This window comes from Caretta caretta, chromosome 11, assembly GCF_965140235.1.
Source record: "Caretta caretta isolate rCarCar2 chromosome 11, rCarCar1.hap1, whole genome shotgun sequence".
NCBI classification, from domain to species: domain Eukaryota; kingdom Metazoa; phylum Chordata; order Testudines; family Cheloniidae; genus Caretta; species Caretta caretta.
In genome coordinates, this window is record NC_134216.1 from 77,843,153 (window position 1) to 78,417,998 (window position 574,846).

The window sequence follows — 574,846 nt, forward strand, 5'->3', positions numbered from 1 at the left end:
CATAGAACCATCACCCCAAAAGCCTTAATGCCAATCAGTGCAAATCTCAGAATTGATGATGGGGAGCACATGAGATCTTTCTCAGCCCACGCAGTGCAGCGCATCACCCCTTTTAAAGCACTCGACGTAACAAAGCTGAGACACGCTCACTGGACGATCACAGTATCCTGCTTATTTAAGAAGAGCACAATACAATAGACCACTCTAGTGCTGACAGAAAAGTCGCCTTCCTCAGCTGTTGCTCCAAGATGGCAATCTGCTGCTGTTCCTGCATGTGAGGAAGTTGGTGGGGCTCAAAAGGAGGGCAGCTCACAGCAAGAGAAATGGCTGAGAAGAGCTAGGCAAGTTAGAGGCACTTGAGATGCATTGCCGGCCTGTGTGTTGCTCCCTTGGCAGCACACCCATAAGGGTGCGGGGAGAACCATGGAAACTCAGCCAGCTCTCACTTGCCAGGCAGCTGGGAATTGGTTACATTTTTAATGGAGAAGTAAAATCTGAGCAAATGTATACATGGAACCAAAGAAAAATAAGATCTTTTGGGTGATACCTGAAGTCCTGCCTGAAAAGGTTCAGGCAGACGTGGCTGGTTTGGATTTTGCCTATTAGTACATTTAAACCAGGGGTTCTCCGAACACATTTTTTGGTGGCCTCGGACTGTGACCCACCAATTCTTGCTGGTGGCCGCACTGACACTTTTCCCTAAAATACGTAACTGTAGGAAAAACAAATAAATATGCACAGACCCGTGTCCAAATCCTTGTAATTTATTTATGTAGGGTTTTTTCAGACTCACAAATAATATGAAAAATTATATTTGTGTGTTGAATATTGCTTTTCGCAGCACACTCAGTAGCTAGCTGGGAGTTTGTGAAAAGTGATATTAACAAACATCCAAGTATCACTTTTCACAGCCTCCCAGGTAGCTAGTCAGTGTGCTGTGAAAAGTGATACTTGCATGTTTCTTTGTTTCGCTTTTCTCAGCAAGCCCCGGGTTTGGAGAGGGAGGCAGCAGGGGTCTGGGGCAATGGGGGGGATAGAGGTGGAACCAGGGAAGGCAGTGGGGGCTGGGGGCGATAAATGGGGGTTCGGGGAGGCGTCGGGGAGAATGGTGAGCCCTGCTGCCATATGGCTGGAGCTGGGAGGCAGCACCCCCAGGGTCCAGAGCGAGCGGATGGAGCCCAGGGTTGGTGGCGGCTGCTGCTGAGCAGCTGGAGGTGTGGATCAATACCCACCACCCTGGGGCTGGGGCTGGGGTTAGGGAGCGGGGTGAGGGCTGGGGGTCGGTGCCAGAGCCCGGAGCCAGCACTTGCTGCTGCACAGCCAGGGGTTAGCGCCCAGGGCCAAGGTCACGTGGCCGGAGCCTGGGTCAGAGCCCGGGGCTCGAGCCGTGCAGCTGAAGCCCTGCGGCCAGGTTCTCACCCAGGGCTGAAGCCCAAGCCCCAACGTGCCCTGCCCACCCCACAGGTGAGTCAAGAACTCACCTGGCTCCTGCAGCATGGTGCCCCACCTGTCTCCAGAGGCGGTGCATGGTGGCTCATGCAGGAGCACCAGGGAGGGAAGGGGAGAGGCTGATGCTTTGGCCTCTCCACCACTGCCCAGGAGGCTGTTAGGCCTGCACAGAAAGCCCCTGGTGGCCGCATGCGAGAAATGCTGAGTTAAACTCACTTCCATGCTCTCAAAACCTTTGCCTTTGTACCTCCTAACTGCTGGTTTCTCAGGTCAGAGTGTACTTAAGGGTTAAGTGAAGTGCTGCTGTAAGAATAAGCTTCGTGTCCTTTAAAGGAAACCAAGACAGAAAAAAATACTGATGATTTTTAATATTTTTTCTTTATCTAAAAAAATTAATGAAACGATATAGAAAATTCTATTAAACACACCTTTTGCATTTTACAGATTTGTAGTATGCAAAATTTGATTTTATGTAATGCCCATCCCCATATATATTCCAGATTAGTATAAACAAGACATAATTTCCCTGGTAACTGGGACCAGTTTTTATTCTGTCTCCTCAAATTTAAAAGTTCATTTGTATGTAGGCTTCGGAAAGAGTTCCTTTCTCATTTCTAAACACACAACGCGGTTTTCTTTTCTGGATTTCTCGCCCTCAAATACAAGGAGGTGGGTCTGCAGGGTTGCTTCTGGACCAGTCTGAATGAGGGATGGTTTATTCTCCTGTTTAAAAAAACAAAATTATTTCTAGTGTTACAGGAATAAAAGACAGAGAAGTCTGGTTTATAAAGCTGGATCTCTGCATCCCTCTCCCAAAAGGACTGCATGATCAGGCTCAAGGGACTATTCAGAAATAAATTGTTTATCATCCCTTTAATCGAGTTATACCAAAGCAAGAGTTAGACAGTGGTTGGGCAATCACCATACAGTTAAATGGAGTAAATATTAATTAGAATGTTACTGCCAATAAAGACAGGTGACTCAGTAGTAAAGCTTTGATAATTAGGGGAGGCAACATTGTCTAGTAATAACTGGCTGAACGAAGAGAGGTCCTACACTCAACAGTCACTCCCATGTTGGAGGAATCTCAACTACAAAGCTGAACAATCATCTTCCCAAAATAATTTTAAAATGGTGACACCCCCAATGACTTGTCTCTCAGACAGAAAGAAAAGAAATAATGGTGGGGAGAAAAGGGGACCCTGGTCTGGGGAGAGGAGGCATACAGAAGTTCTGTGTGGTAGGGGAAGGTCGGAGGGCACACAGAGCCCCAGCCTGGGGGAGATGAAGAAACATGGGACAGAGCCTGTGACATGAAAGAGGGGTGAGCAGCTGCAGGGAATCTGTGAAACAGAGAGGATGGGAGGGTGGCACATGGGGGGGAGGGGAATGGAGGGCAGCCGGGAGCCCTCAGTGTGTGCAATGAGTACAGCCTACAGAAGCATCGAAGTGTGAGAGTGCCAAGTTCATAATACTTTGCATGTCTAAAATGACTTTTATCACTGTCCCAAAGAACTTTAAAAATGCAGATTATTTCTTCCCATTACAAATAAACTCTCTTGCCATGGTTTTCTGGAGAGAGCTGCAGAGTCAGAATATTAGCTATGTTTCTGGCTCATGACCAAAACAGATAATCTGTCAACATTTGCTTTACGTGCATGTAGCATTCAGGGGTGGGGTTCTGGGAAGGGATCAGGAGTGATGCTTATATGCCTAAATCGTCCAGTAGAAGATTTTGGAAGTAAAAGATGTCTGACAGAGGCAGGGTTCGGTATGAACCTAGCTCTCAGGTAAAGCCTGGCCCCTTCTTGGTGGCTGTAGAGCATTCTTTCTGAAAAGACCTAGTCTTGGACTGCAAAGGTGTGGGGTAGCATTTAAGGAGCACTGACAGGGGATGCATACTTCCTACTGTCAAGGAGCTCAGCTGCACAGGGGCTCACTGCACACCACTATACAGCGGAGATCTGGAACTTGATCAGTGGATCCTTTGTGTTCTCTTAAATAGTAGGGATGAATATTCCCTCCACTGCGGGAATTACTGGATAAAATCATATTGTTGGTGTAATGCAGGAAGTCAGATTAAAAAACTCACATTAGTCCTGTCCATGGAATCACAGCACTGGAAGGACCGTCCTAGTCCCGTCCCCTGCACTCAAGGCAGGACTAAGTACAGTAGAACCTCAAAAATACGAACACCAGAGTTACAGACGGACCCGTCAGCCAGACACCATGTGGCCCCAGAAGTACGCAGTCAGGCAGCAGCGGAGACGAAAAACAAAAAACCCAACAAATACTGAGCTGTGCCGGCATGGCATCGTCCAGTTAGGCTCATCGGGGCTGCCTGTCCCCACCCCCACCCACTACTTGCCACGCGGAAGGCCAGCCACGTACAGGTGAAGACGCTGAGGTTCACAGGCACAGCTGTGAGCTCCCGAGAAGGAGTGCTGGGGTCGGCACTAGCCACAGGGGCTGTTTCCCGCCTCTGGCTGGGAGGGGGACAAGCCTGCAACCTTAGTCTCAGTCCAGGAAAGAAGCTCCCTGAGCTGCTGCTGGAACCTGGCCGAGAGCGTCAGCTGCTGGAGCCCGAACTCCTGCCCGCCTGCCGCGCTCTGGAGGAGCGGCTGCGTTTGAAAGGGCCCCGGCCTGCACTGCGCACCCACTGGTGCCAAAGCGCCCCCGGGTGCCTCACGCATCACCCTTGCAGTCAGGGGGCAAGAATCAGAAACTTGCCGGGCAGCCGCTGCAGAGCGTGAGCCCCCGTTCCGAGCACTCCGCCCTGAGGAGCAGCCCATAACGGCTTGGGCAAAGTTACGAACAACCTCCATTCCCGAGGTCTCCGTAATTCTCCTGTATTATCTAGACCAGGGGCTGTCAACAGGCGAACCACGGGCCAAATCCGGGTTGCCAGACGCTTTTGAACGGACCCAACAAACTTTTTATTTACATATTATCGTTATTATTATTTTTTAAAAGGATTTTCTCTGCAGTCTGGCCCCGACTGTACATTGATGAAGAATTTGGACCTTGACAAAAAATAATTGACTACCCCTCATCTAGACCATCCCTGAGCGGTGACTGTCGATCCTGCTAAGAACCTACAATGACAGAGATTCCACAACCTCCCTAGGTAATTTGTTCCAGTGCTTAACTATGCTGGCAGGAAGTTTTTCCTAACGTCCGACCTAAACCTCCCTCGCTGCAATTTCAGCCCATTGCTTCTTGTCCTGTCCTCAGAGATTCACAAGAACAATTTTTCTCCCTCCTCCTTCTAACAACCTTTTATGTACTTGAAAACTGTTCTCATGTCCCCTCTCAGTCTTCTCTTCTCCAGACTAAACAAACCCAGTTCTTTCAACCTTTTCTCGTAGATCATGTTTTCTAGACCAGCGGTTCTCAACAGGGGGTTCGTGGCCCACTGGGGGTCCATGAACCCTTTCAGGGGGGCCGCAGGGCCCCGTGGCTAAAATCCAAAGCCCGAACCCCAGCACCTCCCGCAGGGCTGAAGCCGGGAGCAGCAGGGCTGAATTCTGGAGCCCCGAGCCCCGGTGCTCCCCAAGGGACAGAAGCCCTGAGCCCATGGGCAGAGTTGGGGGAACACAGGGGTGTTACACCCCTCCCAAACTACAGTGCAAGAGCAGGGCAGTCCTGGGGTAGCTCCACACCCCCCCTCCACCACCTCCTCTCTCCACCCCCTGGCTAGGTCGGAGGTGGGAAGCCAGAGTCCGGCAGCCTGGGACAGCTGCTGCTCTGACTGGTGCCATGGAGCAGGCAGCCGCAGCGTTGCCTGGTCTCCTGCTGCTGCAGGGGGTTGAAGCTGCTCCCCTTTGCTCATGCAGCTGGTAAGAGCTGCCTGGGCGGGGGGATCTGGCTGCTTTGTGGCTGGCAGAGCCCTCAGGGTACAGGGAGCGCAGGGGAGCCCTGAGAGCACACAGCCCCTAGCTACCTCCTCCCTGCACCCTGAGCTACCCTCTGCCCACACACAGCCCCTAGCTACCTCCCTCCCTGCACCCTGAGCTACCCCCCTGCACACAGCCCCTAGCTATCCCTCTCCCTGCACCTCAAACTTTTTGAGCTCAGCCCCCCCACCTTTGAGTTATAATTTTTGGTTGTAGGCCCCCCCCAAGTCCAGACAGGCGGGTGGCCTGCTGAGGTGAGTCAGGGGTGGATGTAGCATACCCTCCCCAGACCCCGACGTCGGAGCTGGCTTGAGCCTCACGGGCCCCTGCCCACCCAAAACAGAAGTCAAACTATACCTATGCAAACTTGTTTTCCCCCCTTTCCCCGGCCCAGAGCCTCCCCCTCCCACACTGAGCCCTGGAGATTTTAATGGCATGTTGTGGGTGGCCTCAGAAAGAAAAAGGTTGAGAACCCCTGTTCTAGACCTTTAATCATTTTTGTTACTCTCCTCTAGACCTTCTCCAATTTGTCCACATCCTTCCCGAAATGTGGCGCCCCGACTTAGACACAATACTTTAGCTGAGGCCACATCAGCATGGAGTAGAGCAGAAGAATTACGTCTTGTATCTTGCTTACAACACTCCTGCTAAATCCTGCCCAGGATGAGGTTCGCTTTTTTTGCAAGGTTACACTGTTGACTCATATTTAGCTTGTGGTCCACTATGACCCCCAGATCCCCTTCCGCAGTACTCCTTCCTAGGCTGTCACGTCCTGCTCTGTATGTGTGCAGCTGACTGTTCTGTCCTAAGGAGAGTACTTTGCATTTGTCCTTATTGAATTTCAGCCTGTTAACTTCAGACCATTTCTCCAGTTTGTGCAGATCATTTTGAATTTTAATCCTATCCTCCAGAGCACTTGCAACCCCTCCCATCTTGGTATCATCCGCAAACTTTATCAGTAAAAAGAAAAGGAGGACTTGTGGCACTTTAGAGACTAACCAATTTATTTGAGCATAAGCTTTCGTGAGCTACAGCTCATTTCATCGGATGCATACTGTGGAAAGTACACAAGATCTTTTCATACACACAAACCATGAAAAAATGGGTGTTTACCACTACAAAAGGTTTTCTCTCTCCCCACCCCACTCTCCTGCAGGTAATAGCTTATCTAAAGTGATCACTCTCCTTACAATGTGTATGATAATCAAGGTGGGCCATTTCCAGCACAAATCCAGGGTTTAACAAGAAAGTCTGAGGCGGGGGGGGGGGGGGGGGTAGGAAAAAACAAGGGGAAATAGGTTACCTTGCAGAATGACTTAGCCACTCCCAGTCTCTATTCAAGCCTAAGTTAATTGTATCCAATTTGCAAATGAATTCCAGTTCAACAGTCTCTCGCTGGAGTCTGGATTTGAAGTTTTTTTGTTTTAATATCGCAACTTTCATGTCTGTAATCGCGTGACCAGAGAGATTGAAGTGTTCTCTGACTGGTTTATGAATGTTATAATTCTTGACATCTGATTTGTGTCCATTTATTCTTTTACGTAGAGGCTGTCCAGTTTGGCCAATGTACATGGCAGAGGGGCCTTGCTGGCACATGATGGCATATATCACATTGGTGGATGTGCAGGTGAACGAGCCTCTGATAGTGTGGCTGATGTGATTAGGCCCTGTGATGGTGTCCCCTGAATAGATATGTGGGCACAGTTGGCAACGGGCTTTGTTGCAAGGATAGGTTTCTGGGTTAGTGGTTCTGTTGTGTGGTGTGTGGTTGTTGGTGAGTATTTGCTTCAGGTTGGGGGGCTGTCTGTAGGCAAGGACTGGCCTGTCTCCCAAGATTTGTGAGAGTGTTGGGTCATCCTTCAGGATAGGTTGTAGATCCTGAATAATGTTGGAGGGGTTTTAGTTGGGGGCTGAAGGTGATGGCTAGTGGCGTTCTGTTATTTTCTTTGTTAGGCCTGTCCTGTAGTAGGTGACTTTTTGGTACTCTTCTGGCTCTGTCAATCTGTTTCTTCACTTCTGCAGGTGGGTATTGTAGTTGTAAGAATGCTTGATAGAGATCTTGTAGGTGTTTGTCTCTGTCTGAGGGGTTGGAGCAAATGCGGTTGTATCGCAGAGCTTGGCTATAGACTATGGATCGTGTGGTGTGGTCAGGGTGAAAGCTGGAGGCATGTAGGTAGGAACAGCGGTCAGTAGGTTTCCGGTATAGGGTGGTGTTTATGTGACCATCGTTTATTAGCACAGTAGTGTCCAGGAAGTGGATCTTAATCGCGTCTCTGCTAAGGCTGCGTCTACACTCCCCCTTGTGTCGGTAGAACGTATGTGGCTCGGGGAGTGAATAAGCCACCCCCCGAGTGACACAAGTTACACGGACCTAAGCGCTGGTGTGGACAGTGCTATGGTGCTGGGAGAGCTTCTCCTGCCAACATGGCTACGGCTGCTCGTTGAGGGTGGAGAGCTCCCTCCCTTCGGCTTCCAGACACTCCAGTAGAGACTGCCACTGGGGGCCACGTCACTCACAGCTGTGAGGGCCGAGCGGTTAAGGGGTTGGACTCGAAATCCAATCGGGTTTCCCTGCGCAGGTTCAAATCCTGCTCACAGCGAGGCCTGTGTTTTAGCCACACTTGCTCACCAGGGCAATACATCTCCACCGACCCTGAGACGCTCTCCATACACTCCCCACCCCAGGTAAACCCTGTTCTGCTCCTTTCATGGGGATGCCTGGGATGGTGCCTCACGCTGTGTCCCTGCGGTCTCAGCTTCCGAGCCCTCTGCCCCTCACCCAGCGCCCCCCGGCTCAGCCCCACCCCTGGGTGCTGCTCCTCTCCAGCGTGTGGAAGGAGCTGAGCACGGGCAGCCCGTATAAAAGGCCATGGGAGGCTGAGCCTCCCCGAAAAGGCCGTCCATGCGGGGGGGAAACGCCGGGGATGTGGGGCGGGTCTCCCCGCCGGAGGCCCATGGGCTCGTGGTCAACTTTCGAGCGCTGGAAGCGAAGCTCCAGAGAAGTGGGGGCCCCACCTGCACCCCGCTCCCCTCTGCCTCTTAGCCCGATGCCCTGCTCTTGCTCTGCCTCTTCCCATCCCCCCTCCGCCTCTTCCCCCAAAACCTGCACCCCACCCCCCCTTGGCCTTTTCCCCCACGGCCCCTTCTTCTCGTGCCTCTTCCTGTCCTGCTCCACCTCCTTCCCCAAGGACCCCCCTGCCCCCCGCTCACTGAAGACAGAGAAAAGGGACGGGTGCCTGGCCCCATGGCCCCCCGGTAGCCCCCCTTCGGGGAAAGGGGCGGAGAGGAGCAAGCAGGGGGTGAGTGGAGTCCTGGGGGAAGAGGCGGAGAGGAGCGAGGGGCAGGTAGGGGGACCTCGGGGGCCAGAGGAGTGAACAGTGGGTGGGCGGGGCCTCGGGGGAAGAGGATGACCGGGGGCGGGGCCTCTGTGGCAGGGCCATGCTCTAGGCGCCGGTGGCCCCCCAACTTCTCGGGGTCATCTGAAACCCAGGATGAAGGTGACACAGGGCCTGGTTCCTCTTTGGGCTAAGATTCCATAACACCTCTCCCTTCCTGGCAGTGTGAAGGGGCTGGACAGGGGCATAAAGCCCTCCAGACACGGCCGGAGACAGGGAAAGGGCCGTCAATGCGGAAGAGAATCAGGCCCAGAGTTAGACAAGGGGTGCAGAGAATATTCTGGATTCTGGTCATTGCACTTCGCCCTTGCTCGAAATGCTTCCTGTATTTTCTCCATTTCACTCCCTGACTCTCGGTCTCTGCCCCTTTCCCCGTTTCTTCCTCAGAATTAGCACGTTCAGCCAGTTAATCGCAGCAATCCCGCCATAAGACGGCAGCCTGAAATCTCAGCTCTCCCCCGCCCCTCGCACGAGACCTGCTGCCAGCTGAACTGGAGAAAGAATGGGGAACGTCTCTGGCAGAGGGTGTGAAACAGACACCCGGAAAAGGTGAGTTTTCACAGGGATTTCCTCAAAGTAGGAGAAACTTGGGGTCCCAGTTAGTGCCCAGAAAACCCTTCAGGGATCAAACAAACCAGAGGCCCAGCCCACCCCGATCTGGGCTCCACGTGGGAATGAGCAGGGGGCTGCTGAGACACACACAGACTGCTGGGCACGCATGGACTGTGGCTGGGGGGGGGGCTGCCAGACCTCCCTTGGGTGACCAGACGGAAAGTGTGAAAAATCAGGACGGGGGTGGGAGGTAATCGGAGCCTATATAAGAGAAAGACCCCCTGAGCCTGCTGAGCCCTGTGGCCCTTCCCAGCCACGCCCGTGGGAGCAGAAAACACCGAGAGACCAGGCCGGGGAGGTCATATGGTTTATTGGACCCGCTTCTGTTGGGGAGAGAGACCAGGGCCTGAGGACGAGCCCTGCGGAGCTCGAAGGCTTGTCTCTCCCCAGCAGAAGTTGGAGAATGAAAGAGTGTCACGGAGTCCCTGGGCGATGCTCTGGAACTGCTCCCCATGAAGCCAGTCAGGACTCTGGGGCAGTCGCCTTTCTGTGAGCAGCCTGTCTTCAGGACACGCAGCTCACTCAGCTTCCACCTTCCTGGGTCTGACCTCGGAGCATTCAGCATCCTCTGCCCCTCCGTGCGCTTCCCACAGCGAGTCCGCTCAGGCGGGGCTCCTGGGGAAGCCAGAGGGTCCTGCCCCCCAACTTCGCAGTCAGACGTGACTCTCAGCCAGCCAGTAAAACAGAAGGTTTATTAGACGACAGGAACATGGTCTAAACCAGAGCTTGCAGGTGCAGAGAACGGGACCCCTCAGCTGGGTCCATTTTGGGGGGCAGTGAGCCAGACAACCACGTCTGCACTTCACTCCATGTCCCAGCCAGCCCCAAACTGAAAACTCCCTCCAGCCCCTCCTCCTCTGGGCTTTGTTCCTTTCCGGGGCCAGGTGGTCACCTGATTCCTTTGTTCTCCAACCCTTCAGCTCTCACCTTGCAGGGGGGGAAGGGCCCAGGCCATCAGTTGCCAGGAAACAGGGTGTTGGCCATTCTCTGTGTCCAGACTCCTGCACACACATGCCCTCTAGGGCTCTGCAATGATCATACACCCTTACTCCACCCCCTAGATACTTAAGAACTGCCTAGGGGAAACTGAGGCACCCCCACACTATTCAGAGGAAACATTAAGAACAGTCCCACTTTGTCACACTTGGTAAACGGGGCACAACCAATCAATATGTGTTTTAATATGGCCAAATGTAAATGTCCAGGGAGGAAAAAAAATGCAGGTCACGCTCACTGGATGGGGGCCTCTATCCTGGGAAGCAGTGACTCTGAAAAAGACTTGGAGATCATCTTGGACAATCAGCTGAGCATGAGCTGCCAATGTGACACTGTGCCAAAAGGCCTAATGTGATCTTTTGATGTATAAACAGGGGAACCTTGAGGAGGAGCAGAGAGGGTATTTCACCTCTGTGTTTGGCACTGGTGTGACTGCGGCTGGAATCCTGTGTCCAGTTCTGGTGCCCACAGTTCAAGAGGACATAGAAACATTGGAGAGATTCAGAGAAGAGCTGCCAGAATGATGAAAGGATTGGAAAATCTGCCTTACAGTGAGACTTAAGGAGCTGTGTCTATTAAGCTTATCAAAAAGAAGGTTAAAGGGTGACTTGATCATAGTTTCTAAGTACCTGCTTCGAAGCAGAAATTTTATAATGGGCTCTTCTATCTAGCAGGCAAACGTCTAACAAGATCCAATCTTTGGAATTTGGAGCCAGACAAATTCAGACTGGAAATAAGGCACACATTTTTAACAGCCAATCATTGTGGCAGACTCCCCATAACTGGCTATTTTTAAACCAAGCCACACTCTGAACTGTTTTGTAATGTATTGTGGGAGAACTTGTCTGTCCTCAGCCCGTGTGTGGAAGTGTTTTTAGCCCACTGTGAGGTTCTGTACCTCAGGGGAACACCTTACACCCATATGAGTTGCATCCGAGAGTGCTGAAGGAACTGGCAGCTGTGATTGCAGAGCCATTGGCCATTATCTTTGAAAACTCGTGGCGAACCGGGGAAGTCCCGGATGACTGGAAAAAGGCTAATGTAGTGCCAATCTTTAAAAAAGGGAAGAAGGAGGATCCTGGGAACTACAGGCCAGTCAGCCTCACTTCAGTCCCTGGAAAAATCATGGAGCAGATCCTCAAAGAATCAATCCTGAAGCACTTGCATGAGAGGAAAGTGATCAGGAACAGCCAGCATGGATTCACCAAGGGAAGGTCATGCCTGACTAATCTAATCGCCTTCTATGATGAGATTACTGGTTCTGTGGATGAAGGGAAAGCAGTGGATGTATTGTTTCTTGACTTTAGCAAAGCTTTTGACACGGTCTCCCACAGTATTCTTGTCAGCAAGTTAAGGAAGTATGGGCTGGATGAATGCACTACAAGGTGGGTAGAAAGCTGGCTAGATTGTAGGGCTCAATGGGTAGTTATCAATGGCTCCATGTCTAGTTGGCAGCCGGTATCAAGTGGAGTGCCCCAAGGGTCGGTCCTGGGGCCGGTTTTGTTCAATATCTTCATAAATGATCTGGAGGATGGTGTGGATTGCACTCTCAGCAAATTTGCGGATGATACTAAACTGGGAGGAGTGGTAGATACGCTGGAGGGGAGGGATAGGATACAGAAGGACCTAGACAAATTGGAGGATTGGGCCAAAAGAAATCTGATGAGGTTCAATAAGGATAAGTGCAGGGTCCTGCACTTAGGACGGAAGAACCCAATGCACAGCTACAGACTAGGGACCGAATGGCTAGGCAGCAGTTCTGCGGAAAAGGACCTAGGGGTGACAGTGGACGAGAAGCTGGATATGAGTCAGCAGTGTGCCCTTGTTGCCAAGAAGGCCAATGGCATTTTGGGATGTATAAGTAGGGGCATAGCGAGCAGATCGAGGGACGTGATCGTCCCCCTGTATTCGAGATTGGTGAGGCCTCATCTGGAGTACTGTGTCCAGTTTTGGGCCCCACACTTCAAGAAGGATGTGGATAAATTGGAGAGAGTCCAGCGAAGGGCAACAAAAATGATTCGGGGTCTGGAACACATGGGTTATGAGGAGAGGCTGAGGGAGCTGGGATTGTTTAGCCTGCAGAAGAGAAGAATGAGGGGGGATTTGATAGCTGCTTTCAACTACCTGAAAGGGGGTTCCAAAGAGGATGGCTCTAGACTGTTCTCAATGGTAGCAGATGACAGAACGAGGAGTAATGGTCTCAAGCTGCAGTGGGGGAGGTTTAGATTGGATATTAGGAAAAACTTTTTCACTAAGAGGGTGGTGAAACACTGGAATGCGTTACCTAGGGAGGTGGTAGAATCTCCTTCCTTAGAGGTTTTTAAGGTCAGGCTTGACAAAGCCCTGGCTGGGATGATTTAACTGGGAATTGGTCCTGCTTCGAGCAGGGGGTTGGACTAGATGACCTTCTGGGGTCCCTTCCAACCCTTATATTCTATGATTCTATGATTCTATGATATGTTCATCCTTATAAAAGGATTGTGTCGTATCCAATGCAAAGGTTGTCATGTTGGGTGTCTTTGGAAGGCTCATGATGCACTGAGCATTGTTGTTATAGTAATGTAATGTGTAAGGTTGTAATTTCATGTATATAGTTATGAGGCTGAAAATGTGGCCTCATGGTTTAAAACATGCCCAGGCAAAACTGTCCAAGAGCAGAGGGGCAGTTCACACCCCATCAGGGCATGTATGGGACAAACCCAGCTCAGCCTCATAGGAACAAAGGACACTGGCCTACGCAGCAACAAAGGATCTGTTGGACTCTCGAGTGAGTCACCCCCCTTACTTTAGTCAATTTGGGAGGGCAATGAAATAATGCTCACCTGACTCTGAAGGGGGATGGCAAAGCCAAGAGGGAAGAAAGAACATGATAAAAGGGAGAGGCGTTTGCCATGCTCTTCCTCTCTCTTCCACCTCCATCTACAGACATCACCACACCAAGCAACTGAAGTGCTGATCAAAGGGGAGAGCCTGGCTGAAGGGCAACCGGCCAGCCTGTGGTGAAAGCATCTAAGTTTGTAAGGACACTGAAAGTGTTAAGATCAGGGTGGATTTGATTTAAATCACTAGTAAGGAAGACTTGATTCATCATGGATTTCTACATAAAAGTGCATTTTTGTTGGTTGTTATAACCTTAATAAATATTCTTCACAACTCAGAGATAGATGTAAGTTTCATTTTTAGAAGGTAAACATGATATATTTTTAAAGTGATTTATTTTGAAAACTTTTCAGATTAGTTTTACAGCAAAATCAGAAAATGAATGATTGGTTATTTCATTTACCAAACGTAATTGAAGCAGATATTTATGAAGTTGTTGGGAGGTGAACTATCATTAATATTTGGAGGATTTTCTCGCCATGCTGTATCACAGGGATCAGCAACCTTTGCCACGCGGCCTCCCAGGGAAAGCTGCTGGTGGGCCAGGCCGGTTTGTTTACCTGCGGTGTCTGCAGGTTCAGCTGCTCCAGGCTAATGGGAGCTGCAGGAAGTGGCATGGGCCGAGGGACCTGCTGGCTTCCCTTCCCGCAGCCCCCATAGGCCTGGGATGGCAAACTGTTGCCCGTGGGAGCTGCGATCGGCCGAACCTGCAGACATGGCAGGTAAACAAACCAGCCCGGACCTCCAGGGGCTTTCCCTGACGTGCCACGTGCCAAAGGTTGCTGATCCCTGCTGTATTAGAAGGAGAACAGACATTTAAATTGTTTTATTTAACTAAAACAACAACATTATATATTCTGGATTTTTTTTATTCAACAGCAAACATACAATATTTTAACAAAACAAGCATATGAATTTTTGAATTTAGTTAAACATTCAAGTTTTTTAAAATCAGGTTTTTTGGTTACAATTGTTTTTAACTAAAATAGTTAAATGAAATATTTTTTAAGAAATTTAATTGACTATGTCAGCCAGGTCAACATAAGAAACTTAAAATACTGGCTTCTGCAGCTACCTCAGTCGTCTTCACCTTCATTTTCCTGTTTGTTCATAATCTGGAAAAGAAAAACAAGCTTCCCTGCTTGTTCAGGTCCCAAACGATTTCTCAATTTGGAATGAACTAGTCCAAAGGAAGAGAATATTCTTTCTACATTGGCAGAAGAAGCGACTGTTGTTAAAAGTGAGATTATCACTTCAACAGTCTCTGAATCCAAGTGCTTAAGTGAATTCCACCAGTTCACTGGTGTGACTTTCTTTAAAACATCATCAGCAATCCTATATTTCTTGAATGGTTCACCCTTAGCTCTGCAGTTTATTCTAGTTGGCATTCTGGAGGGATGATTGCTGGATGTCCATGTCGTAGCCAATCCCTCTTCTTCAGCAGTTAAGATTTGACCCTGGTACCAAGTATTGAGAATATTTGCAAGAAAATGAGCTGGAGATAGTGCTTGTCCCATTTGTTTTTTTTTTAATGCTTGTAATTTAGCTCTGTCATTGCATATTTCTCTTTTTAAGATCTCACTCGGTTCCTTCCAATTTCAACAGCATCAGCAGTAAAACAGCTATTTCCCTGCGTTCAAGGCTACAGAAATAGGCTTCAGGGTACTCAGCATGCGTTCAACATTTCTCTTAAGCCCAGTGTTGAGAACTTTGGCTGTGACAGCGCCATCTATTTTTTCAGGATTTTGTTCACAAACTGTCATCAGATTAGGCAAATTCTCGATCTAGTGTTCAAAACAGTCCACTATTGAGTTCCATCGCACGTCTTGTGGAAGAGTTAGCTTGGTTCCTCCCACTTTTTTCAGAGCAGCTACTGCAAAGTGTTTTTTTGCAATTTCAACAACATTAGCCTTTATTTCTGAAACACTGAAGTCTTTGGCTAGGAGGTGCATCAAATGAGCATTGCAACCATATGTTATTAGCTTGGGACTCTCTTCACTCTCTTCAAAATAATTTCTTCTCATCTTGGATACATTTGCAGCATTGTCTGTGACCAAGCTGCATACTAGACACCTGAATTTTTTTTCACAGTTTGGTATAGCTTTTACTGCTACTTCTTGTAAGTATTCTGCTGTGTGAGCATTTCCTGATGTATCGATTGTTTCTGTAAAGAAGACATTCCCTTCTTCTGTTGTCACACAAGCACATACAACAGGATCATTGTGGACATTGCTCCATCCATCAAGACTCAGGTTAACAATTTTGGCCCCTAGACCGTTTGCACACTGCTCAGTTTCTCTTTCATACATGTATTATCCAGCAATTTGCCTGCGACATCTGCTCTGTTGGGTGGACTGTATCCTGGTCTTAATGACTGAACCATGTTAATGAAGTGTGGGTTCTTGATCATATGGAAAGGAGAGTTTGTTCCATAAACAAACAGGGCAATTTTTTCATCAATTACCTCTTTTTGTAATCTGCTGGTTCTTAACACAAACCTATCTATGATTTGTGGCATGAAGTGAGCTGTAGCTCACGAAAGCTCATGCTCAAATAAATTGGTTAGTCTCTAAGGTGCCACAAGTCCTCCTTTTCTTTTTGCGAATACAGACTAACACGGCTGTTACTCTGAAACCTATCTATGATTGTTTCTGGATGATGGAGATTTTTTTTCTTTTTGCTACAGGTGATATACTGTGGCTGTGTGACACACTTGATGTGACTGAAACACTATCATTGGCAGATGGCTCTAAAACTACAGAAAATGATGGTGATCTTGAAGGTAGATAGTCTTCAGAATCCTGTATGTTGAGGATGGATTCTCCTAAATAAAATAAGTCAATGCAGTTATTTAATTATTATTACCATACTGCTCATTTTGTATGATTCATTGCATTCACTGACACTCAGTACTACTTTAAAGGTGAAATTGTAAAAGGAAGATCCGCCCATTTCAGCTGTTTATTTTTTTATTACAACTGCATCTAAAGTGACAGTACCATAGAGTAACAACTATATTTTTTGCTGAAACATGAGAATTCAAGAATAGTCCAGAAGGAAGACAGGCAGCCCTTAAGAGAGAAATATGAAATAAAAAAGTTTACCACCCTGAAGATCCTGCGTGTTCAAACATGTTCCTCTCATCATCTTCAATACAGCTTCCTCCTGAGAAGGAACACTTCTCATGACGTTGTTTCATATGGGAAACCAGGCCTTGCATTTCTTTGTTGCACTGTTTGCGTTTTACACGCATGCCTGTCTTACCCACAAGTAGAGGAACTTCATTAAAATATTCCCAAACTGGGTCTCTTTTACAGCCTGCTGCCATTATAGGTTTTCCCTTCTAGCGAGAGAATGGTATGGTACATGTCAAATCAATGAAGGCTACACTCAGAAAGACCTCAAGACTTCTGGAATATGCTGCTCAAACAGTTTGACTTTTGTTTCTACTGCCTGTCCCTCCCTTCTCACATTTATCTCCAGACTTCTTCTCCTTGTCCAGATCTATTCCACCCCCAACAATCTTCTATGCATTGAACTTTTTGAAACTTTGCACTTTTAGCGAGAGGTAAGGGATTGACTCTGTGTACACAAATTTGCAGAGGGACAATAGGGTTGAGGTCTCTTATTTCTCACCTCTCTATATTATCTATTTTTTTATTTATTTAAAACATTTTTGCTGTTAAGAAGCATGTTATCTCTGGAGACACAAGTCCACAGTTTGAGAACTACAAAACTAAGCATCTCTGATGGTATCTTCTAGTCTGATCACTGAGTCCCATTGGGTAGGTAGAAAGATTACCCTAAATAATCTATACAGAAGCCTCTGGAACCCCATAAGATTGGGTCCCTAATCCATGAACTGTTGGAACTCATTTACAAAACTTTTCTTAAACATTACATGAATATATTGTCTCATACTAGAGAATTTATAATCCCTATTCCATGATGAGATATCTTTGAGCTATAGTGATTCTTAATTAAAACTATCTTTAGAGAGGTTTTTTCCCTCAAAAATCCGATTTAAATAAAAAATTCTGATTTTTGTTATTTATTTTTTTTTAAATCATTGATTGTTTTTATCCACCCTGAAGAGCAGCCCACTTTTCAAGAATGAAGTAGGATGGATCTGTAAATTCTTGTAAAATGGAGACAGGTATCTCTTATACATTTCCATCCCTTGCTTAGTAACAAGTGATTAAATTATCCTCCATCCACAAGGATGGATGAATTAAGATCATTTATAATCTTCTTCCCCAATGCTTACTCTGTATGGGTGATAGTGCAGCTAAGCTATAGGCCTGATCTCAGGAGATGTAGGGTCAATTCCTAGTGCAGCTAAGCTATAGGCCTGATCTTAGGAGATGTAGGGTCAATTCCTAGTGCAGCTTAGCTATAGGCCTGATCCCAGGAAATGTAGGGTCAATTCCTAGTGCAGCTAAGCTATAGGCCTGATCTCAGGAGATGTAGGGTCAATTCCTGGCTTTGCCACTTCGTTTGGGATGCTGGGCAAGTCGCTTGGACCCCAGTTCAGCAAATATTTAAACGTAGGGCTAACTTTAAGCATGTCAGTAATCCCATTAAAACTGATAAGACAATACGTGCGCTTAAAGTTACTCACACGCTTAAGTACCTTGTTGGACTGAGGCCTTAAATGCTGTCCCACAGTTTCCCATCTTTAAAATGGAGATAATACTTCCTTTCTCCCATTCTTTGTCTGTCTCATCTAATTAGTCCCTGCCCTGAAGCTCTCTCAATCACTTTCTCACTCGGTGTGTACTAACTCTATGGGGTTTGTACTAACTCAGTGGTGCTTTGATCTCCACTGGTGTCTCTAGGGGCTACTGTAATTCAAATAATCGTTTCTATGCTACTTTCTTTACGAAAATGATCCACAAATATTCTCCTGTTTTCAACTTCATATTGCAGAAAGATGGCTGTCCCGTCTTCTTTCCAAAGGCAAAGCTATTTCAGTTCAGGGTACACCTTCTTTCCCTGAACCCATTGCAACTACAAAATAAAAAATCACTAGCCACACATTTGGTTTGTAAATCTTTTTATTAAAAGAGTTGTCTTTCCACGGTAGTAAAGCTTTGGCACTTACGGTATAAAAAATAATCACCGATCATAATTACACCAAATTCCTCTTTGTCAACTGCATACTAAGTTTCTTCAATACATTTTTTCCCATATAAAAACACTTGAGGGATGGGGAACAAAACGGATAAATAACAGTATGAGATACAAAGATACAGCTAGAAAAACAATAGGATCATTTAGAAAGAATTAGGACAGTGCATATTTTAAATGTCACAGTGATGTGGTATGCAGTCACTTAGGTTATTGCTGGCTGCATGCTTAGATGAAAGTAGACGTGTTCAGTGGACTTTCCTTTCTCTAAACATTAGTAGTGTCATTTTTGTTTGCATGGCAAGGGAGCCTTCCATCCCATTTACTCCCCCCACCCCAGTATTATTTTGATCCCCAACCAATTCACAATTAGTTTAAAAAAAAAAAAAAAGGATCCAGTATCTCTCTCCATTTTCCCAGTTGTGGCTGCCTCTGCCATGGCCACATTCTTTGGTCCTCATTTAAAAAGATATTAAACTTCATAAACACATAGAAGTACCCAAAGGGTTAAATGCTAAATACCAAAGCCACCTCATACTAGCTGACAAAAGGGTCTGTCAATGTTGCAACTTTGGATGTGAGATTCAAATGGACTTTTAGTGGCATTATTTTTTTATTTAAAAACAAAACAAACCCAATTATTCTTAAACCTACAAACAGGATTATACAAACCATGAGTGTTGGTTTAGGGCCTTAAAACCTTGCATCATCACACAGAAATATTTACACACACAAATTATTTTTTGCCTAATATCCCTTGCACTGCTCTGATTATTTTTTTTATAATACTGTACCCTGATTACATTCCCATTTTGTATAAACAAGGCAGTCAAGTTAAGTTCCAAAAATAACCCCATTTACACACACACACACACACACACCCCTAGTGATTTTGATGACAAACTATTCCCATTTCCCCTCTGTTAGGGGCAAATTCCTAAAGCTGTGTTTGTAAGGCTGTTAGTATTATGATTTATTGTTTGTATGGAACCCATTTTGTTATCTAAAATGGAGGGCTTGGTCATGTGATCAGGAGGGCAGTTGGAGTGTTTTCCTGCCCTTTCCAATGGTCAGGGGCCCAAGTCGTAAACAAGTTCCAGTTTTAACTGGATTTTCCCGGGGATTCTATGGGGTTTCCCTAAGGGGTTTTGCGCTACAGAATCTATATAACAGCAGCCATTACCTCAGTTGGGGGCTGTCCATCCGAGTGGCAGGTGCACGTGGGTTTGCTTCCACAGGTGATGGAAACTCCGGGCAAGTGCCACCTGCAGCTGTGACTTACCATCTGTGGCAGTTAACATCCATCGCTGTCATTCGCCTGTGAACACCCAGCTGTCATCTCGTGAGCCTGCCGCCGTGTCACTGAAGCCAGTGAGAAGGACGAGTCATTGCACATCTATTTATATTTACATAACTGGGTATTATTATTAAACCAAGAATTCCCTTTTTATAACACCACAACTGTTACTTTTTAACATTTTCACAACTCCTAAGTGTTTACTTCCCTACAAAGTCTGCGGTATTAATTTTTGCAAAAGCTACTTGTAACTCTTCACTTATTTTAAATCATTTACTTCTGCATTCAATTCTTTAAGGTTCAATTCAGCTGCCTTACCCTGGGCCTTTTTTTTTTTTTTTTTTTTGCGCTTTTGTTTGCACCTCAGTTGAATTGCAGAAGTGCCATTCTCTGTTACAGTTAATTGTTTCTGAGCAACTTCCCGGGTTAACCCACTCACTCTCCCTTTTTCACTTCAAAACCATTTTTTTTCCTCTTTTCTTCACTCCGACCAAATCCTCCAAACCCTGTTGTGCCAAGTTATCTTTAACCACCCGAAACTTTAATTTACAGTCCTCCAGTTGCCTTTACTGGAGTAGCACCAAACTTTAAAAAAAAAAATTACTGTCCATCTCTCATAATGCTGCCTTTATTCTAAACCTCTTACAAGTGGACTTAAGTGCCTCCTTTCCTTCACCCTCTCCCCTGGCTCTTGTCACACAGACAGAGAGCAGAAGACCAGAAATCCGAAGTGCAGGTGTAAGCAGAGTCAGGATGAGCTCTACCCTGACATCAGTGGCAAGTCATGGTGGGTTGTGGAAAAGAACTTCAGAGGCTGTCAAGGTTCCTTCCCCACTCTGAACTCTAGGGTACAGATGTGGGGACCTGCATGAAAACCCCCTAAGTTTATTTTTACCAGCTTAGGTTAGAACTTCCCCAAGGTACAAACTATTTTACCTTTTGCTCTTGTACTTTATCGCTGCCACCACCAAGCATCTAACAGATATATAATAGGGAAAGAGCCGCCTTCTAAACGTCTTTCCCCCCAAAATCCTCCCCAAACCCTACACCCCCTTTCCTGGGGAAGGCTTGATAAAAATCCTCACCGATTTGCATAGGTGAACACAGACCCAAACCCTTGGATCTTAAGAACAAGGAAAAAAGCAATCGGGTTCTTAAAAGAAGAATTTTAATAGGAGAAAAAGTAAAAAGAATCACCTCTGTAAAATCAGGCTGGTAAATACCTTAGAGGGTAATCAGATTCAAAACATAGAGAATCCCTCTAGGCAAAACCTTAAGTTACAAAAAGACAAAAAAACAGGAATCTACATTCCATTCAGCACAACTTATTTTCTCAGCCATTTAAACAAACAGAATCAAACGCATATCCGGCTAGATTACTTACTAAGTTCTAAGACTCCATTCCTTTCTGTTCCCAGAAAATGCATCACACAGACAGAGAGAGCCTTTGTTTCTCCCCCGCTCCAGCTTTGAAAGTATCTTCTCTCCTCATTGGTCATTTTGGTCAGGTGCCAGCGAGGTTATCCTAGCTTCTTAACCCTTTACAGGTGAAAGGGTTTTTCCTCTGGCCAGGAGGGATTTTAAAGGTGTTTACCCTTCCCTTTATATTTATGAGACACCCCCCAAATCACAGATAGGGTGAAATGCTGGCTGTGATTTCTTCCTGGAGCTCTAGGAGAAAACAGAGTTAATAAGGCACATGCACCTCTAAATATACTACCAAAGTATATAAAGACTAAACAATATTTTCCACATCTGAAGGACGATTTTAACCAGTTGATTCTGAGAAACTTTCATGGGAGAGTGCATCAGCCACTTTGTTAGAAGCTCCTGAGATGTGTTGGATGTCGAAATCAAAATCTTGGAGAGCTAAACTCCACCGAATAAGTTTTTTGTTATTTCCCGTGGTGGTACGAAGCCACTGTAGCGCAGCATGGTCGGTTTGCAGGTGGAAACGCCGTCCTCAAACATATGGGCGTAGCTTTTCCAGAGCGTAGACAATGGCGTAACATTCTTTTTCACTGACTGACCAGTTGCTTTCCCTCTCAGACAGTTTCTTGCTGAGAAACACTACAGGGTGGAATTCTTGATCCGGTCCTTCCTGCATTAAAACTGCTCCCACACCATGCTCGGACGCATCTGTAGTTACTAGGAACGGTTTGTCAAAGTCTGGGGCCCTTAGTACAGGGTCAGACATGAGTGTTGCTTTAAGCTGGTTAAAGGCCTTCTGACACTCTTCGGTCCACTGAACGGCATTTGGCTATTTCTTTTTGGTTAGGTCTGTCAGTGGGGTGGCGATTTGGCTGTATTGTGGTACAAATCGCCTGTAATAACCGGCCAAGCCTAAGAAGGATTGGACCTGTTTCTTTGACTTTGAGACAGGCCACTTTGGGATAGCATCGACTTTGGCCTGTAGAGGGTTGATAGTTCCTTGACCCACCTGGTGTCCAAGGTAAGTCACTCTGTTTAGGGCTATTTGACACTTCTTAGCCTTAACAGTTAGTCCTGCCTCCCTTATGCGCTCGAAGACTGTTTGTAGATGTTGCAGGTGTTCTGCCCAGGAATCCTAAAATATGGCCACATTGTCAAGGTAGGGGACTGCATATTTTCCGAATCCTGCTAGGAGACCATCTACAAGTCTTTGGAAGGTGGCGGGTGCATTTCGCAGCCCGAAAGGGAGTACATTAAATTCATACAGCCCAACATGGGTGGTGAAGGCTGACCTTTCCTTGGCAGATTCATCTAGCGGTACCTGCCAGTACCCCTTGTTAAGTCCAAGGTAGAGATGAACTGGGCCTGTCCAAGTTTCTCTAATAGTTCATCTGTGCATGGCATTGGATGGTTGTCTGGGCGAGTTGCAGCATTTAGCTTATGGTAGTCCACGCAAAAACGTATTTCCCCATCTGGTTTGGGAACTAGAACCACTGGAGATGCCCATGCACTGCCAGAGGGGCAGATTACACCCATCTGTAACATATCCTGGATCTCCTGGTCTATAGCAGTTTTAGCTTGAGGAGACACCCGGTAAGGTTGGACTTTAATTGGGTGAGCATTACCTGTGTCAATGGAGTGGTATGCCCGTTCAGTCAGTCCTGGGGTGGCTGAGAACGTTGGCGCGTAGCTAGTGCTCAGCTCCTGGATCTGCTGTTGCTGTATACGCCCAAGGGTCATGGAGAGTTTCACCTCTTCCACACCCCCAGCACTCTTCCCTTCATAGTAGACACCTTCAGGCCACTCAGCGTCATCTCCTCCCTGGGCTGTAAACTGACAAACCTTTAATTCTCTGGAATAAAAGGGCTTTAGAGAATTAATATGGTACACCTTAGGCTTTCGGTTGCAGGTGGGGAATGCTATGGGATAATTAACAGCTCCCAGGCGCTCCTGGACCGTGAATGGCTCTTCCTACGATGCTTCCATTTTATGGGCCTGGAGCGCCTTTAAGTCCATGACCTGGTCCCCTACTTTGAAGGAACGCTCTCTGGCATGTTTATCATACCAGGCTTTTTGCTTTTTTGAGTATCCTGTAGGTTTTCTTTAGCAAGGGCTAGAGAGGTTCGTAGGGTGTTTTGTAGGTTGGTTACAAAGTCCAGAATGTTAGTTCCTGGAGAAGGTGTAAATCCCTCCCATTGCTGCTTCACCAACTGTAATGGCCCCTTAACCTCGTGACCATATACAAGTTCAAATGGTGAAAACCCTAAACTGGGACGTGGTACAGCTCTGTAGGCAAAGAGCAACTGCTGCAACCCTACGTCCCAATCATTGGAATGCTCATTTACGAATTTACGTATCATGGCCCCCAAAGTTCCATTAAACTTCTCCACCATGCCATTTGTTTGATGGTGGTAAGGAGTGGCAACCAAGTGATTTACCCCATGAGCTTCCCAAAGGCTTTCCATAGTTCCTGCCAGAAAATTAGTTCCTGCATCTGTGAGGATGTTGGAGGGCCAACCTACCCTGGCAAAAATGTCTGCTAGTGCCTGGCACACACTTTTAGCCCTGGTGTTGCTTAGAGCTACTGCTTCTGGCCATCGGGTGGCAAAATCCATGAAAGTCAGTATGTACTGCTTTCCTCTGGGTGTCTTTTTTGGAAAAGGACCCAGCATATACACAGCTACTTGCTGAAATGGAACTTCAATGATGGGGAGTGGCTGGAGAGGGGCTTTGACCTGGTCTTGGAGTTTTCCCACTTTTTGGCATACCTGACAAGACTGGACATAGGTAGAAACATCCTTGCCCATTCCCTCCCAGTGCAATGACCTCCCCAAACGGTCTTTGGTCCTGTTCACCCCAGCATGGCCACTAGGATGATCGTGGGCTAAGCTCAAGAGCTTGACCTGGTACTTAGTTGGAACTACCAACTGTTTCTGAGGATGCCAGTCTTCCTGGTGTCCACCAGAAAGAGTTTCCTTGTATAAAAGTCCTCTTTCTACAACAAACCTAGATCGATTAGAAGAGCTGAGAGGCGGTGGGTTGCTCCGGGCCGGCGTCCAAGCTCTCTGGAGGCTTTCATCTGCTTCCTGTTTGGTCTGGAACTATTCCCTTGATGCTGGAGACATCAGTTCCTCATTGGATTGTGGACGTAGGCTTGGTCCCTCTGGAAGCGATGTAGGGGATGGGGCTGTTTCCGTTGACTGTGACTGGTGCACTGTGTTGGGGTTCAAGCTCCGGCTGAGCCTCTTGTGTAGGGTTATTGGCTGCTGCCGGTTCAGGTTCGGTGGGGCCCTCTGGTGTTGGGGTTGCAAGTACTGGATTCAGTGCTGGCAATGGGTCTGGTGCTGGTTGTTCCGCCGGTTCCGGTTCTGGGACTGGATCCACTACTGCTGTTGCAGACATTGGCCTGGGGTCTGGGTCCATCACCTCTGACCGGATCCCGGTAGAAGTTTCCAGAACAGAGCTAGGCGTGACGGCTTGTTTAGCCTGGCTGTGGGTGACCATTCCCATCCTCTTGGCTAGCTTCACATGATTGGCCAAGTCTTCTCCCAACAGCATGGGGATGGGATAATCATCATAGACTGCAAAAGTCCACGTTCCTGACCAGCCTTTGTACTGGACAGGCAACTTGGCTGTGGGCAAATTGCAAGGGTTGGACTTGAAGGGTTGAATCATCACTTGGATCTCTGGGTTGATTAAATTGGGGTCCACTAAGGAAGCATGGATAGCTGACATTTGTGCTCTGGTGTCCCTCCACGCGGTGACCTTCTTCCCGCCCACACTCACAGTTTCCCTCCACTCCGAGGGTATCTGGGAGGTATCTGGGCCTGAGGACCTCTGGTGTGATTCCGGTGCAATGAACTGTAATCTGTTGGGCTTCTTGGGGCAGTTGGCCTTTACATGCCCCGGCTCGTTACATTTAAAACATCGTCCAGCTGACGGGTGACTGGGGCGAGGTGGGTTGCTGGATAACGGTGTGGCAGGACAATAAGGTGTCTGGAGGGTTCCTTGGGGGGTAGTTGGGGCCTTGGGCTGCCCCAGGTAGTAGGGTGTGGTCTGAGGATGTCTCTTCTGGTATCCGCTCCAGCTGCGACCAGTTTTTTTCTTTTCTGCCACCTCCACCCATTTGGCTCCAATCTCCCCCGCCTCAATTACAGTTTTGGGCTTCCCATCTAGGATGTATCTTTCTATTTCCTCAGGAACACCCTCTAAGAACTGCTCCATTTGCATTAGGAAGGGCAAATCTTCTGGAGATTTAACACTTGCTCCCGATATCCAGGCATCCCAATGTTTCACAATGTGGTAGGTATGTCGGGTAAATGACACGTCTAGTTTCCACCTTAGGGCTCTGAACCACCGACAGGAATGCTTGGGTGTTAGCCCCATTCTGACTCTCGCCTTGGTTTTAAACAGTTCATACTTGTTCATGTGTTCCTTAGGCATTTCAGCCGCCACCTCAGGTAAGGGTCCACTGAGCTGCGGCTTCAGCTCTACCATGTATTGGTCTGTAGAGATGCCGTACCCAAGGCAGGCCCTTTCAAAGTTTTCTAAGAAGGCCTCGGTATCATCGCCTGCCTTGTAGGTGGGGAACTTTCTGGGATGGGAAGTGGTACCTGGAGAAGGATTGCTAGGGTTTGTTGGTATATCCTGCTGAGCCTTTGCCTTCTCCATCTCCAATGCATGCTTCCTCTCTTTTTCCTTCTCCTCCAGTTCTTTGTCCATTGCCTCCATTTCTTTTTCCCTTGCCTCCATTTCTCTCCTGTGGGCAGCCTCCATTTCTTTTTCTTTGGCCGCTTGTACATCCATCTCCCTCTGTCGGAGTTCTACCCATCTTTCAAGTTCCTTTTGTCTTTCCTCAGCCTCCAATCTGGTCAATTCCAGCTTCTGTTGAACAGTGCAGTCTATCATCCTAACCTCTCTGGTTTTTAACTAACTTTACACCCGAGAGTTAGAAAGAAAACAAAAAAAAACGTGGCTTGTAAAATTTTGCTGTGCTGTCCGGGTACCTATGTTCTCTGATAGTGATTGTCAGCCTTCAGAAAAATCCTTAAAAAAAAAAAACCTAACACCTTTGTCTCCAGGTAAATAGGCAGAAAACCCCTCTAGTTGCTCTTAGGGGAAAAAAAACTTCTTCGGGTCTGTGAAGACTTATGAATTTCCCTGCAGGAGGTTAACTACCCTGCCTTTAGGTAGAGAAAACTCCAGCTCACAAAAGACAATCCCCTTTTGTCTCTGCTGTGGCCCCCCAGCAGAAAAAAAGACTCTAACTGCTTTCAGCTTAAAACCTGCTTTCCAGCAGCCCAAAGGAAAAAAATATTTCCTTTTAAAATTTCTGCTTCAGGTTCAAAAAATCTCAAATTGATCTCAAAATGATTTCAAGTTAATCCCACCGCTCTGCCACCCTGTCAAGGTTCCTTCCCCACTCTGAACTCCAGGATACAGATGTGGGGACCTGCATGAAAACCCCCTAAGCTTATTTTTACCAGCTTAGGTTAGAACTTCCCTAAGGTACAAACTATTTTACCTTTTGCCCTTGTACTTTATCGCTGCCACCACCAAGCATCTAACAGATATATAACCGGGAAAGACCCCGCTTGGAAACATCTTTCCCCCCAAAATCCTCCCCAAACCCTACACCCCCTTTCCTGGGGAAGGATTGATAAAAATCGTCACCAATTTGCATAGGGGAACACAGACCCAAACCCTTGGATCTCAAGAACAATGAAAAAAGCGATCAGGTTCTTACAAGAAGAATTTTAATAGAAGAAAAAGCCAGTAAGCAATCTAGTTAGGTATGCGTTAGATTCTGTTTTGTTTAAATGGCTGATAAAATAAGTTGTGCTGAATGGAATATAGATTCCTGTTTTTGTGTCTTTTTGTAACTTAAGGTTTTGCCTAGAGGGATTCTCTATGTTTTGAATCTGATTACCCTGTAAAGTATTTACCATCCTGATTTTACAGAGGTGATTCTTTTACTTTTTCTTTAATTAAAATTCTTCTTTTAAGAACCTGATTGCTTTTTCCTTGTTCTTAAGATCCAAGGGTTTGGGTCTGTGTTCACCTATGCAAATTGGTGAGGATTTTTATCAAGCCTTCCCCAGGAAAGGGGGTGTAGTGCTTGGGGGGATATGTTGGGGGGAAGACGTTTCCAAGTGGGCACTTTCCCTGTTCTTTGTGTAACACTTTGGTGGTGGCAGCTTTTAACCTAAACTGGTAAGAATAAGCTTAAGGGGTCTTTCATGCATGTCCCCACATCTGTACCCTAAAGTTCAGAGTGGGGAAGAAACCTTGACACATATTCATAGCTCTACCCGCTGGCACAGTCTGTTCCCCAATATTCCGTTCCCAGCTCTGATGCTGCAGAGCCTTGCCTGTGTCCCCATTCCATCATCTCTTTTCCAGTTGTAACTGTGCCTTAGTGGGTCACAACTGAGGATGCCAAATTCAGGACAAACTGCTGAGAAATAGGGCAAACACAACCCAAAACTGGTGGTTATTCTTTTAAAAGATATACAAAACCAGCCACAAAAGTAAACTTCTGTTTCACCACACTGGCTAACAAGAAAACATAAAGGCAGTTTCCTCAGGCATTCCAGTTCTTATATCACCACCAGAAACAATGGATTCAGAGATGAGTGGTTCTTTACAAGCAGTCTAATCAAATAATAGGTTCTTCAGATCCCAAAGGACCAGTCACACACCCAGGTCAATATATAACTCAGATCTTACCCCAAAATCACGCTGGTGCCAATTCTTTAATATCTAAAATTCATTTAAAAAAGGGGCGGGGGAAGGTGAGAGTTAAAATTGGTTAAAGGAATCAATTGCATGCAGTATGGCAAAGTTCTTGGTTCAGGCTTGTAGCAGTGATGGAATAAACTGCTGGCTCAAGTCAAGTCCCTGGAGTACGTCCACAGCTTGGATGGGTCATTCAGTTCTTTGTTCAGAGCTTCAGTTTCTAGCAAAGTTCTTCCAGGGGTAAGAGCAGGATTGAAGACAAAAGGGAGGTCTTTCCAGGGTCTTTTACAGCTTTTGCCATGTTGAGGGCATCCCATTGTTCTTACTGTGGAAAATTATAGCAACAAGATGGAGTTTGGAGTCACATGGGCAAGTCATATGTTCATGCCCAATTTCCCTCACTCTTTGTAGGAAGCCATTACCTACACTCCAGACAGCACCTTTACATGACGGCCCATTCAGTGTAGATCGGTGTCTCCCATGGTTCATTGTCAATCAAGTGTTCCTTGATGAACCACTTAATTTGAACAAAAAGAAAAGGAGTACAAGTGAGCTGTAGCTCATGAAAGCTTATGCTCAAATAAATTTGTTAGTCTCTAAGGTGCCACAAGTCCTCCTTTTCTTTTTGCGAATACAGACTAACATGGCTGCTACTCTGAAACCAGTTAATTTGAACAGTCCCTTCAAGATGTGCTGGCTAGCTACCTTGTGGGCTGTACCCTAGGAGCCAACATTTGAAATCCAGGTATAGAGCCAATACTCATAACTTCAAATACAAAAACGATGCATGCGTACAGATAGCATAATCCTAACCAGCAAATCCTAACCTTTCCATAGACACCTCACTGAACAGTTGCAGCTCATTGGCAGGCTCCCCTTGTGTTAGGATTTATAAGGGCTGATGTTCTGCTGTATTACTCTGATGATATCACTAAATTGATGACACTTTATTCCAGTGCAATATCCTTGTTAATTCGTTGATTCACTGATTTGAGCATAACTGTATCGTTTAACCCTTAGTTAGTTCTATAGTGTTTACAGTAATTTAGCCTTAGTGATGTGTGGTCTCGATTTGTTCACTTTAATAAACTGTATAAGAGGGACATCGGATCTTTGTTCTTTCAATTAGCAACATGGACCAGGACCATGGAGAGCCTAGGTGGAGATCATCCGGTCCAGCCTGGAGCCTAATCAGCTCTCTCAAAATTAACCCTTTGGTTTCCCCAAGGGAACAGCTGAGGGGGCACCATTCTTAGATCCAGATGCTCAGAGCATCACAAGAGAAAATAAGCTTCCCCACCCAGGCTTTCAGAGTTGAGGGGGGCAATGTGGGTGAGTGAGCAGGGGTCAGTGAGGTGGGGGTATTCCTCTGAGTGGGGGGTGGCTGGCTCTGCAGTCACTCTCATGGCCAGGCCCAGCCTGTGTCACCATCTGGCTTGCCCAGGGGTTGTGCCGTGTCAGGCCCAACTGAGGGTGTGGGTCTGTTTAGAGTTGCTGTAACTGGAGGTGAAAAGCTCAGACACTTCAGCCACCGTGGTGTTGGCAGAGCAAAACGTATGTGTGTTACCAGGGCATACTGGGACATTACTGAGAGAGAGCAGAGTTAAGGGTGTGGGAGCATTTCCTGATGTTCAGAGGTTTGAGTTTTGGTGATGTTGATATTCTGTAAGGGGACGACATCTCACCAGGCAACCGTAACTCTGCACTGAAGAAGTTTTTTCCCCTGACTGCCCACTAGATATTAGCCATTTAGGCAGGGCTAGGGTGACCATATTTTCCCAAAGGGAAAATGAGACACCCCACGGGCCAGCCTGAAGCCAACCAAATGGGGTCAGCCCAAGCACTCCCTGCTTCCTCCCGTGTGGGGCCAGCCTGACGTTCCCCCTGTATCCCCCAACCAGTGCCGCCCCAGTGCCTGAGCCCCACCCCACCCCCGCTGCCCACCTGCACACTAGGCCACCCAAGGCTCCACTCTCCTCTCTGCATACAGGGCCAGCCCCAGCCCTCCCTGCCTCCCACCTACACGGGGCCAGCCTGAGGTCCCCCTACCTCCCGGTGTGCAGGGGCAGCCTGTGCTGTCCTGCAGCCCACTCGCATGTGGGGCCAGCCCGAGCCACTCTCCTGAGCTCTCCCTCCAGCGCTGGGCTGGCGTTGCAGTTCGCCCCCGCTTCACGCATTTGGGTATATTTTTGCCAAAAAAGTGAGGAAGGGCCTAAAAAAGGGACTGTTCCAGCCAAAACGGGACGTATGGTCACCCTGAGCAAGGCCGATTCCAGGGCTAAACACTAAGAAAGAAAAGAATGAAAATAGCCGTCGGTCAGGATCCTCTCCCTGCTAGCTGCCCTGGTAAAGGTGGGAAGAAGCAAAGGAAAGTGACTCAGAGCCATTCCTTCAGGGGAGAAGTGTCACCACTTCCATGTTGAGTATCTTTAGGATAAGGGAGAAGAAGAAGTAAAGCAAATGAAAAGGAAGAAATTAGCAGATGTCCTTCCCCTCCCAAGCCCCTGAGGACAAACTGTTCTACACACACCCCTTTGCCTTATATTTAACTTCTCCCATTGCTCTGAATGACTTCTAGTAACACTCCCTAGCTGTGACCCCTCCAGAGTTTCAATGGGCTTAGGATCCGATGAGTAATGTCCATTCCTTTCCCCTTCCCCCTGCTCCAGTGCCCTAGCTTCCTATCTCCTGCTAGACAAGGTAACTTCCCAGTGCAGGCTCAACCTGCTTTCTGCTTGGCCACATTGACTCCCCAGCATCCTGTGTCTCATGCCCCTCTGGTGTCGGGGTTGGGGGGAAGGAGAAATACAGTGAGAGGAGAAGCAGGAAGCCATGTCAGTCAGTGACACTGCCTGTTCGGCCTCAGTGGTTTGTCTGCACTGCTGGGAGGTGATATTGTACCATTCTGGCGCTGGGTGTGTGTTTGTGTTTCAATCAGTTCCGGTCATTTCCTCCATCGCCCAGCACTGAAGTCAGTTACTCAGGGGCAGGTCCTGCGTGGATCTATTTCTCTTCCTGCTGCCGTTTTCCCACCGCATCTGTATGGTTTGGGGCTATGGCAGGACACGTGATGGACTGTGGTTCTTTTTGTGGAGTTGTGCTATGAAAATCTCCTGTGTCAGGAGAGCTTGTATGTAGGTGGAGCCCCCAGTGCTGACAAGCCCTGTAGCACCATGCACCAGACAGCGACAAGGAGACAGTGCTTAGGATGGAATGACCCTATTGAGGTGCAAACATCTGGGACAATGGGTGAGGTGCACCCTTCGCAAACACGTGCAGATGGCTCCTGAAGGGAGCAGGGAAAGCAGGAGCCGTGGAACCTTATAAGGAGAAAAAAGGGACCAGATGAGAACGCAGGGGTTTAAAATAAAGAAACACACAGGAACAGGGGCCAGACAGGAAGAGGAAGTGAGGGGTAGGGATGGGAAAGAGAGCAAGGTCACAGAAGCTGGATGAAGGGTCCAGGAGAGAGGCCACCTAACATGTAGAAGCCTCATGAGGAGCGTGGGGGGAGGAGCTGGCTACTTTGGCCCAGGACACTGCCTAATCCGGGGTCTTGGACCCAGCACAGAGAATCCCCTGCAGTGATGAGGAAACTGAGGCAGGGACCCAGATTTAGTTTTTATTGTTTTGTATGATTGTACTCTCGTTTGCCATACAGGATGAAGTCTAAAAGTCTCAGCACAGGAGCTAGCAAGCAGCTGAACACAGGGGAGTTTCTGTGGGACTTGGTAAGGGGAGCTGGGGGGAGGGACTGACTGGTGTTTGGTTGATTGCTATTTTTTTGGGAAGAGACAATGAAGATGACCGGATATGGGAGCTGCGGCATGTACGTTATCCTGGAGCAGGAACCTGAAAAGAGCTTCCTTTGTATGAAGAACCTACCCACACCCTTCTAAGCTTCCCAGGGATCACCTCACTGCTCAAAAGGCTCTGGCCAGTGACCAGGCCTTCACACCCCTCCCAGGTGGTTGTCTGTGGTTTCTAGTTCATAAGAAGCACTGTGGTCCAGAACAAGCATACCCAGGAATCTCTGAGTCACTCTTGTACCCGCTAGAGCCCTCTCATCTTGTCTTCATGCTACGGGTGATGAGCAGTCAAGGGTCTTTCACAAGGGTGGAGCTTCAAAGGCTTGGTCTGAGGGTGAGACATTGTCTTCCCTTCTCCCATGGATTTCCTAGGAATGACACTTACCTTTGTTTCTCTAGCACATTGTTTCAGAGTCCCTTGAAGCTCATAGCGCTTCTCAAGGTTTCCATTTCCCATGTCTCCTCCTTAAAGGACTGCCATACAATCCCACCATAATACAGAAACATTTGCCTTTTCAATACAATGATCTCCTAAAACACTGAACCTTTGTTCCATCAAGTTTAACCTCATTCTGTAGAGATCTCTCAGATTGCGATTTCCCACAGTATCTATCTCACTGCCACAGAGCTGCATGGTAGCCTCACGTCACTCGGACAAGAATTGCTACAGGCTCAGGGGTAGAGACTGTGTTCGTGCCCCTTTCACCCCCTGCCAGCTCAGCCTCTGGTAGCAACCAAGCGTTCCACCCTCGAGTTATTCACTTTCAAGACTGAGCAGCAATTCACAACACAGATGATAAGGTTTGCCACCTTCTCTCCAGTAATGTCTGGGAGGCGTTTGATTGTTAGTTCTTCCAAATTACTTGCTGCATATTTTCAAGGTACAATTGGTGTAGCTCATTTGAGAGCACTTTATTGTGAGCATTTAGTGTCTGAAATTTGAGCAGTCAGTAAGTTTGGAAGTCAGGACTCGTGGGTTCCATTCCTCCTAGACCCTGGGGAAAGTCTCCCAAGGGAAGGCAGGACTCTTGGGTTCTAATCCGAACTCTGCCACTGCCTGCTCATTTGATATTAGAGAAGTCACTTCACCTTCCTCTGCCGTAGTTTCTCCATCAAGAAATGGGGGAAAATAATCTTCTCCTCCCTCTCTCACTGTGCAGGAGCAGCTGTGAGGATCCATTCAAGCGTCTCTGCAGCCTTTGCAACACCCCCTGCTCCTAGGAAGTGCAAAGAAGGGCAGTAAACGACACCTTTCCAGCTTAGGGAGGATAATCTGGTAGGAAGACACAGGATTCTGTGCAGCTTGGGAAGCAGGGTTTGCAGTGATTACAGCAGGGTGCGGGCACCCCTGGGTGCTAGCCCTGTCTTTGGGGGTATTTAGCCTCTATTGGCTAGAACATGAGTCTGGCCTGGAACCCTCTCTGTAGCTGGTGATTCCTGACATATTGCACTAAGCCTGGAGGCAGAGGGGGGTTAAGATGTATTGGGGCCCTGGGAACAGAGAACATTTAGGCTCCCCACACTCCATTAAAAACATGAATGATCAAAATGCATGAATACAAAGAAAAGGAGTACTTGTGGCACCTTAGACACTAACCAATTTATTTGAGCATAAGCTTTCGTGAGCTACAGCTCACTTCATTAGAGGAGGGGGGTTTAAGGGGCATCTTATGTGATCCAAAGCCAATTGCCCCACCTCTCCATGGGGCTCTGCTCCACTCCAGTCCACCAGCCACCCCACAAACCGCTCCACTCTATCAGCTGCTCTGCTCTGCCCTGCCAGCCGTCCCATGAGCAGCTCCAGCCATTCTGCAAACTGCTCTGTAATAGATCTTCAGGCCCCCCCACTACTTAACACAACACTCAGTGATTTCAGCTCTTAGTAAGTTTAGCTCTTTCATGATACCAGCTTGTAGTAGAGAAGCTTCAATGCTAGTGCACCATTGGCCCAAAATGACTTCAGCTCAGCAATCTGTAACTAGACTCCAAACAGAATCAAAATGAGCTCTGATATTTTACAGTGGAGAGAAGAAACAGCACAATTAACATGTAAGAACCTCCTACAGGACCCACACTACCACAAATTAATACTTACCAACAACCCCTCTCAACTCACTGACTGTTGGAACCCATGTCCCTTGCCTAGCAAATGCTACTCAATTAATGGTGAGTTCCTCCATCATAACAAAAGGCCAAGTACAGTTCCACTGGCCTTGATTCACACAATCAGGATAATAACAATTTATTCTTTCTGCCCCAAATAACAGAGAAACTGGGGATCCTACAGCAGCCAAAGTGACCATTTGGTCAGCTATGGGCTCATGTGAGGCGGGGTGGGTGTGCCTATGCAAATGAGATCAGCCCCTGAAGTTCTTTTCCACAACTTGCCACAACTCACCACCAGATGTCAGGGTGGAGCTCATCCTGACTCTGCTTACATCTACAACTATCTGGGTTTGTCCTTTAGGTTTTATCCCCCAACCCGGCTTGGCGTTGGCATTCACACAGCAAGAGACGCCCATTAGCCCATGTCAACAGTCGCTTGCACTGACCATCTTTGTGAAGTAAACTTGGGCAGGCCACAATTCATTTGTGAAATTGGTAGCTGAGTGAGTTGGGGCTGGAAGCTGTGGCCCAGTGTAAAGAGAACCACATCAGTCCCTGCTGGGTGAGGGGGAAACACACATAAAGATCTTAAAGATAAGGTCTGGGATAAATAGCACCACGGTGTTTCATCCACTGATAAGGTGGGAGAACTGTACTGCAGAAGGCCTCCTATCAGATGAGCACGGGCTGAATAATGCCCTGTCACAATGGACGAGGCAAGAACCCACACTAAGATGCCAAGGCTGTGAACCACGGGCATGGGGAGGTGGGCTCCACCATGGTCTCAGAGGTGCAGGGGAGGTACATGGGGTTACATCATGACACACTAGGATGGGGTAAATAATGCCACATTGTGAGACTCAGGGACAGGGGTATGCAAAGGCCTCAAAACTGAGACTGGAGGCAGAAAAACCCCTCGGCCCCCCGCACGCCTCCCCAGGCCCTGGAGCAGAACGTCCCTGCCTCTGCCTCTGCCCTGCAGCTCCATGCTGCCTCCCTGCAGCAACCGCTGCCCCAGGGTCCTGGTGCCCCTCCCTCGATACCCAGAGCAAACTGACTGAGCCTGCCCTTCCACCTCACACCTTCCCTTTTCCGGCGGGACCTCCTCCAGCATGGGGGCCCCCTCGCCTTCAGTCACCGTTCCTGCCCCATGCTGGGCAAGGGGCAGCCCCATCCCTCGCCCCCCAGTGCAGCTACAGGCAGGGGAACAGCAAGGGAGGAGGCGCACGCAGCTCCCCCCGGCACCCACCACGGGGGAGGCGAGGGAGATTCCTGGACCTGTGAGGGGCCCTAGGAGCACACGCAGTGACAGTGGTGGGGGTGAGTGTGTTGCTGGGGGGCAAGAAAAGGGGGGCTCCTCCCCCAGAGCTCGCTGCTGCCAGCATCGAAAGGACTGGGGGCAGTCCTCCTCTCTGGCCCCTGGCCCGGAGCAGCCTGCCTGCACCCCAAACTTATCCCCAGCCCTGTCCCACCCCAGAGCCCACACCCCCAGCCAGAGCTTCCACCCCCCACACCACACCCTCAACCCTCTGCCCCAGCCCTGAGCCCCTCTAACACCCCAAATCCCTCATTCCCAGCCCCACCCAGAGCCCTCACCCTCCGGCACTCCAACCCTCTGCCCCAGCCCTGAGCCTCTCTAAAGCCCAAGCCCCACAGCCCCTCACCCCCACACTCCTACTCTCACCCTGAGCCTCTCCCATACCCCAAACCCCTCATCTGCAGCCACACCACACAGCCCTCCCCCTGCACCCCCTCCCATCCCTAAACTCCCTCCCAGAACCTGCACCCCCTCCCTCTGCACCCCTTCCCATCCCCCAATTCCCTCCCAGAGCCTGCACCCCAAACCTCAGGATCCCGCGTCCCAGGGGGCCTGGAATGCCGGGCGCAGACGGAACACGTGGGGAGCCAATCAGGAGCCAGCGCTCGGAGACAATGGGCTTCGTTTACATTGGATCGTTGGCTGTTGGTGGAGTGGAGCGGAGGGAGACGCAACAGCCGGGGACGCGCTGGGACCAGATTTGCTGGGACCAGATTTGCCCGTTACTGTGGGGTAGGCTCCTTTATTAGGGTTACTCTTCTGGGGAGCGGGGGGTTCTGTAATTCTGTCCATGTACTGCTTATGTCACTTGTGTGTTCATATGGAGCGCTGCTCCTCCCTTCTGCAAGTCCCCTTTGTGGCAAGGCGACGACTCACCGGTGCGGCACCTCCTACTGGTCATCTGGGAATTAGCTCTTTTTCCAGCTTACGGAGCCCCTTCTCCAGGCCGGTGTCTCGCCTGCCGCTGGCCCCGTGTCCCTCCCCGACCCTGGTGCCCTTTACACTGGGATTCTGCCCCAGCAGTACCCCCAAAATCTCCGTCTCCCCTCCCAGGGGAACTCCCAACCCTCTCAACCCACCTTGCCTCAGTGGCTCCTGACAGTCATCATCTAGGCCCCACTCACTGTGGCAGACTGCAGTCACTAATGGCCACTCATCACTGATAAGGGATTAGGATGAGGTGCCTCTGTCTATCCCTGGACTACCCCTCTGCAGCCCCTGTACCTTTCATAGACCTTCAACAAGGCCTGCAGCCTGGGGGTTTGCCAGGCTGGAGCTCCCCAGTTCCCTTTTGCCCTTCCCCAGCACTGCTCTGCTTCAGGTACTTTGCTCCCAGGCAGCTAGCCCTTCCCATCCAGGGCTAGAGTGAGACTCCCCTGTCTTCTGGCCCTGCAGCTCTTTTATCAGGGCCAGCTGGGCCCTAACTGAGTTTCTCCCAGCTCTTCTTAATCCCCTTCCCTTCTGCAGCCCTCTCCAGGGCTGCTTTTAACCCTCATTTTCCAGGAGTGGGGCAGCTGCCCCACTACACCCTCCCAATGGAGCTATCCTGCAGGACCTAGGTTCCCCAGGGCAGCATCCTCCAGCCATAAAACCAGAGGAACACGCACACACCCACGCACACTAACAGAGTAAGTCTGAGCAGATCGGGTCAATCTGCACTTTTAAGCTGTCCCCTTTCTATGCCCCTGGGTTCGATAGGAGGGGCCAGCAAACACTTTCAAGCTGCAACCTAAAAGGCCACAGGTTTAGCACGTCCCTATCCCTGCTTTCACATCACAATTGTACTGGTAGTAACCCACTTGATGAGCAAACCCCACAGGATTTGGGGCGCTACAGGGATCTTTAGGTTAGGTAAAAGATTTGTTTATGGCTAAACTGATGACTCAAGGGTTTTCTCCAGGCTAGACAAGATGAGATGATCACTCTTGGCTATGGGTGATGTTTTCTTCCCAGGAGAACACAATGCTAATAGGCTGCTTCAGTATTTTGAATATCAAGGATTCATGACTAGAATTGGTCTGATAGTTGCTGAGGTGGGTGTGTGCAAGCTGTAAGGATGTTGGTTCTGGGGGGACTCAACTGGTGGGACCTGCCAAAGCAGGACAAGTTGCTTAAATCAGGGGAGTTACAGCCCAAGCCTGGGGTTCCAATGCACACCAAGCGAAACCAAACCAGCCAAAGAGAGATGACTTGAGTTTTACCCCACTGCCGAACCACAAGTCACACAAGCAATTCCCTTAGGCACTCCCATTTCCCAGTGCCACCTGTTATGGGGACAAATGGTTATGAAAACCAATACCCGAGTAAAAGAAAAATGGTTCTCTCCATCCCAAAGGACCAAGCCCCAGACCCAGCTCAATATACAAATCAGATCTTACCCATGAATCACACTCTTGCCAATCCTTTAGAATGTAAAGGTTTATTCATTAAAGGAAAAAGATATAGATGAGAGCTAGAATTGGTTACATGGAATCAATTACATACAGTAAGGGCAAAGGTCTTGGTTCAGGCTTGTAGCAGTGATGGAATAAACTGCAGGTTCAAATCAAGGCTCTGGAGTCCATCCACAGCTGGGATGGGTCATCAGTCCTTTGTGTAAAGCTTCCGTTTGTATCAAAGTCCCTCCAGAGGTAAGAAGCAGGATTGAAGACAAGATGGAGGAGCTGCAGCAGTTTTCTATAGTCTCTTGCCATGTGGTCTCTGCTTTCTTTGTCCCAAGGACAAGCTGTCCATCCCATGGCCTGGAAAAACCTCAGAGTTCTGTCCATAGGCATGTTCCTGCACACCTTGCTGAGTCACAAAGTGTGTCTGCCGTTTCTCACTGGGTCAGTTGTATAGAGGATGGTCCTTAATGGGCCATCCAGCAGGCTAGGCAGAGCTGACACCAACTTGTCTGGGGTGTCACCCAGAAGCATAGCATAAGTTTGAAATACAGACAGTACAGAACCAATATTCGTAACTTCAACGACAAAAATGATACACACATACAGATAGCATAATCATAGCCAGCAAACCATAGCCTTGTCTTAGACACCTTCTTTGACCCCCTTTATAGAAGAGTTGGTGCCACTACAAGACCTTGGTTGCAACAATGAGCTACACGCTCCCAGTTCATATCAATAACGTCACACCCTCAACGCAAAATTGATGCAGGAAGGGATGACACAAACATCACTGATTGCATCCCAAGAGCTCCCTATCCTTGGTTCTGTCTTACTACAGCAAGAATTGGGTTAGAAGCCATACCAGTGTATAACAAATATGGTTGATCAGAATCATGTTCAATACAGGGTTGAATCTCTTTACAAACTCAAGGTAAAATTTGGTTAGAACAATAATGGATTGGATCTGTTCTTGCAGCATAGTTCCTGTATGACTCATGTGATCTTGCCGAGAGCTAAAGAACATAGCTAGTTTATCATACAAGCTCTGGCAAATGTTTGGAACCCAATTAACATCAAGTCAATGGAAATATTAATGTTCTTCATAGTACTGGAATCTTGGCATTGAGCTGTGAAAGCAATTTGGAAGTGTGTCTCAGTTTCCCTTTTCAGACAGCACGTTAGGCTTGGAATGTCTTGTCTTCTGTCAAAAGTTCTAATACTGCTTATAGGCATGAACTGTGAAACATTAGTATAAAAGGGGCTGTTAACATGTGTTCTCATGTATTCCTTTTAACATGTTCAATGTCCTTTTCAAAAGATTTGGCACATTGTACATTTTTAGAGGTCTTGGTAACAGCAACACATTCGTTATAAAAATTACCATGAGCAATAACAACAAATCCTTTGCAAGTGTCCATCTACAATCACGTTACTTTTGCCACACCTCTGGCTCAATACCACTGGGGTTGTGCCTTTTAGGGTCACCCTGTGGTTTCCCTTTGCAAATTGAAGGTATCTCTTTTCTTTTTGTCCTCTAGGATCAAACCCTGATCTCTCTTGCTTCACACAATTCTCTGGTTTATTGGGTGGGCTCTCTTTGCTTACAACTATTAGCAAAATGACAGGTTTCAGAGTAGCAGCTGTGTTAGTCTGTATTCGAAAAAAGAAAAGGAGTATTTGTGGCACCTTAGAGACGAACAAATTTTTTGAGCATAAGCTTTCGTGAGCTACAGCTCACTAGTTGTAGCTCACGAAAGCTTACGCTCAAATAATTTGTTAGTCTCTAAGATGCCGCAAGTCCTCCTTTTCTTTTTAACTATTAGCAAGTCTTTCTTTTCTCAGTCAGTCAGGTAAGTTGCAGCCACACAGAGAGAGATACCTGTTCAACAGTTTTCAGATTCTTAACTTCTACCAATTCCAAGGCTGGAGTCTGTCTTAAAGAGATACCACACATATCCAAAGAGTCTGAGGGTGAGAGTTTGCTTACTCTCCCCTGCATCCTTAAGCATTCTCGTCCATCCTCCCCATGGAAGGAAAAGGCCCGCATAGAGACTGTCGAATCGTGGAAGTCAACAAATGGCTACGCAGGTGGTGTCGGAGAGAAAGCTTTGGATTCTTTGACCATGGGATGGTGTTCCAAGAAGGAGGAGTGCTAGGCAGAGACGGGCTCCACCTAACGAAGAGAGGGAAAAGCATCTTCGCAAACAGGCTGGCTAACCTAGTGAGGAGGGCTTTAAATTAGGTTCACTGGGGGAAGGAGACCAAAGCCCTGAGGTAAGTGGGGAAGTGGGATACCGGGAGGAAGCAAGAGGAGCAGCGCGCAAGAGGGCAAGGCTCCTGCCTCATACTGAGAAAGAGGGATGATCAGCGAGTTATCTCAAGTGCCTATACACAAATGCAAGAAGCCTGGGAAACAAGCAGGGAGAACTGGAAGTCCTGGCACAGTCAAGGAATTATGATGTGATTGGAATAACAGAGACTTGTTGGGATAACTCACATGACTGGAGTACTGTCATGGGTGGATATAAACTGTTCAGGAAGGACAGGCAGGGCAGAAAAGGTGGGGGAGTTGCACTTTATGTAAGGGAGCAGTATGACTGCTCAGAGCTCAAGTATGAAACTACAGAAAAACCTGAGTGTCTCTGGATTAAGTTTAGAAGTGTAAGCAACAAGGGTGATGTCGTGGTGGGAGTCTGCTATAGACCACCGGACCAGGGGGATGAGGTGGATGAGGCTTTCATCCAGCAACTCACGGAATTTACTACATCGCAGGCCCTGGTTCTCATGGGAGACTTCAATCACCCTGATATCTGCTGGGAGAGCAATACAGCGGTACACAGACAATCCAGGAAGTTTTTGGTAAGTGTAGGGGACAATTTCCTGGTGCAAGTGCTGGAGGAACCAACTAGGGGCAGAGCTCTTCTTGACCTGCTGCTCACAAACCGGGAAGAATTAGTAGGGGAAGCAAAAGTGGATGGGAACCTGGGAGGCAGTGACCATGAGATGGTCGCGTTCAAGATCCTGACACAGGGAAGAAAGGAGAGCAGCAGAATACGGACCCTGGACTTCAGAAAAGCAGACTTTGACTCCCTCAGGGAACTGATGGGCAGGATTCCCTGGGAGAATAACAGGAGGGGGAAAGGAGTCCAGGACAGCTGGCTGTATTTTCAAGAATCCTTTTTGAGGTTACAGGGACAAAGTATCCCGATGTGTAGAAAGAATAGTAAATATGGCAGGCGACCAGCTTGGCTTAACAGTGAAATCCTTGCTGATCTTAAACACAAAAAAGAAGCTCACAAGAAGTGGAAGATTGGACAAATGACCAGGGAAGAGTATAAAAATATTGCTTGGGCATGCAGGAGTGAAATCAGGAAGGCCAAATCACACCTGGAGTTGCAGCTAGCAAGAGATGTTAAGAGTAACAAGAAGGGTTTCTTCAGGTATGTTAGCAACAAGAAGAAAGTCAAGGAAAGTGTGGGCCCCTTACTGAATGAGGGAGGCAACCCTGTGACAGAGGATGTGGAAAAAGCTAATGTACTCAGTGCTTTTTTTGCCTCTGTCTTCACGAACAAGGTCAGCTCCCAGACTACTGCACTGGGCAGCACAGCATGGGGAAGAGGTGACCAGCCCTCTGCGGAGGAAGAAGTGGTTCGGGACTATTTAGAAAAGCTGGACAAGCACAAGTCCATGGGGCCAGATGCGCTGCATCTGAGAGTGCTAAAGGAGTTGGCGGATGTGATTGGAGAGCCATTGGCCATTATCTTTGAAAACTCATGGCGACTGGGGGAAGTCCCGGACGACTGGAAAAAAGCTAATGTAGTGCCCATCTTTAAAAAAGGGAAGAAGGAGGATCCTGGGAACTCCAGGTCAGTCAGCCTCATCTCAGTCCCTGGAAAAATCATGGAGCAGGTCTTCAAGGAATCAATTCTGAAGCACTTGGAGGAGAGGAAAGTGACCAGGAACAGAAAGCGTGGATTCATCAAGGGCAAGTCATGCCTGACTAATCTAATTGCCTTCTATGACAAGTTAACTGGCTCTGTGGATGAGGGGAAAGCAGTGGACGTGTTGTTCCTTGACTTTAGCAAAGCTTTTGACAGTCTCCCACAGTATTCTTGCCAGCAAGTTAAAAAGTATGGGCTGGATGAATGGACTATAAGGTGGATAGAAAGTTGGCTAGGTTGTCGGGCTCAACGGGTAGTGATCAATGGCTCCATGTCTAATTGGCAGCCGGTATCAAGTGGAGTGCCCCAAGGGTCGGTCCTGGGGCCGGTTTTGTTCAATATCTTCATAAATGATCTGGAGGATGGTGTGGATTGCACCCTCAGCAAGTTTGCAGATGACACTAAACAGGGAGGAGAGGTAGATACGCTGGAGGGTAGGGATAGGATACAGAGGGCCCTAGACAAATTAGAGGATTGGGCCAAAAGAAATCTGATGAGGTTCAACAAGGACAAGTGCAGAGTCCTGCACTTAGGACGGAAGAATCCCATGCACCGCTACAGACTAGGGACCGAATGACTCGGCAGCAGTTCTGCAGAAAAGGACCTAGGGTTTACAGTGGAGAAGAAGCTGGATATGAGTCAACAGTGTGCCCTTGTTGCCAAGAAGGCCAATGGTATTTTGCGATATATATGTAGGGGCATTGCCAGCAGATTGAGGGACGTGATCGTTCCCCTCTATTCGACATTGGTGAATCATAGAATATCAGGGTTGGAAGGGACCTCAGGAGGTCATCTAGTCCAACCCCCTGCTCAAAGCAGGACCAATCCCCAATTAAATCATCCCAGCCAGGGCTTTGTCAAGCCTGACCTTAAAAACTTCTAAGGAAGGAGATTCCACCACCTTCCTAGGTAACGCATTCCAGTGTTTCACCACCCTCCTAGTGAAAAAGTTTTTCCTAATATCCAACCTAAATCTCCCCCACTGCAACTTGAGACCATTACTCCTTGTCCTGTCATCTGCTATCACTGAGAATAATCTAGATCCATCCTCTTTGGAACCACCTTTCAGATAGTTGAAAGCAGCTATCAAATCTCCCCTCATTCTTCTCTTCTGTAGACTAAACAATGCCAGTTCCCTCAGCCTCTCCTCGTAAGTCCTGTGCCCAGTCCCCTAATCATTTTTGTTGCCCTCCGCTGGACTCTCTCCAATTTATCCACATCCTTCTTATAGTGTGGGGCCCAAAACTGGACACAGTACTCCAGATGAGGCCTCACCAATGTCGAATAGAGGGGAACGATCACGTCCCTCGATCTGCTGGCAATGCCCCTACTTATACATCCCAAAATGCCATTGGCCTTCTTGGCAACAAGGGCACACTGTTGACTCATATCCAGCTTCTCGTCCACTGTCACCCCTAGGTCCTTTTCTGCAGAACTGCTGCCTAGCCATTCGGTCCCTAGTCTGTAGCTGTGCATGGGATTCTTCCGTCCTCAGTGCAGGACTCTGCACTTGTCCTTGTTGAACCTCATCAGATTTCTTTTGGCCCAATCCTCCAATTTGTCTAGGTCCCTCTGTATCCTATCCCTACCCTCCAGTGTATCTACCACTCTTCCCAGTTTAGTGTCGTCTGCAAACTTTCAGAGGGTGCAATCCACACCATCCTCCAGATCATTAATGAAGATATTGAAAAGAACCAGCCCCAGAACCGACCCTTGGGGCACTCCGCTTGATACTGGCTGCCAATTAGACATGGAGCCATTGATCATTACCTGTTTAGCGCGACAATCTAGCCAATTTTCTACCCACCTTATAGTGCATTCATCCAGCCCATACTTATTTAACTTTCTGACAAGAATACTAAGGCCTCACTTGGAGTACTGTGTCCAGTTTTGGGACCCACACTATAAGAAGGATGTGGAAAAATTGGAAAGAGTCCAGCAGAGGGCAACAAAAATGATTAGGGGAGTAGACACGGGACTTACGAGGAAAGGCTGAGGGAACTGGGATTGTTTAGTCTCCGGAAGAGAAGAATGAAGGGGGATTTGATAGCTGCTTTCAACTACCTGAAAGGGGGTTCCAAAGAGGATGGATCTAGACTGTTCTCAGTGGGAGCTGATGACAGAACAAGGAGTAATGGTCTCAAGTTGCAGTGGGGGAGGTTTAGGTTAGATATTAGGATATATTTTTCACTCGGAGCATGGTGAAACACTGGAATGCGTTACCTAAGGAGGTGGTGGAATCTCCTTCATTAGATATTTTTAAGGTCAGGCTTGACAAAGCCCTGGCTGGGATGATTTCATTGGTGATTGGTCCTGCTCTGAGCAGGGGGTTGGACTAGATGACCTCCTGAGGTCCCTTCCAACCCTGATATTCTATGATTCTATTATTCATACAACTGTTCTGCTCTGCAAGACCCGGAATCAAATCTGTCCTCAGACCCTGAAGCGAAGACTGCTTACTTACAGAATTAGCATGGAGACATTCCTCTCCCAACAATCTTTTCTCCCCAACAAGCTGGCCAAACACAGCCAAGCGGTTATAGGACTCTTCAACTTTTTTAGCAGCTTTCACTCCATCTGAGACCTTCTCAAAGCTTTCCACACTGGATCTTTCAAAAGGAAAGTCAGTGGATCCATTCACAACAGAAAATTTCTGGTTCTTAGGAACTCAAACTTTCTTGAGAAAATCACTTTTACCCCCTTCAGTTGCAGTCAACTGTTTGCAGAGACCACCCTGAAGATTCCTTTCCCCAGGAGCTTTTTGAAGCAGCAATTCAGCCCTCACAGAAATGCTGCCTTTACCTTCTTCACCTAGGGCTTGCTCCAAAGGAACAGTTTCCTGAGGAACAACAGACTCTTTCTGGCTCTCACTTACATCCAGGATCACCTCGAGCTCATCAGACGGATTTCTCTACAATCCCCTTTCAGGCAAACTGCTAGATTTCATCGTCAAAAGATCAGAAGCATTCTCCTTCCCTTTGCCACGCACATCCTCAGGAATCTTTTCCGGCTTGCGACAAGTTTCCAACCTGTCAGTAGCTAACACAGTTAAATCACCTTTAAGCTCTCCTTGCGCCCTGGCTAGGCTATCACCCTGATTAGACAGGTTGCTACATCCTTTTCCAACCACACTTTAGCAAGAGGCAAAATACAAGCACCAGAATTGTTTGGTCTCTGGGATTTTGCTAAGACACTGACTGGATGCAACCTAGTTACAGTGCCATTCTCCCTAGCAGACACAAACTTAGGACCATTTCCTTCCTGGGCCTTAGTTGAATCCAGAACCAACTCTGAGACAACTCCACTGTTCTCAACCAGCACAGGCTGAAAGGCCCCTTCTGTCTGCTCCACAGACAAAGAAGAGACGGAGACACATTCTCCTTCACCAGACACCCAGCTTGGGATCTCATTTCCCTTGTCCCAGCACACAGGGCTGTTCACAGACAACTGCTTGGAGACCGCAGTAGCTCCCTCCATAGGCAAGTCAATACCCCTGACAGACAAAGGCACATTTCCTTCACTGTCACAATTCTCCACACAGGTAAGGTGTAGGGACACTCATCTTCCACTATCCTTGCCTTCCCAAACTGCTGACTAGACAAAGCCATCAGCTCACAAGGCTGCCTAGGCTCATCCCAAATCTCCTTACCAGGCATAGTGCCACTCCCCACAGGCAAACTGCTGCTCTTTTCACTACTCTGAGCTACTTCCAGCAAATCACAGTTACCCTTTTCAGGTTCACTTTCACAGGCTGTACTAGCCAACAATATTTCACCCTTTCTTTCCTCAGTTAGGGCTTTAACCTGACCATCCACTTTCATCAGCTCCCGAGAAACATTTTCCTGACCAATGAGTTCTTTCTGTGCTTCATCTAATTCCAGATTCACTTCTGAGATATTAGAGAGACATTCAGAAACTTCATTTCAGGACCAATTGCTCTTTTCCTTAGACAAATATTGGGAGAAGCCCTCCCCAGGCAAATCATGGCCCACAATAGACACAGGTTGAAGATCATTCCTTTCCTGTGAGTGGTTTCCTGGACTGAACAAAGCTTTAATATTTTCCCCGGTCATAAGATCCTTAGGGAATAACTTCCTTACACCAGCTATAATTTCATGCTTAGGAACCATTCCATTCAAGGTGGATTCTGGCTAAAGGCACGCTTACAGTAAACTCATGGAGGACTACAGCATTCAAACTCTGATTTGGTAAGTAATCTTCCTCTTTGACAAGATCTGCTTAACTAGAGCCATGTTAAAAGCCATAATTTGCCCTCAACAGCTTTTACCATTGACTTTTACACTCTCTATGAATTTTTCACTGTCACTTCCATACAGAGCATTGGCACAATTTATGGAGTCACCCTCTACTGAACTCACAGAAAGAGCATTTACATAAAAGGTGGCAGTGTTGGGGTACATTTGGTTACACTCAGACAACTGCTCAGAGTTATACAACATACCAACATCGTTATAAACTGGACTGTCAAGAGGATACACTTTCTGCTCTTCTTCCATTGCTTTTTTGACTTGGAGCTGAAGTCTGGCCATCTCCTGTTGCATCTGCTGAGCTTTCTTCTTCCTTTCACCAGCTTGCCTCTCTGTCTCAGCTATCTTTTGTTTTCCAGCCATGGAATTTCTGCTCCTTTCTGTTCATGCTCAAGTTGCAGTTTATTTGCTGCCTTCTGCATTCTAATTGCTTCTGCAGCTTCTGTAGCCTCAGGTAAGGGCTGTGCTCCTGCCTTCTGATCACTGGCCATTAACAGAACTCACAGTTCTTGATTTGTAGCTTTCTTTCGAAAACTTATCCCCTTTTCTGAACACAAATCTTTCAGGGCTTTTTGGTCAAGGCCCTCATATGCTCTTTGCTCATCCATTGCAACTGCTCTTTAACCAACCAAACTCTCAAGACCAAAATTCCAATTTGGATATTGTGGGGCTCTGACCCAAAACTTAATTGACCTGGTTCTGTGGACCCAAGCACGACTACTCCATTGTAAGGATGCTGGCTCTGGCGGGACCCAACTGAGGGGGCCAGTTCAATAACTTTTTTCTTTTACTGAGGTATTGGTTTTCATCACCATTTCTCCCCATCACTTGTGGCACTGGGAAACTGGAGTGTTGAAGGGAATTGTATGTGTGACTGTGGTTAGCTAGTGGGATAAAAGCAAAGTCTTCTCTCTTTGGCTGGTTTGGTTTGCCCTTAGTGTGTAACAGGAGTAGGGGGCTCCAGCCCCGGATGCCTCACGCCCAGCAAGGTCTCACCCATGGCCAAGCTGGAAGGTGGAGCGGGGCTGGGGAGCCTGCCCCCCCAAACAGGGTGGAGGTTTGGGGAAAGCAGGCCCCTGCCCATATCCCGGCCCCCGGGAGCCCACACAGCTCTGACTGTGGCCGGGCTGCGGCTCTGAGTCCCCAGGCCAAAGCCCGGTCAGGGAGAGCTATGCGGACAGCTGTGAGAAGACGCAGAGGGGCAGACCCGCCACCTGCCCCAGGCGGGCGGGGAGTGCCAGAGATGGGGACACAGGCCATGGGGTGCTCTCAGCCCCCCCACACACACCCTGGGCAGGTGGAGGGTCCACCGCTGCTCCTTACAGCAGCCCGAGATCCCTGGCCAGGCTCTACACTGGCCTGGCTGCGGGGTGGGGCCTCGGGGGGAAGGGAACAGAGTCTGCCCCAGTGAAAAAGTTGGAGGGCCCTGGCCCCCTGGACTCCCAGTTCCGGCACCACTGATTCCCACGCAGTTTGGGGCTGGAGGAGACGCCCCATGAGGTGATACTCCCCATCTTCCTTTGCCGCCGAACCCTGGCTGCCTGGACAGGCCTGGGAGGATGCAGAGGGGGCCCGTCACCAGTGCTGGTGAGAAGTCATGGGCAGCAGCAAAGAAAAGAAGAAGCAGGAGAGGGAGGCAGCGTCTGTTGCTGCTCCCCCAGCCGCACTCACCAGATGATCCCCGCACCGGCTCACCCAAGAAGCCGTACCCCATGCACGGCCAGCAGAAGAGAGGGCGCAGGAGCTAAATCATCCTGTCCGAGCATCATGAGATTTTCCCAGGGCCCCCCAACCCTGGGCCCGGGAATTAATCTGGCACAGCCTGGAGGGGACTCGCCCCTGGCCTACAGCAGCGATGGCTGCAGAGCTCAGGATCCCGCGTCCCAGGGGGCCTGGAATGCCGGGCGCAGACGGAACACGCGGGGAGCCAATCAGGAGCCAGCGCTCGGAGACAATGGGCTTGGTTTACATTGGATCGTTGGCTGTTGGTGGAGTGGAGCGGAGGGAGACGCAACAGCCGGGGACGTGCTGGGACCAGATTTGCTGTGATCAGATTTGCCCGTTACTGTGGGGTAGGCTCCTTTATTAGGGTTACTCTTCTGGGGAGCGGGGGGTTCTGTAATTCTGTCCATGTACTGCTTATGTCACTTGTGTGTTCATATGGAGCGCTGCTCCTCCCTTCTGCAAGTCCCCTCTGTGGCAAGGCGATGACTCACCGGTGCGGCACCTCCTACTGGTCATCTGGGAATTAGCTCTTTTCCAGCTTACGGAGCCCCTTCTCCAGGCCGGTGTCTCGGCTGTTGCTGGCCCCGTGTCCCTCCCCGACTCTGGTGCCCTTTACTCTGGGGTTCTTCCCCAGCAGTACCCCCAAAATCTCCGTCTCCCCTCCCAGGGGAACTCCCAACCCTCTCAACCTGCCTTGCCTCAGTGGCTACTGCCAGTCATCATCTAGACCCCGCTCACTGGAGCAGACTACAGTCAGTAGTGGCCACTCATCACTGGCAAGGGGTTAGGACCAGCTACCTCTGCCTATCCCTAGGCTCCCCCTCTGCAGCCCCACTACCTTTCATAGGCCTTCAAAAAGGCCTCCAGCCTCGGGGTTTACCAGGCTGGAGTGCCCCAGTTCCCTTTTGCCCTTCCCCATTACTGCTCTGCTCTGCTCTGCTTCAGGTACCTTGCTCCCAGGCAGCAAGCGCTTCCCACAAAAGGCTAGAGTGAGACTCCCCTGCCTGCTGGCCCTGCAGCTCTTTTATCAGGGCCAGCTGGGCCCTAACTGAGCTGGCCACAGCTCTGCTCAGCTCCACACTCAGCTTCCCCCAGCTCTTCTTAATCCCTTTCCCTGCTGCAGCCCTCCCCAGGGCTGCTTTTAACCCTTATTTTCTAGGAGTGGGGCAGCTGCCCCACTACAGCCTCCCAAAGGAGCTATCCTGCAGGACCTAAGTTTCCCAGGGCTGGGTTTCTCCAGCCCTACAACCAGATGAACACGCACACACACACACATTAACAGAGTAAGTCTGAGCAGACCGGGTCAATCAGCACTTTTAAGCTGTCATCTTTACATGTTCCTGGGCTCCATAGGCTGGGTCAAGCAGCACTTTCAAGCTGCAACCCTTATCTGCCACAGGTTTCGCACGTCCCTGTCCCCACTTTCATGTCACAAGGGTACTGGTAGTAACCCACTTGAGGAGCTAACCCACAGGATTTGGGGCGCTACAGGGATCTTTAGCTTTGGTAAAAGATTTGTTCATGGCTAAACTGATGACTCAAGGGTTTTCTTTAGGCTAGACAATAGGAGATGATCACTCTTGGCTGTGGATGGTGTTTTTCTCTAGGGAGCTCACAATACAGTTAGGCTGCTTCAGTATTTTGGATTTCAATCAAGGATTCATGACTAGAATTGGTCTGATAACTGCTGAGCTGGGTGTGTGCAGGCGGTAAGGAAGCTGGTTCTGGGGGGACCCAACTGGTGGGACCTGCCAACTCAGGACAAGTTGCTTAAAGCAGGGCAGTTATAGCCCGATGCTGGGGTTCCATTGCACACCAGGGCAAAGCAAACCAGCCAAACAGAGAAGACTTTGGTTTTATCCCACTAGCTAACCACAAAATCTGCTTAACTAGAGCAATGTTAGATGCCATAATTTCCCCTAAACAGTTTTTACCGTTGACTTTTACACCCTTTATGAATTTTTCACTACCACTTCCCATACATAGCATTGGCACTGTCTATGGAGTCACCCTCTACAGTAACGGCATTTACATAAAAGGTGGCAGTGTTGGGGTACATTTGGTTACACTCAGACAACTGCTCAGAGTTATACAACATACCAACATCGTTATAAACTGGACTTTCAAGAGGATACACTTTCTGCTCTTCTTCCATTGCTTTTCTGACATGGAGCTGAAGTCTGGCCGTCTCCTGTAGTATCTGGTGAGCTTTCTTCTTCCTTTCACCAGCTTGCCTCTCTGTCTCAGCTATCTTTTGTTTTCCAGCCATTGAATTTCTGCTCGTTTCTGTTCATGCTCAAGTTGCAGTTTATTTGCTGCCTTTTGCATTCTAATTGCTTCTGCAGCTTCTGTAGCCTCAGGTAAGGGCTGTGCTCCTGCCTTCTGATCACAGGCCATTAACAGATCTCCCGGTTCTTGATTTGTAGCTTTCTTTCGAAAACTTATCCCCTTTTCTGAACACAAATCTTTCAGGGCTTTTTGGTCAAGGCCCTCATATGCTCTTTGCTCACCCATTGCAACTGCTCTTTAATCAACCAAACTCTCAAGACCAAAATTCCAATTTGGATATTGTGGGGCTCTGACCCAAAGCTTAACTGACCTGATTCTGTGGATCCAAGCACGACTACGCCACCGTAACGATGCTGGTTCTGGCGGGACCCAACTGAGGGGGCCAATTCAGGACAAATTGCTTAAAGCAGCACAGTTCCTGCCAAAGGCTGGGGTTCCATTGCACACCAAGGCAAACCAAACTGGCCAAAGAGAGATGACTTTGAGAAGGCGGTTGGACGAGATGACCTCCTGAGGTCCCTTACAACCCTGATAGTCTATGACTTTGATTTATCCCACTGGCTAACCACAAGTCACACAAGCAATTCCCTTCGACACTCCACTTTTCCAGTATCACCACCAGTGCCCCTCGTTATGGGGACAAATGGTTATGAAAACCAATACCCCACTAAACGAAAAAAGGTTCTCTCGATCCCAAAGGAACAAGCCCCAGACCCAGCTCAATATACAAATCAGATCTTACCCACAAATCACGCTCTTGCCCATCCTTTAGAATCTAAAAGCTAAAGATTTATTCATAAAAGGAAAAAGATATAGACGAGAGCTAGAATTGGTTATGACATACAGTAAGGGCAACGGTCTTGGTTCAGGCTTGTAGCAGTGATGGAATAAACTGCAGGTTCAAATCCAGTCTCTGGAGTATATCCACAGCTGGGGATGGGTCATCAGTCCTTTGTGTAGAGCTTCCCTTTGTAGCAAAGTCCCTCCAGAGGTAAGAAGCAGGACTGAAGACAAGATGGAGGAGCTGCAGCAGCTTTCTATAGTGACTTGCCAAGTGGTCTCTGCTTTCTTTGTCCCAAGGACAAGCTGTCCATCACATGGCATGGAAAAAACTCAGAGTACTGTCCATAGGCATGTTCCTGCACACCTTGCTGAGTCACAAAGTGTGTCTGCCGTGTCTCACTGGGTCAGTTGTATAGAGGATGGTCCTTAATGGGCCATCAAGGAGGCTAGGCAGAGCTGACACCAACTTGTCTGCGGTGTCACCCAGAAGCATAGCATAAGTTTGAAATACAGACAGTACAGAGCCAATATTCGTAACTTCAACGACAAAAATGATACACACATACAGATAGCATAATCATAGCCAGCAAACCATAACCTTGTCTTAGACACCTTCTTTGACCCCCTTTATACAAGACTTGGTGCCACTACAGGACCTTGGTTGCAACAATGATCTACACGGTCCCAGTTTATATCAATAACGTCACATCCCCAATGCAAAATTGATGCAGGAAGGGATGACACAAACATCACTGACTGCATCCCAAGAGCTCCCCATGCTTGGTTCTGTCTTACTACAGCAAGCATTGGGTTAGAAGCCATACCAGCATATAACAAATATGGTTGATCAGAATCATGTTCAATAACAGGACTGAATCTCTTTACAAACTCAAGTTAAAATTTGATTAGAACAATAATGGATTGGATCTGTTCTTGCAGCATAGTTCCTGTATGTCTCATGTGATCTTGCCGAGAGCTAAAGAACATAGCTACTTTATCAGACAAGCTCTGGCAAATGTTTGGAACCCAATTAACATCAACTCAATGGAGATGTTCACGTTGTTCAAAGTACAGGAATCTTGGCATTGAGCAGTGAAAGCAATATGGTAGTGTGCCTCAGTTTCCCTTTTCAGACAGCACGTTAGGCTTGGAATGTCTTGTCTTCTGTCAAAAATTCCAATACTGCTTATAGGCATGAACTGTGAAACATGAGTATAGCAAGGCCTTTTAACACAAAGTGTGTTCTCATGTATTCCTTTTAACCTGTTGTGACGTTATTGACTTGAACCGTATAGATCACTGCTGCAACCAAGGTCCTGTAGTGGCACCAAATCTTATATAAAGGGGGTCACATGAGGTGTGTAAGACACGGTTCTGGTTTGCTGGTTATGATGATGCTGTCTATACGTGTGTATCATTTTTGTTGCAAAAGTCATGAATATTGACTCTATACCGTTTGTATTTCAAACTTATGCTGTGCTTCTGGGTGACACCCCAGACAAGTTGGTGTCAGCTCTGCCTAGCCTGCTTGATGGCCCATTAAGGACCATCCTCTATACAAGTGACCCAGCGAGAGAAGGCAATGTTGGTATGTTGTAGAACTCTGAGCAGTTGTCTGGGTGTAACCAAATCTACCCCAACACTGCCACCTTATACGGAAATGCTCTTACTGGGAGTTCAGTAGGGGGTGCCCCATAAATTGTGCCAATGCTCTGTATGGGAGTGGTAGTGAAAAATTCATAGAGAATGTAAAAGTCAAGAGTAAAAGCTGTTGAGGGCAAATTATGGCTTCTACCATGGCTCTAGTTAATCAGATCTTGTCAAAGAGGAAGATTACTTCCCAAATCAGAGTGTGAATGTTGTTGTCCTCTGTGAGTTTACTGGAAGCGTGCCTTTAGCCAGAATCCACCTTGAAAGGAATGGTTCCTAAGCATGAAGTTGTAGCTGGTGTCAGGAAGTTATTGCCTAAGGATCTTTTGATTGGGGAAAATATTAAAGCTTTGTTCAGTCCAGTTAGCCACTCCCGTAAAGAAATGATCTTAAACCGGTGTCTCTAATGGGCAATGATTTGCCTGGGGAGGGTTTCTCCAAAGGTTTGTCTGAGGAAAAGAGCTGTTTGGCTGTGAAGGAAGTTTCTGAATGTCTGTCTTATGTCTCAGAAGTGAACCTGGAATTAGAGCAGAAAGAACTCACTGTTCAGGAAAATGTTTCTCAGGAGACTATGCTCAGGTTAAAGCCCTAACTGAGGAAGGAAAGGGTAGATTTTTGATGGGTGATGGCTTGTTGGCTAGTACAGCTTGTAAAAGTGAAGCTGAAAAGGGTAACTGTGATTTGCTGGAAGTAGCTCAGAGTAGTGAGAACAGCAGCAGTTTCTCTGTGGGGAGTGGCAATGTACCTGGTCAGGAGATTTGGGATGAGCCTAGGCAGCCTTGTGAGCTGATGGCTTTGTCTAGTCAGCAGTTTGGGAAGGCGAGGATAGTGGCAGATGAGTGTCCCTATACCTTACCTGTTACCCGTGTGGAGAATTGTGACAGTGAAGTAAATGTGCCTATGTCTGTCAGGGGTATTGACTTGCCTATGGAGGGAGCTAACCCGGTCTCCAAGCAGTTGTCTGAGAACAGCCCTGTGTGTTGGGACAAGGGAAATGAGAATGTGTCTCCGTCTCTTCTTTGTCTGTGGAGCAGACAGAAGGTGCCTTTCAGCCTGTGCTGGTTGAGAATAGTGCAGTTGTCTCAGAGTTGGTTCTGGATTCAATGAAAGTCCAGGAAGGGACTGCTCCTAAGTTTGTGTCTGCTAGGGAGAATGGCACTGTAACTAGGGTGCATCCAGTTAATGTCCTAGCAAAATCCCAGAGACCAGACAATTCTGGTGCTTGTATTTTGCTTCTTGCTAATGTGTGGCTGGGAAAGGGTGTAGCAACTCTGTCTAATCAGGGTGATAGCCTAGCCAGGGCTCAAGGAGAGGAGAAAGGTGATTTAATTGTGTTACCTACTGATGGTGTGGAAACTGGTAGCTAGAAGGATAAGATTCCTGAGCTTGTTTCCGATGAAGTGAGCTGTAGCTCACGAAAGCTCATGCTCAAATAAATTGGTCAGTCTCTAAGGTGCCACAAGTACTCCTTTTCTTTCTGAGCTTGTGTGTGGCAAAGGGAAGGAGAATGCTTCTAACCTTTTATCTAGGAAGTCTAGCAGTTTGCCTGAAAGGGGATTGTGTAGGAATCCGCCTGATGGGCCAGAGGTGATTCTGGATGTAAGTGCGAGCCAGAAAGAGCCTGTGGTTGCTCAGGGAAGTGTTCCTTTAGAGCAAGCCCTAGGTGAAGAGGGTAAAGGCAGCATTTCTGTGAGGGGTGAATTGCTGCTTCGAAAAGCTCTTGGGGAAAGGAATCCTCAGGGTAGTCTTTGCAAGCCTTTTGCATTCTAATTGCTTCTGCAGCTTCTGTAGCCTCAGGTAAGGGCTGTGCTCCTGCCTTCTGATCACTGGCTATTAACAGATCTCACAGTTCTTGATTTCTAGCCTCACAGGTGTAGTAGGTTCAGTAACATCTGGAGCAGAGATCCCCCATGTTGCAGTGCTTCCCTGCTTTTCTGGTCCCATAGTTCAGTGCGGTTTTCTGTTCACCATTCTGTATGCTAAGGGAGAAGTCTCCCTGTCCCATCTTTCATGCAGATGTGGCTAGCGGAGTTGCCTCTCTTCTGCATTTTGTATGCTAATGGAGAAATCTTAATCTTGTCACCCTGGTCAGGAGGGGTCTAGGTGTGTCTCCCAACACCCTTCACTGCTCTCTGCAAGTCTTTTCTCCGATTGGTTTTGATTCAAGCAGAGACTGGTTGGGCGGGGGTTTCATGAGTCAGACAGACCCGACATTGGACTCTGGCTCCCCAAGAACACAGATTTGACTGGTATCTTTGCCCATTGACCTTCCCATTCTTCTACAAAAGGAGACTTTGAACCCTATTGGTGGCCACTGGGCCACGTCTGTCCGCTGGGAGGGAGCTGGTTGTGTGGGGGTTGGGCCCCTTGTAAATGCTGTTATTGTTGGTGGGTTATTAGTCTAGTTGCTCCTGTTCTTTCCTTAGCCCCAGGCCTTTCTTCCCTCTCCCCAATAAGCTCCCTCACCTGTTGTGTTGTTACTGGGGGGATTGTGATCAATTTGTACCCTTGTGCATGGAGGACAATCCCAGTCTGTTATCGGGCCCTACACCGTTCCCCAGGTCCCACAACACCGTTCCCCAGGGCACAGCAGCCCTTGAGACTCAGGTGCTAAGAGGGCCCCCGGGGGCGAAGTCAGCAGGTGCTAAGAGAAGGACCCCGGTTGGTTCCATCCCCCACAGGGAAGAAGCTCCACTGAGCCGCAGGCAACAGGGAGAAGGCTTGAGCCAGGCCTCAGAGCAGGGCTTGCAGGGCTACTGACTTCTCTTTCTGGCCCTCCCACTGCCCTGATGTGGGGCCCTGGGCAGGTCACTTCTGTTAGGGGGCTTATTCCTTCACCCACTTACTTCCCTGGTCCTTCTCGCATGAACAGAGAGCAACAATACCCGAAGTCCAAAGGTGCAAACAATTCAATGTTTGTTGGGGTGAACTTCCAGCAAGCATGATTCCAGTTTCCTTCCTTCGTATCCCCCTTCCCAGCTCTGACACCACAGAACCTTACACCTGTGTCCCTGTTCCTGCCCTTAGCCAAACATGATTCCAATTTCCCCATCCCCATTCCCTGTTTCCGTCCCCCACCCAGCCACCCACTCACTGATTGACTGCATACTATGTAGTAAAACTTGAGTTCTGCTTAGCTATACCTTCACCAATCATTTTCCTGAAATTTAACTAACCAATCCTTATATATTGTAACATGATTATGTAACCAGTTATATCCCACCACCTGAATTAGTTTACACCCAGCAAAATTAATTACACAGCAGACAGGAACAATCACAGAACCAGACAGAGATTATACAGACAAACAATAGAAAAGTGGGAACTATAATGACAAAACAATATAGAAATGAGGATTTCACATCCCAGCTATTGATAAGTGAGTTCTTGCCAGACAGGATGCTATCAAACTAAGTTTCCTTGTACATTTTCTAGGCACTTCCCTTTCTCGGGAGGTGATAGGCACTATCAGGACAGAATTGTATTCCTAACAGCCCAATAGCACCTTCTTTCAATGTGATTAGTTTGGAATGTGAGGAAGTGACCGGTAGCTTCCCAGCTTATGGCTGCCTCTGTTGCTTATCCAAAGGCCTTAGCCTAAGAACAGGGCCTCAGACTGTCACAGTAAGAGAAGGACCTTACACCGGCAGACAGTGATTTTGATTCTTTCTTTCTTTTATACCTCTGGAACTAGCCAAGTGATAAGAATACACCTAAATTCTTAGAGTCTAGGCCTTTACAGACAGGCCTGAATATCTATATCCTAACACTCCACCCCTTTTTTTTCTTTTCTTTTCTTTTGGGATCCTCCTGCCCAGGTATCCCTGGAAAAGCATAGGACATATGGCGACACATTTCCTGAGAGGGCCAGGCATCAAGGTGGAAGGTGTCGATATTCCATTTGTCCCACTGCCCCTTGTGTAGTCTAGTGCCCTGCACCTTCTCTCGTACGGGCATACCACACCTATTCCAATTAGTGTTCCAGACTTCCCATTAGAGTGGGCCCGAGAAGGTTGGGTCTGGGTTGTCTAGTACACTGCAGGGTTTGGAGGGCTTATTACTTATAGGTTATCTCCATATGCAACGTAACACAAGTACAAGTATGGCGGCTGTGATTGCAGAGCCATTGGCCATTATCTTTGAAAACTTGTGGCGAACCGGGGAAGTCCCGGATGACTGGAAAAAGGCTAATGTAGTGCCAATCTTTAAAAAAGGGAAGAAGGAGGATCCTGGGAACTACAGGCCAGTCAGCCTCACCTCAGTCCCCGGAAAAATCATGGAGCAGGTCCTCAAAGAATCAATCCTGAAGCACTTGCATGAGAGGAAAGTGATCAGGAACAGTCAGCATGGATTCACCAAGGGAAGGTCATGCCTGACTAATCTCATCGCCTTCTATGATGAGATTACTGGTTCTGTGGATGAAGGGAAAGCAGTGGATGTATTGTTTCTTGACTTTAGCAAAGCTTTTGACACGGTCTCCCACAGTATTCTTGTCAGCAAGTTAAGGAAGTATGGGCTGGAAGAATGCACCATAAGGTGGGTAGAAAGTTGGCTAGATTGTCGGGCTCAACGGGTAGTGATCAATGGCTCCATGTCTAGTTGGCAGCCGGTGTCAAGTGGAGTGCCCCAGGGGTCGGTCCTGGGGCCGGTTTTGTTCAATATCTTCATAAATGATCTGGAGGATGGTGTGGATTGCACTCTCAGCAAATTTGCGGATGATACTAAACTGGGAGGAGTGGTAGATACGCTGGAGGGCAGGGATAGGATACAGAGGGACCTCGACAAATTGGAGGATTGGGCCAAAAGAAATCTGATGAGGTTCAATAAGGATAAGTGCAGGGTCCTGCACTTAGGACGGAGGAACCCAATGCACAGCTACAGACTAGGGACCGAATGGCTAGGCAGCAGTTCTGCGGAAAAGGACCTAGGGGTGACAGTGGACGAGAAGCTGGATATGAGCCAGCAGTGTGCCCTTGTTGCCAAGAAGGCCAATGGCATTTTGGGATGTATAAGTAGGGGCATAGCGAGCAGATCGAGGGATGTGATCGTCCCCCTCTATTCGACATTGGTGAGGCCTCATCTGGAGTACTGTGTCCAGTTTTGGGCCCCACACTACAAGAAGGATGTGGATAAATTGGAGAGAGTCCAGCAAAGGGCAACAAAAATGATTAGGGGTCTGGAACACATGACTTATGAGGAGAGGCTGAGGGAACTGGGATTGTTTAGTCTGCAGAAGAGAAGAATGAGGGGGGATTTGATAGCTGCTTTCAACTACCTGAGAGGTAGTTCCAGAGAGGATGGTTCTAGACTATTCTCAGTGGTGGAAGAGGACAGGACAAGGAGTAATGGTCTCAAGTTGCAGTGGGGGAGGTTTAGGTTGGATATTAGGAAAAACTTTTTCACTAGGAGGGTGGTGAAACACTGGAATGCGTTGCCTAGGGAGGTGGTGGAATCTCCAAAGCCCTGGCTGGGATGATTTAATTGGGTATGGGTCCTGCTTTTGAGCAGGGGGTTGGACTAGATGACCTCCTGAGGTCCCTTCCAACCCTGATATTCTATGATTCTACAGTTAACAATACAAAATCCACAGCAACACCGAGTCCTGACCACTGCAGTATGGTCCAACATCTGAGACACCCCCAAAACACTGCCTCTCCTCCTTCGACAGGGTCACTATCTGATGTGTCCAGTTGCTGGCAGTTGCAACAAGCTGCCCCTGCAGGTTTTGCTTGCTTTTGTCCAGATCATAAGTCCACTAAATGTTCACAGAGAAATGGGATATTGTCCAAACCAGCTTGACCACTTGGTATGGAATCAGGCAGTATGCCCTGGTTTGATTATTCACAGCAATAAGATTCACAGATCCATTTGTGCACCAAAGTCCAGATAGCAGCATGTAGATGTGTATAGTTTGGTTATGGGCTGGTGTAATTGTGCCCCCAGTAATATGTACATTCCCAGCAAAACCCCTTATACACAGTACACCCAATTGTCCACCCCTTGCATAGGCCGTTGATTCTGCTCCTCCATAGTCATAGGAGAAGGGCACATCCAAACATCTTCTGTTCATTAACACTATTTTACACACCCCTCCATTGATTCCCAGTGAGCTCCTCCCCTTCTCATTATTTCCATAGGGCTTGTGGGGACCACCTTAGTTGCCATTCCATTTCCAGGTACCACGGTAGCTATTACACAGGTGCTGGCCTCCTAGTTGAGCATTTTGCATTCCCATACACATCTCCCCCCCAAGGTCAGCCTTTTGAAGCCATCCCCCTCCCACATCATGAGATTTTCTGTTCATTAAAACACAGCAATGCTAGCAACAAGACAAACACCACAGACAAACAACACAAAACATAGATCCATGGTATTCTGAGTTATTCTTCCGCTGGCGCCAGCTTGCTTGTAGAGTGTCTGAAAAAACAAAAGAAACAATTTCCACCCCCCTGGTGGGGACAGATTATTGCTTATTAATAATAATACCACTTTCTTTTACAAATGTCCTTGCTAATTGCAGGAAAAACAGAAGAATTACCTCCAGCCTGTCCTTACTTTGTTCTATAGTCAGGCTAGTGAATTACCCCACTCACTGGTCATTTATGAAATTCATGAGGTGGTGTACCTCAGTTTCCCCTCTTGTACAACAGACCATGTTTGCAATAGTTTCTCTGCTGTACCAAGCTTTAAGTTTATTCTTGGGTAATAGCTGAGACACAGTTTCAGATTTTAGCACTGTACACATCCTGGGAAAATGCACATTCCTTCCAGATAGTTTAACCTCCATAATATTATATTAGCCATATTAATTTTACACATGCCCACAGAGTTTTCATGCACACCCATCAGAGCAACAATCTGATCCCCCAGAGCCACCCCAAGGCTCAGTGTTCCCATCATTCCTCCCCTTTTTCTTTTCTTTTCCCTGTGTGCACACATAAAATTCACTTTGGCCTAACATTTCCTAAACACTCGGATTACTCTTTTTTACACAACTGTAACCCAATTACACTTCTATCTTGTACAACTAGTGTCAAGGTTCCTCCCCCACTCTGAACTCTAGGGTACAGATGTGGGGACCTGCATGAAAAACCTCTTAAGCTTATCTTTACCAGCTTAGGTCAAAACTTCCCCAAGGTACAAAATATTACACCCGTTGTCCTTGGACTGGCCGCTACCACCACCAAACTAATACTGGTTACTGGGGAAGAGCTGTTTGGACGTGTCCTTCCCCCCAAAATACTTCCCAAAACCTTGCACCCCACTTCCTGGACAAGGTTTGGTAAAAAGCCTCGCCAATTTGCCTAGGTGACTACAGACCCAGACCCTTGGATCTTAAGAACAATGAACAATCCTCCCAACACTTGCACCCCCCCTTTCCTGGGAAATGTTGGATAAAAAGCCTCACCAATTTGCATAGGTGACCACAGACCCAAACCCTTGGATCTGAGAACAATGAAAAAGCATTCAGTTTTTTACAAGAAGACTTAATAAAAAATAGAAGTAAATAGAAATAAAGAAATCCCCCCTGTAAAATCAGGATGGTAGATATCTTACAGGGTAATTAGATTCCAAAACATAGAGAACCCCTCTAGGCAAAACCTTAAGTTACAAAAAAGATACATAGACAGAAATAGTTATTCTATTCAGCACAATTCTTTTCTCAGCCATTTAAAGAAATCATAATCTAACACATACCTAGCTAGATTACTTACTAAAAGTTCTAAGACTCCATTCCTGTTCTGTCCCTGGCAAAAGCAGCACACAGACAGACACAGACCCTTTGTTTCTCTCCCTCCTCCCAGCTTTTGAAAGTATCTTGTCTCCTCATTGGTCATTTTGGTCAGGTGCCAGCGAGGTTACCTTTAGCTTCTTAACCCTTTACAGGTGAGAGGAGCTTTCCCCTGGCCAGGAGGGATTTCAAAGGGGTTTACCCTTCCCTTTATATTAATGACAACTAGACACAACCAGAGGCAGCCAAGTTAAGTTCCAATAGAAACCCCTTACATCCTTTGGATGGGCTAGCACCAGCAGGAGAGTGAATTTGTGTGGGGGGGTGGAGGGTGAGAAAACCTGGCTTTGTGCTGGAAATGGCCCACCTGTTGATCACTTTAGATAAGCTATTACCAGCAGGACAGTGGGGTGGGAGGAGGTATTGTTTCATATTCTCTGTGTGTATATAAAGTCTGCTGCAGTTTCCACGGTATACATCTGATGAAGTGAGCTGTAGCTCACGAAAGCTCATGCTCAAATAAATTGGTTAGTCTCTAAGGTGCCACAAGTACTCCTTTCTTTTTACATCCTTTAGTGATTTTGATTGCATTACCCAATAGTCAAATAATTTTGCTCAGATTCTCTCTCCTCCTGCTGCCTGCAGGAGTCCCTTATAGACCATTTCTGTGGGAAAAGGGCCCATTTTCCCTCAGAATAGCTGTAAAGGCTTCTGGGGACAGAAGCGTAGTGGTGGTAGCCACTCGACCTGACCCCCTTGGATAATTTAATGACCAAGCTTCCATCCAATGTGACTGCACAGAGTTGCACATACAGTTACATTTATATAACTGGGTTTTATCATTAAACAAAAACTTCCTTCTTGACATCTCACATACGTATCCCAAGTACCCTCCATTAAAACTTCAGAAAAACAAGAGTGTGTAAAGGCAGGTTGCACTTTGAAACTTTTTTTTTCCTTCTCCTTCTTTCTCTCCACTCCCCCAGGACCAAGTCCCAGCTCCAGTCTCTAAAGGTAGTCTGTTAACTCTGCTTTGGACTTTAAACCCTGTTGTGCCAAATCATCTTTCACTCCCCTAACTAATTTACAACCCTTCAGCAGCCCTTGCTGAAGCAGCACCAAACCTGAAAGATTCTTGGCAGCTTCCCGTAATGCTGCCCTTACGTCAAACCTCTCATAAGCGGACTGAAGTGCCTCCTTTCCCTGGAAGGCATTCAGTCCCCATGGGCAGGGACCTTCCACTACCCATATACCAAGGAGGGTGGGCTCCTCAGCCACCCCCCATCCCTCTGGGTTCCCTAACATTGCCTCCATTTCCTTTTTAATCTCATCCCAGGTTGACCCCTGCACCTGGTATGGGCCCTGGTTCTTCCTTATCCATTTATGCAAAAAATCCTTTACCCTGGCTTGCCAGAACCCGCAACTACCATCACGAGAGTTCGCGATACCCCCTCCAAGCAGCTGTGCGGACTGTTGGGGAGGGGGACTTACAGGCTGCCACTCACCTATCCAATTTCTCCAATGAAGGGATAGACACTTCTCAAACTCCTGGCAGTAGTGAGTCCTGATCAGACAAGGAACATTAAACCCTCTGAGCTCAGAAGGCCACTGGGTGAGTGTTTGGGAAAGAATTCCTACTGATTTCCTGCTGGGCTCCATCCAAAGCCAATAACTAGGGCTGTCAATTAACCGCAGTTCTGATTGCACTCTTAAACAATAATAGAATACCAAGTGCAACGTATTATCAATCTTTTGGGATTTTTTAATATTTTCAAATATATTGATTTGAAATTACAACACAGAATACAAAAACAATGAGGAGTTTTTGTGGCACCTTAGAGACTAACACATTTTTGGGGCATAAGCTTTCGTGGGCTATGCCCAAATAAATTGGTTAGTCTCTAAGGTGCCACAAGGACTCCTTGTTGTATTTGCTGATACAGACTAACACGGCCACCCGTCTGGAACAGAATACAAAGTGTACAGTGCTCACTGTATATGATTATTTTTGATGACAAATATTTATACCATAAAAAAGAAATAGTGCTTTTCAATTCACCTCGTACAAGTACAGTAGTGCACTCTCTTTCTCGTGAAAGTGCAACTTACAAATGTAGTGGTTTTTTTACGTAACTGCACTCCTAAACAAACCAATGTAAACCTTTAGAGCCTACAAGTGCAGTCAGTCTTGCTTCTTGTTCAGCCAATCGCAAAGACAAACAAGTTGGTTGACATTTTCAGGAGATAATGCTGCCCACTTCTTATTTCCAAGATCACCTGAACGTGAGAACAGGCATTTGCATGGCACTATTTTATCTTTTTTACAGTGCAAATATTTGTAATCAAAACTAATTATTGGGGCTGTCAATTAATTGCAGTTAATGCATGTGATGAACTCAAACCAAATTACTGCATTTTTTTTGTCATGAGAATTAATAGCACACCAGGCCACTGTGCTTGGGGGTGCCGTTGTGTGCCTTCGAGGCAAGGGTGCCCCTCCTCCCAGCACACTGCTCCACTGCAGCTCCCACCTCCTTGCCCCCCGCCCCCATGGAGCCATCCCTGACCCAGCTGCTCCGTACTGGGGGCCTGCCCACTGTCTGCTGCGCAGAGTGGAGATACGAGTGGGGGGCTGAAGTTGGGGTGTCCCGTAGCTGGTAGCTGCTGAGGTGGGGTTGGGGAACAGGGGCACCTGTCTGCTGTTGCCACTGGCTCAGGAGTGAAGCCTGGACACCCAGGTTCTCTGCCTTCTCAGGCCAGGGAGGGAGTGTGGCCTGGGGATGCAGACAGACTGACTACAGGTCTCTGTCACTGACCCCACTGCTCTAAAGGGATGAGATTCCCTGGGGGTCCCAACACTGGGGGAGCTTCGGGAGCAGCCTGCAGGGTGAGCCCTGCCAGTGTGTGCAGATCCCAGTCCAGATGCCCCCTGGGAGGCATGGGATGACAGGGAGTCACCCCAGCTGAGGGGCAGACAGGCCCATTGGCGAGAGGCTGTGTTGCCCCAGACTCACGGCTGCTCTCTGCTCAGTTCCAGGATGGAGGTGCTCAGGAGGCTTCTTGGGAGGAAGACTCCACGGGTGGCCCCAGAGCCAGAGGGGGGCAGCTGCCAGCGTCCCCAGACAGAGAGCTGCCCCTCCATCCCCATGGAATGGGAAGCAGCTCCCGGACAGCCCAGGAGATGGACCTGCTCGGCCCTGCTCACCAGGAGGAAACCAGCTCCCAGGGCTGGTGCTGAGCAGAGAGACACAACAGCCAGGCCAAGATGGAGGTGGCCCAAGTTCAGTCTGGGCAGGCAGGACCCAGCCCACGAGAGGAGCCAGGCAATGCAGCTCTGGGTTTGCTTCTGCTGGAAGGCCAGCCCTCAGGAGCCCAGCCCCGTGGGCCAGCAGGAGGCATCCCCAGGGCAGGAGCTGGGGGATCGCTGCCCCAGCAGCTCAACTGGTGCTGGAGGGGAGAGTGGCCACTCCCTGGAGGCTCCCTGGAGCACAGAAGTTGAATGCTCCTCCACTGAAGGTGAGGAGATGCCCTGGGGATGGGGAGGAGCACGGGGCCATTAACACCCAATCACTCTCTCAGAGCCATTGGGGGGACCCCAACCCAGGGCTCTGGCCTGAGCCACTTGAGCCCAATGATGTCAGCGGGAGTCGCAGAGCCACCCCCTGCAGCGGGAAATGGGGGGATCTACTGGGAAGTGGGATCCTGATGCTTTGGGGCAAGTCCCAGGGAGGATGGGACAGTGAAGGGCCCCATCTGCCATGGGGCCATGGTGCTGAGGGGTCTGTGGGAGGGGTAGTGTGGGGATCTCTCTGCCATGGGGCCCTGGGGCTGAGGGGTCTGTGGGAGGGGTACTGTGGGGAACTCTCTGCCACGTGGTGCTTACATTGGAGGGGGAAACATTAAATCTTCTCTCCCCACCACACCCCTGTCCTTCCTCTTCTTCCCTCCAGCTGCAGCAAGAGTCCCCCTCTGCCCTTGTCTCTCTGACGCAGAGACCCCCATGGACCGGTTGGAGAAGAAGGACCTTGCCACTGAGGAAAAGGCAGAGGAGGATGAAGACCCAGCCACAGAAGGCGAGGAAGAGGAGGAAGAGGTAGAGACAGAGGAGGAGGAGAAGCAGGAAGAGGAAGTCCTGACCACAGAAAAAGAGGACCTAGCCATAGAAGAGGACAAGGACATGACTAAAGAGGAAGTCCTGGACACAGAGGAGAAGTTGGAGGAGGAGGACGTATCTGTAGAAGAGGAAAAGGAGGAGGATGAGAAGCTGTCTGCAGAAGAGGAAGAAGAGGAGAAGGAGGAGAAGAACCTGTCTGCAGAAGAGATAGAAGAGGAGAAGGAGGATGAGAACCTGTCTGCAGAAGAGGAAAAAGAGGAGGAGGAGGAGGAGAAGCTGTCTGGAGAAGAGGAGGAGGAGAACTTGCCTCCAGAGGAGGAGGAGGACCTCTCCGTAGAAGAGGAAGCTGATTTGACTGCAGAGAAGGAGGAGGAAGAAGAAGGTAAAGGAAGAGGAGGATGTGGCCCTGGTGGAGGAACACCTGATCATGGAGCAAAAGGACGAAGAGAGGGATCTGGCCATGGAGCAGGAAGAGGAGCACCTGCCTATGGAGGAAGAGTAGGAGGACCCGGCCACGGGAGTGGAGCACCTGGCCATGGAGCAGGTGTAAGAGGAGGACCACGTGGCTGCAGAGGAGGAAGAGGAGGACCTGGCCAAGGAGAAGGACCAGGCCACAGAGGAGGACAAGGAGGACCTGGACCAGGAGGAAGAGAAGGAAGAGGACCTGGCAATGGAGGAGGACGAGGATGTGTCCATGCAAGAAAAAGAAGAGGAAGAAGAGGAGGTAGAAGACATGGCTATAGACTAGGAGGACCCAGGAATGGAGGAGGACAAGGATGTGTGGATGCAGGGGGAAGAAGAAGAGAAGGAGGTAGACCTGGCCATGGAGGAGGAGGAGCAAGAGGAGCTGGCCAGAGAGGAGGACAAGAAGGAGGAAAAGAAGGAGGAGAACATGGCCACGGAGAAGGAGCAGGAGGAAGAGGACCTGGCCAGAGAGGAGAAGGAGGAGGATGTGGCCATGCAGGGGGAAGAAGAGGCAGAAGAGGAGATAGAGGATCTGGCTATAGACGAGGAGGACCCAAGAATGGAGGAAGACGAGGATGTGTGGATGCAGGGGAAAGAAGAAGAGAAGAAGGTGGAGCTGGCCATGGAGGAGGAGGATCAAGAGGAGCTGGCCAGAGAGGAGGACGAGAAGGAGGAAAAGGAGGAGGAGAACCTGGCCATGGAGAAGGAGCAGGAGAAAGACGACCTGGCCAGAGAGGAGAAGGAGGAGGATGTAGCCATGCAGGGGAAAGAAGAGGCAGAAGAGGAAATAGAGGATCTGGCTATAGACTAGGAGGACCCAGGAATGGAGGAGGACGAGAATGTGCGCATGTAGGGGGAAGAAGAAGAAAAGGAGGTGGATCTGGCCATGGAGGAGGAGGAGCAAGAGGACCTGGCCAGAGAGGAGGACGAGAAGGAGGAAAAGGAGGAGGAGAAGCTGGCCACGGAGAAGGAGAGGGAGGACCTTGCCATAGAGGAGGAATTGGAGGAGGGGAAGGAGCTGGCCAGAGAGGAGGACGAGAAGGAGGAAAATCTGGCCATGGAGAAGGAGAAGGAGGAAGAGGACCTGGCCACAGAGGAGAAGGAGGAGGATGTGGCCATGCAGGGGGGAGAAGAAGAGGCAGAAGAGGAGATAGAGGATCTGGCAATAGACTAGGAGGACTCAGGAATGGAATAGGATGAGGATGTGCCGATGCAGGGGGAAGAAGAAGAGAAGGAGGTGGATTTGGCCATGGAGGAGGAGGAGCAAGAGGACCTGGCCAGAGAGGAGGACGAGAAGGAGGAAAAGGAGGAGGAGAAGCTGGCCTCGGAGAAGGAGAGGGAGGACCTGGCCATAGAGGAGGAAGTGGAAGAGGGGGAGAATCTGGCCATGGGAATGGAGCACGTGGTCATGGAGAAGAAAGCGGAAGAGGATGATTTGGATGAAGAGGAGGAGGGCAAGGCCAAGTCCTCCTCCACCTCCATGGCCAGGTCCCCCTTGCTCAGGTTGTTGTCTTCCTCCTCTATGACCTCGTCCTCCATGGCCATTTCCTCCTCCTCTTTGGCCAGGTGGCAAGAGGAGGACATGGGCATGGAAGAGGAGAAAGAAGAGGAAGACCTGGCTGCAAAAGAGGATGATGATGAAGACTTGTCTATCAATTAGGTGGAGAACTTGACAAGAGAGGAAGAGGAGGAACTGGAGGAATAGGAACTGGAGGAGTAGGATGATCTGGCCACAGAAGAGGAGCAGGAGGATCTGGCCATGGAGGAGGAGGATATGGCCATGCAGCAAGAGAAAGAGGAAGAGGACCAGGCCACAGAGGAGGAGATTGTGGATGAGGCCATAGAGGAAGGTGAAGAGGAGGAGCAGGAGAACCTGGCCACAGAGGAAAACGAGAAGGAGGAAGGGAACCTTGCCCCGGAGGAGGAGGAGGACCTGGACATGGAGGAGGAGAAGGACTTGGCCACGGAGAAGGAAGTGTGGGAGGGGGAGGGGGAGGGCCTGGACATGGAGGAGGGGGAAACCTGGACATGGAAGAGGAAGTGGAGGAGGGGAAAGATCTGGACATGGAAGAAGCTGCCCAGAGGTTATCATGGAACATCTCCAGGGTGGTGACAAGGTACACACGTTGCCTATCTTAGCAGGAAATAAGTCCGTCCTGCCCCTTGCCCATCCCAGCTCCCTGCAGAGGGGGTTGTCCAGGATGATTCACAGCACCTCATGGGGACACTTACCCTCTAGGACAGGGGTGGGCAACCTTTTTGGCCTGAGGGCCAGGTAGGGAAGGCGGTGCTTCCCAAAACAGCCTGGCCCCTGCCCCCTATCTGCCCCCTCCCATTTCCCACCCCCTGACTGCCCCACCCAGAACCCCCAACCCATCAATCCCCCCCCCGATCCTTGTCCCCTGACTGCCCCCTCCCGGGATCCCACCCCCTCTCCAACCCCTCTTGCTCCCGGTCTTCTGACCGCCCCCCACAGAACATCTGCCCCATCCAAGAGCTCCCTGTCCCCTGACTGCCCCCAGGACCTCCTGACCCTATCCAACAGCAGAGAGCAGGGATTCCTGGGGCTGAGGACTGGGCAGCAGCCAAGAGGAAATTCTGGGTGTAAGCGCTAGGAGGCAGGTGGGGAATCATGGGAGTGGAGGGTAAGCTGAGGCTGGGGATAGAAAGGTAGGGGGCAGCTGAGAGAGGCTGGGGGTGGGCCAAGGGAAGGAGAGCAGGGCCCAGCTGTGTTGCCAGAGGATCCTGCTGGCTGTGTAAGGCCAGCCTCTCTGGGAAATGCCCAGGGCTCTGTGGGGCCTGAATCTAACATTCTCCTTTGTGTCTCACAGAAACTGACTGAGGAGCTGCCCCAGGACTCTGGGCTCAGCTCTGTCCTCTCCAGCTCCATGGACCCCACGTGAAATCTCCCGTACCAGAAGCTCCTATCTGGATCCGGTGCTGCTTAGACCCAGATAGGCTGCCTCCTCCATGGCCAAGTTCTCCTCCTCCTCCTGAAAAGCCTGCACTGATGGGTAAGGGAAGCCATGGCCACTCAGAGACACCATGGGCACGGGTGGGGATTCAATCTTGGCCCGTCTCCACCAAGGGCACAAGCCCTGTCAGGCTCTCATTCTGGAAGCCATGGAAAGCTCTGCCTGCAGGCACCCCCTCTCCACTCCCACTGCCAGACTGTTGCCCGTGGTGACAATGAAGAAGCAGGAGAACTCCTGCGAGAGATCCCCAGGGCTGCACAGTCGGGTGTCACTGGGACGTTTCTGGGAGCCATTTACAGAGTGTTCTGTTGGGGACATTTTCCTTTTCTAACCCAGGGTTTCACTGCTCCCAGTTTCTCAGCCAGGGAGGCCACCCTGCGGAATATGGCCCAGCAGCTTGGCAATGGGCTGCAGGAGTCACCGCATAGGTCTACAGCAGCCATCGCATGTGCATTGACCATGGGCCAAAACCTGCAGCCCTCACAGCCCAGGATACCCCCACGGATGGCAATGCGAGTGTAGCCTGGGTAACTAGCTGCTGGAGCCAGGGCGTACAGAGGGAGGGTTCAGAGATACAGCAAACCAGTGGCCAGAGAAGTGAAGGATGTGAGGGAAAGAGGAGAGCTAGGACATATGGGGAGTTATTGCAGTCAAGGGATCCCAGCTGGACGAGAGAAGATGGGTGGTTTAGACATACAAAGTGAGGAGTATGCCTCATCTGGAGTACTGTGTCCAGTTTTGGGCCCCACACTACAAGAAGGATGTGGATAAATTGGAGAGAGTCCAGCGAAGGGCAACAAAAATGATTAGGGGTCTGGAACACATGACTTATGAGGAGAGGCTGAGGGAGCTGGGATTGTTTAGCCTGCAGAAGAGAAGAATGAGGGGGGATTTGATAGCTGCTTTCAACTACCTGAAAGGGGGTTCCAAAGAGGATGGCTCTAGACTGTTCTCAATGGTAGCAGATCACAGAACGAGGAGTAATGGTCTCAAGTTGCAGTGGGGGAGGTTTCGATTGGATATTAGGAAAAACTTTTTCACTAAGAGGGTGGTGAAACACTGGAATGCGTTACCTAGGGAGGTGGTAGAATCTCCTTCCTTAGAGGTTTTTAAGGTCAGGCTTGACAAAGCCCTGGCTGGGATGATTTAACTGGGAATTGGTCCTGCTTCGAGCAGGGGGTTGGACTAGATGACCTTCAGGGGTCCCTTCCAACCCTGATATTCTATGATTCTATGATTCTATGAAAGTCCTGCCTCTTGGTAGGGGTTAGACCAGATGAACCTTGCCAGGGGCAGTGAGTTACATGAGCCAGCAAATTCAGGGCCCGGGGGGCCCGGCTCCACCAATGTTCAGGGCCAGGTTTCTCCCCCAGCCCTGCCTGCTGCCCCCGTGCCTCCCCCGAGCGTACCTGCCTTCCCGCTGCAGCTCCGCGCTGCGCTCCCTTGACGGCTGATGCCACTGCGGGCTACAAGGGAGCGGCGCCGGGGGCAGCTGCTGCGTCTGCAGAGGGAGGAGGTGCATGGCAGCCTCCCCCCGGCCCCCGGCAGGTGACTCCGAGTCGAATCTGGGGGCGGGGCTTATCCTGGCAGGACCTCCGATCAGCAGCCTGGCGGGGCTTGGGTGAGTCTCTTGTCCCTGGTGGGAATGCTCCCCTCTGGCCCCTCACCGCAGCCCCAGGGCAGCCAACCTGCAGAACCCCAAACTCCTCATCCTTGGCCCAGCCCCACACCCTACACTCCCTCCTGCACCCCAACCTCCTGGCCCAGCCCAGAGCCCACACTCAGCACCCAAACCCCCTCTCGCACCCAGCACCCAAAGCCCCCTTCCACACCCCTTCCTGCACCCCAACCCCATGCTCCGGCCCAGAGCCTGCACTCAGCACCCAAACTTCCTCCCAGAGCCTGCAGCCAAACTCTCTCCCAGAGCCTACACCCCAAACCCCCTTCTACACCCAAACTCGCTCCCTGAACCTTGCAGTCCCTTCTAACCCCACGGTTCTATTGTTCTTTTATTCTAGCATCTGTCACCGAAAAGAAGGGCTGGCGTGTATAGATTTCCTCCACATCCTCTGCAGTGAAGACAGAAGCAAGGAATTTATTTCCCTTCTCCGCATCGGCCTTCTCTTCCTGGAGCGCACCTTTCGCACCTCGATCGCCTAGTGACTTTGCTGACTGTTTGGCGACTCCCTGCCCCTGGATGTAAAAAATAATTTGCTGGTAGTTGTTGTGCCTTAGCTAGTTGCTCTTCGCACTCTTTTTTGGCCGGCCTTTTTCTACTTTTCACTGGGCTTGCCAGTGTTTTTGCTTCTTTGTATTTTTCTCATTAGGATTTGACTGCCAGTTTTGAAAGGAGAACTTTTTGCCACTGAGGGCCTCTTTTACTCGGCTATTTAGCCATGGTGGCATTTTTTTGATCCTCATGCTGGTTTTGGTATTTTTATTTCTGGTATAGGTTTAGTGTGAGCCTCTAGTATGGTGTTTTTAAATAGTCTCTTTGCCGTTTGCTGGCATTTCACCCTGGCATGTTCCTTTCAATTTCCATTTCACTAGCCTCCCATTTCTGTGCAGTTCCCCTTTTTGAGGTTCGATGCTCCCGCGGTGGGTTTCTTCGGCATTTCCCGCTCCAGGGCTGTGACATGTAATTCCATTCGGGCTGCGAGGACGGAGAGTAACGACTCCAGCGTGGAGGCTGCACAGTGCGCACACAGTGAACTGTCCTGAGCAGGGCGGGTGCAAGGAGGTTTCACACCCTAGGGGACACTTCCACCTTGCGCCACCTCCTCCCCGCGGCGGCTCCCCGCCCCCCCCACCCTGAGGCACCCCCCCACGGCAGCTCCCCACCGCCACCCCCAGCGCCCTGAGGCGCCCCCCGCGACAGCTCCCCACCACCCCCTCCCTCCCTCCCCTCAGCCCGGGCAGTCCCCCTTGCAGCACCTCCCCGCCGCCCCCTCCCTCCCTCCCCTCAGCCCGGGCAGCCCCCCCCGCGACAGCTCCCCACCGCCCCCTCCCTCCCTCCCCTCAGCCCGGGCAGCCCCCCCTGCGACAGCTCCCCACCGCCCCCTCCCTCCCTCCCCTCAGTCCGGACAGCCCACCCTGCGACAGCTCCCCACCACCCCCTCCCTCCCTCCCCTCAGCCCGGACAGCCCCCCCCCCGCGACAGCTCCCCACCACCCCCTCCCTTCCTTCCCTCAGCCCGGGCAGCCCCCCCCCCGCGACAGCTCCCCACTGCCCCCTCCCTTCCTCCCCTCAGCCCGGGCAGCCCCCCTTGCGGCAGCTCCCCGCCGCCCCCTCCCTCCCTCCCCTCAGCCCGGGCAGCCCCCCCCCGTGACAGCTCCCCACCGCCCCCTCCCTCCCTCCCCTCAGCCCGGGCAGCCCCCCCCGCGACAGCTCCCCACCGCCCCCTCCCTCCCTCCCCTCAGCCCGGGCAGCCCCCCTTGCGGCAGCTCCCCACCACCCCCTCCCTCCCTCCCCTCAGCCCGGGCAGCCCCCCCCCGCGACAGCTCCCCGCCGCCCCCTCCCTCCCTCCCCTCAGCCCGGGCAGCCCCCCCCCGCGACAGCTCCCCACCGCCCCCTCCCTCCCTCCCCTCAGCCCGGGCAGCCCCCCCCCGCGACAGCTCCCCACCGCCCCCTCCCTCCCTCCCCTCAGCCCGGGCAGCCCCCCTTGCGGCAGCTCCCCACCGCCCCCTCCCTTCCTCCCCTCAGCCCGGGCAGCCCCCCCCCGCGACAGCTGCCCACCGCCCCCTCCCTCCCTCCCCTCAGCCCGGGCAGCCCCCCTTGCGGCAGCTCCCTGCCGCCCCCTCCTTCCCCTCGGCCTGGGGAGCCACGTGCAGCAGCTCCCCGCCCCAGCTCACCTCTGCTCCGCCTCCTCCCCGATCACGCCACCGCCACCACTTCTCCCGCCTCCCAGGCTCGCGGCGCCAATCAGCTCTTTGTAACCCCTCCCCCCCGTTACTTGCTGCAGGCGGCCCTCCCCCACCCCCCTGCCCCAGCTCACCTCCGCTCCACGGCTGCCCCCAACCACTTGGCGCCCTAGGTGACCACCTCGTTCGCCTAGTGGTTGCACCGGCCCTGGTCCTAAGCAGAGAACGTCTCCAGGAGCCGGCGCTGCGGTCCCCCTCCTCCCCAACGCCGCCCGGCTCGGCTGCATGTGCCCCGTCAGCCAGCGGGGGTTGGGTTCTCCATTGCCACGAAGGGTGAGAGAAGGACTCTCCTTATCTGTGTGCGGGGACCGTTCCCAGCATTCAGCCAGGATTCACGGAGGCGCTGGGCTTCATCTGGCCCCTTGGCAGCTGGGGGACAGTGCAGAAAGTGAACTCTCAGCCTGCGCTGATTCAAGGTCCTGCCCACCCGGTGCTGCCCTCCCCCACACTGCCCATTCCCCTTCCCCTCCCTCGCCTGCCCCCAGCCCACCGGGCCTCTTTGCAACAGCTGCAGGGGCAGGGACAGAGGGGCAGGAACAACAGTGACCCACTTATGTCACGGAGTTTGCATAACCTGCGATGAAAGGCCCCTGGAAGCACATGACCCCATTCCTCTCTGGGAGGGGCCGGCAGGGGTAGGTCAGTGGCAGCAGGGGGTGGGCACAGGGTCTCCTTCGCGCTAGCTCAGGGGCTGTGCGGGTCACATGACACTTGTTTTGCTTGGCGTTGTCTAGCCGTTCGCCTGCGACACTCCTCGGTGCAGCAGGGATCTGTCCCTGCACCAGTGAACTAAGCCAGGCCGCGCTGCAGGGACGGCGCGTGGAGGGGTGGGCCGGGCAGCTTCCTCTCAGCAATCAGAAGAGATTTACCCCTCGCCATCGAGATGCTCTTTTAAAGTCACTTTCCCAGTCAGGAAGCTGCAGAGGGGCCTGAGTGAGAGACAGAGCAGCCCACCTGCCCCCACAGGCCAGCCCCTGCCATGCTGGCAGCTCAGTGCAGGGCACATTCCTGGTCACCGAGCTCAAGGCCCATCACCTCACCTGGATGGCCGTGTCCCCCCTGCCTAGGACAGGAGATCAGCCCCTTAGCATGGGGCTCTGGAGACCCCGCCCGTGAGAGGGGTCCCACAGGACAGAGAATGGAACACGCTAGCTCAGGGGCATCAGCTGGCAACCGGAGGGGAGCACTGAGATGAAATCTCCAGCCGCCTTAGAGAGGACTGAGGAATTTGTCCCATGGAATTGTGGGATACTTCCAGCTGACTCCTGGGACCCAGTCAAGCGGGACTGCATCTACACTGCAAAGCAATGGGGCTCAGCCTTGGAGCTCAGCTTAACTTGAGCTTGGGCCCTCCAGCCCTGCAGGGTCCTGGGACCCTGGGTCCAAGCTCTGGATTTGCACAATTGCAGTGTAAATGCAAAGGGCTTTAGGCTTGAGCCTGGACTCAATCACGGTCTCCTGTTGCAGTGTAGACATCCCCCTGGAGACAAATGAACTCACAGAAATGGAAGGCACCTATGGTAGTGGAGAACAGAGCATTAAATAGAGCTCATTGGGTGGAAATGAGGATTGAGAGAAAACTAACCCATATGTTAAGTTTTTGTAATGTTTGAATATGTTGTTGTTACCAGTGATAATGGAATTAAACACGAAGTTCATCATTCCAGAATAAGAGACTCATTCTGTGATAACCTGATTGTATTGTAATACTGTGAATTATCTATTATTTCACATCAGTATTATAGGAAATGGTGGCTGATTCTGAAAAGTTATTTGACGTAATTCAGCCTCTTTGGATTAAGCAGTGGTGAAGTAAAACCTCACTCCAAAGGGGTTGAGAGAAGTAGCGTATCGGAGAATAGACACCCAAGATAGACTCTAATTATTTCTATTTCAAATGGAATTCATGTTGCTCCGCTTTAAAATAAACTTTCTGTGAAGAGGAAGGTTCCTGAGGGAGACAAGTTGTGTAACCGTCTCCCCGTCAGACTGTAACAGTCACTGCAATGTGAGCCGGGGTGTGCGGGACTCGAGTTGCAGGCTCAGTGTGTCTAAGCCTGTGCTGGAGAGTCCACACTGAACGGTGACCCTGGGTTGAGCATGTCAAGACCCGAGTCTCACCCCAGCGCTCCTCCTGCAATCCCCCCTGCACAGACTCTGCCCACCACCCTGCAGGTTTGCCCCCTGGGGCCCCAGGCCAACAGGGTTATGATATTTTCCGTTTTATTTTCTATTCCTTTCCTAATGTTACCCTTCTGCCAGGTGGAGTCAGCAGCAAGAAGGTCTGGGTTCAATATCTAGGGGTTCCTCTTAACAACACAAAACAAGTGTTTTGAGCCCCAACAAGTAATCTAGACGATCATCTGGTTATACCTTACTAACTGTTTGCTGCCCTGCTCTGACCAAGGGCCTGGGGCTCAGAGACTGCTTAACTGCTCTACCCGGCCAGTGGGCCTGAATACTAGCTGCAGCTAATTCCCTGCTTTTGAGCTCACCTGTACAGCTCTGAGGTTGACAGGGAGGGACGGCCATACAGACTACAAGCCCCCAACCAGTAATCTGGGAAAATTTACCACCCCCATGGGCAAATCAAAGAGGCAATACTCCCCCTCTTGCCAGCACTGAGTGTGTAGCAAAAGACACTTTTACTAATAGGGAAATGGCGACCCGGCACACATTTGGGAAGACACCACAACCACAGTTCAAAAGCATGTGACTATAAGCAAACACCCGCCCTACAATACGTCAGGCAGTGTCCTTTGCCTCAGTTTCCCACCTTGCAGTGTGAAAGACTGACAAATAAATGCTTCTTTAACACACCACTCCCTTCTCCTGCACTGCAACCCATTCACAGTTTGCCAGCCAAGGACAGCCAAGACCCAGAGTGCAGAGGTGCTGTCAAGGTTCCTCCCCCACTCTGAACTCTAGGGTACAGATGTGGGGACCTGCATGAAAAACCTCCTAAGCTTATCTTTACCAGCTTAGGTCAAAACTTCCCCAAGGTACAAAATATTACACCCGTTATCCTTGGAATGGCCGCTACCATCACCAAACTAATACTGGTTACTGGGGAAGAGCTGTTTGGACGCATCTTTCCCCCCAAAATACTTCCCAAAACCTTGCACCCCACTTCCTGGACAAGGTTTGGTAAAAAGCCTCACCAATTTGCATAGGTGACCACAGACCCAAACCCTTGGATCTGAGAACAATGAAAAAGCATTCAGTTTTTACAAGAAGACTTTTAATAAAAAAATAGAAGTAAATAGAAATAAAGAAATCCCCCCTGTAAAATCAGGATGGTAGATATCTTACAGGGTAATTAGATTCAAAACATAGAGAACCCCTCTAGGCAAAACCTTAAGTTACAAAAAAGATATACAGACAGAAATAGTTATTCTATTCAGCACAATTCTTTTCTCAGCCATTTAAAGAAATCATAATCTAACACATACCTAGCTAGATTACTTACTAAAAGTTCTAAGACTCCATTCCTGTTCTGTCTCTGGCAAGAGCAGCACACAGACCCTTTGTTCCTCTCCCTCCTCCCAGCTTTTGAAAGTATCTTGTCTCCTCATTGGTCATTTTGGTCAGGTGCCAGCGAGGTTACCTTTAGCTTCTTAACCCTTTACAGGTGAGAGGAGCTTTCCCCTGGCCAGGAGGGATTTCAAAGGGGTTTACCCTTCCCTTTATTTTTATGACACGCCCCCCAAATCTCAGCTAGGGTGAAACACTGGCTGGGATTTCTTCCTGGAGCTCTAGGAAAAACAGAGTTAATAAGACACATGCATCTCTAAATATACTACCAAGTACATAAAGACTAACAATATTTTCCACATCTCAAGGACGATTTTAACCAGTTGATTCTGGGAAACTTTCACGGGAGAGTGCATCAGCCACTTTGTTAGAAGCTCCTGAGATGTGTTGGACGTCGAAATCAAAATCTTGGAGAGCTAAACTCCACCGAAGAAGTTTTTTGTTAGTTTCCTTGACGGTGTGAAGCCACTTCAGTGCAGCATGGTCGGTTTGCAGGTGGAAACGCCGTCCCCAAACATATGGGCGTAGCTTTTCCAGAGCGTAGACAATGGCGTAACATTCTTTTTCAGTGACTGACCAGTTGCTTTCCTTCTCAGACAGTTTTTTGCTGAGAAACACTACAGGGTGGAATTCTTGATCAGGTCCTTTCTGCATTAAAACTGCTCCCACACCACGCTCGGACGCATCTGTGGTTACTAGGAACGGTTTGTCAAAGTCTGGGGCCCTTAGTACAGGGTCAGACATGAGTGTCGCTTTAAGCTTGTTAAAGGCCTTCTGACACTTTCCGGTCCACTGAACAGCATTTGGCTGTTTCTTTTTGGTTAGGTCTGTCAGTGGGGCAGCGATTTGGCTGTAGTGCGGTACAAATCGTCTGTAATAACCAGCCAAGCCTAAGAAGGATTGAACCGGTTTCTTTGACTTTGGGACAGGCCACTTTTGGATAGCATCCACTTTGGCCTGTAGGGGGCTGATAGTTCCTTGACCCACCTGGTGTCCAAGGTAAGTCACTCTGTTTAGGCCTATTTGACACTTCTTAGCCTTAACAGTTAGTCCTGCCTCCCTTATGCGCTCAAGGACTTTTTGTAGATGTTCCAGGTGGTCTGCCCAGGAATCCGAAAATATGGCCACGTCGTCAAGGTAGGCGACTGCATATTCTCCTAATCCCGCTAGGAGACCATCTACAAGTCTTTGGAAAGTGGCGGGTGCATTTCGCAGCCCGAAAGGGAGTACATTAAATTCATACAGCCCGAGATGTGTGATGAAGGCTGACCTTTCCTTGGCAGATTCATCTAGCGGTACCTGCCAGTACCCCTTGGTTAAGTCCAAGGTAGAGATGAACTGGGCCCGTCCCAGTTTCTCTAATAGTTCATCTGTGCGTGGCATTGGATAGTTGTCTGGGCGAGTTACAGCATTTAGCTTACGGTAGTCCACGCAAAAACGTATTTCCCCATCTGGTTGGGGAACTAGAACCACTGGAGATGCCCATGCACTTTCAGAGGGGCGGATTACACCCATCTGTAACATATCCTGGATCTCCCGTTCTATAGCAGTTTTAGCTTGAGGAGACACCCGGTAAGGTTGGACCCTAATTGGGTGAGCATTAGCTGTGTCAATGGAGTGGTATGCCCGTTCAGTCAGTCCTGGGGTGGCTGAGAACGTTGGCGCGTAGCTAGTGCACAGCTCCTGGATCTGCTGTCGCTGCATACGCCCAAGGGTCATGGAGAGGTTCACCTCTTCCACACCACCAGCACATTTCCCTTCGTAGTAAACACCTTCAGGCCACTCAGCGTCGTCTCCTCCCTGGGCTGTAAACTGACAAACCTTTAATTCTCTGGAATAAAAGGGCTTTAGAGAATTAATATGGTACACCTTAGGCTTTCGGTTGGAGGTGGGGAACGCTATGAGATAATTAACAGCTCCCAGGCGCTCCTGGACCATGAATGGCCCTTCCCACGATGCTTCCATTTTATGGGCCTGGAGCGCCTTTAAGACCATGACCTGGTCTCCTACTTTGAAGGAACGCTCTCTGGCATGTTTATCATACCAGGCTTTTTGCTCTTTTTGAGCATCCTGTAAGTTTTCTCTAGCAAGGGCTAAAGAGGTTCGGAGGGTGTTCTGTAGGTTGGTTACAAAGTCCAGAATGTTAGTTCCTGGAGAAGGTGTAAATCCCTCCCATTGCTGCTTCACCAACTGTAATGGCCCCTTAACCTCACGGCCATATACAAGTTCAAATGGGGAAAACCCTAAACTGGGATGTGGTACAGCTCTGTAGGCAAAGAGCAACTGCTGCAACACTAGGTCCCAGTCATTGGAGTGCTCATTTACGAATTTACGTATCATGGCCCCCAAAGTTCCATTAAACTTCTCCACCATGCCATTTGTTTGATGGTGGTAAGGAGTGGCAACCAAGTGATTTACCCCATGAGCTTCCCAAAGGTTTTTCATAGTTCCTGCCAGGAAATTAGTCCCTGCATCGGTGAGGATGTCGGAGGGCCAACCTACCCTGGCAAAAATGTCTGCTAGTGCCTGGCACACACTTTTAGCCCTGGTGTTGCTTAGAGCTACTGCTTCCGGCCATCGGGTGGCAAAATCCATGAAAGTCAGTATGTACTGCTTTCCTCTGGGTGTCTTTTTCGGAAAAGGACCCAGAATATCCACAGCTACTCGCTGAAATGGAACTTCAATGATGGGGAGTGGCTGGAGAGGGCTTTGACCTGGTCTTGGGGTTTTCCCACTCTTTGGCACACCTCACAAGACTGGACATAGGTAGAAACATCCTTGCCCATTCCCTCCCAGTGGAATGACCCCCCCAAACGGTCCTTGGTCCTGTTCACCCCAGCATGGCCACTAGGGTGATCATGGGCTAAGCTCAAGAGCTTGGCCCGGTATTTAGTTGGAACTACCAACTGTCTCTGAGGATGCCAGTCTTCCTGGTGTCCACCAGAAAGAGTTTCCTTGTATAAAAGTCCTCTTTCTACAACAAACCTGGATCGATTAGAAGAGCTGAGAGGCGGTGGGTTGCTCCGTGCCGCCGTCCAAGCTCTCTGGAGGCTTTCATCTGCTTCCTGTTCGGTCTGGAACTGTTCCCTTGATGCTGGAGACATCAGTTCCTCATGGGATTGTGGACCTAGGCTTGGTCCCTCTGGAAGCGATATAGGGGATGGAGCTGTTTCTGTTGACTGTGAACCGCTCTCCGCTGGTGCACTATGTTGGGATTCAGGCTCCGGCTGAGCCTCTTGGGTCGGGTTATCGGCTGCTGCCAGTTCAGGTTCGGTGGGGCCCTCCGTTGTTGAGGTTGCAAGTACTGGATTCAGTGCTGACACGGGGTCTGGTGTTGGTTGTTCGGCTGGTTCCGGTTCTGGGACTGGTTCCGTCTGGGTCTCTGGGACTGGATCCACTACTGCTGTTGCAGACATTGGCCTGGGGTCCAGGTCCATCACCTCTGACTGGGTCCTGATAGAAGTTTCCGGAACAGAGCTAGGCCTCACGGCTTGTTTAGCCTGGCTGCGGGTGACCATTCCCACCCTCTTGGCCTGCTTCACATGATTGGCCAAGTCTTCCCCCAACAGCATGGGGATGGGATAATCATCATAGACTGCAAAAGTCCACATTCCTGACCAGCCCTTGTACTGGACAGGCAACTTGGCTGTAGGCAAATTGAAAGAGTTGGACTTGAAGGGTTGAATCGTCACTTGGATCTCTGGGTTGATTAAATTGGGGTCCACTAAGGAAGCATGGATAGCTGACACTTGTGCTCCAGTGTCCCTCCACGCGGTGACCTTCTTCCCGCCCACACTCACAGTTTCCCTCCGCTCCAAGGGTATCTGGGAGGTATCTGGGCCTGTGGACCTCTGGTGTGATTCCGGTGCAATGAACTGTAATCTGTTGGGGTTCTTGGGGCAGTTGGCCTTTACATGCCCCAGCTCGTTACATTTAAAACATCGTCCAGCTGACGGGTCACTGGGGCGAGGAGGGCTGCTGGAGAACGGGGTGGTGGGACGATAAGGGGTCTGGAGGGCTCTTTGGGAGGTAGGTGGGGCTTTGGGCGGCCCCCGGTAATAGGGTGTGGTCTGGGGTGGTCCCTTCTGGTCTCCGCTCCAACTGCGACCAGTTTTCTTCTTCTCTGCCATCTCCACCCATCTGGCTCCAATCTCTCCTGCCTCAATTACAGTTTTGGGTTTCCCATCTAGGATGTATCTTTCTATTTCCTCAGGAACACCCTCTAAGGATTGTTCCATTTGCATTAGGAAGGGCAAATTTACTGGAGATTCAACACTTGCTCCTGATATCCAGGCATCCCAATGTTTCACAATGTGGTAGGCATGTCGGGTAAATGACATGTCTGGTTTCCACCTTAGGGCTCTGAACCTCCGACGAGACTGCTCGGGTGTTATCCCATTCTGACTCTCGCCTTGGATTTAAACAGTTCATACTTGTTCATGTGTTCTTTAGGCATTTCAGCTGCCACCTCAGCTAAGGGTCCACTGAGCTGCGGCCTCAGCTCTACCATGTATTGGTCAGTAGAGATGTTGTACCCAAGGCAGGCCCTTTCAAAGTTTTCTAAGAAGGCCTCAGTATCATCACCTGCCTTGTAGGTGGGGAACTTTCTGGGATGGGAAGTGGTACCTGGAGAAGGATTGCTAGGGTTTGTTGGTATATTCTGCTGGGCCTTTATCCTCTCCACCTCCTCCACATGCTTCCTCTCTTTTTCCTTCTCCTCCTCCACATGCTTCCTCTCTTTTTCCTTCTCCTCCTCCACATGCTTCCTTGCCTCCATTTCCCTCTTGTGGGCAGCCTCCTGTACCTCCTTCTCCAGCCGCATGAGTTCTATCTGTCTTTCATGTTCCCTTTGTCTTTCCTCAGCCTGAAATTTGGCTAATTCCAGCTGTAGTTGAGCTGAGGATTTGGTCATTCTAACCTCTCTGTTTTTAACTAACTTTACACCTGAGGTTTAGAAATAAACAAACAAAACTTGGCTGTAAAATTTTGCTGTGCTGCAATAGAATACCTATTCTCTGATAGTGATTGTCAGCCTACAGAAAAAGACAATTCCCTTGTCTCTGCTCTGGGCCCAAATTAAAGCAAAAAACCTCCAACTGCTTGGAAACCTGCTTACCCAGCCCAAAGAAAAAGCAAATGGGTAGAACACACACCCCCTATTTACTTTTAGGAAGAAAAGAAAAAAAAACCTCTGGGATGGAAGACTTCCCTGCAGGAGTTAAGTACCCTGCCTCCAGGCAAAGAAAACCTGCAATTCACAAGATAATCCCCTTTTGTCTCTGCTTGGCCACAAAGCAGAGAGAAACCAAGCTGCTTTCAGTTTCAAAGCTGCTTTCTGGACTTTCTTTCCAAAGGAAAAAAAAAATTTCCTTTTTAAAATCTGTATTTCTAGTTCAAAAAATCTCAACTGGATCTCAAAATGATTTCAGGTTAATCCCACCACTATGCCACCAGGTCAAGGTTCCTCCCCCACTCTGAACTCTAGGGTACAGATGTGGGGACCTGCATGAAAAACCTCCTAAGCTTATCTTTACCAGCTTAGGTCAAAACTTCCCCAAGGTACAAAATATTACACCCGTTATCCTTGGAATGGCCGCTACCACCACCAAACAATTACTGGTTACTGGGGAAGAGCTGTTTGGACGCGTCTGTCGCCCCAAAATACTTCCCAAAACCTTGCACCCCACTTCCTGGACAAGGTTTGGTAAAAAGCCTCACCAATTTGCCTAGGTGACTACAGACCCAGACCCTTGGATCTTAAGAACAATGAACAATCCTCCCAACACTTGCACCCCCCCTTTCCTGGGAAATGTTGGATAAAAAGCCTCACCAATTTGCATAGGTGACCACAGACCCAAACCCTTGGATCTGAGAACAATGAAAAAGCATTCAGTTTTTACAAGAAGACTTTTAATAAAAATAGCAGTAAATAGAAATAAAGAAATCCCCCCTGTAAAATCAGGATGGTAGATATCTTACAGGGTAATTAGATTCAAAAACATAGAGAACCCCTCTAGGCAAAACCTTAAGTTACAAAAAAGATGCACAGACAGAAATAGTTATTCTATTCAGCACAATGCTTTTCTCAGCCATTTAAAGGAATCATAATCTAACACATACCTAGCTAGATTACTTACTAAAAGTTCTAAGACTCCATTCCTGTTCTGTCTCTGGCCAGAGCAGCACACAGACAGACACAGACCCTTTGTTTCTCTCCCTCCTCCCAGCTTTTGAAAGTATCTTGTCTCCTCATTGGTCATTTTGGTCAGGTGCCAGCAAGGTTACCTTTAGCTTCTTAACCCTTTACAGGTGAGAGGAGCTTTCCCCTGGCCAGGAGGGATTTCAAAGGGGTTTACCCTTCCCTTTATATTTATGACACAGGCGGTGGCCGGAACCAGCTTTATCGCTGAAGGAAGGCCACCCACTCCTGCCTTCCTGGGGACTGCGACATGGATTTTATGTGGTTCACTCAAACCTCCCTCCCCACAAATCCATCCTTGAGACAAGGAGGCAGCTCTCCCAGGCGTGCTCCAGGGGGGCAAGGCGTTAGCGCATGGCACTGATGGGCAGGGCTGAGGGGAGGGAGGCTGAGGCTGTGAGTTGAAGCGTTACCTGGAGCACTGTCTGTTTTCTTTAAGCAAATGGCTTCAGCCGTTCATCTTGCCCCGTGGAAAATCCAATTCCCGCTCAGAAGACACTGAGAAAGGGAGCCATCAAGATCAGGCCCCTTCACGTGTTACCTTGTCTACAGCAGTGGTCCTCACCCTATTTGCCAGGGTGGCTGCCTATGCAGCTCTCTGTGTGCTCCGCGGGCCGCAGCCACACAATGTATATACTATTTGTGTGTCTCTCAGGAAGTCACGTGGGCCGCACCGGTGCTGATCGGGCCGCAAGGGGCCCGTGGGCCCCAGGTTGAGAACCACAGAGTGCCGGGCAGAATCTACAGCTCTGTGATACTCTGCTGTCCACCAACCCTCTGTGTCACCGTGGCTCACGCAGAGCCTCGAGCACGGCCCATCCTGTGAGTCGTGACCCCCGGACCCCCCCATCTGCTCCTGGGGGATTCTGCCCCACTGCGCACAAGCAGAGTTCATGTCTGGCACCCAATTATTTCCCCACAGAAAATACATTCTGGCCAAGAACTGCTGCAGCTCCAGCATGCCCCAGGTCCCCGTAAACAGCGCGGCCACCTCCTGTTAGCGCCTCGCAGCCGCTCACATTGAAATCAGGAGATATTGGGCTGCTGGAAAGACGATTCTCTCCTGATAGTGCCCGTCACCCCCAGATAAAGAAACAAATCTTACGACGGTTAAAGAAAACTTAGTTTGATAGCATCGTGTCTGGCAGGAACTCCCCTATCAATAGTTGTGATTGTGAAACCCTCACTTCTTGTTCTTTTGTCTTTATGGTCTCCACTTCTCTATTGTTAATCTGTATGGTCTCTGTCTGGTTCTTGGATTGTTTCTGTCTGCTGTATCATTGATTTTGCTGGGTATAAACCACTTAAGGTGGTGGGATATAATCGGTTTGATAATCATCTTACAGTATGTTAGGATTAGTTAGTTAAATTTCAGTCAAATGATAGGTTAAGGTATAGCTGAGAATATTACTGTATAAATTGGGGGCAAACAGGAAGTAGGTTGAGGGGAAAAGGCAAAAGGAAACTGGAGTCATTGCTTGCTGGAATCTAACCCCCACAAACATCTAATTGTCTGCACCTTCGCTAGTTTTGCAGCTCTCTGTTTAAGCGAGAAGATCCAGGGCGTGAGAGGCTGAAGGGAGAAGCTCTCTAACATCTTGGTGCCATGACTCGCATACATTGAGTGGCAGCCTGTAAGTCCCCCTCTGCAACAGCCCAGGCAGCTGCTTGGAGGGGGTTATTATGGCGGACTGTGGTGATGGTAGTTGTGGGTTCTGGGAAGCCGGGGTAGTGAATTGTTTGGATAAAGGGTTACGGAAGAATCAGGGCCCATTCCAGTTACGGGGGTCAACCTGAGATGAGATTAAGAAGGAAATGGGGGCAGCGGTAGGGGACCCGGAGGGATGGAGGTGGCTGAGGAGCCCACCCTCCTTGGTACATGGGGAGCGGAAGAAGATGCCTAAGGGGGCAGGATGGCTTCCAGGGAAAGGAGGCATTTCAGTCCACTAGTAAGGAGTTTAACGTAAACTGAGCATTGTGGGAGAGTGTCAGTGGTCTTTTGGGTTTGGTGCTGCTTCAGCAGCTTGAGGGCTGGTGAAGGATTGTGGATTGGATTTGGGGGCAGTTAAAGAGAATTGGGTACAACAGGGTTTGGAGTCAGAAGCAGAGTTAACAGACCACCTTAAGAGACAGGTGCTGGCACTTGGTCCTAGGGGAGTGGAGAAACAAAAGTTTCAAAGTGAAAAACTGCCGGGTTTGCAGGAGCAGGTAACAACCCCCACTCTTCTCCCAGAGCCAGGATAAATAACCTGGGGGTAAGGACTCCAAACCCTCATGCTTCAGGGCAGAAGCTAAGCACTAACCGTCAGGTGCAGGAAGAGATATAGGAAGAGAGCCCACTTAGATGTTCATCTTGAGGCTTCTCTGAGTAGTTACTGCAACAGCTGGGGAAGCTCTTAGAAGGAAGCTAATATGGGTGGTGAGCAATCAGCTGTTGTGACCTGCACAGGTTGTGCCATGTTTGTCTTTCTTCCACAGGACAGAAGCGACTTTGTCTGTACAAAGTGCAAGTTGGTCTCCATATTGGAAGAGAAAGTTCAAGGTTTGGAGCAACAAGTATCGACCCCACGTTGCATAAGATTGGAATAAGAGAGACTTGGTGGGATAACTCACATGACTGGAGCACTGTCATGGATGGATGTAAACTGTTCAGGAAGGACAGGCAGGGCAGAAGAGGTGGGGGACTTGCACTGTATGTAAGGGAGCAGTATGACTGCTCAGAGCTCCGATATGAAAGTTCAGAAAAATCTGACAATCTCTGGATTAAGTTGAGAAGTGTGAGCAACAAGGGTGATCACCCCAGTATCTGCTGGGAGAGCAATACAGCGGTGCACAGAGAATCCAGGAAGTTTTTGTAAAATGTAGGGGACAATTTCCTGGTGGGAAATCCCCACACTACAAGAAGGATGTAGAAAAATTGGAGAGAGTCCAGTGGAGGGCAACAAACATAGAATCATAGAATCATAGAATATCAGGGTTGGAAGGGACCCCTGAAGGTCATCTAGTCCAACCCCCTGCTCGAAGCAGGACCAATTCCCAGTTAAATCATCCCAGCCAGGGCTTTGTCAAGCCTGACCTTAAAAACCTCTAAGGAAGGAGATTCTACCACCTCCCTAGGTAACGCATTCCAGTGTTTCGCCACCCTCTTAGTGAAAAAGTTTTTCCTAATATCCAATCTAAACCTCCCCCACTGCAACTTGAGACCATTACTCCTCGTTCTGTCATCTGCTACCATTGAGAACAGTCTAGAGCCATCCTCTTTGGAACCCCCTTTCAGGTAGTTGAAAGCAGCTATCAAATCCCCCCTCATTCTTCTCTTCTGCAGGCTAAACAATCCCAGCTCCCTCAGCCTCTCCTCATAACTCATGTGTTCCAGACCCCGAATCATTTTTGTTGCCCTTCGCTGGACTCTCTCCAATTTATCCACATCCTTCTTGAAGTGTGGGGCCCAAAACTGGACACAGTACTCCAGATGAGGCCTCACCAATGTCGAATAGAGGGGAACGATCACGTCCCTCGATCTGCTCGCTATGCCCCTACTTATACATCCCAAAATGCCATTGGCCTTCTTGGCAACAAGGGCACACTGCTGACTCATATCCAGCTTCTCGTCCACTGTCACCCCTGGGTCCTTTTCCGCAGAACTGCTGCCTAGCCATTCGGTCCCTAGTCTGTAGCTGTGCATTGGGTTCTTCCGTCCTAAGTGCAGGACCCTGCACTTATCCTTATTGAACCTCATCAGATTTCTTTTGGCCCAATCCTCCAATTTGTCTAGGTCCTTCTGTATCCTATCCCTCCCCTCCAGCGTATCTACCACTCCTCCCAGTTTAGTATCATCCGCAAATTTGCTGAGAGTGCAATCCACACCATCCTCCAGATCATTTATGAAGATATTGAACAAAACCGGCCCCAGGACCGACCCTTGGGGCACTCCACTTGACACCGGCTGCCAACTAGACATGGAGCCATTGATAACTACCCGTTGAGCCCGACAATCTAGCCAGCTTTCTACCCACCTTATAGTGCATTCTTCCAGCCCATACTTCCTTAACTTGCTGACAAGAATACTGTGGGAGACTGTGTCAAAAGCTTTGCTAAAGTCAAGAAACAATACATCCACTGCTTTCCCTTCATCCACAGAACCAGTAATCTCATCATAAAAGGCGATTAGATTAGTCAGGCATGACCTTCCCTTGGTGAATCCATGCTGACTGTTCCTGATCACTTTCCTCTCATGCAAGTGCTTCAGGATTGATTCTTTGAGGACCTGCTCCATGATTTTTCCAGGGACTGAGGTAAGGCTGACTGGCCTGTCGTTCCCAGGATCCTCCTTCTTCCCTTTTTTAAAGATTGGCACGACATTAGCCTTTTTCCAGTCATCCGGGACTTCCCCGGTTCGCCACGAGTTTTCAAAGATAATGGCCAATGGCTCTGCAATTACAGCCGCCAATTCCTTCAGCACTCTCGGATGCAACTCGTCCGGCCCCATGGACTTGTGCACGTCCAGCTTTTCTAAATAGTCCCTAACCACCTCTATCTCCACAGAGGGCTGGCCATCTCTTCCCCATTTTGCGATGCCCAGCGCAGCAGTCTGGGAGCTGACCTTGTTAGTGAAAACAGAGGCAAAAAAAGCATTGAGTACATTAGCTTTTTCCACATCCTCTGTCACTAGGTTGCCTCCCTCATTCAGTAAGGGGCCCACACTTTCTTTGGCTTTCTTCTTGTTGCCAACATACCAGAAGAAACCCTTCTTGTTACTCTTGACATCTCTGGCTAGCTGCAGCTCCAGGTGCGATTTGGCCCTCCTGATATCATTCCTACATGCCCGAGCAATATTTTTATACTCTTCCCTGGTCATATGTCCAACCTTCCACTTCTTGTAAGCCTCTTTTTTATGTTTAAGATCCGCTAGGATTTCACCATTAAGCCAAGCTGGTCGCCTGCCATATTTACTATTCTTTCGACTCATTGGGATGGTCGAACTGTACTCCGGGTGTTCCGGGGAACTGTACTCCGGGAAGCTGTGACTCTGTCAAGGATTTAGGTGTCATACCAGGCAAGCCGCTCAACATCCGCTCCTGGTGCGATGCTGTAGGGAACAGGGCCAAAGCCATCGGTGATGACGGGGGGATTTTCTTGGTTTTTCAATGGTTTGCATGCCTCAGTTTCCCTGGGTGCTGTTTGTTTAACGAGGTGGCACTGGTGGGAGAGGTAGTTTGTTGTTACAGAGGACCAGCGGTGATCTCTCCTGTCAGTTCGGCCCTCAGGCAAAGGCCTGGAGAACGGATACCCCAGCGACTGGTGAGTGGGTGGCCCAGCTTGGAAGTCACAGCCAGGTCGGGCCAGTCGTAGGACAATGGGCTGAGGAGAGAAGACCCGGTGACTGCTTCCAGCCAGGGGGAAAGAAAAGAGGGAGGAGAGGAGAGGCTGAGATAGAGGAGACCCAGGCAGCCTGTTCACCTGGGACAGAAGACAAAGGACACAGGCTTGTGGGAAGGTGATATCGGACGCTTAGCTGGAAGGAGAGGGCTTCTGGACTGGGGAGAGAAAACAGCCAGAGCCCACACGGGTGCAGGAGAGACCTAGATGGACTGTGCAGAGGGAGATTAGCCTTGAGGCCCTGAGAGTTTCCTGTGCTGTGTTCAGATGCTCAATAAACCCCTCTCTTTTACGCTGTCTGAGAGTCACGGCAGTCTCGACATCGGGGTTGCTTTCTTCTCTCTGGAAGTAGAGGCCCCAGGGGTTCAGAGTGAGGGGACTACTTGAGGGGGCCCACAGCAGACAGGCATTCTCAAGGCTCAGAGTAGAGGGGTTGCAGGAGGCGGAAGGGCCTACGGCTTAACCCTGGAGAGAGTGGATCTCCGAAAAGGGCTGTCACACTGAAGGGGGTTCCTCCCAAGGACTGTACGAGGCTGAGAGAGAGCACAAGTCCTGTGAGTCCGTGAAGCCATCTATGGATAGATAAAGAGAGGATGGAAAGGGAGGTGACTCAGCAGTGGGGAGACTGACACTGGAAGACTGCATCCCATTCTGGTGTCCACATTTCAAAAATACCGTTAAAAAAAACTGGAGAGGGTGCAGAAAAGAGCCATATTTGAGGGATGGAGAAGACTTATAAGGAGGAATTGAAAAACTCAGTCTGTTTAGTTTTTAAAAAGATGGAGAGGTGAGCTGATGGCAGCCTGCAGTGCCTTCGCTGAGAGAAAACACCAAGTATTTAAAGGGCTTGCAAAGAAAGGCAGAACAAGAACCAATGGCTGGAAGCAGAAATCAGAAAAATTCTCCTTAGAAGAAGGCAGAGATTTGTAAGAGGGAGGGTGACTCATCACTGGAACAAACTGGCAAGAGAAGTGATGGATTCTCCATCTCTTGATGTCTTCCAGTGAAGACTAGATGCCTTTCGGGAAGGTGCTTTAGTGCAAAAGCAGCTCTTGTGACACACGGGAGGGCTGGGAGATGCAGGGCATCATATTAGATGCTCCAATGGTCCCTTCTGGCCTTAAGTCGACTAATTTATGAAAAACTGGTGCTTTAGTGTATAGCCGGCTCCATCCCCCGACTCACCAGTCATTGAGTGCGGAGATCCGGGGGCAACAACTCCAAGCTCCAAGAGGCTGGGCAGGGGCAGGACATCAGCTGGGAGGGGAGGGGTGGGGGGGCAGTGAGATCACAAAGGCCTTTTGCAGGACCTCAGCCCATTGGGCAAAGGTGGTGGGGAGGGGGTGACCTCACAGAGAGACCCCGACATCAGCGGGGCAGGGCCGAGGTGCAGGGCCAGGGCAGTCGCTGAGACCCCCCCGGCTTTGCTGCCGCACGTCTCCTTCTCCCGGTCTCCCCTCGAGGACGGGGAGAGAATTAGGATTCACGTCGTAGCATGAGGAGGAGCCTCTGTGGAGCTTTCTCCTTTCCTACCCCTGGTTGTGCCAGAAAACGAACGTCCCTTGGACAAGGTCGGAGGCTGCGAGAGGTTTGGAACCTGTTGGGTCTGATGCACCTGCTGCAGGCAGAATTCTCGGCACAGAAAACACTGGCTTAAGGGGGCAGAATGTGATTTCCTACCGAGCGCTTTGACGCTTGGAATCACTGGGGACCTTGGGGTTTATCCTTTTTGGTTTCCCTTTTCCTCTTTCCTCCCTCCTTTCTCCTCTTCTCTTGCTTCTTTTTTCCCTCTTTCCCTCTCTCTCCCAAGGAGGAGGGTGGGCAAGGGGGGGTTGCTCTCATCGCGGGAGGTCCTCACAAAGAGGTGGGTCTGGATCTGAGAGCGATCCGCTCTGATGGTGACCTGGCCGTCCTGTGGGACCTCTGGTGAGACCTCTCAGCCGCCCGCCCCTCAGAGTCTCAGGGCTGCATCCCGTTCTGGTGTCCACATTTCAAAAATAAAGTTAAAAAAACTGGAGAGGGTGCAGAAAAGAGCCATATTTGAGGGATGGAGAAGACTTACAAGGAGGAATTGAAAAACTCAGTCTGTTTAGTTTTTAAAAAGATGGAGAGGTGAGCTGATGGCAGCCTGCAGTGCCTTCGCTGAGAGAAAACACCAAGTATTTAAAGGGCTCTTTAGTCTTGCAAAGAAAGGCAGAACAAGAACCAATGGCTGGAAGCAGAAATCAGAAAAATTCTCCTTAGAACAAGGCAGAGATTTGTAAGAGGGAGGGTGACTCATCACTGGAACAAACTGGCAAGAGAAGTGATGGATTCTCCATCTCTTGATGTCTTCCAGTGAAGACTAGATGCCTTTCGGGAAGGTGCTTTAGTGCAAAAGCAGCTCTTGTGACACACGGGAGGGCTGGGAGATGCAGGGCATCATATTAGATGCTCCAATGGTCCCTTCTGGCCTTAAGTCGACTAATTTATGAAAAACTGGTGCTTTAGTGTATAGCCGGCTCCATCCCCCGACTCACCAGTCATTGAGTGCGGAGATCCGGGGGCAACAACTCCAAGCTCCAAGAGGCTGGGCAGGGGCAGGACATCAGCTGGGAGGGGAGGGGTGGGGGGGCAGTGAGATCACAAAGGCCTTTTGCAGGACCTCAGCCCATTGGGCAAAGGTGGTGGGGAGGGGGTGACCTCACAGAGAGACCCCAACATCAGCGGGGCAGGGCCGAGGTGCAGGGCCAGGGCAGTCGCTGAGACCCCCCCGGCTTTGCTGCCGCACGTCTCCTTCTCCCGGTCTCCCCTCGAGGACGGGGAGAGAATTAGGATTCACGTCGTAGCATGAGGAGGAGCCTCTGTGGAGCTTTCTCCTTTCCTACCCCTGGTTGTGCCAGAAAACGAACGTCCCTTGGACAAGGTCGGAGGCTGCGAGAGGTTTGGAACCTGTTGGGTCTGATGCACCTGCTGCAGGCAGAATTCTCGGCACAGAAAACACTGGCTTAAGGGGGCAGAATGTGATTTCCTACCGAGCGCTTTGACGCTTGGAATCACTGGGGACCTTGGGGTTTATCCTTTTTGGTTTCCCTTTTCCTCTTTCCTCCCTCCTTTCTCCTCTTCTCTTGCTTCTTTTTTCCCTCTTTCCCTCTCTCTCCCAAGGAGGAGGGTGGGCAAGGGGGGGTTGCTCTCATCGCGGGAGGTCCTCACAAAGAGGTGGGTCTGGATCTGAGAGCGATCCGCTCTGATGGTGACCTGGCCGTCCTGTGGGACCTCTGGTGAGACCTCTCAGCCGCCCGCCCCTCAGAGTCTCAGGGCTGCATCCCGTTCTGGTGTCCACATTTCAAAAATAAAGTTAAAAAAACTGGAGAGGGTGCAGAAAAGAGCCATATTTGAGGGATGGAGAAGACTTACAAGGAGGAATTGAAAAACTCAGTCTGTTTAGTTTTTAAAAAGATGGAGAGGTGAGCTGATGGCAGCCTGCAGTGCCTTCGCTGAGAGAAAACACCAAGTATTTAAAGGGCTCTTTAGTCTTGCAAAGAAAGGCAGAACAAGAACCAATGGCTGGAAGCAGAAATCAGAAAAATTCTCCTTAGAACAAGGCAGAGATTTGTAAGAGGGAGGGCGACTCATCACTGGAACAAACTGGCAAGAGAAGTGATGGATTCTCCATCTCTTGATGTCTTCCAGTGAAGACTAGATGCCTTTCGGGAAGGTGCTTTAGTGCAAAAGCAGCTCTTGTGACACACGGGAGGGCTGGGAGATGCAGGGCATCATATTAGATGCTCCAATGGTCCCTTCTGGCCTTAAGTCGACTAATTTATGAAAAACTGGTGCTTTAGTGTATAGCCGGCTCCATCCCCCGACTCACCAGTCATTGAGTGCGGAGATCCGGGGGCAACAACTCCAAGCTCCAAGAGGCTGGGCAGGGGCAGGACATCAGCTGGGAGGGGTGAGGTGGGGAGGCAGTAACATGACAAAGGCCTTTTGCAGGACCTCAGCCCATTGGGCAAAGGTGGTGGGGAGGGGGTGACCTCACAGAGAGACCCCGACATCAGCGGGGCAGGGCCGAGGTGCAGGGCCAGGGCAGTCGCTGAGACCCCCCCGGCTTTGCTGCCGCACGTCTCCTTCTCCCGGTCTCCCCTCGAGGACGAGGAGAGGATTAGGATTCACGTCGTAGCATGAGGAGGAGCCTCTGTGGAGCTTTCTCCTTTCCTACCCCTGGTTGTGCCAGAAAACGAACGTCCCTTGGACAAGGTCGGAGGCTGCGAGAGGTTTGGAACCTGTTGGGTCTGATGCACCTGCTGCAGGCAGAATTCTCGGCACAGAAAACACTGGCTTAAGGGGGCAGAATGTGATTTCCTACCGAGCGCTTTGACGCTTGGAATCACTGGGGACCTTGGGGTTTATCCTTTTTGGTTTCCCTTGTCCTCTTTCCTCCCTCCTTTCTCCTCTTCTCTTGCTTCTTTTTTCCCTCTTTCCCTCTCTCTCCCAAGGAGGGGTGTGTGTGGAGGGTTGGCAAGGGGGGGTTGCTCTCATCGCAGGAGGTCCTCACAAAGAGGTGGGTCTGGATCTGAGAGCGATCCGCTCTGATGGTGACCTGGCCGTCCTGTGGGACCTCTGGTGAGACCTCTCAGCCGCCCGCCCCTCAGAGTCTCAGGGCTGCATCCCGTTCTGGTGTCCACATTTCAAAAATAAAGTTAAAAAAACTGGAGAGGGTGCAGAAAAGAGCCATATTTGAGGGATGGAGAAGACTTACAAGGAGGAATTGAAAAACTAGTCTGTTTAGTTTTTAAAAAGATGGAGAGGTGAGCTGATGGCAGCCTGCAGTGCCTTCGCTGAGAGAAAACACCAAGTATTTAAAGGGCTCTTTAGTCTTGCAAAGAAAGGCAGAACAAGAACCAATGGCTGGAAGCAGAAATCAGAAAAATTCTCCTTAGAACAAGGCAGAGATTTGTAAGAGGGAGGGCGGCTCATCACTGGAACAAACTGGCAAGAGAAGTGATGGATTCTCCATCTCTTGATGTCTTCCAGTGAAGACTAGATGCCTTTCGGGAAGGTGCTTTAGTGCAAAAGCAGCTCTTGTGACACACGGGAGGGGTGGGAGATGCAGGGCATCATATTAGATGCTCCAATGGTCCCTTCTGGCCTTAAGTCGACTAATTTATGAAAAAACTGGTGCTTTAGTGTATAGCCGGCCCCGGGCCCGCACCCCCCTCGGGACGGCCTTGTCAGCAGTATTGGTCCCACCCCGCGGCAGGGCCGGGCTGGAACCAGGTACGGCCGGGGCAGGGCAGGGCAGGGCAGGGGGTGGGGGAAAGCTGGGCTGGCGGGAGCCGGGGGAGGTACCTCTCTCCAAGCCAGACCTCGTAACCTGAGATCCAGAGAGGCGGGTGGGGGCTCAGGACACACCCCTCCCATCGGCCTTTCCCGTTGGTTAGCGTCGGTGTGGAGATGCCTCGCACACTGGGTTTTGTGGGTCCTACTTTCAGGCACCTCCTTCTTCCTGTAAGCGGGGGAATAGTCCCGCTCTTGTAGGGAACTGTCCTGGCTTCTGCACGACCCCGGTGAAGTGGGCTAGCGAAAGGATCTGAGTCCTCGCTCCCACTCCCTTTACCCAGTGGCCTCCCTGCCCTCGAGGACTCCCCTTCCACTCTCCTGTCTGGCAGAGCCCTCGTAACCCCGACAAGGCTGGGCCCAGGATTCTTGGGGCGCTCGACCCCCAACCCTGCGGTGGTCAGCTAGGACAAGGGCTAGGGTGTCCCCACTCCGGGGTACTCTCTCTGCACTGGGCACTTCTCTGACCCACTGACCATGACATACAATTTAAAGCAAATGCAAGTTATTTAATCAACAATTAATTTAAAAAAGAATAAGGGCAAATGGGAAAGGTGAAAGGAAACACATCACCCCACTCTGTGGCAGGGAACATCACAAACTGCGTCTCTGGAACGTCAGGGTGTGACGAAGTGGGACTGTTCTTAATGTTTCCTCTGAATAGTGTGGGGGTGCCTCAGTTTCCCCTAGGCAGTTCTTAAGTATCTAGGGGGTGGGGTAAGTGTGTATGATCATTGCAGAGCCCTAGAGGGCAGGTGTGTGCAGGGGTCTGGACACAGAGAATGGCCGACACCCTGTTTCCTGGCAACTGATGGCCTGGGCCCTTCCCCCCTGCAAGGTGAGAGCTGAAGGGTTGGAGAACAAAGGAATCAGGTGACCACCTGGCCCGGGAAAGGAACAAAGCCCAGAGGAGGAGGGGCTGGAGGGGGTTTTCAGTTTGGGGCTGGCTGGGACATGGAGTGAAGTGCAGACGTGGTTGTCTGGCTCACTGCCCCCCAGAATGGACCCAGCTGAGGGGTCCCGTTCTCTGCACCTGCAAGCTCTGTTTTAGACCATGTTCCTGTCGTCTAATAAACCTTCTGTTTTACTGGCTGGCTGAGAGTCACGTCTGACTGCGAAGTTGGGGTGCAGGACCCTCTGGCTTCCCCAGGAGCCCCGCCTGAGCGGACTCGCTGTGGGAAGCGCACGGAGGGGCAGAGGATGCTGAATGCTCCGAGGTCAGACCCAGGAAGGTGGAACCTGTGTGAGCTGCGTGTCCTGAAGACAGGCTGCTCACAGAAAGGCGACTGCCCCAGAGTCCTGACTGGCTTCATGGGGAGCAGTTCCAGAGCATCGCCCAGGGACTCCGTGACAACTGGTGGCAGCGGTGGGATGTACTGCACCCCGTGGATGGCGCTTCCTGCAGTAAGTGACTGGGGAGCAGTAACACGAAGGGGGATTGCCGAGGACCAGGCCTGCTGAAGGCTCAGAGAGGATCGGTTTCGGGGGGCGGTTAACCCCTAGGAGTGTGTGACCATAGAGAAGGACTTTTGCAGTAACAGGGTTCCCCTGGGGACTGCAGCGAGCAGTCTCAGGGGCGGAGGAGTCTGCAGCTCGACCCTGGCAAAGAGGTGGTGACCTCGAGAAGGGCTGGCACACTAGGGGTTCTCCCTGGAAACCGTGGGGAGCTGAGAACACACGGGCCTGTGAGCCCACAACAACTTGGGAGAGCGGAGTGATGGCCTGTCCCCGTCTCCTTAAGAAGGACAGTGTAACCCTGTGCAAAAAGAGAGGGTTGAGCGTTGGAAGGTTCACCAAAGCAGAGTTAATCGTGCAGCTGGAGGAGGATGACCGCTCTAAGGAACAGATTCCTGACCCCAAATGGGGCTATAGCAGGATCTGGGAGCAGCTGGAGCGGGAGCCAGGCATCGCCAAGACTCCTGTCCCCGACCAGACGGGGGTCTTCACGATCGGGTTCCCCATCGGGGGATCGAGACGGACGGGATTGGAGCTGAGTCTGAGAGAGCAAGAGGACTGTGGGAGACAGCGAGAGCCCGAGAAAGAGCTGCAGAAGCAGCAGCAGCATGAACTGGCGGTGGGGGAGCGGAGAGGCCCAGGGGACCTCCCCGGGGTGAGTGGGGACAGATCCCGGGGGGCCAGTTCTGCAGGGAACCTCGAGACTAAATTGCTGCCCCTGGTTAAGGAGGGGGGGTGTGTGGATGCCCACCTCACTGCCTTTGAGCAGGCTGACGATTTGAACCAGGGGGACCCTGCGGAAAAGCCCCGGTGTTTAGCTCCCTTGCTGGGTCCCAAGGCCATAGACTCCGTCAGCCAGATGGTTGGGGATGTGGACAGGCTCCCACTCCTGACCCCAACCTATATGTCTGTGTGGAGTTTCCTGGGGCCAGGCCCCTCGGACCTCCAGTGGGAGCAGAAGGTGATGGTCAATGGGGAGACATTCTTGGGGTGGCCAAAGGGCATGGGCTGCATAAACCTTCCCACATGCGGCCTGCGAGTGCTATCGACCACCCCTGACCTAAGGGAGGGTGTGAAACTGGAAGGGCCTGGTGTAACTCCTACCAAGGAATGGGAGAGATGCTGGGGCATCCATGGGAACGTTGCTGGCTTCGAACTTCCCCAGGTCACCGGCTAAAGTGACCCCGCTCAGTTCGATCTCGAAGGGGGGAGAGATGTGACGAAGTGGGACTGTTCTTAATGTTTCCTCTGAATAGTGTGGGGGTGCCTCAGTTTCCCCTAGGCAGTTCTTAAGTATCTAGGGGGTGGGGTAAGTGTGTATGATCATTGCAGAGCCCTAGAGGGCATGTGTGTGCAGGGGTCTGGACACAGAGAATGGCCGACACCCTGTTTCCTGGCAACTGATGGCCTGGGCCCTTCCCCCCTGCAAGGTGAGAGCTGAAGGGTTGGAGAACAAAGGAATCAGGTGACCACCTGGCCCGGGAAAGGAACAAAGCCCAGAGGAGGAGGGGCTGGAGGGGGTTTTCAGTTTGGGGCTGGCTGGGACATGGAGTGAAGTGCAGACGTGGTTGTCTGGCTCACTGCCCCCCAGAATGGACCCAGCTGAGGGGTCCCGTTCTCTGCACCTGCAAGCTCTGTTTTAGACCATGTTCCTGTCGTCTAATAAACCTTCTGTTTTACTGGCTGGCTGAGAGTCACGTCTGACTGCGAAGTTGGGGTGCAGGACCCTCTGGCTTCCCCAGGAGCCCCGCCTGAGCGGACTCGCTGTGGGAAGCGCACGGAGGGGCAGAGGATGCTGAATGCTCCGAGGTCAGACCCAGGAAGGTGGAAGCTGTGTGAGCTGCGTGTCCTGAAGACAGGCTGCTCACAGAAAGGCGACTGCCCCAGAGTCCTGACTGGCTTCATGGGGAGCAGTTCCAGAGCATCGCCCAGGGACTCCGTGACACAGGGCAGTTCACAGTCTGCTCCTTGTGAGTCCCAGGCCCCTTCTCTGGCCCTGGCTGTGCTGCGGGGATGCTGCGGGTCGGACACTCGCTCTGGTGGTGGCCACACGCTCTCAGGCGCGAAGTGGCAGGACCCTTCTTCCCAGTGTGGCCCCCGCCGTGTCGGGGTTACGATCCAAGCCTGGCCTGCAGAGCCCCTTGGCTGAGGCGTCTCCCTGTGCGGGGCCCTTCTTGATAAAGCCAGTCAGCAAATGTCGTCTAGGAGTAAGTGCTGTAATTATGGGGAAGAAAAATCTGCATTTTTCACACGTAACAGAAGTGGAATAACTGCATTCAAAAATAAAATGATGAAAAACTTGAAAGGCCACAAGCCCACTCAGTCCTACTACTTGTTCAGCCAATCGCTCAGACAAACAGGGGCTTGTTGACATTTGCAGGAGCTAATGTTGCCCACTTCTCGTTGACAGTGTCACCTAAAAGGGAGACCAGGCATTCACAGGGCACTGTTGTAGCTGGCATCGCAGGATATTGACAGGCCAGATGTGCTGAAGAATCATACGTCCCTTCGCGTTTCAGCCACCGTTCCAGAGCTCATGCGTCCATGCTGATGACAGATTGAGATGTCACCAGCGGAAGGTTCATTTTCTTGTTCGATGGTTTGGATCTTGTCGTTTCCACATTGGCGTGTTGCTCTTTTCAGACTTCAGAAAGCATGCGCCACACCTCATCCCGCTCAAATTTTGGAGTCCAATTTCAGACTCTTAACTCTTGGGTCAAGTCCTGTGGCTATCTTTAGAAATCTCACATTGGTCCTTCTTTGCCTTTTGTCAGATCTGCAGTGAAAGTGTTCTTAAAACGAACACCACGTGTTGGGTCATCATCCGAGATGGCTAGGAGATGAAATCTGTGGCAGAGTGCAGGTAAAACAGAGCAGGAGACAGACAATTCTCCCCCAAGGAGCTGAGTCACCGATTTAATTCACACATTACTTTTTTTTAACGAGTATCATCAGCATGGAAGCATGTCCTCTGGACTGGTGGCAAAAGCAGGCAGGGGCATACGAATGTTTAGCATGCCTGGCACATAACTACCATGCAATGCTGGCTACAAAAGTGCCATGCGAACGCCTCTTCTCAACGTCCGGTGGCCTTGTAGGCGCGAAACGTTTACACTGTTTTCCTTTTGGGTGCAGTTCTGGAACAAAACAAAAAATCTACATTTGTAAGTTGCATTTCACGGCCAAGAGCTTGCACTGCTGCACTTTTATGAGGGGAACTGAAAAATGCTCTTTCTTTTATTACTTTGACAGTGTAAATATTTGTAAACCATCATCCTAGAACGTGAGCCCTGTATTCTGTGTTGTCATGGACATCAGTATATTTGAAAAAAGGAGAAAAACACCCCAAAATCTTTAATACATTTCAGTTGGTATTCAATGTTTAACAGGGTGATCAATCATAACTAAAAAAAATCACAATTAAAAAATTAATCATGATTAATTGCAGTTTTAATTTTTTTAATTGCGATTAATTTTTTTGAGTTAATTGCATGAGTTAATTGCGGTTCTCCCTGCCCCAGCCTAGAGCCTGCACCCCCACCCTCTTCCCACACACCCTCTCCTGCACCCAAACTCCCTCCTACACCCCCACCCCTTCCCCCAGCCCAGAGCCTACAACCAAACTCCGTTCCAGAGCCTGCAGCCCCTCCCTCTGCAGCCCCTCCCATCCCCAAACTCCCTTCCAGAGCCTGCACCCCTCCACCCATCCTGCACCCCCACCCTGTGCCCCAGCCCGGAGCCTGCACCCAGCACCCAAACTCCATCCCAGAGCCTGCATCCCAGACTCCATCCTAGAGTGGTGAATAGGACAGATTACTAACTCATCACGGTGGGTTTCAGCCCCCTAGGATCACCTGTCAGGATTTTTCCTTCCTTTAAAGAGGGCAGAACCCAAACCCCATTCAGAAGATGCGAGGAATCTTACAGTAAAGTCTTCCCACATAGTCCCCTCTGTAATCCCATCTGTCAGAGCTTGCCTTAGCACACGAAAATAAGGCCACAGAGTGGTAACCACACAAACAAGACTTTATTTACGATGGGGGAAAGGATTAGGATAGGCTAGAGAAGGGGTGGAGTAACAAAACTTTAACTCTGGAAATGCTCCACTCTCACAAACAATTACACCCACGAGGAAATGTTGATGTGCTTTCTACCTTCTCTTGCAGGGAGAGCGATGGACAGCTTCTGCTCTCTTGACATTGGACGTCAGGGACAGACTTCGATGATGGACACAGGACCGGATGAGTAGACCTAACTAAAAACCCTCCCTATCCCTCTTTGCGTCGTCTCTGCCTGGATGTTAGACCCTATCTACGCGGATTCAATCTGTGCGTGGGAGTGTGCTTCCCAACCCAAATGAATATAGCCAATGGCAAAAGGTCACCAGATTCTTTTCCCAAGTCCAAGATGGCCACCTTATAGATAACATAAAACGTACATGCCTTTCTTCCCCTCTTTTACGAAAATTTGGCAGGGGCAAACACCATTTTACACACCCAGAGAATGCATATGACCAATCAGGGGACGTTGCGGGGCAGGGTGACCCATCCAGAAGGGGGTTGTATCTCCCCTCTGAGAACTCCTCCCTCTGTCCTCCACAACTGAAGTGGACGTCAGCTCTGCAGGACCACCCCGAGAGGGGATTTGACCAAATAGGGGAAGTGCCATAGTGGAGTGAGCTGCCCGCAACAGGATCCTGTGGTCCCTAAAAAGTCCTCACACCGCCCTCTACCAATTGGCGAGGGTTTCTCTCCCACCTTAGGCCATCTCAGAAGGTAAACGTGTACCAATCCAGAACAGGTTTAGCCCGAAGGCCTAGGCCATGATTTCTGCAAAAGACATCCTTGGAACGAGACGGGATCTTCCACGCAGTGTTGTGTTGCGACTTCCAGGAGGATGCTGCCAGCCACGCAAACATGGAGCTCCAGAGATCGGCGGCTTCTGGCCTAGACCTTCGGGCACTGCCTATTCTGATCGGTACGTTACCCTTCTGGGATGGCCTATGGGGTGTGTGAAACCCTGACCTATTAGTAGAGGACAGTGGGGGGATTTCATGGAGCAGTGATGGGCCCCTCTTGCGGGCAGGTCACCCCACCACAGCACTTACCCGATTTGGTGAAATCCCCTCTCTGGCTGGTCCTAAGGGGCTGAGGCTCACCCCAACTGGGAGGACTTCTCGGAGGGGTCACGTGACCCACTTCCGGATGGGTCACTCTGCCCCAGAACTTTCCCCCATTGGTCAAATCCATTCCTGAGGCAGATGGATGGAGATAAAACACCCCCAGATTGGTAGAGGAGTGGAAGGAGCTCTTAGAGAGGTCACATGCTACTCCTTGCTTCTACTCATATTTGCATCCTGATCCCGAAAGTCTTATATCATGGTGTGGGTCTTATGGTGACAGAAGGGCGATGCCTTAGGGGTAAAGGGGCGAGGTCCCATGGGTGAAACTAAATAACTGTCCTTAGCCTCAGGGTGGTTTGGCCTTATGGCCAGAGCCAAAATGGCAGCCCTCCCACTCAGGGCTGTGTTGCCCAACGCCCAGAGTCCGTGCGGCCGCCCGCTCCATCGGGGCTGTGTGGCCCAACGACCAGAGTCCGTGCGGCCGCCCGCTCCGTCGGGGCTGTGTGGCCCAACGACCAGAGTCCGTGCGGCCGCCCGCTCCGTCGGGGCTGTGTGGCCCAACGACCAGAGACCGTGCGGCCGCCCTCTCCGTCGGGCCTGTGTGGCCCAGCAACCAGAGTCCGTGCGGCCGCCCTCTCCGTTGGGGCTGTGTGGCCCAACGACCAGAGTCCGTGCGGCCGCCCGCTCCGTCGGGGATGTGTGGCCCAACGACCAGAGTCCGTGCGGCCGCCCGCTCCGTCGGGGCTGTGTGGCCCAATGACCAGAGTCCGTGCGGCCGTCCTCTCCGTCGCGGCTGTGTGGCCCAACGACCAGAGTCCGTGCGGCCATCCTCTCCGACCGGGGCTGTGTGGCCCAACGACCAGAGTCCGTGCGGCCACCCTCTCCGTCGTGGCTGTGTGGCCCAACGACCAGAGTCCGTGCGGCCATCCTCTCCGTCGGGGCTGTGTGGCCCAACGACCAGAGTCCGTGCGGCCATCCTCTCCGACCGGGGCTGTGTGGCCCAACGACCAGAGTCCGTGCGGCTGTCCTCTCCGTCAGGGCTGTGTGGCCCAACGACCAGAGTCAACGGCTGTGCAGTCTAGTGGCACAATGGGGACCTGGGCAGCCACCCGAGGATGAATGGCAGCCAGGGCAGGGGGACCCAAACTCTCCTTACTCCCCCTTGCCCTAGCCCAGGGCCTTGTCCGTGGCCAATGTGTTTGCCGTTGAGTCAGTGGGGATCCAACCAGAACATGCTGATGTCACTCAGCATGACAATGGCTCGTTCACCCAGGTTACTTCAGAGGAGAAGTCTCTCGGCCACGGGCTGGGGGTCTCTGGGCTCCCGGCATGGGAAACTCCCAGACACTCCGATCTCCCTTGGACGTCTGCAGGCACCCGGGGGTGCGGCTGGGTCTCGGCGCCTCGGGGCTCTGCAGTCAGGGGCTTCAGCTGCTTCTGGACTGGTGCATCCTCCATTTTCGGCGCTCTGCCTAGCGTGAGCTGAGCTGCTCCCTTTCACACTGGTGCTCCAGTTGTAGAGTGTCCGGCAGGGCTGGGGAGGGGCTTGGCTTCCTCCGCCTAGACTGTGAGGTTACGTGGGGCTGGTACACCCCGGCACACGCTGCTCGGCCTATTCTGTCTCCTCCTTCCCGTGCAACAGCTGCTTTGCCATCTCACAAGAGATGGGATCAGTGGTGGGCTCAGTTGGCTCCTGTTGGCCTCTAGATGTCTGGAAGAGGGAGAAAGGGCAGGAGCACAAATTAGAAAAACAAAACCTTCAAGCAGGGTGGTTTTCCACAGCACAAAACCACCCCACTTTGCTAATGTTCATTTGCAACTTCCCAGAGAGCTGGCATTTCTTAAAGAGAGCACCCAACCCCCCACAACCTCCGCTATCCTGGGGGCTGGCAATGGTGAAAGGGAGTCTGGGAGAATTTCTCCTCTCTCCGCCTGGCTCTGATGAGTAAGGGAACCACATGCGAGAAGCTGTGTGAATGTCGGGCTCTGTGCGGTGCGGTGAGATGTCCTACATGGTGCCCAAAGGTGGGGTTGTGCTGACTCTGCAGTGACTTCATTCCAGGGAGAGAGATGTCAGAGATCAGCTCCAGGGTGCTGCCCTGTAACAGTGGGTGGGAATGGGGCAGAAGTGGGGCAATGGTGCACTCAGGAAAGGAGCAGGGCTAAGGGGGGCCCGAGCTGCAGCCTCTAAAGCCCCCTGTGTGCTGCGTTCCAGCCGGGCCGGCTCTGCCTGGCTGGGGTGGGGGCGAGGCGGCTCCGCGCGCTGCTCTTCCTGCCCCCCCGCAGCCACGTCGCCGCGACCAGCACTGCACCGGGAACCTCTGTCCCGGGGGCTGCTCTTGCCTGTCGGCTCTGCCCTCCCCCCGCGCGTCCCCCCACAGCTCCCATGGGCCGGGAATCGTTAATCCGGCCCTGGCCCTACTCCCCAGCCTGTTCCAATCCTGCCCTTGGCTCCCCTCGGCTCGACCTCCACCACTCTGAGCACGCGGCCCCAGCGCCCCTGCTCCAACCACTGGGCCCAACCAGCCGTGCTTTGGCTTCTGACCCCAGCGATATGGAGGAGTCGTTCACCGCACTGCTTTCCATGTGTATGGCCCTGCCCTGGTCAGCGCTGGTTTTCATCTGCCATGGTGCTGCCCAGTCACATGGCTTGATTACATCCCTTTGAACTTCTTCAAAGTCTTCTCTAGGCTGATTAATCTGCACAATCTTGTGTCATCTGCCAATATCCACCTTGTTGTTCAGCCCCGGTTCCAAACATAAGAACATGAGAAAGGCCAGACTGGGTCAGAGCAAAGGTCCATCTAGCCCAGTATCCTGTCTTCCAACAGTGGCTACTGCCAGGTGCCCCAGAGGGAGTGAACAGACAGGAATCATCCAGTGCTCTATGCCCTGTCACCCATTCCTAGCTGCTGGCAAACAGAGGCTAGGGACACCAAAAAGTTGATCAGCGTCTGCTGTACGTACCATAGCTGGACAAAGAGCTCTTCTGTGTCGGTCCCGGTTCCCTAGTCAAATGCACAACCCGACACGAGATTTACAAGCTTCTGCAACCATTTATAATGTCTGTTGAGGATGTACCACGTGGTCCTGTCAGATTTCAAAGGCACTTCCTGAAAAGCTGAAACCAAGAGGAAACGGGTTGAAAAGCCTCTGGTGCTGATGTGCCTGGTGCCTAGGAAATCTCCACTCCCGATGGCCATGGCCCCCTGCTATTAGCTCCCCAAGAGTCTAAGGGCACAAGAACAACAACTCCGCTCCTCCCAAAATAGCCCTGCACAGAGAGGAGACCCCATTCTTGTCACTTCCCCCTCCGCTGGCCTACACCCGTACACACACCCCTACACACAGACGGTTGGGGGCACTTGTTCTTTCGATGGAACAGGAAAGTGACAGCCGCAGCGACATTAAACCATCCAACATTTAGGCCGAGATCCACAAAGGGATTTAGGCTCCTAATGTCTACTGAAATCTTTTGTGGCCCTGTGCCTTCATTCCTCAAGAGGTCACAGGGGGAAGTGTTTCCCATGTGCCCTCATGGGATTTCCTATGAGCTGATAACCAATCTTGGAGGGAATCTCCCTGGCCTGCAATCACTCCAGTACAGGGAGGGCAGGTGATGAGGATAATTGTCATCATCATCATCATCCTTAATAACAACGGCTCTTTTCAATTCTGTCAGGCCTTCCATTACAGACTTTCAGACCTTTATGAAGACATTTTCCCCACACAGCTTTAAGGTTACGTCTATACTAGGAGATAGAGATGCAATTCCCCTGCTCCCATACACATATTGTGGTACCTCGATGACGCTCGCATGACCATCCTTCTTCCTTAAACGCTGTCCTTAGACAGAGAGGGACCTGTGTCCACATTCAAACCTGTGTTCGGGCCCTGTGCTGCACCCCTGTACTTCCCACAGAGGCACAAACACACAGAGGTATTTCCTTACCTTCATACAGGCGGGAGATGCCATCTTCATTCACAGTTTCAGACAACAAATCACAGTAATGGTGGATAGTATTTCCTAGACATACAATGAATACAATGGATCTCATTACTTTTCAAATCCTTCGCTGAAAACTGCTGAAGATGCAGCCATTTCCCCAAGACAGCCCTTCGGAAAATTAAATACATTCCTTACATCTGTTCACAAAGCAGATTAGATAAAGCATCAGATGCCCAGCAGTTACTGAGAAGCTGATTTCTAAAGGAGACTGAATTCACATCAAACCAGCATGATGTGAATTCAATCTCCCCTAGGCGCAGCCAAAGAGCTGTTGTGGACAGGGGAAGTTGGTGCAGTCAATACAGCTAAGTTGCTCCTTTCATCTTGGAATACATGTTAATTCTCTCTCTCTCTCTTTCTCTCTTTCTCTCTCTTACACACACACACACACACACACCCCGTTTTAGGATTCTGGTGCTGTCGGAGGGAACAGAGCAGCTGTCTAGAAAAGGGCCTTGAAGGAAACATTTAAAAAAGCTGAAGTGAATTTGCTCTGCTTACCAATGAACAAGGCTGCAGAGTGTCGTATTGTTGTCTGTGAGCTTTCCAGGTAGTCTAGGGCCTGGAACAGGAATTTGGGGATGTGGCTCTTGTTGTTCTGCATCTGGAAAGAAAGAAGGAAGAAATGCACAATATACAAATGACATGTTCTCCCCACAGTGAATAGTCCAGGAAAGCCAAAGCATATAGCCAGGCCATGGCAACCGCCAATACGAACCCATACACCAGAGCAGCACCTCTCTGAAGTCACTGTTGTGTTCTCCAGAACCTCCGCTTTCATTTGAAAAGACAAAAGTTTGGAGGTCTGACAGTTGTGGAGGAAAATGTCAACAATGGGAACGGATTGTAACTCCTGCAGAAATTAACCAGCAGAGAGCCTGGAATAGCGTCTTGCAACCCGACCGAAGCGGATGGGTCCTCAGGCTGTGGGGTTAGAAAGGTCTCTCTCAAGTCCCCATTCACCCCTCTCAAGGCACAAGGAATTCACCTACCACGCACTTCCCGACACTCTTCAAGAGCTGTGAGGAGCCATCCCAGGCCATGCTGCGGAACAGCCTCTTCAAATGAGCCCAGCCGAGAAACACTGCACAGCGGAAGAGCGTCAGTTTACATCGCTGCAAGAGAAGGGGAGACCAAGAGGGTTCTCACTGAGAGAGGGATAGTGTGGGGGACACTGGACCTTCTCCACCCCTTGTGCTGTGTGCTGTGAGGATGGATGAGGCACGAGGCTCCAGCATGGAGTGAAGCAGGGAGGAGAAGATTCTGCTTGGGCAAGGGGCTCTGGCGATGACTGGAGTGGGGGCCCCAGGGGATTCTGGCTCTTTGCTCTGAAGGAAATTATGTCCGTGGCACTTACCAGTGTCACACTCTCCTCCTGGTCTGCAAGATGCAGCAGCAGCGGGAGCAAGCAGTGGATGATTTCCTGCTGCACGAGGGCTTTGTCCGGGTCCTGCACCCTGCTCACTACGTTGCCAAGCAGTGAAATGGCAGCTGAGCGCACACTGCCCCTCTCCTGGCAATGACACACAGGGGGTGGGGACGCCCGGTTAAAGCTAGGCAGTATCAGAGCAGAACGCGACAGAGTCATAATCCGCCCGCTGCTCCGGTTCCCCCATGTGAACTGACTTGGGTGGGGGGAGCAGGGCGGACACCAGGCCAGCGCCATAGACATCTTGTGCAGGGCCTGAGACCCTGTGCAGGACAGCGCAGCCCTAGGGTGTCCCAGAAGCAGTTTCTGTCTGGAGAGCCCAGAATCCCAGAACCCGAGAAGATTTGGGGAGAGGGAGAGAAGTCTGCTGGAGACTGGTCTGGGGAAGGGGAGAAGCCGCTGCTGGAGCCTTGCAGGGATTCGCTGCTACAAAACACAGCATTTCTTTTGCTCTTCGGTGCCCCCGAGAGCCGGGCCATTCCCGACCCACCTCTTTCCTGCTGAGAATCTCCACCTCTTTGGGGGCCTGTGTTCTCCAGACAGCTGGTCATCTGCCCAGGGCCATGCCCCCTCTCCCCCAGGCCAGGCTGCAGCAGGGGCTGGGAGCATGGCGCTGAGACTGAGCTTTGGCGAGAAGAGCTCTGACAGGGAGGTGGCTCAGCAGGAGATTCCCCACCCATGGCAGGGGCGCTCCTTGGAGGCTCCATGGCAGGCTTGAGGGGCGGGAGCCAAGGAGATGGGGAGAGAGAGACAAGGGCATCAGAGACAGGTGGAGGGGGGGAACGGGCTTCTCCTGGGGTTCCAAGCCTTACGTCATCAATGAAGGGGCGAAGGCTGACTGCAATGTCCTGGGAGATGGAGCCAAGCCCCTCCCTCTTGAGGAGGTAGATGATGTCTCCAGCTTTGTGCATGGCCTCCTTGACACACCCTCCATCCCGGTCACAAAAGCTGGCCACGGTTCCTGGCAGCTGGGCCTGTAACCATCTCACCTGCAGGAATGAAGAAGGCAACTCATTACTTTCCGGGCTGACAGCCTGGAGCACATGCTGGACCACTCCCGCCTAGGAGAAACCACGGATGGCAGAGCCCCCCAACGGGGCAGAAAGTCGTTCTCCTGTCACTCTGTGCCAGCTGCTCACTGTAACCTTTGTCGTTGCTCACCCCACCTCCCCCATTGCATCCCATCTGCAATCAGGGCTCCGCTCATGGGAGCAGGGAGCACGTCATGCCTTGATTTGCTCAGGAAAGCACCTCCACCATTTGATGGCTGTGTGTTAAACAACAAGGTTTATGTGGGGATCTGGCTCTCGTTTCCGAGCTATTTGAGAGACATCGGCTTCCTTGGTCCCCTGGGCAATCCACGCCTCTTACCTTTTCTGGCTGGAACACAATACTGCCAAGGCCTCGCAGACTGAGCTTACATATGACGGGATTTGTGTCCTTGGTCCATTCCATGAGCTGCGCCCGGAGCTCTGATTTTGTCAGTACTGTGTCAATGGAAGGACTCTGGAGAAACTGCAAAGAGCCAAATCAACATCAGGTTGAGGAACAGAGGTCTTCCTGGGGGGTCTCTTCCCTGGACAGTCGTCTTTACCAAAGGGCCGCTTACTCCCACCCAAAGTCTCTGGTGCGTAGGGAGCCAGTTGCTGCTGTTTCAGTTGGTTCATTCCCAAAAGTTGGACTCATGCACAGCTCACAAATCAACCCCCAGGGAAAGGGGCGTCTCCAGGCCTCATTGAGCGCCATGCAGAGACCCCTGGGACAGAAGAAAAGCACAACCTCAGGAAAAGGTGAGGAGAGAAGCATGGTCTTGGGGCACTGGAGAAACCTCTCCTCTTGTCCCATAATCCCATCGAGGCACATCCAGCCAGGAGCAATCTCACCCTGTCTCTCCCTCCCTCTCTTTGCCATGCCCCACAACCATCCTTGTGCAGAGAGGAGCTAGCTGGCGGTAAGGCTGCTGAGCTGCTGACAATGTGCCCCAGAGCTTACTGGCCTGAGCTGCTCTCCAGAAAGCCCCCTTGTGCCTATCAACTAATGTATCTCACCTCAATACAGAAAGCCATGGCAATTGTTCTCTGCTCCTCCTCCCTCTCACTCTGGACGATGGTGATTGCCTCTCTGAAAACTGCAGGGAGCTGAGGGTTCTCACACTCGATCATGGCTCTGGAACATGGAACAGAAAGTCCCTTGTGATTTTCAAGGGGGAGAGAGAGTTCCTCTCCAGTTGCTGGGCTGAGCTGGCAGCCTGGAACAGAGGAATATTTCACACGGAAATCCCATTCCCAAGAGAGACCCAGTGAGGAGGAAACTTTGGGCTCCTACCTTGCAATCAGGCCAACACCCTGTGAGTAGTAATATCGGGAGGCTATCGTGTCCCAACCCTGCTGAAACTGGATGATGGCAAATTCCTTCCAGTAGCCGGGCATGGAGAAAAGAGTCTTCACAGCCTCCACTGACGTGCTAAAGAGAAAAAAATACCAGTCTCAGGCAACGAGATCAGCCCCAGGCATGGCAAATCTGCACAAGCCCTGGGAAATACAGCATGGTCAGCAGTAGCTAGCCTCCCCGAGGATAGATCCAGTGTGATATCATGGTGCTTCCCTGCCCAATGGGCCCTGTCTACACTGCAGTTTTGATGAGTTTCTCACCAATTAGTGACACTGTAGCTTCTTAAGATGATTGGTGTCATCACTCCCTATAGCTGAATACTTGACTCTTTACTGTGACAGGTAACAGGACTCAAGCGGGCATGTGGGGTCGGGTCCTTAGTTGGTGTAAGCGAGCAAAGCGATGTCAGTTTACACCACCTGAGGTGTCTTCCGGCGCTCTGGTTTTCCCGTGTAGATGGAAGCCCCTCACTGTGCCCACAGAACCAGATGAACGGGTCCCTCTTCCTCCTGCCTGCCTGTGAGGCTGAGATCCTGCAGGGCCTGGCCCCATGTGCTGCCGGTGTGGTTCTGTCTGCGTTCGGGGACGGAGGCCCACAGATTTGCTCAGCAGGCACTGATGAAAGCACTGACCGTTTGGCGGGTGGCACAGGTGGATGGATGCACAAACATGACTGCTGCCTGAGTGTGTGGGGAAAGCAGCTGGCCTGTGGACGGCGTCAGATGAGCGAGTGTGACTCACAAGAACACACGGCTCTCAACCCTTTTCCCTCAAGAGGGACCTGCACCCAACTGAGCCTGGGCCAACGACAGCACCCGAACCACCGATGGCCATGAACGGACCCCAGGTGTTTAGCAGAACAAATCTGTTCTTCCTTTTCCTTTCAGTCATTACCTTAGGGGGCTGAGGCAGCTGGATCCCTCCTCGGGGCTGGATGTCTTGCTGGCCATGTAGGTCCCTGGCAAGTGCAGATCCATCACATACTGCACTTGCCTAACGCAGAGGATGAGCAGCTGGGGATACATTTCCAGGATGGCTTCTCGGTATCCCCATAGGAAAAGGACCTCATAAATGGTCTTCATTGCCTGAAGGGGGGAAAGCATTTCACTCAACTATCCCAATCTGCCCCCTGCCCCCATTGCCATTCGCGACTGTCCTTTTGTCATGTCTCATTTCCTCTCCAGCGTGTTACAAAAGAGGATTGGCTCCTGAGAGGGGAGGAGACATTTGGAAGCTCCTGAACCTTCCCCCATTGCTGGAACGGAAGCAGGATGGAACCCTATGGAAAGATCAGAAGAGTCTGGGTGACGTTATTCCCCGTTATTTCTCTTAATGGTGCAGACCCTGCGCTTTGGCTTTCCAGCTGTGACTGGACGGGCTGAACCATCCTGAGGAGATGCGTTCTCATAGGCCCAGTGTTTCTGGCCCAGTCAAACGTACTGGACATCTCAAGATCCCATGCTGGGAAGATTTCTAGTCACAGTTTACAAAGCCAGAAACCTGGATACTTCCAAGAGACACCCAAACTGCACCTGCTCACTAAAGGGCCATCTAAAGCAGAAGACGACGGAGCCAGGGTGCCAGCAGAGAAACCACTTAAGATCTGTAACTTTTACCTGGGGGAAACTTTATTTACACCTCTTTGGTTTGATTGGAGGTGGCCAGGACACACGAAGGTCTAGTCTACACGACAGAGTTAGGTCAACACAAGGCCACTCACCCAGCATCACCCTAACTATGGAATTTCCTTCCCATTGGCAGAACTGCCCCTGGGGGCCAAGTTCATAATCCACGTCCACAAGGGGCAGAGAGTCCAAGTCAATGCAGTTCGGTCGATGCAGTGTCAGCATGGACACCGCGTCGTTTACGTCAACTGACCCTCAGGAGCCTTCCCGCAATGCCCCACCCTGACCGAGGAATCGCGACAAGCGCTTCTGGTGAGGACGTGCGCTGCTGACACCAGGGCTGGCTCCAGCATTTTGACGGCCCCAAGCGGAGAAGGGAAAGAAAAGAAAAACCCGATTGAGCTGCCCCCGAAGTGGCGCTGAAGAGGAAGAGAGGGAATGAAGGACCCGCTGCCGAATTACCGCCGAAGACCCGGACGTGCCGCCCCAACTTTCTATTGGCTGCCCCAGGCCCCTGCTTCCTTTGCTGGCCCCCGGAGCCGGCCCTGGCTGACACAAGCAGCAAAGTGCAGCCCCACCCAAGGGATGGGCTTGCTGTGGCGGCTGTGAGCCGAGGGAGGTTAGGTCAGCTGAGCTGTGTAGTGGAGCTGTGGCCTGAAGCTCAGAAGGGGTGAAGCTCACACACAGACACACACAGACACACAAAGATGCACCATCCTCCCTGCCGTGGTGGGTTCACAAAGTGACATCTCAAATCTCACTTACAGCCAGGGACACATAGCCGCTCTTCTCCTCCCGGCGTCTCTGCTGGAGCTTGTCCAGCAGCTGCCGCAGCACCTCCCTGGTGAGCTGGGGTTCTTCACCCAAGGCCTTCCACAGCTCAAGGGCACATCTGCAGAGTCAGAAATAGAAGTCAGACCTTCCCTGCCTGGCCACCTCTCGCCCTCCCCAGGGAGAGGCTTGCAATGTGGGCAGAAAAGGCGTCTCTCAGTGGAGACACCGATCGGTGTGGGGAGGCTGAGGCTGGGCAAGTCCCTTCAGAGAACGTTGTATTTATTCCTTTCCCCTAATGGGTTATTGTTCCTGAAGCCAGCACCACTGCTTCCAAACAGTGCCCATGAACTGACCACAGAGTGACCAACACACTGCAGACTGCAAAATTCTGCTCTGTTCCGCTAGGGTCAGTGCGGAGGAACTTGCCTGACCTCATTGGAGTTACTCTGGCTATTTGGGGGTGTAACGGAGACCCAGCGTTTGGCCAAGTGTCTCAAAGCACCTCAATCCTACTGCAGTGTGGTGGATGGGGTCAGACACTGAATCAGAACATGCCCTGATAGGAGAGGATTCAGGAGCTTGGAAGGGGAGATTGTACTGCCCAGCGTGACAGAGATGGAAGGAAACTAGTATTGAAATCCCTCTCCTCTCTTCTCTCCATTCTTGCTGATCTAAGTCCTGCTGGTGCCCGCAGGCATCTGCAGAGGAAGACTGCAGACGGATCCAAAAGACTTCCAGTCATTTGACTTCCAAGTTTGGTGAGGAAGCTCGGACATGGTGGTCAAGCCCTGGGGACACTGAGAGCTAGGTTGGACAAATCAAGAGCAAATGGCCTGGAAGCAAGGTCTTCAGGAAGCTTGACTGAAATTCTGTGCCGTGGCTGCCGAGTTTCTACAGCTTGTGAGCACAGCCCCTGGAAAGCACTGTGGCTGTTCCAAGGAATTCAAACCTGAAAGGTTTACAAATCAAACACTCAAAGAAATATGAAAACCAACACTGTATTCCTCTGGTAACTGAACTGGGCAAGAAATTCAATTTCTTTCATGCTGCTCTTCAATTTGCTCTCCCATGTGACACAGATTTGTCTCTGGGCAGTGCAGAACTGCATTGCAGAAGATGCCGAGGAAAGCCAGAGTTTTGACCTCTGGCTAGGGTCCAAGTTGGGTTTCACGGCCCCTAGGGACATGGGGATTGTGTTCTAAACACCTCAGATGGATGACTCTGCAAAGTGACCAGCAATAACCAGCAGGATTCAGAGTTTACAACATATTGAGATGAAAAGAGGCACTCACCCCTCTCAGAGCTATTATTGCCGGCTGTCTGCAGACTCAGGCAGGATGCACTGCATTTATGCTCTGGTCATGTGTGGATGATTTTTTGTCTTTTTTGCAACAATAAGGGCTGGAAATTTCTGTCTTCAGAGATTTACCTCTGCTGCACAGCTCCAGAAGAATGAGTGTATTTTTTCACCAATTCCTCAGCCACGGAATAACTAGGGATCTGACGACAGGTAACAATCCTGCCCTGGTCTGCAGGGGATAGACAGATGGGCCTCATGGGCCTTTGCCATCTCTGCCTTCTCTCATGCACTAAGGAGCAGCCAGACCTCATGAGCCAGGGATGTTGAGTGAGCCCCAAAGTCATTTATTGGCCCTGTACTGGATCTGAGAGGAAGTGGGTGGCCCATAGAAATCAGGACAATGCTGGTATTCTCCAGAAATTTGGCACGTCTCCATCCCGGGGAGTGCAGGAGGAGGGGTTGGCTCCTCAGCGGCTGGGCCTGGCCATCTCCTCTTAGTAAGCATGGACAGCTCTCTGCACAGCAGGAAACTCCCTCCAACTGTGTGAGCCCCACGGACCCTTCCCGGCCTGTGGCCTGTCAGTGGGAGCAGGAAGAGAAATAACAGACTGAGGTGATAACAGAGCAGCTCCCTACCTGTGCGATGACAGCGTGTGAGCCACACAGGTCAGAACCACGTCCTGGGGGTGGGAGCGAGCCAGCAAGGCCGTGGCCCTCAGCGCTGCTTTTCTGGCTCTGGGATCACAGACATTGTCGAGCCAGATTAAGATCCCTCCCACGACGTCTCCAACCTGGAAGAATGCCAGGAAGTTGAGGGATGGATTTATCAAAGAGTGGCCTCCTCCCAGGGAAGCCATCCTGGCAGCCCCGCAAGCCGCCTCTGACCTCAGTTTCCCATCTTGGCTCCTCCATAATCTGAAGAAAGAGGCTTTGACAAGTCCAGGAACCCCAGTCTTCCGCAGGTCTGGTTTAGCACCTTAAAGCTCAGAAAAACACACAAAAGCCTTCCCCAAAACCTTACAGTGGGCACAGCCGAAACTCCCCTGATGTCCCAGGGCCTTCCCTGCCATGGCAAACTGCTCTCAGCCCTGCTCTCAAAGGCTTCCCTGCAGGAGCCTTTCCTCAGTCTCTGCAGCTTCCTGTTGCTCTTTCTAGCACAATCAGTTCCTCCAGACCAGGGGTCTCAACCTAGTTTCCATTGTGGGCCACATCCAATCCTACCTGTTTGGCCCTGAGGATGTCCCATGGGGTGCAGCTCTGTGCTGATTGGGCCGCAGGTTGAGAACCACTGCTCCAGACCCCAGAGCCCATCCTAGAGATGGCAGGCCGGGCTCGTTGGATGGGGCGAGCCAGCACAGACCCAGCCCTAAGGAGAACCTCTGTGCTGCGGGATTGTAAAACCTGCCGTAACAAATCTTAAAGCCGGCTCTCTACCCTCGGGCTCAGGCTCTGGCACCTAGAACAGCAGTGTAGACGTGGTGACTTGGGCTGGAGCCCAGGCTCTGAAGCTCCCCTCCTCCCTGGGCTTCAGAGATCAGGGTCCAGCCCAAGCCCAGAAGAGTCTGCATTCCTGTTTTGGTCCCACAGTGCCAGCCCTGGGAGCCCAAGTCCATAGGGCCAGGAGGCTTTCAGGCTCCTGCTGCAGAGTTTGCAGGACAGGGCAGACAGACCCTAAAGGGACAAGCCCCCCCTCCCGAGGGCTCTTCCATGAGGAATTGGTCATGGCTCTTGCCTCTCTCGAACAAGGAGCAGGAGCGACAACCCTGGGTGGAGGATTCGGGTGACCTGTTTTGCTAGCGGGGTGGGAAATAGGATCAGAGCTTGGGAGAGACAGAGAGAGACGTGCAAAGCCAAATTCTTCCTGATACTTCAGCTGGAAAACAAGGCCCTGCAGCATGTCTGAGGAAACCATGTCTGCTCCTGGAGCCTAATGTGGAGGCTCGTCAGCAGACTAGGTGAGTGCTGCCTTGCCCGGGCTGGGGCTGTCACACACCTTCAGTGTGGCTGGGCGTCCTCAGGGAAGTGTCAGAGCTCCTTCGGGCAGAGAACACTTCTATACCTGACGCCGCGGATCCCCGCGGCCAAGCGCTGAATGGCAAGGGGCTGAGCCAACCTTCAAAGCACCATGCTAGTGTGTCCCAGGAAGGGTTTCCTAGGAGAGGCGATTCTCCCGTCCCCCTCTCTGCCCAGAATCCCCCTGCCCCGCTGCGGGCGTCTCTTACTCTCTCCATCTTGTCTCCGTGGAGAGATACGATGGCCCTCAGCTCTTCCTCTGCGGCTCTAAATCTCTGCAGGGTGGGTGTTGTCAGACCCTGCACGGCTGTCATCAGCAGGGCGTGGAGCGGGTCTGAGGAAGGGTGCTCCCCGAGGGTCTGCAATGAACAGGGACAAAGCCTGTGGGGACTGAGTTTTTCCCTCGGGCAGCTGCCCTGGAACAGTCTGTCCCCGGGGGAGGCTGCCAGCGCCGAGGGAGCCTGGAGACTCCGGCTGAGCCCGTTTCTTAAAAAGCCTCCCCAGGTGCCAAGGTTTCCTCAGCCTTTCGTCCACGCTCTGTCCCCCTCTCCTGAGAAGAGACGGGAGGCTCTCGGGCAGTGCGGGGACCCCAAGGGCCACCCCATTTCCTCCCTCTCTAGCTCCTCCTCCCAGGATGCCCAGCTTTTGCTGAGAAAGCCTCAATGTCCTGCAAAGCCCATTCGAGTTGCTCCTTGAGTGTCGCCGAGGGGTCACTGGAGAACCTGCCCCATGTCCCATCCCACCCCGAGCGCCTGAGGAGATTGGCTCAGCAACTCTGGCAGCCCACAGTGTCTGCGAGGAAAGGAGTGAGAATAGGGCCCAAAGGGAAACGCCCTCTTCCTTCCCCACCCCGCAGCGTGAGGCTGTGACGAAGTGGGACTGTTCTTAATGTTTCCTCTGAATAGTGTGGGGGTGCCTCAGTTTCCCCTAGGCAGTTCTTAAGTATCTAGGGGGTGGAGTAAGGGTGTATGATCATTGCAGAGCCCTAGAGGGCATGTGTGTGCAGGAGTCTGGACACAGACAATGGCCGACACCCTGTTTCCTGGCAACTAATGGCCTGGGCCCTTCCCCCCCTGCAAGGTGAGAGCTGAAGGGTTGGAGAACAAAGGAATCAGGTGACCACCTGGCCCGGGAAAGGAACAAAGCCCAGAGGAGGAGGGGCTGGAGGGGGTTTTCAGTTTGGGGCTGGCTGGGACATGGAGTGAAGTGCAGACGTGGTTGTCTGGCTCACTGCCCCCCAAAATGGACCCAGCTGAGGGGTCCCGTTCTCTGCACCTGCAAGCTCTGTTTTAGACCATGTTCCTGTCGTCTAATAAACCTTCTGTTTTACTGGCTGGCTGAGAGTCACGTCTGACTGCGAAGTTGGGGTGCAGGACCCTCTGGCTTCCCCAGGAGCCCCGCCTGAGCGGACTCGCTGTGGGAAGCGCACGGAGGGGCAGAGGATGCTGAATGCTCCGAGGTCAGACCCAGGAAGGTGGAAGCTGTGTGAGCTGCGTGTCCTGAAGACAGGCTGCTCACAGAAAGGCGACTGCCCCAGAGTCCTGACTGGCTTCATGGGGAGCAGTTCCAGAGCATCGCCCAGGGACTCCGTGACAACTGGTGGCAGCGGTGGGATGTACTGCACCCCGTGGATGGTGCTTCCTGCAGTAAGTGACTGGGGAGCAGTAACACGAAGGGGGATTGCCGAGGACTAGGCCTGCTGAAGGCTCAGAGAGGAGCGGTTTCGGGGGGCGGTTAACCCCTGGGAGTGTGTGACCAGCGAGAAGGACTGTGCAGTAACAGGGTTCCCCTGGGGATTGCAGCGAGCAGTCCAAGGGGCGGAGGAGTCTGCAGCTCGACCCTGGCAAAGAGGTGGTGACCTCGAGAAGGGCTGACACACTAGGGGTTCTCCCTGGAAACCGTGGGGAGCTGAGAACACACGGGCCTGTGAGTCCACAACAACTTGGGAGGAGCGGAGTGACGGCCTGTCACCGTCTCCTTAAGAAGGACATTGTAACCCTGTGCAAAAAGAGAGGGTTGAGCATTGGAAAGTTCACCAAAGCAGAGTTAATCGTGCAGCTGGAGGAGGATGACCGCTCTAAGGAACAGATTCCTGACCCCAACTGGGGCTATAGCAGGATCTGGGAGCAGCTGAAGCGGGAGCCAGGCATCGCCAAGACTCCTGTCCCCGACCAGACGGGGGTCTTCACGATCGGGTTCCCCATTGGGGGATCAAGACGGACGGGATTGGAGCTGAGTCTGAGAGAGCAAGAGGACTGTGAGAGACAGCGAGAGCCCGAGAAAGAGCTGCAGAAGCAGCAGCAGCATGAACTGGCGGTGGTGGGGCGGAGAGGCCTAGGGGACCTCCCCGGGGTGAGTGGGGATAGATCCCGGGGGGCCAGTTCCGCAGGGAACCTCGAGACTAAATTGCTGCCCCTGGTTAAGGGGGGGGTGTGTGTGGATGCCACCTCACTGCCTTTGAGCAGGCTGGCGATTTGAACCAAGGGGACCCTGCGGAAAAGCCCCGGTGGCTAGCTCCCTTGCTGGGTCCCAAGGCCACAGACTCCGTCAGCCAGATGGTTGGGGATGTGGACAGGCTCCCACTCCTGACCCCAACCTATATGTCTGTGTGGAGTTTCCTGGGGCCAGGCCCCCCGGACCTCCAGTGGGAGCAGAAGGTGATGGTCAATGGGGAGACATTCTTGGGGTGGCCAAAGGGCATGGGCTGCATAAACCTTCCCACATGCGGCCTGCGAGTGCTATCGACCACCCCTGACCTAAGGGAGGGCGTGAAACTGGAAGGGCCTGGTGTAACTCCTACCAAGGAATGGGAGAGATGCTGGGGCATCCATGGGAACGTTGGTGGCTTCGAACTTCCCCAGGTCACCGGCTAAAGTGACCCCGCTCAGTTCGATCTCGAAGGGGGGAGAGATGTGACGAAGTGGGACTGTTCTTAATGTTTCCTCTGAATAGTGTGGGGGTGCCTCAGTTTCCCCTAGGCAGTTCTTAAGTATCTAGGGGGTGGAGTAAGGGTGTATGATCATTGCAGAGCCCTAGAGGGCATGTGTGTGCAGGAGTCTGGACACAGACAATGGCCGACACCCTGTTTCCTGGCAACTAATGGCCTGGGCCCTTCCCCCCCTGCAAGGTGAGAGCTGAAGGGTTGGAGAACAAAGGAATCAGGTGACCACCTGGCCCGGGAAAGGAACAAAGCCCAGAGGAGGAGGGGCTGGAGGGGGTTTTCAGTTTGGGGCTGGCTGGGACATGGAGTGAAGTGCAGACGTGGTTGTCTGGCTCACTGCCCCCCAAAATGGACCCAGCTGAGGGGTCCCGTTCTCTGCACCTGCAAGCTCTGTTTTAGACCATGTTCCTGTCGTCTAATAAACCTTCTGTTTTACTGGCTGGCTGAGAGTCACGTCTGACTGCGAAGTTGGGGTGCAGGACCCTCTGGCTTCCCCAGGAGCCCCGCCTGAGCGGACTCGCTGTGGGAAGCGCACGGAGGGGCAGAGGATGCTGAATGCTCCGAGGTCAGACCCAGGAAGGTGGAAGCTGTGTGAGCTGCGTGTCCTGAAGACAGGCTGCTCACAGAAAGGCGACTGCCCCAGAGTCCTGACTGGCTTCATGGGGAGCAGTTCCAGAGCATCGCCCAGGGACTCCGTGACAGAGGCGCTGCCAGAAAACAGGCAGGAATCGCCGGCAGGAGAGAAAGTAGCTGAGACTGAAGGAGTGAGTCTGCCTGGCTGAGGAGAACCCCAAACCGTGGGCCTCCGGGGCCAGAGCCCTGTGGGTCAGAACTCACTGGGCACAATGTTACTCCTGGGGGCCCGGTTCCAGGGCCACCTCAACCCAGGGCCTGGGGTGCTGGAGGCTTTGCCCGGGTGTCCCAGGGCAGCCCCTGGGGATTGCTGCGGCTGGCCTGCGTGGCGCTGGATTAGCACCGTCTGTCCTGGATGCCCGCAGCTGAGGACGCAGCACAGCACACCGGAGTGGCCGACTCGCCTCCACACTCCAGCCCCCCGGCACCTCAGGAGCTCCCAGAATTGCAGACTTTTGTATGCGCTGCAGGATGCTCTGTCCCTGACAGCAAGAGTCACAAGGGCGTCGAGGTGCCTTTGTACCTCGGACGGAGCCAGATGTCGGCAGGCGGGATCGAACCTGGGATCTCAATGCAGGAGCCCCTGCCACAGGAGCTAAAACCCATGCGGCTGTTAGCTCAGGCTGGAGAGCAGACTCATCGGTTCTGTCTCGAAGTGGTCCTGGTGCCACGAGATGGGCCAGAACCCCACAGCCAGGAGATATGCGGGTCACCCCGACAAGAGCAGGGATGGGCCTGGTCTGACTTTCAGCCATGCCTGTGGGCCATGGGAAGTGCCTCAGAATCAGGCACCTGAGCCAGGCACGTCTGCCAATCCCACGAAGCACCCCTGGACTTCTTGAGGTGCCTAAACCCCCTTGTCAAACTGGGCCTCCTTCGACAACCCAGAGAAACTCGTAAAGACTGGCTGGAGTTGATCCCACTTCAAGAGTGTTCCTTTTCAGCCCCCTGAGCAAGGGGCAGGTCGTTCTCCTGTCAGAGATCCCAGCTCCGGGAGATATGAACACACACAGCAAGGGGTGCTTTCCATGAGCACAGCCACACAGCGTCATTACCATCGTCCTAGGGAAGATGCTCGTTAATGAGGAGACGGGAGCACGCTCTTCTTCCTGCTCTTCTGGGCTCCCTTTTTCCCACTTCTCCTTCGTCTCCGACGGCTCCTTCTTCATCCCTGCAGCAGAAAGAAACATTCTTAACATTTTGCTTTTCCATGTCTTCTCCCTGGTTTCAGAGGGTGGAAGCTGGGCACAGAGCCCTGAAGCGAATTGCCCCGGGTCGGACTGAAGGTTGTTGGCAGAACTGAGCAGAGAACTCCGATCTCATGCCTCTTAGCCAGGGGCTTTTACCACATGAGGCTTCCTCTTACCTAGGGGCCAGTTTCTTTTCTTTTCTACTCTTCCTCTCCCCTTGCCCACATTTCCCGTCAGTGACAGGCAACAGGCCTCATTTTGCATTTAACCCCCCAAGAAGCAATGACTCAGCTCTGGTATGGTTCCCAGCTGTGACCTGCTGAGACCTCGGGAGCATTTTCCTGATGAAAGGGACCTGATCCAGGAGAAAAGAAATGATTTCCTACAACGTCCAGCCTCTCTGTTCCCCTTACAGCCTGGAGCAATGTTAGTACTCCCCATCCCACAGAGCCAGACCCCCAGAGGGGCGTGACCTGACATTGTCAGCTCTCCCCACCTCAGCGATGGACCTTTGCCACCCTCTCCAAGAGGATCAGGCACTGAATGGATTCCAGAGTCTGAGGTACCCATCACTGTCCCATGAGACGGCCCTGATGTGGAAGTATAAGGGGACTGTTGGCCCCTTACTCAAAGTCAGTGGGGTTTTTGGTTGGCTAGGTCCCAGTCCCAAAAGGAAGGGGAAGGGTGGATGGGAAACCAGGACTCTGATACTGACAGTCCTCAGGGGCCATGGGGAGAGGCCAACGCTCCAGGTCAGCCTGATTGACAGGGCGGGCAGGCTAATGACGGAGTCAGGGGGTCAGAAAGGTCCCCGTCCTCCGCGTGAGCTGGAATTGCCTGGCTCAGGCAGCGTGGGACCGAGCTAAGGAGAGAGCGGGGGCCCGAGCTGAGCTGGGGAGCAGAGGCGGGCCAGCCAGCGGGGCAGAGACACAGCCCAGGGAGAGCAGACCCTGGGCTGGGAGCAGGGCTGCAGCCACAGAGCCAGCGGGGCCGGAGAAGCAGCCCCAGGGGCTGGAGGCAGAGCAGCGAGGACTCAGATCCTTCCTCTAGCCCATTTCACCGGAGTAGTGCAGAAGCCAGGAAAGTTCCCCACAATAGCGGGACCGTTCCCCCGCTTCCATAAGGCTTGTAGAGTGACTGGTGTGAGTATTCCTCACATGCTCCTTGCTAACCATGTGGTTTGTATCCTCACCTGTAAGATCCAGTTCAACTTGGTCTTGCTTCTCCTGCAGCTTCTCCTCCTCTGACGCCACCTGGTTCTTGGCTGCTTTCTTCTTCTTCTTCTTCTTCTCCTTCTTCAGGGAAAAGCACGTCCACCTTCTTGGAGAGGAAACTGTTCTCTCCTCATCGCTATCTGCCATCGAGTTGTCAGACTGGCTACAGACACAGAGTCTTTTCATGCCTGATAGGATCTTCCACGAGCATTTGCTTCTCGTGGGCTTCTCTGGCAAGGCCTGTTCTTGCTGGCTGATGGCAGAGCATGCCTCCATGGCTGCAGGTTGGACGACCACCGTGTGCACATGGCTCTCTCTGTGCTCCCCAGAGGTGAGTCTTTGAAAAAAGGAACGAAGCCTGGAATAGAAAGACGGAGGAAATGGGTTTTTCTGTCCTACTCTAAAGGAAGGGAATTAGTCTGCCCAGGATTCCCAGATCCAAGAGAGTGGTCTTTTGAAGCCATCTGCTTCTCTAATAGTCAGGACTGGTTCATACAACAAAAGAATATAAACAACAAAAGACTGGCCACACTGGGTCAAACGAAAGGTTCATCTAGCCCTGTATCCTGTCTTCCGACAGTGGCCAGTGCCAGGTGCCCCAGAGGGATTGAACAGAGAATCATCAAGTGATCCATTCCTGTTGCTCACTCCTGGCTTCTGGCAAACAGAGGCCAGGGACACCATCCCTTCCCATCTTGGCTAACAGTGATTAATGGACCTATCCTCCATGAATTTATCTAGTTCATTTTTGAATCCTTTGTTTCTTTGAAATTTGCTGCTTATTAACAAAGGCTTCAATGGGGGCACTTCGATTTGAACCAAGGACCACTTAATGTGCAGTCAAACACTCTATCACTGAGCTCTACCCCCATGACTAGACCCAGCCCCAGGTGAAGACACTTGGGACCATGGTGAAAGAGGAATTCTTCTGGGAAAGTTCCAGGGCCCGTGTTATGCAGGAGGTCAGACTAGATGATCAGGGCTGGCCTTAGAGCCTTTGAAACTGTGAATTTATGAACCTAAAGTTGCCTTTAACGGCTAGGATGAAAATTGCTGCTCCTGTCCAAGAGGAGATGCTTTGAGGTTTCCTTGGGGAGAGGAACCAGGATCCCCGTTCCACCTTTGTCACAGCCTTTCTTGGACACAGCACATCACAGCTTCTCCCCTTTTGCTCTATAACAAGAAACCTCCATGCACCAGATCTGTAATCCCGTCCTAGCCCAGTCACTGGCTCCAGTTCCTAGTCTGACTCTCACCCCATGGAGCTCACGCCTCCTTTGCCAATGGACAGGCATGGAAACAGCCAAGGTCAATTTCTGTTTTCTTTGCTCATTGCCGGGGCCTAGTTGCAAAAATGCTTCATTATTAACCCCACTCCTTTGCGCACAGAATGTTGGGGCTCTGGGAACAGACAGGGCCAAGCCAAAAACCAAGACACCTCTGTTCCCAGAGAAGCCAGGAAAAGGAACAAAGATTCTCATCTAGAAGGCTTGAGGGTCTGGAAGGATGGATTAGCAGCTGCAAATATGTTGACTTATTCTCAACTATTCCAAAATCTGGACTGTATTAGCAGGGGGAAAATAACCAGTAAACTTTAACTGAAGAATTTACCATACTATTTATGACAGGTTTCAGAGGAACAGCCGTGTTAGTCTGTATTCGCAAAAAGAAAAGGAGTACTTGTGGCACCTTAGAGACTAACCAATTTATTTGAGCATGAGCTTTCGTGAGCTACAGCTCACTTCATCAGATGTATACCGTGGAAACGTCCAATGAGAACAATAGGCCACCCAAACAATGACAAAGAAATCACACCGAGACCCATGACAAATTTAGGCTGCAGTTTATTTAAACCCCTTTTCTGGAAAGGAATTGCAGGGGGGATTTAACACGTCTATTTTATGTAGCCCAATGGGGGAATAGTAGAATTTGTAGAGAGTTTTGAAGTCTCTCTCCATGAGATTATTTCTGAGAGAACTACCAAGATGGCAGCCAGGGGATGGGAGTGGAGCTGGGTCACTTTCAATAGCTTCAGATTTATTTCTTCTGCGTATCTGAGCTCATTTATGTGTCTTTCAATCATGTAAATTCTGAGACCGATCTTGTCTCAATTCACATACATTAGACAATCATGACATGAGACAGACGGTTTCTATTCACTACTGGAAGGCAAGGAGTGCATTAGGGGCAACTCCAAGGGAAATACTATCGATGGAGCTATCAGTCTAAATTCTACACCAGTTTTTTATCTTCCCTTTAGGTTATAGCCATGGAAATTCACCCATGCTAGTCTGCTGAAAGATAAAAGCATCGAAATCTGCCTCCAAAGACCGGGAAAGGCTGAAGCAGACGGAGAAGGGAGAGATGCCCACATTCAAATCAAAACGGAACGCTGAGACCTGACTGTTGCAACGCTGGCCCCCACCCGTCCCTGCACCGGGGGGGCCAAGCTGAACCTGAGAAGAGCCAGAATTGACCAATGAACATTGCCAAAGAGCCCCAGTAACACGCCACCAGCCCCCATCCACCACCCCCTCCAGCCCCCAGCACCTCCCGCCCAGTGGCAGCCTCGCCCGTCAGCGCCTCCCCCTCCCTCCCCACTCCTCCCGCCTGCCGCAATCGGCTGTTCTGCAGTGCGCAGGAGGCTCTGGTGGGGAAGGGGCAGGAGCGAGGGCATGGCAGGCTTGGGGGAAGGGGCAGGGGACTAGGGGGAAGGGGTGGAGAGGTGGCAGGACCTGGGGCAGAGCAGGGGGTTGAGCAGTGAGCACCCCACAGTGTATTGGAAAGTTGGCATCTGTAGCTCCAGCCTCGGAGTCCGGGCCTGTGCAAGGAGCCGCGTATTAACCTCTGACGAGCCGCATGCGGCCCCGGAGCCCCAGGTCGGCCACCCCTGCCCGTGGGGAAGGAGGCACCAACCTGTCATGTGCGATCGAAGGAGCAGGAAAAGAATGTGGGAATTACCTTCTGTAAAAACTCATCTTTTGTCGAAAACCTGTGGAAAAAGCTGATGCAAGAAGTTGTTGACAGAGGGATAGTCCGCGTCTCTCAGCAGCTCCTTGGGTCACCAGCCGTTGTCAACCAAGGCAGTTGGCAGACTGAAGGCAGGGCAAGAATGCTGAGGCCGAACAGTCTTTGCTGTTGGCATCCGTGACCTCACAATCAACTTAAGCATCAACACACACAGACCCCCCCACCCAGAGAGACACGCACACACAGAAGCTGGTAACATTTACAACATGGAGAGATGCACCCAAAATCTCAAGGACTTTTGATTTGGGGGAGGGCATCATCGGCGCTGACTGCATGGGTGTCCCGGGGCTGGAGCACCCATGGGGAAAAATTAGTGGGTGCTTAGCAGCCACCGGCAGCCAAGCTCTGCCCTCCCCACAGAGCATCTCCTGCTGACCAACTCCTCCCCCAGCCTGCCAGGGCCCAATATTCCCATTGCTATGACTGCTTGCTGTGTGCGCCACGATCTCTGTGAGAGTAAGAGGGAGACGTTTATGGCGGGCTGGGAAGTTGAGGCAAATCGCCTGGCCGCTGGTTACGCGCAGCCAGGCACCAGGGCGGTTCGAAGAGCACAGCGGGGCGCGCTGCGCATCAGACAAGCTTTGAAAACCCAGTTTCATGGCTGGCCAGGCTACGGGGTGACAGTTCTGTTTGTTTCTCCTTGATGAAAACCTGCCCCCTTGGTTCTCTCTACGTCCCTGTAAGCCAACCGCCCTCCCCTCCCCACTTCGATCACCGCTTGCAGAGGCCAGAAAGTCATTGTTTCAAATTCATGCATTCTTTATTCATTCGTCACACAAATAGAGGGAGAACTGCCAAGGTAGCCCGGGTGGGGTGGGGGAGGAGGGAAGGACAACGCCACACTGCACTTCAAAACTTCTTGAATGCCAGCCGTCTGTTGCTTGAGCAGTCCTCTGGGGTGGAGTGGCTGGGTGCCTGGAGCCCTGCCCCCCGCGCTCTTGGGCGTCTGGGTGAGGAGGCTATGGGGCTTGGGGGGAGAGCGGTTGGTTACACGGGGGCTGCAGTGGCGGTCTGTGCCTTTCCCGCACCTCAACCATACGCCGGAGCATCTCAGTTTGATCCGCCAGTCGCCTCAGCATTGCATCCTGCCTCCTCCCATCATGCTGCTGCCACCTCTCCTCTTGAGCCGGCCAGCTCTCCTGTTGCTCCCAGCACCTGTCCTCTCGCGCGTCCCTCCTGTCCTCGCGTTCATTCTGTGCTTTCTGGGCTCTGCCACTGTCTGCCTCCACGCATTGGGCTGGGCTCTTTCAGGCTGGGTGGACGGCACGAGCTCAGAGAACGGTTCATCGCGAGTGTGTTTTTTTCCCCTTCTTATCTGTGCCAGCCCCTGGGACGGAGATGCGAGTGGCAGCCTTGAAACATTTGCAGCTGCCGGAGGGAAAAAAGGAAGAGTAAAACTGAAAGAGACACACTGGCCATTTCAAAGGAGGGGCTGATGTTTTCAGGTTAATGCGCAGCACAAACCCAACTAACCGCCCCCCCAACACACGTCCCCCCTCCAATTCTCTGGGATGATCGCTTCTCCCCTCCCACCACCGCGTGGCTAACAGGCAGGATGATTTCTTTTCAGCCACAGGCAAACAGCCCAGTAGGAACGGCCACCTCTGAATGTCCCCTTAATAAAATTCCCCAATTTCAACCAGGTGACCGTGAATGATGTCACTCTCCTGCAGATAACACAGAGAGATAAAGAACGGATGTTGCTTGAATGCCAGCAAACACCGGGACCACACGCTGCCATGCTTTCTTATGCAATGATTCCAGACTACGTGCTACCGGCCTGCCGTGGGAAACTGTCCTACTATGGAGGACGCGATAAGGCTGCCCTCCCCAGAAACCTTTTGGAACGGCTTTGGGAGTACCTCCAGGACAGCTTCATTGAGATGTCCCTGGAGGATTTCCCCTCCATCCCCGGACACGTGAACAGACTTTTCCTATAGCTGTACTGGCCGCAAATGCATCCCAAGTCTTCAGGGCAAATTAATCATTAAACACGCTTGCTTTTAAACTGTGTATTATATTTACAAAGGTACACTCACCAGAGCTGCCTTCTCCGCCTTCAAGGTCCTGGAGCCCGGGTTGGGAGGGTACTGTCTCCAGGGCGATCAACAGTTCCTGGCTGTCAGGGAGAACGGTTTCTCCACTTGCCTGGTGTGTGCTATCTTCAACCTCCCCCTCTTCATAGAATCATAGAATATCAGGGTTGGAAGGGACCCCTGAAGGTCATCTTGTCCAACCCCCTGCTCGAAGCAGGACCAATTCCCAGTTAAATCATCCCAGCCAGGGCTTTGTCAAGCCTGACCTTAAAAACCTCTAAGGAAGGAGATTCTACCACCTCCCTAGGTAACGCATTCCAGTGTTTCACCACCCTCCTAGTGAAAAAGTTTTTCCTAATATCCAATCTAAACCTCCCCCACTGCAACTTGAGACCATTACTCCTCGTTCTGTCATCTGCTACCATTGAGAACAGTCTAGAGCCATCCTCTTTGGAACCCCCTTTCAGGTAGTTGAAAGCAGCTATCAAATCCCCCCTCATTCTTCTCTTCTGCAGGCTAAACAATCCCAGCTCCCTCAGCCTCTCCTCATAAGTCATGTGTTCTAGACCCCTAATCATTTCTGTTGCCCTTCGCTGGACTCTCTCCAATTTATCCACATCCTTCTTGTCCAATTTATCCACATCCTTCATCATCTTCCTCGTCCCCCAAATCCTCATCCCTGTGTCGTGAGATGCCCTTGCAGGAGTCCACGTACAGGGGTGGGTAGTTATAGGGGCACCCCGAGAACTGCATGCAGCTCAACATAGAAGCGGCATGTCTGGGGCTCTGACCCCGAGCGGGCATTTGCCTCTTGGGTTTTTTGGTAGGCTTGCCTGAGCTCCTTCAGTTTCACATGGCACTGCTGCGGGTCCCTGTGATAGCCTCTGTCCTTGGAGATTTTTTCAAATATTTTGGCATTCTGTCTTTTGGAACGAAGTTCTGATAGCACGGATTCGTCTCCCCATACAGCAATCAGATCCAGTGCCTCCCATTCGGGCCATGCTGGAGCTCTTTTGTGATTGTGGGACTCCATGGTCACTTCTGCTGATGGGATCTGCACGGTCACCTGTGCGGATCAGCCTGCCCCGCTGGCCAAACAGCAAATTAAATACAAAAGTTCGCGGGGCTTTTGCTGTCTACCTGGCCAGTGCATCCGAGCTGAGAGTGCTGTCCAGAGCAGTCACAATGGAGCACTGTGGGATAGCTCCCGGAGGCCAGTACGGTCGAATTGCCTCCACTCTAACCCAAATTCAACCCGGCGATGTCGATTTCAGCGCTAATCCCCTCGTCGGGGAGGAGTACAGAAATCGATTTTCAGAGCCCATTAAGTCGACAAAAATGGCTTCTTTGTGTGGACGGGTGCAGGGTTAAGTCGATCTAACGCTGCTAAATTCGACCTCAGCTCGTAGTGTAGACCAGGGCTAAGGGCTTGTCTCCACTTCAAACACCACTGTAGCACAGCTGTGTGCCTCCATGGAGACACCCCCGTCCCAACGGAACGCCATCGCCAGCTGCGGAGAGCTGGGGGACGGACGAATTCTCTCCTGGACCGAGCACTGTCTCCGGGTCGGGGCGCGGGGGGAGGAGGGACGTCTGTTGGCTCCGCTAGGCTGCGCAGGGGTCTGGATTTCACCCTTGAATGATGTCATTCTGTCAACCTCATTTTCTAGTGTAGCCAGGCCTAAGTAAGACACCTCCACCCCCAGCCTCTCTTTTCCCTTCCGTATCGCTTTTTCTTTCTCCTATCCCTCTCTTTCTGCTTCTGTTCAATCAACATTTGACTTAGCCGGCCAAGACTGCATGTTTTGCAACACTGCCGTAAGCCTGTGAGCAGAGCGACAGCTAAATGCCATGCCCCAAGCAGCCTGAGCTGAAACAAGTTTGCTCAGTCTCAGAGTGGCTGGAAGGCCTTGTGCAAGGCTTGTGTTTCTCTGGCAGTGAAGCTGCAAGAGAAGGTCAACACCAGAGCCAGAAGTGCATCTTCTATCTTTGCTGTGCCTTTCTTTCCCCATTTGGGTGTGTGTTTGCCTTATCTTGCCACCTAGGAAATGGGATTGGACTTTTACAAGAAAGACCACAACAATGACAGCTCCAGCCCATCTCAGCTAACCTCTTCTATTTCCCCAGAAGGACAGCTCTTACCATCTTAAATACCATCTAAGAGACTGTCACATAAGGAAAATATTGCTCGGGCATGTAGGAATAAAATCAGGAGGGCCAAATCGCACCTGGAGCTGCAGCTAGCGAGAGATGTTAAGAGTAACAAGAAGGGTTTCTTCAGGTATGTTGGCAACAAGAAGAAAGCCAAGGAAAGTGTGGGCCCCTTACTGAATGAGGGAGGCAACCTAGTGAGAGAGGATGTGGAAAAAGCTAATGTACTCAATGCTTTTTCTGCCTCTGTCTTCACGAACAAGGTCAGCTCCCAGACTGCTGCGCTGGGCATCACAGCATGGGGAGTAGATGGCCAGCCCTCTGTGGAGACAGAGGTGGTTAGGGACTATTTAGAAAAGCTGGATGTGCACAAGTCCATGGGGCCAGACGTGTTGGATCCAAGAGTGCTAAAGGAATTGGCGGCTGTGATTGCAGAGCCATTGGCCATTATCTTTGAAAACTCATGGCGAACGGGGGAAGTCCCGGATGACTGGAAAAAGGCTAATGTAGTGCCAATCTTTAAAAAAGGGAAGAAGGAGGATCCTGGGAACTATAGGCCAGTCAGCCTCACCTCAGTTCCCGGAAAAATCATGGAGCAGGTCCTCAAGGAATCAATCCTGAAGCACTTACATGAGAGGAAAGTGATCAGGAACAGTCAGCATGGATTCACCAAGGGAAGGTCATGCCTGACTAATCTCATCGCCTTCTATAATGAGATTACTGGTTCTGTGGATGAAGGGAAAGCAGTGGATGTATTGTTTCTTGACTTTAGCAAAGCTTTTGACACGGTCTCCCACAGTATTCTTGTCAGCAAGTTAAAGAAGTACGGGCTGGATGAATGCACTATAAGGTGGGTAGAAAGTTGGCTAGATTGTCGGGCTCAACGGGTAGTGATCAATGGCTCCATGTCTAGTTGGCAGCCGGTGTCAAGTGGAGTGCCCCAGAGGTCGGTCCTGGGGCCGGTTTTGTTCAATATCTTCATAAATGATCTGGAGGATGGTGTGGATTGCACTCTCAGCAAATTTGCGGATGATACTAAACTAGAAGGAGTGGTAGATACGCTGGAGGGTAGGGATAGGATACAGAGGGACCTAGACAAATTGGAGGATTGGGCCAAAAGAAATCTGATGAGGTTCAATAAGGATAAGTGAAGGCTCCTGCACTTAGGATGGAAGAACCTAATGCACCGCTACAGACTAGGGACCAAATGGCTAGGCAGCAGTTCTGCGGAAAAGGACCTAGGGGTGACAGTGGACGAGAAGCTGGATATGAGTCAGCAGTGTGCCCTTGTTGCCAAGAAGGCCAATGGCATTTTGGGATGTATAAGTAGGGGCATAGCGAGCAGATCGAGGGACGTGATCGTCCCCCTGTATTCGAGATTGGTGAGGCCTCATCTGGAGTAGTGTGTCCAGTTTTGGGCCCCACACTACAAGAAGGATGTGGATAAATTGGAGAGAGTCCAGCGAAGGGCAACAAAAATGATTAGGGGTCTGGAACACATGACTTATGAGGAGAGGCTGAGGGAACTGGGATTGTTTAGTCTGCAGAAGAGAAGAATGAGGGGGGATTTGATAGCTGTTTTCAACAACCTGAGAGGTGGTTCCAGAGAGGATGGTTCTAGACTATTCTCAGTGGTGGAAGAGGAAAGGACAAGGAATAGTGGTCTCAAGTTGCAGTGGGGGAGGTTTAGGTTGGATATTAGGAAAAACTTTTTCACTAGGAGGGTGGTGAAACACTGGAATGCGTTCCCTAGGAAGGTGGTAGAATCTCCTTCCTTAGAAGTTTTTAAGGTCAGGCTTGACAAAGCCCTGGCTGGGATGATTTAATTGGGGAATGGTCCTGCTTTGAGCAGGGGGTTGGACTAGATGACCTCCTGAGGTCCCTTCCAACCCTGATATTCTATGATTCTAACTTTCCTTCTAAAAACTCTCCCAGCTAAAGAGAAAGGGCACAAGGGATGCTGTAAAAAGAAAAGTCTTATTGAATATTTTACATTTCTATTGCTTTAGCTCTTTCTCTTTTTTTCTCTGTATTTTAAGAAAACACTAACAAGGATTTTAGAGGGGTGTTTGCCTTGGGACTAAGCAGGCTGAAGTTTCTAAATACCAAACTGCAAGCCTTGTTTCACCTGTTTAATGTTGGACAGTGACAGGGTCACGTTAACACCTTTGTCTCTCTTTGAGCCCCTTGATTCTCTTTAAATTACCACCAAAGTTCCCACCCCCTGTGTGAGTGGCATGGGGGACTGAGCGTCTTTTCTCCTTTCTCCCCTCTAGGATGTCAGAAGCACCATAGACAGGTGCCTGGCTCCTTCCCCTTCACACCTCATTATTCTGGCCACAGGCTGAGACAAAACAACTATCCCAGGGCACAGCTGCAAAGTGGGGAAGGTGACTTGTGGGGTCGGAATCTCCTTTGGTTTGTTACAAACCTGGGGTTCCTGCATTTCCTACAAAACTAAAGCGGTTTTCTTAATCGCGTCTCTGCTAAGGCTGCGTCTACACTCCCCCTTGTGTCGGTAGAACGTATGTGGCTCGGGGAGTGAATAAGCCACCCCCCGAGTGACACAAGTTGCACGGACCTAAGCGCCGGTGTGGACAGTGCTATGGTGCTGGGAGAGCTTCTCCTGCCAACATGGCTACGGCTGCTCGTTGAAGGTGGAGAGCTCCCTCCCGTCGGCTTCCAGCGGCTCCACTCGAGACTGCCACTGTAAACTCCCCAGTGCAGCCACAGACTTAGGGCAGGGACGATGCCCCGGGACTCCGGGGACACAGTCCGGGACTGTCACCTCCAGGGCACTGGGGTTCTCTTCTGCCCAGGGCAGGAGTGAGCAAACGTCTGTAGGACGTGATGACCGTTCAGAAACCGGTGAGGAATGAGCTGGTTTGAGGGAGTCCAGTTGCAGGTGGGCAGATGTCCACAGAACGAAGACCAGCAGGAACATTGGAATGTATTGGTCACTGAAGCATGGAGGCCGAGGAGTGAATTGCCCACGGGGACTGAACTCCCGTCCTGTCCCCAGAGCTGGTCTCAGTCAATCAGGGCTGAAGCACATTGATGGGACACCTCGGGGAAGCTTGCCCAGCCATTGCTGGGGCTGTAGCTATTCTGTGGCTGGCTACACAGAGATTCATTCTCCAGGCCCCTCAATTCAGCTTTTTGCAGTGGCAAGAAATTCATAGTAAAATACAAAAATAAAATAAATCATGATTATTTGGGGAAAAAACCTGTTTCTTTCTTGATGTGAAAAAGGAAAGTTCCAGCAGCTGGAGGACACGTCTCCTGACCTGGAAATCAGACCTGGTTATTGGTGCCAACAAACCAGTGATCTGAAGGAGACTCTGAGGAAAATCAAAGGTACCGAGAAGGGAGCTAGGTGGGGAAACTGAGGCACGCGTCTGGGACTTTCGAAAGTGACAGGTTCTGACCAATTAGTTGCAAGAGACGCAAACATAAAAATGAAACAAATCAGAGTGAACCAATAAACCATAATTTCTGACTTAGGGGAAGAGGCTGGGGTGGGGAGGCTGGTGGGGGGGAGAGCAGTTTTCCAAGGCAACAAAAATAGCAAACGGTTCATAATCTGTAGTCATTTGAATGTGATTCATTTTTCTACTGAGAAGTTTCTCTGAAGTAATGAGAAATCCAGGGTCCAGGTGAAGGGAGCCGTCTCCCATTCTCCCGGCTGACAGTCCAGTCATGGCTTAGTCCTGTTTATAAAGAGAGACAAGAGACAATAAAAACAGGGGAATTGAGCGAGACAGTCAGGACAGGGGAGGATAAAGCAGGGAGGGGCAGAGCTGGGCTCTAACTCCCTGCGTGGCCTTGGCCAGGTCAGTGAACCTCTCCCTGTCTCCCTTTACAGTGGGGATAGCAACAATTACAGGCCCCACAGGAGGGGGTTGGTTTGATGTTTAACCACATGGCTAAGCAATGAGAACGCCAAATCCCCTTGTGCTTTGGGAGCCAGGTTTCCTGTTTGAATTCTGTGTTTCTGATGACTTCAGGCCTGGGCACTGTGATTATTTACCAGTTTCTTGGGCCTTAGGGGGTCACGTCACTCACAGCTGTGAGGGCCGAGCGGTTAAGGCGTTGGACTCGAAATCCGACCGGGTTTCCCTGCGCAGGTTCAAATCCTGCTCACTGTGTTTTAGCCACACTTGCTCACCAGGGCAATACATCTCCACCGGCCCTGAGACGCTCTCCATACACTCCCCACCCCAGGTAAACCCTGTTCTGCTCCTTTCATGGGGATGCCTGGGATGGTGCCTCACGCTGTGTCCCTGCGGTCTCAGCTTCCGAGGCCTCTGCCCCTCACCCAGCGCCCCCCGGCTCAGCCCCACCCCTGGGTGCTGCTCCTCTCCAGCATGTGGAAGGAGCTGAGCACAGGCAGCCTGTATAAAAGGCCACGGGAGTCTGAGCCTCCCCCAAAAGGCCATCCATGCGGGGGGGAAACGCTGGGGATGTGGGGCGGGTCTCCCCGCTGGAGGCCCGTGGGCCCGTGGTCAACTTTCGAGCGCTGGAAGCGAAGCTCCAGAGAAGTGGGGGCCCCACCTGCACCCCGCTCCCCTCTGCCTCTTAGCCCGATGCCCTGCTCTTGCTCTGCCTCTTCCCATCCCCCCTCCGCCTCTTCCCCCAAAACCTGCACCCCACCCCCCCTCGGCCTTTTCCCCCGCGGCCCCGTCTTCTCCTGCCTCTTCCTGTCCTGCTCCACCTCCTTCCCCAAGGACCCCCCTGCCCCCCGCTCACTGAAGACAGAGAAAAGGGACGGGAGCCTGGTCCCGTGGCCCCCCGGTAGCCCCCCTTCGGGGAAAAGGGCGGAGAGGAGCAAGCAGGGAGTGGAGTCCTGGGGGAAGAGGCGGAGAGGAGCGAGGGGCAGATAGGGGGACCTCGGGGGCCAGAGGAGTGAACAGTGGGTGGGCGGGGACTCGGGGGAAGAGGATGACCGGGGGCGGGGCCTCTGTGGCAGGGCCATGCTCTAGGCGCCGGTGGCCCCCCAACTTCTCGGGGTCATCTGAAACCCAGGATGAAGGTGACACAGGGCCTGGTTCCTCTTTGGGCTAAGATTCCATAACACCTCTCCCTTCCTGGCAGTGTGAAGGGGCTGGACAGGGGCATAAAGCCCTCCAGACACGGCCGGAGACAGGGAAAGGGCCGTCAATGTGGAAGAGAATCAGGCCCAGAGTTAGACAAGGGGTGCAGAGAATATTCTGGATTCTGGTCATTGCACTTCGCCCTTGCTCGAAATGCTTCCTGTATTTTCTCCATTTCACTCCCTGACTCTCGATCTCTGCCCCTTTCCCCGTTTCTTCCTCAGAATTAGCACGTTCAGCCAGTTAATCGCAGCAATCCCGCCATAAGACAGCAGCCTGAAAACTCAGCTCTCCCCCGCCCCTCGCACGAGACCTGCTGCCAGCTGAACTGGAGAAAGAATGGGGAACGTCTCTGACAGAGGGTGTGAAACAGACACCCGGAAAAGGTGAGTTTTCACAGGGATTTCCTCAAAGTAGGAGAAACTTGGGGTGCCAGTTCGTGCCCAGAAAACCCTTCAGGGATCAAACAAACCAAAGGCCCAGCCCACCCCGATCTGGGCTCCACGTGGGAATGAGCAGGGGGCTGCTGAGACACACACAGACTGCTGGGCACGCACGGACTGTGGCTGGGGAGGGGGCTGCCAGACCTCCCTCGGGTGACCAGACAGCAAGTGTGAAAAATCGGGACGGGGGTGGGAGGTAATCGGAGCCTATATAAGAAAAAGACCCAAAAATTGGGACTGTCTCTCTAAAATTGGGACACCTGGCCACCCTAGACCTCCCCCACAGACTGCCACTGAGTGAGGAGGGGGCAGTTGCACAGACCTGCAGTGACCATGCAGAGTGTGAGGTTTGCTCCCCTCCTGTCTCCAGTGGGGCTGAGGTTTCTCCCTGAGCCTGCTGAGCCTTGTGGCCCTTCCCAGCCACGCCCGTGGGAGCAGAAAACACCGTTCAGCTGTTGTGACCTGCACAGTTTGTGTCATGTTTGTCTTTCTTCCACAGGACAGAAGCGACTTTGTCTGTACAAAGTGCAAGCTGGTCTCCATATTGGAAGAGAAAGTTCAAGGTCTGGAGCAACAAGTATCGACCCCACGTTGCATAAGAGAAACGGAAGATTTCCTGGACAGACGTCAGGATATGCTTCTACGGACACAACGTTCTGAAGATTCAGAGCAGGCTGCACAGCAGGGACAGGAGGACGGTGAAGAAGTTTGGCAGCACGTTACCTGCAGAAGAAGAAAGGGGAGCGTCCATGTACCAGCAACGCAGATACAGGTGAGCAACCGTTTTCATGTTCTCTCCAGAGGTACCAACGCGGAGAGTGGACCAGATGATACGTCTGAGGGAAGGGAACAGAAGGAGACTCCGCCGATTGGAAGGCATGAGATGCACTGTCCTAGGGATGGGGGTTCCACGACCACCGCTCCCAAGAGAAGGAGGCGGGTGGTGGTGGTCAGGGACTCTCTCCTCAGGGGGACTGAGTCATCTATCTGCCGCCCTGACTGGGAAAACCGAGAAGTCTGCTGCTTGCCAGGAGCTAGGATTTGCGATGTAACGGAGAGACTGCCGAGACTCATCAAGCCCTCAGATTGCTGCCCCTTCCTGCTTCTCCACGTGGGCACCAATGATACTGCCAAGAATGACCTTGAGCGGATCACTGCGGACTACGTGGCTCTGGGAAGGAGGATAAAGGAGTTTGAGGCGCAAGTGGTCTTCTCGTCCATCCTCCGGAACAGTGGGGGGTGGGAATAAACATGGGGAAATAGTTTTACTTTGTGTAATGACCCATCCACTCCCAGTCTCTATTCAAGCCTAAGTTAATTGTATCCAGTTTGCAAATTAATTCCAATTCAGCAGTCTCTCGTTGGAGTCTGTTTCTGAAGTTTTTTTGTTGAAGAATTGCCACTTTGAGGTCTATAATCAAGTGACCAGAGGGACTGAAGTGTTCTCCGACTGGTTTTTGAATGTTATAATTCTTGACATCTGATTTGTGTCCATTTATTCTTTTACGTAGAGACTGTCCGGTTTGGCCAATGTACATGGCAGAGGGGCATTGCTGGCACATGATGGCATATATCACATTGGTAGATGTGCAGGTGAATGAGCCTCTGATAGTGTGGCTGATGTGATTAGGCCCTATGATGGTGTCCCCTGAATAGATATGTGGGCACAGTTGGCAATGGGCTTTGTTGCAAGGATAGGTTCCTGGGTTAGTGTTTTTGTTGTTTCAGAGTAACAGCCGTGTTTGTCTGTATTTGCAAAAAGAAAAGGAGTACTTGTGGCACCTTTGAGACTAGACGCTCAAATAAATTGGTTAGTCTCTAAGGTGCCACAAGTACTCCTTTTCTTTTTGTTTTTGTTGTGTGGTTGCTGATGAGTATTTGCTTTAGGTTGGGGGGCTGTCTGTAAGCAAGGACTGGCCTGTCTCTCAAGATCTGTGAGAGCGATGGGTCGTCCTTCAGGATAGGTTGTAGATCCTTGATGATGCACTGGAGAGGTTTTAGTTGGGGGCTGAAGGGGATGGCTAGTGGTGTTCTGTTATTTTCTTTTTTGGGCCTGTCCTGTAGTAGGTAACTTCTGGGAACTCTTCTGGCTCTGTCATTCTGTTTCTTCACTTCAGTGGGTGGGTATTGTAGTTGTAAGAATGCTTGATAGAGATCTTGTAGGAGTTTGTCTCTGTCTGAGGGGTTGGAGCAAATGTGGTTGTATCGTAGAGCTTGGCTGTAGACAATGGATCGTGTGGTGTGGTCTGGATGAAAGCTGGAGGCATGCAGGTAGGAATAGCGGTCAGTAGGTTTCCGGTATAGGGTGGTGTTTATGTGACCATCGCTTATTAGCACTGTAGTGTCCAGGAAGTGGATCTCTTGCGTGGACTGAGATTGATGGTGGGATGGAAATTGTTGAAATCATGGTGGAATTCCTCAAGGGCTTCTTCTCCATGGGTCCAGATGATGAAGATGTCATCAATGTAGCGCAAGCAGAGTAGGGGCATTAGGGGACGAGAGCTGAGGACATGTTGTTCTAAGTCAGCCATAAAAATGTTGGCATACTGTGGGGCCATGCGGGTACCCATAGCAGTGCCGCTGATTTGAAGGTATACATTGTCCCCAAATGTAAAATAGTTATGGGTGAGGACAAAGTCACAAAGTTCAGCCACCAGGTTTGCCGTGACATTATCGGGGATAGTGTTCTTGACGGCTTGTAGTCCATCTTTGTGTGGAATGTTGGTGTAGAGGGCTTCTACATCCATAGTGGCCAGGATGGTGTTTTCAGGAAGATCACCGATGGATTGTAGTTTCCTCAGGAAGTCAGTGCTGTCTCTAAGCCCTGGTCTACACTAGGACTTTAGGTCGAATTTAGCAGCGTTAAATCGATGTAAACCTGCACCCGTCCACACAATGAAGCCCTTTATTTCGACTTAAAAGGCTCTTAAAATCGATTTCCTTACTCCACCCCTGACAAGTGGATTAGCGCTTAAATCGACCTTCCCGGCTCAAATTTGGGGTACTGTGGACACAATTCGATGGTATTGGCCTCCGGGAGCTATCCCAGAGTGCTCCATTGTGACCGCTCTGGACAGCACTCTCAACTCAGATGCACTGGCCAGGTAGACAGGAAAAGAACCACGAACTTTTGAATCTCATTTCCTGTTTGGCCAGCGTGGCAAGCTGCAGGTGACCCATGCAGAGCTCATCAGCACAGGTGACCATGATGGAGTCCCAGAATCGCAAAAGAGTTCCAGCATGGACCGAACGGGAGGTACGGGATCTGATCGCTGTTTGGGGAGAGGAATCCGTGCTATCAGAACTCCGTTCCAGTTTTCGAAATGCCAAAACCTTTGTCAAAATCTCCCAGGGCATGAAGGACAGAGGCCATAACAGGGACCCGAAGCAGTGCCGCGTGAAACTGAAGGAGCTGAGGCAAGCCTACCAGAAAACCAGAGAGGCGAACGGCCGCTCCGGGTCAGAGCCCCAAACATGCCGCTTCTATGATGAGCTGCATGCCATTTTAGGGGGTTCAGCCACCACTACCCCAGCCGTGTTGTTCGACTCCTTCAATGGAGATGGAGGCAATACAGAAGCAGGTTTTGGGGACGAAGAAGATGATGATGATGATGAGGTTGTAGATAGCTCACAGCGAGCAAGTGGAGAAACCGGTTTTCCCGACAGCCAGGAACTGTTTCTCACCCTGGACCTGGAGCCAGTACCCCCCGAACCCTCCCAAGGCTGCCTCCTGGACCCAGCAGGCGGAGAAGGGACCTCTGGTGAGTGTACCTTTTAAAATACTATACATGGTTTAAAAGCAAGCATGTGAAAGGATTACTTTGCCCTGGCATTCGCGGTTCTCCTAGATGTAGTCCTAAAGCCTTTGCAAAAGGTTTCTGGGGAGGGCAGCCTTATTGTGTCCTTCATGGTAGGACACTTTACCACTCCAGGCCAGTAACACGTACTCGGGAATCATTGTAGAACAAAGCATTGCAGTGTATGTTTGCTGGCATTCAAACAACATCCGTTCTTTATCTCTCTGTGTTATCCTCAGGAGAGTGAGATATAATTCACTGGTCACCTGGTTGAAATAGAGTGCTTTTCTTCAGGGGACACTCAGAGGAGCCCATTCCTGCTGGGCTGTTTGCCTGTGGCTAAACAGAAATGTTCCCCGCTGTTAGCCACAGGGAGGGGGGAAGGTTGAGGGGGTAGCCACGCGGTGGGGGGAGGCAAAATGCGACCTTGTAACGAAAGCACATGTGCTATGTATGTAATGTTAGCAGCAAGGATTACCCTGAAAGAGTGTAGCCACTGTTTTATAAAATGTGACTTTTTAAATACCGCTGTCCCTTTTTTTTTCTCCACCAGCTGCATGTGTTTCAATGATCACAGGATCTTCTCCTTCCCAGAGGCTAGTGAAGCTTAGAAAGAAAAAATAGCCTACACACCCAGACGCCCAAGAACGCGGTGGGGGGGGCCTCCGGCCAACCAGCCACTCCACCACAGAGGATTGCCCAAAAAAAAGAAGGCTGTCATTCATAAATTTTAAAGTTGTAAACTTTTAAAGTGCTGTGCTTAAAGTGCTGTGTGGCATTTTCCTTCCCTCCTCCACCACCCCTCCTGGGCTACCTTGGTAGTCATCCCCCTATTTGTGTGATGAATGAATAAAGAATGCATGAATGTGAAGCAACAATGACTTTATTGCCTCTGCAAGCGGTGATTGAAGGGAGGAGGGGCGGGTGGTTAGCTTACAGGGAAGTAGAGTGAACCAAGGGGCGGGGGGTTTCATCAAGGAGAAACAAACAGAACTTTTCACACCGTAGCCTGGCCAGTCATGAAACTGGTTTTCAAAGCTTCTCTGATGCGTACCGCGCCCTCCTGTGCTCTTCTAACTGCCCTGGTGTCTGGCTGCGCGTAACCAGCAGCCAGGGGATTTGCCTCAACCTCCCACCCCGCCATAAACGTCTCCCCCTTACTCTCACAGATATTGTGGAGCACACAGCAAGCAGTAATAACAGTGGGTATATTGGTTTCGCTGAGGTCTAAGCGAGTCAGTAAACTGCGCCAGCGCGCCTTTAAACGTCCAAATGCACATTCTACCACCATTCTGCACTTGCCCAGCCTGTAGTTGAACAGCTCCTGACCACTGTCCAGGCTGCCTGTGTACGGCTTCATGAGCCATGGCATTAAGGGGTAGGCTGGGTCCCCAAGGATACATATAGGCATTTCAACATCCCCAACAGTTATTTTCTGGTCTGGGAATAAAGTCCCTTTCTGCAGCTTTTGAAACAGACCAGAGTTCCTGAAGATGCGAGCGTCATGCACCTTTCCCGGCCATCCCACGTTGATGTTGGTGAAACGTCCCTTGTGATCCACCAGAGCTTGCAGCACTATCGAAAAGTACCCCTTGCGCTTTATGTACTCGCCGGCTTGGTGCTCCGGTGCCAAGATAGGGATATGGGTTCCGTCTATAGCCCCACCACAGTTAGGGAATCCCATTGCAGCAAAGCCATCCACTATGACCTGCACATTTCCCAGAGTCACTACCCTTGATATCAGCAGATCTTTGATTGCGTGGGCTACTTGCATCACAGCAGCCCCCACAGTAGACTTGCCCACTCCAAATTGATTCCCAACTGACCGGTAGCTGTCTGGCGTTGCAAGCTTCCACAGGGCTATCGCCACTCGCTTCTCAACTGTGAGGGCTGCTCTCATCTTGGTATTCATGCGCCTCAGGGCAGGGGAAAGCAAGTCACAAAGTTCCATGAAAGTGCCCTTACGCATGCGAAAGTTTCGCAGCCACTGGGAATCGTCCCAGACCTGCAACACTATGCGGTCCCACCAGTCTGTGCTTGTTTCCCGAGCCCAGAATCGGCGTTCCACAGCATGAACCTGCCCCATTAGCACCATGATGCATGCATTGGCAGGGCCCATGCTTTCAGAGAAATCTGTGTCCATGTCCTGATCACTCACGTGACCTCGCTGACGTCGCCTCCTCGCCCGGTATCGCTTTGCCAGGTTCCGGTGCTGCATATACTGCTGGATAATGCGTGTGGTGTTTAACGTGCTCCTAATTGCCAAAGTGAGCTGAGTGGCCTCCATGCTTGCCTTGGTATGGCGTCCGCACAGAAAAAAGGCGCGGAACGATTGTCTGCCATTGCTCTGACGGACGGAGGGGCGACTGACGACACGGCTTACAGGGTTGGCTTCAGGGAGCTAAAATCAACAAAGGGGGTGTCTTTACATGAAGGAGTATTTCAGGCAGGACTTCACGGAGGGTTCCAATAAGAAATGGTGCACCTAAGTTATCGTTCTTATTGGAACAAGGAGGTTAGCCTGGCCTCTGATTGATACATGGCTAGATTTACCTCTCTGCACCTTCTCTGTGAGTGACTGCAGTGTGACCTAGAGGAATGAGTCCCCTAGACAGGGGAGGAGGCAAATGAGTACAAAACAAATCTGGTCTATTTCTTGTTTTGATCCACTCCATCTATCTTTTACATCTTTGGCTGGCAGCAGACGGTGCAGAAGGACTGCATGCCATCCAGTTCTCATGGCTGCTCGGCAGAAGATGGTACAGTATGACTGCTAGCCATCCTCATCTCTTGCCTGCCTGGCAGAAGATGGTACAATACGACTGCTAGCAATCCTCATCTCTTGCCTGCCCGGCAGAAGATGGTACAGTACGACTGCTAGCAATCCGTATCGCCTGCCTGCTCACCATAAGACAGTTCAATAGGACTGACTGCAGGACTAAAGAGAATGACCTGGTCAAGTCACTCCAAATTTAGTCCCTGTGCCCATGTCTGCCCAGGTGCTCCCAGCCGACGTGGCCAGGAGCACCTCGGACATGACGATGACGGCTACCAGTCGTATTGCACCGTCTGCTGCCACAAGGCAAGGGGTTGCTGCTTCTGTGTAGCAAAGCCGTACCACGTCTGCCAGCACCCAGGAGACATACGGTGACGGTGAGCTGAGAGGCTCCAGGCTTGCCGTGGTATGGCGTCTGCACAGGTAACTCAGGAAAAAAGGCGCGAAACGATTGTCTGCCCTTGCTTTCACGGAGGGAGGGAGGGAGGGAACGGGGGCCTGACGATATGTACCCAGAACCACCCGCGACAATGTTTTAGCCCCATCAGGCATTGGGATCTCAACCCAGAATTCCAATGGGCAGCGGAGACTGCGGGAACTGTGGGATAGCTACCCACAGTGCAACGCTCCGCAGGTCGACTCTAGCCTCGGTCCTGTGGAAGCGCTCCACCGAGTTAATGCACTTAGAGCATTTTCTGTGGGGACGCACACACTCGAATATATAAAACCGATTTCTAAAAAAACGACTTCTATAAATTCGACCTTATTCTGTAGTGTAGACATACCCTAAGATAACTGGGGTGCTGGTAGCGTAGGGCCTGAGGAGAGAGTCCACATAGCCAAACAATCCTGCTGTCAGGGTGCCAATGCCTGAGATGATGGGGCGCCCAGGATTTCCAGGTTTATGGATCTTGGGTAGCAGACAGAATACCCCTGGTTGGCGTTCTAGGGGTGTGTCTGTGTGGATTTGTTCTCGTGGTTTTTCAGGCGCTTACCCCAGCATGTCAGAGAAGGTGTAGAGTCAAGCTCACTTCATGTGATCGCTATTCCCCCGACTTGCCTTAGTTATGCTAAGCCCTGCAAAGGGCTACTAAATGACTAAATGCAACAAGCAAATATACATAGATAGATAGATAGTCCATCCCAATACTTGGTAGTGGCCTGGACACCCGGCTGGTTGCTAAAAGGCCGCTCTACACTGGGACCTAACACTAAAAGAAACAATCCAGTGCAGGTGTCTCCCTGAGGGGAAAGCTCTCTTCTATCTGTACACATCAACTGAATCTAATCTGGGACCCACAAACTCAAATGCCTTAATCACAACTCAGGGGTGCCATTTAGGGAGGGCGGTTCAGGCACCCCCCGCTTCATATCACATTTGGGTGAAGTTTGCAGCAGGAGGGAAGATGCTGGTCCTCCCTGCTGCCCTGCTATGGAGTCCCCGCTAGCCAAGTTGCTTGGGATCAGAAGTCTCCCTCCTGATCTGCTGCACAAAGCCGGGCAGGGGCTGATGTTGGGGTGCCCATGTACCTGGTCTCTGCTGAGCTGGGGTGGGGGGATAGGGAGCCTATCTGTGCTGGTGCTCCTGGCTCAGGAGTGGGAGCTGCGGCTGCTGCTGAACTGAGCAAGCATTCAGGCTCCAGAGTGCTTGGCTTGAAGAGAGTGCGCTCACACACTCACAAAGGCACACGCAGTCTTCCACGCATACCTCCCCCTCATACTCACACACTGACAGAGTCTCTCTCATACACGCCCTCGCTCACACGTGGTGGTGGTGGTGTTACTTCTTGGTACTTCCCATCAAAACGTACACAGATTCTTGATAATTTTATTCTTTCAAAGCTCGGTTATTTTAGTTTTTTGACTGGTCTGTGCATTTCATAATTTTATTTCTCTCATGCTTAGTGAGTTTAAAATGTCTAACCTGTCCTGGCCGGAGTAATTATCAACAATATTTTTATTACCATATTGTGCTTTGTCATTCATCATTTAAAGTGGTACAATCAAATAACAGTATCCTTCTAGAATGGAAATTTAGCTTGTCCTCACCTTAGCAGTGCCAGTTTAAGAAAAAATAGCTAAACGCAGAACTTTAGACACTGGGCAGATGGAGGTCGCTTATTTTCAACTTGTAATTTTCATTATCTCTGTAAAATCACTTAAAATTTGTATGAAAATAAACGTGGTTCCAAGTCTGATACTAATAGTAATGATGGGGTCAAAGGTTAGTGAGTCACGTGCATGATGGTGATCGGTAAACGTAAACGCCAGAATAATTAGAAAAATAAATTCCCTTTCTTAATAAAAGAAATTAAATCACATATGTTAAAATTAAATAAATACATTTTTAGCGGAAGGAAAAACAATTGATTAAAAAAGAGTAAATAACGGCACAGAGTCGGACACATCACCTCCATATTGGTGCACAGAACAAATTTCATGTGGTGGGGGTGGGGCCGAGGGGTTTGGAGTGTGGGAGGGGGCTCAGGGCTAGGGCAGAGGGGTTGGGGTGCAGGGGTGTGAGGGCTCAAGCTGGGGGTGCAGGCTCTGGGGTGGGGCTGGGGATGAGGGGGTTGGGGTGCAGGAGGGTGCTCTGTGGCTATGGTGGGGAGAGAGGACCCACCCCCCCCGCCCCAGCTCACCTCTGCCTCCTCCCCTGAGCGCGCTGCCGCGTCCTGCTTCTCCCCCTCCCTCCCAGCGCTTGCAGCTGTTCACGTGGCAAGCGCTGGGAGGGAGGAGGAGGAACGTGGCGCACTCGGGGGAGAGGCGAGGCTGGGGATTTGGGGAGAGGTCCAATAGGGGCAGGGAGGGGGCAGAGTTGGGGGGGGGCCAGGGGCGCGAGCACCCATCAGCGCCAACGAAAGTTGGCACCTGTACCCCCAGCTCTCTCTCCCTGCAGCAGCACCTGGGCTGGGGGTGGGGAGAGGTGCCCCGGGGCCGGGCGGGCCCAGTTGCCAACTTTCACGTGGCAAATAAGCACCCTGACGTTCGCAATAAACCAGAATTCAACCTAATCCCATTTGAAAACAAGCCAATCCCTAAGAACCCCAACACCCTATGTGACTAGATGCCCCCGGCGTGCAGTCTGGGACTGTGGTGGGTTCACTGTGCACCCCAGACTCTCTCCCTACCAGGCCCCTGCTTGCCAGGAGCGGATCAAAAAAAAAGAAGCTACTAGCCAACAAGCAACTCACCAGCCAGCAAAGCCAAAACAAGGCCAATTTCTGCATACCCCCCCCCCCCCCCCAGTTTGGCATGGCACTAAACAGGCTGCTGTATGCCCGCACAGCTACAGGGCATCGAGGATACCGCCCTGCTCGCTGAGCCCTGGGTATGGGCAGTTCCCCCCCTGCACGGTGCATTGTGGGGGCTGTAGTCTCCCTGCATTCCCCCCCCCGCACAGTGCATTGTGGGGGCTGTAGTCTCCCTGCATTCCCCCCCCCCCCGCACGGTGCACTGTGGGGGCTGTAGTCTCCCTGCATCCCCCCCCGCACGGTGCATTGTGGGGGCTGTAGTCTTCTTGCGCACCCCTTTCGCGGTGCATTGTGGGGGCTGTAGTCTCCCTGCATTTCCCCCCTGCACGGTGCATTGTGGGGGCTGTAGTCTCCCTGCATTTCCCCCCCCCGCACGGTGCATTGTGGGGGCTGTAGTCTCCCTGCATTTCCCCCCCCCTGCACGGTGCATTGTGGGGGCTGTAGTCTCCCTGCATTCCCCTCCCGCACGGTGCATTGTGGGGGCTGTAGTCTCCCTGCATCCCCCCCCGCACGGTGCACTGTGGGGGCTGTAGTCTCCCTGCATCCCCCCCCGCACGGTGCATTGTGGGGGCTGTAGTCTCCCTGCATCCCCCCCCCGCACGGTGCATTGTGGGGGCTGTAGTCTCCCTGCATTTCCCCCCCCCCGCACGGTGCATTGTGGGGGCTGTAGTCTCCCTGCATTTCCCCCCCCCTGCACGGTGCATTGTGGGGGCTGTAGTCTCCCTGCATTTCCCCCCCCCTGCACGGTGCATTGTGGGGGCTGTAGTCTCCCTGCATTCCCCTCCCGCACGGTGCACTGTGGGGGCTGTAGTCTCCCTGCATTTCCCCCCCCCGCACGGTGCATTGTGCGGGCTGTAGTCTCCCTGCATTTCCCCCCCCCTGCACGGTGCATTGTGGGGGCTGTAGTCTCCCTGCATTTCCCCCCCCCGCACGGTGCATTGTGGGGGCTGTAGTCTCCCTGCATCCCCCCCCCCCCGCACGGTGCATTGTGGGGGCTGTAGTCTCCCTGCATTCCCCCTCCCGCACGGTGCATTGTGGGGGCTGTAGTCTCCCTGCTTCCCCCCCCCCGCACGGTGCATTGTGGGGGCTGTAGTCTCCCTGCATTTCCCCCCCCCGCACGGTGCATTGTGGGGGCTGTAGTCTCCCTGCTTCCCCCCCCCCCCGCACGGTGCATTGTGGGGGCTGTAGTCTCCCTGCATTCCCCCTCCCGCACGGTGCATTGTGGGGGCTGTAGTGTCCTTGCGCACCCCTTTCGCGGTGCATTGTGGGGGTGTTGTCGTTCCCCCCCCCCCCCCCCCCCCCGCGGGCAGGTCGTTCTCGTGCCGCAGCGCGTGGCGCGGTCCCGGCCGGGCTCCGCGTGACTCCGCAGCCCGCCGGGCCCTGTGGCTGCCGGGGGGGTCCGGCCTCGGGCGAGGAGCGCAGCGGAGCCCGGGGCAGCAGCCCAGGTAGGGCGCGGGGCGCGGGGCGCGGTCCGGGGCGCGGGCGCTGGTCTCCGCCGGGCGGTGGAGCGGCACTTGGGGGCATCGCCGCCGATAAAACACCGTCGCCGAAGTCCCCCGGGGCCCGGGTCAGGGAGGGCGAGCGAGGCGCTCGTAGGGGAATCTCCTTCGCGCCTTTTGGCAGCTGATGCAAGGGGAAGAAATAGTAACGGGGATGGAGCGGGGCCCCGCTGCACAAATCCATGCTCTGCTTCACTCCAGTATTTCCTTCCAGTGCTTGCTGTTGCTGCTGTTTAAAAAACCCCGAACAAAAGACCTCCCTTTTCTTTTCCAAGATCCTTACCCTTCCTCTCTTGGCTTTTGGGCGCATTTGAGCAAGTCCCCACGTGAGCCCTCTGTTCCCTAGAGCATGACTCTGCACTGCTTGTAAGATTGCGAGTTTCTGACCGTTGCCATTGTTTTATCCCCGTTTCCATTTCTACGTTTCCTTCTTGGCAGCCATTGGATTGTTTCCAGCGTTTGCTCTGGCGCAAATGTCACTTTGGTTAAAGGAGGACAGTTCCTTAGCTGTGCACGCACATTAGGGAGCTCAGCCGAGCTCTGGGAGTGGGGTTTTACTTGGCACAACCATTAATTTTGGGATTATTACAATTTAGGTGAAGTCAATTTGCCAGAGCTCTTTATGGGTTCAGTCCTGCCATTACTTATGCACAAGAACAACGAGGAGTCCTTGTGGCACTTTAAAGACTAGGGGCTTGTCTATACCGGCAATTAACAGCACTGCAACTGTCTCGCTCAGGGGTGTGAAAAAGCACACCCCTGAGCGCAGCAAGTTGCAGCATTGTAAAGCACCAGTGTAAACAGTGCCCCCCCGCGCTGGGAGCTGTGCCCCTCGTTGAGGTGGTTTTTCTAAGAGCGCTGGGAGAGCCGTCTCCCAGCACTGCGCTGTGACCACACAAGGCACGTTAAAGCACTGCCGGCGTGGACTAGCCCTAACAAATGTATTTGGGCATAAGCTTTCGTGGGCTAGAACCCACTTCATCAGATGCATGGAGTGGAAAATACAGTAAGCAGAATATATATACAGCACATGCAAAGATGGGAGTTGCCTTACCAAGGGGGCGTGGGGTCAGTGGCTCATGAGGCCAATTCAATTAAGGTGGAAGTGGCCTATTCTCAACAGTTGACAAGAGAGGGAAAATTACTTTTGTAGTGCTAACGAGGCCAGTGCAATCAAGGTCTACCTTGGCCATTTCCAGCAGTTGACCAGAAGGTGTGAGTATCAGCAGAGGGAAAATTACTTTTTATAGTGACCTAGTCACTCCCAGTCTTTATTCGGGCCTAATTTGATGGTGTCCAGTTTGCAAATTAATTCCAGTTCTGCAGTTTCATGTTGGAGTCTGTTTTTGAATTTTTTTTGTTGAAGAATTGCCACCTTTAAGTCTGTTATTGCGTGTCCAGGGAGATTGAAGTGTTCTCCTACTGGTTTTTGAATGTTACCATTCTTAATGTCTGACTTGTTTCCATTTATTCCTTTGTATAGAGACTGTCTTGTTTGGCCAGTGTACATGGCAGAGAGATATTGCTGGCACATGATGGCATATATCACATTGGTGCAAGTGAAGGAGCCCCTTCTTGTCAACTGTTGAGAATAGCCCACTTGCAGCTTTAATTGAATTGCTCTCGTTAGCACTGACCCCCCTCCCCCTTGGTAAGGCAACTCTTATCTTTTCATGTGCTGTGTATATATATATATCCTGCTTACTGTATTTTTCACTCCATGCATCTGATGAAGTGTGTTTTAGCCCATGAAAGCTTATGCCCAAATAAATATGTTAGTCTCTAAGGTGCCACAAGGACTCCTCATTTTTTGCTGATACAGACTAACACGGCTCCCCCTCTGAAACCTGTCATTATGCACAAGAGTAACTTTACTCATTTGAGCAGTCCCAGTGCAGCCAATGGGAGTATTTGCATGAGTGAAGTTATTCATGTGTGTGTATAGGATCGGGGCCTACATTCAGAGTACTCTGCTCTGCTTCATGGCTGCAGTTTACCAGAGTAAAACACTGAAGGAATTGAGTTGAATCATTTGAGTCATGTGGGCCTTGAGCTGCTGAGACATAGCGGATGTCTAGAGAGAATGGAAATAAGGGCCTCTCATCGTGATTAAATTTGATGGGCCAAAATTCCTGTACACCTGTTTGATCGACAGTGGGCGGCCTGCGTGCAGTAACTTGTTCTCATCTTATGCTGTGATAGCTACCCATTCAAATCCTGCCCAGCTGACCCAGAGCTCTTGGGGGAGAGGGACAGCAGACTGACCCATTGCTCATGGGGAGGGGGTGGAGGGGGATCGGGAGCACACTGACCCATTGCTCAACGGGGGGAGGGAGATCGGGGAGCACACTGACCCATTGCTCGCAGGGGGAAGTGGAGAGCAGACTGACTCATTGCTCACAGGTGGGAGGAGGAGTGGGGAGCAGACAGACCCATTGCTCACAGGCTGGAGGGGGAACAGGGAGCATAGAATCAGAATCTCAGGGTTGGAAGGGACCTCAGGAGGTCATCTAGTCCAACCCCCTGCTCAAAGCAGGGCCAATCCCCAACTAAATCCTCCAAATTTTTTTTCTATTTGCCCCAGATCTCTAAATGGTCCCGTCAAGGATTGAACTCACAACTCTGGGTTTAGCAAGCCAATGCTCAAACCACTGAGCTATCCCTCCCTGACTGACCCATTGCTCAAGGGGGAGTGGAGCTAACCTGAGCTGCTGGGTTCTTTCTGTTCCCTGTTTCACTCTCCTTCAGCAGCCCTGATTGGCTGCTGTTCCCCTTGAGGAGGTGGGGCAGTGGAGAAGGCAGCCGGGCGGGGGGGTTCCCTGGGCTGGGCTGGAGACCTCAGGGGGTTGAGGTGTGGCAGCCAGGATGGGAATCCCGTCGGGGTGACAGCCTCCTGGCTAGAGCGGGTGCCGCTGTCACCCTGGTGTAGCCATCCCGTGTGGGAAGGGCAATGAACTCTGCTGGCATGAGCCACCGTTACCCTGGGGCTGTCCCAGGGTAACCGTGTCAGCGAGAGTCCCCTGTAACGGAATTAGCTACGCTGGCAGCCAGTCTGCATGCAGAACTGCTGATGAGGAATCTGGGTGAGCTAAACAGCAATAAGCCACTCCAAACCTGAAATGAGCAGCCCCTGGGTATTGACGCTGGTTTTACTTAATCCAGCTGCTGCCACTTGCCGGTGTCGGCAAGGCCTGAGAAACTAAGGCCTGGTTGATGCTAAAAGGTTGGGTCCACATAGCCACGTCGGTCAGGGGTCTGAAACAGCCACCCCCCGAGCGCCGTAGCCACGCCGACCTAGCCCTCCGTGCGGGGGCAGTTCGTTCGATGGAAGAATGCTTCCATCGACCTGGTTGCTGTTGCTTGGGGAGGTGGAGTTCCTACTGTGATGGAGAAACCCCTTCCATTGCCATAGTCTGCATCTGTGCTGCAAAGTTACAGCCAGCAGCTGACGGAGGGCCGGCACCACAGTGATGCCACTGGACTGCCTGTTGTGTAGACACAGCCTGAGAAACTTTGTTTCCATGCGTGGTTGCTAGACTGTACAGCCAAGCATACCCCCCCCACCCCCCCGCATCTGCCCTACCCTCACCCACCCAAAGGCAAGTACCCCAAAGTCAGGCATTGCAAAGTTCCGAGTTTTGTAGCACCTAGCTCAGTGAGTCTGCGGGATCTATATTAAGGCCTAGATGAGGGATTAGCAGACATCTTGCCAGTGTGCCATGTGCACGAATCCTGTGCTGTGGGGACCTTCAGTCTGACTGGCTTTGTTTTTGTTCTCTTGGGCGCTAACTCTTGGGTGCTGACTAATTGTTTCCCGTGCACAGCCTGCACTGGGTTGCACCTTGGAAGTTCTTCAGGGACTGGGGATCAGGGGAAGGAATCCTTCCCTGCAGACTACTGGAGACTGGACCAGTATTTGCCAGAGGCGGAGAATAGGAGGAATGGAGGGGCACCAGTGGCCAAGGCCCACATGATAGCAGGGAAATGATTACATGAGAGGTACCCAGTTGGTCCCAGCAAGTGACCTGCACCCACACGCTGCAGAGGAAGGCACCTCCCCACCCCGCTGCCCCCAAGGCCACTGCCAAATCTGACCTGGGCAAAAATTCCTTCCCAGCCCCACCTATGGCAATCAGGTGGACCTTGAGCATGGGAGCAAGAACCAGCCAGCCACATGCTCGAGAGAGAGAGAATGCTCAGGGCCACCTCAGAGCCCTGGCCCATCCTGTCCAGTGTCCCATCTCCAGCCATGGCCATCCCTGGTGCTGCAGAGGAAGGAGAGGGGAAAAGACAAATGGGATACATGGGGGTGGGGAAGGAATCGTGACCTCTGCAGGTGACTGGCTGAAGCACTGAAGCATGTGATTTTAGGAACATCAGATGTTAACCGAACTGGACCCCCGGGCTGCTGAGCCCTGCATCCTACCACCACATGCATCCCTGTCACACAATCACACTCATATATTTGTTGGCCTCTCTCTCAAAACTAATTAAATTGCCCCCACAAATCCTGTTCGGAGGCTGTTCCAGAACCGCTGCGCTCCCATGGTTAGAAACCTCTTAATTTCCAGCCTGGATTTGTTCCTGGCCAGTTTATCCCGATCTGTTCTTGTGCCCCATTGTCCGTTAGCTTAAATGGCTCTTCATCCTCGCTGGCATCGCTCTTTGTTAACACATCAGGGGGTGACCCTGTTCGCTCTCAGCCCTTCTCAACCAAAGTGGGTTGCGACTCCGTTTTAATGGGGTCGTCAGGGTTGGCATTAGACTTACTGGGGCCAAAGCCAAAGCCCTCGGGCTTCAGCCCTGGGTGGCGGGGCTCAGGTTACAGGTCCCCTGCTGGGGCTGAATCCCTTGGGCTTCGGCTTTGGCTCCCCACCCAGGGCAGCGGCACTGGGGCAGGCTCGGACTCCGGTCCCCCCTCCTGGGGTTGTGTAGTAATTTTTGTTGTCAGAAGGGGATCGTGCTGCAGTGAAGTTTGAGAACCCCTGTGCAAGGCTAAAGGAGCCACGTTCGTCCCATCTCCTGTCAGAAAGAAGGGCCAGATGGTATTGGTTGGGTCAACAGCTGTATATCTAGGAGTGCTTTCTTAGAACACAAGATGCTGGACACACTTAGTGAAAGAATAAATGCTGAACAAAAGTGTCTCAAACCAAAGCCTCAGTGGGAGAGCCCTGAATGTGCCTGTAGGTTTCTGCTCGAACCTTGATTTGCTTTGTCAGCTCTTCACTCGAGGTTTTGGTCTCCAGCCGCTTACACAGCGTGCAGTTTTGCTTACACAAGTGGTGCCGTGGACTTTGGCCAGATTATCCACGTGTATAAGCATGTGCGGGACAGGGGCCTTTAGGCATAATCTGCAAATGTGATGACCTAAGAAATGCCAGCTGCCTCCCCTTGGCTTCCTTCTCTTTGTTCTTCAGGTTATGAACGTTCCTGGCTGAGCCTGTGGTACAGCCAGGAAGCTGGCCACACTCCTCATTTGCATCTCAGCGAGCCTCCTGAATCGGAGAATATCGGGGTTGGAAGGGACCTCAGGAGGTCATCTAGTCCCACCCCCGGCTCAAAGCAGGACCAATCCCCAATTTTTGCCCCAGATCCCTAAATGGTCCCCTCAAGGACTGAACTCACAACCCTGGGTTTCGCAGGCCAATGCTCAAACCACCAAGCTATCCCTCCCCCTGATGCACAGACTTCTGCATAACTGTGAGCTTCCCACATTCGCTCCGACTGCTCCAGTGATCGTCAGCCTGCTGTTGCTTGGGATGTTCGCCTTGTGGGCAGTGGCAGCAGAAAGGCCAGCGGTTGGCCTGGGGTCTGAGCATTACCCATCCCCCTTAGGGATGGTTCTCCGAGGACGTCACTGGTGCTGTTACTGCCTGCGCTGAAATGGCTGGTTTGCATCAGGTAACCCACCTATACAGGTCTGACCCATTAAAGAGCAGCGACTCGCCCTCCCTGTCTGGGGAGCTGGTTCCGCTGCGGGTCGGCTGGTAACAAAGGGTTTTCTACACCGCAAAGCTGCACCCTTGAACTGAAGATATAGCTTTAAACTGGTGCCAAAGGCTGTGGGGGTACCCTGAATTCAGTTTAAACCAGGCGTACTTCGGCTTAGCTTAGCTCACTTTGGAACAGGTTTAAGCTAAATTGAAATAAGCCACCCTTGGACTGAAGGCAGAGCGTCCGCTGAAAACCTGATTTACCTTGTATCGGTGCTACTTCTGCCTTTGGGACTGTTCTGAAAGAAGTAACCGTATGGCGGGAGACAGCCAAACGCCAGCCCAGTATCAGCACTGAGAGTCAATGAAAGATAGTCCTAAAAACAATGCATGAGATTTACAAAATACCACACAGCAGGAACAAAGCTATGTGGAGATATGGAGGGCAGCCCCCCGGCTGTTATCTGAGTCATGCACAAGCTTGATCCGCTTACATCTAATAAACAATAGCAGCAGGTCTAAACCCCAGGAAAAGGCCTTGAGATAACAGCAAAACATTCCTCCTCCCCTGTAGCAGGACAGGCCAGCTTCTCAGCTGTGCACTTCACAGGCTGCCGCTTAGGGGAAGGACGGTGGTTTTTCATTGTCATAGAATGTTTTTGCAGCTTTCTTGAGCTCACAGATGGCCAAGAATGGCCTTGCCCAAATGTCAGGATTTGACCCCGAGTGTTTGTGTGTGTGTTGGGGGCAGACAGAGGGAAGACATTCTCACCGCCCCATAAGAATGGCTATGCTGGGTCAGATCAATGGTCCATCTAGCCCAGTGTCCTGTCTTCCGACAGTGGCCAATGCCAGGTGCTTCAGAGGGAATGAACAGAACAGGTCATCATCAAGTGATCCATTCCCTATCATCCACTCCCAGCTTCTGGCAAATAGGCTAGGGACACCCAGAGCATGGGGTTGCATCCCTGACCATCTTGACTAATAGCCAGTGACCTTATCTAGTTGTTTTTTTGAACCCTCTTATAGTTTTCACCTTCACAACATCCCCCTGGTAACCAATTCCACAGGTTGACTGTGCGTTGTGTGAAGAAGTACTGCCTTTTGTTTGTGTTAAACCTGCTGCCTATTCGTTTCGTTGGTGACCTCTGGTGCTTGTGTTATGTCAAGGAGTAAATAACCCTCCTTATTCACTTCACAGTATCCTTGATTTCATAGGCCTCTTTCATATCCCCCCCTCGGTCATCTCTTTTCCTAGCTGAAAAGTCCCGATCTTTTTAATCTCTCCTCGTATGGCAGCCGTTCCATCCCCCTCATCGTTTTTGTTGCCCTTTTCTGAACCTTTTCCAATTCTACTGTATTTTTTTTTTGAGATGGGGTGACCAGAACTGCCCGCAGTATTCAAGGTGTGGGTGTACCACGGATTTATATATGGACATTATGATATTTTCTGTTTTCTTATCTATCTCTTTCCTAATGGTTCTTAACATTCTGTTAGGTTTTTTGACTGCTGCTGCACATTGAGCTAATGTTTTCAGAGAACAGCTAATTTAGACCCAATTATTTTATATGTATAGTTGGGATGATGTTTTCCAATGTGCATGACTTTGCATTTATCAACACTGAATTTCATCTGCCATTTTGTTGCCCAGTCACCCAGTTTTGAGAGATTCCTTTGTAACTTTTTGGAGTCTGCTTTGGACTTAACTGTCCTGGTAATTTTGTATTGTCTGTGAACTTTGCTACCTCACTGTTTACCCCTTTTTCCAGATTATTTATGAATATGTTGAACAGCACCGGTCCCAGTTGAGACCCCTGAGGGACACCACTATTTACCTCTCTCTGTTCTGAAATCTGACCATTTATTCCTACCCTTTGTTTCCTGTATTTTAACCAGTTACAGATCCATGACAGGACCTACCCTCTTATTCCATGACTGCTTACTTTGCTTAAGAGCCCTTGGTGAGGGACCTTGTAAAAGATTTTCTGAAAGTTCAGGTACGCTATATCCACTGGATCACCCTTGTCCACATGTTTGTTGACCCCTCAAAGAATTTTAGTAGATTGGTGAGGCATGATTTCCCTTTAAAAAACCATGTTGACTCTTTCCCAACAAATCATGTTCATCTCTGTGTGATAATTCTGTTCTCTACTATAGTTTCAACCAATTTTCCTGGTACTGAAGTCAGGCTTACCAGTTTTAATTGCCAGGATCACCTCTGGAGCCTTTTTTAAAAATTGGCATCACATTAGCTATCTTCCAGTCATCAGGTACAGAAGCCGATTTAAATGAGAGGTTACAGACTACAGTGAGTAGTCCTGCAATTTCACAGTTGAGTTCCTTCAGAACTTTTGGGTGAATCGCCTCTGGTCCTGGTTTCTAATTACCATTTAATTTATCAATTTGTTCCAATTTGCTCCTCTACTGACATCTAAATCTGGGACAGTTCCTCAGATTTGTCACCTAAAAAGAATGGGGCAGGTGTGGAAATCTCCCTGACATCCTCTGCAATGAAGACTGATACAAAGAATTCATTAGCTTCTCTGCAGTGGCGTTGTCTTCCCTGAGTTCTCTGCACCACCACTGTCTAGTGGCCTCCCCCCGATTATTTGGCAGGCTTCCTGCTTTTGACATAATTTAAAAAAAATTGCTGTTAGTTTTTCAGTCTTTTGCTAGTTGCTCTTCAGATTCTTTTTTTGCCTGCCTAATTGTCCTTTACCTTCAGTTTATGCTTCTGTTTTTCTCAGTAGGATTTAACTTCCAATTTTTAAAGGATGCCTTTTTGCCTCGGACTGTTTCTTTTACTTTGTTATTTAGCCACGGCGGCACTTATTTGGTCTTCTTACTGTGTTTTTTAATTTGGGGCATACATTTAATTTGAGCCCCTATTATGGCATTTTAAAAAGTTTCCATGCAGCTTGCAGGCATTTCACTTTTGTGACTGTACCTTTTAATGTTCATGTCCATTTAACTAACTTCCTCTTTCTGAAGTTTAATGCTACTGTGGTATTCCCCCCCCCCCCCCCCCCCCGGATATTTAATTTAATTATATTATGGTCACTATTACTGAGGGGTTCTCTTGGATCAGATCCTGTACTCCACATCGATCTAAATCAAGAATTGCCTCTCCTCTTGTGGGTTCCAGGACTGACTGCTCCAAGAAGCAGTCATTTAAGGTGTCTAGAAACTTCATCTCTGCCCCCGATCCTGAGGTGACATGTACCCAGTCAATATAGGGATAGTTGAAATCCACCATTATTATTGAGTTTTTTATTTTAATTGCCTCTCTGATCTCCCTGGGCATTTCACAGCCATCTCACCATCCTAGTCAGGTGGTTGGTAGTATATTCTTACTGTTATATTCATATTATTCAAGCATGGAATTACTATCCCTAGAGATTCTGTGTTACAGTTTCTGTGGTATAGGTAAAACGCTCTACAGAACCGTTGAATGTCAAGGTAGATACGGAGAGGAGTTGCTAAGACTGAATGTTGCATGCAGATGGATGCAGATTGAAGTGTGTCCATGCTCCTTTCCTAGTTACTCGTGGAGCCCTCAAATGCACCGTGCCTGGTAGAGACCTTTAACCCTGGTCTAGAATTGGCTGGAAGAGGGCACCATAGAGTGATGTGTGATGCTACGTTCTTTCAGGGACTGACGTCTCTAAAGTGTGCCCAGTCTGTGATGGTGCAGGGACCAAGCCCAGGACCGAGCCTCTATTTCTGCAGCTTGCCACTCTGTGACCAAGCAAGGATGGTCTGTCAGCTGGTATGTCAAAAGGATGAGTTTCTGAGCGTGGGGCAGAAGGACCAGCATCCTTTGCTGCCAACTGCGCCTCTGAGCTAGGAGTGAGGGCCTAACTGCCTTGAGAGGGCAGGAGTTGGACAGATAATTGGCCAACGTTCCTCCCTCAGAAGCCAAAGGAATCCCCTCACCAGGAATAAATTGGGCCCCAGAGGTCTGATTTGCCCAGGTTAGGCCCAGCTGCAGTGCTCCAGTTTGTCATTTGTTAGGGATCTGTAGACTTATTGATCAATGAGGAGATAAGTAAGAACTTGCCTCATCTGCTTACTGGTGGAGTTCAGTGTATTTGTGGGGAGCGGGCAGGGCTGTCCGAACCAGATACAGTCAAAGGTTGTCAGTTTTGCCTTAAACCGATGGGTAAAGTTACCTGCATATTGGAAGGGTTTCCTCCCCTGGCCACACTAGGAAATATCTCCAGCACTGCAAGTCCCAGGGAATGCTGGGTGTCTGCTGCAATTGGCAGGTGCATACGGGCTGTTGCGTAGCTAAAGTCTATATTGTAGGGGGATGGTGATGTCATTTCTCTTTCCCTCTTCCTGGTCCCAAGGGATTTAAGTTGACAAGGGCATGGGATAGGAAGTAAGTTCACAAGTCCTGTTCTGGGCATTATTCCAACTAAGAGCATACTGAGCAGAACACTTACTGAAGAGGTCTGTAGATGGTGAAAGATTTGGACTCCCTTCCTAAGGAATTTACCAATGCCCTTTACTCTGATTCTGAACTGGATGTCGGGATATCTAGTCATCCCGTATTTGTTGAGTGTGTGCGATGAGATTTTTAGCACTAACACTTTACTCACTGAACCCCATTAAGTCTTGCTTTTGCCAACCCACAACTTAGCTAATTCTCACGCACATCCCCAGCAATCTCACTCCATTTCCCCTTTGTCTTGTTTTTTTAAAATCTATCAATTCCAAAAAATTAGTACTAGAGCTGTTTTGATGAAATGATTTTTTCAGAAAATGCCAGTTCATCAAAACCAAAACATGTTGTGAGAAAGGGTCAGTTTGAATCAATTTTCCAACTTGAAAAAATATCTAAAAATTGTCAAAACATTGCAATTTAAACAAAAATTCAATTTTTCTAGTTTGAAATGACTTTTTGTTTTGAAGTCTAGCCAATTATGGTAAAAAAAAATTATTTATTTTTTGGTTAAATGGCCAAAATCAAAATGAATCATTCCAGTTGACCTGAACCAGTTGGTTTTTTCAGGTTTTTGATTTGCAAAAACTTTCAAGAGTTTGATTTTTCATCCTGAATTGGGATGGGAAATGTTTTTGAAATTTACAGGCACTTACTAAAGAGAACTGCAGATTATAATTCTCTCATGATCTGGGTTTCCTAGCACATCCCTTTGAGGATATCACAACCAAGTGTTCACATTAGCAGGTGATCATCTTTCCTAGCCTGATGTATGACTTGCTTTCTGTCATTATAAAGTGATTAGAGAGACAAGGTGGGAGAGGTAATATCTTTTGTTAGACCAACTTCTATTGGTGAAAGAGACCAGCTTTCAAGCTTACACAGACTTCTTTTTCATACCTAAACATCAAAGCTTCTCTTTCACCAACAGAAGTGGGGGCAATACAAGATATTACCCCACCCACCTTGTCTCTCTAATATCCTGGGACCCACATGGCTACAACAACACTGCAAACAATTATAAAGCTACGTCCATTACCTGTCGTTGGGGGATATGTTCTCAGAAAGTGCTCAGTCATGGATCTGGTTCTGAATGATTAGGGTGTTTGCCTGTAAGAAGAGATGTGAATTTTAAGCTGTAAAGCTTTGCAAACAGAAGAATTTTGAGATGATGTGAAAACCACAACAGAGTGCACAGGCCCCCATGCATGTGCAATTTTTAAAACTAGAGGTTTCAAAAAGAGTTTTTTTAAATCCACGTGCTGAATGGCTTGTAGAGCTGTAATAGGGGGACCAGGTGAAAAGCTCACAGATGAAACTTTGTGTGGGCTTTCACCTGTGACATGATGTGAAAATGGCTCTCCTGGAGGTCCTTTCCTGTTCTGTCCTGGGGGCCATTTGTACTCTGCACCTTTGTGTTCTGTGGTGCTGAGCATTTTGTTGTGGCCACTTACAGACCTGCTAGTAGCAGCTGGTAAGGAGATGTGTGTCTGCAGGGATGCTACAGGAGCACCAAGTGGATCATCCTCCAGACGTTGTGAGGTGCACGCTGGGTGCTGTAAATACCATTTGCTCATCATTAGAGCTGATCACAATTTTTTTTTCAACAAAAAGTTAACTTTATTTGAAACTAAAACTTCTGCAAGGGGCATTTAGGTCCCCTCCCCGCCCCCATTTTCTGGATTTTTGTTTTTGTGTTGTTCCTATCTCCCGTTTTATCATGAAATTCAATAGAATGAATTATGTCTGTGTGGTGTTTTTTTTTCACATTTTTTTTGGACATGCTAGCTCTTCAAAAAATCCTCACATTTGGAAAACGTTAGTGACGAAAGGAAAAATGGAAAAGTGAAAGGGGAAAATCCCTAACCATCATTCCTTTTCCCCCCACAGGCAACCTTAATACAGCATTTCATAACTTTTGCCACCTTAATAATGTTCTTTGAACACAGTTTTTGTGTGGTGTGTGTGTGTATATATGTATGGGGGTAGGGATGAGGGGGAGAGAAGATCATTAAAGGGGAAACTAGTTCTTTGCAAATTTGTCTATTGTCCCTTTGACCCTACAGCCAATATGTTACATGGGCAGCTACACTCTGCATGCACACATTAACTTTTAACTTGGATTCGCAGTCTGCGCCAAAGTCAGTCAGATCCAAATAGCATAGGTCCTGGTGCTGGGGGTGCTGCAGCACCCCCTGACTTGAAGTGACTTCCATCACATACAGGGTTTACAGTTTCAGAGGAGCAGCTCGTGTAAGTCTGTATCCGCAAAAAGAAAAGGAGGACTAGTGGCACCTTAGAGACTAACCAATTTATTTGAGCATAAGCTTTTGTGCCACAAGTCCTCCTTTTCTTTTTAGGGTTTACAGTGTGGTTCAACGGCTCTCAGCATCCCCACTATAAAAATTGTTCCAGCATCCCTGCCCAATAGTTACGGTAGGTGCACAAGTCTGTATCTGCTGTATTCACTGGAAACAAAGGGCCTGTTACATTTACTCTTGAGTCAGTTGAATCCTTTTACTCTCTGTGGAATTAGCTGTCTCATCGTGATGAGTCTGAGGCCAATAGTTTAATAATCTATATTTAGAACCGGCCGAAGGAAAAAACAAGTAAGTTTTTAAAGACCAGGCCTATAAAGTTTAACAGTGGTGTCACTAGTAGGAAGTTATGGAAACGGCGCTACTAACCGGCAGACCAGTGGTGAGCTGGAGCCGGTTCATGCGAACCGGTTGTTAAATTTAGAAGCAGTTTTAGAACCGGTTGTTAGGGCTCCCTGAGCTCCCAGCTGGGGAGGCTCCCCTGGCCCCTGCCCTGCCTCCCCCCCCTCTCGCAGAGCCTCAGGGTGCCTCGCTGCCGGTGCCAGCGCTCTGGACCACTCCTGGGCAGCTCTGCAGCTCCTGCCGCATTGAGCAGCATGGTAAGTGCGGGGGGGGGCTGCGAGCTCCAGCAGGCCGCGCGGCATCCAGACACGCTGCCCTGAGCAGCATAGTAAGGGGGCTGTGGGAGGAGGGGTTGGATAAGGAGCAGGGAGTGGTTGGAGGGGGCGAAGGTTCTGGGGGGGTGGTCAGGGGACAGGGAATGGAGCGGGGTTGGGTAGGCAGTCGCTGCCCCAGAAAGCCAGGCTGGGGCTCGGCTGGGGCAGCCCCTCAGGCCAAGGGGGCCCCGACTCACGGCGCTAGGGGCTGTTGGAGACAGGGCCGGCTCTAGGCACCAGCAAAACAAGCAGGTGCTTGGGGCGGCCCATTTCTAGGGGCGGTATTCCGGCGCCGGCCATGCTGCCCGCTAGAAATGTGCCCCCGCCGCTCCAGCTCGCCTCCGCCTGCTCCCCTGAGCCCGCTGCCGCCGCTCCGCTTCTCCCTGCTCCCTCCCAGGCTTGCTGCGCGAAACAGCTGTTTGGCGCGCGGCAAGCCTGGGAGGGAGGGAGGGAGGGAGAGAGAAGCCGAGCAGCGGCAATGGTGGAGCAGAGGTGAGCTGGGGCGGGGAGCGGTTCCTCTACCCCCTCCCCCCCACCCGTTACTTCCTGCACTCCCCCCCACCCTCGCTCACCTCCGCTTCGCCTGCTCCCCTGAACGCGCTGCCTCCCCCCTCGTTGCTCATGCGGGGGGAAGCCGTAGGAAGCAATGGGGGGGGAAATGCGGCACACGCAGGGGAGGAGGCAGGGCCGGGGATTTGGGGAAGGGGTGGGGAAGGGGCGGGGGGGGCACAAAAAACCGGGGGCTGCCAAAAATATTTTTGCTTGGGGCGGCAAAAATCCTAGAGCCAGCCCTGGTTGGAGAAGGGGCTCGGTGCTAGAGGGGGGTGCATGGAGCAGCACCGTTTGGGGTGCGCGGGGCTATGGAAGGGCTGAGGGGCCCTGTGTCCTGTCTTGGGGCAGGGGCTGCACTGCGGCTGGTACCTGCACTGCGCAACCATCCGGGCAGCTGCTCCGGGGCCCCGCGGGCAGAGGCTGATCCAATGCCGCCTTGCTCAGCAGCCGCGGCTGAGCTCCATGCTGCTTCCTGCCCGGCCCAGGAAGCGTGACCGGCTGCGCTGGGCAGGGAGATCAGGCATCATGTGACTGGGCACCGTGTAGGGCCGGGGAGCCAGGCCCCTGGCAGCAGCAGCCTCCTCTGCCCCAGGAGCCGGGCAGGGCTGGCTGGTGTCATGGCTAGGGGCTGCCTTGGGCGTGCTGGGGCGAGGCCCCCCCAGTCTCTCCCGCTCCTGCACTGTGGGGCTGTCCGGCCTCCGCCGCTCGGGGGTGCTCACCTCCCACAGTGGGGAGTCGGGCAGAAGGGAGCCGCCGCCCCCCATGCCGGGAGCGACCCTACTGATGCAAGGGCTGCAGGACTCCTGCGCCACCAGCAGGCACCTGGGATGGAGAATGGGCCTGGGGAGGGCAGGGGGGCAGGACAGAGCCTGGGGGGACAGGAAGGGGCAGGATAGAGCCTGGGGGGCAGGATGGAGCCTGGGGAAGGTGGGAGGGGGCAGGACAGAGGCACATCCCTTAAATCAGAACTTTTTATAGGGAACTGGTTGTTAAGATTTGGCAGCTCATCACTGCTACAGACTATTTAATAGAGAATGGTAACCATCCCACAGCATTCTACAGTGGGGCTTTGATTCCCTGTTAAATTCATTGGGACTGGGTCACTGCAACATTCCCATTCCTCTGGCAGAAGTCCCTTTGCCTCCCCTGGAATTCAGCACCTTGGGGAGTAAAACTTTCCAGCTGAGAGAAACAAACCAATCTGCCTGGCTTTTCGGTGGAACAAGTGGGGATTTTCAGGTATTAGCTAAAGAGTGAGGCAAAGGAACAAGCAAACCCCTGTAAACCAGACTTACTGAGGTTTGCGATTTATTTTACTTAGTTCTTAAACATCCTCTGAGAACACCCATCTATTTGTGCTGCCTGCGTCTTCGAAGGAAGTGTGTATCGGCTTTTTTGTTTTTGCGACTTTGCAGCTAGAAAAAACATATACCAGAGAGAAAGTTCAGGGTATTTGTTTGCAATTATTTTGCAGAGAAATTTGACTTGTTGCCAAACTCTTCTATTTCCACAGAAATTCCAGCAGCAGATCTATGGGTGGGAGATTCTCTCTGCAAGGAGACAGAGAGACTGGCCTGAAAGTGGCTCAGCCTGTCTGACGGCCACCTGGGAAAAGGTTGTTTCCCTCTGATGCACCAGAGAAGGGCGACGGCAGAGCCATGTCTGTCGAGGATGATGGCTCTGTAATGCACCCCCCTGAGTCTGCAGTGGACCAGCGCTGGAAGTTCCTCGTCTTCTACCTCTGCTTTTACGGCTTCATGACCCAGATCAGACCTGGGGAGAGCTTCATCACCCCCTACTTGCTGGGAGCTGACAAGAACTTCACCATGGAAGAGGTGAGTTTGCAGTGTGTGTCTCTCCGCCTCCCCCACCATGCAGCTGCCATGCACCTGGCTCTGGAGAGCAGCAGTCTGCAACATGCGCTCCTTTTCAGCATCTCCTTAAGGGCAAGTTAGGCTCCCGTAAACACTGCTCCTGGGGGGCTGCTACAGGGGCTCACGGAAGTGATTCTCTCTGGCGGATGGGAGAGCAGTACGTGCTGAGATGAAGCAATGAGGGGGAGGTGAGAACAGCTACGTGCTAGTGATGCAAATCTATCTGTGAGGTGGGACAGCACCGGACTGGAGCGAGAGGTACATCCGTCCGGGACAGGTGTGCTCTCTGTACCAGTAATTCAGAGCCCTCTCCCCACTGGTAGGCCAGTGTCTGCCCCTTATATCTGTTTGTGTAGTGTGCGCAATTCCTTGTGTTTTTCACACAACCAGGCAACGCTCTTCTCAAGCAGCAAGAGCGCCCCAGCGCATCTGCAGGGGTGGTGGGAGTTCTTCTCCGTCCCTGTGTGCTAGCCGCCCGGCTGGGTTACGGGGTTTGCTCTTAGCTGGATTGCAAGCTACTGCCCCTTTGCATGTGGTTCAAGAGCTCCGAAGGCTGATGGCACCTCGGGGTGAGGGGTCCATCTGGGAGGCTGTCAGTGAAAAGGGGGCTCCTCTCCAGTGTTGTCCAGCGGTGTGAGGGGACACAGCCTGTGCATACATATGCTACACTAGGGTTTGGAGACAGCACCGGTGCCACGTTCTTCACGTGAGGCATTCTCAGCCCCGTTGTAAGAGCCGCTACCTCTGGGAGCTCGGTGTGTCTCGCTGAGCCGTGGAAAGGCCACAGGAGGTGCACTCCGTACCTGTGCCCACAAACGGAGCTCGCCCCAAGGCCACCCACGTGTGGGGGCTGAGTTAAACTGAGCTGGTTTTTAAATGTGAGAGCTGGGCCAAGGGTAGCCCAAGCTAAGACCCTGCTCCATGTTTAGGGGAGATGCTTGAGACCCCCACGGCCTGATGGATCCTGTGTGAAGATCCTGCTTCCCCACGCTGTCCCGCTGCCCTCCCCATCCCTGAGTCCAGAGCCTTTAGTTCCTGCTGCGTCTGTGCTGTGGCTGCCCAGCCCAGGCAGTGGAAATGAGAAACCCTTCAGACGGGCATGGTCAGAGATGGCAAAGTGCAGCGAGGCACAGCCCTGAGTTACCCTGCCTCGCTGACATGCAGGAGAGAGGAGACAGCTGCGCCGGGTTTCTAGGGGAGGTGTCTGAGTCGCTGTGGTTCTGAGAGGCCAGCCCTGGGGCCAGCTGGGATACTGCCGTGATGGTGCACGTTTCATGTATGGTTTGTCAGGGGAGGGAGAGGCTGTAACATCCTCTCTGTGATCAGCCAAAGGGCTCCTCAGCACTGCCCAGTGCTACCATGAGGGATCAGCCCTGGGCCTTGTGCTCAGGGCTCCCGAGGCAGAGCCTGGCGGGAGTGAGAGGGGAGCCCGGCAGAGAGGGCACAGAGAGGAGTGGGTGGGGAGACAGGGATGGGCTGTGGTTTGGAAACACTGGCGACGGCCTGCCACGGCTCCCCCCTGCTGTGTTCTCGTCTGAGTCTGGCCAGACCAGAAAAGTCAGCTGGGAGCCGCGGGTACAGAGGAGGCTGCTGTCAGTAGCAGGGAAGAGTGGGTACTTTTCATCCCGCTTTATCCCATTGTTCTGCTGGGCCCACAGCTCCCCCACCTCCCACCCCGTGGGGGTGGTCTGTGTGCCAGACCCTGGCGCTGGATATGGGCACTCCCAGGCTGTGGGGGGAGCATACAGCAGGCTTGGGGACGACATGGTTTCCGGCTGCCTTTCAATCCAGCTGGCCCAGGTGTCATCCCCCAGCATGATCGCTCTGTGGGGTGTTGGGGGGGTTGGTTTCCTCACTCCTCAACCTAATTTCCTTTTTTGACAGGGTTACAGGGCTAGTGGGCGGAGGGAGCAGTAGATGTGACGTATTGTGATTTTAGTCAGGCTTTGGATACAGTCCCACGTGATAGTCTCATAGACAAACTAGGGAAATGGGGTCTAGATGAAATTACTGTAAGGCAAGTGCAGAACTGGCTGAAAGACTGTACTGAAAGATAGTTTTCAATGGTTCGCTGACAAACTGGAAGGGCATATTTAGTGGGGTCCCCTGCATACAGTAATAGTCCATATTTTCATTAATGACTTGTATAATGCAGTGGAGAGTATGCTTATGAAATGTGCTGATGACACAAAGCTGCGAAGGGTTGCAAGCTGTTTGGCATACGGGATTAGGATTCAAAATGACCTTGACAAAGTAGAGAATTGGTCTGAAATCAACAAGATGAAATTCAGCAAAGACAAGTGCAAAGTACTTCACTCAGGAAGCAAAAGTCAAATGTACAACTCCGAAGTGGGGAAGAACAGGCTAGGGGTAGTTCTCCGGAAAAGGATCGGGCAGGGCGTGTTAGTGGGTCACAAATTGAATGTGAGTCAATAACATGATGTGGTTGTGAAGAAGGCTAATATCATTCTAAGGTGTAGTAACAGGAATGTTGGATGTAAGACATCGGAAGTAATTGTCCTGTCCTGCTTAGCAGTGGTGAGGTCTTAGCTGGAGAACTGTGTTTAATTCTTAGATTCATGGAGTCTAAGGCCAGAAGAGACCACTGGGACCATCCAGTCTGATGCCCTGTACAGCACAGGCCAGAGACCTGCCCCCAAAATAATTTTTTAGAGCAGATCTTTGATAAAAACGTCCAACCTTGATTTAAAAATGGTCAGTGCTGGAGAATCCACCACGACCTCCGGTAAATTGTTCCAATGGTTAATTACGGTCACCATTAAAAATGTATTCCTTTATTTCCAGTTTGAATTTGTCTAGCTTCAGCTTCCAGCCATTGGAACGTGTTAGACCTCTCTCTGCTAGATTGAAGAGCCCATTATTAAATATTTGTTCCCCATGTAGGTGTTTATAGACTGTGATCAAATCATCCCTTAATTTTCTTTTTGTTAAGTGAATAGATCATATTCCTTGAGTGTGTAAGGCAGGTTTCGAATCCTTTCATCATTCTCGTAGCTCTTCTCTGACCCCTCTCCACTTTGTCAAATCCTTCTTGAATTGTGGGCACCAGCACTGGACACAGGATTCCAGCAGCAGTTGCACCAATGCCAAATGCAGAGGTAAAATAATCTTTCTACTCCTACTCGAGATTCCCCTGTTTATGCATCCCAGGATCACATTAACTCTTTTGGCCCACTGGGAAATAAAGTTCAGCTGATTATCCACCATGACCTCCAAATCTTTTTCAGAGTCCCTACTTCCCAGGATAGAGTCCCCATCCTGTAATTATGGCCAACATTCTTTTTTCCTAGTTTTGTACATTTACAGTTAGCCAAATTAAAATGCTTGTTGTTTGCTTGCGCCCAGTTTACCAAGCAATATAGATATCTGTCAATCAGTGTCCTCCTCTTTATTTACCACTCCTCCAATTTTTGTGTCATCTATAAACTTTATCAGTGATGATTTTATGTTTTTGTTCTAGTCATTGATAAAGATGTTACATAGCATAGGGCTAAGAACTGATTCCTGCATGATCTCATTGGAAACAGACCTGGTCAATGTCGATTCCCTGTTTACAGTTACATTTTTGAGACTTATCAGTTAGCCAGTTTTTCATCCATTCCATGTGTGCCATGTTCATTAAATATTGATCTATATTTTTAATCAGAATGTTACGTGGATCCAAGTAAAATGCCTTACAGAAGTCTTATTATCTCTACATTATTACCTTTATCGATGAAACTTATAATCTCATCTGAAAAAAGACATCAGTTTAGTTTGACAGGATCTATTTTCTATAAAGACATGTAGATTTGTATTCATTATATTATCGTCCTTTAGTTCGTTATTAATTGAGTCCCATATCAGCAGCTGGATGTCAGGCTGACAGGCCTATAATTACTCAGGTCATCCCAAAAAGAAAAGGAGTACTTGTGATACTAGAGATACTAACGGAATGGAAAGAGTGTTCTCACTATACTATGAGACTCTGTCATCTGTTTTTTCCCCAAATACAGAACAGAAATATTTATTGAACACCTCTGCCTTTTCTTCATTATTATTGACAATTCTACCATTTCCGTCTAGTAATGGACCAATACCATAGTCAGGATTCTTTTCGTTCCTAATATGTGTTAAAAACTTGTAGGCTCATAGACTTTTAAGGTGAGAAGGGACCGTTGTGATCATCTAGTCTGACCTCCTGCACGTCTCAGGCCACACAATCTCACGCACCCACTCCTGTAATAGTCCCATAATCTCTGTCTGAGTTACTGAAGTCCTCAAATCATGACTTAAAGACTTCAAGTTACGGCGAATTCACCATTTGAGAATCCACTCTTGTTCAAACCAGCTAGTGACCAGCTCCTCCTTATTGTCCTTAACTCTGTTAGTCATAGAGTTGTCCTGGAGTCCCTTGGCTTCCCGTATCAATTTTCTACAATTCATAATTTCTGCTTTATATTCATTATTATCATCTTCCCCTTTCTTCCATTTGTTTTATATATATAAAAAATATTTTTTACAGCTGTCTTCATTTCCCTTCTAAACCAGGCAGTTTTTCTAACCAGCACAATCTTCTTCCTCAGTTGTAGGATTAAGACTCATTGGGCATCATTCATTTGCAAATTGGATACAATTAACTTAGGCTTGAATAGAGACTGGGAGTGGCTAAGTCATTATGCAAGGTAACCTATTTCCCCTTGTTTTTTCCTACCCCCCCCCCCCAAGACGTTCTTGTTAAACCCTGGATTTGTGCTGGAAATGGCCCACCTTGATTATCATACACATTGTAAGGAGAGTGATCACTTTAGATAAGCTATTACCAGCAGGAGAGTGCAGTGGGGGGAGGTATTTTTTCATGCTTTGTGTGTATAAAAAGATCTTCTACACTTTCCACAGTATGCATCCGATGAAGTGAGCTGTAGCTCACAAAGGCTTATGCTCAAATAAATTGGTTAGTTTCTAAGGTGCCACAAGTACTCCTTTTCTTATTGGGTATCTATTAATGTGTTCTTAAATGATTCCCAATTATCCTTTACATTTTTCTGATTAAACTCCTCCTCCCAGCTGATTTGGGTTCATAATTATTTTCAGCTTTGTGAAATTGGCCCTATTAAATTCTGGGTGTCACATTTTAGGAAAGATGTGGATAAATTGAAAAGTCCAGAGGAGGAGAGCAACAAAAATGAGAAAAGGTTTAGAAAATCTTATCTTTGAGGAAAGGTTAAAAAAAACGGGGCATCTTTAGTCTTGAGAAAAGAAGTCTGAGAGGGGACCTGAGAACATAATGCAAATATACGAAGAGGTGTTATCCAGAGGAGGGTGATCAATTGGCCTCCATGTCCCTTGAAGGTAGGACAAAAAGTATTGGGGATAATCTGCAGTATTGGGGATAATTTAGGTTAGATATTAGGAAAAACTTTCCAATTATAAAGGTAGTTAAGCTCTGGAACAGGCTTCTGGGGTGTGTGTGTGTGTGTGTGGAATCCCCCTCAGAGGTTTTGAAGAACAGGTTGGACAAACATCTGTCAGGGATAGTCTAGGTTCACTTGGTCCTGCCTCAGTGCAGTGGGCCAGACTAGATGACCTGTTGAGGTCCCTTCCAGCCATACAGTTCTATGGTTCTTATTGGCTTCAGCTCCCAAGAGCAAAGCCTGACTCTGTGCTACCTGGCTGGTCTTCTGTGGGAACATCTCCTGGCTGGGCCTGAGCCCGCTTCTGAGGGGCGATGGGGTTCGGCGGGTCTGGGCTGTGTCCTCTCTGGAGGGTGAGGGAGGACGGTGAGTGACACCCTTGTGTGCAGATGATCTCCTTGCTTGGTGGCTGCCAGCGCTCTAGCCCAGCACTGAGTGTCCCAGAGAGGAGCAGGGAGAGGCCAGGCCGGGTTGGGATTTTGGAGGAGTGATGTGGTTGGTGCGGAGGGCAGTTTGGGTCTCAGGATTGCTGGGTGCTCTGCTCCTCTGACCTCGCAGGTGCCTTGTGCAGTGCAACTGTTGTCACCAGTGAGCCCCCCACAGATGGCACCCCTGTGCGCTAGGCCCTGTGGGAGCTGTGAGAGCAGGAGTCAGTGTGGGTCCGTGAGGGTTAGTAGCCTCCTGCCCCGAGTCTCAGAGACCCTTTCCACCACAGAGGTGGCTGGACATTTCATCTCAGTGCTCCCCTCCGGTTGCCAGCTGATGCCCCTGAGCTAGCGTGTTCCGCTCTCTGTCCTGTGGGACCCCTCTCGCGGGCGGGGTCTCCAGAGCCCCATGCTAAGGGGCTGATCTCCCGTGCTAGGCAGGGGGACACGGCCATCCAGGTGAGGTGGTGGGCCTTGAGCTCGGTGACCAGGAATGTGCCCTACACTGAGCTGCCAGCATGGCAGGGGCTGGCCTGTGGGGGCAGGTGGGCTGCTCTGTCTCTCACTCAGGCCCCTCTGCAGCTTCCTGACTGGGAAAGTGACTTTAAAAGAGCATCTCGATGGCCAGGGGTCGATCTCTTCTGATTGCTGAGAGGAAGCTGCCCGGCCCACCCCTCCTCGCGCCGTCCCTGCAGCGCGGCCTGGCTTAGTTCATTGGTGCAGGCATAGATCCCTGCTGCACCGAGGAGTGTCGCAGGCGAACGGCTAGACAACGCCAAGCAAAACAAGTGTCATGTTACCCGCACAGCCCCTGAGCTAGCGCGAAGGAGACCCTGTGCCCACCCCCTGCTGCCACTGACCTACCCCTGCCGGCCCCTCCCAGAGAGGAATGGGGTCATGTGCTTCCAGGGGCCTTTCATCGGAGGTTATGCAAACTCCGTGACATAAGTGGGTCACTGTTGTTCCTGCCCCTCTGACCCTGCCCCTGCGGCTGTTGCAAAGAGGCCCAGTGGGCTGGGGGCAGGCGAGGGAGGGGAAGGGGAATGGGCAGTGTGGGGGAGGGCAGCCACGGGTGGGCAGGACCTTGAATCAGCGCAGGCTGAGAGTTCACTTTCTGCACTGTCCCCCAGCTGCCAAGGGGCCAGATGAAGCCCAGCACCTCCGTGAATCCTGGCTGAATGCTGGGAACGGTCCCCCGCACACAGATAAGGAGAGTCCTTCTCTCACCTTTTTGTGGCAATGGAGAACCCAACCCCTGCTGGCTGACGGGGCACATGCAGCCGAGCCGGGCGGCGTTGGCGAGGAGGGGGACCGCAGCGCCGGCTCCTGGAGACGTTCTCTGCTTAGGACAGTGCACTGTGTGCCCGCACTGTGCAGCCTCCACGCTGGAGTCGTTACTCTCCGTCCTCGCAGCCCGAATGCAATTACATGTCACAGCCCTGGAGGGGGAAATGCCAAAGAAACCCACCGCAGGAGCATCGAACCTCAAAAAGGGGAACTGCACAGAAGTAAGGAGACTTGTGAAATGGAAATTGAAAGCAACATGCCAGGGTGAAATGCCAGCAAACGGCATGGAGACTATTAAAAACACCATACTAGAGGCTTACACTAAATCTATACCACACATGAAAAAAACAAACCAGTATGAGGATCAAAAAAATGCCACCATGGCTAAACAGCAGAGTAAAAGAGGCACTTAGAGGCCAAAAGGCCTCTCTACAGCCTGTTTCTTCCCTCTCAGGTGCCTGGCTTTGCACTGGGGGGGGATTTCAGGGTGAGGAGTTGCACAGAAGACCCTGGAAGAGATACTGCAGCCAGTTGAAAAACAGGGAAAAGGATTTGCCCAATTGCATTGTGCTGGGCTTGGGAATGTGTCAACGGACTCATTCCTGCGCTGGAAACATCATGCTTTGGAGGAAATGTTTGTGAAATCGGAATTTTGGAAAAGTGGAGATTTTCAAGATTGAACCTCCCCCATGTGACTAAACTGGAAAATCCAGATTGTCAACACAACCCCCTAGTCATTGAAATCTAAAAAACTCCCTCAACTCTTACAGTGTCCACGTGTCCATTGTGGGGTTGAAGCTGGACAATTTTTTTGAAAAATAATTAAAAAAATTTTTTTTGAAAAAGTATCTTCCGTTGTCCAAATGCCAGATTTGAACTGTTCTCTTTGGTTTGCAGCACCAACAGACCCATGTGATCCTCTGGATGGTATAATTATCACACCATAAACGAACCCTGCCCGGCTTTCCTGGTGGCTTAGGTTTTAACCCAATTAATCGCCTTAACAAGGAGCAGTTTCTGCTTCTCTGGAAAGCCTCGGCTGGAGTGCACCTGGCCAAGCGCACGTGGTCTGGCATGGGGGTTACAGTATGCCAAGGACTGGTGCAGAACACCGCATGGACTAGATCATGTCACCCTTGTGGTCCGTGCTCAGGGTCTCCCTTCTGCCTCGCTTCCCAAGAAGTCAAATTTCAGAGCCATCAGCTGTGGCTTCCTGTGTGAGCAGGAGGGGGAAAAACAAGGAGCTTATAAAGAAAGAAACGTGTTTACAAAGGGCTTTTAAAATGTGCCCGTTTTAGTTAACCTTTCTGTGCCCGATGCACGTGCAGAGCCTCGCCAGAGAGGGCAGCAGCAGAGCTCCATGGAAGCAGGCCTGTCTGATGGATGCCCTGGCGCTAGGGCTGGCGAACGCTGCCCTGCCAGTCAGTGCGTTTGCCCTAGCTCTCGGGGATTATACTAACAGTCTTGGGGGATAGGTGTAATACCTGTGACTACATCAGCCGAGATGATCTACTGGTCTCGGCTGCCTGAAAATCAATGGATGCACCTTTAGTTTGGGTAGTGTCTTCCGTATGAGCCACAGCCCGAAGTGCTTTGCAGAATCTGCTCATGGTAGCATGAGGGGCAGGACGAGGGATGGGAGGCAAGGGGCCTGTGCTGCTGGCCTCGTGGGCTGAGCATGGGATTGCTGCTCTCTCTGACTCGCTCCCCGTCCTGGGCAGGGCTGCTCAGAGGGCAGGGAGAGGCTCGTCTGGGGACTCTGCACAGTTATCAGGCCACGGCTGCTCAGCAATCCCGGCCAGCTGGGGAGATTCAGAAGTGTGGGGAAGCAGGGCAGGGGCATCCGGTCTTTCTGAGGACAGGGAGTCTCCCCTACCCTGCTGCCTGCACCTTCCTGCTGGTGGCAGTGGGGAGGGGAGATGATCTCTGGGCACTGTCACTGGTAACGCTGTCCAGCAACTCTCTCTCCACTCTGGTGACTAGAGGGCTGTGTCCTCTTGTGCCTGCTCTGACTTGCTGGGACGGTGGCTGCTGGCGCCCCTGTGAGGTGTCCAAAGTGGTTTTCTGAATGACTGTGGAGCTTTGTGGGGCTGCAGTCACAGAATCATAGGACTGGAAGGGGCCTTGAGAAGTCATCTAATCCAGTCCCCTGCACTCATGGCAGGGCTAAGTTTTATCAGACCATCCCTGACAGGTGTTTGTCTAACATGCTCTTAATCTCCAGTGACGGGGATTCCACAACCTCCCTAGGCAATTTATTCCGGTGCTTAACCACTCTGACAAGAAGTTTTTCCTAATGTCCAGCCTAAACCTCCCTTGCTGCAATTTAAGCCCATTGCTTCCTGCTCTGTCCTCAGAGGTAAAGAAGAACAATTCTTCTCCCTCCTCCTCGTAACAACCTTGTATGTACTTGAAAACTGTTATCATGTCCCTCCCCAGTCTTCTCTTCTCCAGACTAAACAAACCCAGTTTTTTCAATCTTCCCTCATAGGTCATGTTTTCTAGACCTTTAATCATTTTTGTTGCTCTTCTCTGGTCTTTCTCCAATTTGTCCACATCTTTCCTGAAATGTGGCGCCCAGAATTGGACACAATGCTCCAGTTGAGGCCTAATCAGCGCGGAGTACAGCGGAAGAATTACTTCTCGTGTCTTGCTTACAACAATCCTGCTAATACATCCAAGAATGATGGTCACTTTTTTGGCAACATTGTTACACAGTTGACTCATATTTAGGTTGTGATTCACTATGACTCCCAGATCACTTTCCGCAGTACTCCTTTCTAGGCAGTCATTTCCCATTTTGTATGTGTGCAACTGATTGTTCCTTCCTAAGTGGAATACTTTGCATTTGTCCTTATTGAATTTCATCCTGTTTTCTTCAGACCATTTCTCCAGTTTGTCCAGATCATTTTGAATTGTAATCCTATCCTCCAAAGCACTTGCAACCCCTCCCAGCTTGGTATCGTCCGCAAACTTTGTAAGTGTACTCTCTATGCCATTATCTAAATCATTGATGAAGATATTGAACAGAACTGGACCCAGAACCGATTCCTGCGGGACCCCATTTGTTATGCCCTTCCAGCATGATTGTGAGTCACTGATAATACTCGCTGGGAATGGTTTTCCAGCCAGTTATGCACCCACCTTATGGTAGCTCCATCCAGGTTGCATTTCCCTAGTTTGTTTATGAGAAGGTCATGTGAGACCGTCTCAAAAGCTTTACTAAAGTCAAGATATACCACGTCTACCGCTTCTCCCCCATCCACAAGGCTTTTCCCACTGGTAGCAAGGTTCTTCTCTGGGGAGTATCCCAGCACGCAGCCTCTGTGGGCTCTCACTGGATGGGTAACACCCAACCCTCTTCTGCAGTGAGAGGCAGTGTGGAGCTGGGCACGTGCAGCTGGGAATGCAGTGGCTGTGTAAGAACAAATAGCAGCAGCTTGGCTGGAGAGCGCCCATGGCTGGGATCTTCACTGTCTCCTGGTAAAGTTACACTCACTTCTGCTGTTCTCTGCCCCATGCCGACTGCTTAGTTACTGGCCTAGGCAGGCAGCTTGGGAATGGCTGGATGAGCACACTAGCCAGAGCCCCTTCTGTTCTTTATTGTGCGAGAGCAGCGCCTGGTGCCTGAGGGAGAACAGGCCGCATTGTGCCAGGAGCTGTACATGCATGCAGGGAGGGGTGGTTTTATAGAGGGGCACTGAGATACAGAGAGATTGAGGGCAGATTTTCCAGAGGTCACTCCCAGTGCACACATCTGTGTTACTGCGGGGTTTGGGCCATAAGCTGTGAGGGTCCTGTGCTAACATGGACACCGGGAGAGCTGGCGAGGGCCCTTTCCAGGCCCTTTGCTGAGCCCATGCTAGTTAGGGGAACCCTTTGCCTTTCTCTCTAAGCTCTGGAGTTGAAGCTTGCCTGCTGCTGCCCTGCGTCCTGGCTCTGCTGTGCTCCTCCTCTTTGCTGGTGATTACCCAGAAGCCAATGCACCCCTCGTGGCGTTGTGTGGGGAGATCAGGCAGAGAGAGGCCACGAACCAACGAGCCACGTGGCCTTCCCCTGGAATCCTCCGCCACCGCTACCACGATGAGGGGAGACAAAGGGGTGGCTGAAGTGTGTGCGTGCAGAGTGTGTTTGCAGCTACTAGAGATCTTCACATGAGCCAGGAAGCCTCAGCCCTGAGAGCAGAATGTGCACCTGGCCTGTGCTTCCCCTCTTTACGGGGGTGCTTCCGCCTCCCTGGACCGCCTCTGCAGGCCACCCAGCTCTCTCCTGGTCTCTAGGAGAGGAGGAGACTTTACACTGCTTAAAATACCAGTGGCAACTCTTCACGTTCCCCCAGGCAAGCCGCAGAGCTTAGCCCCGTGTTCTGGGCTGTCAGCCCAGGACTGAGCTCCCTGCGGGCGGAGGGCTCCCTGCACACACCAGTGCCAGCAGCAGAAGCGGGCTCTGGCACACGCAGGCCTGGCAGTCACTCCTTCAGTAGGGGGGCCTGGTGGAAACATTCTGCCTCAAGATTGCTCTCTTCTCCCGTGGCTGTGACTCCTTCCCCCTCTGTTGCACCAGTCCTGGCCTCCCCCATTGACAGTGCTGTGTGGTGGCTGTCTGCTGTGCCTGTACCCACCGGGCTGTGGCATGGCGGGCCTTGCCCTGAGGCAGTCTCTGACCCTGCAGAGGAGCTGGGAAGCAATGGGTGGGCGGGTGCCAGGCATTCCCGTGCTGTGGAGCTCTCTGCACCGCTGGCAGGAACACGGGCTTTGCATGGGAGAGGACTTTGGCTCCGTGCTGGCGTGCCTGGGGGGCGGGCCAGGCTGGGAGCCGCGCGCTGAAGATTTTCATGCGAAGGAATGCTGAGCTCCGGGCAAAGGCATCTGCTCAGCACTGGGCCCAGCACAAGGTAGGCTGTTGAATTCACTGAGATAAGGGACCCAGGATTTTATTAAGAGGCATGGCCTCAGTAATGAGGCTGCGGCGAGCGGGCTGCTGCTGTGCGTAGGTCCCAAACTGTAACCGTGATTCTAAGACCCCAAAACTCTTGGTAACTTACTCTTGGCGAGGCGGTGCAGGAAATAACTCCATGGAGACACGGCTGTCCGAGCGCTAGGTGGCTGGCACAAACCGCACAGTGCAAGAGCGCTTTCACTTTATTTAGTCTCAATCACTTCCACACATCCACAACCGGTTCGTAAAACACCCCAAAATCAATAATTACCGAAGTCTGGAGCTGGCTTCGAGTGGTACAAAGACAGCAGGCCAATTGGCCAGTCTTCCTGCCTGCCGTTGAGTACCCTACGGTGTGCCCACGAAGTGCTCCCGCTGCGTCCACCGGCCCCATACTTTCTCTCCTTGTTTGTTTGGCTTAGTGTAACTATAACATGTCAGTAAAAAAATCTGTTAAACAGTTTCAAAGTTTAAACAAGAGGTTTCCTCAAACCATTAGTTAGATGTGTTTTTGAAGAGTCCGCATGTCTTAAGGGCCCTGAGGAACGCATCCCAAAGGGCAGATACAGATAATCTTCCTGTTTTTCTAAATCACATGCATCAGCAATTTCACCAGAGCTCTTACCACGAAGGACAGTGGGTCACCCCCCTGCTTGGCTGCTTGCTCAGCTATGCTAAGGCTGTTGCAGAGGCCTGCTAAACGCTATTGATTTAGCTGTTTTTGGCAATAAGGATGCTAACCGATATTCCAGTCATTGGTAGTGGTCCCGGCATTTTGATAGTCTGCCAAGATCTCCCTGTACGAAAGGACACGGTTTTGATTGTGTTACCCGTTTTCCCACTGGCTCCAGCAGAAGCTCTGAGAGTCAGTGTTTGCCCCTGGCTTTCACAGACAGGCCGTGCTGGAATTAACCTGCTGCTCCCCCGCACATTGCGTGGTGCTGGCTGGTCGTCTCCATTTGAAAGGGATCCCACTGCACTCAGTGTGTAGCCTGATCAGTAGAGGGGTGTTACTGGGTGCAAGGTCATCCAGAAGTGCAGCCTAAGCCCTTCCCCAGCTCCCCACTTGTGCCCTGCATCATGTACTTCTATCAACTGAAAGAGGCTCGTGAACGTGCCTGCCTGGTGGGGGGCGGCTTCAGATTCAGGCTGACCACAGGCCCTCCCGCCTACTTCCACCTGAACTGGGGAATGTTTGATGGGGAGCAGGGCCTGAGTCATCCCCCCTTTGGATCAGGGCCTGAATCATCCCCCGTTTGGATGTGCCCTGGTGTAGGGAGTGGAGATGCTTCTGTGGCAAAGTGCAGTGTGAGCTGGCTATGGGACAACGGGTTCCTGTGACACACTCTACCTTGGGGGAGGGCCCTGTGACCCTCCATATTTCTCATTTATATATAATGGTGATCTTGCATATGAAGCATGCCATGTAAGACATCGGGGAAAGGTTATGAGTTGCTGAAAGTCACTGTTCTATCTAAATATGTACATCATTAGAGCATATGAAGTTATGAGATTGTGTAGTATGGTTGTCAGTAAAATGTGGAGTAAGTTGCGGAATCGGCCAGATATTATCTCCCTAGAGACAACAGCAAGGAAAGTAACCAATGTCTGGGCAGGTGACAAATAACCATCAACCATTGTTCAGCATGGGAGCTACAGTTCAATGACTCACCAGCATAAGGCCACACCAGGGGTATTGTTCAACCTTGCCTGGGGACTCAGCAATGCCCCCAGACATGCCTGGACTTGAATTCTCCAAGCACATGGACTAAGGGTATAAAACAGAACATAGGGGACCCATGCTTGGCCTTTTCTTCTCCCCGCACTTATGCTGCAAGCAACAAGGACACCGAGAAGACTGAAGACTCCAACAGAAGATACTGGCCCAGGTTTCAAGGGTGAAATCAGTGTACTTTGAACTGCACTATCCAGTGGGGTGAGAAAAGCTGCTTAATTTAGATGTTGCCCAGTCTAATAGGGTGGAGAGTTTAGACTGCGTGTTTATATTTTCTTTAGGTAAGCACTCTGACTTTTTGCCTATCACTTATACTCACTTAACATCTATCTTTTATCGTTAATAAACTTGTTTTACTGTTTATCTTTACCAGTGAGTTTGCCTGCAGTGGCTGGTAAATCTGCTAAGGTTTGGAAAGGCTGGTGTGTATCCACTCTCCATTGATGAAGTAGTGAACCAATTAATAAACTTGCAGTGCACGTTGGTATATTCCTGAGGTACAAGGCTGGGAGATAGGGCGATTTGGCTGGTGCCTTTCTCTGGGTGATTCATGAGTGGCTGTGGGAGCATTCATGCAATCTATACTCCTGGGGGAATTCTGCACCACTGTGCATGCCCAGAATTTATGTCCCCTGCAGACTTTCTAATGGGGAAGCAAAGGGAAGCCACAAGAGCAGTCATGCGACCCTCCCCAGCAGTATGTTTCGGGTGCCCAGAGCAGCCTGCAGAGAGGTAAATCACTGTGGGGCAGGAGGCGGGACAGGGGAAGGCCCGGCTGGTGGCTCCTAGCCTGAACCGGGCTCAGCTGTTTGGCCTGGCTGGAGCTGGGGAGGATGGGACTTCCTTTTCTCCTGCACAGCATCCAGGGCCAGGTCAGACCCACCCCCAGATTTCTCCCTGGCTGCAGGAGCAGGAAGCTCTGCAAACTCCGCCACCTACCCCCGCTTCCTGCAGCTATCGCTGCTCAGCTGCAGGGGGAGGGATCCCTGTACGGGGAGCTGCTCCACCATCCACCCAACCCTCGTGCATCCAGACCCTCCTGCTGAGCCCCCTCCCCCCCGATGAGCCCCACTCCCCCTGCACCTGGATCCCCACTCACCCAGCATCTGGACCCCCCCTTAAACCCCCAACACCCAGACCCCCTGCTAAGCTATATCCCCCCCACCCCCCCGCTGAGCCCCAACCACCTTCACCTGGGCCCTCCTGCAGAGTCCCATTACCGTTGCATGCAGAACCCGCCAAGAAGCCCCTGTGCATCTCGATTCCCCCTGCACCCAGATCCTCGCCTGGCAGAGTTCTTGGCTGCTGTGCTGGAAGCCCTGGCTGGGTGATGAGGAATTTGGGGTGTTTCTGACTCCCAACAGTTTGCTGAAGTGCCCAGCCCTCAGGGCTCCAGAGCAGACCGGCTTCCAAAGCTCAGCTCGTGCAGTCCTGTTGCTAGAGCAGTGGTGCCCAAACTTTTCCTCTCGCGCCCCCCGACCTGTAATAGAATGTGTCTGTGCCCCCACCCCGGGCCCGGCGCGGAGTCCTGGTGGCCGGGAGCTGAAAGCAGGGGCCCGTGGCCGGGGCTGAGGGCCAGGAGCAAAGCTGGGACTCCTGCTCTGGCTGGGGTTTGGGGCCAGGGGTGGGGTCGGGGCAGAGCTGGGCCTCCCTCCCTGCCCCTTTGGGGGGGGCTGGCCCGGGCCCTGCCATGCCCCCCTGGATGTTCTTCCGTGCCCCCACAGAGTTTGGGGACCACTGAGCTAGAGCACTGCAGTGCAGAGCTGTGATGTGTGGGGGGGCTAAAACGAGGTGCCAGGATCCGTATTCAGGCGTCCGGGGTCAGCCTGGTCCCAGCCCCCCAGTTAGAAGGTGGAGCCGCCACCAGCCTGCCCCACGTCCTAGCGTACCTGGCTCTGCAGCCTTCCCGTGGCGACGTGGATGTGAGCGTTGGGGCCCAGAGCGTGCCCGTGTCCTGCTCTCACTGGTTTGCGTTGCCTTGCAGGTGACCAACGAGATCACTCCCGTCCTGTCCTACTCCTACATGGCCGTCCTGGTGCCCATCTTCCTGCTGACGGATTACCTGCGCTACAAGCCGGTGCTGGTGCTTCAGAGCCTGAGCCACATCTCCATCTGGCTGCTGCTGCTCTTCGGCGCCGGTATCCTGGCCATGCAGTTCATGGAGTTCTTCTACGGCATCACCATGGCGGCCCGCGTGGCCTACTCCTCCTACATCTTCTCCCTGGTCTCCCCCTCGCAGTACCAGCGCATGGCCAGCTACTCCCGCGCCGCCGTGCTGATGGGGGTCTTCACCAGCTCCGTGCTGGGGCAGCTCTGCGTCACCGTGGGCGGGGTGCCCTTCATGACGCTCAACTATGTCTCGCTGGGGTTCATGCTCTTTGGGCTCATCCTGACGCTCTTCCTGGAGCAGCCTAAGCGAAGCCTCTTCTTCAACCGGAGTGACGGCCCCTCGCCCTCGGAGCTGGACAGGATGCAACCCGTCGGGGGCAAGCCAGTGCCCCCCGCGCCCTCCCGCTGGCGCAGCTCAGCCCTCTTCCGTATGCTGAGGGAGCTCGGCACCATCGCCAAGCTGCCCCAGCTGCGGCTCTGGTCCCTCTGGTGGATCTTCAACTCTGCCGGCTACTATCTCATGCTCTATTACGTGCAGCTCCTGTGGAATGAGATTTACCCTACCACGGACAACAGGAAGGTCTACAACGGCGGGGTGGACGCTGCCTCAACGCTGCTCGGTACACGGCCCTGTCTGCCTCTGGGGGTCCCCCTCTCTCCCCTGCAGTGCGTGGTGTCCAAAGGGGTCTCGGGGGCTCTTGTAGTGCTACCCGGCAGGGGGACAGAGGGAGGGGCTCTGGAGGCCAAGGGGATTACGAGGCACGAGCCCCACTCTCGGCATGTTCTGAGCCAGGCACTCATTCCCCAGGAACGCGCCGCATGTGACCTCGCTGAGCTTTCTGAAACAAAAGCTGCTCGGCCCAGGGGATTAGCTCCCAGCTGGATGCGAGTCGCTGCTCACAGCCTGCCTCCCTCACACTGCGTGTCCCAGCCCGGCATGTTTCTGTGCCAGGCAGGCCCCTGCTGGAATGGGAGCGGGCGGGGTCTAGGAGTCCCTGCCAGGCAAAGGTCTTCTCTGCAGCACAGAGCGTCCCATGACTTAGCGGATGAGATGCCAACCCCTGTGTGTATGCTCCGATTTAGGTTTAAGAGCCATTTAAACTTGTCTCTAATTGACGTAAACTAGACCCCAAATTGGTTTAACCCCAAATCAGCATCCACACAAGGGGTTTGCTCCCATTTAACTAAACCAGTTTGTTGTCTCTCCGGTTGTCATGGGTGCAGCTTGCCCATGTAGCCACGGGCTGAGTGCAGGAGCCCGGCAGACAATCTGCCCCCAGACTGGAGAGCTTCGCCTCCATTTTCATGAGCACTGAGCTCACGATTTAATCTGGCAGCACGGAGGCTGTCTGAGCTGTTGCACTCAGCCGAAGCATGCATGGCATAGCAGCCTGCGGAGGGCACGCCCCGAGTCAGTCCCACAGTTCCAGCTGTAGCCAGAGCTCTGGGGCTGTACCGCGTTGGTTCTGGAGGGTGCCGTGGTAAAGCTGGGCCTGTCCATGCAGCAGCAGGTTGGGAAAACACTTAGCCAGGGGGCATCCCTAGCCACTGAACCTCCTCCCAGGGACTCTCTGAGTCAAAACTCCTGGGTATGCAACAGCTCATGCCTGTTAACCTCATGGCACGTGGGCCATGCTCCTCATGGGACCCATCTGGACTCCGCAGGCAGCTGAGGTGGCTGTGTGCTGCTCCCGAGGGGCATCCCGGGTTGTGAGACACCTCGCCACCACCTGCCCTGAGCAGGAAGCCGTCTTGTCTGTGCCTGTGTAGCTCTGCTCCCTGACACCAGCAGCCTCTGGACCCACAAGCACTGACTTCCCGGTCTCCGCAGACTCGCCCCCCCGGTGCAGGCTAGTGACAGACACACAGCAAGCCCCGAGTCCTTGGCGCAGCCCCTGTCACTGCCATGCTCAGAAGTGACCAGGTAAGCTGTTCCCGGAGAGACAGCGTGCACCCAGCTTGACTGGCACCGCTCAGGGTCAGGCCTTCAGAACAACTCGGCACAGAGAGCTGGTCAGAGTGACAACAAACAGAAGTTTATTTACGAAGGTTAAAATTTAAGAGCACCGGTAATAAGAACACCAGGTGACGTGTAAAACAAAGGGGATAACGCTTCTTAGAGTCTCAACTGAACTCTGCCAGGCTAAAGTCCTTGTCTACAGCACCTTCTGCCCCCGAACAACCGCCCCACAGCACAAGCCCACATGGCCCACTAGTGTCCTCGGTGAACGATGAGCCAGGGGTCTGAGCCCCTTCTGAAGTGCAGCCCCTCGTAAGACTCTTCTCCCCCATTGCTTGTCCTCGGGTGAGCTCCCCCTTGCTTTCCCGTCAGCCTGCTTTTCCTGTTCACTTCACATGCCAGTGGGGCTTGCATCGTCGCTGTCCATCAGGGAGAGGGGACTAGCCAGGCATGTGTCGGGCACAAGCCCGGGTTGTCCACACGGCTTTGGGACAAACTTTAAAACATGATTTCAGCACATCCGCATACTTCCTTTGCTAGTGACAGTACATGCATTTCACAATGGCATTAGCCAGCAGTGTGTCAGCACTTGGGCCCTCACAGGACGCTCTGTGGATCAGTCCTTGGAGCGCAGTGTGTTGGGTGCAGTGAGTTTGTCGGTCCGGGAGGAGTTGTTGGCAGAGAAGTGAGTCCTTTGCCGTTTTGCATCGAGGGCTGGCTGAAGGGAGGTGACAGAGAGCGGTGATGGCTGCATGGCAGGCCGCAAGCGCTTAGCGCGGCCCCCCAGACTCCACGCTCACAGCCGCACTGGTGCCTGCCAAGTGAGTGTGTCCCACGGGAAAGGCAGAGCCAGGGCTGTGCTGGACGCGGCAGGGCTGGGAGGGCAGTGCCATGGCAGAGTGACCGTGAATGCCCTGGGCCTGCTGCTCATTCTCTGGGACAGACGGGCAGGTGAGCGCTGTGCTTACAGGGGCCCAGCTACATGCATCTGTTCTTTGCGTGCTGCCATCTCCGTGTGGCCCCGGGTTACTTCCTGTCACCGCGGGACCAAGTGCAGCCAGGCAGGCTCCTGCCCCGGGCACGGGCCTACCCTGCGGGCAGGCTGCAGTCACTGACGCCTTGTCTCCCCAGGTGCCATCACCGCCTTCTCTGCGGGCTACGTGAAGATCCGCTGGGCCCTGTGGTCGGAGCTGGTGATTGGCAGCGTGACGGCCTTCCAGGCGGGGCTGCTCTTGCTGATGAGCACCACCAGCAACATCTGGCTCTGCTACGGGGCCTACATCCTGTTCAGGGGCTCCTACCAGTTCCTGGTGCCTATAGCCATGTGAGTTGGGGGGGTCTCGCTCTGCTGGGTCCCCCACTAGTAACACGGACACAGGTGTATAGTCCTGGCTGCAGCTGGACGCCGGGTCTGCCACCCCCCCGGCAGGCGCGCTGGTATCAGAGTGCAAAGAACGCGGGCTGCGGCGAGGGGCTGGTGGCTGGCCCTGAGCTGCGCCTGGGGGCTGGGCTCCCAGCAGAGGGACAGGGCCAGTGCAGCCGGGGCTTTCCGGTGGGGCCCCTGAGCCCACATCCAGAGAGGCCTGCTGACCCTTGCTCTCCAGGTTGGCGGCACAGGGGGTTCGTGTGAGTTGTAGGTGGGACCGTTTCCAGTGATGTACCTCCCAAGCCCCTGGCCCTTGACTGGTCCAGGCCTGGGCTGGTGCAGGTCACGGCCGTGCTGGCAGTGCCATGGAGGCAGCTCGCATGGCACCGGCCTTCTCCAGCCCCTTACGGGCGTGGGCACAACGGCACCACTCCCTGCAGCCCAAAGCACACTGGAACCGGAGCCTGCAGGAGTCCCGGGCCCGCAGCACCCCCAAGCACAGCCTCTAGGGCTTAGATGGGCTTGAGCTGCCCTGGTGCGGAGGGGGCAGGTCTGCCTCCCTGAAGGCTGAAGCAGCGGAGAGAAGCCCACTGGGCCACGGGCACTGCGCAGTTAGAAGCAGTGCCAGGCTCTGCCAGCCTAGGGCAGGAGGTGGGCATGCCAGGAACTCAACGTGGCGTATTTCCTGTGGGATTTTGGGAGGTGCTGAGTGAGCACAACCTCTCAGACCCAGGGCGCCTTGAGTGCTCCCGTAACTAGGCGCTAGGTAACGCCTACCCTGTGCCTCTCATAGAGATCCCAGCTGGGTTGCACAGGCCCTAGCCAGGAGCTCCCACCCCTGCCCTATGAACAGACGGACGTGTCACATGCACATGGGGACGGATCCCCTCGGCCGGGCCAGGCAGGGCGCTCGTGGCACTGGGTGAGGAGCTGGCCGTACGTTCGCCGCCAGACACAGACGCCCTGTCGGTATTTGTACGGTCGTGGCTTTGCCTTGCCCCGCTGAGTGATTGCTTTCTCCTCACTTTGATGGCAGTTTCCAGATTGCCACCTCCCTCTCCAAAGAGCTCTGTGCCCTGGTGTTTGGCGTGAACACCTTCTTTGCCACCGTCCTGAAGACCATCATAACCATGATCATATCAGACAAGCGGGGCCTGGGCCTTTCGGTGCATCCGCAGGTAAGGGGGCTGCTCAGCTTCCCCTGGGGAGCCGCGCAGGAGGCCGAGCAGGTCGGGTTGCCCCAGGCAGAGAAGCCAATGGACGGGCTGCTTGGTAGCTGGGCAGGATAAGGGAACCCCGTGACCACTGCTCCCTCTAAGCTGTGCGCACGTGCGTACACACAGACCCCGAACCCCGTGCACACGGCACGCACAATTTGCACAGAAGACATTTTTTGCGCACACGGCCTGTGAAAAATTAGAGGGAACTTTGCCCCCAACAGCCATGAAAGTAGCCCCATGGCGGGCAGGGCAGGGGTGTGACTGGTGATGGGTATTGCTCGCCTGGTTTGCCATCTGGCTCTGCCCTGGCTGGTTACTGCGTCTGTCCGAGACCCGTGTCATGTTTAAACCCCTTTTGCACTTGAGCGGGCCCCTGCCGGATGGCGCTGCAGGCCAAGTTAGCTCATGACAACGTGTGGGCCCCCAGCCTGGCTTCCTCCCTGCCCCTTCCCCATTGTTAGGGAAGCACCTGCTACAACCTCAGCTGCAAACAACTCCCCCCCGTGTGCATTCCCGGCTGACGTACCTGTGCGGCATTGAGTCAGCCGAAGAGGGTTAACTTCACCACGTGCCCCATTTTTAAAGAGCCCTAGAGCCCCAGCAAAGCCTTGGAAAGTGCCCTCAGCCCACTGTGCGCGGGGACCAGTGCCCTGGCTGGCTTGGACAGGGAGTGGTTCATGCTTTGCCCGGGGAGCCAGGTCTGTGCTTCTCTGCTGCTCACTTTCCCAAATGGGAGCTGAGCCCGAGGGCTGCCGAGTTCCCCAAGCCCTGGGAAGTGAACACGTGCTTAGGAGCAACTCACTGGGGAAAAAGGCTGATGGAAAAATAGGGCACCCTTCCAAGGAGGTTGGTGGGTGGACAGGGGCAGAGTTAAGGTTGTCTGGGCCAATTTAATAGCGTTCCTGTCATAGAGCCACCACTCACCTGGAGCACCCTCTTGTGACAGGCCATGGCATGACTAGTGTGCCTGCCTCAGTTTCCTTCTCAGGTAACCCAAGGACTCTACACTAGGCTCTCTTGCCTTGGTAGTACCCCTCCTTGGGGCTGGTTTATTACAAATTTTCCAAAACATGACTCCCCAAACGATGTAGTTATCAGTCCAGTGTACGTAGTCTTTAAACTCCCATGACATGACCCCCCACATATCACACGCCAGCATCTTCTGCCTCACCTGGGCTCCTCTTGTGTCCTGCCAGGACACCCCCCAAGCCGTCAGCTGGAGTGCAACCCTGCTGTTCCCAGCGGGACCCAAAGCCTTTCTGGTCAAAGGGGGGGTTTCACTCCAGCCTCTCATCCTTGCCAGTAAAGCATCCCTCACTTCCCTCAGGCCACTCTCTCATCTCCTGGGTCCAGCCCTCCATTGTGGGGACAGGGCCAGCCTTAGAGAAAATGGCACCCTAGGCAAAAATGTATTTTGGTGCCCCAGCCCGCGCTGCCTCCCCCCCATCCCCCCATTGCCCCTGGCCCCCACTGCCTCCCCCCTATTGCCCCAAGCTCCCTTCCGCGGCCACGCGCCCCAGGCTTGCCCTGCTCCTTGCCTCTTGACCAGGGCGCCCTGGGCGGGGATGTCAGGGGGAAGCTCATCCACTGCTTCCGGGCCTCTGCCCGCAGCTTCAAGCCAGCAGGCACCTTCCTCTGCTGCTCTCCTGGCCTTCCCCGGGAAATGCCTGCATCTCCCTTCTGGGACCACCCGCGGCAGCTCTCACCGGTCCCACGCCTGCCCGCCAGGGTCTCTGACACTCAGCCCCCGCCAACCTTTTCGGTCACTCTGGCTGCCCTGCCCTCTTGGCTGGCTGACAGGGTGCCCCTGTGCTTTGCTGGCAGAGGGCTGCCCCCCAGGCTGGGCCCAGTGGCTGGGGGAGGCCCAGCTCCTGTTCTCAGCGCTGGTGAGCGAGAGCCGCAGCCCACGGGGAACAGCCCGCTTACGGCTGTTCCCTTAGGTTGTGCGCTCGCCATGATTTTCTGCCGCTTTTCCAGGCCCTGGTGCAGCCGGGGCCCCCCCCGTCACATCACACAGCAGTTATCAGGGAGCTACGCGGCTACCTGCCGCTGGGTACAGAAAGTGCAGGGAGGGGCACGGGGTCAGCCCTGCCCCCCCCCCCCCCCAGCTAGCGTTATCCTCTTGGTGCCAGCCAGCAAGGCAGGGAGGGCAGGGCTGGGTGACTGGCGGGGGGCAGGCGGTGGGTTTAACCTGGGCTCTCTCTCCCCCTCAGTTCTACGTGTACTTCGCCTACTTCACGCTGCTGGCGGTGGCGTACCTGGGGGCAGCGGTGTGCGAGGCCGTGAGGCGCCGCCGGGGCAAGGTGCCGCAGGAGCCGGCCTTCGCCAAGGAGCTCTGCAGCCCCGCTGAGGAGGCGCCGGGGAAGGAGAGGAGCTCGGAGCCGGGCAGCGTGCACATCTGAGAGAGGAGACGCGAGGGAGTGGCCTGTGTGCAGACCCCAGCCCCATCACCGTCCCAGCCAGCAGCCAGCCCTGCCGCGGTCCTCTCACCTTCCTCGCACTGTCAATGCGCAGCTGAGAAAGCCGGGAGCGCAGGCCAGGGTGGGGCTGCAGGCCTGTCCTAGCTCGTAGGGGCCGCCCATCCCCGGGCTGTGCTCACCCTCGGCCCCCAGGCTGCCACTCCTGCCCGCGCCGCCCCTCCCATCACAGCCTCAGCGCCGGCAGAAGCTGCACCGTGCAGACCTGTGTTACGAACGGCCTGTGAGGACAGAACGGCGCCAGCCCGGAGTCCCGTCCCAGCGCCAGGCCTGCTGCTTTGAGTGCCACGGCTCCGTTACTGATGTGGTTCCTGGGCCGGGTTTTCCAGACACTTGTGCGTGCGCACACACGCTCATTCGGGGTGACCTGTGCCAAGCTAACCAGGAAATCGGGGGGCAGGGCTACACCCAAGATGTTGCTAAGACAAGCCATTGGGGCCCTCTGGTGTCAGCCCTCATGGGTCCTGTGTTCCAGCTTTGCCCCACAAGGGCTAGAAGTGTGCTCTTTGTAGTGAAAGCTGAGGGTCCCGTGTAATCACCTGACTCCAGGCTCTGGGGCTTGGAGCACTGCACCCGATTGCCCCTCCCCCCATGCGCTGCTTCGGCAACGGTCTGAATGGCACCTGTGCAGCCGCTGCAGCTGCTCTTGCCCCAGCCAGCTGCTTCCACCCTAGTTCCCCCAGGCCCCTCTGGCGCTGAATCTGCCTCCGCCCTGGGGGGCCAGCCCTGCCCTCCCTGCACACAGGTCTGTAGCTTTACAGCATGGCCCACAGAGCAGCCTTGCTCTGTACTACGGGGCTGGAAAGTCCTGGCGTAACCTGGGGCCTTGTGGCATAACTATGGCGCATGCTGCATACGTCCAGGGAGCTTCGACCCAAGCGGGACCATGGTTGGCTCTCCTTGCCCCCCCCGGGCAGCCGTGGGGACTGGGTCGGGCTGAGCAGGTGAGCTGTGCCCTCCTGCCTGGCATACATCAGCTGACTGTAACAGATGGCCCGGGGGGGGGGGGGGGTCCTGTACGCACAGGGGAGCTGCTGGCAGCCCAGCACAGGGCTAGGGGCCCATTGCTGCCCTTAGACGCTGTGCTCCTCTGGGGCCTGCAGCCTGCACAGTGGTGCATCGGTGGCCACCGGGGCAGGGCAGCTCAAGACCACAACCCTTCTGTGCTGGGGTGTGGCACACAGCAGCCTGCGTGCCCGCGGCCTGGTGGGCAGTGCTGGCTGGCTGCGCACGCCCACGTGCCCTTGGTGTCTGGGGGAGGTGCCTGGCCAGTAGCAGACACCCCGCTGTGACAATCTGCTGAGCGCCCAGCCTTGTGCGCCATGCCGTTACCCTTCCCCTGCCCCCAGCCCCAGCCTGGGGGCGTTTTAATACTGCTAAGCTGCCTGCCAGCTCCCAGCCATGCCAGCAAACACTGCAGGGCTCTGCCAAGCCAAACCGTGCCTTAAACTGTGAACCTCCCAACAGCATCTCCCATCGGCGGCCAGCCCCTGGCTGCACACGCTCACGCAGTAGTAAGGTTTTTGCTGCTTTAAAGAGCCCATACACTGAGCCTGCTAGGTTCCTGGGGGCGGACACACCCGCCCTCCCGTTAGCGCACACCCCCTTGGCTGGTCACAGGGCTAAGTGCTACCACGGGTCAGGAATAAAGCTGGACGGTTACACGCAAGCAAAAGTAAAATGACCCCGTGTGGCCTAAAACCCAATGGACCAACTGAGCCTCTCATTCAGCGCCGTGTTTCTCGCCAAGAGGCTGGCCCAGCACAGCTGGCCGGGCTCCCAGGCAGGCCCTGCGCAGAGGGCAAAATGCTCGGGCCTGACATGGCACCCAAAGGTCCGTGACCCTGTGACAAGAGGGGGCCCGGTTCCTGGTGATGTCCCAGCCCCTGCTGCCTTGTATGTAACTAACACAGCCAAGCCCTAATGCTCCCTTGACGCTGGAGACAGGGAGGGGTCTGCCTCCCGCCCGCCTGGGCCCTTTCGCCCTGTTGGGTCAGACTGACGCGTACTAACAATGAGTAGCCAAGGCCTCAGCCCAGGTTACTACGGATGTTACGCTGACCTCGCTCACCAGCATGCCACAGGCCTTCAGAAGAGAGAGGCCGGATGCCCAGTAAACCAGGCTGTCACCGCGGTGGGTAGATGCCATGCTGTCTGCGCCCCTGCGTGCTCACCTGGAGTCCCTTCGCGGTAACTGCCCCTGCCCTGGCTCGGCAGATAAGCCCATGCCCAGCCTGTGTGCGCGACGTGCCCATGGCAGGCCTGACAAGCACAGCAAATCCCTAGGCCTCTCTCTCGTGCCCGCCCACGCTGTGTCACTGGGCCCCGGCACTGCTGAGCCCCAGGGCTTGTGTGGCCAGCAGCCCCCCCCAGGGCTGGCGCAGTGCCCTAGCAGGGGGCGTTGAGGGCCTCAGCTCTTCGCTCAGGGCTGCAGGACGGCTGAGCCGGTCCTGTGTAAAGTCCGGCCTGGCACGAGGGCTGTTGTGCTGGCTGCACGGCCTGGGTGCAGGGTGAGGCTCTGTGTGCCACCCTCCCCTGCACCTGGGATGGGATGCTGGCTGGAAAGGCCCTGCCTGCCTATCGCCCCTCTCCCCAGGGTGCATTGCTGGCCACCCTGGCAAGGGCAGCTGCCCTTGCCTCATCCACATGCCTGGTACCGGCTGAACTCTGAGCTGGCCTCCAGCAGGAAAGGGCCCTGGGGGCTGGGCATAGGTCAGGGTGTCCCAGGAGCCTGGACTCGACCCCTGCCCCCAACACCCTCACTCCCAGCCAGGGCCCGTGTGCCATTGCTCCAGCCCAGCCCCAGCGCAGGGGGACACCCTGATGAAAGAGGGATCTACCCCCCCAACGGAGGCCCCTTTCCCTGCACAGCTCCAACCCACCGCCTGCTGCCCCCTCCCAGCTGTACATGCACCCAGGCAGCTGGGCCCCGGCACTGGCCAACAGAGCCTACTGCATGGCCACAGCACCTGGGGCTGGGAGGCCCTGGGCGCTGCTGGGATCCAACACCCTCTTTGGGATTTCAGGGCCTGCCCTTAGCTCCCAGGTGTTCAGCTCCTCACTTTCCTAACCCCTGCTGGTCAGTTGGTGTGAGACTCTGGGTGGCACCACAGTGCCAGGGGCACCAGGGCCTGGGCTCCGTCTGGCACCATGGCACTGGGGGCCCAGGGCTCCATCTGGTGCTAGGGCTGCAGGGACCTGGGGCGTCATCTGGCACCATGGCACGAGGGACATGGGGGCTCTGTCCAGTACTGCAGCGCTAGGGGCTGTGGGGAGCCGGGGCTCTGTCCGGCACTAGGGGGCATGGGACCGTCTGGCAGCACAGCATGGGGCTCCATCCGGCACCATGCTGCTTGTGCCCGGCAGCAAAAGGGGAAGCAGCGAGCTGGTGCAGGGCTGGATTTAACATCAACACTGACTGCTAGGCCTGCACTCAGTGGTTATTGACATTTCACCTTTCCATGGGGAGCCGCAGCTCGGGCTGGGCTGGGGTCTTGCTGAGTAAGTTCAGAGTCCCTCGACCTGTGGCCATGGAGCCGGGGAATTGGCTCCTAGCACAGCACCCCAGGGGCAGCCCTTGGGCCTCTTCCCGTAGCCAGCCCGAGCCCAGGCAGTGTCCACCTGCACCGCACAGCCTCGGGGGGTCTCAGCTTCCTGGGCACTCACACGGCCCAAGGAACGCCGAGCCTGGGAGTTGAGGCTTGCCAGTCCCGAGCCAAGGGCCTTGTCACGCCAGCGGCAGGGCTGTGACTGAGGGGCCAATGCAACAGGAAAGCTGGGGCGGGCAGGGGGTGTGTGCGCAAGTTATTAGGCTACTGCCGCATCAGCATCCTGAGGGGTCTCATGGTACCAGCCTAAAGGTGTGGGGAACCCCCCAACCGCCTTCCCATCAACCACGAAACCTGGCTCCACTCCAACAGGAGCCGGACATTTCTCTGAACAAGAGCACCCAGAGTGACCCCAGTTAACCACGACTAGGCTTTGCCAAATTCATGGTCCACTCTGGTCAAGTTCAGCCATCTGATTTTAAAAGGTCAATTTCATGCTTTCAGATGTGTTGGTGTAACCGTGGGGGTCCCGACCCAAACCGGGGGTCTGTGGGATTGCCACGCTCACTTCTGTGCTCTGCCGGCCGCGGAGCTGCCTTTGCAGCTGGGCGGCCAGAGAGCAGCAGCTGCTGTCCGGGCACCCAGCTCCGAAGGCAGCAGCCTGGCCAGCAGAGCACAGAAGGGAGGATCACAGGGTATGGGGAGTCATCACTTTTCCGGGGGCAGGGCCGGCCTTAGAGGAGGGCGACTGTGATCATGACACCATGGTCCCCCACAGCCTGCTCAAGGCCCCTTTAACCTGAGTGCTGGGCCCAAAGCCAGAGAAGGGCAAGGCTGAGGGCGCCCCAGCCAAGGGCTCCTACCATGAACCAGGCTCCAGCTGCTAGTCCCGGCCGGGCTGGGGAGAGACGGGACTTCCTCTTCCCCGGCACAGACAGCATCAGACCCACCTCTGGGAACCTCCCCCGGCTGCAGGAAGCTCCACGGCTGCTCTGACTCCACAGCCCACCCTCACGTCTGTGCTGCCCTCAGAGCTGGGCTCCCAGCCAGCCAGGTCCCGGCCCTGGGAGTGGCTTCTGCAGGGGAAGAGGAAATCCCTCCCCAGCCCAGCCCAGGCACTGGAGTCTGGCACAGGACAGGAGCCCCCCTCCCCTAAAACAGCAAGATTTCACAGTCCCTGATGTGTTTTTCATGGCCGTGAACTTAGAATCATAGAATATCAGGGTTGGAAGGGACCCCTGAAGGTCATCTAGTCCAACCCCCTGCTCGAAGCAGGACCAATTCCCAGTTAAATCATCCCAGCCAGGGCTTTGTCAAGCCTGACCTTAAAAACCTCTAAGGAAGGAGGTTCTACCACCTTGGTTCTACCAACTTGGTAGGGCCCCAGTGATGACATTCTGGAAGGGACAGTAAATCTCATGTCTCAGGGTGTCAGCCAGACTCGAATAGAAACCAGAATGAGACCAAACGTGGATACTGCACAAGACGAACCTCAGATCTGCTCCTTGCAGGTGTTCCTCTGACCTTCCACTTGGAGGAAGCCAGAGTCCAGCTGCCTGCATTTCTTAAGGGCTAGCGACCATGCATTCACACCCTCTTCGCAGCCAAGTGACTGGGAGTACAAGAGGAGACGTTCCTTTATTCAGTGCCTTTAGAAAAGGTTTAAAGAACACAACTGACAAAAAAAAAACAAAAATCCACAGGCTTTAAATTGCATTAATTACACAAATACAGTAGACAAGAAGAAATGGAAATTGTGTGACTTGCACAGCCTTTATGGTAATAATTTCAGTACAATAAGAAGCTAGTTAAAAATTTAGCACCTCAGATTTCCAAAACTGATTAAAAAATCCTTTAGACATTAGTGCTTCACAAGTACGGTACATGAGGAGTATAAAAGTGTGTGGAAGGCTTCTGGCTTGGAGGTGGGACGTTCTCCTGGAGATGATGCTCAGCTGCAACATGGGACCTTAAATCCCACCCCCAGACTTGCCCGTCGCGGGCTGGGGCTCCCTCTGGCAGTCAGGGTGTATGGCAGCGAAGAAGCACCTCCACTCCGTAATGCTCATGGAGGTCACAAACCCTCGACGCTCAGTATTGCTAGAACAGGTACTTTTCAATCTGCCCTCTGGAAACTGTCAAACTTCCCCCACCCCCAAGCAAAGGAGAGTACATCCAGTCCCCTCGTCAGCGCACGCGCCCTGACCAGAGTAAGGCACATGGTGGCCAGGGTTTGGTGTGGATCGGCTGGGCTAGCCTGTGGAGGGGACGCCCGGCTAGCCAGTGCCCTGCGATGGAGAAGGCACTGCCCAGAACAGTTGGGGTGGGGAGTCGGGCTCCATTCGACTTTTCTCTTATAACAAACCCGTTCCGTTCTTCCGAAAAGGACCCGAGTCTGCTTTCAAAGGACAGCCCGCCCCTCTGAGCGGCTCCCAAAGTACTGCCCCACTGCCAGCTTACCCATGCCATGGGGGGAACCCACTTCTCACTACCCACTACGGGGAGCAGGGCTCTGCTGGCAGGAACCCCACTGCCAGCTCAGAGGCGCCTGTGGCTGGGGGCCTGGCCCCACTCCAGCTGCCCTGGAACAGGGGGAAGAGGGGAGGCGAAGCCAGGGGCTATCAGACCTAGCCGAGGGGGAAGCCGACCCGCAGACAGGGACACAGCTAGAGACTCGGGGCCTTTCGCCAGCTGAGTCCCTGCAGGGTGCGTGGTCCGCGACAGACAGCAAAGCCCTGGGATGCCCTCAGACCGTGCGGTGACAGCCCACCCTGCTCCGGCTGCTCCCGAGGCCAGAGTGCTGTCCAGCAGGGGCAGTCACCCACCCCACAGCGCGAGGACCGGCCGTGCAGCCAGCTCTCCAGCTGGGCCTCCCTGTCTCCACGAAGAGCATCTTGTGCTCCAGCACCCTGCGTGGGGACCGCGGGGCCTTCCCTGTGGCGACCGTCCTAGCACGGGGGCAAACGGAACCAAGGGGAGTTCACCCAAGAATACAACTAACCTGGTTAAATATGAGGGGGATTAAAAGAGAGCGCCCCGCTGCATCTGCAACGGAGATGAGGAGACGGTCAGCACAGCCAGCCGGCTCAGCCCTCCACATGCTGGCCGGCGCCGGGCTGGAGTTTCAAACTAGCTCAACACTCTTTGGCTTTTCATCTGCTTCTCTGGGAATGGCTGTGTGAAGGGGGAAGCGGCTGCCCCATGGGGGTCCCTCCTCTCTGTGCTCCGAGGCGCGGGCGGGGGCAGGTCACTTTTTGGAAGAGGTCATGAAGCTGTTCTCGATACACAAGACGATGAAGGCGTTCTGGCAGCTGCTCACCTTCTGCTCCAGGAGCTTGCCCGAGGCCAGCGAGGAGGCCTGGCCCGTCACCACGCTGTTGTCCGTCCTCCATGTCTCGCAGTAGCTCTCTGTGAGCCGGTGGCCCTTGGCGTCAGAGCCGTGCCACACGTTCTTCTGAGGCCTGCAACACAAGACAACAGCTCACTGCCAAGCCCGTGGGCAGGAGCAACGGCTGGAGTGACACGGTTTGCCGAGAGACCCTCCCAACCAACCCTGGCCTCCCTTCCAGGAGCAGCAGGCTAGGCTGGAGCCGCCAGTGCTCCCTCCCTGCAGCTTCCCGGGTGGCAATGAAACACAAAACCCCGACTGCAGGGAGGGGGGATGGGATCAAACCCACCCTGGGGAGGGAGGCTGGAAAACCGGAGTTTCCAGAGCAGCCCAGCATGGAGGCCCCCTGCTCAGCGAGTGTCACTCTGTTTGCACAAGACCCCCCACCACCACATCCAACCCCCCCAGATCCCTCCATTCCCACAAACAAAGCCAAGAGAGGCCCTGAGGAATACGGCCCAGTGAGCTCCCCCAGCCTGGCGGGGGTGGGGGTTCTCCCACACAGAGGGGAGCTTGGCTGGCTGGACACAGCCGTGCTATCCAGGCAGGAAGGCCGGCCCAGAGATCACGAACACCAGCCACACGTGGCCCTGTTTGAGCCAGCACTAGCCAGAGATCTTAAAACACCCGGACCAAGGAGATCCGCTCCCTCACCCTTCCTTGCCCGTTACCGCACACTGCTGGTTACACAAAGGTTCTGCCCCCCTGCCCAGCTTGGTGACTGTGGGCACCTCGCAGGAGTCAGCTCCCCACCACCAGCTATCACGGCTCTGCTTCCCCGCACGCAGGGCAGATCCGGGGAGCAACATGCAATCCAAGCCCGTGGGAATTAGCCTGGGGTGGGAACTCGGCCCAGAACTACCCAGCACACAGGCTAACTCCAGCCCCTAGCACTGCACTTAGCCAGGAGGCGGGCTTGTGCCCCGTGAGGAGCCCAGCACCTGCCCTGGGAGGCTCACATGCGCTGTTCCTACAGCAGACGGCTCGTTCCTGGCAGAGCCAGCAGCTTCTGCCCATGGCATTCGCTTGCCTTGCGTGATGCCGGTTGGGAATCATGAAACCCCATCCCCTTCGATGTCAGCCCGAAAGGGGACCCCCTGTGTCGTGGGGATCCCACAGCTGCACAGCAATGGGTCGCTCCCGGCAGCAGCAGGAGGCAGCCGTTCTGGGACACCCACCATGCAGAGTCTCTCAGGACATCTCTTCCGTCGAACGAGAGGATGCGAGCGCCAGCTTGGAACTGAGCCTCCGTGCCCGAGAACAGCGCCTCCCAGTTGTTAAACAGCACTTCATCCTTCGGGAGGAAAAACTCGTCACAGCACGTAGCATCCGGTCTGCTGGGACAGCGCACACGACAGACCAACCGGAGCCCCTCTCCTGCACTCAGCGGCCGGCCGTCGGGAAGCGGGGCTGCCGGCCCAGTTCTGCACGAGGCTCCCATGCTTCCCGCGAGGTGCTACGCGCCCCAATCCCCATCTACCGTCGTGGGAGCGAGGGCGCTTGGTGCCGCTTGCCGGATCAGGCCCTGCCGCCCCAGGTGATGGGTGCACCTCTCCAAGCGCTAGCAGGCTAAGCCCCGGGTGTGTACGTGCCCATGCCCCGCGCCCACCCCCCTGCGTACCCGGAGGTTGACGATGGGCACCCCGCTCCGGTCGGCCCTGCGCACGATGCTGTACAGGTCTTGCAGCCGGGAGGACAGGAAGGCTCGGAACGTGCCCGTCAGCCCGACTGCCCGGGCCTGCTGGAAGCACTGGAAGTCGGCTCCCCGGATGCCGCGCATGCTGCCGCTCAGTGGGGCGTTCAGCGCCACCAGGTGGAGCTGGAATGACAAGGCGAAGAGGACCCTAGGTGGTCAATGGCCATTGGCATCTTGCCACGAAGAGACTGCCGCGCTTGGGAGCAGGCAGGAGCGCCCCAGAGGTCACCTCCTCCAGTGCTAACAGCAGCATCTCTGCAGGATGCTCCCCCGGACGCCGGGAATGGTCACAGGAGCTAACCCTGCTATCTCTGGTGTGCCCAGCCAGGACCAGCAGCGCCCCCAGTCCCAGCCCAGCGCCGGGCGTCCCTGCCCCTCCCCATGCTCTCCTGCCAGCCAAGGGATCTAGTCTGGCTGGCAGGCTCCGAGCAGCGGGGCAGGGCGGGCAGGCCGGGCACAGTGCTGGAAGAAGGGGTGCGGGTGGGGACCAGGGGCATGGTAGAGCTGAGCACGACCCTCAGCTTTAGCACCTGCTCTCAGCATGAGCCCGGGGGGCCCTTTCCCTCTCACGCTTCCCAGGGACAGCCCCCGCCCCCAGTCTCGGACGGTTTGGGCCCCGCTGCCTGGGCTGGGCTGCCATAGGGTGGCTTAGTGCACTATCCCCTCCGGCCGCGCGCACAGCTCTGCTCTCGCTCGGCGGGGGCAGCTGCCGGGGGGGGCGGCTGTGGCTGGCCAGTACTCACGGCGGGCTGGAAGTCGTGGTGCGTGTGGCCAGCGGAGGGGGCGCTCTGGCCCCGGCGGCGTGGGGGGAAGCTGTCCAGCAGCTCTTGCTGGGGCCGGGCGCTGTGGGGCGAGTGGTCGGGAAGGCGGTGGTGGTTGGCGATGCTGTCGTCCGCTCGCCAGGGCCGGGCTGTGGAGGAGGGGTTGTGCTCTCGGCGCGGGTGCAGGGAGCCGGAGGAGTCAGCGCCGCCATGCGAGTAGTGGACACTCGGCGGCTTGTCGTACACTTCGTTGTCCTGTTGGGAGAGAGCGCGATGCTCACTGCCCAGCCCTGGGGCTTGCGAGCAGCCCCGGCCAGCTGGAGGAGAGATCCCTGGCTCTGCGGGGCAGAGTCGCACTCCGTGGGCCTGAGAGCACAGCCCTCGGGGGGGGACAGAAGGGCTCACTTACCAGCCCCGGGCTGGAGAGGGAAGTGTGTTCCTCCAGCTGAAACAAAGCAAGGAGGCTCACGTTACTGGGGAGTCAGTCACCCTCTGTCCAGGCAGAGCCAGGCTCCAGGCTCCCTGGGCAGCCACACCACACCAGTGAGAACAGTCAGTAAAGGGAAAGATTTCGGGGGCCGTTCCAACGCAGCTGGCGGGAGGCTGTGGCCCACGGGCTGCTCAGTGACCACCCCCGCGTCAGAGGGTGCCAGGATCTGCGGAGGAGCGAGAGGCAGCATGCTCCAGCTCCATGCAGACCACAGGCTTCACCACAGACCGGCCAGGGCCGAACCCCCCTCAAACCTGTGCCAGAAATCCCATGCCTGGGGCTACAGCTCAGCATGTGCTTACTATGTGGGGAGATTCCCAGTGCAGTGGTGGGGTCCCTGAGCGGGTGGGGCATGGTGGGCGATTCCCAGTGCAGCGAGTGTCCCTGAGCACATGGGGCGTATGTGGGTGGATTACCAGTGGGGGTCCCTGAGCGTGTGGGGCATGGGAGGGGATTCCCAGTGCAGTGGGTGTCCCTGAGTGGGTGGGGTGTGTGTGGGGGGGATTCCCAGTGGGGGTCCCTGAGCACGTCGGGGGAGATTCCCAGTGCGGTAGGTGTCCCTGAACGGGTGGGAGGCCAGTCTCCCCGAGCTGGAAGGCAGAAGAGGCTGCCAACGCTCACTTAGCAAGCAGCATCTGGGGCTGCGAGTGGCCCAGCAGTGCCAGGGGCTCCAGCAGGAGTGATCGGGAAGGGGAGCTGTGGGTGCTGGTACCCTGGGGGTCAGTGCAGTCCACACCAGGGGGACGGTGCAGAGCTTCTAAAGAGCATTCACTCCCGTCCCTGGAGAGAAGAATTCTCTGGATCTGGAGAGTACTCTGCAGCTGGAGAGTACCAGGGCCCCGCACCACCCCCGCTTCCCAGCCAAGGGAGCCACACGAGTTTGCTGAGAGGGCCTGGCGTGGGCACCCCGCCCACTAGCTGTGTGTCATTAATCCCCAACAGACAGGGCTGGGGTGCCCTTCCCGCCAACGGCTCTGGCAAGCCAAGCCTGGGAGTAGCGGCGGCACTAAATCCAACCTGCCCTCCCCATCAAACTGCCCCGGCCCCACGCGCTGGGTGTGCCAGGAACAGGCTGGGCCATAGGCTGCATGGGAAACGGCCCCTGCCCCTGTGCTGTTTGCTCCCCTTGGCACACAGAACAGGCACTGCCAGGCTCGGTTTCTGGGGCTCTTCCCTGGGAGCAGCAGTCCCAAGGACCTGCTATATGTCAGTCTCACACTCAGCCCTCATTCAGCCTGGCTGAGCCTGTCAGCAGAGAACGGCCGAGGCTCTTCTCAGCCCCATTCTGCCCAGCACGCAGGGTGACCCTGCATTGTTTATCCGGGAGCCGGATGGTCAGAGGTCTTCAGATTTCACCTCTGCCCATGGCTGGACTGGCAGCAGGCCCAGCTCCTGCTGCTGGAAATGCCCAGGAGGCTTCTGCAGGGCGAGGGGTCTGTGCGAGCAGAGCAGGCTCCACGGTTGGGCTTGAAGGCCCCGATCCTGACAAGAGAGACATGCTCAACCAGACCCACTGTGGGTCTTTCCCTGCCCTCTACAGGACTGCTCCAAGGGCATGTGCTGTGTAGGCCTGGGGCCTTTGCCTGGCAGCGCCTGGCGCACAGGTCTGGCCCTGGCTGGGCCCCGGCACACCTGCGGTGCTCTTCAGACAGCTCTGGACGCAGGTATGTGCATAGCAGCCTATCCTCCCATAACAACGTCGTTCATCAGCCCCAGGCCCTCTCTGGCCAGGCTCACAGGCACCTTCTCCTGTATGACACCCGCACAGTCACTCCCCAGTAGCCTTGCCAGGCTCGGCAGAGCCACCCCGTACTCACCCGGACTCTCCGGAAGCCGCTCCGCACCCGGACGTACAGCTCTTCTCTGTCCTGTGCGAAGACCAGCCAGCCCTCGGGCACCTCCTGGGCCGTGCTCAGCATGGACTGATACGATGGCAAGATCCGCAGCTGCTGGGACACACAAGCGTCAGCGCACAGGCAAGGGCTGGGCTCAACGGCAGGAGGAGCCTCTGCAGCCCAGCACGGAGGTACAAGGCACAGCTCCCGACGCCGGCATGGACTCGGAGGAGAGGGTGGAGAACGCCATGAAATGGGCTCAGCAGCACTGGCATGCTTAGTGCTCCGGCATCAAAGGGCTCAGAGGTCACCCCTCATGGAGGCTGTCCAGTGGATGCTGGGTTTATACCCCGTGTTCTGGAGCCGCCCTGGTGCATCAGAGCAGGGCCCTGGCCAGGACAGCGGCCAGAGGCTTTAGGGAACAGCGTGAAACTCCTCTGGACAATTCTGCCATCACCCACCCCTGGGGGAGTGTCCTCCCTAACGCCAGGGATGTAGGGGCTGCTGTATCTCTTGGCATGAGAGCTGATTCCCCTTGTACCCTTATTCTTGCCACGGAAAGCGTGCATGCTGCTATTCCTACAGCGGTCCAATCCTTTTCTGAACCTGGCCTCTCTGTCTCTATAATATCTTGTAGCCCTGAGGTCCACAGCGTAATTCTGCCTCAGGGGAATCAATTTTACTTTGTCAGTTTCAGATTAGCTGCCCCCCTATCTTATCGGATGTCTCCTTGTTTTGCTGAGGAGGGCTTCACGCCTGGCCTTCTCCATGCCACTGGGGTATATCTAGTTAGAACGACCCCTCGCCCCCATCTCCTCTCTGCACTGAACAGCCCTGTCTGTCTCTTCCCACCTATGAGTGTTTCTATGGCTTGACAGCTTCCACTGCTCTTCTCGGCCGAACGGCGGATACCTGCCCCTCACAGTGGGCAGCGTGGCCTGTTGCAGAGAAGTGGGCTCTAGCCGGGACACAGGGCCCTCCTGGCACAGAGTGGCACCGCAGAGGAACCAGTCTTGCAGCCACGCTGCAGACGCACAGGAAGGACCCGCTGCCTCCCTAGATAAGCTGTGCCAAGGGTTGATTCCCCTCACTGCTAAAAATCGACCCCTCATTTCTCGCTGCAGCTCCCAGGCGGGGGGCTTCTAGACTGGAGAGCCCCCTGTGCCACAAATCTCCTGGGGGTAGGTACTTACAGTCCCCGCCCCCCTTCTCTTGGATAAAGGCAGGGGTCTGCACAGATCCCCTCACGAGCACAGTGCCGTCAGCTCCATGAGCCCTACGGCATGGGGCTTTCGGTCTCCGGTCTCTGCCAGTCCTTCCCACGTGGCTCTCCTCACAGCCCAGCTCCCGCAGCGGGTATCACTTGCTTTGCGCTCAGTGTCCGTGCCACTGGCAGCCCCCCAGCCAGCCCAGCCAGCATGAAGCAGAGGTCAGTGATTTTCTGACTAGTGCCACCCCTGGCAACCCTAAGGCCTGGCCTCTCCTGCTCCTCTGGGGCCCCCATCTGGATCCCACTCTGCCCTTCACCCGGGATATTCCTCCTGAGAGCAGATTTCTGAGCTCTCCTACTAGGGCTTGTGTCTGGGTCTCCCCACTGCATTGCCCCCGCCCGCTCCCGGGCCTGCTGGGCAGCTCCGGGCACCCTGCTCACAGACAGGCCCTGGCCCAGACCGCACACGCCACCTGTCCCCTCCCCACAAGCCCTGCCTTACCCCGGAGGAGGTCAACAACCCGCTGGTCCCTGGAGGTCCCGGTGGCCCTGGCGGTCCAGGTGGGCCAGGGATGCTGACAGCTGGAAGGAAGAACAGGCTGGCACTCAGGGGGGTTTAGCACCTCGGTAACCAGGCAGGTCTCAGGCCTGGTGGGGGTGAGTGGGACGCGAGGGGCATGAACGCGTGGGGAGGCAGAGCGCGGGGAGGGGCACAGAGATGACTTCCTGGGCACATACTCACTTTGTCTGTGGGGTCCTGGAAAGGAGGGGGGCCCGGGAGGCCCAGGGGGACCAGGGGGGCCCTGCCGCCCCTCGTACCCAATACCAGGGGGTCCCTGAGGCCCTGGGGGGCCAGGCAGGCCTCTAACGCTGTCCCCCTTGGGACCCTGGGGATGCACAAGGGAGAGTCTTCTTCAGGTTAATACACACAATCACTCAACCCACCCCTCCCAGCACCACCCAGCCCCTGCAACCCCCCTGCCCCCAAGGATGCAGAGCGCTTGCTTCCCCCTTGCCGACCCTCCCACCCCAGGATGCCGGGCGCTTGCTGGCCCCACTGGCCTCGTGAGGCCTTTCTCCCTGGGCATTGGGCAGCCGCCTGACTCTGTGGTCAGTCCCATCTATACAGTGGAGTAACATTGTATATCAATGATGAGGTAGAATGTAAAGAAATAAGAAGCGATGGAATGGATAAGACAGAGTCCATCTGGGCAAAAATCACATTGGGGGAGAAAACTATTAGAGCGCCCCCTGGGATAGTGCTTGGGGTGTGCTATAGACCACCGGGATCTAATTTGGATATGGATAGAGCCCTCTTTAATGTTTTTAATGAAGTAAATACGAATGGAAACTGCGTGATCATGGGAGACTTTAACTTCCCAGATATAGACTGGAGGACGAGTGCTAGTAATAATAATAGGGCTCAGATTTTCCTAGATGCGATAGCTGATGAATTCCTTCATCAAGTAGTTGCTGAACCAACGAGGGGATGCCATTCTAGATTTGGTTTTGGTGAGTAGTGAGGACCTCATAGAAGAAATGGTTGTCGGGGACAATCTTGGTTCAAGTGATCATGAGCGAATTCAGTTCAAACTGAACAGAAGGATAAACAAAAATAAATCTGCAACTAGGGTTTCTGATTTCAAAAGGGCTGACTTTCAAAAATTAAGGAAATTAGTTAGGGAAGTGGATTGGACTGAAGAATTTATGGATCTAAAAGCAGAGGAGGCCTGGGATTACTTCAAGTCACAGCTGCAGAAGCTATCGGAAGCCTGCATCCTAAGAAAGGGGAAAAAATACATAGGTAGAAGTTGTAGACCAAACTGGATGAGCAAGCATCTCAGAGAGGTGATTAAGAAAAAGCAGAAAGCCTACAGGGAGTGGAAGATGGGAGGAATCAGCAAGGAAAGCTACCTTATTGAGGTCAGACCATGTAGGGATAAAGTGAGACAGGCTAAAAGTCAAGTAGAGTTGGACGCATCAACTAGAAGTAACGGAGGAGGAGAAGGACCTTGGAGTATTGGTTGACCACAGGATGACTATGAGCCACCAATGTGATACGGCCGTGAAGAAAGCTAATGCGGTCTTGGGATGCATCAGGCGAGGTATTTCCGGTAAAGATGAGGTATATAAGCCACTGGTGAGACCTCACCTGGAATACTGTGTGCAGTTCTGGTCTCCCATGTTTAAGACTAGAACAGCTACAGAGAAGGGCTACTAGGATGATCCGAGGAATGGAAAACCTGTCTTATGAAAGGAGACTTCAGGAGCTTGGCTTGTTTAGCCTAACTGAAAGAAGGCTGAGGGGAGATATGATTGCTCTCTATAAATATATCAGAGGGATAAATACCAGAGAGGGAGAGGAATTATTTAAGCTCGGTACTAATGCGGACACAAGAACAAATGGATATAAACTGGCCACCAGGAAGTTTAGAATTGAAATTAGATGAAGGTTTCTAACCATCAGAGGAGTGAAGTTCTGAACAGCCTTCCAAGGGAAGCAGTGGGGGCAAAAGACCTATCTGGCTTCAAGATTAAACTTGATAAGTTTATGGAGGAGAAGGTATGATGGGGATAACATGATTTTGGCAATGAACTGATCTTTAACTATTCATGGTAAATAGGCCCAATGGCCTGTGATGGAATGTTAGATGGGGTGGGATCTGAGTTACAGAGTTACAGAGAATTCTTTCCTGGGTGTCTGGCTGGTGAGTCTTGCCCACATGCTCAGGGTTCAGCTAATCGCCATATTTGGGGTCGGGAAGGAATTTTCCTCCAGGGCAGATTGGAAGAGGCCCTGGGGGTTTTTCGCCTTCCTCTGCAGCATGGGGCATGCGACACGTGCTGGAGGATTCTTTGCACCTTGAAGTCTTTAAACCATGATTTGAGGACTTCAATAGCACAGACATAGGTGAGAGGTTTATTGCAGGAGTGGGTGAGTAAGATTCGGTGGCCTGCGTTGTGCAGGAGGTCAGACTAGACGATCATAATGGTCCCTTCTGATCTTAATATCTATGAATCTAGCTCAGGGATCCCCCTGCCCCTCCCTGAGTCCCCTGAGACTGGTCCCATGAAGGACCCCCCCTGGGGAGGGCCACAGTGCTGGCTGCATGCTGCCTGCCCTGTCAAACTCTCCATCACTGTGCCCAGGTGTGCCCACCCTAGCCCCATCCCCTTGCCAACAGGGGCACCTCACCGGAAGGCCAGGATAGCCCTGAGGACCTGGAGGTCCAGTGACGCTTGGTCCGTACAGTCCTCCCCCGCCAGACTCCCCCTTTTCTCCTTTCAGTCCAGGGTCCCCCCGGTCTCCTTTTTCACCCTGCCGAAGGGGACTGACATTAGTCTGGGCTGCCCGATGTCCCCAACCCTTCCTCCCCACCCCAACAGGGACAGGGTGCTGTGAACTCCTCCACACACCCTGCTGCCTGCACAGGCCAGGACCGGATGAGCACCGCCCCCGAGGGCAGGGGTACGGTGACACGTGCCCTGGAAGGCTGGGCAAAGGCTGCGCTGCCCGTCCCTGCGGTGCCTGGGTGGCGCATGCTCTGTGGGGACAGACAAGCAGAGCGCGCCAGCTCCAGGGAGTGACTGGGACTGCCCTCTGCAGGGCGCCCCAGGGGTGCTCAGCCTGCGGCGGTGCCCGTAACACAGGGTGCCACCTGGATATTCAGGGACACTGAGCGCGGGCATCACTTCCTGGGGTCACAGCTCTGGAGCCGGGTGCTTGAGCCACGCCAGTCTTGACCTGAAGCCACAGCACAACGGGCTCTCCATGTGCAGCGACAGCTGGGGACGCCCCCTGTGACTCCTGCCAAGGAGGGGCACCGGCTCCGTGCACTCCTGCTCCTAATGCCCTCAGTGGCAGCAGTCCCACTGATTCCCAGGGGGCAGCCCCACATCTAGGCGAGGCACTTACCCGGAAGGTGGAACCAAATTCGTTGAGATCATAGGGGAACTGGCCTGCGAAGAGACAGGAACAGAGTCAAGAGTGGCTAGCGGGCGCTGTTAAATCCCACCGCTGAAGGTCCTGGTACATTCCCTGCCACTCTCCCCATTGCTTTGTCCCCAGACAGCTACCAATGGCTCACCACGCCGGGCTGGGGTGACTAGCGCCAACCGCAAGGGCCTTCTAACACGCTAACGGAACTTTATTAAGGTGCAAAGTCAAGCACCTGGAAGTAGGAAAGGCGGGAATTAAGGCTGCCCGCGGGAACAGCACTCTGCCCCTTTGTGTGCATTGGGATATCGTCTCATGACATGATGGCATGCTGTTGTTTCCTCAGAACCAGAGCACAGGAGGGCGGTGCTCCCTGATGAGCAGCTAGTCCATATTTGATTTTCTTTTCATCGTTCAGGCCTTATTTACTGCCCCCTGTTCAAACCCTGCTCTGAATCCAAATGATTCATTTCCTCATGAGCTTTTCTATGCAGCTCAGCACTACGGTATCCGAGTGCTCTACAAACAGTACTGCATTTATCCTCTCCCACTCACCTCACATTGTGCTGTATTATTCCCATTTTACAGATGGGGGACTGCGGCACAAAGAGATTATGGTCAAAAGTATCCACTAATTTGGGGTGTCCAGTTTGAGACACCTAGGCACTGTACAGCACAGCTCCTGTTGACTTCAGCCACAACTGTGAGCGCTCAGCACTTCTGCACCTCACACCCCAGGCTCTCAAGTTGGGCACCCAGAATATTAGGAACAAACCAACCAAACTTTCATGGGTGGTCACTATTAAGTGACTTGCCCAGCATCACACAGGAACTCTGTGGCAGAGGCAGGGATAGAATCCAGTTCTCCAGGGCAGCATTCAACTGCCTTCCCCACAAGACCATCATTTCTCTGCCAGCCCCGCCTCATTCCTGGCACACCTTCCAACTTCGGCAACAATCGAGGCAGGTCCTGCAGACAACACCCTCCTTCACTGCACAGCCCTGACGCTGCCTCAGAGCAGGTCCGCCCTGAACGAGGCCAGGGCCTCACCTCCGGGGAACATGGAGTTCACAGCTCCTGGGCTCAGCCACCCGTGTCTCTTTGCAGAGACTGCCAAATGGTGCGATTTGCACTGACCTGGTCAGCACGATCTTGCACACGTCACTGCAGAGCCATGAGGCAGGACCAAGTCCGGCGCAGCGCAGATGGAAGATCAGGGATGAGCTCGCTTACCTGGGGGCCCTGGGGCACCTGTGTCGCCTCGTTCACCCTTTTGTCCTGGGGCACCCTGGTAGCCTGACAAAAGAAAGCACCAGCATTGGCCTAAGACTGTTCGGGCCACGGAGGAGAGATGCAGGGAACTACTGCAGCTTTTAACTGCGCCCACCACGTGCCCAGGGCGAAGGGCGGCAGTCCTGGAGTAACTGCAGGCCAACGCTGACCTTCGAGTGGCAACCACAGGATGGTACGTGCGCTTGGGCACCGGAAGGCAGCACACACCCGCACAAACACCCTCCATCCGAGGAGTGGGGGACTGCACAGCCCCTGCCACGCGGCGGGGCACTACTGGGCCATATGCTAAAGCAACCATGCTGCAAATTTCTACTGGCCCGCAAGAGATATGAAAACGAAACAGTCCCCTCCTGAGCGCCGGAAGAGACAGAGTGGTTCACATGTAGAGTCAACTCCCCTGGCAGCGAGAGAAACAACCGAGCAATGGAGTCGAAGAACAGGGCTCTGGTGGGGTCCAAGTGCTAACGCAGAAGAGACACGCTGGAGGGGGGCTTCCTAGCGTCTTCCCACCCTAACCAGAAGCTAACGGCAGGATCTCTCACCACACAAGAGCCATAGCCCTCCACTGGCAGCCAGCAGCAACGATCTCCGTTTGCAGCTAGAATGACGGTGGCTATCTAGGACAGCCTACACCCAGCGCTATCCCTAACAGCGACCAAGGGTGCGCGAGGCAGCTCCCCAGCCAGACCGACCACAGGTGCTTACCAAGTAATGTTAGTCAGGCCCTGCCAGGGGGTAAGATGCCATAGCCAGGGGAGAGATACAGTCATCAGATCCGGGGTTACTCAGGAAGTAGGGCTTGTGGAAAACTTTCCACCAAAACTGGTTTTGATGGAAACCTGGCTTTCTGAGGTCACGAACGCTTTTGCGGAAAGTGTCTGCTTGCCATGGGAAATGTTAACTTCTCATCAAAAACCCCCAATGCATGAAAACTGGCACCTGAAATATTTCAACTTGGATATTTCAGTTTCCAGCCAAAACATTTCGGGTTTCATCTCCTCACTGAAAAGCTGAAATTGCGATTAAAAAGAAGGATTTGTTGCTCTTTGTAGGACCAGCCCCGTTCCCTGCCCAGCCCTATCAGTGAAGGTTACAGCATAGCATGGCACAACACAGTAACAAAGGGGTCCGTTATCTCGTAGCCAGCTTAGACATCCCATAGCACCCAGCACTGTAGAATCCAGGACAAGGGTAACCAGGCATTGCAAACAAGCCCCCGGTTTGTACATCTCCTGCTTGGGGCTTTCTAAAACCCCACCCTTCCTCACGGCCATGCTAAGATCTCCAAAGCCGTTCAGGGAGGCACCATTACAAAAGGTTCATGGGAAAAGCTCTGATTTCCTTCCCCCTTTGCTGCAGAAAGCCCCAGCGCTAGCAACATCCTTACCAGGCAATCCTGGAGGGCCGGGAAGGCCCGACTCACTAAATGCCTGAAAAGATAGAAACAGCATCACTTTAAAACAAAGCACACTTGCCAGGCATTCTGCCACGTGCTACAGCCAAGGTCTCCCCAATGATGCTACGTTAGACCATGTGCCAAGCATGTGCACAGAACCTCCCCTCTTGCTGGGACTCTCCCTGCCAGCAAGCAGAGCTCACTGGTTCCTCTGCGTTTCCCAGCCACCTCGTTAGTGAGCGCCATGATCGCTGGGAGTCCAAGATCCTGCCGCCTGCCCAGTCCCACATGCTGTGCGCAGGCCTGGTGAAGTCACTGGGCTGTGGGGCTGCCCAGTGTGCAGGGGGCAGAATCTGGGCCTAGATTTCACTCTCGGCTTTCAGAGCAGGGTGGGGTGTTTGCTTACTCTGGGTTTAGGACTGCACAGTGCCTGCGAGGCTAAACCAATGACAGGCTGCCACGAACGGCCACTGCCCAGCCCTGGGGAAGGCTTTGCTCGGCCGCTACAGAGGATGGCAGGCTCCATGCTCCCACCACCCCGTTACTGGGCAGGCCCAGGGGGTGCTTGGCTGGTCCCGGTTTCTAGGTGGATTTACCCTGAAGTTGCTGAGAAAGGCAGAGAAATAAACAGGGGGCCCTGGGCCCCTGGAGACGCGGCTCACTGCTCTGCGGAGCTGGACACGGCACCTTCTGCACAGTGCTCTGGGAAAGAGGCTCCTCCTCTGGCTGGACGATGTCGCGAGACAAGCTAGCTATCGGGCAGGCTAGCTAACCCAGCGGGTACAGCATGCAGCACGTGCTCAGGCTGTCGTCCTTCAACAGCTCCCGAGCACACGGCCTCAGTTGTGCTCATGGAATAAGTGCTCCTGGACATGGCCGCCTCGTGAAAGCACCCCTCTGTGCCCATCGGTGTGCCTGCCGCCAAGCACACAGGGGGCTGTAAAGAGCGGGAACACCTTCCATGGCCCTGGCCATCGTGTGACCCCGACCCCAGAGCATGGTGTGATGATGTGCCAGGACTGTTACTCACGTTATTGTCGTAGATGGACACTACACTGCCAGGGGCACCTGGGGGCCCGGGGAGACCCGGAGGACCCTGCAGAGAGAGGAAAGAGTTCATTGGGTTCCAAGAGGCTGGACTGATGCAGTCAGCCTGAGGGTCTTACTCCTCCGCAGACTAACCAAGACCCCCACTGTGGGTCTCTGCCCAATACAGCTGGACGCAGACACCCACGTCTCCAAAAGCACCTGGACACCTCCGCCCCTGAATGCCCAAACGGAGACGCGGAAGGCCTGGCCAGAGCGGGTGGTGGTGGCAGCGAAAGGGGGGCGAGGGTTTCAGTCAGCCATTGGCATCCATCACGGTCCCCTTCCCCCTGCCCTCTCTGCACAGGACTGGCTCCCTGCTGGCACATGCCACGCAGCACCCAGTAGCGTGTCGGCGAGGGGGGGACAGCAGCAGAGCCCCCGTGACTGATGGCTGTTTCCCTCAGGGCCCTCCGCTCCTGGAGCCCGCACAGCAGTAGCTAGGCTGGGACACGTGGGGACGGCTGCCCCTGGCCCACATGCCTGTTTCCTTTCACAAAGCAAACCAAGCTCCACGCCGACAACGTGGGCACCCCCAGCCCAGCCCTCCGGCCCTCTCCCCGGCGCCAGCTCTAAGGACAGGGCGGGTGCCCTGACCCCCGGCATCCAGGGGTCGTCACCACACCACAATCCATCACCTCCTCTCTGATTGGCTGGCTGTGGGGTTTTTGGGTGCTGTGGCGGTTGGGGGACCTGAAAACGTTTTCCACCCTGGGCTGCTCTTGCCAGCATCCCTGTCCTCCATCCACCCCCCAGCCCAGCCCTCCCCTCTCACTCATTAAACCTGTGTGGTGCCTCTTCCCCATGCTGGGGTGGTTGCCCTCTGCACAGCGCCAGGGCAATGCGGCAGGCCATTGCCAAAGCCAGCTGCAGCACCTCCGGCATGCCATCGTCCCCCAGGGCACTCACCTGCAAGCCGAGCCCTCCGGGGTCCCCCTTCTCGCCCTTCAGTCCGTTCATGCTGGGACGGCCCTGCAGACAAACATCGAGTCCAGGGTTCAGAATGGAGTAACTTATTGTAGACACTGCTCACTCCCACAGCTGGGCTGACTCCAGCTGAGGGCACCACACCACACACGGCGCCCAAGGAGGGCCTTCTTAGGCTGCACTCCTCTCGCTAAATCAGAAGGGAAAATGCCCCTGGGAGGGCGGGGAACATGCCCCCAACGAATCGGAGACGTTTGCGAGCCCCCAAACTCTACCAGTTCACGTACTTCTCCTGACCAGTGCTCTGACCATCCAGTCTGAGCTCCCGTACAGCACAGTCCAGAGACCTGCCCCACAGTAATTCCCAGCGCAGAGCTGGCAGAAAAGCAGCCGATGTTGGTTTAAAAATGGCCTGTGCTGGAGAATCCACCGCGACCCTTGGGAAATCGTTCCAGTGGTTAATTACTGTCACTGTTATAAACGTACACCTTATTTCCAGTCTGAATTTATCTGGCTTCAACTTCCAGCCATTGGAGCGTGTCAGAGCTTTTCTCTGCTAGACTAAAGAGCCAGCCATTAAACATTTGTTTCCCATGTAGGCTCTTACAGACTGTGATCAAGTCACCCGTTCACCTTCTCTTAGGTAAGCTACATAGATTGAGCTCCATGAGTCTATCACTATAAGGCAGGTTTTCGAATCCTTTAATCATTCTCGCGGCTCTTCTCTGAACCTCTCCAATTTATCAACATCCTTCTTGAATTGTGGGCACCAGAACCAGACACAGGATTCCAGCACTGTTCGCACCAGTGCCAAATACAGAGGCAAAATATCCTCTCTACTCCCACTCAAGAGTCCCCTGTTTATGCATCCCATGATAGCAATTGCTCAGCTTGCTTGTGAGCATCTGGAGAAAACACGACCACAGCAAGAGCTCTCCAAGTGAGCCAAGCTGTGCAGCATTGCCAGTATTCCTCATTAGCCTCAGCATGGGGGTATCTCCACTTCTTTCAGCCAGGGAGGCAAGGGGGCAGTGCTGGCTAGTGAAAGGAGCACCAGACCCAGCTCACCCAGGGAACAAACCAGAGACAAGTTAAGAGAAGTTCTTACCGGTCTGCCAGGAAAGCCGATTTCCCCCTTCTGTCCAGGTTGTCCATGCCGGCCCTAAAGGGGAGAGCAGGAAAGGAACACACCCTCAGACTGCACACCCATGCAGGAAAGACAGGGGCAGAAACAGGGGGATAAGAGGTGCAGCTGGCTCTGTGCTGAACTTCTAGCTACAAAGGACAAAGGACACTGGAGTGGAAAAGCCTGGTCATGCTTCATTCCTTTGTCCTCAGCATGCACCTCCTGGCTCTGTGCATTCCTGAGTCCATCAGAACAGCCACACTGGGTCACACCGACGGTACATTCAGCCCAATAATCTGTCTTCCAACCATGGCCAGAGCCAGGTGCTTCTGGCAGTCGGAGGTTTAGGGATACCGAGAGTGTGGGGTCGTGTCTCTGACCATCTTAACTAATAACCATTGACAGACCCATCCTCCATGAACCGATCTAGTTCTTTTGTGAACCCAGTTATACTTTAGCCGTTACAACATCCCCTTGCAGTGAGTTCCACTGGTTGACTGTGCGTTGTGTGAAGAATTACTGCCTTTTGTTTTAAACTTGCTGCCTATTAATTTCATTGGGTGACTCCTGGTTCTTGTGTTATGTGAAGGGGTAAACAGCACATCCCTAAGCACTTTGTCTGCATCATTCATGATTTTACAGACCTCTGTCACATCCTGCTCTTTAGTCATTGCTGAACAGTCCCTGCCTTTTTAACTTCTCCTCATATGGAAACTGTTCCATACCCTTAGTCATGTCTGTCACCTTTCTCTGCACCTCTTCTCATTTGGGTATCTTCTTTGAGATGGGGAACCAGAACTGCACACAATATTCCAGATGTGGGTGTACCATGGATTTATACAGTGGCATTACGACATTTTCTGTTTTATTATCCATCATTTTTCTTATGGTTCCTAACATTGTTATCTTTTGTTGACTGCTGCTGCACATTGAGTGGATGTTCTCAGAGAACTACCCAAAATGACTCCAATATCTCTTTCTTGAGTGGTAGCAGTTAATTTAGACCCCATCATTTTATATGTAGAGTTGGGATTATTTTTTCCTATGTGCATTACTTTGCACTTATCAACATTGAATTTCATCTGCCATTTTGTCACCCAGTTTTGTGAGATGCCTTTGTAACTCTTTGCAGTCTGCTTTGGACTTAACTATCTTGAGTAGTTGTGTATCGCTTGCCAATTTTGCCACCTCACTGTTTACCCCTTTTTCCAGATCATTTAGGAATATGTTGAATAGGACTGGTCCCAGAACAGACCCCTGGGGGACACAGCTACTTATCTCTCTCCATTCTGAAAACTGACCATTTATTCCTACCGTTTGGTTCCTATCTTTTAACCAGTTACCAATCCATGAGAGGACCTTCCCTCTTATCCCATGACTGCTTACTTTGCTTAAGAGCTTTTGGTGAGGGACCTTGTCAAAGGCTTTCTGAAAATCTAAGTACACTATATCCCCTGGATCACCCTTGTCTACATGCTTGTTGACCCCCTCAAAGAATTCTAGTAGATGGGTGAGGCATGATTTCCTTTTACAAACACCATGTTGACTCTTCCTCAACAAATTATGTTCATCCATGTGTCTGACAATCTTGTTCTCTACTATAGTTTCAACCAATTTGCCCGGTACTGAAGTCAGGCTTACCGACCTGTAATTGCTGCGATCAGCTCTGGAGCCCGTTTTAAAAATTGGATTCACATTAGCTATCCTCCAGTCATTTGGTACAGAAGCTGATTTAAATGATAGGTTACAGACTACAGGTAGTAGTCCTGCAATTTCACATTTGAGTTCCTTCAGGACTCTTGGGTGAATCCCATCTGGTCCTGGTGACTTATTACAGTTCAGTTTATCAATTTGTTCCAAAACTTCCTCTAATGACACCTCAATCTGGGACAGTTCCTCAGATGTGTCACCAAAAAGGAATGGCTCGGGTGTGGGAATCTCCCTCACATCCTTTAGGGGGAAAATGTATGCAAATAATTTAGTTTCTCCAAATAGCTTTGTCTTCCTTGAGTGCTCCTTTAGTCTCTCCATCACCTAGTGGCCTCACTGCCTATTTGGCAGGCCTCCGGTTTCTGATGTACTTAAAATTTTGTTGCTATTAGTTTTTGTGTTCTTAGCTAGTTGCTCTTCAAATTCTTTCTTGGTCTGCCATATTATACTTTTACACCGGACGTACAGAGTTTATGCTCTTTTCTATTTTCCTCACTAGGATCTGACTTCCACATTTTAAAAGGAGGCCTTTTTGCCTCTAGCCACCTCTAGCTCCCCTGTCCTTAACGGCTGGGCCTGTCCTGCAGCTCAGATAGTGCACGTGAGTTGTGGGCATTGCTCAGCACCGATTCACAGACACCCAGGTTGGAGGCCACACGCTTGCTCCTAGCAATTTGACCCTGGCTATAGAGTCAGAAGGGCTCCAGAGCAAGCTCTGGGGTTTGCCAAACCCTTGATTCCTCTGGCCGACGGCCCCATGTGGGGCTTGCTAATGAGCACTCACTCTGAGCACCACCCACTTGGGCTGGTGTTTCTGTCGCAGATCCAACTTCAGTACGTCTCAAACCAGTTCTGAGCAAGACAAAAGGAGGCTGCTCCCGAGTATGAAGACCATCCCCTGAACACACAATCTGTTTGCGTGACCCCCAGTTGTAGTGAGCACCTGGCACACGACGAGCGTGAAAAGCCATCCCTTACTGACAGAATGCTAGAAAGATGTAGGTGCTAACTTACCGCTGGGCCCATGGGTCCCACGAGCCCCTGCTCACCCTGTGTGCAAAGAACAGGAAAAGAATTAGCATTATGATGCACATGTGGCCACCCACAGCCTCTTCCTGGGGCTATTTCTCCATCACCCCCATGCTGATGTCACCTCCCCATCTAGGGGTGCTGCGGCCCCCCCTGAGCAGTGGGAAGGAGAATGCAGCAGGCTGTGCCTCCCCTGTAGCCCCCAGCACCGCCCACCCTGAGCACAGCTGCTGACAGTGCTCACGCACCGCCGACAGATACAGGGGCCCTGGGACATTTGGGGAATTGCGTCCGCGTTGTCGACAACACGCCCGACTGCCCTGCAACCTCTCTAACCATGAGCCAGCCTCAAACTCTCCTCGCTCCTGCAGTGAGCTGACCTCCCTCGGCAGGATCGGCCCTGGCAGCTGTTGGGGGGGCCAAAGGGCAGGGACGGCTCAGTGCCCTGGCTAAGCATCGGAAGGAGGTGGGGGGGGGTTGAGCTGAAGGAGATGGGTGCAGGGACAGAGCAATGTAGGCCAGTGGTTGTTGGCGGTCACAGTGCAGTGAGTCATGGCCAGCTGCAGCCCCAATTTCCCAGGCTGGCATGGGGACTGGGTGTGAGTCCTCACTGCATCCCCCGGCTGCTCAGTGTAGCCACTGCCCCCCCAGAGGCAGAGAAACCTTCATGTGAAACTAGCCCCTGCCCTGGGGCTGGCCACCCCTGACTTCCCAGGGCGTGGCGCTCCACCCTGCCCTGGAGCGCCCAACGCTGGGTGAGCACCCAAAGCAGGCCAGGGGAGAGCCCGAGTCCGTGCGTGACCTTGTCTCCTTTCATGCCGGCTGAGATGCCCGTCCCATCTGGGCTGATGATCGCTCCAGGCTCTCCTTTCTCACCCTTCCAGCAGGAGATAAAACAAGCAGGAGTCAGAAGAGAGACAACCCAGCCCCTGCCCAAACAGCTGCCTTCCCACGGCTCTCTGCGGCTGCCCAGGTGGCAAAGGAGAGCTGCTCTCAGAGTTTCTCTAACAGTTAAATACAAGCCCATGAGCGTCACAGAGGGCTACGCTCCAGCGGTGAACTCACCCTGGGTGGGGCGGTGCTCTGCTGCCCGGCCCAAGAGCAGACTGTGACCTAAGAGAGGTATGGCTGACAAACGGAGGGGGACTTTTGTCCCTTTCCTTTGCTTCTCTCTGGGCTCCCAGTGTGGGAGACCACAGTTTACCGTAGTAAAGTGTCATTGCTAAAGACTGGGGCTAACGAAAAATAATGGCACAAATTACTCATAGATTCTTAGGTCAGAAGAGACCACGGTCATCATCCAGTCTGAGCTCCTGCACAGCACAGGCCAGAGACCTGCGCCACAATAATCCCTAGAGCAGAGTTTATAGACAAACATCCAATCTGGATTTAAGAAGTGCCAGTGATGGAGAATCCATGACCGTTGGTAAGATGTTCCAATGGTTCATTGTCCTAATGGTTAAAAATGTACACCTCATTTCCCGTTTCAATTTGTCTAGCCTCAACTTCCAGCCATTGGATCCTGTTAGACCTTTCTTGGCTAGATTATCAAATATTTGTTCCCCATGTTTTGTCACCCAGGTAATCAAGTCACCCCTTAACCTTCTCTAAGTTAAAGAGGTTGAGCTCCGTGAGTCTATCACTAATTTTTTAATCATTCTCGTGGCTCTTCTCTGACCCCTCTCCAATTCATCAACATCCTTCCTGAATTGTGGGCACCAGACCTGGACACAGGATGGAAGCAGCGGTGGCAGGGGTAAATACAGGGGTAAAATAACCTCTCTCCTCCTACGCGAGATTCCCGTCTCTGCATCCCAGCACCGCACAGCTCAGTTTGCTCAGCTCCATTGTGAGCATCAGGGGACAGATGCAAGAGCTCTAGCACAGCAAGAGCTCCCTGAGCCAAGCTGGGGCTCCTCGCGGCATCATGGAAACCCCATGACTGGAGACATTCAGAACAAGACTCAACGAAAGGCAGCAGGGAGCAGTCCTGCAGCAGCAGTGGGGATGGAGGGATGGGATAAGCCAGTAGGTGATTTTACACCCGGCATTTCTGTCATTCCGCTGGGTTCACTGGGACCCTGCTGCTGGAAGGAGCACAGCTGTTCTCCTATTACTCTCCTGGGATCTGGTGACGCCTCACAGAGCAACGGCCGCCAGCATGGTAGCTCAGGTACCTGACCCAATATGAATTTCCATGCCCCAAGGAGTCCAAGGCCAGTGCTGTGACAGGATTGTGTCTGGTCCCTTCCACTACGAACTGGGAGCCGGTGAGTACCCATCGGTGGGGCTGGGAGTCAGAGAGCAGGAACTTGTAGACACAAGGAACATCACATCGCCACAAATCAAAATCACCCAGTGAGCACTAGGGACAGAGACAAGCAGACAGGCCAGCCTACCTTTGGTCCTGGAGTGCCTGGGAAACCTGGCTCTCCTGAGTCTCCTTTAGCTCCCACTGGGCCCTGCAAACGGAAGCAGGGAGGAACAGCCATGAAGACAGTGTAGTGATGCAGGACACTCCTTTACTTCCAGTACTGTGGGCTTCCCCCAGGGGGGCTGGAACAATCTGTACAGTGGGGGTGCTGAGAGCCATTGAACCAAACTGTAAACCCTGGATATGATGGAGTCCACTTCAAGCCATTACCCCTAGTTCCAGCACCTATGACTTCTTCCAAGGTGGGGCAGGCAGGGAGACACCTTCCCAGGGGTTAGAAAGCTCAGGCCCACAGAAGATGTTCGCAGCTTGCTTCACAAGCAGCCTGGTTGCTTTGGCAGGCAGGAGTTTGCACTTAATGTATTTGGCCAAAAACACCCAAACAAACGTCTGCAATGTATTACTGCAGGCAAATGTACCGTGTGGCCCCAGCGTGTCTCGCACAGCCTGTGTCGCGAGCGCGTCTCCACAGACAATGTTACTCAGCCGTGTAAACCCTTAAAGCTCTTGAAAGTGACGGGAATCGAAATGAACCTCAGCTCTGGCCCAGTCACAAGCAGGCCTCCACAAACGCCCCGACCCACCATCTGACAGAGTCGGTGTCTCGTGGGTGCCATGTTAGGAACAGGGAAGAGGCCAGCTAGTGTATGCCGGCTTTGACTCCAGTGGGGCTACACGGGGGATTTACATCAGCTGGGGATCTGGCTCAGAGAGAAACTCAACATTTAGCTCCAGGTCCAGGCTGTGAACACCCCGGATTGGTGGGTGTCTGGATCTGGGGGGATGGTTCGGGCTCCCACCGGGGACATGGGCTCCTCAGCACGGGGCCCAGGTAACTTTCCCATTCTCAGGGCTCTGTCAGTAAAACCATAAAGCTACTCACCGGGAAGCCAGCTTGGCCTTGTCTGCCCTGAGGAAAGAAACAGACACCTGTAAACTCTCTCTCCTCAGGCACTGGGAGAAGTGTAAAACCGTTGGTGCACAAAGGGGACTGCTGGGGCTGCTGGCGGGGCAAATGGCAGGGGGATGCTCAGGACTACGTACCTCAGGGCCTGGTAAACCAGCTAATGCTTTCTGAAAAGGAAAAGATACATATTAGACCACGGACCCCCGCTACCTTCCTCCTGCCTACCTCAGCGATGCCCAGAACTGACTTTCCGCCAAGGGAGGGGCTGACCCAAAGCCCCCTGGGGTCAATAGGAGACTTTGCACTAACTTCAGCCGGCTTTGGCTCAGGTCCACTGCTCTGCTTGCTAAGGGCGATGTGCCCTCTCCCAGCGTGAAATGCCCCCGCTGAATTCGGAAGGCCATGCCGATGGGTTTGGTCCTTTCCACTTAGTGCCAATTATTCCCTCTCCCACTGACATGCTTTTATCCTCTCTGCTGCACGCAGCCATTGTGTCAGGGCCTGGAGCCACAGGCCCTGTGCTGAAGATCTCACCATTTAAAACAGTTAGAGATAACCAAGCAAGCTGTCTGAGCCGTTAGGAACATAGCCTAAGACAGACCTCTGCCCATTTACTCAGTTTAGCTTCTGTTTAACCGTCCCATCAGTTTGTTCTAGCCCATGTCTTTAATCAGTCATTCACACGTCCAGGGGCACACGCGCGTCCTGTCGTCGTGTTCAGGGTGAACATGGGTGGCGCTGGGCTGGGCTGGATTTCCTGCGGTGTACTTTTAGTTATAGCACTGGCCTGGTCTAGCTCCCATTTGTCTGCGTTTCAGCTCCAGCCAGCTCTGACTTCCCTTTGCCTAAACCCTCCCCTCTCTTCTTTCCTCTGCCAGCCCCTGCTGGAGCTCCCTGCCCTCCCACCTGGCCCTCTGAACAGTGCTAACGTTCACACAGCTGAGTATGCAAAATGGCAACGGCCTCCACTCGCACGGGTCTCGATCCTGCAACTGGAGGAGGACAGGCAGCAACTGGCCCCTGCCCGGAGCCCTGCCCAGGCACGAGGTGCAGCAGGGCTGGCCCACGCGTTGCTTCTCTGAACTCACAGGGGTATCAGCGTGTGGGAGCGCTCTCAGTTTCGGGGCTTTTACTCCGAGTTAAACAGGTGCCTCTCCCCAGGGAGCAGCTCCACAGCCCGGAGCAGTCCCGCCAACAGTGACACACCTGCTGACGTGCACTCAAACGCAGCCCGGCTCCAAGCTGCATGAGCCGTGGGATGCTGGGGCCCCAGCTGGGGGTCAGCACCAGCCCATAGTAACTCACCAGTGCCCGGCGGGCACAAGGTGCTGCTCAGCCGGGTGCTAAGCCTGAGGGAACTGGCACACAGCAGCCGGTTGTGACTGCTGCCAGAGTGTGGGCAGAGAGGGAACAGCCTGGGCAGAGGGGGCCCAGAGACAGGAGTGCAGGCCGCAGGGGAGACGCGTCCTTACCTCTTCACCCGACGCATAGATGACCTGCCCCGGGGGTCCAGGGAGCCCAGGGGGGCCTGGGGAGCCCACTCCATCTTGGCCTCGTTCACCCTGAGAAAGACAATTCAGTGCAGGCTTCCTTCCTACTGCACCCAACCTCAGCCCACACGGCCCCCTCTCGCAACTGCAGGGCCTGCCCCCCCTTACAACCGTTGGCGCAGGCCCCCGAGCCCAGACTGTGCCTCCTCCACCTTGCCCCCATGGTGCTAGGCCCATGAACCCAGACGGCGCCCCCCACCTCGCCAGGCCCCCGATCCCAAACTGCACCCCTTCCAGCCCGATGAGGCTGGGTTCCCAATCCTAGCCTCCCCCCGCCGCCCTGAGCAGCTGGGGGTGGAGACAGAGCTTCGTGATCAGAGCAGCCCAGAGGCTGGTGGGCCAGAAGCTGGGCTGGGCCGGCATGGAGGGAAGGGAGCCAGCCAAGCAGGGATGAGACACTGTTCAGAATCAACAAGGGACCAAAATACGCACACAGATGCCACCCCTGAACCAGAGCAGAGCTCAAGGGGCTGGGGGAGATCGCGCCGTGTGCTCCACAGAGAACAGCAGCGTGCCCCAGCACCCAGCACAGTACTCACCTTAGCCCCCTGGATGCCCTTGTCACCTTTGGGTCCCTGCAACGAGAAGCGGAGGTGAGAGCTGCTCACCTCCGGGCCCAGGAGAGAGACACAACACAACACACAATCTTCACATTGCTAGGGTGGCCTCTGAATCCACACTCCAGGCATCAAGTGGCAAAGTGCCAGCCTGGCAGAAGGGGCAGGCTCTGGTACCTACGAGGGTCTAGCGCTCACTTTAGAGACAAACTGGTCCTGCCTCCGCCGTCACGGGAACAGCAGGGGAGCTGGTCCAGAGAGAGCAAAGAGACAGAACAGGCTCAAATGTCCCGGGACGTCTCCTGTGGCTACCAGGCTGTCCCCATTCGCGACCGTGCGGCGAGGGACAGCCCTGGCGGGAACGGCGCCATCACACAGGCGAGCCGCACGAATGAACCAGGAACGGAGGAGCTGAGCCTGACGAGGTAACCAAATGGGGTGAAACAGTCCTCCTTGGGGCTAGCGGGAGTTTCAGCTCTGCTGATGAGAACGCCCATGCCTCTTGGCATGGCCCATCCTGTCCCCAGGAGAACAGCAGATGCGCCCCAGGATCTATCTGCTAATGGAGTTTATACACCAGTGCAGTCTCTGCACCTGGGGCAGGGCAGGGCACCAAAAGGAATCGGAAACCTGGCCAAACACAGAGCAGAATGGGACCCTCTGGAGTGCTGGGGGTGTGGGCAGGGACAGCGCGTGGAAGAGATGGGAACCGGGCAGGGGTGGGAAGCGATGGCCAGTGACGGGCTGTGAACAGCCCAGGCAGGTCTGCTCAGCCGACGGAGAGCGACTCAGATGCATTTCATTGGTCTGCAGCGAGGACTTCAGTGACAGGGCAAGGGACACCTGACATTTGCCGCTGGGGAGCAGAACATCGGTATGTGTCACTTGAACGGTACATAGCAGTGAGAACAATCCAGGCCCTGCATCCGCAACCAGCGCGTGCTGAAATCGCCCCACTGCAAACACCTGGGCAGGGGCTCTGAGAATAACAGAGACTCCAGAGTCCACAAAGAGCAGTTAGGGTGGGTCAGGGAGCTGGAATCCCAACACTCACCTGAGGTCCTGGGAAACCTTCCAGCCCTGGGCGCCCATCCACACCTGGAGCCCCGTGGTCCCCCTGGAACACACAGACAACCATAGCACATTGAGACTTTGCTTTTGGCACTGAGAGCCTTGGTCTTTGGGGGTGTGACTCGCATTCCAACAGTCCAGAGTCTGGCTGCCACAGGGCCCCACCCAGCTCTAGGCAGACCCCCTAAGCGACCACACAAGGGTTTTGGGTGGATTCTGTGTCACAAAACCACACACTTTACAAATCTGCGTGATGACACTGTTGAGCATTTTGAAATATCAACCTGTCATTCCATCTCACCACCCCGTCCACCCAGAACCAGTAAGAGTGCGTGTGATCTGCTGCATACAAAATTAAGTTCTAATCTACGAAATGCATGTATTTAACACTTGCTACAGCCATCAGTACCTATGTATTTGAATCACAGGCGTACAGGAGGAGGGGAGTCGGGGCAGCCCTTGATTTTCATTAGATATACCGACCACTCTTTTAATGTGAAAAATATTCAGCGCATTATAAATATATTCAAAAAGAAGAATATTTTGAAACAAATTCTTAACATTGGAATCATTCTAAATGATTAGTGATCTCCCTCATTCAGACCACAGCTGAGTGCCCCACGATGTCATTGCTTGTCATCTCCCAAAGCTAAAGCTGATTTTGTCAGGTCATTGCTACACACCAGACCTCCCTGCCTTGCACAGAACTTGCTCCATGGCAGTTTGGCGCGGTTGCATACGCATCTCATAGATTTACAAAGTGCATCACTCTCACAAGAGCGCTTGTTTAACTTCAAAATATCTGGAGAGCAAGCACGGCACTGTCTGCTACGGTTTTTGGAAGGAGAGATTTGTCAGGGCGGATCCATCCCTAATGGATTCCAAACACTTTTACCCACACACGCATGGAGAGGTGCTCATTTTCCATTTTCTTTACATGCTTCGGTTACTGAGGGTAAGGAGCTGAGCTCTGGTGGTACCTTTGCCAATTCTTGCTGCCCGATTTCTGCCCTGTGTCCGACGTGGTGGCACAATTTGAGTGCCTGCAGCAGGCAGCCATGAATTTGGTTGCCTGTTCGATGACACCAGGCTCTGCTGCACTGATGTCACCCCGCAGAGAGAGGGAGCATCTAGCACACAGAATCTTCAACACAGTGCCTTTGCCAAGGCCATACTAGTTAGCTACTGTATCACAGCCTGAGTGCATGGGGAGCTAACAGCCCTGGTACAAGGTGAGCCTGTTCCTAATTAGCAGTAGCATGGATGTCTAGTCCAGCTCTCCCTTGGATTGAGGGGGTTCCATGCTCACTAAAGATATTGCACCCTGTTTGCAGTAATGGTGCAGGAGCGAGACAAATACGTCAGTGTCGTCTGATAACACGGATATTCCCACCAGTTCCTCTTTCGTGACCATCACCATTTGTTGTACAAGGATGCTGTCGGCCTCCTCATAAGAGATGGCCATATCTTCTCGGTTGATCACCACACCTCCCTGGTTTATTTCAATCGGGCTGCCATCTCTGCCTGTGACGATTAGCTTGTGCTTTAGTATGAGTCGTTAAACTTCTTGTCTTGAATGAGTTCTATACAAATCTTATCAATCAACTGCGTCTTATTTTCAGTAACCATCAAGACAATTTTCTGTGGAGGTGTGACAGAGTGTGCTGAAAGAAAAGGAGGACTTGTGGCACCTTAGACACTAACAAATTTATTTGAGCATAAGCCACAGGGTTCTATCACACCTGCCATAGAAAAAGAGCAGCAAAGAAGCCCTCCAAACGGCCTAGAGAGACTGTGCAGGGAGCAGCAAATCAGAGGGTTGCAGACCCATTTAGAAGGCGCTGTAGAGTGAGAGTCAGACAGTTGCTGCCTGGAGTTGGAGGAGTGAGGACTGTGTTCTGGGCTGGCTAAAGGAGCAGCACCACAGACAGATCAGATGCTGGCAGGGACCAGGGGAGTAAGAGAGAGGTCCTCACTGGCTGCTGGGACTGAGAAAAGGACTTTGGCCCTACAGTAAGGGTGAAGCATTTGTGAAGGTGCTGGAGCGGGGGAGTGGGCCAGGGAACCTAGCAGCACAGTGATTAATTAAAGGGGTTTTGTTTTGTTGAAAGGCCACAGACTGTGTGTGAGACTTGGCTGGAGGGCTGAGTCACTGAAACCGCCTGAGAAACCAGCAACAGAGGTCACCACAGACTGAGGGAGGTGCAGATGCACACCCAGGCAGGGGGTGCTCACAAGAGGTGCGTACCACCTTGTTGCAGGAGGTAGCTGTGTGCTTATATTCAACAGATGCACTTCCGTTTGTTTCTGTAGCTCTGCTAGATCTTACGACCCTCTCTGTGCTGAATTCTTGGAACCTGCCAAAGACAAGATACACATTACCTGCCGCTAGCTTGTGCTCAAGGCGGACTTTGAAACTGGTCATAAAGTCCTTGAATAGATAAAGGCTAGTGTCCAATAAAGTCCTTGAATAAAGTCCTTGAATAGATAAGGCTAGTGTCCAATACCAACCCGTACATGCTTTTTTTGGTCACTGCCAGTGTCTCCACTACCCTTGACATTGTGCCATACAACCACCTGGGCCAGCTACGTTCAAATTCTGGCATTTGGTGAACAGCACGTGTAAGCATGCGTTCACTCATTGTTTGTGGCGTCTCCTGCTGGCTGTCCTGGGAATTAGCTCCGCCAGTCTTGCGCTCTCCCTCCAGTGGTGTCTTCCCCCACCTTGTCTCACTCCGTGGCCCTGCTCACTCCAGGATCAGCAGTCTTCCCTTCGTGGCTTGGCCTCTGGCCAAGTCACTAAGGTCCTCCCCTGCCGGGGAATTCAAAGTCTTTTCAGACCCACTGTCTGGCTGGTGTCTCCCATATCCTGGCCACTCCCCAGTGACTGGTTGGGGAACCCAGGCCCACCCTCTACACTGGGTTCTAGTCCAGGAACCCTGTAACAAGCAGCCATAGTCCGGGTACAGTCCTATGCCTTGCTGCTGTTTCTCTGGGCTTCTTCCTACCTATCTGGCTTCCCCACTCTCTGGGTTTGCCAGCCTCCAACTCTCTCCCCTCAGAGAGACTGCAGCCTACCCGAGCACCAGCTCCCATCTGCAGTCAGTTACCTGGTGTTATACAGGAAGAAGAGGTGGGTGAGGCTTTTTTTAAACAACTAACACAATCAGCCAAAGCCCAAGACTTGGTGGTGATGAGGGACTTCAGGTACTTAGACATCTGTTGGGAAAATAACACAGCAAGATCCAGATTATCCAACAAGTTCTTGGAATGTATAGGAGACCATTTTTTATTTCAGAAGGTGGAGAAAGCTACAAGGGGAGAGGCTGTTCTAGATTTGATTTTGACAAATAGGAAGGAACTGGTTGAGAATTTGAAAGTGGAAGGCAGCTTGGGTGAAATGATAGAATTCATGATTCTAAGGAATGGTAGGAAGGAGAACAGCAAAATAAAGACAGTGGATTTCAAGAAGGCAGACTTTAGCAAACTCAGGGAGTTGGTAGGTAAGATCCCATGGGAAGTAAGTCTAAGGGGAAAAACAATTGAAGACAGTTGGCAGTTTCTCAAAGAGACTTTACTAGGGAACAAGAGCAAACTAGCCTACTGCGTAGGAAAGGTAGGCTGTATGGCAAGAGACCACCCTGGCTTTACCAGGAGATCTTCAATGATCTAAAAATCAAAAAAGAATCCTACAAAAAGTGGAAATTAGGTCAAATTATAAAGGATGAATATAAACGAACAACACAAGTATGTAGGAACAAAATTAGAAAGGCCAAGGCACAAAACGAGATCAAACTAGCTAGAGACACAAAGGGTAACAAGAAAACATTCTACAAATACATTAGAAGCAAGAGGAAGACCAAGGACAGGGTAGGCCCGTTACTCAATTGCCGGGGGGTAGGGGGGCTTGCGCAGGGGAAATAAGAACAGAAAATGTGGAAATGGCAAAGGTGCTTAATGACTTCTTTGTTTCGGTTTTCACAAGAAGGATGGTGGTGACTGGACATCTAACATAGTGAAAATGAGGTAGGCTAGAGGCTAAAATAGGAAAAGAACAAGTTAAAAATTACTTAGATAAATTAGTTGTCTTCAAGACAACAGGGCCTGATGAAATACATCCTAGAATACTCAAGGAGCTCACTGAGGAGATATCGGAGCCATTAGCGATTATCTTTGAAAAAAGTCATGGAAGATGGGAGAGATTCCAGAAGACTGGAAAAGCGCAAATCTAGTGCCCATCTATAAAAATGGAAATAAGGACAACCCAGGGAATTACAGACCGGTCAGCTTAATTTCTGTATCCAGAAAGATAATGGAACAAATAATTAATCAATCAATTTGCAAACATCTAGAAGATAATAAGGTGATAAGTAACAGTCAGCATGAATTTGTCAAGAACAAATTGTGTCAAACTAACCTGACAGCTTTCTTTGACGGGCTAACAAGCCTTGTGGATGGGGGAGGAAGCTGTAGACATGGTATATCTTGACTTTAGTAAAGCTTTTGATACTGTCTGGCATGACCTTCTCATAAACAAACTAGGGAAATGCAACCTGGATGGAGCTACTATAAGGTGGGTGCATAACTGGCTGGAAAACCGTTCCCAGAGAGTAGTTATCAGTGGGTCACAGTCATCCTGGAAGGGCATAATGAGTGGGCTCCCACATGGATCAATTTAATATCTTCATCAATGATTTAGATAATGGCATAGAGAGTACACGTATAAAGTTTGCGGATGATACTAAGCTGGGAGGGGTTGCAAGTGCTTTGGAGGATAAGATTACAATTCAAAATGATCTGGACAAACTGGAGAAATGGCCTGAAGTAAATAGGATGAAATTTAGTAAGGACAAATGCAAAGTACTCCATTTAAGAAGGAACAATCAGTTGCACACATACAAAAAGGAAGGAGTACCCGCGGAAAGGGATCTGGGGGTGATAGTGGACCACAACTTAAATATGAGTTAACAGTGTAACAACTGTTGCAAAAAAAGTGAACATCATTCTAGGATGTATTAGCAGGATTGTTGTAAGCAAGACATGAGAAGTAATTCTTCGGTTCTACTCCGTGCTGATTAGGCCTCAACTGGAGTATTGGACTGGAGTGTCCAGTTCTGGGCGCCACATTTCAGGAAAGATGTGGACAAACTGGAGAAAGTCCAGAGAAGAGCAACAAAAATGATTAAAGGTCTAGAAAACATGACCCATGAGGGAAGATTGAAAAAATGGGGTTTGTTTCGTCTGGAAAAAGAGAAGACTGAGTGGGGACATGATAACATTTTCAAGTACATACAAGGTTGTTACAAGGAGGAGGGAGAAGAATTGTTCTTCTTAACCTCTGAGGATAGGACAAGAAGCAATGGGCTTAAATTGCAGCAAGGGCGGTTTAGGCTGGCCAATAGGAAAACTTCCTAATTGTCATGGTGGTTAAACACTGGAATAAATTGCTTAGGGAGGTTGTGGAATCTCCATCATTGGAGATTGATAAGAGCAGGTTAGACAAACACCTGTCAGGGATGGTCTAGATAACACTTAGTCCTGCCACGAGTCCAGGGGACTGGACTAGACGACCTCTCACGGGCCCTTCCAGTCCAGTGATTCTGTGTCACCATGGCTGCAGCTATACCTTGTGAAGGTGGCTTCAATGTATGTATCCTATTCCTGGAACATGGTGCAAGACATCCTCATCCTTTGTGAACTGCTCTAAGACGCTATCTGGCACGGATTCCATGGGTCGCAGGTCCTATAACCCTTTCCGTGTTAGGCCTTGCTGAAGCCCTAGGCATGGTTAACAATATGAACCAAAGACAGTCTGGTCTAAGCAGAACAGTAACACACCAGGTATTAGCTCGCCAAGCATGCACCTTCCTGACCAGAGAGCACGGTACAAGAACATCCCACATTCTCAAGAGATAGTCTCGGGCAGACATGTGTTAGTGTCCCTGTGACCCATTGGACAGGGCGCTAGGACCATGCTTTGCTAACAATAAACCTGGCCGAGCACCTTCGCCACCAAACTGAGCCTGTGGCCTCGAGTAACACTGAGATCTATGGATCAGCAGGTGCCAACGCGGGTGCTCCCGAACAGCAGAATCGCAGCGCTCTGCAGCACGCCCAGCTCTGGGCAGAGCGGGCACGCCCAGCTGCCAGGAAGTAAGGCAGCATCAGTGTCACCGTTTCCAGATGCAGCAGCCTGTCTCCTCTCTCTACGCTTACGTACACCATCACGTCTCAGTTCGGGGCGGGGGAGGGGGAGAGGCGTACCAGCAAGGTATACTGCTAATGCAGACATCACATATGTACCTCAGCGCTAACCCTGCTCCATAGCAAGGTATTCCTCTGAAGTTTTCATTACAAATCACTGAAATCCAACAGAAGCGGTTTCATATGTCACCTGGCTTGTCAGTCAGGAGGGGCATGCTATCAAGGGCTCACTTTTCAAAATGCCCAACAGTGACAAGGGGTCAGCAGGCACGTTCTCTGAACTCAGGGTCTTGACATTCAGAATCCACAAAAAAAAACACCCCCACAGTCTGGACACTAAAACACGGTACTGCCCAACACTTGCATTGGCTCCTGGTCTCCTCATGGACTGGGCGGGGCAGGAGTAGAGCCACCATCACTCCAGCTAGAACTCATAAGACAGGGTGCAAGATTTTCTGCAGCTCTATGAAGTGATCCTACCTTTTGTCCTGGCAAGCCAGGCAGCCCAGGGCTGCCAGTGTCCCCCTGGAAGGTAAAGAACAGTCAATCAGTAAGGAGGAGGAGCTCTCCTGCATGTAGCATGGGAAATGTGTGCTGGAAATGCACGTTTCAGAGGTTGCACAGACCACCCCATGGATCAGGCATGTGAGGGGGCCAAGGGGCTGACAGCCAAGCTCCCTTTATCCATGCTATGGCTCACCAACACTGTCCTTCCTTCCGAGGCAATGATTTCTCAAGGCACAAAGGGCAGTCAGATGGCTAATTTCCAATGGCTCAGCAGGAGCCAGGCCCCTACCTGCCCTTTGTGCCTCTGGGAACCTCTGCCCAGGCTTTCAGAGCACTTTCAGATGGGGTGGAGTTTGTCCCTGCACAAAAACAGCTCCTCGCTGGAAGAGGTGCCGTCTCAGCATAAACAATTCTGCTTGGAGGCAAAGGAATAACGAATATCACGGAAAAGTCCTGGGGGGACATCCTGGCTCCAGGGAATTCAATGGCAAAACTCCCTTTGATTCAGCAGGGCCAGGATTCCTCCCCATGCGTCTCCCTTGCAGACTGGTTGTGGGGCAGCACAGCGATACCCTGTGTAATATGTACTATGAATCGGTCAGCGCTCAGAACGGACCGGACATGCGCTGGTCAGATCGACCATGCTGAAAGGCTACTGCTCAGATTTTTTGAGACAACGGCATAATATCCTAACTCCTGCTGGGCTCTCCGCTGACTTCCGCGTTCCCACGTGATCTGTTCAATGCCTATTAGAGAAGGGGGCAGGGTCGTCTGTAACACACGCCAGAGTGGAGAACGTAGGAGGGCTGGGGAAAGTTCCCCACTCTGCGCAGGAGGGGGACTCCCCCGAGAAGAGCGCTCCCCAGGGACGGGAGCTGGACCAGCCCCAGGGACTGGCCCTTCCATCAGAGGACACGTGTCACTGCACTGCTTGGCTGGGGCTGAACAGCCCAAGTCTGCTAGGGCAGACGGGTACAAACAGATTCCCAGTGGCTCCTGACCTTGAGTCCGGGGATTCCTGGTGGCCCCTGTATGAACAGTGAATAAATACAACACGGTATCAGGCGAATGAGCGCGTGTCCCCTCAGAAGCCCCTGAACCGCTGGGTACTTTGGTGTTTGTTAATAATTTCGCTACAGGAGGACACCAGCGGAGCCCCCAGGATCACACGCTGCCCCTGGGGGCGCTGTCGCTCACTCCCAGCCAGCACCAGCAGGAGATGGCTTTTCCCAGCATCCCCGTTCCCGCGCTCTGCAAACACCTGCCCCTGCTGGCTCAACACTCCCTGCCTCACAAGCTGGCCTGCCATGGGTCCGGGCAGGCGCTGCCAGGCGAGCGGGCCTGCCGGGGGTCCGGGCAGGCGCTGCCTGGCAAGCCGGCCTGCTGGGGGTCTGGGAGGGGGTTGGCAGCTACAGGCTCGAGCTGCAGACATGAAGTCCATGGACCTGGGGGGGTCATTTCCTTGCTTAGCGTCCTGTGCAATGCCCGTTTCCTAGGCAGGGTGGAAGAATCCTCTGGAAGGGAGAGCCAGGGTTAACTGACGGCCAGGGGGACTTACCTGCAGCCCTTCGGGTCCGCGTTCTCCAGGAAAGGTAGAAAAGAAAGGCATCCCCGAGCCTTCCATGTCGCCCTAGGGTAACAAACACCCGGTGAGATGCAAACACGGCTCACTCCGCCACCCAGGCTGAAGCGAGGGCAGAAGCACAGAAGCCAGGCTGTTTTTTGCCAGGCAGAACCACAACAAGCAAACAGCGAATGGGAGCAGTGTCAGCCGGGAGCCCAGGGCCTAGCCGTCAGCTTGGCCTTTTCTTCACATAGCGAAGCAGTGGGGGGATGTGGTACCCGGGGCACGGCACGCAGGCCTCCACGCTCAGACAGCAGAACAGCAGCCGCCCGGGAGGCACCATTACTGTGCACAGCCAGAACCCCCAGGGGCAGGCCCTTCCCCTCCCCGTATCCCGCCGGAGCAGTGGGGAGGGAAAGGCTCCTCACACACTGGGAGGGACACCGGAGTTCTGCCCCACCACACTGCTGCAGGGCCTGCCAGCTCAAAGCCACTTGGCTAGCGCATTGCAGGTCAGAGTGAGGGGGCTGGGCACAAACGTCAGCCCAGAAAGGGGGTCCTACAAGCAAGAACTGGGATTCCATTAGGGTCCCACTGGAGGATCCAATGCAGGCACCAGAATGGGCAGACAACACGCTCCCCACGGGACCCTGAGTCTGGCCCCCCCAGAGCACACAGACAATGTGCCCCCTACAGGATCTGCCAAGTGGGGCCCGCACAGAGCACACTGGCAACGTGCTCCCCACGGGATGCCCCGGGTGGGGCCCCCCAGAGCACACGGGCAACGTGCCCCCAAGGGATGCCCCAGGTGGGGCCTCTGCAGAGAGCACGGGCAATGCTCTTCCCACAGAACCCCCTCAAGTGGGCCCCCCCCAGGGCACATGGGCAACGTGCTCCCTGCAGGACGCCTCAAGTGGGGCCCCCAGAGCACAAGGCAACGTGCTCCCCGTGCAGGATGCCCACTAACTGATGGCAGGAATGGAGTGTTAGGATTTCAATCTGCTTAGCAGCCGTGGCTGGTACTTACAAATCCAACCTCGTAGCCTGGCCCAGGAGGTCCAGCAGGGCCTGGGGGACCTGGTGGTCCTCGTGGTCCCATAGGTCCAGGAAGGCCTGCCAGCCCGGTTTCTCCTGGGGCTCCCGCCAGCCCCATCTCGCCCTTACTGCCCTGCAAGTGGGAACAAAAGGAACCCTGTCACGCAGACAGGCTACGGCCTGAGCTCTGAGGCTGCAGCCAGAGCAATGGGATCTAACAGTCCAGAGCGGAGGGGAGCATTCCCTCCCCCTATGCCCCCCAGCCGAAAGCACAGCGCAAGCAAAGACTGAGCAGCAAATCAGACAAATAAAACAAGCGATCCAAGACCCATGTCAGTTACCAGCACTTCCCAGACAGTCCCAGAACCGCCTACACTGGCAGATTTGATGAGAGAGAGGCAGGCACATTCCGGGTGAACGCACCTTTCAGGGAGGTGAGAAACTCACCCCTGTAGTTAGTGCCAGGTACAGTGAGGGCAGGTTCTGCGTCCTCACTGCTCTGCTGGGGCACCCTTCCCCTGCCCTGCAGCACCCATTCTCCTCTCCTGAGCAGCAACTGCCGGTCCCACCCCCGTATCGCAAGACCAGTGCTCTCTGCAGTGTGGAAAACGTCCCCCAGGGTGCGTTCATGAAACTACCAACCTAATTCTTTCTTAGGAAATGCTGCTCAAAAGCCTGCCGGCTGGAAAGCCAATGAACTGAGTCAAGGTACCTCTCCACACGTACAAGGAAGCAAGGGAACGGCTAGCATCCCTCTACAAGTTACATGTGCAGAGACCCTGCACTGTCTCTCCCAGTACAATTCTGTACGTCCTGGGAACTCAGAGGCATGCCCCTGGCTTAGACAAGCCCACTTCATGCTTTCCTCGTTGGTCAGACAGAGCCACTCGTTGCACTCAGAAGTTTGACTTTGCATGATATTTCCCTCTCTCTATCAGAACATTAAGGGTCATGCAGACGCTGGGCAATACAGAATGAAAATACTGTACGGAAGGAGCAATATTCAACAGAAATTGTGAACTACGTTATCCACGTTATTAACTCCTCAGACAATAATAAAGAAAAGGTCAGCATTTCAAATGCTTTCCTGCTTGCACTGAATAAATGCCTTTACAAGTACCTATAAACCATACATGAAAGAGACCTGCAATTAACCCAGACATGCAATTAACCCAGGGGACGGATGCTTCTCAGGCTTGCTTTGCCTCAGTCTGTAACTACTTTGGGTTCCTACGCTGCCACCAGACTTTTAAATCCAGTAGCTCTTTATATTCAGTAACACACGACACTTCCACTGATCTCATGGAAAAAATTCCAATCAATTTTGTAGCATAAAAAGTGTAATTGGTAACACGTGATCACTCGCCCCCGGCATAAGAGAGGCAACCACACCCCACATGGCTGGGCAGAGTTTGCATGCACTGGACTCAACGTACAAACAAGCTCAAAGAGCACAGATTTGCCATGGATAACCTGACATGCAGAACCACACAGAGCAACTGGATTAAGTGACTTTCCTCCATAGGATTCTCTTATTTTTGACAGCGAGAGCTCTGAGACACATGCGCCTGTCTAAGCCATGCCGTCGGCACGCGTGCACGGAGCCTTTACCTCGAACCTGGTCTCTCCCACAGGTGGGGATGTAGAGTAGTAAGAAAGCAGTTCTAGCAGGTAGGAAGGGATAGGAGGCAGGTTGCTCTGATTAGATGGGAAAAGAGTGAGTGGAGACAGAGAGAAGAGTGATAAGAGAAAAGAAATCATTTCCTATGAGCACTGGTGGAAGAGCAGACGTTACAGCCCCATGGCCTTCCAAAACGACCCTTTGCTGGGAAATGGGCTCAGGAGTTCATATTCCTATCTTCTGTTACATCAGTCCCAGATTCCACCTGGGACCTAGCAACGAGCTCAAACCCAGGAGCCAGCTCCTGCCCTGGCTGGTGTAAATCAATGGAGCTCTGTCAACGTCACGTCTTGATGCCAATGTGCACCAGTTGGGCGTTGGCCCCCAGCAGCTGGCCCCACGTGCTCACGCTGGGCCCTCCCACTACCTCCCCAGAGCAGCGTCCACGTGAGTGGAGCCCAGGCCTCATACCCACCCTGTGCAGAGCGATGCATCTCACCTGCTCCGAACAGCTGGGGACACGGCCTGGAGAACTGAAGATCTAGGCCCTGATTCTTTCCAGCACTCAGGCCCACGTTTAATGGGAAGCCTCGGTGTCTCGCTGCTGTGACTGAGTCACAACGGACACAACGCATGCTCCAGGGCGTTGGGGAATTGCAGCCTCGGCCCAGAGCTTCCGCCCCCTGGTGCTCAGCCAGAAGGGCTTGAGTGGTTTTGTGCCCACAGACCCTCAGGAAGAGCATGTGTGCTTCCAGGCACGTGCTGCCCTCACCCAGCCCAGACATGACATCAGTTATACGTGTGCTCTGGAGAGCGGGACAGAGGAAAGAGGCAGGACAGAACAAAACACCAGCAGCGGGCAGAGGGGAACATGCAGGGAACGGGACCCACAGTGGGTAATCAGGAGACTGAAGGAGCCACTGAATTGGCCAAGGGTAAATGGCCTAAATGCAAAAAGAAAAGGAGGACTTGTGGCACCTTAGAGACTAACCAATTTATTTGAGCATCAGCTTTCGTGAGCTACAGCTCACTTCATCGGATGCATATTGTGGAAAGTGTAGAAGATCTTTTTATACACACAAAGCATGAAAAAATACCTCCCCCCACCACACTCTCCTGCAGGATCTTCTACACTTTCCACAGTATGCATCCGATGAAGTGAGCTGTAGCTCACAAAAGCTTATGCTCAAATAAATTGGTTAGTCTCTAAGGTGCCACAAGTCCTCCTTTTCTTTTTGCGAATACAGACTAACACGGCTGTTACTCTGAAACCGGCCTCAATGCAGGTACCGATCCACTGTATTCACTCCCAATTCAAGTATCGCTGTGCACCGCTCGTCGACGTGGGAATGGTTGTCTCAGGAATGGCAACTGCTGTAAGCTAGTTGGCCAGCACACCTCTTCTTATGTGGATCATCCCCTGGATTTGATTCTGGATTTCTATTTCTAACGGGGCCCCCTATCTACTATTAAAACTCCACGCGCTTGAGCGCCAGGGCCAATTTTGCAGCACTGAAAATTCCCAATTTTCTAAAATTGCATTGAGATCATTCTGCGTGGGACATCCATCAAAAAGTCAGCAGGAATAGCCTTTCCCAATTAGGAAAACTACACTTTGGCTTTCTTGGTGGCTCTAGGCTGTGGCAGTTCTCAGAATAAAATAAAAATCAAGAAGAAGAAGTTAGACAGAGACGAAGCAGCTTGACAGAGAAGCCATAAAGCAAATGGCTTTTGCCATATGGAATTTTGTTAAAGTTTAGATAAAGTTAAGGTCCCATTTCAGTTTAAAGCACAGACGTCCGAAGAGTGACTGTCAGAAGGACGCCCTGCGGGTACGGGGAAGGCCTGACCGTGCGAAGCCTCAGGGCTGCATGGAATTCTGCTCATAAGAGGAGAGTAAAGTTACACAAGCGAGTGTTTGCAGGATCGGGGCCTTATCCCACATCAGTGACTGCACTGAATGCGCTGAGCATATGAGTTAAAAAGTATTTCCACGGGTCACGTTGTAAGCTCAGTCAGGATTGTGACGAGCCCTGAGCCAAACTGCAGACATACATGGGACAGTGTCCTGCACCAAGACCTCCCCCATGCTGATCCGTGGCTGGGAAAGAGCGTTGCTCTCCGACAATCTTGCTGAGATCTGAGGTATCCTTGTATCCTCCTGGCCAGCATGTAACACCTGCTGCTATGCTGGAAGCTGTGCAGCCAGCCATTGATGGGAAAGCTCTTTACTGTAAGGGGGCAGGGTCCCCACTTCACAGGCGGGAAAGGTGAAGCACAGAGTGTTTCCTGGTCAGCGTCACAAACAGATTCAGTGACAGAGCTGGCAACAAGATGGCAGAGCCCCAGCACCATGCTGCCGGCCACCACTCAGGAGACGTGCAAGCGGCACATCGCGGGTCACGTTTCCTGTCTCTTCCTAAACTTAGCCACACGTCACAGGCCTGCCTGTGACACCTGCCATGAGCTCTCCCTTCCACCCACCCTGGCTGGGTACAGCCTGCAATTGAACGAGAGCAGATAGATCCCCAGTGGAATCTGGGTGCTGGTTTCCAAGTCACCTGCACTACAAGGGGCAGAGTAATCTCAGAGCCAGAGAACGGTTCCGGGGGAGGGGAGGTTACTGTACCTTGGGTCCAGGAGCTCCGGGGAGGCCTAGGTCACCTGGGTCCCCCTGGGAACAAGAAGGGAAGGAAGAGTGAATCGTCAGACAGTGCTGCAGGCCAGGACAGAGGGGAGAGCTGTCCAGCCCAGTGGCACACTAGGACAGCTGGGGGGACTGTGTAACCTGTTCACACGCTTCTTTGGAGTCTTTTTGACACAGGGCTGGGGATACAGTATTACCTCACACGGCCTTAGCTACAAGTCTGGGTAGGCTTCCCCCAGGAGAGCTACCACAGCCCTGCACAAGATCCGATCCTGGGCACGCAGGACAGCCGCAAGAGCGACCGGAACAGCTTCCCCCACCAAGAAAGCGACCACAGGTAACGCAGGTCTGATCCCTGATTTCTGGGGGCGCTCGCTCCCCGGTGAGCAGCGTGCGTGGAGCACAAAGTGCACAGACTCCAGCCGGGACAGCGAAGGTGTGGCACGCCGTGAAGGACTGCAGCAGGCTTGCACAGCAGCCTCGCACCGGCTCCGCGCCGCGGCCGCACATCCCACGCTCTGTCCACGAGGGGACGCTGGGAGCAGAGGCCCCGTCCATAGTCCCCAGTCAGCCGTGATCATGCGCTGGGGTACCCTGCTGCAGGTCTGCGCTCTGTGGGCAGGGACAAGGCAGCCTGCGGGGACCAATGTCAGCCCGAGTCAGCGGCTTCCACCAGGCTGCCATCCGCAGCGGGCGTGCTGGGCAGATGCCAGCTGAAGTGGGGGCATATGAGTGGGGTGTGGGCTGCTTTACTTTCCACTCCCTGGTAGCTGCGTTTCCTGCTATGCCTCCTGTCCGGCCCCCTCCGTCCGCCAGTTACATTCGCTCAGCGCACCAGGGGCACGCAAGTTCCCTCCAGCACTTTGCCACCGACCCCTGCTGCAGGCCAGGCTTGCTCCTGAGCTGGGATTTCTTATGACGCAGTATGGTGTGTACCATCGGAGCACCTAGAAGGCCAGGCATGGCCCTGGGTCCCTGTGCGTTAGGCGCTGCACAAACGCAGAGCAAGACCACACAGCTGCGGGCGGCTCACAGACTGCATGCCCTGGCCTGCCCCCAGCCACCGTGGGGATATATCCCATACTTTTCAGTACCCAAGGCAAAGGGTGCTTGTTCTGACTCGAGGCAGGGCTTGGGGCAGGACAGAGCTACCCCAGGCTCTTGCCTGCCCCTAGCCAGCGAGTTACTGCAAAGACTCTGTGGTTCCAGCCCAGGACCCATGAAGAGGGGACACGTACCCGTTCTCCTCGAAGCCCAGGCTGGCCGGCAGACCCATTTTCTCCTGGAGGACCCGCAGGACCCTGCAAAGTTAGAGAGAGGTAATCTCAGTTGGAGGAAACATTTCAGAACTGCCATTTTCATGCTGGTTTATTGCATTAACTCTTTACACGTCAGAGGAAAAGGCCCAGCTGCCCTCAGTGGTACACGGCCACCACGCTGCACACTGACTCTCCGCCCGGGAGTTCCTTTAGCTTTCGATGAGAGTCACTGCACACCGGGCTCCTCTCCAGCCACGCCCCAGCCCGGGACGGGCCATCGCCCCGCGCCGGGCTCCTCTCCAGCCACGCCCCAGCCCGGGACGGGCCATCGCCCCGCGCCGGGCTCCTCTCCAGCCACGCCCCAGCCCGGGACGGGCCATCGCCCCGCGCCGGGCTCCTCTCCAGCCACGCCCCAGCCCGGGACGGGCCATCGCCCCGCGCCGGGCTCCTCTCCAGCCACGCCCCAGCCCGGGACGGGCCATCGCCCCGCGCCGGGCTCCTCTCCAGCCACGCCCCAGCCCGGGACGGGCCATCGCCCCGCGCCGGGCTCCTCTCCAGCCACGCCCCAGCCCGGGACGGGCCATCGCCCCGCGCCGGGCTCCTCTCCAGCCACGCCCCAGCCCGGGACGGGCCATCGCCCCGCGCCGGGCTCCTCTCCAGCCACGCCCCAGCCCGGGACGGGCCATCGCCCCGCGCCGGGCTCCTCTCCAGCCACGCCCCAGCCCGGGACGGGCCATCGCCCCGCGCCGGGCTCCTCTCCAGCCACGCCCCAGCCCGGGACGGGCCATCGCCCCGCAACGGGCTCCTCTCCAGCCACGCCCCAGCCCGGGACGGGCCATCGCCCCGCAACGGGCTCCTCTCCAGCCACGCCCCAGCCCGGGACGGGCCATCGCCCCGCGCCGGGCTCCTCTCCAGCCACGCCCCAGCCCGGGACGGGCCATCGCCCCGCGCCGGGCTCCTCTCCAGCCACGCCCCAGCCCGGGACGGGCCATCGCCCCGCGCCGGGCTCCTCTCCAGCCACGCCCCAGCCCGGGACGGGCCATCGCCCCGCGCCGGGCTCCTCTCCAGCCACGCCCCAGCCCGGGCCATCGCCCCGCGCCGGGCTCCTCTCCAGCCACGTCCCAGCCCGGGCCATCGCCCCCCGCCGGGCTCCTCTCCAGCCACGCCCCAGCCCCGGGCCGTCACCCACTCCTAGAGCTGACATGTTTCCTCGGGTGTCTCCATCCACTCTATTGCCCCGCACCCCACATCCTCTGACCACCCAAGCTAAAGGCAGCGCCTGGGTACAGCTGCTGTTCGTGTGCACCAGGTGTCCATTCACCCCGAATTCCGACGAGAAGGCATGCCCCGTGCCCCCCCATGCTCCAGCACCTCCAGCCAGAGCAAGGCCGAAAGGCCCTGGCTCTGGCCCTGCCACGGGAAATGCTGGCGCACTGCCCTTAATGACAGCAAGCACCAGGAGCAGCCCTGGAACACATCGCCATTCCCAGCACATGCTCCCCTCCACACTTACTGGTAGGCCTTTGGCTCCGGGGACGCCAGCTCTGCCTGGCAGGCCGGGGGGTCCTGGCAGCTCAGTGCTGTTCATCCCAAATCTTCCTGGCTCTCCTGGCAGGCCGGGCACCCCAGGAGGTCCGGGGGGCCCTGGTGGGCCTCGGGGGCCCTGAAACAAAGTAAAGGATGTTTGGCTGCATGTGGCCACGTTCTCCCGTGCCTGCGGCACCATCTCCAGACGCCGACTGGTGTCCCTTGGCATGCCACGTCTGGTGCCACTCACCATGGCAGCCTGTAGAATACCACCCAACACCAGGGCTAAGCAAACGAAGCCTTCAAGAGGCAGCTGGAGCAGCCCCCTTCCCTGCGCTTCACCACTCACCCGGAAGCTTTCCAGATCGCCTCCAAACCCAGAGCCTTCCATGTCGATGAACGTCTGGAAGAGAAGCACACGGACACAGACGTGACTCCCATGGCTCCGGGGAGCTGGCACACATTGCCAGCAGGGACTCGGCCCGCTTCTGTGGTGCTGGGGAGTGAAGGGTTCCGTGGGCTGGACCTCGGCCCCCGCTGCTGAACTAGCAGGAAGCACCTCCGGAGCGGCCGAGGGAGTCAGACTGGACGTGGGGAAGAGCAGTTTCTTATCCGCACCAGCCACAGAAAGCAGGGCAGTCTGACTACAGAGGGCAGATACGCCACCCCACAGGCAGATGCCCAGCACGAGGCTCAGGTGCTGCATGAACCCACTCACAGCAAGGCCTGAGCGGGGCTGAGGAGGTGCCCAGACCTTGGGCTGGCCTCTGCGTAAGGGCCATATCCCCCATGGAAAAGGTGTTGAGCCCTGAGCCCTGCTGCAGCCTCCGTCTGCGGGGCCCGGCCTGCTTTCTCCGGCAGCGCCGAGCGCGTAGCAGAATCCAAGATTCCGATTCCAAAATTCCAGTTTTCTTTCGGTTCCAAATCCGAGTGAAGAACTGACATTGCAAAATCTCTCATGGAACACAATTCAAAAATTTCATTTAGGAAAAGCTGAAATGACATTTAATCAAAACGTTTCATTTCAACTTTATTGACTCAACTTTTCTGCTAGAGTACAGAATCATTTGTAATATATTATAAAAGTGAAACGTTTTGACTGTCATATAATGTATATGATATAATATGATGTGACAGGACAACAATAGTCAAAGCACTTTTATATAATATTATAAATGACAATATAATAGACTTTTATAAATTGGTGATTGGTTTTGGAATGGGTATTGGTAATAATTGGTTTGGTAAATGATCCTTTGTTTACTCCACTCTTATTGTAACTGGTAATTTCCTATTGCAATTAGTAAAACAAAATAGTATAAAAATAAAATTAAAAATAAAATAAATGACAGGACATATTAGACACTGACATGACAGAATAGGCAAAATGTCTCTATTACTTAAGATTGAAACAAAAGATTGTGACCTCACTGAAAGGAATAAACTCATAACTTTTCACTGAAAATTGATGAACCTGGTAAGTTCTGGTGGAAGGGCTGATTTCGTGGGATCGGCATTTCCCAACAAGGAAGCGTCGCGCAGGGAGAACCGTGAGCACCCTTCACACTGCAGAGTGGGGCTGCTCCATTTTACCGCCACACTAACATCACAGCAAGCATCAGCTCTGCCAGCTGCTCAGCGCCATGGCAGGAGCCAGGATCTCTGTGCCCCTCAGCAGGAGGGTCAGAGCCAGGTCCTTGGACCCAATGCCAAAGGGCCCCCCAGGAACGTACCAGCTTGTCCTGTTTGGAAGAGAGGCCCGGTGTCCCGGGCGGCCCGGGCAGTCCAGGGGGGCCTCTTGCGCCGACTCCGGGCTCACCCTAAGCACACAGAAGAGACAACAGAACTTGTAACACGGGCTCTCTGTTACTCCACTGCACATTAGGCACACAAAACAGGGTGGTTCCAAAGAGGTCACGCCTGGAGCCAGAGAGAGCCAGTTAGACCCTCCCTTCATGCCCGCGTGCCAGGAACTCACCTTCTGCCCCTTGAGGCCAGGCTCTCCGGGAGTTCCAGGGAATCCCTGGGGCCCAACGTCACCCTGCAAAGGGAAATAAAGAGACTGATGGGGAGCTAGAGCCAAGGGCCTACTGCATCCCAGAGGGTACACTGGGGGCAGTTCTCTGTCACACGACAGACACAGAGCAATGCGGGACTGGAAGGGGCCTCGAGAGGCCATCTAGTGCAGCCAAGAAAACCCCTGAGACCATCTCATGCAGCTGTTTGTCCAGCCTGTTCTTCAAAACCTCCAGGGATGGGGATTCCTCAGCCCCCCTTGGAAGCCTGTTCCAGAGCTTACCTACCCCAAGAGTCAGATATTAGGAAAAACTTTCTAGCTCTCTCTCCCCTGCTGCTGACGAAGCCCATTACTTCTTGTCCTGCCTTCAGTGGCCGTGGAGAACCACTGTCCACCACCCTTTTTGTAACAGCCCTTAAAGTATTTGACGTCTGTTCTCAGGTCCCCCGCTCCGTCTTCTCCTCTCAAGACGGAACATGCCCAGGTCTTTAAGCTTTCCTCACAGGTCAGGGTTTCCGAACCCTTTTCTCATTTTTGTTGCTGTGCTCCGGACTCTCTCCAACCCGCCCACAGCTTTCCTGACGCGTGGCACCCAGACCTGGACCCAGGACTCCAGCTGAGGCCTTCCCAGTGCCGAGCAGACCGGGACAGTGACCCCCCACGTCTTACACATGCCAGTCCTGTGACTACGCCCCAGAGCGCTGGCCCTTTGCACAGGTGCATTCTAAGCAGTGTTCCTGTAACACCCTGCTCGGCCTGTAGCGAAGCATGCCTGGAGCACTAGGAAGCATGCACTACTCGGCAGGGACTCAGCCAATCCCGGGTTAAGAGAACAGGAGTACTTGTGGCCAGTCCCGTGAGTGTCTGCAGGTGGCACACGCGTACACCAGCACACTGGCAGTGCGAGGGGGAAGCAAACGGTGACACTTACAGGTTTCCCGTCCTCACCAGGATCACCCTAGAGTCAACAGAGATGGAGAGGTGTTAACGAGACAGGTAGATATTCACCACCCGGCCACGCCCTGGGGGATGCGCTGCGCTGCCCTGCCCTGCCCCCTGGCTCCTCGGAGTACTCCCCGTTCTCTCTCACCCAGCACCCTGGGGGCTTTGGTAGGGTTTCAGCAGCACCAGCAAGGGCGCTGGCCTGCTCTGCCTGGCCTCTGTGGCTACTGCCACACTTTGCCCCAGCTCAGCAGCCCCACCCGCGCAGCCTGGTTCAGAATATGTCGAAGCCCCTCTTCTCTCCATGGCACATCGGGGAGGGAGGATGAGCACCCGAGATCACCCCCAGCTCCAAGGCCAAACAGGCAAGGGTGGCTGGGTCTGTGCTGGCCCCAGCAGCTCTGGCAGGTGGCACAACAGGAAACTGGGGTGGTGGGAAGTGCAGGCCTGGAGCAGGGAGGGAGGCAAGAAAGGGAAGCAAGGAGATAGGCAGAGGCAGGGGGCAGCTTGTGGGCACGGAGTGGTAAGGAGAAAGGGGAGCTTTCTAATCCCATTCGGGTGGGACCAGTGGAGAGGGAGAGGAGATGGGGACAGAACGAGGAACAGAGCAGGTGGAGACGGGGGGAAGGCAGGGTCCTGGGCAGCAGGGGACAGATGCAATGCAGCAGGACCCAGCAGATAGCCGGGATGCAAAGGGCCAGGCTGCATGGGGAGGGCCAGGGAGGAGAATGACGAGGCCGCACCACAGGGTCCCAATAGCACTCCGCTGGCATCTCCTGGGGCAGGAAGGCATTTGCTGGCCCCCATCCCAGAGAGCCCAGCAACCCTCAGCCTGCTCCCCCCGCTTGGCTGGGTTGAAGGTTTACTCACGGGCTCTCCATCCTTGCCAGGGAGGCCGTCTTCCCCGGGCAGCCCTGGGGGGCCTGTTGGTCCTGGAGGCCCGGCGACCTGCTCCACCACAGAGCCGTCCAGGCGCTGCACCATAGAGCCAGGGGGCCCAGGCGGGCCAGCGGGGCCGGGAGATCCCTGGGCACCTGGGTCCCCTTTCTGCCCCTTCAAGCCGGGATACCCAAATCCTGCACTTCCCTGGGGATGAAAGGGGAAATTATGAGCCACCAGCCGCATTCCCCAGCCTAGTCCAGGCACTGCCTATGGCCAGGATCCCCAGAGTTCCCTGCTCCCTCACTCTGCACTGATGCTGTGCCCTGGAAATGCCAGACTCTGGCCTTGTGGAGCTGGCTGGGCCCAGCATGGGCCCAAGGGGTGATACAAAATGCCCACCTAGTTCCCTCAGCCAGTCCCACATGGAGAAGTACGACTCACCTCTGGGATTCCCTGGCTTGGCTCTGTCTGCGCACACATGCTGACGCAGGCAGCCCCACAGCCTGGGACATGCAGCCGATCACACTGGACACCAGTGCTCCCAGCCCGCCCAGAGGCTGAACTGGCTGATTTCCCTGCCCCAGCCTCTGTTCTTGGCCTGAGGGCTCCTTGGAGCAGGACACGCCAGGAAGGGGCCTGGTACATAGCAGGCTCTGCTCCTGAGACAATGCCATCACCACCACTATGGTATCGGATACTGCCACAGGCCACGCCAAGCCAGCGATTCCAGTGCTGCAGACAGCGATCCCTGTGACCCAGTCTGCTCCTGAATGCCCAGGGAGGGTTATGAGCTGCGAGCTTGGGCAGCAGGTCCGTTGTGAGACAGCAGCATGCCAGGCACCTGCGGTGGAAAGACAGGTGCTCTGCCCAGCTCTGGCGTCACTCCCAGCTTTCCTCTCCCAGGTCCTGCTGCCCCGAGCGGCCATCAGTGTCTGCTCCCTCTCCTGCTGTGGCCCGGGCTGCCTGCCGGCCAGTCTCACAGGGACTCGCTCAACACGCACATTTGTGGGAGGCAAAGATGCGAGCCAGGACCAAGTCAGGGGAGTGAGGGATGTGTGAGAACTCAGCAAGGCCCCTGGGATTTGGTCCTGGGCGATTGCCTCCGAGGGTCCGACTCGGCAAACGAGGGCCCATGGATTCCTGTGCGAATCTGGGCCTGGCTTCCTGGCCCACTGAGCCTGGGAAGCCAGCAGGTGCTCTGGCCTCTCAGCACCACTCGCCCCCAGGCCTTACAGGGAACATGACTTGTCCAGTCAGTCTCCGCAGCAAGGGAACAGCGTGGACAGCACAGCCCAAGGCTATGCCACGGGCCTGGGCTGACACCCAGCAAGAACGCCAGCCAGCGAGAGTATCTGCCCCTGTCGGTACAGAGCATGGGCCCCCTGCCTGTAACCCCACTTCTGTACAACACCCCGTGGTCACCGTGCTCACCTTAACGCCCAGGTCTCCTTTTTCCCCCTGCAGAATAAAAGAGTGAAGCATCATTGCACCGACAGGTGTCCTTGTTTACCCTGCACCCCCGGCAAGTCACGGCACGCGCTCCCCTGACATCACCCTCAGGGCACACGCGGCTAGACCTGAGCCAGCTGCTTCCTGGAGCAGCACCGTACAAGGGAGTTCAGTGCAATGCAGTCCTCTGGAGCCTGGACATTACCACCCCTAGGAGAGGTAGGGATGTCGGCTTGGCCCCCATGCGCACAGCTGTTGTGAAGGGGCTCGATCCAGCCGTGGGGGTGCTCCTGCCACCCTGCTGACATCAGTGGGTCCTGGAGGCTGTTGGCACCAGGCATGGCTGTCCCCATCACGCTCATCTGACAATGCATGGGGACAGCCTCTGCACACACACTGCTCCCCTAAACACGGGGGATGCGTTCGCGGGAGCCGCTGGGATTTGCCCAGAGCGAGCGTTTGCAGGGCTGGGCTGCTTTGCTCGAGAAGAGAGCTTCTCTTGCCCTAGCCCTGCCAATGCTGTGGCTGCTTCCCACCAGCTGCGCGCCCTGCTATGCCTGAAGGACGTGGGGAGCTGGCCCGCAGTCAGAGCCCGGGAGCAGGGAGGGACTCGCTGCCTGCTCTGGCACAGACCAAGGCCGTGGAACGGGCAGATGGTGAGAAGCGCCTCCCAGCATCACCAGCTGCAGGAGGGGGAACTGTTCAGCTGTGCCTGACGAGCCCTGCCACGCGCCTTTGCCCTTTGTTCCAGGTCATAGCCCTGCCCTTGGCCTCTTCTTCGTTGGCTCTTCCTTACTGCCTGGTTTACTGTCATCGCCCCTTCCCCTCACTGCCAGATCCTCGCCAGCAGTGCCCAGTCTGCCGGGTCTGCTGCACAGCCAGGAGCTGGACACTGTCACGACCGGCTCTCTGCTCTGTTCCCCCTATCAAAGCCAGGCTGTCCCCGCTGAGCCCCACCGCTGCACTGCACACGAGGGGTGCTCGGCAGGCCAGGGGCTCCAGGGACTCTCCCACTGAGGCAGGAGGAAGGGGTGAGTGCGCTGGTGTGTCTGCAGGCGGGAGCCGTGGCGTGGGGAGGTTCGTAATGTGCTTCGGAGCCCGGGGATGAAGCTGCTAGAGAAGCACTAGGTACCACCACTGACCTTGTCACCTTTGGTGCTGCCGGCTGCTAGAACCCCGCCGGTTCCAGAGTCCCCTTTTGGGCCACGTTCACCTCTCTCTCCCGGGGCCCCCTTTTCACCTTTTGGACCAACCCTGGCTGGAGTGAAGAGCCACATACGGTTACAGGGAGGATGCAGGGTCCGGCTGGCCAGTGCTGACCGCTCTGCTCAGGCAGGGCTGGGGTGCGGGACAGCGTGTTGTGCTGAAGACACCCGGGCGTGAGGGCTGGGCAGTCTGGGGCTCTCCGACACTTCCCCACTAATGGGGCTTGCACCAGCTGCCACAGGCACTGACTTTGTCCTTTCCCAGAGGATGCTTGACCCCCACTCCACCCCTTCCCACAAGTCCCCGCCCTGTTCCACCCCTGCCCGCCCTCGCTCCTCTCCCTCCCAGCGCCTCCTGCATGCCCACGGCAGGCGCTGATAAGGGGGCTGCTGGTGGGTACTAAGCACCCACTGTTGTTTTCCTGTGGGTGCTCCAGCCCTGGAGCACCCACGGAGACAGGGCCTATGCTAGCTGCTGCCCCCAGCTCCCTGACGGCAGAACAGCTGGGGACCCCCGGTGGGGGATCCCTTTCCCCAGGCTGTTCACCTCTCCATCTTTCTAGACAAAGGACTTAGGCCTTGCAATGCTGCATGCAGCAACAACGGAATACCCTTCCAAATCTGGGCCTAACTGATTTAGGAGCCTAGGTCCCATTTTTCAAATGGAGTTGGGCACAATCTCACTAACTGTGAATGGCTCCAATGTGTTCAAAGAGGCAGGCCGCACTGCCTCAGAAAGCGAAATGGAGCACACGCCACGCGTGACGTCACGAGCGCAGCGTTGGGGCTTCCCCACGGAGAGGGAAGCTGAGCTCCCTGCATCAGCCCCAGCCCCACTGGTAGCAGAACAGACAGACAAGGCAGGTAGGCCATGGGAGAAGTCCCTCCCAGGAGGCTCAGCCTGGCGTATCTGAGAGGTGCTGGGTAGGACACCCCCCGACCTGCTCTCGTGGCCCCCCAACCAATCAGCACGGTAACATGGAGGGAGCTCACAGCTTCAGCCAACCACTTTGCAGGGATTTAGCTACTGGCACGTTGAACACCACCCCCAAGCAGCCTGCATGAGCTGCCAGACCCCCAGAGGGCCCCTGCTTCGGGGACGCCACAGAAAACAGTAGCTCCACTTGCCTGTCTCAAGCCAGCTAATCAAGTTTGCGGCATTTCTAGTTTCTACTTGCTCCAGGTCATTTGCAGTTGTTGCCCCTGCTTAACATCTCTGCAGGCTGGGTGGCAAAGGGGCAAATGCTAGTTTTACCTGCTGTAGAAACTTGCTGGGGTCCTTCCACTTGGATTTGCTTGGTTTGCAGCTGAGAGCCCACGCTCACTTTCTCCACTGTCTCCTCAGCGGTGGGGGGAGACGTGACGGGGGGAGGTTCCGGGAGCCGCGACACAGCCGGGGTCCCCTGCGCAAGACCAGAGAGGGGAAGAAGCTTGAATGCCTGAGAAAAGAACTCCCTAATCAGTCAATGCGGCCCAGCCCCCCATGAGGCCCGTCGACTTTCCAGGCTGGACAGTGGCACAATAGGCATTTGCTTCATGGCTTACTGGAGGTGGTTACAAAGAGTAATGGGGAGTTACAGAGTCAGAGATCCCAAGATCAGAAGGGACCGTTGTGATCGTCTAGTCTGACTGCCTGTATCGCCCAGGCCATAGGACTGCTCCGAATTAACTCCTGCTTGTACTAGAGCAGGTCTTGTGGGCAAACACCCAACCCCGATTTAAACATTGCCAGGGATGGAGACTCCACAGCCCAAGTCAGTATTTGTATACGTGCTGCAAAGCAACACTGCATTGTAAAGAGGGTTTAAAAACACAGCGTTCACCACCCAGAAACAAAAACCCCACAGCAGAGCCTTCCCCCGGGCAGGGCCAGGGCAGGCTTGGAAGGAAGAGATGGCCACATTTGTCACTAAAAGGGGACCCATGAGGACACTCATTCTGGCCCCAGAAATGCATATGCACAGTGCACTAAAGACAGGAGAAAGCTCTGAGTGTCCTGGTGAGCCAACAGCCCTGGTTTTCCCCTGAACTTTGTACCAAATGCTGCTGCTGGTGGCCCTGAAGCAGCTGTCCTTATTCCAGCAAAGTGCCAACTGATCACCCTGGGAGTTTTGCCTGAGGACGGACAGCAGGATCAGGTCGGTGTGTAAAGGGAATTCAGAACGGTGCTGTGTACCACACGGGATTGGAAGAGAGCCCAGGAGAAATACTTCTAGCCATTACCCCTGTCCAGTCACTGGATGGCGTCGGCGTTCCGTGTTCAAATGTAAGGCAACAGCACGTTTGCCGTGTCTCACGGGGAGCTTGCAGAAATGTTCCTGTTTTGTGGCTTACCCCTCAACTAAACTTCCAGTGGAGGGAAAGGATCCTGCCTTTTCTCCTGCGTTTGACTTCTCCAATGCAGACAGGACTGATTCCTGCAGGTGTTTCACAGACCCAGAGACAGCTTTCCAGCAGGCCCACTCCTAGTTCTCATCTCATACAGACCAAATTCAACACCCAAAGCATTCTGGGAGCAAACATCAGCGGCGAAGTGGGAAAACAAAGGCTGGGCTGTAGGATGTACCAGTCTTTCAACCCCAGCGGGACCCGCTCTCTGCCCGAGGCCATAGGCATAAGGCCACACCACCAGTTTCCCTGTCCTGTCCTTCTCCCTTCATTCCACTAAGTCATGCAAAGGGGGCAGAGTATATAGCTGGAGACCGCCCAGCACGGGGCACACCTGGCTTCTCCCTGCCCCTCTCTGCAGCCCTCCGCACAGGGTGCATGTCACAGAGGCAAGGCCAGAAGAGACCACGATGGTCATCTAGTCTGACCTGCAGAGCACAGGCTGGAGACCCTCGCCCAGCGACTCCTACACGGTAAGTGGTGGCTAAGCTAGACCAGGGCTCTTAGAACAACATCCAGCCTTGATTTAATGAGTCCAGAGATGGAGAACCCTGGGAAAGCTTCCCAGGTGAATCTCCCTCACTTCCAAAATGGGTACCCGATTTCTGCCCAGCTTCAGCTCCCAACCGCTGATCTGGTTCTCCTTGTGTCTGCTAAAGAGCTGCCGGCCATCACAGATCTCCTCCTAACGTGGGTACATACAAACCACCAGCAAGTCGCTGCTTCACTTCTCTTGGATAAACTAAACAGATGGAGCTCTGTCAGGATCTCACCCTTAGGCAGGTTTTCCAGACCTTGAATCATTCTTGTAGCTCTTTTCTGACCCCTCCCCAATGTTCAATGTCCTTTCTGAAGTGTGGAGACCGAACTGGGATTCCAGTGATGGCTTCACCAACGCAGTATGCAGAGGTAATACCAGCTCCTTACCCCGGTTTACTTGTCCAACCTCTCAGTTGGCTTACATGTACAATGGGGGAATAAACACCACCGGCTGCCTTCTAGGCAAGGCTCCATGCACAGCTGAGTGCTCAGGGCTCTCACAAACACCAGTCGAGAGAGGTCAGAGGAGAACTCAGTCTTCTGGCTCCCAGCTGAGGGCAGTCTCCCCTGGGCAGGGTGGGATCTCAGTGAGAGGGAAGTATCTCTCTCACGCCCCGCTCCTCAGAAACGTGGTACCCTCAAGACCTTTGTCGTTGGCAGGAACTGACCTCTAGCTGCACCACGGTGTGCTGCTGTTCGGACGTACTCTCAAGGGGAGGCCAGCTGTCAGCTGGGGGTGGGGGGAGTATTTAAAACGCCAGCACTCCCACTGCTCTACAGGGAAGCAGCAATGGCCTCCTTGGAACAACGGTGTCCACGGGGGAGGTTACCGTACGCCAGCATCCAGCTAACATTCCCCAGAGTGCCATCTCCTTAGTGAGGCATGCCTGGTGCGCCAGCCAACCTCTGAGGTAGCGAAGCCAGGCACCCTGTCACAGCCTAAGGCCTCACTGCCCTCAGCAGCAAGGAGCCACGCCAATGGAATACTTCACTCATTCCAGTCATCATATCTTCACTGCCTTTAGGCAGATCCTGCAGGAAGGACGCTTGGAAAGGGAGGTTCAGCCAAGCAAAGCCCCCTCTAAAAACGGCTTTGTGGAATTGCAAAATTACTGCCTCTTCACGATCTCCACCTCAGACGTGTTCTGCCTACATGGCCAGAGAGTGCTGTGATTTTCCTTGTGCCACCCCTGCACACCCCCTGGAGCTGGGACACATAAGCCAGGCATCACCACCGGTAGTAAAGCAACGGTGGGCCAGGTCAGGCCCTTAGTGAAAGCCATGCAACCCAGCTGACCTCAAATCAAGCTTTCACTGACATCCGGTGCTGTGGAACGGCAGTAGTTTGGCACAGCTTTCACTGATTGGAACTTAAACAATTCTTTGGCCGCACGAGACAACACCCAATCTGCTCTGTCTCCCGCAGCTGTGCTGTCTCTGCAGGGCGACGGGAATACAAACAGCAGGGTTTGGTAGGTCGGCACAGAGCCGCTCGCGGAGAGAGTCGGCAGAGAGCTGCGGCACTGGGGCCAGAGTTACGGACGTTCTGTCGGAGAGGCTCCGCAAGCCAGGTCTGACAAACGACGAACGCGAGCGCTGCCAACACTCAACCGCAGAGCACACCACGAGCAGGAAACGCCAAGTCCTTTGCAAATCCACCCTCCTCTGCTGCTCCAAAGCGTTAGCACACTGCATCGTCCCCCCTGCCCTCCAAACCCATCCTTCAGAACCCGGACACGCTGTTTGGATTGAAATCTGAACTCGTGACGATAAAAAGGCAAATTTCCAGGTGCTAATGCACATCCGGAGGAAAGAGAAGGCTTAACAATTCTCTGGACTCTTGGTCTGATTTTCTGAAGGGTTTAGTGCTAATCAAAATCTGGTCTTGAGAACTGAAATTTCAAGGCATAATGGGCTTTATGGTAATTCAGGGGTGAATCATGCTGCCACGGCAGCAAGACAAGGCAATTGTACACCCTACTTTCCTGGGCAGGTCGTACAGTAACTGTACCACATACGTTACAGATGCTTTCCCATTACAACCCCGTGGATCAGGCCGATGGCTGCTAAGAGAAGGTGTGTGTTTTTGCAATCCGTACAAACTCCTAAAACAGCCTGGAGGCTCGGGGCAACCGCAGAGAACAGCAGCAGGTGTGGGCTTTCTATTGCAGCCATACAGCAGCAGGTATCATGCAGGGGAGGGATTAGACATTAGCCTGAATAGACGGCCAATTCCTAGCCCAGGGAGTTAACACTGCAAGCCTTCGGGGAGTCTGGTTCAAAGGAAAGCTCTAATTCAGTTACCAGTCTCTTCCGATTCTCCGCCAGTTTTCAGATTCCCAGTTGGCTTTTGTTCCAGATGCACTAGTTAAAAAGTGTGATACAACCTGACTTACAGGCACGGAACTGCTCTGTGGCTCAGTGCATCAGGGGGACGTGATCAGGACAGCTGGCACGATCCAGGGTAAAGCACCGTGCTGTTCGCACCTTTCCCAATGGTTTCACTGATGGCACAAGATCGAGAGGGGGGACCAGCCACAGGATAAAGGCTGTGGCCCAGGAGCACAGCACAAGAAACATAAGTTTATGTCAACAAAGCTTTTACTTCCTGCACTCTGGGCTGGCTGGAAAGGGAGAAATCAGGACCCCAAGCCATTACTCGTCTTAACCTAGGAAGATCAACCATTCATTGGCAGAATGACTGTCAACTCCCCCCGGCTCTCTGCTGCCCACTGCAGCAGTAAGGATAACTGTGAAGGAGGCAGAGAAGGCCCCACAGAAAGAGCCCCCGTCCCTCTGCCTGCTCGTGTGGTGTTTAGCCATTTGATGGGGCCTGTACCTGGATGGGAAAAGCAAGGCCAAGCCGGAAAGGACTGCTCTTGGGCCCACGGCCTCAGACTCACCCGCTCCCTTCCTGATAGGTGGGGCCTTTCTTCAACTCCACTTCCAAAATCTCCAGACGCCTACATTGTTCCAAGGGAGGGGGGAGAGAGAGAGGGAGACATGGTCAGCAGACAACGTATCCAGCATACCTGAGCATTCTGATCAGGGTACTCGACAGCGCTGGCTGCTTCGCACCCAGGCCCCGCATTCTCCTGTGGTAAGTGTGCGTCTCAAACCGCCTTTGATCACCTAGCAATGAGATCCTTCTCCTGGGTGCTGAGTATTCACATTTCTGCCTGCCCTGAGATTCACTTTGGGCCCACGCTGATTCTAACAAGGACTTATAAGCCCAAAGAGTCAGCTGGTCCCACCAGTGGCAACAGGCCGTTCGCTAACATGACTCAATAAAAAAACCAAAAGGGGAAATCCTGACTCCATAGAAGTCAATGGGAGTTTTGCAAATAAATCACTGGGGCCAGGATTTCACCCTGGTTCAGTGCACAGAGGAGGCTTTGGCTAGGAACTAAAATTCACAATGATCACTTGACACTAGTAGCTAGTTAGCCTATTTCCTCCATCGTGGCAAGCCTCAGCGCCCAGGGGAGCAGTTGGAGAAGACACACCCCATTAGCAATGGCAGGAGGCAATACCACCACCTGGAGTCTAGTCTTCCATGAAATTCCTGGACAAACCCCCATCCATCAAGCACTGGGGCGGGGCAGATCTCCTGTGCTACCATCTGACCTGTTGAGGGATTGGGGGGACGACAAAGAGAGAAGGATGAGTGCCCATGGGAGATCCTTTCTGCACTGCACTGCCCGCTCTCCCCACCCACCTTGGGTGTTGCCATTTCACAACAGCAGTTGTGTCTGGTATGGCAGGAGCCTGGGCGGAAGAGAGATGTCACACAAAACCACACAACCAAAGACCAAAACCACACAACATAACCTATATGTTTTTAAAGCTCATGTTGGGGCCAATCTCATGATTTGTTGGGGTCAGGCTCATGCTTTTTGGACATTTCGGAAAGGTGATCCTGTGTGGTAAATTGCATATTAACTTCCAGCAAGCAATCTGCTGACAGCTGGAACCACGGTAAGTTCTACACCCCCCTGTGTAAGCAAACCACAGCTATAACACCGAGCCATGGCAGACAGCACTCACCACATCCGAATCCTCGTCCTGTTCCTCACACTGGAGATCAGCTGCTTGGCGATCACCTGTCACTTTCAGATCTGCAATCACCCCCTGTAAAACACATACCAGCAATCACCACCAGCAAACAATCATGGGTAGCTTGCGGGAGAGTGTGTTATCAGAATCCGTTGCCACTTGGCAGTGGCCATCCCCCTGTTAGCTGACTGGCTGGTGGGAAAGGTTCACAGTGTGAATTGCCGGTAAAGACAACCAAACGCAGCTCCCATTTCAATTGGGATCAAGTCCAGGGAATCGGATTGCCATTCTCCTGCACTGATGTATTCCCAGGGTAAGTGAATCAGAGCCTGTGCTTAATCACAGTGGCTTGCTAACTTCTTAAACCAGGGTCAACACAGCTACTGCACCCACCAACAACTTCTGGGTTTAATTGCGCCGTTTCTCAGGAGTTCTGTGGTGTGAATTCCAAACGCTTCTCACTAACGCTCAGTGCCAAAGCTTTGGGGGAAGGACGGAATGAGCCCACCCTCTCCAACCACTGAACAGTCACCGCCTCCTCTCTGCACTGCGTGGGCCGCAGCAGAACCAGCTCTTCACGTTCTCATGGGCACTGGAAGGGTCATGCTCTACGCACACAATATGCAATGAGGTGGCTGACTCTTGAATTGCATTCTCCCTAATTTAAGAAGTCAGCAAACTGCTGTGATGAAGCACAATTAGCCTGGGAATATATGAAGCCTGCTTGCACACAAATCCAATTTGCCACAAAGTCTTCTGTTATGTAACTGGCAAGCAGTTAAAGGATTTATTCACCTTGCTTGAAATAATTTTTCCTCACCGCTGTGACCCATCTCACCACAACAGATTCTGAATTTGCCAGCCCCATATTAACCTCCAAAAAAGGAACAGCCGAGTCCCGCCGATTTTCTGAAGGGTTTAGTGCTAATCAAATGCAACTTTAAGGGCTTGCCTCATATCCACAAAAACCGGATATGGGGTGCATACCGGTTTTAGGGCCACGGTTTACTCAGCTTCCAGACTTTAATGATTATCCAGGGCCATGTGGTTGGTTGGGGCTCTTCCTTGGGACTCCACACACCAGGCCAGGGCCAGATTAATGGCATGGCGGAGGGGTGGCCTGGCCAACCCTGAGTGGTGCTGTGATACCATGGGCCAGGTTGCAACAACCACAGTGGGGGGACCAGGCCCAGCCCCGCAGGAAAGGATCCGCCACCACAGGGTTAATGCAGAGTGGGATCGCTCTCCAACACCCGCCTCCCCACCCTCAGGACTCCGCTCTGCACCAGGCCGGGGGAAGGGCACGTTGGCCTTGGACCGGTCATGGGTTATTCCGGACCTGCCAGGACAAACCAATGCAAACTAGAGCTGAGCTGTCTTACCCAGCCAGAGCTGGGTGTGAGCACGCAAGGGCTCTGCATCCACACATCAGCTTGCCACGGGGAGCCTTAGGACTGACTCACTTCAATTTCTTCATCCTCAGAGCTGGAAAAAGGCTCCCTCAGTCCTGTCTCTCTAAACAAACAGCTACATCCTAGTGCTCGTTTGATACTGGCCTCCATTTGTGTTTCTTAACATAACCCACACTTCCTTCCCATTTATTTAGTTTTAACAACTACTGTATACAGGCAAAGCCCAGATTTATACAACTCAGGACAAACAACTCTGCTCCAAAAAGCCACTCCTGGATGATCACCCAGCACCAGACCCCACCCGGCAGAGAGTTCAGCGATCTGTCTTCCAGCCACAAGGCTGAATTACATCACTGCACAATAGCTCGGAACGCCTTGGTCTCCGCTAGGAGAAGATACTGACTGATGATCCACAAACAAGAAGTCACTGAACACCTCCTATACAGGATTTATTAGTATTTGCCAGATGATTGATCTCCATTACATAACATATGTTCTCCTTTGTTCACTCTGGAAGTTGTCTCTCCCCACTCAGGAAAGGCCATAAGTGTCTTCAAAACGCACTGCAGAGCTGGCTGAATTAACCAACAGTCACCCAGCACAGTAGTGTAAAATGTTGCCAACTCATTTATTAAATGACTATCCAAAGAGCTCCAGCTGCAGGGCACAACCCCAGTACAAGGTGACTATTTCTGACCCACAACTCTTCTGGATGGAAGTGCTCTGATCTGACAGATGAAGAGAATGAAAGATGCTCTGGCTTGCGGTGAAGAGCAGGTACAGAATGTCACTACATGGTGTGTAAGAGAGCTGCAAGGACAGCAGAGAGCTCTTTACACAGGCTGGTCTCATGCCCCGTGCTGTACGTGTGTGTTTAACACACACACACTTATGGAATACATGTTTCAATAATGCCATCTGAAGTCCTGATTCTGACACACCAAAGTCACTGGGACAACTCCAGCTGACCTAGTCTGGGTGCAGGAGTGAGCCCTTCGTTTGCACAAACGGGCCATTTGAAAAGAGACGACTAGAAACCACGCTGCCTGGTTGCTGCTAAGGCCCCAAATGGGCCCTCGTTTTCCCTTGCAGGGAAGCCTTGCAGCTGTGAGATCAATGGTGCTCCCCTGCAATGCAGGGACTGAGCTGCAGGATCGGGGTAAGGAGGGGAGGGGTTTTGGGATGGGGGTCTGCCGGGGATGGCGAGGGGTGGTAAGGGCCGGAGCAGGGAGGACTAAGAGATGTATTTGGTTACATGAGCCTTCTTGCTACCCCACCCCACCTGCAGTGGGGACCTGCCCTGCCACCATGGCACCCCACCATGCCCAACCCTGCCCGCGACCCCACCATGTCCCAACCACAGTGAAGCCCTGCCCTGCCTGCCATGCGACCCCACCATGCCCCGCCGTGCCCGCAGTGACACCCTGCCTGCCCTGACACCCCAAGAAGTCCCGCCAAGCCCTGCCCTGCCGCCAGGACACCCACCATGCCCCGCCCTGCCTGCAGCGATGCCCTGCCCACCATGGCACCCCACCATGTCCGGCCTTGCCCCCATGACACCCCAACATGCCGCACCCTGCCCTGCCACCATGGCACCCCAACATGCCCCGCCCGCAGTAACGCCCCACAATGCTCCGTCATGCCTGCTGCCATCGACATCCCACTCTGGCAGACACCCCACATCCTGCACCCGCAGTGACCCCACCCCACGCCTGGACATGCAGTGACCCCGTGCCCTGACCCGCCCCCGCAGTGACACCATGCTCGCTAGCTAGCTCATGAAACTGAAGTAATTTATTTGTAAGCCTTAAAACGGGTAATTGTGAAAACAAGCAACCTCAGACCATTCTGCAGCCTCCTCCTCAGCTTGGTGCCATCTCTCCTTGGGCCAGAGTCTGCTCTTAGTGACTGGGAAAAATCCATATAAATTTCACAGGGGGAAGTGAAAGCAGGCCCCGATCCTCAACCCCTTCCCCTCCTTCTGGCAGAGTCTGACGCCAGGGATTGTGGGAGTGCGATATGTAAATGGTAAACGAAACACTAGAACAATCACACCAATACAGAAATCAGAATGAAGTCAGCCCTTCAGCAGTGTGTGTCAGAGATCTCTGCGCAGAGCTCCTCTGGTGGAAATGCCCCCTTTTTTCTCCCCTAATCCTCACCATAATGCACTCGCACGCCAGGCGCACTTGTTCCCGCTGAGGTTTGACATCCACAAAAGGCAGGCAGGAAATTGGGACCTGTGGTTCCCCGGGAGAGCTGGGGGTCCATTTCTGTGTCTTGGGCCTGAGACCACAGGTAAAAATATGGCCCCTTAGCCTGCCTGGGCAGGAAGTGAGAATCAGCTCCCAGGCCCTAGAGATAGCCTGCAGTACCAATGCAAACGGACAGCGGAAGAGATGAATGCCCATGCCCCACTGCCCTGGGCAGAGACCAACTGGTCAGAGCACTTCTAGCCTGCCCTGGTGACACACAAACCAAGCAGAGCTCAAAGGAAAATGGAAACATTTGATGCAATATTGGGGCAGATCACCATGGCTCCACTGACGACAATTTACACCAGCTGAGGATCTGCCCCATTGGGCCCAGAGCTCCTCTGTCTTGCTAGATGCTGCCCAGGGCCTTCCTTGGCTCATCTAGCCTATAGGTACACAACTGGTGGAATTCGACTTCTGGATTAACACAGCGGGCCTCCGCTCAGCTTCGCCGCTCTCCCTCCAGTGCACAAATGCACATTCCGAGATTCCAAGGCCAGAAGGCGCCATTGTGATCATCTCGTCTGACCTCCTGCACAGCACAGGCCAGAGACCTGCCCCACAGTCACACAGCAGATTGTTTAGAAGAATATCCAGTCTGGATTTAGAAAGCACCACAACCCCTGGGAAATTATTTCCATGGTTAATTACGGTCACTGTTCTACATTGATACCTTATTTCCAGTCTGAACTTGTCTGGCTTCAACTTCCAGCCATTGAATTGTGCTGTACATTTCTGTGCTAGACGGAAGAGCCAATTATCAAATATTTGTTCCCCATGCAGGTGCTTATAGACTGGAATCGAGTCACCCCTTCACCTCCTCTTCGCTACGCTCAATAGACCGAGCTCCGCGAGTCTCACTATCAGGCCTGTTTTCAGTGCCCGCGAAGAAGGAACTCCAGCTGCAGGACGCAAACTTGAGGCCAGACTTTCGTTCATGTTCAAAGGCATTAAAATGAGCGCTGTGTCTGGCACTGAAATCCCCCAGCCCCTGGGAATGGGCTGCGACGCAGTTGCTGTGGGAAGCATGATGATGCACGGCCTCCTTGTAAAACTCACAGCCAGGCTGGCATTTCCTTAGCCAGGCTGCCAATCTTTTGTTCCTGAAAGGACACACAGGAGCATAAACCCCTCCCTCACCAGCTTCCAGACCATCTCTGAATCCACTCTGAAGCACGGGCACCTATCTAGGAGGCTCTTTCTGTGGTTGGTTTAAGAACCTCTCTCAGCTGGCTCTATCCTACCTGGCTGCCTCCGGGCAAGGAAGGGGGAACTCAGAACAATTCTTATACCCCTGTAGCACTCTGCTCTAGGCGTCCCTTTGCCCTGCCCCAGCCAGTCACTGAGGAGAGAATCGGAGCCCGCACAGCCGCACGCATGCAGCCCTCTGCGTTAGGGACATGTGTGCCATTGAACTCCATGGTTTCAGTTCTTCAGCCCGCTCGTTACTCTTGCACAATCCTCCAACAGTCCTAGGAACTAACACTGACCCCCAACTCCCATTACTTTTACTTACTGGAGTCATTTGAATTGGGAGTGCAACATACCTTCTTTGTGTGTCTATAAAAAGCACCGTCCAAGACTAACCCTGGGATCTCCAGCCAGACAAGCAGGAGACTCTGCAGCCTGACGGCTGTAGCTGACTGAGACATGCTTTGTGGGCCAGCCGCTAGAACGGGACGCCGCGCATACCCCCACATTCTCCTCGTACTCGGGGGCTAGATTCAAATTGCTCGCTCGCGACCGCACGCTAAGAGACAATGGTGTTTCCAATTCATTCTGCTGCTCTAAGTCTCATGGGTCAGTTTCTTGACATGGCTACGCAAACCACTGAGCCTCAAGAGAATTACTCAGAACCACGGCTCCTGGACAGGGCTCCCAGCCACAGAGAGCAAGAGGACCAAAGGTTTGCTACAAATGCATTTGGCTCAAGAGGATCCCAAACGGCTTTTGCTTGTGTGACTGCAGTTTGCTTTTCTACCCAATGTTGGGGAAAAGCAACCTCCAGTGACCGAGGGGAGCAATCCAGAGCCTCTGTAAGGCCCCACACCAACATCTTTTGTGTGAGAGACGGGCTGTGGACTGAGCCGCACACTCCTGCGCTGGGGGGAGGAGGGGAACATCTATAGGGCAGGAAACAGGGGAAGGAAGATGGCAGTGGAAGTAAAATCTGTTTGGTAGGAGATCTGTGGCTGCTTGAGGAGGGTGGAAATGTAGACTCCATGAAAACCAGCCAAGTCTATTTCAATTCAACAGTATTGGTCCAATGCGTCAGTGTGTTCTAGGACTTACACTGAGCATAGCTTTGGGGCTTTCATGGCAATTCTGAATTCAGAGAGGCCCCAGAGAGTTAAAAGATTCACTTGTCTAACTGTACTGCAAGCCTTAGCATGTCCATTAATTACACGCAGAGCAGAACCCAGGCCAGCCAATATCCAGGTGACGGAGAGAGGTGGAATTCAGTCATTTACGCTTTTGTGGAGGGATATTCCGGACGAATTCTCCTGGCACTCCACTTGTGTACACAATCCCTGAGCACGAGGCAGCATTGGCCGAGACTCTCACACAGGGAAGAGCACCTCATGTGGATGCGTTCACGGATAAACGCTCCTTGACCTAGCCCAATAGCACATGATTCATCAGCAGTATCTAAACCCTAACCAAGGATCCAGCACAAGGAGACGCTGATTGAACAGTGGGAAAGGCTTTCTGCTAGCAAGCGTTAGTCTAGCTTTCATGTGCTCCCCAAGTTCTCAGTTACAGCCCTCTGCCGGCTTTTTTGTCTCCTAATTATCATCTGAAGTCACAGTCAGTAACATGAATAAAATGTGGTTTTATGTAGAAACCTTCCCCCTGCTGGAACCAAATCTCACACGCGCAGACAGCATTCCTGAAACCTCACGAAGAGCCGTGCTACAGCCTGAATGATTTGGGGTGGGACCCGTCAAACCAGCTACCCGACACGCACCAGTCAAACCACACCAAAGCAAACACAGCTTTGAAGACACCAATGCTGGCTGGTGTTCACAGATTCATACAATCATAGATTCCAGGGCCAGAGGGACTACTGTGATCATCTAGTCAGACCTCCTGTACATCACAGGGCACAGAACTTCCCCAAAACAATTCCTACAGCAGATCCTTTAGAAAAACATCCAATCTTGATTTTAAAATGGTCAGTGATGGAGAATCCACCGTGACCCTTGGTAAGCTGTTCCAGTGGTTAATTACTCACACTGTTAAAAATGTACACCTTATTTCCAGTCTGAATTTAGCTAGCTTCAACTTCTAGCCATTATCTCTTACACTTTTCACTGCTAGATGGAAGAGCCCATTATGAAATATTTCTTCCCATGCAGGTACTTACAGACTGGAATCAAGTCACCTAAACGAAAGAGATTGCGCTCCATGAGCCTATCACTATCAGGCAGGTTTCCTAATCCTTTAATCATACTCTTGGCTCTTCTCTGAACCTCTCCAATTTATCAACATCTTTCTTGAACGGTGGGCACCAGCACTGGACACAGGATTCCAGCAGCAGCTGCACCAGTGCCAAATACAGAAATAAAATAAACTCTCTCCTCCTACTTGAGATTGCCCCGTTCATGCATCCACGGCTCACATCAGTTCTTTTGCCCACTCCATCCCACTGGGAACTCATGTTCAGCTGATTATCCACTATAACCTCCAAATCTTTCTCAAAGTCACTGCGTCCCAGGACAGAGTCCCCCACCCAGTAAATATGGCCTATGTTCTTTGTTCCTAGATGTACACATTTACATTTAGCCAGATTAAAATGCACATTGTTTACTTGAGCCCAGTTTACCAAGCACTTCAGATTGCTCGGAACCAGGAAACGTCTGACTGGTGCACCAGGACTGCAGGAGCGCTGATATGCCGGTCACCTCGATTTCGAGGACGTCGACAATTCTAGTTTGCACTCGTGGGTCGTTGCATGACTCCACACACCACTTCGGGGAGAACAACAGAGCCGTTTGTCCACTTGTCTTGATTGAGTTGCCCATTGTTTCTGGGCCTGGTGCTTCCAGCTGCTCCATGTAATTCTTCTCGAAGTCCCCACCACGCCCACTTAGGGCGCAGAACCCTGCAATGTGATCACTCGCCAGCTCCTCACAGGGTGAGTCAGAAACGTTCGCTTTGCTTGGGGGCATGATTCCCAAGTCATTTACTTGATCTAGTTTCTGCCTGAATTAAATTCAATTGAGTAAAACTATTTTCCTTTTTTTAAACTGAATTGTAATTAATGTGTTTCAGCTTCATGAATGCCCACCTAGCTGCCATACAGACAGGGACTACAAATCAACAGAACAGAAATCCGCATCCTTCCTCAGATTCACTGAGAAGCAAATCAACCTTCAACTTTCCCCCAGCTCCTCAGAAGCAATAAGCCCATTGGAGATACTATATATTCAGTGCCTAGTTCACTGGCACCAACCCCAGAGAGCCTGGCAGCCGAAGGAGGAATGTCACCCGGGTTTGATCTCAGTGGGAGGCACAAAGCATACCACAAATACAAGGGTTGCTAGACCCATAAATTAAACTGGCGTTTGGAAATTCGCTTGAAGATGAAAAGTGTTAGTTATTTCCACTTCATCTGTCACTCTGGATGAGACACCGGAATAATATTTGGATTCACTTAAACAGTCTCTGTAAAAACAAACTTCAACAGAGGCAATACTAATAAAAAGAGAAGTAATCCCCTAGTGCCCAGCCACTCTGAGAACCAGCGGGAAGGCACTGATCTAGAATGCTTTCCTCATGATGGTTTAGGTAATGATCACACTGCTTTGTGAGCTGCTTCAGGGGACGTATCTGCCTCATCCTTCCTGGTCAAAGACAGTCAGATTAATGTTCTTCACATTTTTGCACTTTTGACTCCAAATCAATCATCTATTACTAAACACCCTGCCTGAAGTTTCTGCTCAGGGTTTCTCCTCCAAACGGCTGCTCATTGGGAGCATTCTGCAAACGAAGGCAGGAGAATCGTATTCCAGGCAACATTTAAACAGAGGCTGCTTAGCCAGGGTGGTATCTTTCCCCAGTTTCACTAAATCAGAAAGTCTTCCCAGATTGGAGTCCTTGCTAACACAGAGTTATGAGGGAGAAGATATGGCCCCTTAATGTTCATAAACCATTAGAACTTACTAACAGTAAGCCCCCCACTATGCTAACTCAGGAATTCATCATTAAATTTCTGGCAGTGTCCATAACAATGGGACACGTCCCTGGCTCAATTCCATATGAAAAGATAGGCCATACTTACATGATGGGGGACTCTTTCAAAATCATGAGTTCCCAGGAAAAAGATTTGGGGGTCATGGTGGATAATCAGCTGAACAGGAGCTCCCAGTGTGATGCTGTGGCCAAAAGAGCTAATGCAAACCTGGGATACATAAACAGGGGAATCTTGGGTAGGAGCAGAGAGGTTGTTTTACCTCAATATTTGGCACTGCTGCGACCGCTGCTGGAATCCTGTGCCCAGTTCTGCTGCCCACCATTCAAGAAGGATGTTGAAAAATTGGAGAGGGGTCAGAGAAGAGCCATAAGAATGAAGGAAGGATTAGAAAACCTGCCTCATAGTGATTGTGCTCACTGAGTCTATCTATGGAGCTTAACGACGAGAAAGCTGAGGGGTGACTATAAGTATCTCCGTGGGGAACAAATGTTTAATAACTGGCTCTCCAGTCTAGCAGAGAAAGCTCTAACACAATTCAATGGCTGGGAGCTGAAGCTAGACAAATTCAAAATGGGGAAAAAAGCATAATTTTGTAACAGTGAATAATTAGCCATTGGAACAATTTACCAAGGGGTATGCAGGATTCTCCATCACTGAACACTTTTAAGTCAACTTCGGCTGCTTTTCTTCCAGCTCTGCTCTAGGAATTTCTTTGGGGCAGGTCTCTGGCCTGTGCTGTACAGGAGGACAGACTGGATGAGCACAATGGTCCCTTCCGGCCTTGGCGTCTACGAAAGGCATGCACACCAGTAGCCACACCAGGGTGTGCATCCTGCCACTGCTGTGTACAACTGCAGAGCATCCCTGCTGTAATCCATGTATGCAACAAGGCGGGTTATGTCTCCCACTGAGAAGCGCTACACAAATTCTTCCAGCTTAGGGTATGTCTACACTACAAAATTAAGTCAACTTAAGTTAAGTACCGCCACCGCAGGAATTACTGTCGTTTTCCATGTCCACACTACCCTCCTTCTCTCCGTGGTGTGCGTCCTCACCAGGAGCACTTCCACCCACTGAAGTGAGGCACTGACAGCTGGCGCCTCTACCCCACCCCCCGCCCAAGCTGTCAGCCCCATGGCGGGGGAGGGGCTACTCCAGCTCTGAACCCCACGCGGGGTTGACAGCCAACAGGTGATGTAAGTAACGCAGTGTCTACGTGGACACTGCATCACCATGACTGCACCACCCGAAACGCTAGGCCACTCGCGGAGGTGGAGTTATTAGCTCAGTGTGCTGGGCAACGTACATCTGCGGGAGCAACGCTGTAGCATAGAAAGGTACAGAGTCAGGCCAAGGTAAGCTGCCTTGCGTCGACCAAACGCTGTAGTGTAGACCAGGCCTTAGCCTGGGACCTGTGTCCCAAGCAGCCTACACTATGGAAATGCTCCCCCGACTGCATGGTGAGGCCACAAAAAGAGTTAAACAGGCATTTGCCCAGTGCATCTCCCCACTCCCACTGGTGACCCAGAAGGAATTCTTTTTGCTAGTTATTGAATAATAAAATAACTAACGCCCAATTGTCCGACTGCACCATTCCCGTCTAGTGGGATTTAGCCCTGGATTGTCAGCATCCCTATGGGAGTCAGGCACCTAAGTTACACAGACTGTCAGACCAGATGAGCAGAATGGCCCTTCTGACCCTAAATCTGTGACACACACCTTCTGCCGAGGGTGCACGGAGGAGCTGGGTATACCATGGGGATTTTCCCAGGCCTCTAGGAGGCTCGTCCAGAACTCAAATCCCGGGTGGGTGTGGGGATGGGTATTAAGGTGGCTTTGAGACACCTTTGTCCGTGCTTGATCCTGGGTTGCTCCAAGGGCTGGAGAAGCCCTGGGGTGACTTAGATAGCCCTTGGGCCCTGTCTGCTTTAGGGCAGTCTCTGTGGGCTGCCTCAGGTATCCAGGCCAGGGTGCTACAGCCCACCAGAGCACGCCCCCAACACCAGAACTCAGGAGAGTGCCTGGAGGGCAGCCTTCCAGCTGCTTCTGCAGTGCTTGCATTGGGAGAATCCTCCTACAGCCAGCTACAGGGGCTTTAGGGCCCCTTGGCACCTCTCCAGCCCATACGCCTGGTGTACAGGGGCCAGAATAGGGGTGAGCATCTCACCCGGTGAATCTCACTCCCTTAGGCTTCCTTTGAAAATCCCATCCCATAGCATTCTGCAGCTGGGACAGCGTCATGAATCTGAACCGGGGCAGGTTTCCTGTGAATGGCATCCCTCGGCATCTCCCGCCAGCACTGCCAACCCTCACTGACGCCAGTGGCTGGGAAATGTCAGTCAGCAACTCCAGTGACAGTTGCTGGGGAGACGCACCATGTGTTTGTATGAACACCCCTCTGAATCCTGCACTCTCCATCAGCATAAAGCTTTCTCCCCACAGCACTGCAGGCCAGCTCAGGGGAGGGACAGTTCCTGGTCATTTAGGAGAAATTCATGAACATCCGCTTTCTCTTGCACGCTGTTTTTCCGCTCTAGAACCTTTGTTTTCCGAATTGATCATGCTTTTGCACCAAACAAGCAAACACCTGCCACCTACCAGGAATGCTGGGTTCAAGGCTCTTACTAAAATGTGAAAGATTAACTTCCCCACTCCACCAGTAACCTGAGAACAAGCAGGCTGACCAATAATTATTAACCGTTCTGGTTCCCTAGGGAACTTTTAGTGACCTCCCTCCCCCAGTTAAGTCCCTTAGGTCTGAACTGGAGCAATTATAGTCACCAATTCAAATATTTTTTAAACTTAGAAACGAGGGAACTTTGTGATTCTATGATTTGTGAGACCAGTAAATTTAAAAACAAACAATCATAGTTTTTCTTAGCATATGTTGTTCCTGTACAATTGGGTTCTGGGTGAAAGGAGTTCAGTCTAAGACAAAATTCTAACTGCAAGCACGACTGGTTGTTAGAAACAACGGGGCTCTGTTCTCATGGTAATATTCCACGTAGGTTTAAAAGAGTTCCGTTTACAACATTGTATAACCCTGTTAAAATGCGATCAGTTTTAAAACCATGTCTCCACTAATCACCTGCTCTCCTTGCTTGTCTACGGATTTGCAACTATCTTGGCAAATAGTCAAATATCTGCTAACAAAGATAGACTTTGGTGCCATTAACATTTTCCAGCTAACACATAATATTTTATCAGCCAAGCCAACAGGCAGCGAAGGAGACAAGTATTTTTAGAAGAGCGCAGATTCAAACGGCTTTTCACAATTGAGCCTGCACTTATTCTGTCAGGGACTTGGAAAGGATAACAGAGCCGTGCTGGGTGCTGCGGAAAGAACGCACCCCCGCTGCATCCCACCCTCTAGCTTACACTCCATGCCACATGCTTTTGCTCCCATTCTTGGCAAGGATATGCAAACTTTCCCAGTGTAAACGATTTCTGAGAAATGCACATCCATGCTCTCCCATGAGTGTTCACTAGGACATTGCCACAGCCTCCGTTCAATCTAAAGCCCTTTTGACCCCCAAATCTAGGCAAAGCCCCACCAATGAGGACCACATCTGGGACAAGTTTCAGGCTTTTTGCTGTAGTCCTGTTAAAAAAAAGGAATTAAGCAACCAAACAATCAAGTTACACCCCGCCTCTCTCTCACACACACACACACACGCCCACTCTCTCCCTGTCCATTTTCTACTCCTGATTTAATTGGAACCGGTGATTTTGGGCTGTGGAGGACTTACCTGGTATTTATCTGGATCAGCCCCTCCAGCCTGACCCACAAAGAGCCCAGACCCATCCTCCAGTTCCATCTCATCGGGAGAACGCTCAAAGCGAACCCGGCGAAACTCCTCACAGTTCAGGTACAGAACCACCTCGTCATCCTCCACGCTGATGGCAAAGCGAGTCCACTCGTTCGCCAGGGAAGGCACAGAGAAAGTTGCAGCTGCATATGAGCTCTCGGAGCCCGGCTCCGTGTAGTAGAAGATGATCTGTTGCTTCCTGTCCTGCACGGTGGAGAGCTTCACTCCAACGTAGATGACCGTCTGCGAGGCATCTGTGATGGCAAAGAGTACGCCAGCCTTGTCGGTCGTGGGCTGAACGTGGAAAAGGAGCGAGAAGTCTCTATAAAAGGGGCTAGGAAGATGGTACCGGGCCACTTGACCGGTGTTGGCATCCGGCCCGAAGACATAGGCAAGAGTGTTGTCGGGGCCAATGACTTTGGTTATTTGCTCCGGTGGGGGATCTCCAATCAGCTGCAAAAGACTCACTTCTGTGCTGAAATGTTCTGTAAGAGAAGAAAACAGAGACGTCAAAAACAAGCACATCCTGGTTGAATGCAACAGCGGGACAGGCCCCCCTCAGAGCCTCGGCTGGGAAGATGTCAATGACGAGTGCACCAGAACTACAGGCCTCTACTGCCCACAAATGCCACCCGCAAGAGATCACCTTGTATGCTGAGGCCAACAGGGCTCCGTGCAGACACACAGATTGAGCATGCGTGTGCCGCTGCCAGGGTAGGGCAGACGTTTAGGACGATTGGAGCAGAGCACGACTGCTCCGGTGCTAACCGGTCACATCAGGAATAATGCTAGTTCCTAGGCTCTCCTTCCTCGCTGCAGTCTGCACTGCTCCAAGGCACCAGGGCTGGGAGTTACGGAGATGCCCGGCACCGTATTAGCTGATTGGCCAGAACGCTGGGCGAGTATTTTAAAACTGCTGCTGTTCTTCTGAAGGTGTAACATAGCGACTGTGGCTGTAGGCTGAAAGGTTCACACTCTCATCTCTGCTCATTCGGTTCCGACATAAACTGAATTAACCCTGGCGGGTCCTGTAGCTGGTTAGCCTGGACTTTTTAAACACTCTCTTTCTTGGGTAAGGTTTTACTCTGGTGCCCTGGTGTTCGTGGCTGGATAAATCTGATCTGAACTGGGGGCACTGGGTGTGTAAGTAAGGCCATCTGACAATGAGGCGGTACTTGGGGCTAGCTAGACTGGCAGAATCACTGAGTTCTCTCCCAAAGACGAAGACAGTCAGCGAGGCAAACTATGTTTATATGGCCCCCTTTCTGATCCCATTCCCTTATTTCCACCCCAGAGGAAACTCTCCTACATGCCTTCACTGGGGTGGGAAATACCACCTCTGGAACAGAAACAAGAAGCCAATCGCATCAGGAGTAAGTGGGTTATCGAAGCAAACAAGGGGGATGCATTTTGTGTTTCAGTGCCCAGGGTCCGAGACAAGCGAACCCTGCTGTAGCAGACCAGTAACAGCAGTTATACAGAGCCACAATTATTAGGAGCTTTGCAGGCAGACATGTGAGGTCCAAGGAGTGTGTTACATTTTGAGAGCCCCGTTCAAACGCTGCACACAAAATTTGCTCTGCTGAATCAGGGCTTAAATTAACTGGGTAAACTTTTTGTTCCCACAACAAAAGAAAGTACAGTATGTTACATAAAAACCAGAAGTGAGGGCTCACATCCCCTTTGGTACAGACAGGCAGCGCTGGTGTGGTTCAGCCAAGGTTTTTAATTAAAGGCTTTATCTGGGATCTCCTTCTTGTTCTGTCCCACATTACTGAAGGTGGCTGGTAGCTTCAGATAATGGGAGTTGGATATGAGCTGTTACACGTTCGGGTCACCAGCTGTCCAGTGTCTCTCCTGACCTCAGAGGAGATGGAGTGGGCGAGAGAAGCAACCAACACACTAGACACTGAGTCCAGGAGAGAGAGGCTGCAATTCTCGTCCAAGCAGGGCCGGGAGGAAGTGCCAGCTGTGAGCGAGGTAGCAGTCAGAGCATGACCGCCCGAGGGGCGCTGTGCTTGGATTCATACAGGAAGGCGCTCCTGCTTGTGACAGACAACAGAAGCTTATTCTCCAGCTACCCTTGCCAAACTTGTCCCAGCAAGTCCAGTAACACCTGTCTACCCCTGACTTTCCCATTTCCTTCCTCTGTTTGTAGTTTAGTTCCCACACAGGACAATGAGGACGGTTTCCAATGGAAATGCCACAGCACAGCCAAGGGAGAGATGGAAGCAGGCAGCATGTAGAGATGGAATTCATACGAATGACAAACGCGTCTCCTTTCTCTGTACAGTTCGAGGCTTGGAGTGTCAGCCAGCACATACATCAATATTACTAATTATTTTTCCTTATAGCAACCAATAGCTACAGTTCATACAAATTACACAAGAAAATAGAGCGGAGTCCAAGGAACACCTGCGGCCATCACTATCCCAGAAACACTGCCCTTCTCCAGCAGCCCAGGGTTTTAATCAGCAGAGGGGATTATCGTCAAGGGGAGAAGGGAATGTGTGCGCGTGGGACCCGGGGAGTGATAGGTTTCTCTGTTCCCTGTCAGATTCCCCCAAGGAGAGCAAACACACGCTACTTCCTTTGAGGGTTTATGGGAGAACTCCCTCTGTCTCTCAAGAGCACATCATGTTTGACAGGCATAAAACAAGTTACCTCATCAATCCAGACACACGAACTTGGCTCTGGAGTGGCTTCAGACAGTAGCCAAGGGCCCTCGCAGGGCAAGGCAAAGCACAGCTATGGGGTAAAGGCCACGGGCACTCAGCAGCCCTTCCGGGGTTCATTGGGAGGGATATCAAGGGCTTCAGTTCAGCCGGAGAGAGTTCGCACATGGGGGTGAAAAGCCCAGACAGGCTCGGTCAATAGAAAATAACCATACTGCCAGTGCCGGGACCGATCTGCGATGGGCATGTGTACAGCTCAACCGGTTTCACGTAACGCAGCCCCGCGGCGGCGAGGGTACGCTCAGCAGCTCCCGCACAGGGCACGTCTAGGAGGCGTGACGGCAGCATGCGCAGACATACCTGAGCTGGGCTCGCTCTAGCTAGACCGACGCTCGCGCAAGTAACAACTGGAGCCTGCGGCAGCAGGGGCAGGCTCTCAAATGCACACCCAGGTCCTGGGCAGCGTTGCGCTGGAGAGGCTACTGTTAGCAGGGCTCCCTTTGGTGGGGTCTAGCAAGGTCACGGGTAGCTCAGGTACGTGCCCCTGTGCTGCGATCACACCTGCTGACTGCTGCATGGATACACCCGGCCTGGGCTGGTTTTAATGGGAGCGTCGGTCTTCTCATTACCTGCTCTCCTTGTCTCACATAGAATCATAGAATTCATAGAATCATAGAATACCAGGGTTGGAAGGGACCTCAGGAGGTCATCTAGTCCTACCCCCTGCTCAAAGCAGGACCGATCCCCAATTTTTGCCCCAGATCCCTAAATGGCCCCCTCAAGGATTGAACTCACAACCCTGGGTTTAGCAGGCCAATGCTCAAACCACTGAGCTATCCCTCCCCCAACACAGCTCACACAGCTTCCACCTTCCTGGGTCTGACCTGGGAGCATTCAGCATCCTCTGCCCCTCCGTGCGCTTCCCACCGCGAGTCCGCTCAGGCGGGGTCCTGGGAAGCCAGAGGGTCCTGCCCCGCAACTTTGCGGTCAGACGCAACTCTAAGCCAGCGAGTAAAACAGAAGGTTTATTAGACGACAGGAACACGGTCTAAAGCAGAGCTTGTAGGTACAGAGAACAGGATCCCTCAGCTGGGTCCATTTTGGGGAGCAGTGAGCCAAACAACCACGTCTGCACTTCACTCCATGTCCCCAGCCAGCCCCAAACTGAAACTCTCTCCAGCCCCCCCTCCTCTGGGCTTTGTCTCTTTCCTGGGATAGGAGGGCACCTGATTCCTTTGTTCTCCAACGCTTTAGCTCTCACCTTGCAGGGGGGAAGGGCCAGGCCATCAGGTGCCAGGAAACAGGGTGTTGGCCATTCTGTGTCCAGACCCCTGCACACACCTGCCCTCTAGGGCTCTGCAACGATCATACACCCTTATCCCAGCACCTAGATACTTAAGAACTGCCTAGGGGAAACTGAGGCACCCCCACAATATTCAGAGGAAACATTACCCGCTTCGTCACAGCGTTCTCCTGGGATAACTCTGCCAGCCAATAAAACCAGTTAAGCCTGAACTAGTGCACAAAAGTATCTGTCTGAGCCTGGCCCCTCGTCTCTGGACTAAGGGCTTGCCATCAAATCCCCCGTGCAGTGCTGTGGTGGCGTATTTGGGGGGGGCTGGGGGCACTCCAGTATGAAAAGGGCTCAGGGTGTTTCCCCGTCGCATCTGAAAGCCCCGAGTCCTGCTATGGTGCCAACATTCACACTCACCAAGTTACAACTCAAATGCAGTTAAAAGGAAAACACAACATGCTACAGGTTAATTGCTTAACAAGGCCTCGAGTAACAGAGGATGGGGCAGACTTTGCTCTAGCTCTGCTCGGCCCTTTCCCTCCCCGCCCGCAGCTATGCCAGCTTGCATTAAGCCGCTCCTGCCCCCCGGGCACCGGAGAACATGGCTCTTGCCAGCATACTTTGTGCCAGTGTACAGCGCTGCTGGTGTCCTCAGCGTGCAAACGTCCCGCTGACAAATCACAGAGACAGACCAGCACTAGTCCAGGTCCTCAGTCGTGACTCCGTTCCCAAGGCCCCGCTCCCAGGTGCCCCAGCCCCTAACGGAGAACGCTGCAGATTCTGAATGCTCATGCGAAGCAGCATCTGTTGCTTTCTGGCAGCAGCTGCGCTCTGGGGGCCAGATGACACTAGCACCTGGTTCAGTGGCGTTTCAGTTATTTGTTCTTGGATGGAAAATCGAATTCCTCCTGCAAGCGCAGTGGGATTCCCTGTGGCAAGCCTCTCCGGCTCTGCTGAGGGGTCAGGCTGGAAACTTCTTCCTGCGAATGTGAACTTTGCAACACTTCCTTCCCTTTCCGTTCTCACAGCTCGGCCACCGGGAGCCTACACAGCTCTGACAACTCTTTGCCAGTCAGCCAAAAAGGCTACAGTCCTGGGGAATCTCACTGCACCGCAGAGAGCACCAGGAACAGACCAGCGTGCTTGGGAGAGTGGAGAGCGGCATCCCAGGGCAGCAGAACTCCCACAGGCCTGGCCTCCACAGCACGGCACCGGCTTAACTAAAATCGTTTGTCAAGTCAAGTCAGTGAAACCATTGCACACCCGGCCAGGATAACAACAGCCTGAGCCCAGTTCAGGGGGCCACCACATAACGCACAGGCTTCCCCATCTTGACTACGGTCCCCCAGCACACAGGGCAGCATGCCCAATGCCACAGGGGGAAGTGCAGGCTCACTCTTCTCAGGACACGCAGGAGGATTCTCCGGCTCTCACAGCCTTTCAGTCCCAAAGGAGGGATTTTAAAGAGCTGTCCAAGCCCACTCCCAGGTACTGGGCTTGGCACAGACTCACGCTGTGGAATTCTAGGCCCCATGCCACAGAAGGGGTCAGTCTTGACCATTATGGTCCCTGCTGGCTTCTGCATCTTGGAACCACTGGTGGGGCACAGGACTGGCTGGCAATGGAGTGGCTAGGTCAGATGCTTTGTGAAGGACCTTTCAGGTAGGCACAAGCTCCTCAGCACAGGGGAGGAGAGGAAGTCAGTGGAAGGCCTCAGGTGCAGATAGAGCAATGGGCAAGCAGTGGCAGTATTCTGAATGGACTCGCAGGGGATGAGGTTTCGGCAGTCAAGCCATGAGATACGGAGATTTGGTGGTGTGGACCGAGAGGAAAGTCTGAATCTGCTCCCTGATACACAGGCAGACATTTCCAATGATGGGGTCAACAGCAAGATGTAGGTGTTTGCAATATTTTGCAAAAGCAAAATATTTGTAAGTCAAATTTTGCACCTACAAGAGAATGTCACGTCAGGCTTAGGGGCTTGAAGGCATCTTAGCCATGGAGGTGGGGCAGCAAAGGAAGCAGCATGAATTGACAGAGCACCACACTGATCCATTGAAGGCAGACAACTCAGTACAAAGTCTTTGTTAGAAATGCAGGAGGTTGTGGGAAGAAGCAAAGATGTGGAAGGAAGGGACAGGACAGAAGACTGCTGAGAGAGTACAAGATCCTCAGAGACTTGAAGAAATATCCACATGTACAAACCTAACACTTTGCAGGCAATGGGGAAAACAGGTGACATCTGGTTAGAGCCATGTGCATTTTCTTTAAGCCCTGTGGGTATGCCACACCACAGATCCATGGTGATAGGAGTGTTGGAGGGGCCTTGGCCTATTTAACTAGTGGGCGTGTCTGCCCCCTGGGGGAGCAACAGCAAGTCCCGTCTATGGGGACCGCCGGTGAGAACGGAAATAAAAGTCCTCCTCCCGCCCCACCAGCACTGCATGGGAAAGTCTCCTGGATTGACACTCCATGTCTGGAGTCTGAAAGCTTCCAGATGAGCTAATTACAAGACGACAAGCCCTTTTATTCTTCTCAAGGCACGTTGGGGTTTTCTAGCCAGAAGGGTCTCTCCTACCAGCCTTGGCTGAACATCTGGCTCTGTGCAAGTCAACCGGCAGTAAATTCCTGTTGTTTTGGCAACACTGTGCATCCTCTCCCCAGCGCCCACACACTGGGCGCGAGATTTTTCCTAGCGTATGTCAACTGTTAGGGCTGGTGCCAACTTGGAGCCAGTGAGCTACACTGCACTGCCATTTAACTCCCAGTTTACCGAGAGCAAGAACTCAAACTCAGGACCCCCCATTACCCTGCAATTAGAGCTGCTCCTTGTTTTGTTCTGAACACACATCATCTTCCTTTGATCACTCCAGCGCCTGCCAAATTAACAAAAACCTCTTCAGCCAGATTAAACAAAAATCTGGACCCAGAAGTGGCAGAGGTGCAAATGTACACAGGTTACAGTTACAGCAGAGCAAGATACAGTCAGAAATGTGCCCTGACTCACTGGCCAGGAGCTGTAAAGACCCCGTGGCACAACGACTGAGCACTGGCTGATCCCCCACTTCAGATGGGATTCTGGATGCATTTCATGAGCTGGGCACACGGCAGAAAGTGTGCAGGCTTCAGTCCTTAGTTAGCACGATACATTCAACCTCTAGGAAGATTTTGAGACTATTCAATGAAAAATAACTTGGTCGCTCCACTGAAGTCAGGGAACGAGAATATTGGGGTCCCGGTAGCCCGGGCTCGCTCAGACGGCAGGTAGGCCACATCTCTCAGACAGCTCAGTATCCCTCACAGCCATATAGTGTGCACTGCAGGATCCACGAGAGCGAAGAGTTAATGTGCTGAGCACTCATCCTTCCAGGAGGAAGGCCTTAGGGGGTGTGTGGATTCAGGTGTTTTTCTTTGGCCCATTCCAAGCTATGACAACAGCTTGGCCCAGTTTTGAAACTGTGACTGTTTTTGTGGCAGGGGAGAGGAGGGAACCTAGGGTGAAACTGTGATCCTTAAGCGAAGCCCATTGGGCACCTATACAGCTGTCCCACAGCCACCCGCCCTCTACACAGAGCTTGGCCCCACATCCCTGCTATTCCCCTGGCTGACCCTCACTGCCCCTCCAAGTTCCTAAGGCGAGAGCAACCGTAATGCTGGCTCTGTGACACAAGGTGTCTCCAGCTGTCTGTCCCTTCCTGCAGGACACAGTCCCCACAATAGCAGTGTAAGTCTAGCCTGGCCTGAATGGCTGAGCTGGGCTGTTATGTGGAAGGTGAGACTGGGGTTACAAGGGACCTCTGATGAACAGCTGCGCTAAAGAATGCTGTGACCATCACTCCCCGAAGCCTTATATGTAGAGACTCTAGGCTCTCCAGGGCAGGGACTGTCTTGTCTTTTCATTGTATGTACAGCACCTAGCACGGGGGCATCTTGATCCTCGACTGGGGCCACTTGACGCTACCACAATACAAAAGCAAATAACTTTTAACCAGAGTTCTGGGAGATGGCTCTGCATATTCCCACTCAGGGGTACGGTGCCCCCTTACAGTAAAAGCCTCTTCTAGCAATGTCAGCTATAATGCCCCTGCGCCTCCACCCACCCCCACCCCTCAGCATCACGATGCACAGAGGGCGAGGCAACAAAGGGGCAGAGCGGTGCAGGAGGCTGGGGAAGGCAGTGGGGACACCACTGCAGTTCCTTCCCCCACAAAGCCAGAGATACCGGACAAGGACTCTGACAGAGAGGGGAAGGCAGGTGGGAAATGTGACTATGCAGAGCCATCTCCTATAACTCCAGTTAGAGGTAGTGTTCACTACTTCTTCCAGGGGCTCGGCATGTTCTCACTGATGGGACAGATGGATAAGCAGCGCTGAAAACTAACCCAGAGGCAGGCCCAGAGTCCTGGCTGAATAGACTGAAGCACCATCTTGCTGTACATGGTGGCCACCCTGCAAGCCAAGTCCAGAGCATAGTACTTGGTGCAAGTCCACCCAAGTCCAGTTTCAGCTTTCAGCAACTGGCACCAGCCTAAGGCGGGCAAAGGAAGCAGCCACAGATCTAGCAGAATGCGGTCAAATCACAGCAGGTACAGACACTTTTGCTAGTGTGTAACATTCAGCAATATATTGTTTAATCCACTGAGCAATAGTCTGGGAAGAACCCATATACCCCATGCGGTTCTTGGCACGATACGAACAATCTAGGTGATTTATGAAAACCTCTTACTTCTGTCCAGGTACTGGGCGAGAACTCTTCTATCATCCAAAATATGTAGAACCAATTCCCCCTTTTTAAAGTGCGGCATAGGGGGAAAATCCAGCTAATTAACTGTCTGATTGATGCGGAAATCAGACACCATCTCAGTTAAAACTCTGTGATCAGGACTGACAACTACCCTGTCCTTATGAAAAGCAGCACAAGGTGGGTCAGTCATACGGGCATTCAGTTCACTCATTCTACTGGCTGATGTGATGGCAATAATGAAAGCTGTCTTGACAGATAAATGGTAGAAAGAAAACACAGTCAAAGATTCAAAGGGTGAATTCACCAGCATGGCCAACAACAAACTGAGATCCCAAGGAGGAACAGGCTCTCTCACAGAGGGACACACATTTGATAACCCCGTCATAACTGAACAATGACCAAACAGCAATCTACCATCAACTAGAGCAGGGGTGGGCAAACTTTTTGGCCCGAGGGCCACATCTGGGTGGGGAAATTGCATGCAGGGCCATGAATGTAGGGTTGGGGTGCAGGAGGGAGTGCAGGAAGTGGGAGGGGGTGCGGTATGCAGGAAGGGGCTCAGGGCAAGGGGTTGGGGCAGAGTAGGGTGTAGGGTATACGAGGAGGCTCAGGGAAGGGGGTTGGGGTGCTGGAGGGAGTGCGGGGTGCGGGAGGAGGCTCAGGGAAGGGGGTTTGGTGCAGGGAGGGGGCTCAGGGCAGGGAGTTGGGGGGCAGGGAGGCATGCAGAGTGCGGGAGGGAGCTCAAGGCAGGAGGTTGGGGTGCAGAGAGGATGCAGGGTTCGGCAGGAGGTTGGGGTGCAGGCAGGGGGCTCAGGGCAGGGAGTTGGTGGGACTCCTACCCGGAGCCGCTTACCTGGAGTGGCTCCAGGGTGGTAGCGGCACGCACCGGGGCCAGGGCAGGCTTCCTCCCTGCCGGCCCTAGCCCCGCGGCACACAGGGAAGCGGCTGGCACCACATCCTTGTGGCCCCGGGCGGGAGGGGGACAGAGGGCTCCGCACGCTGACCTTGCCCATGGGTACCTCCCCCGAAGCTCCCATTGGCTGTGATTCCCCGTTCCACAGGCAATGGCAGTGCACAGAGCCCTCTGTCCCCCCTTCTCCCCCGGGGCCACAGGGACATGGTGCTGGCCGCTTCCGGGAGCAGTGCGGGGTCCGTGGGGCCACAGAGGGGCGGCAGTCCCGCGGGTCGGATCCAAAGCCCTGAGGGGCCAGCTCCAGGCCGTGGTTTGCCCACCCCTGAACTAGTGTGAGATATGTGAAGACGGCTGCCAAATGAACCTTTAACAATGAGCTGGAGAACCCCTGATGCTTCAAGTACATTGGTACTCCAGAACACAAGGAACGGGAGCAGAGATGGGAGAAATAGGTTATTCCTTTATGCAAGTCTGATGTCTGGACTACTTTAGATAGTAACAGTTTCTAGTCAATTGTTTTCATGAGTTAATTAGCATGTCTCACACAGATGAAGAACATGACTGTTCAAGAGCAGGCAGAGACAGAATCTGATTGCCCACACCCTCAGGTAAGCTCATGGGCTCAGATGAACGATCCTGCTGGGACAGGAAAGGACTCATTAAAACTCCACCAGAAATTGAAGGAGATCAGTAAATCACTGCTGACATGGCCAATCCAGGGCAATGAGTATCATCCGTGTGTTGTCCTGTCGTATCTCCCTTATCACCTCTGAATCAATAGGAAGGGGGGAAAATGTTTACATCAAGCCCTTCCCTCAGTGCAAGGAAGGGTTCTGCAGCAGGAGAGGTGACACTTTCTGTTGACCCTTGGTCTGAACAGGTCCAGTATTGGTCGACCCCAGCTGGAGAACACAGTTTGGACCAACTGATTCTTTAGGGATCATTCATGCAGCTGAGAGCTGTCTCTGTTGAGCTGTCTCCCCAGCCAGATGCAGGGCCACAGGACAAACGTCATGACAAATACACCAGTCCCAGACTTCTCCCCTCTGGACACAAGAGTTGATGTAATACATCGCTGATGTGTTGTCCATCACCACCTGCACAACCCAGACGCAGGGATCTCTCCTGAAAGGACCAGTGCCCTCAAACTGTCAAATGACTCAGATGCTCTCTCCAACTCTGTGACGTCGCGTTTGAAGTCACTGTGCAGGATGGACCCGGAGGATTGAACTGTACACCTCAAGACCACCAGTCTGGAGAGACTAGGAGATTCTGAGGCACAGTGATCAATAACTGAAGGCTGTCCTGCCTTGGCCTGTAGACCTGAGCTATTCAGTGTTGCAAAGGGCTCATGCTTAGATGGGCAAATGGGACCATGCCAGTAGTGGCTGTCATAAGACCCATGAGACACACAATGAAGTTTACATTGCTAGATCTGTCACAGGCACTGGCTCATCTTGAAAAATCTGTCCTCTAGCAGAAACACTCTGCCTTCCACAGAATCTAGCATGGTGCCTATACAGGGGATCCTTTGTGAAGGGGAGAGGATCGACTTTGGAGAATTGAGAAAGAGCCAGAGGTCTGAAAAGAGATTGGTTGCAAAGCTGATATGGTTTAATGGGTAGCCTTCAGGAGCCAGTCGTCTAAACAGAAGTAAACAAAAATACAAAAATACCCTGATTCCTCAGATGAGCCGTTACCACAGAGAAACCTTTTGTAAAAACTTTGGGTGTTCTGAAAAGACCAAATGGAGCACCCTGTACTGGAAGTGGTGACCAGTCACCCTAAATTGAAGGTATTTGCAATTATTTTGGCAAACTGAAATATGAAAACACTTGTCCTTTAGACTGAGTGATGTGAACCAACCCATGACTGATCACGAAGGAGATAGGACAGCTCTTGTATTGGAAAGAGGCAGTGGAGGGAACCCAGAGAGCGAGCTGTCAATCCCACACCCTTCAGTTATCCCAGCAATTCATCTACCTTTTCGCTGAAAAGACCCTCCTCCCCAAAAGGAAGGTCCTCAGCTTAGTTCTAGTGTCCACAGCTCAGGAGAAGGAACAGGCTTGCGGGCTCCTGACGGTCACAGCAGATGCTAGTGCACTGGAGGCAGAGCCCCGAGCACTAAAACAAGGCTCTAGGTGCATGTCTGGCTACCTTCTGGCCCTCCGTTGGGATGGCATTCGCCAGCCTTCTTCTCTTATCCAGCAAGACCTGTAAAAATAAAGTAATCTTTTCGCATAGATTAAATCAGCAAAGGGCCATGACCGCCTGATAATTTGCCACTTTAATGCCCAAGACCGAAGAGAACACCTTTCTCCCGAGCGAGACAATCCTTTCCCCCTCTTTATCAGTTGGAAAGGAATGTGATAGTCTGGACCTCGCCCTGTTACTGGCAGCAGCCACCACCACCAGTGAATTAGGGACAGCGTGGGTGTACAAGTAGGAAAACCCCTGAGGGTATCTGATACAACTTGTCTGCTTTCCTAAATACAGGTTGGCAAGAAGCAGGCACGGTCCACATGGATTTAGCTGGCTGTAGCAAGCCATTCAAAATGGATAGAGATAGTCTACTCCTCGAAGCAGTCACATTATATCAAACACTGGGTGAGAAGTCTCTTCCACAGGCACTGCAGGAAGATTTGAAGGTGGCCACCATAAGATCCACCAAGTTATAGCCGAGCATAGCATCCTCGGGAGGAGAGAAGGCCAAAGCCACCCTGATATATTCATCCAGTGGTGAACTGGGCTCATAATCCATTTCCAGATGCTCCTGATCAAGCAGAGAGGAGCTACCTCCTCGGACATTCAGGCTTCACAGTCAGTAATGCCGATGGATCAGGAGGAGTCAGATCCATGGATCTCTGGACCACTAGATCCTTAGCAGGCAAAACATTACCTCTCCATCCACTCGAAGGGTAATTAAAACACTCCTGAGGTGGCCCCCAGTAAGGCCACAGGCCCCCAGACTGCCAGTATCCCCAGCAACTAGGGGTTGGGGACATGCCTGCGGAAGGTGGACCATAGGCTGGTCTTCTCTGTTCTTTCTCTAGCTCCCTCCTTGTATCCAGTATAAACTAACAGTAATAACAGAGGATCTGAAGGGAAGAATGGAGATCCAGCTCTTTGTAGAAAAACTGTAAGCGGAGGAAACCTAGGCGGAGGAATCATAGGGTGGTCTGGGGGAACATACCAGCATCTTCTGGCCTCCTCCTCCTAACAGGGGATGAGGAAGATGACCTCGGATCCAGGGAAATACGTCTCCTTTGGGAAATCCTGTGTTTCCCACTGGAACACCAATGAAGCAACTGGAGCCAGCAAGCGAGCCCAGGCTGTCACGGTGACAGAGCACTCCGGAACGTAGGCAGAACTGACCCAGGAACTGACAGCGGATCCGTGGACGACATCATCAGATCCAATGTCAGCCATAAAGCCATATCCCTTGCTATGGAAGACGGACTGGATCTTCACTTCGGAACCATTGTCAGACTAGGACAGACCTGACAGCAGATGCACTGGAACCAGCACTGTCAATAGTGGCCATTTTGTCTCTACGCTTCTTTTCCTTCAGTGCTGTGACTGGCGGAACTGAAGGCACTGACCGCCCCGATTCTGACGCACTGAGCAACTCCATCTTCCTGGATCTGGAAGCGGGAATTGGAACAGGCCCTGGTCCTGCAGCTGCAGAGATTCTGTCGGGGTCAGATAGTTAGCAGGAATGAGATACGTATGCCTGAACTCTCTCTCTCGACCTCTCTTCCGGAACCGGGGCAGTTAGACCCAACCACGCTGCTCTCAGTTCGGACACTTGCAGCCTCAGGGATTTGACTCAGGGAGATGCAGGAAATGAGTCTGACCCAACAGGGGTAGCAGCTTCTTGGAACCCTTCAGTCACTTGGAGCTGCTGGTAGCCACAGGGGCAGAGACTGGCCTCTTAGACTAGGATTTGAGTCCTGACCAGGTCCAGAGGGTCTGACCTCAATGGCTTCCTTTAGGAGGAGGATCTACAAGAGAGTCTCTCTGTCCTTGCGTGCTCTGGGAGGAAAAGTTTGACAAATTGAATATCCAGGAGGGGGACTGCCCTTCCCCCAGACACTTGAGGCACTGCACTTGGTCATCAGATGTGGAGAAGACAGCCGGACAGGAAGCACACCACTTAAATCCCAGCTTCTTCTGTTTCTTTGGTTCCTCCATAACCCAGAACTGGAAGAAACCCTTATTCACTAACTACATGGAAATGAGCTAACACTATCTATTTCTAAGCAGAAAAAAACTCCAACTCCAAAGAGCCTGGAGCAGTTCCCATATGTCACAGCACACGGCTGGAAGGAAGTGAGATGGGGAGGGTGCTCCTGCCCCTTGATAGCCTCGCTCCCAGTGCGTCGTGATGCTGGTGGGGGATGGCGGTGGGGAAGGAGGAGTACTCCAGCATAGCCGTTCTCAAACTGTGGGTTGGGACCCCAAAGTGGGTCACGACCCCCTTTTAATGGGGTTGCCAGGGGATGCCTGAGACTTGTTGGGGCCCAGGGCCTAAGCCAAAGCTCGAGCCCCCTCGCCCAGGGCTAAAGCCAAAGCCTGAGGGCTTCCGCCTTGGGCAGTGGGGCTCAGGTTACAGGCCCCCTGACTGGGGCTGAAGCCCTTGGGCTTCAGCTCTGCCCCCAGTACGCCCCCCCTTGAGCGGTGGGGCTTTGGCCCCCCACCCAAGATGATGGGGCTCAGGTGGGCTTAGGCTTTGGTCCCCCCTCCTGGGATCGTGAAGTAATTTCTGTTGTCAGAAGGGGGTTGCAGTGCAATGAAGTTTGAGAACCCCTGCTCTAGCGGACACTGCTAGAAGAGGGGTTTTACCGTAAGGCACCACAAGGTGGTGCCGGTCCCATAAATGGGAACATGCAGAGCCACTCAAAGAAGAATTACGGGTTTGAGAGAGGAGAGATATTACTGTAACGCCTCTGGTCACTGTAGGGTTGTGACACAGAGACACCCCCCCCCCCCCGCAAAGGGTCTCAGCTCTTTGCAAATAACTCTCACTTCAGACCTGACAAACTCATTACACCAAATGTGTCTTGCAGGACGTTTATCTGTAACAAAAAGTTAACCAAACCAGGAATCTGGCCAGAGGGGGTGCATGCATTTGGTAATTCTCAGCATTACTGTAGTACAGAAAGCCCCAGGAAGGGATCAGGGCCCCCCACACCGCACACACACAGATGATCCATGCCCAAAGAGCCTAGCTTACCATCAGCCGAGGCAGAACACGGAAAGCCAGGCAACAGCAATCAGTTGAAGAACACAGACATTCAGGGAGAGCCGCACCCCCAGAGGACAGGAGCACACCAGTTCACACACGTGGCAGTGAAGGGGCACACGTGCAGAGAAAGTCATCCTGCTCCACATCCCCCTCCTCCTCAGTGGGCAGGGAGCTCGGTGAACCAACCTGTCCATAGCCAGGGTGATGTACACTGCTCCACCCGTACCAGAGGAAGAGCTGCATTTCTGCAGCTCTCACGTGATCACCACCATGATAGGCAGATTTCTAAGGTCCTCAATCCCAGACTCCACCGGAACCGCGCCTTTGACACTCTCCTCTCTCCACACCCCTTGAGGTAGGCTGCAGAGAATCATGCTCATCATGGAGGGCTCTACAATGCAGGAGGGGTGAATGTCCTTTACAGCCCAGAAATAATCTGCCTGACACCAAAAATAAAGTACCACTGAGAAACCCTGGGCTGCTTGAGAGAAACACTAACCACATCTGAACTCCCTGCCTCACAAACAAGCCAGTCATGCCGGATTTGTGTCTGTCATGCCACCACTGCCCATATAATCTCAAAGAGAAATGATCTTTTAACAAACTTAAAATAAGGGTCACCAGAAAAATGGGTCTGTGGATGGTATCTATCAACTTGTTTATTATAAAAGACACAGATAACTGAACTCCCTGGAGCCGTGCTACTCCAAGTGGTGGCCCGGGGACCGGTGCCGGTCCACGAGCCATCGGCTGCCGGTCTGCGCGCACATTGGAAAAAAATATTGCCAGTCCCCCGCATCAGATAGCTTGAGAAGCACTGGGCTAGAAAACACCTACTTCTACTGGCTGCTGAAGCACGGAACATTTATTGTAAGCAAGAGAGACAAAGCGCGTTCCAAGTATGTAAATTTAAGCCATCTGATCTCAGCAGCTGTTGTGTGCAGTTCTATACAGTGCCTGCGATCGGACCATGGAGTGGTTCTGGGAGAACAGGCGGAGCGAATCTTTCACTCTATGGTATAAACACACCGCACACAGGGAGGCAGGCAGACCTACAATCGGAGCACTTTGCTTTCCCAAGAAACAGCAAAGGGCCTCTCGTGCCCCTACACTGAACAGATTGCACCACCTGGTACCTCCCAACAGCAGGCAAAGATGCCCACAGCAATGCAGGCATTCTGGACAGGAAGCATCACATACTTGTGGGAACAGGCAAGGAGGGGGTCACGTTTCAAAAATCTATGGATCTCGCTAATATAGAGCTAGATGCGACTGTGGGCAATGTCCACAGCACCCTGTGAAGGTGTGGGATTGCCTCTCCTAACATCCGTCCACTCCTCCCTGTTTACAAAGGGGCTGTAGAGCAGGGTTTGGGGCAGCTTTTTAAGTGCACTTGAGGCAAATTTGACTATTGTACGTACACCATCCTGCTCTCAAAATAGCTTGTCAGTGAGTCCATTTGGGAGAATTACATGGGTTTGGTTCCAGGACGTACTGGAAGTATTTAAGTGAGAAACTATTATTTTAAATGGGATCACTCAAGATCGCTTTTTTCCACAACTGGACTCAGTCAAGTCCGACCTCCAACATAACACAGGCCACAGGTCCCTGAATTAACCACTGCTTCAAGTCCAATAGCTGTCCTGGAACGAGAGCATCTCTTTTAGGAAAACATCCAGTCTTGATTTAAAAATGTCCAGTGATGGAGAACCCACCACCAATCCCATGGTAAGTTGTTCCAAGGGTTAATCACTTTCCCCATTACAAATTTGTGCCTTGTTTCCAGTTTCTCAACATGCTTCTGGCCCACTGAGCACATGCGGCAAAGAGCTGTCAACATAAAAGTTAGACTTTCCTTACCTGAAACAGTCCATCAAGATTCATCTCAAAGAGTTTAGAAGTATTTCAGTAACCAGCATTCTCCTTGTTAACCCTGACACTTGAGTACCACCCAGGGGACCAGTCAAGGTCCTGTGGCGTTGGGTGCTGTACAAAAAGCCAGGGCCTTTCATGCGGCGATTACCATCGGTATTGCTCAAAACCATACGAACTCCTGATCTCCCATCGTTTGGTTCCAGCAACTTTCCCTCCCTAGCGTCTGCCCCACATCCCAGGCAAGAAATCCCCGGACTTTCGCAAGAGCACTCAGCACACAGAAGGGTATGTCTGCACTGGGACAGTCAGATTTGGGCTCGCTCTGCTTGAGCTAGTGTGGTAAAAATACCAGTGTGGACGCTGCAGCTTGGGCTCTCAGGACCACGCCCCGGTCCCACGGGTCCAAGCGCTAGGAGCTAGTTGGAAGTCTCTGCCTGAGCCGCAACGTCCCCCCCAGCTATTTGTAGCATGCCAGCTCGAGCCCCACTGGCACGTGTCCGTCCACCCACGCTGCCAGGCTCACTGCCAGCTGCCGTGCAGGTACATCCTGCCACCACAATGCAACCTGTGGCTGCTCCTCCCTCCCACACATTGGGTTCTGCTCCTGCAGACTTCTGAAGGGCAGCGCGTCGCGCCCCAGAGCCGGATTCCCTGGCCATGAATCCGGGCAGGTATTTCAAAGCAGAGACAGAGCCTACGAATTCCGTCCCACCAAACCAGGGCAGCAGAGCAGAGCTGAAAGTGAATGTGTGTTTAGGGTGGTACCAGTGGGGCTGATAAGAAGGGGGACGCAGACAGGGGGTTTGCCAGCAGGGTGGGTGTCTGAACTCAAAGAGAAAGACTGCAAGGAGAGCTGTGTTCACTTCTAGGGCTGACCAAGAGATTCCCCCGTGCTGCTGACTACAACAGCGTATTGTCCTATAGCCGTTTGCAGCTGAGGACATGACGAGAAAGGAATGTCAGAAAATTTGGGATGCGATGCAATTATTTTGCCCCTGAGCTGGTGCCATGAATGGAACAGTGGCTGTTCCAAATCCTCAAGGTGCTGAAACTCCCCGCAATATCATAGGAAGGCTGATAAAACCTATGCCGGAGGCTGTATGGTCTTTGAAACAACTAGAGTCTTATTGAGCCTATGGGATCCACGTCTGTCACATGCAGAGCACTCGGGAAGCCAAAGCGTAAATTATCAATCCTTTAAATCCCCTAAAGCAACAGTAGAAAAAACAAAACAACTTTTCACCCAATAAAAGAGCAACTGAAAGAGTTAAGCACGCGGTTAGAAGCTGCTGAGGGATGCAGCAGTTTCTCCTACACATGTAAGAGCTCAAGGTGAGAGCAGTTCTGCCTTTGGAAAATACTGGTTCTGATACTCCTCTCTTCTGCAACACTTTACACCAGTGTAAACCCTCGGGGGCCGGTTCCCAGTTACTCCATTTTGAGCATGGGGCAGAAACAGAGGACGGGGGGGTCTCCGCCATCTTTACACTCCCTATATTCTGAGACCATGCAGGGACCTGCCTGGTGTCCAGTGAAAGTTAAAGCAGTCTCAGAGTTGCTCCGAGTTATGTTCCACTTCCCACAGCTCCTTGTGGCCGCAACTCCCACACTGCCACCGACAGGCTCAGAAACCAGATTGCAAAAAGTCTGTAATTTAAAACACTCTCATGAGTTTGGGGGCTCGACTCCGGCTCCCTGAACGCCTCTGGCCGATGGTAGTGAAATGTCCCTGTTGGTTCTGGAACCCGGACCCTGGAGCATCACACTGGCATGTAACAGTAACCAGAGACTGAACCTTACACAAAGCGATGCTGACCTCAACATCAACTCCCTCAGCTCGGTGCACAGCCGCAGGAAACCATGTAAACGGTTCAAAGGAAATGCGCTCCCTGATAGCCGTCTAAGGCCCAGATCCTCAGCAGCCCCTGTGACACACTGATCTCACTGCAGGACTGGGGCAAGCTTCACACGAGCACGGCCAGCTCTTCCTCTCCCTCTTAAAGCACACCTTGTTTTAATCAGATCTCTTTAGATGTGCATTATACAGTACACACAAATATCCCTCCTGACCCGCGGAGCATCAGAAACAGGCAGCCTTGAGTTCTTAGGAATATTAAGTAAAGAAGTAATGTAGCAGTCTGAGTGTGAAGAAAAACGTGAAATTCCCATGTACTCGGAGCTAAGACAGATTTGCGTGTGGAGACCACACTTGGCCTTATATGGCACTTTTCATGTCCTAGCAAAGGAACGAATCCGACAGCAGTAGTGGAGTGACTGCCTACCTGAAAGCAGCAGCCTTCCCATGCTCTCACGCAGCCTCGGGTGTTACACCTGTTTTCCAAGCTCTCCATCGAGCATGAACAGGACCCAAAAGGAGGGACTCCACAAGACATAAGAAGGGCCATACTGTGTCAGACCAACAGTCCCTCTAGCCCAGGGACGGGCAAACTTTTTGGCCTGAGGGCCACATCGGATTTCCAAAATTGTACGGAGGGCCGGTTAGGGGAGGCTGTGCCTCCCCAAACAGCCAGGCGTGGCCCAGCCCCCGACCCCTATCCAACCCCCCCCTGCTTCTCACCGCCCTGACATCCCTCCCCGGGACTTCTACCCCATCCAACCCCCCCCATTCCCAGACGGCCCCCCAGGAACTCCTGCCCTATCCACCACCCGCTGCTCCCTGTCCTCTGACCGCCCCTGGACCTTCCGCCCCTGACTGCCCCCCACCACCCCATCCAACCCCTCCTCTCATTTCTGACTGCCCCCCTTGGATCCCTGCCCCATCCGACCACCCCTTCTCCCTGTCCCCTGACCACCCCCGGAACCCCAGCCCCTGACTGCCCCATCCAACCCCCCTTCTCCTTCCTAACTGCCCCCCCAGGACCCCTGCCCCCATTCAATCCCCCTGTCCCCAGCCCTCTGACCGCCCCAACCCCTATTCACACCCCTGGCTCCTGACCACCCCCCTGAACTCCCCAGCCCTCTATCCAAACCCCCCTGCTCCCTGCCCGCACTGCCCAGAGACCAGGTCCGGCCGGGCTCTGCAGCCACGTTGCCCCAGGAGCTCGCAGCCCCCCCGCCCAGAGCATTGTGCTGGTGGTGCAGTGAGCTGAGGTGCGGGGGAGAGGGGATAGCGAGGGGAGAGCCTCCCGGGCCAGGAGCTCAGGGGCCAGGCAGGAGGGTCCCATGGGCCGGATGTGGCCCACGGGCTGTAGTTTGCCCACCTCTGCTTTAGCCCTACTGTCTTCCAATGCCAATGCCAGGTGCCCCAGAGGGAATGAACAGAACAGGTCATCATCCAGTGATCCATCCCGTCACCCAATCCCAGCTTCTGGCAAACAGAGGCTAGGGACACCATCCCTGCCCATCCTGGCTAATAGCCAGTGATGGACCTAACCTCCAGGAACTTATCTAGCTCCTTTTTGAACCCAGTTATACTTCTGGCCTTCACAACATCCTCTGGCAAGGAGTTCCACAGGTTGACTGTGCGTTGTGTGAAGCAATACTGCCTTTTGTTAGTTTTTCAACTTGCTGCCTATTAATTTCATTGGTGATCCCTGGTTCTTGTGTTATGAGGAGTAAAGAGCATGTCCTTGGTCACTTTCTCCATACACCGGTCGTGAGTTTATAGACCTCAGTCATCTCCTCACCCCCCGAGTCTGTTTTCCAAGCCGAACCCCCCCAGTCTTTTTAATCTCTCCTCCTAAGGAAGCAGAGCCGACCCCCGGCTCATTTTAGTTGCCCTTCTCACGTCGCACAAGGGAAGGGGGAGCTTGAGCTGATGTGGGGGCCTTGTCATGAACACACACAACCTCTCCTGCAACCTCGGCTTCGTGGCTCCGCATCTCCAGCATCAATAATTTACAACAGCAAACAATGACACCAACAGAGCGCTCATAAAATTGGGTCTAAAATAAACGAAGTTCCTCCGTTGAGAAACACGGCAGCTGCTGCTTTATTGAGAGGTGTGAAGCCACAATAAGGAGGTCACTTCCTCACTCTTGGCAAACAACTAGATTTTAAGGGGCCACCCAACCATCCACAAGAGAGCAGTCCAGAAGACAAGCTGTTATAAGCCACAGGGAACGAGAACTGCTTTCTCTGCTCACTGCAGTTTTCGGCCAAGGCACAAAGTTTCTTTGAACAGAAGCCATCAGCTGGGCTGAAATGCCAGGTTCAGGTGTCAGGATGGGGAGACACCTCTTTCAGAGCTTCACTCAGTTTACAGTAAAACACGTTGACATTTCTTCTCCATTAAAGCACACACACATAAGGGGTTAAACACTCGCTGTGCGCTCTGCAAGGACTGGAATGACCGTTCGTCAATCCGGTACATTTTGATCCTAACCATCAACCTTTGGAAATTATTGATCATACAATCAAGATAAATATTTGTGCCTACAAAAAGCCCAGGAGAGTTGAGACATGCTACTTTGTGGAGCAATGTTTGAACCCACTTTAAATACACCTAAAACCTTTCCCAAATCTCCATTGAAAAGAACCAAAAATACTCCCAAAGCAGTGACGCCAGGTGGCAGGGCCTGAGCACTCAGCAAACGAAACAGCTTTGAAGAGAAGAAAATGACAAACCATTCCCGACATCAACAGCAACACGGTGACCTGGAGTCACAACCCACTGCATCGAAGGTGGCAAAGCAGCTCGGTGCTGCATGAGACAGGTCATCCAACACCGCGGGGCTCTTCATGGACACCAAAGCCCCACAGCAGCAGAGAACCAACATGGGATGGAAGGAAGTGTAAAATACAGCACTACTGGCAACCCCAGTCCTGCAAAAAACAGGAGTCAGGGCTCAAAAAACAGGAGGTTGGCTTAAAAATCATGACGTTTTTATAAAAACCACAAACACTCGGTTCTCTGCATTTGTCTCCCAGCTTCTGAGCCCTCAGGGCATGCTCTGGTCACCTTTACAGACCACTCTGCCAGTGCAAGGGCTAGAAGCTTATTTTATTTTTTTTAAATGAGAGCAGAGATCAGGTCTCACCTAGTCACTTGACTCCCGGAGCTGGGGCTTTAAGGAAGAGATTGAATACCATGAGTTGGCACTGCTCAAGCACGTTCTCTGGACTCTCTCACCCCCAGTTCATTGATTTTCCTAGACAACCAATTCCTAGGACCCTCTGGCAGGTAAGTTACACCCTGTGGGAGTCCCAGTGGGGCGCAAAGGTTCGCCAGGCCACAGGATTCCAAGCCCAGGGCACAGTACCTTTGTAGGTCTAAACTGGAGCGTCACTGAATGCTGGAACATCCTGGGGCTCCAGTCCACAAACCACAACAATTGCCTTGGTATATTCTGCAGCTGAATATTGTGTGCCAGTGGGGTCTCACGGCAGTCACACTGAACTCCTTGGTTAGTCTCTACGGTGCCACAAGTACTCCTTTTCTTTTTGCGGAAACTGAACTCCTTGACACTCAACTCAATAATGCTGTGAACACAGTGTCAGGGACGCCCAAATCAACTCCAGTCGACTGGCTCCTGGTACTATTGCACATCCAGCCTCCAGAGATGAGAAGAGCTGCTCAGACATCTCGCTGTCTTAACCATGTCAGTGCAAACCCAAGAATCCCGCTGCACTATGACCTGCAGAACCCGCCAAAGACAAGATTAAAATCCCGCAGCCCTCTATGGAACCGCATCAAGACCCTGACACCCAACTTCGATGCTGAGGATTAGTGGAGAGTCACATGGAGCATATCGACCCCTCCGAACAAACAGCTTGTTGTTGACCCTGCCAAGGAACCACCAGGTTTTGATTTATGTCAGAAAGACTCATGCAGATTGAATCGCATCGGGACAGCTCATGGGAGGTGTGGACAAACCCTCTTTCAATGGAAAAGGAGGCAAACACCTGCATGTGGACACCAGGCACAAACAAAGGAGCAGAGCATATCGGAGTGTCCCCTTCATTCTTTTGCCAGGGGCCTGAAGGACATTCACCAGCTCACCGCTGCGGCAATGTGCTGGCTCTCAAACTCAGATGTAAATTTGTAGTCATTGCTACTTTCCCAAGCCATAAGAAAGAAGAAAACCGAACGCCCCAGGAGGGCTGCCTCACCAACCACGCCCCTGGCTCTGTGCTATACCAGTGCCAGACACTTCCGTTTCCAGAGCTCAGCACCAGGGGCTGGCGAAAGAAAGGAAGAGGCAATTCCAGGGCAGAGTGCAGCTCCACAGCGCAGCAGGAACCCTGGCAGTGATGAGCTCTCACCCGCTCCTCCGCCGTCAGGCACGCCCTGGCTTAGCCGCACTCGGGAATTAGACCTCTCCAGGCCTCTTGGAGGACATGCCCCTCCCGTGGCACACAGCACTCCCTGCTTGCGCAGCTATAGGAGCCTTGGGGTGAGACTGCATGTGGTGGAGGAAGAAAAGGATTTGTGGCTCCCCGAGCCAGGGCCCACAGGACTGCTCAGGTTCAAGGCAGTGAACTGAGAGACCCCTCCCCAGGAGGGCCGTGCCTGGACACACGAACGGAGCCACTCTGGCACACAGAGGGATGGAAGGATCAAAGTGTGAAAGCTAAATCTTCTGGGCTACCTGGTCAGGCCTTATGGCCAGCACTGGTGTTTCCAGTTTCAAGAACTCCTGCCTTCCACAGGTTCAAAGAGCCCCGATCCCCAGCCTGGCAAACTAGAGAAAGAAAACAAACAATGAACCGAATTAAATATCACGCAATTTAGAAATTAACCCATACTAGTGGGTTGGGTCACCGGGTGATGTAAAATACAGCAAAACGGGGCAGACTTTATACAGCCTCCCACATCTGCATGGAACGGCCAGAGAAGGGGAGGAATGGGACAAGTTAGGTACCCTGCAGGGAGACAGAAGTCCAAACCCCTCTCTTTCTGCAGTATCCCCATACACTCCTGGGGAAATTCCCAGGCCATAGCAAATTCTAACTTCAGGTGGGAAACATGGAGCACGAGCAGCTGAACTGTTAACAAAAACCCAAACTACAGAAGTACCCCATTGCCCTTTAAACACCCTAAGAAAAGTGAAAATCCAGAGAATGTTCTTTAAGTAGCTTTTCCCTAAATACGAAAGGGTGAGTCAGCTGCTTGGCTTTGTCCCTGCTCACGGCCCCATTTCCACAAGCTAGCCAACAACAGCTTCCCCAGCTTGCTTTTCTTTTTTTGGACTATTAGCCTGGGAACTTTTAGCTGTGCAGGCCAATACGCCCTTGTACGTAAGAGTTGAATGACCGACAGCATTCCTGAGAACATTGAATGTGCACCCTTGAGGGACAGCCTAAAACAGTAACTCTTCAGTGTCAGGGGCAGTTATTAATGAAAGGTCAAATCCAGTAGGGAGCCATCCTTCCATCCATAAGAGTATCCAATTGTCGCTGCATGCTCCTCCTTCCCTCTGGTCAAACAGACCGTTTGCGTCAAGGCATTCTGGGCACACTTTATACTTGCTGATTGGAGTCCCCAACATAAAGAATTACATTGTTTAAAATGGGCCTTCAAAGTCATTGCAATTGAGCTATATTGAACTTAACTAACTCCACAGACATGACAAAAATAAGGGGAACAAGGAACCTACACACACTTGCAACTCCAAGAGAGCTGGCCAGACCTGTCTGGGATAGTCAGATGCTCTGTTCAGATTAACTGGTGTTGTGGTAAAAACACCCAACTGGACACATCAGCAGTTCCAAGCACAGCGAAAAGATGATCCACGTCTCCTAAAAATATCCACATCACAGTCATGCTCACACATTGATGAAAGCGCCCTGGTGTACTTTATTTCTAGCTAGGCTAGACCATGCACGTACACTTGGGAAAGCACGATGCAGTTCTTGGACTCCCGGGCAGGCATGCAGAGAGTGTAAGTGTGTTCACAATCAGTGACACAGCTCTGATTGGTGGTTCCAGCCCTTTAGAGACCAGCCCCTGTACATTCTGTGTGCACGCACAGAGACACGCTTTTTTGGGTTGACTTACACTAAACAAAACGCTGTCCCTATTTCCCCAATAATGGGAACCAAATATTTGCTGATGTGTAAATAATTAACCACAACAAAAGGAGCTCACTCAGCTGTCCTGAGAAACACCTAGGGTCTCCAAAAAGAAAGGTAAGCAAAGCTTAGTGCAGATGAGGTCATGGCCCCTGCACTACAGCGTACAACGTCTACAGGGGAAGGAGAAACACAGCAGAGTTTGGTCTATAGCTTCCAGGAACTTAGCACCCTGCTCTGGAAAGTAGAGCTACACAGCTCAGTACTCTCTGCCCCGGCTCGGTCGAGCCACCCAATGACGCGGGCCAGCGTCCTGCACTCCCTCCACAGAGCCCTGGGTTCTTCATCACCTGGAGTCTCTGTGATGTTCTCTGGTCTGTGCGAACCAGGAGGTCAGACAAGACAATCACGATGGCTCCTTCTGAACCTAGAGTCTGTGAACTCATGACAAGCTAAGTGCTCTCTAAGCAGCATGGCCGCGTGGCAGCCTATTAAGCACCGCGCAGGCGGGGCAGGGAGAGATGCCTCTCCCCCAGCCCCGGACCTGCTGCGGCCAGGGGAGAGGCATTGATCCCGCAGCCCCAGCCCCGGAGCTGCCGCGGGGAAAGGGAGCTGAGGAGAATCCTCTCTCCCTGCCGTGGCCCTGGGGCAGCCTGCACCCCAAACCCCTCATCCCCAGCCCCACCCCCGAGACTGCACCCCCAGCCAGAGCCCTCACCTCCCTGCACCCCAACCCCCTGCCCCAGCCCTGAGCCACCTCCCACACTCCGAACCCCTCGGCCCCACCCCCATCACCTGGATTTTGTTACGTGCACCAATATGGAGGTGATGTGTCACACCTCACCTCCATATTGGTGCACATAAAATTCATTCCACACATGGATGGGAAAAACTGGAGGAACACTGACGACGAGAGATCCCTTCTTCTGCAAGGGACCACTGGGAAGGAAGGCATCACGGGGGGAGAGGAGGGTGGAAGAATCTGCTCCTTACTAATGTAAGAACATTAGAAAAAAATCCGACACAGTCTCTGAGTGACTGCTGAACAGAACGTCTATCCGTGCCCCCCAGGGGCTGCTCCAGCATGGGAGAGCTGCCCAGGCTATGGCCGTCCAGCAGAATACAAAAGTCCTGCCACACACCCCGTGCCAGGCACAGCTCTGCTCAGCAGAAGCAGGACATGTCACGAGGATGCAGCACCACCTAGAGCAGCGTGGGAAGCCATCAGCCAAGGACTTATCTGCATAGCCCAAGGAATTGTTAACTAAATGCGCAGAACACTGGCAAGCCCAGGGAGAGCTCAACAAATACCACAGGTTGTGGGGAAGGAAGAGCTGAAAGAAGGGACATGGCATCCCTATTAAAACCTCTGCCTCCTGGCTTCTCTCTGGCCTCAGGGATGTCAACGCACAGAAAAGATGGCCCAGGCAATTCCAGAGCGAGTGAAAAGCCCGTGCTCTTGGGCTGTGGGAACAGTACCTTGGTGCAGCGTCTGAAGTAGGTGCAAGCCAGATACCGGAACAACAGGGTCTGAACCTGGTTAGCGATGCGAGACATTCATTTTTAATCTCCTGAAACAAAAATCCCTGTATTTCTAAAACCTCGTGCAATAGGAATGGGCCCTGGATTGCTCAGAAAGCAATGATGAATTGATGGCAATATTTATTTGAAAGAGCTGAACCCAGACAGAATTAGATTAAGAAATCTGCCCAAAGCCTTAGATGGAGCGAGTGGGACAGGACTCATTTGTTTTAAGTTTCACCCAGTGCCAGCTCCCAGGCTGTGCTCCCCCTGCCCCCAGTGCCGCTCCTGCAAGGTCTGAATTCTAGATGCGGCCCATGTTGCCCCCCCCCACCCTCCCCCGCACTGCATACACACAAGGGGGAAGGGCCAGTAGATCTGTGGGCAAATGCAACATTCTCGACTTTATACACTTTAGAAGTGTCCACTTTACACAGTGGATTGATGAAAGGACTCTCCATCGCCCCCAGAACACCTGCTATCAGACAAGTTCTAACCACCTGCAAATCCCACAGCCAGGGAACGTGGCGGGAGGGAGCCCAGCTCCAGAGCTGGGGCATTTTAATACGGTATTTTGAAGAGCTAGCAGGATTAGTATTGATTTCAGACCTTTTTAGGGCTGGGAACCTGACACAGAACTCTCCTCTTTCGCTAGTGCACTGCGAGAGATAGACAGAGAGAGCAACCTTTGGAAGGAACTTCATTCAGACCAGGTGGTGCAGTGCGCAGGGGACCCGCAGAGACAGGGAAGGTGGGAATGCCCCCAGCTCAGAGGTAGGGCATCGATACTGTGCATCGATCCTCAGGACCCAGAGACAAGCCTGCGCTAGTGAGGATAACAGCCCCAGAATGACAGAGGGATGGGTCCGTGCTCCTGGCTGAGCAAATCAGTAGAAGGCTTGGTGCACGTGCAATGCCTTGAAGGAAGCAGGGACCAGGGAGGGAAGGAAACTGGAAGACCGTGTTCACGGCTTTGCCCACAGCCTGTGAAGAGACCCTGAGCACCAGGGATGTACGGTGCCCCATCCCAGCATTGCACCATCTTCCCGAAGCCATGATAGGCAAGCTGGAATCACCAGAGAGAAAGCTGCCTCCAGCAGCAGATAGTTAATTTGAAACAGATTGACCCCCCAGCTCTTCGAGTCCCCCACCAAATGTGCAAGGACACTATGAAAACTGCCCCATCGCCCTGCTAGAATGCATGAGCCACAGGTAAGGCTCCAAGTACAACGTCATCAGCAGCAGTCGTTCAGTGATTTCAGACCCTTCGCTGGCGGCAGAGGAGAGAATAAGAAGGTAAGAGCGGCCACACTGGGTCAGACCAATGGTCCATCTAACCCAGGATCCTGCCTTCTGACAGTGGCCAATGCCAGGTACTGGATAGATTCCACTCATCCCCAGCCCTCTGACCCAAAACTAGAGGGGTTGTGGGGCTGGGCAGAGGGAGGGGGGAGGAGTCACTAGCCCCCTATCCCAACTGCCATTCACCTCCTTCAGCATCTGGCTCGGAGGACAGGCCTTGTCAGCAGTGCGGTCTGGGCACCTGGGCTAGCGGGACTGGCCACAAGCCAGACCCAAGCTGGCAGAACTCTAAAGAGAGCAGCCCCAGACTGTCCCATTCCTCCCACGGCACAGACACACCAATGGAAGGAGAGGGCAGGGGACAGCTTGATGCAAGTCACTGCTTTACCCCCGCACAACCGCAAAGTTGGCAAAGCAAGTACAGATTTAGCTTACCTGGGGGAAGAAACAGAAAAATCGGTAAGAAACATTATCCCTGTGATATTACCTGCAGACACATTTACAAACACACAAGAATACCCAGCATCCTCTGCAGGGAGAGAGTCACATGATATTGGGAGGCGCCCCTCTTTCAAATGAATCCAGCACAGATCTCTCACGGCCTCACAGAACCCCCAGCACGGTGGGGGTGTTATCGGAATAGAAGCATTGCACCCAGGGACCAGCAGCAAGCAGAAAAACCATTCCAGGTAGCGGTGGCACCGAGATGTAAGAAGCCCCTCCCACTCATGCAAAGCAGCCCGAATTTCCACGTCACTGCCATGATGGAAATAATTCGGTAATCTGAAATGCTTTATGCCCAGGTTGTTGCAATACGGCAGATCGGCTGGGAAGGGCAAGCAGCGACCCGCTGTAAGAGTCAATCCAGGAAAGAAGGAAGCAAGCCCTGCGCTACCATTGTTATAAAGTTGCATAGTGTAGGTTAGTAAATCAAACTCAAGAAATTCAGAATTATTGGCAGAAAAAAAATCCACAGAATTAGTTGCATTTGTATTAGAAACAGCATCATTATGGTTCCTATTTAAATCAGCCACTGCTATCCCAAAATGCATTGTGGAAGGGTCAGTGCTTTGCACTGATTGGCTGCCGTTATTTTTAAGGCTGCGACGGGTACTATTCCCGTAAGAGAGCGATTGGTTTGAATGTGCAACATAATGGGATAGCCAGTTGTCTAAAGAACCTGCCAGCTGGGCTGGAATCCCAGCATGCACGCTGATATCGGTCTGCGGCTCCCGCCAGTCCAGAACACTTGCTGTCGGTGAAACTCCTCCTCTCTTTTCTGAGGCCACTCCCCCGCCAGCCCTTGCTTGAGGGAGGGTAGCACTTTCCTGACCCTCTGCAGAGAGGTATTCCTGGGAAGCCCCCATCTCGCCACGGGTGCCTCTACCTGATGAAAACGGGAAAGAAGCACTACCTGGAGGAGCTGCCGCAGGCTTCTGTAAGAGCGCCCGTGTCCTGTTCCAGGCAGGCGGAGGGCCTGTTGGCATGGGAAGCGAAGCCTCCGGCTGCCCGGTCCCCAGCAGGCCGTGGCCATCCCCTGTCGAGTTGGCAGTCATGTTCCCATGGCCAGCCAGCCCCGTTGCAGAGCTGGGAGCAGCCAGACTGGTGCGAGTGGTTGTCCGAGGCGCAGCGGCTGTGGGCTCCCCTGCGTTTCCAGTCCTCCAGGTGGTCCCCTCATCCCATAGCTGGACCAGGCTCCTGATGCCCTCTGCTACGTCCAGGATCTCAGCCCCCACCCCTGCAATGTTCTCCCCCTGGTCCTGGGGCAGGGAAGGTGATGCCGGAGCGGGGACAGCGGTGTCCGCGGCTGGTGCCGGCCGCGTGACTGCGAGCTTGCTCCATACCTGGTCCCCTGGCTGCGCGGTCGCCGGCACAGCCGCCCGTGTCGTGGTGGCCACAGGAGAGGTAAGTGGTTCCGCCGTCTGTCCCTCCGAAGCAGGGCTCTCTGTGGGGGGCAGGGTCGTTACCTTGGGGGCTTTTCGGCTCCCCCAGAACCAGTCAAAAAATTGTGTCTCCACCAAGGAGCAGCAGCAGGTTAGCAAGAGCAGGAGACACAGACGCTGCTCAGCTGGAGCCATGAAAAATACAGCTCCGGGAAAAGCGTCCTGCAGCAGACCAGCATCCAGGGGAGCTCACATTGGTCTGTCCTCTGCAGCTCCGGGAAGCATGCACAAAAATGAAGGGAGGCGTGGCTAGCCAGAGCCCCTGCCAAGCCCTGCTCCCAACCAGCCAGCCAGACTCTCCTGCTCCACGCCCTCCTTCCCCGACAGGGCAATGCTCCCGCTGGGACTTTCCTTCTGCGCACACCTGGAGTTTTATCCTTTGCCCAAACCCTCCTGCAGCTCCTCCCTGGGAGTCAGCAGCCCTGCACCCTTGGTCCACGCTCTCGGAGAAGCATTCTGCCATTTATTTCTCAGCCACACCCACTCACTAGCCAGGGATCTTTAACTCCTCCTTGCCCACAGCTCAGCACATCCAGAGACGTCTGCCCCTTCCCTGCCACATGCTTGTATTTTAGTAGCTGTTCTCCTGTAATTAGACGTGAGCAGAACTCCAGAGCGTGCAGGCTGCTTGTCAGACACGCAGGGGGAGGAGGCGGTGAGAACAGTGCTGCCGTCAGAGAAAGCACAGCGATGATTTGCAGTCAGTCACTTCACCCCCGGGCTCCATCTCTCCTCACGCAGCCCAGCTGGCAGCCTCCCCACTCCTTACTCCCACTCCTCACAGGTATTTGCTCTTGCAACTGTGGGGATGAGGCATTTCCTGGGCTTCCTTCTCCCCTCAGCTCGGCGGGGCAGCTGCACCCGACGGGGCGGCCCAGTCTCACCACGGGTGGTGGATGAGCTGCTCAGCATCTCTGCGGTCCCTGCGGACACAGGCTGCCCAGGGAACAAGGTAAATGAACATATCCCAGGTGTCCTGGCCAGCCCCACTCTCTTCGGGGCTGTACTCGAGAAATGGGGTTCATGGGCAGTTTGTGCTGCTGTGACCCCCCACCCGCCATCCGTATGCGGACGTTCTGCTGTCCAGGCCTCGTGGCTGCAGCCAGGATTCCCAACAGTTATTCATCCTTGTTTAATGTCAGTGAGTTGAGATGTTCCCCAAAGACAGAACAGGAGGGATTTGGGATCCAGAGCCACAGAACCACCCTGGCATCGATGTTCAAGCATCAGATCACAAGCCTTTCTTGTGGAACGTTCTCAAAGGAGCTGCTGATAGCTCCCCATGCCACGGCATCCCTCCAGGCCTGCAAGGTGATGTGTGCATGAGTAGTGTGCCAGAGTAGTGTGTGAAAATATGTCACCATTTTCCACTGGAATGCCAAGCGCTTACTGTGGCTAGCATCATTCCCCGCTAATTTGTTATTCCATTTACTTTTCCCTTTCCAGCCTCACAGGGGTAATCTCGCCAGGTAATTCTGTATAAAAAAAATACATTTTACTTTTAAAATCCAGCAATCCAACTATCCCCGCATTTCCACGCACATTTAAAAAACCCCAGAAAATAATCCCGCAATTTCTACTGTGTTGCAGATACGGGAAGTTAGGAGAAAATGACTATTATTGTCAAGACATATTTCCAAACCGAACACCATTTACAGTATGCCAGATATACGAAATTAGACAGAGGAAAAGCAGGCACTGAAAGAACAGACCAGATCTAGTTGTTAATATTGAGCTTTGAATCCATCGTACCATTGCACAAAAGACCTAGAGGACTTCTGACTCTGACACACTAAAAAATGTGGAAACATTGAAGACAGTTTGAAAAACAAACCATTTGCACACCCGATGGTCTCCCACTGACAGGAAAGGCACCAACTCTGAGACTCGGGCCTGGTCTACACGAGGAAATTAGGTCGGTACAATGATGTGGCTCCAGGGTGTGAAAAATCCACACCCAAGCGATGGAGTTAAACCGACCGAACCTTTGGTGTAAACAGCTTTGAGTGACAGGAGAATTCTCCCAACCACCTAGCTACCGCCTCTCGCACAGAGGGGTAGGGGGGTGTCGTCTTCACTGACAGGAGAACCCCTCCCATTGCCGTAGGTAGCGTCTTCATTGAAGCCCGACAGCAGCTCACCGCTGCAGCGTTTTACGTGTAGCCCTGGCCTGATACTCGCCTGCTCACGGCGCATCCCAGACCTTTGGGCACCCATTCGGAGCTCAGCCTCTCGGGTGGTGCCGCCAGCCACGGGCAGAGATGGCTCTGCTAACAGCTTCCCCCATCAGCCCCCCTCCCTCCCGCCCGCCCCCCACTTGGCCGGCCCCAGGAGCTGCGAGGGGAGCCAATCAGGGTTGCAACGCCAACCTTACACCACACAGGGGATTCCCCAACCCCAGGCCACAAGATTTCCCAGCGCGGGGGCGTTGACTGCTTTCTGGCCCCTTTATGCCACAACAGTGGCATATAGGGAACACTGCCCGGCACTGCTCAGAGCGCGGGCCACAAGCTGGTGATGTAATTCAGGCTTGTGCTAGTGCAAAACGAAAAGTGGCATAAAACACCTTGGGCTGTGGCCATGCAAACGGTTCCAGTTACACTGAAAGTCAAATAACTTAATTGGTTAGTCTGTTCTTCAGCTCACACCAGGCAAAAAAAGAATTTGAACTTTTCTGACCTCAGACTTGTTCCTATAATTAGCCAGCCAATGGGACCTGGGCCAAGAACTAACCGGGGGCCAGACCATTTGCTAGTCACATCTGCAATACGCTTTCCCCTCCTGAACGCTTTCCCCTCCTGGCGTTCTGCTTGTTCCACACCCCGTGCAGCCATGATTTAAAGTGAGGAGCTTCTACAACTACGCGCCCCTTTGTTACTAGTTTCTTAATGCACGTCATGAACCAAAACAAGGCTGAAGAGGTGGCTCTGACTGCTTGTGTACAGCGATGTATGTGGAGAGATCTTTGGGAACGTCCCCATATTCATTTGTCAAGTGCCACAATGAAGTCAGTGGAAAGACTCCCATTGAGCTGCGCTGCACCCACACACTGGGTGAACCGGGCTGGACACAAGTGCCTTCACGCTGAGGAACGTCATGCTAAGGACACCACATTGGTGAGAAAGGGTAACAAACCATGCAGAGCAAGGCATGCATGAAACGGTCATTCCACATTTCCTCTGCGAGTTCTTCTATATCCTTGCAGCAGGCTAAGCAATCCCCCTTGCCCACGCAATTCCCTGGCTAAGCAACAGCCAAAGCCTTGCTGTGTAGGACTGACAGCCTAGGGCTGACAGTGCTTGCCCCGAAGGACCCTCCCACTCCGTGTAGCCTGAGGAACAAGAAGCCCAGAAGCAAGACGAGAGGCATTCTAATCCCCATGTCCGTTCTGCAGGACAGTGCGAAGGGCTCTGATGCAAAGTGCGTGGGAGTCAATGAGAGCCCTTCCAGGGACTGTGATGGGCTTTGCATCACTTCGCGAATGGATAGTCCTCAATAATTCACAGATGACTAAAGTACAGGGCCCAGACAAACCAGTACACCCCTCACATATGGCACAGCAGCCACGGGCTTTCATCCCGTAATTCCTGCATTTTGTGAGGATCCCCTACATATCTGGGAGGGTGATGTTCCCTCCCATCCTCCAGCCTGCCATGCTCAAGGGACTCTTCTCCCTAGGTTAACCAGACCCCCCTGGATCTCGAGCCGATTTGCTCTTGGGACTTCCCAGAGATTAACTTCTTAGACAGGACTCTGCAACAGAGGGGAAACCCTTCATTCCAGCCATGCTTTGCGTAATCTGTCAGATCAGAATCAGCATCCTCAGAAATAGTAAAGCAAATACTTGGAAATTGCATTTCTGAATAGCTCAATATGCCTAATGCCATGTAATCAACCTTGTGGAGGAGATTCCTCCACAGAGCACATTATGAGCCTGAGTGTACAATACAGTCTAGTAATCACACCATTTCCTGAGCTCCCTTCACTCCCCTCTTGGCTCACATCTTGCCAAACACCGGCAGGGCTTTGCAGTGCAGACTCGCATAGCAGTTACCAACTCTCAGACACAGCAAGGGTTTTCACACCCAAAAGAAGGAATGTAGGAGATGGTCTGGTTCACCATCTATCCCCACCCAGCACTGCAGAGACCCTCCAAAACCTGGACACCACAACAACAGTGGGGAGGGCTAGTAATCGCCAGCATCGAGTTCCCTGTCAAACCAGTAACCATGTAAACACAGGTCTTCATCTGCCTTAGAAAGGCAAAGGCTTCACAACCTTCATTTTGTCAGGTCATGTGGTTTATGTCAAGGAATGGGCCGTGGGCTACTGTACACAAGGGAAGACCAAGCGAGCACCTACCCAGACCAAGCACAAGCAGCCACAAGGGCAACGAACAGGACACACGTATCTTGGACTTTGCTGGTGCCTGCGGGCGAGGACCATACGCAGTTGGGAGTGGGGCAATGCAGAGGCGGGTCCCCACCCAATGTGAAGAGACGCTCGACAACCCTTTACACAATGCAGCCTGGCAGCCACCTCCCCCCCACGCTCATGGCCCCAGCTTCATCACTAACCCAGCGAGAGACTCGCTTCCTAACCGGAGCCCATCTGAGCTGCAGTGGATCACGCAGCTTCTCCTTCCCATTGCTCTCTTCTTCAAATATCAAACTCCAGACACACGGCAGTCTCCATTTTAAACTGCACCGCACACCTCCTTTGCAGCGGCCAGTTCTTCCCAACGTGGAATGGCTGTGCACGGGGCAAGGGCTCCTTTTCTCTGTTGTGTATCCCATTCTCCCAGGTCTTGAGATCCACGTACTCATTTAGATCCATACCGGGTCAGCCCAGGGTACAACACTGCCCGTTCCCAGGCACTCCTGAGGACATCCCCAAATTGTCCGCCATGTTCCAGAACTGTATTTGTATGGGACAGGATCTGGATTCTCACGCAGCTCTGCCCCCGATTTCCCTTTTCCAGGCCCTCCACGTACCAGCGCTTCAGTGCACGCAGTCCCCTCCTCCGCTGCTCTGGATACAGTCCCGCTCCCCCACGCCACTGCATTAGAAATTAACCAGGTTACAAGGGAACAGCCCCCATTATTAATAATAAACAGCTCTCTGTGAAGGACATACAGAGCAGATAACTACCCCGCTTAAGAAATTAAGGGGACTTCCTACCCAAATGGCAGTTTCCTTGTAAGCAGTGTAGCCACGCTCCACGGTGGGTCATGACAGTCTAGCAGGGTGTGGGAGGAAAGGTGGGGAAGTTGCACTGTATGTAAGAGAGTGGTATGATTGCTCAGAGCTCCAGTTTGAAACTGGAGAAAAGCCTGTTGAGAGTCTTTGGGTTAAGTTTAGAGGCGAGAGCAACAAGGATGATGTCGTGGTGGGCGTGTGCTATAGACCACCAGACCAGGAGGAGGAGGTAGACGAGGCTTTCTTTGGACAACTAACTGAAGACCCCAGATCACAGGCCCTGGTTCTCATGGGGGACTTCAATCACCCTGACATCTTCTGGGAGAGCAATAGAGCAGTGCAGAGACAATCCAGGAAGTTTTTGGAAAGTGCTGGAGGAACTAACTAGGGGCTGTGCTCCTCTTGACCTGCTGCTTACAAACATGGAAGAATTGGTAGGGGAAGTAGAAGTGGGTGGCTACCTAGGCAGCAGTGACCATGAGATGATTGAGTTCAGGATCCTGACAAAAGAAAGGAGAGTAGCAAAATACGGACCCTGGGCTTCAGAAAAGAAGACTTTGACTCACTCAGGGAACTGATGGGCAGGATCCCCTGGGAGAATAATATGAGGGGGAAAGGAGTCCAGGAGAGCTGGCTGTATTTTAAAGAAGCCTTATTGAGGGTGCAGGAACAAACCATCCCGAAGTGCAGAAAGAATAGCAATATGGCAGGCGACCAGCTTGGCTTAACAGTGAAATCTTCAGTGAGCTTAAACTCAAGAAGGAAGCTTACCAGAAGTGGAAATTTGGACAGATGACTAGGGAGGAGTATAAAAATATTGCTAGAGCATGCAGGGGTGTAATCAGGAAGGCCAAATCACACCTGGAGTTGCAGCTAGCAAGGGCTGTGAAGGGTAACAAGAAGGGTTTCTACAGGTATGTTAGCAACAAGAAGGCGGTCAGGGAAAGTGTGGGCCCCTTACTGAATGGGGGAGGCAACCTAGTGACAGATGATGGGGAAAAAGTTGAAGTACTCAATGCTTTTTTTTGCCTCGGTCTTCACAGACAAGGTCAGCTCCCAGACTGCTGCACAGGGCAGCACAGCATGGGGAGGACGTGAGCGGCCCCCAGTGGTGAATGAACAGGTTAAGGACTATTTAGAAAAGCTGGATGGGCACAAGTCCATAGGTCCGGATCTAATGCTTCTGAGGGTGCTGAGGGAGTTGGCTGACGTGATGGCACAGCAATTGGCCAGTGCGAGGGGGGATCTGACAGCAGCCTTCAGCTACCTGAAGGGGGGTTCCAAAGAGGATGGAGCTCAGCTGTTCTCAGTGGTGGCAGATGACAGAACAAGGAGCAATGGTCTCAAATTGCAGTGGGGGAGGTCTAGGTTGGATATAAGGAAACACAATGCAAACAAAGCTACCTCAGGCACGCCTGCACCTGCCACGATCACACCTCCCAACTGCAGTGGAGACGTACCCTAAGTCGTGTGGTTACAGCAGCTATGTACTATTCCGGGGTGGCTGACAGTATGTGAGATTGCCCAAGGATTCTGTGTTTCCTTTAGCTGGCAAAGGAATCGATTTTCTTTCCTTCAAGATTCAATTATTTTCACTATGTCTAAATTTATATATTTTATTTTTATACTGGTAAAAAATAAACAAACAATCCGAAGAAAGATACGAACCACTGCAGCGGCAGCGCTGTCCTCTATGGCTGTCCCCACCTAATCCCTCGTTCATGCCATAGCTACACCTGCAAAGACTTACCTATGTGCTTTTCTTTATACACTCCGAGGAGCAACTTTGCTCTGATTGGCTCTATTCACAGTGTGTAAAGCCAAGCATGTGTGTAAGTCCTTACAGGACTGAAAGAAACTGCAAGGTCAGTGGGTTAAGGGCTGTGTTCTCTATGAATCCAAACACACCCGAGTGCTATAAAATAATAAATCGTAATATCCTAGATACGAGCAGTTCATTCTAGATTTCACTAACCAGGAGGTCACGGAAAAGAAGCAGTGTATTATTTCTATGAGTATCAATTTTCGTCCATTCGGCTACAAAAAAAGTAAGAGATCAATTTAAAAATTAAATGTACAACTTTCTACAGCTTAATGCATGCTTTTGGCAACACTCCAAAAGTACTCTCCGGGACCATAAAATACTAGTTTTCTCCAATAAGACACATTTTCCACTGTATTTTTAAAATGTCGTTTGAATAAGTTTGCTAATTAAAATATTAGTTGACATAGTAACAATGCCATATTCATGCTTTGTTTGAAAAGGAACTGGTGTGATGTCACTTCTAGAGTATTTTTTGGTAACAGATACATCAAACCATGAAATAGGCTACAACTAATTGAATACTGAACGCATTTTTCTTTTTCTTTCGATAAAGTTTCCATATTCAACATTTACCCTTGACAGACTACACTAGAGAGGGAGGAAAAGTAGCTCATCTGAGATCTTGACAAACAAATATAAAGATCAAGGAAATGAATTCTTCAAACTTTTAAAGTAACTCGAGTGAAGTAATATTGTTTAAAAACAAATGCTTAGATATTTCGATCCACAAGTTTCTTCTTCTTATCAGATGACGACAGAGTTTTGTTGCAGTCACCTTCCGATGGTGCATCTGCATTCCCTCTCCACCCCAGCCAACGCACTGTGTTATCTGAAAGTGCACATTCTTAAACATGAAACCAGAAGGGAACAAACCCTTGACATGATCTGCTGGTAGTTATACTGGTAGCTATGTATGTCAGAGCTTCTGCAGGCATGCCAGTACTAAATCATTGTGCATTTTGGCCATCTCTCCGCTTTCTTTTAGGAGTCTTTTGGTTTGGTTTAAATCAGAACCTATACTCCATATCTCCACTCCGTGAGCCCCCTGCTACCATTTACCTCACTTCTGGGACTCCTCTGAACCCCTTGAGACATGTTCCAGTCCCGAGTACAAGCATAAGCTGCACGTTCCACTCCCAGACATTGGCTCTCCCATTAACACATGCCCTCCTGAGTCCTCAATGGATTCCAGGCCCCATATCTCTTGGTCCCCTTGGCTGCCTTCTTTATCTAACGGCAATAAAGAGGACTCCAGCTGTTGAATTAATTCACCAGAAAGAAAAAATCCTGGTGCAATACCAAATATTGGATAACTTCCACCCAAAACCAATTAGTGAATTCAGCTCCCCCCCCGTCCCCTTCAAAAAAGGATGAAATTAAAATTAACCTGAAACTAAATTCTGGAAGAATTCCCTTCTGCCCGTGCATCGCGCGCACACATCCCCAATGCAATTTCAAACACTTGCTTTGAAAAAGAGTAGCTTGAACTGCTTGCTAAAGTGTGGTTCTCCTCTGACAGGTGATTACGTCAAAAGGGCATCTTTCTCGGCAGGTCCAATTGCTGTGTGTATTCATAATCCTACCTGCGTACTTCAGGGACAAATAAGAGGTATGTGTTTCTTTAAAACTACTTTTTACTATCAGTCTTACACAGCCATCACAACTGAGAGAGAGAACTGGATAATGCCTCCCCAGCAGGATTGTTACGCTCGTCCCCACTACATCTGCATGGCCCCACTGAAACCTGGGCAGCCCACCTGATACAGGTGTCACTGAGAGGACAATGGGACTGCACAGGTGTAACTAAGAGCAATACATGGGCAGCAGAATTCTTCTTACTGTTAAGTAAGAGGCAGGAAGAAGTCAGCCTGGCTTTTCAGATCCCAAGGTGAATGGGAAAATAAACAGTTTTATTTGTAAATGGAGACAATTTGATCAGGCATCATTCAGACACCATAAGCATGGAACCCCTGGTGCCAGTTTCACAAAGTCTCTTTTCAGAGTGGAACCAGTAAGCGCTTAGACTGATGGCAATGCAGAAAGCCCTGAGAGAGAGAGACACACACACACCTCCCCTTTCAGTGCCAAGAGCTCGCGCCACCTTCTTTAGTGCAATAAGTCTTGTTTTTAAAAAGTTAAACCGAAGACATTGAGTTATCTGGGAGCCCTCATTCAGGGCTTGTCTGTGCAAACATTTGATTCGCAGCAAGCTGGGGTGTAAATCTAGCCCACCCGAGCCGGCCGTGCACCAAGTACCCGTGCAGACCCTGCCACCGTGCACTGACAGTTCCCTGGTGCGTTTATCCACCCCCATTTCACAGCAGGGCATGGTTAGTGTGTGCCAGCAGGGTCCACATGGACAGTTAGTGAGGGGCAGGCTAGTGCGAGGCTGATTTACACCCCAGCTTGCCATGCACTAAGTGTCCTTGTCGACAAGCCCTCAGACAAGTTCTGGCAGCCAGACCTGCTTCAGTTAGACTCACCTTCCACACTTGGGAATTGGTGGTAATTGTTCTGACACATGTCGTCATCCCCTATAGGGAGGGGTTGGGGAGGGAAAGGTCAGATGAAGGATAAATGAGACCCAGCACGAGCAATAGCCAAGTCAGCCGACACTGACAGCATCAGCCCCTCAACCCAGCCAAGGAACCCTAGAGGAAAAGGTCCCGGGTGACTCTCTGTACCCCCAGTTCTACCCCCCACCCCAAACCATCATCTTTACTCTTAACCAGGACACCCGCCTGTTGGCTGCTTCTTTCCTGTGTGTCTCTTTCTTCTCAATTTCACAATCCCCTGACCAGCACTCAGCTCAGCCTGTGGACAGGCCCCCATTGTGAAGCGGACAATACACAGTCACAGATCCTCAGAACACAGTTTGGGTATAGCTACATAATTCCTTCCACACATTCTGTCCATATATTTTGCAATGAATTATGACCACCAGCGGGCTCTTGGTCAAGATTTCACATGCCACCCTTTGGTAAAACTTAATGTGCCTCCCTCTGATCCAGGAGATCCCTGGAACACTCTGTGACCCCCTCTGCCAGTTGGCACCAAGAGGTCTCTGGGTCACAGATGCACCGGGGGGCAGACCAAGGGAAGGAGGAGGTAAGGATGAGAACTCCCGAGCTGACTTTCTTAGCTCCTCCAGATGGGCTGACCACGAGGCTGTCTGCTCTGGAAAACTCCCTCTCAATCGTTTTCTCATACTGCTGAGTGAGAGCTGCTGCCACCCCGATTGTTATGAGTCATTTAAGGCATTTTCCTCTCGTGCAGCTGGGTGATTTTGCTGGGTCTTGTCACAGATATTAAACAAGATCTCCAGATGTGCTGATGTCTCATTCCAAACTATAGATTCCAGTATAGCTAAGCCCTCCAAATCTGCTCTGGGATGAGGGGCCAAAGGCTCTGCTGGCATGGACGGGTGCATTTCCTGGGTTAATGGACTTTCACCCCACCACAAATACTGAATTTGGCTCTCAGAGTTTTCTCTGTTAGTGAAGTCCTCCACCCCACCCCACCCCGCCCCGCCTCCCCAGCGTGGCAGCAGTCCTCAGGAGACGTGCCGCACAGGTACACCCAGTGCCTTAGGAACTGTCTGGCCAGGTGGGTGGTACAGGGATGGGTCACGCTTTGCCTCAACATGAGCAGAGAGTTTGTATCCCCTGCAGTTTGCTGGTTAATATCAGCACATTCTTTCCCATTCGCCAGAGCATGGCCAGCTCCAGGGGTCTGTGGGTGATTTCTGTAGCACTCATTGAGGTCAGTATAGCCTGCTTGGGGGATAAAATCTGAGACCAATGCAAGCAGAGCTGGTGCCTCAGAGAACAAAACAGGGCTCACTTTGTACAAACCCAACTGCTTAACTCCCAGAAAAAACCTTTAAACCCCATGACAATAGACATATTCATTTGTGTCACAACGCAGCTGTTTATGAACGAACACACACACGCTTTTAAAGAATGTCCATTACATTTGCATTTTACTTTTGTTTGGACACCATGTTTCCAAAGGGTGAAGATTTCTCAGGCCACCTCCCCCTGCCCCCCCCCCCCAACACTGTAGCGGGGGGGGGGGGGCGATGGCTACCCCTCTCCTGTCCCTGTCACCTACAGGCCCCTTATTTTCCCCCTTCCCATAATACTCCATTAGACTCCGATTCCATCCAGCACCCCCCACACGGTAGCCTTCCTCTCTCATTAACCTGACAGGCTCTTGCCCACTGCCTAACTCATGATTCCAAACCCTGCAGATTCCTGCCCAGCCCATTCAGCTCCCTTCTCACCTCCAGGCCTGGATCAACGTCCCCTCCTCCTTGCACCAGAACAACCACTCCTTCGCCCTGCTCTTCACTACAGTAGGTCCAAACCCCGGCCGTCACCCCCTTCCCTAACCTTCGCATGCATGCCTGACTGGGCTATTGCTCAGACTGCAAGCTCTTTGGGTAGGGACTGTGCCTCCTTCTAGGTTTGTACATAAGAACATAATGCCAGCCATCCTGGGTCAGGCCAGGGGTTCATCTAGTCCTGTGTTCTGTCTTCTGACAACGGCCAGACCCAGATGCTTCCAAGGGAATCCCTATCAACCACTCCCAGTTTCAGAGACTAGGGACACCCATAGAATCATAGAATATAAGGGTTGGAAGGGACCCCAGAAGGTCATCTAGTCCAACCCCCTGCTCAAAGCAGGACCAATTCCCAGTTAAATCATCCCAGCCAGGGCTTTGTCAAGCCTGACCTTAAAAACCTCTAAGGAAGGAGATTCTACCACCTCCCTAGGTAACGCATTCCAGTGTTTCACCACCCTCATAGTGAAAAAGTTTTTCCTAATATCCAATCTAAACCTCCCCCACTGCAGCTTGAGACCATTACTCCTCGTTCTGTCATCTGATACCATTGAGAACAGTCTAGAGCCATCCTCTTTGGAACCCCCTTTCAGGTAGTTGAAAACAGCTATCAAATCCCCCCTCATTCTTCTCTTCTGCAGGCTAAACAATCCCAGCTCCCTCAGCCTCTCCTCATAACTCATGTGTTCCAGACCCCTAATCATTTTTGTTGCCCTTCGCTGGACTCTCTCCAATTTATCCACATCCTTCTTGAAGTGTGGGGCCCAAAACTGGACACAGTACTCCAGATGAGGCCTCACCAATGTCGAATAGAGGGGAACGATCACGTCCCTCGATCTGCTCGCTATGCCCCTACTTATACATCCCAAAATGCCATTGGCCTTCTTGGCAACAAGGGCACACTGCTGACTCATATCCAGCTTCTCGTCCACTGTCACCCCTAGGTCCTTTTCCGCAGAACTGCTGCCTAGCCATTCGGTCCCTAGTCTGTAGCTGTGCATTGGGTTCTTCCGTCCTAAGTGCAGGACCCTGCACTTATCCTTATTGAACCTCATCAGATTTCTTTTGGCCCAATCCTCCAATTTGTCTAGGTCCTTCTGTATCCTATCCCTCCCCTCCAGCGTATCTACCACTCCTCCCAGTTTAGTATCATCCGCAAATTTGCTGAGAGTGCAATCCACACCATCCTCCAGATCCACACCAACCCCAGAGCATGGGGTTGCGTCCCTGACCATCTCGGTTAATAGCCATCGATGGACCTATCCTCCATGAACTTATCTAATTCTTTTTTGAACCCAGTTATAATTTTGGGCTTCACAACATCCCCTCGCAACTGGTTCCACAGGTTGACTGTGCGTTATGTGAGGAAATACTTCCTTTCGTTTGTTTTAAACCTGCTGCCTCTTCATTTCATCGGGTGACCCCTGGTTCTTGTCTTGTGTGTTCTCTTTTGCAAGACGAACAATCTCTGTCTTATTCATCTCTCCTCCTATGGAAGCTGTTCCATACCCCTCATCATTTTTGCTGCCCTTCTCTGCACCTTTTCTAATTCTAATACATCCTTTTTTGAGATGAGGCGACCAGAACTGCACGCAGTATTCAAGGTGTGGGTTTACTGTGGATTAATATAGTGGCATTATGATTTTCATTGTCTTTTATGAATATATTGAACAGCTTCGGTCCCAGTACAGACCCCTGGGGGACACCACTATTTACCTCTCTCCATTCTGAAAACAGACCATTTATTCCTACCCCGTGTTTCATATCTTTTAACTAGTTACTGATCCATGGCAGGACCTTCCCTCTTATCCCATGACAGCTTACTTTGACAAGGTCCCTCACCAAAGGCTATTGAGCAAAGGCTTTCTGAAAGTCCAAGTACACTATATCCACTGGTTCACTCTTGACCCATGCTTGTTGACTCCCTCAATAGATAGGTGCGGCATGATTTCCCTTGACAAAATCCATATTGACTCTTCCCCAACATTCATGTTCATCTAGGTATCTGATCACTCTGTTCTTTACTGACCGGTACTGAAGTTAGGCTTACTGGCCTCTAATTGCCAGATCACCTCTGGAGCCCTTTTTTAAAAATCGGCGTCACATTACCTACCCTCCAGCCATCTGGTACAGAAGCTGATTTAAGTGATAGGTTACAGACCACAGTTAGTGGTTTTGCAGTTTCACATCCGAGTTCCTTCAGAACTCTTGGATCCCATTTGGTCCTGGGGATTTACTACTGTTTAATTTATCCATTTGTTCCAAAACCTCCCCTATGGATGCCTCACTGTAGGACAGTTCCTAATACAAGTACAACAACAAGTACTTCAGTGACGCGGTGGAATGTCATTTCCAACACTATCAGCTCTAAAGGTAACAAACCCGAAAAGACAATTGTCACATGACAGCTTTCAGCCTCATCAGCGCTCTCCTTCTGATACTAAAGGTTTCCCTTAGGACTGAGCTCCAGGGAGACTTTGTCAATGTGAAGCCATGTGTCTGGCTCCTTGCATTCTCCTTCTTGGCTCCCCGGTTTTCTCTGTTCTCTCCTCTGTACAGTGACAGCCTTTTTTCCCAAATCCCAGACACCTCCCCTTCTGGCCTTTGCATCTGCCCTCCTCCCAATACACAGACCGTTGTCCTTCCCTGCCCGCCCCCATTCAGCTTTCCTAGGCTCCTAGCACTCCACTTCTCCCCTGGCTGGCTGCTCATCTGACTTCCTGGGTCAGCCCGTCCCGCAGGTGATACAGAAATGAGAGCCACAGCATGTGAAACAATCAGCTTGTCTCCAGCCCAACTACTTATTTTTTCAATTAGCGTCCACATATTACCGGTCTTTGAAGCGTGCAACTGGAAGTGTAATAGCTACACCTGAAGAAGAGCTCAGTGTAAGCTCGAAAGCTTGTCTCTTGCACTCAGAGATGGTGGTCGAGTAAAAGATATTACCTCCCCCACCTGAGCTTCCTAAAGAAAGTTTTCCCCTCCTTTATGGCTAAGCAACAGAGCACATGTTTCCTTCAACACCGGGACACATACCAGATATAATGTCTGTTTTTCAGTGGAACTTGGGACTCAAACATAAAAAAACTTCCAGCATTAACTTTAAAGTAAGTAACACATGATACCTGTGTACCCAACCTGAAGTCACCTGGTGCTATTTCATGTCACAACATACACTCTGAGACCCGGGAAGGAAGACGGATGTGCTGCTGTGGCCAAAAGAGCTAATGCAACCCTGAGAATGCAGAAAGAGAGGAATCTTGAGTAGGAGGAGAGAGGTTATTTTACCTCCATATTTGGCACTGTTGCCACCGCTGCTGGAATCCTGTGTCCAGTTCCAATGCCCATAATCCAAGGAGGATGTTGATAAATTAGAAAGGGTTCAGAGAAGAGCCATGAGAATGATTAAAGGGTCAGAGAACACGGCTTACCATGATAGACTCCAAGAGCTCAATGTATTTAGCATACCGAAGAGAAGGCTAAGGGATGACATGATCACAGTCTAGAAGTACCAATATGTGGAACAAATATTTAATAATGGGCTCTGTAACACAATGCAATGGCTGGAAGTGGAAGCTAGACAAATTCAGACCGGAAAGAAGGCTTAGTTTTTTAACGGTGACAGTAATTAACCATCGGAACAATTTCCCAAGGGTCGCGGTGGAGTCTCCAGCACTGGCAATTCTTAAATCAAGACTGGATGTTTTTCTATCCTATCTGCTCCAGGGATCGTTGTGGGGCATGTCTCTGGCCTGTGTCATACAGGAGGTCAGACTAGATGATCACAACAGACATACAATTTTCAGTATAGCAGAGAGAGGCTTAATCATAAACTAGCCAAAAGGAGTCAAAACAGTTTAATATGCAAAAGGGGGGATTTCAAACTCACAGTCTTGGCAGATTTAATTAATGAGGTTTACAACAAAACCGGTCTTCACACTCAGAAAGCCCTGTAACAGCAAGAGATGAATTCTGTTCCTCTTTTAAACCCACAGCCATGACGAGTCGACACCACAGCAAGGGAGGGAATTCTGCTCAGTGAAGTGCAGCACAATGCAGGCTGGTGTTGGGTAAGGCCCTCGGCATACAGATCCGCCGGCACCTTGGGTCTGCTCTGGGATCCCGGCCCCTGTCCCAGGCCTGCAAGTAGCGGCAGGCAGACCCACCACAGTGTGCGCGCTTTTCTGACGTTCACAGGTGAGCGGTGACACCTGGCCCCCGAGAACAAGTCATCAGCATGGAGATGTCGTGTCTTTTCAGGTGTGCTCATTCCAGAACACGAGGAGCCAGGTATCTGCTCACAGAACAGGATCCAGCAGTGGGCTGTTCAGGATGGGCCACTGCTGCCCTACGTTCTGAACCATCAGTGCAGCACTTTGGGGGGCCTGGAACGGCTTGGGGCCCTGTCCCTTCCCGAGAAACCGCATCGGATACGAGTGTGGGGGGGAGGGACGAGAGCAGAAAACAGGGCGTCTAACAATAGGGAACAAAGGGGAAAAAAAGAAACAAAACATGCCCCACAGACAGGGCCTCTCATCAGCCAGCCACAGAGGGGAAGCGATGCCTTCCGCTCCAGATACTGGAATAGCTCAAGCTCCATCCATGGGCACAGCCCTCGGTTCATACCCTCTCTCGCAGGGGCGCCATTACCCGCCTTGCACATTTCTGACATACACCCTGGCTGATCTGTTTCATGGTGAAATGGACAAAACATCCAGAGAGCCAGTGTCAAGCAGGGAGGAAAGCTGCAGGTCATTCCGGATTTCAGTGGCTAGAGCAAAGAACACGCTGGGACACCGACTGCAAATAAACAAGACACACAGCCTGAAAAAATGTACTTCACCCTTCTCTTGGATGGAACAGTTCCTTACACAAAGGGGTTTGCAGTTCAGGCGGAACCGAACAGGAATGTCAAGGAAGATGGGGGCAGAGCTAAAGGTTTCACGAGGTGCTCCTCATAACAGAGACTAATTAATTTAACGTTCTTCTTCTCACTGAACTTCCCTGAGTGCTCCTGCAGCAGGACAACTCCAGAACCGAGATCCCAGGACACGTGTCTGTCTTTTAAATGACCACGGCGATTACTGCGCCATTGAAACTATTAGCATAAATTACGTTTCTTATTCCTAGGGTATCTGAAATTAAATACACAAGCCTACAGTCCGGACTCCTGGATATACAAGACAGCAGTGAATTCACTGCTGAGTATTGCACTTGACCATTCGTCTTACTTTTCACTGGGCAGAAGAAAGACAAAAGGGAACAATTTTGAAGCAGTTGCAAAGCCAAACACTCAGCGAAGAAAGGGATTCCAGGCGCCTACCAGGCCTTTACAGTCATTAGTGCACAAATTATTCTGCATAATATCAAGAGATACTAAATGCAAAATAAGTCTTAATTTTACATCAAGACTGAACATTTCATTTAAATGAGGAAATTCAGTGTGTTAGAATTCCCACAATAACCTGCTCCCGAAAGATGTCAAGATGACAGTTTCTAGGTCAAACCCGTCACCTGTGACATACAAAGGTCTCGGGAAAATCTGTTACAGTTGAACTGTTTGGTAAGTTTTTAAAAGAAGACTTTGTGCCTGTGAAGTAATTTTCTCTTTTAATGAGCATCAAAACGTCTTTTTTCTGACTTAATGAATACAAGGAAATTCATTCAAACAAACTAAGTAAAAGCTCACAAAGGGAAGAACTCAGAAGTCAGCAAATACCAACTTCAGACTGCGAACCTCATTCAGTCAGCAGGTCAGAGGGGACACAGCCAATGCACTGCACACGAACGGCAAGTGCACACCTTGAACAGTGTCTTTATTCTCTGTGCACTGTCTGATCAATGCTTTCTGTGAGAGATGCAAAAGTTGCACGGATCTTGTGTTAACCCTCTGCCTTGGGGTGACTTCCATCCTGCACGAGACAAGGGCGCAGCAGAAAAAAACACCATTGTGTATATTACAACCTTGTCTGAGCTCCTCCTAGTGGACACTGCAATAGACTCAAACTTTGGACCCCACATGCTCTTCAGCTGGCTGGGCTGGACAGTCCAGTCCTGGTCTCAGGCTCTGGGCTTCTAAATACATGCTCAGGGTGCAGATCTTGTACTTAGTGCCCCTTCCCGAGTGATGGAACACCACAGTCCCACTGCCCGGGCCCTGAAACTAGCGCTGCTCTCCCCAGCCGCTGTCGTCCACTCCACAGAGCTCCATGGAAGCCATGCACCCTCTGGAGAACTCGCCCCCCTGCAGAAACCACATGGCAGTCACAGCATGGGGGACACAGACTGTGCCAAAGCATTTCTAAACCAAGACCACTCATAGGCAAGGCACAAGAGAGATACAGATCAACAGGAAACACCACACACCTGCATGCAGAACCTTATCTTGGTTTCTTCACCCCTCAAGAGCCCTATGGTCTGTGCGTCCTCCAGGGCACCCAGGATTCTTCTGCACCCCTCTCCCTCTGCCCTGCCTTGTCATCTGGCTCTGACCTCTTCTCAGATGGATGGTGAGAGCCTCCCTTTTATAAAGTGCCAGTCCCCATACCCGGGGACCCGCCTTGGTAGCTTCAAGTCCCTTGTCAGGGGATTCCTTCCTCAGTTACCGCCCCCCAGACCAGGACACTGTGTGGCAGCCAGCTGACGGTTCCAGGCTGCAGCCATTTGGAGGCAAGACTACACAGGGTACCGAGGCTTCGTTGCGTGCCGGGTAATTCAAGTGCTGGTGCTCTTCCTCGGGGACAGACCTCCCACTCCAGCACAAGGGGTGAGATGCAAGGGCACAGGGAAAGACACATCCGTGCGGTCACAGGAAACCTGACCAGAATAGAGAAATGTCACAGCTCAAGGCGGCTGCCCCTGTATTTCCCCTCCGTGGTCCGGCAAGGGCACGTCTCTCAGCTTCCACCCCTCAGCTGCTGCCTTTCGGAGTGGAGACCTGCATCTCCTTCCCTCCTGACCGGGGTATTTCCAGTTCCCTCCCCCCACTGTGCGTTTCCCACCAAGGAGAGTCTGCCTGAACAGGCCTACTTGCTTTCTCTTCAGGGGTTGCTATGGACAGACATCATCACATGGCTCTTTCAAAGCAAGCCCGCTTCATTCTTAAGGTACAAAGCAGCACAGAGAAAACATATTAAAAACAGTAAAAACCTCCACACTTGCTAATTACCACACCAGGCATCACCCCACCCCAGGGGCTTCTTACAAGTTCCCCAGAGCTGCAGCTCACAACAAGTGCCCAGTCTTATGGGCTCTCCCCTAAGAACTGGGGCCCTCCGTGGACCAGGGGTCCTGTCCCTTTGCTGGAGCAGGAAGAAGGCCCCAAGTCTGGCTAAAAGCCTGGGTTTTAAGCTAAGGTCTTTTGTCTGTGGACCCTGGAGAATCCGGTTTGAACTGGGACGTGCATCCCTCTCCAGTGGGCTTCAAAGGCTGAAAATGGAGAAGGTTCATTGGCATATCCCCCCCACTCGAGAAGATGCGTACAAGGCCACAACACCACAGACCATTGCATTTCCATACCATGCGGCCAGAGGCGTTCGCCCTAATTCAGTAAGGTTGCACTTAACTCAGCGACGTTTACCTTAATGCCTATGGCTACGGTCAGCCTGCCACAGTAGGTCCCCCCAGGCTGTCGGGATTCGACTGTGCTATGATGCACCCGCACAAGCGGCAGAGTTACCATTAAGCGGGCAAAGGGTTTTGTCATGCGCTGGCTGCGGAGGGCTCCACTGGGCAACCGTAACGTTCTGCTCTCATCAGGAGGGGGTGGGGGGAGGCCTGTGGAGCGGCCAGATTAGCAGTTGATGTATTCAGGATGCCATTTGTTATTTCATATTTTGTCAGCTGGGATGGAGAATAGGAGCAGCAAATGCAGTTACGTGGCAAAGGCTGTAGTAATCTGCAGGCACTGTTTTCCCTGGAGAGGTTCACATCTGTGAGCATCAGAATTGGGGTGTTGTCACCATCTGCGGAAAAGGAGGGACAATCACCTCCAGGGAAACAGGTGGGGCAATGTGGGTTGAGCCCCTTCTTCTCCAGATTATCCAGATCAACAGGATGGAGACCCCCAGAATCCCAGTGGTTTGGGTGCAAGCCATGCACTCCTGCCTGCCTGCCCGTGCCTTCTGGGCGCTGCCTTCTTCAGTCAACTTTTAGTTTGCTGTGCGTTACGAGGCAAGAGCAGCCAAGGCAGAGGCAGGCGCTGGGCAGATTTAAAGGGATACTGTTGACCTGAAATCTAATCAAAGTTACAAAAGTAGTTTCAGGCACTAAATCTGATCCCTTCCCACCAATTTCTATGATTTTACTAGTCTCCCACTCCTCCTCCACTGACAAGCGGAGCCAAGCAGCCTTCCTTCTCCCAGCCTGCCCCACCTCTGAATATGGGGATGTGCTTAATCTGTCACCCGTGAGAACAGCCTTTCCCCAGATTCCACATCCGGGAAAACCATGCTGCACTGTATTCTCTCCGCCCTCCTAAACTGCCGATTCATGCATGTCTCTTTAGCAAGGACTCCTCTGGAAGAGAAAGCAGCTTCCCAGATGCTGGATTCAAGTCTCCTTGGACTGTACTTGGTTTATCTTCTCATCAGGAAGAAGCAATGCTGCTTTGGTCATGACCCAGATGGTCAACAGCCCAGTACAAGCCTAATTTCGAAGTGTAGCTTTCTAGATTTCCTCTCGCCTCTCCCCAGTGGATTAAACTTCTGCCAGCAGACACAGAGAAGCAGCTCCTCTGGAGCCACAGAGCTGCACAGTAAAGCTACTCAACTTAAAGTGAAAAGTTCAAATGGAAAGAAAAAACACCCTCAAGAGGTTTCATAATGAGAACCAAGAATGAGGTTTCAGCCTCTGATGAAGAGATCAACTGCGGGTCAGAACCCAAAGTCACGCCTTGTGAAATGGAGGAGCTCAGTTAAACCTCCAACCTCCCGCTCAGTAAAAGGGGAGGTTGAAGGACCCTTGATTTCACACTGGCCAGCGAACATGATGTACAGTCTTTAGAGTCAGCCATCTGGCTTAGACAGTGTGTAACAAAGGACATTATAAAAGGACTTGGAGCCAAGCCACCAAAGCCATGAAGTATGGTATAATAGAGGCTTAACACCATGGTGGGTGCACTGAAGTTGCTAGAAACAGCAAGACGATGGAGTTTGAATCCTTCTAAACAGCTGATGTTTCAAATTCTCCATCGAACTCAGCTGTCATTTCACAGTTCGTTAGTCGTCACTAACGGCAGGGTAATTTTAATTTTTTCTGGCACATTCACTTTGCTCCAAGGATAGGGGATCTACTCGCACGTATAGTGGACACACCAGAACGAGGACCTGAATGGGACAGTCATTTAGGCTGCTCTCTAAATTCCTTCCTAAATGCACTGACGAGCACTGACCTACACAAGGGCTGAGACCGTTGAATAGCTGGCAAGGGCCACAGGAAAGGGCAGGTTGCACTTCATTAGGGGGCAGTAGGCTCCCAGCACCTGGAGCTCCGGCTGGAGGGACAGGAACGCGTGGAGGGTGGGAGCAAGTTGACAGCGTGGAAGGGCAGTTCAGGCCCATGGCCGCAGGAAGGATTCCAGGCCTTGGCTGCTAGAGCAGGGGGTGCAGGAGCAGGTCCCATTTCAGGTCACACACGAGATATTCAGCCAGTCAGGCTGCTGGACAGGCCACACATACCAACCCCTCACTGAAAAGAGGGGATTCTCAGGCAGAAGTGGCCCAGGCTCTTCCCACCAACGCTGGCGAGAAAGGGCCCGCCGGAATCTGTGCACTGGCAGGGGTGCATTGCGAAGGGATTATCCCAGACTCCCAGCACACTCTTCGTTGCTATGGATATTCACAGATTCCTTGATCCCAAGGCAAGAAGGGGATCATCTGATCTGATCATCCAGTCTGACGTCCTGTGGTTCTCAAACAGAGATCCAGGGGCCCCGGGAGGCTGCAAGCAGGGTTCAGGGGGTCCGCCAAGCAGGGTCACTGTTAGACTGTTAGGGGGCCCAGGGCAGAAAGCCGAAGCTCCGTCATGCAGGGCCCAGGGCCCTGCCACCTGGGGCTGAAGCCGAAGCCTGGGCAACTTAGCTTTGTGGGACCCCAGTCAACTACCCTGCCCGCTACCCCATAACACTGGCCCTGGCTTTTATATACAGAAAAACATTGTCGTGGCACTGGTGGGCCGTGGAGTTTTTAATAGCAAGTTGGGGGTGGGGGGGTCCTCAGAAAGAAAAAGGTGGAGAACCCCTGCTGTATAGCACAGGCCAGAGACCTGCCCCACAAAATTCTTAGAGCAGATCTTTTAGAAAAGCATCCAACCTTGATTTAAAAATTGTCAATGATCCATCATGACCCTTGGTAAATTGTTCCAATGGTTAATTACTCTCACCATTAAAAATACACCCCTTCTTTCCGGTCTGATGTTTGTCTAGCTTCAACGTCCAGACACTGGATCGCGTTAGACCTTTCTCTGCTAGGCTGAAGAGCCTATTATTAAATACTTGTTACCCATATAGGTCGGTGATGGAGTGCAACTCAGCACGCTAGCGCCTCCTGCTGGTCATCTTGTGGATCAGCTCCGCAGGTCAGTATGCCAACTCCCGGTGGTGTCTCACCTGCTGTCACTTCTGCTCCTGGACCCATGTCACTTCAAGGATCACGGTGTCCTCTTCAGGACACAGCCCTCCGGCTGTGCAGCACTCTGTGAGCTCCCTCTTCCGGAGCAGGCAGTACCGCAGTTTGACGGTCAGGCCACTTCCTCAGTGGTGAATGGGTATGGGGGGACCCAGACTCACCCACCCACTCCAGGTCCCAGCCCAGGGACCCTGTAAGATAGTAGCCACGTGCTGCGTCCTCTCCAACCTCTCAATCTATTTCCATGGGCACTTCCCTGCAGCCCCAGCTCCTTCTTCGCCCTTGCCTCAGGGCCTGAGTCTGCAAATCCCTGCAGCCAGCCAGGAGCTCTTCCCTAGCTCCCATGGTCCCTGCTATCAGCACTGCTCTGTCCAGAGTGCGGGCTTTCTTCTGTCTGTCTGTAAAGCAGCCTGTCCTCCAGGGAGCAACTGAACCGGCTCTGCCCTGCAACTCTTCTTATATGGGCCTGCTCTGCCCTGATTGCTGCTCCTTGCAGCCCCCCTCCTATTGGCTGCTTTCTGCTCAGCCTCCCTAGGACTCCACTGACCCCTTACAGTGTGGCCCAATCATATGGTACTTATAGACTGAAATCAAGTCACCTCTTAACCTTCTCTATGTTAAACCAAACAGATTGAGTTCCATCAATCTATCACTATAAAGTATGTTTTCTAATCCTTATTGATTATTCTTGTGGCTCTTCTCTGACCTCTCTCCAATTTACGAACACCCCTCTTGAACTGTGGGCACCAGAACCGGACACACACTATTCCAAGCTGCGGTCACACCAGTGCCAAATATAGAGGTAAAATAACCTCTCTACTCCTACTTGAGATTCCCCTGCTTATGCATCTGTTACACTGTCTGGAGGGTCTCACAACTTACAGTGCCAGCCTTAGGGGAGACTGTCGACACCCCCAAACCGGTGGTATGTTCCATAATTAGATTTCACCAATCCAGTAACAAATGTGAACTCTTGGATCACTGAAACAGTCTTACCATGGAGTCACAAGCAGACCCCTTAAGCGCTCCAGTCTATCTTGCCACCCAGGCAAGCTGGACTTAGTGATAAACGGTCACTTAGAACAACCTGAATATTTTGTGATTTTTGGTGTAAGTCCCAAGAGACCAGTCACTGACCCCAGGTCAATTTGTACCTTAGATCTCACACCAGAGACAACTCTTATACCAATGTTCCCTCTAATTTTTTACATCCATGTGCAGAATGAATTTTGCTACCTGCACCAATATGGAGGTGATGTGTGGCGGGGGTGGGGCTGAGGGGTTCAGAGTGTGGGAGGGGGCTCAGGCTCTGGTGTGGGGCCTGGGATGAGGGGTTTGGGGTGCGGGAGGGGGCTCAGGGCTAGGGCACAGGTGCTGGGGATGAGACGTCTCTCCCCGGCCCTGGCAGCTCCGAGGCTGGGACTGGGGGAGAGGCACCTCTCCCCACCTGTGCGACCCTTGATAGCCTGCTATGCGGCCGCACAGCTTAGAGGGAACTTCGCTTATAGCCAATCCTTTAGTAAACTAATTAAGGATTTACAGAACAAGGAGTAATGGTCTCAAGTTGCAGTGGGGGAGGTTTAGATTAGATACAGACGCTCCCTGGGTTACGCAAACCCGACTTACGCAAATACGCACTTACGCAAAAAGTTCCGTAAACTAGAAATAGGAGGTTGTGTTGGGGTTTTTTTTTTTTTGCAAGTAATGGTCAGAGATACGTTTCCGACTTATGCAAAATTTGAGTTATGCGGGGTGTTCCAGATTGGAACACTTGCGTAAGTCGGGGAGCATCTGTATTAGGAAAAAACTTTTTCACTAGGAGAGTAGCGAAGCCCTGGAATGGGTTACCTAGGGAGGTGGTGGAATCTCCTTCCTTAGAGGTCTTTAAGGTCAGGCTTGACAAAGCCTTGGCCAGGATGATTTAGTTGGGGATTGGTCCTGCTTTAAGCAGGGGGTTGGACTAAATTACCTCCTGAGGTCCCTTCCAAAACCTGATATTCTATGATTTACTAACTAGTTAAAAGAAATGAGACCGTTATTTACAGGTTAAAGCAGACAACGTATACCCACAAATGAGTTCAGTCAATGGTTCCCAAAGGTGACAGAGATGTAGTAATCTGTCAGCACTGTCTTTTCAGGGCTAACCCAGGTTGACCCTGGAGATCTCTGCTTTTTGTTTCTTAGCTCCAGCCTTGTAATAATCTGAACAGAAAAGAGATGGAAATCTTCATGTCAGCTACCTTTATTTCCCTCTTTCACAATTCAAGCTGATGGGACGTACTCTCTCACACATGGCCCTCTTACACCAATGAAGGCGCTATTAAATCAGCCTTTGTGTTGGGATGCTCCACAATGGCCATTTAGCCTGGAGAGCTCTTCTGGATGGGCAGGGAAAACCACTTCTCCTGCCTAGGTTCACAAGTTCAGAGCAGGCATTTTTATGATTATAAAGCAAAACCTACATATTACCTTATAACACAGGATACCGACATTACAAGCAAGGTTAATGCACGCAGCAACTTACAAGCATTTTAGAGTCTAAACTCTGAACACATCCATACAACTCAAACACCCATCTTGAACAGCAGTGACACACAGGTTTCCTGGTTTGGTTTCCAGCTCTGAATTTATCAGTGTTCAGATGTCACGGCATCCCAGGACCACATTACGGCTTTTGGCCACAGTGTCATATCCGTCTTCCTTCCTTGTGTTCTCTGTGGGTGTGTTGTGATATGAAATAGCACCGGGTGTACACAGGTACCATGGATCTTACTTTAAGTTAATGCTTGAAATTTTTATGTTTGAGTCCCAAGTTCCATTGAAAAACAGACATTACATCTGGTATGTATCCCAGTGTTGAAGAGAGATTGTGCTCTGTTACTTAGCCATAAAGGAGTGAAAAACCTCTCTGCTAACTTTCTTTACTGGAATCACCACCTCTGGGTGCAAGAGACAAGCTTTCGAGCTTACACTGAGCTCTTCTTCAGGTGTAGCTATTACACTTCCAGTTGCACACTTCAAAGACCGGTAATGTGTGGACAAAAAGAAAAGGAGTACTTGTGGCACCTTAGAGACTAACCAATTTATTTGAGCATGAGCTTTCGTGAGCTACAGCTCACTTCATCGGATGCATACCGTGGAAACTGCAGCAGACTTTATATACACACAGAGATCATAAAACAATACCTCCTCCCACCCCACTGTCCTGCTGGTAGTAGCTTATCTAAAGTGATCATCAAGTTGGGCCATTTCCAGCACAAATCCAGGTTTTCTCACCCTCCACCCCCCCACACACAAACTCACTCTCCTGCTGGTGATAGCCCATCCAAAGTGACAACTCTCTACACAATGTGCATGATAATCAAGGTGGGCCATTTCCTGCACAAATCCTGGCTATTACCAGCAGGAGAGTGAGTTTGTGTGTGGGGGGGTGAATGGGGGTGGGCGGGGGAAGGACAACGGTCTGTGTATTGGGAGGAGGGCAGATGCAAAGGCCAGGAGGGGAGGGGCAGAAGGGGAGGTGTCTGGGATTTGGGAAGGAAGGCTGTCACTCTACAGAGGAGAGAACAGAGAAAACCACGGAGCCAAGAAGGAGAATGCAAGGAGCCGGACGCATGGCTTCACATTGGCAAAGTCTCCCTGGAGCTCAGTCCTAAGGGAAACCACTAGTATCAAAAGGAGAGCGCTGATGAGGCTGAAATGTCTTTTCGGGTTTGCTACCCTTAGAGCTGATTGCTATTTAAAGCACTTATTTGCCGCATCACCAAAGTCCTAGGTGTTGTACAAACCTAGAAGGAGGAACTGTCTCTGCTGCTTGAAGCTGCTCACAATCTGAGCAACAGCACACTCAGCCAGGCAGGTGAAGGTTCAAGAAGGAGGGTAACTGCCCAAGGTTTGACACAATTTAGTGAAGAGCAATTTATCAACATCCTTCTTGAATTGGGGGCACCAGAACTGGACACGGGATTCCAGCAATGGTCACACCAGTGCCAAATACAGAGATAAAATAACCTCTCCCCTCCTACTTGAGATTCTCCTGTTTAATCCCATTAGCCCCTTTGGCCACAGCATCACACTGGGAGCTCATGTGCCACTGATTATCCTCCATGACCTCAACCTCTATTTCAGAGTCTCTGCTTCCTGTAAGTATGGCCTGCGTTCTTTGTTCCTAGATGTACACATTTACACTTTAGATGTACTAAAAGGTTTGTTTGAGCCCAGCTTACCACACAATTCAGATCACTCTGAATTAATGACCAGTCCTCATGATTATGTACCACTTCCCCAATTTTTTGTCATTTGCAATCTTTATCAGTGATGATTTTATTTTTTCTTCCAGGTCACTGATGAAAATGTTAAATAGCATAGAGCCGGGATCCCACTAAGAACACACTTGCTCAATGACAAGTCCTCATTTACAGTTACATTCTGAGACCTATCAGTTAGCCAGTTTTTAATCCGTTTCATGTGACATGTTAATTTTTTTTATCAATATGCATTGTACCAACTCGAATGACTTACAGAAGAAGCATAAGTCTACTACATCAACACTATTACCTTTATCAACCAAACTTGTAATCTCTTCCAAAAAAAATCAAGTTAGTTTGACAGGATCTTTTTTCCGTAAACGCACGTTGACTTGCATTGATTACACTACCCTCCTTTAATTCTTTATTAACTGAGTCCAATACCCTGCTCCAACATCTTGCCTGGGATCAATATCAGATTAACAGGCGTATAATTATCTGGGTCATCCCATTTAGCCTTTTTAAATACCTGCACGTTAGCTTTCTTCCAGTCCTCTGGAATATCGCCCGTGCTCCAAGACGTAATGAAAATCAACATTCATGATCCAGCGAACTCCTCAGTCAACTCCTTTAAAACTCTTGGATGCAGGTTATCTGGAGCTGCTGATTTTAAAATGTCTTACTTTAGCAGCTGCTATTTAATACCCTCTGGAGTCTCTCGTGGAATGGAAAGTGTGTTATCTTATGATATGGCTACATCACCTGGCCTTTTCCCAAATACAGACCAGAAGCATTTATCAAACACTTCTGCCATTTCTGTTTGGCCAGTGATAAACTAGTCAGTACTTTAATTTGCTTTACAGTCTTCATGGGATCCCACTAAGACCAAGGGATGCTGCACACATCTGTAATATTTTTGTATAAGTTTCTGATGCAAAGGGCCACAATGGAGCAGACTCCATCCACGGAGCTTTCACCCTCACAGGGTCACTCTTTCAAATACCTAACATCCATTAAAAACAAATCTGTCTGGCTCACTTTTAAACCTGGCCTTACAGAGTCTGATAAAAGTACATTTTGGATACCTCCCAATGGCCATGCCACTCAGGCATGCCAGGGGTCCAGCAGCTGTTTCTTGCTTCCTATTTGTTGCTCTAATCTGTTATGCTTTGGAGTAACAGCTGGTCCCTGTAGAGCAGGGAGTGAAAAGGCGTGATTGGCAATGATGCCCTGGCAGCCTCTCTGTGAGAACACAGGCGCTCCTTTCCCATGTATATCAATTAAAATGTTACTGTGATTCATTTCAGTGGTCACCAGTTTTAATCAATTCCACCACCCAGTCCGACAAGGGTAAGCCAATGAGGGAACCAACGGATTCTGCAGCATATCTTACCATTGGCTTGCAGGCTGCACCCATGGGCATAGCCCTAAGAAAGACACACATTAGTTCTCCCCACAAAATAAATAAAAGACAGTTATATGACTAAATTTAGTCCTTCTAGAGTCACAAACACCATTGGATAGAATGCAGGGAGTCACCTACTCATGCAGCTGCCTGCCCATTTCCAGTGCTAGAGTTTTACCAAACCATCTGCACAGAAAGGGCAGTCAGCCCTGTGGGTTCCTGTCCACACATCCTACTCCCAAGCCCCTTTGCACAAAACCACTTGAAAAGCAGTGGGGCAGCAAAGCACCTGAAGGACGCCCAGCAGACCAGCCCTGCTTATACCTCAGGGATCTTTCCCCATTAGTTAATGCTGCATCTCCTCACACAGGCAACGGAAGAGAAGGAATATTGCAGGCCCGATAAATGCCCACGGAAGTCGATGAAAGCCTTTCTACTGACTTCGGTGAGTTTGGCTGCCGCCCTCACAGCACAAGATGACAAATCCACGTCCTGGTTCAGCAAGGCACGTGAGCATGCAGGTGTTAAGCTGTATTAATTGTTTCCATGGTGCTTCCTCCTGCCGCGTGTTTTTGTGTGGCTCTGGTGCGGAAGGACAATGCGGGAGTCCTGCTGTCGTGCTTAGGAAGGTGAAAGTGCTGACGCCGACTTTTCGCCATCGCTCAGCAGCACTGCAGTGAGACCCCTTGATACCGATGTGCAAGCCTCTTACCTGAGCCCACTCCCCCCAGGCCTGTCCCATTCCCTCCCCCATTCCAGAACTATGGCCTCCAAGTTAGCGCACACCAAGGCCAGGCCAGATGCAGGGAACTGTGAAGTAAACTGAAGCAAAGAAGAAAACACAAGCCCACTGCCAAGTAGGTCTGCTCTCTCCCTGCAACACTCAAAACCAAACAGTTTTGCTACCAGTCTTGTCCTTTTCCACTGGGCAGACCCTGGTTCTTCCTAATGCCTTCAAACCAATTGACACAAGGGTGGCTGGGCCTCGTCAGAACCACACCAGGGAACGACAACTTTGTGCTCCCGAAGCATCATGAAAAGTAAATGTAAATGTCACTGTGACGGGGTGACCTAGGCCCTGCTGGAGGCCGAGTGCTGGTGTGGGGCAAAGCTTATCAGAAGGGGCTGCAGGGAGCAGCCAATCAGGACCGAGCAGGCAGCTTCAGGACCAGCGCGAGTTCAGTTCCTTGCTGGAGGAGCGAGGCTGGGGGGCCTGGCTGGCTGAGGGAGCTGCAGGACCTCGGACAGAGCGGTGCTGGCAGAGCCGGGGGGGAACGAGAAGGCGCGCCGGGCTGGCTGCTCGGGCTCAACCAGGACACGGCCCTGAGGTCAGGGTGAAGGACGTGCTGGGGCCGTGGGGAAGTGGCCCAGGCAGTTCAACAGCGATTAAGGTTTATGTAAAGGGACGCCGCGGATGGCTGCTATCGATAGCGTCCTTGGGCTGGGATCCAGACCAGTGGGTGAGCCCATATCGCCGCCCCCCCCCCCCACCACCACACACCCTACACTGCCAACAGCCACTGGGGACGTGGCCTGGACACGGATGCACCCCAGAAGGGAAACTGAACTCTTTTAGTGGCCCAGCGGGAGAGCTGGGTCCAGAAAGGCCCAGAGAGGCCTGGGGCACCGCTCCATACCAGGGTAGGAACAACTCGAGAGAGCCAAGAAGGGGCTGAGAAAGTTCGACAGGGACCTTGTCTTTTCTGAAGCTGCCTCCTTAGCTACACAGTCATTTTGGGGGCATCTTCCCAGGGTGCTCGAAAGGCTTCCCTTAGGAGAAGCATGACCTGAGGTTGAAGGGGAGCTGGATCTGATCTGTCCAAGGACAGAGGTACAGGGGATGGGGTGGCCTCCAGGGCTGGTGGAGGGGGCAGTGGGAGGGAACGTTCCATGGCCAACAGTCTGAACTTTATTTCCCTGTTCTTCCTAGCCCTGCACTTCAGGGCCAAACAAAAAGAGCACTTCTGGGAGAGGTGGGACTCCTCCAGGCAATGACATACTTGGAGCGTCTGTCGCTCACCAGCATACCCTCCCAGCAAGAGAGGCAGCGTCTGAAGCCTGACGAACCAGGCATACCCTGCCAGGAGAGACCAAGTCTCCCGGGGGAAAACAGCCCCCTCACCTAAACTAACTAATGATACTAACACGAACAACAACTCTAACCTAACTAACTTTGAGAGGAAAATAAAGAGAAGGTCATGTACGCTCTAGCTGAGTATGCACTAGGTGAACATGCTAGCATACCGTCACAGGCCAAGGCAGTAGAGAAGGAACCGAGGATGGTTCGTCTGTTCACTGCTACATAGCCTCTATGCCTGCCATGAAGAGGCATAAGGTACATACACAGGCCGAATGGGCAGTGCTAACTAGAAATCTCCAATCAAGGGCTCAAGACACGTGCACCTGAAGTGAGCTCCCATAGGAACGCTACTCAAAGAAGAATGGTTATTCTTTACCTGCTGATGCAATGCAGCAGAGAGAGCGAGCACATTTAACACACGATTAGACTGAAGGTGGCCATGACCCCATTGTTAAGGTTGTCTTAGCTATGTCAATTTAACAGGAGGTTTAAACTTTCGTTTAGCAACAGGCTCATGGCAACACCAAAGTCAGGCCACGGAATGGAACCTTTGAGCACGGTTCGAATGAAAACTGCACAGAGAGAACGAGTCCCAAAATCACAATGGGAGTGAGACACCGTCAGACTCCCCAGTAACATCAGGGAATATTCTCGGAACTGGGAACGAGGGGACGACGAGTCCAAACTCCACTCCTTCAAGCTGCTGTTTTGTTCCCCTGCATTCCACTACCCTTACGACTGCCCAAGGCCAGACGCCACCCCTAGGAGGCAGTCAGGAGTGAGCTGCTGCATGTTCCCCTCCCCAGTTTCCAATAGGTTAATAGAGGTTATGCAAGGTGAGTGCCCAGCAGACCAGGTCTCTAACATGGCAGACCCAAACTTTAAACAAGACAAGCTATCTTGCAGAGTGGCTCCCCCAGGTCCAACCACTGAGCATCACTTCCCTCCCACAGCCAAGGACAGAGCCCTGGCTTCTGGGTCACTAGTGCTGAGCTCTGACTAAAGAGCAGCTGTGTAATGCACCAGGAAAGTGTCTCCAGACCTCTTCCAACGGGCTGCTCCACAGAGATTAGCAACCGCTCCTGAGGCTCAAGCAGCAAGGGTCAGAGCTGGGGTTCAGCAGGCCCCAGAGTTCAAACCCTGCTGCTGGCTGAGGCTGGAGGGTCAGGGAGAATAGTGCATTGCTCACACTGTGAGGTGTCCTTAAAAGAGGTACTGAACTTAAAAATGACAATAAGCTGCCAGCTATAGGGGTGAATCACTAAACACACATTTTATATTTCAGCCATTCCATGGGCGCTAAGCTTGCAGGGATCGCAGGCTCCCTGGTATGAGCGCAGCTCCCGCCCGGCAATGCTTCGAAAGGAGAGAGAGGGCCTTTGATTTCCCCACCCCCTCCAGCTCGGTCTCCCCCAGGATAACATGCAAGGAAGCTAACGAGCACACAGGATGCTGCTCATGGAACGCCTGGGCCTTCACTGCCCCACTGCTCCCTCTCAGAGAGAGAAGCCGCAGTCAGGGAGTGACGAGACACCCGCCCGGTCCAAGCCACACCCTCCTGAGAGGCCTCTCAGGGACTCAGTCACTAAACACTCACGGGCCACCCCCTTCCAGACCCTCAAACCGCCAGCGCTGCTCCCCTCGCTTCCCTTGGGTGAGCCTGGGAGCAGGGGCTCGCGCTAGTCCTGGGCGGCTGTCCCCGAACGCACTGCGGCGGGCCCCTCACCAGCCGTCTCGGAGCATGGTGGAACTGGTGTCGCCACTTCTCAACCGTTCCCGCGGTTCTGTCACGGTGTCTCCTGACAGCCAGGGCCGCAGGGTGGCAACCTGCGGCCTGCCTGGACAACACGTTTCCCAGGCACTCTGGGGGCTGCGGCTGCCCAGGGCCGCGTGAGCGTCAGTCTGGCTCAGAGACGAGAAAGCAGCACGGGAACTGCTTTGCACATGGGCTAGTCTCATTTCTCCCTGCTGCGGGGAGCTGCTGAGCCTGAGCCATCCCAGTGCTGTGGGGCACGATTCCTGCTCTAGCCCTTAGCCCACACTGCCCTCTTGCACCAGTGCTCCCGGCCAGCTGTTTCCAGCAGTGCCGGGGGTGAGAGAGCTACTGCCTCCCTCTCTCTGAATGGGACGTAGGGCCAGCCAGTATTCCCCGACACCATGCCCATGCTGGTTCTGCGGCGGCCAGGAGAGATCTGGCACACACGTTTGAGGGGTCCTGGCAGAGCATCTGCAGATTGCTGCCTTTCTTCCCCCACTTCCTGGGCCTCCCCGGCTGCTCGGATACCACGGCGCTGACATCCAGAGAGAGAACGAGTCCTGAAGAGGCTGGTGGAAGTGTGCCGATCTCACTGACCACCCTCTGTGCTCCTGCAGAGGGAGACGCATGGACAGTCCCAAAGCAGACACTGATCAGACTGCCCAGGTCTGCCCCACTGTGTTATTCCCCTCCCAGACTCATGCCCTCCTTTCCACTTTCAAACCGCTCCCTTCATCAAAGGCAACTCACATGCTGCGCTGAGCCGCCCCGTCCTACCCCTCCGCGTTACCATTGGTCATGCATCCATGCACGTCTTTCCCCAGCCAGCCGGACCAACTCGCTGAGGGGCTGTAAGGGGATGTACACCGGGAACTGGCTCCCGGCCCAATGAGGCGCCTCACCACCCAGCCCAAAGCTAGATACAAACCCATATTTCCACCAGGTCAGAGGGGAACCATGCCAGACTGCATGCAACCAGCTCGCCCTGCCCCTACAGCCCAGCAGCATTGTCACCCGCTTTGCCTACTCCACTGTTGGCCTCCAGGAAGGCAGCCCAGAGCCGCCCCTTACAACAGGTGTACTAGTGGCCAATTTACTACATCAACATCAGAGCCTCTCACACCACAAAAAAGCAGACCTTAGGTCCATGCCCATCACGGAAAATAAGATGTCCCATGGCAAGACGAGAACAGGACCTCTTCTCCCAGCCTGGGGACCTCTGACAAGAGACTCTTCACCATGCTCACCACGCGCTGAAGGCTGGTAGAATGGAGGAGTATGAGAAGCTCCCCCATCACTGCTTCCACCAACAGGCAGGCAGGATTATTTCCTAGGCTGGCAGTGTGGAACAACCTCCGTACAGCGCTGCCAGAAGGCCCAGAGCGTGTCTGACATTTCCTCCACGCTCCTGCTCAGGGAACTGCTTCTCTGTAATGCAGGGCTTCAGCTCTGCACAGTCATAAGAGGATTTCATTTACACAAATAAGAGGTGTGTTTCCCCCACTCCGTAGACCCTGGGTCACACTCTGACCCTGCTCCCCAGCCCACCCCAGCTGCTGTGAGATACATAACAGAAGCAAGATCTTAGCACCTTCTCTTCTGCATAGTGTGGCACTGTAAGGAAAACTGGGCTCTGGAGCCCCCACTTCTGGACGAGAGGGATGCTGTGACACGCTTGCGATTTTGGACGGGTCCCACTACTTAACCATGTCCGCCAAGCCCATCCACGTGAGACAGCTTCCCCTCCTGTAGTCTCTCCATGCAAAGCCCAAAAGCACTTAGTGTTCCATACATTTCACATCTGGAAGGTTTGGCAACCTTGTGCTGCAATTTATTTGTTCCTGCGGTTTACTCTTCTGTGCATTCTTCTCCCAAATTCTAGGTATTTATTTAAACTAAAACAAACACTTTGTCTGGTGCAAAGACTGAAGTTAAAAGAACTAACTCATACAGGGAAAGGAGGTCCCCTGTGTGTCCAACAGCCAATTTCAAAGACACAAATATGTTTCCTGTGCCCCAGGTTTAGCAGCTCTCTGTCCATGGTCTCAGCCCAACTGGCTGGCAGTCACAGCAGGAGGCCCCAGGCTGAACACACTGGGAGACGTGTGGTCGCTGGGGTCAGGAGAAGAGGGTGGCTGAGCTCAGAGAAGCCGGGGCCCTGCTGCTGACCACCACAGTCACAATGACATCCAGGCATGCACACACAAAACTCAACTTTGCCAAAGGCGGGACAAACCAGTGAAGTTGAAAGACCAGCAACAAAAATGGTCGAGAAGGAACTTCATGACCATGGGGCTGTGGCATGCTCTAGGCCTTCAGTTCTGACGGGAATAAGCTGCAGTCATAAATCTGAGTATTTAGACATCCAGTCTCCTGGTCCAGATGAGCGCATCCAGGCTGTGAAACAAATGGCTGCAGACGGGATCACGTGCTTGAAGTTAGCGCCACATGCCGAACTGGAGGCCAGTTCCGAAGATCCAAGGCAGGGTTTCTGTCACAGCTCTTAGCCTCCAATTGACAGCGTTAGCCCCAGTGCCCCGAGCAAACTCCAGCTGGGACAACAGCCCAAGTACTCGCAGCTGGATACCAGATCCGCTTTCACTTCCTGCGCGGACCTACCATGCAGTATATCTCTGTGCTGTTAAACGGCTGCCATGTCCCACTCCAGAAGTGGCTGCACTTTGGAGGTTAATATATTCTGGGTGTGGTGGGATTCCTGGGGCAGAGAAAGGCAGGGGATTTGTCACCGGGCTCTTCCTATTGCCATCACCCTGGTAAGCCAAAAGGCAAAGCACTGGCTTCCTTACTGTTATACCGGTGGTGCCCAAACTTTTCCTGTCACGCCCCCCCCCTTATCAGCAATGGAATCTGTCCCACCCCCACCGCACCCCCCCCCAAAAAAATGCTCCTCCGCGCCCCCCACTTTGGGAACCACTGTTACAGAACAGCCGTGGCAGAGCCAGTGAGGGTCACAGCCCCAGATCCCTGCTCACAGACACCCCTCGGGCACAGCCCAACCCAGGAGCGCCAAGTCAGAGGGGCAGGCGAGCTTGATTGACGGGCTCTCTGGATTCCTGCCCACACCACAGGTCAGACAGTGCTCCCACATCTGTAGCCATGGGGGCGGGGGTCATGGGCCCACGCCTGCAGGGACAGGTTGAAACGCCTGTGCAAGGCTTACGGCTGCTGTCTCAGTGCTGGGGCGGGGGCTGGGTGGTGTTGGACAAGATCCCAGGCATTGCGATGACAGACCCCCTCCCCCCGGTGGCTCTGGCTGGAGCACCCCACAACCCCCTTGTCTCTGCACACGCAGGCACACACTCTGGGAGCAGCTCCCCCCTCGCCCTCGGGGAAAGGGCTGGCCTGGCAGAGCAGCTGGGGATGGGCGGGGTGGGGGAGCCAAACCTAGGGCCTAACAGCCAGGGGACCTGAGCGAATAGCCACGCAGGGCTGCTCGCGGGTGGGGCGGCACTTTCACCCAAGGGGCACATCGCGAAGAAGAATCTCTGCCATGCAGCAAGGCTCTGCTCCACGCCCAGCCGAGCCAAGACAGCTGCGTTCCCAGGCCCACAGGCACCCTCTAGCGGCCTCTTCCACGCAGCTCCCCATGCCAACCTTGTGCGCAGGGAGAGGAGGGAGCCCAGTGACCATGGGGCAGGAAGGACCACATGCTGCTTGCAGGGAGGGTGAGTCGGGCTGGGAACGCAGTCACAGGCCGGAAAGCACAGGGCTGGGGGTACCAAGGGAGAACGGGGTCCGGAAGGGGCCCACGAAGGTGGTTGTGTAGCAGACCTCCACCCCACACCTCTTGAATGCTGACAGAGGACTGGAGAGGAGAAACAGGGCCTGTCCTGGCTAAAGCCATCATGGCTGTCTGTCGTATCTGACAAGGTGGTCCCGGCCTCTCACCTATTCTTTGGCGGCTGTAAGGCCGACTGCCAGAAACAAGGTCACGAACGGATGTCACACAGGCACATGCAGGCTCCCACTGAAGAGCTGAAGTTTGTTGCACCTGTCTCTCCAAGGGTTTACACCCCGTACAGACAGTTGCTCTCCATTCAGGCCTGTCCTTGGCTGTGGCTTGAGTGGTATCGTGATTGATGCTGAGATGCTGCTAGAGGCTGCCTGAGAGCCATTTCTGCATGTTCCCAATTTCAGCTCAGAGCAAAGGACTGTTTTCGGCGCCCGTTCCCATACACAGCCTGTCCGTCTCAGCGGGGCTTTGATCAGCAGTGCCTCAATGCTGGATGCTGCCCCTTGTAGATCCATTCACCCTTCCCCAGCTCCTCCCTTCTCTCCCAGTTCACAGGCAGGGGCTGCAGGCGCTCCCCTAGCACGGCCAGGGCTAGAGCCAGAACCGACCAGCAACAGCCAAGGAGGTGACGGCGCTCCCTGCTCCATCAGGAAGTCCAGGCAAGGGGACCCAGAGTCTCAGAGATGGCTTGCCGTGGAGCGAGGGGCAGAAGGGAGAGGAGGTACCAGCGCCAGGCAGCGAGCAGGCTGGCTAATGGTGGGACTGGAGAGTAGGGGACAGAGGAAGGAGACCCAAAACAGTTAATAGCAATGGGGGTAACTGGCCCAGAGGCTGCTTCCAAAGGGAGGAGACTCCTCCCTTCTCTAGTTGTATGTGAACCGCTGTGCTTCCGCACTGGGATGATGTGAGGGACAGGGAGACTTCCCCAGTGACAGCCAGACAGGCAGGGAGCAGGAGGCTCCAGTGGGGCACAGGAGAGTGGGTTGTGGTGCAGCTGAGGAGGTACAGGCAGACGGAGTAGGAAGGGCTGAAGGTGTGGAAGTCAGCTTTAATCCACCAGCATCAAGGCCATGCTTAACAGGCTCAGCTTGACAGACCAGGACACACATTTGAATGGGCGACGGTAGACTCCTGAAAAGTCCTCTATGGGGAGCCTAAATTCAGAAAGCGCAGGCGGGGGCCTCAGCACGAACACTTCACTGACACCAGTGCACTCTCCAAAGTTACCTGCATTTGTGCAGTTCGAGGAACATTTTGTCAGCTGCTCAAAAGGAAATGCTAAATATTGCTACTTACAAACCAGAGTACAAGGATCCAAAATCATCCTGCACTATTTATTCAAGAGAAAACAGCCCCAGACCACACTGCTTTTGGAGACTGAAAAACTGTATCGGTACACTAAGAGAAATCGACCGCTAGAGGGAGCCACAGAACTGACTAATTCGAAACGGCTTTGATGACCAAAATAAATCTTGTGTTGGTGAATATTACACGGCTTCTCTTACTGGAGAAAAGGAGATGGCTGTGTGATGATCTTTGGGTCTTGGAGCTCCATGCACCTTGCCTTAATTGACATTTTTAAATATTCTACTTCAACAAAAGTAACAGCAACACAAGAGCACAGAGCGAAAAGGAAAGCTGCAAACTGGTATAACTTTTCAAAAAGGAAACATCCTTAAATTTGGCATCCAACCTCCAGAGCTTGAATGTCTGTAGCAACAGTTCTTCTAAGGGGTATGCTTTCATCTCAGCAGGTGGGAATCCCTGCACATTCATACACGCCCAAGTGACAGCACTCGCCGAGTCTGTGCGGGTTTCTGGCCACACACAGAGAGCAAGAATTACTGCACAGGATCTGTATGTCGGAAAATAATTACTAACCTTCACCTAGTGCATCAGGAGCTCCCTGTCCAGGCTGAGCTGCCAGCCACAGTGTAGCAGGATGCTAGCTGTCCAAGTATTAAGACAATCTAAGCAGGAACTTGCCTTTAGCAAACACGAAGACTTCCTTTGGGGCTACCCCAATTCCTCCCTTTCCTGCATTGAGTCATTTCTTTGCCAGAATATATATTTTTAAAGAAAACAGAAAGAACAAGACAGGCCGGAACACACAGATTTTCTCTACCTATCCTTCCAGCTCCGTTGGAAACCACACACAACTGAAGTGGTTCAACAACTTTAGCCTAAAAAGCACTCTATGCCAGGACAGCCTGCGACATGCATCAGCAGCACTGGGCACAGCTTGGGGAACAAGGCTTGTGTTTGTAAATCTTGACGACACTGGCTTTTATCAAATTACTCAAGGACTGAAATACATCTTGGAAGCAGCTTTTAAGTTAGTTAAAATCCAGAGATTCATGCCAACCCCAAATCAGGATGTAACAATAAACCGAAATCTGATTGTGCATTGAAACCCACAGTAGTTGTTTCACTCAGACCACCCAGTGCAGTGTGTTGAATTCAACACGGAAGTTCTTCTTTTCATGAAAGACAGGCCAGACGCTTGGCACTTGGAAGCCTAGGCAACTGGTTTGTCAGAGGAGGCGCAATATAGCTGTCACTGCGGCTGCCCAAAACTTTCCACTGTTCACCCTCCATTTTCAGTTTCCTCCAAGTGGGCAAGCACTAACCTTTGGGGCTGTACTTGGCCATTTGTTCTCTGCTCCAGGTGGAATTTTTTTATTTAAGTATGAGCAACGACAATGCCAAAGACAATTCAAACAGGTCATTTTGGCTCTGTACAACAGCGCCTCTTGGGTGTGAAACAGGGACTTGGAATTTGCCCTGGTGCCAGAGTGAGACCTTGCCCTGGGCCTGCCTCCCAAAGGCATTCTGCTGAGAAATTTGTGAATGGCTGTGAAGCACTCAGCTGTGGCTGTGCTGAGCGCCAGAGAGAAGCCTGAGGCAATCAGTCATTCGGTGCAGGGCCTGGATGGCAGGCAGTAAATACGATACAGGCCACACAGCGAATGAGGAGGATAAAAAGAAATATTGAACACAGGTGCCTCACTCATTAAGCACTATCTATCCCAGGCACTAAATGGGGGGGCCCTGTGGAAAAAACAGCGCATGGTCTCAAATAATTAAAGATTGCATCAAGATGCATAAACACAGGATGCCTTAATTCTTGTATTGCCTAGTTTTTGAGTCCTGAGTCTGCAACTTTAATAATATTCGTTTAATAGTTATTGTAGGAGACTAACATGTAAAGATCACATCCCTCTTGCTAGGCAAGATTTAGTGGTACTTGCCAACCAAGTGTCCCACAAACCTCTGCTTTAAGTGGCCCCAAATACCTTTGAGTCACCAGTGGGGATGGAATTTCTTGTATTTCTATGCAAAGTCTCCCTTCAGAATGACTCACGCTCTGTAAAAGTTCTCACTTTACCGCTCTGACTTACATACAGGGCCCCAATGGTACGAGGGTACTCTCCACCAGTATCTCCCCAAGGAAGCATTCCCAGAACAACACAGATTTGCCTGGCTGTAGCACTGTATGACACAAGCAGCACATTGCACAACCTTCCGATTGGTCTCACCGGTTGTCACACACCGCCCCTTTCTCACTCTGTGCACAAGAGAACTCCAGGCACATTTCCTGCTGGGGTCAATTAGATCCCCCCCACGCACACCCAGCAAGCCAAGGAGTGGGTTAAACAAAGGAGAAGGCCATCCAACAGATGGGGAGCAGCTTCCATTGGATCCGGGGTGGGCGGGTGGAGAGATTTACTGCACAACTACCTGGAGTGGGCTTGCACACAGTCATCAATAAACAGAGACCAGGTCAGGCACATTGGGCTGCATTAGTAGGACCATTGCCAGCAGATTGAGGTAAGTGATTATTCCCCTCTATTTGGCACTGGTGAGGCCACATCTGGAGTACTGTGTCTAGTTTTGGGGGTCCCACTACAGAAAGGATGTGGACAAATTGGAGAGAGTCCAGTGGAGGGCAACAGAAATGATTAGGGAGCTGGAGCACATGACTTACGAGGAGAGGCTGAGGGAACTGGGCTTGTTTAGTCTGCAGAAGATTAGAGTGAGGGAGGATTTGTCAGCAGCCTTCAATTACCTGAAGGGGGATCCAAAGAGGATGGAGCTCGGCTGTTCTCAGTGGTGGCAGGTGACAGAACAAGGAGCTCTGGTCTCAAGTTGCAGTCGGGGAGGTCTAGGTTGGATATTCGGAAACACTATTTCACTAGGAAGATGGTGAGGCACTGGAATGGGTTACCTAGGGAGGTGGTGAAATCTCCATCCTTAGAGGTTTTTAAGGTCAGGGTTGCCAAAGCCCTGGCTGGGATGATTTAGCTGGGGTTGGTCCTGCTTTGAGCAGGGGGTTGGACTAGATGACCTCTTGATATTCTATGAATATTCTCTAATATTCCCTAATATTCTATGATTTTATGAGTAAGGCAGCCACGGCTGTCTCTCAGCAAAACTCCTCCTGCATTCCTGCTTCCCCAGGAGAAGGAGCTGCCCACTGCTCATATTCAGAAGGATCCCAGTGCTCTCCCCCCCGCAGCCTATAGCTTGTACAGAGCTTGCCACTGGCTGTGTGTAGTGTGGGGACTGCGTGTGTGAGGGAGGGGAGTGATTATTGATACCAAAGGTGTTCCTCTCCTCCCCTCCACAGTATTTTCATGCCACAAGGACCCTTGCATTATAAAAGAAGCAGCACAGGCCGAGATAGGGAAATCTCCAGGCCGGGGTATCAGTAACAGACCTAGGAAAGAAAATCTGAGTGACGAATTCTAGGTGGGCAGTTAATAGCCACTGCCAAAGTGCAGGGCAAGTACTTACAGCAGGGGAGGGTTCTATAAACTCTATCTACGGTTTGATACAGTGTTTGTCATAATGGTATCTGCCATCCAAAGGGGAGGGGCCAGGTGAACAAATAGCCGGTCCTATCTGTAGGAACCTGCATGGAACTCAGAGGGAGGAGCACCAGCTGTGGGAGAGAGGAGTTTAGAGGAGGCACCAGAAGCCAGTCTGTGTGCACCTGGCTGGAAGGTTAGCTGCAAAGTTGGAGCAGCTCTGTAAAGAGGTCTCTTAATAAAGACAACCATTTAGATTGGCAAGCATGGAGTCCTCTCCCATTATGATCCAGCCCATGCTACATGAGGCTCTGTGTAACGTTAGAGTGGAGATACCAGGGACCGTGGGCTGATCATTCCCATTTGCCAGGGCGCAGGTGGAAGGACCCACCCCCCACGGGTAGGTTAGTCTTGCAGCAACAGCAGGCTAGTGATGTGGTTTTGTTTTTGTTTTTAAGAGGCCTGGGGACTGTCATGGCCATTCGAGCAGCTTCCCATAGGAGACAGGTTCAGACTGAGACAGCAACAAAACCTCAGGAGAGAGAGGGTGTTTTCTCAAAACCTCAAAAACTAAATGTAATGCTGGTCAGTCCGTCTCCTCTTGCATCAGTGACTGGCCACTGCCAGAGGCATGCTACTAGGAGCGGAGGGAGCAGTGTCAGAGGCTGAATGACAAGTCCAGCATCTTGAAATCCAGAGATGATGTGGTGACTGGACAATCTCTCGAACAACCAGCCATTCCAGCAGGGACGGAAAAGCTGAACATCATCTGTCCCATACAATATGACTATTGGTCACCCAAATATGCTAACTGGATACATCACAGGTCCTGCTGGTCTAGCTCCATACAGCCTACCTTAGTAACTCCAGGCAGAGCTTAGAGGAACACCGGTCCCATGTTCACATCTACCTTTTTCTACCTGTGAGGCCCCAAGGCAAGGGAGGGAAGGTCCTAGCTCCAGTCCCCAGAGGGATGGTGGAGAGAAGACATGAGCTCCCAAACTCCCAGAGGAAGAGCCCTCCAGCATGTTGTGGAAAGAGAACTCCTTTCTGAGGAGACATTCAGGTAAGAGGATGAAGTAGGTCATCTCAAAGTATCTGAATAGGGAACTTGAAAGTCCGCATAACCTCACACACACACACCCCAGTTCTCTCTGCAGGTGTCACGAAGATAAAGGAACATGCAAGCTTGTCTACACAGGGAATGGTCTTAAACATTCAAGCTGGCTTTGGAGTCCATTCAGAACAAGTCTGAAAACTAGCTGGAGCAGCAACTGCCCAGGCTCAGGTACTCAGAACTGTCCTTGTAACTACTTTCGTTAAACCAAACTGGTATGAATGTTTGAGCACCATTCCCCAGAGTAGACAGGGCACTACTTAACAGTTTCTTTCCTACATAGGAGTCTGCTGGGTGCTCACTTTGGAAGAGTAACAGAGCAACAGTGACTAACAAAATTATTGTTTGCAGTGTCATTGTAGCTGTGTTGGTCTCAGGATATTAGAGAGACAAGGTGGGTGCGGTAATATATTTTATTGGACCAACTTCTGTTGGTGAGAGCCAAGCTTTTGAGCTACACAGAGCTCTTCAGCTCTGAATAATCCCCAAACAGTTATATTCTGTAACAGCAGGGGGACTGATTTAAATCAACACAATTTAAATCATTGATCTTACTATTATTTAAATCAGCAAGAGGGAAACCTGAATGTAAAACTATTGCTTTTAATCATGTTTTGCAATAGTACTTTTTAGTTATTTCCCTAAAAAAAAGTTGATTCTCATTGGTTGGTGTCCACTGAAACATGCTGATTTGCAACTAAATATAGACTTTAGAATTGGGCACTTTTTGCTCACCAGAAGGACACATTAGATCTACTCATGTTTATTTAAGCAATTATATAGTTTAAATTACATTTATGCAGATTCTTAATTTTTCCATTATTATGATGTTAGAAAATGGTGAATGATTCATTTCTTATTTACTAATGGATGATTAATATTTAATTTGTGATTTGCATCAACCTCTATTTGGAGGGGGGTACAAATACACTAAAAACAGTATTTAAACCAAATAAAACTACCTTAAATGTGCTGGATACACAAGAAAGTGAAAGTTGATTAAAAAGGTTATTAAAATATGTTTTGTTTAAAACTAATTGATTTATTAAACAGGGAAAGTATTATCTGTAGTTAGTGAACTGTACTCATTGTTGCTGATCACCTTGTCCTTCAAAAGTTTAGAACTAGTAGAGCTCATCCTTTCTCACACAGTTTTTATTCATACATTGGAAGGGGAAAACAAGCTTTCCTGCTTTTTCAACTCCCAACTGGTTTCTTAACAGTCCGAACAAACTAGTCATTGAACTGAATTAGCTGAACAAATCAAAATGAAGAAAATATTCTCTCTACACCTGCACCGTCAAAAACTTCAGCAAACAATGGTTACAGGTGCTTTGTCACTAACTTCCACCAGTGCAGTGGTTTGACTTTCTTTAAAACTTGGCAGCGAATATGTACTGCTTAAGACTACTTTTATTTTTAAGATTTTTATTTTTATTTAGTTTTAATAATTATTGCATGTTTAGGGCTTAACTTGTCATAATTTCACATTTAATTTTAAATAGGTTTAATTTAAAAACCTCTGTTTAATTAAAATAAAATATTTAATTTAAATTTTAAAAAATCCAAAGCGAGGAATTTCAGCACTGGTTTGGTTTTTTGGTTGTGTTTTTTTTTTTTTTAAAGTCATCCATCTTTCTCCCTCATATGTTACACGATAGCATAGCTGCAGCTGTTGTACTGCTCCCGGGCTCAGTCACCTCACCTCCAGAGGGAGACAGCAAATACTCCTCAACTCCAGAGAAGGATGAGTGTTATCTCTCACAGCATGGCACGTATCACATTCAGGAAAGATAGCAGTAAGCGAATCTTTATACCGAAAATGGAAAGGTGCAGTGAGATCTGGTAAGACCCACTTTGCTGTCCTGTCCCACACAGTAACTGGAGAGCAGTAAAGAGAGGTGGAAAGGCAACATATTTCAAACGGAAAGGAAATATTTCTTTCCGTGCCATACAGTTGACCTTTGGAATTCAACACCACACAGGCCAGAGAAAGACCATCTAATAGGCTTTTTAGAAGGGCTGGGTTTTGTTTTTGTTTTTTTTTTTTTAAGCACAATTAGTGTTTTTAGCTGGGCAAGCTGAGACACAGTGCTAGCAGGGCAATCAAACCTTTTGTGTGGAGCAAGCCACTGCCTGTGGGGATAGAAACCATTCAGCTCCCTTCCCATGGCCTTTCTTTGCAGCATCAAGCATAAGCCACGACTGAGGAAGAGAGCAATTCCCTGATCCTTTATGGCACATGCCATGTGCCTAACGTGACAGGCACAAAATACCAGACACTGAAAAAAGAAAGCACTGATTCTGGGGGAGATTTTCTATATCAGCAGCAGATCCTACCGCACAAATCATTTTGTAGGGGATGGTGACATGAGACAAAGCAAATTGGGGAATTGAAAGTGAAGCTCAATTTAGCTTCATGAGCAAGGCAGGCTTGACAGTGTCCCCAGGCAGCACTGCCAACCCCATGCGTTCAAAAAACCAAGAGCCAGGCCCCCAAAACCATGAGAGTTTTTAAAAATAATAATAAATGTTCAGTTCTCTTTCTTTGCCTGCCGGCATCTCAGCTGTTCGGGTGCACTCAGATTCACAGCTTTCCCTCACAGCAGGAGGACTAGAAAGCTGAGATTCTTGTGCACTCTCTTGAGTCCAGCCGCTGGGGTAGTAAGAAAATCACCAAATATCACAGGACTTGCAATAAAATTAAAATTCAAATAAAATTGCAAGAGTTGACAACACTGTTCCACAGAACTGAACCCTGGAAGGGGCTGAAATACGGGATGGTGCAATGTTGATGTTGCCATGTACAGAAAAACTATTTTAGGTCAATTCTGAAGGATTTTTTCATTCCTTGAGGAAGTTCAAATCCCACCCCCACCCCGAGTCCTCTGAAGTTGGACATCTGACACCAAACCACCTGGTCTTTTCTAACACATTGCAATTGCCCAGCCCCTAAGGGTAGCTAGGCACTTCCGATGCAGAACACAAGATGGGAAATGACAGGGGGACAGATTAGTACTGGAAGTAGCAGTGCTTTTGGCTGTTAAATCCCCTTTCCTCCTTTACTGTCCCTTCCGCCTGGTGGGGAGAAGTTGGTGGTTTCTTCCCTCACCTGGCTGGGAGGATGGGGAGGGTGCAGCAGAGGGCGCACTGGTTCTTGCGGCTAAGCAGGGAGCCTGCTCCCAGGCACTCAGGTCAGCAGTGAGCACTGCACTTGGTTACAGACCCTTGGGCGGTGCAGTAATGGCCACTGACAGACGGTGAGGACACAGACATGGCCAGCGGGCAGAAGCAGGGGGCTTTCCAAGCCCTCATAGCACTGAGACGTGGCGAGATCGCCCCAGAGTCTGGCCCGAGACCTGACAGCTCTCCCAGAGCTTTCCCCCAGGGAAAAAGCTGGAGTGCCTGGCTCAAACACACACGCCCTCATCCACCCATGGGAGCGCCAGGTGCTTTAACCTGATGTTAAAGATGTTAAAGGATGTTAAGAGTAACAAGGAGGGTTTCCTCAGGTGTGCTGGCAATAAGAAGAAAGCCAAGGAAAGTGTGGGCCCCTTAATGAATGAGGGGGGCAACCTAGTGACAGAGGATGTGGAAAAAGCTAATGTACTCAATGCTTTTTTCGCCTCTGTCTTCACGAACAAGGTCAGCTCCCAGACTACTGCACTGGGCAGCACAGCATGGGGAGGAGGTGCCCAGCCCTCTGTGAAGGAAGAAGTGGTTCAGGACTATTTAGAAAAACTGGACATGCACAAGTCCATCCGAGAGTGCTAAAGGAATTGGCGGATGTGATTACAGAGCCATTGGCCATTATCTTTGAAAACTCATGGCGATCGGGGGAAGTCCCAGAAGACTGGAAAAAGGCTAATGTAGTGCCCATCTTTAAAAAAGGGAAGAAGGAGGATCCTGGGAACTACAGGCCGGTCAGCCTCACCTCAGTCCCCGGAAAAATCATGGAGCATGTCTTCAAGGAATCAATTCTGAAGCACTTGGAGAGGAAAGTGACCAGGAACAGTCAGCATGGATTCACCAAGGGAAAGTCATGCCTGACTAATCTAATTGCCTTCTATGATGAGATAACTGGTTCTGTGGATGAAGGGAAAGCAGTGGACGTGTTATTCCTCGACTTTAGCAAAGCTTTTGACACTGTCTCCCACAGTATTCTTGTCAGCAAGTTAAAGAAGTATGGGCTGGATGGATGCACTACAAGGTGGGTAGAAAGTTGGCTAGATTGTCGGGCTCAACGGGTGGTGATCAATGGCTCCATGTCTAGTTGGCAGCTGGTATCTAGCGGAGTGCCCCAAGGGTCGGTCTTGGGGCCGGTTTTGTTCAATATCTTCATTAATGATCTGGAAAATGGTGTGGATTGCACCCTCAGCAAGTTTGCGGATGACACTAAACTGGGAGGAGAGGTAGATACGCTGGAGGGTAGGGATAGGATACAGAGGGACCTAGACAAATTGGAGGATTGGGCCAAAAGAAATCTGATGAGGTTCAACAAGGACAAGTGCAGAGTCCTGCACTTAGGACGGAAGAATCCCATGCACCGCTACAGACTAGGGACCGAATGGCTCGGCAGCAGTTCTGCAGAGAAGGACCTAGGGGTGACAGTGGACGAGAAGCTGGATATGAGTCAACAGTGTGCCCTTGTTGCCAAGAAGGCCAATGGCATTTTGGGATGTATAAGTAGGGGCATTGCCAGCAGATCGAGGGATGTGATCGTTCCCCTCTATTCGACATTGGTGAGGCCTCATCTGGAGTACTGTGTCCAGTTTTGGGCTCCACACTACAAGAAGGATGTGGAGAAATTGGAGAGAGTCCAGCGAAGGGCAACAAAAATGATTAGGGGGCTGGAACACATGACTTATGAGGAGAGGCTGAGGGAACTGGGATTGTTTAGTCTACGGAAGAGAAGAATGAAGGGGGATTTGATAGCTGCTTTTAACTACCTGAAAGGTGGATCCAAAGAGGATGGATCTAGACTATTCTCAGTGATAGCAGATGACAGGACAAGGATTAATGGTCTCAAGTTGCAGTGGGGGAGGTTTAGGTTGGATATTAGGAAAAACTTTTTCACAAGGAGGGTGGTGAAACACTGGAATGCGTTACCTAGGGAGGTGGTGGAATTCCCTTCCTTAGAAGTTTTTAAGGTCAGGCTTGACAAAGCCCTGGCTGGGATGATTTAGTTGGGATTGGTCCTGTTCTGGGCAGGGGGTTGGACTAGATGGCCTCCAGAGGTCCCTTCCAACTCTGTTATTCTATGATTCTATGACATCTACCTTCCCCCGCGCCCTGTCTCAGTACCGGGATGACCAGCAAGACCCAAAAGCTACCAACTCGCACGACAAAAAAGCCACCCTTGCTTGCGGAACATACCCCATTGAAAACTGTATGATGCTCAGCCTGAGTCGAGGAAAATCTAGAACACAAATGACCACCTGTTTAAACAGGCAGCGGCAGCTTTATCCCAGCTCAACAACAGCTCATGATTCACCAGTCAGCCTCGTTTACTGACACCCCTAACCCCCAAAAGACTTTCCCACTGAATACAGAGACCTGATGAAAGTCCGGACGCAACTGAAAATCAAAAAGGGAAATCAAGCGTCGCTCAGCCTCAGGTGTGGAGCCCAGCTGGGAGAGCTGCAGTGAGAGCAGGTGTGTCCGGGGTGAGGGCAGTGCCCGTGCAAGGTGGCGGGGGCCATCGGTAACTGCAGGTGTTCCAACTGCAAGTGCTCTCGCCGGTCACCGCAGGCGCTGGGTTAGAGTGGAGCTCAGGCTTTGCTCCAGGCCGGTGCTGAGGCTCCATCAGCGGCTCTCCACCCCACCCACGACCCTGCCATGCTCCATCCGCACATGGCAGAGGTAGGAGCAGAGCACTGCTTCCTACCCCACCAAATGCCCACATAGCTGGCAGTGCAGAGCAGAGCCCAGCGGAGGGGGATGGAGCAGACGCAGAGGCGTGGGAGCAGCCTGAGCAGGGCTATGTCTGGCCAGGGAGATGGGCAGAGCTGCCGGCACCTATGACAGCAGCAGTGTCTCAAGCACGTGGGGACTTGAGGAGGAGAGCGCGTGCAGGGATGCAGCAAAACAGGGGGGAGGAAGAGGAGAGGCAGACAGCAGGGAGGAGGAAGAAAGAAGAGGAAGGAGCAAACATGCCATGCCACAGCTCCCACTGCCCCAGTGACTCTCAGCTGCACGAGCTGTGGCCAGAAGAGCGCCTGTGAGTGCTGCAAAGCCAAGCCCCACAGCCTGAGGGGACACCGGCAGGCAGAGAGGCAGGAGCCAGGAGGGCAGCACACGCTTCCAGACAGCACTCTCTCTAGGCAAGAGCACGGAGAACCCACCCCACCCCCCCCATGTCCCCTGTACATGCTGAGGTTGTGATCCACCCCAACTCCCAAATCCTTCTCAGCCGTGCTGCTGCCAAGCCAGTTATCCCCCATTCTGTATCGGTGCATTTGGTTTTTCTTCCCTTAGTGTAGCACCTTCTATTTGTCTTTTCTGAATTTCATTTTGTCGTCTATAGCCAATTGTCCAATTTATCGAGACCCCTCTGAATTTTAGCTCTGTCCTCCAAAATGTTTGCAGTCCCCCTACCTTTCTGTCATCACTTCACACGCTGTGCACTATGAAACGCAGGTGTATTGTTACATGCAGGTCAGCAGTTACCATCCCACTGGGGCTGCCCAGAGAGGGTCACACAGGGACAAGGAAGAAGACCATAAGGCTATCACAGGGCTTGGCCCATTCTGGAGCCTTAGGGGATATTTTTGGGGTACTCATGTGACCTATGGGCAAGAGCCAGAGGAACATGCCATTTAATTTCCACCCCCAGGTATCCACCTCTTTGGGACGTCTGTGACACTGGCCAATCAGAGACCCAGTGGCACCAAATTCAAACTGGAGCCAAGCACAGAGATGGCCTGAGCTGAGGTGCAGAAGAAAGCCCGCACTTGCCCAAACCGCGGGCTGGCGGCTCAGCCAAGAGCCACTGAGAACAGGGGTGCCCCTGCAGGCAATGATGGTGTCACAGGCCTAGCAGGAGCCCAGCCACAACCCCAGGGTAGGAAGCACCTGGCAAAGTCCAGGCACAGGGACCTTGAACCCAAGCCAGACAGTGCACCCCAGCCAGGAAGGGATCTCCCCCTGTGGCCTTCTGATCTCCACGCTAACTGCTCTGGGAGCCTAGGGCTTTTCTTCCTTCTCACTGCAATACCCCCACAAGTCTAGCCCCTCGTTCACAAGGCCATCGTAGTCTCTCTGCTTTGGCTCCCACCTTTCCCTAAGCCACAGGTCATTTCTGAGCTCCCCCGCCAGCCAACACTAGCCCCCAGAGGGCCCGGCAGAGAGATTACTGTCTGAGGAGACAAGTCCTCCTCCCAGGGGAAATCACGGCTAAGGCAAATAGAAACTAATGAGATTTTCAGAGCAGAGTGTAAGGGAGTTAGGTGTCTGTGTCCCTTTGGCAAACTGCAGCTAAATCAGTAGGAAGTCCCATTTGCTCCTAAATCCAAAGTATTTCATGTTATGGGTTCAACTGAAGCTCTGTGACCCTGGAAAGCACTTCCGTACTCTGCCAAGAAATGCTTGCTGATGGGCAAAAGGGAGCTGAGTTGTACAAAGCAAACATCTGACATCAAACACTGCTTGTAAACATCCCAAACCTTTGGAAAGCCTCAGGAGTACAACGGCTTGTTAAGAACCAAAAGGCAGCGTTTCAGTTTCAGATTTCTAAGTTCCCCGGCCTGCCAGCCGGCTCCTCACAGGGTTCAGCTTGTGTCCTGACAAGCCAGCAGCAAGAGATCACAAACCAACCGGACCATTCCCACAGAGACACAAAGAATTCTCTTCTAAAGAATGCACATGCTGGGATCTCAGACATGCCAACTGGAGGTTTTGAGACGGGGTTTTTGTTTCCAGGGGTTTGTATCCGTTTCTAGCCAGGTATATTCTATTGCACTAGTCTAGGCTAAAATATTTAGAAGGACGACAACGAATGCTGCCAGAGTCCTGCATCCGGGCATGGCCAGGACCAGTGGAGTTTGATATTTACGGGAGATGCCTATATTACAATGTTCAATATGGAAGACCTAGCCAACAGGAAACAAACAGAATTTGTTAATAGCCCACAAGGGGGAAAGACGGTGAAAAAAACCCACAGAACTCCCTCTTTCCTAAAGCGGAAAATTTAAGAAAATGATCCTTAAAGTTGCTCAGCCATAGTGACAAAGTGCCGCTATGAGGGAAGGCTTTCAGCCAACAGCCACACCAGCCGAGGTTCCAGCTCGTTTGGCTGGCTGAGGGCTTGTCTACACTTACAATGCTGCAGCAGGGCAGCTGCTGCACTTTAGCACTTCAATGAAGACGCTGCACACGCCGACCGATAGGAGAGCGCCTCCCGTCGGTGCGGGTATGGCAGCAGCTGGGAGGCAGTCGCTCCGTCGATGGGAGAAGCCCTCCCCCCAACATCGCCCTGTCTACACCGGGAGTTACGTTGGCATTACTGCATCGCGTCGGGGGTGGTAGTTATACCAACATAAGCTGCTAGTGCAGACCAAGCCTAAATGCAGTTTTTCCAGTGTGCCCAGGACTAAATCCCATGTCCTATAACAAGCTGCCCTGTGCCCACAGGGAGCCCATTATGGGTTTGGGGCAGCAGGAAGAAATCTGAGCAGCCCGTTAAAGTTCCCGCCTGGAGGCTCCCCCACACACCTAGATAACCTTCCCTGCCAAGAGGTTCAAACTGTCAGCGTAATCACATCCAAGCGAAGTGGAGAAGACCAAGGCTGAGAACGAGGTCTCTAACTCAGAAGAGCAAGCAACATTTCACTGGGCTGCCAGGGGTCATTCCCTGGAAAAACGTGACTTGCCAGGTAATCCTCGGCAATACAGGAAATTGCAACACCTTGTATAAAATTATGCAAACACATGTTAGCCTAGTTATCTGCAATCCAGACCTGGGCGTAGCCAGCAGCAGTTTATATTCTGTTAAAACAGCACAGACGGCGAATACTATCAGGCTGAAAATACCCTCACGCATTTCCCATCGGAGACATGCAAGAGTCTACAAGGGTTAATAAACAGAGATTAACTAAAATATACAGCTCAGGGGATGAAGAGCTAGAATACGAGCAGCAGCTTTTATCACACGCATGGAATGCCCCAATGCGGAGATATTTTGGGTCCAAAGTTCTAATTACTGCCCAGAAATTGTGAGATAGCAATTAACACTGCCCCCACCCCACCACCACCACCAGTATGCTCCTGGGACTTCACGAACATTTTCAACCAAAAGAGGCAACACACAAAATAAATGTTTCGGGTTGGGAGCATTAACACATTGGGAATGACAGGGAAAGTAACTGAATTTCAGAGACAGCTGGTATCTTTAAAGCTTAAGTGTGTTTGGGATTTTCATCTGCTCATCAGCTGAATAAACAAACAATAGCTTAGACACTCATCATGATGTATTTATTTATTCATTTATTGATGACCTTGAGGAAGTTGCTACATCTCAAGTGTTTGACCTCATACGTGCAGACATCTGGGTGATGCATTCCAAGAATATGGCTGACAAACAGAGAGACTGTAGTGCAGATTGTCAAATAAATGAACTAGACCAAAACAGGGAAAAAAAGCTGAAAAGATAGGATGCACGATGTAGGTGGCTTCATATTAAGCTACCTACTTACAGGCAGTAAAGAACTACATGTTATATGAATGTATTTTAATTAGTCTGTTGCTTGGTTGGGTGGGAGAGAGCCCTGACTGGATGACAATGTGAAAATAAAATTTCTGTAGATTTGGGGTGGTCATGGATTATCTTGCTCTGGTCCCAATAACAAACCACAGCAACGCTCACCAGGGTTTAACAGCCTGTACCTGAGTAGCCACCTCTTGGAATAGCAGAGGGCTGTGAAGGTCAGGACAAAGGCTTAGTAGCAGAGCGTTGGGAAGGAAGCTAATGCAAGGTCATCTGTCCTGGTTCTATCATCATCGAACATGCCCAGTCTATTGGGGACCGTTCTGCCAACCAGAGTGACCACACTTAATGGTGCTGCACCAGGCATCGTGTAGGGAAGTTCAATCCTGCGAATTTATTAATCTCTGGGGCGGCCCCTCAGGCAACGCCAGGTAGTGTCAGGCATGCACCCTTCGCACATCGATGGAGAGTTTGAGTGCATGGTGGGCTGGGGTGACTGTCCATCTTGGTGACATCGCAGAAGAGCGTGCAATGCTACTTTTGAATATAATGAGCGACTGAAGGAAAGCCAGATTTTTGCGAGACTGACATTTTGCACAAAATCAGACCACTTTATGCTCAGGATCTGGTGCTGACAGCACAGCACATATGGGATGCCTCTAGCTGTTGCATGTCCGCCCGTACGAAGGCCAGGTTTCTGACTCATACAGAAATAGAGGTAGTACATGGGCTTGACAGATCCTGAACTTCGTCTCAGCACAAAGACATTTCTGCATCCAGAAGCAAGGTGCAGACTGCATGGAGGAGGCAGAGACAGCTATTAGTCAAAGAACGCCCAGTTTACTGTGATCATTTGAACTCTGCTTGCAGCCTAGGTAGATTAACTCATCACCACTCTATTATAGCCAGCGTTAATCCTCTATCCACACTGCCTAGGAGCCACTTTCATCAACATTAACTTCATACAATAAAAATGCAAACAGCACTTTAACACTGAGCCATCTCCAGTAACAAAGATACGTACCTAGGTAGCCGATGTATATTTAAATATTAATTCACCACTTCTGGTTTCAGTTCATCACCACCTCTAATTTGCAAGTGCCACGTACACTGTTGACGTTTCAACCCTGTCCAAACAGCCAACAGCTGTCCATACATCAACCATGAACCTGGAATCTCATCCCAGCAAAATCTTTCTCTTTTGAATATATATGGAAAAGGTCTCTCATCTCTTGACTTGTCTAAGCTGATGACTTGAGAAAAGTGCTTCTCCACAGTGAAAGGCCTGTTACGTTGCTGCTACACAATAGCAAACTGACCAGGAGGAGTGATGTAAAAACAAGGCCTTAATGTTCCTTATACCCTAAAGGCTAAGTTGAGATGAGAACTACGGTCAGTCAACATTAGGCCTAAACACAGAGATGCAGGTCTGTTTTCTACCCTGTGCTGAGATGGGAGGGAGAGTACAGAATGAGACTCTGCTCCCAGTGACAATACCCAGAAGCGCTGGTGCTGGAGCCAAAGAGAGGGCTTCAGATGGGGACTCGTCACAAGTTCCTGGCGGTTCTTCAAGTACAGCACCCCTTCCGACTGTGCTAAGCAAACAGAGCCTCCTGGGGATAGTATTGCACCACAACACCTACCCACCAAGAGATGGAAACATCCTCCCACAACCACATTCCTTGATAAAATAAACGATTAAAAATGTCACTACCGCAACAGAGAATGACAAAATAACCCTGGGACAGCCCTCTCCTTGACTCAAAAACACAGGCCAGCTGCTCTCTAACAACAAGAGCTGTCTGTTAATCACACAGGAAAACATGCCACTCTGCACAGGCCATCAGCTTGGATTCATTTGTTTATTCACACCCTCCTTCATCACAAATGTGTATGTTCTCTGTCCTTCCCCACTTTGGCTTTATATACCAGGCATCAAAGTAATTATGCTTGGGGTCTGTACCTAAAATACACTCAGTTCTAGCTACTTCATTAACTTATTTTTAATTTACATTTTTCTTTCCTTTTGTTAATGAACAAGCATTTTATTGCAAGAAACGTTATCGTGCTTTGCAGGATTTAAAATCTCAGCCTTGATCCTGTTACACACAAGGGGGCAGCGTTAGGGCTGCAATGGGAACCTTAACTCCAAAGTTCTTAACTTTTGCTCAGTTAAAATCTCAACCTTAACACTGCATTAATGTGACGCGTGCGTGTAACTTGCAATATAGTCTAGGGTTGCTCATCCAGGCTATGTTACACAGTTCAGCAGCTTTAAGCCTTTATTTTGTAAAAATCTCATTGAAATGTCAAAATCGAAATCCTAGAATACAAAGGCTGAGAGCATTATTTGACTCATTCATGGGGGACTGACTCAAATGAAGTTGATACAGAGACAATAGTAAGAGGTTAAAACTCTCTCTCTCTCTCTCTCTCACACACAAACACAGTGATGTTTTCACTAGACCGTTTCACTTCTCTTTGGCCCCCTTCCCTAACATGCTCCGGGCCCTGTCCTTTGGTCGCTCAGCCCATGATGATTCCGGCAGTGTCAGTTATACAGCGGGAGAGTTTATCTATAGAGTACTTTTAACTTGATGGCCATGACGGAAAATACGTGCACCAAGGGGAACCTGCAGAATTCTAATTCATCACAAACCTGCCCCAGCGCCAGCACCTCACCCACTTCCAGGGGAGGCTACAAAGTATGTGAGACAGACTCTCACCAAATATCCCCTCAGCTGGGAAAGAGGAGACCAGGCATTCAAATCTCACCTCTTCCAAGTGCTGTTTAAATTCTCATGTGATTCACTACCTCTATTTTCTGGATTAGCGCCACAGACCCCAATCTAGAAGATGGTTAGGGAAGCACCGCTGAAAACACCCTCTAATTATTTAAATGAGCTAGCAGGAACTAGAGTGCAAGCCCGGAACCCAGATCTCCAACATGTCAGACCCCAATCCTATCCACTGTGCCACACAGCCTTTCATAGTGACTAAACCAGTCTGTGTTATTCTGTCTCAAACCACTATAAACCATGCTCCTGTCCCAGACCAGGGATATAATTCAGGACTCCTGATTATTGCTGCCTAGTCAATAGGTTTTGAACTTTGGGAAAGTGGGTGTCAAGTCCTCTGCCAGCAGCTGAACTAGGAAAGGACTAATCAGTACTCCTAGAGCTCAAATAGCAAGCTAAGGATCTGAAGATCAAGGGATTCAAAAGCCTGCGACTGAGTTATGGGGGAAGGGGATGAGATGGACTTGTATGAGATTTGCACAAGGAAAAGACCATTTAAAAACAGGCTTTGTATTTAATTACTCTGATAATCTAAACTATGGCGTGAATCGTGAAAATAGATGGTTCACAGTCACACACTGTGTCACACTTGTCTGGAGCCCACTGGTCAGCGAGAGAGAGACGTAACTCCCACTCTGTGCCCCATCCACACATGACACAAGTCCAGGACAGCTGATCCTGGCTGCATCCAACAGCTGGTCATCCATGAGAGGCTAGGGCAGGGGTGGGCAAACTTTTTGGCCTGAGGGCCACATCAGGTTTCCAAAATTTTATGGAGGGCCGGTTAGGGGAGGCTGTGTCTCCCCAAACAGCCAGGCATGGCCCGGCCCCCACCTCCTATCCGACCCCCCGCTTCTCGCCCCCTGACAGCTCCCTAGGACTCTGGCCCCATCCAACCCCCGCATTCCCTGTCCCCTGACAGCCCCCACGGGACTCCGGCGCCATCCACACGCCCTGCTCCCTGTCCCCTGACCACTGCTGGACCCTCCACCCCCAACTGCCCCCTGCTGCCCCATCCAACCTCCCCCCATTCCTGACTGCCCCCCCCGGGACCCCTGCCCCATCCCCACCCCCATCCACACCCCAACTCCTGACCACTGACCCCGAACTGCCCTGACCTCTATCCAACCCCCCCGCCCCCTTACCGCGCTGCCTGGAGCGCCAGCGGCTGGTGCTGCTACAGCCACGCCGCCCAGAGCACCGGGTCAGGCCGCGGCTCTGCAACTGCCCTGCCCGGCTGCCCAGAGCCTTGGGCCGGCAGCGCAGCACGCTGAGGCTGCAGGGGAGGGGGGACAGCAGGGGAGGGGCCGGGGACTAGCCTCCCAGGTCAGGAGCTCAGGGGCCGGGCAGGAGGGTCCCACGGGCCATAGTTTGCCCACCTCTGGGCTAGGGCTTGTTTTGAGAAGCCAGTGGTGACAGAGACTCCTTCATGGAGGTTCCCTCCATAGAATCATAGAATATCAGGGTTGGAAGGGACCTCAGGAGGTCATCTAGTCCAACCCCCTGCTCAAAGCAGGACCGATCCCCAATTAAATCATCCCAGCCAGGGCTTTGTCAAGCCTGACCTTAAAAACTTCTAAGGAAGGGAATTCCACCACCTCCCTAGGTAACGCATTCCAGTGTTTCACCACCCTCCTAGTGAAAAAGTTTTTCCTAATATCCAACCTAAATCTCCCCCACTGCAACTTGAGACCATTACTCCTTGTCCTGTCCTCTTCCACCACTGAGAACAGTCTAGATCCATCCTCTCTGGAACCACCTCTCAGGTAGTTGAAAGCAGCTATCAAATCTCCCCTCATTCTTCTCTTCCGCAGACTAAACAATCCCAGTTCCCTCAGCCTCTCCTCATAAGTCATGTATTCCAGACCCCTAATCATTTTTGTTGCCCTTCGCTGGACTCTCTCCAATTTATCCACATCCTTCTTGTAGTGTGGGGCCCAAAACTGGACACAGTACTCCAGATGAGGCCTCACCGATGTCGAATAGAGGGGGACGATCACGTCCCTCGATCTGCTGGCTATGCCCCTACTTATACATCCCAAAATGCCATTGGCCTTCTTGGTAACAAGGGCACACTGCTGACTCCAGCTGCGTTCTATGTAGGATTGCTCTTGCAGTATGTATATTCCATACATTTTGTCCCCTGCTAAAATGTAACAGACACAAAGAATGTCCCGGGGCCCCACACAGCCTCTCTCACTCTTCGGGAGGGTGACATAGCCGGGAACCTCTCCAGCACCAACTGTTCCTCCCTCTAGTTCCCAGGCAGGTGCCGCTCCCCGGCTCCCTTCCATCTAACGCAAAACCTCAACAGTGACTCTGCAGTGCTGAGGCAGAATCACTGTCCAAATGCACGAACTATGTGCCACCGTCACCCCACCGGTGTCACTGAGACAGGAGCATGGAAAGTCACTTTTCAGGCTGTGCACTGCTGCATAGAAATGATCTGACTGGCTGTTTGCAGCTATTTCCCAAATTGCCAAACTAAAAGATTCACATTAGTATTTGCTTAGCACCACAGGAGTGCCTGGCACCTCGCATTGCGGAGAGAGACTGATTCCATGTATAGTCCCAGATAAGACAACATAAGATCAGGCAGGAGAGGACAATGGCGCAGGGTCTAGAAGAAAGGAAGGACACAGAAGTGGACAATATGATTATTACAGCTCATGAACTTTTCTCAAGCAGAGTGGTATTTTTCTGCAGGGTTTTTATTCTAACGCAAACCACTATCAAACTCTGTTAATTCGCTGACCAGAAGGTGGAGGCTCCCCTTTGTAGTCAGTGATGGCATGGCATGGCATGCCTGAGCGCCAAGTGATGAAAATCCAAAATGACAATCTCAGGCAGGGTCAGCCCTGGCAGCCAGGGGAGATCTCGGGGGTCAGAACGATTCATTCTGTTTACGGTAGAATACAGGCTCAGTGTGTCCATGCTATAGCCAAATCCTCCGGAGTCCGTGTACAGCAGCCGCACGCAGCAGAGCACACTGCTCAGGCCCGGTGGAACTCCACTGGCCTTGCATGGATGTCTGGCGAGACTGTGCTGAAAACTTGCATGAGCACATGACAAACAGCTTTAAATTACTTCCTTCCAAGCTCCTAAAACTTGACTCCTCTCAAGCCATGTTTCCTTTCCCATCCCCTGAGGCCATTCCACGATCCCACCCACGGGTCTTAGGACAGGAAATCCCAAAGGACAGCAGAGCAGCAATTCTCTTAGCACCATCTTTCCCTTCTTCTCAACCATCAAAGCACAGCACTTGGCTGCCACCAGATTCCTCCCTCCAAATCAAACTCCTGGTTCCTAAAGACAGGACAATGACAAGGAGCAGCTTTGTCAGAATCCGTAGGCATCAATGGACAGTCACAACCCCACTGCTGCTGGAGATGTTTGTGACTGAGGGGCTCATCTCCCTCGCTCCTTTAACTGTTCTCTGAGACTCACAATGCAACAATAGCCCTGCCGGCTCCACCCTGGTCTCCCACCTGTGGGCTGCCGTAAAGGAAAAAGAACAGGAGTACTTGTGGCACCTTAGAGACTAACCAATTTATTTGAGCATAAGCTTTCGTGAGCTACAGCTCACTTCATCGGATGCATACTGTGGAAAGTATAGAAGATCTTTTTATACACACGAAGCATGAAAAAATGGGTGTTTATCACTACAAAAGGTTTTCTCTCCCCCCACCCCACTCTCCTGTTGGTAATAGCTTACCTAAAGTGATCACGCTCCTTACAATGTGTATGATAATCAAGGTGGGCCATTTCCAGCACAAATCCAAGGTTTAACAAGAACGTCTGGTGGGGGCAGGGGGAGAACAAGGGGAAATAGGTTACCTTGCATAATGACTTAGCCAGTCCCAGTCTCTATTCAAGCCTAAGTTAATTGTATCCAATTTGCAAATGAATTCCAATTCAAGTCTCTCGCTGGAGTCTGGTTTTGAAGTTTTTCTGTTGTAATATCGCAACTTTCATGTCTGTAATCGTGTGACCAGAGAGATTGAAGTATTCTCCAACTGGTTTATGAATGTTATAATTCTTGACATCTGATTTGTGTCCATTTATTCTTTTACGTAGAGACTGTCCAGTTTGGTCAATGTACATGGCAGAGGGGCATTGCTGGCACGTGATGGCATATATCACATTGGTGGATGTGCAGGTGAACGAGCCTCTGATAGTGTGGCTGATGTGATTAGGCCCTGTGATGGTGTCCCCTGAATAGATATGTGGGCACAGTTGGCAACGGGCTTTATTGCAAGGATAGGTTCCTGGGTTAGTGGTTCTGTTGTGTGGTATGTGGTTGCTGGTGAGTATTTGCTTCAGGTTGGGGGGCTGTCTGTAGGCAAGGACTGGCCTGTCTCCCAAGATTTGTGAGAGTGATGGGTCGTCCTTCAGGATAGGTTGTAGATCCCTAATAATGCATTGGAGGGGTTTTAGTTGGGGGCTGAAGGTGACGGCTAGTGGCGTTCTGTTATTTTCTTTGTTAGGCCTGTCCTGAAGTAGGTGACTTCTGGGAACTCTTCTGGCTCTATCAGTCTGTTTCTTCACTTCCGCAGGTGGGTATTGTAGTTGTAAGAATGCTTGATAGAGCTCTTGTAGGTGTTTGTCTCTGTCTGAGCGGTTGGAGCAAATGCGGTTGTATCGCAGAGCTTGGCTGTAGACGATGGATCATGTGGTGTGGTCAGGGTGAAAGCGGGGGGGAGAAAACCCGGATTTGTGCTGGAAATGGCCCAACTTGATTATCATACACATTGTAAGGAGCGTGATCACTTTAGATGAGCTATTACCAGCAGGAGAGTGGGGTGGGGGGAGAGAAAACCTTTTGTAGTGGTAAACACCCATTTTTTCATGCTTTGTGTGTATAAAAAGATCTTCTGTACTTTCCACAGTATGCATCCGATGAAGTGAGCTGTAGCTCACGAAAGCTTATGCTCAAATAAATTGGTTAGTCTCTAAGGTGCCACAAGTCCTCCTTTTCTTTTTGCGAATACAGACTAACACGGCTGTTACTCTAAAACCGTAAAGGAAAAGCACAAGGTTCTACCCAGAGCACGCTGAGATGGGCTTCCAGCTCTCAGCTGCGGTTTGAAGGATGAGTGCTGTAACACAGAGGAACTGCCGCCTGTCACTGCTGTTCCCAGCACAGAGGGATTGTTAAGTGCAAAGATGCTGAGAGCCTGGACAGCCTCTTGGGGTGTGCACAGATAAAAGGCACCAACAAAGCCAAGTCTAGGTCACCAAATTCCTCAACAGGGGCCACACCGTAACCCACTGCGCTCAATGGGAGCTTTTCCACGGACTCCACTGCACTCTGGATCATGCCCTAGAGGTCAGGGAGAGACCCTGCCCGCTCTGGTGTGCTCAGGGGCCAGAAGCACCCCAAAGCCAGCTGGGGAGCCCCCCGTGAAGGGGCACTGGAAGTACCCCACTGCTGAAAGCCAGATGCAGGGTGTGTGCAGGGGCTGTAGGGGAAGTCAGGGCCACAGAGAGACTCTGCTGCTCCAAGCAGACCAGGGCTGCACTGATGCCAGAGGGCTGCCCCAGCCCTCGCAACACCCTGCAGTCTGGAGGGCACATGGGAGGCTTAGACCCACCTTAGCCCCCTCCCCTGGGCTGGGCTGCTCCTCTGGGAAGTGTGGCAGAGTCTCAGCCTACATTAGGTCTGAGTAGAAAGGCTTTTTGGGAAGGGACAGAATCCTCCCCTGGCACCAGCCTGGAGCCAGGTTGTCAAAGAGTCTCTAAACCACAATGTGACTTGCCAGTTCCATAGTGCCACACAATTCCCTCCCAACCAGCAGTACATGGCAGTGACCAGTTAAATGGATTGTGTTACTATGCCAGGCTGCATAACCCAAACACTGCTCCTCCTGGAAGTATGCCAGGGTCAGGTATTCTGCCATGTTCATGGGCAGGGAATTCACAGGTTCAGCAGCACTCTGAGCACCGCTCCCCACTCACAGCTAAGGAAGAGAAACCTGTCCCACTCGCACCCCCCACTGTGATTAAAGTCATTACACATGGATTTACACAACTGCCAGGCACAGCAGCAAAAAACGCAGAAGAGAAGGACAATGGCACAAGGAGCCTGCATACTGCCAGCCATCCAGTCACACAACCCAGCACCCTGGGGGCACTGTCAGCCATGGGCCTTGGGGTTTTTTTTTCAAAACACCATGTTTCTGAGCTGGGGCATTCAGATACGAGGCTTGTTTGCAAAGCAGCTGCTCTGTTTTGCTTTTACATCGGTAAGGGGAGTTCCCAGTGCAGCAGCGGCCCTCATCACACCTCCTTAGCAGCCAGCACTTCTACCCTAACAAAGGCACGCCGTTTACCATCAAATGGCACAGCAGCATCCCTCGCACAGAAACACAGAACTCTCTTCTCCTGACGTCACACACAGAATAGCAACGTGCCCGAGGGTGCATCTGCAGGGTCTGATGCAGCACCTGGAAGGGCTAGCACCATACGTCTCCTCTATAACACCCCTACACCAGTAGCTGCTGGGCCATGCCCATGACAAAGGAGGAGAGCGTGGCACTGAACCCTGGAGCGAGGGCGGCTGCACTGCACACCAGGCCCTGGGCACCCTGCAGCAAACAGGCCGGGTGGGCAGGACTGGATGGGACTACTTCATTGAGGGGAGGGAGGAGCAGAACTCCCCACCCCCCTCCCGACAGCGCCCAGCTGCCCCACTGCCATCGTCCCAGCGTTCACAAAGGGGTTGGAAGCGGTGGTAGGACTACACTGACTGGATACATCTACTACAGCTATCGGCAGTGAAACAGCTAACGCACGTGTGTACATTGCCCTCCCTAAGGCCCAGAGTCAATACTGCATGCGAGTCTGGTCGCCCCATCTCAAAAGATCTATTAGAATTGGAAGAAGCAGAGAGAAGGGTGATGAACTGATAAGCGGTATGGACCAGCATCCACACCGAGGAGAGATTAGCTGGAACTGTTCAGCTCAGAAAAGAGATGAGGGAGGAGGAGGGCAATATGACAGAGGTATATAAAATCATGACTGGTGTGAAGAGAGTAAATAACGAAGTGCTATTTAGTCCTTCTCATAACACAAGAACCGGGGTCACCCAATGAAATGAATAGGCAGGAGGTTTAAAACTAAGAGAAGGAAATACCTCTTCACACAAGGCAGTCAACCTGGGGAACTTGCTGGGGATGTTGCGAAGGCCAAAAGTATAACTGGGTTCAAAAACGAATTACATACGGTGATGGAGGATAGGTCCATCAATGGCTATTAGTCAAGATATTCAGGGATGCAACCCCGTGCTCTGGGTGTCCCTAAACTTCTGACTGCCAGAAGATGGGACTGGCTGAACAGGGGATGGATCACTCAATAAATTGTCCTGTTCTTTCATCCCCTCTAAAGTAGCTAGTAGTAGACAGGACTTTGGGCTGGATGGACCTTGGTCTGACCCAGTATGGCCGTTCTTATGGTTTTAACACCCATGAAGGTAACTAGGCAAGCACCCTGGCTCTCACAGGTATTGCTTCCGGTAGTCTGCAGACAAGAGGAAAGAGAATGGTATTGGTTTGCATTTGATTTGCATCTGAAAGGTTCCCTTTGCACCAACAAGGGCTAGGGACACTCTGTTTAAAGGCAGGTTGCATCCCAAAACCCAGTCCCGCTCGCTGCAGGCAGTGGAGTCTGCAGTGAAGTCCCTGGCCACAGACTCTGGAATACATGGGACCCTGAATACACTGCCCGCCTGCTATGGATGCATAATCCATACATAAGGCTATGTTTTAGTCACGGGTATTTTTAGTAAAAGTCACGGCCAGGTCACAGGCAGTAAACAAAATTTCACGGCCCATGACCCGTCCATGACTTTTACTAAAAATACCAGTGAATAAAACTTGCGGGGAGGACTGCCTGGAGGCTCTGCTGGTGTGGAGGGAGGGCAGCCCAGCTGCTTAGGGGCGCGGGGCGGTGGGAGGGGGCACAGCAGCGCATGGCGCCGGACCCCTGCTGGTTCAGGGGCGTGGGTGGGGTTGGCAGGGCCGGCAGGCTCCCTACCTGGCTCCGCACCTCCCTCCCCCCAGCAGCAGCAGCAAAGTTTAGGGGTGGGAGGGGGCAGGGGCATGGGCATGGGCTCCCTGGAACTGGCGACATCCCCCTCACTCAGCAGTTAGGTGGAGGCATGGCCAAGCAGCTCTGCACGCTGCCTCTGCCTGCAGGCACCGCCCCCGCAGCTCCATTGGCTGCGGTTCCTGGCCAATGGGAGCTGTGAAGCCAGGGCTCTGGGCGGAAGCAGCGTGCAGAGTTGCTTGGCCACGCCTCACCCTGTCCCATGCCCCAACCCCCTGCCCCCTCCCACACCCAAAGTCTGCTGTGGGGCGTAGGGAGAGGGCATGGTGGCCCGAGAATGCCCCAGCAGCAGCCGGTGCGACTGGAGCAGCGGCTCCCTGAGCCAGGCACACTGGCCGCTGCAGAAGTCACGGACTCCGTGACTTCCCTGATAAACTCGCAGCCTTAATTACGGGTGGAAGAGTAGCACCAGCACAACCACTCCGAGTTTTTAATGCAAGGGACAAACATCAAGGAAAGGCCCGTGTCTCCTAACCCACGCAGTGCTCCTCAGCCAGAGCACCAGGCTCCTGGCAAAGGGAGACTCGGGGGGAAGCACCAGGGACTGATTAAAGCAGAGCTCCTTTTAGTGCTCCACTAAGCCTTCTGCCCCAGAGCAGGGGAAATGAGAGTTACTAATCCTGGGGCAGAGCCAAAATCAAGAGAGCGAATAGAGATCACGGTCACCATAAGCTAGCCTGCAAGGGAGACACAAGGAAACGTGCCGAAGGACTAGGGTGTTTGGGGGAAAGGGTCAGATGAAGATTACGTGCCACAGTCTCCCACAGAACGAGACCCCACGCACCACAGCGCCCTAGTGAAAGCACATGCACCGGACAGACTCCCAGAGCTGCTTCGGTTGCCACCCACTTTGTCTTCTTGGGCCGTGAGCAGAGCACTCCCACGTGTCTCGAACCGCACAGCTACGGGCCCACTCACAGCATGACTCTTGGGACCTCTCAGCAGGCTTCCGAAAACAACATTTCAAACACAAACAAAGAGCTTCCCTCAGCACCCAGGTGTGAGCTGCCTTGGGACACACCCAGGATCTTCTACCTCAGCTCCAGAGCTGCCACTTCTCCGCAGAGAGCTCAGCTCTGTGCTGATCCACACGCCAGGCGGGGAGGGGGGAAGCGAGCCTGTCAAGAGCAGCATACGACCCCTCCTCTTAAAATGAATCACTGGCCCCACACAGCACAGTACCGTCGTGTCAGCCTTTACACGCCCTGGTGCTCAATGTCAACTGCACTTACAATATTACAGACAGACAAAGCCGGGGAGGGAATCTCCTATTGGACCAAGTTGTGTCGGTGAGAAGCTGGTCCAATAAAAGCCATTACCTCACCCACCTTGTCTCTCCAACAGGCAGGGTCCGACGCAGCTCCAATGCTCACAGCATTAGAAACAGCCCCCGCTTTGAACAGCTCCGCAGAGGGCCGGACTGCGAGCCCTTCCCAGCCTGGGGGAGGCCAAGAGAGCATTCCCCTGCCCTGGCTTTCAAGGAATGATCCATGGGGCCTGCTTTCCTTCACTGATCCGCTCACAGGGCTAATTGACAGCTCAGAGATAAGGCGACAGGGGGATAGGAATGGAACGTGACCTCCCCAAGAGCAGTCAACCCCCAGCTCCCACTGATAAATCACTCCAGACCCCGCGCTCTGCAGAGACTCAGCCCCCGGCAGTTGGCCAGTCCCAGACAGCGAGTCCCTCGTTGCCCACCTTCTGTAGATCCAGTCAAGCACCAAATAACCTCCGGTGACTCACACAGTGTAACAAGCCAGCAGAGCAGCCGGGGCCTGGAGGACCAACGGCCGAGAGGGGCAAGAAGCCAGAGGATTCTAGCACAGCAGGGAGGAGCTGGGATGGGGGCGCCATCTTGGCAGCAATGTGTGTATGTGGGGCTTGGTGGAGGGCAGGGGAGGACTGTGCTGGCCTGGGTGCGGGTGTGCATGAGCCTGGGGGATGGGCTGTGATTGGCACGGCTCGGCTGGGGCTGGGGGTGAGCACTTTGGGCGAGTCCCAAGGGAAGGTGGAGGCTGAGGAGCAGCACCCCACCAGGCCGGAGGTCCAGACCCAGCAGACACCTCACCCAGCTAGTGCATCTCAGCTGCACGCACCACTGGATGGGTTAGAGGCCTCAAGGCCAGAGGCGTGGGGAGCGGAGGGTTTTCAGCACCGCTGGAAGTGGGGGAAGGGATTGTGCTATTGTTTTTTCACCGTTGCTGTTGAATTCCTTTCAGTTCCCATCCCATCAGCCTGTTGGTCCATTCCCTGGCCTAAAATCCTTTCAAATGGATGGTCTCAGAATTCCTCTGCGTGCAACTGGGTCTTTGGCTCAGGGGCTGCCAGATCCACGTAAGCAAAGGGGGATCTAATGCCTGACCCAAAGAGAAACAGGACATGAACCAGCACCTGTGCCCAGTGTGGTGGGGGGAGCGGCTAAGCAAAGAGGATTCCTGGGACTGTATGGCCCACCAGAGACCGTTTGCACCAAGATTAGAAAGAAGAAGAAAAAAATAATAATTAAGTACATCAGAAGCAGGAAGCCTGCTAAACAGCTAGCGGGGCCACTGGACGATGAAGATGCTAAAGGAGCACTCCAGGACGGTCTAGCCATTGTGGAGAAACTAAATTAATTCTTGGCGTCTGTTAGGGGGCTTATTCCTTCACCCACTTACTTCCCTAGCCTTCTCGCATGAACAGAGAGCAACAATACCCGAAGTCCAAAGGTGCAAACAATGCGATGTTTATTGGGGTGAACTTCCAGCAAGCATGATTCCAGTTTCCTTCCTTCATATCCCCCTTCCCAGCTCTGACACCACAGAGCCTTACGCCTGTGTCCCTGTTCCCATTCCTGCCCTTAGCCAAACAGGATTCCAATTTCCCCACCCCCATTCCCTGTTCCCATTTCCCCCTTTAGCAAAACATGATTCCAATTTCCCCCACTCACTTCCTGATTGACTGCAGACTATATAGTAAAACTTGAGTTCTGCTTAGCTATACCTTAACCAATCATTTTCCTGAAATTTAACTAACCAATCCTAACATATTGTAACATGATTATTTAACCAACTATATCCCACCACCTTAATTAGTTTACACCCAGCAAAATTAATTATGCAGCACACAGGAACAATCACAGAACCAGACAGAGATTATACAGACAAACAATAGCAAAGTGGGAGCTATAATGACAAAACAATACAGAAGTGAGGATTTCACATCCCAGCTATTGATAAGTGAGTTCTTGCCAGACAGGATGCTATCAAACTAAGTTTCCTTTTACATTTTCTAGGCACTTCCCTTTCTCTGGAGGTGACAGGCACTATCAGGACAGGACTGTATTCCTAGCAGCCCAATAGCACCTTCTTTCAATGTGACTAGTTTGGAATGTGAGGATGTGACCAGTCGCTTCCCAGCTTATGGCTGCCCTTGCTGCTTAACCAAAGGCCTTAGCCTAAGAACAGGGCCTCAGACTGTCACAGTAAGAGAAGGACCTTACACCGGCAGACAGTGATTTTGATTTTTTCTTTTATACCTCTAACTAGCCAAGTGATAAGAATTTAGGTGTATTCTTAAGAGTATAGGCCTTTACAGACAGGCTTGAATATCTATATCCTAACGGCGTCAGTCTTCAAAGATGAGGATGTGAGGGAGATTCCCAAACCCGACCCATTCTTTTTAGGTGACAAATCTGAGGAACTGTCCCAGATTGAGGTGTCATTAGAGGTGGTTTGGGAACAAACTGATAAACTAAACCGTAATAAGTCACCAGAACCAGAGGGGATTCACCCAAGGGTTCTGAAGGAACTCAGATATGAAATTGCAGAACTACTTCCTGTGACTTGTAACCTATCATTTAAATCAGCTTCAGTACCAGATGACTGGAGGGTAGCTAACGTGACGCCAATTTTTAAAAAGGGCTCCAGAGGTGATCCTGGCAATTACAGGTCTGTAAGCCTGACTTCAGTACCGGGCAAACTGGTTGAAACTCTAATAAAGAACACAAAACTGTCAGACACATAAATGAACATAATTTGTCGGGGAAGAGTCAACATGGTTTTTGGTGAGGCATGATTTCCCTTTACAATCTACTAGAATTCTTTGAGGGGGACAAGCATGTGGACAAGGGGGATCCAGTGGATATAATGTACTTAGATTTTCAGAAAGCCTTTGACAAGGTCCCTCTGTGATGTTTCACTCCATATTCTTTATGAAAATATGCTTATGATATGAATATGACATAACAGGTATACTTTATGCAAGATGGCTCATGTGAGATATCATTGGAAAGGTTATGATTATCCAGTGTGTATGCCTGTATCATTTCTGTATCTGAAGTCAGGGATATTAACTCTGTATCTGTATTTCAAATGTGTTACTTGGGTGTCACCCCAACCAGCACTTCAGGTACAACAATGGAAAAGCCAGACAGGGCTGATGGGCCATGAGCAAAGACTGTAGAAGAGCTTAGTCTTCCTGTGGAGGCTGGAGACAGCCTATGAGCAATGGCTGCCACAGCCATGCAGAGACATGGGTCCAAGTCACCTGATACTGGATACCCCTTCTCCCCTTTTGGAATGCCAGTGGTTTTCCACTAGAAGGCAAAGGGTTCCCACCATACACAAGAGCTATATAAGGCAGGGGAGTGACATCATCACGGTTGTCTCCTCTGCCTCCCCACCTTAAGAGACATTGAAAAAGACCTGGAAGCAAGAACTGAACTTGGGGGAGAAGGACTGAAACCAAGCTGAAAGGCATCCAGCTTGTGAGTAATACTAACTGAGGTTTCAAGCTGGAGACCAGTGCATCTGCCTTTCAAGACGCTCTGTAATCTGCCTTCAACAATACCTAGGGTGAGAAACAAGACTTGTAATCTGCTTTGTTCTGTCTGTTATCTCTTACAGTCACTTAAAATCCACCTTTGGTAGTTAATAAACTTATTTCTTGTTTATAATAAAACCCAGTGTATGCAATTTCTAACTGGGGGGAGGGGGGCAAGAAGTATGCACATCTCTTCACATTGAGGAAGAGGGCGGATTTTTATGAGCTTGTGCTGTGCAGATTTTTCTATACAGTGCAAGACGGTATTATTTTGGGTTTATCTCCCAAAAAAAGGGATGTACATGTGAGTGCTAGGGGAGTCTTCTCACACAGAGCTGACTTCTGTCTGTGTCTGCAGCGGGGTGTGACCATACCTGGGGGTGTGTGCTGCAAGAGGCCAGAGAGCCTCTTCAGCAAAGCAGGGAGAGGGAACCCAGGCTGATTGAGCAGGGAAGGCCCAGTGAAATCCCAGTACATCAGGTGGCATCCCAGAAAGGGGGGTCCAACCTGTAACACCCTCACCAAAGGCTCTTAAGCAAAGTAAGCTGTCATGGGTTAAGAGGGAAGGTCCTCTCATGGATCAGTAACTGGTTAAGAGATAGGAAACAAAAGGTAGGAATAAATGGTCAGTTTTCAGAATGGAGAGAGGTAAATAGTGGTGTCACCCAGGGGTCTGTACTGGGACCAATCCTATTTAACATATTCCTAAATGATCTGGGAAAAGGGGTAAACAGTGAGGTGGCAAAATTTGCAGATGATACAAAACTACTCAAAAAGAAAAGGAGTACTTGTGGCACCTTAGAGACTAACCAATTGCTCAAATAAATTGGTTAGTCTCTAAGGTGCCACAAGTACTCCTTTTCTTTTTGCGAATACAGACTAACACGGCTGTTCCTCTGAAAACTACTCAAGATAGTTAAATCCCAGGCAGACTGCAAAGAGCTACAAAAGAGCCTCACAAAACTAGGTGACTGGGCAACAAAATGGCTGATGAAATTCAGTGTTGATAAATGCAAAGTAATGCACATCGGAAAACATCATCCCAACTATACATATAAAATGATGGGGTCTAAATTAGCTGTTACCACCTAAAAGAGATCTTGGAGTCACTGTGGATAGTTCTCTGAAAACAACCACTCAATGTGCAGCGGCAGTCAAAAAAGTGAACAGAATGTTGAGAATCCTTGAGAAAGAGATAGATAAGACAGAAAATCTCATATTGCCTCTATATAAATCCATGGCACGCCCGCATCTTGAATATTGTGTGCAGATGTGGTCGTCCCATCTCAAAAAAGATATACTGGAATTGGAAAGGGTTCAGAAAAGGGCAACAAAAATGATTAGGGGTATGGAACGGCTGCCATATGAGGCGAGATTAATAAGACTGGGACTTTTCAGCTTGGAAAAGAGACGACTAAGGGGGGATATAAGAGGTCTATAAAATCATGACTGGTGTAGAAAAAGTAGATAAGGAAGTGTTATTTACTCCTCCTCATAACACAAGAATTAGGGGGTTACCAAACTAAAGGAACTATTTTTTCACCCAACGCATAGTCAACCTATGGAACTCCTTACCAGAGGATGTTGTGAACACCAAGATTATAACAGCGTTCAAAAAAAGAACTAGATAAGTTCATGGAGGGTAGGTCTATCAACGACTATTAGCTAGGATGGGCAGGGATGGTATCCTTAGCCTCTGTTTGCCAGAAGCTGGGAATCGACAACAGGGGATGGATCACTTGATGATTACCTGTTCTGTTCATTCCCTCTGGGGCACCTGGCGTCGGCCACTGTCAGAAGACAGGATACTGGGCTAGATGGACCTTTGGTCTGACCCAGTATGGCCGTTTTTATGTAAGATCAGCTGGTTGCATACAAGTGAGGACCTCTAAAAATGCAGGTATCTGGAAGTCCACAGAAACAATACGTTTTTTCATAATCCCCCCAAACCAGCAGGAACACTGATATGTTTAAATCCTATTTCCAGACATACCAACACTGGACAACAGCGCTTCCTTGAGCGGAATGCAAACTTGATGAATTAAGGCTGTGATAGGTCTCAGAGTAGCAGCCGTGTTAGTCTGTATTCGCAAAAAGAAAAGAAACCCTTATTTGTTAGTCTCTAAGGTGCCACAAGTGCTCCTTTTCTTAAGGCTGTGATGATTCATAAGAACATAAGAATGGCCAGACTGGGTCAGACCAAAGGTTCATCTAGCCCAGCATCCTGTCTACCAAGGGAGTGAACCTAATAATCTAGTGATCTCTCTCCTGCCATCCACCTCCACCCTCTGACAAACAGAGGCTAGGGACACCATTCCTTACCCATCCTGGCTAATAGCCATTAATGGACATAACCTCCATTAATTTATCCAGTTCTCTTTTAAACCCTGTTATAGTCCTAGCCTTCACAACCTCCTCAGGCAAGGAGTTCCACAGGTTGACTGTGCGCTGAGTGAAGAACTTTCTTTTATTCAGATTCCCTGAACTATCACACCTTCTGGAGGCAATGCCTAAGCAGTGCACGACACAGAGCTGCTATTTCAACTACTCCTCAGTAGCAGATGTTTCAGAGGCGGTTCAGGATCTCCATCAGATTCTGAGTACTGAGTCAGAGGACAGAACAGACAGAACCTGGGAGGAAGGTTAGCGTAGGAACTTCTTCAGCCCACGCAACAGCTCAGATTTAACCAGGGGGGCAGGAAGGGCACACAGGGCCTTACCAGAAGTCTTACAAAGCCGCTAACCAGGTTGTAACACAGAGGGGGGCAAACTACGGCCCGCGGGCCACATCCGGCCCTCAGGATCCTTCCCTCTGGCCCCCAAGCTCCTGCCAGGGAGTAGGGTCAGGACAGGTTTGCAGAGGAGCCAGCCCAACTCCCCGGCAGTGCGGTGAGAGGGGCAGAGCCTTGCCCCTGGCCCCTTCCCATTCTGCCCCTCTCCCTCCCTGCCTCCCTCTCAGTCAGTTCCCCCAGCACCTGGGCAGCATGGATGCAGCTCCGGCCGGGCAGCACGGCTATAGTGCGGCCAGACCTGGTGCTCCAGGGCGGCGCAGTCAGGGGAAGTTCGGGGGGGCGGGGGAGGAGGCGAGGAGCAGGAGGAGCTGCAGGGGGGTGGTCAAGCGGCCTGTGTCCTGCTGCTGGGGACAGGGGAAGAGCAAATCAGGGCCCGCCCTCCACCTCCGGCATGCTTGTTCCCTTCCCCAGCAGCCAAGCCCAGACAGGGAGCGAGCCCTGCCAGACTGCCAAGGAGAGCAGCCAAATGAGCAGAGGAAACACACAGGGAAAGGACTGAGCCCCCCTTTCTCCCAACCCACAGGTAATATGGGTTGGGGAGAGCAGGGAGGGTTGGATAGGGGGCGGGAGGACTCCAGGGAGGGAGGGGAGCAGGGGAGATTGGATAGTGGCGGGGGTCCCGGGGGTGGTCAGGGGGGGATTGGATAGGGGATGGGCGACCCAAGGGGATTGTCAGGGGCCATAGAGATGAGGTGTTTGGATAGGATGCAGGAGTCCCAGGGGGCAGTTAGGGGTGGGGAGCAGGGGGGTTGGATGGGGGTGAGAGTTCCAGGGGGCGGGGGTAGGAGCAGGGGCCAGGACACGCCTTGCTGTTTGGGGAGGCATAGCCTCCCCCAACCTTCCCTACCTGGCCCTCCAGACAATTTCTGTACCCGATGTGGCCCTAGGGCCACAAAGTTTGCCACCCCTGTTGTAACAGACAGCTTTTCGCAGAGGTGCTGTAATGTTCCATGCACAAGCTGAACAAGCCCTCATTGTGTCACAGTCTGAGTGGGTCACAGTGTATTTTGTGGGGCGGAGCTGCTAGAAATCGTATCATCACTGGTGGGGAGCATCTGACCTTTTTCGATGTGCTGTTCGTAGCAGCTTGCACCCCCATTGGTCTTGCCAGGTCACACCTCTCCTTGTGGCACGCCGGCACTTCCACTTCCGGGGGACCGAGGAGGGCGGTACAATGTCTAAAACCAAAATACACCCAGTCCCAAGCTAGCCTTTTCCCTGCTGCCCTGCAACCCTTTGGGATGGCAAGCCCCTTGATTACACTGTGGCCTCCCGCTCTCCCACAGGATGGAAGAGGTTGCACTGCCCAAGCAGCTCCTGTAATTCGACTCAAGCATGCTTCTCTCTCGAGGACACAATGGTCTTTGCACTGGAAAGCTTCCTAAATAAATACCATTAACCACAAGGCACCTGTTTACCTGGAGGATCCATTACTTGTGAAACATGCTAGAACAATCTGAAGAGGATGTAAAACGTCCTATATTCTTTGGTCCTCTGTGTATTTTAAGTGCACTTCTTAAGTATAACTTGTGTCACCACTTTTCTCCGGCAGAAGAAGGGCTCAGACAGAATAATGGCACGTTTATCTTCCCGGACCTATGGCAGATGGAGTTCCCTTTCTGTGCGAATTCCTGAGCAGCCTTAAGTATCAATCCGTAATAATGAAATATTCAAAGCATTCCTTTGTCAACAGGGCTTCACGCTCTGGTATTCAGCCCGCAGGTGCTCTGGGATCATGAATACCAAACAGTGAAAGTCTTTTCAGGACCCGAAGTGATGCTGCCCTGTTTATTACAGGGATGCCTGTTTCAAGCTCCACGTGGAGAATCTTAATTTGTGGTTGATTTAGCAATCTACAGCTGCGGAAGCAATACAGCTTGAAACGATAAGCAACGCTCTCCGATTTCCAGTGACGTATACAAAGCACAAGTACCTGATGCTTATCATTGCGAACCCTTCCTGAATGACTCCTCTCTCCATGGCTGTGACTCTCCACTAGGGTCCTCCTGGCTGAATTTCACACGTGCCAAGTAGAGTCACTCTCCTTTTACACTCAGTGAACCTCTAATCCAAGCTTACTGTGATGAGAGAAGACTCTTTGCAGCCGGTAGTAGATTTCCTGAACTGCAGTGTCCTCTCCTGCCTGCTGGTTTATTCCAGCACAAGTCTGTAGTTATATTGTCCATGAAATCTGTGATATGCAAATCCCCATGTGCTGCATTTTACACTCTGAATTCCAGTAGCTCGGGGATGCCAGAGGGCCATTTTCTCATACAGACACAGGTCTGCGGAGGGCTTGCCCGGCCTACAAGCCACAATGCTTGCTTCCCCTGTTGGGAGTTTAGTACACCATGCGCCTGGATTCGATTAGCCTCATGCCGCTAAGATCTGCGGCATACTGGCAGGAGCCACCTGGGGGGGATTCCAGGCAGCTGGGTCTCCTGCCTTGAGCAGCATATAAGGAATCCAGGTTGAGCTAGCGTCCTTCCTGTAGGTACAACCACTGCTCGTGCACAGCACACCCTCCAGCTCTTCAGCCCCTCTGCGAATTCAAAGGGGCTAATCTCCTGGGTAAAGCAAGCAGGTTAAATGCGCAGGGCGATGGGCAGTGTGGCTAAGATGAACTAAGCCACTGAGGGAAGGAACGGGCAAGGAGAGGTGCCGCAGAGATGTGCCACCCCTGCTGGACTAGGGAATTCTCCACGTGCCAAGGAGGCGGCTGGGAGGGTGAGCATGGGGAGGTACGGTGTGGAGTTCAGCAGCCACTCATGAAATGATGCCCAGGGACTGCTCGTTCCCATGAGCAGTGCATTTCACGCTCAGAGACAGGCTCACGCTGGATGGAAAGTTTTCAGTGGAACTGTCCAGATCAAAATGTTTCACAGGAACATGTGTAATTTTTGTTTCCACTGCTGCGTCAATTCATATCATTTAGACTATTCCATTAAACTAGTAATTTTAATTTATTATATTGCATATATAATGTGTATTATATTTATTATTTTAAATATAAAACTTTAAACAAAACCTTTTGATAGTCCCAATTCGAAGTTCTTTGGAATTTTCATTCTGAAGACATTTCAAAATGCTGGCTTTTTATTCCAACACATGTATTTCTCCCCCGCCCTCCGTATATTGGAATTTTGCATGGAATCAGAATTTCAGTTCCTGAACAGTTCTACCTGTCGGTACAGGAATTAAATGGGATTAAATACCCAGGACAATTCCCTCCCCCCATCTCCTGCATTGGCTACTCTGATTCTAACCCCACACACAATGAAAGCACTGTCAACCCCAGCTCAGAGCCTGTCACAGTATGAAATTAAGCAGAAAGTCCAGAACTGCCCAATGGGCATGTTGGTGTAACTAGATGTATCACAGTTTCCTGCATTAGTCAGGTTCCGATTTACACCACTAGTGTGCCAGCTTGTGTTGTGCACGCCCCTTTGCACGCTCTGTCAGCCGAGCATGTCAGCACGCAGCTTACCAGGCTCTCTCAGATCTCCCACCGGCAGCCTGCTGCTGCCAAGCACAGTGTGTGCCGTTATCCCAGAGAAGAGAAGCCAATCCCAAAAACGTCCAACCAACATGCCCACCCAGAGCTCCAGCACGGAAAACCTTTGCACTGGAGGTTTGTTAAATGCTGGAATTCTTCCCCACGCCCCAATTAAACATGATGATAATAAACCCCCAACCCTACAAACAGGTACATGCAGGCAAAGGGGGTTGACACCACCCAATGAATGGGCCAGTTGCAGCACTGGGGCCCAGAACTATAATCCCCATGACCACTGAGTCGCATCACTCCCCATAAGGGCCCTGTGCAGGGCAAACAGCTGTAGTGCTGACCAGACCGGATACCAGGTCAGGTACCGTCGCCGCACTGAGGTGCATAGGAAAGCTGAGTCTCTCAGGCAAGGGAGGGAGAGAGTAGCTAGCTCCAGGGGAGAGACAGTCACATAGACCATCCTACTTTAGAGTCGGGCTAAGTAATGACAAGCCATAGACAGGGGGTGAGTTTTGGGACAAGCACCCTATGGTGAGTGAGGGAGGACGACATGGGAGCCCCACCCGTTCTGATTCACTCACAAGTCACCACCGAACCCATGAAGGAGAAGCACGCTCTCACCTGGCACTGCTGACGGAGAGGCTGACCAGAGAAGGGAAGAAAGCCAGAGCTCAAGGATTTGTTAGTGTTCTGCTTAGGCAGAAGTACAGAACTTCTGTAGCTCAGATAGAGGACAGGACACAAGACTGAAGCTAAGCCAAAGAGCAATGTTTAAACCTAAGACCAGGAGAGCAGGACTCAGCCCAGTGCCGAGGGAAAGCCAGCAGAAAGTGCAGAACATAAAAGCAATGGGCCACAGGCTGAGCAACAAACACCCTCTCCAGCCCCGCCATACTTTGCATGAAGAGTGGCAAACATCTGGGGATGCACCTCACTGGACTACGTCAGCTCAAGAGGTACGAAAGAAAGAAAACCTCAGAGAGACAAAGATGAATGTCGAGGGATGGCAACTGCCTTTCTCCCAACCCACCCGGACAGAGCCTCCCCAACACCCGACACCTTTCAACCGCACCGATGACACAAAAATAACAGAACTGTTTCCCATGAACTGAATCATTTACAGAGAGGGAAGCACACCAGCTAAGGAGCTTTCTGCTGTAAGTGGGATTTCCAGGAAGGGTAACAAAAGACACAGTGGGGAAGATAGAGAGAGAAGAATTGACTTCATGTTTCACAATGCACTTATTCACGAAGACTCAAGCTGAAAAAGACCCAGAAGGAGCAGGCTCAGCACAGGAACGGTTGAATTCACTACACTGCAGCAATAACTGTAACAGAGAACTATTTAAAACATCTGTGTTCCCCAGAGATTTGATGAAGGTAGTCAGTACCACTTGTGCAAGAAGACATTTTCCAGAGGCTAATGCCAAGCCAAGAGGAGAAGCTGTTCTGTAGAGGCAATACCTGATTTTAGGTGAAGGCACCCAAAAATGCAAAGTCACCTACACAAGATCTCCACAGTTGGAGTTATGAGAACAGCGTGTGTGTCTGATGTCACAGCTAGATCCTGATGGAATCTGTGATGCCACAGAGAGGGTCCTTGGTACTGAGACGATGCAGACAGCTCCGCCATGCCAGCAAATGCTGTTCGGGATCTGGATAGCCCAGAGGCTTGCTGACATCTCCACAGGTGAGGGACCAGTATAATGTATAAAGGAAGCCCAAAGTTGCACCTCTTTTCACCAGCTTTATACACGGTAATGGAGCAAAAACAGGGACACCCTGGTTTGCCCCTTCGCAGGCCATGTTTAAACTAGTACTTGCTAGCGAGGCACACCACCCATATTCACGCCAAAAGTCCTCGTTCCACGCCTGGCGGAGTGAATGGATTTCTCCTCACACCCACAGGCTGACTGGGATTCACCAGGGTGGGCAGTGGGAGATTTCTCCATCAGAGAGACAAGGACCCCCAGAGCTCCCTGGCTACATGGAGGGAGCACAGCCCGCTGCAGCTCTGGTGGCCAGCACACAGGGTGGGAGGGAGCTGTACCTCCCCTAGGCTCACACACCCTCTTTGGGGGAATGGCTGCTATGGGGGATGATTTTAATCACAAGTCTTGCAATATATGGAGGTTACTTACCTGCAACTGGAGGCTTTTCAAGATTTCCAGTCCCCATTTGTATTCCATACGTAGGCGTGCCATGCCCCTGGGACTGGAGACCTGTAGCAAGTTGCGTCCGTTGGTCGGTGCCTGTGCAGTCACCCTCCTCCCTCGTGCTTGGAATTGAGGGCTTAAACTGTGGCACAGACCAACACCTCCCCAGTTCCTTCTCTTACCACAAATCTGACAGGGTCTGAACCAGAGGGGAAGGAGGGCAGGTAGTGGAATATAGATAGGGACTACACATCTCTGAGAACCACGTGTATTCCACACATGGGAGATCAGTGAACAGTATTCAGGGAGGGAAGGTGCAAGGATGTAGTTGGTATGAGTGCCTCTAAAATTATTGTCCCAGCAGCTGCATCTGCAGAAGAGGCCTGAACTGAGGCATAACGCTTCATAAAAGGTGTGAATGGAGCTCCAGGCATCTACCTTACAAATGTCTAGTACAGGTAACTCAGAGTGGGCCCTCATCCGGGAGAAGAATATACTGAACTGATCACACAGAATGATACATCCAGAGATCTATTGGAATGGGTTACCTGGACTTGGAATGGGTTACCTAGGGAGGTGGTGGAATCTCCATCCTTAGAGGTTTTTAAGGTCCGGCTGGACAAAGCCCTGGCTGGGATGATTTAGTGGGTGTTGCTCCTGCTTTGAGCAGGGGATTGGACTAGATGACCTCCTGAGGTCTCTTCCAACCCTGATATTCTATGATTCTATTTAGTCTCTAGGCAGACAGCTCTTGTCCTTGCAATCATTCTGCTACAGCAACAAATAACCTTGCTGTTTTCCTAAGTGGTTTCGTTCTTTGCCAATAAAAGGCCAAGACCCACCAGACGTCGAGCGAGTGCAGTCTCTTTTATCCAGCAGAAGCACGGGATTTGGGGAAGAAGATCAGCAAGTGAACATGCTGGTTCATGTGAAACTCAGAAATTACTTTGGGGATGAATTTTAGGTGGATGTGAAGAGACTCTCTCTCTATGAAATATGGTGTATGGCAGGTCAGACATGAGTGCTTCCCCGTCTGGCCAATGTGATGGCAACTAAGAGCAACCTTCATGGAAAGGTGTGACATGGAACATGTGGCCCAATGGTTCAAAGGGTGCTTGGGTAAGTACTGAGAGTACCAAGTTGGGGTCCTATTGCAGTGTGGGTTTCCCCACCAGCAGGAAGGTCCTCATGAGGCTTTTCAGGAATCGAATTGTGGTTGGCTGAGTAAAGACAGAGTGGCCATCCACTGGAAGACGGAAGGCACTGCCTGCTGCCAGGTGGACCCGCAATCAGAAAATGGAAAGTCCTGACATCTTGAGGAAGAGGAGAGAGTCTAAAATAGCGGGATACCTGCTGATTCTAATGATAAATGTTTCTGTTGTGTCAAGGTAGAGAAAAGCCTCTGTTTAGGTAGGGAGCATTTTCTGGTGGAGACTTTTCTGCTGTAATCGAGGATAGTTTGGATGGCTTCTGAACATGAATGTTCCAGGTCTGACACCGATTCACATACCAGGCTGTGAAATTAAGAGCATCTGGTTGGGAGGTCTGATTCTGCCCTTCTCTTGAGTTAACAGACCCAGAAAGGGCCAAATACTGATAGAAGGATTGGTTGACATTCATAGGAAGACCAGCCACAAAGTTATCTGGGCCAACAGGGTGTGCTAAAGATGACCCTGGCCCTGTCGTGACAAATTTTCTGCAGAACTGAGGTAGCAGGGGGAGGGGAGGAAAGGTGTAGCTCAGATGATCTGTCCAGGATAACAGAAGGGTATCAGCCCTGAAGTCCCAGCTTATACAGCTCTGCAACAGTAGAGATTGAATTTCTTGTTTGCTTGAGAGGCAAACAGGCCCCAGAGATGGCATTCCCCACCGGGTAAAGATTTTGTTTAAGACAGAATTGTGAATTTCCCACTTGTGGTTTGTAGAGAAGTTCCTGCGGAGACTGTCTGCCAAGTGTTTTGCGCACCTGGTAGGTATGTTCCCCACAGTAATGTGGTTTCTGATGCATCAGTTCCATAATCTCACTGCCCCTTTACCTAGAGGAAGAGATTTCACTCCATCCTCTTTGTTTCTAAACATGAATTTAAATTTTATAAATGATGATTTCGTAACTCAGAAGTGTTGCAGCCAACATGGGGGAATTCTGTATTAGACCTTGTCCTAACAGATGAAGAACAGCTAATCAGAGAACTAAAAATAAATAGTAGTTTAGGTACAAATGATCATGACATGATCACATTTATAATGTGCAAGCTGAATCAAGTCCAAACCAGTAATGTATATATATTTGGTGCTTTAATAGGGCTAGTTTCACAAAGCTGAAAACAACTGAGCCAGATCAGGTGGGAGGAAGAATAATCAGAAAATGTGAATGATAAATGGGAATCATTTACGAACACTTTACTAGGTGCCCAAATAGCCAAACTACCACACTCCAGGAAGAAGATCGTACCGATTAAAGAACCAACCTGATTTAGAGGGGAAGTGATGGCAGCTGTCAAAAATAAAAATATATAACAAGTGGAAGAAAGGGGAAGTTGATAGTAATGAATATAGATCAGAAGCTAGAAATTGTAGAAAATTGAAAAGGGAAGCCAAAGGACACAATGAGAAATCTATTGCCAGCAGAAGAAAGAACACTATGAAGGTGCTTTATTTTTTTTAAACATATTAAAAACAAAAAGAATCCTGACAATGATGTTGGTCCATTACTAGATGGAAATGGTTGAATATCACTAATAATGCAGAAAAGGCAGAAATATTCAATAAATATTTGTTCTTTATTTGGGGAAAACAGATAATGTAGTCGCATCATGTGGTGATAACACTTTTTCCATTCCACTATTCTCTCTAGGAATCTCAAGCAGAAGTAGACAGGTTATTTAACTTCTCTATTTGGCATTGGCCCAACCACAGCAGAAACAGTGTGTCCAGTTCTGTCTCCACAATTCAAGAATGATGTTGATAACTGGAAAAGGTTCAGAGAAGAGCCACGAGAATCACAGAATCATAGAATATCAGGGTTGAAAGGGACCTCAGGAGGTCATCTAGTCCAACCCCCTGCGCAAAACAGAACCAATCCCCAACTAAATCATCCCAGCCAGGACTTTGTCAAGCCGGGCCTTAAAAACCTCAAAGGATGAGTCAAAGAATTAGAAAACACATTCACAGTAATACTCAAGGAGATCAATCTATTTAGCTTAACAAACAGAAAATTAAGGGGTGACAATTACAGTCTATAAGTACATATATGGAGAACAAATATTTAATAATGGGATCTTCAATCTGGTAGAGAAAGGGCTAACACAATCCAATGGATGGAAGTTGAAGACAGAAAAATTCAGAAGGGAATTAAGACATACATTTTTAAAAGTGAGAGTAATTAACTATTGGAACAGTTTACCAAGGGTGATGGTGGATTCTCCATCACTGATCATTTTTAAATCAAGACTGGATATTTTTCTAAAAAGTTCTCTGTCCTTTGCTATGCAGGAGGCCAGACGAGAATCAGCAGTTCTCAAACTATGGGTTGGGACCCCAAAGTGGGTCACAACCCCCATTTTAATAGGATCGCCAGGGCTGGCGTTAGACTTGCTTAGGCTTGGGGCAGAAGCCGAAGCCAGAGCCCCACCACCCGGGGCCGAAGCTGAAGCCCGAGCCCCACCTACCCAGGGTCAAAGCCAAAGCTCAGCAGCGGGGCTCAGGACTCTGCTTCAGCCCTGTGCGGTGGGGCTCAGGTTACAGGCCCCACGCCTGGGGCTGAAGCCCTTGGACTTTGGCCCTTCCGCCTGGAGTGGCGGGGCTCAGGCGGGCTGAGGCTTCAGTCCCCCCTCCTGCCGTTGTGTAGTAATTTTTGTTGTCAGAAGCAGGGTGCGGTGCAATGAAGTTTAAGAAACCCTGGACTAGATGATCACGTCTGGGTTTAGACTCTATGAATCTATGTTGCCTCACATTATCTGGATGTGACAGAACCGTATAAGGGGGAAGGAATGTGTTGCATGCTGGGTGAACCGCCCTCAGTTCCAGGAGAATTGTATGAATTCTAGCCTGTCAAGGGAATCTTGCCCAGTATGACTGTCCACGTGGACTCCCCATACTATGAGGTATGCATCCGTAATTAGTCATGTTGAATGTGGGTGGAAGGAAAGGGATGAGTGCTTGCACCTGTTTCATTGTCGTCTGCCACGAAAGAAGCTGTGACTTTTTGAGGGACTGTTACCTTGGTATTCACATTGTCCCTGTATGGTGAGTATAAACAGACTGAAGCAAGGCCTGCAGGCAATGGAGGAGAAGCCTAGTGAACAGCATTATATATGTACATGTTGCCATGTGGCCTAGTAGGGAAAGACAAATCCTGATCGTGATATGAAGTCTGAGGGTGACTTGAGTTATCAAGGTCTGAAATTGGTCTACAGGAAGATAGGCCTTCACTGAGGACAAGAGTCAAAGTGGACTTTTTTCTGTTTACACAGATCTCCAGTGATATCAGGAGGAGGAGTAAGATATGGTCACCGACTGAGCCTCCTGGCTCGATCTGCCAAGAAGGAGTGCTAGGCACAGACGGGCTCCACTTAACGAAGAGAGGGAAGAGCATCTTCGCGAGCAGGCTGGCTAACCTAGTGAGGAGGGCTTTAAACTAGGTTCACCGGGGGAAGGAGACCAAAGCCCTGAGGTAAGTGGGAAAGCGGGATACCGGGAGGAAGCACAGGCAGGAATGTCTGTGAGGGGAGGGCTCCTGCCTCATACTGGGAATGAGGGGCGATCAACAGGTTATCTCAAGTGCTTATATACAAATGCACAAAGCCTTGGAAACAAGCAGGGAGAACTGGAGGTCCTGGTGATGTCAAGGAACTATGACGTGATTGGAATAACAGAGACTTGGTGGGATAACTCACATGACTGGAGTACTGTCATGGATGGTTATAAACTGTTCAGGAAGGACAGGCAGGGCAGAAAAGGTGGGGGAGTAGCACTGTATGTAAGGGAGCAGTATGACTGCTCAGAGCTCCGGTACGAAACTGCAGAAAAACCTGAGTGTCTCTGGATTAAGTTTAGAAGTGTGTGCAACAAGAGTGATGTAGTGGTGGGAGTCTGCTATAGACCACCGGACCAGGGGGATGAGGTAGATGAGGCTTTCTTCCGGCAGCTCACGGAAGCTACTGGATCGCATGCCCTGATTCTCATGGGTGACTTTAATTTTCCTGATATCTGCTGGGAGAGCAATACAGCGGTGCATAGACAATCCAGGAAGTTTTTGGAAAGCGTAGGGGACAATTTCCTGGCGCAAGTGCTCGAGGAGCCAACTAGGGGGGGCGCTTTTCTTGACCTGCTGCTCACAAACCGGGTAGAATTAGTGGGGGAAGCAAAAGTGGATGGGAATCTGGGGGGCAGTGACCATGAGTTGGTTGAGTTCAGGATCCTGACACAGGGAAGAAAGGTAAGCAGCACGATACGGACCCTGGACTTCAGGAAAGCAGACTTCGACTCCCTCAGGGAACGGATGGCCAGGATCCCCTGGGGGACTAACTTGAAGGGGAAAGGAGTCCAGGAGAGCTGGCTGTATTTCAAGGAATACAGGTTGAGGTTACAGGGACAAACCATCCCGATGAGTCGAAAGAATAGTAAATATGGCAGGCGACCAGCTTGGCTTAATGGTGAAATCTTAGCGGATCTTAAACATAAAAAAGAAGCTTACAAGAAGTGGAAGGTTGGACATATGACCAGGGAAGAGTATAAAAATATTGCTAGGGCATGTAGGAATGTTATCAGGAGGGCCAAATCGCACCTGGAGCTGCAGCTAGCCAGAGATGTCAAGAGTAACAAGAAGGGTTTCTTCAGGTATGTTGGCAACAAGAAGAAAGCCAAGGAATGTGTGGGCCCCTTACTGAATGAGGGAGGCAAACTAGTGACCGAGGATGTGGAAAAAGCTAATGTACTCAATGCTTTTTTTGCCTCTGTTTTCACTAACAAGGTCAGCTCCCAGACTGCTACGCTGGGCATCACAAAATGGGGAAGAGATGGCCAGCCCTCTGTGGAGATAGAGGTGGTTAGGGACTTTTTAGAAAAGCTGGATGTGCACAAGTCCATGGGGCCGGATGAGTTGCATCCAAGAGTGCTGAAGGAACTGGCGGCTGTGATTGCAGAGCCATTGGCCATTATCTTTGAAAACTCGTGGCGAACGGGGGAAGTCCCGGATGACTGGAAAAAGGCTAATGTAGTGCCAATCTTTAAAAAAGGGAAGAAGGAGGATCCTGGGAACTACAGGCCAGTCAGCCTCACTTCAGTCCCTGGAAAAATCATGGAGCAGGTCCTCAAAGAATCAATCCTGAAGCACTTGCATGAGAGGAAAGTGATCAGGAACAGCCAGCATGGATTCACCAAGGGAAGGTCATGCCTGACTAATCTAATCGCCTTCTATGATGAGATTACTGGTTCTGTGGATGAAGGGAAAGCAATGGATGTATTGTTTCTTGACTTTAGCAAAGCTTTTGACACGGTCTCCCACAGTATTCTTGTCAGCAAGTTAAGGAAGTATGGGCTGGATGAATGCACTACAAGGTGGGTAGAAAGCTGGCTAGATTGTCGGGCTCAACGGGTAGTGATCAATGGCTCCATGTCTAGTTGGCAGCCGGTATCAAGTGGAGTGCCCCAAGGGTCGGTCCTGGGGCCGGTTTTGTTCAATATCTTCATAAATGATCTGGAGGATGGTGTGGATTGCACTCTCAGCAAATTTGCGGATGATACTAAACTGGGAGGAGTGGTAGATACGCTGGAGGGGAGGGATAGGATACAGAAGGACCTAGACAAATTGGAGGATTGGGCCAAAAGAAATCTGATGAGGTTCAATAAGGATAAGTGCAGGGTCCTGCACTTAGGACGGAAGAACCCAATGCACAGCTACAGACTAGGGACCGAATGGCTAGGCAGCAGTTCTGCGGAAAAGGACCTAGGGGTGACAGTGGACGAGAAGCTGGATATGAGTCAGCAGTGTGCCCTTGTTGCCAAGAAGGCCAATGGCATTTTGGGATGTATAAGTAGGGGCATAGCGAGCAGATCGAGGGACGTGATCGTTCCCCTCTATTCGACATTGGTGAGGCCTCATCTGGAGTACTGTGTCCAGTTTTGGGCCCCACACTTCAAGAAGGATGTGGATAAATTGGAGAGAGTCCAGCGAAGGGCAACAAAAATGATTAGGGGTCTGGAACATATGAGTTATGAGGAGAGGCTGAGGGAGCTGGGATTGTTTAGCCTGCAGAAGAGAAGAATGAGGGGGGATTTGATAGCTGCTTTCAACTACCTGAAAGGGGGTTCCAAAGAGGATGGATCTAGACTGTTCTCAATGGTATCAGATGACAGAACGAGGAGTAATGGTCTCAAGTTACAGTGGGGGAGGTTTAGACTGGATATTAGGAAAAACTTTTTCACTATGAGGGTGGTGAAACACTGGAATGCGTTACCTAGGGAGGTGGTAGAATCTCCTTCCTTAGAGGTTTTTAAGGTCAGGCTTGACAAAGCCCTGGCTGGGATGATTTAACTGGGAATTGGTCCTGCTTTGAGCAGGGGGTTGGACTAGATGACCTTCTGGGGTCCCTTCCAACCCTTATATTCTATGATTCTATGATTCTATGCCCTTTAGTAGCCAGTCATCTAGATATTGGTGTTGGTCCTGCTTTGAGCAGGGGTTGGACTAGATGACCTCCTGAGGTCTCTTCCAACCCTGATAGTCTATGATTCTATGATATGGGAAGACAGCGTAGCCATTGCGTCTCCTCTGGGCCACCACCTGATTTGTGAAGGCTTCTGGGTGCTCTCACCAGCCTCAATGGGAGCACCGTCAACTGGTAGTGCTCTTGTTGTACCACAAACCTGAGAAACCTTCTGTGGGACTGGGAAATAGCCACATGAAAGTAGGCATCACTCCTGTCAGGAGCCGCAAACCACGTTCTCTCCTCCAGGGAGGGAATTATTGTTTCCGGTGTCAGCGGGTGAAATTTTGATTTGGAAATAAAGACGTTTAGTTGGCATAGTGTGAGTTCATTGCTGTTTCACCTGCTATAGTACCATTCATATTTAAACAGTATGACGGGGAACTATTTAGTTTATATAATTTATTCTCACGGCAAATAAATTAATAGCTTAATTGGTTAATAACACAGTAAAAGCATCCTGATTGGTTAATAAGTAAACTACACAGCGTTTTAATATCACGCACTGAAAAGAGCCACAGGAGACATGTTAAAGAGCCATTTGTAGCTCACTAGCCACAGTCTGAGTATCACTGCTCTAGACAGTGTATCAGCTATGTCCACTGCGACCTGGAGTGACGTCTTAGCCACCAGCTTTCCTTTATCAATGAGGGCTTGAAATCGACCCCTGTCCTCCTGGGAAAGTTTGAAATAATCTGTGACATTGTAATTTGCTAACAAGGCTGGTAGTCAGCAATTCTGAATTGGAGGCTGACTAATGTAAATACCTTCCCTCCCCAGAAGGCCAAAGCATCTAGTTCCCATGTCAGTGGGAGCAGTCTTGGGATGCTGTATCCTGCATCACTAAGGAGCCGGGCACTGGATGAGTAAATAGGAACTCTGCCCCTTTAGCTGGCACAAAATAGTGGTTTTCAGCCCTTTTTGGGGTAAGGGCACAGGAGGCAGAAGTATGCCACGCAGTCCTGGCGGGTTCCAAAATGGCCTTGTTAACTGGTGGGCTACCCTGTTAAGGCCAGAGAGTTGCAGGTTTTTAAGAGACTATGTTGTGTCTCATTGACCTCAAGAGAGATCTGGAGCTCGATCGCCTCCCTCTGCAAAAGCTCCTGGTACTGCCTGTGGTCATCAGTTTAGTATGGGGATGATGGAGCAATTGCTCATCAGGTGAGGAGGATGACACCCATCAGAACCCATGGACCCTGGTCGACCTCCTCCTCCGCAAACTGTGACAGAGCCAGTTGGTATCAATCACAGTGTGATTCTTGCACAGATCCAGGACACCTAATATATGGATCCCAGTGAGCCAGTATGAAGGATTGACCAGCAGGGAGTGAGGGAGCCCCGAAGCATTGGGTACCAATGGTCCCATGGGTAGTTGTATCTGAGAGGAAGCTGGCTCCATGACCTCCTAGGGATTCTGTCAGGACTGGCCCCTCTCAATGTGGAAAGGCTCATCTGGAACATGGAATGAATCCAATGAGAAGGTAGGACCCTGTTCTACTGAAAGTACCAGCACACGAATGCTCCATCTTGTGGACATGGTAGGGGAGGACTTTCTCCTCCTCTAGGTGGTTTCTTCTGGTGTTGTAGCATCTCTGAGGAGGAGACTGCGGATACAGTAAGGTAAAGATTTCCTCCAGTGCGGTAAAGTTTCAGTCCTTTCTGGAATTCAAGAGCAATGGATCCGGCGTGTCCAATGAGCTCGCACTGAGAGGACCCTACCTGGGATGTGCCAGAAATGTTGAATGGGGTGCAATGTGGAACTCCCAGTTAGTTTGCAGGGGCTGATCTTTCAGCCAGTGAGGCAAAGCCAAAGCCAGTACTGTCAGATCCTTCTTCCTTTGTGCCTTCCCTTCTTGGGCAGAAGATGTACGCGGACCTACTTCCTTACAATCCACCCAACTTAGATCAACACAGGGAAGGATCTTTTCTTAGAGGTAAATCTAGATAGGAGATCTGTCTTTATGCCTATAGATCACATCCCCTGTTCCGTGAGAGTTTCTTAGGCTTAGCGGTTTTGGCCTCTACTCCAGAGCCCTTGCTCGGAGGGATGCTGCCTGCAGTCTGAGGCTGCTGAAATAGGGGGTCTCTCTGGCCTGGACCTGATTGGGGTCTCATGGCTTTCTCCCTGAAATGTTTCCACAGATGGCCCTCTTGTCCCTCCAGGTCTGGGGAGGGAAGGAGCGGCAGGTTCTGCACTTGGCTGTGCTGTGAGTCTCCCAAAGGCAGTAAAGGCACCGCGGGTGTTCATCACCGCCAGAGAAGGAACAGGGTCAGGAGATACAGTTCTTAAACCCCAGGACTCTGGGCATAGTCCTTCTCCATGCAGAGAAGTTCCCCAGGATGGGGAGAAACTAACTAACCCATACTAGTTACACAAAACACTAAAGCACTAAGGCTAAGATTACGAAAAATGATTTACAAACTCTGAAAGTAGAGGAACATTCTTCTGGACACCAAGGATTCTGACTCAGGCTATGCAGTGGTAAGGATGACCTAGAGAGGCATCAGTCTATGCTGCCCTTTATGCCCTTGATACAGAGCACAAGGACGACAACTGTGCAGGCACGGATCAACAGCTACTACTTGTCACAAATCTGCAGTCTCAGGCCCATGGAGCGCATGTGTGGAATACGCACAGGGCCCACCACCCAAAGAAGAGTTGGTGCTTTTCTTACTCCACAGCTCCTGTACGAGCACAAGTCCATGGGGCCGGATGCGCTGCATCCGAGAGTGCTAAAGGAGTTGGCGGATGTGATTGCAGAGCCATTGGCCATTATCTTTGAAAACTCATGGCGATCGGGGGAAGTCCCGGACGACTGGAAAAAGGCTAATGTAGTGCCCATCTTTAAAAAAAGGGAAGGAGGATGATCCTGGGAACTACAGGCCAGTCAGCCTCACCTCAGTCCCTGGAAAAATCATGGAGCAGGTCCTCAAGGAATCAGTTCTGAAGCACTTAAAGGAGAGGAAAGTGATCAGGAACAGTCAGCATGGATTCACCAAGGGTATGTCATGCCTGACTAATCTAATTGCCTTCTATGATGAGATAACTGGCTCTGTGGATGAGGGGAAAGCGGTGGACATGTTGTTCCTTGACTTTAGCAAAGCTTTTGATACGGTCTCCCACAGTATTCTTGCCAGCGAGTTAAACAAGTATGGGCTGGATGAATGCACTATAAGGTGGATAGAAAGTTGGCTAGATTGTCAGGCTCAACGGGTAGTGATCAATGGCTCCATGTCTAGTTGGCAGCCGGTATCAAGTGGAGTACCCCAAGGGTCGGTCCTGGGGCCGGTTTTGTTCAATATCTTCATAAATGATCTGGAGGATGGTGTGGATTGCACCCTCAGCAAGTTTGCAGATGACACTAAACAGGGAGGAGAGGTAGATACACTGGAGGGTAGGGATAGGATACAGAGGGACCTAGACAAATTAGAGGATTGAGCCAAAAGAAATCTGATGAGGTTCAACAAGGATAAGTGCAGAGTCCTGCACTTAGGACGGAAGAATCCCATGCACCGCTACAGACTTGGGACCGAATGGCTAGGCAGCAGTTCTGCAGAAAAGCACCTAGGGGTTACAGTGGACGAGAAGCTGGATATGAATCAACAGTGTGCCCTTGTTGCCAAGAAGGCCAATGGCATTTTGGGATGTATACGTAGGGGCATTGCAAGCAGATCGAGGGACGTGATCGTTCCCCTCTATTCAACATTGGTGAGGCCTCATCTGGAGTACTGTGTCCAGTTTTGGGCCCCACACTACAAGAAGGATGTGGAAAAATTGAAAAGAGTCCAGCGGAAGGCAACAAAAATGATTAGGGGACTGGAACACATGAGTTATGAGGAGAGGCTGAGGGAAAGGGGATTGTTTAGCAGAAGAGAAGAATGAGGGGGGATTTGATAGTTGCTTTCAACTACCTGAAAGGGGGTTCCAAAGAGGATGGATCTAGACTGTTCTCAGTGGTAGCAGATGACAGAACAAGGAGTAATGGTCTCAAGTTGCAGTGGGGGAGGTTGAGGTTGAATATTAGGAAAAACTTTTTCACTAGGAGGGTGGTGAAACACTGGAATGGGTTACCCAGGGAGGTGGTGGAATCTCCTTCCTTAGGAATTTTTAAGGTCAGGCTTGACAAAGTCCTGGCCTGGATGATTTAGTTGGGGATTGGTCCTGCTCTGAGCAGGGGGTTGGACTAGATGACCTCTTGAGGTCCCTTCCAACCCTGATATTCTATGATTCTATGAGTCACGTGCCTAAATAAGAACCTCAACTCGTCTTAGAGAGAGAGAGAGAGAGAGAGAGAGAGAGTTTCTAGCCCTCCTGGTTGTGTAGAAAAGCCAGAAAAATCTAGGACTCAAGAGCAGGCTAACAGCTTAGACAAGGCAGAAGGCAAAGAAAGGGAACTCAGCACATTGTTCGGATAATATCTCATGACTTTTGGAGGCCTGGCTCCTGCTTTTGAATGTTTGAAGTTGCCGATACTACCCCTAGTGGCTCCAGATAGCAGTTGGACTGGGCAGATTGGGGATCAAATATTGTGGCTGGAACAATAAAGTAGTAAAGATTTTAAAACATTTCAAAAAGGGAAATAAGGAAAAGCTGTTATGGTGTAGTTTTATTTAGAAAGTAAGAACGTACGCTGTGCTACCGTAGCGGATATAATCCTGACTAGACATAAGGTAGCCATGTTGGCTCCTCGTGTTTGAGGAACATGCAGAGCATGCATCACATTAAGAAATGGAAGACTCGCTCTGCAGTTAAGAAAATTAAATCATGGCGGCTTTTCAGTGACCCTTTTAGTTCTAACTGCAACCTACACATTCTCAGCATTCCTCTTTTGTTCCCACATTTAGTCATATTCATCAGCAACCACAAGAGATGAACAAATGTAACTTGTTTACAGAAAAAAGTCCAAATAGAGCATGTCAGGTTGCTCTCAGATTGCTCAGTATTGAATGACAATTTATCAGTTTATGGGAAACAATATTTTTCCAAAATTAGCTAGAAAATGAAAAGACAGAGGATTTTCTCAGATAGGACCTTCCAAATTTAAAATGAACTTGACCATTTAATCAACTTTAACCCCCTGCTGGTAAATGGATTCTGTTTATCTTAGAATCAGATAAAATTCATGACCACATACACCCAAACCAAAGAGATTCCCAGTGCTATAAATCAGCCTATTGGTCATTCTTCTGCCTCTTTTCACTTCAGAGACAATACTTTGACTGTTGGCACTAGTTTTGGGGCTTACTTCCATGCTATCTGGGGCTTCCCTTTAAAGAAATGAGGAAGCAAGATCTCCTCTTAGGAGGTTCGTTTCATCCAAGTGCAGTCTGCAGAATATATTGTCACCAGAGAACATGTAGTGCCCACAGTGCTTAAATAGGGAAAACAACATCCAGCCCTTAAACCTGCGCTGCTGTGCAAGTTTAAATTAGTTTAACATGAGAAATATACTAATCTGGCTCTTTAAAATAAAAAGACAAAATGTGTTTAAGCTTTAGCGAGTCCTTTAACAGGAGCAGAATCTCATTTCTCAGCTGTCCCTGGAGAACTGTGAGGCAAACATTAAGAGGAAATAGTTAGCCTAGCCCGTTAGCCCTTCGGGATGCATAAAGACTGAATCGAGGGGTTGGGGCTTGGGTTTAGGGAAGAGAGTCTGTGACTGTGTGCTACATTGGAACTACTGGGCCCAGGGAAGAGCTGATATGGGATCTCACAGGATAAAACAAAAGTGACTTGCAGCTTTCCCTGCTGGTTACTGAGAGCCTATGACGTTCTGCAGTACAGAGCCACAGTCACCTTCTAGAGAGGCGAGACACTGGGAGATGACAGGTCCTAGAGGAAATGCTCCATCTCCACCTTCATAGACACACAGTGTAAGGCCAGAAGGGACCATCAGATCACTGACCTCTTGTGCATCACAGGCCATTAAATGTCACCCAGCTAGCCCTGTACTGAGTCCAATGCCTTGTGCTTGGCTAAAGCATACCTGCCCAGACGGCATCCAGGCTGGACTGGAAGACCTCGAGGGTTGGTGCACCCACCTCTAACCTTGGCAGTTTGTTCCACAGGTCGATCACCCGCACTGCTAAAAATGCATGCCTTATTTCTAACTTGAATGCGTGTGGCTTGGCGTTCAGTCATTGATGCTTGCTCTGCCTTTTGCAGCTAGACTAAATAGAATCATAGAATCATAGAATATAAGGGTTGGAAGGGACCCCAGAAGGTCATCTAGTCCAACCCCCTGCTCGAAGCAGGACCAATTCCCAGTTAAATCATCCCAGCCAGGGCTTTGTCAAGCCTGACCTTAAAAACCTCTAAGGAAGGAGATTCTACCACCTCCCTAGGTAACGCATTCCAGTGTTTCACCACCCTCTTAGTGAAAAAGTTTTTCCTAATATCCAATCTAAACCTCCCCCATAGCCCTTGACTGCCCAGAATTTTCTCTCTATGAAGATATTTATACACTATGATCGATCTGTGATGGGTTTCCCTCCGGGGTGCCACCTGGAACTGGGGTACCACTGAGCCCTCTGACCAACCAGCCTGGGCTCCCTCTCACGCTGTGCTGCTGTGACAAGCTGCAGACACGCTCCCGGCCTTACACTTCCACCAGCATACACACAGGTAGGGACACACCCAGCTCCAGTTACTTACAGGCTCTTTGACTAGCCACTGCACGAACCAACAGTAGAAAGGCTAAAGCCAGGTAACTCAGCTCCCCAGGCACGCACTCCCTCTGGAGCATAAACCCAAAATTATACTGTCTTGCGCCGCACAGGGACCTGTATTGCGTAAGCTCACAGTGTCCCCCGCTCTCCATTGTGGAGAGGAATATACAACAGCCCCTCTGAGCTAAGATTCCCACACACTTCACTCTGAACTCACTGGTTTAGATAAAGCAAAAACAAGTTTATTAACAAAAGATAGATTTTAAGTGATTATAAGCAATAGGAAACAGATTAAAGCAGATTACCTACTAAATAAACAAAACACCCACTGGGTCTAAGATAGTAGAAAGATAGGCTATGAATTAGCAAATTCTCACCCTGGCTAATGATACAAGTAGAATGCAGATCCTTAAGGGACACACTGCACTTGCTTTGCAGCTTGGAATCCCCAGGTTCTCATACACAGGCTAGAAATGCCTTTAGCCTGGGTCCAGCACTTCCCCCAGTTCATTCTTCATTCCTCAAGGGTTTCCAGTGTTCTTGTATGGGGAGTGAAGAACAACAGATGAGGTCACTGCCTGCCTTATATAGTTTTAGCATATGGCAGGAACTTTTGTTTCAAAACTTGGTTCCCTAACCAGTTTGTGGAAAAATACTGACATCCCAAGGTGGAGTTCAGAGTCATATGTCCCTGTAGAGTCATAGCAGCCATTACTTACAGGCTGTCTGAAGTGTTCTCAGGAAGGCTTACCAGGTGGGAGACAAGCTTCTCTTAAGTGCTATTGTTTTCCCTAATGGCTCATTACTCTGAATAGGCCCTTCCCCAATCATAGAATCATAGAATATCAGGGTTGGAAGGGATCTCAGGAAGTCATCTAGTCCAACCCCCTGCACAAAGCAGGACCGATCCCCAATTAAATATCCCAGCCAGGGATTTGTCAAGCCTGACCTTAAAAACTTCTAAGGAAGGAGATTCCACCACCTCCCTAGGTAACGCATTCCAGTGTTTCACCACCCTCCTAGTGAAAACGTTTTCCCTAATATCGAACCTAAACCTCCCCCACTGCAACTTGAGACCATTACTCCTTGTTCTATCATCTGCTACCACTGAGAACAGTCTAGAGCCATCCTCTTTGGAACCCCCTTTCAGGTAGTTGAAAGCAGCTATCAAATCCCCCTTCATTCTTCTCTTCCGTAGAGTAAACATCCCCAGTTCCCTCAGCCTCTCCTCATAACTCATGTGTTCCAGTCCCCTAATCATTTTTGTTGCCCTCCGCTGGACTCTTTCCAATTTTTCCACATCCTTCTTGTAGTGTGGGGCCCAAAACTGGACACAGTACTCCAGATGAGGCGTCACCAGTGTCGAATAGAGGGATCCAATCACTATCTAGACTGAAAGCATCTTGCCTAGTGGGCTTCATCCAGGTGTAACTACATTTGAAATACAGATACATAGCCAGTATTTATAACTTCAGATACAAAAGTGATCCATGCACACAAATAGGATAATCATATTCAGCAAATCATAACTGTCCCAATGACCCCTCACATGACTTATTTTATACAACAGGCATCCTAATTATGCCATAATCATTCCATAATGTTACTATGACGAATATGGGAAGCAGTGTCGCACAAGCCACCTCTCAATCTTCTTTCCAACAAGCCAAACATATGGAGCACTAAGTCTTTCACTGTAAGGCATCGTCTCCAAGTTACACCAGCGGGAGCACTGGTCTGTAGTCCCGGTGGGCCATACCTCCACAGCCAAGAGTTCATTACCTGAAAAACTTCTATTCTTCTGTGCAAGTAGGAAGAGGGGCCTCAGCTCCTGGCAAGTGGCCAATGCAGTCCTTGGTTTGGCAAAATAGGGGCGTCTGGTATATCGACCTATCTGAACTAGATCTGCCCCCAAAGTCATAAAACAACAGCGAGACTAGCCTATCTGCAAGGCAGGATGTACGTTAAAGAACATTGTAACTTTCCATACAGGTCTCGATTTTTCCAACATGTCAATGGGAGAATGTTTCCGCAACAAAGCCAGACCAAGTCTCACGATTCAGATCTCAGCTCGGAAAGAGCCACAACCAACGTGTCCAAGGCTGCTGAAGCAAAAAGAGTTTCAGGTTTAAGAGCACCTGGTGCAGAGGCAGACGCCAATTGTAAGTGTGTAACTGGAAGCTATGCAGGCCTGTCACTCTTCTGTCCACCAACATTAACCACTAACTCCAACCTGTGGGTCCCAGGAGCGGAAGCAGGAGCCTGTCTGTGTTTTTCCCTTTTCTGAGTAAATTTCTTATAGAAACCACTAACTAGATCAGTGTCTATAGCAATCAATGATAGCTATTTGGAGAGCAATGAATCAAGCCACCGTGCATACCAGTTTCAAAGCCTCCGCTTCCCCAACCCCCCCCCCCCCCCCCCGGTGCCCTCACTTCAGCGTAATCAGTCAGTAATATTTAATCACTAACTGGAACTCAGCCGACAGTCTCATTTTTCTCTTGAAACACAGAGAATCCAAGCCAGCCTAGCAGCAAGGCTAAGAATAAAGCTGCATTCAGCTGTGGATTAGGTAGCTGCGCTTAATGCCTTTTCTACAACTATATTGTTTTTAAGTCATCCAACACACCACCAAGGATTGTTGTTCAGCCCAGTCTCTGCCCAACAGGAATGAAGTCACCGTGTTTCAGGAAAAGATTTTCTGACCAGTCACCGCAGAACTAAGACAGGTGTCCCAATACTGGCTTGTGTTCTGCATGTGCGAGTGAATACACACATGTATTTCTAGTTAAAAGACAGGCCTTTCAACTTGGTGTAAAGTTGTTACGGGTTTTTTTGGGGTTTGTGGAAGGTGGGTGATGTGGAAGATGGAAAAAAGTCAAAAAAAAAGTCTCTCTAATCATGTTAAAACCACTCCCCACTCTCGACTGCCCCAAACTCAGCAGAGGTCATGTAAATAGCAAGCATACCAGCTTGGGGGAGGGGGGAGGTACCACTGAGAATCTCCGGGAAAGAGACATACCGGGAAAGAGACATACCGAGAGCTACCAGCGACAGATGGACTGGGACCCAACGGGAGTAAAGGGAAAACTCCACTCTGTGTTAGAGACAAGATGGCACAGAAGCACTCCATTCTCAGAAGGGAAGACATTTCTCACTTGGACCCTGCTGTCCTTAGACTAATCACAACAGTGCAAGTGTTCCAGCTTCATGAACAATTCAACACTTGGGCTTTAACTGCAACCAGAGTTTAGCAAGCTCTCGTTCCGGGTGTGACCCTGCACCTGCGCACTGCAAACTCCAATCAGGAGAGCCAGACACAGGCAATGAGTGTCATCAGGGTGCCACGGGCAAGGCGGGAACCCTCTGCCCTAGTCTACAGAAAGCTCATTTCTCTACAATTTTCCACTGGTAGCAGCACTAAAGTGGACAAAAGGCACCGGAGGCCACTGGCACCAGGCTGTCTGGATCTGCTCAGACCAGGGTGAGACAACATGGGGCTCTGCTGATAACCAGGGCTTTGGAGCTGTGCTCCAGCTCCCCTCCAGCTCCAGGCAAAAACCTGCAGCTCCACTGCTCCGGAGCTGCTCCGCGCTCCAGCTCCGGGCTCCACTCCAAAGCCCTCCTGATAACGTGGAGCATGGTCAACACTAGCACGTCCATGGCTTCCCCCTTAGGCGAGCTGAGCCAGGGGTGGGGTTCTGGCAAAACCAAGCCCGTTGTGAACCCTGCTGACACGAGCAGGGATGCAGAGAACCCACGGTGGCTGCTCAGGCCAGGGGGGAAGGGCTTGGAGACAAATCCTCATTTGGTAAGTCAGCATCCTCTAGGACACAGGGCTGACATCTCCCTCTCCACAGCCCGCTCTCATCAAAGGAACCCAGAGGCAGCCCCTCACACTTCACAGCTGTTAGAAGTGATCACATGCAGAACCAACCAACCACCTCAGTCCAACTCAACAGCCCAGACTGGCGTGGGACATCTGGTTCATGGCAGGAAAGCTCTCCCTGCTGAGGGACAGGCCGCCCTCTGAGTGTCCACAAGCAAGTGCAGTCAGTACGGTCTGGTGGGCCATTCACTCACTTCCCCGGAGGGTGCACAGGGCACATCCCTGCCAATTCAATGCAATCAGATTTGCCTCCACACTTTTGCTACTGTTTTGATTGTTGGTTTAAATAGGCCTTACCTGAATGAGAACAAAGGGGCAGGGGTGGAGCTGTGGCCTAAGAAACGTGGGTCCAGTAGAAAAACCGCAGAGCCATGAGAGAAACTGGCAGACAGTGAGCGACAGAACCCACCGTGCAGCATGGAGCAGCCATGTAAAATGAGCTCTTTGAAACGGCACTTTAGAGCCCGAGCCCAAACCTGAACTGGGAGACTCCTCAACTGAGACCAAGGGATCTTTCCTATGGGACTCTCCCACAACAGCTGCTAAAGACAACTGGCTACGGGAGCAGTGACTGCTCTAGATGAGCACCCGGGACACCTTCCCATCGGTGATGTCAGTCACAAGGCACACAAAAAATCATAGAATCATAGAATATCAGGGTTGGAAGGGACCCCAGAAGGTCATCTAGTCCAACCCCCTGCTCAAAGCAGGACCAATTCCCAGTTAAATCATCCCAGCCAGGGCTTTGTCAAGCCTGACCTTAAAAACCTCTAAGGAAGGAGATTCTACCACCTCCCTAGGTAACGCATTCCAGTGTTTCACCACCCTCTTAGTGAAAAAGTTTTTCCTAATATCCAATCTAAACCTCCCCCACTGCAACTTGAGACCATTACTCCTCGTTCTGTCATCTGCTACCATTGAGAACAGTCTAGAGCCATCCTCTTTGGAACCCCCTTTCAGGTAGTTGAAAGCAGCTATCAAATCCCCCCTCATTCTTCTCTTCTGCAGGCTAAACAAGCCCAGCTCCCTCAGCCTCTCCTCATAACTCATGTGTTCCAGTCCCCTAATCATTTTTGTTGCCCTTCGCTGGACTCTCTCCAATTTATCCACATCCTTCTTGAAGTGTGGGGCCCAAAACTGGACACAGTACTCCAGATGAGGCCTCACCAATGTCGAATAGAGGGGAACGATCACGTCCCTCGATCTGCTCGCTATGCCCCTACTTATACATCCCAAAATGCCATTGGCCTTCTTGGCAACAAGGGCACACTGCTGACTCATATCCAGCTTCTCGTCCACTGTCACCCCTAGGTCCTTTTCCGCAGAACTGCTGCCTAGCCATTCGGTCCCTAGTCTGTAGCTGTGCATTGGGTTCTTCCGTCCTAAGTGCAGGACCCTGCACTTATCCTTATTGAACCTCATCAGATTTCTTTTGGCCCAATCCTCCAATTTGTCTAGGTCTTTCTGTATCCTATCCCTCCCCTCCAGCGTATCTACCACTCCTCCCAGTTTAGTATCATCCGCAAATTTGCTGAGAGTGCAATCCACACCATCCTCCAGATCATTTATGAAGATATTGAACAAAACCGGCCCCAGGACCGACCCTTGGGGCACTCCACTTGATACCGGCTGCCAACTAGATATGGAGCCATTGATCACTACCCGTTGAGCCCGACAATCTAGCCAGCTTTCTACCCACCTTGTAGTGCATTCATCCAGCCCATACTTCCTTAACTTGCTGACAAGAATACTGTGGGAGACTGTGTCAAAAGCTTTGCTAAAGTCAAGAAACAATACATCCACTGCTTTCCCTTCATCCACAGAACCAGTAATCTCATCATAAAAGGCGATTAGATTAGTCAGGCATGACCTTCCCTTGGTGAATCCATGCTGGCTGTTCCTGATCACCTTCCTCTCATGCAAGTGCTTCAGGATTGATTCTTTGAGGACCTGCTCCATGATTTTTCCAGGGACTGAGGTGAGGCTGACTGGCCTGTAGTTCCCAGGATCCTCCTTCTTCCCTTTTTTAAAGATTGGCACTACATTAGCCTTTTTCCAGTCATCCGGGACTTCCCCGGTTCGCCACGAGTTTTCAAAGATAATGGCCAATGGCTCTGCAATCACAGCCATGTTCAAGCAAACAAGCATGGAGACCAGAAAGAGCATAAAAAGAAGGCCCTGGCAGGGTCTCGGAGGGTGCCAAGATCTGCTCACCCTGAACAATATCTGCACCAAAGCAATTCTGAGCGCTGGAGCCCCCCTGACAACGCTCCTTGCATTTTCCCATAGGGACAGCAGCTTTGCCCTAGTCCCTTTCAAAGGGTGGGTGAGGAGCAGGTCCTTCCTCCCAGTGCCCTGCCGTTCCCACCCGGAGCCATAGTGGTTTTACCAGCACATTTTCCCTTTTCAAAATGCTTTCCTCTCCCCAGTTGCTCTGAGAGACCCACACCAACCTCAGGGGAAGCGGACTAAGGCCTCAAGAGGCGGCTGCTCCCTGGGCCTGTCAATAGCCTCTCAGACGTCAACGTGCAGGCTAAACCCCGCGGAATCCAGCACGGACGACCCCGTGCACAAAGTGAAAGCAACTGTGCTCCAAGTGCTGTCCCAGGCGGAGTCAGTGACTTAAAACGAACAGAGGAAACACACCTGCCCCCCCGAAACTCCCTGGTGTTACCCACAACACTGGCAGGTGCAGCATTTCCAGGGAGGAGGAGAGGACTGGATGTTCCTTTAAAGTGGGGGCTGGACACTGAAAAGAAACTCTGTGCAAAAAGCACAGTGGGGCACCACATTCCTAGAGTCTTGGTGGCTACAGAGCAAGTGTTCCCTAACTGACACCCCTGTAAAGTCAAGTTGGAGTCCTCCCTTCCCCCGCTCTAAGAAAGGCTGAAGAAACCCTGCTGCCTTCAGATTAGCTCCTCTGCGACATCTGTGCAGCGACAGGGACTTCAGCCTTGCTCTGGGGAGTAGAGTCAGCAGATGAGTACATACAAACTGGTGACGTAGCTGAGGCTTAGGAAAGCAAGGCATGCAGGAAGCCTGTAAAAGACTGCACTTCGTTTTCTGGGCCAAGTCAGCCTGCATGCGTCAGGATTATTACGGTCCAGCACCCACTGATTCCATGGGCTACTATTACCCAAGGGGTGCTTGTATGGAAATGCCTTTCCAAGGGGGGGGGGAAGGGGCTTGAGAAGATTAAGGAAAAGGGGCAATTCTCAGTGAAGACTATGGCCGCATCAATGGAAATGTAACATCACGCAGAACACTGAGCCCTTTGGCTCTGTTCCTGCGCTACAATGCTGCCATTATTTTGCTGACAACTGATAATTATCTACAAGCTGAAAAACACTGGTATTCCCAGCTTGTCACAGAAGGGTTTTTGCTATGTCCCTCTTAATTACATCAGCAGGATTTACACACCAAGAACTTCAAAAGCAAAAAACGTGATTAAAAGGATAAATGAAAAAAAATAACCTGTAATCGCCCCTCCACTTCCCATACATGGAAACCCGGGTTCACTCCCCCGCCCAAAACAGTAGCAATGTTTCTGTAAACAAACTAGGATAAGGTTTAACTACATCTCAGAATGATGGTCTCAAATGGACCCTTACGCAGGAAGAAAGGTGGCCACTTCACAGGGGAGCAGACATGAGCCGTGTTTCTAAACTGTGTAGAAAAAAACCCCACTTTTCACATTGGGGGAAGAAATTCCTTTAGGCAAGGAAGGGAGCGCCCCAGTGCCTTTTGCTGTCTGTAACCCTTCACGCTTTCTTTTGCCAAGGACACCACAGAGGGAGAGAATCCTCCACAACAAGGCCTGTTCTAGCTCAGCCAGCAGATGGGCCACTTGCAGCAGGCATGGAGTGAGGGCCTCTGGCCCGTGCCATGCAAGCGACCCCAGGTGTTGCCCATGAGCACCACTAAATCGTGAAAACCTTAGTAGCCACTTTTCAAACTTGGGCCTTAATCTGTATTTCGGATTTGCCCTCCATGAAAGGGGGATAACAATAGTTAGAGCACTTGCCTCCAGAGGGTGCTGGGAGGCTTAATTATGGTTTGTAAAGTAATTAGCCATCTTCAGATGAGAGCGAGAGTATGAACCGCACCAATTTCCTGCAGTTAAACTGTAAACTGGGAGTTCATAAAATTAACCTCCTCCTTGTTGCCAGCTCACCCAAACATTTAGCAATCACTGACACAAGAGCCTATGAGTAGCTGGAGTCTCTAGGACACTGCTAAAGTGGAGTGACTAACCCCAGCCCTGCTGGTACTTTCAGAACAGGGAAGGAGTTTTTACTTTAACAACCTCCACGGTCCGCCCACCCAGGTAGCAGTTTCTTTGCACGCTACATTCTGCCTGAACTTTCTTCAGGAATATAGGTGCTCTAGATCAGTGTTTCTCAACTTTTTCGATACTGGACACCAGCTTCCTGCCTTCCTAACTGTGTCGGGGAGATCTCAGGGACCAGCACCAGACCACAGAGAAACACTGCTCTAGGGAAAAAAGCAAAGAGACTATTCATCTCCCAGCCCTTTACAATTCTCATGTAAGAAAGGCTCACATTCTTCCTGTCTCGTCATTGCTGTGTGGACATCATTAGGTCACGACCCCTTCCCACACCAAAGTGCCAATGCAACCACTTCTGTGTGACACTACACCCCATATTCATCATGGGGGTATGACTATGGCATGATTATGACATAATTATGATGCATTTTGTACAAGATGAGTCATGTGAGGAGTCACTGGAAAAGTTATTTGCTGAATACGATTATCCTATTTCTATGCATGTATCATTTTTGTATCTGAAGTTATGAATATTGACTATGGATCTGTATTTCAAATGTGTTTACTCTGGAAAACACCCACAGCTAGCCTTTTAGGTACAATAACGATGAAACAAGACAGTGCTAATGGCTCATCAACAAAGACAATGGGCTATGGAAAAGCTCAGCCTTCCTGTAAACATTTCAGTGGGCCTGTGATGGCTGCCATGAACCAGCAAGGGCATGTGACCAGGCCACAGGATACTGAACTTCATTTTGGGTACCTGTATTTTTCCACAAATTGAGTGGGAACTGAGTTTGGAACAAAGGATTCCTGCCATATGTTAATGCTATATAAGGTGGGGTGTGATATCATCGAGTGGCCTCACTCCCCACACAAGAGAACTCCTGTAAACACCTGATGAACAAAGACTGAACTGAGGCAATTACTGGTCCCAGGGTAAAAGGATTTCTAGCTTATGTATGGAAACCTGGTGGACCCCTTGTATCATCCGCCAGGGTAAGAACTTGCTAATTCATATTCAATCTTTCCACTATTTTAGGCTTAGTTAGCGGTTTTGTTTATTTGCTAAATAATCTGCTTTGATCTGTTCGCTATCCCTTATAATCACCTAAAATCTATTTTTTGTAGTTAATAAACTTGTATTTTTTGCTTTATCTAAACCAGCGTGCCTTTGAGTGAAGTGTCTGGAGAAAAATCTCAGCTTGATTAACACAGGCTTGTTGAGGGGAAGGGAGGAGAGGGGAAGGCGAACTGTATTCATGAGCTTACCTTGTACAGATGCCTGTGCAGTGCAAGATGGTATAAATCTGGGTTTATACTCCAGCGGGGGGTGCGAGCCTGGGGAGCTGGGAAATTGGCTGGTGTTTGCGGTTTTACTTTGGTGGCTTAGGTATAGCACTAAGGTAGCTCAGTTAGGGTGTGTGGCGCCACCTGGTGTCGTGTTGGGCGATAACGGGACCTGGTGAGGCTGGCTGTATCTCCAGCAAGCAGTATGGGAAGGGCCAGCCCAGCTGGCTGGTTAGAGGGGCTCAGCAGTTCCCACAGTTCCCAGACTGCCACCCCAGGGGTGACAACCCGTTACACTCTCATTTCCTGGTTTAAGCTTTGTAGGTTTCATGAGCTTTGTAGGTTTCATGAGCTTTGTAGTCTTTTTGTAGAGAGGCGGAGCTCCAGGGCAACACAATTATGTCCCCTCACGCTTGACATGTATTTGGGGAGGAGCAGCTGCTACCTCTCTGGATTTATATCACACTTTCCTTGATAAACACTTTAATTTTCGTAAGACTGTTACAGCCTCCATGGTTTGCAGCAGGAACTTGAAATTTGCCAGAGGGATTGTCCTTGGCTCAGAGAGATGCCCCATGGAAATCTATTCAGTTGGGGCCACGCTATAAGAGGTCACCAATTGCCACTTCTTGCCTGGGTCTTGCTTCGCACAGCTTGCTGAAGACTTGCTGCTCAACACTCCTGCAGCATGCCATGGCCAGGTGAAACGCTGCACTGGACACACATTCTCCTCTGCCCCACGGCTCAGATGAATGTGCCCTGGGAGCCAAGAGCTCACGTCTACTGCCACTGAATGGTGGTGTTAATTCTGTGTCCTGCACAGCTTTAATCACGGAGTGAGGCCTCAAAGGTCAAACACTCTAGGAACAGAACCCAGATCTCTAATACAGCAAGTGCCATCCTCAGGCCCTCAGCCACACTGACTCACAGGCTCTGCTATGCTGTTTGTAAGCAGGGCTAGCCATGCATATGGAAACCCAATGTTTCAGTGTGTGATGCATCCTTCATTAATGGCTAGCCCACAGACAACAGCCTACTCTGGCTGCCAGCTATTGCAGTTAATCCTTCAGCTGCAGTGGTGGTGGTCTGTACTGCAGTGCACAGTCTGAAGTTCAGATCCTGGAGGGAGTGATAGGAGCGGGGAGGAGAGCCAAGATATCTTACAGTTGCACATCACTATTTTGTTTTTTCTTTTAAAAATCCTAGGAAATTACACATAAAAACCTATGTAAAAGAATATTAAAACCACAGTACCAAACTTTTGAAAGTTAGGAAATGCCCAAATGAAGTTTGCCTGAGTCACCTTAACTCTGCCCCCTTGTACCATGTTTTATGATACAAAATTTGGTTTAATTTTAATGGATACTGTGTGACTAAACCCTCAAGCTAGCTTAGAAAATTCTGACCTCTAATTACATTACCACATACTCTGTTTTCCCCACAGGACCCTGTATGACAAAGTTGGGCCAGAAAGCAGGAGGGACTAGGGAAGGGAAGATGGCTCAGGAGCCTAAACGGTCACAGGCCTCTGTGTGATAGCACAAATCATTGTTGCAATGTAAGCTTGTGTCCTGAGCCAAGTCTACGTTCTTAGGCCCTGATCCAGAGCCCACTCAAGCCAACGGAACAGCTCCTGCTGACAGCAGTGCGCTCTCATGCTATCAGAGCAGAATACAAGGTTCATACTGTGGCTCTTTGTTGCTCCTCTCAGATCCTTATTCCAAGGACAAGCCAAGGTCAGCTGCTGTCTGGGAACAGCCTTGTGTTCAGGAACGCTTTGCAACTGCAGCCTTCATTAGCCATTTGTGCTGGCCCCTGCCTACCCTAACTACAATCTAACGTACACGTGCCATCTTCGTTATGGGTCTTCGTTTAGGACACGAGACTTGTTCCTCCCAGTTACATTAGCCGTGCCATTCAGCAGCCCCGCAGACCCCACTACAAAAGCATAAACATCACAGCTTCAGCTTCTCTCTCACACACCCTTAGAAAGAAGCCAACCCACAAAAACGACAGCATCCCGTTGCTTTAGCAGAGTCTTAGTAAACCTGAACTACCCACTCTTCCATTAGTGAATATATCACAGTCGTGCCCCTGACAGCGGCTGACTCTGCCTTTTTGCGCCTCCTCCAGATGAAAACAAAGATGCAGTCATTCCCATTTCAGTACAGCGCAGGCATGCTGACCCGGGGCACCTGGCCATGTCTCAGCATGCAAGCCCAAGCCTTACACGCACAGAATGAAGTCTTGGCTATGCATATTTTCCCCTCCAACGTCTTGTTTTATGAATGAGCATGGCCTTTTTCCATAGGAATCAGAGAAGCCCTGGACTATACACTGAGGGCACTCTCAGTGAAAAGATTACTTTCTTGTCTCCGAGAAATGAATACAGCCATTTATAGTACAACAGGCCAGCGATTCCCAAAATCAGCAGCCGAGAGCAGCTCATCACTGACTCCAGGCAGCCCACACAGCCATCCAGAAACTCATTTCCCTTTGTCCAGTGGGATACGCCCTTTCTCCAGGCTCTCAAGTCTTTCACATGACAGAGCCTTAGAGAGGATGCACAGAACAGTCTCCCTAAATTTCTAGGCTACAATTTACTGACCTCTCTTTCCAGGTTAACTCCAGTACCATGGGTCCTCTCACGACTGAATCTATCCACGTACTGCAGTCCCTTTATGCTGACTCCACCAGAACAGCCCCCGTAGGAGATCCACCAACATATGGGGAGTCCCAAAGAGCTGCCACAGAACGCCTTTTGCCATTTCCCGGGGTCGGTGTATGGGGTAGGCACATTCCTAGGGAACAGGAGGCATGGCTGGGGTATTGCGTTGCTCGGGCTACTCCTGGCTGGCCGGAGCGGTGCTGAGAACCCCTTGCCACCAGTGGGCCAGACAGGGCAGCGCATTAACCAACACCAGGTTTCAGCCTCCGGAGGCGAGGCACCTTCACCTGGGTGCCATGCTGAGCTCAGAATTCAGGCAAGAATAGAACAGGCCCATGCCCCTGGAGACTTGTTGTGAGCACTCCTCTCTCCGGCAGGATTCCACAGAGGACAAGCCCAAGCTCCCCAAATATTTGACAACTCAAACACACACTCTGTCCTGCAGGAATCTGTCAGGGATGGGGGAGAAGGAACAGGGAGTGTGCAAGCCCATTCAGCGACTGCCTCCCGAAGGCTGGAGCTATGTAGCATTCACCTCATTCCATCTTTCCTAAGATTCTATTTGCTGGTCTTTAGTGAGGCAGGCCCCTGAGCTAACTGGGGGCTCTAAGCTGGAGCTATTGAAGGTTCAACCTGGTGCTTTGTGCTCTAGTCAGACTTTCCAACTTAGCGCGGCACAATGTCTGCTAGGTGCAGGGCAAACGAAAGTCTCATTTGTTCCGGAGGAGGCGGAGAAAGACAGACTGACAGCTGTAGAGACTAAAAGGACAAATCAGTCTGACCCTTACTAATTCAGAAGGAAGGTGTGGGGGGGAGGGAGATAAATTCGTAATTCCAAAGCCAGAATGGATCATTGTGATCACCTTGTCTGACCTCCTACATAGCACAGGCCAGAGAACTCCCCCAAAACATTTCCTAGAACAGATCATTTCGACAAACATCCAGTCTAGATTTAAAAAGTGCCAGTGATGGAGAATCCCCCCTGACCCTTGGTAAATTGTTCCAATGGTTAATTACTCTCAAGGTGGGGGAGCCGGAACAGGAGACCAAAGAGCTGGAAAGAAGTGAGGTATTTACTCAAAAGAAATTAAAATGCTCCAGACCTGTTTCAGTTAACAATACTCAGGGCTTCAAATATTCTCCACTGAGGGGAAAAAAAAATTAACTCCGAAATTCAAAAGGGGAGCTTTCCGTATTTTCAAACTAAACGAAATGGGGGGGGGGGGGGGAGGGGGAGAATAGCTCAGTGGTTTGAGCATTGGCCTGCTAAACCCAGGGTTGTGAGTTCAATCCTTGAGGGGGCCATTTAGGGATCTGGGTCAAAAATTGGGGCTTGGTCCTGCGTTGAGCAGGGGGTTGGACTAGAACCTCCTGTGGTCCTTTCCAACCCTGAGATTCTTTGATTCTATGAACTATCCTGTCCATGTCGGGAGGGGTGTGGGGATGAGAGGGAGCAGTGAACACAAGCTATCCATTGTAGATTTACTTTTATCTTACAAGACTGAGAGGCTGCTAGGACAGAACTCAGAACATAATGTAAAACCAGAGCATACAGGTACTCCTCAGTCGGTCTGGATGGCAGATTACGCAGTTTTGTCTAATTTAGCAAGTTAATGTAACCGAGGAAAATCCTTCTCCTAAACACTGTCTGTGACCATTGTGAAAAGTTTTAAGAGGACTATTCTCCTGCTGCATACTGCAAACCACTTTTTAGACTACTCCAGTCCACCCTAGGCCACAAGGATTAATTTAAAGGGACCATGGGCCATTGCACTGCACCGCGTGTTGTCAGCTACACCAGCACAAAAGGGATACAAAAACCTACCTCATCAGAACGGTACCGTCCTACCCCGGCTTTGTACTGCTGTAAATAACTACACAGGATACAGGCCATGGTGAACGCATCCCAACGCTAGGCCAGAGTCAGCTCAAACATTAAGTCTGGTGAGGACAAGCACTGAAAATAACCCTCGAACTGACAGCAATGTTTCCATGAAAGATCATAATATGGTATTTTGAGCACACAGTCCACTGTGATGTCTGTCTGTAACCCCAACACTGCGGTATTGCAGTGCAGGGGCTCTCAACCGTCCCAGACGACGGTACCCCTTTCAGGAGTCCGATTTGTCCTGTGTACCCCCTAGTTTCACCTCACTTAAAAACTATGTGCCTACAAAATCAGAGATAAAAATGAGAAGGTCAGCAATTTGTCAGTAATAGCATGCTGGGACACTTTTGTATTTTTACCACATCATTATAAAATAGATCAATCGGAATATAAATATTGTACTTACACTTCAGTGTACAGAGCAGTATAAACAAGCCACCGTGTGAAATTTTAGCTTGTACTGACTGCGCGAATGCTTTTTATGTAGCTAGTGGTAAAACTAGGCCAATATCTAGATGAGCTGATGTACCCCCTGGAAGACCTCTGCATACCCTCAAGGGTACCCATACCCCTGGTTGAGAACCACTGTTGTGGTGGACCGGAGAGAGAAAGGAACCAGAAACCGACTATAAACAAAACATGAAAGCAACTCAGCAATTTTCACTACATCTGATTTTTAAAAGTTAGTTCAGTTTTAGTAAGTTTTTTTTTAAATATGGCATTTTAATCTGTTCATGTCCCTATTCTTCACATGCCCATACAGTCCAATTACCTCCAAGGGCAGCACACCCAGGAAGATGGCCATCTGTGGAAACAACCTCCGTGTGCAGAACGAGGCCCTACATGGCCAACCACGCAAAGGCTTCCACTGAGCTCCCTGGGCTTTGGATCAGACCACAAGCTACTGAAATTCACAACAGTAAGTAACAGAATTTTACGTAAAGCTTAAAAATGTTCCTTCAAAGCAGAAGCTAGGGACATTTTCATTTCAAAACTAATTCGTGTTTGGCAGCCGCTCAAGTGCCACAGACATCACCACTGAGTCCAAGAGAAACATCCCTAGACCCAGGCTCTGGCGACGTTCTGTTTTCCTTTGAAATACATTCATTATGTTCCACTGTACTTACTTTTAAACAAACATGAAGGCGTTTACTCTGAATACTGAATCAAATCATCATGATCTTATGGGACTCTTGATTTCTCTATCTGTTAACTAGGGCCGCAATTATGCTACCAGTACCGCTGGATGAATAGCTACAACGAAGACACTTTCTTACGCATCTGTCTCCTATCCGCTTATGCAGTGGTGGTGTAGCTGTGAGAGTCCCAGGATATTAGAGACAAGGTGGGTGAGAATATTTTTTATTGGACCAACTCACAGAGCGTCACAGTATATTTCCAGCCCTGCAGAAGAGCTCTCTGTAGCTCGAAAGTTTGTCCGTCTCACAAACAGAAACTGGTCCAATAAAAGATATCACCTCACCACCTTCTCTCTCCTACCTGCTTAGTTTCCGGACAGCAATATATTTGTACTACCCACAGTTCTGCAGAACCAAGCTGTGCTCCCGCCTGCTTCGTGCGCTGACAACGGAACTGCCCACTAACGAGCCAGTCCTGCAAGGCGCTCCACGCAGACAGACCCTTCCGTCTGCACAGATCTGATGGCAGGATCAGGGACAGTTTTGATCATTTTGAAAATCAGTAAAGACTACTTTAACAAAAGAGCTGCCAGCAAATATGCCACCAGAACCAGCTCCTGGCACGGAAAGGTAACAGAGAGAGCACTGCCATGACTACCAAGACCCATCTGTTCAGATGGGAGAGTTAAAGCGTGCAGATGTCTGTAAACTGGACTCATGGGACTCTGCAAACTTCCCTGTGCCAGAAGTGCATGGAAGCGCCAAACAGCATTCTGGACAGAGACGCACCTCTGCAGAAAAACATGCAGGGGATACTTTGCCATGGGACGCTACACCAGTTTTAGCATGTCTGCAAGGGCCTAGTCGGATTCCATCAGGAACAATCGCCGTTCGCCATCACTGGAGTTTTGCCAGTTCTCCTGTAGCCATTCTCTAATTAAAACATGTGGACACTTGCAGTGTAGAGTCGCAGGCAGCACTGAAAGAAGGGAAGGAAGTAACTGCCAACTTCAGCATTTCTTCAAATATATGGAGCGCAAAACGCTCCCTTTCAAGCAACTACTTAAACAAATGCAGCCCATTTGCTGAACCAGGGCTAGGGGACTACAAACAAACAGAACTTTCCAAAACCAGACCAGTGTGAAAACTGGCACAATCCCCATCTTACAAAGTTTAGAAGAAAACAAACCAGCTACAGAAACACTTGCAGACTGATTCAGATTATGCAGCCATTAATTTGCATCCAGCATGAGCAGCAGAAATGACCACTGCTTAACTTTCCTATTGCATCTGTTTTAAATAGCTTCCCAGCTCACTAGGAGAGAAAACTTCAACTACCTGGATCAAGCATATTCTTTGAGGAATTATTTTCATGGGAAAAGTTGTTTACTCTGCACTTTAAGCTCACTCCCCAATTAACTAAATGCAATGGCAATTTCAAAGAACTTTGTCCTAACTCAGGTGACCAAGTTATCTGCATCTCAACCGTGAATATCAAACCTGCCTCTGACACTTACAGAGCGGACAGAACCTCAGCCTCTCAGGCAGTAAGGCAGCCACGTGCCACGGCCTGGAACAAGGATTGGGCTCAATCTGACCACCCTGATAACAAAGGAAGAACAAGCCACACCAGCAGTTCTGACTGTAAACAGGACGCGGAGAACTTAAAATGCAGCCAATTAAAAAAAAAATAAATAAAAAAGTCCAAGGCAGTTGCAAGTACAATACTTGCCCTCGAGTCGCCCTGCCAATCTGCATAGTATTCTAATCACATTTTCCTATTTTAAAAGGTCTCCCTCTGCCTTTTTGCAGTATAAAAAACCCACAGAAGCAGGTTTTAGAAGAAGTTTTACTGTACTTTTGGCAAGTTGCGTTTTTCCTGTTTGTCTAGATCTGGCTGCCTGCTGGATTATAAAGTCTTCAGTGCTCATCCCATCTGTGGGTGTACAGCGCCTAACACAATGGGGCCATGACCCTGGCTGGGGCTTTCTGTCCTATCAAAATACAAATGAAGAAAAAAAGAAAAGGACAAGAAGAAACAGACTCTGAAGCCAACACAAGAAAAGATGCACTGCAACCTATTACAAGAAAGGATAGAGAGAAAAGTCCCCCATCATGTATAGCCTACGTTCTCTGTTCCTAGATGTATATATTTAGCCATATTAAAACACACATCGTTTGCTTGCGCCCAGTTTACCAAGCGATCCAGATCACTCAGTATCAGCAACCTGTGCTCTTCATTCTTTATTACAATCCCAATTTTTGTGTCATTTACAAACTTTGTCAGCAATGATTTTGTTTTCTTCCAGGTCATTAATTAAAGTGTTAAATAGCATAGGGCCAATAACCGATTCCCACTAGAATCACACCCATTCAACGATGATTCCCCATGCACAGTTACATTTTGAGACTTGTCAGTTAGCCACCTTTTAATCCATTTCATGTGCCATATTAATTTTATATCTTTCTAATTTTTTCATCCAAAAGTTGTCTGACACCAAGTCAAACATTTCGCCGAAGTCAAAGTATATTACATCAACACCATTATCTTTATCAACCAAATTTGTAATTTCATCCAAAAAAGAAAGCGAGTTGGTTTAACAGAATCCACTTTCCCTAAAACCCATGTTGATTGCCACTGGTTATATTATCCTCCTCTAATTCTTTTTGATTGAGTACCATATCAGCTGCTCCATTATCTAGACCAGGTAAGAACCTTGTACTGAAATACCCGGGCATCGGTATTGTGGCTGGAGCAGAGGAGAACTAAAAGTTCCTAATTCACATTAACATAACCCTCTTCAAACAAGACTACGTTAATATGAACTACCAACCTTTTAGTTCATGCCCAGTGTTCACACAGGGGAGTGACTGCTAGTCACACCCCCAAAGTCCAAACTGCAGGGGGTGCAGACTGAGCCCCAGGAAGCAAAACATCAGCAGAATGAGAATCGCCCCTGAAGGCTGCCATAAACGCATTGCCCTGCTGATGCAAGCGTTCCATGCCTGCCAGCTATGTAGGTGCTATCTCCCGTACACTGTAGGACTGGAAGGAACCTCAATACGTCACCTAGTCCAGTCCCCTGCGCTCAAGGCAGGGCTACGGAATAATTTCCCCATTCGGAAGGATGACATTACTTTCCTTTAAACAATATGAACACCCCAATTCGGGTCTCTTCCAGGGGAGTGCAAATCACAAAGACTATAAGCAACTCGGAACAGGAAGAGAACACGTACCAACAGACCACTACTCCTGTTCCACCACCGCTACTTTTAATCATTGACAGGTTTCAGAGTAGCAGCCGTGTTAGTCTGTATTCGCAAAAAGAAAAGGAGGACTTGCGGCACCTCAGAGACTAACCAATTTATTTGAGCATAAGCTTTCGTGAGCTACAGCTCACTTCATCGGATGCATACTGGGGAAAAGAATGCATCCGATGAAGTGAGCTGTAGCTCACGAAAGCTCATGCTCAAATAAATTGGTTAGTCTCTAAGGTGCCACAAGTACTCCTGTTCTTTAATCATTGACGCGCTCTGGATACAGATTAACTTTCTTTGCTTCATTATGTTTTATGGTTTTGCCCCCCTTGAAATGCGAACTGCACTCTCATACATGAGCCGAAAGGCGGTTTTCTAGGCTGCTATAGACACAGTTGCTTGTTTCTTGGCAAATTTTTCTACAGCAACTGCCTCTCAACAATCCTCATTATGACAAGTGTCCTGCATGTTATAGCTAAATTTACATCTGACTCTCACCAGCATGATGTCAGCACACTTTTACTTCCATATATTGACAGTGGAAACATCCATAAGAAAACTAAGGTCACAGGAAACGTTCAAGTTTAAAAGAAAAACACCATTTTAAAAAAAAAAAATTCAACAACTTAGTGTAATATGCACTCCCACACGTGGAGCTGTTGCCACACCCTGCCCATGGTACATGCTCTATGTACATCGCCGGGGAGCTGCATGCTAGTTGGTTCCGAAGGTGCACACACAGGGTCAGGGTCAGTCAGTTTAGCGGGAATGTGGACTAGCTGAAACATTTTAACTAGGCCTCCCACCGCTGTGCCACAGAGTCCTTGTGACGCTCCCAGAATGCACTGCTCCCGCAAACTGAGCTGAGAACTGTGAGATAGGTACCCAGAGAGCACTGCAGCTGAAATGGTTTAGGACAATGGTTGCCAACCTTTCCAGACTACTGTATCCCTTTCAAGAGGCTGATTTGTCTTGCGTACCCCAAATTTCACCTCACTTAAAAACTACTCGCTTTCAAAATCAGCCCTAATACAGAAGTGTCACAGCACGCTGTTACTGACAAATTGCTGACTTTCTCATTTTTACCATATCAATATAAAATAAATCGTGACACCCTCCCCCCCGGCTGAGAAACACTGGAATAGTACACAGAGCAGTATGAACAAGTAATTGTCTGTATGAAATTTGAGTTTGTACCGACTTCACTAGTGCTTTTCATGTAGCCTGTTGTAAAACTAGGCAGCTCTCCAGATGAGCTGATGTACCCCGGTAGACTTTTGCGTACCACTGGTTTAGGAGAGCACCAGTATGGACCTAGAACAACCTGCCAGGGTTCTTATCGCAAGCCAGCATGACTAGTATAGACACACTGAACCACCTATGCTTAAGCCAGTCCTATTACAAATGGATCCCTTCTCTATTTAGGCAAGGCCTGTGTGTCCCACACCAGTCACGCAGGGACTACAAGCCCAACCCTGCCAGGCACTGAGTACCCTCAACTCTCTGCTAAGTTAGTGGAAAACAAGGGCGCCCAGCTTCACAGCCACCACGACCAGCATTTAACTTGGAGCCTTCGCACTGAAAAACGATGACATAAGCCTCTCCAATGGCCCTCGTAGAGATGCTGTATCACCTGCTGTTGAGAGCAACTATTCTTAAAAAACCCAACACACAGATACCCCGGTGTGCGCGCAGGCGCACGGCCCAGGGTTTGAGCTACAGCCTAACACGAGCACTGCAGAAGGATTTCTCTTCGTTCCACCGCACTTTCTTCCACCCTAAGATGTACAAGTGACACCATTTTCCCACATTGGACTGCTGTCTGTCAGCTCCTCCGGTATGAGAGAAACGGCTTGTTCCAAGGAGGGGCACATAGCTGGCACCGCATGCCACAGCGAGACTCAGTGAACGTCATCGTCATTCTAAAGCATTAATCTGAGTTGCTGGGATACCAGCAAAGGAAGAAATGCAATACTTACGGATTAGTGTCTAGACTGCATGACCTTTCCCTTGGTTTGCTAGATATAATTGGGACAAAAATCTGGGCCCCATGAGTCGATAGCTGCTTTAAGAAAAGGAAGTTATTTGTCGTCCCTCAGAGAGGGGAGCTGGGGGAGGGGAAGGGGAGGGCAAAGAGACATTCCTGCAGTGAAAAGGCCATTAAACTACCTGTTTCAGGAAAATGATGTGCAAAGAAATGCAGTCCTTGCAGTCTACTGCCAAGCCTAGGATTTGCCCAGCAACCAGGCCTGACAAAGGGCTCTTTCATGGAAGGGGACAATGTCAACTCTTCAATTAGCAAGAAAAGAACTGAAAGAAGATTATTGCCTCCAGCACTGCCCTTGGGGGTGGGGCGCAGCCTCCTACCATTAACTCCATGCCAGCTGAAGCGAGGGAGATGGGAAGCTTGGGGAAGCAGGCGCCATCCATAAAGGCTGGCTGGTAACCCCTTCGGCCAAGCCAGGGCCTCACTGCCCTTCAGACTCAGTGGAAAATTAAATTCAGTCATCAAGCAAACTGAAGCCTTGAGAAAGGCACAGTATGTCGTTCGCTCGCTCTCTCTCTCTGGGGCAGGGTCTGTCTGTGCCTTTGTACAGCACCTAGCAGAATGGGCCCCAGTTCTGACTGTAGCTTTGAGCACTACCTCAATGGAAATAAATGTGTCTGCCACCATCCAGGCCCAATACACAGGGCACAGCTACCATGGGTGTTGTATCCAGAATATCACAACATTTCCACCCTGGGGTGACTAGCAGGGCTTCCTCTTGGGACCCAGCGTCACATTCACAATGCCACGTGCGATGTGCATGGCAACTCTGATAAAGGCTGAAAGTGGGACGGCAGCAATACAAAGAGATTAGAGAAAAACATTTTGCAAAGCAGCTTGGCCAGTAAACAGCAACGGGAGCCGTGAAGAGCCGTGGGGACTGCAAGTGGCTTTTTCATTCTTGGATATCAAGGCCAGAAGGGACCATTGTGATCATCTACTGACCTCCTGCACAAGTCAGGCCACTGAATTTCACCCAGTCATTCTTGCTCTGAGCCCAACAACTTGTGCTTGAACTAGAGAATCGCTTTCAGAAAGACACATCCAATCTTGATATTAACGCTCCAAGTGATGGAGAACCTACCTACTCCGACCCTTGGTAAGTTATTCCAATGGTTAATTACCCCCATGGTTAAAAAGGATTTTAAAATGCCTTATTTCTAGTCTGGGTAACCTGTGTCTGGTAAGACAGCATGCGTGGACTGAACACATGAAGCACGTCCTGTGGGTGATGCACCCACGTATCCCTTACAGAATGACGGCTGCTCCCACACGTCGGCTGCATCCGGAGCCCACCCTGGCCAGACAGAATCTTCGAGATAAAACTACACTGGCAGCCCACATATGTCAGGCGCTGGTTCCAGGTAGTCAGGCCTGGTGGCTGGAGCAGAGGTCAAAGCAGGATGCAGGGTCAGGACTGGGCCGAAGGCAGCGCTGAAACTGGGGTCCAGGGACAGGCTGTGGGTCTAAAAAAGGTCAGAGTCCGTAGGCAAGCCACATGCAGCCCGAAGGTCAAAGCTGGGTGGGAGTTAGGTGCAGGGCTGGAGCAGGTCAGTAACAGTGCTGGAGCAAGGTCAGAGTAGGGCTCAGGCAAGACTGGGGCAGGAACGGGAACCGGATCTAGAGAAGGCTGGGAGCCTAGGGAGTCTGTTACACCGCAAAGCAGCAGGAGGGTTCCCGGCCAGTAATGCTGTTGCACAGACTAACTTGCAGCTCTGGCAGGGTTGAGAAATAGAACGTAGGACTGGAAGGGACCTTGAGAGGGCCTCTAGCCCAGTGCTTCTCAAATTATCGGATGTGGGGGACTGGCAATTTTTTTTTTCCAGTGTGCACGCAGACCGGCAGCCGATGGCTCATGGCCCGGCACCAGTCCACGGACCACCACTTTGAGTAGCACTGATCTAGGCCACATCTGGGTATGGAAATTGTATGACGGGCCATGAAGGCTCACAGAATTGGGGTTGGGGCACTGGGAGGTGGGGGGGCTCAGGGGCAGGCTCTGGCGCTTACTTCAAGCGGCTCCCAGAAGCAGTAGTATGTCCCCCCATCTGGCTCCTACGCAGAGGCGTGGCCAGGAGGTTCTGCTGCGCACTGCCCCATCCACAGGCACTGCCCCTGCAGCTCCCATTGGCCGCAGTTCCCGGCCAATGAGAGCTGTGGGGGAGGCGCTTGGGGCAGCATGCAGAGCAGATCCCCCTGGCCGCCCCTATGCATAGGAGCCAGAGGTCGGAACATGGTGCTGCTTTTGGGAGCCACGCAGAGTGGCCCCCGACCCAGCTCCCCGGCTAGAGTGCCAGAGTGGGGCAAGCCCCAGATCCTACTCCCCAGCGGGAGCTCAAGGGCCGGATTAAAATGGCTGGCCAGGCAGATGCGGCTCACGGGCTGTAGTTTGCCACCCCTGATCTAGACCGTACCTGACAAGTGTTCATCTAACCTGCCCTTAAAAACTTCCAATGATGAAGATTCCACAACCTCCCTAGGCAATTTATTCCAGTGGTTAACCACCCTGACAATTAGGAAGTTTTTCCTCATGTCCAACCTAAACCGCCTTACTGCAATTTAAGCCCATTGCTTCTTGTCCTGTCCTCAGAGGTTAATGAGGACAATTTACCTCCCTCCTCCTTGTAACAATCTTTTATGTACCTGAAAACTGTTATCTGACCGGGCTCTGCTCAGCGATAGCCCCCGGGCACCCTGCAGCAGCCTGAGTCACTGCCGGGGCTGTTAGAGGAATCAGTGCAGCTGAGTTGTTGCTCACCCAAGTGATGACTCAGTGGAGCCTGCTGGAGAGATGAATCATGGCAGCTGGGTGAGCAGCCCTGGTCTGGGTGGGGGTTCACCTCACAATAAACACCTATTAACTTGCCTTTTCTTGAACAATCGGGGGACAGTTTTTGTTGGAGGTGGTTATACTACACAGTAGCTCTCACCTTACGATCTATGCATTGACCGACCATTAGTGCTCCAGTGACCTTCCGGTGACTCTCAGAATGAGACACTGAGTCAGTCAAGCAGGGGAGGATTCAGCATTGGGAGAGAAGGTGATTCATGAGAGTCTCTCCCTTACCAAGTGGTTTAAGGTACAAACAGTCATCAATTCCAAGGCTAGAAGGTGCGGTTGTGACCACCTACTCCGACTTCCTGTATAACACAGGCCAGCAGCCTGCCCCAAAATAATTCCTAGGGGAGATCTTTTCGGCAAATGTCAAATCTTGATTTTAGAAGTGCCAGTGATGGGAAATCCACCATGACCCTTGGTAAATTGTTCCAATGGTTAATTACTCTGAGTGTAAAAAAAATACACCTTATTTCCAGTCTCAGTTTGTCTAGCTTCAACTTCCAACCATTGGATCATGCTAGACCTCTCTCTGCTAGATTGAAGAGCCCATTATCAAATATTTGTTCCCCATGGAGGAACTTACAGACTGGAATCAAGTCATCCCTTCACCTTCTTTTTGTAAAGGCACTCCTTGAATCTATAAGGCAGGTTTTCTAATCCTTGCATCATTCACTCAGCTCTTCTCTGAATCTTTTCCAATTTAATCAACATCCTCCTTCAACTAAGGACTCCAGAAGTAGACACAGTGGGTATGTCTACACTACAACTAGATGCCTGTGTCTGGCCCATGCCAGCTGACTTGGGTTTGTGGGGCTCGGGCTAAGGGGCTGTTTAACTGCAGAGATGTTTTGGGCTGCAGCCTGAGCTCTGGGACCCTCCGACTTCACAGGGTCCTAGAGCCTGGGCTCCAGCCCGAACATCTACACTGTAATTAAACTGCCCCTTAGCCTGTGCCCCACAACCCAAGTCAACCCAATCCCAGGACAGAGTCCCCCATCCTTCAAGTATGGCCTACATTCTTTGTTCCTAGATAGACACATTTACATTTAGCCTTGTTAAAATGCATTTTGCTTGCTTGCACCCAGTTAAGAACATAAGAACAGCCATACTGGGTCAGACCAAAGGTCCATCCAGCCCAGATCCTGTCTACCAACAGTGGCCAATGCCAGGTACCCCAGAGGGAGCGAACGTAACAAGTAATGATCAAGCGATCTCTCTCCTGCCATCCATCTCCACCCTCTGACAAACAGAGGCTAGGGACACCAGTCCTTACTCATCCTGGCTAATAGCCATTAATGGACTTAACCTCCATGAATTTATCCAGTTCTCTTTGAAACCCTGTTGTAGTCTTAGCCTTCACAACCTCCTCAGGCAAGGAGTTCCACAGGTTGACTGCGTGCTGTGTGAAAAACTACTTCCTTTTGTTTGTTTTAAACCTGCTGCCCATTGATTTCATTTGGTGGCCCCTAGTTCTTATATTATGAGAACAAGTAAGTAACTTTTCCTTATTCACTTTCTCCACACCACTCATGATTTTATAGACCTCTATCATATCCCCCCTTAGTCTCCTCTTTTCATAGCTGAAAAGCCCTAGCCTCTATAATCTCTCCTCATATAGGATCCGTTCCAAACCCCTAATCATTTTAGTTGCCCTTTTCTGAACCTTTTCTAAGGCCAGTTTACCAAGAGACCCAGATTGCTCTGTATCAGTGACCTGTCCTCTTCATTATTCACCACTTCCACAATATTTGGGTCAATCACAAAAACTTTATCAGGGATGATTTTATGTTTTCTTCTAGGTCATTGATTAAAAATGTTCGAAGTGTAGGTCCAGACAGCTCATTCCCTAACAGCAGCAGCCACGTGTTTCCAATGCATTTGCTAGAGTAGTGGGAAGCATTTCCAACTCTCCATGTGTGTTGCAGGGAGCAATCTGTTGTGAATTAGCAAACAGACAATTTATGCAATTATAATCAGATTAAGGAATCTTACTTTTGTCTGGTATCTCTATAACAGGGCTGCAAGGGTGGGGTTTTGGTTTGCTTTTTGGTTGTTGGAGGAGAGGGAATTTGGTCTGTCTGAAAGTGAGTCACGACAAAACCAACTGGATTTTCATGCACGTGTCACCTGGATCTGCAACACACCTGGACGGAGCAGCACCTGCAGCCTGCCTCACAGTCACCCAATCAGGCAATACACATACTTTGGGGATGTGAAAAACCACCCAAGTGGGTAGCACATGGAGAGTAAATGTTTGGCACTTGTCACCTGAGTCTATATTTGAGACCGGGTCCTCCTGGATAGAGGTTAGGGTATTGGTATTCGTATTCATTTTCACTTTCTCTCTCTCTCTCACACACACACGCTGAGCCAGCACAGTAGCTAGCATGAGTCACTGGAGAGCAAAGAAGCCCACAGCACCGCAGAAGATTTCCAAGTGTTAATCACCACCATAGGGGATTTATGAGGAGATTCCAGGGGCCACTGAAGGAAGCAGGGTGATGCAGATCTCACACTCACACACACACACACCCCACTGTGCTGAGAGATCAGGGAGTGTCTTTACTGTACTAGCCTCTCTGCAAAGGGCAAACTAAAACAGGGCACTATACTAAGTTCCCAGGGCATCACCATGGCCACAGGACTTTAAAGACAGGGATGATCTAGCACTCCCCGAGGTGGTATTGAAGCTGTCACAGTGAAGGAGGTAGCTACGGCTGCCTCTTCTTCCATGCCCCTCACGTGCCCAGCTGGGGAGGCCTCTCTACAGGACTGGCAGCTTGCGCACTCTCTCCTGGGCAGAGAACTTTTATCCCACACAGGCTCTCCACCCCTTCCTTGAGACACACACACGTATTCACCGCGCAGGTGGGCAGGAAGCAGCACAGCCCTGGCTCCACTCTCTAGGAGCAAGTCAGCAGCCGGATGCACATGGGGAAGTCGGGGTGTAAATCTATCCATGCTTACCTAAATATTCCTTTCTTCAGGTAACCATAGAATAGCAGGGTTGGAAGGGACCTCAGGAGGTCATCTAGTCCAACCCCCTGCTCAAAGCAGGACCAACACCAACTAAATCATCCCAGCCAGGGCTTTGTCAACCCTAACCTTAAAAACCTCTAAGGAAAGGTTCCACCTCCTCCCTCGGGAACCCAGTCCAGTACTTCACCACCCTCCCATAATAAGGGCCATAGCTGTGTTACGCTGGATACTTCAGCCAGCTTGCGGGTACACCCAGACTCTCAGCCACTAGCATCAGAGAATGGCCCTGTCCCCCAAAGTTCTCTCCACTTGCGGGAACTTCCACAGCAAGGATAATTCAATTCTACTGTCCTAAGTTATGGACTATGTTACACATAGTTCGAGGGAAAAAAACAATATCTCCTTCTGCAGAGCATGAAAAACTCTCCCTAATGACAACAAACCCAAATCTTCAGACATCAATTCCCACTTCTATTCTGGATGATCCATTTGTCTGCAGGGTGCACTGGATTTGTGAATCTTATCAGTCAAAAACAACATTTCCAGGTAAGCATGGATAAATTTTCTACCAACTCTGGGAAAGCTACAGATGGAGCTAAGGCCACAAAGGGCAGCTACTGGCCAAGCACTTGGTCCAGCTACCACTGGCAGAGTGGTATTTCCACCTGCTGTCCTTACAGCTTTCATCAACTTGCCACAGGACCCCAATTCCTTTCCACAGGGTCTGGCAGGAGTCACGAGTGTCAGTCAACTTTTCTGATGACTCAATAGCCTGAACTTCCCACAAGGTCTCCCATCGGGTCATTACCGTCTCTGGGAACCGATTTGTCTGACCCCGAAGCACCAAGCCCCATATATCCATGTGAAACATTTGTAACCCACTCTCTTTTCCGGGGAGAGCCCTTTGGCTATGGGGTTGGCAGGTCGAGAGGGCCCGTACTTGCAATAGTGCCCACCCAGGGCAGCACCGCTGGTGGCAGCCTGGGGGGACACTCAAGGAGTCCGACGACAGCTCATATTTTCCTTGACCTGATGCCCCCAAGAGTTTTTATCCCCATAGGAGGGGGGCCGAGGTGACACCTGCCTGGATTGGGCTGCCCTGGAAGGACTGGTAGCAAGGAGGCCCCTTTCAGGTAAGAACCAAGTCTCTGAGCTGGGAAGATGGCCACAGGTACCTTCCTTCGCGCCATCAGCTTGAATTTGAATTAGCGTGCCCGAGGAACCTTCTGGCCTTATACAGTGGGGCAGGGCTATAAAGACACAAACAGTCATTACAGTACTTGTTCTCCCTCTTCTGGGACACTGTCCCGCTCATCACTCCATAGCCCCCTGCTGTGGGGGCAGGAATGGAGTGGCACAGAAATCTGCAACAGGCGCTGGGAACAGTTACCTGGACATCAGGACACGGCAACCCACAGAGGCAGCTGGAGACAAGTAGCCCCATATTTTCTCCAGTCTTTTAGGTTGTGGCAAGAAATCCCTAACCTTCTATTACACCTTCCCTGGGCACAGGAGGAGGGACACACACATTGTCTAGGGCAGCTGCAGGCCTCTGAAGCAGAGCTTCATAATACCTGGTACACCCTGCCTGAAAGAGTCTATCCTCCTTACTTTCTGATCCCCTAACCCCAACTCAGGCAGCTGCTCTCCCGAGCATGTGTGTACACACACCCTCCCCACGCCCTCCACCCCAAGTAGTCAGGCATGACTGTGACAGGCCTGTTCTTTTCTGCACTGACCTGCCGTGCCGCGCTCCGCAAAGGTGGGCAGGGGAACCGGGCGCTGAGGATTATCTTTTCCTGCTGCACGCTTGGGAAAGCTTCTTACTCTGCCTGACACCACTCGGTCTTTTGTTCCTGGGCTGGGGGCTTGCAAGCAGGCAGAGCAGCCCATCGTAATGGAGCTTAGCGCAAAAAAACATTAAGGGTACATAACAATGAATGGCATAGAGGGTAAATTACCTGATATTATGAGATAGCTGATGAAAGTGAAAGCAACAAAATTAAAAACCGGTAAAAGGAAACTACTTCCCCCCGCCAACGCATAACTCAGCTGTGGAACTCACTGCCACCGAATTCAAGAGCTGGGCAGGATTCTAGTCTCTTTACGGCTAACAGGAACACGCACAAGTACATTAGGGTAAACAGCTGAGGCCTCAGAGGTGGACTTGTGATGTACCTCACAATGTAATCTCCACAAAGAAAAATGTTCTCCGTATCTGCGAGTTAGTATGCGTCACAGCGGCCACGGGTTTGACTGCTAAGGTGGAGAGGCAAAAACGTTCTCAGTTTAAGCCATACACCTAAAGGGGGTCAGATGTAAGGCTTTGACTCCATAGCATAGGTTTAACTTGATACCTCCTGTATTGCTGATAACTCAGTTTCGCCCTCTCAGTGGCTCTCTGTTCACTGATAGGACAGGGCCCTCTGCAGAGTTTGTGGTTTGGATGGACATATTTCAGAAGCTACCTTAGATTACTGAGCCCGTATGTGACTTATTTTGTACAAGTGCAGGAGGGAGTTCGCTCGTGGAGTTGGGGGATTAGCAATTTTCTTATTGCACATTTCAAAGAGGGATTTGAATGGGACACTGTGGAAAACATCTTTGGGTGCTACTGGTTGCCAGCTTGCATGGAGCTGCCGGGGGTTATGTAATTGCTCCAGGAAGGTTGTGCAGAAATCTACCCTGTAGGGTCAGGGCTCTGCGTGTTCCAATGAATTTACAGGTATCTTCTGGTTCCTCCATTTCCAATGGTTCCTCTCGTCACACTCACTAACACACTGCAGCTTGGTGTTAGCATGACAATTTAGGAAACATGTTTTAATATTTTTTGCCAGACCATGTTCCTTTCATGGGGGAAGAGGGTCAAATCTCTTTGCAAATGTTTTCTGCTGGATGGCTAGCACTAGCCTGTAGTTACAGCGCCTCTCCTGAGCTTAACAATGCCACCTTTTCGCTTATCTGCGGCGGGGTGACTAACAGATAAACCTGCAAGCAAAGCTGGGTTGGCAGAAGAAGATATGCCAGGAAGAGAGCTGAATCCAAGCCTGCTGACCCGAGCAGCTGGCCAGGTATCAGATACTTCACTGCACAAACAGCAGGGCTCTTCTTCTTCGAATACCCTGGGCGAAACCTAAACCCTTTAATAGATCTCCAGCATACCTCCTCTTTTCACTGCCTGCCACAATGACAGCTGTTTGGAAATCCAACAGGATAATCTAGACAGAAACAGGCAACTGTTCCTGTTGCTGCATGAACCTGGGGGAGCAGCCAAAGTGACCTGGTATAAAACAGCACTTGTGGTTAAATAAGCCAACCAACCAAACGCAGCCGAATACCAAAGGGCTGCCTAAGATCCCATCCACTTAGTCACATCTGCACAGAAAGAAATGAATCGGGGAAAGCATTTGGGCAAGTTTTTGCCAGATTCTCCCATTTTTAGAGGAAAGGCCGGGGCCAGCAGCCTGACTTACATCCCACTCTGCTACTATACGTTAGCTTATTTTGGGACAGAATTCTGCCAGTTGGACCTGCATTGAGCCGCACCCTGAGGCTCACTCCTGCACATACACGTGCATGAGTTTGCTCACTGAAGCGAAGGTACGCAGCGTGTAAGTGCTTGCAGAGGGGCCCTACACTTGTACCTCACTCAGGTGGTGACTAATGCAGTCTCCTCTCCCATATATCTTACTGCCTTTTCAGAGGAAGAACAGAGATACAGTCACAGTGAACCGAGGTGACCAGTGGATGCAGGTGACATTTCTATTTGGAACATACCTGTCATACCGAAAGGGGGGAGGAGCTGGGACAGGAGACCAGACAGACAGACAAGCTTCCTCCAGCCCGTTGAACATGTACAGAAAGAACACAGTCACAGCGGCACATACAGCCCAGGGCACTTCACAGCCAGTCTCCCCGACTCCAGCTTCCAGACGTGGTTTCAAAACCCTTTCAGCCAGCATGGCTGTGGAGCAGAACAGACGTGAGCAGCACGGGTACTGTAGAAGCTAAGTCAGTGTCGTGAAGTAGATGTGCCCAGTTGATGGCTGCTTTCCAGCTAGAACCTCTCCCTCCCCTGGCTGAACCCTTCCCCAGAAAGGGCAAAGAGAGCGTTTATTTAACAATGGCCTCGGTCTTCAGGTTTTATTAGGCTTATAGCACTTCAGTGATTCCAGGCCCCTCTTGCTCAGTTAACATGTACAGAATTCTTTTCCCACCCACCAGTTCCGCAAATTCAGGTCTCAAAGACAAGCTGTGGCCTTCAGTGAATTAGTCACCTCTGTGAGTTTAGAGTCAAAGATGGACTACAAGCCGTCAAGAACACTATCCCCGATAATGTCACGGCTAACCTGGTGGCTGAACTTTGTGACTTTGTCCTTACCCATAACTATTTCACATTTGGGGACAATGTATACCTTTAGATCAGCGGCACTGCTATGGGTACCCGCATGGCCCCACAGTATGCCAACATTTTTATGGCTGATTTAGAACAACGCTTCCTCAGCTCTTGTCCCCTAAAGCCCCTACTCTACTTGCGCTATATTGATGACATCTTCATCATCTGGACCCATGGAAAAGAAGCCCTTGAGGAATTCCACCATGATTTCAACAATTTCCATCCCACCACCAACCTCAGCCTGGTCCAGTCCACACAAGAGATCCACTTCCTGGACACTACAGTGCTAATAAACAATGGCCACATAAACACCACCCTATACCGGAAACCTACTGACCGCTATTCCTACCTGCATGCCTCCAGCTTTCACCCTGACCACACCACACGATCCATCGTCTACAGCCAAGCTCTGCGATACAACCGCATTTGCTCCAACCCCTCAGACAGAGACAAACACCTACAAGATCTCTGTCAAGCTTTCTTACAACTACAATACCCACCTGCAGAAGTAAAGGAACAGATTGATAGAGCCAGAAGAGTTCCCAGAAGTTACCTACTACAGGACAGGCCTAACAAAGAAAATAACAGAACGCCACTAGCCGTCACCTTCAGCCCCCAACTAAAACCCCTCCAACGCATTATTAAGGATCTACAACCTATCCTAAAGGATGACCCAACACTCTCACAAGTCTTGGGAGACAGGCCAGTCCTTGCCTACAGACAGCCCCGCAACCTGAAGCCAATACTCACCAACAACCACATACCACACAACAGAACCACTAACCCAGGAACTTATCCTTGCAACAAAGCCCGTTGCCAATTGTGCCCACATATCTATTCAGGGGACACCATCACAGGGCCTAATAACATCAGCCACACTATCAGAGGCTCGTTCACCTGCACATCCACCAATGTGATATATGCCATCATGTGCCAGCAATGCCCCTCTGCCATGTACATTGGTCAAACTGGACAGTCTCTACGTAAAAGAATAAATGGACACAAATCAGATGTCAAGAATTAGAACATTCATAAACCAGTCGGAGAACACTTCAATCTCTCTGGTCACGCAATCACAGACATGAAGGTCGCTATCTTAAAACAAACAAACTTCAAATCCAGACTCCAGCGAGAAACTGCTGAATTGGAATTCATTTGCAAATTGGATACTATTAATTTAGGCTTAAATAGAGACTGGGAGTGGCTAAGTCATTATGCAAGGTAGCCTGTTTCCTCTTGTTTTTTTTTTTCTACCCCCCCCCCCCCCCAGATGTTCTGGTTTAACTTGGATTTAAACTTGGAGAGTGGTCAGTTTAGATGAGCTATTACCAGCAGGAGAGTGAGTTTGTGTGTGTATGGGGGTGGGGGGGATGTGAGAAAACCTGGATTTGTGCAGGAAATAGCCTGACTTGATTATGTAAAGAGTTGTCACTTTGGATGGGCTAGCACCAGTAGGAGAGTGAATTTGTGTGGTGGGGTGGAGGGTGAGAAAACCTGGATTTGTGCTGGAAATGGCCCACCTGATGATAACTTTAGATAAGCTATTACCAGCAGGACAGTGGGGTGGGAGGAGGTATTGTTTCATGGTCTCTGTGTATATAATGTCTTCTGCAGTTTCCACAGTATGCATCTGATGAAGTGAGCTGTAGCTCACGAAAGCTCATGCTCAAATAAATTGGTTAGTCTCTAAGGTGCCACAAGTACTCCTTTTCTTTTTGCAAATACAGACTAACATGGCTGTTACTCTGAAACCAGTCCACAGGGCGAAGCCTACTTCCCACACCTGCCTTGCCCCACTGCTGGAGAGCGTGCACAGGTGCCAAAGTGAGCAGAGTTTGGCCCTGCCATGGCACCTTTCTTCTGCTGATGATGCAGGAGATGGCTCAGAAACCAGCTCTTCCCCCCAGCGCAGAGCTGGGACCACAGTATTCCTCTTGTCACGAGAGCCAGCAGGGCCAACTCTGAATGCATATGGGGTAAGAAGGTGCCATTTTTACAGAGCTGAGCCAATGAATGGGAGCAGGGCTCGTGGACATGCAGGATCCACATTACATCGGACGAGCACAAAAATTCACAGTTAAGACGGAGCCTTAAATCCTGCTCCACTGTGGCAGCACAAAGATGCTAAACGGCCGAGTACTCCGAAGCCCCCACCCAGGGAGCGGGGAAGGCTCCACGGTCCGAAGATTCAGACAGGGTCAAGGAAGCCACCAGTAGGAGCAGTACTAGACCAGCTCCCACCAGCAATCAATCAGTGAGACTCTGCCCCGCCCGCAGAATGCACGGAGCGCTTCCTTCCTTCCCCAGCCGTCATGCTTAGCTGAAAGGAGACGGGCTGTAAGCAGCCCCTGTGCACGCACAGATGCCGCTTGGCAAAACTTCCTAATTGGTTGCTTGACATCCAGCAACCCAATATTTCCAAACAAGAGGCCCGGACGGACTTTAACAAGCCATTAATGAAGGTGTGATTCTCTCAACCCCTTACGCAGCCCTGCAAACACTACCCTCCTTTGTCACTCCACCCACCTCCAGCCCCCACATCCGGAAAACCCTCCTTTCAGCAGGAGGCAGCCAGGGAAGTCTCCAGGGAGCCCATTTGCACACCTCACACGCTGTCCACGACAGTCAGCGCACTCCTGTGCCAGAGGCTAGGTCCCCCCATCCTGCCACACTCCCAGCTCCCTCCGTCTTCGCCCGAGCGGAACAAGCTGGCAAGGCTCTTTCCCCGCCACAGCAAAACGCTGCACTATTGCGAGGACCCAGGAGGGCCAGTGTACACCATACACATGGAATCCCTGCCTCTGGGGCCAGGCTTCACCCCAACAGGAACGACCATGGCCAAACCCTCCCTCCGCCGTGCATCACCGAAATGGAAACAGAGTCAGACACAGGACCTGGAATTCCCCCTCTGATTTATACATTTATTTGACATAAGCATAACTGAAGCAAGTCTGATCACTCTCTGCCCGCTGCAGACAGAGGCAATGCAATAGTAGGGAGAATCCACATTCCTGACACGGTGTCAGGCACAGGAGGGCTCCTGGACAATGAAAATTCCAGGCGCTAGGGATTCGAGATGCAGAAACCTCACGCAGGCATCAGACACAGACTGTTCTGCAAACGGACCTTGGAGTGGAATGCGGGGCTTGTAGTTTATTAGACAGAGCACACATTAAAGTAAATACCATGGATCACGTACCGTGCCATACCTGGGCCCCTCACTTCTCCTTAGGACGAAGCCTAAGTATCGGATTTGTTGTCTAGCGGTCACCCAGTCCAGCCACTGACAAGAGCTTGGCCCGTTTCGCTTCTGTTTAGGGTTTCCACTCAGGCCCCGATGCATTAAGACACCGATACAATGGCTATTTTGCAAACAGGCGGGGGGGGGGGCATTTGGTTTTGTTAATCAGACAAACATTCCTGCTGGTCTTGGGTTTTGTGGTGAACTCATTTTGAAGGGAGCCCTGTGTAAGAGGGACAATACAGGTATGGCTGGCCCAAATCTGAACCCCTACCAGCATGCAACTTCCACTTCGCTCTTCACACGCACTTGGCTCACAAAACATGGCCCTGATCCTGCAATCCTTACTCAGGTGAAGCTCTAATCGCATCCTGGACACTGCACGGTACCCCAAATCCCCAGGCAAGGGATGGGCCCAAAGAAGTGCTCCCGTCATCTGCCCACAACCTGCTTCAGCCCTGCCGCCATGTCCACTTTATTCACTCTTCCATCCCCACCAGCATGGAGAAAGGGTCCCCCCAACCACAGGTCCCCAAGGGCCTCTCCCTGTGCTCCAAACTGACACTGCCCTCACCCCTAGATCTCCGAGCACCTGCCCTGGACTGCTTCTCAGGGGGAGGGAAGGGCAGGACCCAGCAGGAGGCAAAGCAAGCCTGTCTGCCTGGCTGGGAGCGGGGGGGGGGAGAATTCCTGGGTGAGTGTGGGTGGGCAGACTCCCATGGTATAGCATCCCTGAGAGACACCTCATCTCCCTGAGCTCCACACAGTCCTGCTGGCTTGAGGCATGACCAGCATCCCAAGGGTTAATGCTCTGTCTAGGCTAAAAAGCCCATCACCCACATACGGGGGCAGACACCTGAAGTCCCTGGGATGTCCCCCTCACATTGTGGGGAAGCTGGGTTCACAAGCAAAGGCATGTTTCCCTTTAGCAGAGAGAGGAATTTGGAGAAGAGTTAGCTCAAACCTACAATGATGCCTACAAACGCTAAGCTTGAACACCACCATTTTGCCAGCAAAGTACACATGTCCCATACAGAAGTAAGCACAAACAACCTTCAGAGATGGCAGGGTGTTTAGCATGCCTTAACGATGGTTTTCACCTAACGAATTGGTTCATAACTGAAGTCCATTGTCAGTCAGAACAACTATGAAGCAGCTAAGCCAACAGCACTCAGGCTGCACTTTATCAGCCATATCAGCTGTCCTGGAACAAGCCATGAGGAAAGACTTGCATGTTTGGCTTTCCTGCTGATTTAGGAGATTTTAGCATTTCCCTAATACGATAATGGCAGGGAAATACTTTCCCAGTCATTTCTTCGGCTGGGAAAGTTAGAAGTCTTCATATAAAGTGAACAGATCTTAGTCCAACATTCACAACACAAACAGAGCAAGTCACAGTGCTATGTATGCGTATTTAAGGTTATCGAAAAGGTGCAGTTTAGCCATTAATCAACAATGCCCAATTCATCTTGGTTACAGTCTTAGTGCAGGTGCAGTGTGGAAAAAAGTGGACCTTTTAATTACAGAGTTTAAATTTGCTCTGAGTTTTCTGTTGTATCTGCAAAAAAACTAAAGGGCCTCTGAGTTGACATAGAAAATTGAATAATTCAATGCATTAGAGAAGCAACAAGAGGTCTCATTGTGCTAGATGCTCTACCATGGTAAAGTAATAACTTACAACCAAAACTTATTTAAAGTAGTCCTTACTGGTCTTTAGACACAAGCCCTCTCATGCATACTAGACCACTGCACAAATGATCTTACCCCTGTCCAGATGCCTGGACTCTGCTCAGGAGAACACCCACCACCTGGACAAATCACTGGTCGGATGGTTCAGTAAGAGGAAGCTTTTGGAGATAAATGAACAAAGCTGACCAAAAACAAAACAAAGACACACCACGTGTTGTGACGTCTGTCAGTGCCAACTGGCAGAGGATACAGGGGTACACGTTTCTCCTGGATTGACCAGAAGAATGCTCGCACAGTCTCTAATGAAAGCCTGCGTCCTAGTCACTGTGAAAGGTATGAACAGAAAATGTGAGAAGTTATGTATAAATGCTAAAAATTATGTTCTCTAGGCCTTGTTTAAGGCAGGTTACTCAGAGGTAGCGTGTCTTGAGACAAACTTCTCTGGAGAGGAGGTGGGGAATACTTCTCTCCCTCGTGGCCCACTGCATGTCTCACAACGAAGTCTGTGAGCATACGGAGACAAATGCTGATGAGGCGCTAGCAGAGACTTCAGAAGGAAATTAACAGGAAGAGGAAAGCAGCAAGGCAGGGGGAGGAAAAGACCCTGTTTCTAGGTCAGAGGTGGGCAAACTATGGCCCGCAGACCACATCTGGCCCACCAGCCATTTTAATCCGGCTCTTGAATTCCCACTGGGAAGCGGCTCTGGGGCTCCAGTCGGGGAGCAGGGTTGGGGGCCACTTCACACGGCTCCCAAAAGCAGTGGCATGTCCCTCCTCCAGCTCCTATGTATAGGGGCAGCCAGGGGGCTCTGCTCCGCACACTACCTCTGCCCCAGGTGCCACCCCCACAGCTACCATTCGCCAGGAACCATGGCCAATGGGAACTGCAGGGGCAGCGCCTGCGGAGGGGGCAGCATGCAGGAGAGCCACCTGGCTGTGCCTCCATGTAGGAGCCAGAAGGGGGACAAGCCGCTGCTTCTGGGAGCTCCTTGAGGTAAGCGCCACCCAGAGCCCACCCCTGAGCCACCCCCCGGAGCACCAACCCCGTGCCCCAGCCCTGATCCCCCTCCCGCCCTCCAAACCCTTCGGTCCCAACCTGGAGTACCCTCCTACACTCCAAACCCCTCATCCCCAGCCCCACCCCAGAGTCTGCACCCTGAGCCAGAGCCCTCACACCCCCACACACACATCCCATCCCCCTGCACCAGCCCAGAACCCCCTCCTGCACTCCAAACCCCTCAGCCCCAGCCCAGAGCCCACTCCTGCACCCCAAAGCCCTCATCCTCAGTCCCATCCCAGAGCCCGCACCCCCAGCTGGAACCCCCTCACTCACCCTTAACTCATTTCTGGCCCCATCCAGCAGCCCACACCCCAACCCCAATTTCGTGAGCATTCATGACCCGCCGTACAATTTCCATACCCAGATGTGACCCTCAAGCCAAAAAGTTTGCACACCCCTGTTCTAGGTGAAGATCAAAGGTCTGGTCTGATACACCTTGGGGTGCAGAGAGACACCCTTGCATCCTTCATCTGTGAAGACAGAGTGCCAGCGGGTTTGATCTTAGGAAAGGGGGATCTTAGCCATCCTGGCTGAAAACACTGGGAAAAAAAGGACCAGGGTAACTATCCGGAAGGAGACAGGAGAATGTCGTGCGAGTTAAGTTTAGGCTCTAGAAAGCATGTTATGGTTTTATCTTATATGCAGCCACCAGTTTCCAATATTCTTTCTTACTGTCTTTTGAATCTCTGTTCTCTGATGACACGCTTATTCTTCTTTTCACTATAAATATATCGAAGTGTGGTGTGATCAGTGGGGTGGTGATCCTGAGTAGACCCTTGCAAGCTGGTGCGCCCTGTTCCTTTCCGAGTGGCCACCTCGAGCGTGCTGTGAGCGTTCAGTAGTCCAGGGGCTGGGCACTCCAGCGAGATGCTCAGAGGGCTCCAGGGTTGGCGAGTGACTAGCGTTAACCAGCAGAGAGAGCGAGGCCGAGAGGCCCGGGCTTGTGCTGCCAGAGGCTGGTGGAGTCAACCTGGATACCCCAGGAAGCACCACACACATTTCCATCCAAAACCGGTGTTTGCTACTCCTCCAGTTCACTCACAAGACCCCCTGTAACTGGGCGAGATTAGGGAGGTCTACAGTCTCTTTTCCGTGTGCTTCCTTTGTGCCCTTGGCAGCATTTTGCCAGTGTCCCGGTTTGGTTGATGGCAAGTAACACATCCTGTCTCACACTCTAGCAGGCTGACATCATCCTCGTGTGCTCGTTCTTCCCCAGACCGTGCAAGGGAAAGCCTACCAGCAGTGCCGATACTGACATGGCGGCCGGCAGGCAGGCGTACAGAGAGACAGGAGGGGAGCAGGCCCCAGTTCATGAGCTGCCATTGTTTTCAGGAAGCCCCAGAAGACCTCTCCAAGCATCAGCTGGGAATCAGAAAAAGCCCTACACATTAAACAGAACATTAGATAACTCTGCACATGCTGTCGGAAGGGGCTGATTTTTCCCACAGTGGTTCCCACAAGAACGCCCCTCTGGCTTAGAGCTGGACAGGCCTGAGACATTCCGGGTCAAACCTCCTCACTTTCTGAGGCAGTCCTCGGAGTTTGATGAGCTCCTGGAACACATCAGGATCAATCCAAGGACCAATCACACAGACAGAAAGCTAACCTGGCCCCTACTAGCCCAACCATTAAGCCAGAGTAAAACACATTTGCACCACCAGCTCCCCTCCCAACTCCAAAGGCCACCCTGCCCCCAACAATTTAAAGGAATTGCACAGTAGCATTCAGGTATCCAATTGCAACACACAGTCCACCAGCTTTCCATTTAATGAATGCTTTCCACTTGCTGCTAGGATTGGCTGAACAACAGAATGAACATTCACAGAATGCATTTGATGAATTCTGCCAATATCCATGTAATCTATTTGCTGAACAGTACTTAACTACCAAACTTAGAGCTGGTTGGATATCACAAAAAGTATCAAATAAATTATTCAGCCCACACCAGTAAAACTCACTGCCTGTCCCCTCTTCGCTGTTTCATTCTTTAATCTACTAGATCAGGAGGTATCTCATCCTCAGTCTACATCATTCTAGCTCACTTTGCTCTCCCTCATGTTTTTAATCCTCATTACTGTAACACTGGAAGGTCTCATTGTCCATATAAATATCCAGTCCTTTTTTTAATCCTGTTAAGCTCTTGGTCTCACTGACATCTTTGCAATGAGTACTGCGGGTTAATTATGCATTGTGTAAAATACTACTGCTTCTACCCAACTAGTGAGCATGACTAATTTGTAAGGGATTTATATACTGGCTAGTGCATATGTGCATATTCTTATTTACCAAACAAATGTCTAACTCTTTGCTAGCCCATCTGGAACTCTTGGTCTCAATAGCTTGTGGCAGCAAGGTCCAGAGGTTGCATGTTGTGTCATTGTAAAATTCACTAACTCTGTCTCTAAAGCTGCAGAACCTCAGTGCTCTCTGCTTCAGTTCACTCCAAACCCAAGATTCTACTTTTGCCATGGACTGTTTGAAAAGCACTCAGACGTCACAACGATGAGTATAAAATAAATACCTGTGTGGATGGATAGAACTGTGATTCATAAAGGCAATTTTGTGAAGTTCCCCTATAAATCCAAAAAGGGACTGAACAAGAAACTGCATGAATGGAGCCTATTTCCCCACAAGTTCTCCGTTTGTCCTGGGGAGTTTCTCTCCTAATAATGCACTGTGTTATAGACACAAACTTATAGACACATACTATATTCTTGGAAATATTCACCTCTGATACATTGTCAGATGGGTTTGAAGATCACTAAAATGCTTTATTAATCCTATTGCCCCAGCTGCTACTATGTGTCTGATATTTAATCTTAGAAGTCTCCTTTATCATTTTCAACTCTCTTCTGAAACCCCAGCTTTAATTCTCTTCTTGGTAAACTGTCAAACTGTTAAAAGAAACATTGCACACTCTGGAACTGTTAAGTATTTAGAGCTTACTCTGGGAAATCACTGAAGAACAGCAAAAAGAAAAGGAGTACTTGTGGCACCTTAGAGACTAACCAATTTATTTGAGCATGAGCTTTCGTGAGCTACAGCTCACTTCATCGGATGCTGTAGCTCACGAAAGCTCATGCTCAAATAAATTGGTTAGTCTCTAAGGTGCCACAAGTACTCCTTTTCTTTTTGCGACTACAGACTAACACCGCTGTTACTCTGAAAACTGAAGAACAGGTTAGTCTGGAAAAAAAAAGTTACCATGCACACAAGAGAACAGCAGGGAGGGGAAAAAAGGATTAAATGAAATGGTTTAAGAACCTCCGCTGGTTAAATTGCCCAGATAACCACACAGTAACATTCCAGGGCAGAGCCAGGAGGCCTAAATGGCTCCCACACCTTATGACCCAGGGGAATCACCGCTATACATTAATTACCTCCATATAAAGAGAGCACCCTAGAGGCCCTGTTTGCCTTCAGCTTCGCTCCATGCTCTCAAACAGTGCTATATATAACTCCATCATGTCCCCTCAGCCAGGCTTCCTCTCCTTTCCAGGCAGGACGGAGGGAATTCTTTGCCCCAGAGCTCTGCACCTTTCACACCCTCCACTGCTTTCCACGCCACCACACCAAGAGCTATGGATACAATCTCCAGCGTGAATGCTGCCGTCTCCCCTTGCCAGCTCCACTGCCAGTCTGGGCAATTAGCAATCCCCCCAAAGCCAGGGAGGGCAACAGTCCCCCCACTCCAATTTCCCACCTCAGTCCGCTCTCTCCTTTGACACCTGCCCCACACGCCACAGCTCAGACACAGAGCTTCCACCCCACAGGTACACACGATGGACTGGCCATGCACCCTTGGCCGCCCACCAGGCTCCCGACCAGGTTGTCTACCACCAGCCTGGAGGTCAGACAACCAGACTGCCACGCCAAAGCACCCTCTGACACGGCAGCAACTGCAAAGAGAAAGTGACCTAGGACCCCTGGGAGGGTTATGTGCAGGCAGCTGCGCACACAGAGCAGAGCAGGTTTTACAAGTCTGCATTCTTCATCCTGCCCCCAGGATAAGCACCCTGCTCGCATCAGCCCCCACGACCTAAGAATCCCTCGCTCCTGGCAGCGGAAAGCAAAGGCTGAGAGGATTTTCATTTAGTCACCACTCCAAGGAACAGCTCTGGGGGAAAAAAAAAAAAATACTCCAGATCTACGTGTCCCACACTGAACCATGTTGCCAACCCTCAGGAAGAAGGGCAATGCCCAGATACCTACCTACAGCAATTCCCTGGGGCTCAGGGGTATCTCAGGAGTGAGGCTGGAGCTTGGAAAGAAGAGAGCTGGATAAAAGAGGAAGAAAAGGGCCATTTCCTTCCTGGACTCAGTTAGCCCACGTCCAGAGACAGCCCATCACTAGAGTGACCAGATGTCCCGTTTTTAAAAGGGCAGTCCCATTTTGGGGGACTTTTTCTTATACAGGCACCTATTACCCCCGACCCCGTCCCATTTTTTCACAGCTGCTATCTCGTCACCCTCCCCATCACCCACCGTAACAGCGTATTGCAGGGAAGAGACAAAAAGACCAAGACAAGGTCTGAAAACGCTGCCTTCTATGGAGAGACTGAAGCAGCTCACTCACTTAGCTTAGCAAAGAGGATACAAAGGGACTTGGCTCATGGTCTGTAAACCTGCACCTACACAGGGACATTTCCAATAGCAGAGGGCTCTGTAACCAGGCTGGCACTGGACAGAACACGACTGCTGACGGGAAGCCGAAGCTAGGGAAACTAGAAATAAGTTGCAAATTTTTTTTAACAGGGAGGATTTTTTAACAAATGCCATCCCAATGTCTCTGAGGGACAGAGTGGGTTCTCCATCACTGGGAGCTCATCAGCTAGAGTGTCTAAATCAAGGCTAGTTGTCTTTCAAAAAGATCCACTCTAGCTCAGCCAGAAGGTTTTGGGCTTGATGCAGGAGTCACTGGGTGATGTTCTCTGGCTTGTGCTGTGCAGGAGGTCAGACTCGATGACTATAGCAGTTCCCTCTGGCCTTAGCATCAGTGACTCTGGGAAAACTTTTGCCAGTCCAATGAAAAGGGGACCTACAAAGGATTTTAAAAGAACTGGGGCATGTGTTTCTTTCTGGGGTGTACTGAAGGCCTAATGAAGGTTTCTCCTGCTTGTTTTTCACCTTAGAAATACCCAGACTGTACAGCCTGCTCCGTGAAAGACTCACCTCTCCATGGCTGCCCGGAGCAGCCCCCTTCCTCTGGGAGGTGGCAGGAGGAGTGGTGGGCAGCGAGGGCGACCCATGCTGCTTCTGCCTCCTTGGGCACAGCAGAGCCTCCTGCAGCGAACGGGGAACCCTGGGTCATGCTATTAAGATCTAAAAGCCCGATAGTGGCTGCCTTTCCAAGCCAGAAAGGAATGGGTCCCCAGCCCGCTCTATGCACCTGCTCAGCCAGAGCAGACAGCACCTGGTTCCTAAACACTCAGCAGAGGGCTCCTGTTCCCAAAGAGCTTTCCACTCGGGGGAAGCACCGCCTAGTGCCTCCCCCAGAGCCATGGACAGCACTGAGCACTGCCCTTACCCAACTGAGCATGAGGCCATAGGCTTCCCGCTGCCGGTTGCTCTCAGTCGCCGACACGCTCCGTTTAGTGGTGTCACCAATCCCAGGGGAAGCCTTCAGATGGGCAGCAGAGAAAAGAAGACTGTCCTCGGAAATGCAGCAAGGAGATGAGGATACTGGCGGTTGTTAAAGCCTCATGCACACTGCCCCGTGCGGTGACTAGCGGGACTCTTTCCCAGGACTGCTGATGGGGCTGGTGTCACTGCAGGCAGGGCAAGGATTGTGGTGTTTTCCCCTTTCCTGCCTGATTTGCTACAGTCCTGCTTGCCAAAGACTGAAATCAACTGGCAGCAGTATCCTGCCGGACGCAAGCTTCACTACCTGACATCCAAGGTCAGCTCCAGGTGTCAAGTACGTGTGCTTGATGGCCTCCACTCCATCCCTAGTAGACATCTAATCGCGTCACCGAACGCTGAAAGTTGAGAATGAGGCGGAACCAGGGCTTGAGAAGTCCTCTTGCCCACGTGAAGCCAAAAGCTTTTCCAGGGCCATCAGACCTTTCCAGCCCTGGTTGAAAACCTTCCAAGCAGTGCCACCCAATGCAGTACCGCCTCCCTGAGTCTGCAGGCAGCCCACTCTGGTGTCTCAGGTGCTGCTGCTGCTCCTCCGAACTCTCCCGACTGCAGCACAGTGCAAACTCCACAAAGCCCCGCAGTGAACACAGCAAGAAGCAGGTAAAGGGCAGCATGCCGCAGCTTGGAGACCGCTCGGAGCAGCAGCCGAGGCAGGCATGGCCTTGGGAAGGGCTCAAAAGCTGAGGCGGGAGAAGAGCAGAGCAGCCCGCGTGCACACGCTCCAGTTTCAATGCCTGGGCATTGCTGTCTGAAAAGAGGAACACTGTAATTGCCAGTCTGTGAAACAAAGAGCACGTTATTCCTCATGTTCGGTTCATGGGCAGACCTGCCTGGGACAGAGAGGAACCCCTCTGCACACCCTCTGCCCGTCCGCAGGCCATGCGGAGAGGGCATGCCCTGGCAGCAGAGGGTTGGGGGGGAGCGTTTACCGGATGCAGAAGCCTTAGTCCTTGAGCTAACAGGTCTCGGGTATATACTTCAAGCCCTGGTAGTACTGGGGCTACATCCTTCACTGTCCTAACTCCATCCAAGTCAGTTGAGCTCGCTGATTTACACCCACTGAGCATCTGGCCCCTGGCCTGTGCTCACAAGAGCTCTCGCTCTGGAAGAGCTGCAGTACTGCAAGGCTCAGGTGTGTGGGACAAGGACCCATCTTCCACCCAACCCAGGTGCGGTGCCTGGCTGGCTAGCTCTGCTACAGTGCTTCTTCGTTCTCCCAGCGTCCAAAGAAAGGAACACACATCAGTGAAGTCTTGCAAAACCTCTCTGGTTCTTCTCCCCAGGCGACTGGCAAACTCTCTTAGAGAGCCCAAGTGACCTACCCTTCCACAAGGATCTCACACACACGCGCGCGCCCCCCTAACCTGGGCAGGGAATTCCCAGCCCTTTTCTCCCAGCAGTCTTCCAGGCAACTCCACTGGTCTGAGACCCCTAAAGGTGTTAGGGTGAGATAAAAACAAACTGCATACAAAGATGGAGATAATAGAGAAGCCAATCCCTGCTTTCACAGGCAGGCCCAGCACTCTCTAGCCACCTGAGGGGGAGGAGAATGGTCATCTTTTAGGCGAACTGCTGACCCTCTGGGCACACAACCCAAGGGATTTACTGTTTCCCACAGGGTGAGGGCTTGCAGGCTATTAGGGCTTCTGCCCCAAAGAGCAGAAACTGAAGATACCTGGAAATAGGCCGCTTCAGAAGATGAGGCCCTGCAGGCTCTATCTGCCAGTCCCTGGAAAAAGCCCCCGGAACAGCAGACACATGAGCTAGGTGAGGCAAACCCTCCTCCATTAGGAATGGATCTCATGGCCCAGAGCAGCCAGAGAACCAGCAGCACAAGTGGGCACCCGCCAGGCTCTCTCCCCCCGACCCAGGCAGCACGCAGGCGCTGGAAAGCGGCTTAGGCCTGGTCCACACTACAAAGTCAAGTCGAGGTAAGGCAGCTTGCACTGACCTAACTACGTACGCGCACACGCTACGGAGTTCCTCCCGCCGCCGTAACTCACCTGCTGTGCCGACCTAGTAAATCCACCTCGACGAGAGGCATAAGGCTTCGGGCGACGCAGTGACGGCACTTGCATTGCCTGATGGTTGTCAGGGTGGCTAACAGCCGCTGACAGGGTCCCCGTTTTGAATTTGGGGGCAAGGGGGAGTGTTCCAGCTGGGAGCTCTGCAGAGACCAGCCCAGGCTCTCAGCCTCCCACACTGCCTCTCTTACGCCAGTGAAAGCGCGCCTGGTGAAGGAGGGTAGTGTGGACATGAAAACCCACAGTAATTACTGCAGTGGCTATATGTCGACCTAACGTAAGTCGACTGAATTGTGCAGTGTAGACATGGCCTTAGGCTGTAAAGTCTTTGAGCAGGGATTGTGCGGCACCCAGCATGGTGGGGTCCCAGTCCGTGACAGAGGTTCCTGGGTGCTCTGACAAATCAATAATAATGCTAGCACTCACCATACAAAGATGCTCATGGGAAAAGAGGAAGGATTTCTCTTGCAACAATTAATAGCTCTTCATGTAGCAAGGACATGCTTGGGCAAAGCGCTGCTCTCAATGGCTCCAACACTTTCTGCATACCCCCTTTGCAAACCTTTCATCAAGGTGTGGGGAGGGAGGGTTTGAGACACCAAAGATGGTCTCCCAGCTGCTTTTCTACTTTCACAGGTGTTGACCCAACAGTTCATTATTACTCGTGCTCCTAAGGGCTGTATACAGGCTAACAAGTTCATGAGGCCTGTTTGGATTTATGCAGCTTCTACCAGACAAGACTCTGGAGGAATAAGGAGGCAGGAGTAAGATACAGGACAAAGTCAGGAGACATTGGCTGTATTCATGACCGCCAAACACATGCTGTAGGACCTGGGTGAACCACTTAAATCCTCCATGGCTGTTTCTCTGCCTAGAAATATGAATATTTGCTGCCTCTCAGGGGCAAGGCAAAGCTTAATATTGGGTGGTAGTGTGTACTTTTCTGTTGTGACTATGCCTAGAGATACCTGACAGGCACACGGTAGGAACTGAACAAACAGCCTCTGTGTACTACCAGTCCCCATTTGTACCACAGATGCTCCCCATGTGTGATATGCATGACACTTACCTGCCTTGCAGGGAGCCTGAGAGACCAAATTCAGCAGTGCCTGGGAAGCCAGGCAGCATCCTCAGTTGGAAGGTGCCGTGGAGCACACTGAAGTGTCACCTTATGCAAATGAGCAGTGTTTTTATTTTCAAGGTAAATCAAGTGGCTGGGCTTTTCTCCCCAGACTGTCAGCATCACAAATCTACTCTGCCCCTTTACACATCGGGTCCGAACTTGCACGTTTCAGGAGTGCAGTTATCACAGCACTATTGAGGAATACAGGGTCAGGGACAGACTGTCCCCATTTTCCCATTTGAGTATCCAATAGCAACTATTTTTGCTTGGCCAGCACCAAAGCACACAAGTTATGTTGCCAAGCTCCACCTCTCTGGCATGGGAGAAAATCTTTCTGTTTTAACCTGGGCCATACAGACAGGCAGGACTCAGCTATTCTTAAACTCCAGCAATGGGGAGAACAAACACCCCGCGGGACCCTAGCGCTACCTCCTTGCACAGAGGAAAGAGACTCTCAGGGTGTACTGCACAGAAGGATGGGAGGCTTTAGGGGAGGAAGCCTTATCTGCAGACAGTGGAGAAGAGCATCTCAGAGGGAAGGTACACACTGCAGCAGTGGACATTTCAGACAGAGAGGGAGCAGCTCAGGAGGATTCCAAGGGTCAGCTTTGAGGTATTCCATCTCCTGCCGCCAGCTTCTTGCATCTAGGCTGGGATGGTTCAGTCCTTCACTCCCAAGGTAGCTAGATAACAGAGTTCCAGGCACTTTGCTGTTCGGATTGTTCAGATAAGGCTTTACAAACTCAAGTCCTGTCAGCTCCAGAAGAATGTTAAAAAGACCCAAGCCCCTGATCCGGCCTAACAACCCTGCAGCATCACCAAGCTCATCTATAGAAGCAAGCTCCCCACAGACCAGGACACACCAACTCAGAACCTGACAGAACAGCAGCTGCAAAACCTGCAAACACCCCCCCGCGTCCCCCCCACACCTTTCAAGATCCATGGGTCCTACGCATGCCTATCACAACACGCGGCACACTTCATCCAGTGCGCTAAATGCCCAGTAACAACTTGTGAGTGAAACCAGACAACTGCGATGCTCTCTAAGGAGCACACGCAGACAGGTGATAAGAGATAAAAAGACCCTGTCACCTGTGGGTGAACACTTTTCACAAAGTGATATCGCTCCATATCCGACCTATCAGTCCTCGTCCTCAAAAGGAAACCAGCACAATGCTTTCAAAAGACGAGCCTGGGAGCTTAAATTCATAATTCCGCTAGACATTAAAAATCATGGACTGAACAGAGACCCTGGATTTATGTTATGTTATTACAACAATCTGTAAACCACTAACCCCCTTTTTGTCCTATGACTGCAGAATGGTTAACTGGGCACTTCACCTTGAATGATCCATTGCAATGTGTGTCAACTCCTTTTGTTGAATCTGTTCCACCTTCTGTTTAGCTGTGACACACTCGGTACCTTTCCCAGACCTGAAGAAGAGTTCTGTGTAGCTCAAAAGCTTGTCTCTCTCACCACTAAAAGATATTACCTCACCCACCTTGTCTCTCTAAAGAGACCATGCAGCACTGTGTAGAAGCACGTTTCCCTAGCATCACTGAACACACAATGCCTCCTCCTTCAGTGGTAATGAAAGGCCAGTTCCCCTGTACCCCAGCATGTTACATTCTTGCAGGGTAATAGTGAAGCTATGATGCCAAACGTCACAAACCTCTTTACTACACCAGCTATTTGATTCTGAACACTGTCTTCTAAGTTCCTACATTTCAATTCTGAACCATCATACTCTGCACTGCCCTTACTTATAAATCAACCCTAAATGCTGACACCCTACAACGGTAAAAAAATGCTACAGAAATCCTTCTGAAACAACTCAGAGGCTTCCCCTGCCTCAGAGCTTTTGGGTTTTCAAAAATGCTAAAAAAATCAAACAGGCCACAGATCAAAAATAAAGCACCATTCTTTATACCCTTGACTGGAAGAACCCAATGATGGACACATTTAATCGAGAGAGGGGGAAGTCCGCTGGAATGCGAGCTGCCCCTTGCCACTAGCAGAGATCTCAGATGCACAAAATACCAATGCACAGAATTATAGCGCAAGCCCAACAAAGGGACAGGGTAGAGGAGGAGATGTCAGTTAGACAACCATAGTTTTCCTTTCCATCTGCAGACAAGCACTTAACCAGACCAGCTCTGTGCTCAGGGTACACTGAAGCTGACTGTACTCCTCAACTGAAAGATTTCAGATCTACCCAACTCATGTATTCTTCTGCCATTCATTTGCCATTTTACTTATCAGGCTGATCATTTATTAGTACCAGACTGGAGCTTGGAAAAGAGATGACTAAGGGGGGGATGTGATTGAGGTCTATAAAATCATGACTGGTGTGCAGAAAGCAAATAAGGAAGTGTTATTTACTCCTTCTCATAACACCAGAACTAGGGGTCACCCAACGAAATTAATGGGCAGCAGGTTTAAAACAAACACAAGGAAGAAGTATTTCTTCACACAACGCACAGTCAACCTGTGGAACTCCTTGCCAGAGGATGCTGTGAAGGCCAAGACTATAACAGGGTTCAAAAAAGAACTAGATAAATTCATGGAGGATAGGTCCATCAATGGCCATTAGCCAGGTGTCCCTAGCCTCTGTTTGCCAGAAGCTGGGAATGGGCGACGGGATGGATCACTTGATGATTACCTGTTCTGTTCATTCCCTGTGGGACACCTGGCATTGGCCACTGTCCAAAGATAGATATTGGGCTAGATGGACCTTTGGTCTGACCCAGTATGGCTATTCTTACGTTCTTATATTCCGATTCATATTTACGTAGTCAGAAGCAGAAAAATACGTAAGACAAGGAGAAGAGATGCAGAGCTACCGGGATAAAAAACAATCACCTCTGCTTAGAAAAACCCATTTCCAAGGCGCCCGTTAAATATGCTGCATGCACACATGACGTGAGAGTGTTCAGATACTGAAATAATGTATGTCCGCACTTTAGGATATATTCTTAGTGCATGTTTTGTAACTTCCACTAGTGCCAATTATGCATCATTATGCACAAACATCAAGATGGAAGTATGCCTCAAACCACTCCTATTTTTTCTATTGAACTAACCTTAACTCCATTACCAAACCACACTATGGCTGGTAATAAATAGACTTCATTTCCTGCAAAACCACTCAAATAAAGAGCCTCCTGGGAAATACGCCTATGTGCTGAACTGTATTTACTGAAATGTCTCAGGACCCCTTAGGGATCACTGAATTTATCTCATTTTGTAACAAGAAAAACCACGACCATCATGTCCAAAATGCAAACTAAGTTAGTGTATGGGATAAACAGAAATCATTTATGGACATCTGTTACAACCAGTCTTTAGGAACAACTGATCTAATGTGCATTTGCCAACAAACTGAACTCAATTACAATGTGCATACGTGTCTAAAGACACATTAATTAGACACATTAATTAATCTATTAGAGCACATCAAAAATCTAGACAGTTAAGTGGCATTCACAAGAGACAGATAACTTTTCAGCTCACTTGCACACTAGGATAGCCTACAGAATAAAAAATCCTTGAAGGACCATAGAAAAGAAATGCAAAGCAGAGCAAACCTTGTAGTCATAGAATCATAGAACATCAGGAGATCATCTAGTCCAACCCCCTGCTCAAAGCAGGACCAATCCCCAACAAAATCATCCCAGCCAGGGCTTTGTCAAGCCTGACCTTAAAAACCTCAAAGAAAGGAGATTCCACCACCTCCCTAGGTAACACATTCCAGTGCTTCACCACCCTCCTAGTGAAAAAGTTTTTCCTAATATCCAACCTAAACCACCCCTACTGCAACTTGAGACCATTACTCCTCGTTTTGTCACCTCCCACCACTGAGAACAGTCTAGATCCATCTTCTTTGGAACCCCCTTTCAGGTAGTTGAAAGCAGCTATCAAATCCCCCCTCATTCTTCTCTTCTGCAGACTAAACAATCCCAGTTCCCTCAGCCTCTCCTCATAAGTCATGTGCTCCAACCCCCTAATCATTTTTATTGCCCTCCCCAGGACTCTTTCCAGTTTTTCCACATCCTTCTTGTAGTGTGGAGCCCAAAACTGGACACAGTACTCCAGATGAGGCCTCACCAGTGCCGAATAGAGGGGTATGATCACATCCCTCAATCTGCTGGCAATGCTCCTACTTATACAGCCCAAAATGCCGTTGGCCTTCTTGGCAACAAGGGCACACTGCTGACTCATATCCAGCTTCTCATCCACTGTAACCCCTAGGTCCTTTTCTGCAGAACTGCTGCCGAGCCATTCAGTCCGTAGTCTGTAGCGGTGCATGGGATTCTTCCGTCCTAAGTGCAGGACTCTGCACTTGTCCTTGTTGAACCTCATCAGATTTCTTTTGGTCTAATCCTCTAAGTTGTCTAGGGCCCTCTGTATCCTATCCCTACCCTCCAGCGTATTTACCTCTCCTCCCAGTTTAGTGTCATCTGCAAACTTGCTGAGGGTGCAATCCACGCCATCCTCCAGATCATCAGTCCTGAGATGCTGAACTGAATGCCATCACTGGCAGAATCATTCTCCTTCAAATCCTTTGTGGTGTAAAGGAAATGGGGGCAGAGAAGGCAGCTTAGGGCCTGCAATACCTAAACAGCCAGCGGTTTGCAGATGTTTAGAAAGAAGTGGGGCCATCGCTCCTCGCACAGCAAGCAATTCTCTCCCACACGCACATGCATCAGCATGGGAACAGCCGCTCGGAACAGACAGTGATTCACCCAGACCAGCACCCTGTTCATCCCAAGGACTAATGGCACCATCAGAGGGAGGCTAAAAACCCTGTACTATACATAGTTATGGGATATCATACTATGAAGTAAAGTTTCCTGTTCAACTTATGCCCTGAAAGAGAAAAATGGATAGCTCTTGTATTTTTGTCCTTGTAAGTCCAATTCAGAAGGCTCTCTGTACTCATATAAACATCTAATCCCTTTCTTTTCGTGTACCAAGCTATTTGCCTCAGAAACATGCAACAGTGAGTTCCACGGATTCATCATCTGTTGATTAAACGAACCACCAACTACCCTATATCTCACAAATCCCCATGGCTAATGCCAAATGCTCAAAGCCATATGAAAAAGTGGAGTTCTCAGCTTGCCAATGCCAGAGTCAGATATAGCCCTGACCGTTTCTGAGATACCCAGGATTAAAACAGTCCCTGGCCCCAGATGTCACAATGCTATTTTGTATCTGCTCCAGGACTTAAAATAGTTCATCCTGGCCCGCGTACGAGAATAACTGTCTGTCTCTGGAGATCTATAACTGGCTTTTCATTTCAGTGGCCACTGTGAAGGCTGAAAGCATCCATGAAGTATGGGTAATATCATATATATGGTCTAGCATATATTTTAGGTGGGTGCCTGACAGCATTTGGACAACTTGTAGCCAGCTCATCCCTAGTTTCTCTGCTTACCTGCCAAAGGTTACATTAGACTCAGTACCTTTCCAAATGAGACCGGAAACGCGTCCAGAATCTGATGCAGGGGTTGCTGTGAAGAGAAGGCGTGTGTACGTATGTGCATGTGTATTTATTATACATATGACACACACACACCCCCCCAAGGAAAGGAGCAGGAACATGGCAGAATATGTTTTTGGTAAGTTTCTACAGAAGACAGGCCTGAGTCACACAGCTCAGACCTGGATCTGAGCCTGGCCAGTGTCCAGCGGGTGTTTGGATGGGAGCCAGTCTCTATTCCTTAGTCTACCTGCTAAGCCGAGGAAAGCTGATAATCGGTTTAGTAATTTTTAACTTGTTCAAACAGTTGTACAGTTTGTGTTGCATGGGGTCTGTATGTATTACTGCCACAGGCTATGCCTACACTGCCCTGCAGTTAGAGCTACGAGCGCACACTGGCATGCTGCTCTGTAACTCTGCCATGTGGCTGCCGGGGGGTGTGAACTAAAAGGTACCCAGTTCTCATTAATGAAGTCCCCTTTGACCAAATAAGTTAATGTGAACTAGGTACCGTTTAGTTCACGCCTGTGGCTCCCACACAGGGGACTTACAGTGCGGCACGCTAGTGCAATCTGCAATTCACACCCCCACAGCACGCCGTGTGGGGCCATGGAGACAAGCCCTTAGATGCTATCTCCACTCCATGTATAGGGCTCTAGCCCCCACATCCTCAACGTGGCTGTCCTTTTATCCTCATTACTTCCATCCTGGAGTCAGTTATGCCCTATGAGACTACATGAAATGCCTGTATTGCGGTGAAGGCTAAAGCTTCCAGGTGTTTGATTCTGTGACATCGCAGAGGTAGCTGCAATGGATGCCCAGGTCTGAGAGTCACCTCGTTCCCCACTCCGCCCAAGGGAAAGGGAGCCTGGCTTGTGCTTCTCCAGGTGCCAGCTTCCTGACACCTAGAGCCCGTTAGTCACCCAAGCCCTCTCCTCGGGACTAGGCCAGTCCTTACGTTGCCTGGCAGGGTAACAACAGAACATGCTCTCTAGAGACTAAACTTAACAGATTAACCCATGGTCTAAAAAAAGTCTGGTCTCAGCAAAGTCTTTGCCATGTCTTCCACCAAGGAAGGCAGAGGTCTCATTTTCATAAATGTAAACGTGCTGGCAATTTACTTCCTAGGTACAGGATAAAGGGTGTCTCCTTGCTTTCTCCTTATACCCCCCAAAGTACATTGCCTGTACCCAGAGGCCAGATACCCCCACCCCAGGCTGATTCTCTCCAGTGTGCTGCCTTCCCATTGATTTCACATCCCCCATTGACTTTGTCTGTAAACGATTCAATTGTGTTAATCCACAATGCTTAATTTACGTGCCCAAGAGACAGGCTGACAGAAAACCTGTTTTTCAACTCTGCCTTGATACAGACTTTAAAACATATTTCCAGTCTGGGATAGATAGAATCTGTGTACGGAGTTACGTATCCGTTAACAGGCAAAACCACTAACAAAATGTTAGGAATCATTAGGAAAGGGAAAGATAAGACGACAGAAAATATCATAATACTGCTGTATAAATCCCTGGTACACCCACACCTTGAATACTGCGTGCAGATCTGGTCACCTCAGCTCAAGAAAGATGTATTAGAACTGGAAAAGGTACAGAGAAGTGCAACAAAAATGACTGGGGGAATGGAACGGCTTCTGTATGAGGAGAGATTAAAAAGACAGGAACTTTTCAGCTTGGAAAAGAGATGACTAAGGGGGGCAATATGACAGAGATCTATAAAATCATGACTGGCATGGAGAAAGTGAATACGGAAGTGTTATTTATTTGTTCACATAACACAAAAACCAAGGGTCACCCAATGAAATGAATAAGCAGTGGGTTGAAAAACTAACAAAAGGCAGTACTTCTTCACAGAACACGCAGTGAACCTGTGGAACTACTTGCCAGGGGATGTTGTGAAGGCAAAAAGAATAACTGAGTTCAAAAAAGAATTAGATAAGTTCATGGAGGATAGGTCCACCAATGGCTATTGGCCAAGATGGTCAGGGATGCAACTCCATGGTTTGGGTGTCCCTAGCCTCTGACTGCCAGAAGCTGGGAATGGGCAACAGGGGATGGATCACTGGATGATTCCCCGTTCTGCTCAGTCCCTGTCAGAAGCCAGAATGCTGAGCTAGAAGGACCATTGGTCTAAACCCAATATGGCCATTCTTATCTGTATGTACATTTCACTATGGTATTAGTGACCAGTGTGGCCCTGGCTTTTATTTAAGACCTCCCGTGACATTCTTTGATGAAGCAGAATCAGGATACTCATCCCCTTGCCAGGAGGCACTGAGGGGTTCCTGGGTCACAGTAATAAGAGAAACGTAAGAATCTTAATCTACTAAATTCATCCAAAGCAAGGTTACCAACTGACTTGGTCACTGTCTAAGTACCAACATGGGGAAGAGCATTCTGGTAGCGCCGGACTCTTCTTTAATCTAGCACAAAAAGGTAAGATAAGATCCAATAGCTTGAAGCTGACGATAGACAAATATGGATACAACCTAGGTATATTTGTTAACAATGAGGGCAACTGACCAATGAAAGGCTTTACCTAGAAACATGGTGGAAGCTCTATCACTTGAAGTCTTTAAGCCAAGACTGGATATCTTTCAAAAAGAATGCTGTAGCTCAAACAGATCTTATGGGCGTGACATGGAGTTCACTGGGCAAGCCCCTCTGGCCTGTGCTATGCGGGAAGTCAAACTAGATGGCCCCATCCGGCATTGACATCTATGAAAGCTGTCTGCCAAGAGGCAATGCTCTCTGCTCTACATGTGCGCCTTCCTTCTGTGAACCATTTCCTATTCTAGCCAGGAAGCCTGGCTGCTAATGCAGTCAGGGGAGGAAAACGCTGCGGGGAAGGCAGAAGACTGGGAGTCAGGGGCCCAGGGGCGCTGATGTCCTTAGAGGATTGTGGCCTTGCGCAGTACCCCTACTCCTGTGTGTCACGCTGGACCAAGGCCCAAATCCGTTGACCTGTGGATCTAAGTCCTGGGATGGGTCCCTGCTTCAGCGTGCTGAGCTATTCCCAGAGGAAGTTGTTTCCTAAGGCCATAAATAATTTGTCAATGCAACATTCCAGCTCCTGCTCTGGGTTCCCAACCCATTTATGTTGGGGGTGCTCAAGTCAGCTATTATTCTTGTTCCAGTAAATTGCGTTGCTTCCCTGCGCTCTCATTCCACTTTAACCACCCCTGCTCTAATGTGGGGACTGCTAATAGACACCTTAGGATTTGTACGCACACAGACTCCAGCTTATGCTCCTCCACCCAAAATTTCTTCCAACAGGCTGAGCAAGACAGCAGCTTAAAGTAAAAGCAGTTTTCTTGTTGTAGGGGTTTTTGATGAAGGATGTTAACAGAAACCAAATTTTAAAAAAAGCTCTTTAAAGTAACCCACCCATTGGTATTTAATCTGTTACTACTATTAAGCGTTCATATTATGGCAGTGCGAAGAAGCCCCAAACATTCTGTGCTTCCTGCTTCATCGTTTTCTCTCTCTAGAGTGGGTTCTGCTTCTATACTCACATTCCTGAGGAAAAGTGATCTACAAAACTGAGGCCCTGCTCCTGCAAGGAGCTCCACACAGGCCGAGCCCTGCGCCCGCACACAGCCCCACTATAGCTTGCAGCATGCTGCAGAATTTGGGTTCGCCAGAACAAGACCATGCCGGATGAACTGGAGTGTTTATGGAAAAAGATGCTCAGCTGCTTTGACAGACTAAAGGGGATGCAGCCAACTTAAAAAAATGCTAATGCTTTGGTCTCCAAGTGTTTTTCCTTCAGTTGTTAAAAGCATCAGCTAAGATTATTGTTACTGTCGGGAGAGAGACCAGAGAAAACTATTCCCTTGCTCAGTGACACTGTGTCCCTCAGCCCTTTGGGTCCAGCCAGTGTCACGGTTTGCCCTAAACCAGTGATGCTCAGAGTGCGGCTTGGGAACCTCCAGTGGCTCTTTAAAGTACATGATAGTAGAAACACTGTGTGATTTAATTATTAACCAATCAGGATGCTTTTACTATGTTATTAACCAATTGTAGAATCCTTGGTCAGTCATTTTGCTGTGAGAATTTAGAGACACACAGTGCAAATGAAACAATGAATTCACACTGCTGTGGCTCTTTGTGTAAATGCACAAGTAGCACCAGGAGCTACGCTCGGTTAAAGTTAAAGTTGCTAGTGACCCTTTAAAGGCATGCGAACCCCACACTGGAAGGGATTACATGGAAGGCTCCGTCCCATAGCACCCGTCAGAACGGCTCCGGCCTGAAGGACTGACCGGGGAGAGAGCAGTACTGAAGGGCTGAAGCGGGTGGTTGAGCTGGCACCCAGTTGGAAGGAAGTTCTCTCTGCTCTGCTTGGAAAGAACTTCACTGCAGAGGCCAAAGCGCTAAGACGGGGTGGCCAGCCTGAGCCTGAGAAGGAGCCAGAATTTACCAAATGTACATTGCAAAGAGCCCCAGTAATACGTCAGCAGCCCCCATCAGCTCCATCCCCCCTGCTCCCAGGGCCTCCCAATCAGCTGTTTCATGGCATGCAGGGGGCTTGGAGGTAGGGCCTGTGGCAGAGCCAGGGCTTGAGCAGCGAGCACGCCCCGGCACGTTGGAAAGCTGGTGCCCGTAGCTGCAGCCCCAGAGTCGGTGCCTGTACAAGGAGCCGCATATTAACTTCTGAAGAGCCGCATATGGCTCCGGAGCCCCAGGTTGGCCACCCCTGCACTAAGACCTTGCCTGCACTGGAAACGTGACCTGCTTCCAGCTGCTACTATGGCTGTAACTGCGCAGGCCTGACATGCCAGCAAGGAAAGCCAGGACTAAAACTGGGGAGTTCATAAGGGTCCCAAGCAGGGCAAAACTTCCCCTTTGCAAACTGCAGCTTTCCGTGCCTGCATACAAGGTCTGCACAATGCAGCTTTAGTGGCGGTGGGATGGAGACTGCCTAGAAGAGCTGGAAGGAGCAAAAGGGGGGTGGGAGGGAAGATCATTCAGGCTGCCGCTGCTCATTCACTCAGTGAGCAGGAGAACTAGCCAGGTCCCCGCAAGGCAAGAGAAAAGCTGCAGAGCAGAGCATGTGCTGAATTTTCCCTTCTACCTGGAGGATATAAGCTGTTTGCCGGCCTGATGAATGAGACACCGTCTGCAAGCCCGGAGGGAAAGGAAAGGCCTAGAAACGGAGGGGGGAAGGTGCTTCCCGTCTCTCCAGTGGAGCCCAGCCTGCACCTGGCTCGGGCTCCGAGTCTCTGGCATATCATCCTTTTCCCCAGGCTTGTTTTCTTTAAGGCTCCTAGACACAAACAGAGCCCTGACAGTGGGGACCCAGTATACAGCTAAGGGTTGGTTCTGGTCTCTTCATATCAACAGGTTAAAAACCGAATCAACTAGTCTTAAACAACATCACATGGCTACTCCCATTGCAAGCCTGGGGAATGCTCTGCCCTCAGATGCATACTGAGTGCACTCACCTTTAAAATGTAAATTGTTTACCAATACTTATCTTTTTAAAAAAAAAAAAAAAGCAAATCTTAAGCCTGCGCCAGCCTCATCTGCCGCTAAGAGCTCTGTGCGTGACATTTCGTGGCAGTCCTTCTCTACAATCTTTCCTCAAGCAGGAGTGCGATACATTTACCTCATCCACCTCGTCTTTGTAATGAAGGTTTGTCAGTCACGCAGTATACCCTGCCCGAGTCTTCTTTTCTCTGCATGTGGTAGGGAGAATCTTGATGCACACAAGTAGGAGCAATACGCAGTTTACTTTTGTAATCTAGCATTGTAACAAGAGACTATTAGGGATTGTTCATTTCAGAGGGCAGAGACAAACCTTTACTTTATTACTTGTTATATTACAGTATTACCCTTTTTTTTATTCAGAGAGGTTTAGTTTTGTGGTGCTGAGTCTTCTTTCAGTTATACTTTGCTTTGGGAACATTGTGCATGCACATTATTCCATCATCGGGTCCATTTTCTAATGCATTTTACCCTCTACTGTATGGGATTTCCTCTATCGGGTATTCATTTGGAAGAGAGTCACCGTGTATTGTGGTGAATGGAGAGTATTTTCTTTTCAAAGCTATTACATGAAGCTGCTTGCGCTGTACTTTCCCTTCAAATGATACCCTAAACTTGGACAACTTGCATAAAGAAAATCTGCCATCCCAAAATGCATGCTATGCCTTTTCTTTGTCTTATTACTAGGAGAAAGAAAGCAAATCTCAGCCTGACCTCTGTAAACCTCCGTCCCTTTGCCCTAACATGTTAACTTCAGAGTAAGCAAACTGACATGGCAGCCTTTTAAGTAGCTTTAGGATTGTTCCTCTTATCTACCATCAGTGTTAAAAAGCCCCCCACCCCCACCCTCCTTCCTGCTCACCCATACAAGTCTGTGCTTCACTTAATATAACCTGCACTTCTGTTGCTAGAACAAATCACTCCCACTTAGGTATGGTGCACAAGTACTTTTCAACCTTATAAAGCCAAACAATACTTCATACTAAATGTACAGGAGTTTAAGTATGCAGAGCCCATGACTAAATAGGTTTCAGAGTAGCAGCCGTGTTAGTCTGTATTCACAAAAAGTAAAGGAGGACTTGTGGCACCTTAGAGACTAACCCATTTATTTGAGCATGAGCTTCCGTGAGCTACAGCTCACTTCATCGGCTGCACTCAGTTGTGCAGATGTACAATACTTAATTCCACAATATTCCACTTGAGAATAGGCAAAGCTATAAAAAGGGATCACAAACCTGACACTCACCACATGTGTAAAATAGTACTCTCAGCACATACAGTCTGAAATATCCATTTAACAGATTCAGCAAAGACCTCCAAAAGCCGTGAGGATTACGAGGACTCAACAGGACAAAATACTGAAGGTGCAACGGCCCCTAATCAGGTCCCAGGAAAAGCTGAAAAATAAAAGACTGGGGAAACTGCATTCCCAGAGCCGCCTTCTACAGCTACAAACCAGACATGTCCCAGCCCACTCTCTCTGTCCCATGTCCCACCCCTGACAATCATTAACACTTATTAACAGACGCCATCAATGGAGCGGAGTGTCAATGGCTAAAACAGGGAGACACAAGGTGGGGGGAGACACTATCTGTCCTTAGACCAACTTCTGTCGGTGAGAGACAAGCCTTCGAGCCACCCAGCGCTCTTCCTCCAGCCTGGCTGCAAAAGTGACCGTGGCCAGGCACCAGCGGTACGAATATCTGAATGACTGTTTCCATCACACCACAGGGCAGACTGGTTTATAGTGGCAACACACACCTGGCAGTGGGAAAGCCATGCAAAGCCATGCTTGACAACGTCACGAATGTTCTTACCTGGCCACGAGAGAGAGAGACAAGGGGGGGAATATCTTGTGCCGGACCCGCTGTTGTCGGCGAGAAAGTCACGCTTGGGAGCTCACAAAGAAGAGCCCCGGGTGGCCCCAAAGCCCGCCCCGCTCCCGCTCCTGCTCGAAAGTTACGCGGGGGCGGCGGACGGGAACCCCGCGCATGAAACGCGGACCTCAGCCGAAGCAGCCAACCGCGGGCGCCCCCCGCAGCGCAGCGCAGCGCGCCCCCGGGACCCGCCTCGCCGGGGGGCTGCAGCTAGGGGGGCCGCCGCCGCCCCCCGGCTTGGTCCCCCCCCGGCCCCGGCCGCCTGCCCCCTGGCTCTCAGCGCCCCCCGGCCGGGGCGGGGCAGCAGCAGCCCGGAGCGGGGCGCGCCGAGCCCCCTGCCCGCCCGGGGCGCCGCGACCCTAGGGGGGGGGGGCGCGCTCCGGCCAGCCCCGCTGCCCGCCCCACGGGCAGCGCCCGGCCCCAGCCGCCCGCTCCTACCTGGCTCCGGGGCCGCCGCCGCCGCCAGCAGCAGGACGCAGAGCCCGAGCGGGAGCCGCCGCGGGGGACACCTGCGGGAGGGGAGGGGAGAGGAGAGGTTAGCCCCGCACCGCGCCGCACCGGCCCCGCGCCCCGCGCCCCGCCCGGCCCCGCTCACCTGGCGCGCATGGCGGGGCTCGGCGCTGCGGCTCCGGCCGGGCGGCGCGGCGTGTGGCGCGGGCAGGGCTGCGCGGGGCCGCCTAGGGCAGCGCTGGGGCGGCGGCCGCGCGGTCCTAGCGCCGCCTCGCCGAGCGTCCCGCCCCCTGGGACCCGGGTGCCCCCCCCATCCCCACGCCGGGCTTCACTCCGCCCTGCGGCCAAGGGGGCCCCGGGCCCTGCCCTCCCGGTTCGGGGCCTGGCCAGTCTCCTGGGGCTCACGCGGCTGGCGGGCTCTTGGCCGGGCTCGGCGCGGCTCGGCTCGGCTCGGCGCGGCGCGGCTGCATGGCTCTGCCGCCGCCAGCCAGGCGGCGCGGGCCCGCGGAGCAAGGGGGCACGGCCAGGGCCCGGGAGGGGCTGTGCCCGGACCCGCCTGGAGGGAAAGCGGGAGAGAGGCGAGGGACGGGGGAGCGGCTTTTGGGGGGCAGGGGTGGGCTGGCGAGGGGCCGGGATGCTCCTGCAGAGCCCCGGGGGGACCGGCCTCGACCCACGGGCCGCCTCTGCCAAAGGGGACCAGCCTTTCCTGCTCCGGGCGGGGTGTGGCCCCGCCGGTGGCCTGGGAGCTGAGCGGGTTTGGTCAATTTGGCAATGCTAGGGGCAGTTTTTTGATGTTTCTGCATTTCTGTGACAATCAGGGTCCGGACACTGCGAAGCATAGGCCACTGAATCAGGGGGTCCTATACCATACATGTCAAGTAGGGTCTCTTAGGAAAGCCGGCAGGCCCGGGGGGGTCATTGTGAGAGGGGTAGCCCTGTTAGTCTGTATCCACAAAAACAAGGAGGAGTCCGGTGGCACCTTGAAGGCGAACCGATTTCTTTGGGCATAAAGCCCACTTCTTCAGATGCATGGAGTGGAAATTACAGCTCCGGGCATGATCCACTGACACATGAAGAGAAGGGAGTTACCTCACAAGTGGAGAGCCAGTGTTGACAGGGTGGATGCCGTCCACTGCCAATACCAGAGGAGGAGGAGGTGTCCCTTCCAGGAGGGGCAAAGCTGCTTGTGTAATGAGCCAGCCACTCCCAGTCCCTGTTCAAGCCCAAATTAATGGTGTTAAATTTGCAAATGAATTTTAGTCCTGCTGTTTCTCTTTGAAGTCTGTTTCTGAAGTTTTTTTGTTCAAGTAGAGCTGCTTTCAAATCTGTTCTAGAATGGCCAGAAGGATTGAAGTGTTCTCCCGCTGGCTTTTGCCTCTCCTGGAATTGACACCTCCCCACCCATTATTGGGAGTGGACTACATCCACCCTGATGGAATTGGCCCTGTCAACACTGGCTCTCCACTTGTGAGGTACCTCCCTTCTCTTCATGTGTCAGTGTATCATGCCTGCATCTGTAATTTTCACTCCATGCATCTGAAGAAGTGGTTTTTTACCCACAAAAGCTTATGCCCAGATAAATCTGTTAGTCTTTAAGGTGCCACCGGACTCCTTGTTGTTATGAGCTCTGTTCACACATTGGGCTGGGGTTATGAATTTATGTATATAAAGCTGTACTCATAATTTGTGCTGCAACGTTCAATGCCACCTCACTACAGGGAGGTGAAACAAGCAGACAGAAAGGGGCCCCCTCCCCAGCCAGGGGAGACTAGCTCCAATGCTAGGGCATTGTGCAACCCAGGAAAAGACGATGGCCGGCCATGAAAGTTAATGGGGAAACATTCAAACCGCTTGAAACTGAAAAGAAAACCCTAGTCATGGAAAACTGAGGGCTTGCCTACACTTACAGCGCTTAGTGAAGATGCTACCTAAGCTGACAGGAGAGCTTCTCCCATCAGCACAGGTACTCCGCCTCCCCGAGAGGCAGTAGCCATGTCAACAGGAGACGCCCATTTTTCCACACCCCCGAGAGACGTCGTTATACCAACATAAGTTTGTAGTGTAGACAAGGGCTAAGAAAGGAGGGAATTTTCCCCACCCTGAGTAACCATGGGTCACCCTGAAAAGAGAATAAACGTCTTTTGAGAACAGGGCTCTTCAGCAGCTATAAACTTTAAGTTGAAGTTTCCCGAGGAAAGCTCCAAGACTTGATGTGATACAACCAGCATACAAAAAACTTACTAATTTTACTATTTCAGTTTATTCATTTGCTCAATAACATTACCAGATTGTGAATTTGATTATAATATTTATTTGATCATAACTTCCTTTTTCAGGTGCTACAACTGCTGCTCTGGTGTCATCTGCACAAATTGAAAGAAGCAGGTACAGTACTATTAAAAATCTTAGCAAAAATTATCCAGTTTTCTGTTATAGATTAGTTGCCTGTGAGAGAAGATCAAGATACCATAAACGTCAAGGACTTAGATTTTTCTCTGAAAAATTCATCAGGAATTTTCATCAATCTACTTAAGTTTACTGTAGGACACGATCCAAAATTCAAGGAGGCTCTGAAAACCACTCCGAAAAATGCAAAGTACACTTCTGCTGAAATTCAGAATGAAATCATTGATTTTATGAAGAAGATGGTTTTGAAAAATATTGTTGAAGATCATCAGAAAAATGGTGAGGTAGTGTCACGTTTCAGGCAGAAGAACTTGCCCAGGGAGGCTGTGACTGTAGAAAACTTGTCCACTGTTTTATGCCACTCTGTTGATGACAAAGCCAACGAGAGACTTCCTGGCGTAGCCCAAGTGCACGATCTCACTGCTGAAGACATTACACAACAAATTTTGAAAGACCTCTGTGATCTTTGTTCTTGCTTTGGTAGTGCCAACGTTGTGTCAGGGTGCAAAGGAGGTGTACAAATGCTTTCACAACAGAAATTAAAGCAAATACCTTACACACACTGCTTGAATCACCAGTTACCTCTGGTGGTTACTTGTGTGTGTGAGAAGAGCTCAGCAGTAGATAGGTTCTCAAATTATAAGTCTCTATACACATTTTTTTGCAGGCATAAAGTGAGTGTGGTGTACAAAGGCCAACACCTGCAAAGACTCAGAAACTAGATGGACTGGTCACCTGAAAACCTTTGAAAGAAACAATCCTCAGTAATTTGGAAGAGGTTCAGAGTATTCTGTCAAACTTTCGCTATGGCGACTTGTCAACTGAAGCAGGAGGGCTGTTGGAAGTTACAGAACCATCCAAATTCTTGTTCTTAACTGAAGTTATGAGTATTATTTTGAAAGTTTTTGTTCCTGCGAACAGTTACCGTCAAAAGGAACTAATGCATCTTGCTGAAAGAGTTGAATTGATGCCTGTTGCCTGTGGAAAAACTTCAACAAAAGAGAGAGACATCTGAAGATTTTTTCTCAGCGGTTTCATCCAAGCACGCTGTCTTGAAAGATGCATCTGATGAGGCATCAACATTAAGGTGTGCCACCAAATGAACCAAGGTATTTCCCCAGTAATTTGAAGATTCCATAGTCACCGAGCACTTACCAGGATTCCAAAGTATAAATAAGCATCAGTGGTCCCAGATTTATCATGAATTGATTGATGGAACCAGTGGTGAATTGCAAAGAAGATTTTCTGAGAAGAACTCCAAGTTACACAAAACCCTGTCAGCAATCTTTTCCACCAGTTCTCCAGACTTCTTGAAATTGGAATCACTGCGTGCTTTGATTGACTTGCTTGGATTAGATATTGAGAAGGTGAATGTTGAAATGGCTGTACATAAACCACTGATAAGAGAAATTGCAAAGAATTTGAAGAAGTTCTAATGGTGCCAAGGAATAAAAGGAGGCTTTCTCATGTATTTTTGAAATATCTCTAGGGCTCTTGTTGTTTGGAGCATCAGCTGCAGCTTGTGAGAATTCCTTTTCTTGTCTGAAAGAATTTTATCACACCAAAGGATGAGCATGACTCATGTAAGAAAGAGAAATGGAATTCTCCTGCCATATGAAAGTGATATGACTTCATAACTGAACCTGGATGTCTTGGTGGAGGAATTCAGAAGCCATTCTCCAAGAAGACTTCAACTTTAGTTTCATGAAAAATCTTTACATTGCATAGCACTTTCAGGTTAAGATATATACTTTTATGTTTCTGAATCTTTGAATTTTTTGAATGCCTGAATATTTGTTACACTGAACAATCACATATATAGGTATCTCTTATTTTTTCTTATTTCATAAAAATAAAGTTAAATAAAAGCTTCTGACAGACTGTGTTTTTCACTGTGTTCATGAACATCTGAAGGCACCTCTTGTCATGCAGCCGCAACCCCCCCCCCCCCATGTCAATGTCCCAGCTATGCTGCAGAGTGCGTATCCCTGCCCCACAGAGCAAGAGGCACCCTACCCTTTGGCTCCCATACAAAGACAATAAGCCATTGCTTAGAGACTGACTGCTCAAGAGGAGGATCCACCAGGTACGTCAGAACAACCTGAATTATGGCTTTGGGGCCAGAAGGCTCTTCGGGGAGCAGCAAAGTCTCAGGCTCGTTGTTTGTTCGTGCTGTACGTGAAACAGAACAGTCTCTCCTCCAAGCTCCAGCCCACAGCACAGCACAGACCCACATAACACACAAGAGCCCAGACACAAAGCTGGGCAGGTTCAGTGGGAAAGCACCATTGTAGCGCCCCACCCAAGTGTGGGGTTCAGTGTGAAAACTGAAAGAGCAGACAATTAAAATAGTTTAACCCCAGAGCCCTTCTTATGTGGGAAAAGCCAGAGAGAAGCCTGCTGGGAACCAGCTGATTTGAGCACAGACTCATGAAGACCTCCTCACCTTCCCCAACTGTTGCATTCCCCATCAGCAGTTCTGCCCTTCCCACTATTCGGCAGCTGCTCCCTGATGTTACCCATCTGAGCTAGCAGTGCTTAGGGGAAGGGTCAAGTGTTCCTCGGCTTCTGTCATTTGCTCCAGGGGGAGCAGGTTCCCACCACCAGAGCACTGTTCTGAAGCTCAGGCCCCTCCAAAAGCCTCACACATGGCTGGGCTGCTGCCTGCACAGGGAGCTTATTCCACAGTCTCAAACGCCAATGGACAAGGCTTTTGTCTCTTCTGGAAGTGGCTTATGTAGGTTCCCTCTGGGCTAGAAGGAGACCCAAATGGACATAACAAGGGGCAGAGATGGGGCTGGCCTCAACTTAAGGGAAAACATCATCTGGGCATTCCCCACGCCAAACCCCATTCAGGTTTGTACCTCTGAGGGCAGTGCAATCCAGCACAAGGGTGGAAGGGTTTGCAGAGGGGCCTTGAAAAGGCTTCTAGCTACACAACCCTGAGTATGTCTTCTGACCCCTCATCCATCCAACATGAGCCATTAGAAAGGGCAAAAGGCCAGCTCAAGTTTCTTTCTTGCTCCATGCCCAAGATCTGCGAGCTCCTTTCCGCTGTCACTCTTCCCCCTCTGGTGTCAGGGCTCCCCTGGGCCTCGACAACTCCTATCCTATCCAAGATCCCTTCCCCAGCTCCACATGTTCCTTTTCCGCTGCCCAGCACTGCTCTCAATTACCTGGCGTGTTGCATTGACCAGATGTGTTAGAAGGGTGGTTGCATTAGTGCTACCAGCCATGAGAAAACAACACTAGCCAACCACTCTTAAGAAACACCCTGCAGGGGACGGTCTGTTTTGCAGGCTATATACAAAGAACTTGCCAGCTCCCACTCAAGAGCACAAGCCAGTGATATGAACGCGCGGTCTCACTTTCTCTCTATAATGCTCCATTCTGTTTCGTAAAGCAGGGTGCCTGAGTGGCAGAAAAAACGAGACACCCATGAATTCTGGTCCTCTCCCAGCCGTGAAAAGTGCTTTGGCATATTCCCCTGATCCAGACCAGAGCGAACAGCTCAGCCTTGTGAAGGTGCTGTAGCTGAACAAGTCACCTTAGAAAGGGTGAGCCATTTAACTGGTCTTCTTAAACATGGCAGGATCAGCACCAACTTGGTCCTTCCCTCTTCAGTTCAGAGCTCTTAGGTACAGGTTTATGAATCCTAAGAGGAGCATGGGGTTAGCTCTTATTTTGTGAGGTGTGTAGTTAATTTAACCTTTTTATGGAGGTTGGAGGAAAGAGTGAAATTAAATATCAACGTTATAAGTACTTATTAGCCCTACTGGCTAAAAGCCAAGCTGGGCTGCAGAAGGGGAAGAGTCTGGGCAGCATCCCTGCATTGCTAGGCCATGGTCTGCTGAGCACTGCTCTGATTGCACAGTTAGCAAAATTTCCTGATACTACAACGCTGGTTTTGCTGTACTTAACCTGAAACATACAATTTTCATGGTGTGATGCAACTCTTGTGTCTTAGCAGGTACCGTAATGTCCACGAAACAGCTCATCAGCACATCTGATCAGCAACAGGGTAGTTTTCAGTGTGCAGGCATCCTATGATAGACAATCGTTAATGTACAACGGTATTGCCACAATACCACCAAGTGCCCACGTGGTCCGCACACCTCCTCTGATCTTACGTAATGCAGGGAGATGGGTCACGGCTTGTACTACCGCACACTTTCATCCACAGCCTTTCATCTCATGCCATTTACAGCCTCATCTAATACTTCTGAAATACGCCCTATGTTGTTCTGCTGCACTTCGGAGCCTGCTGGCAGCGTGTTTCTTACATTCAAACCCTGGAGCCTGCGGCATATGCAGAAATCTGACTCTTCCAATGCCTGCAGTGGGGTTTTGTCTGGTCCATAGCTTCCATTATAGAATAACAACGGAGGACAGTGCAAGGATTTCTGGTTGTCTCAGCCGCCTGCTTTGTCTGTCTTTTAGATTGTAAGCCCTCTGGGGCGGGGACTGTCATTCCATGTTTGTACAACACCTGGCACGATGGGGCCAAACCTGGTCAGGCTCGAACTAAGCAGGGCTGCAATATTACTGAGAATAAATAAATAGACACAAAATCCTTGTTATGTTCCAATGCAACATGATTTTATGCAGCTGGGGATGTTATATTGGCATTTGCCCAGTCAGTGCTGAGGGATTCATGGCTCATTTCTGATTTTGCATTTGGATTTCTTTCCCTGTTATATTCTTGCCTGGGTCTTTGAGTTGTACAGAAAGCAACATGCAGGGCATGGGCTCTGCATTTACAATACATACAGGCTGGGGTTTTCAAAGGGCTCCCCAAGGCACCCACGCTCCCCCGGATTTCACTGGGAATTGGGCACCAAACTCCCTTTGTCTCCTTTGAAAACCCCAGCCACAGTCATCCAAGTACAACATTAAATCCGTTCGCCGCACATTAGAAGTATTTCATAGAAATGTTGTGGACAGGTGCAGTATGAAACTCATATTGAATGGTGGTTCTGGGAAAGCAGGACATATGCCAGCTAGCATGAGAGTCTGGGATCCCGGATAAAATTTGGGAAACACATCTTTACAAGAGAAAATGACAATATCGCTGGTGGCAATAACTTCAGAGTAAAACCATCTTCAAAAAAAAAGATCACTCTTGGACGGTGATTGAAAGGAAAGAGTTACAAGAACTTGTTTTTAGTTAAGTGAGAAAATAAAACCCCTTCAGTAGTTTCCAGCTTTGTCCCCCTCTATATAGAATCATAGACATGTAGGGTGTGAAGGGAGCCCAAGAGGACATCTAGTCCAGTCCCCTGCACTGACGGAGGCCCTAGAGTGAGAGGTGTTTATCCAACAGTTGTTAAATATCTCTAAGGCCAGGAATCCCACAAGCTCTGTTGGTGACCTGTTCCAGTGCTTAGCTACCCTTATAGTTCGCACGTTTTCCCTAATACCTAACCTGAATCTGCCTTGCTGCAAACTAAGCCAATTTCTTCTTGTCCGACCCTTGGTGGACATGAAGAACAATTGATCACAATCCTCGTTTTATTGGAACAGATTCCTCACCTGTTGTAAACTGGAAACTGAAGTTGGTGGCGCTACACTGACTTACAGTCTGACCCTTTATGCACGATGAGTGGCTAGTAAAGAGAGACAATACTTCATCTCCAGGTTCTGGTAACATCGTAATCCACTCAAACTTTGCGCTTCTGATTTACAACAATGAACATGTCTAGAGCCATGTCTAATATCCTGCTAAGAACTTGTGTTCCAGGCCAGGACTTTGGAAGGACTCAAATAATGACAGACTCCTAAGAATCCACTCTAAGTCATAAAGCAGACCAGTGTATGCTGGGACAGAACTCCCAGAAGCAGGGTGCTCAGAGTCCTTACCTCTCCCGGGCTTCCATGGGAATTCTGAGCCCACATCATCTTGTATAATTGGGCCCTTGGAGTTTGATTTTCAATTTTGTCAGACCCAACACTTATTTCACATATTTCACCCAACACATATTTCTGTATTTAATGTGTCCCCCTGCTAAAACAGTCAGCTGTGTCTGTGCATCTGTCCCAGCTTCTCTGCTGTGCTGAGACCCAATCTGGCAGCTATCCAGCTAGACAGTCAATATTTCATTTCCTAGATTCACATCCAACCAGCAGCCAGGCCTTCAGGAGATACAGGTCTGCAGACTATAGCGAGGTTTTCCCCACCTTGCTCTTTGGAATTCTGCTTTCGGAGCTTTTGGCTAAAATAATACGAAATAACAAGTCACTAAACTGACCTTTGATTGACATGATGTCAAAACACAGTTGCTGGCCACTGCCTTTTTTCCTCTCCAAGCAATGCAACAGTCACGGAACGCATACGAACCTGCGTAACATATGTGCCGGGGCTCATCACCAGCACCTCCAGGGAGAAAGATCTGCCCATGTGGAAACAAACCTGCTTTTCTGAATTCCAGCACCGCTTGCCACTCTGCTTGACCTCATGCCCCGTGGAAAGTCAGGCTGCTGGAAAGCTCAGTGGCATGAGAGCAGGGTGCCGAGTCAGTCACCGTTTGTGCAGATCAGGCCCACTTGATGGAACTGCCTGATATTCTGCAGTCTAGGGGCTGCCACAATACTATTAACTCCAATGCGCTGACATTACAGTAAGGGTCATGATGCAAATGCCACAAATGCTTTGTCGTGGAGGACATGCTTGCAGGCAGCCTGACACTGGTGTGAATACTGGCCATGCTGGTCGCGTCTGAAATAATCGATTGCCCACTCTCTGCATGCTTTTCTTCCCTCTCCCCCTAACCGCTGGCCACTGGCCAATTGCATGTGGGTACCCCCTGGAGAGAAAAGGGTCTAACTTCAAGAGGGGCTGCCCCTGGGGTCTGCTACACAGCAAGATATGGTGTGATTGCAGCACAGCCTGGGCAGGTATATCCGTGCAAGCTTGAATCTGGCTAGCACGGGTAACAATAGCAGTATGGATGCAGTGGCATGAGCTTCAGTTATTGTTACCCGAGCTAGGTAGATTAAAGCAGCCCGGGTGTGCCTACCTGTGCTGCCATCACACCTTTCATTGGCAGTGTACACGGAGTCCTACTCCCGGGCTTCAGCATGCAGCACACACCTGACCCTCCTTTGTAGCAGGTGAGGATGGATACACCAGGAGATGGTGTGGTGGCCATCCTGTGATGTCAGCATGTCTACCCCAGCACGTTTCTGAGTACACTGCTGAGCTCATCCCTCCCAACGATCTCCTCTAATAACTCATACCCAAGAGATACAAGGCACAGAGAGTAATAGCGATGGTACAGAACGACAGCTGCCATGCGGATGGGTGTCAGCATACCTGCTAGATCAGGGGTGGGCAAACTACGGCCCGGGGGCCAGATCCGGCCCTCCAGACGTTTTAGTCCGGCCCTTAAGCACCCGCTGGGGAGCACGGTCCAGGGCTTGCCCTGCTCCGGCATTCCAGCCGGGGAGCGGGGTCGGGGGCTTGCCCCGCTCCACACGTGCTGTAGCTCCGCATGGCTCCTGGAAGCGGCAGCATGTCCCCCATCCATTTCCTACACAAAGGGGCAGCCAGGAGGCTCCACACGGTGCCCCCGCCCCAAGCACCGCCTCCACAGCTCCCATTGGCCGGAAACTGCAGCCAATGGGAGCTCCCTGGCTGTGCCTCCACGGAGGAGCCGGAGAGGGGACATGCTGCTGCTTCCAGGAGCTGCTTAAGGTAACTGCCAACCGGAGCCTGACCCCTCCTGCACCCCAACCCCCTGCCCTAGCCCTGATCCCCCTCCCACCCTCCAAACCCCTTGGTCCCAGCCCGGAATACCCTCCTGCACCCCCAACCCCTCATCCCCAGCCCCACCCCAGAGCCACACCCCGCTCCACACCCCAACCTCCTTCCTCAACTGGGAGCCCCCTCCCACATCCTAAACTCCTCATTTCTGGCTCCACCCCAGAGCCTGCACCCCCAGCCAGAGCCCTTGCCCCCTCTCCCCCACACCCCAACCCCCAGTTTTGTGAGCATTCATGCCCCGCCATACAATTTCCATACGCAGATGTGGCCCTCGGGCTAGATACTGCAAGCCCTCTGCCATGAATCTGCCCCAACCAGCCATACACCTCGCTGCTATGAGTACCCTTCCTGTAACATCTGCTTCTGTTCCCTGTTCTACATCATCCCGTGTACCCACACGTAAATGTTGCCCAGGAATAGAAAGCGTAAAAGTCCCCCTTAGCATAGCTGACACAGGAGCAGTTTCCCATGTCAAGAAACTGTGTTTGATGTTTCAAAGTAAATATAGATAATGGAGTTCATCATTTAAATCAAACCATATCTGTGGTAAGAAAATGAGAGAGAACTCTTTCCAAATCAACCAAAGGACAAACAGTGATGCTCTCATGGTAATTCAATGGCTTGAACTCACAGGTTCTTGAGCCCAGCCCAGAAGGTCCTTCTGCCTGCAGGCTTTACAGTTCTAGCAAAGTGTGTCATTTTTGTCTCTGTGTGCCTAGGCCCTGAACACATTCCCCAGGGTCCCAATTTCCTCCCTTCCCCGCAGTCTAAACTGTCTTCCTTTACCCTCCGTGGGGCCATATATTTTGCTGCTGAGAATCCCCCGATTTGCAGTTAGCCAGGAGAAGAGTTTTTTGGTTGTGGCACCGTAGTGCCAACCTGTATCCTGGGGATCCAATAATCAGTTGATTCACAGCTCCATTCAGAAAGCTGTTCTTGCGAGCGCCACTCCATTTTGCCTGGACACTAAAGGCAGCATCAGCATAATTTGCATGATACGTAGTTTGCCCAAAATATCACAGCAGCCACCCTGCAGAATTATCGGAGTCTTTTATTTCTCAGGGTGGGGGAAGGAGCTCAGCAACGTCCGCTCCCTAGAATCCAAACATTTCTCTGTCTGCAAGGAGTCCACGCTGCATCTTGGGACAGTTCCCCATGAGCAGGACTTTCTGTGCTGCTGGGTGAACTATTGCAGCACCAGTACCAGATTGGCTGGAAGAAGTTGCCCCGTGACAGGGTAGAAGAGAACATTTGAGTGCTTTATCCTGCTTGTTCTTCTTCTTTTTCAGGTCCCTCCCCTGCCCTCCCTCGTAGCATAGGCCAGCATTCGTTCAGCTGGTTACATCTCACCCCTGGCCGCCAAGTCAGCGAGGGAAGGAAAGGGAAGCCTGCCTAGAGAGCAAAGTCACTTTCACTTCCAGCGCTACCTCCACCTTCGATCCCAAAGGAGAGAAACCCAGGGCAGGCCGTGCTCATGCCGAATCATGCCTTCATCCACAAATAGTCCTCCTAGTCTCCTCAGTGGGCATGAGGACAGCACGGTCTAGTTCAGGGATCGGCAACCTTTGGCACGTGGCCCGCCAGGGTAAGCCCCCTGGCTGGCCGGGCCAGTTTGTTTACTTGCCGCGTCCGCAGGTTCGGCCGCTAGTGGCTCCCACTGGCTCCAGGCCAATGGGGGCTGCGGGAAGCGGTGGCCAGCACATCCCTCGGCCTGCACTGCTTCCTGCAGCCCCCGTTGGCCTGGGACGGCGAACCGCGGCCAGTGGGAGCCGCGAGCGGCTGACCCTGCGGATGCGGCAAGTAAACAAACTGACCCGGCCCGCCGGGGGGCTTACTCTGGCGGGCCACATGCCAAAGGTTGCCGATCCCTGGTCTAGTTCCTAGTATTCAACTTTAGCAAAGTCGAGGTGCTGGAGGAAATGAGCACCGTTGGCCCTGATGGGGGTTGGTGGATGCTGAGTTATGGCCATCGCGTGGAGGGAAGGTGGCACTCCAAGGGCAGGAAGCCCTGTTCCTCAGGGACCCAAGAAAAGAAGTAAAAATGGGTTACATCTTTTCTTATTTATCTGGAACAGTCAGCAGCGAACCCTGAGAGTCAGAGGGCCAGACCCTCCCCTGGGGTACAATTCATTGACTTCAGTGGAGCTCTGCTGCTTTACACTACCTAAGGATCTGGCCCGACAGATGTGACTTTCATTTTTCAGCTCATGTTCAGGTGTTTCTGCTTCCAATGCAGAACGAGCAGCTGACTCCTTTGGGGCAGAATTCTGCCCTGTACAGAAGCCACCATCTTAAATCCAAACCAACTTCACTGGCTTTGGTGCAGTTACTCCTGATTGACACTGGTGTAACTGAGCGCAGAATTTGGCCCATTGGTATTGAGCAGCCTGAACAACTGTGATTAGTCTAGTGTAAAAAATAAACAGCTGTGTAAGTGCATCCTGCAAATAGCTGTGGGAACAGCTGTCTGAGCAGGGGAGTGTGTGTCGAAATAATTACAATAATTTGCTCCCAGTTGTCCTATCCTAATTATGACTATTAGCATTCCAAAATACACACAGCCCAGCGGTATAATTTACCTGACCTATATTTATGACAAGCTCTGTCAGCAATTCACAGGCTGATTGTTCCTCACAAATGGTTTCCTGAAAAAGTGAAATAGCTTGAGAAACATCAGATTGAACTGCTGTTGTCCACAAATCAGACCATTATATCAAGGAGCTCCATGCGCCCTTTATCGGGGGTTAACCACCTGCCCTGCAGGGAGAGACCCAGGCTGGCATGATCTCTAGGAGTGAGGGACTGGACTTTGGTTTGCATCCCTGAGTTAGCTAAATGATATTTAAAGGCTAGGGCCCCAATTCAGCAAAGTGGTTCAGCATGTGCTAAACTGAAGCCTGTAAGCAGTACCACTATCAGGCTGACCCTCTGTGTTGGTGCAGTCCTATCTCTCCTGCCAGGGATTCCCTGGCATGGGGGAGCCGCAGCGGGTGCAGGACTGGTGTAGCTGGCCCCATCCCACTCTCTCTAGCGACCCCTGGCGCAGAGAGGAGTCGTATCGGAGGGCACTGTACCCCAGCTCTCCACAGGTGGCCCTTGTGGGCCATTGCTAGCCAACACAGGCTAGATGGGGCAGGCCAGAGGAGCAGAAAGCTCTAGCTGGCCACCCACCGTCTGCTGCACTGATTAGAAACTCAGTGTATCAATCGAAGCTGCTATCATGGGCGTGACTGCAGCTCAGATAGACTTTAATCATAGAATCAGAGACGATCAGGGTTGGAAGAGATTCAGGAGGTCATCTAGTCCAATCCCCTGCTCATGGCAGGGCCAACCCCAACTAAATCATCCCAGCCAGGGCTTTGTCAAGCCTGACCTTAAAAACCTCTAAGGATGGAGATTCCACCACCTCCCTAGGGAACCCATTCCAGTGCTTCGCTACTCTCCTAGGGAAATAGTGTTTACTAATATCCAACCTAGACCTCCCCCACTGCAACTTGAGACCATTGCTTCTTGTTCTGACATCTGCCACCATTGAGAACAGCTGAGCTCCATCCTCTTTGGAACCCCCCTTCAGGTAGTTGAAGGCTGCTATCAAATCCCACCCCTCATTCTTCTATTCTACAGACTAAATAAGCCCAGTTCCCACAGCGTCTCCTCATAAGTCATGTGCCCCAGCCCCCTAATCATTTTTGTTGCCAATTTGTCCACATCCTTTATGTAGTGGGGGGGGCCCAAAACTGGACGCAATACTCCAGGTGTGGCCTGACTAGTGCCGAATAGAGGGGAATAATCAATTCCCTCAATCTGCTGGCCATGCTCCTACCAATGCAGCCCAATATGTCATTAGCCTTCTTGGCAACAAGGGCACACTGCTGTCTCATATCCTGCTTCTCGTCCACTGTAATCCCAGGTCCTTTTCTGCAGAACTGCTGCTTAGCCAGTCAGTCCCCAGCCTGTAGCGGTGCATGGGATTCTTCCTTCCTAAGTGCAGGACTCTGCACTTGTCCTTGTTGAACCTCATCAGATTTCTTTTGGCCCAATCCTCTAATTTGTCGAGGTCCCTCTGTAACCTATCCCTACCCTCCAGCCTATCTACCTCTCCACTCATCTTAGTGTCATCTGCAAACTTGCTGAGGGTGCAATTAATTCCATCATCCAGATCATTAATGAAGATGTTGAACAAAACCGACCTCAGGATTGACCCCTGGGGCACTCCTCTTGATACTGGCTGCCAACTAGACATCAAGCCATTGAGCCCAACGATCTAGCCAGCTTTTTATCCATCTTATAGTCCATTCATCCAATACTTCTTTAACTTGCTGGCAAGAATACAGCGTGAGTCCGTATCAAAAGCTTTGCTAAAGTCAGGGTATATCACATCCACTGCTTTCCCCATAGCCACAGAGCCAGTTATCTCATCATAGAGGGCAATCAGGTTGGTCAGGCATGACTTGCCCTTGGTGAATCCATGTTGTCTGTTCCTGATTACCTTCCTCTCCTGCAAGTGCTTCAAAATGGATTCCTTGAGGGCCTGCTCCATCATTTTTCTAGGGACTGAGGTGAGGCTGACTGATCTGTAGTTCCCTGGATCCTCCTTCTTCCCTTTTTTAAAGATGGGCACTATATTTGCCTTTTTCCAGTCATCTGAGACATCCCCCAGTTGCCATGAGTTTTCAAAGATAATGGCCAATGGCTCTGCAATCACATCCGGCAACTCCCTCAGATGCAGCACATCCGGCCCCATAGACTTGTGCATGTCCAGGTTTTCTAAATAGTCCTTAACCTGTTCTTTCACCACTGAGAGCTGCTCGCCTCCTCCCCATGCTGTGCTGCCCAGTGCAGCAGTCTGGGAGCTGACCATGTTCGTGAAGACAGAGGCAGAAAAAGCATTGAGTACATCAGCTTTTTCCACATCGTCTGTCACTAGGTTGCCTCCCCCATTCAGTAAGGGGCTCACACTTTCCCAGACCTTCTTCTTGTTGCTAACATACGTGTAGAAACCTTCTTGTTACCCTTCACATCCCTTGCTAGCTGCAATTCCAAGTGTGATTTGGCCTTCCTGATTATATCCTGCAATATTTTTATATTCCTCCCTAGTCATCTGTCCATGTTTCCACTTCTTGTAAGCTTCCTTTTTGAGTTTAAGCTCACTGAAGATTCCTCTGTTAAGCCAAGCTGGTCGCCTGCCATATTTGCTATTCTTTCTGCACATCGGGATGGTTTGTTCCTGAGCCCTCAATAAGGCTTCTTTAAAATACAGCCAGCTGTCCTGGACTCCTTGCCCCCTCATATTAGCCTCCCAGGGGATCCTGCCCATCAGTTCCCTGAGGGAGTCAACGTTGGCTTTTCTGAAGCCCAGGGTCCGTATCCTGCTGCTCTAGCTAGCGTGGTCACTGGAGCAGTTTGCTGCACCAGTGCACGCTTCTGCACAGGTGGTACCAGTCTGCCCGGGACCCTGGGCCGTTACTCGCAGGGTCAGCCCTTGCTGAAGCCTGTATGGCCGCAGCTTCATTGCTGCAGTAACGGAGCTGGCTCACCTACGTCTCGATCAGCTGAAGTCAGCCACGGAGCGTAGTGCAGACATAGTCCTCAGGACCCTAAACTGTCACGTGCACAGAGCCAGGAGAGACCCAGGAGCCACCACTGCCCGAGCCCCTGCAGTGGCAGGGGATTGATCAGGTGAGACATGCCCACATAATGCCAACAGGTGACAAGTGCCCCACTGCAGAGGAAAGTGAACCCCCCCCCCCACCAATCCCCTGCCAGTCTCACCTGGGGGAAAATTCCGTCCTGACCCCGAATGTGGTGATCAGTCTGACCCCAAGAATGGGATCGAGGCACACCAGCTGGGCAGCCAGAAAGCAGATTCTCAGAGCACTGGTCCACCACATCCGCGTCTTGTCTCCAGCTCTGGCCAATCCCTGATGCTTCAGAGGAAGTGGGGGAAATGTACAGCCCGGGAGACATCTGGCCAATTATACACTGGGATAAAAATCCCTTCCTGGCTCTCGCAGGTGACTGGCCAAAGACCAAGATTCGATGACAGTCGCTGTCACGAGGCAGAGCTGCAAGCGTTATTAGCATGTTGAGGGCAACGGAGGCAATCCTTACGAAGGAGGGGGAGTCCTTCACCTCCCCAATTAGCTGTCACAATGTTTAATCAGGGCCAAATTAATCTTTTGTGGACCCCAGGGCCAGGATCATGGCCTCGCCCCCCCCACTCTGCCCCGAGGCCCCGCCCATGCTGCACCCTGAAGCCCTGCCCGCTGCTTGCATGGGAGGGAGAGGGGGCGGAGAGGAATGAGCAGGGGGCGGGGCTTTAGGGGAAGAGGTGGAGCAATGGCAGGGCCTTGGGGCAGAGCGGGCAGGCAGAGTCCTGAGTGTGGGCCTGGTGCCAAGGCACGTTGGCACCATTGTAAACCCGGTACTGTGTTTAATCACCCTCACTGCTAGGAAAGTGCAACTTATTATGTCAAGATTGAATTTGTCTAACTTCAGCTTCCAGCCGTTGGGTTGTGTTGTGCTTGTGTCCGCAAGCTGGAGAGCCCCCCGGGCTCAGACCCCTTCTCCATGGGTAAGGACCGAGACACAGCGATCAAGTCACCTCTCAGCCTTCTCTGCGATACGGGGGGCTTCTTACGGCTCACACTGTATGGCTTATTTTCCAGCTCTGGGATCATTTTTGTGGCCCTCCTTTGAACTCTCTCACATCCTTCTTGAAATGCAGACCCCAGCCCCGGGCACAGCGCTGTAGTCGTGGTCTTACCAATGCTGTGTACAGAGGCAAGATTACCTGGCTTCTTATGCATCCTGGTTCGCATCCTCTCCTTTTGCTGGCATGCTGCACTGAGCGCTCAGGTGAGATAATTATCAGTGAGGACCTTCTCTGAGGTCACGACTTTCCAAGGCAGTCTCCCATCCTGTAGGCATAGCCTGCATTCTTGGTTCGTGCATTGGGCTGTATTAAAACAAATTTTGTTGGATTGTGACCCTTTAACCAGGTGATTCAGATCATTCTGTCACAGGAACCTGTCCTCCTCATATTTACTACCCCACCAATCTTTGTGTCATCTGCACATTTTCCCAGCAAAGACCTTGTAGCGTTGTCTAAATCCTTAATAAAAATGCGAAAGAGCATTGGACCAAGAACCAGTCCGTGGGGGACAAGAAACAGCCCAACTCGTTGATATCTGCCCATTAACAGCTACATTCTGAGATCTGTCAGTGAGCCAGTTTTTAATCCATCTGATATGGGGGGCAGGGATAGCTCATTGGCCTGCTCAAACCAGGATTGTGAGCTCAATCCTTGAGGAGGCCATTTAGGGATCTGGGGCAAAAATTGGGGATTGGTCCTGCTTTGAGCAGGGGGTTGGATTAGATGACCTCCTCAGGACCCTTCCAACCCTGAGATTCTATGATATGTGCCTTGCATATAATGTGAGTTTTTAAATCAAAATGTCACATGGTAATACATCAATTGCCTTAAAAATCCAGGTATATTATATCAACACAGTTGCTGTTCTCAAGAAGCCCTGTAATCTTATAAAAATGGATAACCTTTTCTTTTGACGAGACCGACCTTCCATGAATGCATGCTGACTGGCAGAAATGATAGTTTTAGGTTCTACCTCTTTGTTGATAGAGATCCAAATGAGCTATTCCATTACTTTGCCCAGCATCGACATCATGCTAATCAGTCTATAGTTCATTTTACCCTTTTTAAATATTGGAACTATGATGGAAGTCCTCCCATACTTTTGCATTTCCCCAAAATAATTACAAATTTCCATTAGTGGTTCAGAGAGCTGCTCAGTTTGCTCCTTTAAGATTCTTGGGTTTCTTCTGGGCCTGTTGATTTGAAAGGGTTTCATCTGAGCAGAGGCTGCTGCACGTTCTCTGTTTTTTTTTACAGAAGGTAAACTTTCTATTCTATCCACAGCATCATATGGGATGGATACATTCTCCTACTTCGTTCCAAATATAGAACGTCCAGGCACTGCCCTGAGCGCTGACTCCACAGCTCCCATTGGCTGGGAACTGGGGGAACGTGCCAGCCGCTTCTGGGAGTGGGTGGGGTCAGGGTAGGCAGGGAGCCTGCCTTAGCCCTGCTGTGCCATCAACTGGGCACTGCCTGAGGTAAGCGCTGCCCGGCTGGAGCCTGCACCACACACCCCAACCCTCTACCCCAGCCCGGAGCCCCCTCCTGCACCCAAACTTCCTTCCAGAGCCTGCACCCTGCACCCCCTCCTGCACCCCAACCCCCTACCCCAGCCCGGAGCCCCCTCCTGCACCCAAACTTCCTTCCAGAGCCTGCACCCTGCACCCCCTCCTGCACCCCAACCCCCTACCCCAGCCTGGAGACCCCTCCTGCACCCAGACTACCCCCCAGAGCTTGCGCCCTGCACCCCCTCCCGCTACCCAACCCCCTGCCCCACCCCAGTGAAAGTGAGTGAGGGTTGGGAGAGCGAGTGACGGAGGGAGGGGGGACGGAGTGAGTAGGGTGGGGCCTGGGGGAAGGGGTGGGCGGCGGGGCAAGTGTGTTTGGTTTGTCTGATTAGACAGTTGGCAACCCTATTCACAGCTCCTCCATGCCACCTGGAGTGGACCTGTGTCACCTCCACCGAGTGACCGCCCGTGTTCCATCCTGGTATGGTAGGGGCTGATCAGCGCTGTCATTGCAATTGCTCCTCCTGGATGTTGCAGGGAGAGTGATAGCACAGGGGAGACAACGAGCCCCCGGCTGAACAAGCAGTATGGTGGGGAAAGCCACTTGACTGGAATACAGAGGGGACCTGCTGGGGATGAGAGGGGGAATAACCACTCCTCTGCTGCCAGCGAATATCCATGAACCCACTGCTAAACTGTGTCTCATCCTCTCTGCTGCGGATCCACACAGAGGATGACAACCTACTACTGCGACCAGTTACTCCATTAGTTCAAGCGGCAGAGGTCTGAGTTGTGGATGTCAAGGTTCCAAGCCTGCTGATGACCCATAGGGGTGTCAGCATGATGCCACAGGATGGATTTTCTGTTTTCTCAGTTTGCTTTTTTTAAGAACCTAGGAAATTACCCACTAAAAGCTATCTTAAAAGAACATTATTAAGCCTGGTTTCAGAGTAACAGCCGTGTTAGTCTGTATTCACAAAAAGAAAAGGAGGACTTGTGGCGCCTTAGAGACTAACCAATTTATTTGAGCGTAAGCTTTCCTGAGCTACAGCTCACTTCATCGGATGCATACCGTGGAAAGTGCAGAAGACATTATATACACAGAGACCATGAAACAATACCTCCTCCCACTCCACTCTCCTGCTGGTAATAGCTTATCTAAAGTGATCACTCTCCTTACAATGTGTATGATAATCAAGTTGGGCCATTTCCAGCACAAATCCAGGTTTTCTCACCCTCCGCCCCCCCCCACACACAAACTCACTCTCCTGCTGGTAATAGCCCATCCAAAGTGACCACTCTCCCTACAATGTGCATGATAATCAAGATGGGCCATTTCCAGCACAAATCCAGGTTTTCTCACCCCCCACCCCCATACACACACAAACTCATTCTCCTGCTGGTAATAGTTCATCTAAAGTGACCACTCTCCCTACAATAAGAAAAGGAGTACTTGTGGCACCTTAGAGACTAACCAATTTATTTGAGCACGAAAGCTCATGCTCAAATAAATTGGTTAGTCTCTAAGGTGCCACAAGTACTCCTTTTCTTTTTGCGAATACAGACTAACACGGCTGTTACTCTGAAATCTCCCTACAATGTGCATGATAATCAAGGTGGGCCATTTCCAGCACAAATCCAGGTTTTCTCACCCCCCCCCCCCCACACACACACAGACTCACTCTCCTGCTGGTAATAGCTCATCCAAACTGACCACTCTCCCTACAATGTGCATGATAATCAAGGTGGGCCATTTCCAGCATAAATCCAAGTTTAACCAGAGCGTCTGGGGGGGGGGGGGTAGGAAAAAACAAGGGGAAATAGGCTACCTTGCATAATGACTTAGCCACTCCCAGTCTCTATTTAAGCCTAAATTAATAGTATCCAATTTGCAAATGAATTCCAATTCAGCAGTTTCTCGCTGGAGTCTGGATTTGAAGTTTTTTTGTTTTAAGATAGCGACCTTCATGTCTGTAATCGCGTGACCAGAGAGACTGAAGTGTTCTCCGACTGGTTTATGAATGTTCTAATTCTTGACATCTGATTTGTGTCCATTTATTCTTTTACGTAGAGACTGTCCAGTTTGACCAATGTACGTGGCAGAGGGGCATTGCTGGCACATGATGGCATATATCACATTGGTGGATGTGCAGGTGAACGAGCCTCTGATAGTGTGGCTGATGTTATTAGGCCCTGTTATAACATTCATAAACTAAGATAGGTCGCTATCTTAAAACAAAAAAACTTCTAATCCAGACTCCAGTGAGAAACTGCTGAATTGGAATTCATTTGCAAATTGGATACTATTAATTTAGGCTTAAATAGAGACTGGGAGTGGCTAAGTCATTATGCAAGGTAGCTTATTTCCCCTTGTTTTTTCCTACCCCCCCCCCCCCAGACGTTCTGGTTAAACTTGGATTTATGCTGGAAATGGCCCACCTTGATTATCATGCACATTGTAGGGAGAGTGGTCACTTTGGATAAGCTATTACCAGCAGGAGAGTGAGTTTGTGTGTGTGTGTTTTTTTTGGGGGGTGAGAAAACCTGGATTTGTGCTGGAAATGGCCCACCTTGATTTTCATACACATTGTAAGGAGAGAGGTCACTTTGGATGGGCTATTACCAGCAGGAGAGTGAGTTTGTGGAGGGGGGCGGAGGGTGAGAAAACCTGGATTTGTGCTGGAAATGGCCCAACTTGATTATCATGCACATTGTAAGGAGAGTGATCACTTTAGATAAGCTATTACCAGCAGGAGAGTGGGGTGGGAGGAGGTATTGTTTCATGGTCTCTGTGTATATAATGTCTTCTGCACTTTCCACGGTATGCATCCGATGAAGTGAGCTGTAGCTCACGAAAGCTCATGCTCAAATAAATTGGTTAGTCTCTAAGGTGCCACACGTCCTCCTTTTCTTAGTATTAAGGCTGCGAAGTCAAGTACTCAGAAGATAGGAAATGCCAGAATTAAGGTTGCCTGTGTGACTTTAATTTGCCTTCCCTCTCCCTTGTGCCTATGCATTATAAAACAGCCTTTAATTACATGATCACATACTATTTTCCCCTCAGAAGCCCCTGCCTCATTGAGTGCACTGGCTAGACCAGCTCTGGGCATGATTCAGGGCTGTTTAGTGAAGGAGGCTGTTATCAGTAGGATCCCTGCTTCTTTGTCACGGAGGTTGGGAGGTGCACAGTGAATGGGGCAGTGGCAGGAAGAGAAAGGATGGGCTCACAGTTCAGGCAGCTGGATGCTGCCCTGCAGTATCAGATCCTGCCCCTGCCTCTTCCATACAAAAGTCAATGGGTTAAATGCCCAGCTGGTGAAAAATAGCATTGTTCCATCGGAGTCAATAGGCCAGATCCCCAGTTGGTGTACAGCAGCGTTGTGCTCTTGAAGTCAGGGGGCTGAATTCTGATGAAGCGTTAATTGGCATCGCTCCACTGAGGAGCTGGCCCTGTGTGTTTGTAATTATAACCGGAGACGGAACGCATTGGTGACTGTTAATGAACAAGAATAAATGCCCTCCGAAATTGGATTCTCTCTCTGCCTCTGCCACAGAGTCCCTTTGTGATTCTGGGTGAGTTGCTTAAAATCAGACTTTTCACAGGCGGTCGCTACTTTTGTGTTCCTCATTTTTTGGCCCCAGTTTGAGTGGCTGGGGTTGATTTACAGACGGGCTGAACGCTCACAGCTGCAGCTGAAGGCAACGGGCGCTTGTGACGAAGCAGGACTGTTCTTAATGTTTCTTCCGAATAGTGTGGGGGTGCCTCAGTTTCCCCTTGGCAGTTCTTAAGTATCTAGGTGCTGGGATAAGGGTGTATGATCGTTGCAGAGCCCTAGAGGGCAGGTGTGTGCAGGGGTCTGGACACAGAATGGCCAACACCCTGTTTCCTGGCAACTGATGGCCTGGCCCTTCCCCCCTGCAAGGTGAGAGCTAAAGGGCTGGAGAACAAAGGAATCAGGTGCCCTCCTGGCCCGGGAAAGAGACAAAGCCCAGAGGAGGAGGGGCTGGAGAGAGTTTCAGTTTGGGGCTGGCTGGGGACATGGAGTGAAGTGCAGATGTGGTTGTCTGGCTCACTGCCCCCCAAAATGGACCCAGCGAGGGGTCCTGTTCTCTGCACTTACAAGCTCTGTTTTAGACCATGTTCCTGTCGTCTAATAAACCTTCTGTTTTACTGGCTGGCTGAGAGTCATGTCTGACTGCGAAGTTGGGGGGCAGGACCCTCTGGCTTCCCCAGGACCCCCGCCTGGGTGGACTCGCTGTGGGAAGCGCACGGAGGGGCAGAGGATGCTGAATGCTCCGAGGTCAGACCCAGGAAGGTGGAAGCTGTGTGAGCTGTGTGTCCTGAAGACAGGCTGCTCACAGAAAGGAGACTTCCCCCGAGTCCTGCCTGGCTTCACAGGGAGCAGTTCCAGAGCATCGCCGGGGACTCCCTGACAGCCCTCCACTATGAACGCAAGGCGCTCTAGAATGCTACGTACTCTGCAAAAATCAAACTCAAATTGGGCACCTGAAATGAGTGGACACTTTTTACACGAATCTCTCTGTGCCTCAGTGTCCCATCTCTAACCTGGAGATACTCCCCACTTATCTCGCGGAAATGCTGTTGTGGAGATAAAGTCATTCATTGGGTGAAGCACTCAGATGCTGTACTGAGGAGCACCGCAGAATAGCCAAGGAGGAAATTTGTAATTCTGCTTTCACAGCAGGGTTTGAACAGCGAGCAGTAAACCCGGCCTTGGGCCACACACTGAACAATGAAGAGAAAACAAAATATTGAACAGCTGCTCCGGCAGTGAACACCGTCCACCCAGGCAAGGGTCCTGTGGAAAAACAGGATGTGATCATGTCATTAAAGACTGTATTATAATGAATACACACAAGGGGGCTGCATTAAGGTTCCACGGAGGACCTTAATTCTGGCACTTTCTAACTTCTGGGTGTTTGACCTTGCAACCTTCACATTGCTTTGAGGTAGTATTTTGTGTGTAACTCATAGAAAGGACAGGGTACCCCAAGGGTACGTCTACACTGCAATTAGACACCCACGGCTGGTCAGTGACAGCTGACTCGGGCTTACGGAGTTCAGGCTACGGGGATGTTTAATTGTGGTGTAGTCATTCAGACTCAGGCTGGAGCCCAGGGTCTAGGACCCTGCGAGGGGGGAAGGTCTCAGAGCTTGTGAGCCTGAATGTTTACATAGCAATTAAACAGCTCCTTAGCCTGAACCCGAATCAGCTGGCACAGGCCAGCTGTGGGTGTCTAACTGCAGTGTCGACATACCCTAAGATGGTTTTATTTGTTATCCTTAGGTTTGTCACCCGATAACCCTCCTGTCATCTCTGCACTGGCTATGACTGCAGCTGTTGGTATCCAGCCAGGGTTGATATTGGTCCAGCCCACTGTGTTGCAACTTGGTGGTGATATTTTCATGACATGCACAAAGATCCAGGACTGTTGAGGGTGTTTATGTGAGCGTAGCTGCAATTTCTTTGTTAAACTCCTGAGGCAGCCAGCATACCCACACACACATGTTAACGTTTCTTATTTACCCTGTCAAAGAAAGCAGCTTTGAGCCCCCCACTTCTAGTGAGCTGCTCTTCTGTGTCTCTAGAGGGGAGCTCCATCTCACTCCAGTCAGGGAGGTTCCATCTCGACAAACGGGTGTCGAGACACAGAAAGCGTGTCTTGCCACAGGACTCAGACAAATTACAAACGGTCACACTTCTGGAAAGTTCCGTGCCACTGAAAGTGGCTAGTTAATTTAAGAGTAGCACAAATATGGTGAAACGGACCGAATTACAAAGCAATAGAATTCACTCTACACTTTGTAAATAGCATTTAAACCAAGCCAACACCCATTACACAAACATTTCCCCTGGCTCAGTCAAACTCCTGTCTGGAGGTGCAACATGTGGGAACATCAGCAAATGTGTCAGCTCTCCCAGAGCCATTCCCCAATGCCATTCACGGATTCACAGAGGAAGAAGGAAGGCGGAGCTCAGCTCCCCCCACAAACACCTCTGCACTTTCTTTACAGCCGATTCTATCTTGATTGAAAATACTAAATGTTACAAAGTCTGCAGAAAAACAATCAAGGGCTCTGCCAGCTCCTACATAGTCCTGCATCACGCACCCTCCCACCTCACACTGCCTGGGCCCAGCAGGACAATGTCAGGGCCTGGCCATGGGGAAAGCAGGCCGTGGAAACACCACGCCCACAGAAGACTTGCTAAATGCCTTCCGAGTGAGGAGAAGAGCCAGAACTGGCTCCTGACATGTGACTGTCGTGGAACGTTCAGGGTCAAGGCCGTAGCAGCTACCGTGAATCCCAGAAAATCCAAATAGGATTTTTGTATCTCCTATAAATCCGGAGGCACTAACAGGTGTGCTCTAGACAAGCTGTGAGGGCTAGTGGGCTAGGATAGCACCTGCAAGCTGACTTGTGATCGTGCTCCAGAAATTACATTTGCTGGGGCAATATATGGCACACAATGAGTTTGATCAGCTTGTACACTGAGCAGGCTCTGGTAACGCTGACCTGAGCTGGACTATCTGCTTGGAAGTAGCATTGAAATGGCAGCGCTCACGTCAGAGCTAGCCACCGTTGCACACTAGCTGGTGAAGAATCGGTCACACTTCCTGAAATGTAAGTGACAATTATTTTGTCCTGTTTACATTACCACTTAAATACTGGTTCATGTGGATCCATTGTTGAAAACTATTTTCAGTAAGGTTTCATTTTCCTAGTGCAGGCAGGGCGTTTGCATGTAAGCCATATAGAACTTCTCTAACTCAATTTCCCCATGTAGAAAATGCATCTGATAATGCCATATACCTAACATGGGTGATGTGAAGGTTAGTTGAAGTTTGTAAAGTCCTGTGAGAACTTCAGAAGAAAGATCTTCTCTCTGTGAACAATAGAATAGTTAACCAGAGTATATATTCTCTTCTAATAAATTCACCCATCTAAGGCCTTACAGCTAATCACTGCGTAATTCATTTAAAAGAAAATTGCTTGCATTGTTTGTATAAGAATCTCCTTGGAAGGTAGAAACTGAAATCTGTTCCTTTGCTGGATTCCCTTGTTTTCTTTCCTCCTATAAATGCTAGGATGGCAACTTCTCTTCTGCAGAAAAGGGCACTGAAGAGTTTGTTTCAGAAAGAAAACCCACACATGGAATATTTAAGCAGAGTTTGCATGCAGATTTTTCTAGCTGTAAAAAGAAGCTTTGGAGCCTGCTGGTCCAAGTGTCCATTTGAACTGTGAGAAACAAGCACAATGTTTTACCTGAAAGCACTGGCTGCAACAAATTTTCACTTCACAGCCCCGCAGGTGCGAGCTGGGGTTCGGTCCTTATGCAAGGGCAATGCACTTCCTTTCAGAACACAAGTCTGTACGCTGGAGCCCAGGAATGACATTTCAAACTTCTCCTTGGATTTCTCCCCCTCCCAATCTTGGAGAGGCTGGTTCTGGCTGCGGGCCCCTGGCGGGAACCTTGTTTACATGACCGTGAGGATTGCAGCCTGTGACCCTGAGCCGATCTCAGAATGCCAGCTTAAAGCAACTCCTAGCTTGGCTAAACTAATATGAAATCCTCCTCCTGCCCATCCCCACTGCCTGATCTCCCTCACTTTTCTGGCACTAGCAAATGTTAAGACTCCTACACAGCATGGAAGTCGGAAGGTCAAAGCCTGGGGCTCTCTTTATTAAGCTGAGTCACTCAGATAACAATGATAATTGCCTAATAAATGGGAAATGCTGAACTCTTTAGGCCATGATTCGATTGGGTGTGTGTGGGTGTGTTTCAGCCTCCCTCCTGCATGGTTTAAGGCAGACATCCAAATGTTTAAAGACCAGGCCCAGCTCACCTGTGTAATGACGTGGCCTGCAGAGGATGGCCCACAGATTGTGATGCCTTTTATTCGGAGCAGCAGCCTCTCTCCAGTACCGTAGGTCTAAAGAAACCTGGTTTGCCTGTAGTGAAATGCACAGAGGGGGACGTAGAACGTTCCGTACTTTAAAATACACCCAGATGTCTAATGGGTAAGAGTGGCTAAAAGCCAGCAGGAGGCCTTCATTTGCAAGCCTGAAGAGATCCTGCTAAGAGCTAGTAGCTAGAGTTTTGCTTCCTGGCCTGGTTGGTGTGACAGGGCACGGCTGTGTTAGAAAGAGATGACACTGCTGGAGAGCAAAGAAAAGGGTTAAAAACAGGTAGACATTCAGAAACCCGTGTGGAAGAGACCTGTGTTGCTCTTTGTTCTGCCTCTCAGCTCAGTTCGATGTGTCTGGATTTTAACTTTCCCTTGCTGGGTGGGACTGCAGGGAGTTTCCAGTTACAGATTAGACCATTTTGCTGTGTAGGAAGGACAATGCCGCCAATGAAAAGCTTCCCACAGGAAATTGTCAGTTTGTGCTAACACCATCTATGTGTTTTGCAGATTTCCTTTCCGCAGCTGCCAGGATCTGAGAACGTAGGTGTCTCCATCCCAGCAAAGGAACATGAGCGAGAGAAGGTCCTGACTATTATTTAACAGTTCACTTACCCTGATGAGCTACCCGGGGCTGGCTTTACCATGAGGCGAATTGAGGTGGCCGCCTCAGGTGCCAGACTGTGCGGGGGCACCACTAGGACCCAGAGTTTCAAAGTTTTGGCCCAAGCGAGGGAGCATCATTTGAGCTCTCCCCCTCAGGTGCCAAAATGTTGTGGGCCGGTCCTGCAGCTACCTGTTGGTTTCTCTCTCCTGAATCTCTGTATGGCAGAAGAAAGAGCTGCCACTGTGTGTGTGTGTGTGTGTGTGAAGGACGGCCTCCCTTCTCCTCCCCGGTCTGTCATGGCATGACACAACAATTTAGGTGTCATGGGCTCTTGCAGTGGGAATCACTAGTCTCTCTTTTGAGATTAAAAACTAACTGACAATGGATTTGTGGGGGACACTGTCACCTTCCCACCCCAGATCATTGCTGTTTGGGGTTTGCTGAGTTACCGGGCACTGTATAGTGACCCCTGCCAGGGGCTGATACAGATGCTGGTATTACGTCCCATTGTCTGGAGTGTTCTTATGGGGCCATCACATCTCCCTCTGTTTTATCCTGTGCTATTTAGCACACCTATTCCTGTGTATTACAGATGGGAATGGTCAGGGCTGGATTAAGACCTTTAGAGGCCCTAAGCACTGAAAAGATTATGGTGCCCCCCCATATGTAATTCAAATTTAAAACAGTACTATACCATAAAATACAATTTTATTTTTTGAAATGACACAAAACTTACATGTATGCTGAAATTAAAATAGCTTCTTTCTAGATTTTCTGAATACAAACTCTAGTTCTTGCATCTTGTTTGCAATGTTTTCTGCCTCTCGTATAGTTTCTCCCTTTTGTGATTGGTCTTCAGCTATACTTTCTAATGCATCCACAATCTTTGAGTAGGACTCCAGAACTGCACTTGTTGCCACTGCACGTGCCTCCCAGCGAGTATTAGAAAGAGATTTCAAGACACGATCATTGCCCAAATATGTTTTAAGAACTGCCCATCGGTGTGTTGAGGCAGAGAAAAATGTATAAAATGACTGGACTGTTGAGAAAAATCTTACTGCCACCGGACAACAATCAGCAGCACCGCGGCCAGCAAGATTGAGAGAGTGTGCAACACATGGTGTGAATATGGCATATTTGTTCTGTTCTAAAAGCTTCTTCTGCATTCCTTGATAACGCCCTGACATGTTGGCAGCGTTGTCATAAGACTGACCTCTGCACTTTGAGAAATCTATTTTGCAAACGTGGCACAGATAATGCAGTACTGGATTTGCCATTTCTTCACCAGTGTGGCTTTTCAAGTTGAGGAATGCTATAAATCGTTCAACTGGTTTTCCATCTGTGGGAGAAACATATCTTAGTACAATATTCATTGATCAATATGTGAAAGATCAGGTGTAGAGTTGACAGATAAAGGGAAGTACCCAGCAGTACTTACTTCATCCACAATAGCTGAACGAACTTTGTCACTCATTAGACCAATGAGTTCATCACGTATTGTCTTGGATAAGTATGATGGGTTACCTTTGCCAGCATTCCAGTATTTTGAGATATGACCTGCTAAAAATGGGCCAAACTGAGCCACAAGCTCCAACAATCACAAGAAATTTCCATTCTGCAATGATCCAAATGTGTCATTTGATCCCCGGAAATGAACCACATTCAGCTAATGTTTGAATAACAGCTATAACACGCTGCCAGACATGTTGCCAGTATTCACACTCCCCTTTAATTTGTTCTTCCAATTTTTGTGTCAATCCAAAGCCCTGTCTTCAATTTAAATATGTCAACATTGAATCTCTGTGAATAGTGCTATTTTCACGTTGTTCAATTAAAACAGTATTTGGCCAGTCACTAAATCCATCTGCAGCAAACCGGGATGTTGAAGGTTTATATGCAAAAAGTTTGCAAACAAAACAGTACACAGACCCTGTTGATGGTGAATACAGCAGCCATTCTTGAGTGTATTTCTCACCATTCACTTTCATGACAAAAAATATTTTTTGTGGACAGTATCTTGTTTGTTTGCCATTGGTAAAAGTCTGACGTGATTTCTCAAATGGCCCGGTGTGGAGTTGACAGTCATTTGGTCCACAATCTATCCAGTAAGCTACATTATTGAAACTGAAATCAACCCACATACCAGGATTTTTCCTCCTATTATTTACAGCATGAGCAGGTTCAGTCTCTGACACATCCACACCTTCTAGAACAATGTCTGTTTTATCACCAGCAGTAGGATGATCAGTTACAGTCTCTGACACATCCACATGTTCTGGAATGGTGTTTGATTCACCAATAGAAGAAGGGTTAATCTCTAAAACACCTACAGGTTTTGGAATGATGTCTGTGCTACTGAGAGATGTTGCTTCTGATGGATTCGCTTTGAAAAATGATGTCAGCTTTGGAAGATTTTGGAAAATTTCACTAGTTTTTTGTTTCTTTTCTTCCACCAGTTTACGTTTCTGTGCTCCACTCAGTTACGTTTCATCCTGACCCTTATCTCAGTTATCTGAATTTGAAAAAAAAACAAATTACACAACGTACACTATTTTTATGTGTATATATATATATATATGAAAGAAAAAATGAATCAAGTATGTATAACTCAGGAGAATATATCAATAATAAAACAGAAATGTATTGTAATACATGACAGGATCTGATTTCCTCACATTATTTTGATCTACGTTAGTAGGACGCCCCCCTGGTTTAGGTGGGGATAAGTAATAAAAAGAAAATAGATAAACGGGGAAGAGTGTGTAGTGGAGTATAATGAAGTCTCACAACGTTCTGGTTTTTCCCATGTTGACGACTTCGATACTTTATTTGAAATATCAAATATCAAATTTTTTCCCCAAAAAATCTCATTTGTTTTGGTGCCCCCTAATTGGTGGTCCCTAAGCAGCCCTGGGAATGGTTACGGCTGCGGTACTGCTACCCTCAAGAGAGCAAAACTCATGAGACAGACCCCCCCAAAATTACAAGAATGGCCCCCCAAATCATGAGATTAAAAATAAAACCTCTTGTGTTTTTTATTCTGTTGTTTGTTTATTGAGCTCCCCTGGCCCACCCCCCATGTGTGGGTGACAGCTAGTGCTGCCCACGCTCCCAGACTTGCTGGGTAAAGGGATCCTGGCTCCGCTCCCAGAGCTCTCACCTCACATCGGCCCATCCCCTGCTCCCTATCTGCACATCAGTCCTGCTCCCCAGTGCCTCCCTCAGTTCAGCCCCCCAGACTCCCGCTGCTCCTCCTTCCCCCACTGCCCAGGTGGGCGCTGGATGGGGGAGAGGGAGAGTCATCGTTGTGATGCTCTGTACCTGGGGGGAACACCCTACTCCCCCATCCCCAAGTCCCGGATGACTGGAAAAAGGCTAATGTAGTGCCAATCTTTAAAAAAGGGAAGAAGGAGGATCCTGGGAACTACAGGCCAGTCAGCCTCACTTCAGTCCCTGGAAAAATCATGGAGCAGGTCCTCAAAGAATCAATCCTGAAGCACTTGCATGAGAGGAAAGTGATCAGGAACAGCCAGCATGGGTTCACCAAGGGAAGGTCATGCCTGACTAATCTAATTGCCTTTTATGATGAGATTACTGGTTCTGTGGATGAAGGGAAAGCAGTGGATGTATTGTTTCTTGACTTTAGCAAAGCTTTTGACACGGTCTCCCACAGTATTCTTGTCAGCAAGTTAAGGAAGTATGGGCTGGATGAATGCACTACAAGGTGGGTAGAAAGCTGGCTAGATTGTCGGGCTCAACGGGTAGTGATCAATGGCTCCATATCTAGTTGGCAGCCGGTATCAAGTGGAGTACCCCAAGGGTCGGTCCTGGGGCCGGTTTTGTTCAATATCTTCATAAATGATCTGGAGGATGGTGTGGATTGCACTCTCAGCAAATTTGCGGATGATACTAAACTGGGAGGAGTGGTAGATACGCTGGAGGGGAGGGATAGGATACAGAAAGACCTAGACAAATTGGAGGATTGGGCCAAAAGAAATCTGATGAGGTTCAATAAGGATAAGTGCAGGGTCCTGCACTTAGGACGGAAGAACCCAATGCACAGCTACAGACTAGGGACCGAATGGCTAGGCAGCAGTTCTGCGGAAAAGGACCTAGGGGTGACAGTGGACGAGAAGCTGGATATGAGTCAGCAGTGTGCCCTTGTTGCCAAGAAGGCCAATGGCATTTTGGGATGTATAAGTAGGGGCATAGCGAGCAGATCGAGGGACGTGATCATTCCCCTCTATTCGACATTGGTGAGGCCTCATCTGGAGTACTGTGTCCAGTTTTGGGCCCCACACTTCAAGAAGGATGTGGATAAATTGGAGAGAGTCCAGCGAAGGGCAACAAAAATGATTAGGGGACTGGAACACATGTGTTATGAGGAGAGGCTGAGGGAGCTGGGATTGTTTAGCCTGCAGAAGAGAAGAATGAGGGGGGATTTGATAGCTGCTTTCAACTACCTGAAAGGGGGTTCCAAAGAGGATGGCTCTAGACTGTTCTCAATGGTAGCAGATGACAGAACGAGGAGTAATGGTCTCAAGTTGCAGTGGGGGAGGTTTAGATTGGATATTAGGAAAAACTTTTTCACTAAGAGGGTGGTGAAACACTGGAATGCGTTACCTAGGGAGGTGGTAGAATCTCCTTCCTTAGAGGTTTTTAAGGTCAGGCTTGACAAAGCCCTGTCTGGGATGATTTAACTGGGAATTGGTCCTGCTTTGAGCAGGGGGTTGGACTAGATGACCTTCTGGGGTCCCTTCCAACCCTGATATTCTATGATTCTATGATTCTATGTTCATCCTTATAAAATGATTGTGTAATATCCAATGCAAAGTTTGTCATGTTGGGTGTCTTCAGAAGACTCATGATGCACTGTTATAGTGATGTTATAGTAACTCTTACAGTAATGTTATAGTAAGGTTATAGGTTATAATTTCATGTATATCGTTATGAGGCTGAAAATGTATCTTCATGGCTTAAAATAAACCCAGGCAAAAACTCTCCAAGAGCTGAGAGGCAGTTCACACCTCATCAGGGCAGGTATGGGACAAACCCAGCCCAGCCTCACAGGAACAAAGGACGCTGGCCTAGGCAGCAACAAAAAGATCGGTTGGACTCTCGAGTGAGTCACCCACCCCACTTCCTTTGGTCAGTTTGGGACTGCGATGAGGTAATGCTCACCTGACTCTGAAGGGGGGGGACGCAAAGCCAAGAGGGAAGGAAGAACATGATAAAAGGGAGAGATGTTTTCCATGTTCTTCCTCTCTCATAGAATCATCTAGTCCAACCCCCTTCTCAAAGCAGGACCAACATGAACTAAATCATCCCAGCCAAGACTTTGGCAAAACGAGCCTTTAAAACCTCTAAGGATGGAGATTCCACCACCTCTCTAGGGAACCCATTCCAGTGCTTCATCACCCTCCTAGTGAAATAGTGTTTACTAATATCCAACTTAGACCTACCCCGCTGCAACTTGAGACCATTGCTCCTTGTTCTATCATCTGCCACCACTGAACACAGCCGAGCTCCATCCTCTTTGGAACCCTGCCTTCAGGTAGTTGAAGGCTGCTATCAAATCCCCCCTCACTCTTCTCTTCTGCAGACTAAATAAGCCCAGTTCCCTCAGTGTCTCCTTGTAAGTCATGTGCCCCAGCCCCTTAATCGTTTTTGTTGCCCTCCGCTGGACTATCTCCAATTTGTCCACATCCCTTCTGTAGTGGGGGAACCAAAACTGGACACAATACTCCAGGTGTGGCCTCACCAGTGCCAAATAGAGGGGAATAATCACATCCCTCAATCTGCTGGCAATGCTCCTACTAGTACAGCCCAATATGCCGTTGGCCTTCCTGGCAACAAGGGCACACTGTTGACTCATATCCAGCTTCGCATCCACTGTAATCCCCAGGTCCTTTTCTGCAGAACTGCTGCTTAGCCAGTCGGTCCCCAGCCTGTAGCAGTGCATGGGATTCTTCCTTCCTAAATGCAGGACTCTGTACTTGTCCTTGTTGAACGTCATCAGATTTCTTTTGGACCAATCCTCCAATTTGTCTCTCTTCCACCTCCATCTACAGACATCACTACCAACTGACTGAAGCGCTGATCAAAGGGGAGAGCCTGGCTGAAGGGCAACCAGCCAGGCTGTGGTGAGAAGCATTTAAGTTTGTAAGGGCACTGAAAGTGTTAAGATCAGCTTAGAAATGCATTATGCTTTTATTTCATTTGACCAAATCTGACTTATGTTTTGACTTATAATCACTTAAAATCTATCTTTCTAGTTAATAAATTTCTTTGTTTATTCTACCTGAAGCAGTGCATTTGGTTTGAAGTGTGTCAGAGACTCCCCTTGGGATAACAAGCCTGGAACATATCAATTTCTGTGTTAAATTGACAAACTCATATAAGCTTGCAGTGTCTGGGGGGCATAACTGGATACTGCAAGATGGAGGTTCCTGGGATTGTGTCTGGGACCAGAAATATTGACTAGTGTCATTTGGTTACACAATCCAAGGAGCAGCTTACATGCCAGAGGCTGTGCGTCAACAGCTCAGGAGTGGGGGTTCTCACAGCAGAGCAGGGTAAGGCTGGCTCCCAGACTCAAGGATTGGAGTGACCTAGCAGATCACTGGTCCAGATAACACCAGAGGGGAATGTCACAATTGCTCTGCCCCTATTGCTCACAGAAGGGTCGGGCGAGGTGGCCACCCTGAGCTGCTGTGCTCTATGCTCCCTCCTCCAAACCCTACTGTGAGAATGGCTTCTGGTTCCTGAGGGTGGGGAAGGGGAAGAGAGAGAGATCCCACTTCCTGCAACAGCTCTTGATTGGTTGCTCTAACCCAGGAGGCAGGGCATTGGGTAGGCATCCAATCAGATGATTCTTTTCCCCAGGCAGGGCTGATATTTTCTAGAGGGTGGAGTTTCATCATTGCCAGCTGGCTCCAGTCAGGCCAATCCCATCACTGCAAAAACATTGTGAGAGTTGGCAGCACGGAGGTTGCTCGTTTTTAACACGAGGCTTCAGAAGTGATCCCAGCAGTTACAGGCCAATCAGCCTAACTTCAGTATCAGGCAAACTGTTCAAACTCTAGGAAAGTTAGCAGCACACATCAATGAGCATGATTTACTGGGTAAGAGTCAACACGGCTTTTGTCAAGGGAAATCATACCTCCGCAATCTACTAGAATTTTTTGAGAGGAGTCAACAAGCATGTGGACACAGGTGATCCAGTGGATATAGTGTATTTAGATTTTCAGAAAGCCTTTGACAAGGTCTCTCACCAAAGGCTCTTAAGCAAAGTAAGCAGTCATGGGATAAGAGGGAAGGTCCTCTCATGGATCAGTAACTGGTTAAAAGACAGGAAATAAAGGGTATGAATAAATGGTCAGTTTTCAGAGTGGAGAGAGGTAAATAGTGGTGTTCCTCAGGGGTCTGTTCTGGGACCAGTCCTATTCAACATATTCCTAAATGATCTGGAAAAAGGGGTAAACAGTGAGGTGGCAAAATTTGCGGATGATACAAAATTACTCAAGATAATTAAATCCAAAGCAGACGGTGAAGAGCTACCAAGGGATCTCACAATATTGGGTAATTGGGCAACAAAATGGAAGACAAAATTCAATGTTGATAAGTGCAAAGTAATGCACATTGGAAAACATAATCCCAACTATACATATACAATTATGGGGTCTAAATTAGCTGTTACCACTCAAGAAAGAGATTTGGGTATCATTCTGAATAGTTCTCTGAAAACATCCACTCAACATGCAGCAGCAGTGAAAAAACCATACAATGTTAGGAACTAGGGCTGTCGATTAATCGCAGTTAACTCATGCAATTAACTCAAAAAACTGAATCACGATTAAAAAAATTAATAGCAATTAATCACACTGTTAAACAATAGAATGCCAGTTGAAATGTATTAAATATTTTTGCATGTTTTTCTACATTTTCAAATATATTGATTTCTATTACAACACGGAATACAAAGTGTCCAGTGCTTGCTTTATATTATTATATTTGATTACAAATATTTGCACTGTAAAAATGATAAACAAAAGAAATAGTATTTTTCAATTCACCTCATACAAGTACTGTAGTGCAATCTCTTTATTGTGAAAGTGTAACTTACAAATGTAGATTTTTTTGTCACATAAATGCACTCAAAACCAAAACAATGTAAAACTTTAGAGACTACAAGTCCACTCAGTCCTACTTCTTGTTCAGCCAATCGCTAAGACAAACACATTTGTTTACATTTGTGGGAGATAACTGCTGACTGCTTTTGTTTTTTACAGTGCAAATATTTGTAGTCAAAAATAAATATGAAGTGAGCATTGTGCACTTTGTATTCTGTGTTGTAACTGAAATCAATATATTTGAAAATGTAGAAAACATCCAAAAATATTTTTAAAATATGCTATTCTATTATTGTTTAACAGTGTGCTTAATTGTACGATTAATTGTCATTATTTTTTTAATCACTTGCCAGCCCTATTAGGAAGCATTATGAAGGGGACAGTAATGTCATAATGCTGCTGTAGAAATACATGGTACGTCTACACCTTGAATACTGTGTACCGCTCTGGTGACCCAATCTGAAAAAAAAAGATATTAGATCATAGAATTGGAAAAAGTACAGAAAAGGGCAACAAAAAGTTAAGATGATTATGGAACAGCTTCCATAGGAGGAGAGAATAATACAACTGGGACTGACCATCTTAGAAAAAAGAAATGATTAAGGGAGATATGACAGAGTCTATAAAATCATGACTGGAGAGGGAAGAGTCAGGAAGGAAATGTAATTTACTCCTTCACATAACAAAATGAAATTCACCCAGTGAAATGATCAGGCCGCTGGTTTAAAGCAAAAGGCAGCACTTCTTCACACAATGCTCAGTCAACCCGGGGAGCTCATTGTCAGGGGATGTCATGAAGGCCAGAACAATACTGGATTAAAACAAGAATGAGATAAATTGATGGAGGATAGGTCCATTGATGGTTATTAGCCCAAGATGGTCACGAGCACAACCCTGTGCTCTGGGTGTCCCTAAACTTCTGATGGCCAGAAGCTGGGACTGGCGGACAGGGGACGGATCACTTGCTAATTGCCCTGTTCTGCTCATTCCCTCTGAAGCATCTGGCCTTGGCCACTGTCAGCAGACAGGATACTGGGCTGCTTAGATCATTAGTCTGACTCAGTATGGCTGTTCTTATGTTCTGTATCAGTGACCTGTGCTGGTCCACACCCAAATTTGCACCAGTTTAAGGAAAGGTGTCTTTTTAAACTGATGTAGTTAAAGCTGTGCCAGTTTGTGTGGAAACATACGTCTTTTGGTTTAGCTTAATCTGGTAAAATCTGCCTTCGGGCTGTGCAGGGACACAGGGATTGATAAACCAGCTGAAAGTCAGCAAGCAAAGGGTAGTGGCCAATGGCATGTAGCCAGCTGAGAGGAAGGGTTCAGTGTGTTTTCGAACTATGTCCTCTGTTAATTAATGCCTTCATTACTGATCCAGGAGAAGGGTAAACAACATCTCAATTCAATTTTCAAAATGTGTATATTAAGAGGTTTTGCAAAGACGGGCCAGGACAGAGACAACATGCCTGGAGCTGGAGAGGGTAGGAACACGGACAGAAAACAACAAAACGCACTTCAGTCTAGAAAAGTGCAAGTCATCAAGAATGTGAAAATAATCTGAACCCCAGACGTCAACTGGAATGGAGAGATCTGGACAGCAGTAATGCCGGAGAGACTGTGCAGCAGCAGCGGACAGCACATTACAGGGACGTTGGCAAGATGACAGGTCACCAAAATGCTAACCCAGTTCATGCAGAGGCATGACACCGTGACTATGGAACCATGGCGAGGCAGCGCGTGGGGACAGCTCGCTGTTCTGGGCTGTGATGGGGAGGCGCTACACCGTAACCATGGCGAGGCAGCGCCTGGGGACAGTTCGCTGTTCTGGGCCGTGCGTGGGGAGGCGCTACACCGTAACCATGGCGAGGCAGCGCGTGGGGACAGCTCCCTGTTCTGGGCCGTGCGTGGGGAGGCGCTACACCGTAACCATGGCGAGGCAGCGCGTGGGGACAGCTCGCTGTTCTGGGCCGTGCGTGGGGAGGCGCTACACCGTAACCATGGCGAGGATGCGCGTGGGGACAGCTCGCTGTTCTGGGCCGTGCGTGGGGAGGCGCCACACCGTAACCATGGGGAGGCAGCGCGTGGGGACAGCTCGCTGTTCTGGGCCGTGCGTGGGGAGGCGCTACACCGTAACCATGGCGAGGCAGCGCCTGGGGACAGCTCGCTGTTCTGGGCTGTGATGGGGAGGGCGCTACACCGTAACCATGGCGAGGCAGCGCCTGGGGACAGCTCGCTGTTCTGGGCCGTGCGTGGGGAGGCGCTACACCGTAACCATGGCGAGGCAGCGCGTGGGGACAGCTCGCTGTTCTGGGCCGTGCGTGGGGAGGCGCTACACCGTAACCATGGCGAGGCAGCGCGTGGGGACAGCTCGCTGTTCTGGGCCGTGCGTGGGGAGGCGCCACACCGTAACCATGGCGAGGCAGCGCCTGGGGACAGCTCGCTGTTCTGGGCCGTGCGTGGGGAGGCGCTACACCGTAACCATGGCGAGGCAGCGCGTGGGGACAGCTCGCTGTTCTGGGCCGTGCGTGGGGAGGCGCCACACCGTAACCATGGCGAGGCAGCGCCTGGGGACAGCTCGCTGTTCTGGGCCGTGCGTGGGGAGGCGCCACACCGTAACCATGGCGAGGCAGCGCGTGGGGACAGCTCGCTGTTCTGGGCCGTGCGTGGGGAGGCGCTACACCGTAACCATGGCGAGGCAGCGCCTGGGGACAGCTCGCTGTTCTGGGCCGTGCGTGGGGAGGCGCTACACCGTAACCATGGCGAGGCAGCGCCTGGGGACAGCTCGCTGTTCTGGGCCGTGCGTGGGGAGGCGCTACACCGTAACCATGGCGAGGCAGCGCGTGGGGACAGCTCGCTGTTCTGGGCCGTGCGTGGGGAGGCGCTACACCGTAACCATGGGGAGGCAGCGCCTGGGGACAGCTCGCTGTTCTGGGCCGTGTGTGGGGAGGCGCTACACCGTAACCATGGGGAGGCAGCGCCTGGGGACAGCTCCCTGTTCTGGGCCATGTGTGGGGAGGCGCTACACCGTAACCATGGCGAGGCAGCGCGTGGGGACAGCTCGCTGTTCTGGGCCGTGTGTGGGGAGGCGCTACACCGTAACCATGGGGAGGCAGCGCGTGGGGACAGCTCGCTGTTCTGGGCCGTGTGTGGGGAGGCGCTACACCGTAACCATGGCGAGGCAGCGCGTGGGGACAGCTCGCTGTTCTGGGCTGTGATGGGGAGGTGCCACACCGTAACCATGGCGAGGCAGCGAGGGGGGTACTGCACAGCACAATGTGTTACGAGCAGAATGGAGACAGGCCAGGAGGGAGTTCAAAGGAGAAGTCAGATGATTATGGGGATGGACCAATCACTGTAGGAGGAAATACTTTAAGATCTAAGGGCCCCGTGTTTCCTTCGGGCACAAATGCATGGAGTGGGGAAGAAAGCACCACACATCTGCAGGGCTCCTCCTGCTGTGGAATTGCAGAAATGGCCAGTAAAAGTGCTGGTGGCCTAGGAACGGAGGACACCCTGGGCTCAACCCCCTCCTAGGGACTGTCACCCTGTAGCTGCCACACCAGCCAACAAGGAGGCCAGGACAGCAGTTAGGCTGCTCGTGCCTGAGAGCCCTGGGTTTGGCCTATGGCTCTTCTGAGGGGGAACTGCAGGCCAGTCAGGGCAGCGAGTCCTGCTTCAGGCCGCAGTACCGATCTGCAACTGGTCCAGACGTTCTTCCATCGCGCGGGTGGCAGAGGGAGCGTGCGGCTCGCTGCGGCTGCTCCCTGGCCCCAGCTCCTCTCCCCCACCCCACATGCCCCCCATTTCTGGGTGGCTGATGGGTGGTGGAGATGTTTGGGGAGGGGAGAAAGGGGGGTGCCTGGAGCAGAGGGTGTCCCTTTCAGTGCGAGTGGCTGCGGTTTGCCCCTGGCCTAGTGGTGGTGAAGGGGGAGTGGAGAGAAGAGCCAGGAGGAGATGAGTGGTTTAGCAGGGAAGAAAGGCTGTAACTGGAGGTTTCCGGTACAAGTGAGAAAACAGCTGTCTGGACACTGTCAGGAGAAACCTTCTGCACTGGGAGAATTAAGGCCGAGGGATCTTCTGCCAGGAGACAAGCAGTAGAGACTACACGGGTGGAACAAGCCTGTGCTCCCTGCCTAGAGCACGTTACGGGTCTGTTCTGGGGCTGCCAGGCATCTGGTTTTCGAAAAGGGAACCTGGCAACTCCAGTAGGCACTGCTGACTGGGCGGTTAAAAGCGGGGCTAAGGCAGGCTCCCTGACTGCCCTGGCTCCACGCGGCTCCTGGAAGCGGCCGCCAGGTCCCTGCAGCCCCTAGGCGCTGGGGTGGTCAGGTACTGGGAGGTTCCTTGCGCTGCCCCCACCCCCAGCGCTGGCTCAGCAGCTCCCATTGGCCAGGAACTGCGATCAATGGGAGCTGTGCACACCACGCAGAGCTGCCTGGCCACCCACGTGCCTAGAGGCGGCAGGGACCTGGCGGCCACTTCCTTGGAGCCACGGTAAGTGCCTCTGGGACACCGCATCCCAACCCGCTGCCCCAGCCTTGAGTCCTGTCCCGCACCCCAAATCCCTCATCCCCAGCCCCACCCCAGAGCCCACAACCTCAGCTGGAGCCCTCACCCCCCACAACCAAACCCCCTCCTCCAGCCCAGAGCCACCTCCTGCACCCTAAGCCCCTCATCCCCAGCCCCACCCCAGAGCCCACATCCCCAGCCTGAGCCCACACCCCCTCCTGCACTCCGAACCCCTTGGTCCCAACCTGGAGCCCCCTCCTGCACTCCAAACCCTTGTCCCTACAACCCCAAGCCGGAGCCCTCATCCCCCCTGTGCACCCCAACCCCCTGCCCCAAGCCAGAGTCCCTTCCCAAACCCCTTATCCTGGCCCCACCCCAGAGCCCACACTCCCAGCCGGAGCCCACACCCCGTCCTGGGAATTGTGTCTGAGGCTGGGAGAAAGGCAGGAGTGGGAGCAGGACAGGGATTCCCTGCAGGTCTGGAGAGTGGCCTCTTCCAGAGCTAGGCTGAAACCAGCTTCACATCTGCAGGGGCTCAGCATGGGAGAAGACGGAGCTCCTCAGCCCCTGAAGTGCACGAGCACCAACCGAGGGCATTCTGCGCAGCCCCAGGAGAACCCCAGCAGAGCCAGTGTGAGTCTGCAGCCCAGACGAGTGAACACCAGGGGCAGGGAACCCCCTTCTGCACCATTACCAGCGAGAGGCCCCTTTCTTCTGCAGCAGCTGCAGGGTGGGCCTGGCATTACCCCGCAGTTATCACACTAGTGTAGCTGGGCTCAGCAGAGGTACGTGCTGAATGACATGGGGCAGGCCGCCCCCAGAGTCCCAAGCCCATGTGTCCTCCCTGCATGCAAAAGGGGAGGAATTCCAACCTCTCCATAGGGCTGCTCCCGCCCCATGCCAGAGCTCCCCCCAGTGCAGCGGGGCAGAGTCTGGGCTGTGGGGAGCAATTGGTGGTCCAGGAATAGGGCTGAATGGGGAATACGCTTCTGCCCATGGAGCCTAGGCAACAAACAACCAAACAACCAAATACAGGCTGGGACTGGGATCCTAGGGGCAGCTGCAACCATGGGGAGTCCTGGCACTGCAGCCCCCATGAAGCCATCATGGAGCAATCAGGGGCCAAAGCCAACACAGAAACACAGAAGCTCAATGGCCACCACCTCTTGGGGACCCCCCTAGAGCAGCACATGGCCCTGGGGACTGGCCCTGCAGCTCATTCTGGGCGGGTGGGGGCCAGGGGAGGATCTGGCTCCCTGAAGAGAGGGCTTCTGCAAGGGGGCGCTCATGGACATCTCCTCTCCCAGGCCCGCTTCTGTGGGTTTGACTGTGGGAGGGGGCCAGTGAAACCCCCCTGGCTTCAGTGGGGCCGCAGCAGGGTAACAGAGAGGAGATTCTGGTCTCTGCTTTAATTATGGTCTTGACACACACCCGCCCACACACCCAACACACACGCACATCCTCTGATGCACGTGCGCTTGTGCACACACACATACACACCCTCACATGCATGTATATTGGGCTGCATTAGTAGGAGCATGGCCAGCAGATTGAGGGATGTGATTATTCCCCTCTATTCGGCACTGGTGAGGCCTCATCTGGAGTACTGTGTCCAGTTTTGGTCCCCCCAATACAGAAAGGATGTGGACAAACTGGAGAGAGTCCAGCGGAGAAAAACGAAAATGATTAGGGGGCTGGGGCACATGATGTATGAGGAGAGGCTGAGGGAATTGGGGTTATTTAGTCTGCAGAAGAGAGGAGTGAGGGGGGATTTGATAGCAGCCTTCAACTACCTGAAGGGGGGTACCAAGGAGGATGGAGCTCGGCTGTTCTCAGTGGTGGCAGGTGACAGAACAAGAAGCAATGGTCTCAAGTTGCAGTGGGGGAGGTCTAGGTTGGATATTAGGAAACACTATTTCACTAGGAGGGTGATGAAGCACTGGAATGGGTTCCCTAGGGAGGTGGTGGAATCTCCTTCCTTAGAGGTTTTTAAGGTCAGGCTTGACAAAGCCCTGGCTGGGATGATTTAGTTGGGGTTGGTCCTGCTTTGAGCAGGGGTTTGGACTAGAACCTCCTGAGATCCCTTCCAACCCTAATCTTCTATGATTCTAAGATACATGCACACACCTGCATTGCACAAACACCTCACTGGTACATACTCGGCTGCTATTTCGCACTAGCTATTGGACACAAAGGGTATTTCCTCTCTCTCCCCCTCTGTGACTCATTCCACACTTCGGAAAATCAGTGCTTTTGCACACATAAAAAGAACAGCTACAAAAATAGTTCCATGGGAAAGCGAAGAGGGCAAATGCTTCCTTTGTGCATCATCAAATAAGAGTTACAGGCTGCTGGCATCTGATGGTTTGTTCTGCCTTTTGAATGCGTGTAGGAAATAATGTAAGCAAGAAACCATGCTTTTCATAGTCGCATCTGCAAAATGTCAATGGGAAGTGAGAACAGCTGGCTGAGCCCAGCAAGCCTTCAGAGCTGGGGTAATATGGGAAACAGATGGACCTTCGGGCCACATGGAATTGGTGCCAGGCATCCGCAGGGTCCACAGGACTGGGAGCTGCCTAGCTGTCCATGGCTGCTCAGCCCCCGGTAAGGCACAGCAGCTCGCTCTGGAGCAGCGACCTGTTGAGGCCAGTAGGTAGATTCTCCTCTTGCTTTCACCGGGGTCAAAGTAACTTCAGGGAAGACAATGGGCCGGATCCCCAGCTGGTGTAAACTGGCGTTGTTGAACTGGAGCTACACTGATTGGTACCAGCGGAGAATCTGGCTCACTCGAGCCATTGCTATCACCGGGGCAGAACAGGAGGTAAGTCCGGGGCAACTCTTGGCCTCAGACTCTCTCAGCCCTTGACCTCGGGCCCGGTCTACACATAATTGCTCCAGATCCCCTCTCTTGGGTGGGGACGGGATACGCTTACATCTGTTTAAGAGTGGCTGATAGCACTCTAGCGTAGCTCAGTGACAGGCGGTGGGAAGGGGGCTCCACCAATTTAACTCAATAGATTTAGGAAACAGCTGAGTTAAACTGAGGCAATTCCTATGCGTGGGTAGCCTCAAGGATGCCTCTGCGCTAAGTTAAGTCCGCGTCAAAGTTAACAGCCTTATCAGCTGAATTGCTCCTATTCTGTGTGGGTTGTAATACTGCATTCATTACCATAGCATCCAAGTACCTTCCAGCTGAGCGCTGAGCAATGTGGCTACTTTCACGTTTGTTCTCTCAGCTTCCCCACCCCGGAGGAGCCTGTTTAGTGCAGTGTCTTGTTTTGGTTGGGTTTTAGGGTTAGTTTTTTCAATTTGCATGTAGCTCTGTATTTGTGTTAGAGGTGGCAGGTCATGGACATGTGCCTGGCACTTGGAGCGGAAGGTGGGGAAGTTTGGCATAGTCCTTAGTTCCTGGGGGAGTTCATTTCAGTCTCAGACCAGCCCCCAAGAAAGTCCCATCTTCTGCACAGATGAATTTTGCCCTTATGGTAAAGAGTTCTCTTGTGCCAGAGGAGCAAAGTTATTGACCACAGTTTTCAACCTTTTTTCATTAGCGGACCCCAAAAAAATTTCAAAGGGAGGTGTGGATCCCTTTGGAAATCTTAGACATAGTCCAAGGATCTGTGGACCACAGGTTGAAAATGACTGCTCTATGGGAATCCAGGGTAGGGAGCAGAGGACAGACATGTTGGGTTTGCAGTAGCCTGTGTAGCTGAGCAGACATGCTGTTGTGTTCTGTACCAGCTGGAGTTTCCTAAGTGATGAGGATTTCAAGCCCAGGTACATCAAATTGCTGTAGTCCAGCAGAGAGGTGGCAAAGTAAGGAATAATGGAGGCCAGGTAATTGTCCATGTGAAGGGGCATCTGCCCCGCACTGGCCCTGATAGGGTTAAAACTACACGGGTAGTTATCAATGGCTCCATGTCTAGTTGGCAGCCGGTATCAAGTGGAGTGCCCCAAGGGTCGGTCCTGGGGCCGGTTTTGTTCAATATCTTCATAAATGATCTGGAGGATGGGGTGGATTGCACTCTCAGCAAATTTGCGGATGATACTAAACTGGGAGGAGTGGTAGATACGCTGGAGGGGAGGGATAGGATACAGAAGGATCTAGACAAATTGGAGGATTGGGCCAAAAGAAATCTGATGAGGTTCAATAAGGATAAGTGCAGGGTCCTGCACTTAGGACGGAAGAACCCAATGCACAGCTACAGACTGGGACTGAATGGCTAGGCAGCAGTTCTGCGGAAAAGGACCTACGGGTGACAGTGGATGAGAAGCTGGATATGAGTCAGCAGTGTGCCCTTGTTGCCAAGAAGGCCAATGGCATTTTGGGATGTATAAGTAGGGGCATAGCGAGCAGATTGAGGGATGTGATCGTTCCCCTTCTATTCGACATTGGTGAGGCCTCATCTGGAGTACTGTGTCCAGTTTTGGGCCCCACACTTCAAGAAGGATGTGGATAAATTGGAGAGAGTCCAGCGAAGGGCAACAAAAATGATTCGGGGTCTGGAACACATGAGTTATGAGGAGAGGCTGAGGGAGCTGGGATTGTTTAGCCTGCAGAAGAGAAGAATGAGGGGGGATTTGATAGCTGCTTTCAACTACCTGAAAGGGGGTTCCAAAGAGGATGGCTCTAGACTGTTCTCAATGGTAGCAGATGACAGAACGAGGAGTAATGGTCTCAAGCTGCAGTGGGGGAGGTTTAGATTGGATATTAGGAAAAACTTTTTCACTAAGAGGGTGGTGAAACACTGGAATGCGTTACCTAGGGAGGTGGTAGAATCTCCTTCCTTAGAGGTTTTTAAAGTCAGGCTTGACAAAGCCCTGGCTGGGATGATTTAACTGGGAATTGGTCCTGCTTCGAGCAGGGGGTTGGACTAGATGACCTTCTGGGGTCCCTTCCAACCCTGATATTCTATGATTCTATGATTCTATGATTCTATGAAAACCCAGCCTGGAGGGCTGCAAGGAAACAGCCAATTAGAGCAGTGGCCGCAGCCAATTAGGGCGGCAGCTGTACCAGCCAATCAGGGCCCAGACGACCCATATTAAAGGAAGCTGCAGGCCAGAGCAAGTCAGTCTATTGCAGGAAGCCCGAGGGAGGGGACCGGCTTCCTAGAGGGCTGCAGAGACTAGCCCTGTGAACAGAGCTGCTAGGGCTTGCAGGCCCAAAGCCCTGGGAAGAGGGGGAAGGAGCCAGAGGCAGGAGCCGAAGGTGCTCGGGCTGCGGGGAAGTGGCCCAGGGAATTGAGACAGACTAGTGGAGAAAGGAAGGAGGGACAGCAGGAAGCTATTGTTTACAGGGTCTTTGGGCTGGGATCCACAGTAGTGGGTGGGCCTGGGTCCCCCCGAACTCGCACTGAAGAAGCAGCCAGGCTATGGACTGCCAAGCCGCTGCGAGGAGCTGCTAGACTGTTGCAGAAGGAGTCCCCCGGAAGTGGGGAACCCAGATTGTGGTACGGCCGGAGGGCTGTGCCATGAAGCAGAGGCAGTGCGACTGGAACTGCAGTGGGTCTGCAGGCGGAGACGAGGACGGGAGAGCCACCACTACCGGAGGGCACACCCGCTGACCAGAGCTAATACCCGAAACGGCCAGCAGCAGGCTCCAGTGTGGTGAGTGACCCTGTGACAGTCCACCTGGATGAGTCGGAGTTTCCTAGCCAACCAGAGATGGTAGAAAATGTTACTCATGAATGTTGCTGTGTGAGAGCTCAGCGTTAGTGAGGAATCCAAGAGTACTCTTGGACTACAGATTGAATTGACCAATTGGGGATGTGAACCATCAACCAAAATTGACAGCACTGTGGCTGAAAACTCTTCAAAATGCTTTCCTCTGCCCAACAGCATCACCTCTGTCTTGCTTGCTTCAGCTTCTGCATCCATGAGCTGCTCTTGCCCAAGCACTGGGCCACACTGGCAGTATGTGGTGAAGGACAGATAGAGGCGTGTGCCATCGGCATATTACTGGCACTTGAGTCCATGTTGTCAGCTCACCTAATGGCTGGCGGTAGATGTTGAAAGGACCAGAGAGAGAATTGGTCCTTGTGGAACTGCACAAGTGAGGGGTCTAGTGGTGGAGGTGCAGGTTCTCATCACTCCTCCTTCGGTGCATCACTCCAGGAAGGACTCAAACCAGTTTAGTGCATTACCCTGGGCTCCTACTACATTGCAGGTGATACTGCTGTATCTCATGGCTGACAAAATCAAACACTGCGGAGAGGTCCAGGAGGATGAGAATGTCTGCCTGTCCTCTGTCCATAGACAGCAGAAGATCATCCATCCGTGCCACTAAAGCAGTTTAAGTCCCAGATCTTGTCCTGAATACAGATTGTGCTGTGTTGAGGATATTGGCTTCAGTTAGATGAGCTTGTAGTTGGCCTTTCGCTAGCTCCCGAGGCCTGGTCTGCACTTAAGCGTGCACTGTATTGGCACGCCTAGGTCGATAAGGGGTGTGACTTTTCCCCAACATTGCTGTGCAGTAAAATCCCTAGCGTAGATGTAGCTAGACCAGTGTAGCTGTGCTTATCTGGTTCAAGGAATCTGCATAAGTTATACCAGCAGAAGCACTTTCATCTCCATCTAACTGCAGTCATACTAGAGTTTGACTGGGTTAGCTATCCTAGGAAAACCCTCCGAGTGTAGAAGGAGGGTTAAAAAATGTGCAATAAATGGGAAGTGATAACAATGATTAAAGTGTGTGCATTACAGAGATGTAGTCATAGGAAAGCCTGAGTCAGTGAGGGAATTCTGGGCTGTTATGACAGTGAAATTAACATTAACAATCTCCCTCAGAACACCATGCTTGCCACCGTGGAGGTCACCTCCCTACACACCAACTTCCCACACAATGACAGAATCGCAGCCTGCCTCAAATATCTACAAGACAATGGACAACGCTCAGATCTCCACGCCAAACACACTGTCGAACTCACCCATTTCATCCTCACCCAGAACAACAACAAACACTTTGTTCAAACTGTGGGAACAGCCATGGGTACTATGATGGCTCCGCAATATGCCAACTTCTTCATGAGCCACTTTGAGGAAGCATTTCTGGACAAATGCACCAATAAACCAATGATATACCTGAGATACATCAATGATATTTTCATCCTCTGGACAGACGACCTAAACCCCCTCACAGATTTTCACCACAACTTCAACAACCACCACCTGTCCATCAAACTCTCTCTAGAACTCTCCCCCGTCAGCTTCCTGGACACCACAATCAGCTTCCTCAGTGGAACCCTACAGTCAGCTATATACACAAGAAATCTACGGATCACCACACCTACCTTCCACATCTAGTAACCACCCAAAACACACCAAGAAATCTGTTATTGATGGCCAGGCGGTTGGCCATTACAGAATATGCTCCAAGAAGAAAGTTCAGGATACATAGCTTAACACACTTAAAAGAAGGCTTCACCAAACAAGGACACACCATCATAGAAGTAGGTCTCATCATCAAACAGGCCACCCAATTACTCTAAGAGACCCTGCTTCAATACAGGAAAAAACCCACACACTTCATGTCACCACCAAATGTCATCACCAAAGGTGAATACATCAGACATTAGGAGCAACTGGATCCAAGAGGTTAGAATGGAAACAGTTATGTAATCTGAATTGTATCTGGCACTGCCCCTCCCATTGCAATTCCAGAATTTAAAACCATTCCACCTGCCATCCAGGCTTTCTGAAGTATGGACTCCAGAGGTACTCAGGGACCTGAATGCTGAAGGATGCTCATTTTGTGACATTCAGTGCCCAAATCAAGCCCCTAGATGTAGTAGTGGGCAGTAAGGATTGAAAATGATGGTCTCTTGAGAACCAGTTTGATTCGCCATGAAGTTTTCCTGGGGGAAGTGTTTTCCATCGGGGCTCTTCTGGCACAGACTGGGCCACTAAGATATGGCATAGTTCCTCAGAGGTCCTGACTTTTATTTTTCACCAGGTGCTCCACCCCCAGGCCCTGCCCACATTTGCCTTTTCCTGCCCCTACTCTGCCCCCTCCCTTAGGCCCCCACCCACCTGCCAGCTGCTGCTCTCTAGGGTGACCAGATGTCCCGATTTTATAGGGACAGTCCCGATTTTTGGGTCTTTTTCTTGTATAGGCTCCTATTACCCTCCACCCTGTCCCGGTTTTTCACATTTGCTGTCTGGTCACCCTACTGCTCTCTGCCCTCCCGCAAGTGCCTCCCGCCAGTAGCCAAACAGCTGATCTGCGCCACCGCCAAGCAGCTGTGGCTGGTGGGTGCTGAGCACCCACTATTTTGCCCCCGGGGTGCTGGAGCCCTAGAGCATCCACGGAGTCAGTACTGACGTACTGCCCTGACGTGCTGTAGGGGCACCAGCCTCGCTGCCTCCAGCCTTCAGCAGATCTAGCAGCAATATGGCAGGAGCTGCTGCAGCTGGGCACAGACAAGCTGGGCTAAGGTTCGAGGGAGCCTACCACTGGCGTCCAGCCGCGCGCGGAGTGACGCCAGAACCAGGTTCCCGGAAGCACATGGAAGCAGCATGTTGTTTCACATACAGCTGGCTCCGATGCCTTTACTCAGGCAGAACAATATCAAGTCATTAAGATTACAGCAGCTTTGCCTGGATTAGGCACAGACAGTCAGTATGTTTAGTGAGAAGGAAATGGATCCCACATGTCTGAGGGGGTAGCGGGAGGGCTGATCAGCTGGATGTCAAGGGAAGGAGGCTGGGAAGTTCTGGATGGCATCGTCTACCAACCAAGATTTCTCTGAGGGCTGCACCTGGGCTCCGCAGAGCTCACCCTGCACTGATGTGGGGGCCAAAAGCCACACTTCTGTGTGAACAGCTTGGAACCCAGACTCTCCCCCTGCGGCCGTGGTTCCCGCCGAGGAGCGCTGTCGATTTTGGTGGAGTGACATCAGTGTCAGATTGGAGGACTACGGCTGTGGGTCTGGCCAAAGGCTCCATGGCACTGCAGCACATCAGGTGCAGGAGAACACAGCAAATAGACCCCGTTTCCTCCTTTGGTGGGAGGCAGATGGATACCTGTCCTGACCCAGTAAGGAGCACAGTGCTGGGGTTCCTGCAGGGTTACAGGTCCTGGGTCAGCTCCTAGGGAGTGGTGGAATCTCCTTTCTTAGAGGTTTTTAAGGCCAGGCTTGACAAAAGCCCTGCCTGGGATGATTTAGTTGGGGATTGGTCCTGCTTTGGACTAGATGACTTCCTGGGGTCCCGTTGTCACGGAGTCCCCGGACGATGCTCTGGAACTGCTCCCCATGAAGCCAGTCAGGACTCTGGGGTAGTCGCCTTTCTGTGAGCAGACTGTCTTCAGGACACACAGCTCACACAGCTTCCACCTTCCTGGGTCTGACCTCGGAGCATTCAGCCTCCTCTGCCCCTCCGTGCGCTTCCCACAGCGAGTCCGCTCAGGCGGGGCTCCTGGGGAAGCCAGAGGGTCCTGCACCCCAACTTCGCAGTCAGACGTGACTCTCAGCCAGCCAGTAAAACAGAAGGTTTATTAGACGACAGGAACATGGTCTAAAACAGAGCTTGCAGGTGCAGAGAACGGGACCCCTCAGCTGGGTCCATTTTGGGGGGCAGTGAGCCAGACAACCACGTCTGCACTTCACTCCATGTCCCAGCCAGCCCCAAACTGAAAACCCCCTCCAGCCCCTCCTCCTCTGGGCTTTGTTCCTTTCCCGGGCCAGGTGGTCACCTGATTCCTTTGTTCTCCAACCCTTCAGCTCTCACCTTGCAGGGGGGAAGGGCCCAGGCCATCAGTTGCCAGGAAACAGGGTGTTGGCCATTCTCTGTGTCCAGACTCCTGCACACACATGCCCTCTAAGGCTCTGCAATGATCATACACCCTTACTCCACCCCCTAGATACTTAAGAACTGCCTAGGGGAAACTGAGGCACCCCCACACTATTCAGAGGAAACATTAAGAACAGTCCCACTTCGTCACATCTCTCCCCCCTTCGAGATCGAACTGAGAGGGGTCACTTTAGCCGGTGACCTGGGGAAGTTCGAAGCCACCAACGTTCCCATGGATGCCCCAGCATCTCTCCCATTCCTTGGTAGGAGTTACACCAGGCCCTTCCAGTTCACGCCCTCCCTTAGGTCAGGGGTGGTCGATAGCACTCGCAGGCCGCATGTGGGAAGGTTTATGCAGCCCATGCCCTTTGGCTACCCCAAGAATGTCTCCCCATTGACCATCACCTTCTGCTCCTACTGGAGGTCCGGGGGGCCTGGCCCCAGGAAACTCCACACAGACATATAGGTTGGGGTCAGGAGTGGGAGCCCGTCCACATCCCCAACCATCTGGCTGACGGAGTCTATGGCCTTGGGGCCCAGCAAGGGAGCTAGAAACCGGGGCTTTTCCGCAGAGTCCCCTTGGTTCAAATCTCCAGCCTGCTCAAAGGCAGTGAGGTGGGCATCCACACCCCCCCCCTCCTTAACCAGGGGCAGCAATTTAGTCTCGAGGTTCCCTGCGGAACTGGCCCCCCGGGATCTATCCCCACTCACCCCGGGGAGGTCCCCTAGGCCTCTCCGCTCCCCCACCGCCAGTTCATGCTGCTGCTGCTTCTGCAGCTCTTTCTCGGGCTCTCACTGTCTCCCACAGTCCTCTTGCTCTCTCAGACTCAGCTCCAATCCCGTCCGTCTCGATCCCCTGATGGGGAACCCGATCGTGAAGACCCTCGTCTGGTTGGGGACAGGAGTCTTGGCGATGCCTGGCTCCCGCTTCAGCTGCTCCCAGATCCTGCTATAGCCCCAGTTGGGGTCAGGAATCTGTTCCTTAGAGCAGTCATCCTCCTCCAGCTGCACGATTAACTCTGCTTTGGTGAACTTTCCAACGCTCAACCCTCTCTTTTTGCACAGGGTTACAATGTCCTTCTTAAGGAGACGGTGACAGGCCATCACTCCGCTCCTCCCAAGTTGTTGTGGACTCACAGGCCTGTGTGCTCTCAGCTCCCCACGGTTTCCAGGGAGAACCCCTAGTGTGACAGCCCTTCTCGAGGTCACCACCTCTTTGCCAGGGTCGAGCTGCAGACTCCTCCGCCCCTGGGACCGCTCGCTGCAATCCCCAGGGGAACCCTGTTACTGCACAGTCCTTCTCGCTGGTCACACACTCCCAGGGGTTAACCGCCCCCCGAAACCGCTCCTCTCTGAGCCTTCAGCAGGCCTGGTCCTCGGCAATCCCCCTTCGTGTTACTGCTCCCCAGTCACTTACTGCAGGAAGCACCATCCACGGGGTGCAGTACATCCCACCGCTGCCACCAGTTGTCACGGAGTCCCCGGACGATGCTCTGGAACTGCTCCCCATGAAGCCAGTCAGGACTCTGGGGTAGTCGCCTTTCTGTGAGCAGACTGTCTTCAGGACACACAGCTCACACAGCTTCCACCTTCCTGGGTCTGACCTCGGAGCATTCAGCCTCCTCTGCCCCTCCGTGCGCTTCCCACAGCGAGTCCGCTCAGGCGGGGCTCCTGGGGAAGCCAGAGGGTCCTGCACCCCAACTTCGCAGTCAGACGTGACTCTCAGCCAGCCAGTAAAACAGAAGGTTTATTAGACGACAGGAACATGGTCTAAAACAGAGCTTGCAGGTGCAGAGAACGGGACCCCTCAGCTGGGTCCATTTTGGGGGGCAGTGAGCCAGACAACCACGTCTGCACTTCACTCCATGTCCCAGCCAGCCCCAAACTGAAAACCCCCTCCAGCCCCTCCTCCTCTGGGCTTTGTTCCTTTCCCGGGCCAGGTGGTCACCTGATTCCTTTGTTCTCCAACCCTTCAGCTCTCACCTTGCAGGGGGGAAGGGCCCAGGCCATCAGTTGCCAGGAAACAGGGTGTTGGCCATTCTCTGTGTCCAGACTCCTGCACACACATGCCCTCTAAGGCTCTGCAATGATCATACACCCTTACTCCACCCCCTAGATACTTAAGAACTGCCTAGGGGAAACTGAGGCACCCCCACACTATTCAGAGGAAACATTAAGAACAGTCCCACTTCGTCACACCCTTCCAACCCTGATATTCTATGATTCTATGATCCTGCTCCTCCAAGTGACAGCAAAGTGGGTAACAGCCCTCGAGAGGCTATTGACCAGCTATCTGACCCCATCCCCAGAGCACCTGTGGCTGCCCTGTTACGGCAGGTGAGGGAAAATCTCCTTCCAGAATAATGGACTGAAAACAGTACAGCTTCACTGGCGTCTTGCCTGGTCTCTTTTCACCAGCTGTCAGTCTAGCTAGTCCCAGCTGCGTCTCTCTGCGCTGGTCCTTGAGCCGAGCGCCATCGGGCTGCTCACTGGCAGGAAATGCTGCTGAGCTGACGCCGACTCCGCCTGGCAAAGGGCCCGGTGAGTTTGTGTGTGAGGGGGAGGAATGTGCTTAACCAAAAAATCAGGCCCAAGCTTGATATGCACGTGCTCAGAGCTTCGTTTGTGCCATGCCTCACAGGGCTTGGCAGTTCCTAGCCCCCACACCTCTGGCTTTGCTGCGTCAGTTATGAACATAAGAAAATTGCTTGAGCCCCAGCACCACTTTCATTACAAATTAAGCACTAAACGTGCTTAACTCTTCTGAGGAGAGCCCGGGAGGCCCACGGCACCAACGTCCTCACACCGCAGCCTATGTGCATGGCTCTGCAGAGTGAGGGCCCTGTGACAACGCAGCTGCCCCAACATGCCCACTCCTGGCATTGCATCACCTGTGCCTGTGTCTAGGGTTGCCAGGTGTCCAGTTGGGACCCTGGCAGCTCCGGCCAGCACTGCTGACCTGGCTGTTAAAAGTCTGGTTGGTGGCGCAGCGGGGCTGGCAGGCTCCCTACCTGCCATGGCTCTGCGTGGCTCCCAGAAGCAGCGGCATGTCCCTCCTCTGGTTTCTATGCGTAGGGGCAGTCAGGGGGCTCCGCGTGCTGACCCCGCCCCAAAGTGCCCGGAACCATGGCCAGTGGGAACTGCAAAGTCGGCACCAGTGGATGGGGCAGCATGCAGAGCTGCCTGGCCACGCCTCTGCGTAGGAGCTGGTGCAGGGACATGTCACAGCCTACACCGCTGACCCCCTCCCATGCCCCAGCCCCTGCCCAGCCCTGATCCCCCTCCTGCCCTCCGAACCCCTCGATCTCAGCCCAGAGCACCCTCCTGCACCCCAAAACCCTCTTCCCCAGCCCCACCCCAGAGCCCACACCTCCAGCCAGAACCCTCACCCCCCTGCCCTGGGCCCCAACACTCTGCCCCAGCCCTGATCCTCCTCCCACCCTCTGAACCCCTCGGTCCCAGCCTGAAGTACCCTCCTACACACCAAACTCCTCACCCCCAGCCCCACCCCAGAGTCTGCACCCTCAACCAGAGCCCTCACACCCCCTCACATCCCAATCCCCTCCCCCAGCCCAGAGCCCCCTCCCACACTCTGAACATCTCAGCCCCAGCCCAGAGCCCCCTCCTGCACCCCAAATTCCTCATCCCTGACTCCACAACAGAGCCCGCACTGCCAGCTGGAGCCCTCACCCCCTCCCGCACCCCAACCCCCTGCCCCAGCCTGGTGAAAATGGGGAGAGTGAGCGGCAGAGGGAGGGGGGGGTGAAGTGAGTGGGGGGCAGGGCCTCAGAGAAGGGGCAGGGCCTTGGAGAAGGGGCACGGCAGGGCAAGGGTGTTCAGTTTTGTGTGAGTAGAAGGTTGGCAACCCTATCAGTTTCTCCCCTTGTCCTGTAGCCTATTCTGCCCATAGGAGTGTCTGGCCCTCCAGCCAAACCAATTCCAGAGTCACAGATTCTTTCATCAAAGCCCATCAGAAAGATACAAAAAAACAACCATCAGCCTGGCTGGGCTCAGCAGACAGTCGTGCTGGCAAAAGATGTGGTGGCTCTGTGGACGCTGCTGCTCCTGGGCCGATCGATTCATAGAATCATAGAATATCAGGGTTGGAAGAGACCTCAGGAGGTCATCTAGTCCAACCCCCTGCTCAAAGCAGGACCGATCCCCAATTAAATCATCCCAGCCAGGGCTTTGTCAAGCCTGACCTTAAAAACTTCCAAGGAAGGGGATTCCACCACCTCCCTAGGTAACGCATTCCAGTGTTTCACCACCCTCCTAGTGAAAAAGTTTTTCCTAATATCCAACCTAAACCTCCCCCACTGCAACTTGAGACCATTACTCCTTGTTCTGTCATCTGCTACCACTGAGAACAGTCTAGATCCATCCTCTTTGGAATCCCCTTTCAGGTAGTTGAAAGCAGCTATCAAATCCCCCCTCATTCTTCTCTTCTGCAGACTAAACAAGCCCAGTTCCCTCAGCCTCTCCTCATAAGTCATGTGCTCCAGCCCCCTGATCATTTTCGTTGTTCTCCGCTGGACTCTCTCCAATTTGTCCATAACCCTTCCGTAGTGGGGTGCCCAAAACTAGATGCAATACTCCAGACATGGCCTCACTGGTGTCAAATAGAGGGGAATAATCACTTCCTTCGATCTGCAGGTAATGCTCCTACCAATGCAGCCCTATATGCCATTGGCCTTCTTGGCAACAAGGGCACACTGCTGACTCGTATCCAGCTTCTCGTCCACTGTAATCCCCAGGTCCTTTTCTGCAGAACTGCTGCTTAGCCAGCCTGTAGCAGTGCATGGGATTCTTCCTTCCGAAGTGCAGGACTCTGCACTTGTCCTTGTTGAACCTCATCAGATTTCTTTTGGCCCAATCCTCCAATTTGTCTCAGTCACTCTGGACCCTATCCCTACCCTCCAGAGTATTTACCTCTCCCCCCAGCCTAGTGTCATCTGTGAACTTGCTGAGGGTGCAATCCATCCCATGATCTAGATCATTAATGAAGATATTGAACAAAACCGGCCCGAGAACGGACCCTTGGGGCACTCCACTTGATACCGGCTGCCAACTAGACATGGAGCCATTGATCACTACCCATTGAACCCGATGATCTAGCCAGCTTTCTATCCACCTTATAGTCCATTCATCCAATCCATACTTTTTTAACGTGCTGGCAAGAATACTGTGGGAGACTGTGTCAAAAGCTTTGCTAAAGTTTGCTAAAGTTAAGATATATCATGTCTGCTGCTTTCCCCATATCCACAGAGCCAGTTATCTCATCATAGAGGGCAATCAGGTTGGCTGACTTTCCCTTGGTGAATCCATGTTGACTGTTCCTGATCACCTTCCTGTCCTCTAAGTGCTTCAAAATGGATTCCTTGAGGACCTGCTCCATGATTTTGCCGGGGCCTGAAGTGAGGCTGATTGGTCTGCAGTTCCCCGGGTTCTCTTTCTTCCCTTTTTAAATAATGGGTACTACATTAGCCTTTTTCCAGTTGTCCGGGACCTTCCCCGATCACCATGAGTTTTCGAAGATAATAGCCAATGGCTCTGCAATCACATCAGCCAACTCCCTCAGCACCCTTGGATGCATTAGATCTGGACCCCTGGACTTGTGCACGTCCAGCTTTTCTAAATAGTCCTTAACCTGTTCTTTCACCACTGAGGGCTGCTCACCTCCTCCCCATGCTGTGCTGCCCAGTGCAGTAGTCTGGGAGCTGACCTTGTTCGTGAAGACAGAGGCAAAAAAAGCATTGAGTACATTAGCTTTTTCCATATCCTCTGTCACTAGGTTGCCTCCCCCGTTCAGTAAGGGGCCCACACTTTCCCTGACCTTTTTCTTGTTGCTAACATACCGTTCCTGTTACCTTTCACTTCCCTTGCTAGCTGCAACTCCAGGTGGGATTTGGCCTTCCTGATTACATCCTGGATGCTCGAGCAATATTTTTATATTTCTCCTTAGTCATCTGTCCAAGCTTCCACTTCTTGTAAGCTTCCTTTTTGTGTTTAAGCTCATCGAAGATAGACAAGCTGGTCGTCTGCCATATTTGCTATTCTTTCTGCCCATCGGGATGGTTTGTTCCTGCCCCCTCAATAAGGATTCTTTAAAATACAGCCAGCTCTCTTGGACTCATTGCCTCCTCATATTAGCCTCCCAGGGGATTCCCCAGGCTACGAGCTGACACATTCCTCCACTTCCTCTGGGTTTCCAGTAGGCTTCTGCTCCTCAGGGCCCACACCTTAGTCAGGCCTCCAGCTCGCCCCCAGAGAAGCCTCTATGGTCCCTTTTGCTCTTTCTCCCACCAGTCTCCTCTTCAGGCTACTTCCCAGAGAGACAGGCTACTTCCCTCCTCCCATCTGGGTCTCCTCCCTGCAACGGGACTCCCTAGCTCCTTCTGGAGCCAAACCCCTGCTCTCTCCTCCACTAGAGCCTTATTTCTACCTAGGCCTGGTGCACCCGTCAGGTGCACCCAGCCTGGTTACCTGGCCCTTCAGTCCCATATTAACCCTTTTGCAACCTGGGTTGGGTAAACACCTCATGACAGTCCTCCATGCTCTTTCCCTGTTTGAGATAATCCCTTGTTTTCAGGAGGTCAAAATTCACACAGAAACGTAACCCAAACCAGTTCTCCCTAATTCGGTATCTGCAGCCACTGGACTGTGAGAACAAAAGCAACATATCTCGTGCTAGCTGCCCAATTCTTAAACAGTTGGCAGGGCCTGGTTCAGAAGGACAACCCCAAGGTTTTTCAGCCTTCTTTGGGGCGTACTTCCAACACTGTCTCTGGCTGTAGAACGTCGGGCCTGCGTTTAGCTGCACCCTGGCTGGCAGTTTTTGTGTCCACAGCAGCGATACTCAGACCTCAGTGGTTCAGGAGCCAAATTAGCGATTAGCATTGCCCAAAAGAGCCAGAGGAGTGTGAATTAATGGTCTCATTTACTATTTATATATGTAGATTATTCTCACAGCAAATGACTGACCAAGTATTTGACAATTGGATAATAACATAGTAAAAGCACCCTGATTGGTTAATCACCTGGGTTGATTACTAATTAAATCACACAGTGTTTTACTGTCATGTGCTGTGAAGAGCCACAGGAGACACATTAAAGAGCCACTTGCTGCTCCCAAGCCTCAGGCTGGGTATCACTAGTCTAGAGAGCCTGGCGCATAGGCGAAGCTGTGTGATACATTATGCGTTCATTTATCATGCCCTTTCGACTGCCTCCGCTGCTCAGTGTCCGGTGCTCCAGCTCTCCTTGGGATTTATCTGACTAGCTGTGAGTTTGAAAATATCATGAGGGGGAAAGGAGTCCAGGAGAGCTGGCTGTATTTTAAAGAATCCTTATTGAGGTTACAGGGACAAACCATCCCGATGTGTAGAAAGAATGATAAATATGGCAGGCGACCAGCTTGGCTTAACAGTGAAATCCTTGTTGATCTTAAACACAAAAAAGAGGCTTACAAGAAGTGGAAGATTGGACAAATGACCAGGGACGAGTATATAAATATTGCTCGGAATGTAGGAATGAAATCAGGAAGGCTAAATCACACCTGGAGTTGCAGGTAGCGAGGGATGTTAAGAGTAACAAGAAGGGTTTCTTCAGGTATGTTGGCAATAAGAAGAAAGCCAAGGAAAGTGTGGGCCCCTTACTAAATGAGGGAGGCAACCTAGTGACAGAGGATGTGGAAAAAGCTAATGTACTCAATGCTGTTTTTGCCTCTGTCTTCACCAATAAGGTCAACTCCCAGACTACTGCACTGGGCAGCACAGCATGGGGAGGAGGTGGCCAGCCCTCTGTGAAGGAAGAAGTGGTTCTGGACTATTTAGAAAAACTGGACATGCACAAGTCCATGGGGCCGGATGCGTTGCATCCGAGAGTGCTAAAGGAATTGGCGGATGTGATTGCAGAGCCATTGGCCATTATCTTTGAAAACTCATGGCGATCGGGGGAAGTCCCGGACGACTGGAAAAAGGCTAATGTAGCGCCCATCTTTAAAAAAGGGAAGGACGATCCTGGGAACTACAGGCCAGTCAGCCTCACCTCAGTCCCCGGAAAAATCATGGAGAATGTCCTCAAAGAATCAATTCTGAAGCACTTAGAGGAGAGGAAAGTGATCAGGAACAGTCAGCATGGATTCACCAAGGGAAAGTCTTGCCTGACTAATCTAATTGCCTTCTATGATGAGATAACTGGTTCTGTGGATGGGGGGAAAGCAGTGGACGTGTTATTCCTCGACTTTAGCAAAGCTTTTGACACTGTCTCCCACAGTATTCTTGTCAGCAAGTTAAAGAAGAATGGGCTGGATGGATGTACTACAAGGTGGGTAGAAAGTTGGCTAGATTGTCGGGCTCAACGGGTAGTGATCAATGGCTCCATGTCTAGCTGGCAGCTGGTATCTAGCGGAGTGCCCCAAGGGTCGGTCCTGGGGCCGGTTTTGTTCAATATCTTCATTAATGATCTGGAGGATGGTGTGGATTGCACCCTCAGCAAGTTTGCGGATGACACTAAACTGGGAGGAGTGGTAGATACACTGGAGGGTAGGGATAGGATACAGAGGGACCTAGGTAAATTGGAGGATTGGGCCAAAAGAAATCTGATGAGGTTCAACAAGGACAAGTGCAGGATCCTGCACTTAGGACGGAAGAATCCAATGCACCGCTACAGACTAGGGACCGAATGGCTAGGCAGCAGTTCTGCAGAGAAGGACCTAAGGGTGACAGTGGACGAGAAGCTGGATGTGAGTCAACAGTATGCCCTTGTTGCCAAGAAGGCCAATGGCATTTTGGGGTGTATAAGTAGGGGCATTGCCAGCAGATCGAGGGACATGATCGTTCTCCTCTATTTGACATTGGTGAGGACTCATCTGGAGTACTGTGTCCAGTTTTGGGCCCCACACTACAAGAAGGATGTGGATAAATTGGAGAGAGTCCAGCGAAGGGCAACAAAAATGATTAGGGGTCTGGAACACATGAGTTTTGAGGAGAGGCTGAGGGAGCTGGGATTGTTTAGCCTGCAGAAGAGAAGAATGAGGGGGGATTTGATAGCTGCTTTTAACTACCTGAAAGGTGGATCCAAAGAGGATGGATCTAGACTATTCTCAGTGATAGCAGATGACAGGACAAGGAGTAATGGTCTCAAGTTGCAGTGGGGGAGGTTTAGGTTGGATATTAGGAAAAACTTTTTCACTAGGAGGTTGGTGAAACACTGGAATGCGTTACCTAGGGAGGTGGTGGAATCCCCTTCCTTAGAAGTTTTTAACGTCAGGCTTGAGAAAGCTCTGGCTGGGATGATTTAGTTGGGATTGGTCCTGCTCTGGGCAGGGGGTTGGACTAGATGGCCTCCAGAGGTCCCTTCCAACTCTGTTATTCTATGATTCTATGATTCTATGATCAGCTTATCAGAGAACTTTCCTCTTTTTTTCCCCAGCTGTGGGATAGCCCCGAAATTACACCTGCTGCTGGCCCGGGGGGAGGAACAGCTCGATCGTAGACCAGTGATAGATTTCAAATCCCCTTGACTGTGCCCCAGCACGGCTCAAAATAGGAGCTTTATCTCACTGGCAAGAGGAAATTCCCAGCTGCTAACCCGAGGGGACCAAATACGATGGATTCAAGGGCTGGGACCGAGAAGCTGAGAGGTCATTTTTAGAGGTCACTGTAGCTCCTTCTGAGCCCTGCACAGGTGGTAATACAGACCCTGGTTCATCAAGGCACTTTGAGAGCCAATGGGGCTCCCAAGGGTAAAGTTCTGCAGTGAAGCCAATGGGACACTCATGCGTTTAAAGGTGTGCCCACGTGACAGCTTTCTCAGCTCACCCAGATCTGTGAGCCACGGCGTTACCGCTGTGCCTTAGCGGGAGGGCGCTTTGCTGCGGCTAAGCTGGGAATCTGTCTCTGACACGCCAGCCTGCCTGCCTTGCCAGCAAACCCTGCAGCATCTGCCAGTCCAGCCCTGCCCCGCACTCCTGGAGCTCCCAGGGACGCCTCCCTGCAGCGTCCAGCCCCTCTCCCTGGGACCCGCTGCCTCCAGAGAGAGTGAGCACACAGCATCCTGCTAGGCTGGCTGAGAACTCCCCCTCCCCTGCTAACACACAGCACTGGGATGGGAGTGTAACAAAACAAGCCTGAGTTTATTAACAAAGGACAGAGATTTAGGTAGGGTGAGCCTGAACATGCAGAGCTGGGCTCGGAGACTTTAGGGTGACCAGATTTCCTGTTTTTATAGGGACAGTCCTGTTTTTTGGGACTTTTTTTATATAGGCGTCTATTACCCCCCATCCCCTGTCCTGTTTTTTCAGAGTTGCTATCTGGTCACCCTATGAGCCTCGCTGCTGCCAGATCCTACTTGCTGTGTTTACACCCCCCCACCCCCAGTTCCTCACCTCCCTGTCCTGGTTCTCCCGCCCCATTCCTGCCACACTGCTCCTCAGTCTCCCCCATGCTGCCTGGCCCCCGCAGCAAGACAATGACAGCACAGGTGAGTCAGGTTACCTGCTCTCAGGTCTGGTGCCCAGCGTCACACATGGCTCCTGGCTGCCAGGAGGAGCAATGCCAGGGAAAGTCCTGCTCAACCCCTGCGGCACTGGGATTGGCAGGTAGCACCTCTCTCGTGGCAAACAGGAGTAGTGGGAGTAGCCAGTCCCACTGTTTGGGGTTGTCACTGACAAAGCATTTCAACTTTCCTTTCAGTGACTTATTAAATCGCTCACTAGGCCTGTGACATTATCTGACTAAAATATGAGCATATAGATCATTGTTGCAACCACTGTTATGTATTTGAAACGAATCTTGTACAAAATATGGCATGTGAGATGTCTATGGAAAGGTTAAGATTTGCTGAATATGACTATGCTATCTATATGCATGTATCATTTTTGTATTCGAAGTTGTGAGTATTGGCTCTATACCTGGATTTCAAATGTTTGCTCCTGGGGTAACGCCCACATGGTAGTTAGCCAGCACATCTTGGAGGGACTATTCACAGTGGACCATGGGAGACGCCCATCTACACTGAATGGACTTTTCTGTGGATGTTCCTTCTGAAGTATAGGTTATGACTTTCTGCTATGACTAAGCGAAATCGGGCATGGACAGGTGACTTGCCCATGTGACTCCAAACTCCATCTTTTACCTGTAATTTTCCACTAGCTGTGCTGAGGGCTTTGTTTGAAACAATGGGTTTCCCTCCACATGGCAGAAGCTATTAAAGGCCCTGGAAACACCTTCATTTTGCCTCTACCCTGCTCCAGCCTCTTTCCTGCTCAAGCCTCTGGACTATCACCGTATACTAATGGGAGCATTCGAACCAATAGACTCAGGTCCTTCCAGTGATTTGGAAGCAACCAGAAATTTATCAAGCCAGCAGTTTATTCCATCGCTGCTACAAGCTTGAACCAAGAACTTTGCAATTAATGTATTGTGACGGGGAAAGGCCAGATGGCTATAAAAAGTCGTGGGAGATAGATATATTAGCTCCAGGCTAAACAAATCCCTGATACCAGGTTAAGTGAAATGGAAGCTGCTCCAGGTCAATTAAGACACCTGGGGCCAATTAAGAACTTTCCAGAAGGCAGGGAGAAGGCTAGGTTGATTGGGACACCTGAAGCCAATCAGGGGCTGGCTGAAACTAGTTAAAAGCCTCCCAGTCAGCCAGGTGGGGGTGCATGTCAGGAGCTGTGGGAGGAAGTTGCGCTGTTGGAGAGGCTGAGCAGTACACACCATATCAGGCACAAGGAAGGAGGCCCTGAGGTAAGGGTGAAGTGGAGCTTGAGGAAGTGAGGGCTGCTGTGGGGGAAGTAGCCCAGGGAATTGTACATGTCATGTTTCTAAAAGGTCAGCTACCGTAGCTGATACTATTAGGGTCCCTGGGCTGGAGCCCGGAGTAGAGGGTGGGCCTGGGCTCCCTCCTCCCCTCCCCACCATTGCCCCCTGATTAATCACTGAGACTGGGAGACAACAGAGACTGTGCAAGGAAGGATAACTTCTCCTTACCTCCCTTGCTGGCTTATGATGAAAATGGCTCAGTAGACTGTGACCCTTGTCTAGAGAGAGAAGGGTTACGTGGAGGGTCACAGTGAGCCTCTGAGGCTAGCGAAATCCACCAGGAAATGCGGGACACATGGAGGCAAGGACAGAGCTTTGTCACAGTATGCATTTGAGTCATTTAACCAATTTTAACGCTCACCTTTCTTTCTTTTATAAATAAACCTTTAGATTTTAGATACTAAAGGATTGGCAACAGCATGATTTCTGGGTAAGATCTGAGTTATATATTGACCTGGGTGTGTGGCTGGTCCTTTGGGATCAGAAGAAACTTTTATTTGATGAGACTGCTTGTAAAGAACCACTCATCTTTAAATCCGGTGTTTTTGAGAGTGAGACAAGCACTGGAATACCTAAGGAAACTGCTTTTTTGACTTCTTGTTAGCCAGTGTGGTGAAACAGAAGTGTACTTTTGTTGCTGGCTTGGTATATTTTATGGGAGAATAACCTTTAGTTTTGGGGTGTGTCCGCCCTATTTCTCAGCAGGTTCTCCTGAATTTGGTATTCTCAGTTGTGACCCATGAAGGCATGGTTACAAGACTATCAGTCTGTGGGTGATACACCGACGTTTCAGGCATGGGACCTTCAGCATGGAGTACAGATCACTCATCCACTGGGAGGTAAAGTTGGTCCCTTGATCTGTTAATATTTCACGGGGGAATACCTCATGTGAGAAAAGCTTCAAGAGTTCCGGCATTATCACCAGAGCTTCCGCGGAGCGCAGGGGACCAGCCTCCGGGAACCGGGCTGCACAGACGATGAGCAGCTTAGTTTGTGGATCGCTTTCAATCTGGTGCAAGCACTCCTTGAGCGCTAAGTGCAGATACGGCTCACTCCATGGAGGCTCCATTAGCTCATAATTTACGGAGGCCAGTTGTTCATAGGCATGGCTCAGTGTAGGGTTGTTTCTCTGTTCTTGGACGAAATGGCTTCCAGGTCCCAACGGTCACCTTTTCTTTCTCTGTGTATGTTGGCGGCTGAGTTGCTTGGGGCATTCCTTCTTCAGGGTCGTTGGCTTCCCACAGCTCACCAAGCTCTGGGGAACTCGTACTGATGGGGACTCAGATCCTCACCCACTGTCCGGGCTTGTGCATTAACGACTAGTCAGAAAAAAGGCAAGTCCTGGCCTATGTTTACAGGGTAGGCTAATTTTTCATCTGGGGCTGCTGTCACTACTGCAGCATGGGCTCCCACTGTCTGTTGTAGCTGCTGGCTGGGGTATGTTTTGACATCACCATGTCTACACTGTGGGCAGATCGTGTCCTTAGGGGTGTTATCACCTCTGACCATGGAGGTCTGAACCACCCTCCAACTGCAACTGGAGTCTAAGAGTCCTTGAAACATTTTCCCTTGGACCACCACCAGTACCATTAGCTTAGAGGGAGTGGTGGGTGTCCGGGCCTTGCCACCCACCCCCATGGTAGCCCTCCATTCTGAACCATTGAAGGTGGGTCTCCTCAGAAATATCCAAATTGTCCAAAATGGCAGACTTTACTTGTTTGTTGTCTTTTGCCAGTTGAACAGAGGCGGCTACGATGAGCCTCGGACAGGGGTTGTCCTGTCCCTCTGGTCACTACCAGAGCTTCGTTCCTGCTACCGAGCAGCAGCGTGGGTCTTGGCATACAGGCATAGTTCGGGTCATTGGGCCTAAGGATGACACAACATTACAGGCTCAGACAGTGCCTACAGCTGCTGTCCTCACGCACCGCCATGAGGAGGCGCTAGGTCCTCCAGGGCAGTGGGATTCACTGAGAAGGGCCGGCGGGTCGGATGAAAGAAGCTGGTTGTTAGGAATGACTAGTGGGGACAAGAGGAGAGAGGGACTCCCCCTTTGTCCCTGCTCCTTAACACTCCTCCCCCTTAGCACAATCCGATGTCACTGAGCCGTGGTAGCAGGTGACTTGTGGTGGCGCCTGCAGGGAAGCGTACGGGACCAGCAGCTGCACGGCTGAGGTGCATCCTACCTGCACAGAGAAGAAGAAGCAGCAGCAGCCAGAGTGGAGGCTGAGAACTCGCAGGGGACTGGTTACCTCCAAGGTTGCCCGTGGAGACATGGGGCCTTTCAGCTGTAGGGCAAAGCTAACCTGCTGTGGCAGCACCCTAAAGTGAAAGCAGCTGAGATGAGCTGATGGTCTCTGTCCCAGCAGCGAGTGAAGAGGCCTATTACCAAAAGCAGAGCACACAGCTGGCACTAGGCAGCGCCTTCCTTTGGGGGTGTCAGATGAAAGACCGGGTTGTCATGGAGATGGAATAACTACTCCCCACTAGAGAAATGGGCAAAGTCCAGAGTCGTGTGTGAGTTACACTCGGTTACCCCTCTTGCCAATAACCAAGGGGGTCTGAGTGCGGTAATTACGCACTGGGGAGCTGAGGCCAGGTGTACATTAGGGGGCGGCCTGCTTTATCTTAGACCTCCTTCTGCCCTCCTACTAGCTGCTTTGCTCTGTACACTCTCTTCTGACCCCTTGGCGTGGGAGTTCACCAGCTATTACCTCCTTCCACCCAGGCCTTGTCGGCACAAAATTTGTCCCTGGTTTAACTAAAACAGGGTTTTAATTTGATTTAGTTAAACTGTGTGTGGAAGCTCTTCAATCTGTGTGCAGTTGGGCTGTATCCATTTAGCAACTGAAAGAAACGGACTTTACTGACTTGTCAGTCTTCCATGTATTTACAAAACATTAGACTTCGCTTCCTCCAGGAGAGCTGGGTCCAAGCCCTTTGCTGACAGCATAGCCATGAAATGGGACATTTCCCGTGGACGGAGAGCTCAGGAACATCACTAGCCTGCCACTGTCCCACGCACTGTCTTTTGGGTAGTTTTGGCAATGCATGGTGGGGCAGAAACAAGTCACGCAGGGTGACTGGGAGCAACGGGTCAGCTTCCCATAATATCATCTCTATCCCATCACTTTTGCACCTATTTTCAGTTTCCCTTGAACCTACGCAGAACTTGTCGCTGTCTGCCATCTCTGACGGAAGCATGGAACCTGCACAGCTCTGCACTATTATCATGAGCGTTGCAAGCACGGGACGCACGATCCTCCAGTATTTGCAGAGCTGCCAAAAGAAACGTGGGGAACATGACGATTTCCTGGCGGTCAGCTTGCTGCGGGACATAGCAAGAACCAATTCACGATGGTTGCTGTCGTTCCTGGAGCAGCTGCAGATTGTGGAGTGCTGCTTCTGGACCTGAGAAACGAAAGACTGACCGGTGGAATCCCATTGTGAGGCAGGTTTGGGATGATGAGCGGTGGCTGCAGAACTTTTGGATGCCTGAGGCCACATTCCGGGATCCGTGTGCCGAGTTCACCCCAGCTGTCCAGTGCAGGGACACTGAACTAAGAGCTGTGCTGACCGTGGAGAAGCAAGTGGTGATCACCATGGTCAGCGGGTATCATAGGCTGGAGGAGGCTGTGTCTCTCCAAACAGCCAGGCATGGCCCTGCCTGTGCTCCTCCCCCAAGCCCTCCTCTGCGGCTTCCCCTGGCTGGGGCCGAGGCTGGGGCCGTGCAGCCCGCCCTCCCGGTGCTCCAGGGCTGGGGGGGGTAGCCTGGGGCGGGGGTTGGTGGCTGAGGTGGGGCGGGGGGCTCTGGCGTTGTGCGGGGCTGGGGGCTAGCCTCCCCCAGCTGGCGGTTCATGAGCTGCCCAGGGCGATCACACTGTGGGAACTTGCAGCACTAGATTGCTACCAGTCAGTGGGAAGTCATTTTGGAATAGGAAAATCCACTGGGGCGGCCGCAATCATGCAAGTGTGCAGGGCCAGTAATCATCTCCTGCTACGCAGGACTGGCTCCATGTCTAGTTGGCAGCCGGTATCAAGTGGAGTGCCCCAAGGGTCGGTCCTGGGGCCGGTTTTGTTCAATATCTTCATAAATGATCTGGAGGATGGTGTGGATTGCACTCTCAGCAAATTTGCGGATGATACTAAACTGGGAGGAGTGGTAGATACGCTGGAGGGGAGGGATAGGATACAGAAGGACCTAGACAAATTGGAGGATTGGGCCAAAAGAAATCTGATGAGGTTCAATAAGGACAAGTGCAGGGTCCTGCACTTAGGACGGAAGAACCCAATGCACCGCTACAGACTAGGGACCGAATGGCTAGGCAGCAGTTCTGCGGAAAAGGACCTAGGGGTGACAGTGGACAAGAAGTTGGATATGAGTCAGCAGTGTGCCCTTGTTGCCAAGAAGGCCAATGGCATTTTGGGATGTATAAGTAGGGGCATAGCGAGCAGATCGAGGGACGTGATCGTTCCCCTCTATTCGACATTGGTGAGGCCTCATCTGGAGTACTGTGTCCAGTTTTGGGCCCCACACTTCAAGAAGGATGTGGATAAATTGGAGAGAGTCCAGCGAAGGGCAACAAAAATGATTCGGGGTCTGGAACACATGAGTTATGAGGAGAGACTGAGGGAGCTGGGATTGTTTAGCCTGCAGAAGAGAAGAATGAGGGGGGATTTGATAGCTGCGTTCAACTACCTGAAAGGGGGTTCCAAAGAGGATGGCTCTAGACTGTTCTCAATGGTAGCAGATGACAGAACGAGGAGTAATGGTCTCAAGTTGCAGTGGGGGAGGTTTAGATTGGATATTAGGAAAAACTTTTTCACTAAGAGGGTGGTGAAACACTGGAATGCGTTATCTAGGGAGGTGGTAGAATCTCCTTCCTTAGAGGTTTTTAAGGTCAGGCTTGACAAAGCCCTGGCTGGGATGATTTAACTGGGAATTGGTCCTGCTTTGAGCAGGGGGTTGGACTAGATGACCTTCTGGGGTCCCTTCCAACCCTGATATTCTATGATTCTATGACTGTGACTCTCCACACTGTGCAGGACCTGGTGTCTGGCTTTGCAGCTATGGGGTTCCTGAACTTCAATGGGACGGTAGGCTACACCCCCCACCATTTTGGCCCTTGCCACCGAGTGCGCCAACAGGAAGGGCTAGTTTTCCATGGTTATGCAAGTGCTGGTGGATCACTGAGGATGTTTCACTGATATCAGTGTGGGCTGGTCAGGGAAGGTGCGTGATGTGCCCATCTTGAAGAACACAGGACTGTTCAGAAAGCTCCAGGCAGGGACCTTCTTTCCTGACCAGCGGAGTAACGTGGGCAATGCTGAAATGCCAACAGTGATCCTGGGGGTCCAGCCTATCCCTTCCTCCCTGGGCTCGTGAAGCCAGACGCTGGCTGCCTCGACAGCCCCAGGGAGGGATTCAGCTGCAGGCGCAGCAGGGCAGCATGGCGGGTGAATGTGCTCTTGGTAGATTGAAAGGGCGCTGGCCTTGTTGCCTCGCCAGATTGGCTCTCCGGGTGACAAATATCCCAACGGTTCTAGCTGCCTGCGTGATATCGGGGAAGCAAAGGGGGAGAACTTGCCGCGGGGTAGAGGACGGAGGTGGGGCGGCTGTCCGCTGCGTTGGAACAGCCAGACACAAGGGCTGTCAGACGAGCTCAGTGAGGCGCTAAGGCTGAGGGAGGCTTTGAAAGAGCACTTCCACGGCGAGCCACGGGAACGTCCTGTGGTGCCCGGCGCTGCCGTTTGGGGGCCGGTCAGGACCGTGGGTTGCTTGCTGCACAGCTGTGGATAAAGCCCTGCCAGGGCAGCTAATAAAGTCAGCGATCTTGCTGTACAGTTATGACAACTACACTGTTTGCCACCGATCCTGTGGGTTGTGAGTGTACAAGGCCATCGCTTTCCCTGCCAGCAGGCATTCTACACCAGGTGTGTAAAGGAATGAAGATGATTCACATCCAAAATAAGAGTTTTATTCAGTTGGGAAAACAGCACCTGACAAACAGAAGAACATAAAAGTAAATACGTCGTTACTTAAACCAATGTAGGGACCTTCGTAAATAAAGACGAGGAAGGAGCATGGATGCGCGTTGCCGCGACCCAGCCATACAGGGCAGGCAGTGGGCGTGCAGCTGGGGCTGGCCAGGCTTTGCCCTGGTGTGCAGTGGGAGGGGGAGGCAAGGGCATGCTGGCTCTGCGGGATGGGAGGGGAGGGGAGGGGGGCGGTGCAGCACTATGCTGCCTTCTCCACCATCTGCAGTGGCAGTCGAGCCCGGGATTGTTGAGCCTGGAGCTGCAGCACCTGTGTGTGCTGACGTGTCTCCCTCTCCTTTTCCTGCACCCTCTCCTGCCCGGGTTCCTTCTCCGTGCCGCCTCCAGGCCCTCTCTTCCAGGGCCGAGGCAGCCCAGGCTTGCAGGGTCCCACAGACCATGTGCTCTTTTTACTCCTCCTTATCTGGTCAGTTGCTGTGCTGGTGCCGGGAGGGGTGGGACCCCTCAGGGCCGCAGTGGCAGCAGCTACAGATAACACACAGGGAGATGCCATGGTCAGTACAGTCTGTACAGAAAGGGAAACATAAGATCCGTCAGTCCCCGCTTCCCTTGCTCCCCCAGAGTGTTAAACAAGAGCTGCTTACGGACACTTCTGCTCTGGAGTGCTGGATCACGGTGCAACTAACAGCACGGGCCATGGTGAGTCTGGCCTGCCAGGGGTGAGGGAAATGGGGAGGGAATTGCTGAGGTGCACAAAACTGAACGTAGGGCTCTGGGACTGGCTGGACTGCGGTGGAATAATAACCAGGTCCTGGCTCATGGCACAGCTGGATCCCCTGGTGGCCTGTCCTGAATACTCCTCCTCCTCTTCCTCACCCACGTCCTCACTATTCACAGCTAGGGTGACCAGGTGTCCCGATTTTATAGGGACAGTCCGGATTTTGGGGGCTTTTTCTTTTAGAGGCACCTATTACCCCCCACCCCCATCCTGATTTTTCACACTCGCCCTCTGCTCACCCTATTCATGGCAGAAGCCTGTGACGCGGGGTCGTGGGTGGTATCCCCGGTGGTATCCCGGGGTCTCCACCAGGTATGGCATGCAGCTCTTGTAAAAGTGGTAGGTCTGTGGCTTGGCACCTGTTTGTGGTTGGCCTCCCTGGCCTTGTGGTGTGCCTGCTGCAGCTCCTTGGCTGTCACGCGGCACGGCTGGGTGTCTCAGTTGTACCCCTTCTCCTGCACCCCCCGAGCGATCTGCTCGTAGACGTCAACGTTGCTACAGCGGCTTCAGAGCTGTGTTTGGGCAGCCTCTTTTCCCCAGGCAGGAGCACGTCGGGCGTGTGCAGCACGCATGGCCAGCTGGGCAATTGCACACAACAACGGAGAGGAGATCGAGATGTGCTCGCCACGCTGGACAACCAGAGAAAGGCATTTCAAAAATTCACGCGGGTTTTAAAGAGGGGTTGGGGGTGCCCTCTGGTCTACGTGACCCCTGGGCAGTGGAGTTGTCAGGGTTCCCTCCCCACTCTGAACTGTAGGGTACAGATGTGGGGACCCGCATGAACTACCCCCTAAGCTTATTTCTAACAGCTTAGGTTAAAACTTCCCCAAGGCACAAATTCTTTGCCCTTGGAGGGTAAGTTGCCACCACTAAGTGATTTAACAAAGAATCAGGGAAAGGCCCACTTGGAGTTCCTATTCTCCCAAAATATCCCCCCAAGCCCTTACACCCCCTTTCCTGGGGAGGCTTGAGAATAATATCCTAACCAATTGGTTACAAAGTGATCACACACCCTAACCCCTTTCTCTGTTGTCTTAGGACAATAGAGAATCATAGAATCTTAGAACATCAGGGTTGGAAGGGACCTCAGGAGGTCATCTAGTCCTACTCCTGCTCAAAGCAGGACCAATCCCCAACTAAATCATCCCAGCCAGGGCTTTGTCAAGCCTGACCTTAAAAACTACTAAGGAAGGAGATTCCACCACCTCCCTAGGTAATGCATTCCAGTGCTTCACCACCCTCCTAGTGAAAAAGTTTTTCCTAATATCCAACCTAAACCTCCCCCACTGCAACTTGAGACCATTAATCCTCGTTCTGTCATCTGCTACCACTGAGAACAGTCGAGCTCCATCCTCTTTGGAACCCCCTTTCAGGTAGTTGAAAGCAGCTATCAAATCCCCCCTCATTCTTCTCTTCCGCAGACTAAATAAACCTCAGTTCCCTCAGCCTCTCCTCGTAAGTCATGTGCTCCAGCCCCCTAATCATTTTTGTTGCCCTCCACTGGACGTTTTCCAATTTTTTCACATCCTTCTTGTAGTGTGGGACCCAAAACTGGACACAGTACTCCAGATGAGGCCTCACCATTGTCGAATAGAGGGGAATGATCATGTCCCTCGATCTGCTGGCAATGCTCCTACTTATACAGCCCAAAATGCCGTTAGGCTTCTTAGCAACAAGGGCACACTGTTGACTCATATCCAGCTTCTCGTCCATTGTAAGCCCTCGATCCTTTTCTGCAGAACTGCTGCCGAGCCATTCGTTCTCTAGTCTGTAGCGATGCATGGGATTCTTCCATCCTAAGTGCAGGACTCCAATCCTCCAATTTGTCTAGGTCCCTCTGTATCCTATCCCTACCCTCCAGCATATCTACCACTCCTCCCAGTTTAGTGTCATCTGCAAACTTGCTGAGGGTGCAATCCACACCATCCTCCAGATCATAAATGAAGATATTGAACAAAACTGGCCCCAGGATCGACCCTTGGGGCACTCCACTTGATACCGGCTGCCAACTAGACATGGAGCCAGTGATCACTATCCGCTGAGCCCGACAATCTAGCCAGCTTTCTATCCACCTTATAGTCCATTCATCCAGCCCTTACTTCTTTAACTTGCTGGCAAGAATACTGTGGGAGACCGTACCAAAAGCTTTGCTAAAGTCAAGGAACAACATGTCCACTGCTTTCCCCTCATCCACAGAGCCAGTTATCTCGTCATAGAAGGCAATTAGATTAGTCAGGCATGACATTCCCTTGGTGAATCCATGCTGACTGTTCCTGATCACTTTCCTCTCCTCTAAGTGCTTCAGAATTGATTCCTTGAGGACCTGCTCCATGATTTTTCCAGGGACTGAGGTGAGGCTGACTGGCCTGTAGCTCCCTGGATCCTCCTTTTTCCCTTTTTTAAAGATGGGCACTACATTAGTCTTTTTCCAGTCGTCCCCCGATCGCCATGAGTTTTCAAAGATAATGGCCCTGCAATCACATCCGCCAACACCTTTAGCACTCTCGGATGCAGTGCATCCAGCCCCATGGACTTGTGCTCATCCAGCTTTTCTAAATAGCCCCGAACCACTTCTTTCTCCACAGAGGGCTGATCACCTCCTCCCCATGCTGTGCTGCCCAGTGCAGCAGTCTGGGAGCTGACCTTGTTCGTGAAGAAAGAGGCAAAAAAAGCATTGAGTACATTAGCTTTTTCCACATCCTCTGTCACTAGGTTGCCTCCCTCGTTCATTAAGGGGCCCACACTTCCCTTGACAAAGCCCTGGCTGGGATGATTTAACTGGGAATTGGTCCTGCTTCAAGCAGGGGGTTGGACTAGATGACCTTCTGGGGTCCCTTCCAACCCTGATATTCTATGATTCTATGATTCTATGACTTTCTTCTTGTTGCTAACATACCTGTAGAAACCCTTCTTGTTACTCTTAACATCTCTTGCTAGCTGCAACTCCAAGTGTGATTTGGCCTTCCTAATTTCACTTCTCCAAGCCCAAGCAATATTTTTATACTCTTCCCTGGTCATTTGTCCAACCTTTCACCTCTTGTAAGCTGCTTTTTTGTGTTTAAGATCAGCTAGGATTTCACTGTTAAGCCAAGCTGGTCGCCTGCCATATTTACTATTCTTTCTACACATCGGGATGGTTTGGCCCTGTAACCTCAATAAGGATTCTTTAAAATAGAGAAATCAGTCAGGTTCTTAAAAGAAGGATTTTATTTAAAAAAAGGTAAAAATCACCTCTGTAAAATCAGGATGGAAAATAACTTTACAGGGTAACAAAAGATTCAAAAACACAGCAGAACTTCCTCTAGGCTTAGTTTCAAAGTTACAAAAAACAGGAAAAAACCTCCCTCCAGGAAAGGAAAATTCACAAGCAGAACAGAAGATATTCTAACACAACTTGCCTAGCTTTTACTTACAACTTTTGCAATATGAGAGACTTTTAGGATGGTTTATAGGAGAAGGAGTTTTCTGACCAGATGCTTTTCTGCTTCCCAAGAGAACACACAAAAACAAAGCCTTCCCCCCTCAAAGATTTGAAAGTATCGTCTTTCCCCATTGGTCCTTTTGGTCAGGTGCCAACCAGGTTATTTGAGCTTCTTAACCCCTTACAGGTAAGGAGGAATTGTAGGCTACCCTTAGCTGTATCGTTATGACAGGAGTTAACTATGGTGACCAGAGCGGTCAGTGTCGGGCATTGTGGGACAGTGGCTGGAGGACTGTTATGGTTGACATAGGTAACGCAGGGTCTACACCAGTGGTCACCAGCTGGTCGATTGCGATCGACTGGTCGATCCTAGAGGATCTCCCAGTTGATCGCGATCTCTGGTGGTGCAGCGGGGCTGACGCTAAGGCAGACTACCCCGGCCCCATGCCGCTCCTGGCAGTGGCCACGGCGACCCTGGCGGTGGGAGGGCGGGGGTCTCCCTCCATGCACTGCTCCTGCCTGCAAGCGCTACTCCCAGAGCCAGCACCCTGTGCCCCCTCCTGCACCCCAACCCCATGCCCCAGCCCTGACCCCCCTCCCAGAGCCAGCACCCTGTACCCCCTCCTGCACCCCAACTCCCAGCCCTGACCCCCCTCCCAGATCCAGCACCTGTACCCCCTCCTGCACCCCAACCCCATGCCCCAGCCCTGACCCCCCTCCCAGAGCCAGCACCCTGTACCCCCTCCTGCACCCCAACCCCATGCCCCCGCCCTGACCCCCCCCAAAGCCAGCACCCTGTACCCCCTCCTGCACCCCAACCCCATGCCCCAGCCCTGACCCCCCTCCCAGAGCCAGCACCCTGTACCCCCTCCTGCACCCCAACTCCCAGCCCTGACCCCCCTCCCAGATCCAGCACCTGTACCCCCTCCTGCACCCCAACCCCATGCCCCAGCCCTGACCCCCCCAAAGCCAGCACCCTGTACCCCCTCCTGCACCCCAACCCCATGCCCCAGCCCTGACCCCCCCCAAAGCCAGCACCCTGTACCCCCTCCTGCACCCCAACTCCCAGCCCTGACCCCCCTCCCAAAGCCAGCACCCTGTACCCCCTCCTGCACCCCAACTCCCAGCCCTGACCCCCCTCCCAGATCCAGCACCTGTACCCCCTCCTGCACCCCAACCCCATGCCCCAGCCCTGACCCCCCTCCCAAAGCCAGCACCCTGTACCCCCTCCTACACCCCTGCCCCAGGCTCATCGCAGAGCCCCCTCCCACACTTGGCCCCAGCCCAGAGCGAGCACCCCCTCCCGAACCCCAACCCTCTACCCCAGACCGGTGAAAGTGAGTGAGGGTGGGGAGAGCGAGCAACTGATAGAGGGGGGGATGGAGTGAGCAGGGCGGGGCTTTGGGGAAAGGGTGGGGTAGATCCTGGGTTACCCTTAAATTCAAAAAGTGATCTTGGGCGTAAAAAGGTTGGAGACCACTGGTCTATACTCATGCTGCATTGACCTCTTTACATTGACCACGGCTCAGCGTCGCTCAGGGAGCTGGTGAACTATGTCAGTGTAACGGGGCAGTGTAGATCAGGCCTGTCTTCTGGCCCACCCCGGTTACCACTGGAGCCTCCTACTGCTCCCCGTGGCTACTTCACCCTCTCTCGAATTCTGTATTCCCAGGCAAGATCCCAGCGCTTACCCTCCCCATAACTTCTCCTTGTCTGGTGGCATTCCTGACCCGCCCGCTCTTTGGGAACCCTCACTTACCCTTTTGGGGGTTTCCATAAAATGCACCACTTCCCCACTTCAGCGCCACGGCGCGCAGAGAGGGCTTCGGTTCAGGAGATCCCATTTCCAGCAGCAATTCTGGGAATCGCTTCTTTCTCAGCCCCCTGCAGGCCGCACTCTCTCACAGGCTGCCCTCTGTATTCGCCAAATGCTGTGCGACCGTAGCACCCTCGTGGCCTAGATGGAGTTTGCTCTGCAGGCGGCTCCGGTGGAGAAACGGTACACGCAGGGACGCAGCAGGGAAAGTCCCTTCCGCCCCAGGGGCACCTGTTTCAGCCCCCCGGAGTGACACACACACCGGAATAGTACAGTGAATATAGGAAAGGGAATATTTATTCACAGAGGGGTGAGATGAGAAAAACAACAGGGGGAAATATAAGGGGAGCAGTAAAACAGGGTTACAGCCAATGCGAGGCCCCACAGTCTGACAGGGCAGACACCGAGCACACAGCGTTCAGGAGTCCTGGGCAGAGTTCCAGTCCAGGGGTGAGTCTTGGGTGTTCCTGGTTGTCTTCGGCGCCAGTGAACTTCCCCCAGCAAACCCCTCCGGCGCCCTCTTCTGCCGCTCTCTGCAAAGCCACACAGAGCGACCACCTCCCCACTTACCGAGCTACAGCCTCCCTCCTTATTCCCAATGCAAAGTCACCAGCCCCAGTAGTCACGGCCCCATACAGCAGCGGTGATACTGGGTCCAGCTCCAGTTTGTCCTTCTTGGGCGATTCCTCCCTGGCACAGTGCTCCTCCTGGTTCCTGTCCTGGGATGTCCCCGGTCCGCCGCTCTGTCCCTCCCAGGCTTCAGGCAGGTTCTTGTTCTGTTTCACTGGGGGCCTGCCTGTTGCAGGCCTCTTGTCTGGAGCTTCAGACACACCTACCCCCTGGCTTTCCTTCGTCCCAGGTGGCTGGACCCACAAGCACTTCCTCTGGCTCAGGACAAGGGTTTACAGGGGCCACGCTCTCTAAACCCCCAGGGGGTTACAAGTGCACGTTGGGAGCTGAGGGGCTGGAGAGGCTTAGATGCCAGACTCTTAACACAGCTCTCCTGGGCCTGTGCAAACTGGCATTTCTCAAAAGCTCATCACTTTGCCAAATGTGGGTGGTTTTTCCACAGGAACAGCGAAAGGCTGATCCCAGAGTGACCCCTTCCCGCCCCATTACCCCCCGCCAATTCCAAGCTTCTCAGTGAAACAGGTGTAAGAATTATTTGAACATGGACAAAATAATGTAGGTTCCTCTGATCTCATACACTGAAATGGTTATTTCCCTCCCAAAACTCAGCCAAAGGCAGATGCACGGCATGGACAGTGCTGCCGGTGCGTGTACACACACACACACACACTTCTGCATTCCCCCTGCCGTCTCCATCCCACCAATGAGCCATTAAGATTTGCACATGCCTTACCACAAGGCTTTGGGCTCCTTCCTCTCCCCGCCTGTCCCTGGGTTTGTGATGTCCTCCTGTTCTGTCAGGCCAAAGCCCATTTGTTCACTCTTTGGGACTCGTCTTGTTTCTGTGAAGTACCTGCTTTTGGGCACTCAGAAATCCTGTTTCTTTCTCTAACTCTGCTTGCTTTGGGGGACGATTTATTCTAGCAGTCTGACTCTGCTTGGTGTAGGTTGATGCTCTCTTGCTCCAAGTCCCTGTCTTGTTTCCATGGTTCTGTGGAACGGAATAAATCGAAGATTAAACAATACAGCCCGTGGGAGTGGCCTTTCTGCTTTGGAGGAAGCCTAGCGGTAGGAGCGTCTAATGCTAAAACCCTAATGCTGAGATTATCAGAGGTTTATCACAAGAACAACAACAGAAACCTTCCCCAGGCATTTGCAGGCTGCCTTTGGACCTTTTTCACTAGCTTAACAAACACACAAGAATTTGTCAGGCTCTTTCTTCATGGCAAAACTATGCCTGGAATGTTTCTTGAAGGGGCAGGTGGGATGGTTCCAAGGAAGTCTAATGGTCGGAGTTATCCCTAATCCCCTCTTCAGGGAATAAGCCGAGTGGAACCTTTCAAACCCCTCAGTTTCACTCCGCGCTGCAGCTGACAGCCCTGTTCTATAAACAAGTAGAATCTGAGCAGACAAGGTTGCTCTGTGTTGGCATCTCTTGGCATCTGTTGCTCAGAGTTTAGTTCTGTCCCTTCTCGGCCCAGTTTGTTGCGCTGTCCTTGATGCCCATAGCAGGATAACGAGCCCCCTGTGTGCTCCTTCCCACAAGCCAGCATGCAGGAGTAGCTGATCTATTTGTCCCTGGCTAGGCTCAGACTTCGAAGGAACTTTTAGAAGCAGGGAAAATTCTTACACTATAGTTGTACTTGCTTGTGTTTTGACAGTCGGGAATTTGTCTTCACTCCCGTTTTCCAGAGACAGTGTTCTATTTATTTAAATGGAATATATGGGCCCAAAGAGCTAGAGGTGGTAACATGACCCTGTCACCGCCTGGCATTAAACTGTTAAACAAGGCTTGGGGTTTGGTATCCAGAGACCTCAGCCTGCTTAGTCCCAAGGCAAATACACCATTAAAATCCTTTTAACCTTTTATTAAAGATACAGAAAAGAAGGGGAAAGGTTAAAACATTTTATATGTAAAGTATTAAGTGCAGCTTTCATTCTAACAACTTCCCTTGTTCACTTGCCCTTTCACTGTAGAGTTCCTATAAGGAAAACCCCTTGTTTCCCTATTTTTTAGCTGATATTAAAGATAGCAATAGCTGACCTTTTAGGGAAAAAGGCAGGGAGTGAGCTGAGAGGGGCAGGGGTGGTTGTCGTTTCAGAGATTCATAGATCCCAAGGCCAGAAAGGAGCTTTGTGATCATCCAGTCTGACTTGTATAGCCCAGGTCAGAGACCTGCCCCCAAATCATTCCTAGAGCAGAGCTTTTAGAAAAACATCCAGTCTGGATTTAAAAATTGTCAGCGATGGAGAATCTACCACGACCCTTGGGAAATTGTTCCAATGTGTTTCCATTCTGAATTTGTCTAGCTTCAACTTCCAGCCATTGGATTATGTTAGACCTTTCTTGGCTAGATTCATGAGTCCATTATTAAATATTTATTTCCCACGTAGGTACATCGAGACTGTCATTGGGTCACCCCTTAACCTTCTCTTTGTTAAGCTAAATAGATTGAGCTCCTTGAGTCTATCACTCTATGGCAGGTTTTCTAATCCTTTCATCATTCTTGTGGCTCTTCTCTGAACCCTCTTCAGTTTATCAGCAGCCTCCTTGAATTCTGGGCACCGGAATGGGATGCAGGATTCCAGCAGCAAGTTGCACCAGGGCCAAATGCAAATACTCCCGCTTGGGATTCCCCTGTTTGTGCATCGCAGGATCCCATTTGGCCACAGTATCTCACTGGGAGCTCAAGTTCAGCTGATTTTCCACCGTGACCTACAAATCTTTTCCTGAGTCCCTGCTTCCCAGGATAGAGCCCCCCATCCTGTAAGTACGGCTGACATTTTTTGTTCCTAGTTTCATACATTTACATCAAGCCATATTAAAACACATATTGTTTGCTTGTGCCCAGCTTACCAGGTGATCCAGATCGCTCTGTGTCAGTGACCTGTCCTCTTCATTATTTACCCCTGCCCCAATTTTTATGTTATCTGCAAACTTTGTCAGTGATGAAATATTGAATAGCATAGGGCCAAAACCCAATCCCGGTAGGATCCCACTGGAAATACTCTCTCACAGGGACTGTTCAACATTTACACTTACTTTTTGAGAACAATCAGTTAGCCAGTTTTTAATCCATTTAATATATGCCGTGTTCATTTTATATCATTCTAGTTTCTTTATCAAGATGTTATGAGGTACCAAGTCAAAAGCCTTAAAGTTGTCCAAGTATCTTACATCAGCACTAATCTGCCAGGGGCCTGGCCTGCAGCAGAGCCAGCAATGAGCTCAGCTGGCCCTGAGACAAGCGTTCCGACTGGCTGCACCACCTGACAGAAGGAGGCAGCAGGCTGATAGAGTAGCAGCAGTAGTCCAGGAGCTGCTCAACACATTCCTAGCCTTCAGCTGTGCGTGGTCCTGTCCCTGCCTCCACTGTCTCGAGACTTGCTCTAGACTCTACCTGCTCCTGCTCCGGCCCCCATCTTCTCCTTGACTTCTGACTCCCAGCTCTGACCCTCGCCTCTGCCTTCTGACTTCAACGCTGGTTAACCCTTCAGCATAGGCTTTGGTTTCTCACACCTGGCTATGACCCTTGACTTTGTTCCTGGACCTGCCCCATCATGATTCAGCTCTAACTGGTAGACTGGATTCTTGTTCCAATCACTAGGCCAGAGAGCCCACAACTCAGTCTTTGACATAATCCAATCTAAAAAAGCTATTAAGTTAGCTTGGCTTTCCATAAAACCATGTTGATTGGCATTAATTGTGTTACTGTCCTTTAATTCTTTATTAATCGAGTCCTGTATCAGCTGCTCCAATATTAAGCCTGGGATTCATGTCCGGCTGACAGGTCTATAATTGCCCAAGTCATCCCATTTATCCCTTTTACACATTGGCACAACATCAACTTTTTTTCTGTCTTCTGGGACTTCCCTGATGTTCCAAGATCTATGCAACATTAATGGTGCAGCAAACTCCTTGGCCAGCTCTTTTAAAATTCTTGGATGCAAGTTATTCTGACTGCTGATTTTAAAATGTCTAATTTTAGTAGCTGCTGTCTAATATCCTCATGAGTTATTATTGGGATGAAAGTGTTTCAGCATCATCATTGCATGATAATAACTACATTATTTTCCCCCCAAATATAAAACAGAAATCTTTATTGAATATGTCTACCTTTTCTGCATTATTATTGACAATTCCACCATTTCTATTTAGTAGTGGAGCAATAACACTTCTAGGATTCTTTTTTATTCTTAATATACATAACAATCTTATTATGCTTATTTTTTTGGCCATATATTTCTCCTTGCTTCCTTTTGCTTCCCTTATCAATTTTCTACAATGTCCAGCTTCTGATTTATATTCATTGTTATCAACTTCCACTTTCTCTCATTCATTATGTATTATTTTTTATAGCTGCTTTCACTTCATCTCTAAGCCAGGTTCGTTTTTTGACCTTCTTTCTCAACTGTGATTTTTTGGACAACTAATAAATGTTCTTAAATAATTCCCAACTATTATTCACTTTTTTTGGTTTAAACTGTCTCTCCCAACTGATTAGGCTGATAATCTGACAAGCCCCACCAAACCTGCAGGTGTGCTGGATACTCACACTGCTTCACTGGGGACCGAATACACTGCTCATGCTATCTCACTTGGATGCTAGTGGAGCTCTCAGGGGAGGAAAGTTTGTGCCCTGGGTGCTGTTTTGCTGAGCTGATTTTTAACCTAGTGCACCTTGACCGCTTTTGCCATTTTGGAAAAAGAATTACACCACTGTGAAATGTTTAGTCACAGTGAACCAGCCTTGCCATATACTGCAAAAGGTTAACATTAGAGGTGGCTGGAAAATGGAAATCCCTGCCCATGGAAAATTTTGCATTTTTGAAAAATGTTTTGTCTTGAATCAGGATAAAAAGTGAAAAATACCAAATTTCTCCTGGGAAGGGATTTTCAGGAAAATTCCATCTCAGGAGAACTGAAACAATTTTTCACCTGCTCCCCTGAAAGGTTCTTGTCAATTTCTCTGTCTCCTGGAGTGAAATTGACAAGAGCTCTCCAGGTGGGCAGTTGCTAAGCCCTCATTTTGATTTTCCTGATGAAAAATTGAATTTTTCTGGCAATATTAAAATTTCCCCACAGAAACTTTCAATTTTTGCGAAAAGGCAAAATCCCTGGGATGAAAAATTCCCAACCAGCACGAGTGAACATTTGCCACCACAATTAGGACAATTCCCTGACTCTTCTGCCCTTTCTCCCACTATTTTCCAAGGGCCTCCGTCATAAACAATGTGTACGTGCAGAAGAGGGGATATGAGTCTAAGGAGTATAATTCAACCGCAAGCAAAGGGGCTGTTGATTGTAATCAGCGGTGAATAACCAAGGGTTTGAAAACTATGCTGAGAAGGCCCCTTTTAAAGTGTTGATGCTGTTACCAAAACCAAATGATGTAAGTTCCAAAACAAGTAAGTTGAGCTGTGTGTTCTAGCAGGGGAGCCCCCTCCTCACCACGTGCTAGTTGATATAATTCTGATACAGCAAAGCAGAACGAGCCAGCCAGACCAATCCGATCTCATTTAGCTCTTCTGGCATCAGAGCCTATCCCGAGCTATCACTCTCTCACACGCTAACCCACTCACCTTTGCACCCACTCACTCCCCCAAACATTAGACAGGCTTGAAATGGAATGTACCCCTCAGACGTCAAGAGGAAATCAACTCCTACATCTTAAACTAAGCCAGTTTATTTTGTGAGTGCTTTCCCTGGTACCTAGGCTGAAGATTCACTGTTATTTATGAGTATTGATGCTGCAGGCTGCAGCTGCAGCTTGGTTTGCTTCCTTATCTGTGGTATTTCTTGTGTTTGTGGCTGATGTGTTAGTGCAGAGCAGTTCCCATCCAAAAGAGATCATGGCAAAGACACATATTTCAGATCCAGACTCTCTGTCTCCACAGCACCCTCCCATCCATCCAGCCTCCATCAACAGCAAAAGAGTTTCTATGCTAGAAATGACCATGCTCACCCAGGAGCTGTCAATGCCCCTTGTTTACTTTCCCTGACAAACTGTGAAATGCTTGTGGCACCTTAGAGACTAACAAATTTATTTGAGCATAAGCTTTCGTGAGCTACAGCTCACTTCATCGGATGCATTCAGTGGAAAATACAGTGGGGAGATTTATAAATACACAGAGAACATGAAACACTGGGTGTTACCATACACACTGTAACCAGAGTGATCACTTAAGGTGAGCTATTACCAGGAGGAGAGTGGGGTGGGGTGGGGGGGGGCTTTTGTAGTGATAATCCAGGTGGGCCATTTCCAACAGTTGTCAAGAACGTCTGAGGAACAGTGGGAGGTGGGGAGGGGGACTAAACATGGGGAAATAGTTTTACTTTGTGTAATGACCCATCCACTCCCAGTCTCTATTCAAGCCTAAGTTAATTGTATCCAGTTTGCAAATTAATTCCAATTCAGCAGTCTCTCATTGGAGTCTGTTTTTGAAGTTTTTTTGTTGAAGAATTGCCACTTTTAGGTCTGTAATCGAGTGACCAGAGAGACTGAAGTGTTCTCCGAATGGTTTTTGAATGTTATAATTTTTGACATCTGATTTGTGTCCATTTATTCTTTTACGTAGAGACTGTCCAGTTTGGCCAATGTACATGGCAGAGGGGCATTGCTGGCACAGGATGGCATATATCACATTGGTAGATGTGCAGGTGAACGAGCCTCTGATCGTGTGGCTGACGTTATTAGGCCCTGTGATGGTGTCCCCTGCTGGAAATGGCCCACCTTGATTATCACTACAAAAGGTTCCCCCCACCCAGCTCCTGGTGGTAATAGCTCACCTTACCTGATCACTCTCCTTACAGTGTGTATGGTAACACCCATTGTTTCATGGTCTCTATGTATATAAATCTCCCCACTGTATTTTCCGCTACACGCATCTGATGAAGTGAGCTGTAGCTCACGAAAGCTTATGCTCAGATAAATTGGTTAGTCGCTGAGGTGCCACAAGTCCTCCTTTTCTTTTTGCGAATACAGACTAACACGGCTGTTACTCTGAAACCTGTGAAATGCTTCTGGATCATAGTAAGGGGTCAGTTCTTGAGGGAGGGGGGAGCAGTATCCAAACAGCTGTGGCTGAGCTGGCTATCTGCCTCGTGGACTGGGACATGTCTCACAACCAATTTAGTCCCATCTGCTTTGGAGCCATTTCACTACGGAGGAATGTTGTTCTCTCCTCTTCTTACCTACAAGTTGGGTCTCCCCAGTTCGTTTGATAAGAGAATTCATTCCATTTGATTTGTTCCTCACTGAAGCTGTGCACACGAGCTGAGAGAACCTTTGCCCTTGTGACTCTTCTCAGGAACTTATGTTGGGATAACTGTGTTGCTCAAGGATGTGGAAAATCCATGCCCCTGAGTGATGTAGTCACACCCACCTAACCCCCAGTGTTGATGGAAGGGCTTCTGCCTCTCGGGGAGGTGGGCGTACTTACACTGACGGGAGAAGCTTTCTCATCGGCACAGGTCACGTCTTCCCTAAGCGCTGCAGTGCGGTAAGTGTGGACAAGCCTTCAGAGTTAGCCTGTGTTATGTCTCCAGGCAGTGGTGGACACACACCAGGGCATGGATCCCAGATGCATCAGGCATGGACCTTGATGGGATATACTGCACCCATTCCACACCACTTCGCCAGTTGGCACAGCGATTGCATTTGTGGTTCACCTTAAAGAACGACTGCACTGAAAGCGGGAAGAAGGTGGATCTGCGAGCCTGCCCGGAGAGAAGACCCTGGGCATGGACAGGCACTGAGCAAGGACTCTTCTGGCAGATGTCCCCTGTTTCCCTCTGTGGGGGAATCTCCCCCTTGATCCCATGGAGCAATGAGGAGTCTCCTCCCAACCATGCTCAGGGCTCCACTTTGCAGCCAAGAAGGGCTGGACTATGCTGCATGTGGAGACAGTCCTTCAACAGGCCAGTGGTTTTTCAGTTCAGTGTCTGCCTCAGGGCCTCCCCCCAGCCATGGTGCGGGGTGAGCCTGCAGTTCAGACCCAGCAACCAGCCCCTGAGGGGGTCATGCAGGTTCCCCTGGGGGAGGGTCAGACCCATTGCCAGGTGGCCGCATGCAGCCCAGACAGATTAGACCCACTCAGATTGTTTCTCTAGGATCCATGTATTTTTAGTAAAGTCGGCATTTCTTTCTGCTTGAATTACCATGAAGGCAAAATAGCATTTCTAGGCTCCGAGGCACCTGCTGTGTATTAGCTGGGAAAAAGCAGAAACCCCTAGAAAGAAGCCAGAGGTGGCCATAGCAGTCTGTCTCCCACGTTGCAGTGATTCCGCTCTGCTGGGGATTTTACACAAAGGTTATAGGCTCTGCCTTGTGCCCCATCTGCGCTGTTCATTAGATGCCCGTGTAAACGTTTCTGACTGTCCCTTCCCGTGCTCCTTCCCTGAGGAGAGAGAGCAGCTCTCGGCAGTGTCAGTGGCTTGCACTTTCAGGGGAGAGAGTCAGAGAAGGGATGTGAAGAGGGAGAGCTTGGAGCCTTTGGCCTGCACCATAAGCCAGCTGGGATGGTGGCCAGGCATGGAGGCTTCCCGGCAAGGCTGAGGCAGTGCCCTCAGCAGGAACAGCCTCTGGGCCCCAAGGGTTGCCTCGACCAGTGCCACGCATGACAACTGCCAGCTACCTGGTCCCCACGATGGTTTCTCCGCATTAGTGATCCTCGGTTAGCTAATCCGTGGTAAGAAAGCACCTTTCTTCCAAGTGTGCATGCAGTGGTGTGAAATCCTAGAGCGGACAAGGCATGGGTTGCATTCCCTGACGGCAGGCAGATGAGACCAGACCACCCCCCACTTCGGGTGACCTCGATTAACTCTGTCCGAACTTAACATGGAGACAACTAGCTGCATGTAAGCATACACCTGGCTGTGCTGGGAAGACACAGCCTCACACTTCCCCTTGGGCAGCCTGGCCTCAGTGCAGCTGATCAGCCTGTCCAGATGGGAGTGGAAGCCCCACTCATTATTAAGGTTGCCTGAACTGTCCCATTATAACACCCTCTTGTCAGTTGCCTATAACTTCACCAGACTCAACCGTTAGGGCTGAAATTTCCCGTGCTGGCTTCCTGCATCAGGCTGAATATTTATGGAAAATTTGAACCACAATAGTTCAGCCATTTCTGAGACTGATTCTAGGGAATGACACCTTGTTTTGCCCACGTTACATTCTCTGAGAAGCTCTAGGGCCAAAGTGCTTCAGAGCAGGGGTGTGCCAGGGAGGTGCCTTTTGCCAGCCTTGTGAAAACCCACCAAATGATAAGCCTTTGCAAAATTGCAGTTTGCACAATGTCAGTGTAGACTAGCTAGAGCTGGGCAGCCAATTTCCCAAAGGTTCTGTCCACATTGAGCTCACGTCAGCCCGGGGCTGAGCAGGACTTCGTCAGGTCTAGGTTTAGACACCTGCACGGTGTCTCTCCTGGACTGTGACCCCCCACCACAGGGGATACGGTCCTGCAGGGTACTTTACAAATGAAGTTAGGGCTCCACCAGCGGGTTCAAATCACTGTCGGTTTTTCATGCAATAACTTTGTTTTCAGATTTATCTTTTTGAGCCCTTGCCCTGGTTTCCTCACCCTGGGTGCGTGGGACACAGCCCCTGCTATCGGAACGTTCCCCCTGCCTCCTGCTCAGTTATAACTGAGGGTTAGATAAACAAACACCCCCACCGCCCACCTGGGTCCCGCTGTCCCCCTGCTCAGCTCCCCTTCCCTGCCACGTGGCTTCACGGGTGACTAGCAGCCAGAGATAATGGGCAAGCCCTTTAGAAGATCTTAGGGGAAGGTGAGGCTTATCAGAAGATGCCTTGCCAATTTCACGAGATTGCAGAGGCTGCCACGGAGCACAGGGGAGAGCGGAGCCAGAGGTGTTTGTGGAGGAGAGGGGACAGCTATGGGCTGAGGGAGCTGGGAAGAAGCACTAGCCTGTTGCACTTTAAAACTGCTGCTTAACTTCCCACTAAGATATATAATAATAAACACCAACCAGAGAATTCACCTTACCATAGCTCTGAATACCCGGCTCCCCGGGAATTCAGCTGGGAGCTGTAGCCTCCCCCTGCATCTGCAGCCTGGCAAGAACTCTACTCCCCATCCACGGGGGCGCTGGGTATTTTTGTTATGATTAATTGTCTGCAAGGAGTGCCTTTCCTCCTTCCTAGTTCATGTTGGGCTCCAGCCCGCGTGGGAAGGTCTAGACGGCTATTTCCAGCCCTGGAGCAAGAGCCCCGCAAGCCTGCCGCAGTGGGCCCAGGCTCGGAGCCTTGCTGCCATGGGTGTTCTGTAGCGCAGATGTACCCAGAGGTGTTAAAGCCAGCAGGGAGTGCTCTGCATGAATCTGACCTGCAGAGCACAGGCTGCAGCATTTCACCCAGTGGGTCCTGCACTGGGGGGAATTACTCTCCCCCACGACGCATGTGACACCATGGAGCCCGACAGCTTCTGGCTGGGCTAGAGCCCGTCTCCCAGAAACGCACAATCTCAGTGTAAAGGCTCTTCCATTAGCTCAGCTGTGTCACGCTGCCTGGACTAGCTGCCCCGGACCCCTGCTGCTCTCTGAGTGACCCTGGCTGGCTTGAGAGGTCCCCTGCCTCAGGGTGGAATCCCAGGAGTCTCCCACTCCCGGCCAGCCCTGGCTGCAGTCCTAGCCCTGGGATGGACTGGGCTTACCTCAGCAGGCCTGACGGCCTTCAGGCAGCACCCGCAGTTCTGTCCCCCCAGGAGCAATGACACTGTAAGCGGTGACCAGGCTGCTGCCTTCGAGTGCATATTATTTATTGGACTAAAACAATGATCTGGTCCATACGTAGGCCTGCCTATCCCTAAAGCTTACTATCCGCTGGAGCTGGGGAAAGCCTCAGGTGCTTTCTGACGCTCCCTCACGACCTGTCTCTCTCTTCCATCCAGCCTGGTCTCCCCAGGGACCGCACCTGACAACTGACCACCTCCCTTCTCTCTGGAGAAGAGCTTTTTAACTGTGGATAGACCCATGGCGTGGCAGTTCCCAGCCTGGCTGTGTCCCTTTGGCCCGGAGGCTGGCAGTGGGGCATGGTCCTTGTAATTGCCTTCCGCTGTTTGTTTCCCAGCGAGTTTTCCTCACAGCCCACTATCCCACTAGCGCAGTCTATTGGTCAGCACACGGCAGGAAGGTTTGTGACCCAACAGACACTTCCCCTCACTTACCAGGTCTCATATACTATTCATACACTTATTATAGCTCAGCATCCTTAGACTATCACAGCACATCTCCATGCCCGTCACAAATCATCCCAAAGGCCCCTCACTGGGAAGTCACCATTTTGTCCATTGTGAATTTGTATAACTTCACCGGCCAGCCACTGGGTCTTGTTCTGCCTTTGTCCACTAGACAAAAGAGCCCTCACCATCAGAAACCATCGCCCTGTGCAGATTCTTACAGACCATGATATAATGAGGAGAAAACTTTGCAAGACATGTGAGAAACCAGGAAGAAACGTCATTGTTACGCATTTATTTCATTTCCATGCAGCTCAAACATCTCTCACGTGGTAACTTCCCAAAGGAGCTGCAATCTGTGTCACTGAAACCCTCAGAAGGTTTTGGAAGTGTTCCTGAGAGACTAGAAAGGAGAGTGAGTTCGGAGAGCTCCTGCTAAAGCATTGTTTCTTTGGCTTTCTTTCTTTCAGACACACGAATCAGGCAAGTGTGCTTCCTGCCGGGCAGCATACAGCTATATCCTGCTTTGCTCCTGAGGATCTGCTGGAGTGGGAGACCTCACCCCCGAGACGTGCAAGACAGGATCTGGAATGAAACATGACAGAGTCCAGCCTTTCTCCTGTTCACTCCGGAGAACTTCAGCAAGTCCTGGCCACATGCCCCAGAATGGGATTTTCATTCTCGGATTGCTAGCCACATGTTCTCGCTTTCATTTACACACTCTCCTGAGGAGGTTTTTAGGTCTAAATTTTCTCTATGGAATCTTAAAGTGCAATTTCCCTTTGAAAGGTGACTCTGAAAGATGGCTCACTGGGGCTCTGTGTTTATTTTCTCTCCGTGACTGCCACTCAAACGGGCTCAGTTTACAAGTAAAGGGCTGGTTATTTGACCTGCCCGTCCTGCCCACAGGGAGCAGCTCTGCTGTGCACCACGGCCCCGCTTCAACAGACCCTTTCCAGAGCAGAGCTGCACTCAACAGTTGCTGTTTGATGCAGGAAGGGACCCACTTTCTAAATAGATTAAGTCTGGTTATTTTAAAATCTGTTAGATTTAGAGAGCTATTATTTACAAGGATTTCCTAGGATTGTTCTGTCCCTGTGCTTTTCCAGCTGCCCGGCAATAATAGTTATCTAGCAAAAGAGATATGCTGAACAGGACTCTGTGATTCCAGCACACAAGAGCGATGCTTGAAACCTAAGTTGTTAAACGGCAGCTTTCATTTCAGCCCACTCACTTACATGTGTCTGGGGAAAGCAACATAAGGAGGGAAAATGTTATTTCTGAGCTCCTATGAAGGTATAATAAACACTGGAAAATAAATAAACAGGCTGAAAACAAAAAAAAACCCTGGATAATACAAAGAAAGAAAGAAAGAAAGAAAGAAAAGATTTTACACTGGCCAGTTCTCATCTCTCTGTACCTGGCTCCAATGCAGTGTGGCGTGCACAGAAGGAGTTTTCACATTCATGATAGGTGCAACAAACAATCTTTTTTCCCCCAAGCAAAGATTTGTTCTTTCGGTGCAGTGCCCAAAATAAGGCCAGAAAACTCTTCCTGACAATCTGAAAATGATTCACAGAAGGGCTGCCAAGTGCTATAGAGCAAACTTGGGCTGAGTGCCAGGGTGACCCCACTCTGATTTCGGAGTTTGGCGATGCATTTTTTTCAGCCTACAACATGGGACAATATCTCCTAATTGGAGTAGAGAGGGTGGAAAATCTGCAGATGACTTGGTTATTTAGGTTAGCCAGGCCAGTGAAGACTGGGAGGAACTTCAGAGAGGCCTAAACAAGGTGGACAACATGATGGCAAATGAAAGTCAGTGCAGATAAATGCGAAATTGGAGGGGAAAATTTTAACTACTCACACATCTTACAGGCTTCTAAATTAACTGCAAAAAGAAAAGGAGGACTTGTGGCACCTTAGAGACTAACCAATTTATTTGAGCATAAGCTTTCGTGAGCTACAGCTCACTTCATCGGATGCATACTGTGGAAACTGCAGAAGACATTATATACACAGAGACCATGAAACAATACCCCCTCCCACCCCACCCTCCTGCTGGTAATAGCTTATCTAAAGTGATCACTCTCCTTACAATGTGTATGATAATCAAGTTGGGCCATTTCCAACACAAATCCAGGTTTTCTCACCCTCCACCCCCCCCACACAAACTCACTCTCCTGCTGGTAATAGCCCATCCAAAGTGACCACTCTCTTTACAATGTGTATGATAATCAAAGGGGGCCATTTCCAGCACAAATCCAGGTTTTCTCACCCCCCCCCCCAAACACACACACACAAACTCACTCTCCTGCTGGTAATAGCTCATCCAAAGTGACCACTCTCTTTACAATTTCAGAGTAACAGCCGTGTTAGTCTGTACCTGGATTTGTGCTGGAAATGGCCCAACTTGATTATCATACACATTGTAAGGAGAGGTTTCAGAGGAACAGCCGTGTTAGTCTGTATTCGCAAAAAGAAAAGGAGTACTTGTGGCACCTTAGAGACTAACCAATTTATTTGAGCATGAGCTTTCGTGAGCTACAGCTCACTTCATCGGATGCATACCGTGGAAACTGCAGCAGACTTTATATACACACAGAGAATATGAAACAATACCTCCTCCCACCCCACTGTCCTGCTGGTAATAGCTTATCTAAAGTGATCAACAGGTGGGCCATTTCCAGCACATTTCCAGTAAGGAGAGTGATCACTTTAGATAAGCTATTACCAGCAGGAGAGTGGGGTGGGAGGAGGTATTGTTTCATGGTCTCTGTGTATATAATGTCTTCTGCACTTTCCACGGTATGCATCCGATGAAGTGAGCTGTAGCTCACGAAAGCTCATGCTCAAATTAATGGGTTAGTCTCTAAGGTGCCACAAGTCCTCCTTTTCTTTTTGCGAATACAGACTAACACGGCTGCTACTCTGAAACCTAAATTAACTGCGTCAGTGAAAGAAAGGGACCCAGACATCCCTGTGGACAGTTCAATGAAAACCTCTGCTCAATATGCAGCTGCAGACAAACAAGCAAACATGACGTTTGGGTGCGTAAGAAATGGGGATGGTGAATGATGCTGAAAATACGACAATGCCTCCTAAGAGGGGAGACCGTGCTGCGGTGGTGGAGAAGTGGTCTGACCAGCCAGACCAGCTACTGAGGAGAACGGGGGCGCGATGCACCCGAACTAGAACTCCCACGAGACACTGTGGCTGCCCTTCAGAATCAAAACAGCATTTTGATTTACAATTTTTTACCAAACCCTCCGAATTGTCTGTGCATCCCCCTCCACTCACTTGCAAACCAGGTTCCCCAAGCCCTGGACAGCCAGAGCTGTTGGAGGCCAAGGGCCCCCAAGGGCGGCTGCTTGCCCTATGGTAGAGCATTCCTGGCTGGAATTAGACTGTCACCCAGGCTTTGCTGAGGTCACCGTGCTGCCCTGGGGGCCCTAAATGCTCTTAAAGCTCCAGCTCCCTTGGCTGATGGTGATTCACAGCTCCTCTGGGGTGGAAATGAAGCCAATAGAGCTGTGCTGGCTTATGACAGCTGAGGATCTGGCTCATTAAGCAGATCACAATGGCTGACCTGCACCTCCCCAGAGACACACGCATGCCTCCCACTGTCCAGCGTAAGGGGGGTAGTAATCATCAGAGAGCTAGCCCTTGGAGAAACCCAGATAGTGGGAGGAAGTTGTAGGCCAAAAGCCTAATGGGGAGAAATTGTCTCTGGTAAATTTTACTCCATTTCGCTTATTTTGCTAAGCTTTGAATTAGTAAGAAGAAACTGTAGCCTTGAATTAGTAAGAAAAAATTGTTCTAAGTTTATTCTTTGCTGATTGTGTGAATGATTATTCTTAGAAGGACAGAAGTTTTATGCCTGTAATTATTGCCTGATTTACTGTTTGGTGTGTGAGTGAAGAATGTATGGCATACTAATTAACTGAGAAAAGACAGCTGGGCCAGATGGTCAAGAGGGGAGTGGAGAAGTGGAGAGGCACCAACTTTATTATCAGAATCACCTGGATGGCAGATTGATGACCCTAAGGCAAAGGCACACGCCCCAAGAACAAGATAAGGAGTTGATCCAGAGGGACGAGATAAGAAACAGTGGCGGAGCCCCCTGGTAACAACTCAAAATAATGCTAATTAAGAGCAACCTTGAGATTGACAGCTCCAGTGTGACACAGCAAGATCTATAGACTTCTATGGAAATTTATTACTATAAAAGAAGGGTGTATTGCCATGGGACTTTGGGTTAGTTCTACATCAACATCAGCTCTTCGAATGCGTTCAACAGAGACCCAGTTCCCCTCCCTCATGTGCAGTTTCAGCTGGTCACTGGAACTGACCAAGCAACACTAAGGACTAGTATCTATAAGATCCAGCTGCAGAATCTTTTGGGGTCTGTCTGTGTGTGAATGGAAGCATATGCTGATTTTAATGCTTAAATTGTACTCTCAATAAACGCAGTGTATTGCCTTATCCCCTTTGAAAAGATTCCGTGTGCTTCTTATAAGCATAACAGTTTTGGTGGAGAATTGTGGTGGGGGGAACAAGGTGAGACATCGTGCTTATTGTAAGAGTCTGCATAAAACAAAATTGGTCGATCATTATAGAATTTGGTGTGCACACCCCCACTCGTAGTGAGCCGAGTAAAATTGGAGGAGAACTTAGAGTTTTGTGCTCCACCCTGAGCACCGGAGTAAACTCTGAAGGATATCAGAGTTTCATGCTGTATTTTCTGTGTGAAACCAAACTCTGAAGGCTACAGGATTTTGGGCAGTGTAGTATTTTTTGTGAGTGATATTGATGTGATTTCACAATTTTGAGAGAAATGTTTAAGGGAAAAGGGACCAGGAGGGGTGGGGGCTAATTGAGGAGCCCACCCTCCTTCCTAAAATGGTAGTGGAACAAAGTCTGTGCCCATGAAAAGGGGCAGTTCCGCAAGGAAAGCAGGATCAGGCCCAGACAAGCTGGCAGGCAACAGATAAAGAGATTGGAAACCTTGCTGGGAGCCCTGGGGGGCACAGTGGTAGAGTAAGGGAAGCAGTAAGTATAGGCCTGGGGAATTCAAATCCCTGGGACAATAATTGAAATGGTGATATCTGAGCTGAGGAAGGTGTCATTTTGGGAGCTAAACAAGTGATTTAAGTAGGAAAAACAAGTTAACTCTGCAGAGGCTGGAGGGAATTAAGCAGTGGAATGTTCTAAAAATGTTAGAGGCAAAGAAACAATCCGATTTAAATCATTTAACTATGAACAATTTAATTAAATTTACTAAAGAACAGAAGGGTTTTCTATTGGAATTTAACTGCCCCCAAATGTATAAAAGGGAATGTAATCTATGTACAGCTGTGTAAAATAATTAAAGCAGTGCAATGGATGTTAAAAAGAAAAAAAAAGTAAAATTTTAAGAACCTAAACCAACACTCCTGGTTTGTAAAACCCTGTTTTGCAGGTTTGTGATGACTCGGTTTTGTTTTGTTTTTAAATAATGCCAGTAAAAATCTTTTTGAATCTTTCATTCAAAGTTGCAAAACCGACAGACACTTTTTGCCAGACCACAGGTAATTAGTGTTGTTTGGCTTGCATTTAACCCTTAAGGTACCACAATGCTTTATAAGGTTTAATACGTTTTTAAATAAAGACCCAAGTCATGGATGTAATAAGGGGCAGCCAAGAGCTGCAGTAAAAATAAAAAAAGGAAGAAGACAGTGCCCTCTGGAGCAACAGCGGGGTTTAGGTGCACAAAGACTCAAGGTTAGAAACACTGAGCCTTAAGGTGGCTCTAAGTAATCAGACTGTCACCGTCACTTTAATACAAGTACATGAAAATCCTGTGAGCCCAAAAAACAAGCATTACAGTAATAATACTTCTCAGCTATTACCTGTCAATAAACTTAAAGCTTAGCACAGCCGCAAAACGATTACAAACCTGCTCTGCTGTATAAAAAGGAAAACCACCTCATAACTGCACATTAGGATATTTCACCCTCAACCCTGAAACGGTAGAAGCCATTGAAACATGGCTTGCCCACAGAACAAAAACACAGGGAAGTATAGGGGCAATTCCTCTGTTCTGCCTGCAGTCAGCAAGGACATTTGTAGAAAAAGGAAGAATTTTAAGCAATAATCTGCTGCCCGCCCCCAGGGGGTAGAAAAATGTTTTTCTTGTCTCTCAGAACTTGGGAAAAAAGTGGTACCAGCTGAGGAGCAGCTCAGAATACTTCGCGGCAAACATGATATTTGGTGTCGTTTGTCTTGTTGCTAGCACTGTTGTGTGTTGTGTTTAAAAAAAGGAGAGAGAATGCTGCATTCGGAAAAAAAAAAGAACATAAATTCTAAGCACAAAATAAAATTACCAAGGAAAAGAACGATACGTAAAAACGTTGGTTACTGGAAAAACAAATCAGTAATAATTGGCAGCCTAAGTGTACCTGGGTCTAGTAATCGGGAGAGAGGGCAGGCAAGTAGAGCAGCGAAAAGACACTGCTAGAAACGCCAGCCCCCACAGATGCTCTCTCCTTACGAGTCCCTTTGGGTGGATTCAGTTTCCTGTGGCCACATAATTTACAAGTCTGCTGAGATTACGCTTCCTGTATGGAAACTGGTAAAGAGAAAGGCTCAATGGCCGGAACAGGATTCCGCCCGAAGTACTCTGAAGCAGCCACAGCTCCAGCTTTACACTTTCCTGAGGAGTCAAGGCCATTTGTTATCAGTCTGGCTGCTAATGACATAGCACGAGCAGCTACTTTACTGCAAAATAATGAAGAAAGAAAGCTGGTGCCAGTAGCCTATGAATCAAGGAAACTGCAAGGTGCAGAATTAAATTTTGATCCCTGTGAACATGAATGCCCAGCAGCTGCCTGGGCAGTACAGTCCTTTGAGCCACTCAGAGGCACAATGCCCAGGGCTGGCTCCAGCTTTTTTGCCACCCCACGTGGCAAAGACAAGAAAGAAGAAGCAGGACCGGCCGCCGAATTGCCTCCGGATACGCGGACATGCCGCCCCAATCACGGACAGAGCGCCGCCTCTTTCTGTTGGCCGCCCCAGGCACCTGCTTCCTTCACTGGTGCCTGGAGCCGGCCCTGACAATGCCCATCACTATTCAAAATACTCACACTCCCCTTAAATATATTTTGTCAGGCAAACTGATGGGAGGTAAGGTTTCTAATACCCGCATAACCAGGTGGACCCTCATTCTCGTTAACAGAGGAGTCACTACTGAAACAGTGTCCAAACCAGACATGCTGACGCATGCTTTAATTGAAAAAGGAAATAAACATGAGCGCCCAGAGTTCACTCTGGAACAGAGGGTTGCTTTTGTGCAAGCACCCCCTCTTGAGGAATTGGATACTGTAGGCCAGGAAAAACACATCTGGTTTACTGATGGGATTACAATGGTAATCAAAGGGAAAAGATGGATGAAATATGCCACTATTAACCTAGAAAGGACATTTGGCCTATGAGTCAGCACAGCATGCTGAACTTCACGCTGTATACCAAGTGTTTAAAACAGTATGAAGGCTCCCCACAAGACCTGTGTATATCTATGCTGATAGTGATTTTGTGTGAAAGAGATACAGTATTGGATGTATGACTGGCAAAGAAATAGGTGGAAAGCAGCTAATAGAAAGGATACAAAAGTGGTATGCAGGTATCGGGACCCCCAAGGTTATAGATGCAGACAATGGGGGTGCATTTGTGGGGGAAATCTTTACCATGATGATGCATGCCTTGGGAATTAAGCAAAAGTTTAACATCCCATACCGACCTTAATCCTCAGGACAGGTGGAGAGAATAAATTGCACCATTAAGGAAGCACTGAGGAAAGTGGTAGACCACACCGGTAAGAACTGGCCTGAAAAGCTGCCCTTGATCCTGGCTGCCTTCCGTAGCAGTGACAGGCTGAGAACAAAAATTCAGCCAAACCAAATTTTGTTTGGGCAGCTGATGCGGTTAGTAATTGATCCCGAATGCCTCACTAGAGATTCTGAGGAATGCCCTACGGCAACACAGCAAGGTCCATAGATTTCTATGGGAACTTATTACTATAAAAGAAGGGTTGTATTGCCATGGGACTTTGGGTTTGTTCTGCATCAACATCGGAGCTTCGAACGTGTTTGACGGAGGCCCAGCTCCCCTCCCTCGTGTGCAGTTTCAGCTGGCCACTGGAACTGACCGAGCAACACTAAGGACTGGTAACTATAAGATCCAGCTGCAGAATCTTTTGGGGGTGTGTGTGAATGGAAGCATATTCTGATTTTAATGCTTAAATTGTACTCTCAATAAATGCAGCATATCGCCTTATCCCCTTTAAAAAGATTCTGTGTGCTTCTTATAAGCATAACAAAGTGGTCTCCAGCCAAAACCAAGTTCCTAGACTCACAGCTGGCAGCATGGTGGGTCTCCATGCTCCCACGTGCTCCGTGCTCCCACGGCCAGCTCAGGGCTGGTGGGTCCCTTTGTCAGGTCTCCCAGCAGATTGCCATCCTCCCATCCATCCACAGTGCCATCTCCCACAGCCCCATGGAGAGTGTGCCAGAGTGAGCGGGGAGGGTGTGCCAGGGCTCCCTGCTCTGCCATGCTGCCATCTCAGTGGCGGTGAAGGGCAAGGCGATCAGAGGGTGCCGTGGAGGGCCTGGTGATGGGTATGGATTGAGCTGGAGGACAGGGTCATTGCTTTTTGACTTTGAGAATCAGCACCAAAGAGCTTTCAAAAAGCGAAACATTGCCCGGGTGGGGCTGGATGGAGCACAGCACCACTCTGACCACACGACCCTGTGATGAGGAATCTCCCACTGGCCTGTGAAGACAGTGTACTATCTGCTGTATACGGCCAGAGGGGCACAAAGCAGGAGGAAGGGAGGAGAGCAGGGGGAGGATCTGGCTCTGTGCTGGAAAACACCCCTGTCACTGTGTGAGGTTCAGTGACAGGAATGTACCGACTTCCGCAGGGGTGAAGAGCTCTGGGTGTTGTCGGAAGGAAAAGCTAAGTGCAGCTTGGTCTCCTCCTTAGCACGTAGGCTTGATTTTTTTTTTTTTGGTAGTCTTTGATTTTTCAGAATGACCTGAAGTAAACCAGGACTGACAGAACATTAATTTCAAATAAAAGGTGCCCTCTACCTTTCCACAGCACTGGGTTTGTGGGGAAAGGGCTGCAGAGTTAGCTCGAGCCATTTTGCACTTCCTTGGGGCTGGTGTAGGTAACAGCAATATCTCAGGCCATGTCTACACTTACAAATTTACAATGGTGCAGCTGTGCCTGTAGCCACATTATGCCAACAGGAGAGAGATCTCCCGTCGACATAATAAACCCAGCTCAACGAGCTTCTCCCGCTGACATAGAATCATAGACTCATAGAATATCAGGGTTGGAAGAGACCTCAGCAGGTCATCTAGTCCAACCCCCTGCTCAAAGCAGGACCGATCCCCAATTAAATCATCCCAGCCAGGGCTTTGTCAAGCCTGACCTTAAAAACCTCTAAGGGTGGAGATTCCACCACCTCCCTAGGTAACCCATTCCAGTGCTTCACCACCCTCCTAGTGAAATAGTGTTTCCTAATATCCAACCTAGACTTCCCCCACTGCAACTTGAGGCCATTGCTCCTTGTTCTGTCACCTGCCACCACTGAGAACAGCCGAGCTCCATCCTCTTTGGATCCCCCTTCAGGTAGTTGAAGGCTGCTATCAAATCCCCCATCACTCTTCTCTTCTGCAGACTAAACAAGCTCAGTTCCCTCAGCCTCTCCTCGTAAGTCATGTGCCCCAGTCCCCTGATCATTTTCGTTCCCCTCCGCTGGACTCTTTCCAATTTGTCGACATTCCTTCTGTAGTGCGGGCCCCAAAACTGGACGCAATACTCCAGATGTGGCCTCACCATTGCCGAACGGAGGGGAATAATCACGTCCCTCGATCTGCTGGCCATGCTCCTACTAATGCAGCCCAATATGCTGTTAGCCTTCTTGGCAACAAGGGCACACTGCTGACTCATACTAGAACTGCTGCCTAGCCATTCGGTCCCTAGTCTGTAGCGGTGCATGGGATTCTTCCGTCCTAAGTGCAGGACTCTGCACTTGTCCTTGTTGAACCTTGTCAGATTTCTTTTGGCCCAGTCCTCTAATTTGTCGAGGTCACGCTGGACCCTATCCCTACCCTCCAATGTATCTAGCTCTCCCCCCAGCTTAGTGTCATCTGGGAACTTGCTGAGGGTGCAATCCATCCCACACCAGCGCTTACGCTGGCGAAAGTTATGTCTCTTGGGAGGGGGTGTTTTTTCATATCCCTGAGTGACAAAAGCTTTGCCGACATAAATGCTAATGTAGACGTGGCCTCAGTATTCAGGGACTATCATTGTGTCTGGAGATAGGGTGTGGCTGGCCAGCTGAAATTCCCCAGGAGCTGCCTGCTGCAGTTTGGAGTGGGCACTTGTCTGGGTGCTGCGAGTGGGGTGTGAAGTTAAAAATAAAGCTAATGTGGAGAACAGTCCAGACGCAACCTTGCATCCGTTTCCTTTCGTCCTCTTTCCCGGAGGAGCTGCAGGGCTTGTCTTCAGCATTTCTTGCTATTGTTGATGTTTTTCTTTGCTGGAGATTTTTGCAGCCTACAATAATACTAACAAAGCTGGTGGTTTTGGTTTCATGGCTGGTGCATGTACCTTATCTGGACAGGAAGAAGAAAGGAAGCCACTGTCAAGAGATGTTTTAGGTGTTTGCCTCTTTGGTTGACTAACTAGAGATCTGGGACTACAAGAACAAGTCAAATCAATTTGCGGCTCAGTGTAATCCCAACCGAGCCACTTCCCTGAACTCCCCTGGAATCCAGGAAAGGCCTTGTTGCAGCTGACAGGTGAATGCCAGTAGCATACTGGTGGGAGATGTGGGCTGTTCTAGACAGCAAGCTGGTGACACCGTCCAACGGGAGCACCCACCCATGCCAGACGTGCAGGGAAGAGGCTGGCAGGAGTTGTTTGGCAGCCTGACTGGGCAGGTGTTTTCACTCACGTTGCACTGCTCTTTATTCTGATTGTAAAGTTCTGGGGAAACAAACAGGTCCCTTGGCACCCTCTAGTGGTGCATGGCCCTTGTGCAGAACACCTCTCCTAAAGGATTTGTCCAGCTTAGTTAAAATCATCCTCGGGGTAGCTAGGCCCATCAGTTTAGCAGGGCTGTCTCTGCTTCCCGTGTGTGTCTGGTCTGTACAGACCGCTATCCTATGAACAGGCAGTGAAACAAGACCACAGCTTGCATTAGAGAACAAGAGACGCACGAGAAACTGGAGAAGAGGAAACAGTGGCTCCTTGTGACCAATCATCCACACCAGCTCACTCGTCGTTTAGCTGCATTCAAGCTGTACAGTGCACACTTCAGAGTCTGGGTCGCTCAGTGACTTGCGGCTAGTTCTGCAGAGGTCACCTGTTAGTGCACAGGAATCTCTCTGTAGCCAGCGAAAGCTTCCCAGACCATGTTATCTTCCCACCAAGGCCTCTGTACTCTGGTTCAGTGCAGGGATTGCTGCTACAGCTGATGTGTCGCCTTCCTGGTGCTTGGGCCTGCCCCATGGTGTCCCCAGGTCCGGGAGCCCCTTTAGGTCATGGCTCTGCCTTCGCTTCCTTTGGCTTCTCAGACATAACGCTGCATGGGCCCTCCTAGTGCCAGGGACACCGTGGCAGCGGGAGGCGCGGCTGCCACGTTCCTGGGGCTTCCATGGGCCTAGACGTCCAGAGGTGTGCCCAGGCTGCTGTGCCCATCCGTGCTGGCCAGCAGACTGCAGCCAGTGCCATGTGTCAGTCAGTTGCTTGTCTGCCGGAGCAGGCAGGTAGCAGGGCAGGAATTGCACCCTCTGAGTCACAGCTGCTCCGGGCAGCACAGCGACCAGCTGCCCTTACTGAGGCGTGGTCTAGCAGCTCACACTGAGGCCCAGTGCCTTCCAGGGAGCCAGGTACTTCCTGTGGTCCATACTGGGTTCACAGGGGATGGTGCAGCGCACACTGGGCTCCTCTCCCGGCCAGTACCTGCAGGGCCCGGTAGCCTCAGAAAGGCCACACCTCCCCAGCCACTATTGTATTGCTCTCCACAGTCAAAAGAGTTAAAGAAGTGGATAAACTCTTTCACCGTCTGACATTACACGGTGTTCTAAAGGTTTGGGGAGGGGCGGTTCTACCGAGACTGCGATGTCCTTGGTTCCTTGGCAAACTCCCCAAATTACTTATTCTAAAGTTCAAAGTTTATTGATCAAACACAAGAAAGACCAAGCAATTAAAACAAGCAGTTATACTGACACTGAAATCGAGGGATCTTGCAAAACCAACTTACTCAAAACCTTTAAAGTCTGTCTCCTTTTGTAGGCAAAATATCAGAGTCTCTTATTTCCAGAACAACCTGACTCTGATGAAAAGGAAAGGGTTAATTTGACTCTCAGTCCTGTTGTGTAAAGGGTATTTGCTTCTCCTGTTTCTGACAGACAGACACAAGGTGGAGGAAAGATAGGATAGAAAAGGTGGGGAAAATATGGCTTTGGCTGATGTCTTTGGAACACTGGACAGCTGACGCTTTGGCTGGCAGGTCAACCATGGCACCTGTTGCTTGGACCTGGTTCACTTTCAGGGATGTCATCTGGCTGGGTCTTTTTTCCTTAGACAGGGCAGGGCTGCGGCCATCTCATCTCACTGTGCTGATGCCGTGCGATTGATTGCAGGATTTGATGAAAAGTCCAGCATGAGAGAGGATGGAAATAGTGGGGCAGAACGTAACACAGAAGGGAAGGGAGACGGAACAGGATCTTATCTGTCTCTGCGATGCTGGCAATTAGGTGTTCCCACTGATGGGCTGGGGACTGGATGTCATGGTGACTTTCAGGGGACCCAGGTGAAAAACAAAGGTCCTAGAACAAGAGCAAGACCTGCTGGCCTCCTCCTGGAAGAAGCATAGAATCATAGAATCATAGAATATCAGGGTTGGAAGGGACCTCAGGAGGTCATCTAGTCCAACCCCCTGCTCAAAAGCAGGACCAATCCCCAATTAAATCATCCCAGCCAGGGCTTTGTCAAGCCTGACCTTAAAAACCTCTAAGGAAGGAGATTCTACCACCTCCCTAGGTAACGCATTCCAGTGTTTCACCACCCTCCTAGTGAAAAAGTTTTTCCTAATATCCAACCTAAACCTCCCCCACTGCAACTTGAGACCATTACTCCTTTCAATCTGGTCTGCTCCTTCTCTCTGGGGTCAGGGAAGATGAGATGAGACAAGATGCCAGATGAGACAGGAAATGAATGGAAAAAAATACAGTAAGCTTTTGGAGTCTCTTTTTTAAGAAACCCCGAAAGGGGGGAAGTGGGCTGCATAGTTCCTCTCCCTCGTTATTTTGTCCACTATTTAGGCCTAATATCCCGCTCACCAATTTTGGTCCATTAACTTGTGGTGCCACGTGCTTTCAATAGTCTTTGATTCACATCAGCAGGCCCTATTTGTTTGGACTAATTTAGTCTCTGTCTGGTTCTTTTGAACCTGTTCATAACATTCCTTACAGACAGCAACTTACAGACTTTTCACTACCATTTGTTGCTATAGGCTATTGTATGTTTTAATGAGCTTTCATGTCCTTTTTACCATTGAGCTCTCACTTTGATAAATGTGCAGACCCAGTTATCATAACACCACCCAGCCCCGAAACAGGCTCTCCTGAGTCTCTCCTCCCCCAGCTGCTCTGTTCCACCTCCACCCTGTCTCTGTCATTGAGGCTGGAAAAGGTGGTGGTGGGGGGGGGTCCCCAAACCTTCTGTTTTCAAAACACAGCCACATTTGGGGTTTTTTTTGTTGACTGAAATATTCTGACCGTCTCCGTGGAAAAGAGGGACAATGGAAGAGTCTACAAATAAATTCTGCCAGTGCACCTCCGTGCACCCCTAGCTCATGGGGCTAGGACAACTTTGGTATGTGCTAGTGATACGTGTGTATAGTGACTCCTGGTGAATTCCTGCTTCCTAAGGCGGTGAGAGTTTGGGAGAACCTGGCAGAGAAGAGAGTTCGTACCACAGAGCCTTGTGCTGGCATCCAGGACTGTGTGAGAAGAGAAATGTCCAACATGGAATCCGCCCACAATGGGGCTGGGGCCCTGGGCTGGCCGAGATGAACTGGTATGTAGCTTCCAGCGGGTGGGACCCCTTGGTCCAGGAGGGCAGGTGGACAGGCAGACGGGTGCTCTCATTGTGAGGCAGCAGTTAGCTCATGGCTGTAACCCTTCACCGGACTGCAGTTACACTGGTACCAGCATGACTGGTCTGACACAACTGAGTTTAATGTGTGGGGATGTCTGAGCCCTCACCTGGGCTACCCTGCCACAGTCTCAACCACCACCTGGCTGAGGGAATGCTGAGTCTGGACACAGGGTGGTTTGGGGGAACAGTTGTGTTAGAACTTGACCACTAGCTTAGCTCCTAAGGTCACATAGGTAGTAAAGGTGAGTAATGGCTGGGGTGGGCTGGGCTTGGTGGCCCACTGTGCATGGCTGCGGGTGGTGTGCTGATGCTGTACAAAATAGCTCTGCGCCGGACTATTTTTAAAATCCTGCTCCCGTCCCACCCCGAATACCCACTCCCACCCACTCCTGCATTGGTTCTCTCACCCGCAAAACCCTTAGATCCTGCCAATCCTGCCAGAGAGACATGCCACTAAAACCAAAAACAATGCCCTCCCCCCCAAACCAGTTGGTTAATATATTATATATATACATGGAATCCAGACACAATTTTTACCACTAAGAGAATAAAACAAATCTTGCTTAAGCTATGTAAAAAAATCCTTTAACTCCTGTTATAATAGACAACGAATCTCCTTCTGTTCCTCGCTTAAATTTAAGTATTAAAACCTTTATTTAAAAAAAGAAAAGAAAAACTTGCTTTACTTTGCTACAATTCTATTTATGACAAACTGCTGTTATGTGTATATCCCGCAATGTCAAAGCAAAGCGCACCACAAATTTTGCCTTAAAAGGTGCAGATTATTTTGAACGGGATTATAAAAAAAAACGTGTTGAAAAAACCCTGGAATTTTTTCAACCACTTAAGCTCCATTTTTAGAACTTTGAAACATACCAGGCGAGTTATTTATGTGTCAAGGTTATTATTGCTTCTTGAAAAACACTGAATGGATAAACTGCTCACAGTTGCTTTTTGTTTTCCCGCAAATTACCACAATCTGTTTTTTTGCCCACCCAATCCTGCTCGCAACAAAGTACCTTTTACCTGCTCCCACTAGTCTGGCAGCCGGTCTGGGGGGGGCTCTCCGGTGCGGTACATGGAGGGGACGGTGAGACACACTGACACCTCTTGAATGTAGTGGGGAGTTGGGATGGGGGCTGCTGATGATCTAGACAGTGCCACAGGCCCAGTTTGTGCCGGTGGCCTGGAGGAGAGCCTGTGAGCTGTACAGGGAAGGGGAGCCGAGGGCTGTGAGGGTTTCTGGCCCACCACAGGGCAGGGTGGGTGGGCAAAGTTGCCTGGTTTCTAGAACAAGGCTGGGTGGGAAGGTGGAGTTGAGGTTGTTTGTGGAGTCTTTACTATGAGTTTCCTCATTGCCAAATGTGCAGCTCTTTCCTTCTCTCTTTATCTGTCAGGAGACAGGGCTGTAGTAATGTTGCTATCAAGTGATGTTACGGTGACCAGGTATCTGGTTTCCGATCAGAACACCTGCTCGAAAAGGGATCCTGGCGGCTCCGGTCAGCACTGCTGACCGGGCCGTTGACTGTCCAGTTGGCAGCGCCGCATAGCAGGTCTGGCAGGATCCCTGCTAGCCTCCATGCCGCGCGGTTCCTGGGGGGAAGCCGGCATGTCCCCACTCTGGGGAGCTCTGCACCCTGCATCTGCCCCAAGTGCTGCCCCTGCAGCTCCCATTGGCCAGTAACCGTGGATGGGGCAGCGTGCAGAGCTGCCTGGCCATGCCTCCACATAGGAGCCGGAGGTGGGGACAAGCGCCTCCCAGAGCCTCCGCCCCAAGCCCCCCCCCCGCACCCCAATCCCCTGCCCCAGCCCAGAATCATAGAATCATAGAATACCAGGGACCTCAGGAGGTCATCTAGTCCAACCCCCTTCTCAAAGCCCCCTCCCACACTCAGAGCCCCCTCCTACACTCCGAACCCCTCTGTCCCAGCTCAGAGCCCCCTCCTGCACCCCAAATCCCTCATTCCCAGCCCCACATCAGAGCCCACATCCCCAGCCAGAGCCCTCCACCCCCTCTCGCATCCCAACCCGCTGCCCCATCCTGGAGCCCCCTCCCGCACCCTGAACCCCTCATTTCTGGCCCCACTCCAGAGCCCGCAGCCAGAGCCCTTATTCTCTCCCGCACCCCAGTTCCCTGAGCCAGCCAGTGAAAATGAGTGAACGAGTGAGGGTGGGGAGAGCGAGCGACAGAGGGAGGGGGGATGGAGTGAGAAGGGGTGTGGCCTCGGAGGAGGGGCGGGGCAGGGGGCGGGGCAAGGGTGCTCGATTTTGTGCCAGTAGAAAGTTGGCAACCCTAAGTCATTTACACTCTCAATGCTCCACTGGTCAGGCTTTTGGCCTGGGTATCACCAGTGTTTTCCTAAACATCGCAGATTAACCCGGCTCCATCTAGCTGGGAGATGAATAAGCTCTGCAACACCTGCAGGGGTGTGAGATGAGAGGGCTGACTGTTGCGTGCCCTTCCACCTTCCCAGGCCTGGCTGGAGCAGTGTGCTCCGTTCTGCAGGAAGGCCCCGTCACATGTGCACCTTCATGCTGAACTGTGACTCTCTCCGGCTTGTAGGGAACGGCTGCTTTGGGGGAGCTCCCTGGGGAGCAGAAGGCAGTGCTGTGAGCGGAAGTGGCGAAGCTGGGGAATGGACGGGAAGGAGGGAAACCAAAAACTTGCCTTGGATTTGCAAGCGCTAACGTCTGGGGGTACCGTGGCTGTGTGTCCAGGGCTGGCTCTGGCATGTGTCGTGCACATGCCAGGAGCCCTAGAGATGCTACCTGCGTTGGGGGAAGCTCGGTGCGAAGGCTCTGGGGGGGCACTTTGCAGGAGCAGGTCCTGGTTTGGGTGCTAGCTCTGGCCTGGAGCCCTGTTTGCTCCACTCCCTCCTGGCATCTTGGGAACCAAACTCAGCTTGTGCAGAGGAAGCGCCCTGCGCTGCAGCAGCAGGCCAGACTACTCCTGAGAGACCGCAAGCGGGGATGCTGGGAGCCCCCAGGAGCCCAGCTGGACACATTGCTGGGCCCACTCCCTGGAGACCTGCCTGCCTCAGGGCAGGAGATGGGGGATCCCTGCCCCAGCACCAGCAGCTCGGCCTGCTCCCAAGGGGAGAGCAGACGTTTCCTGGGGGGTCCCTGGAGCACGGAGGCCGAGTGCTCCTCCACTGCAGGAGAGGGGACCCCTGGGCACGGGGAGGAGCACGGGGCCATTAACACCCAATCGCTCTCTCAGAGTCACTGGGGGGACCCCAGCCCAGGGCTCTGGCCTGAGCCACTTGAGACCAATGATGTCAGTGGGAGTCGCAGAGCCACCCCCTGCAGTGGGGCATGGGGGGAGCTGCTGGGAAGTCCCTGATGCTTTGGGGGCAGGCAACTCCCAGGGAGGATGGGACAGTGAAGAGCCCTGTCTGCCATGGGGCTGAGGGGGTCTGTGGGAGGAGCAATATGGGGATCTCTCTGCCATGAGGCCTGGGGTCTGAGAGGTCTGTGGGAGGGGCAGTGTGGGGATCTCTCTGCCATGGGGCGTGGGGTCTGAGGGGTCTCTGGGAGGGGCAGTGTGGGGATCTCTCTGCCATGGGGCCCTGGGGCTGAGGGGTCTGTGGGAGGGGCAGTGTGGGGATGTCTCTGCCACGGGGTACTTGTGTGGGAGCAGAGAACATTAACCCTTCTCTCCCTGCAATGCCCCTCTGCGTCTCGTCCCCCCAGCACCAGTCGCGCTCTCCCCAAGGCACGGGAGCTGGCCATGGAGAAGGAGGAGAATCCAGCCGCAGAGGAAGATGCCCAGAGGTTGGTCATGGAGCCTCAGCTTGGCAAAGACAAGGTACAAACATTGTTCCCCTGAGGGGAACTGAGTAAATGCTGCCCTTCGTCCCATCCCAGCTCCCTGCGAGGGGCTTGTCCCAGATGAACCCCAGCCCTCTAATGGGGATACCTATCCACTCGGAGCTGGAACTCCCCAGAAGGGGGCATTTTCCCCACACAGTCCGGGGTCCCCTCCCCCCGCAGGCCCTGTCCCTGCTTCTGCTGGAGGAGGTGCTGGTTTTGGGAAAGGGGGGCCATTTTCTGGCCTCCCCCATGGTGGGCGTGAGACCCGGAGCCAGTTTGAACGGCATGGGGTGTCCCTGCCTAGTACACTCTGTCCCCCTCCCACCGCGCAGGGTTCAGGACGTGGCTGAGCAGATCCACGTCCTGCCCGCCATCCTCCGTGCACTTCGCAGCACAGAAGAGCCAGCAGGACACCCTGGAGATGTCCAGCTGTAAAGCGGCGTGGAAGAAGGTTGTGCAGTGAGTGGGACATAGCGGGAGGGCAGGAGACGTGGGATGAGACGGGACCTCCCCAGGGCTGGGGGAGAGATCAGTGGGGTGAAGGGGGAAGCAGGGAGCAGGGATTCCTGGGGCTGAGGTCTTGGCAGCAGAGAAGGGGAAGTTCTGGGCGTGATAGGGAACAAACAGGTGGGGAATTGTGGGGCCACTGGAGGGCCACTGAGGCTGGAGGTGGAGAGATGGGTGGGGGGCTGGGGAGCACTGGAGGGGAGAGGAGGGGGTAAGTTGGAGGGGAAGGAAGGATTGGGAGGACAGGGCCCAGCTGTGCTGGGAGGGATCCTGCTGGCTGTGTCTGGGCACTGGGCAGCCTCCTCTCTGGGAAGCACCTGGGGTCCGTGGGGCCTGAATTTCACACACTCTTTGTGAGGAAAGGAGCTGCCTGAGGAACTGCCCCTGTACTCTGGGTCCAGCTCTGTCCTCTCCAGCTCCCAGGTCACCCTGTGCAACCTCAGGTAGTGGGACCTCCCGCTCGGCTCCCCCAGCCCCGGTGCGGCTGTGGCCCAGAGATGGGAGTCACTGCACTGCCCAGCTGTGGCTGTTCCCTCCTTTGGTGGGGGGCAGGATGGTGCATACCCTGTCTCCTGACTGGGCTGGGGATTTCACTGCTCTGATGCGATGGCCTTGGGGAGGGGACCACTGGAGGGGCAGCAGGGCCCAGTGGGGAGGGCAGGGGAACCGGCTCTATTCCAGCCCTGCCACTGACTAGCTGTTGACCCCGGCTGCGTCACTCCCCTGCTTGGTGCCTCAGTTTCCAGTCCCGCTGCCTGGTGCCTAGTTCCTCACGGTTTCATGCGTGCATTAGTGCCAGTCCCAGCCCCTCACTGGAAGGTCTAATACCGGCCTCTCTCCTGGCAGCAACCTGCAGCCAGCCCTGGATCCAGAGCTGGAATCTCACCTCCTGTGGGCCACCATGCACAGCGTGTTCACCATAGGCATGGATAAGGACCCTCCCATCCAGGTTGCTCCTCGTCCTACTCCTCCGTGCCAGGAGTAGCTTCTGGGCCCTGCTCCCTCTGCTCGCTGGAGCTGCTGAGGTGAGAGATGGGAACCGACCAGGGACAGTGTGGGGCAGGAAGTTAACAGAGGGGCAGGGAGGGGCCCTTCCTCCATCAGAGATTCCTTTACCCTCCATGGGGGCCCTTTTCTTCCTTCCACGTTCTGTGCTTTGGAGCCTGGAGCCTGGCCACAAGCCCAGCTCCCATCCACAGCTGCTTGGCTCTGCCACCCTGCTGTGTGCCAGGCCCTTGGCAGAGAACCGCTAAGATCAAGGCCTGAGGAGGGGCCAGCTGTCATCCTGCCATGAACTCTGGCCAGCTGCCCGCGGAGGGATCTGAACAGGAGAGGCTGGGCTGTGTGTTTGGGGTCTCATTGGGGCTCCCCTTAGCACCCATGCCCCTGACCCAAGGCTCTCTCTCCGCTCAGGCTCTGCCTCATGCCTAGCTGAGACTCTGGATAGAACGCTGAGGAGCCTGCTGGCAGCGACCCCAACACGGACCAGCTGCAACACGTCTCGGAGGTGAGCAGGATGGGGAGAGGCCAGGGGATGAGGGGATTTCTGTTTGAACCCTGTGGGGACTGCAAAGGAGAGCCTGGAAGATCCACATTTCCCTGCTGTCCTCCTAGATGGGAACCCACTGGGCTAAAGGATCCGCTGTTCTGTGGAAATAACTCTTGTCTCAGATCTGACAAACTCATTACACTGGACACATGTCCTGCAGGGTATTTGTCTATACAAGGTAACATGTAAGGTGTCTGCAGAAAGCTCATCACTTCTCAAGAGTCAGAATCATTGTGAGATGTATGCATGGGTGATATTTAAGGAATAATGTCAGGTTTCAGAGTAACAGCCGTGTTAGTCTGTATTCGCAAAAAGAAAAGGAGGACTTGTGGCACCTTAGAGACTAACCAATTTATTTGAGCATAAGCTTTCGTGAGCTACAGCTCACTTCATCGGATGTAGGAATAATGTAACTCTGTTGGAAGTATGCTTTATGGAGTAAAAGTTAGTCACCAGGGGATAATGTGTCTCGGTGATGGGCCATTCAAGCCCTTGTTGTCTCCCCTCCCTTGTTAGCCGGTGGTGTAATGCAAGGCTTACCTGTGTAGCTTTGCTCCATCCCAAGGCTATCAATGGAAGCTATGAGGCAACTGCAAACGACTGAAACCACTTGGGGTGAAAAGGAACATTAGAACAGACAGGGAATGGAGCTGTCTCTGAATAGCGACTAAAGACTGGTTCAGCATAACCCAAAGTGGGGAGAGGCCCTGTGGATCTATTTGCTGAGGAAACATCTTGTGGAGTAGGGGGAGTTTAATGACATTTTGGGTCCTGGTTCCGTGTAGCCAGCCAGCTCTGGAACAGCCTGAACTTCTTGGGTAAACCTACTTTATGGGATAGGAAAGGTAACTCTGTGTAGGGCCTAGTTGGCGTTTTCAGATTTTCTTTTGTACTGTAACCATTTGTTTCTAGCTCTCCTCTCTTAGTTGACTCTCTGTTCTTTCTTAAATAAACCTTCTCTTGGTGTGTTACAAGTGCTGTGTGGTACACAGGAGCGGTGGTTTAAGATAAAACAGGTAAACTGGGGTATGCTGCTCCTTTGGGGTAGAGGATCTGGGATTTCTGTGTGTAGCCGGTGTCAGGGGCTGGATATCACAGGGGAATGAGTGAAAGGGCCTGGGGGACTGGGGTGCACCTCTTGTTAACCTGCAAGGCGATAACAGGGCTGGCATAGCCCAGAGGAGAGGGCTTGAGTGGCTCACGGGCTGGCAGTGTTAGGAAGTGAATCCCCAACCACCACAGGCAAGGCTCCCCCTCTCTAGAGGGAGGGGGTGGGTACCAAGGTGACCTTCAGTCCTGGGTACCCCAAGAACTGTCCCATGATGCAGTGGGTGGTTATGTTGTAATGCCTGTTTGCTTAGCTAACTATTTTATATTAAATACAGTCTTTAATTTTATCACTTGTGTCATTCATAGTCCTCCACTAGCTTAAATGATCTGTACCCGCCCTGCAGGCTTGCACCTTAAAGAAGTCAGTTTGGTTTTACTCCTTACTTCAGTGGCTCTCAGCCTTTCCAGACTACTTAACTCCTTTCAGGAGTCTGATTTGTCTTGTGTACCCCCCAAGTTTCACCTCATTTAAAAACTGCTTGCTTACAAAATCAGACATAACAATAGAAAAGTTTCAGAGTAACAGCCATGTTAGTCTGTATTCCCAATAAGAAAAGGAGGACTTGTGGCACCTTAGAGACTAACCAATTTATTTGAGCATGAGCTTTCGTGAGCTACAGCAGATGCATCCGATGAAGTGAGCTGTAGCTCACGAAAGCTTATGCTCAAATAAATTGGTGAGTCTCTAAGGTGCCACAAGTCCTCCTGTTCTTTTAACAATAGAAAAGTGTCACATCATACTGTTACTGACAAATGGCTTCCTTTCTCACTGTTAGCATGTAATTATAAAATAAATGGACTGGAATATAAACATTGTACTTACATGTCAGTGTATAGTATATAGAGCAATATAAACAAGTCATTCTCTGTATGAAATTTGAGTTTGTACTGACTTTGCTGGTTCTTTTTCTGTAGCCTGTTGTAAAATGAGGCAAATGTCTATATGATTTGATGTACCCCCTGGAAGACCTCTGTGTAACCCCAAGGATACATGTACCCCTGTTTGAGAACCACGGCTGTATTTTAACTATTGAATTGGGAACACATCAGTGAATGGTTACAATTGGTGCAGTGAAGTGTAGGATTGAGTGATTCTGGGGGTCATTGGGGAATGAGAAAGTCAGAAAAGCTTGAGAAAGCAATTTGTGCATCTCACTTCACTTAGAAACCTTTGGTTTCATACCGCTGCTGCAAAATTGTCCTGTAGAATTATTTTGTGAACAGGACACTGCTCATCAATCCAGCGGAATTTCTTTCTTGTTAGCAACTGCAGTTAAAATATTTTTAGTGTTACGCAGGAGAATTGGTTTTTTTTAAAGTATATGATTTAATTTTCAGTGGTACTGTAGATTATAGACGCTCACTACTGGTTCAAGGACACAGATCTAAGACCCTCTTGGAACACCTGGATACCAAGACGCAGTTATACTTGGGCCCTGCTTCTGCCCACTGACTTAAATAGGCTGTAGGGACTGGCTAGAGAGATAACTGCCAAGACAGGTGATAGCATGCTAGCCTTTGATTCTGGTGCTGAAGAGGGAGACAGGGTTGAGCATGCTTCCTGCCCCCCTGCTGTTAATTCTGGCTCACAAAGAAGCAGAAGACCCCTGTGGCAGAACATATCTCTGTGTCAACACCCCACACATTATTGTAAAAATCTTTGTACAAGGTATGCTTTGTGAGGTATCATTTGAAAACGCATAATTTGCTGGTCATTATTGTCCTGATAAAGTGAGTGGCAACATTGTATGTGAAGTTATGAGATTCCACTGTATGGTGTTCTTAACACATGTTCCAAACTGAGGTTGGCAGACAGGCCTGTCTCTAACAAAGGAATGTGTGCTCTGCTTAATTTGCATTTAAGCAGTAAACAGAGTCATCAAACAGGAAGGAAAACAAAGGATGCACCAACTGGTGAGGAACCATTTCAGACTTTTATGCCTCTTTACTTGTACCCACTTAAAATCTGTCTCTTTGTAGTTAATAAACTTGTTTTATTGTTTTATCTAACCCACTGTGTTTAATTTGAAGTGTCTGGGAAATCCCATTTGGGGTGGCTGGTTATGTGCATATTATTTCTATTAAAGCAATAATGGACTTGTATTGTCCTGGAGAGGGCCGGGCGGTGCAGGGCATACATTTCTAGGGGGAAATCTAAGACTGGGGGTATGTTGAGGTCACCCTGCAGGCTGGTAAGAGCCAAGGGGTGGCTGGCTGGCTGGCTGCACAGGCAGACATAGCTGGGAGTGACTGTCATGCTGGTGGCTGTTTGTGAACAGCCCAGGCTAGAGGCTACGGCAGCAGGGCATTGTGAGGGCAGGGGTGACACAGCTACTCAGTAGTCTGGATTGTACCCAGGTACGTCACAACCCCAATGAGGGTGTCTGCAACAATTTCTCACCGCCATAAAATCCTACCTGCACCCCACCAGGCTGTCTTACTCCAGCTGCTGCACAGGTGTTTGGGAAAGTTGACCATACGTCTTCCTCCATCTATATTTCCCAGAACTGAAGAGGTGTTGGGGAGTTGAGAACGCGTCTACCCTGAGCTGTTGTTAATTCCAGTCCCCAGAGAGCCTAAAGTTTGATTCCAGTCCAGGGTGACTAAAGACCCTAATACGGGTGTGACACTCTGTAACTTGGGGGAACACCCTACACCCCCATGTTCATCTTTATAAAATGATTGTGTGGTCTGCAATGCAAAGTTTGTCATGTTGGGTGTCTTCAGAAGGCTCATGATACACTGAGCATTATTGTTATAGTGATGTTATTGTAATTATTACAGTAACATTACTGGTTATAATTTTATGTATATAGTTATGAGGCTGAAAATGTATCCTCATGGCTTAAAATAAGCCCAGGCAAAAACTCTCCAAGAGCAGAGAAGCAGTTAACACCTCATCATGGCAGGTGTGGGCAGGGGTGAAAGTAAGTCTAGGGACTTACCGGTGCGGGGCTGGGCTGGGGCCGGCTCTGAACCCCGGAAAGGGCGGGGCCTCGGGCGGAAGGGGTGGGGCTGGGGTAGGTCAGAGCCAGCCCCGGCTCACCCTGTACCGGCAAGTGCCTTCTTCTCCCTCCCCGGGGTAACAGCGGCAGCCGAGGGCTCTGGCAGCGGTTTAAAGGGCCCTGGGCGGTAGCGGTGGCTGGAGCCCTGGGCCCTTTAAATCGTCCCCGGAGCCCCACCGCCGCTTCCCCAGGGCTCCAGCCACAGGGCTCCGGGGACGGGGCTCCAGCCGCCGCTACCGCCCTGGGCCCTTTAAATCGTCCCCGGAGCCTGCCGGAGCCCTGGGGAAGCGGCGACGGGGCTCCGGGGATGATTTAAAGGGCCCAGGGCTCGGCCGCCGCTACCGCCCTGGGCCCTTTACATCACCACCCCAGCCCCATCGCCGCTACCCCAGGGCTCCGGCACCGGGGCTCTGGCAGCAATTTAGTTAATAAATCTGTTTGTTTATTCTACCTGAAGCAGTGCGTTTGGTTTGAAGCATGTCAGAGTCTCCCCTTGGGATAACAAACCTGGTACATATCAATTTCTTTGTTAAACTGATGAACTCATCTAAGCTTGCAGCGTCCAGCGGGCATAACTGGACACTATAAGAGTGAGGTTCCTTGGGTTGTGTCTGGGACCGGAGATATTGGCTAGTGTCATTCTGTTGCACAATCCAAGGAGCAGCTGACATGCCAGAGGTTGTGTGTGACCAGCCCAGGAGTGAGGGCTCTCACAGCAGAGCAGGGTAAGGCTGGCTCCCAGCGTCAAGGATTGGAGTGACCTAGCTGCTCACCGGTCCAGATAACACCAGAGGGGAACGTCACAACGGGTATTAGGAGGTGATTGAGCTCCTACATTTTAATTCCCAAAAGAATCCAAAGGATCACTAGGAAACTTCTGCTAGTGATTGTACTATGGGGGGAAGCTGTGCCCCTGTCTCCACCTATATTGATTCCAGTCCAAAGAGAGGCCGAAGATCCAAATAAGGATATTGGGGAAACTGAGTCAGTCGCTGACTTATAAACTTTAATGCGCTAAGAGTACACAATAGTAAAGAGACCGTTTTTTTTACACCAGTAACTCCTAAGTGGGGGGGACACCTCCTCAATATCTAGTGTTATAAAAGCCCTATGTTCCAGAATGAACAATTAATTTTAATGACTTTTGTTAAATCTTATATTGTCAGTCATGGGGCAGGTCTGGACCGCACAGTAAATGTAGCAGACCAGCAAAATCTTTCTGGATTTGTGTGGATTTTGGTTAACCACAACACTAATCACCAGAAAGTTAATAGCAAAGGTTCAAAGGGAGCAGCAGTGAATTTTGTTACTGTGCAATGCTTCAGAGACACAGCTTAGGCAAACAGTAGAACAATATGAATTAGGTACAAGGGAGGTTACAAATATTGCAAACAAGGCAATTGTTAGAGCGTCCAATGAATTTGAACAGGTTCACATTAGAAATCAGCATCTTGATCTCCATTTCCAAACAATGCCCAGCTATGGGACAGGAACATATGGCTGAGGAATTTTGGGATCCTACCGAGGAGTTAGAGATTTGTAACACAGCCACATAAGTAAACTGTCTGAGCTTTGTGAAGAGCCAGGATTTTAGTACAGATAATCCTCTTTTAGAGGAAGATTTGATGGTTTTGGATGTGAAAGAAGACATTCTGGTTTTTAGGGAGACCTTGTTGGAGACTGAACCTGTGCCTATGGTTTCACGGAGAGATGAAGTAGAGGAGAAACTGGACCAAAAGTATAGTGGAGTGTTGACCAGGTCCAGAGCTCAAAAGTCTGAGAGAGAAAGCTGGCTCTGACCCAGAGCTGTTCCAGTCAGGACAGTTTGGTTTGTGATACAGTCTGGAGCAACAGGAGTTTCTGTTCCAGATTTTCGAGTGGACAGCATCAAGAAGAGGGTAAAGTGTTAGCAACACCAAATTTTCCTTCCTTTCAAATGTTGAGAGATTTTTAATGTTGCGGAACAAAGCATGGTGCAATCTATTACTGTGAGTGAAACAGGAGGACAGGGACAACATTAAGAAGGGGCAGAGGAGGGCTCCCGCTTCCCCCCCCCCCCGGGATTCGGACCAGAGGTCTGCTCCCAGCACATGCCCTAGTCCCAGATGGAGCTCCTAACTGCAGCTCAGCTTGAGTGTGGAATGTGATAAATTCTGGGCTGCTCCCAGCTCCTGCCCTTGGGCCAGGGAGTTTGTTTGTAAACAGAAAAGGAGTACTTGTGGCACCTTAGAGACTAACCAATTTATTTGAGCATGAGCTTTCGTGAGCTACAGCTCACTTCATCACGAAAGCTCATGCTCAAATAAATTGGTTAGTCTCTAAGGTGCCACAAGTACTCCTTTTCTTTTTGCGAATACAGACTAACACGGCTGTTCCTCTGAAACCTGTTTGTAAACAGAGGCAGGGTAATTAAGTTAACAAAAGGCTTGTCATTAAATTAAATAAAGGATCATTAGATGATTCTGAAAGCATTGCCAGGCACTCCAGTAAAAAGATACGAAACAAAGGGTAGGAATAAATGGTCATTTTTCAGAATGGAGAGAGGTAAATAGAGGTGTCCCCCAGGGGGTCTGTACTGGGACTGGTGCTGTTCAATATATTCATAAATGGTTTGGGAAAAGGGATAAAGAGTGAGATGGCAAAATTTGCAGATGATATAAAAGTACTCAAGATAATTAACACCAGAGCTGACTGCAAAGAGATCTAACAAGAGTGGGTGACTGGGCAACACAATGGCAAATGAAATTCAGTGTTGATAAATGCGAAGTAATGCACATGGGCAAAATATAATCCCAACTATACATATAAAACGATGGGGTCTAAATTAGCTGTTACCCGTCAAGAAAGAGATCTTGGAGTCATTGAGGATAATTCTCTGAAAACATCTGCTCAATGAGCAGCGGTAATCAAAAAAGCGAACAGAATGTTGGGAATCATTGGGAAAGAGATAGATAATAACACAGAAAATATCATATTGCCCCTATATAAATCCATCTTTAGTACTGCATGCAAATCTGGTCACCCCATCTTAAGGAAGACATATTGGATTTGGAAAAGGTACAGAGAAGGACAACAGAAATGATGAGGGGTATGCAATAGCTTCCGTATGAGGAGAGATGACAAAGACAGGGACTTTTCAGCTTAGAAAAGAGATGACTAAGGAGGATATGATAGAAGTCTATAAAATCATGACAGGTGTGGAGAATGTAAATAAGGAAGTGTTGTTTACTCCTTCATATAACACAAGAACTAGGGGTCACCCAATGAAATTAATATGCAGCAGATTTAAAACAAACAAAGGAAAGTATTTCTTCACCCTGTGGAACTCTTTGCCAGGGGATGTTGTGAAGGCCAAAACTATAACAGGGTTCAAAGAAGAACTGCATAAATTCATGGAGAATAGGTCCACCAATGGCTATTAGCCAGGATGGTCAGGGATGTGACCCCATACTCTGGGTGTCCCTAAACCTCTTTCTGCCAGAAGCTGGGAATGGGCAACAGGGAATGGATCACTTGATGATTACCTGTTCTGTTCATTCCCTCTGGGGCACCTGGCATTGGCCACTGTCAGAGGACAGAATACTGGGCTAGATGGACCATTGGTTTGATCCAGTATGGCCATTCTGATGTTCTTATATATAACCCAGATGTATCTGTCCCCCACTGTAGCCCACTAGACCCCAGTCTCCTCCCAGAGCTGGGACAGAACCCATGATTCCTGATGGGGTCTCTCTCTCTCTGCAGTGTTAGTAACAAAGTAAGAATACAGATTAAAATTTTAACCAGTGTCCCTGCTTAAGTGACTTGCCACAAGATGTCAGAACACGTTAGTATTAGAGCTCAGTAGGTCTAATGTTTATATAATTTTCTTTCTTTTATACAGGAATTAGATACAGCACTCATGTCAGCTAATTACTAAGTTATCTTCCAAAAAAACTAGAGTTTTCAGGTGCCTAAATAGCTCCTGTGTGATGTTATCTTATTAAAATATTACCATGTAGATCGTTATTGCTACCACTGTTATATAATTGCAACAAATCTTGTACAAAGTATGTCAAGTAAGGTGTCTATGGAAAGATTATGATTTGCTTAATATCGTTATGCTATTTGCATGCATGTATCACTTTTGTATCTGAAGTTATGAATATTAACTATGTTTGCTCCTGTGGTAACACCCACAAGGTATTTAGCCTGCACATCTTGAAGGGACTATTCAAGTTAAATGGCTCATCAAGGTATACTTAACTCACAATGGACCATGGAAGACACCGATCTACACGTAACGGACTTTCCTGTGAATGTTCTAACTAAAGTAAGGATAATGGCTTCTGATATGACTTAGTGAAACATGCATGGGCATGTGACTTGCTCATGTGACTCCAAACTCCATCTTGTTACCTGTGATTTTCCACTAACTGTGCTGAGGGCTTTCTTTGAAACAATGGGTTTCCCTCCACATGGCAGAAACTCTAAAAGGCCCTGGAAACACCTCCATTTTGCCTCTTTCCTGCTCAAACCTCTGGACTATGGATTTATAATAATGGGAGCATTATAACCAAGAGAGTCGGGTCCTTCCAATGATTTGGAAGCAACCAGAGACTTAACAAGCCAGCAGTTTATTCCATCACTGCTACAAAATAACTTGCAATTATTGTATGTATTCTTTCTTTTTATAAATAAACCTTTAGCTATTAGATACTAAAGGATTGGCAACAACGTGATCAGTGGGTAAGATCTGAGTTATATATTGACCTGGGTATATGGTTGGTCCTTTAGGATCAGAAGAACCCTTTTGTTTGGTGAAATTGGTTTTATATAACCACTCATCATTAAGTCTCTTGTCTGGGTGTTGAGTTCAGGACTGGAATACCTAAGGAGGCTGCATTTCTGACTTCTTGTTAGCCAGCGTGGTGAGACAGAAGTTTACTTTTCTTGCTGGTTTGGTATATCTCATGGAAGAATAGCCACCAGTTTTGGGGTGTATCTGCCCTATTTCTCAGCAGTTTGTCCTGAATTCGGTATTCTCAGTTGTGACCCACTTACGCACGGTGACACCCTGGAATCATGGATAAATTGCCCCAATCTGAAATGGCGCCCCTGAGTCCACAGTGCCCTGCTGTGCTCCCCCACAAGAGACGCATTAACAGGCAACTCTGCAAGTGACCCCCATGCCTCTCTGTGGCCTTGACCACATGTATCGGTTCCTTTTTCTGGTGGCTAGTCCAGAAATAGAGGACAAGAGCTGGCTACTGCTACCAGCTGAGGGATTTGTTGGGTTGAGATCAGCTAGTAGAAGCATGCAATAGTGACAGAATCTGAGACTTCAAGCTCCTAGAGTGACCTCTTACCTTTATAGACCTGCCCTTTCATGATACCTGGCTATTTTAAAGGTTAGTGTGATAGTAAAGAGACCCATTTTAAACCCTTCCCTAACACAAGACAAAGCCCGCATTAACTCTTTATTTCTACTCTCCTGGCTCCCAAACTGCTTTTCCTCCCTAGAGCCACCAGCCACTTTGAGTTCTCCCTCTTCTCTCCCCAGCTGTGGTCACTTGATTGCAGCAGCTTGATGGTCCAGCTCTGCTCTTTCCCTTCCATTCTTCACTTCTTTGGATGGCTGCATTTGCCATTGAGCAGCCTGATGGAAATACCTGAGTCCTCTGTCTGGACACGCCGGCCCCGCAGGTAAAGCCAAAGCCCCATTGAGAGCAGTGGGAGGTTAGCCCAGAGTGCCAGGGGTGGAGGCTTGGCCCATGGGGACTCTAGCCATTGCAGCTGCTGCCACCTACACGGTGAATCCTCCAACTCATTGCCAAACGGCTCTTCCACATTCTGCAAGCTGGCCTCACTGGCTGACGAACTGGGAGAACAGAAACTCTTTGTTAGAACAGGAGAGTCTCTTCAATGCTTCATTCTTTGCATGGTTCCCAGAAGGTCACAGTGAAACGTGACTGGGAAGCCTCTAGGAGTCTCTCCAGGAGCTTCCTGCTCAGTCACTTGGCACCCACTAGCAATGGTCTCTGTCAGTGGCACTGCAGAGGGGGGCTCGGCAGATGGTCCCTTTTATGGCTTCCTGAATGGGAGGGAGGTTGGTCTTGTCATTTACAGCCTGGCTGTCAGAGTCCGGGCTCCTGGGTTCTCTGGCTTTGGATGTGGGTGTGGTCTCATGGTTGGAGCTGGACTGGTCTCAGTACCGTGCTTCCGTCCTGCCTCTGTCAGTGACGTTGTGGGTGACCTTGCAGTCTGTTGCTTTCCATCCCTCTGTCCCAGCTAAGAGGGATAATACTGTCCCACCTCAGGGGGACTGGCGGGGGTCACCACTGTCATGACGCAAGTTGGAGTGAGTTGTGCTCTTGGTAGTGAAGGGCCCAGATTCAGTCCCCATGGATGCCCATGGTGTCTGTATGTGGCCAGGGTTTTACTCACCTAGCATGACAGGCTGTTTAGCCCATTCCTGGCCATGCGTGGTGCATCTGCTCCTGGCCCTCTCTGGCACACAGCTCCATCACACACAGGGACATGGGCCACCAAGGACAATCTATGAGCTCCCATCTGCTGTTCAGCTCCAAGATGGATGGTGAGCCCTAGTCAGACCATAGAAAGACAGGGTGGTGTCCTCCAGTGAAAACTGCTGGAGCTGCAGCCTCTGTCCCCACCTACACCCACACGCCAAGGAATTCACAAGGGGTCCCTGATCCCAGGCAAGGAAAGTAGCTGAGCTGAGGCCAGGGTGGGTGGAATTACTGCCGGGACTGATTCTAAGAGAAGAGGAGATTTCTCCTCTGCTCTAGGGAGATTCCCATAGCAAAAGCAGCTGGGGTGGGGGCAGGGGGCAGTAAAGCACTATCCCTCAGCCCTTGAAGAGCAGGCAACCAGGACTCTGGGAGCCAAGGGACTGGTGTGTCTTGCTGGAGGGAGCAGGGCTGGAGAGCAGAAAAGGGCATTGGAGAAATTGTACAAAAGTCCATCACCTAGGAAACAGCATCCTTTGATTGTGGGAACATTGGGTCCCCTGACCCTGAGGGCTGGAGATGCTGGTAACTTGATGTTAGTCAGAAAACTGCTGAGGCAAAGATTGTGACTTGCTAAGATTCAGTTTTAGTCACTACAAAGCGTGTTTTGTTTTTTTTGTAACCAAACTTGTCTCTTTCTCTTGCTTAGTATCACTGAAATCTCTGTTCTTTGTTACTGTGCGTCCCAAACCATCCCGGTGGTGTGCGTTCAAGTGAGGTGTGAGTCTCCAGCTAACCTAACAGGCTGAGATGTGCCCTGTCTCTTTGGAGGCAGCAAACCTACTCATTTCTGTGAGTGTCCAGTAAGGGGACTGGACACAGTAGGGGGATGTCTCTGGGGAACTGGGGTTCACTGACTGTTACCTGCAAGGCAAATTTTAATCTGGCAGAGTTTGCGGGCAAGGCGGAGCAGCTGGCTGGCGTGTCTGGCACCCGACATAGCTTGGCAACAGCAGAGCTCTCACCTCCTGAGGCAGTGGGGTAACAGGGGCTGACGGTTCGGGGTGTCCTGAGCAGAACCTCAAAGAGGGAGAAGAAGTTCCTGTTTGTTTCATGCTCATAAACCCAGAGCAAAATGGCCAAGTGGGGAGGGGAGAAGAGAGTGTACCAGGGGAAGTGCTGGGGTGGGACCCAGTCAAGTTCCCAGCTCTCTCCCAGGTTTGTGGGTGAGACCTAGGACAGGTCTCTGTTGGACAAAGGACACCCCCTGCTCCTTACAATGCTCTGTGCCCATGGGAGAGAAGGGCCGATTCCCTCCTTGTGAATCTCAGCAGTTTCCTAGGAACCAGCCAGTGCTTTTCTCTGAGGACCTTCTCCTGCACCTCGCCAGGGTCTGATGCTCTCACTCCCCAAGCTGGCCTGGGGCCTTGGATCTAGTGCTCAACAGAACGAGGCAGAGCCCCATCCTAAAGCTGAGTTACCAGGCTGAGAAACTGCCGTGGTACTTGAGCGACCATCGATGGGGGACGCTAGCCCAGCAAGAGGGCTGTGATTCCTTGCCTGGCCACCAGGGAGCATGTAACGATGAGTAGATTCGTTTACGATCGGCATAATGGGCCGGATTGAATTCCCCCTGTCATCCCTGAGGGCTGATGGAAGTCTTGGTTGGTGAAGGAAGGTCTCTCCCCCAAAGCGGGAGTGTCGAGGGACCGAGCTGGTCACTGGATTTCACATTTCAGTTCCAGGGACTCATTAAGCAGCCAAAGCAGGTCTAGGGGTCTCTCCAGCAGCTCCTAGAAAACCAACAGAAGCAGAAGGAAGTGCAATCGGATCGACAGCTGGCAGTCTTCATGGAGCAGCAGACCTGTCAGAGATCCTGCAAAGGGAAATCAACTTAGGGTCTGCTACGGCAACAGACGAAAAAAGAGCAGACAAGGAGAGCATGCCTGGGCTGTGCTGAGAAGGTGAGCCCCAGAGAGCAGGGCATGAGAAAGTGTACAAGCATGGCCTAATGCCAAGATGGGGACGAAAGTTCTCTGTATCAAAAGACACGGCCTGCTTAGGAACTTGCTGAGTGGCAAAAGGAGGGGCCAGGGCCCCAAGAAGGTAGAGAGAAAGGAGAAGTAAACTCTGGCACAAACACACATGAGGTGGAGGTGGCAGGGATGGCCGTGGACCTTGCAGACTCTCAGCCAGCACACCCTGTCGGCTGCTGCAGGGAGGTGAAGGATGAAATAGTTGGCACAGAGATGAAGCAGGCTGAAGTAGGGACAAACACAAGGGTGGAACAGGCCATGGTGGGTCCTCAGGCCCTGACAGAAAAGGTTTTGGGGGATGCAGCAGCAGTAGCAAAAAGGCTACAGAAGAAGCTAGTGGCTTCAGAACAGGCTCTGCAAGCAGCTGCTAATGAGAATGAGTGGCTGCAGGAAGAGCATTGGGACACTGCAGTAGAGAAGGATTGCCTCCATTCTGGTGAGTGAGCTGGCAGGGGAGCTGGAGACGCTGAGCGCCCCGGGCTGTATAAGCGTGCAGCAGGTGACAGTGACGAGATGGCGAGGGATGAAGCTTGGACAAGAGTAGAACTTGCCCCTAGTTTGGACCAGATTTTAGGGAAGAGGGTGTATAACAGGGAGGCTTGGCCTGTGGGCTGCAAAGCCTGGAGCTAGGCCAAATGGATGATAAAGTGAGCCCCACCTGAGGGGAAACCAGGGAAAACCGCAGCAAAAGAACAGAAGCAGACCGAGCTGTTCGGAACAGGACCAGAACCTAGAGTCCAGGGTAGTATCAGGTTCTCCCACTGTTCCGAAGGAAGGGGACCTACAAGGCCATAGAAAGGGTTACCAAGCCCAGCAAGGGCAGGCCAAGCCAAAGTCAGGCTGAGGAAGAGCCCCCACGAGGGCGGAAGGCCTTGTTTCTGTTTTGGACAGACATTTTTGAACTTTTAGTTTGCGATGGGTGCGACCCAGGAAGGAGTGGACTAAAGGACGGTCACCTGGCTGGAGGGCTGAGTTGCCAGCCAAGAAACTGCCAGAGCAACTATCGGTGGGGGTGCTAGCTCAGTGAGAAAGCTGTGACACCAGGCCTGGCCAGGACCTAGCGGTGAGAGAACTCTGTTACAAGCCCACTTCCATTAGGGAAACAGCCTGGTATTGGAGAGTGGTGGGGAGATGGGAAGGGCTGCTGAGGCTGGGGTGGGGAATAAGCTGTGGGGCTGGGAGGGGATTAGAGATGGGGCCCAGCTTGTGGGTGGGATCCTGCTGGCTGTGTCTGGAGCAATGTGTAGCCTCTTCTATGGGAAGTTCCCGTGGGTCAGTGGGGCTTGAATCTCTCATGCTCCTTTGTTTTCTTTGGGCATGACAGGAGATGTCTGAGGAGCTGCCCTTAGACTCTGTGCCCAGCGCAATCGTCTACAACTCATGGTGTCCATGTGCAACCTCAGGTTCCAGGACCCTCCCGCCTGGATCCCCTAACCCCAGTGCTGCTCAGGACCAGAGGCAGGAGTCACCTCCCATAGAATCATAGAATATCAGGGTAGGAAGGGACCTCAGGAGGTCATCTAGTCCAACCCCCTGCTCAAAGCAGGACCGATCCCCAATTAAATCATCCCAGCCAGGGCTTTGTCAAGCCTGACCTTAAAAACTTCTAAGGAAGGAGATTCTACCACCTCCCTAGGTAACGCATTCCAGTGTTTCACCACCCTCCTAGTGAAAAAGTTTTTCCTAATATGCAACCTAAACCTCCCCCACTGCAACTTGAGACCATTAATCCTTGTCCTGTCATCTGCCACCACTGAGAATAGTCTAGAACCATCCTCTTTGGAACCACCTCTCAGGTAGTTGAAAGCAGCTATCAAATCCCCCCCTCATTCTTCTCTTCTGCAGACTAAACAATCCCTGTTCCCTCAGCCTCTCCTCATAACTCATGTGTTCCAGTCCCCTAATCATTTTTGTTGCCCTTCGCTGGACTCTCTCCAATTTATCCACATCCTTCTTGTAGTGTGGGGCCCAAAACTGGACACACTACTCCAGATGAGGCCTCACCAATGTCGAATAGAGGGGGACGATCACGTCCCTCGATCTGCTGGCTATGCCCCTACTTATACATCCCAAATGCCATTGGCCTTCTTGGCAACAAGGGCACACTGTTGACTCATATCCAGCTTCTCGTCCACTGTCACCCCTAGATCCTTTTCAGCAGAACTGCTGCCTAGCCATTCGGTCCCTAGTCTGTAGCGGTGCATTGGATTCTTCCGTCCTAAGTGCAGGACCCTGCACTTATCCTTGTTGAACCTCATCAGATTTCTTTTGGCCCAATCCTCCAATTTGTCTAGGTCCCTCTGTATCCTATCCCTACCTGCCACCGTATCTACCACTCCTCCTAGTTTAATATCATCCGCAAATTTGCTGAGAGTGCAATCCACACCATCCTCCAGATAATTTATGAAGATATTGAACAAAACCGGGCCCAGAACCGACCCTTGGGGCACTCCACTTGACACCAGCTGCCAACTAGACATGGAGCCATTGATCACTACCCGTTGAGCCCGACAATCTAGCCAACTTTCTACCCACCTTATAGTGCATTCATCCAGCCCGTACTTCTTTAACTTGCTGACAAGAATACTGTGGGAGACCGTGTCAAAAGCTTTGCTAAAGTCAAGAAACAATACATCCACTGCTTTCCCTTCATCCACAGAACCAGTAATCTCATCATAGAAGGCGATTAGATTAGTCAGGCATGACCTTCTCTTGGTGAATCCATGTTGACTGTTCCTGATCACTTTCCTCTCGTGTAAGTGCTTCAGGATAGATTCCTTGAGGACCTGCTCCATGATTTTGCCAGGGACTGAAGTGAGGATGACTGGCCTGTAGTTCCCAGGATCCTCCTTCTTCCCTTTTTTAAAGATTGGCTCTACATTAGCCTTTTTCCAGTCATCCGGGACTTCCCCCGTTCGCCACGAGTTTTCAAAGATAATGGCCAATGGCTCTGCAATCACAGCCGCCAATTCCTTTAGCATTCTTGGATGCAACGCATCTGGCCCCATGGACTTGTGCACGTCCAGCCTTTCTAAATAGTCCCTAACCACCTCTTTCTCCACAGAGGGCTGGCCACCTACTCCCCATGCTGTGTTGTCCAGCACAGCAGTCTGGGAGCTGACCTTGTTCGTGAAGACAGAGGCAAAGAAAGCATTGAGTACATTAGCTTTTTCCACATCCTCTGTCACTAGGTTGCCTCCCTCATTCAGTAAGGGGCCCACACTTTCCTTGGCTTTCTTCTTGTTGCCAACATACCTGAAGAAACCCTTCTTGTTACTCTTAACATCTCTTGCTAGCTGCAGCTCCAGGTGTGATTTGGCCCTCCTGATTTCATTCCTACATGCCCGAGCAATATTTTTATACTCTTCCCTGGTCATTTCTCCAATCTTCCACTTCTTATAAACTTCTTTTTTATGTTTAAGATCCGCAAGGAATTCACCGTTAAGCCAAGCTGGTCGCCTGCCATATTTATTATTTTTTTGACACATCAGGATGGTTTGTCCCTGTAACCTCAATAGGGATTCCTTGAAATACAGCCAGCTCTCCTGGACTCCTTTCCCCCTCATGTTATTCCCCCAGGGGATCCTACCCATCAGTTCACTGAAGGAGTCGAAGTCTGCTTTCCTGAAGTCCAGGGTCCATATTCTGCTGCTTACCTTTCTTCCCTGTGTCAGGATCCTGAACTCGACCAACTCATGGTCACTGCCTCCCAGATTCCCATCCACTTTTCTCTCTGCTGCAGTTTTCCCTGGGAAACTTTCTACCTCTCTTCTCAAGTTCCCCTCTAGGCTTTCCTTGCTGCTCTGAACTTCCTACCTCATTCTCATTCCTGTTCATAGCCCAGATGGGTTTTATCTGAAGTCTGGCTCTTTAAGGGGAGGTACATGGTCCCTCTCAGGTAGGGCTCATTCTGTAATCAGTTTGACTAGGCCCCAGACTGTGCAGCCCAGGGGAAAGCACCCTGTTACAGGCCTGCTCTGCCCAGTCCTGCTGTTACTGGACTGGGGTCCTTGCTTCCCATTTCAGAGCTGGTTTCCAGAGGGGCCGAGTACACACAGGCCCCACTGGCTGCAACTGTAGTTTTGCTTGTTCTGGTGACTCTGACATTGAGACTCATTATCATCCAGAGGCTGACAGGTGTTGTGAGGGGGCTGGAGAAACCCCCCTGCTGATCAGAAGGTCAAAGAGTTGGGACTCTGGGAGCTGAAGGGTTCATTTGTCCTGCTGTGGGAAGTGGAGCTGGAGAGTGGCATGATGCTCTCTTCATGCCTGAGGGGCTGGAGCCTCCTGCCAGAAATGCTCTCAGGAGTCCAGGGTCGAGGACATCTCTGGGGAGCTCCTACCTAGGAACAAAACAAGGGTGGAACATTGATGGAGATGCCTCTGTCTCAGGGCTGGGATCCAGGGCCGGGGGAAGCTCCCAGCCAGGCTATGCACCAGGAATCCCATTCCCCCCCCACCACCACCAAGAGACCCCCATGGCCCGAGAAGTAAATGGCTCTCACCTCCACGAAGGAGCAGGGTCTTCCATCTAAGCCTCTTTGAGACCCAGCACTGCTTGGTTTGCTAGGACGGGATGACCTGTCCCCACTGCTCCCTGAGGTGGCTCAGCTGCAGGTTGTGCCCATCTGGGAGGCTGTGACAGATCCCAGGGCCTGGAGAGGAGACTCCTATTCATTTCCCACTCAGAGACCCCGTAGAAGGGCCAAGGGGAGAATAAAGGGCAGGAGGTGAAGCTAGCCCTGAGCCTCTGTCCCATCCCCACCTCCTCAAAAGTGGAGCTTTCTGAGCTTCAGTTGGGCAGATGGGCTGTAGCCCTGACACAGAGCTCTGTCTGGGAGCAGGGGGAATGGGATGGGGGTCAGGCCAAGGAAAGAGGGGAGGGGAAAGGGAGTGAGTGGAAGAGGTCCTGCTCCAGATGAAGGCGTTTTGGGGGCAGAGGGAAGGACCTTCCTACACAGGAGTTTCTGTCAGTTCCGGGGGACTCCATTCCCCTCCCACTAGCTCCCCATTTGCAGGGAGCCAGAGCAGTATCTGCAGCAGGGAGCGGGAGTTGCCGGCATCCTCAGAGGCACAGGCCCTGCAGCGCCTCGGGCAGCTGGGGCAAGGGCCGAATGATGCGGAGCTGGCGCATCACGTTGGCCGTGACGTCCTCCTGCTGTAAGGGAACGAGAACCTGTCAGAGACTCACACGTCCCCCAGGAACTAGGGGGGATTAACAGCACATGGAACCAGCAGCATTTCCACCCAGCACCTGCCCACTTCTGAGGGATGGATTTGCCCTCCTGACCCCCAGGATGGTGTCGTCTTGTCCTCTCTAGTGACCTCCAGTGCCAACCCCCCTCCTTGTTGGGCGAGCTCCTGACACGTCCCCCTCAGTGCCCCTGACAGCTGTTCCACCCCCAACCCACCTGGGGCCACCGCTCAAGTTCTCAGAACCCTCTCCCCCACCACCCCCGCCCAGGTAGGGCAGGGAGGGGGCTCTAGCAGGGTGGCGGGGGGCAGGAGGGATTCTGGCAGCAGTGAAGTGGGATGCGGGGAGGTTGAGACCTTTCCCCAAGTCACCCCAGTGATAATGCTGAAGCCGCAGGATGGCAGCCCTGGTGAATGGGGCAGGTCGGCAGCCCCTGCTGACTGAATCCTCCTGTTCTCTCTAAAGCGGGTCCAGCCCTGCCAGCAGCAGGACCAGCTTCCCCTGCCATGTGCCTCAGCCCTGCCTGGTCAGTTGCCATCACCTGTCAGTCTTTGGCCTCCCAGGCTGCCAGTGATGGTGGCTTGGGTGACATAGACACGAGGCACCTGGGAACTGGGTGCAGCCCTGTGGCTCAGGCAGGAAAGGCTCGCAGAGGGCACTTAGGGGACTCTCCTGCCCTTCCCAGGAGCGATAGTGCTGTGTCCTAAGAACATAAGCCCAGGATGAGGTAACGCTTGTCATTAATTAGCCTGGCTAAAGTGCTGGGTTGGAGCTGCTCCGGGGACAAGCTGGCTCCCTTCTGCTCATGGAGGTGAATTCATCCCCCTTCCCAGGAGCAGCTGCTCTGACTCTCACTCCCCACCAGGCTCCTTGCTGCCAGGCCAGCGAATGGCGATAGGATGGGGATGAGGCTCCAGGCCCTTCCCCAATCACTTGAGTCTAATCCATCTGCTCACCATGTCCCCCATAAGCTGCTGGGCTTCCCCCAGGAGGGAGGAGGCCAGGACCAGCCCAGCCTGGCTGACACGCAGCAGGGGGTTGTGGATGGCCAGCACGGCCGTCTGGAGGAAGAATCTTCTCTGCCCCACCGAGAAGAACTTTCCGAAGACCTGAAACCAAGAGGACACAAGGCCTTAGCAGGTTGCCCAGAGCCAGGCTCCACATCCTGGGGCTGGGACGGCATCAGCCTCTAGTGGTCAAGGGGCAGCGGCAGGGGTGCTGCAGCCGAGGCAGCTCATTCCCTGGAGGCTTTCAGGGGCCCCTGGCTCAGCGAAGCCCCCTTAGTAAAGGGTGGCCGGCACTTAGGGATGCAAAGCCTGTAGTGGCTCTTTCTGGAGGGCAATTTATGGCAGGGGCTGGGCTGGAAACGGCTCTCAGTGCTTGGGAGCTGGAAGCCCTGCTGTGCAGCTCACAGCGATGACAGGGGACCTGCATTGCTCCAGCAGAGAGATCTCCAGCACCTCAGTGACTGGGGCATGGGTGGGGGGCTTGGAGCTGACAGACCTAAGGTCTATTCCCCCCAGCTGAGGGATTTTCCTAGTGGCTGGGTCTGGCGTCTGCAGCTCCTGGGCTTCTTCCAAGGTGAATCCAAACTGCAAGATGACATGGACAAGGAGACTCAGGTCCCAGTCCCCACCACACAGACACTCCTGTGAACCCTTTGTTCTGGGGCAGCAATTCAGCTTGTGGGAAGGGGGAAAAGCTCACAGGCTCTCTCACATGGCATCTGAGGGGGACAAGGAGCGGAGAGACACGCAGAGCCATAATCCTTCATTAACTCCCCCACCCAGGGATTCCCCTTATGTCACGTAGCTATGGATCCGTGTCAGACACACAAATCACGGCAACTAGTGAGGTTCAAGTTGGGACCTTTAGTATCAGCATCCCACACTGGGGGCTGGATAGGGAACTCTGAGCTGGAAATGAGGAGTGGGCTCTTGTGCTGTCTCCAGGAGGCAGCTACTGCAGGGAACCCACCCAGCCAGCCCCACTCCCTGAGCCGTGCCATGCCCTGGCAGAGTGTCCTTACCTCCCTCACCCGGGCTGTGTTCCTGTAGCGCAGGAGCCTGCTGTCCTGGTCCCAGTCCCAGCACCACAGACCTTCTGCCCCATGGGTGGTCAGCCCTGGGGGAGAGACACACACAAACACACACGTTTGTCATTCTGGTTGCAGTGTCTGTGTCCTTCCAATCCCATTGGCGGCTGCACAGTGGGCAGAGTCCTCGCTGCGTCCCTGGTCCAATAGAATTGCAGGCGGTGGAGAAAAGCAGAGAAAGAGACAGAGAGAGACGCATCCTCTAGCTGGGGTCAGTCTGAGAGAAATTGGCAGGGGTCCCACTTCCCAGCTGGGTTCCTTACCCCTCTGGTGCAGCAGCAGCTGGTAGAGCCGGTAAATCCCCGCCCTGGCCTGCTGGCTGATGTCCTTGGCTGGGTCACTGACAAACAGAGCCAGCTGTGTCACATGGTGACCCATCCTAGGGAACTCTGCTGAGTTCTAATGGAAGGGAGAGGAGAGGGGAGTCCATCAGCATTTTCCTGTCAGCTCCCAGTCCCCCCGGGCCAGAGTCTCTTTCTCCTCAGCCCCTCTGCAAGAGATGCTGGGGGAGAGAAGCTAGAGCGAGACCCTTCATCTTCTCTGCCTCCCAGGGAACCTAGAGCTGCTCCAGGATGCCAAGAAGGGACCCAAGGCCAGGCACAACCTGGTTGGAGGCAGAGGCTGGAGCATGGACCCCTTAAAGGCGCAGGGTCACCACCAACCAGGAAAAGAAGAACTTGACTCAAGCCTAGCTCATTCCCTGCTCTGACTCTGCCTCCCCAAGAGGAACACTCCTAATCCACAGCCCCTGCAGCAGCAGATCCTACAGCCCACCGGAGCCAGCCCACCTATGCCTGGAGTCAGGAAGCTGGGGTCAGAGGTCATTTATGTCAAACTCAGGGAGGGTGATGGTGAATCTGAGCAGGGCCGTGCTGCTCCTAATGGCCCTGGCTCTCTCCTGTGACACCCTGGACACGATCCAGAAGTTGACGTGCTGTGGGGGAAGGAGACAGGTCAGGATCAATGGGCAGGCGCATGAGCTGTGCAAAGGACCCCTCCCCATCCCCAGGGGGCTGAGACATTGTGCTTGGGGGGAATATCTGAGTCATTGATCGCAGAGCTTTAGAAAGGGATTGTTGCACTCAGGACGATGCTTGTATCCTGCAGATCATAAATTGTCAGTGTCTCTCTAGATTGGGACAATGTTCGGTGTCAGGGCTGGTCCCATCCTCCCTGAACTCCTGATTCCTGGACAGCTCACCAGAAAGGAGACTGACCCCTTGCCACTCCCCATAGCTCAAGTCTTTGGTTGGATGAAGGGAGTGACTGTGAGGACAATCCCCCCCGGAATCTCAGGGCCCATTGCAGAGAAGGGCTGATTCCATGGGGTCCTCCTGTTTCTCTAAGAAGAAGCCTGTGCCTCTTCTCTGAGGACCATCTCCTGGATCTCGTGTGTGTGTGTGTGTCAGACACTCACTCCTCAAGCCAGCCAGGGGCCCTGTGATAAGTGCTCAACAGAACCAGGCAGAGTTCTGGCTTGAAGTCTCAGCTCCTTCCTCTATCCTTCAAGGAGGGAGGTTCTGACACTGCATTGCACCGACTGCCCCGACCAAGGATGCCCACTGGGGGCCCAGCTAGGAGGACAGACTGGAAAACGGATCTTCCAGGCTCTTCTTAGCAATCCTCCTAAGAGTTAAGGTAAATTGCCCCCCACCCGCACTTCTCCTCATGGGGCTCACCTCCAAGATGTAGTGGAGCCTGTTGGTGTCTGGGGACTCTGCCAGCAGGTTCCCCAGCATGGCATCCAGGAGCTCTGGCAAGACCTTTTGCAGAGCCTGCAAAGCAAGGGAGAGCCATGGGTCAGCGTTAGGGAAACTGGGGCTACACCTGCCACAGGATGGGAAGAGGGGGTCTCTGGGAAGCACTGGTGAGACCTCCAAACACATGTCCTGGCCTCTCTCATTCACATCCCACTGCTGGAATTAGCAAGGATTCATGGCGGGATGACAGCTGGCTCTTCAATCCATGACCTGAGCAGGTCTCTGTGGAGGCCTCGTAGGCAGCAAAGTGTGGAACAGCTAAGCTGCTATGGATAGAAGCTGGGCTGCTGGGCAAAACACGGCATGTGGAAGTAAGGAAGGAAAGTTTCCCCCAGGGAGGGGTAACGTCATCCCCCCTGGAGGGAAGGATCCAACCCTGCAGCTTGTTCCATCTCTACACACCCCACCCCTATCTCTAGAGCTCCAGTGAATCAAGGGAGCGGGGACCAGAAGGCACTCCTGCTTTTGGCAGGGAGAAGTAGGAGGATGATCTTCCTGGACTTGGGTGGGGTCCTTCTCTGTGCCCAAGGTGAAGATGGCATGCAGGGCAGATCGCAGGAGGTGGGTCTCAGGGAAGGAATAGTGCCTGTTCCCTGGACCCTGCTGTGACGAAGTGGGACTGTTCTTAATGTTTCCTCTGAATAGTATGGGGGTGCCTCAGTTTCCCCTAGGCAGTTCTTAAGTATCTAGGCGGTGGGGTAAGGGTGTATGATCACTGCAGAGCCCTAGAGGGCAGGTGTGTGCAGGGGTCTGGACACAGACAATGGCCGACACCCTGTTTCCTGGCAACTGATGGCCTGGGCCCTTCCCCCCTGCAAGGTGAGAGCTAAAGGTTGGAGAACAAAGGAATCCGGTGACCTCCTGGCCCAGGAAAGGGACAAAGCCCAGGGGAGGAGGGGCTGGAGAGAGTTAGAGTTTGGGGCTGGCTGGGACATGGAGTGAAGGGCAGATGTGGTTGTCTGGCTCACTGCCCCCCAAAATGGACCCAGGTGAGGGGTCCTGTTCTCTGCACCTGCAAGCTCTGTTTTAGACCATGTTCCTGTCATCAAATAAACCTCTGTTTTACTGGCTGGCTGAGAGTCACGTCTGACTGCGAAGTTGCGGGGCAGGACCCTCTGGCTTCCCCAGGAGCCCCACCTGAGCGAACTCGCTGTGGGAAGCGCACGGAGGGGCAGAGGATGCTGAATGCTCCGAGGTCAGACCCAGGAAGGTGGAAGCTGTGTGAGCTGCGTGTCCTGCAGACAGGCTGCTAACAGAAAGGAGACTTCCCCAGAGCCCTGACTGGCTTCATGGGCAGCAGTTCCAGAGCATCGCCCAGGGACTCCGTGACAACTGCTGCCCCTCCTGTATCTGACCCTGGGAGTGAGCCTCGCCCCAAGGCCCGTGTAATGTTACTGGAGTGAAAAGAACAGCCCAGCCAGGAGAGAGGGAACCTTCCCACCACCTCTGCTAAGAAGAGCCACCCAGGAGCCACCCTGAGCAGCACCGGGGTTAGGGGAGCCGGCTGGGGGGAGGGGTCTCGGTACCTGAGGTTGCCCACAGAGATCAGGGAGTTGGCGAGGACGGCGCTGGGTGCAGAGTCATCAGGCAGCTCCGCAGTGAGCTCCTGTGAGACCCAAAGGAGACAAAGGAGCGTGTAAGATTCGGGCCCCACGGACACTTCCCAGTGCGGAGATTACACAGCCAGCGCCCCACACAGCCAGCAGGATCCCCCCACCTGCCTCCCGCTCCTCTGATTCCCTCCTGCCCCTCCAACTTGGTCCCCTCCCAGGATTCCTGCCCAGCTCGGTCCCCTTCCCCTTCTTCCCTCCTCCCTGTCAAAACCCCATCCAACACCATCCTTATTACCACGCTGGGAACATGTGATTCCTTGTCCCCCCAGCTTCTGCTGCCCCTCCAGCCCCACGATTCCCCCACTGCCCACTAGTGACCAATCTCAGAACTTCTCCCTTCTCTTCTCCCCAGTCCTCAGTCTCAGCAATCCCTGCCCTCTGCTGTCCCCTCCAGCACCACCAAGCCTCATCCACTGGCCCGGGGAGACCCCTGCCCGTTCCATGTCTCTCTCCTCCCTCCAGCTGCCGGGCGCCGTGTCTCGCTCACCACAATCCTCTCCACCACAGCCGCCTTGCAGCAGTGCGGCTCCAGTGAGTCCTGCCCTCTCTGCTGTGCAGCGAGACACGCGGGGTGGACGGCGTGTAGGAACGTGAGCTGCTGGGCCTCATCCTGCACCCACCAGGAGTGGGGTTTGGGGAGAGAGAGCCAGTTAGCCAGGGACCTCCTGCCCCAGCCACACCAGCTCCTGGGCTCAGGCCTCCATGGAGGATAGTGGGGACCCACCCATTGTCCAAATCACCCATGACTCCTACACAAGCAGGGTCAGGAACTGGTACAGTGCCCATGGGAGGAGGAGATCCCCGCTGGTGTGTGACAAACTCCCCCATCTTGGGGGTCCCAGATCACAGAGGAGAAAAATCCCCATGAGGGGTGGTGGATCATCAGGGACAAGACCCTGTGCAGGGGGTGGGGATGCTGGGAAAGGGCAGGACAATCTTGGTTCCAGCCCAGCTGGGGAATGTTTGTACCTTTTCTCTGCCTTGGAGCTGCTCTCGGATATCCTCGAGAGCAGCTTCCTCTGTGGCCACGTCCACCCATTCCTCCTCCTCCTCGTCCTCTGAGTCCCTGGGGGGTCCCTGCACCAGGGAGAGAAGGGGACAGGGTGATGCCTGCTAACAGGGGCATGATAGGGAGAGCAGGGTTAATGTCCCCCCTTCCCACCTCAGAGACCCAGGGCAGATTGGGTCCCACACTCCCCCCTCTCAGGGATGGGCCTTCAGCCCCCGACAGCTTCAGGAACCCACAGCAAAGAGCCCGGCCCCCCCGGACTCTCTGGGAGGTGCCTGTCCCCCAGCCCCAGAGCATCAGGGACCAAAGTGGTAGCAGTTCCCTCTGCCCCTGCCCCCCAGTTCCCCTTGCCACAGGGGCAGCTGTGTGACTGTGGGGTTTGCGTGGCTCAGGCCAGACACCTGGGTTGGGGACCCCTCCCCCATTAGCACTGGTAGAGCTCCTGGGCCTAGGGTGTTCACAGCCCCTTTCTCACCCCTCCTTGAGCCCAGCGCCTCACCCGGCATCCATCGGCCTGGCTGCTCCCCGAGTCCCAGGCACTGCTGCTGTCCCATGGGGCGCGGGCTGAGCTGCTGGTGCTGGGACGGGGATCCTCCACCTCCTGCCCTGGGGAGGCTGGAAGGTCCTCGGAGCCTGGGCAGGGCGATGCCTCCTGCTGGGAATCAGGGCTGGGCTCCTGGGGCCGCTGCTGCCCACACAAGCCCCAGAGCCACCCTGCTCGGCTCCGCTCCTGGGCTGGGTCCTGCCTGCCCAGCCGCATCCTGGCCCAGCTCCACTGGGGCCTGGCTGCCGCCTGCGCCAGGAGCAGGTTTCCTCTGCCAGAAGGCTGGGCACTTCCACCTCCTGGCTCCTTCCCCACCAGTGGGGACGGAGGGGCTGCTCTGCTCCTGGGGAAGATGGTGGCTGCTTCCCTCAGGCTCTGGGGCCACCTGCAAAGCCTTCTTCCTGAACACCCTCAGGAGCCTGGCCATCCTGGACCCGAGCGGGGAGCAGGCGTGAGTCTGGGGTCAAGGCAGCCTCTCACTAATAGGCCTTTTCAGTCCCACCCCATCCCTGCCCCAGCCAGAGCAGCTCCTCTCCCTCCTCCCCGCACCCCCCCAGGAGTGCAGGGAGTGCAAGCTGCACACACTGGCAGGAGTTCATTGCATGATCTGCTCCCAACGTTCCTCCTTGTCATCCCTGGTGCTGCAATGCCCAGGGAGTCTCCTCCTCTCGAGCAGTGGGGTCAGTCACAAAGACCATCCATCACTTTGGACAAGCAGCCCCCTCCTGCCGTCCCAGGCCACACTCCCGCCAAGGCGAGAGAAGGAACAGAACCCAGGAGTCCGGACTTCTCCTGGGAAACCATTCCCCACATCAAAGTCACAAAGTCCCATGTCAGAGGATGCCCAGGGCTCCCTCGTTTCCCATTAATTTCCATGCTCAGGAGCTCACAGGGTCTGGCCCAGCTCAGAGACTGTCAGCTTGGGGAACAGTCTCCCACAAGGAAAGGGCTGGGAGCTCCATTGCTGGGACCTTGCCAAGCACACTGGAGATGGCTCTGGAGAAGGCCCTGCCCGGTCTGAGAGCAAGGGGATTCTGGGGGCTGTTTGCAAATGAAATCTCCTTTGGGAGATTCTCTCCCCCTCTTTCTGCCTCTCCCCAGACAGACAGGGGAAGCCACAGAGGAACCCTAATGCCACTCACTTGCTCTAGTTGATGGAGTGATGGATGGCGGATGTTCAGGGTTGCCAGCTGTCCCTCGCCCTCCTCCTCACTCCCCAAGCCCAAGGCAGGCTGGAGGGAGTGGTGACCTGAGGAGTTACCCTGCCCAGCAAGCAGGCAAGGTGATGACACTGGGCGATCAACTGGCTGTGAAAACAAGATTGCCATGGGATGGAGAAACTCGGCCAGCAGCGGGGGTGCAGAACACCGCGCTAGTGTTGGGGACTGGGACCCCAACCCTACTGATGGGAAACAGGCCTGAGGAGGGGAAGCTCCTGGCTCAGGGTCACCCCACATGTCAGAGCCAGGGATGGGACCCAGCAGTCTTTATTTCCAGGCCTCTTCACTAACCACTGCTGCACACTCCCTTCCACAGCTGGCAGTTACAACCAGGCCCTCATGTCCGCTCTGCCTGCTTTGAGAGGGACTGTGCTCTGGTGCAGTGACTGGACCAGGGCATTGGGAGGCAGGACTCCTGGGTGCCATTGCTGGTTTTCCTACTGACCTGTGGGCCTTTGGGCCAGTTGCTCCCCCTCTCTATGGCTCTGTCCCCAGCAGTCAAATGGGGATTTAATACTTTCCCGCTCGTGTAAAGTGCTGGGAGAGTCCCCCAGGAAAAGCTGCTCTGTCAGTGCTAAGCAGCATCTGTCCATTAAAGGTCAGCGCGCACTGCCCAGGAGGAGGAGGAGTCTGGGGTTTCAGTTCTGTCCAGTCTACAGAGAGGGGCCCAGCCTGGAGTTTGGCTCAAGGAGACCAAGTCTCCAATTTGTTAAGGGCGTTCTGAATTCTAATCCTGTGCTCCAAAGGGCTTGGTGTCATCTGCACATTTTATAAGCACACTCTCCCCTCCATTTTCCAAATCCTTAATGAAAAGATTGAATAGTACTGGACCCCGGACTGATCTCTGCCAGACCCACTGAGTACACCCTTTCAGTTGGACAGCCAGACATGGAGAAGGAGCTTCCAAGCAGTTGTGCACCTATATTATCCTTATTGCATCTAGACCACATTTCCCTAGTTTGCTTGTGAGAAGGTCCTATGGGACTGTGTCAGAAGCCTTATTAACACCAAGATCTATCACGTCTACTGTTCACCCACCTCCACTAGGCCAGTAACCCTGTCAAAGAAGGAAATTGGATTGGTTTGGAACGATTTGTTCTTCACAAATCCATGCGCACTAGTCCTGATAAGCCAATTATCCTGTTGGTGCTTACAAACTGATTGTTTAATAATGTGTTCCAGCATCTTTCCAGGTATGGAAGTGAGGCTGGCTAGTCTGTAAGCCCCAGGGTCCTCTTTGTTCCCCTTTGTTAATGGATGGGAAGATATTCTTTTTCTGGGATCTCAGAAGAGAACTGGTGCACAGCACCTGGTTTGTTAAGGCCACAAAAATGGAGGCAGGAACCTCTTCTCTCCTCCTGGCGAAGGACCCCAGGTGACTAACAAAGTGGGACTCACATCCCTGAACGGGCTTTAAAAAAGACAACGATTCAAATTTGGCCCCAACCATTTCTTCTTGCCAGAGACTAGCCATTTTTGAAAAGTTTAGAATTCCTTGGTGCTCAACACCCTGAAACACCCCTTTCTCCTTCGCAGAGGGCTTTGACGCCCCTTATCTCACCCCGGCTCACCACTGCCCAGAGTTAGAGAATTGTCCCTGTTCCCATGGGACAGATGGGTATCCTGAGGTACAGAGATAGGAGGTGACCTACCCAAGGTCCCACAGAGCAAGGCAGTGGCAGAGCCAGAAAGAGAAGCCACCAGCCCCGAATCCTGTTCTAACAGACAAACGCCCCCCCCCCCCCCAGAGGCAGGGATACAGCCCAGGAATCCAGATGGTGGGAACATTTTCAGGGAAGCTGTCTTCGGTCAGAAAATCGCATTCAGACTAAACCGTTTTTTTCTTGAAATCATAAGAAGTTGGATGCAAATTCTCTGCAGAAACACTTGTTTGCCAAACAAAAGCTTCTCCTGGTTGTCACAGTGTGTTAAATTGTTTCGTTGCACACAAAGAGGAGACACTGTGATCCAGAAAAGTAGGTGAGATGGTTCAGTCTGAGCTAAGTAGTTGATGCTCTTTTCAATTTCAAAATAATAAAATACAAATAAAATAGAATCTTTCAGCTGTCATATTATGTCATAATCTGATACGATGCAACATGATGGGACACCTCATATTATGCAATGCTACTAGGGGCACTCTCCAGTGGATCCCCATCCTCCACCCTCCGTGAGGTAGGGAGGAGAGGATTGTTACCTCTACTTGACAGAGGGAGAAACAAAGGCTGAGAAAGGAGAAGTGACTTGTCTTGGGTCACACAGCCAGTCAGTGGCAGAGTTGGGAATAGGACCCAGGAGTCCTGACTTTCAAACTAGCCACCACATCTTGAATTTCATACCTTGAATGATCAGAATAAAGTGCTCTCAAATGAGCTCCAGACCAACAAGAGCTCATTGTAATTATTCAGCAAGTATTTTAGAAGAACTGGAATGTTAGCGAGAATCATGAAGTGCTCAGAGACAATTAATGCAGAGACGCGGCAAAATTAGTCAAACATATAATTGGTTATGACTTATTTGCTTGGTTTTAAAAGAGAACAACAAGGACCTGAGTCTCCACCCTGTCAATAGCCCCCTGCTCATCCAAATCGGGGTAGAGACTGAGGGGCGGGAGGCTGAGCATTCTCACCAAAGAGCCCAAAGGATGGCCCAGGTCACCACTGGAGGGGTTCACTGGAGATGTAAATATTCCAGCCCCACCTTTTTGGGTGGGCCTCCCAGAATGAGAGCTGCACTGCACTCCCCCAAGCCCCCAGCTCCTGGTGGTGGGATGGGAGCAGGGAAAAGGAGAAAAAAAGCAAGAGAAAAGAGAAAGGAGGGAGGGACGGAGGAACAGGGAAACCAAAAAGGAGAAACCCCGATGTCCCCAGTGATTCTACGGGACAAAGTCTTAGGTGGGGAATAAAATTCTGCCACCTTAACCTAGTGTTCTCTGTGCCTAGAATTCAGCCAGCACCAGGTGGATCACACTGAACAGGTTCCAAACCTCTCAGGGGCTCTTACCTTCTAAACAGGGACGTCTGTTTTCTAGTAAAATCAGTAAAAGGAAAGGAGAAAACTCGAAAGAGTGTCCTCCTCGTGCTCACGCACGTGAACCCGAATTCTCTCTCAGTCCTCAAGGAGAGACCTCGAGAAGGAGACTCCCCGCAGCAAAGCCACAGGGGTCTCCGAGGTTTCCCTGGCCCCGCCCCCCGTCCTGCCTGGCTGATGTCAGCATCTCTCTGTGAGGTCGCCACCTCCCCACCACCTTTGACCAATAGGCTGAGGTCCTGCCAAAGGCCCTTGTGATGTCACTGTCACACCCATGCCTCCCCGGCAGGGCTAATGTCCTGTCCCTGGCCAGCCCCTTTGGGTGGTTGAGCTGCTCCCTGTGGATCACCCCACTCAATGACTGTTGATTCTGGGGATCCATCGGGCCACGTATTAAAACGTCAGAGGCTGCTCCCCATGCTACACTCAGTTTTTCATCAATTAGTCGACTTTCGGGCCAGAAGGGACCATTAGAGCATCTAATCTGACCCCACATCACAGGCCTCCTGTATAGCACAGCAGCTAGGTTTTGACCAAACACGTTCCAGAAAGGCATCTAGTCTTCATGAAAAGACATCAAGAGATGGAGAATCCATCACTCCCCTTGGTAGTTTGTTCCTGTGGTGAATCATCCTGGCTGTTGAATATTTGTGCCTTATTTCTAATATGAATTGGTCTCTTTTCAGTTTCCAGCCACTGGGTCTTGTTATGCCTTTCTCTGCTAGCTTAATGAGCCCTTTAATACTCGGTATTTTCTCTCCATTAAGGCACTTCAACGAAGTCACCTCTCCATCTTTTATGGCCCCTAAATCCCCTTCAGATTCACCGCTGTCCTGGATACACTTCCCCATTCTGTAGGTGTGGCCGGCATGCTTTGTTGCTAGGTATAGGACCCTGCATTCGGCTGTGTTCAAACTGGTTTTGTTTGAATGGGTCCAGCTTACCAAGGGATCTGGATCGCTCTGTATCACTGCCCTATCCTCATCATTAATTCCCACTCTGCCAGGATTTTGTCACCCACCAATGTTATCAGCAGTGATTTTATATTGGCTTCCAGTTCATTGATAACAATTATTTTCAAGAATGAGTACTTGAGAGCGTCTTCAGACCCCCTAGTGCCCAGTACCTGCTCCCCAAAGCACAGTGAGAAAAGGCCGGCCAGCCCAGGTGTTATATAGGGGCTAAGCACAGAACAAACACATGCTTCGGAGCTGTGTTGTCCATAGGCTCTGAAGAACATGTGGGAGTTAGCAGCTTACAAATGGGCAACAGACCCAGAGTGTAGACAGGCCCCAACTGTGTCTCAGTCTCCCACCCTGTAAAATGGGAATAGTAACCGAAACCTTGATTAGCTCAATTTTATAGTTGGGCAGGTCTGCTGATAGCCAGTCCTAGGCCCTAGCCCTGGTTATCCTGGCCTCATTGCTCTAGCTTCAGTCATAGCCCGAGCAGAGGTCTTCTTCTCCATGTCCTTTAACTTCACATCACTACAGAAGGAAGATTCTCTGTTAGACAGCTGGCTCGAATGCATGTGGATGTCATTCCAAAAGCCGGGCTCTGGCTCAGTCACATGTTATGGGTTTGCTGGAGGACCCACTCGGTGACAATCTAGGGCCTGTGTTATACAGGAGGGCTGATTCGATGGACAGAATGGTCCTTTCTGACCTTAACATTTTTCTGCTGCTCGGAAGAAAACTCTGGACCTATTTTCCCTCATTCACCTTCAGCTGGAATAATTTAAATCCAGTCCAAAGGTTTCCTCTTCCACTGTGTCTTCAGCACCTTTCCTAGCAAACAGTTACTGATAGCCCACAGGTGTCTAGTTTCCACCTGTCCCAGGGTGAGATGGCCAGGAAAGGGGTTGGAGCTCAACTGCCCCTAGCCCAGGTTATGCAACTCCCCAGGTGAAGGGAAGAAGTGCGAGGGTCAGGTGACACGGAGCAGCATGTGCCTGGGCACCAGGCCTGCTGGGAGATATAAGGGCAGCTGGTGCTCAGCCAGGAGAGAGACCCCAAGGGGAGCAGGCTTGGGGAGGGGCTTGGATAGTCCTTTGAAGGTCAGGGAGAAGCCAGGAAGGGGCCAGGCTGAGCACATAGGACAAGGACCTAGGAGAGAAAGACAGGGCAGTTTAGGTACACAGCAGGGTACGGAACAGCCAAGCTGCCCAGGATGGGAGCCGGGCTTCTGGGTAGAGTCCAGGAACCAAAGCACAGGGTGAGGAAAGAAAGGATTGCCCATGGAGGGACAACGTAATCTCCCATGGAGGGAAAAGGCTCTCCCTGCCATTTTTTAACCTCATGGGCTGTTCTCATGCTCTGCCAACCCCACCCCTATGTCAGCAGCTCCAGCCGCCTGAGGGAGCAGGGGCCAGAGGCCATCCTGCACCTGGGACAGAGGTGGCGGTTGATGATCTACCTGCACATGGTGAACATGGTGCAGGACAGCACTCAGGACATATGATTGAAGCTCCGGTTCCAGGGGCAGCTTCCGTTTGCTGGCAGGAGACTGTATGAGACCTTGCAGGTTGGGGGGTGGGACAGGCACTAACATGGTCATGGAATTTTGAGGAATAGGGCAGAGGCTGGAGTTGGGCAAGGAGGGCAAGGACTTGGGAAGCAAGAGCAGAGGATCAAAGACCTTCTGAATGTGGGTCAGGATTATCCCCACATCAGAGAGGGCGAAAGTGAGGCACCACGTGGGAGCGGGACCTGGCTGGTCCTGCTCCCTGCTCCTCCTCTGTTCATCCTCTGCTCCTCCTCTGTTCATCCTGCTCCCTGCTCCTCCTCTGTTCATCCAGGAGCCCCTGGAGCAGTCTCTTTTCATGGACCGTGTCCCTCTCCTCCTTGGCAATTTTGAAAGCAAGGTGCTTTTTGCTCCTCCTTGCCCCTATCTCCAAAAGCTCCTGCACGATCCTCTTCCTTATGGCCCAGTGCTGGCCACTTGTAGCACCCACAATCCCAGACAGCAGGCTTGGCCCTGCAGGTGTGGAAGTGTCTTCCAATGGAATGAAACAGAGGCTATATTCATTGTATTACCATGGTGGGAGGGGAGAAAGAATCCTCCACTTTACTTTCTATCTACAAGGCCATGATTTATAACATTGTGGAATACTTCTCTATCACTCTTTCATAAATTTTCGTGTACACTCCATCTCACACCTGTCCTTGGAAGATTCACACGTGCACAAGCCCACCCTATATAGGTGTGTGAGTAACACCGATTTTACATAAGAACATAAGAACGGCCACACTGGGTCAGAGTAAAGGTCCATCGAGCCCAGTATCCTGTCTTCCGACAGTGGCCAATGGCAGGTGTCCCACAGGGAATGAACAGAACAGGTAATCATCAAGTGATCCATCCCCTGTCACCCATTCCCAGCTTGTGGCAAACAGAGGCTAGGGACACCATCTTTGCCTATCCTGGCTAATAGCCATTGATGGACCTATCCTCCATGAATTTATCTAGTTCTTTTTTGAACGCTGTTATAGTCTTGGCTTTCAGAACATCCTCTGGCAAAGAGTTCCACAGGTTGACTGCAGGTCAATCTGTTTATTTTACTTTAAATCAATAAAAAAAATTAAGAAGCTGGATCTGGCTGATGCAGAGTAGGCTGAAGTCGTGTTTTGGGGATATTTACCAATACTGGCTCTGACTTTGTTTGTGGCAGGGGGAGCCCTTAATATTTTAGAAATATTGGAGAACCTAGTAATTTTCCAGGCAAGTGGTGGGATCCCATCGAAGTATGCAGAGGAGCTATTCAGGGAAATGGTGCGTGAACAGCACATCAACCCTCCTCCCGAGCCTGGCAACAGAAAAGCCAGGACGACACAGGGCAAAAGAATGCCTGCTGCATGAAGCATCATCTAAAGTCGCCTTCCAAGGAGTTAAGGACAAGCCAGGGTAAACAAGGATTCAAAATTCACATTAAGAAAAGGAGGACTTGTGGCACCTTAGAGACTAACCAATTTATTTGAGCATGAGCTTTCGTGAGCTACAGCTCACTTCATCGGATGCATACTGTGGAAACTGCAGAAGACATTATATACACAGAGACCATGAAACAATACCTCCTCCCACCCCACTCTCCCGCTGGTAATAGCTTATCTAAAGTGATCATCAAGTTGGGCCATTTCCAGCACAAATCCAGGTTTTCTCACCCTCTGTTCCCCCCCCCCCCCCAAACTCACTCTCCTGCTGGTAATAGCTCATCCAAAGCGACCACTCTCCTTACTATGTGCATGATAATCAAGGTGGGCCATTTCCAGCATAAATCCCCGACGTTCTGGTTAAACTTGGATTTGTGCTGGAAATGGCCCACCTTGATTATCATGCACATTGTAGGGAGAGTGGTCACTTTGGATGAGCTATTACCAGCAGGAGAGTGAGTTTGTGTGTGTGTGTGGGGGGGGGGGGGGGCGCGGAGGGTGAGAAAACTTGGATTTGTGCTGGAAATGGCCCACCTTGATTATCATACACATTGCAAGGAGAGTGATCACTTTAGATAAGCTATTACCAGCAGGAGGGTGGGGTGGGAGGAGGTATTGTTTCATGGTCTCTGAGTATATAATGTCTGCTGCAGTTTCCACGGTATGCATCCGATGAAGTGAGCTGTAGCTCACGAAAGCTCATGCTCAAATAAATTGGTTAGTCTCTAAGGTGCCACAAGTCCTCCTTTTCTTTTTGCGAATACAGACTAACACGGCTGCTACTCTGAAACCTGTCAAAATTCACATTGTTACTGCTAGCTGGGGTAATAATTTGCTACCCAAAATATGCACCTGCAGCATTAGATCTGCGTACCCAATATAACAAAACGCTCTACTTGTAAAAATAGGCCCTCAGGCCAGCTAGGCTTGTTAGCCGTTAACAGTATGGAAAGCTGTAACTTCAAGGTTTTTTGCCCTCTGTTTGGCCTTGTGATGGGGAATACAAACCTCACACTGGGCAAGAATGGGTTAAGGAGCTGCTCTGACCTCAGCCAGCCCCACCCCAGCACACTGCAGGGGATGCACAGACTGGGGAGGATTTCAAAGGGAACAGAACAGCTCACTTGTGGGCAGACCAGGCAAGAGGACGACCTCTACCTTGCAGGTCCTGAGGGAAGGCAGGATCTCTCCCTCGGTAACTGCCTGAAGGTCCCTCCCTGAGGGAAGAGACGACCTGCTTCTGTTATACCCAGAGATGGAGGCATTTCCCCCTCACACCTACTAACCAGTTGTTGGGTGTTGATTCCCTGGCTTTTGTCTATGGACTAACCCAGAAGGGGAAAAGCTTGGAACTGGCCTGGCTGGAGGGCCAAGTCAAGAGAGGAGGCAGCTGCCACCCCAGGAGGGAGAGAGCTGCTTTGGAAAGTTAGCCCTTTCAGTGCACCAAATGTAAATATGGCTGGTTGGGGCTGTCCTCTATCGATCCTTATTGATTAGTCAAGTCATGGTCACTGGCCCCAGGGCAACTGCTACCATCCAGTCCAGTGAAGTGTTCATCTTTCTCCACCACAATGAGGCCCACAATAGAGTCACCCCTAGTTGGGTCCAAAACTTTGTGTTAGAAAAGGATCTACAATTTTTTTAAATCTCCAAGGATGATTTACTCCTGGATCCGTGAGACCGCCCCCGTCTGTCCCCCAATAGGAAGTTCCCCCTATGAACCTAATTGTGTCCCCACAAGTCACAGACGGGTGCTAAAGGAGAAACTGAACCTGCTCTCTGCTTTGGATTCAGTGAACTGTCCTAGCCCCAGGCCGGTTCCCCTGCTGGGCTGGGTTAGTTAGTTAGCAGATTGATCCCTGTCTATTCGAGGACCTTGGGTTCTCAATAACCCAGAACTTTAAACAGGTAATGATGTGTCTAATATCAAATGCCTGCTTGGCTTGTACTCAGCATGCTCACATGGACTGAGCATGCTCGGTAACACTGCTGAAGACCAGCTGGCCTCACTCTGCACCCTGTCCCCCTCGTTGGCAGGCACGGGTCATCTCTGGTTATCTGTAAGCCAGGGAGAGACTCCAACTCACCTGTCACGTTCTTCCCTCCGTGGGAAGATGCGGTGGGAGAAAGATAATGTGTCCCCATGGCCGCGGCAGCGTGGGATTGCTGGCATTGCAGCATGCGCTCCAGGAACCCTCAAGCCTCCTGTATCAGCTCTGCAGCAGCAGAAGGCCGAGCTGTTATGACTCAGGGAAATCCCCTACTGGATTTGGGATAGATCTGGTGCCGCCTCAAGAAACAGGTGCTAAGCCTGTAGAAATAAGTCATGCATGTATGCCTCATTCAGCTCAGTATGAGGAATTGGCTGGTGTGGCCTGGGTCACTACTTCACAAAATGCAAAAATTAATATGCACATCTTCAGGATTAAGCAGTTATTCTGTTTTCAGATTCTGCTTGGGTGTGCAACTCTTTGATAGTTTTTGCCATTTTGGCTTAATAGTGGTTTCACCTCTACTGACGGGTCTAGGATAAAATACCCTATGTAGGTGTCTTACATAGTTGATAAAGCCTCTGGTTACAAGACCCTACTTTCCTTAAGGAGGTTAAGGGTCATTGTAATACGGATCCTTTGGCCATTAAAATCAGAAAGCAGATTGATTGGCTAAGCGAGGAGCAGCGGAAGGAGATGGGTGGGTGTGTACTCGGGTTACAGTAAAACATATCCCTAACCTTACCCCAGTGGCCCCCTTGAAAAGAGAGGTTCAGGATGTCATTCCAGACTTAAAGGAACTGCAAAGGCAAGATCAAGTTTTAAGTCAGACCATCCAACAGCTGCATAAATTAGTTTCCCTAGGAGCTCTAGTAGGAGGTTGGATTAGGAATAATCCTCTCCTTAAGGATTCACTTTACAAATCCTTTGAGGGAAATCTTGACATAATTGATGGGATTTTAATGTACACCAAGAATAACATTCCTGTGTGAGTGGTTGCAATCCTCGGGCTTTCCCAGGGAGTGTAGAATACTCTCCAGGACCTTCCCTTTGATGAGTCAAACCTCTTTATTGAGAAAACCGATGACTCTCTTCATTTGTTAAAGACTCAAGCTCGACCTGTAAACCACGACCGCCTCCTCTGCCTCCTGCTTTCTTCTACCGATGTCCTGCCAAGCCTCAACGCAAACAACAGACTCAGAGGGCCTGCTTCTCAGTCCCCTCCACCACCATGACCTGAACCCGTTCCCAGCCCCCTGCTAGGAGCCACTTTTGACATTTTAGTCAAGACCCGCTTACAGTAAGCTATCACTTCAGCCAGGTGGGTCGGCGAGCTAGGGGCCATCATAGCTGACCCTCCCCATACAGTCTTTGAGAAGGCAAAGGCATCCCTTCCCCTCCACCCTACTTTTCCCCCCCAAGGCCATCTCTGAATTTCACACCAACCAGCATATTTGCTTACCTGTAGGTTACTTACTGTAACTTACCTTTTTTCCAACCCCCACCTCCCCGCTTCTCCCAAAGGAGAAGAGACTTCACTCCCTCGATGTCCGGCATGCACTGGCTTTTTACCTGCAAAGAACCAAATCTATCAAAGCCATCAAGGCTCTTTATCGTAACAGCAGAGAGATCTCGAGGTCAAGCTATATCCTCTCAAAGAATCTCTAAGTGGGTTTCTGGCTGCATCATGGAGTGCTACAGGCTAGCCTGCTGGGGATGTAACAGCCCACTCCATGAGAGCACAGGCCACCACTCTAGCATCACTGCAGGAAGTCCTGGTGCAGGACATAGGAAGAGCAGCCAACTGGCGTGCCATACACACATTTGCTAGACAATATGCACTAGTCCAGGCCTCGGCTGCGGATTCAGCAGTGGGATCTGTAGTACTGTATGTATCTTTGCTGCCACCTCCCTTGCCCTCCCCCCCAGCTCCAATCTGAGTGCTGCTTGTCAATCGCCCACGTGTGGAATACACATAGGGACCAGCACTGGAAGAAGAAGAAATGGAGGTTACTTACTACAACTAGAAGTTCTTTGAGATGTGTGG

General features: G+C 51.3%; 2 protein-coding genes, 2 long non-coding RNA genes and 2 other non-coding genes across 13 annotated transcripts; 4 read left to right on the forward strand and 2 right to left on the reverse strand.

Annotated features, from left to right (window-relative positions):
- Positions 1 to 1,800: 1,800 nt before the first annotated feature.
- Positions 1,801 to 3,670, reverse strand: LOC142068486 (uncharacterized). The gene is made up of 2 exons (XR_012664309.1): positions 3,542 to 3,670; positions 1,801 to 2,172 (listed from the first exon to the last, which is right to left on the reverse strand). It is a non-coding gene; the product is annotated as an uncharacterized LOC142068486 (long non-coding RNA).
- A 4,193-nt stretch (positions 3,671 to 7,863) lies between these two features.
- Positions 7,864 to 7,945, forward strand: TRNAS-CGA (transfer RNA serine (anticodon CGA)). Its single transcript has one exon. It is a non-coding gene; the product is annotated as a tRNA-Ser (tRNA).
- A 121,168-nt stretch (positions 7,946 to 129,113) lies between these two features.
- Positions 129,114 to 129,195, forward strand: TRNAS-CGA (transfer RNA serine (anticodon CGA)). The gene has a single exon. It is a non-coding gene; the product is annotated as a tRNA-Ser (tRNA).
- Positions 129,196 to 141,705: 12,510 nt separating this feature from the next.
- Positions 141,706 to 182,327, forward strand: SLC19A1 (solute carrier family 19 member 1). Of its 4 annotated transcripts, XM_048870501.2 has the most exons (7): positions 141,706 to 141,855; positions 147,327 to 147,810; positions 157,330 to 157,651; positions 173,474 to 174,218; positions 176,690 to 176,882; positions 177,961 to 178,102; positions 180,358 to 182,327. In XM_048870501.2, the coding sequence occupies exons 3-7, from the start codon at positions 157,475 to 157,477 to the stop codon at positions 180,544 to 180,546; spliced, it is 1,446 nt and encodes a 481-aa protein (XP_048726458.1). In that variant the 5' UTR covers positions 141,706 to 141,855; positions 147,327 to 147,810; positions 157,330 to 157,474; the 3' UTR covers positions 180,547 to 182,327. The 4 variants fall into 4 exon arrangements, with proteins under 4 accessions (XP_048726458.1, XP_048726457.1, XP_074974293.1 ...); XM_048870500.2 differs by lacking the exon at positions 147,327 to 147,810; XM_075118192.1 differs by lacking the exons at positions 141,706 to 141,855; positions 147,327 to 147,810 and adding an exon at positions 149,819 to 149,840.
- Positions 182,328 to 185,782: 3,455 nt separating this feature from the next.
- On the reverse strand, positions 185,783 to 432,956 carry COL18A1 (collagen type XVIII alpha 1 chain). Of its 5 annotated transcripts, XM_048870499.2 has the most exons (43): positions 432,904 to 432,956; positions 432,747 to 432,817; positions 255,030 to 255,574; positions 242,408 to 242,491; positions 241,264 to 241,323; positions 236,688 to 236,835; positions 235,370 to 235,485; positions 234,210 to 234,236; positions 232,767 to 232,982; positions 231,886 to 231,912; positions 230,916 to 230,978; positions 230,671 to 230,757; positions 229,287 to 229,340; positions 228,924 to 229,073; positions 227,390 to 227,452; positions 226,134 to 226,178; positions 221,876 to 222,016; positions 220,843 to 220,914; positions 220,286 to 220,312; positions 219,258 to 219,302; positions 212,557 to 212,619; positions 211,485 to 211,520; positions 210,868 to 210,957; positions 209,533 to 209,562; positions 209,372 to 209,398; positions 208,454 to 208,516; positions 206,857 to 206,931; positions 206,040 to 206,075; positions 203,298 to 203,351; positions 202,172 to 202,234; positions 201,207 to 201,272; positions 200,168 to 200,210; positions 198,721 to 198,783; positions 197,466 to 197,509; positions 196,746 to 196,868; positions 194,292 to 194,436; positions 194,052 to 194,131; positions 192,322 to 192,453; positions 190,424 to 190,459; positions 189,997 to 190,269; positions 189,179 to 189,376; positions 188,736 to 188,851; positions 185,783 to 187,630 (listed from the first exon to the last, which is right to left on the reverse strand). In XM_048870499.2, exons 1-43 carry the CDS (start codon positions 432,912 to 432,914, stop codon positions 187,417 to 187,419), a joined length of 4,122 nt encoding a protein of 1,373 aa, XP_048726456.1. In that variant the 5' UTR covers positions 432,915 to 432,956; the 3' UTR covers positions 185,783 to 187,416. The 5 variants fall into 5 exon arrangements, with proteins under 5 accessions (XP_048726456.1, XP_048726455.1, XP_048726453.1 ...); XM_048870498.2 differs by lacking the exons at positions 432,747 to 432,817; positions 432,904 to 432,956 and adding an exon at positions 284,050 to 284,783; XM_048870496.2 differs by lacking the exons at positions 432,747 to 432,817; positions 432,904 to 432,956 and adding an exon at positions 284,023 to 284,783.
- Positions 432,957 to 438,571: 5,615 nt separating this feature from the next.
- On the forward strand, positions 438,572 to 439,739 carry LOC142068487 (uncharacterized). The gene is made up of 2 exons (XR_012664310.1): positions 438,572 to 438,721; positions 439,132 to 439,739. It is a non-coding gene; the product is annotated as an uncharacterized LOC142068487 (long non-coding RNA).
- Positions 439,740 to 574,846: the final 135,107 nt, after the last annotated feature.

Excerpts from the sequence above, each read along its gene's own strand:
- SLC19A1 (XM_048870501.2), top strand. The coding sequence starts at position 157,475 with ATGTCTGTCGAGGATGATGGCTCTGTAATGCACCCCCCTGAGTCTGCA. Across the intron at positions 157,652-173,473 it reads AGAACTTCACCATGGAAGAG|GTGACCAACGAGATCACTCC; the intron begins GTGAGTTTGCAG and ends GTTGCCTTGCAG. Across the intron at positions 176,883-177,960 it reads TTCCTGGTGCCTATAGCCAT|TTTCCAGATTGCCACCTCCC; the intron begins GTGAGTTGGGGG and ends CTTTGATGGCAG.
- COL18A1 (XM_075118191.1), bottom strand. The coding sequence starts at position 284,002 with ATGGGGGCTTCCCAGGAATACCTCTCTGCAGAGGGTCAGGAAAGTGCT. Across the intron at positions 255,575-283,122 it reads GTTTGTAAATGTGTCTGCAG|AACATTTCAGCACAGAAGTG; the intron begins GTAATATCACAG and ends CTTCTCTTACAG. Across the intron at positions 230,979-231,885 it reads CTGGTGAGGACGGGAAACCT|GGTGACGTTGGGCCCCAGGG; the intron begins GTAAGTGTCACC and ends TTCCCTTTGCAG.